The sequence below is a fragment of the Pongo pygmaeus genome, chromosome 13 (assembly GCF_028885625.2).
Source record: "Pongo pygmaeus isolate AG05252 chromosome 13, NHGRI_mPonPyg2-v2.0_pri, whole genome shotgun sequence".
NCBI lineage: Eukaryota > Metazoa > Chordata > Mammalia > Primates > Hominidae > Pongo > Pongo pygmaeus.
The window spans coordinates 117,492,684-117,911,927 of record NC_072386.2 but is presented as its reverse complement, the minus strand read 5'-3'; the positions used below and the strand labels follow the sequence as shown (position 1 = coordinate 117,911,927).

The window sequence follows — 419,244 nt, the reverse complement described above, 5'->3', positions numbered from 1 at the left end:
CCCCTGGTCCTCCCCTCAGGTTTCCATGAGATAACCCTTTTAAGACAGCCTTCCTTTTTCTCCAAGCGAGGTATAGTGGAGTTCTGGATTTTTGCCTAACATAATGAAGTCCTCCCAACATATCTTTTCAGACTTAAATCCCATTAGTCCCGCAAAACTTGTACTCAGATCAGGTTGCCTCCTTTTTCCCAGCCTCATCCTGCTCCTTCTCATTTCTGTCTCCGTTGCCCCCACCCTTCATGTGTTCTGCAACCTCTGAACTCAATCTCCAAATACCCACTGCTCTCTAAAGCATCCCCAGGTCTCCTGCCTCTCACCCTGGAGTGCCTGTCCCTTCCTGAGGATGCTGCTCCTGCATGGTTTTTATGTTCTGGTTACGTCGTAGCTGAGTTTTGGGCACCCCATGCCTCCTTTGTATCTATCTGAAACAGCAACTGTTTGCTAAGTGAATGTGTGTGACTTTAATAAACTGAGCAATATTCATTGGAAAACACATTTAATTTCAAAGTAAACAAAGATGTTTGTACATTATTAGTGAAATAATTATTATCAATGTAACAAGCTGAAAAATACAGCAACTTGATACAAGACTGAGGTAACAAAATACTTCACCAAAAATCTAAAGAACCCCATGGAGGGCTGATTGATGTTCAGTGGTTACTGCGGGTGAGACAATTCACAAGAATTAGAGAAAGTCCTTACACAACTGCATGCAGGGGTCTGCTGGAAAAAAAGACAGCCCAGGAGAGTGCAACAGATTTAACAGGAAACGAATTAAGATGTAGAAACTGATTTTCAACTTACTTCGAAGAGTACATAAGAAATTGAAAACTACTCTCTATGCAACATTTTGAATGCTAAGTGGAAAACCATGCATTTTGGCACGAAATTTATTAAAGATTATACCATACTAATAAATTAATTACTATTATTTCATTACTGAATAGTCACAGTCGTTCAGCAATGGATAAAGAGATTAATGGTTCTAAAATGGATAGATGATCTCCTGTGTTGCTGCTGTAAGCGGGGTTTTGAGGCTGCCCAGGGGGTGTACACGCTTGTGCAGCATAGGGCTGCAAAGGCGGTCTCAAGTCCATGGTACAAGTTCTCAACACCCAAGAAAATGCAGTTCTCGCTCACACTGTAGTTGTATTTAACACTGAAATTAAAAACAAAACCTATGGAGCAAATACTGTGACATTTTGACCCTACTCTCTCATTCCACCTTTGGAATCCTCGGTGTGCCCAACTGCAGCTCTGTGCCTGGCTCTTCTGGGCCAAGCAGCCTCTAGGATAGTGACTTCATCCTCATTGCGACTGAACTCACAGACCAAGAGGCTACTCAGTCTGTTGAGCCTTTTGATGCCTTTCTGGAGGAATCTATGCACAGGATTTATACTCAGGACTAGGAGAGAGGCAAGGTCTTGCCTAAGGAGATAGGTGTGGTGGGGACTGTTTGTTGAGTGGTCAGGTCCATGAGGGCAGGGATCAGATCTGACTTGTTCTTAGCACAGGCAGCACTTGCTAGTGATGTGAATGAATACATGAATGAATGGGTGGTTTTGTGCAGAGAATCTGTTATTTCTAAAGGACTAGGAGTTTGTTTTTTAACATGAAACCACTTGATATGTAAAAATGATGTAAAGCTGATTTAAGTCATTTACGGGCTCACAAACCAGAAAGCTGTATTTTTGGCAGTGCTCCCCAGTGGTTACAGACATCAGCAGTCTTGGGGAAGGGCTCTGGGACCCACCTGAGGAACAGAGCAGATGTTGCTTGCAAGTAGCTTCCTGTTTCATGGAGCATTTCCGCCTGTAAAATGGCATCCGAAAAGGTACACCTCTTGGGGCTTGGGAGGTGGGGGTAAGATGATACTGGCCATGTTGGTAAGAAAAAAAATGCTCTATAAATTCAACTGGCAAAAGAGAGTGAGTTTCTTCCTAAGCAGAATCTCTTCAAGTATCTACTTCCTCAGGTTCCACAGCCTTATAGGGAGGGAGGGGGCCAAAGTCTCTCACTGGGCACAGTTAGAACAAGATTTCTACTGCTCTCTACCGAACCAGTCCTCCATCAAGTATGTCAGTTGCCAGAATGCACCTGACTGATCTTGAATGACAAAACATGTTCAACTGAGAGAGACAAAAATTAGTCCTAGGGAGAGAGGTGAGTTGTTCTTGGGACAACAGTGTTACCAGCTACCAACTCCACAGTTGTAGACAGCTTTCTATAACTTTCATTTTGGGGTGCCATGATCCATTTGCTTACAAAAATACAGCACATGCATGCAAGAAATAATCCCTTCAATGGCTTTATGAACATCTGTACACTCTGGACAGCCAAGGAGCAAAAACTAGAAATGCTTCCCTCCAGGGTGAGGGTCCACCCATGGACTTTCCCGCCCTGTGGTTGGTGCCTGGCCCTCTCTGTCTCAGGCTCACAGGGTTCAAACCAACACTGGGAAGACAAGCAGCACTTAATGCCCATGTTTGGCTGAGCCCCTGCTTAGAGAGCTGAGTGTCTTCCAGCTTTTGCTCCAGGACTCTTCCGGTGTGGTCAAGGCTCTTACTGCTTCTATAAGGCTTTTGCCAACAAAATCTAAAGAGATTCTTCAAGAGTCCGAGCTAAGAATGTTCTTGGGAGAGGATGTGGAAGCAGACTCAATTAGTGAGAAGACTAAACATTTTGAATTGTGATTGTGCTATTTCAAATTAGGCTAAGAGATGCTTGTGAAAGAAAAGACAAACTTATAAGGCATAGAAAATTACCTGTTTTTGTGGTGCCTGAAATTCTGAGGTTTTGGACTGGCATCTATAATACTTCATTGATGTGAAAAACCAGGACAGTTTGCAGAGTGGAAAAACCCAAGGAAAATAGGTAGTTGATGTTCCACATCTTGCACTTTCATCCAAACTTACGACTTTTTAAAAGTTAACAGGCAGAATCAGATTCAATGTAGGTTAAAGTGTTAACACTGCATGGTTCTGATCAGAGGTGGAGTGTTTGGCATTGTCATTCAGCCTCTAGATGCTGATTTGAATAGTCATCGGGAGAATGAGGTGCAACATCCGCGTAGGTGTGCAAAGCACCCAGTGTCAAGGTTTGATGGCATCAACTTTATCACCTGGGAGTTTCTCTTAGAAGGAAAGTATTCTAGTCTTTGCTCAAAAAGAAGATGAAATACTAAGCACTGTAAGGCTCAACTACAAAATGAGGCCCTGGTGACAACTACTTTCCTCACACCAAGCCATTCAAATTTCTAGAGAAGTTGTCATTATTTGGTCAAAATACAGTGGTGGGTCTTTTGGTCATTTTGAAACAGACCTATTACAGTTTACTGGTGTCGATGTTGTTCTGAAGCATCCAGCCCAGAAACTCTTGAGGGTAGCTTGATGCCTGATTAGTCTGAGCTCTGAAACCATCACAGCTGCAAGGACCCAGAAATTCAGTCTCTTCCAGAAAACTGTTTAAGGGTTAACTTCTCAGAGTTAGGCTATCCAAACTAAACGGGAAGGGGGAAGAGAAGATACTGTGATACAGAATTATTTATTATTTTGAATAAAAATTATTTGTGCAAAATAAAAGTCACTTTAAAATGTGACAAAAGGTGACAGATAAGGATGTGGTTCACGTGAAGAGTTCCTAACTGAATGCAGAGGTTGGACTGTTCACTCCCCGGGGCTTTGCTCTGTTGTCACACGGTCATCAACAATTGTGCCCTTGGACTTGGAAAATGGAAAACTTGCTGGTGACTGCATTTGGGGCCAAGACTGGGGAAGCTTAAGGCCTCAGGGTCACTCAGCTTCCCGTCATGATCAGGAATCTTGGTGGGCCCCACTCTGGCAGTGCAGGCAAAGGGGTGAGATGATGGGGGCACAGGCTTTGCCCTGCGGGGAGAGGTTGGCGCCTCATGGCTCCTGCACAGCTGATCACTATGAGCACGTCGGTTGGAGCTGCAATGTCACAACTTCCCATTCTGACATGGTGGGAAGGGTGAGAAAAGGAGGGCCTCAGGCCCTGCTAGGAATGGGGAAGGGAGGAAGCAAGCAGGCCAGCAGCCCAGTCCACAGTCCTGAAGCCAGGTCCTGTCTCAGAAGGGCTGACAGCAAAGAGGCCTGGAAGCAGGCCTTCCAGATGAATAGCACCCATAGGAACAGAAAACAAGACACAATTTAAGGCATTGTTTGTTTACAGTAAAAGAATGCGAGGGACCCTTAACACAGGAGGAATCTAGGCTCTCACTCTGACCTTCCTCGGTGGACAGGGCTATAACTTAAGGTTAAAGCAGGGCCTCAAAACAAATGAAGTGTGTGATGTCACGAGTCTTGTGCCAAAATGCATGTTTCTTGAAGAGTTCACACTCGCTCACACACACATACGTACAGCACGCACACGCAGAGGACGCTTCGGGGTTGTACAAAATCTGAGGCAGCCCTGTGGGCGAGCAACCCCGTGCACTTGGGGTGTAAAAAGCCTGTTCCACAGCTGTTCCTTCTCTCGGGCCCCTCTCACAGGTTAGTTAGCACTGTCCACTCTGTGCAGTAGAAAGCACTGAGAACCCAACGTGGGCTGGGTGCTCTCTAGTCGCAGATGCAGGTGGTGGGCCCAGAGAGGGAGAGCGGGGTGTCCAGTCTGGGGTCTGACCACTGCCCCAAGAGGCGGTGCTGCAGAATGAGTGTCGTGAGAGTCGCTGGGGACTGACAGGTGGATCCCACACCGGTGAAGCCGTCTGGGATGGTGAGGCCACAGGCCGTGTCCCCTGAGTCCGGCTGTGAGTTTCCCAGCACCCTGGCTCACAGCCTGTGCCCAGGACTGCTCTTCACCACCAGGCCCAGCCTGGGTTCCCAGAAGCCTCTGAAGTCACGCCACGTCCTGCAGAGACTTACTCAAATGACATAAGGTTTGCAGGTACCTAGAAGAGAAAGCTCAGCCTCTTGTTAAAGTTCCGACCTCAGAGAAGGACAAGGGGTGGTCCCTAGGGGAAGGGACAGGCCTTTCCCCATGAGTCTGGGAATGAGCAGGTTGGGTAGGGAGAGGGTATGGCAATAACAATAGCCACCCCATGTGAAGTGGCAGCTGCGTGCCAGGCACTGCTCTGAATCCACCGCATGCACTGCGTTCTTGAGTCCTCACTTCAACCCCGTGGGGCAGGCACTGGGATCGTCCTCATTACAAAGACAGGAAACTGAGGCTTAGAGAGGTTCAGTACACAGCAAGTAAGCAGCAGGGCTAAGAACCCAGAGCCCACGCTCTCAGCCTATCTCCTTCAGTGAAAATCAAACTGCGCTTGGGGCAGAGAGAGAAATCCTGAAGGCCTGAGGTGTGTGCAGAGGGTGGGTGGCTGGAGTTGGCAAAGGGAAGCATGGGAGAAAGAGTCAGTTCGGGGATATCAGAAACCCCAAGACCTCCCCACAGCTCTGCCCCCAGGACAAGATCCTAGCCCCCTTTACTGGCGGGACCACTAGCCCCAAGCTCAAAGTGTTTCTGCCACCCCCAAAAGCTGCCAACAGGCCCTCAGCCCCAGACCTCCTCCCTCAGCACTGCTGTGGGAGGATCTGATTAGAAATAATTTCATTTAAAAAAATCCATTTTGGTGTCAGTTTGGTCAAACGATGAATTAGGAAAAAAATGCATCTCCATGTACCAGGAGACAGTTATAAGAATGGTCACGAGCAGCACTGTTCACTATAGCAAAAAAGCGGAAAATCAGTCCTGGGATGCCCAACAGAAGAACTAATAAAAACAAAATCAGTAAAAATAAATGAATGACTGCTACATGTGGTAACACAGATGAATCCTAGGAACATGTTATAGGAGAAAAGCAAGACACAAGAAAATGCATCGTTATGGTTTAAAAATGCACCCCAGACAATACATGAAGGAATCAAGTATGTGACCTGCAATTCTAAAGGAATAATCAGCAAACAAATCAGGAGAGTGGTCCTGGGGCACAGGTGGGAGGGAGAGAAACCGAATTAGGAAGAGGCCACGGTGAGGGACAGCATTCCAAGGCCCTGGCGGCTCTGCTGTTAGGCGCATGGTGGCAATAAGGTGTTTTATTGCTGTTGTTTATAGCTATACATATGTTATAGATAAGGTTTAAGTGTATTCAGTGTTAATAAAAACAAGTTTAGGACATGCAGTTCCACAGAATAGAAAATCAATCTAGTCACTGTGATGTTTCCTCGTGAATAGATGCATTTCTGTCACACTCTTTCTTACACCCTCCTGGCATTCCATCACACGGATGTACTGTGATTCACTTAAATCATCCTCTGCTGTTGAATATTTCAGTTGTTGTCAACTTTTTATTATTACATATAGCACAGAGTGGGAGTATTTGGTTGAAAGTAAATTAGAAATAAAAAAGGGGAAAAGTAGGAAGAAAAATCCCCTCCTCCAGGTCTGAAAATCAGACAAAAATCCTTAAAAGTTGTAGCCTTGCCATGCTACTCCACATTTGCCAATACATGAAACTGACCCATTAGTGCTCTGCTGGATCAGCCTGCCCAGGCACTGCTGCCTGCTGGGGCTACTGTCATCCTCTGGCCGCTCCTCCAAAGAGGGACAATGGGTTTTACTCAGGGCTACCACTGTTGCTCCTGACTGGGGCCACCATGGTGCCCAGGCTTCAGGCACAGGGCCCTGCCTCCTTCCCCGCACCACCCTCCAGGTGGGCCACCTCGGGGCTGTCAGTTCCTGTTGGACCTGGAGCTGCTCCAGCTTCCTGTGTGTGGTAGGTGAGCTTCAGTGTGCTGTGCTTTTAGAGAGCGGCCCTCAGAGCTACTGAGGGACCCCAGACACACATGGTGTGACCAGTGTGGAGGAGGCCAGGATGCTCTTCCTCTCTTAATGCAAGCTGGGGCGGTGGCAGCCTTGTTCAGGTCTTGGCACCTTGTCTCAAGGGATCACCTTGAGATGGCTGCCAACCAAAACCCTTGTCTTCCTGTCATACAGATGGCCAATTACATTTATTCAATGTATAAACTATACATAAAGCTCTCTAGAAACTATAGAATTACCATTTCTTGTGTATCATCTTAGAACTTTTATACAGATGAGATCATCCTTTCCAAATGTTTTTGCCCTGATCTGCCTCTTTCTAATAACTATCAAGTGTCACATAATAGGGACCCCCTGAGGGTCACAGAGGCTTCCAGGATTTTGTTCCTATCAAGAACAATGCTGCGGTGAACATTCTTAAACACATCTTTGAGCACATGTGTGAGCACATCCCTAGGACAAATTCCCCGAAGTCAGACGGGTGAGTCAAGGGAATCAAGTGCAATTTATTTGGAACCTCCCTGTGGCACCTCATGTTTATTCTTGTATTGGTCTTGTCTTGTTTTAGTTGGTCGAGGACTAATTCTGAGAACTTGCTAATTCTGCTTTCTAGCTTCTTATCATCTATAATTTCAATCAGCTTCTCGTATTTGTCCTCATCTGTGTTACAGACCGAGCTGAGCACAGAGCCCTAGGACCTGTCACTGTCACTAGAGACCTCCCTCCAGCTTCCAGAACCACTTGGAGGGACCAAGAAGTCTGTGATTGTGCCGTGTGGCACCATGAAGTCCCCATCCTCCTGGACCCAAATGCCTGGTATGAACTTGCCTTTGCTGAGGTCCCCTAGACTTCAGAGCTGCTGCCTGCAAGGGGCCTGCTGAGTCTACTCCCAGGCACTACCCCTAACTGTCCTCCTTGAAGCGCCACCCTCTATGCCATGCGCCTAGCCCTCCCAAGATGGGCTAGGAGAGGACTCCTGCTTCCCCTGCTCTTCCTCTGGCTGATCCCTGGGGAAAACACACATGGACACTTAGGGACAGGAGCGTCAATGCTGCCCACCTGACCCCCAGGGAGCAGGAGGCTTCAGCCCGCCCCCATCTGCTGCTGAGGGCTCAGGTAGCCATTTCTCTCACAAGCCTGGACAGCTGGGGATGTGCTTCCAGTCTTTTGCTCAGCTGCAGGGGTTACCAGGGAAGTGGAGGCAGGAGAGGCAGGAGGGCTCACGGGCAACAAGCAGAGAATTGGGGGAGTCAGGCAGACCTGGGTTCAATCCCAGCTCCACTGCTCACTAATGTGGGACCTTAAATGTGTGTCTGCCCCTTTCTGAGCCTCAGGACCCTCAGCATAAAACGGAGACAGTAAGAGAATCTACCTCACAGGGATGTTGGGAGAATTCAGCCAATTCCTGCATGTGAAACATTTCGCATAACACCCTTCATGGGATGGCTGGGGGCGACCAGGGGAGGGGGCCATACCATGAGCCAGGCCCAGCAGGCCACAGGGGGCCTATGTCAAGACAGATCCCACTGGTTCAAACACACTGAGAAGCTAGGGACCCCCTTTCACCAGCAGCCTTGCATGGCCCATGGCTGGCTGTCAGTAAGTTAGCTAGCCGCATTATTCCCAAGGGTTGTGGGGCAGGGAGGCCCTTTAGTGAGTCTGGAGTATTCCCATGAAGTCAGCTCTTGGCAGGGATGACCTAAATAGATGCTAGAACCTGATCCTGGGGTGATATCACAGCTGCTCATAATCATCCCCCAGTGGGTGTTTCTGTGGCATTTCCTATTGTGGGAAAGACACAGGAACCAGATTCAAAGTTCTGGTCTGGAGCTGGGCTTTAGTTCTAAGCTGAACAAGGGGGTGCCTTGTCTCAAGGGAAGATGCTGATCAGAAGAGGGTAACTGAGAGTGTGGCTAATGGGCTCTGAAAGAAGGGAACCCTGTTTTCTAAAGACCCTTAGTTTGAAGGGTGGGAGAGGATATTTCAGGTGACAAGCAGGATTTTGGTGACTTTACCTGAGGCCTGTTGCTTTTACATGCATCATCCAAATGCTTGTGCCACAGTATTGCATGAAATCGGGAACCAGTCTGAAACTTGTAAACATTGCCTGATGGGTAGAGAAACCATGAGTTAAGAAGAGGGCCACGTAGGAGGGTCAGCTGGTGACTGTGGCATAAAGAGAAATGTAAACACGGGTAACTGAACTGGGAAGGTCGGCCCCAGGTGAGCTGGAACATGCAGAGAAAGCAGCCTCCAGGGCTCCCTCCAGTGGTCTCTTTGGACCATGGTTTTTAACCATTTTGGGGCCATGGTGCCTTTGGCTGTCTGGTTAAGCCTGTGGACCATCCTCAGAATAATGTTTCCAAATGTATAAAATACAAAGGAAATCAATAATACTCAGATACAGTTATTAAACTACTAAAAAACAAACCAGCGGTATAATTCTATAGGTGCTTCTATATTAAGCACTAAAAACAGATCTAGTACAGGTCTGATACTGCACTGTAATTTCAAAGAGATGAGCATAAGTGACATTTTGAAATGTCTGTAACAATATGTGATTCCTCTTGGAGATAAAATTACAGGTATTGCTAACATTTTTGTTGTTGGATGCTTATACTCATAACTGAAGGAGTCACAAGTAACTGAAAACAAAGATGCATTTTTTTTTCCACCCAAGTTCACAGACCTCTTGAATTCTATCCATGGACCCTGGCCACCCCTTGTGTCACATTTCCTTAAGAAACCACTGCTAATCTGGTCCAGACTGTTGAGGGAGGAAGAAACTCAAATGGTATCCAAACTCAGGACACACTGCCACATGTGTGCAACAAATGTGGCTTCAGTCACTCAGACACGGAGCAGAGTACTTGGCAATTTATCTCTTCCCCATTCCGGGCTCCCGGAGGCTCCCTTTGTTTCTCTGCTTCTCAGCTAAGAACATTAGAGCCTGACACTCAAGGCATAGTCTCCCCACCAGCACTGCCGTCTGCATCGCCCAGGAGCTTGTTGGAAATGCAGAATCTTGGTCTCTACCCCCAGATCTGTTGAATCCAAATCTGAATTTTAACCGATCCCCAGGTGATTTGTGTGTTCATGAACCCTACAGTAGAACATTCCTGTTAAGGTGTGAAAATGCGTGGGGATTTTCCAGCCCCAATCAGTTTGCCTGGTTGGAATCCAATTGACCCGGGCAATTTTGGGTTTTTGTCATGTGACATGGGTTACTGAGGAGACCCACCATAGTCTGTTCTGAATGTCAGTGAAGACAGGGCTACTGGACAGGATGGCGTCCAGAATCTCTCCTCCTTCCCAGGATGATCATGAAGTGGGAACCGGGAGGAACTGGGAGATAGCTAGAGAAGGCTGGAGCTTTGGGAAGTTAAGAGGGTTCTTCTCTGAGTTGGCCTTGGATCTGGACACTGCCAGAGTCTTATGGCACAGGCATGTGAGGGGATCCCTGAAATCTCCCCAGAGCCAAGACCCTTCCAGCCTCATGGCCCTGCCTCATCCAGCCTATTTATTCCAAGACCGTAGGACTACAGTTCCTGGAGTGATGGGCCCCAGCAGCCATAGGTAAGGCTGCAACAAGGATTCCAGCACCCTGTGCCTCATACCCTGCTCAATGGACATGCCAACCATGATCTATGCAGCTTTTGTGGACTAGCATGGACCCCATGAACATCAGAATCTAAAGCAAAGGGAAGGCAGCAGCCTCAAAAGCACCTAATAACTTCAAAATGCACGCTGTGCAAGAGAGGAAATGGGCAGAGAGCAGCTGCAGGCGCTAGCTCTGGCCTGCTGCCTACCTTTGTCAGGGTTGTTCAGCTGGAAGATATCTGGGTGCTCGGGGTCATCGGGCAGCTGCACCATCCAGCCCACGATGGAAACCTTTTTGCCAGGTGTGGATTTATACTGGAGGAGAGCAACAACACATCCGGAGACCCGGGCCCAGCCCTCCACTCCACAAGGGAGGCCGACCTGGGCCAGGCAAGGCTCCCTCCCTCCCCTGCCACCTTCCCACCCGCATCCTCCGCAGTTCACATAGATCCCTTTCCCACCCCCATCCTCCACAGTTCACAGAGGTCCCTTCCCCACTAGAGGAAGTCCCAGCACTAGAGTCCTTTCAAGGGACTTACGTGTTTTCTGTCTGTGCCCCGCAAGGACTTGGCTCCGTAGTACAGGAGGGTGGATCCTGAGAGTATGACCCAGTACCTGGTCCACGAGGACAGCTACAGAGGAAGGGGAGGCTGAGTGATGCCACCAGGGGTCATGGGGGTGGAGGATCCCTGGCTGATTACAGACCCAGCCATCCCATCAATGTCAGTGCAGGCCCCATCTCTTCCCTGGCCCTCCACCACCCCCTGGCAATGCCAACTTCCACCTAGGACCAAAAGAGGAGGCGTCTTCCCTCCCGTCTCTTGCTCCTTTACTCAAGGAGCCCTTCCTTTGTTCATTTTATGGCAGTGTCAGGTATAATTCCTGAGAGTTCAGCTCACTGCATGCCCACTGCAAGCAGAGCCTCTGCCACGCATGTGACTTTCTTGCTGAGACCTCTAGGAGCGGGCACTATTTACAGATGTGGAAGCTCCTGCTGCCCCGGTGGATGTGGGTCTGTACTTACCGCAGGCTTCCGCCCTTCCTTGAGCAGGGTTTTTCTTCTCAGAGGCCCCTCCATGGTGGGCACAGCTGCGGAGTTCCCCAGAGAACAGATGCACGGGCCGGTGGGGCTGAGGAGAGACTACCAGTCAGACATCGCCCTGGAGGAGCTGAGGTCAAGCACCCTCTCACTCACTGGGGACCACAGGTGCCCCACTACCAAGTCCATGACGTCCCAGCAGTCCAGACTCAACGGCGCAGGGCAAGGCCCAGAGGGGAGGGCCAGGTGATAACACACATGAAGGGCCCACCGCCAAGGACTCCCACACCCGTCTCTCTGGGGCTGCAAAGCTCCAGGCTTGGTGACCAAGTTCCTCATAACCCAGGCCCTGATCAGCACCCCCACCATATCCTAAGGGATGCTTTTGTCACGGCTACAGCCTGGCCGCTCCCTGGGGCTGGCGTGGGCTCCTCCACACCTGAAGAGCTGGTGCCTGTGAAGCCCCAGCTCCAGCAGCCCCTCCTTCTGGTGTTGGCAGGAGCCTCAGAGAGCAGCGAGGAAGGGAAGAGGTGGTGTGGAGTGACAGGAGGGACGCAAGCCCACACGCACCATTCCCCACATCTTTCCCAGGCTCTTCACTCACCCTCTCCCTTGGGGACTCGAGCACCACCTACAGATGAAGGCGTCCAAGGGCATGGCAGCCCACACCTCCCTCCTGAGCTCCAGATCTGCCCATGCCCCAGGAATGGCACCACCCCCTACTGGCTGCTTCAGCCAGAAAGCGGGGATTTTCTTCCTCTCGGATGCCCCTGCAACCTAATCAATCCCAAGGATGCACTGGGGATCAGGTACTAAATATGTCTGACCATCCATCTTAGCCATCCCACTACACTTTAGGCCACTGGATCTTCCTTCGAGCCACTGCCCAGTGCGCTCCACGGGCCTTCCTGGGTCCACACCGGCCAGTGCCTCCACCCTCCCCCTCTCCTCTCCTCCACTCGCCCACAGCAAGTCCCTTTCATGGCTTCCTGTCGCTTTTAAGGTCTGAGCCACCATTCTCGGCCCTGCTGGATGCTAGATGCTGGATGTGGCTCCAGCTCATCTCATGTCCGTGCCCTCTCTCATTCCTTCCAACACTCCCTTCCCTTCACTCGAATAACCAACCCACCTCTTCCTGCCTCACAGCCCATGATGTCCCTTTGCTGGGAGCATTCTCATTGCCCCTCCACTTCCAATTATTTGGCGAATTCCTATCATTCTTCCAGTCTCTTCTTCAGGGAGGCCTTCCCTGAGCTCCCGAACCAAGTAAGCTCCCGCTCCTCTTCCTGAGTGCCCCTCACCTCCTCTGGGACAGCCAGTGCACCTGGCAGTAGCCTCATGTAGGCAAAGGCTGTGTCTGTTTCTTTCGGCAGCCTCTAGCACAGTGCTTGGCATCCAAAAGGCCACATAACAAGCTATGTGTCAAACAAATGAACACATGAACACATGAATACCTGTAGACACAGCTCCGGGTTCTGGGAGAATTCCTAACTGGAACCCGCCAGTTGGGCCCCAGGGTGGCATAGAGACGTCCCCTGCTTCAGAGGAAAAGGGTTAAATTTTAGCAACAGCTTTGAAAGACCAGATGCTCCTGAAGGAGGCAAGAGCACCCCGGACTACATAGTCAGTTAGCTCAGGAAGCCCTGCAGAGCAACCTCCCTCCCTCCCCAACTCCTCCCCAGCCTCCTCGGCCACACTACAAGCACACCTGGAGCTGCCAGGCCAGTAAACACAGCACCCCTCAGAGTCTCCAAGTCTCCGGGTAATTCTTTCAACTTTTTATTGAGTGTTCACCCTTTTTCCAGTGTCAAGAGCATGATTAAAATCCAGGCACACCCACTTGCCTCAGCATGGGGCTGAGATGTTTCATAGCAAACACTGTACAGCCCAGATAGTCCATGGCAAGTCCACATGAAAAGTGCACACAGAATTGTGGGCAACCTTGCATGTTGGGCCTGGGGGTCATTCACCAGGACACAACTGGAGCCTTCTGTTTGCTCTTGACTGGACAGTCTCCTCTGCGGCTCCAGCCAGGCCCCCGCAAACTCGTTCTGTGACCTGCTGCAGCATCCAGGAGTCCATGCTCCAAGCTTGCTCCGTGGGCGTCCCTCTGGCTTTCCTCTCACCTGCACTCCCCGGCAGTGAGCCTTTCCAGGGCAACGTGCAGCTTCCTGTTCAGCCTCTTTGCGGGGAGGCACCCTCTTTCTCCTTTAGCCTCTCTGTCTTAGAAGACTCACTTCCCGTATCCACTTGATGTTCCAACCTTCTCCCCACCCTTGAGGCATGGCCTGTTCTCTGACCACAGCTTTTCTTGCCCATTGGCCAGACAACAATGTAATCAACTTAATAAAGTCAGATGAGGCCCAGAGTTCCTTCGTAAGATCCCCTCAGTCCTCCATGGTCAGCCGTAGGTTGCTGCATGTTGCTCTGTGACACCAGTACCTGTGGGTAGTGTGGGGCCGCCCTCACACATTGCAGCAGGTACATCGTACCTGCCCAGGGGCCTTTGTCCTCCTCCCAGGAAGGAGCTCTTCTTGATGGCCATCTCGGGTCCACTGTCCAGGGGCCCAATTTCAGGGCTGGTGGGAGTCTGATGGTTAGCTGGGACGGCTGCTCCAGGCCCCCGAGCCTCCTGCCCATTGGCTCCTCCTCTCTGGGTGACGGCGTACCATAGCATGTGCTTGGCCCCCCAGTCCTCTAACATAACGGGTGTCAGGGTGGTCATAGACTGACCCCACCACCACCCATACTGAGCTGTAGCACAGACAAGAGAGACCCTGGTGTGCTCAACTCCCAGGCCACTGGCCCAATGGCCACCTCCTTCTCAGAAAGAGGGGTGGAGTGCAGCAAGTCAACGTGACTCATGCAGATAACCATGATTCTCTCATTTTGGACAAGTCAAACAGTCACCAACTTCACTGTTACCAGCACCACATGCTGGGCACCTCGCAAGTGAGTGCGTTAGCACGGCAGGTCCCGAGCCCATGCAGAAGCAGCACTGCTCAGGGGAACTGGCCACGGCTGCCTCCGGGGCTGCTCTTCTTCCAGCCATAACCGGGGATTTCTTCTGAGCAGGGTCTGACAATGGACTTTCTTGCAGTGAGATCCTTTGTGGCTTTGTCTGCCATCCAGGGATGTTTCCTCCTCACCTGGGCTGGATTCCAGCTCTGAGCTGCTGACTGTTGGGAGTTGAGGATGGAGTCCCCCTTCCCAGAGCCGGGGCCCCTGGCCCCTTTGCCACTTTTCTTCTCATGAGTCTTTTTCCCCGTTACCTGAGGAGAATGTGATGGCAGTGGACCGTCCGCAGTTCCCACAGTACCTGAGACAGGGCACGGTGGCCAGCACGGCTACCTTCTTCCCATCATTCTCTCCCTTTGCGTGAGACAGTGCGTGGCTTCGTATTTCACAGATGTTTGAAGGAACTGACATCTGTTGATGGAGAGCTTGAAACGAGCATCTTCCAAGCAGGCTAGCCTCATAAGCAGCCTTTCCTCATGTCCTCCCTAAAGGAGTGAGGAGCGGACTGGCGGGGAGCACAGGGACACCAGGGGTCTCTGGGTGGGCTCTTGACAGACCAAGCAGTCACTAGGTAGTGAGCGCTCACATGCTCTGACGCCCCTGCAACTTCATCAAGTGCACTCGCACTGCCACCGAAGCTTTGTGTAAAGCACCCTTACCCTCCCCACAATGAGGAAACTGAGGCTCAGTGATGTGAATCTGCTTGACCAAGGCATGAGCCTTGTAAGCTAGGACTTGAACCCAGGACTGTCTGACTCTGCAGCCCAAGTTCCTCACCACACTGTGAGATGCAGCCTTTCAGGATAAGGGAGAGGCGGCAGCATCAACATGGTGGGGTCTGTCACAGGGACTGGGCCCACTGTGGCCTTTCAGGATAAGGGAGAGGCAGCAGCGTCAACATGGTGGGGTCTGTCATTGGGACGGGGCCCACTGTGGGGGCCCTTTCTGGCATTATCCTCTCAGAGACACCTCTACTTTTGGGTCCCCACCTGCACTCACGCTGCCTGGGATTTGTCAGTGCCTGAGACCGAATGACCACAAGATTATTAGGCTTGGGGATCTCCCAGGATAGGGCCACTTCCCAGGTCTCCTGGTCCCTTGGTGGCCCCAGTGGAGCAGTCTCCTGGCAGTTGCTGCCTGGCACTGAAGAGCAGCTGCCTCTTCTCAACTGCACGCCACGTGCCAACTACATGCTTTCACACAAGAGCATGCCCAGCTCTGTGAGAGGGGCCCAGTTCTCACAGTTTTAGATGAGGAAACTGAGGCTCAAGGAGGTGAAGCCACTTGTCCCACCCTGCTGGCCTGTCATTAGAGGTAGACTCAAGTGTTCACAAAGGGAGGCTCATTTTCTGGTGTGGGTGGAGGGCCTGTGCCAGGGTGGCTGCTCCAGGCTATGGAAGTGAGAGCCTGCTCTCTCTGGAGCCACGGGGAGCGACCCCAGGCCTTGAAGGGCGGCACCAGTGTGACCTTTCCCCAGGCCAGCCTTTAGGAACACAGAGTCAGGGTGGAAGTGGCCAGCCTTCCCTCCAGGTGAGCCCTCCAGAGCTGGAGGAGGACCATGCTGGGCAGGGCAACTCTGGCTGCCTGGCAGGCCAGCATCAGCATAGAGGAGCTAGGATCTTTAGCCACTGGAACCAGACAACCTGAAAGTGTCTGGAAATGTCCCTGCTTCGAGAAAATTTGTTATTTAAATGTTCAGGGCCAGAAAATGCAAAATGATTGGGTGGTGGTGTCAGAGGAACCCCAGAAATCATAGTTTTTGTTTGTTTGTTTGTTTTTTTGGTAACTGACATAGGGGCTCATAGCCCAGAACCACAGACACCTTTCCCAGTGTCATTCTGAGAACCTGTGGCTGAACACAGTGTCCTAGGAAGGCCGTTTGACTAAGATCCCTCTCAGGGATCTTAGGTGGAGTCAGAAGGAGGACTGCAACAGGCAATTGAGGCTTGCCCAGACCAGGAGCTTGTGGGAACCTGGGTCTGGGGAAGACATCGACTGGCAACAAAGTAGAACACTTCAGTCCCAAGGGGTGTACAAGGTGATGATGAGCAGGAGGATGGGGTCCTGGGATGATGATAATGACGGGACAATGAGATGATGGGATAACAGTGATGGTGGTGGTGGTGGTGACAGTAAAAGTGGGAGGATGAAATGAGGATGGTGATGGTGGTAATGGTGGTGGTGGTGGTGATGAGACAATGGGTGCCAGGCAATGTGCTAAGCAGGGTTCGCTCAGCATCTCATTTATTCATATAACACTGTGAGGTAGGCACTATTATTATCCCCACCTTATAGATAAAGAACCTGATGCCTGGAGACGTGGAGTCACTTGCCCGAGATCACGACACTGGGAAGAGGCAGAGTAGGTGGTGCTATTGAGGTGGAAGTGGCCAAGGCACTTCCTGGGCCAACAGCATCATGAGAATTCAGACTAGTCAAGCAGGTCTGAAAGGCCATCTTCACTCCATCATTTTCTAGGTACACATTAGGTTGTAGGTATCCTGGGGCTTACATTTCATAAAGCCCTAAGTCCCTGTTTCTGGGCTAGGAGCTTGGGGAGCAACCTCCCCAGGAAATAATTATGTTGAAGCCTTGGTAATCTTGGTCTTAGTAGAAGTAGGATCCCTCCCTGATATGGTTTGGCTGTGTCCCCACCCAAATCTCATCTTGAATTGTAGTTCCCATAATCTCCACGTGTCATGGGAGGGACCCAGTGGGAGGTAACTGAATCATGGGGGTGGTTACCCCCATGCTGCTGTTCTCATGATAGTGAGTGAGTTCTCACAAGATCTGATGGTTTTCTAAGGGGCTTTTCCCCTTTTTGTTCAGCACTTCTCCTTGCTGCCACCATGTGAAGAACGTGTTTGCTTCGCCTTCCACCATGATTGTAAGTTTCCTGAGGCCTCTTCAGCCATGCTGAACTGAGTCAATTAAACCTCTTTCCTTTATAAATTACCTAGTCTCGGGTATGTCTTCATTAGCAGCGTGAGAACAGACTAATATACTTCCCCTATCTTCTGTACACAGAGCCCCAGCCTCAAGTCCACAGAGCCTGGGTAGCAGTGCACATGTGGAAGGGTCCAGGTGATGCTACTGATCAGCAGTGTCCACCTGCGCCTGCACACCCTGGATAGGAAGCCATCCAATTAGGCCATGGCCTATGCTGGCCACTTTCTGATGCTTCACCCTCATCTTCAGGCAGGAAGCTGCTACCCTGAATTCTGCTGGGCCCTGGGATGTCCCTTCTAGCAGCACTTTTTGAAGGACATTTGCTCTCTATGGGCCACCCACTCTTCTCTGGGCAATGTCCCTGATTCACTAAGTGGGTCCCTAGGAACCACATTTGTATTGTATGTCCCCATCCTTCTGACAGCTAAGTGGACAGGGCAACACCAGTGATCCAAGCCAGGTACGCCAGATCTTCTCTCCTGGTGATTAGGAACCAGATCTGAGAGGCTGCAAGTGAGGCTCAGTGGCTGGGCAAAACTATCACATGTAAACTTGGGAGGCATCCCAAGTTGCCATGAGGCATGCCGTGAGGCATCATCCATCTTCCCCTCTGTGCACTGAGAAGTTCAGAAATCTTGTCTGAGAGAGAGTGGGGAGGAGTAAAGCAGATATGCACAGAGAAGGATGGACACAAGATGGAAGGAGCATCCTGCCCGCTTTCTAGGTGCTGACTCTGGAGGAATTGTAGATATTGGACAGAGAAGCTGTGGGCAGAGATTTCTCAGCTACCCATGAAGCAGCAGCAGCTGCCTGGCAGGGCTCGAAAACAGAGTCAAGCAAAAGGCCCTAGCCCCTAGAGGCCAGGGGTTCTTTGTGCACTCTTCTCTCTGCAGACTTCTCTCAGTCTGCTGGCTGGAGCCTCAATTGCCAGACTTTAGTGTTTGGAGCTAAGGGAGTGAGGGAAGAGATCACATATCGGAGGGAAACCCAAATCAGAAGCTGGCAAATTGTCTAACTGGGCTGCCACCCAGAGGACATTTGGTGAAGAGAACCCTAGTGATCCCTCGAGGGGGGTCCTGGGACCTGAAGAGGCTGCAGGCGCTGAGTCATGCACCAAGCTGGGACAGGTGGCCCAGGGCTCAGTGTCTCTGAGTCTCATGCAGGAGAGACAGGCCAAGTGTCCAGAGCACTGAAGCCAGGCACCAGGCAGCAGAATGAACCCGAGGACACCAGACTCAGGGGAAGAATGAGAGCCTGGGATCCTGGCCTCAGCCACTGGTGTGGGGGACAGTGAGGTCTTCTGCAGCAGTCACCCTGAGAATGGCCACTGGCATGTCTGCTGCAGCCGAGGGGATCTATCACCTGCAGGATCGCCTTCAGAGCCTGGCCTGCCTCTCTCAAAATACTGCAGAGTTTGGGGCTTGAGAGGCATCCTTGCGACCTGGCAGACCTGGGCATCTACCAGGGTCCTCTGATCTTCTCAAAGAAGGAAACAAGTGTCTTTTAAAACTCAGTTTTTGGGGCAGGAGACTTGGTGCTCTGTCACCATGACTGCATTTCCCTGGTGCCTCCCTAAGGATGTCGGATGATCCCACCAGCTAAAACGAACAGGTAGACCTCACATGGGCAGAAACTGCATCACCCAACTCCCTGAACGCCCTACAGCACCACCCCATAGCACTCTGGGGGGCAACTGTCTGCAGCGACCTCTTAGAGGGGCCCTCCCACAGTCTAGTGTCATCCTGGAGGCCACCAGGTGCTGGTAGAAATTTGCCATCACTCCGGTCCATCCCTCCCATGATGACTGAACTGCATTTGAGGAAACCTTTCTTCCCTCTACCCAGCCTTAGACCCCTGGGTTGCTTTCTTGGTGGTAAGTAGTACCTATCGAGGGAAATTCATAAAACTCTCTAACTCATGCTGGACACAGTGGCTCCTGCCTGTCATCCCAGCACTTTGGGAAGTGGGGGTGGGAGGATCGCTTGAGACCAGCTGGGAAATACAGTGAGCCCCCATCTCTATTGAAAAATGAAAATAAAAAAACTAGCCAGGTATGGTGGCGTGTACCTGTACCCAGCTACTTGGGGGGCAGAGACAGCAGGATCTCTTGAGCCTGGGAGATCAAGGCTACAGTGAGCTATGACAGTGCCACTGCACTCCAGCCTGGAAAACAGAGTGAGACTCTGTCTAAAAAAAAAAAAAAAAGTCCCTAAATCAGTTCCTCAGATGTGGTAGCTCCACCTATGTGTTAGATCTTCACTGTGCCTAGCCTCATCACAGGGCTGAGGAATGGAGGCTCAGAGGTACTGAGAGCTGCCCAAGGGCCTGGGAGGATCAGTGGTCCTGACTTCAGGTCCCCCTGCACGGCTGGCTGTGCCTTTCACTGTGGAGGTCAACTGAGAACTCCACAGAACAGGACCTGCCATGGGGCCCAGCTCTCCTGTACGAGACTCTTACAGACACCAAGCCCTGGGCCATCTGTCCCAGCCTGGTGCATGATTCACAGCCCACAGCCTCTTCAGGTCCCAGGTCCTGCCTTGAGGGCTCTCTAGGGTCCTCTTCCCTAAATGTCCTGGGCTGCTGCTTAACCATCCCCTCCTCCAGAAGCCACCTCTGAGCCTGGTGCCTGATGCAGGTCGCCCTGTTGGAGCCTCCCACTGCATCCTGCACAACTGCTTCCCTGACAGGACTTATTTAAGACTCTGAGCTCTGTCCCATTCCCTCACCTCCTCCAGAGCAGGAAGAGGAACGGGCTTTGCTTCAGAGAGGGTTGTGCACTGTGCCCCCCCAACCCTGCCCCAGCCTCACTTCCCTCACCCACTACAGGGGCCTCCTCTCACCCTGGGCCTTCCAAGGACCCCCCCATCCCCTACTCTTCCCACGACCTGTATTACAGCCTGTGCCTCACACGAGAAGGCCCTTCCACAGAGCCAGGTGATTCCGACCAGGGGAGATGGTGGCCAAGGGTTTCGTAATCAACTTTGTGGCACTTTCATACTTCAATTGTTAAAAACTGATCAGTAATCATTTCTGATTATGTTTTCTTTTATACAGTTAAATGTTAATTGTTTTTCTGGGTAGAAAAGAAACATTTACGCACTGTGGAAAATCTGAAGAATACAGGGAAAATAAACTCACTCAATAAATCTAGAGACCAGAAATACTCAGGATGAGTGAGACTCTATTTTCATATATACACACATGATCGCCGCTACAATCCATTTTGTTCATCTTTTTAAAAACACCTCATTTAAAATCCTTTAACTCATAGGCTGATATTCTTGTTTTCATCTTAGTGCCAACACTTGCTTTCCAAATCAGGCAGAAAAAGGCATCTGTTATCCAATACCACTGCTCTTGACTAAACGCTCCCTTCCCTGTTGGTTTCCAAGGGGCCCGAGGTTGGCTGGAGATCATCCTGACAAGCCCACAGCCCTCCTCTCCAGGTAACTGAATGCCCTGTGGCCGCTGCCCTGCAGCCGCCTCCCCACCTCCTTGGGAGAGCAGAGTGTGCTAGGCCCCCCCCTTCTCTCCTCGCCCCTACTCTCCCCAGCATGAGGTGAGGAAGACTGCTGACCAGGGATACTAGGTGGAGTCACAGAGAAGAGCAGACCCACCCCTGCCCATAGCTCTCTGGTTCCTGAGGGCCCTGGCCCAGGACCACCACCCTGTCCTCATTCTGGGCCCCGAGGGTAGGGGAGGGTCTTTAAGGCAGCCTGGGAGCTCAGAAGTGACTAACAAACACCTCCCTGCATCTCACTGTGCCTCCCCAACCCCACAGGCCCTGTGTCCTTGCCAAGGCTGACATGGGTGAGGAGACAGGAGGACGAAGAGCAGAAGAGTGTCCCCTTTGCTCTCTGCACCCTCGTTCCACAGTCCAGTAGGAACAGACCCATTCCCACCGAGGGCAGTACAGCAGCTCCACAGGCCTCAGTGGGCTCCAGCTCCCGTGTGGAAGCTCTTTATGGCCAAACACTTTGGGGACCTACTGGCCATCTGCAGCCTGAACTCTGGCTACTACCCAAAGAGGAGACATCTATGTGTGTAAACTCAGGGAAGGCAAATTCACCAGACGGGCATGCAGAGTCTCACCCCTGGCCAGACAATAGAAACTCCTGCCTGCCTGCTGACAGTGGCATTCTTGGTGATGAAGATGTGCCCTCAACCCACCAGAGGTGTGTGTGGTGTGGAGGAACTGGCCTGGGGTCTCCCTGTCTTTCATCTTGGTATCTGGCTCTATTTCTCTTCCTAGTCTGGGCAGGCTTATTACCAGGGCTGAGGGGCAGGGGGCTGGTGGCAATCTTCAATAGAAGAGTGTGGCCCCTGCGCTTCAGAGCTGTGGGGCGAAATGCTGTCTCCCCCACCACGGCCAAGCCTCTTCCTCTCTTCTCTCACGCCCTCATTTCTCTGAGTGGCCCAGGCCTCCCCTGCACCCTTGGCTCTGGCTCCACGGCCTCTGTCTGCTCAAGAGTTGTGACCTGCAGAGAAAGCTGTGTTCTTACGGCATCTGCAGGGAACAGCTGGTGGGGTCTCCGAGGAGGGGAAGCTCTTTCAGGGCAGGTGCTGGCCTCTGGGCCCAGGCACGCTGACACTCAGTCTTCTGAGGAAGAGGGAGTCTGCTCCCCATTAGAGTAGGAGGATTTGGCCTGGGTGAGAGCTGGGAGTGGATGGAGGACCTGGAGGAGCTAAGCATCGGGCCCATGAAGGTCAGGAATAGAGAAGACCCAGGTTAGAGCATGAAGGTGAGTAACTGAAAGAAAAGAGCCACAGGCAATGAAGATTTTCAAGCTGCAAGAGGTCAATCTTCCCCTCCAACTCTCCTGTGGACTCTCCAGGAAGGTCCAGAATGCTCCTGTGCTTTTGCGAGTGTGGATTATTTCAGGGAATGTAAGAGGCAGTGCAGGATGGAGACGGAGGCTGGTGGCCAAGGGGCAGCTGGCATCTGCTCATCAGGACTGCACGGGGCCTGGGTCTTGACTGGAGCAGACATCGCAGGCCCACTGGCATCCTCCAAAGCAGGTGGCCTCCTGCTCCCCAAAGTGGGGCTGCGCCAAAAGCCACCCTCAGAGGATGAGAAACAGGACATCCTCCCTGCAGGGATGTTTCAAGACTGCTGGAGGCAGAGCCGGGCATCTGCGCCAGCCATGAGACCAGTGCTTGGAAGAGATCCCAAAATCACTTATTCTAGACATTCGGATGGATAGTGATCTAAATGCTATGAAATGCTGTGGCCTACAGTGATCATGACAGCTTTGCAAACAGCATCATCTCCCTGGGACAAGGAATTCTCTCTCACCATCCTCCTTCCTAGAAGCTCTAATCTCAGTCATGAGTACTTAGCAGGAACTATATCTGCTACACCTTCAGTAACTCGTGTGGTGTCTGGCAGGGAGCAGCTGCTTAACAGCTACTGAATGAATAAGTGAGTGAATGAAGGAATAAGCGAGTGAAAGAATGAATGAACGAATGAACAACAGGTCCAGGTCTAGCTGCTATTCAGGATCTGTGCCTCTGTTTGCCATTTGATGTCTTCTCATTGGCCTGAGGCCAGGGGAGGTGCTGGCTTGCCTGTAAGCTATCTCCCTCAGGGTGTCCCCAGGAGTCCCCTGACTGATGCTGAGAGTTCTAGAGTCTGCCCTTGTGCCTGTCCAGTTCTCCTCCCCACTGCCGGGGTGGCTCCCAGGGTGAAAGCTATTGGCCCATTTGTCTGAGCAACCCAGATGGCCGGGGAGGGGAACGAGAGAGCCTCTGAGGGCTGGCATATCGTCACTCCCCCACCAACCCCCATCTTGGGTTTCACAGGCAGACAGACTGACTGACCAATATGGGACAGTCCCCGTATCTGGCCAAGCTGTGGAGCAGTGATGAAGAGGTGGCTCAGTGGTCAGGAGGCTGTTGGGTGTGGCTCAGCTCTGTCCATACCAGAGTGTGGAGCAGGTAAGTCACTTTACCTCTCTGAGCCTTGTTTTCCATATGTATAAAATGGGGACACTATGAATGGCTGTTGTGCAGGAGTGCTGAGGATTTGGTACATCCATGCATGCAAAGCACCAGGACAGTGCTTGGCACAGGCCATGCTCAACCAAGAGCACTGACCAGCAGGCAGCCCCTCTGCCCTGGGAGGAGTTGCTAGGCAGCACCTATCTTCTCTCTGGCCAATTTATGATTATGAAGACTGAGGAGAGAAGCTTCAGCGCCAGAGGAGGAGTGTGTGTGTGTGCATGTATGCATATGAGTGTTTATGCACACAAATGTGTGAGAGTGTACATGCATGCATGCATATGTACATGTGTGAGTGTATACACCCACATGTGTGACAGTGTGGTTATATGAATGTATACACAAGCACATGTGTGAGCGTGTGCCTGTGTATGTGAGACTGCAAGCATAGGTGAGTTCAAGTGTACAGTGTGTGCATGGGTATATGTGAGTGTGTAGGGCATGTGTGTATATGTGAGTGTGCATGTGTACGTGTGTGTGTGTGCCCAGGGCCCCGGATACTGGTGCAAACCTGCCTTTCCTAGACATTCTGTGTCACTGGATGTTTCCTGCCTCCCCTCAAACCCTGAGTCACCATGATGCCCTTCACCCCTGGTGGTGCCATGGCTGTGGGGGCACCCCCTTCACAGCATCCCCTGCCTTCCTAGAGATCACCGGGCGTCTGGCACAGGAAAACACCAGTACATGGAGCTGTGCGATGGGAATTCCCGAGCAGGAGGCCTGGGGCCCTGGCAGACAGGCTCTCCCAGGGAGCCAAACCCTAGGCCCAGGGATCCTCGAGGGAGGCAGAGGGATCCTCGAGGGAGGCAGAGGCTGTGGCCACTTCCCTGTCACCAGTGCCTAGCAGGGTGGGGGTCAATAAATACCCAAGGCCCGAGGCCATTAGGGTGCAATATTCTCAGACCCCACCAGGCGGAGCCACATGCCCATCTCAAGAACAGGCCACTTCTTAGGCTTTCGGTTTCAAGAACCCACACTTCCGACCAAATCTACTCACAGGCCTCCTGCAGCTGTGCTGGAGGAAGAACCTCCTGGATCAGGAGAGGCGTGGGGCTGCTCAGAGCATGGGGGCTGGGGCCCCAACAACCATCCTGCTCTTCCATCCTCCCTCCTAGTCAGCCCTGCCCCGGCCAGACTGCTGAAGGAGCCACAGAGCAGCCTCACAGGGTGGGTGGGGCAGGGCCCGTCCCTGCCCGGGGCCTGTCTTGGGCTCCCTCGGCCCTGAGCACCACCCCTGGGAGGGAGGCCATGCTGAGGCCACACTCACCTTTCCAGCCCTGAAGACATCTCTTCACTAAACTCTGAGCTCTCACTACTGCCTGGAAAAGGAACACAGGTCAATGAGCACAACGGCTTCACAGAAGAGGGGCCTGTTTTCCTGGGTCACCGGGCCCAGGCCCCCTGAGCTCACAGAAGTACCACAGAAACTGCTTCCTGACATTGGGAGCCTCAACGTACTCGAGTTTTTGCTGTAACTCTGCTCTGGGAGGGTCAAAGAACCACTGTTCCAGGCAGGTCCTCTACTACTTCCCACTGCCCCCGGGGGCCACAGCTAACTGCCCACTGGCCCACTGGGGTCTGGGTCCTCAGGCTTTCTTCTGGGCCTGACCTGGCTCCACCACTGCCTCCCTTCTGGCCCAAGTGAAGCCAGGACTAGAACAGGCCTCACCTGGTGAGGCCAAATGAGCACCTCTTCCTCTTCCCCAAGGGTCAGGACTTGACTAGACGCTGGTCACAGTGCAGCTACCTGGCATTAGACAGAAGCCTCAAGGGAGAGCCCCTGCAGACCCCTGGCCAGTGGGGTCACAGAGAGGGGCTGGGTCCCACAGCTTTGCTACCTGTTCCTCCTTCAGGCTTGTCCCTCTGGGCTGAATGGGAGACCCTGCTTCTCCCGGGCTCTCTAAGCCCTCTTGAAGGAGAGATTTTCTCCTCTCACCCAAGCATCCACGTGCAATGCTTCTGGACTGTCTCTCAGACCTCAGAGGCTCTGAGGTTCAGTGCTCTTTGCCTGAAAGAGCACCAAGGCCGAGAACTGGGAAAGGGAGAGGGAAGAGATCCCAGGCCCCCTGGCATCTGTCTAATGGCCCTCATCACAGAGGGGAGGACCAGCCCAGCTCCCAACAGGGCACATGCACACATGGCCACTTAATCAGGGCTCTTGGCCTCAAACAGAAAAACAGTTTCAATTCCCCAACTTGAGGAGCCGGGAACCAAACAACCTTATGATCTCCTGTCTGGACGTTGGACAGCTCTGCATCTGACTCCGTTTTCTGTCTCAGGAATAGCAAGGCCTGGACTCAGGCGCAGCTCACAAAGTTTTCTGGATATAAAACAGCTGTTTTGCCGCCCAGCTGAGTGCTGTTGGGCCGGCATTTCCCAGAGGGCATTCCTCAGAACCCAGGTCCCATTGGACACTCCAAGGAAGAGGGTCCCATGACCAAAGAATGTGGACACTGTGGACTCTGATGCCTTCTTAGAGGACTCCCACCCACCAGCACAGCTGCGTCTCTGGGAAGAAACCTGCACACCTTTGCTCAACCCAGCCTTTCCCCATGCATGACCTGGAACTCTTCTCCCAAGGCACACCTCGTAACCCTGGACACATTGTCCTGAGCCGTTGTATAACCCCGACTGGCTCCAAACAGGATGATCTCCTCTGAGGACAGAGGCAGACACAGAACATGCTTGTCAGACTTCCAGGGCGTGGGAGACAGCGACCCCTGGACTGATATTGCCCACGCCCTCTGAGACTGACTTGCTTTCACAGAGATGTGGGAGTGATTCCTGCCTGTTTCTCCTGTCCCCTCCCGCCCCCCACCCCCATGCTCTGGGCCCTCTGCTCTGCAGTCCTCACAAGATCAACTCCCAGCTCGGCAACTGGTCTAACCACCAGCCATGGGAGGACTCCCTGCTAAGGGAAGCCGACAGACACACAGACACACAGACCACAGAGGCATAGGCACACTGAAAGGCAACAGGCATCAGAGCACACTGGCCTGACGGCAGTAATAACAGGGCGGTGCCCACCTGTCCTCAGCTGACCTGGACACTGCAGGGGTACGGACATACAACCAGAGCTCAACACCAGCCTGAGTCCTAATGTCAAGTTCTTCTTATCCCAGCCTCAGCAGCACAATTTCTGTCTCTTCTGTTGCCATAAGCACCAAGTCTGGCTGACACTCAGTGATGCAATTTCATCCCTGAACATCAATTTTTCATCCTCCCTCCTTCTAGCTTCCCATTGTGAAGACAAGTACGCAATGAGAACCCAGTGGCCACCCAGCTACCCTCCCTGGCTGCCTCTCCTGCTTTGCCCTGCGGGGCCCTGTGGGTCATGATCCCTCAGGGACAGAAGCCTGACTGTGGTCCAGTCTGGTCTGGGGAGCTGCCAGCCAATGGCAGCTGGTCTCAGGCATGTGTTTGGCTGCTTTTTCTACCTGCCTGCCATGTCACCAGCAGGATGAGGACAGATCCAGGGCTCTTCATGAAGCCCACGAAGCTAGGAAACAAGGGTTTCCCTGGGTCTGGGCGATTCCTGCAGGCAGCCACTTCTGCAGGGAGGTGAGGGGCCACTGGGTCCCCCAGAATGATAGCGCCACTGGGCATGGCACAGTGACACAGAGACAGACACGGAGCACACGCTGGGCCTACAGCCCACCAGCCTATCATGTGCAGGCTGGAGACGCTTACCTAGGGAGAGTCCATTGGTGACAGCAGAGGAGGAGGTCAGAGCCAGGCCCCTTCGGGGGCTGCGGGACTCTAGGACACTGTCGTCCAGTAGGTGCCTTGCTTTCTCCGATGGGAATGTCGCACTTTTACTCTCAACTACACTCAACTGACACATCATACTGGAAAATGGAAAGGAAGAAAGAAGGCAAAGCTCCTTATCTATGGAGTGACAGTGGTTACACCTGCCTGGGGCTGGAGCTGATGGTGCAGCTGCAGGAAAAAGGCCTCCACCCAGAGCCACGGTACAGCCCAGGCTCTGTCCTCTCTCATGCCATGACCTTGGGCAAGTCACATCCTTTCTCTGAGCCTCAGTTTCTCCATCCATCCAATGGGGATAACGATACTTGCTCTGCCCATCTCCCAGGTCGCTATGAGGCTCGAGTGAGCAGATGCTGCTTGTGAGTGATGAGGCCGCACAGGTGAGCAGTGGGCCTGTGGCCAGGATGTCTGCTCCTAGAGTCACACGCACCGGGTCCACACCCTTGCTCTGATGTTCTTCCACCACTGCAAGGAACTTCACCTTGTTGAACCTCATTAGACTCGTTCTCAAAATATGTAATAATAGGACCCACCTCAGAGGCCTGCATGGGGACTCAGGGAGATCATGCTTGACAGGCATATGCAGAGTGTCTAGCACAGAGGGCTGCTTAACACTCAAAGAGCAACTCTTTCTCCCCCAGCCTTGGAGCTCCTCCAGGGCCTGCCTGGGCTGGGCTGAGCTTGTGCCTTGGAAGTGGGTAGGCAGGTAGGTAGGATGGAAGGAAGGAGGAAGGGAGGGAGGGAGGGAGGGAGGGAAGAAGGGAGAGAAGGAAGGAAGGAAGGAAGGAAGGAAGGAAGGAAGGAAGGAAGGGACTCATCTGTTCAGAAGCCTGTGCCTAATGCCCTGGAGACACACGCACAGTTGCCCTAGCCATGCCGAGGGCTCACGCATGTCCCCCAGCTATGGGCCTCACAGGACTAATGAGCCAGCGGGTTCACTGCTCTGTAGGCAGATGCCATGAGAAACTGAACACTGCCCTGGATGACAGTCACTGGTGTCCACTGGACTTTGGGGTTTTCCATGAGTCATTAACTGGGCTTGGGCAGATTCTCTGGAATGCTACTGGTGGCTACTTCCCTGCCCTTCCCTGCACCCTTCCTCCATCAGCTGCTGAGCCTGAGACACCTGTCGGTGGTGTGGAGTCAGTGCTGCCACAGTGCCCCTCAGCTCTTCCCAAGCTCACACCAGCCTCAGGAAAGTGCACTGGCCAGGATTCCAAGAGCTCTCATCAGCAACTCCCAGAACAGGGCAGGGGAGGGACCCAGCCAGCAAGTGTTTCCCTGCACTGTGCCCAGGCCCATGTGCAGGACGGTCTGAAGCCCAGGGGGAGGGCTTGCTCAGTCACCCACTTGTTGCCTAGGCTGTGGCTCTTCCTGTGTCTGGGGACTGGAGGTGTGGGGAGGCTGCCAGCAACAGATGTATCAGGACAGGTGGGCCTCCGGCTGAACCTCGCAGAACCAGAGCCAGCAGAGGGACCTGCAAACAGAGCAGAGAGAGCAACAACGGGGGTTATGATGGGAGGGTGAGGGGCTGCGCAGGCTGGGTTGGGGTGTGGAGGTGGGCCCCGGGTTTGAAGTACAGCAACTGGCCCAGCTGTCACAGGTGGGGCAAGGTTCATATGAGCTCTGTAGCTTCCTACTCATTAGATATTGATCCTTCACTCTCCATATAGTTATTGACTCCCAAGGCTGACAACCAACTCTCAGGATGGTCAATGTCCTGCTGTCCTGGCCAAAGGGAGGGCACTATGGATGGACATGGGGATAGTCTTGGCCCTGCTTCACCATGGCATGACTTATCCAAGGACACCCAGCTGGTGAACAACAGAGGTGAGACTTCAAAGTATGTCTTCTAGGCCGGGTGTGGTGGCTCATGCCTGTAATCCCAGCAATTTGGGAGGCCGAGGCAGGTGGATCACCTGAGGTCAGGCATTCGAAACCAGCCTGACCAACATGGTGGAAGCCCATCTCTACTAATATGGTATGAGGCTACCACTTCTCCTGTTGTCCTTCTCAGTTTCTCCCCAACCTCCTCTTTTCCCTAGTTTGTAAGACAGGAGAAAAGGGAGAAAGCAAAAAGTTGGAAAGAAACAGAAGATAAATAGCTAGACGACCTTGGCACCACCACCTGGCCCTGGTGGCTAAAATAATAATAATATTAACCCCTGACCAAAACTACTGGTGTTATCTGTAAATTCCAGACATTGTATGAGAAAGCACTGTAAAACTTTTTGTACTGTTAGCTGATGTATGTAGCCCCCAGTCACGTTCCTCACGCTTACTTGATCTATTATGACTTTTTCACGTAGACCCCTTAGAGTTGTAAGCCCTTAAAAGGGCTAGGAGTTTCTTTTTCGGAGAGCTCGGCTCTTAAGACACGAGTCTGCTGACGCTCCCGGCCGAATAAAAAACCTCTTCCTTCTTCAATGTGGTGTCTGAGGAGTTTTGTCTGCAACTCGTCCTGCTATACTAAAAATACAAAAATCAGCCGGGTGTGGTGGCACACGCCTCTAATCCCAGCTACTCAGGAGGATGAGGCAGAAGAATCGCTTGAACCCAGGGGGTGGAGGTTGCAGTGAGTCAAGATTGTGCCAGTGCACTCCAGCCTGGGCAACAGAATGAGACTCTGTCTCAAAAAAAAAAAAAAAAGTGTGTCTTCTAACACCAAGTCCATTCCCTTACCCCTGAGCTCTTACACAGCCACTTTCTGGACTCTATGTACTCATTAAACAAAAAGGGGCAAGAGCACAGCTAGACAGATAGGGTTCAGATCTTAGGTCTTTCATTTACTACCTGGGACCATGGATAGGTTACTGAACATAACCCTTGAGCCGCAGTTTCCTCATCTGAAAAGTGGGAATAATTCAATTCACCTTGCAGGTGGTCAGAAGAAGTCCATGAGGTAATGTACGCAGACTTTCATAGTTTAGCCCTCATACTTAATTTATTATGGTAATTATTACCATGTCCTTCTCAACCCAGTCATGGGGCTAACAGGTCACCAGAGCCAGGGAGTTAGGGGCGCAAACCTCACTGTGCACAATACACAGAGACTGAGGCCAAATCCTTCACGCTGGCCATGTCTTCAGCTATGTCTGGAGGAATGTGGCCCTGGCCACTGTGGCACTCTTTAGTTTCTGTGGCTTGGGAAGGGAGGTCTTTAAGGGAGGTGACTCCAGAGGCTTGCCGAGCTCTGGCTATCTGGGCCAGGCACTGGGGGTGGGAACCAGTGACTCTACAAAGGGGCTCAGCTGCTTCCTGCAGAGAACATCAAATGCAGAACAGATCAAGGGGGTGGCTGCCTGGCCATGGCTGGAGAACTTTCCTGGGGGGACCCATAAAGCCCAAGCCTACCCAGAGCTCCAGGTCCTCCAACACAAGGCCCTACAGACCCACCAGTGGCCTACAGGTTCCCATGTCCTCCAGCCTGCTTGGGTCATCTTAATGTCCAAAATAATGACCCACACCCCCAGCCCGCATACTGTGGGAAGTCTGGCCCATCTGGCATTTTGGCAGATTCAGGAGGCAAGGGCACTTGCATCACCTCCAGTTCTGAGCTCCTGTGCCGGCTGAGTGCTCACTTCCCACGAGTTGTCTCCTCTGCTGTCCCCTCTCCTTCCCAACCCCATTCTGCACAGGCACCTTCTCCTTCATCCGCCCCCGCCAATCCCTTTATTAAGCCTTAGCCAACTTTCTTATTCTCAATAACATTCCAAAATGTCACTTCTTTCCTCAGTGCCCCCAGGCAACTCCAAGACCCCAACCCTTTCAAATGCTGCCACTCTTTACTTCAGTGACAACACTGGTTGTCAGGTGGGATCTCTCTCACAGCCACCCTTGCAGTGGCCATGCACACCTCCATTCACACTGGCCTTCCCGCCAGGCCGGGGCCCTTCTCTTCTCTCAGGTCCTACCAGTCTCCTCTGAGAATTCACTGCCTCAATTTCCCCTTCTCTCTCTGGCTCCTTCCCCCAGCCTACAGGCAAGCTCTAGTCTCTCTTTTCCTGTAAGCCAAGGTCCTTCACTGGATCTTTTCCCAGCAAATGGAGGTCTGTGCTCCTCCAGTCACTCAGCTCTGACTTCTGTACCTAATGACCTCCACTGACCTCCTTCTTGCCAAATCAGTGAAGGCTCGTCGGCCTCCTCCCAGAGCCCTTGGCACCTGGTGCTCAGGGTCACTCCTTCTCAAAATGCCCTCCTTCCTTGGTGGGCGCTATGCCACACTCTCCTGCTTCTCCCTGTGCCTCTTCAATCACTGTCACCACCTCCTCCATAAGCTCCTCCTTTTCCTCTAACACCCCTCATGCTGGAGGTGTCCACACAGGCCTCCCTCTTTGGCTCCTGTTTTTTATTTGATTGGATAGCTGATGACTCTTAAATCTTGACTACAGTCCTCTTTTCTTTTTTTTTTTTGACACAGGGTCTGGCCCTGTCACCCAGGATGGAGCGCAGTGATGCTATGATGGTTCACTGCAGCCTCGACCTCCCCGGCTCACCAGCTCAAGCAACCCTCTCAGCTCAGCCTCCCGAGTAGCTGGGACCACAGGAAGGTGCCACCAGGCCTGGCCCAGACCTCTTTTCTGAGCCTGAGACCCATATATCCACCTCTTGGCACTATCCCTCCATCTGCCCTTTCCTAAGATGCACCAAGTGCAGCATAGCTGAGGCTGAGCCTGCAACTCCTTCTCCTGTTTCCAGCCTTGGCTGGAGGCACTGTGGGTTACCAGTCGCCTGGCCTGGAATGGGAGCCCGCCCTCGGCTCCTCCCATACAGCAACTTGCCTCTTCTCTCCTCCCTGTCCCTCCTCACTTGCTGCACAGTCACCATGGCCTCCAGACTCTGCACAGCCCCTCCCTGCCCACCTCTCTTGTCACTGACTGGTCTGGGCCCCCACATTTTATTGTCTTCCTGCCTCCAGTCTGATCTTCTAAAATCTAACCCAGGCACAGCTTCACAAGCATTTGAAAAACGTGAAGCTGACCATGTCACCGCCTTGCTTGAAATCATCCATGACGTGGTGTTCAAAGTTCTTCCTGACCTGGCCATTTAAGCCGATCTTAAAATCCCTATGGAGGCCAGGCACGGTGGCTCACGCCTATAATCCCAGCACTCTGGGAGGCCGAGGTGGGCAGATCACAAGGTCAGGAGATCAAGACCATCCTGGCTAACATGGTGAAACTCCGTCTCTACTAAAAATACAAAAAATAAGCCGAGTGTGGTGGCAGGTGCCTATAGTCCCAGCTACTCGGGAGGCTGAGGTGGGAGAATGGCGTGAACCCGGGAGGCGGAGCTTGCAGTGAGCCAAGATCGCACCACTACACTCCAGCCTGGGCAACAGAGTGAGACTCCGTCTCAAAAAAAAAAAAAATTCCTGATGGAAAAGAAAAGGGACAAAGTAGCCAAGACTATTCTGAAGAAAAACAGTGCAAGACTTGCCCTACTGGATGGCAGAACAAAACCTAAAGCAGTAGTATTCAAAGAGTGTGGTATTGGGCATGGATGCAGACACAGTTCAGTGAATACAAAGTGAGAGCCCGACCTGCTTCCTCATGGTGGCGGCATTATCAGTCAGTGGGGAAAGGAGGAACTTTTCAGGATGAGGGGCAAAATTACTGGGTTCCATGTGGAAAAAGACAAAATTAGAGTCCTGCCTTATGTTAAGCAAGTGGATTAATGTCACAAATGCGAAAAGCAAAACTACTGGGAAAAAAATAGGAGACAGTCATTATAATCTTGGGGAAAGGGAAGAAAGAAAAAACAAAAATCCTAAACGAAAAGATGAATAAATTTGACAACATTTAAATGTCTGTACCGGAACAACCCACCAAAAACGACATCAAAATCAGTGTTAAAAGGTGAATCATAGTCTGGGAGAAGGTATGTGTCACCCCTAAACCAACAAAGGATTAGCTTCCAGATATACAGAGAACTTCAAATATCTGTAAGAAAGGACAAACCACACAGAGAGAACAAGCAAAAGATATGAAAGGCAAATTCAAGGAAGAGTCTCCAAATGGCCAGTAACAATAAGAAAAGACGCTTAACCCCACTGGTAATAATGGAAATGCAAATGAGAGTAAAAGGAGATATCTTTTTATTACAACAGATGGTAAAAAAAAAATGTAGTCTGACAATGTATTGCACTGGCAGAGGTGGAGGAACAGGAACTCTAGTTTGGGGCTTATATGAAGGTAAAATATTTGGAAAGCAATGAGCAATGCTGAATAAAGGAAGATGCCCTGCCTTTTATACCTGGTGATTCTAATTTAGGTTTTTACTCTAGAGAAACTCTTGCATATATACACGAGGAGCCATATATACAAGGATGCTCAAGGTAGCATTGTGCGTCATTGCAAAAAAGCAGAAACAAGCTACATGCCAATCAGTAGGGAAATAGATAAATGAGCTGTGGTTTATTTACTCAACAAATTCTACAAAGAGAAGAAACTGCATCTACAGGTATCAATATAGATAAATCGCAAAAACTTATGTTTCAGCCTGGGCAACATAGTGAAACCCCGTCTCTAAAAAAAAATACAAAACCTAGTCCAGTACGGTGGTGTGCACCTGCAGTCCCAGCTACTCAGGAGGCTGAGGTGGAAGGACTGTTTGAACCCAGGAGGTAGAGGTTGCAGTAAGCTGATATCATGCCACTGCACTCCAGCCTGGGCAACTGAGACCCTGTCTCAAAAAACAAACAAACAAACAAGACCCAAAACTTATGTTAAGTGGAGAGAGTAAGTAGCAAAAGAATGTTTATGGCATTATGCCACTTAGGTCAAATTTCTAAAAACACACAAAACAACAGTATATATGTTTACACACAAGTATATATGCAGTAAAACGCAAAACCAGCATAAGAATAATGTAAATCAGCACAGCAGTAACTGTAGGGAGGAAAGGGAAATGAGGCAGGATGGGGGTGAGAGGCCTTCCCTACATGTGTAGTCTTAATACTTAAAGAAATATGTGGTGAACCTGGCAAAATGTTAACTGCTGTTAGATACGGATAATGAGGACAATGGGTATTCTCTATGCATTAACTATTTCATTATTTAAAGTGAGACTACTTTAAAAATAGTGGCCACCTACTCTGTGCCAGGTGCTGTGCTGGAATCTCCATCTGCCCCTCCAGATTTGTCCTCCACCCTTCTGCACCCTGTGCCGTGGACCCGGGGGCTGCATATGGGGCTAGGTCAGTAGACTCCCTGGCCCCCTCTGACTCCTCGCTGGGTTAGGCTGACGGGGAGCAGGCTGGGGCACTGCCTCCTCTGGCTCTCTCCCTGTGGGGTCACTCCTGAGAGGTGGCAGTCTATTTCTAACCCTGGGGTACTGAGCTGTCCTTTGGGGTCCCCACACTCTGCCCACATCTTTGTAAATAGCCCCATTCTGAAACTCTCCTCCAACCACCCAACTTGAGTGTGTCATTTGTGTCTGCCTTGACCCTGTAGTGCCTTCACATTTAATCCACACATCACTCCTCTGAGGTCTGTATTATTAGCTTCAACTTGCAAGTAGAGTAGTAGAAGCTCAGTGGGTAGGCACCAAGCATGCATCTAGGACCTGGCTGGCGATGGGGTTAGGTTCAAGTCTAGGCCTTGTGGGTGCATGGAGCAGACACCTGGGACCACCTGCCCAGTACCTTTTCAGGAAGCACGTTCCCCTCCCACTGATGGAGACAGGGGAGGCAATGCCAGTCCAAAGCGGCCTCACCTCTGGCCCCAGCTGATGGGTCTACGAGTAGATACCCTCCCCAGGATTTTTGGATTTGAGCCTAGAAAGCATCTGAGGACAAACTCTGTTTGACGAATGAGAAATAAAACCTAGATACTAAGAATGGCCATGTTTCCCTGCTTGTGGTGAGGGAATCTGATCTGTGGTGACAGAAAAAGAAAGTAACCTCACTGAGTGAGGCCATAAAGCAAGGTGGAAGAGAGTTCTCTTTCAGTTGTTCCTGACATCCAGTGTGTCCCTGGCCTGGCTGTTCAGCCCTCCCTGGATTCTGTGAGCCAATGGGTTCTTTTTTTTTTTGAGACAGTCTTGCTCTGTCGCCCAGGCTGGAGTGCAGTGGTGCCATCTTGGCTCACTGCAACCTCCACCTCCTGCATTCAAGTGATTCTCCTGCCTCAGCCTCCCAAGCAGCTGGGATTACAGGTGTACGCCACAATGCCTGGCTAATTTTTTTTTTTTTTTTGTATTTTTAGTAGAGACAGGGTTTTTTAGTCTTTAGTAGAGACGAGGTTTTGCGACCATGTTGGCCAGGCTGGTCTCAAGCTTCTGGCCTCAAGTGATCCACCAATCTCAGGCTCCCAAAGTGCTAGAATTGTAGGCATGAGCCACCGCAACCAGCCCAATGGGTCCTCTTTTGGTTGAAGTCAGCCAGTCTGTCTTTGTTGCTGCAGTTCAAAGAACCTTAACAAAGAGACCCCACCACCAGACACTGCCTCTTGGCACAGCTGCCTAAATAAACTAGCCTGGTGGCAGGAGAGAGGAGAGGCTCTCCAGGGCCCCAGTTCCTGCTTTCAGATGGCATCTCAAGAACAGGATCTGAAAGACCAATCCACCGTAATGGAACTGGAGAGGCATGACTCTAAAGGAAAGGTTTGTGGCCTAGACTTCACAAACCCAGGAGGTGTATAGAGGACTGAAAGTGCAGCTAAGCTTTTGTATCTGTGCATTTTCCCCGCAAGGGGTTCCATGTGGGCATCAGCTTCTTTGAAGCTCCGGCGGATCACGAGGTCAGGAGTTTGAGACCAGCCTGGCCAATATGGTGAAACCCTGTCTCTACTAAAAAATAAAAAAAATTAGCTGGGTGTGGTAGCAGGCACTTATAGTCCCAGCTACTCAGGAGGCTGAGGCAGGAGAATCACTTCAACCCGGGAGGCGGAGGTTGCAGTAAGCCGAGATCGCACCACTGCACTCTAGCCTGGGCAACAGAGTGAGACTCCGTCTAAAAAAAAAAAAAAAAAAAAGGCTCTAATTCTTAACCAAAGAATATATCAGAACCATCTGGAGAATGTTAAAAATGGAGTTTCTTGGGCCACCCCTGGAGGTTGATTCCGTGGGCCACAGGTGGGTCTGGGCATTGCAGTCAGCCAAAGCTCTCCAGGTGATTCTGCTGTGCACCCCGGGGGAAGAAACTCTGCTCAAATTGCTGTAATACAGGCAGGCTGTTCTGAAGGAAACATCTTGTGCAGTTGTTCCAGAAAGGAAAAGGAAGAATGAAAACCATCCTGCTTTGTTTTGGTTTTGCACATATTGCTCAAGAAACAAATCCATGTAGAGGGTGGGTCTTGTCTTGTTTATCAGCAGCCGTGTGCGAGGGATTACAGTCTCACTGCCTGAGTCACTCTGGCTCCCACCCTGACTCAGGAAAGTGTTTTCTAAAGGTCAAATTGCATTGCTCCTCCCTTGTGGTTTGGAGTGGAACCCAAGGCTACCTGGTGTTGTGGCAGTAATAATAATGATGATAATTATAATCTAACGTAATGCGCCCGGCGCTATGCTCTGTATCTGTGCCACAAGACTTGAGGTGGAAACTCTTAGTAGCCCCGTTTTACAGATCAGAAAGTGGGGCTTACAGAGCTACTGCACGCTGGAGGCAGGACTTGATCCCAGGTGTGCGGCACTCTTGCGGTGGCTGGGGAGGAAGGCTAGCTGTTCAGAGGTCGGGCGCTGGTCCGAACATGAGGAAGGAGGAACACGGTGGCCATAACTGAAGTGATCTAGTAAACGGGAGACATTTCCTCCAGGAAGTCTGTAGTGGGTAAGACCCAGTTACTACCCTTGAGGAAAGGAAGGTGATGGGAACTAGCATCTATATGCACTGTGTGCCAGACTTGAGTAAACACTTCCAAGTCCTGTTCTTTGATTCCTATGAGGTTAGTAACTTTTATCATCGCCATTTTAAAGGAAGGCTCAGAGGCACTCTGCAGTCACACAGCTGGAGGGGTGCAGTGAGACGCGGAGGCTCCAAGTCTCTTCTGGTAACTTCTTCAGCCCTTCCTGCTCACTCCTGCCTGACTCCTTTTCCTGTCTGTCTCCGTGTGCTTCCTGCCTCTAGCTCCGATTCCCATGTCCAGTCTCTCCCAAACCCACTGGACTTGCCCTTGGTCTCTTCCATTCAATTCTTGACTCTCCTTCCAGGACTAGGCCCGGATCTGCTGCCTCTTCTTTTGGCTGTGGATGGCCCTGGGAGGCACGCCTGGCCTCAGATGCCCCTTGACCCAACTGGAGGAAGGGTGGGGGGCCCAGCAGAAGAGCCTGCAGCCTCCCTGGGCACCGTTTCAAAGCTGATGCTGCTCTCTCTGCTCTGGGTCTCAGCTCCTCCCCTCTTCTGCATTGTTGACCAACAGCCTGGGTCTGACGCGGAAGCAGAAGAATTCCCATTCAACTAGGCCCCAGGGATGGGGGGCCTCTCTGCCAGTAAGTGACACCCTCTGCTACTGAAAGGCCTCATGTTCCTGCCCTGCCAAGCCTGGGGTGGCCACCACGTGACAGCACCAGGGACACGTGTCTTCTGGGACTGCTTGTGAGCTGGGTGGCTGGCAAGTTTGTTTCTCCATGTCCCGGGGCAGGGGCAAGGGTGTGGGTGGTCATAATGCACCAGGGCTCTGGGATGGCTGAGCAGAGTGCAGTTCCTGCTGCCAGCCCCGATATGGCACGGACAGCTGGAAAAACTGACCATGTGGCTTGACTATCTCAGAGGATTGCTCCATTTTTCCTCAGCATAATTTTTCCATGAATAATCTTTAAAGCTCTTTAAGTGGCTGTTTCTTTAGCAGTTTTATTGGAACATATGAGAACTGACAGTCTCTGTGGGGAACGAGATATCATGTTGAAAAAATATCTGGTTTTCATTACATTTCTTTCAAGAAAGCAACAGGCTGCCCAACAGACCACTCATTGATTGGAAGAGAAAGGAGCCCAGAGCCTCCTAACAACAGCCTTGGAGTGGACAGGACGATGAACAGTGATGGCAAAGACTCAGGATCTGAAGGGAGACAGGCCTGGTCCCCCACCTGTGTCTGCCACTTGCAGGCTGAGTGACCTTGGGCAAGTCACCTCACATCTCTGACCCTGAATTCTACATCTGCGAAACAGGAATGGTGACCCTGACTGACAGCCTCCCTGTGAAGAGTAAGCCATACGGCATCCCTCCCTTCTTCACGTGACAAACTTTTCCTGAGTCCTGACCTTGGGGGCAGGAGCTGGAGATACTACACTGGATTAGAAAGATGAGTTTCCAGTCAAGTGTGGGAGAGAGAAGTAGCCAGGTAATTACACCAGGAGAGACATCTACTTTTACATGAGAATAATAACAATAATAAATACGGTAAAGGCAACAACTACACCAGTAGTATAACTACAACAATAATGATGGTAATAATGACAGCAGCTAACATTTACTGAGCATCTACAAGGTGCCAGGAACTGTGATAAATGCTTTGTACACCTGATCTTATTTAAGCCACACATTAACACTGCCATGCAAGTACTGTTGCTATCTCACTTTTAGGCTGTAGAACCTGATGGGGGAAGAGTTCAGGAACTTGCCCGGTTGAGCAGCCAGTCAACGGGACAGCCCTGAGCACGGTGCACGTGAGAACACAGAGGGGACCCCTGGAGGGCCTGATGTCCAGGTGGGTGCAAGAGCTCCAGTAGGAGCGGTGATGGATGCAGACAGAATAACATGTGCACAGACTTGGGGTGACAGAGAGCAAGGCCTTTGAAGAAGCCTGGAGTTCAATGAGGGGAAGGTGTAGAGATTTTTAGGAAGGGGCACTGATGCATTCAGATGTGTACCCTAGAAAGTTTGCTTTGGTTGGAGAGCAACCGGATGTGGCCAAGACTTGACACCACAGGCTGGGGGTATGGAGGGAGGGGGACTTGGGGTGACCGTCGGTGGAGTGGTATCCCTGGTACTGTCAGGTTTTGGGGACACGATGAGAAGTTCATTTTGGGATTGATATCTGGAGGCCACTGGGTAGATGGGCACAGTGCTCATGGCTGCTGAGGAAGACATGTGTTTGGGATGGGAAGCCTCGTTCCCACGGATTTCCGGCAGCATCCAAGTGGCCTGCCTGGGACAGCACTGCCCTATTTAAGCAGCCTGGCAGCCTTGCTGCCGCTCACAGGGGCACTTTCCAAGTATCGCACATCAGAAATTAATGGGAGGCAGCTGTGGCAGAGGGGAAACTACTCAGCTTGGAGTCACAAGACTTGGGTTCCAGTCCAGCCTCTGCCCCACGCTGAGCTGGGAGCTCACAGTCCAGTCTCATTCTTTGGAGCCTGCGTTTTCTCATTGGAGGAGGGGGCTTGACAACCGTGCAACCGGGTGCTCTTGCAGGTACCACTCTGAGCCTCTGGTGCACACGGTGACTTTCGCCTAATGTGAAAGGGGCTCAGTGTCCTCAGTGTTTCTCCTGGCCAGGCTGAGAATCCGGTTCCCAAGGACTCAGGCCCTCTCCAGGTCTGCCAGACCCTGTGGCTCTCCAGGACGCTGGGGACCCTCTGCACAGAAAGTCTGTGTTGAAACCCTTCTCTGGCCAGGTTTCACAGTGGAGCCTGGGAGCCGGTCACTTTCACATTCACACACATTGTTTCTCATACATGCAGCTCTCACGAGTTCTCGCTGTCAGCCAAGAGCTGTCTCACACATCATTTAGAGGGCCTGGTTCATTTCCTTTTTTTTTTTTTTTCTTGAGACGGGGTCTTGCTCTGTCACCCAAGCTGGAGCGCAGTGGCGTGATCATGGCTCACTGCAGCCTCCACCTCCTGGGATCAAGCGATCTCGCCTAAGCCCTGAGGAGCTGGGGCTGTAGGCACATGCCACCATGCCCAGATAATTTATACACTTTTGTAGAGATGGGGTTTTGCCATGTTGCCCAGGCTGGTCTTGAACTCCTGGGCTCAAGTGATCCTCTTGCTTCGGCTTCCCAAAGTGCTGGGATTACAGGTGTGAGCCACTGCACCTGGTTGACCTTGATCATTTCTTTCTGCAAATGGCATCCAATCACCCATCCTAGGGCAGATTCCTAGGCCATGGGGAGCGCAGAGCAGCAGATGCTGGGGGAGCCGCTGGTACTCGTGAGGAGCTGGGCCACATCCAGGCAGGGAGTTGGCCAGAGGTGGGTTTGAGTCTCGCCTCTTCTGCTTGACCTTGACGTGACAGGCTGCTGAGATGGGTGACTCCAAGAACAAAGAAGATGTGAAATCCCAGAGTAACGGGCCACAACTGGCCTCCTATCCCTGAGCTCCTCAAGGAGGGCCCCTCCCGCCCATCCATTCCGAAAATATAAACGGGCAGCGAGAGTATGTTTCCAGAGAGAGGAGCACATGGAAAGAGGGCCTACCACTTGCCCCTGGCTGTTCTCTTTTTCTTCTCACACATAGTTAGGGGGAGTCTCCACAGACCCCTGTGGAGGTTGAACTATGTCTCTAGCAGTCAGGAGACCCAGGGGAGCTGCTGTGCCTTACTTAGGCCTGACGAGGCCAAACGGCTGTGCCAGAAGACAGCGGTGGCCACAGGCAGGTCTTTTGTGCTCACAGGTCTGTTAGAATGAGGACAGGTATGGCCTCCTGTGGACCCAGGTGGCCCATGTGAGGAAAGCTGGCAGAGTTGAGGGCTGGAGGGGACCCAAGCATCAGGAAGCTGGCAGTGGGCACCAGACTTTGCAGGGGAGGCAGGGAAGGGGCTGCAGGGGTCCCCAAAATAGATTTGCATCTGCCTGGGTCAAGGGACTTGGGGAATCTCTGAAATACCCATGAAAGTGCCTGGGAGAAGAAGCATCAGCGATATCGGCTGCCAGCTAGAAGGCCCTGTGAAATGGTTTGCCCCCTCCAAATCTCATGTTGAAATGTGATTTCCAGTGTTGGAGGCAAGGCCTGGTGGGAGGTGACTGGATCCGGGGGCAGATCCTTCATGAATGGTTTAGCACCATCCCCTTGGTGATAAGTGAGTTCTCACTCAGTTCATGTGAGGTCTGGTTGTTTAAAAGTCTGGGAACTCCCCTCTCCTCACCCCTGGCTCTCTTGCTCCTGCTCTCACCATGTAACATGCTTGTTCATCCTTTACCTTCTGCAAGCTTCTTGAGGCCCTCACCAGAAGCCAAGCAGATGTTGGTGCCATGCTTGTAAAGCTTGCAGAACTGGGAGCCAATTAAACCTCTTTTTAAAATAAATTACTCAGCCTCAGGTATTTATTTATGGTGATGCAAGAATGTCCTAATACAGAAAATAGGTACTAGGAGTGGGGTATTTTCTGTATTAGTACATTTGCATTACTGTAAAGAGATACCTGAGGCTGGATAATTTATAAAGAAAAGACGTTTAGGCTGGGCGTGGTGACTCACACCTGTAATCCCAGGACTTTGGGAGACCAAGGTGGGCAGATCACCTGAGGTCAGGAGTTCAAGAGCAGCCTGGCCAACATAGTGAAACCCATCTCTACTAAAAATACAAAAATTTGCTGGGCATGGTGGCGGGCGACTGTAATCTCAGCTACTTGGGGAGGCTGAGGAAGGAGAATCACTTGAATTCAGGAGACAGAGGCTGCAGTGAGCCGAGATCACATCACTGCACTCCAGCCTGGGTGACAGAGCGAGACTCCGTCAAAAATTAAAAAAAGGAATGAAGGAAGAGAGGGAGGAAGGGAGGGAGGGAGGGAGGAAGGGAGGGAGGGAGGGAGGGAGGAAGGAAGGGAGGGAGGGAGGGAGGGAGGGAGGGAGGGAGGGAGGGAGGGAGGAAGGAAGGAAGGAAGGAAGGTTTAACTGGCTCATGGTTCTACAGGCTGTAAGGAATTATGCTGCCAGCATCTGCTTCCAGTGAGGGCCTCAGGAAGCTAAGGTACAAGTCACCACGCCTTGCTGATTTTTTTTTTTTTTTTTTTTTTTAAACAGATGGGGTTTTGCCATATTGCTCAGGCCAGTCTCAAACTCTACTCTGGGCTCAAGCCATCTGCCTGTCTCAGCCTCTCAAAGTTCCAGGATTACAGGCATGAACCACCACACCTGGCCCCTAAACATGAGATCTGCAGGGGAAACATACTCTCGCTGCCCATTTATATTTTCCGAATGGATGGGCGGCAGGGGCCCTCCTTGAGGAGCTCCAGGGATAGGAGGCCAGTTGTGGCCCATTACTCTGGGATTTCACATCTCCTTTGTTCTTGAGTCTCTCATCTCAGCAGCCTTGACATCAAGGTCAAGCAGAAGAGGCGAGACTCAAACCCACCTCTGGCCAACTCCTTGCCTCGATGTGGCTCATATGACCCTATGCTCCAATTACGACTGTATCCTCTCCCCCAGTTGCCACAGGCCAAAGAGACGGAGAAAGGCCTAGGGAGGGAGAAGGGCCAAATACCCCTCCTCTCTTGCCACAAGCAGCCAGGCCTGAAGCACCCCAACTAGGTTGTGACAAGGAGATTAGAGTTAGTTAGATCAGGTTTGGAGTTCTGATTCTTATATGGAAGTTGCCTTCTGAGGACCAACTGGGGACAATGTGTGACTCAAAAGTGACTGTAGGAAAGTCAAGGGCATGCCAATGTAATGCCTACTTGCACTATATGGATACATGGAGCTGTGGGGACAGAGCCCAGAGGCTGTCCAGAGCCTTGGGCTTGGCAACTAGTTCTGCCACTTCCTCAATGCATGAGGCTGTGCGAGCACCTGCATCTTCACCTATAGAATGGGGATGACACTGGCCCCACCTCACAGTGTCTGTGTCAGGGTCACTGAGTGAGCACATGAGAAGTACTTACGATGGTGCTTGGCAGACAGTACATGCTCAATGCAGCTCAGCTGCTATGACTGGTATTATGTAACTCTTGGAGCCTCTGTTTCCCTCCTGTGGAACAGCTGAGGTGTTTTAAAACCTCAGCTTTAAAACCTGTCCACAAAGTCTTTGATGCTGCTCCCATTCAGTGGTAGGGTCTAAGTCCCTCTCCTTGGACCCGCAGGCTTTCGTGACTGCCCTGAGCAGCAGAGTGTGGCAGCAGTAAGGCTGCATGACTTCTGAGGCTGGCAGAAGGGCTCTGTGATTCAGGTTCTACCCTGCTCTCCTCAGCCATTTGCTCTGGGTGAAAGCCAGCTGCCCTGCAGGAGGCTGCAATACTGAGGCTGCCATGCTGTCAGGAGGCCCAGGCCACAGTGGGAGGCCACAGGTAAGTGTTCTGCGCCTCCCGCTTGTAGCCCAAGCCCCATCTGGCAGCAAGCACTGAGCATGTGAGTGAAGATGGCTCCAGGTGACTCCAGCTCCAGCCTGAGCCCTGTTCAGCTTCCTGACCCACAGAGTCTATGCATGTAATAAAATGGTTGTTTCATGCCCTTAGGTTCTGGGGTGGCTCGTGAGTGACAGCAGTACTGGTATGCTGGTGAGTGCCTCAGCGGGAGCTCTCTCTGTCCCCCTACCAACTCCCCGATGTCTGGACGGCACCAGAGCCTGCCTGGGAGGCCACGAGCTAACACTCTCAAGAGGTGAGTGTATGCCAGGCGCTGGACTAAGGGGACTTCCCCAGAGACCCTGTGAAGTATGTCTGTATGAAGATTCCTATTCCTATTTCTCCAATAGGAAAACAGACTTAGGGGGATCAAACCAATGACCCAAGGGCCTACAGCTAAGAACTGCTGGAGCCAGGCTCTGAACTGCGCTCTGCCTGACTCCAGAGGTGGTTTCTACCACCAGGCAATACAACAGGGAGACACACAGGTGTGTCAGAGAGCAGTCCTCACAGTGCGAGCACAGAAACCAGAGGCCAAGGCTGAAGATTTTCCTGGACTCGCGGTGCTGCCCAGGAATCTTCTGAGAAAACCTGTCAGTTGGTAAAGCCACGTGGAGGCAGGGCTAACAAAATCTGGAAATGTCTTCACCAGTTCCAAAGTACACACAAACATTACTTGCCCTCTCTGGGGGTCAACGTTCTTTATGATTTTTTTCTCTCCAGGAAAATATTAGTTCATTTATAGAAACTAAACATTACATGTGGAGGGAAAATGGAAAACGTGGCATTCTTGGCCTTTTTTTTCTCCACAGACACAGAAACTGAGAAGGTTTCTCCATTTCCTTTCTCACAGCCTATTTGTTGGTGTGGAACTGCCTGTGAAGTCATTCTGCAGGGGTGGAAAGTGGGGGCCAGCTCTCTGTGGGCAACAGGGACCATCCCAGAGACAAAGGGCAGCCTCAGCCCACAGACCACTTCGGACGTGAATCAAGGCCTCAAAGGGCGAGAGACCTGGGCCACTGTGGGCTGGGTAGAGGGGTAGAGGCATGGGCGCTGCCTAGAAGAGGTCCAGAGAGACCGCCCGGCATATTGGTCTTGCTCCCACTGCCTCCTTTCAGCTCCTCAGTGTGTCCGTCCTTGCCCCTGGCAGCTTTTGCTGCCTGTTTCCCCGACTAAAATGTGAGCTTTAGGGGGAAGGTTCTTGCCTTCTCTTGCTGGGCACCTGGCTCACAGCAAGTCCTTGGCCTGGAAGTCTTGGGTGAATGAATGAATGAACATGTCTCAGGGCCTCTCCTTGGCAGGTGTGGGGGATGTGCCTACTGGAAAGGGCACTGAGCTGAAGCCTAAACCCCCTCCTGAGGAGCCGGGGAAGCCTGCGTTCCTCCCATTCCTGGGACTGCAAGAGGCACATTCCTGTCCCTGAGTCTGGTCAGGCTCCTGCCACGCAGCTCAGTCTGGCTGCCAGGTCCAGAAAGGCCTCCTTGGAGCTGCCCCTCTGGCCCCACCCTCCCCAGGACCCCAGGCCACCGCACAGCTGCAGCAGCACCCACTCTCTGTCTTCTGAGGCTGCTAGTGGGAAGCTGGGACCCCCGAGTGTGTCTGAAGCCTTCCAGGCACTCCTCGACCCTCTGGTGATCAATGAAAACCTTCACATCCTGCTTCCAGGGCTGAAGCCAGGGACTTGGAAAACTGGTTGAAAACACTCCTATGAGCTGGGGCTTGCTCTGCTGTGGAAAACTGCCGGCATCAGCACTTCTCCCAAGGCTGTGCCGAGTCAGCAGTCGGCCCACTCTGGAGCTGCCTCTGAGGACCAGGTGCCTACAGGACCCTGTAAGCAGCTTGAAGAGTTGTGGCTGACGGAGGGATTTCTGTCCTGGGCTCTAGGAATTCTAGACTGGGCCCTTCCTCAAGGGGCTTTCAGTCTGGCGGAGCAGACAGACATGGGCAAATAAGCACACAACTAACTGTGCCATCACTGCAGAAGGAAGTGCCACAGAGGGGCATGAGGGCCAGGTGCAGGAAGGAGCCAGGGCCAGCATGTGCCTGTAAAAGCCAGACAGTAAATAGCTCAGGCTCTGCAGGCCACAGGGTCTTTGTCCCAAGCACTCAACTCTGCCACTGCTGCATGAAAACAGCCACAGGTGATATGTCAACCAAAGAGGGGTGGCTGTGCCCATATGAAAACAGAGGGTGGATTTGTCCCCCAGTTTGCCAGGGCCTGGTTGTTACAGGGCCTGACCTGATCGGGGGTGGGGCTGATAGTGGGGAGAAGGCTTCCCCGAGGCAGTGATGTTTAGCTAAAAGCTTCAGGCTGAGGCAGTGATGGAGGCAGAATCACAATATTGACAGTTATGATAATCACATCACCATGATCAAGTTCCACCTAACACGTGTGTTCTATGTTGCACACTGTGCTAACAACACAACCCTGTGAAGGAGGAAGATTTTATACCCACTTTACAGATGGAGACACTGAGGCTTGGCAGTATGCTGAGTAGTCTGTTCACACAATTCAGTTGCATTTTTTGCCCTGCCCACTTGCCACTTCTGGTCGGGGGAGGCTGCCCCCTGAGATCCATCTCCTGGACCCCTTGCCCCCAGCTTTCTATTGGATTTGGCCAATGAAAGGCTCTGGCGGCAGACTGAGGGCTGGAGGAGAGAGAGGCCAGGGATTTCTCTCTGCTCCCTCCTGCTTCCCCCTCCGTGCCCACAGACCCTGCACAGCCAATCATCCTCCAGAACTCAGCCATCCCTGGGGTTGGTAACACTTCTTCCCCATGCCCTTCAGCCTAGGACTCCACCCACCCCAGGACCCTGGGCCGGCCCATGGGTGCCTTGCCATGCTTTATTGGTTCTGTTCATTAAAGTCTCTTCATGTGAACCATCTGGGGTCCATTCTGTCCCCTGCCAGGGCTCTGATGCTGGAGGCTGGCTGGCTTGCTGGTTTCTGGTCTCACATGGCTAATAAACAACAGAGCCAAGTAGAGGTGTGGGTGGATCGTGGGAAAGGAGGCTGTACCTGAGAAGGCTGGGCCAGGGCTGGCTCCTGGCTCCCCAGCTGACTTCCAGGACAGTCAGGGGTCAAAAGAGGCCAGGAAATGCAGTGCCTCCTTTCCTGCCCCACGGCCCAGTGAGTGACCCCATTCTTGAGGCGCCCAATTAGCACTTTTAGTTTTCTAAGCCTGGCTCCAGGTCTGCAACCTCCTGTTCTTCTCCCTAACCCTAGCAGGGGGAGCCAGTGTTGCTCAGCGCAGACCTGGGCTGGGGGCTAGGGCTGAGGCTGAGGCTGAGGCAGGGCCCTGGGCTCTTCCTCAGGGAGGAGATAGTGGGGCAGATGGTGGTGAAATGCAGGGACCAGCTGGGTCAGATAGATGCCTGGAGGGGAAGAGGAAGCCTCTGTCGCCATTGCCCTGGCAGGAAGCAGCATGCAGGCATGTTGAATGGCTGGTGCTAGGGAGAGCCAGGCTGGCAGATGAGGGCTTGGGCTGGAGGTGAGGGTGGAGGCACCAGGGAGGAGGAGAGCCCTCTGAGCCTCAGTCGTGAGGCTGCAGCAACAGGATCTCCTCCACACTTGGGCTAGTGTATACCAGGGGCTCACCCAGAGCTGCAGCCTGGCTCTTCATCCACCCATTTATCCACCCACCCACCCACTCACCCATCCATCTCTCTCCTCCAAAAACCCTACGAAAATTGAGCATCTACAAAGGGCAGGCATAATGCCAGGTGCTAAAGATCCAAAGAGGAATGAGTCGGGCCCAGTGACCAGACAGAGAATAATGACAAGTTGTGGTGAGTGCCATAAAGAAGCCAAGAGCTGAAATAAAGGCCGCCCTGAGCCCAACAGGATGAGCAGGAGCAGACCACAAAAACAAGGGGAAGAATGTCTAAGGCTCGAGCGAGGGGCCTGGGGAGGAGAACTTCACAGAGGCCTTGCTACTCTTAGGCAGAGGTGAGGCTAGAGTGTGGCCTGTGGATGGACAGAGCCACTAGGGAGAGGCAGACTTGACTCACACCAAGGCGAACACCATCCTGTGCCTGACCTGGGCCCTCCCACCTCTCCCTGCTCAGTGGCTCCAGCATGGAATCAGGCAGCAGGAAGGGGCACCGGGAGATGAGTATTCCAGAGCTGTCTGAAGGACAGCAAGTGTGGCATGGAGACTTCTTGGCATTTAGAGAAGTCCAGGGATGTGGCTCATCCTGTGAAGGCTATTGAACTGAAGAGGCTGCAAAGGCCAAACAGGCCTCTTATTCACACTAATTTGGAGGGGACTCGGAAGGACAGACCACCACTTTCATTTTGCTCCAGAATTCTGGCACTATCTCCTGATGCCACAGGCTAGTCTTTGCTAGCATTCCTTCCGTAGCTCTAAACAACTGCTGTCTCCTACAGTCTTCTGATAGGAACCCTGCCCTGCTCCCTCCTTGTCCCCCACAGGTCAGTTGTAGGTGACTGCGCACCTAAAAGGAGCAATGCTGACCGAGGGGGAAGGTATTCTAGAATGGCAGAAATGACAAAGTAGAGACAAGACCAGCACTAGGAGCTTTCCTTCTGGCCACCCTTGCTGGGGGTCACCTGCCACGTATGGAAGGCAATGGATTTGGAAGACTGCAAGAGATATTTTAATACTGGGCTTATGGAAACCCTGTGAAAATCAAGCTTCCACCAGAACTGTCTTGAGGTATAGACAACAGCATTTCCAGAGGCCCCAAGAATCAAGCAGCATGTCTCTCTAAGATACCAGAGGCCTCCAGGGGTGCTGGAGGCAGGGTCCGGCTTGTACAATGTAGCCAGGAGAGGCTGGAAAAGGCAAGCAGCCCGAAGTCCCCCGCTAGGAATCAGGGCAGAGCCTTACTGGGTGGGGCTCATGAGAGGCTGCCACACTGGCCCTATGGGCTCTGTGGTCCTGTGTCCACCAGGAGCTGTTACAGAGGTTGGCCTGGCACCAGAGAGTGGGGAGAGTGGCTTGAGCAAGTCAACGAGCTAGGGGAGGTGTGGCACCACGTAGCAGCTTGTAGCAGCCACCCCCTTACAAACACGGCACATCAGACTCTGAGCCGAGTGCCTTCCAAATAGTATTTTGTTTTTGACATTCCAACGTTCCTGGGAGGAGGGTTTCATCATCCCATTTTATAGGATAAAAAAAAAAAATGAGGCCCAAAGGGGTTACATCACTTGTCCAAGACTGCAGTGGCCTAGAATCCAGGGTGGTATGACCTAGAGTGCAAACCAGGGGGAGGAAGTGCTGTTGGGTTCCCCTTGACCCCCCACGCCCCCAACCTCTCCCTGGACAGCAGTGGAGATCAGCTCCTGTCGCTGAGAGTCAGTTGGAATATGAGTAAAAAGTAACCATTAAATAATAACGATGAAGCAGCCAACACTGAGCGCACTTTCATAATATCAGTGTGAGCAGAGCACTTTACAGGCAGGCATGAGCTTACTCAGGCATCACAACAACCCGAGAAGGTAAGTCGTCATATTATCTTCATTCTGTGGATGAGGCCACTGAAGATTACAGGTAAAGCGACAAAGCCAGGAAACAGCGGAGCTCGGGCTTGACTGCAAAGCCTGGGCTCAAATTACTAGGGGACAGTGTATGTGTGTGTGTTTCACAAGTCTGATGAGCCACCTGCATCTGGTGGCACCAAATACCCTGGGCATCCTCCGCACCCCTCCAGGGCACATAAACCCAAGCCTGGGCAGCAGCCCCGCTAAGGGTCCGGAGAGCCTGGAGAAGATGCTGGGGCTTTCTCTACCTTGTGTGTGCTCCCAACTCGGGGCTCTGATCCTGCCTCTCTTGGGGCTGTTCAGGCCCAGGCTCTAACACTCAGGCTCTTCCAGGGAGCCCCGGCACAGAGGGGAACCACAGAAGTCCCGCACGATCAGGAGCCTGGGCAGGTTGGTGCAGGAGGGCTGTGAACAGGGATAGCTGAGTCTGTTAAGCTGCAAACTTGATTTGCCCTTGGCCTCCCCAGTCAAGGCCAACTCTGGCAGCCACAGTTAGGCTATTAAGTGGGTTTGCTCCCACTTGAGGTAGCTACGATACCTGCAAGATCTTCCTTGGAAGAGACTAGTCTTGGAGAGCTGCTTCCTGGTTCGATTCTGAGCGACAGTCTGAAAACAAAGATTTTCATAATATCAGATGGGCTCTGGTTTACCACACAGGAACCTGTTTGGGGCTGGGAAAAGCTACTATAGTCACAGAAGCCAGGAATACTGTGAGATCTGCTCCAGATCACAGTCACTTCCCTCTGAGGTCTCCAGGGGGTTTCCACAGCCAAGAAACAATGGTTAAGAAGGACAAAGTGAAAAGGAGTTGAGTGTGGCCTACTGTCTACTGAGCACAGATGTGTTCACTCTGAACTAGTACATTTTCTAGACGAGGAAACTGAGGAGTGGTGAGGTTAAGCAGCTTCCCCAAATTCATAGGATTAGCAAGTGGCAGAGTAGGGGATCAAACCCAGGACTGTGTGACCCTGAACCAGAGTTAGTTTTTTCTTTCTTTTTCTTTCTTCTTTCTTTCTTTTCTTTCTTTCTTTCTCTCTCTCTTTTCTTTCTTTTCTCTCTCTCTCTCTTTCTTTCTTTTGATGGAGTCTTGCTCTGTCGCCAGGCTAGAATGCAGTGATTCTCCTGCCTCGGCCTCCCAAGTAGCTGGCTGGGAATACAGGCGTGCGTCCCCAACCCCAGCTAATTTTTGTATTTTTAGGAGAGACAGGGTTTCACCATGTTGGCCAGGATGGTCTCAATCTCTTGACCTTATGATCTGCCCGCCTCGGCCTCCCCTTTTTTGAGACAGAGTCTCGCTCTGTCACCCAAGCAACAGTGCAGTGGCAAGATCTGGGCTCACTGCAGCCTCTGCCTCCCAGGTTCAAGCGATTCTCATGCCTCAGCCTCCCAAGTAGGTGTGATTACAGGTGTGTGTCACCATGCCTGGCTAATTTTTGTATTTTTAGTAGAGGTGGGGTTTCACCATGTTGGCCAGGCTGGTCTCGAACTCCTGAGCTCAAGTGACCAGCCCACTTTGGCCTCCCAAAGTGCTGGGATTACAGGCATGAGCCACCGCATGTGGCCTCTGAACCGGAGTGTTTAATCATTACACTGCACTCCCCATCATCGGATGCCCTTAGAAAGGGACAAGGCAACAGACATGCTATGAGGACTGGCCCTTCAATATATCTTTTTAAAGCACTGATTAAGAACTTCTGGGTGAAAATGACAGAGTGAGACTAGATGCCAGACTCTCCCTTTCCTCCCAAAACCAACAAAAAATTATAAAAGTTTACGAGTGAAAGAACTCACCAGGTGCAACGGAACAACGGAAGGGGCATAATTTAAAGCCATGAACTTCAAAGAATTAGAGTCAAGGAAAGAAAAAGAAGATTCTGAAACCAGACCAAGAGTTGCATCATGGCATGGCTCCTGTCAAGCCCAATGAGAGGTCTCACTGGGTCTGAGTGGGGGTCCTTATGGTTCCCTCTGCTGAATGGCACCAGATGCTAAGGAAATAGGTGGAGAGCATGGCAGCTCCTCTGATGGAAATGAAGGCTCCATGGGGCATGATGTGAAACCTGAGGGTATCTCTTTCTGGAATGGGATACAGCTCCCCAACGAGGTGAAGGAAACTCCAACATAGGCCTTTTGCCAGAACACACATATGTGAAACAGACTGCTTGCTTACTGCCTCCACAGAGCCTGAGCCTTCTACTCCCCCAGGCTACAGAAGAGGAGAAAGACTAAAACCCCTGGACCTCCCAGCTAGCAGTAAGGGGTTCCCCTCTCACACACATGGGAAGAGGGCCAGACATCTCTCCCACCCTCAAATCATAGCCATGGAACATCCAGACAGAGCCTCTCAAATGGTATGGCAATACAGCCAACATCCTCTTGCAAAAGAAGGAAAGAGAACAGGCGAGCATTGCCCAATGGCCCAACCGAGAAGGCAGCCCCAGGAGCAGACGAAATACCCTCAAGTGCTTAGAGCAGTGGAACAACTTATTACAAACACAAGTAAAACAAAACCTGAAAAATGAGATGCTAAAATAAAGGAATGAGAAGAAAAAAGGAGATTGAAGACCTAGGGGGAACAAATCCAGGACTGAAATAAGAGAGTGCTGAATGAATACCTAAGTAGAAATAGACAATCCCAGTGACAGCTGATGAACAAGGTGGAGATTGCCGCTGTTAGCAAGAAGCGAATGGCTATGATGGGCAGAGAGCATCCAGCACGGATTCCTGGAATCCCTGGAAGAGAGAAGCCACGAAATGGCACAGAAGTAGTCAAAGATATAAACAAAAGGAATTCTTCTGCCATGAAGAAAGATGACGACACCATGGTCTGGGGAAATCTGGTACAGAACCCTCTACTCTGAGGCATTCTCTTATGAAGCTTTTGAACTTTAAGGAATTCTTCACTTACCAGGCAGACAAGATCCTTAACACGAGGAAAAAAAAAATCAGACGGGCTCATTCTCTACAGCAACATCCAAAGCCAGAGACAACAGCACACGGCCTGCAGCGCTGAGGGAAAGAAGCAAAGGAGGGCAGCCTGCAAGGCTGGGTCCAGTCCAATGCAGGCATTTCCCTGAGGGAAGGCAGGGCATGCGGGCCCTGTGAGCACTTTTATTATTTTGGTGGAGCAGTAGGTAGGGGCACCTACTTCCTGATGAAATGCAGCTAAATAAGGGACTGATTAAAATAAAGACTCCAGGAATGGAGAAACTATGGAGAAACAACAGGTGGTAAAAACTGAATCTGTTTAAAAATACTAAACAGTAAGAATTACGATTCCTGAACCTGTTTATGTTATAGGCTTAGACAATGTGGTAATAATAACATAACTAACAAAAAGTTGGAAACTGGTGAGGTGAAGTTAGTTAAGGAAGGGGGAGAGGGCTAATATTTTCTCATCTTTCATAACCAGAGTTGGCTGACACTGTTCACAATGGAAACCTAGTTAAAATAAAACTTACTGACTCAAGCCTCCTAATGTTTTTCCTGACCTCTATTATTATTATTATTATTATTATTATTATTTTGAGATGGAGTCTCACTCTGTCACCCAGGCTGGAGTGCAGTATTGTTGCAATCTCAGCTCACTGCAACCTCTGCCTCCCAGGTTCAAGCAATTCTCTTGCCTCAGCCTCCTGAGTAGCTAGGACTATAGGCACATGCCACCATGCCCGACTAATTTTTGTATTTTTAGTAGAGACGGGGTTTCACCATGTTGGTCAGGCTGGTCTTGAACTCCTGACTTCAGGTGATCTGCCGTCCTTGGCCTCCCAAAGTGCTGGGATTACAGGCATGAACAGGCATGAGCCACTGTGCCCGGCCCTCTTTTATTAATCTTAGAAGGCTCTTTTGGAAAATAATCTCTCTTTTGGTAAATAAATATTTAAAGAGCAGCATTTTTTTTCACATTTCAGTTTTTTTCTGGTTAAATTAAAATGAAATTAAAATTAGTATCTTAAATTAAAAATAGCTAGTGTAGTAGAATCCAATTTTAATATTCTATCCTTCTATCCATCCATCTATCCATCCTTCCCTACATATATATATACATTTTCTATGCATAGAAAAATGTCCAAAAGTATGTTCATTTAATGCTAATGGTCATGCTTTCTAGGTAATGGGAAATTGGGTAATTTTTCTTAAGTAAAATAAAATAGAATAAAGGCTGTGGGAAATAAAGCACTGGTTAGACCTCTTGGCATAACATCTCCAAAGCAGATGGGGGAGAACGTCAGCAATGCAATGCCACCAATGTAACAACTAAGCCATTGCATCCTTGTGGGTGAGGAGCCAGCCTCCAGATGTGAGTTGGGCCATGGCATGTGGCTCCTCAAGCAGAATCACAGGCTCTGCCCATCTCTTGCCCCTTGGAGCCAGGACCTCCCTGGGGAGGAACTCCCTCGATGGTCTGAGGGCCGGGGGTGAGAATGCAGGCCTCCTCCCTGGGTTTGTCCACTCTGACCACAACAAAGAGCTAGGCTGACTGTTGTTTAGCATCAGGTGCTGGGGCGTTACTCCTTCAAAGTAGAAGGAGTAATTACTCATGATTTGCAGCTTGTCCAAAGATTACCTCATGGTCAGAAGTATTTATAGGCCATTTTTCTCTCTAAAGCATATTAGTGTTAATGAAAAACCACTGTCTCCTTTATCACAATACTGGTGCATAAATGGAAAATATTATCCCAGAAACTAAGTGGGAATAATTTTGTACTCCAGGGCATTCTTTTCAGGAAAAGCAAATGCTTTGTAAATAAATAAAATGAACTTGATTTGTGGTAAGCATAATTTTAATGGTAATCTCTGGCTTTCATCTATTGTTGTTACTATTATCTAATAGATCACAATTTCATATTATAGTTTAACAAATTATTATATAAAACAACTAAAAGCATTATGTCTATGTTCCAAAAGATCATTAGAACCACCTAGGGAGCTTTGAAAAAATACAGATTTTCAGGCCCCACCCCAGACATCTGGATGGTTAGAGTTTCCCAGGTGACTGGTTCACAGCCACGGCTGCAGACCACTCCTGTAAAGCTGACCAGGTGGGACACTGCTTGAACATCCATTCCCCTTAGGGTCTTTCCTGGTGAGCGAATTGTGCGTAACGTGGGGGTTGTCTCTGTGGCTACAGTTCTCTACAGTTTTCACTAACTTAGATGAAGACCGTGCAGTCTGGCTAATTAAATTCACAGACACAAAACTGGAAGAGAGAAAACATACACTGGAATAACAAGATTCCAAGGAATCATGGCATATTGGAAGCCATCATAAGATAAGATTTAAAAGAATACAGATGCTTCTCAATTTACAATGGGGATACATCCCAATAAACCCATCATAAGTTGAAACTATTACAAGTCAAAAATCCATTGAATACATTTAACCTACCAAACACCATAGCTTAGCCTAGCCTACCTTAAATGTGCCCAGAACACTTACAAGAGCTTACAAAATCGTCTAACACAAAGCCTATTTTATAAGGAAGTGTTGAATATCTCATGGCATTTATTAAATACCGTGCTGAAAATGAAAAACAGAATGGCTGTATGGGTACTCAAAGTACAGTTTCTACTGAATGTGTGTTGCTTTCGCACCACTGCAAAGTTGAAAAATCGTTAAGTTGAACCATCCTAAGTCGGGCACCATCCGTGAATGTGAAGTTGACATTTAAGTGGTAAATGATTGATTACAAGAAGGCTGGGACTTGCCTTAATACCAGGTCATATGAAAAAGTACTGAGGTTCTTAGTCTCAAGCTGAAAATGGGCCAAGAGGACTTCCAAGCAGTATGGCAGACAGGGTTAACATGAAAAAATCCTTCTTTTCCCTCCAAATACATAGAAATGCTGGATAAATTCCCAGATGCCACAAATGAAGAAAGAACTGAAAGCCTCAGCAGGGTTAGTGGAAGATGAGGCCAAAGGGCCCATGGGTTTGTTATGAGAACTGGGTCTACTCCACAGGGGCTCTACGGGGAAGGAGGTAGGGCCTTGAATACTGTAGAGAGCTGAGAGTTATAAGGAACTGTCTCATCCATGAAACAGGCTCTTGGAGAACTCTGTTTGCTGGTCTGGAGATATGGCTAGAAGCTGCCTTGCCACCCAGCACTGTGGGTGGGGGAGTCACTTGTGAGAACCAGAGCATCATGCCTGTGCCATTCACAGCTGTGGGGTCCAAGTTCATATTATCCATACCATGTGGGAAAGCCACACTGAGAAGTTAACACAACACCTTACTCTGAACTGGGGGGCCTATGAGGATGGGGCAGAGATGGGTATGAGAGCTGTTCAGACATCACCACTGTGGGGCTGTGAGGTCAAAGATCACACTGCACGCGTGTGCTTGTGTGTGCTGGGGCCTGGGCGCTACTGCCGTGGACTCTGATAAGCCCTGCAGGTGGCTACTCACTGGTCCCAACAAGGGCTAGGCCACTTGCAGGGACCTGAGCACTAAGGACAAAAGTGGGGCTGGGAGGCCTAACTGACACAGGAGTAGGTGGGGACTTACTTGTAGTTGTCATCTTCCACAAACTTCTGGAGCTCTTCAATGTAGCGTACGGACTTCAGGTACTTCTGCACATGGGGCAGGGTGGTGAGGTGATCTGCAAAAGGTGGACCACATCCAGAAACTTTAGGCTCTCCCCATCTTTAGGCCCCCAGATGAGAAGTATAGAAATCATGATTTTAGATGCTCCCGGGATACTGAGACTCATTCACTCTTCCATCGGTTGCTGATGCTCTTTGGGGACTGGCCCTGTGCTGGCCACTGGAACAGAGGGATCATCAGGCCTGGGTTCTGCCCTCAAGGAGCACCCCCCGGATGACTGGGCCTTAGTCACCACACTCTGAGGCCACCATGTTTTTTTAGCCAGGAAGGAGGAGCTGCGCCTCCACTCAGATATCAGGGACTGGGGAAAGATGGCTCCCGGGCCTCCAGAACAGACCAGAGCCAGGTGTCTGTGCCCTAAAACAGGTTTCCATTGGGGTAACTGGGCAAGCCTCCTATATCTACCCACCAGCTGTGTGACATGAATTCAAGAATGAATGAACAGACCTTGTCCAGCCAGGTGTGGAGGCCTAACCCAGAAGCTGGCCTGTGACTGGAGCTGCTGCATCCTAGGAAGAAAGGGAGGGGTCCAGGCACCTGAACATGCCTGTGCCAGGCTCTGCAGCAGGTAATTTTATAGGAGTCATCTTTGTTAACCTTCACACCTGCCTCACGTGGGAGAAACAATATCCCCATTGCACAGAGGAAAAAACTGTGGCAACCTGCACAGGTCACATTGCTGAGAAGGGCAGAGCTGGGTTTGGACTCCAGGTGACGGAAGGCTTCTGCCACACGGTATTGCCCGTCTCTGGAAGGACTGGTGTCAGCTGCTCTCTGCAGACTTTCACAGTCACTGCACTCCTTCTGAGAGGGCCACTGGGTGGGACAGAATAAGCCAAGAGGAGAGGTGGAGGGAGTAGAGGAGGTCGTGAAGAGGAGCAGAAAAGAGAGTGAGGAAGGACCCTAGCTTCCTGGGGAGGTGCGTCCAGGTGCAGCATGAGCACCCGATAGCTCTGGCCTTTCATAGCGAGATTCTGAGCAGATCATTTTGCTTCTCTGAAGCCTCAGTGTCCTCTCTCTGAAGTGAGGATGACACCTGTTTTACAAAGCTGATGGTGGAGATGACGCAGGTGAAGGTGAACAGTGGTAAGAGAGCATTTGCTGGGCTCTCATGAAATGCCAGGGACTGTGCTAAGGGCTCTGCATGAATCCTATCCCCATTTTCATGCATGAGAAAACCTTCGAGGGGAGAAAGTGACTTTTCAAGAGACAAAGCTGGAATAGGAACCGGAGTCCATCTGACCCTGAAGCCCATGTCTGTGGTTGCTCTGCTGGCCAGCGGAACAACAAGTATCAATGTATTTGTGTTGGAGAAGGCCCGGGCCAGGCGAAATCTGCACTGGGAATACAGGTGCCTCCTACCCCTCCTGTCAGAGGAAAGCTGCCCTGAAGTGTGGGAACCTCCACCCTGCCTGGGGATGCTGTGGAGGGGCTGGTGAGCAGGGCTCTTGCTTCGGTGAACCCACCCTGGCTTCCCTGTGACATTCCCAAACGGAGGCTGTGGATTTTCTCACAGCCTACGCACAGCAAGTGAGGCTGGGTTCCTTCCTACCACCCCTCTTTGGTGCTTCCAGACTCTTACTCCTCTGCCCTCTTGTGAAAGCCTTGCTCCCCAGAGGCAGGTGCCTAGAGCCCCACCCCCCCATGCACCACACCCCCTTTTCACAGCTGACTTCCGCTGACTGACCGCCTGCTCATCAGTGCCAATTCCCAGAAGACTTGAGCACCTGGCTCATAGTCAAGCTCCACACCCCAAGTCTGCCATCTTCTCGGGTGAAATCAATCCCCACATGGATGGCCCATCCAGCATTCTGACATCATCTCCAACGATTTTCTCCATCCCTCTTACACACCCACCATCATGGGCACACTGTGGATTTGGCCATGTGCAGCAGAGTGTGGCCAGTCACTTACCACATCATTTCCCTTCTCCTAGGCCCACAGCTAGATTGTATCTCCTAGCCCCTGTCAGCAAAAGTGGCCTGCACTGCTTGCAAGCCTGGCCCATAAAACCCACCCATGTATGGTTCTCTCTCATCCTGCACCTGCCAGCTGGATGCAGAGTCCAGTGGAGGATTCTGAGGCCATGGGAGACGGCAGAGTCACAGAACAATGAAGCCTGATCCCCGAATCTTGTTGGAGGAGAGCTGCCCAGAAAGCTCTTCATGAATGAATGACCCAGGAGCCAGAAAGACCTGGGCTCTGCCACTCACTAGACGCGTGATTGTGGACAAGTGACTAAACTGTTTTCAGCCTCAATTTCCTCACCTGTAATACAGAAATAGTAACACCTAGTCTGCACAGCTTTTGAAGATCAAACCTATGTATAAAAGGATCTAGTACATATTTGATGCTCGAGATATTAAAATGAGGAACTTTGTAGTTCTTTGGTTTCTAGAGCTTTCTCACTGATAAGACCCAAATTTCAATGACATAAGATTTCACAATTCTAACAAGGGTACTAACCATAGCTGCAGGAAACTTGTAAATCAGCAATTATGCGAAGAATATTGTTCATCTGATTGGATCTTTGTTCGTTTTCCATGATGCTGCCTGAGGCAGGATATGCAGAATCAATGTAGATTAAATCCAGAAGATAGATTCCTAAAATTAAAGAAGATATTTCATGATGGAACGAGCTTACCACAAACCAGAACAAAATAGCACAAAATAGTACTGATCTGCTAAAAAATATAAAGGGTGACTTATGGAAAACTGAGATAATATTTGGACTTTAATTCCAATCCTGATTACTAATTTTTTCACACAGCACTGCCCAACTATAAATCAAACATCTGAGCAACAACCAAAATGTATGCTGGCAAGATTTTAGCATTTCTAGTTCAAATACTCTCCAGCAATAAGGCTTTTACCTGTAACCCAACTAGAAAATAACAGGACATGAAAGGGATGAATACTTGTGTTTCTTACCAACTGCTGAAGTTGAATAGGTCTAAGGTGCCATGTCCAGGAGAACACCCATTTGGGCTGAATTCAGTTTCTTCTTTATTTCCCCAGCTGTCTAGTTGTCTATTTGTTCCCCTACCCCTACCTCACCATACATTAACTAAGAAACAAAAGAAAAAATTAAAAAAGCAACAGCTCTCAGTACAAAAAAATTCCCTCTAAAGCTAGAGAATTTGGCCAATAGTGCTTAATAAGAAAATAAGATGTGAAATAAAAACACAGCTATGTTACAGAAATAGTAACATGTAGTTTGCAAAGCTTTTGAAGATCAAACCTATGTCTAAAAGGATCTTAATAAGATCCATCACAGGCCAGTGACAAGCTGAGGGGATTTGAGGACAAACTGCCTGGCTGGGGAAGGGTAAGGGCCGCTGGCTATGCAGCCACTACACAGCTCTCAGCTGGCTGACTAGCTGCAGGGCCGAGCTTCAGACCACCTGGAGATGTGCATGGGCCAAGGATGGAACGTCCTTTCAGCTGCCCTCCAGGAGCACTGCTATTGTACCCACCACACTGGTAGAGTTGGGCAGGGGAAGTGACATAAAGCAGAATTCAAGGCAGAAAACATTAAGCAAAGCAAGGAAGAGTGCTTGCTCTAAAAAACAAAAGTCCAGGTGATCAAGAAGATCTAATGGTTACAAATTTCTATGCATAAAGAAACAACACATCAAACAATACATAGTATAAAAAAGTTAGAAATGAAAAGTGAGTTCAACAAAAACACAACCATAGAGGGAGGCTTTGGTATGTCTTTTCTAGAATTTATATAAGCATATATGTATACATAATACACATATATATATACATATACACATATATATTAATGCAATGATACAGTATTACAGTAACAACGTTAACAAGTTTTGGGGCAGAGCATGGTGGCTCATGCCTGTAATCCCACCACTTTGGGAGGCCGAGGTGAGCAGATTGCTTGAGCCTAGGAGCTCGGAACCAGCCTGGGCAACATGACAAAACCCCGTCTCTACAAAAAACACAAAAATTAGCTGGCCAAACCTGTAGTCCCAGCTATTTGGAAAGCTGAAGCAGGAGGATTGCTTGAGCCTAGGAGGTAGAGGCTGCAGTGAGCTGAGACTGTGCCATTGCACTCCAGCCTGGGTGACAGAGCAAGACTCTGTCTCAAAAAAAAAAAAAAAAAAAAAAAAAAAGTCAGGCATGGTGGCTCATGCCTGTAATCCCAGCACTTTGGGAGGCCAAGGCAGGCAGATCACCTGAGGTCAGGAGTTCAAAACCAGCTTGGCTAACATGGTGCAAGCCCATCTCTACCAAAAACACAAAATTAGTCAGGTGTGGTGGTGGGCGCCTGTAATCCCAGCTACTCGGGAGGCTGAAATAGGAGAATCCCTTGAACCCAGGAGGCAGAGGTTGCAGTGAGCTGAGATCGGGCCACTGCACTCCAGCCTGGGCAACAGAGCAGGACTCTGTCTAATAATAATAATAATAATAATAATAACAAGAAGCTTGGTTTTCTGTAAATGAAAATATAGTTCTCTTCAGGTACCCATGGAGTACAAAAATTGATTGTATATAAAGAAAACCTCAGTAAGTCCTAAAAAGTAAATGCTATATTATCTACTTTCATTGACCTTACTACATCTAGGATTTAACAATAAATATAGAAAAAAAAATAACCATTTGAAAACACATACGCATGCACACACACACTCATGTAACTCTTAGGTCAAAGAAAAAATAAAAAATCTGTTTGAAGAATCTATTTGAAGACAATGACAAGGAGAATACTACATATCAAAACTTATGGGTTCTGACCAAAGTGGTAATCAGGGGGAAATTTACAGCCTTAAAAATTTACTATTAAACAACTAAGAATTATTACAAACATTGGAATTAACTTGGTTAATTATATAAAAATTGTGAGGGTTTGTGCATGGATAGATGAGCACTGCACTAAGAGTTATATGTTCATTATCTGATTTATCCTTCTAACAAGCTATTTTACAGAGAAGGAAAAGGAAACTCAGAGAGGGTGTGTAACTTGCTCAAGGTCATGCAGCTGGTAAATGATAGAGACAGGAGTCGAACCCAAGCCTGCCTCCTCCAGGGTACACACTTCCTGCCGTTACAGTGGAGCACTGGTGCTAGATACCATGAGTCATTCGTCTGCTTTTAAAATAGATGCATATTGTTACGGGAAACTGTTAAATCACAGAAACATATGCTAATGCTTCTCACACGAGCCATTTCCACTTCCTTTCTTCCTGGTGGTACCATGTTTCCAAAATTTTAATAATTAGAAATAATTTCCCTTGTAGAGAAGCTCCAAGTTTGGTGAGTTTGAATCCACAGATTTATTCTTTCTCTTCACCTTGTTTTTCTTCTCCCCTCTTAAAAATGTAACTCAGTTTTAGGGTACATGTGCACAATTAAAAAAAAAAAAAACGTAACTCAGTTACCACCCTGAAGTGTCAGCAACGGCAATCCTGAAAACGCTATTACTGCTTCAACCACAACAAAAAGCATCCTCTAGTGCATGGCAGGGAGTGAAGAGATGTGGGACATAGGGCAGCTTTATTCCAGACGTAATGTGCAGACTTCGGCCCAGCTAGCTCAGTGTGGCAGAGTGAAAGCTCAGCCTAGGAGCAGATAAACTGGAGAGTAGGATGGGGAGAAAGGCAACTTGCTCCCTGGGGATCAAATCCAAGACAGAAACTTCCCTCCTGTCTCATGGGATCCTGCCACCAACCCTGGAAAGTAGGGGGAGAAAACTAAAGCTCAGAGAGATTAAGAAACCTGCCCAAGGCCTCACAGCAAGGGTGATGAAATTTGAACCCAGGTCTATCAGGCTGCTGCACCCATGTTCCCACCCACTGGTCATCAGAAACACAGAGGGAGTTGCCTTTTCTCAAGTAACACTCTCAACATGAAAGGTGCACCCTGTGCTGCCCTGTGAGGACAGGTGCCAGACACCGGGCCTCCTCTTGGGTTCCTGGAGGTGGATCCCTGAGTGGTGCTCTGCAAACTGAGGCCCACAGAGTTCATAATTCCCCTCTACAAAACGTGCAGATGCCCACACCTGCCTACTCCTCAAGACCCAGGAGTGTGAGCCAAGGCCATACCTGCTGAGGACTGGGTAGAGCACCCCTCAAAAGGAAGCCTCCTGGCTCCAATGATGTGGGGAGACCTTGAGCCTAGGCAATGCCTAGAAAGAACCTCCATATAAATAGCCTTTCACTCCCACAATGAAAACCACAGCACAAGCAGCAAGTCTCCTACAGTTAACGCCGCACAAATCCACAGAAATCTTTTCAGTACTATATTAGTCCACAACAGAGATATGTATAAGCCTAAACTATAATGAAATCATAAGAATAACCACCTTCCACTTGTACCGTGTCAGGCACAGTGCTGAGCTCTACATGTAGTTGGCACTCCCCATAACCGCACTCAGACACTTGTTTGCATCATTTGTGTATTTTAAATCTGACTCCCCATCAGGCCTAACGCCTCAAGGGCAGGAAGTGTGTCTTGCTCCAGGAGCTCAATCTCCAGCATCTACAACCAAGCACACAGGAGCTGCTTGGTAAACGCTGGCTGACAAAGGAATGCATGAGAGAAGGCACATTTTATTTAACTCATACAATAACCTTATGAAGCACATGTTCCCCTCGTTTTGTAGCTGAAGAGAGAGCCACCATCAGTCAAGTGATGATAACGAGAGCTAATGCTTACCGAGCACATACTGTGTGCCAGGTCCTAAACGAAGAGCTTTGCCCAGATGATCGATTCATAAGAAAAATGCTGTTGTCAGGGAGGTTTTATTGTGATTTTATAAGGGAAGAAACTGAAGCTGAGAGTGCACTGGGAATACCGCTTGTCTGTGGCCAAACAGCTGGGAAGTGGCAGAAGCAGGATTTGAGCACAGGTCTGTCCAGGTTGTCTATGGGCGGTTCTTCTTTTACTCCAGCCAGACTCTCTGGTGTATGGCAGCCAGTGAGGCAAGATAGGGGCATAGGTGAACCCAGGCTATGGCTGTCCCTGCCTGATTTCCCCTATGGGGTCAACACTCTCCAAAAGGGCTCATGACTCTACTGTGGCTGCCTCCCCTGTGCCATCTACCACCTGCTACTCTCCACCTCCCTCATGTCCACTGTGGTCAGTCTGGTCAGCCTCCAGGTCCCATCATCAGTGTCCCACCCAGTCCTGGGGGTCCTTCCAGCTCTGCCACATGACAAGCAGCTGTGGTATAAGTGAGAGAACGTGGGGCCCGGATCCAGGAGACTCAGAACCCTGGCTCTGCCACTCACCAGCTGGGTAGCCTTAGGCAAGCCTTTTTACCTCCCAGGGCCTCAGTTTCCTTGACTGTGAATAAGGGTAATAACAGTGGTTTACAAGAGTCTCCCAGTCCGGGGCCTGGACTACTGAAGTGCATAAGAAGCTGAGCTGACCTTACGGCTGGCCCTATTCGAAGCAGCAGCATGGGAGGAATGAGCCCAGCTAGGTTGGCCACAACCATGGATGGCGCCCAGATGCCGACTGCATGGTGGCCACCCCTCAGTTGGACCAGTGCTTGGAGCTGTCACCTGGACTGGGACAGCACAGCTGGACATCTCAGCTCCTATTCCTATTTACACAGAGTTACCAAAGCAGATGATATTGTGATGTTGGCCTTATGAAGATGGACAGTAACTGGATCAGCCATTGGCCCTGGCTGCCTTGGGGCTGGACAGTGCCAGGGACCAGGCAAAGCTGAGAGGTGCAGACCTGTTGGGGGAAACAACCCTGACAGTAACAGCCACTGTCTACTCTAGGGAAGGTAGGTATTGTGTTTACCATGGCACCGTAGCAGTGACCCTGTACAGAAGGCACTCCTGTTCCCCACCAGTTTACAGATTAGGAAACTGAAGCTTAGTTTCAGTTGGCCAAGATCACACAGCTTGCAAGTGAGAGAATCAGGATTTGAATTCAGGACTGCCTGACTCCAAAGATCTGGGACAGACAGCAGTGCTAGGGGCTGGAGGCTGGGGGCTGGAAGTCATTGGCTGGCACAGGGATGAGGATTCCAAGCAGAGAGTTGGGGGTGTGAGGACCCCTGCTGTGGCCTGTCTTCCCCCAATCCTCAGGACACTGCTGGCAGCTGGCATCTGCCCCATGGCCATGCCCACCCGCAGACTGGACCTCCTCTGAGACAGATCCCAGACCATGCTTGGGCTCTGCTCCCTCCTTCCATGCCCCACACAGGGCCTGGTGACACTGCTGTAGCTGCCGCATGAGTGCCAACCAGACTGCCGTGGTGAGGCAGACCCCCAGGACCAGAGTGGGCAGTTCTCAGCTCGTTCTGCTCCAGAAGCCCTCCGCAGCTGGGCTGGCCTCAACACAAGGGCAGGTGGCCAAACCTGCTTCCTGACAGTGAATACAGGCTCCCCACCAGAGGTGTCCACAGGACACCTGGCCCCAAGGAGGGAGTGCCAGGCTGACAAAGGAGGTGCTCTTCTGAACAGACACCTTCTCTGAAGCTGAGGGACACCCATGCTCGATGGCCCAGAGCCTGCTTGAAGCTGGGCGCTTGCAGCCTCCCCAAGCCAAAGCCCACGGCTGGCACCAGGGCTTCCCACAAGCCCAGAGACTCACTGCTCCCTTGTTCTCCCATCGCCACCCCGTCTCACTTCCAACCCGAGTCTGGTTTTGGTTTTTCTCATACAGCTATCTTTTTAATAAGGAAAATTCTGCTGTGTTGAGGGGAAAAAAAAAACCTTCTACAGCATAAAATGTGCCACATTTCCATCTTATACTTTCCATTTTCTCTCTCTCCCTTTTTCAAAGTTTGAGATGAAAGACTTTTTTCCATGTTCTCCTGCTCTGCCTTAAAAAGATCACTTTCAAACTTCAATATTGAGGAGTGCTGGCATGCAGAACTATACTTGTGTGGTTTGATCACATAAACTGTCCTGATAAATTCCAAATGAAATAACAGAGCAGCAGCTCATTAGGATGTGTGTGCTCTCTTTAAGAGAGCACAAAGCATTTCCATCTACTGCATGACGAGATCTCAGCAGGCGGCCCAGGCTCCCTGAGAAGATGGGGAAGACTGTGAGTATTAACTAGCACCTGCTAATTAATATCCATCAAGCAAAACAGGGCTTCAGAACAAATCCTCATTTAGAGAGTATTCTTTTGTGAAAGCTGTTGGAAGCTTACTGTCACGGAGACAGTTTCCTCAGTCTGCAGAAGGGGGCAGGCGCAGGCAGTCACATGGCAGGTGGTCAGAGGCCACGCTTTCTGGATGAGCACATGGCCTTGTGTATGACTTGGGGTTGTGGTTCATGAATCACAAAGGCACGTGGGCAAAGTCCTGCTGTCTGGACAGAATCCTGAAGTCCAGGGAAGCCAAATCACCTCCTTGCTCCCCAAGGTGAAATGAGGACACAACTATAGATCCCCTCATGCCCTGGGGATTGCCTGGTAATGTACAGGCACAAAGAGGTAACCCACTGTTTGCAAATGTTCCCCCAGAGTGCAATGGATGGCATAGCGTGCACTGGGGTTCTGACTGGCAGTAAGAAGGGGCATGAGGAGAGGGCATGCATCTGGTTACTGTTATTGGCCTTTTTTCATGCTGGACACTGTGCTGAGTATATTACATGTACTAGCTCATTTAACCCTTCAATGACAATTGGGAATAGAGAAGAAACTGACACTTTTTTCTGCCTAACACCCACTCCCTATTTTGGAAACAGCCCTCGATTTCCTTTTGGGGAAATTATACCTCCCACACTCATAACCTGTGTGGCTTCGGGGCATCTGGAGCAATTCCACCCCCTTCTCTGTCCCAGGGGTAAAAACAGATTTTTAAAAATAATTATTTGGGAAAGAAAAAACACTTACCAATTAATTTTGAGATGAAAAAATAAGCTAAAATTAAAATATCAAAATTATCCACAATGATGCAAGGCCAAGTAACCACTGAGAGAAAAGTCCACAGCCTCAAATGCTTATATTAATAATTAAAAAACATTTAAAAAGTGAACTTAGTATTCATTATATAGAACTAGAAAAAAAAGAAACAACAAAACAATTTAAAATATAAAAGCATAAATAATGAATTTAAAAAAAATCAACAGTCTAGCAAAGTGATAAATAAAACTGAAAGTTGGTTCTTTGAGAAAATCAATGAAATGGACATCCTTTGGTATGTACGACTGAGGAAAAAGACACAGATGAACAATAGTAGGGATGAGAGAGGGGATATGATTTCAAATATGGAAGAGATGTTAAAATAGTTGTATGTGTAAATTTTATGGTAACATATTTGAAAATCTAGATGAAATGAATGCTTAGTAGGAAAATATATCTTCTCAGAATTCGCTCAAGAAGAGGCAAAAAACTTTAATTTACTAATAAAGAGAAAAATATTAATAATAGAGAAAGATACTATTAGATTGGTGCAAAAGTAATTGCCATTACTTTTAATCACAAAAACTGCAATTACTTTTGCACCAATCTAACATAATTAAAATACAATATCTAGATGATTTTAAGGAACTCATGCATAAAACCATAAAAGAAAAACTTAATGTTACTTTAACTGTTCCAGAACAGGAAAAATCAGAAATAGCTGCAGTTCATTTTATGATTCTAGCATAACCATTACACCCAAACCTGACAGAGGTGGCACAAAACAGAGACCAATCACATTAATAAATCAAGATGCAGGGATTCCAAATAAAACATTATCAAATAAAACTCATTGGCGTGTCCTGATAAAGCACTGAGCTAGACATAGACTTCCTTAATGTGATAAAGGATACATATTAGAAAATTAAAACGATGTTCTTAATATTGAAATCCTATTAAATAGGAACAAATCAAGAATATCTGACATACTGCTATCATTTAACACTATGCTGAATGCACTAGCCAATGTGATAAAGCAAGACAACAAATGTGGAATAAATATTAAAGATGCATATCACAGTGTCATTTTTGCAGGTGATATGATTAGTTATCACATTAGTGATATAATTAGACAATTTAGGATAATCAACTGAAAAACTATTAGAATAACAAAGTTAACTTCAAAATAAATATACATAAATCAATGTCATTCTTATATAACAGTAATCATCAGCTAGAAAACACAATGGAAAAAAGGGCAATTTACAATAACAGCAAAACTATAAAACACCTAGGAATAAACTTAGAAATGTGTAAGACCTATACGAATAAAACATATTTGATAGAAAAATAATATATAACATTTATTAAAATCAAGTATACACATATCCTGGGCCTATTAATCCTTCTCCAAAGCATCCATTTTACTAAATAAACGCACAATTCTTAAGAATACAAACCTTTTATCTACATCTCTTTGTATCTGAGTTGTTGCAATAAGAATGTAACACTTTGGTAATTCAGGTAAAAACTAATGAAGTAAAAATATCTGAAGGATTGAAAGATGTAAATAAATAAGGAAATGTATAATATTCTTAGATGGGAAAACACAACATTGCAAGGATGTCAATTATTGCCTAATTAACATACACATTTCATATCTGAAATGATTCCAAAGTTCACTTGGAAGAGGAAATGTATGAAAATAAACATTTTTAACAAGAAGAATGAAGAGAGGGGCTTGTTATAAAATGTGCTGTGATGCCCAGTCATTAAGCAGTATAGTATTGCTACAGAGTTAGACAAATAAAGGGAGCCCAGCAATACATACATAGAGATATAGAAATTTAGTATACGATGCAGGTATATTTCCAATCAATAGGAAAAGGAGCAATCCTTCAATAAACGATATTGAGACAAATGATTATTGATTAGGAAAAATATAAAGCTGGATCTCTACTTCATTCCTAAAACAGAATAAATTACAGATAAATTAGGGAGTTGAAATCTAAATAATACAAGTACTTGAATAAAATACAGGAGAATAATTTTATAATGCTGAGGTACGCAAAGGCTTAAGTGTGACATAAGACCCAAAACCATTAAAAAAAGACTGACACATTGGGGTCCATTTCTTAAAACCCACACACTTCTGCATGATCAAATAAAACACCATACATGAAGCTGAAAGACAAATGTCAGAGTAGGAAAAATATTTGCAATTTATAAGACAGTCAAGTCCTAATATATAAAGAGCTTCTACAATAAATGCAAATAATGTTATAAAAGATGAGCAATTTGTGGAAGAGTATAAATGTAAATAAAAATGTGAAAGATTCCCAAGACTCAGTAATAATCAAGGAATTACAAACTAAAACAAGATATTTTTTCCCATTTATACTGACAAAGTTCATAAAAATTGATAATATTTAGTGTTGATGAGTGTGTGGAAAAAGTCACACTATACAAGAGTGACTACAGCATAAATTGATAGAAACCTTTGGGAGGACAATTTGGATGTCAAATAATGTGTTTTCTAGGACCCAGTAATTCCACTTCTAGAAATTTACTCTACAGCAATACTACTACAAATTGGCAAACATTAATAAGAAATGTTCACTGCAGCATTGTTTGTAATTTATAATTATACAAAAAACACATGGTTTATATAAATTATTTTATATCCAAGTAGCGGAACATCATGCAGCTATTGTAAGGATAAAATATATTTCTAAGAACTGACACGGAAAGATATCCATGATATGTTTTCAAGTGAAAAACATCAGGTATACCTGTATCAATAGAGAGATCACACACAGAGTATACACTGCTCAATCTGTCATCGACAGCCATCTTTGGGTATGAAACTGCAGGATTATTTTCTGCTTTATACAATTTTATATTATTTTAACCTTTAGCTATGAATATATACTACAGTTTTAGAAGTAAAAAAAAAGCAAGATATTTCTTTCTTTCTCTTTCTTTCTATTAAAGAAGCAAACACTTTTTTGGCAGGGAGAAGGAGAGCAATATGTGAAGCACAAGAATTTCCGAGCATTCTCAGCCCCTGGTTGGTCTTTAGGTTTAGATTTAAAGGCTACAGACACTGACTCCAATCTGTTAGTGCCTCCTATCCCCTCATACATCTCCCTGCTTTTGGTCTCTCCATTTCCAGTCCAGTCTATACCCTGTGATCTTTCTCAAACCCTATTAGATCCTGTTCTTCACCCACTTAAAAATACCCAGTGGCTTTCCATCCCAACAGGCAATGTGAAAACTCCTTAGCACAGCATCCAAGGTCTCTGGGCTCTGCTCCACACGACCTTTCCAGCCTCTTCCTCCACGTCTCATGTGATGCCCCAACTATGCCAGCCCCTCCATGCAGCCCCTGATGTGCCCTCTGTCTCATGCCTCTGAGCCTCAGCAGAGGGGTTTCCTCCCCTTGCCTCTGTGCCTCTTTCTCCTTCCTGGCTGCTAACTGGCTCCTCCTGGGCTCGCAGCACACTGTCCCTTCCTCGATTACAGCATTTATCGAGGGCAACGGCTGTGCCTTATCCACCATCTCTGCATGCTCAAGGGCCCAGCACCAAGCCTAGCACAGAGCAGGGGCTCAGAAAATGGCTAGGGAAATGAATGGACCTCATGTTGAATCTTTATTTGAACATACACGACTCCCTTCAACCTGGCCTCTGAAATTCTACTGCTCAGTGGAAGGGTGGCTGCGGTTGCCAGGCACCCTACTCCACAGCCACTCTGTTAAGGGACAGCCCCACACTGTGGTATCTGTAAGCTAAATACTCATATTTCTCAGAGTGCTATAAAGTGCTTCCAGAGGAGCTAACGTCACTAAAAGGAAATGCAAGATGATTCCCCCAGTGAAAGCCTTAGAAACCTGCCTCTATATTGGGTAGAACCGAGGCTGCCCATGTGCCAAGGAAAACACTCTTGAGCTTGTCTTTCCAACCCTGGCTCAGAGATTTGCTACTGTGCACAGAAAGGCTCCCCGAACGTCCGAGGCCGCCAGGATCCCAGCCAGAGAGTGAGATCACAGACAGCCGCTTCAGTCGCCAAAGTATTTTCCACTTCCACTAATGCACTCGCGTATCTGTGACCACACTGTGCCTAGTCTTTAAGTATAACCAAAATAATAATGGAGGCAGATGCAAAACTGTCAGCTTTATTCATTACTCAATGGAAACTGTGTAACAAAAGACAACATTCTAAACCTCAATCACCAATCCCTGCATTCTCTGGAAAACAAGCAACAGATTTTCAGAGGGTTAGCTAGATCGAAACTGATTTTCACTTCCTTAAAGTAAATTCTTTACTGATTTTGCTGAAATGAAATACTGAGAGGTTCCCTGGGCCCTCTGGAAGGAAGAAGGCATCTGATTGTGAATTTATTTGTGGTTTTCAGGCTCAGGTATTTTGATCTCTCCCTGCCTTTCTCAACAGAGATGAGAAGATGTGAGTCCTCATGGGGAGGTCGCAGGCTTTCAGTGGGCAGGGGCTCCTCCTACTCCATGGCAGGAGCCATCTCTGTGAGCTCCACCCTTCTCCAGGACACCCTGTGGACACGAGGCACTTGACCTGGCCAGATCCAGCTGGCCCAGCAGCAGCCCTGCCTCTTGCAGCCCTAACGCCCTGGTCAGGGTCTGTAGGCAGCGCTATTCCCACCAAGCCTGGGAGCCAATCTCACCCAGGGCAGGCCAAGCACTCAGCCCTCAGCTCTGCCAGCAGCAGGTGATGGAATAGCCAGTGCTCTTGTTAGTCTGGTCTTGTGTGGTGGGGTGGGATGGGAAGGTAGGGGAGAGCCTGGGCCGTCACTGGCTGAGGTCAGCTTCAGATTGGAAGGCCCACCCACACCTACTCTCCTTGTATTGCCTCTCCTCTGCCCATGAGACTCAACTCCCTTGGAAAAGGACCCAATAAACTTGACCCTCTGGACTCTGGTCTCCCAGTCACCTCCTTGAGACCCATCCTTCTGCTCTGCACCAATTGGTGCACTGGTTCTCCAGTACCAGTTTTACTCAACTCTGACTTCCCTTTCTGCTGTACCAGCAGGCCTTGTGGCCAATGCTCCCCTCATCAGGACATTCTGGCTACGTCATCAGAGAATGCTCTGCAGGGAACAGACAGGCCAAAGTGGCAGGAAAGCATGTCTGCTGACCAATTAGAAGAAGCAAGGACCCTGAAGGAAGGTGGCAGGTCTTTGTGGGGAGAGGAAGCTGCAAGGGCACAGGGTGATGTGCTTAGGGACCAGCTCACTCAGTGATGTGTGCTGCCATCATGAAAGGGCCTTAGCATCACAAATACTCACTGAGGGCCTCCCACATTCTAGACACAGGGGTATACAGGAGAACCAGACAGGCACAGTCCCTGAACCCATGAGGCACACAGCCTGGCAGGAGAGGGACATTCAACAGAGGCATTAATTACACAAACAGTTAAGAGCATGAAACTGCCTAAAAAAAAAAAAAAAAAAAGTAATCCTCTAGCATATATGTACTTGGGGGAATCATCCTCAGGTGCCATTGAGAGACCTCAAAGGAATCAAGAGACGAGTGAGACAAAAGTGGGTTAGCTATGTCTTCAGCATTCACAGAGTTCATTTATCTGCTCTCCCCCTGCTCCAGCTACTCTCCTCAACTCCAGAGATGTTAAGTAATCTGCCCAAGGTCACTCTGTGACAATGGTAGGATTCCAGCCCAGATAGTCTGACTGCAGAACCCACATTCACATATACTATGTCATATGTGATGTTCACATGTAGCTCAACACATACACTGGAGGAAACATACGAAAACTACAAAAACCTGAGGCATCTGTGTTCAAATCCTGGCATTGCCACTTATTGTTCAGTGTGATTCTGGGTGAGTTATTCAACTCCTGGAACCTTGCTTTCTTCATCTGGGAGATAGAGATAGTACCTGTAACTTTCTCACAGGGCTGAAGAGGAAAGCAGATAACGCATGTGAAAGGGTTGCAGATTATCTGGATAATGTTGGCCCTCAATGAAGTTACTTGAGAAAAAATCCCTGAAGCTTTAGGAGGAGATGGGAGTACAGACCAGTTCCTAGAAACCTTCCAGAAGAGACTAGGCAGCCCCTCACAGATCTTTCCCTGACTTACCACTAAAAATCTCCTTACCAACTAAGACTTATGGACAGACAGCCTTAGTGCTAGGATCTAAGAAATTTAATATACTATAGGGCAGATATACAGGACAGAAATTGAACAGATTTACACCTTATCTCTTGAAACCAAAATAATTCATATCTCCTGGGGCTTTTCCCAAGACACAGTGATCCAAGACTATGGAAACCAGAAAATTTGGGCCAATGACCAGTACACTCACTGCCCAGTAGCAGCTGATCGGACGGGTTCTAGAATGCTCTGACTCACCCCTTTGCCCACCATCTTCTCACATTCATTTGCAGATTGCTACTTCCAGAAAAGAACTGGAGTGTGCCTGGAGGGAAGCCTAAACGCCTTGCCTATTAATAAACCCCAAAGCTGAATAGATTTTACTACATTCAAGGGTACATTCGGGGGAAAGAAAATCCAAAAAGGAGCATGCGAAAGAATACTTCCAAGTAATGAGTTTGAACTGCATGTAGGAGAAGCAGAGGGATAAGAGAGACCACACCTCCCCACACAGTCTATTCCAGGATCTGGAAGAAAGTTCAAACAGCTTTTCTTTTGAATACAGTACAAGAAGACAAGGCTTCTGTGGTAAGAGAGAACTGTCAAAGATGAAACTGCAGGTGCAGGTGGATGCGATGGAAAGAGAGATGCATGAGATATGAAAAAAAATCAAAGAATACTAAAAACATGAGAGAAGAATTAAAAAATTAAACAATAAGGAGTGAGGCAGATACTGTGGAGATTTGCATCACGGATGTGGTAGGCAAGGTTGGCAAGCTCTCCCTCAGTGCCAATGAAAAGAGAAGGGGAAGAAGGGGAAGAAAGAACATAAGGGGATACAGGGGCCTGAGAACAGAGAGATGACACAGAGAAGGGTCTTTTCCTGAATTCAAGTAGTTAGCCAGAATGTATCTAGGGATAGAACTCAGAGTTTATCAGGCTCCAGGAAAGAGATATATCCCTAGATACATTCTGAGTTTATTAGGTTCCAGGAAAGAAATCTATTCCTAGACCCATTCTGGCTAAACACTTGAATTAAAAACAAAAAACTCTTGCAAAGACTCAGGCAAAACACAAAAAGCAAAAAATAAAAAATAAAAAAACCATAAAAGTGACCCCTGACCCTCTTTATTTCCCTTTTCCCTCCGCTGTAATTGAATTATACACTCCACCAGACCAGCTATGATGCTGTGTGGTAGCTGCTGTCCTTCCCACCTGCTTCCCTGTGGGAGGAGGAGCTTCTAGAAGGCAGGAAGGACTGTTTACCCATGAAATATTAGTGGACATCTGATGATATGTCAATTGCTTTGATTTTTTTTTAAGAACAATATTTTCCCTTAGTAATTATGGTACTTAGATATAAAGACCCAAAGAGATAGGATTTTGGATGCCATAAAATTCTGGCCAACGTGCATTTTTCTTTTCCATATAAATCTATGGGGTTGTTTCACCATCACAGACCGGCAGCAGCAGCAGCTGTCAACTTCTGAATTCACTCTTTTTCTCTCTCTTTTTTTTTTTTGAGATGGAGTCTTGCTCTGTTGCCAGGCTGGAGTACAGTGGTGCGATCTCTGCTCGCTGCAACCTCTGCCTCCTGGGTTCAAGCGATTCCCCTGCCTTAGCCTACCGAGTAGCTGGGACTACAGGCGTGTGCCACCATACCTGGCTAATTGTTTTTTGTATTTTAGTAGAGACGGGGTTTCACCATGTTGGCCAGGATGGTCTCGATTTCCTGAGCTCATGATCCGCCCGCCTCAGTCTCCCAAAGTGCTGGGATTACAGGTGTGAGCCACCGTGCCCAGCCCTGAATTCACTCTTAATGGATCACACCCACTGTAGCCACACTCCCTCATCAGCGGTCTGTGAAGCCCACAAACTCCTTCTGCAGATGCCACCCAAACCCCTGGGGCAGAAAGCAAGCACTTGGGTGGCTTTCACGGTTGCATCCCATCTGGTGAGCTCTGAGGATGGACACCTTTCTTTGGGGCTCGGTAGTGAGGCTACCCTAGTAATCCAGTTGTAAGAGCCCAGGAAAGGGCATCTCTGTTGAGTCCAGTTTGAGATGGGGATGAGGATGCCTCATGCCAACTCCCTGAGCACGAGCATCACAAATGCAGGAAGCAGGAGCTTATACTTGGCCATGAAGGGAATACAAATGCCCATTCTGCACGGGCTGCACCTGATGCAGCTGTGTGGGTGGGGTGAGGGGAGGTGGTAAGGTAGCCTAGGGATACCAGTAAGAAGGCCCATTTGGAGCTTGGAAAGCCTAAAGCAATGGTGAAAGAGGAGTAATTTGAAGTGTTCTCTTCAAAGGCTGCAATGGGTACTGGTCTGGGAAAAGGCCTGCTTCTCTCCTTCGGTGAGGGTTCCTAACAGTGATCTCGCCCCTGGTGACCCCGAGCCCACAAACAGGGGCACTGGGAGAGGTGGGGCTCAAATGAGGCTCCTGGGTCAAGAGAGCTGCCTCAGAGCATGGGGTGGGAGAATGGGAGCCTGCAGGCAAAAGAATGCTGGGAATGGTGACCATGGTCACAAGCTCTGGGCTGAGCAGCACTTGTACAATTTCATGGAGTCTTCATTTTACAGAAGAGGAAAGGGAGGCTCAGAGAGGCTAAGTTGTTTGTTCAAGATCATACAGCTAGTGTGTGGCACAGCTGACACTGCACCCCAGGTCTGACTCTTGAGTCTGGGCCCTGATCCACGGCGTTGCTTCAGCTTGCCCTTCCCATCCTGGCCTTATCTGACTGCATGTGAATGTGTGAAGCTGCTGAGCCAGGGCAGGGGTGCTGCCACATGGGCTGACCTGAGCCATCTCCTCAGCTCATCTACCAAAAGCACTCCAAGGAAAGCATCATGACCTTCTTCATCCAGGTGGGGAAACTGAGGCTCCGAACGGTAGGGTGAGTTTCCCAAGGTCTCTTGGCCCACAGTTGGAGGAGCCGAGGTTTGAATCCAGGTCTGGCTGGCCACAAACCCTGCTCCTTCAACCTCCTGGCCATGGCTGGGTAGACTCCAGGGGCCCACCTGTCAGCCATGAACCTCTGTTTTGTGTTCACACTGGGAGCTGAGTTGTGTGGTCCCCATTCTCTATGATCTTTAATCCAGTCCTGGAGGGTAGGCTCACAGGCCTCGCCCTCAGAGGGGGCAGATGTCCTGCTGGGGATTGGAAACATCTCCAGACCAGAACAGGACTTAGTTCCAAGTGGATTACCACGAGCTCAGGAAGACAAGTCTGATTCATAGCCCATCAAATCTCACTGAACAGGCTCATGGTGCCCAGCTCCACTATGTTGCTGGGCTCAGGCCTCTAGAGCCAAACGCTTCCTTTAGTAAGATCCTGGTGTCAGCACCACCCCTACCATGGACCTCACAACAAAGCCTTCTGAGATTTCTCAGCTCCAACACTGGAAGACAACAATAAGACACCAGTGTCAACCAGTGGATGAACTAGACTCAGAACCAGGAGGCCTGCTGCACTCTGCAATAGCAGCAGCTGCTCCAGGACCAAGTGATCCTCTGCAGGCCAGCCTGGACAGGGTGGGGCTCTAGAGCCAGGTGGTCTCGGTGGGTGGGGGGGATGCCGCCATTGACTTGTGGCTTCAGGACAGTTCCTCAGCCAGAACAATTTCTCTGGTCCTCAGTTTTGGCCTCTGTAAACAGGGGTAACAACGGTGCCTCCCTCATGTGGAGGTGTAGACAGAATGAGGTGTATATGAGGTCACTGCTCAATAAAGGTTAGGGTGATGGTGATAACATAAGTAGAAAATGGCAGGCCCAGACTGCAGAGAAACGAGGATCCAGGCCTTAGTTTCCACTCCTCTCCAACGTGTTCTCCCTCCTCCAGCCCCACATTCTGTTTCATCCACAGCGAGGGCTGAAAAAGCATGCAACCGCCTTGAGAACAACTTATTCCCTTGCCCTTGCCTCCTCTCTGAGCCTCTATTACAGCCAGAGGTGAAATGGGCTCTCTTGTTTGGGGAAGGGGATTCTCCGTGGCCTGGGAGCCCTCCCTACCTTCTGGGGTAGCACAGGAGGTAGGGAGATCTGGTTTGAACACCCACTCCACTGGGTGACCCTCAGTAAACAACCTCACCCTTCTGAGCCTCACCTCATGTGCTCTCACCTCATGTGTCCAGGCTGAGCATTAAATGAGGTCATATAAGCAAACCAACATGGTGCCTGGCACACAGCGGGTTTGTTCATTCATTCGGTCATTAATTCGTTTGCTTATTCACCAAGTAACTGCTGAGCACTTTCTCAGCTAAGCTCTGTGCTAGGCTCACAGGATACAACAGTGAGAAAAAACAGACGCTACCTACTCCCCTCATGGGCCTGACAATGGCCAAGCACTGAAGAAGTGCCTGTGTCCTTCCTCTCTTCCATGGGAGCCCCACATCCAGCCTGACTGGCCCTCACCTGGGTGTGCAGAGAGAATCCCAGGCTGGGGGCTCACAGCTTGGGAGGCCAGCTGCAGTCTGGGCAGGGGTGGCAGCCTGGGAATTCTGCTTATCTTCTGGGTAACCGCAGCTTCTCATACACCAAATCCACAGGTACTGTGCTGCCTCCCACAAAATGTGTTTTATTTCCAAGACATGTGTGCTCAAAAAAGTATAATTATATATCAGTAGTGCTACCAATTCCTGGTCTATGTGAAGGGACTCAGGGTTTTATACCTACTGAGGAGGAGTTTAGGGCAATGTTGGGTTACAGACTTCGCTGTAAGTTCTAAAGGACTTGGGCAAGTTAATGTATTTACCTTATCTGAATCTTAATTTCCACTTTTTCAAGATGAGCATAACTCCAACCTTGCAAGGCTGTTTTGAGAATCAGAGTTTTCGTGTGAATGCCTTTTAATACACCAATAGTAATGATAACGATAACATCACCACCAGTGACTAACATCTATTAGCATTTACTGAGTGCCCACCATCGTGCTAAGTGTTTCTCAGGCATTAATTCATTCTTTTATTCAATAAATATGTATCGAGGGAAGAGAAAACTCAGAAATAAAGCTGCACACTTACAACCATCTGATCTTCAACACGGCTGACAAAAACAAGCAATGAGAAAAGGACTCCCTACTCAATAAATGCTGCTGGGATAACTGGCTAACCATATGCAGAAGATTAAAGCTGGACCCCCACCTCTCACTGTACACAAAAATGAGCTCAAAATGTATCAAATATTTAAATGTAAGACCTTAAACTATTAAAAATCCTAAAAGACAATCTAGGAAATACTCTTCTTGACATCAGCCTTGGCAAAGAATTTTTGGCTAAGTCCCCAAAAACTAATGCAACAAAAACAAAAATAGACAAGTGGGACTTAATTAAACGAAAGAGCTTCTGTACAGCAAAATAAACTATCAACAGAGTAAGCAGACAACCTACATAATGGGTGATGATATTCACAAATTATGCATCTGACAAAGACCTAATAACCAATCTGTAAGAAACCTAAGCAAATAAATAAGCAAAAATCAAATAATCCCATTAAAAAATGGGTAAAAGACATGAACAGACACTTCTCAAAAGAAGACATACAAGCAGCCAACAAATATGAAAAGCTGCTCAGCATCACTAATCATCAGAGAAATGCAACTCAAAACCACAGTAAGATACCATTTCACACCAGTCAGAATGGCTATTATTAAAAAGTTAAAAAAATCAACAGATGCTGGTCAGGCTGCAGAGAAAAGGGAACACATACACAGTTGGTGGGAATGTAAATTAGTCCAGTCACTGTGGAAAGCAGTCTGGAGATTTCTCAAAGAACTTAAAATAGAGCTACTATTCAACCCTGCAATCCCATTACTGGGTATATGCCTAAAGGAAAATAAATCATTTCTATCAAGAAGACACATTTAGGCTGGGTGCGGTGGCTCACACCTGTAATCTCAGCACTTTGAGAGGCTGAGGCAGGAGGATCACTTGAGATCAGGAGTTTGAGACCAGCCTGGCCAACATGGTGAGACCCCATCTCTACTAAAAATGCAAAAATTAGCCAGGCATGGTGGTGGATGTCTGTCATCCCAGCTACTCAGGAGGCTAAGGCACAAGAATCACTTGAATCTAGGAGGCCAAGGTTGCAGTGGGCTGAGATTGCACCACTGCACTCCAGCCTAGATGACAGAGTGAGACGCTGAGTCAAAAAAAAAAAAAAAAAAAAGACACATGCACTCACATGTTCATCACTGCGCTATTCACAAAAGCAAAAACGTGGAATCAACCCAGGTGCTCATCAATGGTAAACTGGATAAAGAAAATGTACATATATACCATGGAATAATACAGCCATAAAAATGAAATCATGTCCTTCGAAGCAACATGGATATAGTTGGAGGCCATAATACCAAGCAAATTAACACAGGAAAGAAAAGCAAATATCGCATGTTCTCACTTATAAGCAGGAGCTAAACGCAGGGTACACGTGGACATAAATACAGGAACAACAGGCACTGTGGACTATTAGAGGTGGGAGGGAGGAGGGGTGTGGGCTGAAAAACTACCTATTAGGTGGCATGCTCCCTACCTGGGTGATGAGATTCATACCCTAAACCTCAGCATCATGCAATATTCCCGTGTAACAAATATGTACATGTACCCCCATATCTAAAATAAAAGTTTGAACTTTAAAAAATAGATAACGTATCGAGAATCCACCATGTTCTCCATGCCGCGGATACTGCAGGAAACAAAACCAATACGGTTCCTGCTTTTGTGCAACTTACTGCCTAGCAGAGCCGTCAAACAGTAAACAAATAACTGCATGAATAATTACTTAATTAAAATGGAATAATATGAACAACAAAGAGTAAATCCAGTCTTCCATTTATGTAAATGCCATTATATATATTTTCTAGATGAGGAAACGAAAGGTCAGAGAGGTTGGGAAGCTTGTCTCAAGCCACAGACCTGGTAAGTGGCAGGGCTAGGCCTCAAATCTCATTGAATAGGAATTATTTTGCCTAGAATAGTATCAGAGTTCAAAAGCATCTGCAGAGAGCTCCACATCTTCTGGGGCTCTACTTCTAGTCTAAGAACTGCTCAGAGTAAAGGCAGAATCGGAGCAAAAGGCTTGCTGTGCCTCCATGCAGCCCTCCCCGGCCTGAGTCAGAAAGATGGAGGGCTTGGTCCCTTGGAGTTACTTAACCCTGGGAAAGAAGGCATCATGAGGAAGAATTCTAGGTCCTCCAATAGTCAACAAATGAGTTTAGGGAAGTAACTGCCCCATTTTTGAAAACATAAGGGTAGCAGATATCACCAGTAGGTGACAACCCAACCGGGATACCTCAGAAGAACCCTGGGTGAAAAGATGCAGGTCGTCACAAGGCCTGGAGGGTAGGCGTGCCCACCTGGCTCTGCCACTGACCAGTGCTGTGGCCTGGAGTTCCTCCTCTAAAAAACAGGGAGAATAAGAGGACCTCCCTTGGAGGGCCACTGTGAGGCTACAGTGAGATAATACCAACGAAGTGCTTAACTCAGTGCCAGGCATGGAGCAGCTGTCCTCCTGTAAACACTGAAAGTCAAGCTGGTCCTCCCTCCAGCAAAGTGGATTTCAACAATGAAATACAACCCAGCTGGAGTGTCACGGCCCAGCAGCTCTATTTCTTATCTCGCTTTATGTACTGTAAGGCTATTTTTGCCTTACTCACATATCACCTTCATGATTTTTGCCAACATAGTACCTATATTATTATATTTTTTTTATTGTGGCCAAATACACCCACCATAAAATTTACCATTAGTGACATTTATTACATTCATGCTGTTGTGTAACTATCATCACTATTTTGTTCTGGAACATTTTCTTCACCTCAAAATGGAATGCTACACCCATTAAGCAATCACTCCCCATTCCCCTCTTTCCAGCCTAGGCTACCACTAATGTACTTACTGGCTCTATGGACTTACTGATTCTGGACATTTCATATAAATGGAATCATACAATATGAGACCTTTTGTGTCTGGCTTCTTTCAGTTAGTGTTTTCAAGGTACATCAGTGTGGTAGCGTGGATCGGTACTTCACTGCCTTTATGGCTGAATGGTATTCCACTGTATGCATATACTACTTTTCATTTATCTATTCATCCGTTGGTGGACATTTCAGTTGTTTCCATGCTTTGGCTATTGTGAATAGTGCTGTTATGAACATTCATGTACAAGTTTTTGTTTGAACATGTGTTTTTTCTTTTGGGTATATACCCTGAGTACAATTGCTGGGTTACACTATATGATTTTTTACTTAACTTTTTGAGTAAAATCATAAGTTTGATGTGTTAATCACATTAAGATAAATACTTAGCTATCAAAGTAAGGTTATCTACCATGCCATCTAAAATCATGAGGACCGAAAGTAGTGCATGCCCACACTCTGGGAAACTCAGATTTCATGTGTTCCTGCACGAATCGTCCATGAGGGCCACTGCTGGGGTACGACGGGTCCAGGAGCTAATGCTGGGTAGGGATCCAGCGGTCACCTGATGGGTCAAAAGCACTGTTAGAGGGGGACAGCCAAGGCTCTGAGCCAGGGAAGCAGCTCCATTTTCAGGCCTCAGGGCTAAGCTTTCAGAACATGGGGTGGAGAGGAGAAAAGGAGGTGGCAGGGAAGGAACAAGGCTGAGGGTTCCAGGCTTCAGCACCAACAACGGAGATGACTTCAGAGCAGAGGCTCAAAGAGCGGATCCGAGGGCTAGTCTCACTCAGGCTGCCCCTCCCACAGCCTAATCCATCCTCTGCTGTGCTTGTGGCCAGCTCTCCAGGTGCCCAGAAGGGGAGGGCAAGGGCAGAGCAAAGGGGCTTGCCTTCAGCTTTCTTCAGACATTCTCCAACGAGGAGTCCTGCCCCTATATGGAGACCTCTGTCTTGGTAATTATGGAGCACCTAGAAAGAAGGGTTGTTTTCAGTGGGAACTCTTTCATCTCTGTCTTAAATTATACATCATGACTTAACGTTAACTCTGATGTCTTCTAGAATTCAAGTGAGACATAAACATACTCCCAGAAGCACAGAGTCTGCATTCATTACTGGGACCACCTTGACCAAATAAGAGGTGTCACCAAGTCTATTTATAGTTTAAACATCTCTCAACTGCCCTTTCTTAAAATCTGTTGAGGTAGTTTCCACATAAACAAGGAGGAATGTCTAGGCCCTATCATCATTCTTTGATTAGGGCTTCATGTCTGGAGGGTAGGCAGACGTCAATCAAATCACAGCACGGAGCTATGGAGAAAAAGTATAGGAGCTCTGGGCAGAGCAATGGAGAGAACTGAGAGGTGTAAATTAATAAATAAAAGCCGCCATCTAAAATCCAGTTATCATTGAATTTAAAATAAGACCAGTGTGAAAGCTAGCAGGGTTGTGGTGAAATCGGGAAACCCATACACTGCTGGAGCAGGGTGAGCTGGTTCAACCCTTTGGGAAAGTATCAGGGATTCTAAAGCCAGAATAATATCAGTATGCTTTGACTCAGCAGTTGCACTCCCAGGAACTTATTCTGAGGAAATAATTCTAAAAGAAGGGAAAATATTCTACACACCAGGGTATTTATTGCAGGGAAATCTACGGTGGTTCAAAGAAAACAAACAAAAACTTGGAAACATTCTAATGTCAAACAATAGGGAAATAGCTAAGGAAATTAAAATAACTACTTAACAAAAATACAGAACCACAAAGTACTGGAATAGTGGAATTTTAAGTGCTTTAAAAAATTTTACAGCATTGTTATACAGTTTGTACATTTCAAAAAAGATTAATCATTGTTGAGGTAGTTTCCACATACTACCTGATTAATCATTAAGATATAACTTTCTTCTAATAATTGATATTTACTGTCCAGATTTAATTATTATCAAAGTAGCAACATAACCACATACATACATACACACACAAATGTATATAACGTAAATATAAATAAAGAGTCAACAAGCTCAAAGAACGGTGGTTTCCTCTCAAAATGCCAGGCAATTAACTACACAACCCTCTTCTCAGTTATTTAATTGGCTGATCATTGTGTGCTCTGAGCCAGCAGCAAGTAAAATGTCTGTGGTCCTGCTGTGATTCCAGGGTCTTATTTGCAACCCAAGAGAACTGAGCTTGGAGGCCCTCCTGCGGAGGGAGTCATGGACCTGCTGACTCAATCTGACCTGTTTGGACACTCCATGGTGCTTCTCTGCTAGCCACCCTGGCTTCTGCTTCCCTCCAGATGCGCCCATCATGCCCACCCCTCCAACTGCCTCCAGAGTCCTCTTCATCCAAACAATTAGGTGGGATCACTTAGCCTGGCATTCTAGGCTGTCTGCAGTTTGACCCATCTCACAGACCACTCGCAGCATAGTGTGGCACTCACCAATGAACACAGTGCACAGTGGATGATCACCTCCCTTTTCTTAGACACTCTACTCCTACTGTTGCAACCTGAGACCAGGGCTTCCCATACATCTGCATATGAGGCTGGTCTGTAAGGATGGATCCCCTAACGCCCTCTTAGAGGCATCTCCTGCTCTCTATGATGTGACAAGGCATCTAGAGCTCAGACCGCAGGGCAGGAGTGCCCACAGCCTTTGCTAGCCTGCCACTTGTATTTTCTCCCAGAATGTTCCAAATGAAGCAACTACCATTTAGAGTGTTGCTCCTGTCATTATCAACAGACCTATGCAAGGCTGGATTTTTACAACGGAATGTGGAAAACACCAAGTACTATAGTGGAATGGGGTTACATATTCAATAACATGATTATTGAAAACATACTATTATTGAATAATTTATTGAATACATAACCCCAAATGACAAATTTATAGCAATGATTCATTTACATATAAAGTAAAACATGCAATAAAAATTTACATTTCAATTTTCTATATTTAAAATATTTAAAATGAAAGATACTTAAAAAAAAACTTTCAAAATGTATTAGCAAAAGCCTGCCAGTTGTCCTTACTTGGGAAAAAATATTCTTTATTCTGAGACTACGCCCTGCTTACATTGTAGGTGTTAAAATGTTCCTTTCTCCAGGAAATGATAAGGATAGTTTCTTTCTTTCTTTTTTTTTTTTTTTTTGCCATTAAAAAAACACTAGCAACCCTGTGAGAGTCTCTGAAGTTTCATTTTGAAGCTTCCCTTGCCCATGAAATCCAAAGTCTGGGACCCACTGGCCTGAGATCACACGTGGTTCTCTGGCAGCAGTCAGTGTGTTGGTTGGCATGGACTGTGCCTGAGCTGGAAACCCCCAAGGGTGCTTCTGAGCAAGGAAAGCGAGATGGCTAGGGAGGGAGGCAGCTTTGCGTTACTGTTGGCTGGAGGACCTTTAAAACTTAAAATATTTGGAAGTTAAGTAGGCAGGAATTTCAGTTTGGCACAAAAATCTCAAACTTGAGTTTACTTCTTCCCTCTTTTTCAGTCAGAGTTTACATCTTACTGTATGGCTGACCGCCTGAATCCCAATCTCACAAACACCCACAACCCTTGGCATTCCCTGGCACTACCCAGCAAAGCCCTATCTTTGCATTGGCCTCAGGAGTCTCCCAGATGCTGCATCAGCTGCCCAGCGCTGCTGGAGGAAATCTCCACCGCTGCAGAAAGGCCATCCCTCCACTCCCTGGACAGCCCTCTCCACGTCACCCACCTGGGTCCTCTCCCACTCCTTTTGGTGCCTGGTCTTTCCCAGCAGCTGCCTACCCCCAACTCCCTGCTGTTCAGCCCTGCAGGCACCTTGACTCCTAAATGAATGACCTTAGCTGCCTGCCCCTGCCCCCTTATTGATCTGCCAGGGTTTCCACCCTTCCATCTCTCCAGGGCCTGTCTCTGCAGCACAGCCAGGCTGTCCGTCACCTCCATGTTCCACCCTCACCCAAGTCTCTTCCAGCGTGGACTCCATGGCTGCTCCATGCTGTTCTGTGTATCTTAAATGTCTCTACCAGATTTTTTTGGGGGGAGGTTAAAACTTTTTTTTTTCAATTAAAAGGGCATTTATGGTCATTCTAGAGACTATAGAAAGGTATAATGAGAAGTATAACTGCCTGTAATACCATCACTGTGAAGTAACTGCTCTTAGGATTTAGGTGTGTCCTCTGCATAAACATACACACCTGTACAAGCTAATCACATGCTGCCATGTGGTCCTGGTGGAATGTTCTGTTGGTGGAAGACCCCAGGGGATTCATCCTTCAGTGGAAGTGGAAAGGATTCCAGCCCAGGTGGGCACCAAGGCACTGTTTTAAGTGCTGGGTGCCCCCCAGAGGTCTTTCATGAAGATCTAAGGAGGTAGACAGGGGCTGTTGGCCCCCGGGTACATCCCGTTCAGGCCTTTCTTGACTGCAAATAATCAGAGCTATCTTTTTACACAAGTGCCCAGACGGCTCTGGGGTCTGGGAATGGGCAGCCACAGCACGTCCATCTGATCCATCAGCCAGAGACTGACCTGTTGCACTGCCTTCCAGGGTGCCCCAAAGTCAACTCTCAAGGCAGGAGGAAAACCGGTAAAAGGAAAAGGACTGGCCTCCTTGGTAAAGAAGAGGAGTTGGCCCTAACAAGACAGCCAAAGCTCCCTTTTTCTTTCCTCCCACAGTCTCACTGCTGTGATAAGGGTGACAACAATAATAATAACATACAAAAGCTGACCAGTGTTGAGAATTCCCTGGATGCCAAGCATTGTGACAAGCCATCAACACGTGTCATCTCCGTGTTTCCCAAAGGGTGGACACACGCCACTGAGCGGATGGTGGGTGGCACGGGTGAGTGGCACGGGAATAGGGATTTGTATCTATTCTTAACAAGCATTAGAAAAACTATGGCACATCAAACCCCTGAACTCAGACTATGAATAAAATAGACTTCAAGAGAAAAACTGAGCAAGAAAGTTAATAGAAATGGCAAAGGTGGTCACAGATGCCTGAGGTCTGGGAAAACACTGTGTTACCTCACTGACTCCTCTCAGCAGCTGTTCTACCGACATGGAGGCCGAGGCACAGGGAGACCACCCACACCACACGCCTGACTGGTGGTGACTGGGATTAGGGCCCAGGCCTGTCTTGTCAGAGGTGGACCTCTACTGGCCCAGGGCCCTGCAAAGGAGGGTTCTGCTTCTCCTCCCCTTGACCTTGATGCTGACACCCCCACCCCAGCTGCTATTCACAGAGCCCAAGGCAGATGCTCCAAGTGCTGGGTCATCATGCCACTGGTCATTGGGCACCATCTCCTGACAAGCTTCCACTACTGGTCCTGTTTGTCTGGGCATCTCAGCTGGCACAGCTGGGCACAAGGTGGGTTGGGTTCATGAATGTTTGTGCCACTGCTGAACAAGAGGCCCCATTCCTGAAGAGGAGAAGATGGGGTGGCCTGACCTTGGGAGTCTGCCTCGGACCTGGCACTCACAACTTCCTGAAGCCTCACTAGTCAGAGTGGCCCAGGAATAGCAGGTCAGCAGCTTCTGGAGGTGGGAACATGGGTGGCTTGTCAACTCATACCTCACTAGGTCTGCTGTGTGTCAGCACAGGACTACGTGACCCACCTTCTGGCCAAACCTTCCTCTGAGGCAGCGCGAGCCCAGACAACACACTGTTGGCCCTGAGGTCTGTCCCTGGCTTCCAGGAAGGATCATCTTCCATCCCTTCTAAGGACAGAGTTGAGGTGCAGGGGCCAAATTACAGGGCAGCAAATTACAGGGAGAGATAGAAGAATCAGGTAAATCTCAAACCAGGAATCCCCATCTCTGACAGGACCAGAACAGGAATGTGAAGAATTCTGATTCAGTGTGAACTAAAAATTACTGCCAATTAGAGAGCTATCTACCCCCTAGTAACGGTAACCCTAGTGTATTAATAATAAACTAGTGAGAATGGCTACCATGAGCTGAGCTCCTGATGGATGTCACACCAGGCTATTTCTGCATTAATGAGCTCCATGGAGTCCTCACGTAGCTCTCTGAGGCAGGCACTTCCTAGATGTGGGCACTGAGACTCTGGGACACCCAAGGTCACACAACTAGCCAGGGCATGTGGAGATGTGGACCTAGACTCTCTGTCCTTCCGTGGCTGACCTCCACAGGGTTCTGTGGCTCTGCAGAGCTGATGACTGGCACCAAGGGCCTTTTCTTTCCAGGAGTTTCTTCTATAGAGTATGTGCAGCAATTGTGAGCTTGCCCAACACCTATTCCCTGGAGTGGTGTGTGCCCAGGATGGTTCAGGGTTCTGCCTCTTGCACTGTCACTGTGGTTAGTGAAGCCCATTTGCCCTCTGTCATCCAAACTCTGGGAACCCTGGAGCACTCCTCATTCACACTGGTGGCTTGATGGCCACAGTGCTCAATAAGCACTTACCAGGCTGAGCAGGACCTGGGGTTCTGGCCTCTCTTCCCAGCTCTTCCTTACTGACAATGCAGTCACGGACAAATTGCTGCCTTTCTCTGTGGCTTAGTTTCCTCACTGATAAACGATGGGGTTGGAACTTCCAGCTCTAACATTTGAGAACATTTTGATTCCAGAGATTGGAATTCTACACCACATAGAGCATAAGTCTGGAAATGAGCACATGTTCGCTACCCGGGGAGACCTCCTCATTCTTCGGCCATGGCCTACAGCATCCCTGCAGAGCCGAGCCCTCCTGCCTTCTGACAGGGTTAGCTCTCCCATTTGAGGTTCTCATAGGCCCTTGGCCGCTCCTTTGTGATAATCAGTCACTTTGTAATTGAAGGACTCTAATCATACTGATATTAGTGGCTTCCATTCTCTGAGGGCTATGTGTGAGCTCAACATGTATTATCTCCCTGGACCCCATTTACAGATGAGGGACCTGGGCTCAGAGATATCAAACAACTTGTTCAAGGTCAAATGGCCATATCTATCTAACCCCTTAGCCTCTACATGCTGCCTGCTCAACACATGCCCCCACCAGGCTGCAGGTCCAGCAGGGTCAGAGCCCACACCTGCTCTACTCACGCCATGTATCTCCCCAGTGCCCAGCACAGGCTCTGCTCCACCTCAGTAATACTTCTTAAATGAAAGAAGGGGGAAAAAGATGTATAAGTCAGAATCTTTTGGTTTCCAGTGATAGACACTCAACTGGAACCAGCTTCAAAAGGGAACAGGACTGCAAGAATCCTGAAATGGCTCATGGGACCAAGGGCTGCAGCTGCGTCCCAGGACAGCCCCACTGGCAGGGTGGAGTGGGGGGTAGAGCTGGCGACCTGCTGCCTGCACGTCTTGCTCTCACCACTCTTCATTGCTGCCCCTCTCAGGGAGTGACTTCCCCCCAGTCACTCAGCCTCTCCATGTGGCTCAGGTCAGCTACAGGCAGCTGTGGTGTCATCCTGACAGTTCTACGATCAAGGAAGGGAGATTCTCTCTCCCCTGGCTTCAGAAAAACCAAACAATCCAGGCAAGGACTCCAACTGGCCTAGAGTGGGCCACTAGTCTGGAGGGTGGAGGGACAGGATACACTGTGGCCCGGGTGGGGCACTAGTCTGAGGCCGTGGCTGGGGTAGCTGGGTCGCATGCCCTTCTCTACAATCAGGTGGTAGATGGGCAAAAAGAACAGCCATCCCCTTAGGCAACCTTGTCAAACAGGCCATTATCTCAGTTACCCATGTATACTTTCAGCTTTTTGTCAAACTCATTTCCTATTAATTGTGGGATAGTTAAAAATATACCCCTCTCCCAAGGCTGAGGTTAAAATCTCTGACGTGGGTCATTCCTGTGGCCATCTGTTCCCAGCCACCACTGAGGTTGCCTCTACACTTGAGTCCACCGGTTCCCATGTCTTGAGTCCCTGCTGACAAGAACAGAGCCTGTGGTGATGAGAATCTAGAGCAGTGTTAGCACCCACTGACTCCATGTGGTCAGAGGCAGAAAAGAGCTTGGGTTTGGAGTGAGGCAGACCTGAATCTAGTCCCTGACCCTTAATCATTAAGACAAAGGCATCCCACCCAGAAAACCAGGTATGCACCAGGTCCTGTGTGATCACAATGAGGAGATGATGAAGGTGAGGTGATGGTGGGGAGCGCTTGCAAGTGTGGAATGCCTGTGGGGGCCAGGGCTGAGCTCAGGACTCTATGTGCTTCTGCTCACTGTATCCTGATGACAACCTTAGGAGCAGACTGTTTTAATCACTGTTCCATAGACCCAGACAGTGAGGCGCAGAGAGGCTGAACAGCTCTCCCAAGGCACATAGTCCCATGCAGGGAGCTGGCAAACTCCACTTCTGCAGTGAGTGAGTGGTGGAGGAGGAAGCCTCTGGGAGCCCCCAGCAGGGTCCCGGGAAGAGGGTGGGTGCTCCACAAGGCTCTCTGCCTCAGCTCCTGCTTTCTTCTTTCCCACTCTCTCACTTCACCAAATCATCTCTGCTGCCATAGGCCTCCCCCTCCCTGGCTGGCAGTGCCGGCAGGTCTAATGCATTTGGGTTCCCCTTTGGGCTGCAGCCAGCTGGAGCTCAGGGGGTGCTTCTGCCCCTTCCTGCCACTTCTCTCAGAGAGTGTGCAGAGACTCCTTGGGTAACCCTGGGCCTTCGGGCATTTGTGGAGGTTCAGGTGGCCAGACCACAGACTCACAACCTGGGGTCACTGGATGGCTGAGGTCGTTACTACTTTATTGAGGAATTTGGATCCACCAGGGGTATAAACACAAAATGCTTTCGTTCTCTCCAACACCCACTCCCCGACTATGCTATGTTGCCTCCCCTTTCCAATTTTGGGCAGCAAGTCCCTAAATGAAATCTGGGCCAGATTCTGTAACTTTGCAGTCACTTTCCATTATTAGAATAGTCTCATTTCAGGATTTAACACTTGGTTCTCTTTATTTGAAAACTTGACTCAAACGCAACTCAAAGTTCATCTTTGTTCTCCTTGTATGCCCTTCCCCACAGTTATTTACGGCTCTGGGAGTTGGGAGGAGGTAGGATAGACTTCTGCTCTTTACCAAGTCCCCTTGTCTTTGTCTTTGTAAACTTCCTCCCCTACCCCCTTCACAGACTCTAGCAGAGCCTGGCTGGGGCCCACTCTCTCAAGCAAGATCTGCTCCCACAGGGGTTGTCCATCAGTCGTGGGGAGGGCCCCTAGTCTGGTTCTCTCAGATGTAGGTGGCTCCTGTCAAGCCGGTCCCCACAGAGGTGGTGATCTGGGTCTCCTAAGGTTGTCTTTGGCTTTGCCCTGGCCCCTCCATTGCCAAAGGGGACTCAAATCTTTCCCTGCCACAGGGGCACATGTCCCTGGCCCCTTCTCTGGGCTGGGTGTCCTTTGCTTGGTACGGCAGCCACCTGGCTAGCCACAGCTCCAGCCCCTCTCCAGCCTCTGTCCCATGGAAGCACAGTAACTTCTTGGCTCCATGTGGGCCACAGAGACAGGAATGACAGGCTGGAGCCCACTTCTTCCCAGATCCTCAAATCCTCCCAAGGCCTCGTGACCCCATGGGTTTCTGCTTTCAGAAATCTCTACACTAGAAACAGGCACCAGTTTCTATGTTCAATGTGACCCAAACTCCAGGGGCTACGTGTCAATCTCCCTCCCCCAAGAGGGAGAGAGGACTGAAAGGACACGGCCCCTCTTCTTCCATGCTCCTTGGCGGGCCGAAGGTCTATAGCTCATCCCATTCAAGTGTCCCAGGCAGCAGGCCCACCTGTCTCATCTCAGCACTACACTTGCTGCAAGTCTAGGACCCTCTCTCTTCCCCACAGTGCCCATCTTGGACTCACTGGGCCCGAGAGGGGGTGGAGAAGGAATTGAGCATGGGGGTTGGGCAGGGAACCATTACTTTGGTTTTATTCTGACAGACATTATATGATTACTCTCAGCTGCTCAGAAGCTCTGAACAGTGAGCTATGAGTTTTTAAAAATAAAGGGGTAAGACATTTATTTTTATTTAATATAAGCAGCATGTTTCACAGAGACTGTATACATTGCACAGGAAAAAACAACAACAACAAAAAAAACAAAATGAAGATCTGAGTCAGTTTAGGGAGCAAGACCTTGCTCTGTAACCCTGGCAAGATTTTTCTCTTTTCTAGGGCTTGGTTTCCTCATCTATATAGTGGAGATTAGAATCATCATACCCATGGTGAGGCATGTGGACAGGAAGAAATGAATTAACAAAGAGCTTCACATCATACTCAACTTCACAGTAGGCATGTTTGCTATTATTACTCATAGATTTTTTCAAAACCCAGAGCTAAGAAGAGGTAATGAAAGGGGTCTTAGGTGGGGAAAGGATACAAGCCACTGGCTCAGTGTCCTCCAGGCTGCTCCCAGTTCTGCAGAGGAACCTAGCACAGTGCCAGGCACACAGCAGGCCTGTAACATGTATTTTGTTGAATGGGTGATGTCCTCCGAATTCCAGGATTCTATTTATCTGCTGCTTATCAGAGGTGTTTGGAATACAGATTTAAATGGCATTTAGTCTAGCAACCAAAAGAGACTGTGGGTCTTTAAAAAAACAAAGGAGGAGAGACCCCCCTGTGTGTGGAGGGTGGGCAGCCATCCCATCCTGGCCAGGCAGGAGCCGGCAGCTGTCTCCCGGCGCCTGCCGGAGCTGGATGGCGGCCGTGAATATTTTCTTTCTTACGTGAAGCTCCTCTCTGTGTGTGCTGAATCACAGCATTCACGGCGGGGGGTGTGGGGGGGAGCGAGGACAAGAGCATTTACTAAGTGGATACTGGGCATTACCCGCAGCAGCCTGGGAGGCAGGGGCAGGGGACCAGGCCGGGCCAACACTCAGTCAGGAAAGGAGCATCTGACACCCACAGTGGGTGCTGGGGGCCCAAAGATGAACACTCTGACCACAGACACCAGGCCCAAAATAGGCCGAGCGTCTGGGGTGTCAGCTGGGATTTGCCCCTTCCAGCAAGTCACGGCTTAAGCATTCTGTTTACCAAACATTTCTGCACACGTAGAAACCAGGATAGTTTTGGTTCCACGTTAAAGAAAATGGAGAGGGTCCCCCCAGGGTGGATTTTGAGGTGTTGGAAGCTTCCCTGACAATGCCGGGAAGGAGGGCCAAACCTGGGGCTGCCCAGAGCGAGCCTGGCAGAGGAAGAAAGGCAAGGGCAGGCCGGTGGGTGAGTGGGTGGCAGGGTGAGGCTTGTCCCTACTGGGTCCACCCCACCCACAGCCCTGGCTGGCAGGTAGCAGAAAGGGGGTGATATTTGCAGGCGAAGGCGGCTCTGAAGAGGGGGACGCCACCTTGGCATGCTCTCAAGCTCGCTGAGTAAACAAAACCAGCTGAGTCTGTCAACTCACAGTGAAGACTGAGCTGCGCTTCCAAGGGCTGCCAGGAAGAGGGGGTTTCCAGTGTCAGAAGCCTGAGGATCTTTCTTTATCCACTTTCCCTCTCTGCTAGGCTGCCCTTCTCTCCCCGTGGGGGCTGGGGCTGAGGGTCCGGGGCACCGGGCAGGGCAGCCTCCCCAGGGTGCATGGTGCCTCCTCCTCCCATTCCCTCCTCATGGGGCCACGCCGCTCTCTCCACAGGCTCCTTCCCTGCCCCTCTGTGAAGGTGGTGGGGAGAGAGTTAATGCTTACCATGTGCCAGCCATGCAGTTAAGCATCTAACATGTACATGTCCTCAACAGTCACGAGAACTCTATGAAGTAGGTGCTTTTTCATCCCTGCTTTGCAGATGAGGACACTGAAGCATAGAGAAGTGACATGAATAAGGGCACACAGCTAGCATGCAGTGGGGCTGGGATTTGGACCTAAAAGTCTGGTTCCAGAGCCCACAGTCTATACCAGTACACTGGCCTTCCTGGCAGGGTGAGGATGAGGATGATGATGTTGATGATGATTATGAAGAAAAAATTAAGTACTTACTACATGGCAGGCACTTTGGATATTTTATGTCATTTAATTCTCATGGCAACCTTATGAAATATGGGTATTATTTTTATAATCCCCAATTTAGAAAAGGAGAAATGAGGCCCATGTTAAGTTACTTGTTCAGGGCCATTCAGCTGGGAAGGGCAGGCCCAGGGTTCAAACCCAGGTCCCTCTGACTCTAGTACCCGGCGCTGCACCCTTCACTCATTTGTGTGACAGCAGTGCTGACTGAGCACCCCCTGGTGTGTGTCAAGCACTGTGCTGGGCACTGGAGACCCAAAGGCAATGAGGTGGCTGCTCCGCCCTTACAGCGTGCTGGGGAGGGAAGAACACTAATCACACCGTCGTGTCAATAAACCTAAAATTCCAAGGCGAAGCAGAAGTATACCTAGTCTGAGCTGTGCTTCAGGTGTTTTGTTGTGGTGGTGGTAGATAATTCACAGAGGTAATTTCTGCAAAATGATTTATTACCTTTTTTTAACGTACCTTTTATTTCCTTTTCTGTATCAGGAAAGCAATTGGAAATCAGGGACGTGTTAAAGAAATCAGTCAAATGAAGCTTGTGTCACATTCAGACATCACAATGTGGCTTAAATGCTACATTTTCCCAGGGTCAATGACACTCAGAAGAGTGAAAGGGCAAGACAGCCAGCTCCCAGGAAATGCCTGAAAAAAGCCAAACCGCGTTTTTCCTGCATGATACGTAACCAGCATCTGCACTCACAAAACAGCTCTCAGATGCAGGTTATGGTCACTGCCAGCCCAGTCCTGACTCTCCTTCATGGCAAACTCCTCTATCTCGAGGAGTGGTTCCCACAGCAAGGGCCTCATGTGAATTTGTTAGAAATGCAAATTCCCGAGCCCCACCCCAGATTTACTGAATCAGAAACTGGGGGTGGGGCCCAGCAAACTTTTAACAAGCCCTCAGTTGATCTTGAAGCACAAAAGCTTGAGAACCACTGACCTAGGATGGGCTGAAGTGGTGAGTGCAAGGACCCGCCACTGACTGGGTGCCTGCTATGTGTATCTCAAGCACACACCTCCATGAACCTTCACAATAGTTCTGGACATAAACAGGATGATCCTACAGATGAAGACATGAGGGTCGGGAGCCTCCCTAAGTTGCCCAACCTCGCACCGCTGGGAAGCTGTAGAGACTGAAGTCTGTTAAGAGTGTGGACTCTGGGTCAAACAGGCCCATGTCTAAATCCTGACTTTGCTGCTTACTGGCTACGTAGATGTAGACTCCCTCACCACTCTGAGCCTGAGCTACCTCATCAGTTAAAATGGAAGACGGATGAAGAGAACTTCTCCTGAGAGGCTCCGTTTTTGAGAACTCAATGACGTAATCCATGCAGGAGGCCTCCCCGGTGCCAGGCATGTGGTGAGCATGTAACAGACGGCGGCTGTTGGCTGTTACATAAGAACAGAGGTCTTGCAAGCCCCAAAGGCCTGTGAGTACCCAATATTGATGTGATCAAGTCCAGGCAGTGAGTCTCAGTTACTTTACTCATAGGAGAGCCCTTTAGACTAGTTTAGTGACCAGTTATTTTTATTTACAAATAACTCTTGTCAGATTTCTGGAATCTCAGCTGGGTGAGAAGCAACAAATCAGGAGAGGGATGAGAGGCTGCTAGGAAAGTAACAACAAACACGGCTGCCTGGGGCTTACAGGGCTCCTGTCAACAGTGCCCTCCACCCCCACAGCCCACAGTCAAGCTAGTCTACTCAAGACGACTGAGTCACCAAGGAGCGGCCAATAGTGTAATTAGCCAAGTTTATGGAGGCGAGTGCACATATGCATGTGTGGGTCTGTGCAGAAACATAACAAGAATGAATACAAATTTTAAAACACTGTATGTTGAAAGAGAAAACCCTGTAGCTTTCTAGCCAATTCAACTGTATAAAATGACGTGGTCTCCAGGGCCTGGAGAGCTGAGCCTTCTCCATCACATAGACAGATAATGAAGAGGTTGAAAGGGCAAGCTTCTGGGTGCCAGACTGGCCAAAGGTCAACACTGGCCCATTGTGTGACCCTGGACAAGTCCATTAACTTGAGCCTCAGTTTCTTCATCTGAAAACTGGGGAATGATAAAAGAACCTACTGTAGCTCATAGGGTTGTTGCGAGGATCAATAAGTGCTCAGTGAATATTATGAATTATTTTTGGATGTCAATACATGCACTGTCTTTCCATAAGCTTGCTTTCCACTATGTTAAAAGGATTCTTTTCTTTGGTTAAGCAGACTTCATATACAGGCTGCAGGCAAAGGAAAGGCAGAGAAATGCTTCTTTGACTAAAGGACTATTAGTAGTCAGGCTCTATGGCAGTGGTTCTGGGGACAGTGACAGATGTGCAAACCAAAAAGGGACAACTTAAAGGAAAGCTGTCCAGAGAGATACGAAATGACTGATGACCTTCAGAGGACCCAAGTGTATTAGAAACCCAAGATAACAAGGCTCCAAATTACTAAAGGAAGAAAGCCAGCATTTACTGAGCACCTGCTGTGTCTCCAATATTGCACTAGGACTTCTGTACTCACATTGTCTCACTTTTTACTCCCGGCCATCTTGGGAAGGTGATATTACTATCTCCAGTTCTTAAATGAGGAAACTGAGACTCAGGGAGGATAGGTAAATTTCACAAGTTACAGGGCTAATAAGTGGTGGAGGTGGAATTCAAACCCAAGCCTAGCTGACTCCTATCACTCAACCAAGTCACCTATGGTCCAACAGGGAGGGAGCTGGTGACACACGTGTCCTCACTCGCTTCCTATCTTCTCACGTCCTGTGGGCACCTGCCACAGGCCAGCCCTAACCCAAATCCAGAAGGTAAGAGAGCCCATAGAGGCAATCCCCACAGGTCAGCCAGCATCTGGGCACAGGGCAGGGTGCCAAAGAGCAGATCCTGGGAGCAGATGAAGAATATCGAGCAGACAGGAAAAACAGATCCCTGCCCTCCAGGGTTCCTGGCCTCAGAGCCAGGATTACCCGGCCCAGCCCAGGGAGGGGTAGTCTGGAGGCTGGCAGGACTGAAGCAAGCCTCCTGCACTGGCTGCCTTTACTCCCTGCAGGGCCTATGTGGGTGCCCCTGAAACCCCCCAACATCAGACCTACTAGTCAGAAAGCTCTCTGCCAGCAGCCCCTGTTGTCCAGCACCAGCACCTCCATCTGGGGTGACACCACCCTGCTCTCATTCCTGAGAGGTTCACTCTATCAGTCTTTTGCCAGAAGCCCTTGTTTATCTAATCAGCTGCCTCCTTGGGTCCCAGGAAAGATAAACAAGGTCAGCAACAGCTTGGCTGCTCTTTGGAATGGGAATTTCAGCAGGTATCTGTGTAAGAGGGTTGGAATCCTCCCCCACTGACTATAAAGATGCCCTCAGTACCTTGTCTCCTATTTGGGATATAGGTCCTGTCTGGCACAATGTTCCAGAAGTGACAATATTTTTAAAAAATTTATATTGGATGGGAATTATTTTAAACAGCTTTGGAAAGCGTCTATGAATTTTTTGCTATGAAGAAGCAAAGCAAACCAGCAAATGAAAATTAAATCTCTACCGTGCCAGTCCTCAGTCTCCTCTCTTGGGGATGGGGCCATGCACCAGCGATGGTATGAGAGAGATGGACACGCCTTAAAATACTGTTACGAGACAAAATGAAAACCAGTCAGCTAAAATTCTCAACAAATTATCTCTGGGCAAATTGACCTAGAGCCCAACTCTGGTGCTCAGATGGAGCTTAATACGAATATTTGTTGGCTGTTAGGTGACACCCACACTTGAGGAGAGGTGTTGTCCTCACGGTCCCCTGGCAAATGAGTTGAGAAGTCACACGTGAGCTAACGACAGGCTCTCCAAGCTGCTTTGTACCCAAGCATGCATCCTGTTATGACTTTTGGATATACTTGTTTGGCCAGCATTTAACAGTCACAGTGTCCTCAAAGGGCTTTCCATGGTGCCTGGATATCCTTTGTGACACTGGACAGTAGCACCACCTTAGAATCGTCCCACAAGTCCAAGTCTCCTAACTTCTCCTCACCAGAGCCAGGGAACATGTGGTTCCCCCACCCGGCATGGTGCGGAGAGTCACAGGACCTGACCACGCGCCTTCAAGAGAGGAGGGGACCTGCTGGCTCACACTCAGTCTAGTGGCAGCTGTTTTATTAAATCTGGACTGATGGAGGCTTCTGGCAGTTCCACAGGCCTCTTGATGCTTGGACACTCCCCCAGACCTTTCCAAGGCCAGCTGACCAGGAGAGGAGGGGCTCTGCCTTTTGGCTCCTCAGCCACAGGCCAACCTCACTGGGGCCTTGATGACTAAAACTGCCACACTTCCTTGAATCTGACAAGTCATCAACTGTAAAAAGCGTCACATTCTAGTAGGAAAGAAAAAGTGCTGCCAATTAGACTATGACACACCACTGATGGTGAGAAGCATCTTGATTGGTCAGAGACCTTAAAACGAGAAGAAGCATGCTGGTATTAAACAAGAGCAACTTTTAGCACTGTTCATAATAGCAAAGTCTTAGATGCAACCCAAATGCCCATCAATGATAGACTGGATAAAGAAAATGTGGCACATATACACCATGGAATACTATGCAGCCATAAAAAAGGATGAGTTCATGTCCTTTGCAGGGACATGGATGAAACTGAAAACCATCATTCTCAGCAAAGTAACACAAGAAGAGAAAACCAAACACCACATGTTCTCACTCATAAGTGGGAGCTGAACAATGAGAACACATGGACACAGGGAGGGGGGTGGGGGGCTGGGGGAGGGATAACGTTAGGAGAAATACCTAATGTAAATGACGAGTTGACAGGTGCAGCAAACCAACACAGCACATGTATACCTATGTAAAAAACCTGCACGTTGTGCACATATACCCCAGAACTTAAAGTATGATAATAATAAAAACAAGCACAATTTTTTTTTTTTCAGGATAATTGTGTTCCTCCTAGCTTTGATGCAGATTTTAATCCCAGGCCCATTATTTCCTAGCTGTGTGGCCTGGAACAAGGAACCTCACTTTGCTAAGTCTCAATCTTTTTTGTTAGCAAAATAGAATAGTAATATTTCACTCGTGTGGTTTTAAAATGAAGTGATACCTATAAATGTTGAGCTCAATGTCTAGCAAATCACAAGTAGCTACATGAGGTGCTCCAACAGGGCTTGTGAGGACAGTACATCTCTTTCATCTTCTAGTGCTCAGGTGGTACACTGAGATGTACCAACCTGGGATCTTGGGGTTGACATTTCCCAACAGACTATGATCAGAAACAGGGAGGACAGACAACTGGATGAAGGACGACCAACCAACTAGGCTTATGGCAGAGCACCAACAGCAGCAGGGGTACAGAAGGTTTGGGTGAGAAAACAAATTCAATTGGGATATGGGGCTCTAGTTCCTGAAATGGAGGAGTGGACTGTTTTGAACAACTACTCTGGTCAATAACAATTACAAACTCTGGACCAAAAAAATTAAAAAAATAAAAAAAGACCTGCTTGAAATCAGTGGAGAAGGAAAGCACAGTAGAGCATTTCCCAGTTCACGGTGACACACAGAAGAATGAATCTGAAACGGAAAACAGCAGTCTTACTGTCTGGGAAGATGGGAAAGAGGTTGGACTTTGAGGGTGGAAAGTTAGTGGGGAAATGCCAGAAAAGACAGAACTACAGAAGAGGAAGCCCCAAAATTACTACGCCAATTCCCTTTAAATCCTTAGCTAACTCCTAAACGGTATACAAGTAGAGAGACTCCAAGGAGCACAAGAGAAGGCAAAGTAATTTAACTGCCTGCTAGAACACAACCCAACATTCTTTAAAGGAAGACAAGAAAATACAGAGTGTCTTTCATGTGTCATCCACAATGTCCAGTATACAATAAAAAATTATAGACATGTGAAGAAGCAGGATAATATGACCCATAATCAAGAAAAAAAAGCAGTAAAATCAAACTCACTAATGAGCCAGATGTTGGAATTATTAGGCAAGGATTTTTAAATGGCTATTATAAATATGCACAGGATTTTGAGAACATGAAAGATAGAATGAATCAGTGGATATGGAATCCCAGAAATGGGAATTATAAAAATAAACCAAGTGAAAATTCTAGAACCAAACATTATAGTATCTGACATAAAATACTTTAGATGAAATTAACAGCAGATTAGATGCTGTAGATAAAAGGTTAGCAAATGTGAAGACAGGAAAGAGAAGTGATCCGAACTGAAGCATGAGACAAGAAAAGATAAATAAACAAATGAAGCTTCAGTGACCTGTGGAAGAACAAGTGTGTAAATGGGGTTCTAGAAGGAGAGGGGAGAGATAATTGAGCATAAAAAATAAAGAAATAGTGGCTAAAAATTCTCCCCATTTCCCCAAATTTAGTAAAAACATATAGGTCCAAGAAGCTCAGTGAACCCACATGGAATAAATGCAAAGAAAACCACACTTAGTCACATCACGGTCAAACTGCTAAAAAATCAAAGATAAAGAGAAAATCTTAAAAGAAGCCAGAAAATAAAAGATCCATTATGTATACAGGAACAACAATAAGGAAGGCAGTTGACTTCTCATCAGAAACAATGTTGGTCAGAAGACAATAGAAAGACATTTAAAAAGTACTGAAGGTAGCAGGGAGTTGGGGGTAGGGGTGGGGTGGGGTATGGGAATCATTTTGGGATGTGTGAAGATTCAAATAATGGTGGCACTCTGAGAATGCAAGATACAGCAAAACTGCCCCCTCCCAACCAAGTACACCCCTCTAGAACACAGTATACCTGCATCCCCGACCCACCGCTCCTCATATATACGCAGTCTCCCAGTAGACCATCCCACTGTTTCCAACAGAAAAAAACCTGTAACTGTCAGGAAGGTGGTAAGACATGAAATCATTCTTATGAATTGTGTCATTTACATGAAGAATCTTTGTATTCTACCACCATGTAAATGTCACGCATTTTTCATCCTGATAAAAACTATAAAAAGGAAAGGAAGATTCACTTCTCCTCAAATGCTTTAGTCACATGATGCTTCTGTCTGACAAACAAGTGGAAATGTGGGAACGGTGCTCAAGGAGGTCAGGGGGACACTGAGATCCAGGAGTCACCAAGTTAGAAGCGTGCTGGAGAGGATCAGGGTGGGAGTGGGGCGAAGTCTGAGGGCAGGAGCAGAAGCAACAGCAGCAATTTCCTGAGCAATCGCTAAATGCTGCAGCCAGGCGCAGGGCCAAATGCTTCGGCCCCATCATCTTACTCAATCCTCACAGTAACCCTGGGAGTAGTAGCATCCCCTTTTTACAAGTGAGGAAGCAGAGCTTCAGAGAGAATAAGAAAGTTGCCCGAGATTAGTGAGAGAGCTGGGATTTGAGCACAGGTCCCTTAGACTTTGAGCCATGGCTCTTCATCCTCCTCCAGCCAGCAGTTTGTTAATTCACTCCTCTGTACTGGGCTACGCGAAAGGAGGGCTCTACATGGCCCGCACACACCCCTGCCTCAGGGTACTCACAGCCCAGTGACGGAAGCAACAGAAACTACAAGAGCTTTTTGTTGAGCCTTGTACTAGGCAGTGTGTGTTACTTAACGTATCACATCTTACTTCATTTTCTCAACAGCCCGCAGCCCTGTGAGGGAGATCCTCATATCATCCCCATTTTACAGATGGGGAAAGTGACGGTCAGAGCAACCAAACGGTAGAACTAGAATCTGACTCCTGAGCTCCCCAGAGCCCAGTGCCACCAATTTTGACTGCCCGATGCCACCAGTGAGGCAGGAGGTGTGCAAAGACAGATGGGGCAAGACACCCTGGTGCTCCTCCTCCACTGAGGGGATCCTAAGAACTTTGAATAGTGAAAACCACTTTCTTTTAGTAACCAAGGGGCTTGTGCTGGACATGTTACCAGAGGGTGGGAAAGTCCTAGGACACTTTGTCTGTAGCTCACATTAATCCAGTCTCCACTCAATAACTAATGTAGCCTTTAAAAAGTAAAACCAAGTCTCAACACTGTCTTGCTCAAAACCTTTCAGTGGCTCCTTACTGTCTTTGGAATGAAGTCCCACCTCTCTAACAAGACCCCATCTTCTCTCCTCAGCCACAATGTACTTGTCTCAGCTCCTCTAAAGGGCTCCCTCCAACTGCTCTTGCCCGAGTCTATCCTAGTCACTAATGCTGTGTAACAAATCACCACCAAAATTTAGCGGCCTAAAACCACCATCTTATTATACTCATGGGGCCTGTGGGTCAGGAATTTGGAGATGAAACAGTGGAATGGCTATCTCTGCTCCCCAGTGTGTGGGGCCTCAACAGGAAGACTCTACAGCTGACAGTGATGCAGCATCTGGGGTGACTGTGGCTAAGGGCTGGGATCAACTACAGGCATCTTTCCTTGCTCACGTGTCTGCAGCTGATGCTCCTGTCAGCTGGGACCTACACTGTGTGTGGCCTCTAGCTGGAGTTCTTAGGCTCCAGCTTGGCTCAGGGCTTCAAAAGAGAGTGCCCTGGTGAACAGGGCAGAGACTGCGCTGCCTTTCCTCTCCCAGCCCCAGAAGTCAGGTGGTGCCACTTCCACCACATTCCTCTGGTCACAAGCAAGTCACAAACCCTCTCGGGTTCAAGGCGAGGAGCAGGGACCTCACTGCTCCATGGGTGAAGTGTCAGGGTCTCCTTGGGGACTGGGAGAGATTGCTTGGGCCATCTCTGAAAGAGGAATCTGCCACAGGGTTGGGAGGGATGCCTGGTGGTAGGGAGGATGCCTAGGGGCAGGGAGAGTCCCATTAAAGTTTTTCTCCCAATTTGTTCCCAAACATCATCACCACCATCATCACTAAAACCTTTTTAAAAAAGCAAAGATACCACCAATATTTCACATGTTCTTGTCGAAGCAGAGGGGCAAACTTGTACCCTGGGGCTCCCTTCCTGGTGCCTGCCAGCCTCCTACTCTCTGTATCCCCGCAGGGTGCCCGGCAGCAGGCCTGTCCTCCTGCACTGACTGTACCTTCTCCCAGGCTGCCAGTGCTGACGCGTCTGGAGGATGCATTGTGGGGTCCAATGCCATCCTCTCCTTTCTTACTCTGATTCTATTAACATTCACAGAGCTCCACCTATGTGGCTGGCTCCATGCTGAGGGCTCTGATGGAGTTCCAGTGTTTGTTCCTAGAAGAGCCCAATAGGAAGTCACATTTTGATGAAAATACAGGCTAAAGAGGATCACAAAGCAGAGGTTCTGGGAGCAGGAGACCCTTGATACACCCATCTCCAGAGTCCTAAGCTCAGTTCAAGGAGATGTCCTTGACACTGTGCCAAGCTCCTTCCCATGTGACCTCACAGAGTCCTCGCTGCATCTGTTGCAGGTAGACTACTAATATTAATTAGCTCATTTACTGATGCATGGAAGGGATGCCCAGACAGGTGAAGTGAATTAATCAAAGCCACTCAGGTGTAAAGTCACAGAGCTTTCCTCCAGTGCTGCCTCCACCCTCAACCTGTGGTATTTCCACCGTCCTAAGCCACTGCCTCCTGCTAACTTCGAGCAGCTCCGATGCCACAGCTTCTGTGTGGACAGCCTTGGACTCCCTTCCCAGGGTTTAGAGATGAGAATGAGGCCTCCATGAAGGGCAGCTGATGGGGAGAGGCGCTCTGGGCTGAGATGCCCCGCCCGCCAGCCTGGGGCTCAGTCGGGCAGTGCCCAACGAGGCATCCGGGGGAGGACCCGCTGCCTGCTGCTCGCACGCGGCTGCACGCACAGCTGGAGCGGATCTAAACCCATTCCCTGAGTCAAAGGGGAAACACTCCGCCTCGCAGCACGCGGGAGCTGCCTGAGCTTTGGGGAGAGGGCGGGCCAGGGAGCAGAGCTGGCCAGGCTGCCCGTGCCAAGGAAGGAGGGGGCCTGCCGAGGCCGCCAAAGCGGGCTGGGCGGGAGGGGCCAGGCCAGCTGGGGCCGGAGCTCGTGTGACATCACCGGGCGGCCCGCCTCTGTCTGGGGCTGAGGGGAGGCCCGGAGCCTTTCTGGGGCCTGGGGGATCCTCTTGCACTGGTGGGTGGAGAGAAGCGCCTGCAGCCAACCAGGGTCAGGCTGTGCTCACAGTTTCCTCTGGCGGCATGTAAAGGCTCCACAAAGGAGTTGGGAGTTCAAATGAGGCTGCTGCCGACGGCCTGAGGATGGACCCCAAGCCCCGGACCTGCCGAGCATGGCACTGAGGCAGCGGCTGACGCTACTGTGAGGGAAAGCAGGTTGTGAGTAGCCCCGCAGGACCCCTGGCCAGCCCTGGCCCCAGCCTTTGCCGGAGCCCTCTGTGGAGGCAGAGCCAGTGGAGCCCAGTGAGGCAGGGCTGCTTGGCAGCCACCGGCCTGCAACTCAGGAACCCCTCCAGAGGCCATGGACAGGCTGCCCCGCTGACGGCCAGGGTGAAGCATGTGAGGAGCCGCCCCGGAGCCAAGCAGGAGGGAAGAGGTAAGGGGCCAGCTCTGCGGCCATGAGAGGCAGGGGCGAGAGGCAGCCGCTGGCCCCGTGGCTAGGGCTTCCAGAACCCTGACCCTCCAGCTGGGGTTGTGTGCAGCTGGATCTCAGAGGGTCACTCCCTGCTATCACTTGGAGCCAAACAAGGCATGTCCGGGGCAGAACCTGTGGACACTTGGTGGTGGTTGGGGGCACATGATCATGGGCTGGCATCTTGAGGACTTCATGAGTAAGCCTCACTCTCCTCTTTTGGACAAAGAGCCTTTGGGGTGCTGGCCGGCAGCTCCCGGCACGGCAGGGCAGCTGGGAGTGTGCGTGTGTGTAGGTGTGTGCTTAGAGGGCAGCGGACTGAAGAGCTGCAGAAGGCAGGGGTGGCCCAAGGACTTGGGTAGTCACTTTGAAGCTTTGGATTCCTATGCCCCCAGGCCAGGACAATGTGAGGCAAAGGCAAGCGCTGTGCTGAGGCACTGGGAGCCCCTGCTCAGAGAGTTACAGGAGCTGGGCTGCCTCTGCTCACACCCTCCAGCTGGCGAGGAGAGCAGAGGCACCCAGCACGGGAACAGACGCATCACCCAGGGGCTGCTGCACTGGATGGTACCCCGGGTCTCCAACTGAGTGGATGTGGCCAAGATACAGGGAGGATGTGGCTTCCCTGGTACCCCTGCAAGGGGACAGCAGGGGCTCCACATACCAAGTCGCCTGAAAGCACTCAGTATTAGATAACATTTCCAAACAAATTCTTCACTGATCCTTCCCTTCTCCTTCTGTGATATGTGTGTCACGGGTCAGCTCTGCCTCTGCTGTAGGATTATGAGAGCTCCCAGAGGCCAGTTCAGTTACTTGGAAAAGGATCTCCTTTCACCCCACTCTCTGGGGAAAATTGAGAATGCCACTTCCGAAGTCGGCCAAATGCTCCCCACATGTATTTTTCCAAATGGAGGCAGAGTAGGGCAGTCCTCATGAGCTGGCTTCAAATCCCAGCTCTTCTATCTACTAGCCAATGGCTCTGGCAGAACACTTAGCCTTTCTAAACCTCAGTTTTCTTATCTGTGAAATGGGATAATAGTGCTCAGGTGGTAACAATGGCCAGAAAGTAACAGCTAACACTTATATTGTACTTACTCTATGCCAGACTCAACTTGTAGAATCCTCATGACCACCCTATAGCACAGGCATTATTATTCATCCCGGTTTTATAGGTGAGGAAACTGAGGTAAAGTAATGTGCCCATGGCTACATGGCTAGTAAGTGCCAGGACCAGGACTCGAACCCAGTGGTGTGCTCCGGAGCCATTCAACCACACCCTACTGCTTTCTAGACGAAAGCTAGGCGCCCATGCCTAGGAAGGCCTTGGCTTAGTGCCTGGTGCTCAGCAAACCCTGAGCAAACCTTGGGTCACTGATGGTTACAAACCACAACAATCAGGACTTCCGCCTCCCGGGTTCACGCCATTCTCCTGCCTCAGCCTCCCGAGTAGCTGGGGCTACAGGTGCCCGCCACCACGCCCAGCTAATGTTTTTTTTGTGTGTGTATTTTTAGTAGAGACGGGTTTCACCATGTTAGCCAAGATGGTCTCGATCTCCTGACCTCGTGATCCGCCCACCTCGGCCTCCCAAAGTGCTGGGATTGCAGGCATGAGCCACTGCACCCGGCCAGAGACCCAAATTCTTTCCCTGTTCTGGACATATCCTGCTAGGGTTTTCAGAAAATCCCACGAGACAGAGATAATACTGTGGCTACTACCACTGCCCACACTGGAGGGCTTTCCAGGAGCCTGAGGAGAGGGGGGCTTTATGTCTGGGGCTTGGGTTTGGGGCCACCTGCAGTGTGCCTGCATCCTAGAAGTCCATACTAAGAAAAAGTGCAGACATATTAACAAAAGGATCTAATACCAACCTTACAGGAGGAAGGGCATCCTGCTTCCCACATGGGCACTGCCTGTCTGCCTATTGATCTCCCCAGCAGAACCATAGTGGATAAGAAAATGCAGCTACCTTAGTGCTGTGGGAAGCTCACAAAATCAGGAGGATCCATAGTCAGGTCTGCCCCGGAGTTGCAGAGGAAGAGGCAAGGAATGGCCATCACCAAGTCTGGCACTATGGTGGCCATGTCTGGTGGATCTTACACCAGACAACACTGATACATCTTAGCCCAGGAGAGGAGCTTCTGTCCTGTGGCCCCCTGAGGTTCCAGTGGGCTCCCTGCACGCTTGGAAGCATTTTGAAAAGGTGACGTCAGGTATTTGCTTCTCTAGCACAAGGCCTCTGGGGCTACTGAAGCCACAGGTTTCCCTGCTCCAGCCTGGAACGATGGTGGCTCACTGTCTTCTCTGGGCAGCTCAGGCTGAGCAGAGGCTCTGACTGACTTCATGAGATTGGCAAAAAAAATGGGACTACTTACTACTGAGGCAGTCTGGGTGGAACAGACAAAAATGTGTAATGCACATGGTCCAGCAGGGGACTACATGTTATTGCTGAAGCTCACGGGCAGAGCAAATAAGCTGTTCCTCCATCTGGCCCTCCATCCCCCAGTGATTTAGGAAGTACCCACTGGGCTAAATAAGGCATATAGATTATGTCATTTCATCCTCACCACAACCCTAGAAGGTAGGTTCTAGTTTTAGCATCCCATTTTACAGATGGGAAAACTAAGGCTCGAGAGGTTAACTTGCCCAAAGTCACACAGTTATGTGATTATGTGGGACTGGAACTCAGCTCTGTCTAGCTCCAAAGCCCCTGACTTCCTCTCACTTCAGTGCCTTGTTTAGACGCCTCAAGTTCTCTTATCCTGACTGTCACTGGGTCCCTGCCCAGTGTCGTCAGTAGCCACATCTGCTTTGGTTGCTGTCCTATCGAATGCTGCACCAACCCCTCTGAAAACCATGGACTTACTCGACTTTAGCGCATCCCTTGCTCTTCATGGAAGCCTACTTCTGAGGCAAAATAGGCATGACTGTTACTCTTAGAGATGAGCCTCAGCACAGTTATGAGGGTACCTGTTATGTGGTAATATGGTCAGTGACAAGACGAACTGAGCTTCGAAACCAGGTTGGCTGACTTCTTCCACGTGCCTGGGTGCTCTGCGATACTGTCTCACCACATCAGCACCAGGAAACTCTGTCCCCAGCTCAGTGGGGGCAGAGCCTCAGGGAAACACTGGTCCATGTGACTAAGATACTATTGATGCGCTCTACATCCATACTTGGAGGCTCCTTTAGGACTGAAGAATCAGAGCTCAGGTCCTCATCACCCATACTGGGCCACACATGAGCAATTTCTGAGAAAACATCAGGGAGATGGCAACGGGTAGCTACAATAGAACAAACATAACAGACAGCAGCCCTGCCAAAGCAGGTACATTCAGCAACTGCCCTCTCTGAATCACAGCCCATTTAATCTGGAATGGTCTCAACTGACAGCAGGCAGATGGGGGAGGGGCTCTGCTTCAGAGAGCCCACAGCCCAGCAGGACTGGGCAGACAGTAAATAATCACACAAACACACAACTGTGTGAAAGCTGTAAAGAGGTGGCACAAGGAGCTAAGAGGGTCCTCAAGGTGGGTGGTGCTGTCCCCGTCTTACAGAAGTGGAAACTGGGGGTCAGGGTGCAGCACCTCTCCCACGGTCTCTCCACTCATGGGCCAAAAAGCAAAGATTGAAACCCAGACCTGTGCTGGTTCCACCCCAGCCTGCTGCCATCCTGGACAACCACACTGTGGAAATCTCAAGAAAGAATCAATTCATTGAATAGCATTTCTTTTTTGTGAATTTATATAAAACACCCCAAATAGAAGAGTTATTCAGCCACAGGCAGCTTGGAGTTTGTGGTGATACACAGGTCACGTCAGAAGCCTCATTCTGGGGGTAGTTTCTATGACAAAACTGTGTTCTTTCACATGGACTGTAAGCCATATAACTAAGTTCATAACAGTGTTGGGGGTTCCAACGTTACGATGGCCTGTTACATGTACACATCAATCGTGAGCCACATTTTGGTCCCAGGAATGTTAAAATGTTGGGTGTGGCAGAAGAATCGCTTGAACCCGGGAGGCGGAGGTTGCAGTGAGCTGAGATCGTGACACTGCACTCCAGTCTGGTGACAGAGCAAGACTCCATCTCAAAAATAAAAAATAAAATGTTGGGTGTGGGGAGCCAGGCCTCTCACAACTGAACTATTGTGTCAGTCCATTCTCTGCTGAAATCAGCCTGTCTGGGGCCAGCAGCCCCAGAGCCTCAGCAACCCCCTGCTGCCTAGTCGTCCAGACAGGCAGTACCAAGACCACCAAGGAAAAGCCCAGAATAGACTCTGTTCTTATCTTCAAGAGATGCCTGAGGACCTGCCCAGCTCCAAGTATCCTTAAAGTCGTGCCTGAGGTGGTCCCACTCCAACCTCCATGAGGAAAAGGCTGTGTCTGTCTCAGCTACTGCTGAATCTCTAATACCCACTCAGGGCCAGGCAGGAAAGATACCTGTGGAATGAATGAATCAATGAAGCAAGCCTCAGACCCAGGCTCTCAAGCAAGCAAGCTTCTCTGCCCCAGGGTGCCACACCGTTCCTCTCTCTGTTGTCCAGCCAAGGGCTTTTCTGAGGCTAGGTCAGGTACCCCACAGCCCCCCAAGTTTCCCTATCTGGGCACGGATCTCTTTGCATTACAAATGCCTAGTCTGTCTCACCTACTACCGTGGACCTCTTGAGAGTAAGGACCTCACCCACCTTGTTCCTGTTCTACCTCCAGCCCCTGGCAGAGTGGCTGGAAGAGGAGAACTTATTGGGAAATACGTTATACGAATGAAGTTCTCAAATTCCTATTTAGTAACCTAGGTGCCATCCTGGATACTCAGTATTCAGAGGAAGAATCTGGCCTGGCCCTGCTTTTTTAAAGAAGCTGTAGTCAGGAGGGAGATAACCAGATGACTGCAATCTGAGTCTTGGGTGTTGGGTTGGAAGCAGCCACAGCTGCACTTGTGAGCTGAAGGAGGGAGGGAGGACCTCACTGAATGGATAGCTTCATGGTGAGGTCAACTTAGGAAGACAGGCAGGCATCAGCCAGGACAGTGGGGGAAGGTACTCAAGGCAGGAAGCACAGCACATGCAAAGGCAGGGAGGCATGACAACACAAGGTCTGTTTTTAAGCAGGACACTGACATGATCAGATGTGGGTATCAGACAGATAGCCCTGGAGCTGCATGCAGTGTAGACTGCAGGGGAGAGAGCACCCAAAGGCAGGGAGGCCAATTAGGATTGTGTGGGTAAGAAACCTAGCCCTGGGGTAGACAAATCTGTTACTGGGCCCAGCTCCACCACTTGGTAGCACCGTGCCCCTGGGCAAGTGGCTTCATCCCTTACCTTTGTTTGCTCATCTGTGAAATGGGGATAGTCATAGCCCCTGCCTCAAAAAGCTACCGGGATCAGTGAGGCAGACACAAAAATTGGTTGTCCCAGTGTTTGAGGAACAAGTCCATCCAAACAGCCAAGGTGGCCCTGGTGCCAACTTCTCAGCCTGGTCCAGAAAAGCAGCTCCAGGCAAGGCCTGGACTTCCCAAGAAAGCCACCCTGGGACAGTGCTGTCCACCCAGCCCTTGACTTCTCCCTCTTGTCTAGGGCTTTCCCAGTTGTAGGGCTCCAGAGCACACTAGGCGCTGCCGGAAATGCAGCAGCCAACTCAGAAGCTGGACTCTGAAATGGCTCCTGCAGACTCTTCCCCGCCTCTGCTCTGTTGGCCGAGGCTCCTGGCACAGAGGGCTCAGTGCACAGACTTTGGGGGAATCTCAAAATGGTTCCCAAATAATGCACTGTGAAAAAGTAACAGCAGTGTCCTTGTCCCCCTGGCAAAGGCAACCAACTCCCCCACTCCCTAACCACATCCCCCTCTACCCTATGATCTCATGGTGTGACCACAACCCGCCTCCTCCATGAACTCTTCCTGGAGCCAGCAACTCACCAATGGCAGAAGCACAAGAGCCCAAGGCATCAGGCAGATTCGAACCCCCCAGTGCTACACCTCCAGGCAAATCTGTCTTACCCTGCTTCTCTGACTCATGGCCCCCATCACCCATGACCAGGTAGTAGCAATGCACAATGGCTTGCTGCATGGGAAGGCTAAATGGGTGGGTGATGGAGGGCTGGATGGATGGCTAAATGGTTCATTCAATGGTCTTATGAGAGCTGAACTAGAAGGGTTTGGGAATTGGCTCCAGACTCCCCAGGGGCCTTCTGGTGGGGAATGATTCATAGCATCTTCAGCTGGGAGGGGAGGGCAGTTGGAGATCTGGATATGCCCTCCCTGGCCTCCGGGCTGATGGTGAATCATCCAGGACAAACGATGCACAGTCCTTTCACCAGGTTCTCCAAGGTGAGGGTGTCACTGCTCATCCCAGATGCCCATTTTGGGGTCTTACCACTTGCGTGATCAAGCAGCTCTTTCCAACATCCAACAAAACACACCTTTGTGCTGACCTGAAAGCTATTTCTACTTACTCCGTCAACCGTGAGTAACATGCAAGCTGCATCTCAGCCATTAAACAAACAAGCACCTTTTATTCATACTGGTTGAAGAGACAATCTTGATGCAAGGCAGGGTTTGGACCTAGCAGCTGACAGCTAAATCCCAGTTGTGATATTTACTTCCAAGTGACCTTGAACAAGCGATCTAACCTTTCTAGACTTGGGTTTCCTCTACTGCCAAATGCAGATATAATACTTTTCTCTTAGGTAATGGGACCATATAGTTTGTTGCTCAGTCAGGACAATATTGAGAGTGAAAAGGGGGTGCTACTAATAACTACATAAGACCGCAACCAGCCTGGCCAGCATGGCGAAACCCTGTCTGTACTAAAAATACAAAAATTAGCCAGGTGTGGTGACAGGCACCTGTAATCCTAGCTGCTCAGGAGGTTGAGGCAGGAGAACTACTTGAAACTGGGAGGCAGAGGTTGCAGTGAGCTGAGATGGCGCCATTGCACTCTAGCCTGGGTGACAAGAGCGAAACTCCATCTCAAAATAATAATAATAATAATTACGTAAGACAATAGACCTCAACCGGGGCCAACCAGGATGTATGGTCCCCTACTCATAGAGCTATTAAAAGCCAATGAGATAGAGTACAGCTGGGCACCCAAGTTCACAACAAACGACAGCCATTATTAGCAATACTACTGGTCACGTGATCAGCTGGGCCTTTTCCTTCATCTGGATCCCTCCCACATCTTGCATTACCAACTGGTTTGGATACTTCCCTACCAGCACACCATACATTTCAACAGCTTTAGTAGGAACACCTGCTAGCTAATGTTGATGTTTTCATCTGTCTTCTGTCCTGATGATAGTTTCACAAACTTGATTCATGCTCAGGTCCACCAGACTCACTCAAGCACAGCTCAGGCTTCTAGCTTCCCAGAACCCCGATGACAGGGGCCAGCTGGCAGTTCCAGATTCCCTGACTGCCTTGGCAGAGGCCCGCTTCTCAGGCCTCCTGCAGTGCTGGGATGCCTCTTCTGGAGTGGACCCATAATTGGCCTTCATCTGTGATCACAGACCAATGGGCAGTGCTGACCAGAGGACGGGTGGTGAGGGGGTGGTTCTGTAAGTCCTCCAGGCAGGACTACAACCTGGACTGATGACGAAACAACTCCTGAGATCCAGATTTAATTTGGAGGCTTCCCTGGGATCTGCAGGCCTAATGACGGCAAGGGCACTCCTGTCGTCCTCCTGCCTAGAGGGTCAGAGAACAATCTCTTTTGGGTTTCCAGTCACTTTGGCACTTTGGTTTCTCTTTATTCACAGTATGGTATCTTTGGGGGTTATTTTGGGGTCTGTTAGTGGCTCTGGTACTTATTAATTTGTGATCTGGGCAAATGACTCACGATCCTCAAATCTCAATAGTTTCCTCAACTGCAAATAGGGATAAATGTAAGCTTTGCTGTTAGCCTTAAAAGTATCTTTGTGGGCATTAGAAAATTGCTACAATATAAATATAAAAAACATAAAGACTATGAATGTGAGTTGTGTCCCCTAGAGTTGCACAGTGCACAAGTGGGGCCACCATGCATGGCGGCCCTCAAATAACAGGCCACCTTCCGAGGGCTGTTGGGAAGATTAAGTGAGATAATGTATATTAAGTGCTTGAGCCATAGTGACAATTTGTTGTTATTATTCTTTTAATTGCTGGAACTTTTCTCATTTCTAACCTTTGGGGTGAACTCAGAAGAGGATCCCAGGCCGGCAGCTTCTGCTGCAGGGCAGAACACACAGCTCCATGAAAATGACAGCTCTTCCCACAAAGTGGCCCCTTGCTTGGGCTGTGGCACCACAGTGGTGAGAGGGATGCGGACACATGATGTGTGGCCCCACCACATCAGGCCAAGCGGGCACATTCAGAGGCAGCCCACCGGAGACTGGGTGGGACTCAAGCCCTGGAGAGGCTGCCTCCCAGTGTACAAAGGCTGTCACATGGCATAGTCACACCAGCCTCACTTGTGGGGAGGGAAAACCCATGCGTGATGGAAACTCCTCACAATACAATGTGGAAAAGCAATTTTAAGAATTGCTTTTATTTTAATTCTGAAGCCAAGGAAAACAGTTGGATTTGCTTTTCTTTGTTGGACACAGGAAAAAAGTGAGGAGCATCACTTTGACTGGAGTTGAGTTCTTCTGCAGTCCTAAGATGGCTGGAATGCCAGGGTTGGGGCGGGGGTGTTACTTCTCTTGAGATACAATGAGTTGAATAAATATCAAGAGAGCAAAAGTAAACAAACTTATTACTGCCCATTAAGAGCCACCAAACTGGGAAAAAAATGCTGGGGGGAGGGGAGGAATTGGGGTTGGAGTCTTGGACTCCAAGGAAAATAAATGACTCTGAGGCTCAAAGAGAAGCCCAAGGAGCATGGCCCTTGGTATCAGGTTGACCCAAGTCCTAGGCTCAGTCACCTTTGGCTGTTATCTGCCGTGTGTTCCTGGGCAAATCACTGACCTGTCTGGGTTGCAATGTCTCCGTTGATAAAACAGGGGTGAATAACAACCCACCGGATTACCTGGGACAATGTACCTCAGGCGCCCAGCACAGTGCCCTGTTCCTTCCCTTCCTTCCTGTAACCCAATCAGTTCCGAGTCACCCCACTAAGCCTAGGCCCCACAGAGGTATAACAGTAGGACTCAGAATCAATATAGTTTCAAGAGGTCCCACTGCTAGCAACATGACCTCAAAGTCAGCTACCCCCACACCTTTTTGAGCTTCAGTTTCCTCAGCCTAGAAATGGGCATAACACTAATTAAGTCACTCGGAGTGTTGCAATGATTAAATGAGAAAATGTTGATGTGAAGGGCCTGGAAAGCCCTAAAGCCCTGTGCAAGCATTAGTCGAGGAGATGGTGTGAGTGCTTGGCACACTGCCTGGCCCACGCCCAGCATCCTCACTGTTGTTGGTTTTGTTTCAGCTTTGTTGTTCTTGCTATCATATTGCTAACACATTATTCCAATCTCCCACTTCTGATGCGCTTCCATGCTGCTCACCTAGTGTGCAAGGTGGGTTGGATCACCCCATTTCACAGAAAAGACTCAGCCTTTGAGGTCTCAAGTGCAATGGCAAGAACTCTGCTGGGGAGCCGTGAGAGCCCATGTTTGGGAGAGGATAGAACTCAACCATAAATAGTGCAAATCAAATCTGGAGGTCCAGGAAGGCTTGGAAACCAACCTTGTCTTGCAGCCAGGTTGCCTCTTGGGCCTCTGGCAGTTTCTTGGCCACAGTGGAGCCCTGCGCCCACATGGGCACAGAGAGGTATTTGTCACCCACTGCCTCAGGTGAGCAGCCTGAAGAAGGCGGTGGCCCAGCAGGCCTGCCCTAGCCCAGGGTCAGGGGCGGCTCCTCCCCATTGTTCTGGGGTGGGTGTGGCCACTAGCACAGGGGCAGCCAAAGCACCGTTGGAAACCAGGCAAACACTTCCAAACTCAGCTGGGTTTCCATTGACGTCACTGCAGCCCCACCTCCCAGCAGAGCCCAAACCAGAAGCTCCAGCACACCTTTCTCTGCCTGGCCTCAGAGAGGCCTGAGCAGGCCATAGGAATCATGCTTGGGCTTTGTCATTTAAGTGGAAAACAGCTCAGCAAGGCCCCAGGGAGCACAGGGTCTCTTCTGTAACTGCTCACTGGCTGGTCCAAGGTGGAGCCCAGACCCAGGGTCCTCACTGGAGAAGCCCCCAAAGGGGTTCAGGGAGGACAAAATCCTTAGGTCCTGTGTCATACTTGTTATTTTAGCACAGATTAATGTGAAATCAGAAAGTAGTGATGCTAATACCCTTTTACTAGTAAAAACCAGATTAAATACATGCCTGTGTCATCGTTAAGAGTTAGCAGGTTTGAATCCAACAGACCAGGGTCGAGCCCTGGTTCTGCCACCTTCTAGCTTTCTGATTTTGGGCAAGTCACTCAGCCTCACTGAGTCTCAGTTTCCTCATCTGTAAAATGTAAACAGCAACAGTATCTACCTTAAAAGGAGATTATGAGAATACGGGAAATTGGAAAACACTTGCAAAATGTTTAGTCCACGGTCAGGTATATAGCAGACCTTGGTCAATGGATGTTATTAATAAATACACACATGGGCCCTCCTCTGCGCAGCTCTGACCTCCTCAGGCAGTCACTTGTCCATGGGATCCCTGCCCCAATCTATCTCTCTTTCCAGCACTCCCAGCTGCTCAGCAGCTGTTGGCAGGTGTGTCTTGTCATTCCATCAACAAATATTTATTGAGCTCCTATGCATTTCAGGCCATGCGGTAGGCACTGCACATGGAGCGGTGACCAACACAAACACCTCCCTCCCCTCGTGCAGCTTGCATTCAAGGGAATGGGGAGGAGACAGCATGTATCTTATGGTGATAAGGACACTGGAGGGGGAAGGTGGTGAGGTCACAATCTTAAATCAGCAGGGAGGGTCTAACTGAGAAGGTGGTATTTCAGCAAAGACTGAAAGAGGTGAGGGAACAAACAGTGAAGAAGGGGGCAGGGACCAGCAAGTATAAAGGCCCTGAGTCCTAAGTGTGCTTAGAACACTTGAGGGACAACCAAAAGGCCAACCAAGTGGTTGGAGGAGATGATTGAAGGGGAGAGGGGTCAGAGACGAGACCAGGGAGGAAGTGGGGGCCGGATCATAGAGTGCCTTGGAGACCCACTAGCTTTTCCTCCAAGATGGTGAGCCACTGGGGGGTTTTGAATAGAAGAGTGACCCCGTTTGACTTTTTAAAAAGGACCACTCTGGCTGCCAAGTTGAGGACAGAAGGTAGGATGGGCAAGGCTGGGGCAGGGAGGCTAGTTAGGAAATTACTCCAATAGTCCAGGTAAATGGCGCAGGTGGGTTACACCAGGGTGGTGGCAGGGAGGTGGGGAGACACAGGACTCTGAGAATATTTCTGGCATCGTAATTTGGCGGTGAATTAGATGTGGGGTATGAAAGAAACAAAGGCGTCTAGGATGACTTCAAGGCTTTCGGCCTGAGCAACTAGAGTGGACATTTACGAACACAGGAAAAACTGGGATGAACAGGTTGGGTTGGAGATACGGGGAAAAACGAGTGCATTTCTGGATGAGTTGAGATACCTAGCAGATAGTCAAGTGGAAATGTCAAAAAAGCAGCTGTATGTATGAGTCTAGAGTCCTGGGGAGAGTTCCAGAAATAAATGCGGATGTAATCAGTACTTGAGGGTGATCACCAACGTGACCTCTGGATGAGATCACTAAGGTAAAGAAAATTCTGAGGACTGAGTTTTGGGTCCCCCTCAACAGTAGAGAAAGGACAGGAATATGAGGATGAACCAGCACAGGCTCTGAGGAGGAACAGCCGGCAAGACAGGAGGCAGGGTGGCGTTCTGGAAAGGAAGGTCAAGAAGGGAGCTCAACTGTATCCCACAGTGTGAGAGGGAAAATATTAATGAGGATCAAGAACCAGCCCTTCCATCTGGCAAACAGACAGGGGATCCTGTCTAGAGCAACCTAGAATGAAGGGGAGGGGGCAAAGCCTGATGAGGGTGGGCTCAAGAGAGACCAGGAAGAGAGGAACTTTCTGGAAATGGTGAGTGCAGGCATCTCTTTGGAGGCTTTGCTAAAAAGGGGATCAGAGAAATGCAACAAGAGCTGCAGAGGGGATGTGAGGTCAAGAGAGGGTTTTAAGTTGAGAGAAAAAACCGTATGATTATAGGAAAACCATCCTGATGGTGGGGAGATGGTGAGGACTGCTGGAGCAAGGCCCTCGAGTGGGCAAGAGAAGGGATCTAGCACATGTCCTCCCCTCCCTCTTGGCCCATTTAACTCCTACTCATTCCTCAAAGGTCAGTGTAAAGGGCACTTTCTCAGGGAAGCATTCCTGACCCTCCAATTAGGTCAATTCCCTGTAATACCCCTTTACAGCATGTGACAGTTGTGCTTTCTGGCATTTGGGAATGGCATAATGATGTGAAAGCCCCATGAGGGCAGGGGCTGGCTCCATCCTGTTGGTAGCTGTATCCCTAGCCACTAGCATGCTGTCCAGCAAATCACAGGTGTTCAATGAACATCTGGTGAAAGGATGAATGGTCCAAGAATAGAAGCGAAGCAAATCTGGAGACACATTCTGTGTTCTGCTCCCTTCTAACTTAATCACGTTGCAGTGGTCAGGACTGTGCTGTCACTGGCTATTGCAAATATTTGGATTCAGAAGAGCTCAGTTGTTTGTTCCTGTTTTGGCTCTGTAGCTTAGCTAACACAGTGACCAGAGCCATGTAACTGGACACATCCTTCCACTGACATTATCCACTAAACCCTGAATGTATTCCATAACATGTCTAACGATTTCTTCGTTTATCAAATATTTGCCCGAAGTGCAATATCCTGGGAATACAGGTTTGAATCAGACACAGGACATGCCCTCATGGAGTTAGAATCCAACAGAGAAGATCAAACAGAACTGCTATTCAGCACAGCCGTGATAGGTATTACAAGGGGAAAGTTCAGGGGGTGTGAAAGTATAGAATAGGGAGACTCAACAGTCTGAGGAGCCAAAGGTAGCAGAGGAGGGAAACCAGAAAATCCTCCCTCTGCCTCCCCTCCCCAGCTTGAAGCTGCCTGGATATGATTCTCAGGCTCTAGGCCAGGAGTTCAGCAAGCGGGCTGCGAGCATTGGAGCTGGCTCTGCAAGTAGCAGGGCCATGGCCTCCTGCCTTCAGATGCCCTGAGACCCTCCCTCTTCCCTTCTACCTCTGCTGGAGCTTGCCTGTCTCCTCTTGCTTCCAGAATGGCTGCCTGTTCTCTAACTCCAAGAGAACATAACCCAGCATCCTGAAGCTGAGTTTTTGGAAAGCTCTGCCTGCCTGGCGAGAAGGCTGGGATCACTGACGGCACAGGGCACTGACAGTGGTGGGACCATCACTGATTCTCCCCTCTGTTTACTTTCAGGCTTTCATAGATTCTATTCACAAAGAATAACCACCATTTTGCAAGGACCATGAGGCCACTGTGCGTGACATGCTGGTGGCTCGGACTGCTGGCTGCCATGGGAGCTGCTGCAGGCCAGGAGGATGGTTTTGAGGGCACTGAGGAGGGCTCGCCAAGAGAGTTCATTTACCTAAACAGATACAAGCGGGCGGGCGAGTCCCAGGACAAGTGCACCTACACCTTCATTGTGCCCCAGCAGCGGGTCACGGGTGCCATCTGCGTCAACTCCAAGGAGCCTGAGGTACTTCTGGAGAACCGAGTGCATAAGCAGGAGCTAGAGCTGCTCAACAATGAGCTGCTCAAGCAGAAGCGGCAGATCGAGACGCTGCAGCAGCTGGTGGAGGTGGACGGCGGCATTGTGAGCGAGGTGAAGCTGCTGCGCAAGGAGAGCCGCAACATGAACTCACGGGTCACGCAGCTCTACATGCAGCTCCTGCACGAGATCATCCGCAAGCGGGACAACGCATTGGAGCTCTCCCAGCTGGAGAACAGGATCCTGAACCAGACAGCCGACATGCTGCAGCTGGCCAGCAAGTACAAGGACCTGGAGCACAAGTACCAGCACCTGGCCACACTGGCCCACAACCAATCAGAGATCATCGCGCAGCTTGAGGAGCACTGCCAGAGGGTGCCCTCGGCCAGACCTGTCCCCCAGCCACCCCCCGCTGCCCCGCCCCGGGTCTACCAGCCACCCACCTACAACCGCATCATCAACCAGATCTCTACCAATGAGATCCAGAGTGACCAGAACCTGAAGGTGCTGCCACCCCCTCTGCCCACTATGCCCACTCTCACCAGCCTCCCATCTTCCACTGACAAGCCGTCGGGTAAGTGCTTCTGGGATCGTGTTCCAATGTGGGTCTCAGAGCCAGGCACCAGGCTTCCCTTGGCTGTTTCCACAAATGGGGAAAATCCACGGCCAGTTGAAGCCGGGCCAAAGACATGCACAATCCCCCAGCAATCCCTTGGGCTGAGCTGCTGGAGCCAGTGGGGTGAGGGGTGGGGGGGAACCACATTCCTTAGATGGATCCTCAAAGGTATTACCAAAAAATGGAGTTTCAGAAGAGGGCAAACACTCTTTGGCTTCTGACAGGAAAGAACCCAAGGCCTGTAGTTTTCTAGGCTCTGCACGAGATCCCATGTGTTGGCAGATAGAAGAGAATGTCTCCCCTGCAGCTCATGCACTGTGCCTGGTACAGGGTTGGCCCTCTGTAAATGCTCACCAAATAAACAGTGGGCCAAAAGAAAAGAAAGTATTACCCACGTTAAGAATATGATAAACACATTGTAGGGGCTGGGCATGGGAAGGAGTCCTTCCTAAAGCCCACACACTTCCTAGAGTCTGCTGCTGTCTAGAATTTTCAATGATGCTTCCATATGCTCTTACATACATGTTTCATCTTACAATATAGCAATTCTCAGAATACCATTATGGGGGAGGAATGGGATTGCTGGCAGGTTTTAAAGCTTAACCAAGATACTGGCACTGGACATTTCCATGTATGTTACATAATTAACTCCTGGAGCTCCTTGTGGACAGGATGAGTAACTTGCTAATAGGCTTAGGATGTTCAGGCTAGATTTGCATTCAGGTCTTTTCACTTTAAATCTCTGGCTGACTTCTCTATGCTCTAGGACTCTAGGAATCATCATTTCTGGAAGAAGCAGGCCAGAGGCTCCCCTGTCAGAATGTCAGCACACATCCAGTCCCCTGAAGCTCAGCCCCTTGTTCATCCAGAACACCTGAGCCTTCCCAGTGGGCTGCCATATGAGAACTATATTCATCTCTGCATAAACGAACCATGTATCTACTCCAAGTCAGTGCTTTCGGTACCACTTCATTGTATAAGCAGGGAGAGACTTTTACTGAAAATATCCTGCTTTACACTTATTTCACACTTTTAAAAATAACCACCAGTACTGGGAATAGCAGCTTCTTGCTAATTCCAAAGAGGGGCTGAACCTGAGTGCAGGAGGGTGGCCAGTGCAGAGGGCAAGGGCAGCATTGTTTTCAAATAGGGCGCGTGAGGTGAGCTAAATGCAAGGTGAGCATCCACTGCAGCACCTCGAAGGAAAGACCTGGCCTGGGTGCAGGATTGAGAGCAGGCGCTTTGGAGTAGGCTGGCTTGGATTTAAATCTGGGTTCTTCCACTGATTAGCTCTGGGACATTAGGCAAGTCACTTTGTCCCCCTGAGGCTCGGTTTCCTCATCTGTTGAGGATAGATTAAAATAGTGCCTGTCGCTTTAGGAAATGAAATACTGCAAAAAACATGTTTAGCACAATGCTGGGTCCACGGTAAACTACAAGCCTCCTTTGATCTAGGTCTTTTCATCTTAAAACAAGGAGACTGAAATAAACAGTCCCTTTTTTAGCTCTGGCATTCCATCTGTACACGTGTCTGCTTTAAATCAGAAGCTCTGAAAGAGAGGGCAGGGTGTGTTAATTTGTCTTGATAGAATACCAAGAGGGTAAAACGTGCCCTTGGGCACCAAACAAAGGCTCAGCTGAACATTGTTATAACCCTGACTGGAGACAGGCTGGACTCAATGGTTACTCAACAGATCTCCTCTGGCCCAAGTGTCTCTGGTTTCTAACTCAAAACATTTCGGGACATTCCTGGGCTTGAACTAAGCTGGCAGATACATAGTATAGGAATAAAGACCTGGGTTTGCATCCATGCTTTACCCCTTGGTTAGCTGTTCACTCATGAGATAGTTATTTAACTCTTCTGAGCCTCAATTTTCTCCTCTGTAAAATGGGGACAAGGGTCATAACCTCACAGTGTTATGCTGTGGATACAATACAATCAAGCATGAAACATTATGTCATATAGTACAGCCAGCATTTGCTGAGCCCCTACTGCATGTTGGTAGCAGCACTAGACTTGGGGCAGCAGGTGACAACTGTGGTCCCTGAACTCCAGGAACTCAGTCTGGGGTAGATGGCAGGTGAATGAATGCATCTGGGATCCGTCCAATGCCCATGATTTCTAGTCCCTAACATCAGCACATCAGATCTGACAATGGATTTCTCTGGGAGGGAGTATCCGTCGAGGCCAACATTTCTAAAATCAGGAATGCAGTGAAAACTGGGCTGTCTGATCACTGTGGTGATACCCTGGTGTGCTAAGTGCCCTGGGGGACAGTAAGGTGGCATGACTAATTCTGCCTAGAGGGAAGGGAGAGGTTAGATAGAGGTGGCACTTCTTTGTTGCATCTTGAAGGATTTGTAAGATTTTACCAGGCAGACCTGGGAGTTGGGAACCCAAGTGACTAGTGGATCCCTGATGGAGATGAGTCTGTGCAAGGGCCCAGGGGCACAGTTCTACTCCTGGCACCTCAAATGGTTCAATCTCCTGCTTCTTTGTGTTCACAACCCACTGTGGGCTGTGTGTATCTAAGGGTCCTGCACCCGCCCGTCTTTTGTCTCCCACTTAAGAAAGCATGCCGTCATGGGAGGGAATGGCAGTGATTTCATCACAGAGATAACTGGAATGCATTAGGATTTATCCTTTTTTGTTACGCAAGGATCCCCAAATGTTGGTACTTGCTCATTACTAGTAGATTTCTTGTGACCCATCTCACCACTGAGCTCCCACACATGGCGCTGCCAGCTGGGATTGAGTGCCTAGCTGTGGAAGATGAATGGGTAGACAGAACCCAGGAAGAGAGCAGCTGGGGGAGGGTCCTGCCCTCTCCTGATGTTGAGGACTAAACTGGGAGGAAAAAACAGATGGTCTCTCTGCACGGAATAGTCAGGGCATCCAATCAGCAGAGAACATTCTTATCAGGTCTGTTCAGAGAGCTTGGGGCAGGTTCTGATCCTGGAAGACAAAACACTCTTCTGTGCTCTTACCCAACAGATCCTTTGTTCTTAGGGACATCACTCAGCCAGAAATACCTTTGCAATTAAACACCTTTGCACCCGAGCCTTGGCAGCTTCCAAACCTTTTTCACTCAGCAGCCTCAGAGCCATGTGCTCTTTTCTTCATCTGCCCACAGCATGCCCTTCCCCAGGGGACTAAGGGAGCCATGGCTGCTTATCTGAAGCTGTACTCACAAGCCTGTTCCCAGCCTTATTGAGACAGTAACAGGGTGGCCCCAGGCCAGGATGGCCTGCTGAGAGCCTGAGTGAGGAGGCACAGGCAGCTCCTGGCTTCCCTGGCTCCTCACCTGGGCTTTGTCCTGTGTCTCTCAGGTCTGGCCAGACCCAAAGGCATTTTGGTTAGGATGATTCTGTGATGAGGCCTGGGCCAAATGGCCCTGTCTGTGGTCCTCTGCCCCCACATATCCTGCTGCTGCTATTAAAAGAGGAAGGCTACAGGGGTCATTCTCTAAGAGGCAAAGGATAGAGTAGGCACCTGGGTTCTGGGAGGCCTGGTACTGTTTCTCAGTCCACCCAAGGCAGAGCCACACATTTGCCAGCCCTCCTGCACAGTGCCCATCCCAGAGACTGATCAGGGAGGAAAGGACAGTGCCAACAGCAGCTGCCACAGATGGGCTTTGTCAGAAACTAATCTTTAAAGACCAAAAAGAGTGAGCACTTTTAGCTGTTTTCTCTCCTGAGAAAGAGAATACAACCAGTTCAGTTTATTTCTCAACGAGTGAAGAAGAAGGGGCCATAAAACCATGAAATACTGGAACTATTGGGGCCTCTCAGATCCCCTAGAATGGCCTTCCTGTAACAGAGCCTATTGGTGGCAGAGCAGAGATCGATCCTGAGACTTGTACCTTGCAGGATATTGGGGTTCACAGATGTCAAGTAACTTAGCCAAGGGTACACAGCTAGTAAGTGGCTCGGCCAAGGCTCAAACCAAAGTATGTTTTAACTACTCTGGATACTGTACACTTCCACGGGAAGGCTGGAGGGGAACTGGTGTAAAAATCACCCCGTGAATGCTTGACTTGGCCCCAGCTGCCACAGGGACCTGGCCTTCTATCTCTACTTCCTGACCTTCTATCTCTACTTCCTGGTGCCACGTTCCAAACAGTTCCTTAAAATGAGCTCTGGAAACAGAGGTGGTAGATTTGTTATTAGAATGCTCATAGTTCCAATAACACAAAACACTGTCGCTACCATCCCACCAACATCATGCTCCCCCTCCCCAGGCCTAGCAGGAACCAGCCGAGCTCTCCAGTAGAAAGCACAATGTGCACCCGACTCCCAGCAAATGGACCCAACTGAAGTCTAATTTTTAATTTTTATCAAATCTGGACATATCTTCTGGGGTTCCTTCTACTCAGCATTTCAATGTATAGCTAAGTCTTCCAACATAAAGCTAAGTGTGAAGTTCTGATTTCTTTAAATGTTAGCCCTGACTGTATAAATGTCAGTAGACATGACCTTCCCTTGGGACCACATTAGGAGGCCCCCACATTGCTTCACTGACAAGAGTGCAAGCAGGAAGCCACCCCATCTCACAACAGATGGGCTATTGGGCTATGACCAGGATGGCATGGACAACTTGAACAAGAGTGTTTTCCTAGATGGATTTTCCACCTGTATTTTATTCCACCCTATAAGGTAGGAAATACGTACACGATTGTGGTTCCCCAGCACAATGGTATGTTTTAAAACAGAGAAATATATGATGTTGTAGCTCCCATTCTTTCTGGAGGTCAAGCAAACAATCAGGTGAAAAGGTGTCAACCCATGTGTGGCTGGGTCAGCTCCAGTAGGCTGGGCGTCCAGGCCCAAGCACTGCAGAGAGGTGGAGAAGCACAGGGTGTGTGTGGTGATCGTGGCGAGTGAGGGTGACTCTGCCCATCCTGAGTCAGCCTTCAAGGTCACAGAGGCTGAGGGAAAAGCCCACCCAGGTCTCCTGCCTCCAGAGCGTGTGCTGTTTCCACTGTACAATATTTTCTTTTATTCTAAAAGGTTTTGTTAAACAAAATAAGATTCCAAATTCAGTACAAACTACATAATCCAGTGATTTCTCAAAGAGCATTCTTGTGCTAGCTTCTTCCTAAACAAAATCTACTCTAGGAAGATGGCCCACCTGGATGATGGTTTCAGGAGGGCCAGCTCCCTTATTGCTTTGCTTTCTCTTCCTCCTCTTCTGGTACCTTGGGGAACTGATTACAAAGAGCCTTTTGAGTGTGATGGAAAGCTACCCCTCCATTCCTCCGGCAGTTTTCCAAAGATGACACTTGGCTAAATGCTCAAGGTATTTACGGTCATAGGAGATAAACTATCAACTTGTTACTGTTAAAAAAATCTTGAGATCTGGGATCTTGATGCCTGAAAATCTCAAGATTGGTACTTGGCAAACTGAAAGAAATCTAGAAAACCCTAGAGATCAGGCATCTGTGGCCAGCTAACTGGTCATACAAATGGATTGTTGTGGTGAACTTGTATAGTATTAATCCTGAGATGCTGTCCACCCCCACCCCCACTCCAAGAACAAAAAAAATAAAGTAGTATTAAGTTAGCCTCATACAAATGCTGGCACCATGCTCCTGGACTTCTCAGCCTCCATAACTGTGAGCCAAATAAACTTCCTTTCTTTATAAATTACCCAGTCTGTGCTATTCTGTTATAGCAGCAGAAAATGGACTACGCTCAGTCTTGTAAAAGTAACGAAGTATATACTTCCAGTGGTTTATACCCACATCAGTGAAGGATGCAGGCAGCAGAGACGTCTTGATGGGAACACTGGAGATGATCTTTCCTATTATCCCCGCACCACCACTGCCTCAACTTCGCTCTCCCTGGCATGAATCTGGTCAAAGATTATGCTGAAAATAAGCCTGATGGTCCTCATCTTACATATCTCAAGAAGAGCCTATGGAGCTACAGGGCGTGGAGTATTTATGTGATCCTTTGTTTTAAAAAAAAAAAGTTACTTTTCCCTGATATTTTTGAATACAGTAAGTCAAAACTACTATAGAGAAAAAATACACAGAGAAAAATCTTGCTAAGAGAATTTGTTTACATTATAAATACAATAGCTCCTAAATGTTGAAATTAAGTATCTTAGATGGTATGTCTAGAGTAGGGTCCAAATGAACAAAAAATCCACTCATCTGGCACCATCCCAGACATAATGTGCAGAGAGACTACTACAAACTGTCCAGCCTTTTCCACAAAGCAGGTTTCCTTTGCCAGGGTTTGGTCTGGATGTGGATTATCATCTGTTGTGGGGTCTCTGTTTCCAGATGGATTTATTATTATTGGTTCTCAGCTGGAAAGCACAGAATGAAGGTAGCAAAGGGGATGCAGCTCAGGATGGTGAAGGATGGAGGGTGAAGGATGGAGGAGTGAAGGATGGAGGGAGGCACACAGAGCGTTGAGGGACTCATGGAGTGAGCCTGCAAGGGCTCCTGCCTGAAAGGAGCCCACAGTCTTATGGGGACACAGATCCCTAACAACCCTAATGTGGTGTGATAACTGCAGCACAGAAGGTGGACCTGAGTTCTAATCCCAGATCCTCCACTTTCCAGCTGTGTGATCCTCTTGAGCCTTGGCTTTCTCGCAGGTGCAGGGGCTTATGAGGATGAAATGAAACGGTGTGCAAAGCACATGGCAGATGAAAGCCTCTAGATACATGATCATCACCATTCTTATTTTATTCCAGTAAAGATAAATATACAAAGCATTTTGGGAACCCTGAAAAGGATTAAGTAGCTTTCCTGGGGTTGGGGAAAGCTTCCTGAAGGAGGTGATGAGGAAGGTAAGGGCCTTGTGGTGCTCTCAGAATCACCGCCAGTGATAGTCAAGAAATCATGAAGACAAGGCTTGGTGCCAGACAAATGTCCTGCTTTCAGAAAAAGAAAAAGAATGTATACCAGAAATCACATACAACTGGCTTGTGGTCAAGCCCCAGTAAAATTATAGAAAAGAGTACATGAAGGGTTCGTGAGCATTTGCAAGATTAAAAGGTCACTAATGAAAGCCGACATAGGTTCTTAAAGAAGAAACCAATGAAGCTGATCCCTTCCTTGGAAAGGGTTAATACGCTGGCCAACTGTGGGACTGCTACCTGTCCAGTATCTGTGGATTGTAGTCATGGGTCTGATAAGTTCTTCCATGATGTGCCTGCAGGACAGCACCACAGTCTCTGACAGAGCCATGGCCACTCTCATTAGTGTGCCTGTGGAACCCTGGGGCACTGCCCACCTCTACATCAGAGACCTCCCTCACCCAGGAAGCTTTGGGTGCAACTGGCCACTGCCCCCAGGGAGCCAAGGTGAGCTGCTCACCTCTGCACACAGTGAGACCACCAAAGTCCCTTCTAAACTCTTTTTTAAAATGTCTTTAAAGCCCGTTTCTCCTCCTGCCCAACGGCGCTGGTGGAAACCTAAGAGTGACGCAATGCTTTGGACAGTGGCCTCTGGAAAGTAGTGCTGCAATGTCTGTTTCTCCCGAAGTCAAACGAGCAGAAACAGGACCTTTATAAGCCCTTTCTGGGCCCTAAGAGCTCTTACTTGAGAGGCCTCAGGCTGTATCACATGCATTGAAATGACCTACCTCACACATTTAATATAATTTTTACTGGAACAATTTTGAAAGGATTTAATACTTTTGCTTTTAAAATTATTTGGCTAAGAGTAACTCAATTAATTTATGGCTGGATCTCATTTCTCAGTAAACATCAAGCATGTTCAGGAATTCTTGGGAAGTGAAAAAAATCTAACCTACAAATTGTTTTCAAAAGTAATAACATTTTAATGAAGACAAAATTTAACAATTAATGAACTTGACAAGATGTCACACTTTGTAGTAATTTAATTACATACAATAAATTTTGATTTTGCAGTTTTCTTTTCATATTTTAGAGCCAGTAAGTTTTTTTAGGCCTCAAACATTTTCATCAACTCCTGAAACACTCATTGGCCCCAGGCACCATGCCCCAGGCACCATGCCCATCGTTTGAGGACTAAAGCGGCCTGAAAGCAGGCACAAGCATTTGGACCTTTTCCCTGGAATGATCAGAAATGACATGTGTGATGTCAGCTCTGAGGTTCTACAGGAACTGAAATGCCTTTGGGACCATACAAGCTATTCCTGTGTTTAGGTTATTGTTTTGTACTCTGGTTCGCTGAAAAGCAGTGATTGACATAGAATATATATACATCCATAACCAAAATCTTATTTTGCCAAGCCTTTGGATAAATGAGATTCGAAGACCCCCATACAACTGCTCCTCACTGTAGCCACCCCTCACACCCCATCCCCCAACCCTGTGTGTCTGTTCTCCTGCCCTCATGGGGTGCCCAGTGAGTCCTGATGCTGGCCTGGGTGGGACTCTCACCTAAGCAGGCCACGTGCCGTGGCACTCAGATGCATTAATTTGGGTAGGAAATTGCAGATCCAATTTCAACAGTTAGTCATTTCTCCTGTTAGAAAAATGTTTCAAGGAGTGGTGAGAAGACTTTTTGGAGACAGACCATCAGTGAGAGTAACTGAAAACAGCATACAGTTCTCATGAAAAGCAGACTGAATCTTAGTGATATCACAGAAGCCTCTCCCTAGTGCCTGTGTATGGACTAAAATATTCACAGGAGCGACTTCCCAGAACTAAGAGCCCCCCAGAACATTTCCCACAGGCCACAGGGTACTCTGAGTGGCCTAAGGTGGTCAAATTCTGACACCTGGGGCTGGACTCAGGGGATAAAAAGGACTGTCAGGCTGCTGGCCAGCCACGGGGTCCAGTCCCGCTGTGGGCAGGAAGGACTCTGCTCCTCCCCCCACACCTCAGGCATGTCAGAGAGAAGAGGCATCCCTCTTGCCCACGGAGGCCTCACTGCTTAGCTCCCAGCCTCAAGGTCAGATATTCACGGAGCCATGTTTTCCTAGTAGGAGGGGCACTGCCCTGAGAGCTGATGCAGTTTGTGAGCCCACTTCTCCACTAGGGCCTGGACTGGTAAATCAGGGTGATGCTGGTCTGCCCCAGACCCACAGAGAGACAACTGGAAATAGGAAGTTATGCTTGCCTGGCCTAGGTGCCGGTTCTAACTCAGCTTGACCAGAAAGGCCCTGTGTTGGGAGTAGCAAGCACTGTATCGGCCATCAATCAAGTGGGTCCTGGTTTCCTGGGAGGCCATGGTCCTTGTGTGCCTAATCCCTGTCAAGAACCCCAGAGAGGAGGAAGGAAACACCCAAAGCTGATCACCTCCAACACTTACCAGGGTGTGGCAGTGGGGTCCGGGCTGATACCTGTGTACTTGGTACTCCCCCACTTGCTGATGTCCCTCCTCTGGAGGCCTCCTGACCCCAGACCCTGTGTGCCTACCCATCCTTGTTGCTTCTCCAGGGAACTTCGGCTCAGCCACGGGGCTGCATTTCTCTTCACGTGGAACATTTGGCCACAGCTCCACCAAGAATGTAAATGTGGTCTTTATAGAGATGAGGTCGGGGCACTTGCTCCACTCTGAGCCCAGGTGCTGCCGAGTTAGTGTTGGCCTGATGCTGTGGGCAGAGCTGCCCTCTCAGAAGGGGCGCCAAGTTAAACACCGCTAGGTACTCTGCACTGGTCCAAAGGGAGCGCTTTGCCCACTGCATGTTGAAAACTCAGTTTCATTGACAAAAAAGATTTCCATTCTTCATGTCACTATATCTTTGTGGCCTTCTCCACTGAAATTCTGACTTTAAAATATATGGAAAACATCTACCGGTAAACATCTTACATTTAGTCTTGTATTGAAAAGCAAATACAGTAACGTGTGTGGAGGAGGAATTAGTCGGGGGGGGGGGTGGTGAACAACTTCAAAAATGTCAGCTTTCATCTATCAAAGGAAACAGAAAGGGATAATCTTCACAGAGCACCTGCCCCAGCTGGCTCCCATGCTGGCCGCTCTTGGGTTCATGACATCCTCAGAACAGCTATGGTCTCTTCCCATTTCACAGAAGAAATTGAGGCTCAATGAGGACCCTGCCCAAAGTCACACTGCGCATAGGTGAGGCCATCGAGATTGGAGCCGAGGGCTCCTGACTCCAAGTGTGGAGTCTTCCTCCAGCCCTCGCTTCCTCAGCCAGGTCTTCCTCCATTGAGGCCAGACCCTTGCCTGGCCCCCTATGAGGGCATTATTTATATGGAACAGCTATAGATTTTTCACAGTATCATTTATATGTTACAGTTGTGGATTTCTCATCAAAGTAGGATGTTTTGTCTCTGCTATTTTAAGGGAGCCACATAATTTTACTGCTGACAATTTTTCAATGTTAACTCTTTTTCTGACTAATTTTCATCCATCATTGATGTTTCTGACCTTTGCCACTGGTGCCTTTAATGTGTGAAAAGGAAATGTGTTTGAATGCAGGAGATTTCATAGAGGTCTATTAAGTGTTCTAAGGGAAATTTGTGTCTGAATATGTGTTTTTGATGGAAGCTAATGGGGCCTGATTGTCATGTGAAATTCCGTGCACAGACACATATGCACATTTTTTGTAACAGCAGAAAATACTAAACACTTCTACACAATTTGATACCTACTCCATTATTCTAGAAAGCCTTAAAAGAATTACCACATTTGCCTTTTTTAAAAAAAGAAAAACTTCTTCTACATCATAACAGACACTACAATAGTTGAAAAATGGGCAAAAAACACCAAAAGGTAAATACGGAAGAAAAAAATCATTAAAGATTTTTAAAAGTTTTACACCTTGACAAAGAACTGTAAATTTTTATGTTTTTTTTTTTTTCACTGGCTGACTGGCAAAGATTAACATTAGTTCTGAGGACACAGAGCTAAGTCAGCCTGGATCCCTCACTCTTGAGTTCGCTCTTGTTGGGGGAAAAGAAGAGTACTTTAGCGTGTAAGCTCTGGACACCCCCTGGGTGCATACACCTGCTGTGTCCTTTACCCACCAGGTAATCTTGAGGGGATCCTCTAATGACCACAGGGTCTGCTTTCCTACCTCACAGGAGTGTCAGGAGGGTCAGCTGTGGAAATACATGGCTAGGACCATAGGAAATGCTCAGTACACACTGGCTATTATTATTACTACTTCAGTCATGACTCTTAGAGGAAGGAGTTTATAACCTGGGACTTTGGGAATCCATTACCTTCTGAAACTGTATATAGAATTGTGTGAGTCTGTGCATTTTTCTGAATAAAGGATCTAGAACCATCCCCAAATTCTTAAAGGGACTAGTAGCCCCAAAACATTTAAAAACACTTGCCTTTATAAAAAGCCCTTGCTGGAAATGCCAAAGGTAAAACTGAGATCATTGATGGCGCCCACAAAGGCGGCCCCAGCTGGAGCCATGAGGCCAACTGCCACTCTCCCAGCAGCCTCCACAGCCTCTCCCTATGTGGCGCCTCCTTCAAAGGCAGCCTTTACCTCTGACAATTCTGCAGCAGTCCTGGCAGCTGTGCAGTAAGAGGCTGGGCTGCTCGCTCTCAGTGGGCGTTATTTTGCAGGCTTCTGCCGGATCTTCCGTCACCAGCATTCGCATCAAACGGCCTCTCCTGTGCTGCTGACTTGGTAAGGAGCTGGGAGGCCTCCCACGCCCACCGGCGCTCTGCTCCAGCTGTTGGGGACAGACTCCCATTCTCTGCCTCCGTCCCTGGGGCTTCAGCTGAACACAACCAAAACCTTTTTCTCCTTCACAAATGCTCTTTCTGGAGGTCTGGCCTCCCCTTCCCCAGGAAGGATACTGAGGAGGTGGTGGGGGAAAGGCAGGAAGTGGCACTGGCAAAGGAAGCAGCTGCTTGTGCCCCATCTGCTACCCAGGGGTGGGGAGCATTGAGTCCTGCCCCATCCCTTAGAGAAGAGGCCTGGCAAAAAGGTAAATGGGTGAGAAGATCCTTCCTCCCCGGAAGATGAAGGGAGAAACCCCTGAGTTAACTGTCAGCACCCAAACCAATCTTTCTTCTCGGGGCAATACTGGGCAGTGGGAAGCAAGGAATGAGCAAGACAGCCCCTGCCTTCCCGTGAGGTTCTAGGTGGATGAATGCTCAAACACAAGGCTTCTTCCTCAGGAAGAGCCCACCTGAGATGTCTAACAGAGACCAGAAACCTAAATCTTTCTGGTTTATAACCATTACCTGTGAACTAGTTGAGCCCAAACACCAGCCAGGAAGGAATCTGAGAAGTGTGACCTGTACCAGAAAAGCTGAGTATACCTGTCACTGATGAGCACCTCCCTTCAACTCACACAGAAAGAGAAAGGACAGGATTCTACAGGAATTCAAGTGGGGAGGAGGTAGTGAGGTCAGCTCCTCCCTCGCAGGGCATCAGAGCGGACCCACCCTGCCCTGAGCTTCCTCTGCCCAGCACCACATCTGCAGAGGCTGGGACTCAATACACAATTGTTGAATAAACATACAAATTGATAGAAAACATACAATGGTACTTTCTTAGAACTTTTGTCCTTAACCAGTCTCATTGTGGGGATTTTTTTTTTTTTTTTTTTTTTGAGATGGAGTCTTGCTCTGTCGCCCAGGCTGGAGTGCAGTGGGGCCATCTCGGCTCACTGCAACCTCCACCTCCCGGATTCAAGCGATTCTCCTGCCTCAGCCTCCTGGGTAGCTGGGACCACAGATGCGTGCCACCACACCCGGCTAATTTTTTGTATTTTTAGTAGAGACGGGGTTTCACCATATTAGCCAGGATGGTCTCGATCTCCTGACCTTGTGATCTGCCTTGCTTGCCTCAGCCTCCCAAAGTGCTGGGATTATAGGTGTGAGCCACCATGCCCAGCCCTATGGGGAATATTTTGAAGAGACTGAAGCAAAATGTGATTTTCTTTCTTTCAGCCATTTTCATGTGAATGGCTAGGCCTTGACCTTCTAAAGCTTCCTCAGATCAGTGAGAAAGGCCCCAGCCTGTCTAGACCCTTGGTGACTCAAGTTTGTACCTTCTTGCTGATGTGACCAATACTGGAGCATAAGAAACTGCCTGGGGAGTGCAGAGTTGATGGGCAGGGGTGGTGAGGGCTGAAAGACCTGTGGTATAACACCCATTCCTTCTGACTGGGCTGCCCAAGCTCAGTGGAGTCACAAAGAATCACAGAACCCTCTGGTCTCAGTTTCAGAAGAGAGCCATGGATTGGGCTGTATCCTAGACATCATCCTTTAAGTTTATGAGCCTGCAAGGAAGACCTCAGAATGCGTGAGTGCCAAGCATCTGGCCCTCACTGAGCTTCCTTTGGAAAACACACAGATTGAGCTGAAAGGGAACCTGGCCCCCTAAAAACACAGTTGAAGAGCAGTGAATGAATTACAGAAATATCCCAAAGTCTCTGGCTACATGGCCGAATTCTGGGCATGGCCTAGGCCCCCATGACTGTGGAAGTTCATTTAGTAAAAGCTGCAGCAGTCATCACGAAGCACTGTCACTGGAAGGGCAGATGTGGAGTCAGAATTGAAGGGAGCCAATTGCACTTGGCCCGCAGAAACAGTAACCCAGTGGAACCGAATTTCCTTGCAGAAGCAAAGCCATCAGAGCCTGCAGGCACTGACTGATGTTGCCAGGTTTAGTAGGTCCACATCTCTTTTTCCTAATATAATGAACTTGAAAAAGATCACTCCAGCAACTCCTGACAACCCTATATGAGGGAAATCTGATCTCCCTTCTACAGTTGGAAGAAACTGAGGGCTGGGAGAAGCGAAGAAGTCTGCCAAAAGTCACACTGTGAGGCGGGTGAGAGGAGAAAGTGAGCTTGGAGTGTGGGCATCCTGACCCCCCAGTCCGAGGCTCTTGCCTTTATAAGTATTTATCAAACTCGCAAAACAAAAATTGGTCACCTCAGACTGTGGGCCTGTGGCTCCCAGCTGGAGCCTCACCAGAGGTTTTGCCTGCTTGGGGTGCAGCTAGGGGTGTGGCCTGGTGACAGGCAGGTCTGTGATGTATATGTATGTCTGTGACCCCAGGCCCATGGAGAGACTGCCTGCAGGCCCTGGAGGATGGCCACGACACCAGTTCCATCTACCTAGTGAAGCCGGAGAACACCAACCGCCTCATGCAGGTGTGGTGCGACCAGAGACACGACCCCGGGGGCTGGACCGTCATCCAGAGACGCCTGGATGGCTCTGTTAACTTCTTCAGGAACTGGGAGACGTACAAGGTGAGACCCGGCAGGGGCTGTCTGTGCTGCCCACAAGGTGACTGGCCCACCCCAAGAGAGGCCTGAGCAACCAGTAGAACAGCCCACTCAGAGGTACATGCTGACCAAGTCCAGGCCTGTGCGGCCCCAACAACACACATACCTGAGGCAAGAAGGATGCAGACAGGGCCATTTTGTAAACCCACCAGGGGTAGTGAGGACCCGTGCCTCCTCTGCCTGCTGCTAGAAACTGCTGCAGGACAAGAGTTAGTAGACCAGACCACCACAGCCCCACAGGACAGGGTGAGAGTTTAGAAATGCTGGTATGGGGGCCCAGGGGTGAGAAGTATTTCACTCCCAACTGGGGTTTCCATGAGGAAAGATCTGCTCTCAAAGCCCAGAAGGTGCAAGTCCCAAGAGGCTCCCAGTCCCTGGGAGAATCCCCCAAAGAGTCCTGGTAGGGAATTGTGGCAATGCTCAAGTCCTAACTCCAGGCTCATCCTCTGGGCTCCCTGGTTCCTAGGGAGTTGAAATGCTCATCTGTGTAGCAGGGAAAGTTGCCAGAACTCAGTCATACATTGTTCTTCCCCCTCTAAACAGAGGTAGTACTAAGGAAGGCAAGAGTGGCTCTGTTTGCTGAGTGCCCAACCCATGCCAGCACCATGCTAAGGGCTTTCGTGCATTATTTTGTTTAATCTCGTATCAACCTCCTGAGGGAGGTTCTGTTATGCACCCAGCTTACAGATGAAAGTGTGGAGTAATTTGCTCAGGGTTGCAAAGCCAGGAATTGGCCCAGTAGTGACTGTAGCTGAGGACTCTGACACTGAAGCTCACAAACTACCTGAAGCCATGATGCCTTGCACACATGGCTCTGCCATGCCCCTTCTTGAGTCTCCTGTCCTGGTTGTCCCCCACCCTACCTCCTGACCAGCCTGTGTCTCTGCTTTCTTCTCCTCTTCCACCTACATTAGGAGGAGGAGACTCTTTCCTCCTCTCTTAGAGGCAATACAGTGCAATGATTAAGACTGGGTTCTTGGTTGAAATCCTGGTTCACCCTCAGGCATTCTGAGACCCTGAGCCTCTCTGGGCCTCAGTTCATCCATACTAGGGAGGATAATGATAGCACTTAGTTCTTAGAGTTGACATAATGATTAATAAAACAACCTATGTAAAGTTCTTAAAACAGTGCCAGCATATCACAAGCGCTCAATACTAAATAATAATTATTATATTAATGAATCACCGATTCCCAAGACTTTAGCGGCCATCACTCAGCTGCTGACCCCAAAACCACATGCAAAAAAAACAATAACCACAAAACCACTAGGTTTTAGACCTAGAGGGGAGCCCCGGTGGATGGGACACATGCGTCACAGCTCACACCCATCTGGTGCATTACAGCTTACATGTGACCCTCACACACAGCTCATCTCTAGAGAAGGAGGTGAAGCTCAGTGAAGGTCAGAGATTTGTCTGAGGAATGCCTGCTGCGTGCCTACTGAGAGCCAGGCCCTCCACCTACCACAGCACATGTGTTCCTGCAGCAAGCCTGTGGGGAAGGTAATGTAGCCTCCCTGACGTAAGAACAAAGAATCTGGGGTTCACATGATGCCTGGCACAGGGTAGCCACTCTACATATTTTTGAATAATGTGTGAGTCACAGAGAGATTAAGTGGTGGAGTAGGGGGTCTGAACCAGGTCTGCTTCATGCTCTGCTTGTTTCCCAGGCCCCTCTATCCAGGGCTGAGTGTCTGACAGCCAAGCCTGCTGGCTGCAGGTGCTGCAGGCTCCACATTAACACTCTCATGGGTTTTCCCCAGCAAGGGTTTGGGAACATTGATGGCGAATACTGGCTGGGCCTGGAGAACATTTACTGGCTGACGAACCAAGGCAACTACAAACTCCTGGTGACCATGGAGGACTGGTCCGGCCGCAAAGTCTTTGCAGAATACGCCAGTTTCCGCCTGGAACCTGAGAGCGAGTATTATAAGCTGCGGCTGGGGCGCTACCATGGCAATGCAGGTGATTCCTTTACATGGCACAATGGCAAGCAGTTCACCACCCTGGACAGAGATCATGATGTCTACACAGGTAGGAAAAGTGGAGTCAAACCCAGGTGCGGGGTAGGGAAAAGAGGTCAACCAAAGCCAGAGCCCCTGACTCCAGGGCTTGGAAATGGGAAGATCCCAGGGTGAGAAGCAGCTGGGCCAAGCTGCCTGATCCTGTTACCACCCCCTGAGGGTCCCTTCTCCTGTCCACAGGTCCCCTTCACAAAGCTGGGTCAGAGTGGCATTTACAAATTAAAAAAAAAAATGGGGTGGGGGAGACATAAAGAGGTATACAAATCACACGTACCAGGGCCAACTGGGGCCTATGCAGAAAGACATATGTTAGGCTGTGGCCTCAACACTTCTGTCCAAGGCACCTGGTATAGAGCTAACCAACTGCGTAGGCTCTGGGCCACACACCTGGGCTCCAGTGCTGGCCCCACCTCCTACCAGCCATGTGTCCTTGGGCATGCTGCTAAATCTCCCTGGGTCTCAGTTTCTGCATCTGGAAGTAAGGACAAGAACTACATTGCAGGGTACGGAGAAGGGTAGAGAGAATGTACCTAAAGTGCTTTGTCTAGGATTTGGCACACAGCAAGGGCTCCATACAAACTGGGTTTCTTCATGGTCACTGCTACTGCATGTAATGCTAGTGCAGTGCTGAGAGGAAGCTATTAAGAGGAAAGCAGATAGGAGAGAGAAAGTGATTTGTCTAAGATCACATGCTTCAAATCTAGGTCTTTACTAATAAGTCTTCATTAAACAAAAAACAAGAGAAAAAAAACAGAAAATTAGAAGAAACATAGATATGGTCTGGCCCTGAGTCCAGATATCAGACTCCCACACAGTTAATGCCTCCCCAGTTTCTTGAGATGAAGGCCTCTCGGTCTGCCACGCTCCTCCCTGAGGCTGGCACCACCTGATGGCCGATGCCGCCTCCAGGCTCAGGCTGTCTGCTCTCAAGGGCAAACCCAGTCCCCTCCTGCCTCCATTTCCTATGTGGTCTTGGTCAGAAGGCTACTCCCTCCCACTTGAGAAGCGAGCTCTCAAGACTGTCCTACATATGGCCTGCACTTCAGGCAGGCCCTGAAACCTACATACTAAGGTGGAGGGGATCCTCATGCCAGGTCCCCATGGCAGCCACATTCTGAAGGGTAATTCTTCCAACATCAGGGGACAGGAGGGACATGACCTGCCCATCCCTGTATCACACAGACACCTCTGTCCACCCACTGACACTGAACTGGCCCGGCCTGAAGGGGCCCTGGAAGAGGAGCAGGCCCTCGTTCTGAAGCAGTAGGGGCCGCCGAGGCTTCTAGAAGAGCAGGGCAGGAGGATAACCTTCAGAGCTGGTCAGACCCTGGGACACAGGGGCTGCTACAGCCTTTCTGGAGGGCCACCTCCTTAGGGAGCGGAAAGTGTATTCTATGATCCAAACTCAGATCTAGCCAGCAGCAAAATCAGTAGCTGGCAAGTTCCTTGTCCCTGGAGGTATGTGGGACCTCTGCTGGCAAAGAGGCGGCTGGTTATGGAGTGCCCAAGGATCTCCCTGCTATACCAGTCCAACACTGCCACTTGGTCCCTGTGGCCCAGAATCATGGCCCAGAAGGACCCCCAGAAAAACTCTGGGAAAACCTGGGCTGCACCTCCCCTCTTGCTTTCTGCCTCAGACTGAGCGCGACCTCCTCACCTCAGGCCACGGCCTCGGCCACGTGCTCTGTTGGGCCCTCCAACCCACAATCCTGACTGGAGCAGCCCCTCCCCTGAGTACGGGGTCCCCTTGCCAGGCCTAGTCAGGAAAGTTGGGACTCCCTTCACTAAGAGCAATGCTGGCAGATAGTGGCCCCCTGTCCTCCTGCCACAGAGTGCACTGCCCCTGCATGCCCGCGCGCACCTTCCCACAGTTTTTACTGTTGTTCTGAACTGCTTGTCCTTGGCAGCAAAATTCAGCATGATGTGATAATGCCAAGAGTTTTATGGAAATACCTTTCCTTTGTGAAGTAATACAAAAAATTGTTTGGATGGAATACAAGCCAGGGAGGACAGGAGGAGCATTTCTTCTTAAATACTTTCTTTGTCATTCTTTAGAGACTCTTGATCCAACAGTTTCAACTCTAAACATTCCTAAGGAAAAGCTCTTCTCCCTCCCGGCCCACCTCAGGCCATCTCCACTTCCTATCAGAACACAAGGTGTGGACTTCCCTTGGGGCCTCCTTTGCACCCAGCCCTGGGCTAAGTGTCAAGTACGCATCCTCATTCAATCCTCAGAGCTGTCCTGTGCGGCAGGCGTCATTTGTATTCTCATTTTACAGATAAGGATACAGTGGCTGGGAGAGATTAAGTCACTTCTCTGAGATCACACAGCTAGTTAGTTACAAAACTGAGCCTCAAAGGCAGGCCTGAAGCATGGCCTCTCACCACCCATGGAGACGGGTCCACCTCTCAAGTGTTCTTGCTCCAGATGCCTCCCAGAGAGGGCTTTGCTGAAAGCCCTGAGCACTATGGACGCAGGTAGAATGGCCTCCTCCCAGACACCCTCTCACTGCCTTCTCTCTTTCAGGAAACTGTGCCCACTACCAGAAGGGAGGCTGGTGGTATAACGCCTGTGCCCACTCCAACCTCAACGGAGTCTGGTACCGCGGGGGCCATTACCGGAGCCGCTACCAGGACGGAGTTTACTGGGCTGAGTTCCGAGGAGGCTCTTACTCACTCAAGAAAGTGGTGATGATGATCCGACCAAACCCCAACACCTTCCACTAAGCCAGCTCCCCCTCCTGACCTCTCATGGCCATTGCCAGGAGCCCACCCTGGTTACGCTGGCCACAGCACAAAGAACAACTCCTCACCAGTTCATCCCGAGGCTGGGAGGACCGGGATGCTGGATTCTGTTTTCCGAAGTCACTGCAGCAGATGATGGAACTGAATCGATACGGTGTTTTCTGTCCCTCCTACTTTCCTTCACACCAGACAGCCCCTCATGTCTCCAGGACAGGACAGGACTACAGACAACTCTTTCTTTAAATAAATTAAGTCTCTACAATAAAAACACAACTGCAAAATACCTTCATAATATACATGTGTATGAGCCTCCCTTGTGCACGTATGTGTATACCACATATATATGCATTTAGATATACATCACATGTGATATATCTAGATCCATATATAGGTTTGCCTTAGATACCTAAATACACATATATTCAGTTCTCAGATGTTGAAGCTGTCACCAGCAGCTTTGCTCTTAGGAGAAAAGCATTTCATTAGTGTTGTATTACTTGAGTCTAAGGGTAGATCACAGACTGTGTGATCTCAACTGAAAGGATCACCCTTGGCATCTGTGTGCCTGGATTCTTCCAGAATGTCTACAATGCTAATCTCTCACATAGAGGTTCCCAGCTTCTTAAGAACCCCTTTTGGCACCTAATCAAATTTCAAAATCCGCCCCCCCCACCACCATTTTCATACTTTTCCCCATTCTCAGGACTTTTCACCACCCATCACCCACTTATCCCTTCATTTGACACCATTCATTAAGTGCCTTCTGTGTGTCAGTCCCTGGCCACTCACTGCAGTTCAAGGCCCCCTTTCCGCTCTGCTGTACTCCTCGCCTACCTACTCCTTGCCTTTTCTGTCGCACAGCCCCTTCTTTCCAGGCGAGATTCCTCAGCTTCTGAGTAGGAAACACTCCGGGCTCCAGGTTTCTGGTTGGGAAGGGAAGGCCAGGCCAAAAGCTCCAACTGCCGTATAGATAATGTACTCGCAGTTTTGTATCTTCCATTCATACTTTAACCTACAGGTCATTTTAGTCTTCACACAAATAATAACCTATCTGGCCAGGAGATAATTGGTTGAACAGAAGTCATCAGATCATCAGAGCCCCCAGATGGCTACAGACCAGAGGTTCCACGCTCTCAGGCTGACTAGAGTCCGCAGCTCATCTCCAAACTACACTTCCCTGGAGAACAAGTGCCACAAAAATGAAAACGGGCCACTTCTCAGGAGTTGAATAATCAGGGGTCACCGGACCCCTTGGTTGATGCACTGCAGCATGGTGGCTTTCTGAGTCCTGTTGGCCACGAAGTGTCAGCCTCAGCACTCCCGGGACTATTGCCAAGAAAGGGCAAGGGATGAGTCAAGAAGGTGAGATCCTTCCCGGTGGGCACGTGGGCCAGGCTGTGTGAGATGTTGGATGTTTGGTACTGTCCATGTCTGGGTGTGTGCCTATTACCTCAGCATTTCTCACAAAGTGTACCATGTAGCATCTTTTGTGTATATAAAAGGGAGGGTTTTTTAAAAAAATATATTCCCAGATTATCCTTGTAATGACACGAATCTGCAATAAAAGCCATCAGTGCTATTTGGATGTATCTACACTCTGTGTTACTGTTTTAGAATGCCTTCCTGGGGCCTCCCATATCAGAGCCTCTTTAAGTAAAACCAGGAAGAGATTTGGCACCAAGACACACACCAGAATCATTTAAATCACACTCACCCTATTTCTGGTTACCACCTATACCCTCAGAAGTACCACAGTAGTACTTCAGGCCAAGATGGCTCTCTGGAGCTCCACTTCCTCACATCCAGCTGTGTCCTGGATGTCTCCACCAGATATCCTCCAAGCACCTCACGGGCAGTGCACTTAACACCTGACATACCTTTCTTCCAGGTCTGGTCCCTTTTTACCAAATGGCACCAGGTACTCAGTTGCTCAGATAAAAAACAAGGACCTCTCCCTTCCCCTGCCAAGGACAATCCATCCCTCCACGCCAAGCCATCTTGCCTGCATTAGCGTAGGATCTCATCTCCTCTCCCTTCAACTACTGCACCAGGCTCCAGACCAGGAGTCTCCATCTCCCTCATTCCAATCCAATTTCCACCCTAGCCGCTAGAACTGTCTCCTTGTAAAACACATCTGTGGGTTGGGAAGTGATTCTAGGCATGACAGGAAACCCCAAAACCTAAAGGAAAAGACTAAAAGATACAACTTTTTTCAGAACTCAAATTTTCTGCTTTCCAAAAAACAAAACAAAACAAAAAACATGACCAAGATTAAAAGGCAAATATTGAACAAGAGAAACATATTTGAAACATATATAGCAAATACAGAATATTCATGCTATGCTAAAACCTCTTTCAAATTAAAAGAAAGATGCAAATCCTGTAACAGAAAACTTGGCAAAGTACATGTACAAATGAGAAGACTCACAAATGGCCAGTAAACAAGATGTCAACCTCAGCAGTAATCAGAGAGGTGCTATAAGTGAAGGATAAACCATGACGTGTTGCCTGTCAGACTGGCAAAGATGAAAAAAATGCCAATCTCCATGTTGACAAGGGAATGGACAGACGTGTGCACTATGGATGGACGTATAAATTGACTCCATATTGTCGAAGAGTAACTTGCCAGTGTATATATCAAAATTGTAAATGCACTTATACCCTGGGCCCCAGCAATCCTTCTACCTAATGACCAAGTGACATAACCATATGATAGCTTTTTCTAGTAAAGCTGCAGTTAGAGAGAGATGCACTGATACGCACTGAAGCCTACCATGTGCTTAGAAACAGGCGTGTGTGTGTCCACATGCACATGCACGTGTGTGTTTTACGTCACCTTCACAGAAGCTCTGTGAAGGAGGGATCATTATTCTCACTTTACAAAAGAGGCGGAAACGAGGCTTGAAGTCAGATTGCTAGTAAGAATACCCCGGTAGCAATTAATCCAGAAGGTGCTGGGTGTCAGGCATCAAGCAACAGTTCTCAACTCCCTTCTCCTAAGCCCCTAGTCAGTTGTTGGGATCACAGTGGAATCTGAATGCTATTTGAGGAAAATATCTTAATCTTGGCCCAGACTATAGTCACCCCTCCACACACATCTGGAGTGGAGTGTGTGGGACATAGGGAACAAGAGCAAAGGAAAACAAGGCCCAACCTTACTGGTCACTGGTCTTGGCTCCAAAAACCCCAAACAGAGAGCTCTGGAAAGCCATGCTGGACACTGCAGAGCCATCCTTTTTCTAAACTAGTTAGGATTCAAATGAAAGCAGGTCATGATACCAGCTATTTCTCCCAAACCCCATCTCAATACCCAAGCCTGAATCTTAATCAAACACACCCAGGCTATACAGAAGGAGAGGAAGGAATAAGCTCATCAGAGATGTGGAGAAAATGAAAGGTAGGGGTCAGTTCACTAAGCTGGTGGCATGGAAGAAGAGCATGGGGCAGGAGGGCTCTGTCCAAGCACCCTAGCCTGGGTACCCAGTGAACTGCTCTACCTGCCAGCAAAGACAGCCAGTCAGCATCCTGGGGACTTGCCAACCAGACCATCCTCTCCTATCCCATCAGTGACCTTTTAAGGCCTACAATCACAGGAGTCCTACTATTACTAAGTTCTCCATGGTGGCTGCACTGCATTTGCAGACCCAGAAGGAAGTCAATGAAGCCCAGACTTTCTCCTGCCCCAGCCAAACCCCTGCATCCCAGTTTTAGCCAATACCTTGGTCTCCTGGGGGACAAAGGGCACCCACCCGCTGGGCTGGTGTGAACAGGGCCAGAAGACAGTGATGTCTTCTGAGCAAGTGACACTGAAAAAGACCCCCTCCCCGTAATCTTGCCGATTTGAGCAAGACTGAAAGAGAAACCTTCATATTACTGAAAACAATGGTAATGGGAGTGTACCCTGCTCACAGTTCACAGACACTCTTAGGAGGTTCAAGGTGTCCTCTCTGATCTCCCAAGACCCCCTCATCTGTTTCACACAGATTTGTCAAGACTCTGGTTACAGTAAGAGAAACCCACATGACTAGATTAAGCCAAAAAGGGAAGCTTTTAAGTGTAACAACATGTTTAAAAGGTGTTCTTTCTGCCTCAGTTTTATCTGAGACTTTAAAGGCTAAGGACAACATAAAAGCTGCAAGATCATCCCTGCAAAGGGCATGGCCCCGCACTGGCTCTCCAGCATTAGCTGATGGCTTCCCTGACACTGTGTGAGAAGTATAGAAAGAAGGTCCTGGGGAGGGGAGAATGAACTGTCCTTCAAGCGTCCCCACCACCACAAGGAAGGTGGGTGTTTTCATCCACCTTCAGTCAAGTGAGAGGGACTTCAAGGGACCATTCCCACAGCCTGGCATGGGACAGCATAAGCACTCCTGTCTGACTCAGGCCCAGGGGCACAAAGAGCAGTGGGAAGACGGGACCACGTTGACAGCACAAGGCCAGCCCACCGAGGCACAAATTCAGGTTTCCTAGGACCAGAGGGCTGCCTGGATGGTGGGGGTGGGGGCAGGGCAGGAAGTACAGGAGCCAGGGAGGGAGCTATACATTACTCCATCAAAGGAGCTGAGTCAGAGGTGCCCAGGAGGGAAATTCTGAAGCAGCAGCAGCCAAGAGGGTGAAAGGCAGCGCTGGGTTGCTTGCACAAGCATCTAGCAAACCCACAGGGCACGAGCTCTGAGTTACCAACAGCTATGAAAGATGGGCCGTTCTCTCTCCCTTCTTCCTCTCCTGTTTCCACGGGCCAGAAACTTCAGTGGACAGGTTGGGGAGACAGTGGGACTGGCCAGGATCCAGCGAAGAAGCGGACTGCGTGTCAGCCAGGTGCTGTGGCTCACGCCTCCCAGAACTTTGGGAGGTCGAGGTGGGAGGACTGCTCAAGCCCAGGAGTTTGAAACCAGCCTAGGCAACATGGTGAGAACCCCATCTCTACCAAAATTAATTAATTAATTAATTAAAAAATTAGCTTGGCATGATGGCATGTACCTGTGGTCCTAGCTACTCGGGAAGCTGAGGTGGGAGGCTCACTTGAGCTCAGGAGGCAGAGGCTGCAGTGAGCCAAGATCATGCCACCACATTCCAGGCCTGGGCAAAAAAAAATGAGACCCTGTCTCAAAACAAACAAACAAACAAGCTGACCATCTGTCTTCCCCCACTCCAGACCTCCACAGCTGGTGAGCTTTAGGAGTCCAGACTTGCAATTACTACACTGGACTGTCTGGAATGAGGAATTGTTAGAATGGATTGGGCTGTTTCATGCCTAGTACCTGAAAGACCAAAGGACCTGCTAAGTTCTCAGCTTTGACTGGGAAAAGAAAAGTCCACAGAGTAGGCTCAAAAGGACACTGGGGAAAAAATGAGGTTGGTTTCTTCTTACACCTGATTGAGTTCAGCTCATTTAATAAGCTGGTTACATAAGGACACGAGGTATCTCCCCAAGTCCACGGGCAGGGACACAGCTGGGCCTCACAAGGGCCAGGAACCAGAAATTGCCTGGAAAACCTTCAAGATGCAAGGCAGCAACTTTCTCAGCTCCTCTCCCTTGTTCTTTCCTTTCCCCTTTCCTGCAGGGTCTCTTTCTCTGCTTCTCATCAAGCATCCATCTGTGGACTATTCTCTGCAGTTGTCCTGGCACATGGCACCAGATGGCATTTTTCAGTTCACATCCTCCTGATCTGAGTGCCAGCACATCTATGTTCCAATGCCGGCTCCCAGATAGAGGATCCAACTGGCCCAGTTCAGGCTGGGTATCCACCCCAACTCTATGGGCTCTGACCGTGGAGCAGAGCTAGGTGGAAGGAACACTGCTGCTGGCGTGCAGTGCCAAGGGAGAAGCAGGGGAAGTAGGTTCCCAAAGAAGGAGGGGTCACAGGCTGGGTCTCTATCCAAAAAGGTGTCTAGACTACACTCCAGATGTTATTGGTCACCAACCTCTCCAGGACCATATTTTGCCAGCCAGACATTACTCATCAGATGGGATCCTATTCCCCAGCCCTTCCTGCTGCTGACCCCTGCACTATCCCAGAAATCACACCCAACCCTTCTAAGGCCAGGTGGCTAACTAACATGACACCTGGCTGTGCCCAGATGGGCCTCTTCCTGGGTACTCTGCCCTTCCTGGGTATGCTGTGTTTCTCAATAGGGATACAGGGGGCAACAGGGTTCTCACTGATAGGGTCTTCTTAGCTGTATTTTCATGTGGATAGCATTAATACTAGCCATCATCTATAGGGTGCTTTCCATGTGCCAGGCAGTATGCATGGCTCTTTCAATTCTCACAACAACTCTACGAGATGGATTCTATAATTACTCTCTCTTCAACATAATAGAAAACTTACATCAAAGAGGTAAGTGAGCTGCCCAAGTGCATGCAGTCTGACACTCAGAATGTGAACTCGAGTCAGTCTGATTCCTGAGCTCCTGCCTCTACAGCATCGATCTCTATACCCAGGGAGGAAGTGAGATCACACTACAGCTCCTATGTCACCCCATATCACTCAGTAATACATCTGAGAATCATGGTGATATGGAGCCTCCTGCCCATAGCAGTGGATATGTCAGATGGCCAGCCAGCCTGCCTATGCAGCAGCAGCAGCTTGATATCAGAAGGTCCCTAGAAGTCAGGAAGCCAGTCCATGGCTGTCTGCCTAATTTATCTCAAACAATGGACACAGAGTAACAAGGGGCAGTGCTGAAGAATGTTCCGCAGCTCCTTGGGCTACCAATCCTTTGCCAGGCTGCAGCTCCTCTTCTTCTTGCCATCTGTCCTACAGCTTATAGACTCATCAGCCCCCCTGCTTTGCTACTCCGAACATCCTACTTGTGGATGCTCTGGCAGTCACCAGATGACCAAATCTACCTGGTTCAAGCCCTGGTCCTCATTACCTGGTAACTGGGTTCCAGTAGTGGTGGCTCATCTCCCATATCCATGCCTCCAGGCCTGGCGCTTGCTTACAGGTCTCTCTCAGACCTCAGAGTCAGGCCTGAACCAGCCCTAGTCTGGGATTCTGCCTCTGTGGACATGATGTTTCAATACCAGCCATCCCTGAGACATTCAAGCATCCATGTCTCTCCTGAATGGCCATCCTGGGCCAGCTCAGCCCACAATGGGAGCCCAGATGCAGACAATCTCTCCCATCTGCGTGGCATTCCCACAGCGCTGCCACATGCGGCACCTCCTAGGTGGGGGGGCCATCTGCCTGTCCTATGCTGTGCTTGCTGATGGTCATGATATTAATAAATCCAGCTCCACGGGCTGGTCAAGGAATGTTCCCTTCCCCACTGCTGCAGCACATCCTGAAGCTGAAGGGCTCAGAGTACCAGGAGAGGGCTCCTTGGACGAGGAAAGACAGGCCACATTTGCCCTGAGCCTCAGCAGAGCTGGGAATGGCCCAGAGCCTAGAAGGATAGTTAATGTGGAGGGAGTGGAATTAGAATTCCCTTCTGGGGCCATGTGATGACAGAGGCCTACGCCCTAGTCATCTCAACAAGGGAAAAGGATTAAAAGAAGCACACAGCCTTCTCCAAGCCTGGAAGGTTGACTAATGCCCAGGCAAGTGTGCAGGGGATGGATTTAGGTCAGCTTCCTCTCCACAGGAACCCAACAGCAAGGCAGCCTTTCCTCATCAATCAGGGCAGTGCAGGCCTGTGCTGGGGACATGGGGAGAGGGAATAAAGATACATATTCAGGAAGTAGAGGCAAGGGCAGAGGGTGGCTGATCAGTTGGGTAGGAGGCCTGAAGGCCTGGCTGCCTAACTTAGAGCCCAAGAGAATTGGTGGGCAGAGAAATGTATATTTTTTTAAAAAAATGCCATCTTGTGCCTATCATTTTAGCATAAATAAAACATGGTGGATAATATCTAATGTTGGTAAGAGTGGAAAAAATAGGCATACTCATATCCTGTTTGCAGAAATATAACTGCAAGCATTTCAGAGGGCATTCCAGCAGTAGGCACTGTAAAGTTGCAAAGAGTTTTTGCCCCAGCAATTCCACTTCCAGCACTCAGTGTTTCAGAAGTACTCTAACAGGAGGGTAAAGACACACAGATAAGGATGCTCCCCGCTGCACTACAGGCTGAGTGTCCCTTATCCAAAATGCTTGGGACCAGAAATGTTCCAGGTTTCAGACTTTTTCAGATTTTGGAATATTTGCATTATACTTACTTGTTGAGCGAACCTAATCTGAAAATCTGAAATCCAAAATATTCCAATGAGGCTTTTCTTTGAGCATCATGTTGATTTTCAAAATGTTTTAGATTTTGGATTTTCAGATTAGGGATAATTAACTTGTATATGTAAAAGGGAAAAACTAGAAACAGTCTAAATATTTATCAGTTGGGACACAGCTAGACAAATCAGCACTCATCCAGGCGATATCCAACACATTGCCCATACATCTGTGGGTGCCAAAGAGCTACCAGAAAGAACAGGGGAGTTCTAGATTTGCTGCCACTGTACAATATCTATGACAGTTTACATATGCAAAACAACACATACAAAATGTTCCCACTTTGGTTAAAAAGCACAGTATCATATGTGCCCCTCCACAGGCATGTCCTTTTGTATTTGTGGATAAGAATGTCTGGAAGAACACACACCCACTGCAAACACTGGCTGCCTCTGGAAAGTGGGAGAAGAAGAATGGCACATTCACTTTTTACTTTATAAACTTCTTTTCAGTGTGAATAATTTTTACAACAAGCAATGTGTTACTTTTGTAATATTTAAGTTTTTAAAAGAATGAGTGGGCACCAAATGCCTTTCTGGATGGTCACAAAAAAGGATATATACTTGTTTCCCTTGAGTACTCAGGAGCCCACTGTACACTCCATCAGGGAACAACAGGCTTCCTAAGGGTAACCTTCCAGGCCCTCTCAGACCCTAATCAGTCATCCCCAGGCACCCATCTTTCTTACAGAACTGCAAGAACTCATCACCTCTCAAAGCAGCAACCACTCTCTCTAGCCTATCGAATCCCACCACCTCAAAACTAGCTTTCGAGAGGGGTCCAGCACGTCCTGCTGCCCTAGAGGCCAATGTTATAGTCCTTTATGTGTTGAGTTTTACAGTTGATTTTGTCCCAATACAGATTGGTCAACAAAGTAATAAATGTGGAGTAGTGATAAACGTTGTGCAAAGTGCTCATTATCCATTGCTGTGTGACAAATTATTCTAAAACTTAGCATCTTACAATAAACATTTATTATCTTGCAGTTTCTGTGGATTGGGAATTTGGGCATGTCTTAGCTGGGTGTCTCTGGCTTAAGGTCTCTGATGAGACTTCAGTCAAGCTGTTGGCTGGGGCTGCAGTCTCATCTGAAGGCTCGCTTTTAAGCAGAATCTTCTTCCAAACTCCCTCACATGGTTGTCGGCAGGTCTCAATCCCATGCCACACGGGCCTCTTCACAAGACTGCCAAACACAGAGCAGCTGGATTCCTCCAGGATGAATGATCCAAAAGAGAGTAGAAAGGGCAAGCACTCAACATAAAATGGATAGTCTTTAATGATCTAATCTTGGAAGGGACATCCCATTATTTCTGTCATATCTGTTAGAGGCAAATCACTATGTTCTGCCTACACTCAAGGGGAAGAGATTATACAAGGATACAAATACTAGGGAACAGAAATCATCGGGGGCCATCTGAAGAGCTGTCTACTACATGAGACATCCCAATGGCTCCAGGTTGGTCCTGAGGATGCAGAAGCTCCCCAGTCTTTCCTTTGTCCCAATCCGTTTCTTTATTAGGGCCAGCCCAGGTACAAGAGGACAATAAGAATGTGTCAGTAGAAGACCAGTGTCCACTCAATCCACTCCGTCCCCACCCATGAGTCAATGTGCTTCTCAAGGACCTCCCACCAGGAAGTCTCCTTGTTCCACACAGGAAGAGTCCCTAGAAGTACTTTCCTTCTCAGCTGTGGTTTTTCCCAGAGGTTAAAGGCCTGTTCTTGGGAACATATGGCATATTTTGAGGTTAGTGGTTGGGGCACTGGAGTGAGACCTGGATACAAGCACTGATCTCACCATTTACTAGTGTGTAAACTTTAATGTGAATCTTGTTCATATTTTGCAGCTAGCAAATAAGATAAAAATGATGCCTCCCTCAGAGGAAGGAGTGTTGGGAGGATTAAACGAGATAATGCAGTGCAATCACACAGTGAAACAGTAAACATGAGTTTTTGTAATTAGTGTTAGTTTCTAATTCGAAATCCAAAAAACTAAAGGAAGTCAAAGAGGAATAGTCATCCTAACAAGTATAAAGATTCCTACCATGAAAACACTTTTTCTTGCACAAAATGGGCTTATGCTCATACCTCATTTTGCAGGGTCAGACACAACTTCTTGACCCAGAGAAAAGCTGACTGCAGATCCTCCCTTTGCCCCAGAAGGGACAAATGGGACAAGGTTCTCCCGCTCTGGAAAGCATAGCATTCGGGAAACAAGCCTTTCCACCTAGTGCTCCTTTCTTGACCTCCACATGTTTTCCTTCTACTGTTTATTTCCGTGGAGACGGAGATATTAAAAGGAGGATGCGTAAGTTAAGGCTGGGTGGAACCCCAGCAGTAAGCATGAGATCTTGAGTTAAACTTGGTATCCGCCTGGGATATGATGTTGGGTAAGTCATGAGTCAAGCTATGTTTTTTTCCTTCATTCATAAAATGCGGGTTTTAATAACATCCACTGGCCTTTTGTAAGAAATGAGAAAGACTATGGAGTCCCAGAAAAAATGTGAATTTTAAGGTAACAAATCCGGAGATTGAAAAAGTAAAGGCAATCTCTTCCCTTCTGGAAGGGAGAGATTTGAAACAAAATGTAGCTAACCACTCTTCAAAATCATGGAAATAGTTTCCTTCATTTTGGATGGGATAGTGTCTTTGAGATCATTCTGTTGACTGGGAAGTATGTTTGAGCCTGGGGTCGAGGGAAGCTTTTTCCTTGCTTGCTGGATCCCAGAGAGGGTTGAATGCCTAGATTTAGGGAAGGGGAGATTTGTTCAAAGGCTTCCTGGGCCGGGGGTGGGGAGGGCAGCAAGTTGGCCCCTGTAGCATGTGGCCATCAGGGCAGAATAGAAAAAGGAACATGGCCTATTGCTCCATGGGCAGGCAGACCAGAATCCAGCCTTAAGCTTTGCTTTGTGTACTGACAGACACCTCCTTTTCCAGCTAAGGAAGCAGCCTGGTTCCACACAGGTCCAACTGGGAAAGGCATGAGGGGACCAGCGGGAGGGCTCAGCAGTTTGGGGCCAGGCAGCTGGCTGAGGCACCGAGCAACAACCAGGATGGATCTGTGGAACAAATGAGTGCTCCTTGGGGAACCTTGGAAACGTGGGGAGGGGCAATGAAAAAAAGGCTGGATTTCCTGCATGTGGAATGGAATTTTTTCAGTTGGGCATTAAAAGCTGGCCAACCTAGGGACAGCCAGTTAACATTATTGCTAATCCTGACAAGGCAACTACTGCACCTTGGTCCTAGGGTGGCGGCTCCCATCAAGGGGGCAACGGCCACCACTCATATCCCTGTTCAGGGAAGCAGCAGCTCTGCCGCATCCTTGGCTTGATCCCACCCTTGCTTGCTCTTTCCTCTCTGCTTTAAGGGGTGTCAGGCCTCTGAGCCCAAGCCAAGCCATCGCATCCCCTGTGACTTGCACGTATACGCCCAGATGGCCTGAAGTAACTGAAGAATCACAAAAGAAGTGAATATGCCCTGCCCCACCTTAACTGATGACATTCCACCACAAAAGAAGTGTAAATGGCCGGTCCTTGCCTTAACTGATGACATTACCTTGTGAAAGTCCTTTTCCTGGCTCATCCTGGCTCAAAAAGCACCCCCACTGAGCACCTTGCGACTCCCACTCCTGCCCGCCAGAGAACAAACCCCCTTTGACTGTAATTTTCCTTTATCTACCCAAATCCTATAAAAGAGCCCCACCCTTATCTCCCTTCGATGACTCTCTTTTCGGACTCAGCCTGCCTGCACCCAGGTGAAATAAACAGCCATGTTGCTCACACAAAGCCCGTTTGGTGGTCTCTTCACACGGACGCGCATGAAATTTGGTCCCAGTGCCGCGACTCGGATCGGGGGACCTCCCTTGGGAGATCAATCCCCTGTCCTCCTGCTCTTTGCTCCATGAAAAAGATCCACCTACGACCTCAGGTCCTCAGACCCACCAGCCCAAGGGACATCTCACCAATTTTAAATCGGGTAAGCGGCCTCTTCTTACGCTCTTCTCCAACCTCTCTCACTGTCCCTCAACCACTTTCTCCTTTCCACTCTTCAATATCTCCCTTCTCTTAATTTCAATTCCTTTCATTTTCTGGGAGATACAAAGGAGACACGTTTTATCCGTGGACCCAAAACTCCGGCGCTGGTCACGGACTGGGAAGGCAGCCTTCCCTTGGTGTTTAATCATGGCAGGGACGCCTCTCTGATTATTCACCCATGTTTCAAAGGTGTCAGACCACGCAGGGACGCCTGCCTTGGTCCTTCACCCTTAGCAGCAAGTCCCGCTTTTCTGGGGAAGGGGCAAGTACCCCAACCCCTTCTCTCCTTGTCTCTACCCCTTATCTGCTTTTCTGGGGAACGGGCAAGTACCCCAACCCCTTCTCTCCTTGTCTCTACCCCTTCTCTGCTTTTCTGGGGGAGGGGCAAGTACCCCTCAACCCCTTCTCCTTCACCCTTAGCGGCAAGTCCCGCTTTTCTGGGGGAGGGGCAAGTACCCCTCAACCCCTTCTCCTTCACCCTTAGCGGCAAGTCCCGCTTTTCTGGGGGAGGGGCAAGTACCCCTCAACCTCTTCTCCTTCACTCTTAGCAGCAAGTCCCGCTTTTCTAGAGGAGCGGCAAGTACCCCAACCTCATATCTCTGTGCCCCAATCCCTTATTTCCGTGCCCCAACCTCGTATCTCTGCACCCCAATCCCTTATTTCCACGCCCCAACCTCATATCTCTGTGCCCCAATCCCTTATTTCCACACCCCAACCTCTTATATCTCTGCACCCCAATCCCTTATTTCCATGCCCTGACCTCTTATCTCTGCACCCCAATCCCTTATTTCCATGCCCTGACCCCTTATTTCCATGCCCCGACCCCCTATTTCTGCGCCCCATCCCTTATTTCCACGCCCCAACCTCTTATCTCTGTGCCCCAACCCCTTTTCCCACTTTTCTGGAAGGTAAGAACCCCCGAACCCCTTCCCTCCGTTTCTCTACTCTCTCTTTTCTCTAGGCTTGCTTCCTTCACTATGGGCAACGTTCCACCCTCCATTCCTCCTACTCTCTTGGCCTGTGTTCTCAAAAACTTAAAACCTCTTCAACTCACACCTGACCTCAAACCTAAATGCCTTATTTTCTTCTGCAATGCCGCTTGACCCCAATACAAACTCGATAGTAGTTCCAAATATGCAGAAGATGGCACTTTGAATTTTTCCATCCTGCAAGATCTAAATAATTCTTGTCGTAAAATAGGCAAACGGTCTGAGGTGCCTGACGTCCAGGCATTCTTTTATACATCAGTCCCTTCCTAGTCTCTGTGCCCAGTGCAACTCGTCCCAAATCTTCCTTCTTTCCCTCCCGCCTGTCCCCTCAGTCCCAACCCCAAGCATCGCTGAGTCTTTCTAATCTTCCTTTTCTACAGACCCATCTGACCTCTCCCTTCCTCCCCAGGCTGCTCCTCGCCAGGCCGAGCTAGGTCCCAATTCTTCCTCAGCCTCTGCTCCTCCACCCTATAATCTTTTTATCACCTCCCCTCCTCATACCTGGTCCGGCTTACAGTTTCGTTCCGTGACTAGCCCTCCCCCTCCTGCCCAGCAATTTACTCTTAAAAAGGTGGCTGGAGCTAAAGGCATAGTCAAGGTTAATGCTCCTTTTTCTTTATCCCAAATCAGATAGCGTTTAGGCTCTTTTTCATCAAATATAAAAATCCAGCCCAGTTCATGACTTGTTTGGCAGGAACCCTGAGACACTTTACAGCCCTAGACCCTAAAAGGTCAAAAGGCCGTCTTATTCTCAAAATACATTTTATTATCCAATCTGCTTCCGACATTAAATAAAACTCCAAAAATTAAATTCCGGCCCTCAAACCCCACAACAGGATTTAATTAACCTCGCATTCAAGGTGTACAATAATAGAAAAAAGTTGCAATTCCTTGCCTCCACTGTGAGACAAATCCCAGCCACATCTCCAGCACACAAGAACTTCCAAACGCCTGAACTGCAGCAGCCAGGCGTTCCTCCAGGACCTCCTCCCCCAGGAGCTTGCTACACGTGCCGGAAATCTGGCCACTGGGCCAAGGAATGCCCGCAGCCTGGGATTCCTCCTAAGCCGTGTCCCATCTGTGTGGGACCCCACTGAAAATCGGACTGTTCAACTCACCTGGCAGCCACTCCTAGAGCCCCTGGAACTCTGGCCCAAGGCTCTCTGACTGACCCCTTCCCAGATCTTCTCGGCTTAGCGGCTGAAGACTGACACTGCCCGATCGCCTCGGAAGTCCCCTAGACCATCACGGATGCCGAGCTTCGGGTAACTCTCACAGTGGAAGGTAAGCCCGTCCCCTTCTTAATCAATACAGAGGCTGCCCACTCCACATTACCTTCTTTTCAAGGGCCTGTTTCCCTTCCCTCCATAACTGTTGTGGGTATTGACGGCCAGGCTTCTAAACCTCTTAAAACTCCCCAACTCTGGTGCCAACTTAGACAATACTCTTTTAAGCATTCCTTTTTAGTTATCCCCACCTGCCCAGTTCCCTTATTAGGCTGAGACACTTTAACTAAATTATCTGCTTCCCTGACTATTCCTGGACTACAGCTATATCTCATTGCCGCCCTTCTTCCCAATCCAAAGCCTCCTTTGCGTCCTCCTCTTGTATCCCCCCACCTTAACCCACAAGTATAAGATACCTCTACTCCCTCCTTGGCAACCGATCATGCACCCCTTACCATCTCATTAAAACCTAATCACCCTTACCCCACTCAATGCCAATATCCCATCCCACAGCACTCTTTAAAAAGATTAAAGCCTGTTATCACTCGCCTCCTACAGCATGGCCTTTTAAAGCCTATAAACTCTCCTTACGATTCCCCTATTTTACCTGTCCTAAAACCAAACAAGCCTTACAAGTTAGTTCAGGATCTGTGCCTTATCAACCAAATTGTTTTGCCTATCCACCCCGTGGTGCCAAACCCATATACTCTCCTATCCTCAATACCTCCCTCTACAACCCATTATTCTCTTCTAGATCTCAAACATGCTTTCTTTACTATTCCTTTGCACCCTTCATCCCAGCCTCTCTTCGCTTTCACTTGGACTGACCCTGACACCCATCAGGCTCAGCAAATTACCTAGGCTGTACTGCTGCAAGGCTTCACAGACAGCCCCCATTACTTTAGTCAAGCCAAAATTTCTTCCTCATCTGTTACCTATCTCAGCATAATTCTCATAAAAACACACGTGCTCTCCCTGCCAATTGTGTCCGACTGATCTCTCAAACCCCAGCACCTTCTACAAAACAACTCCTTTCCTTCCTAGGCATGGTTAGCGCGGTCAGAATTCTTACACAAGAGCCAGGACCACACCCTGTAGCCTTTCTGTCCAAACAACTTGACCTTACTGTTTTAGCCTACCCCTCATGTCTGCGTGCAGCGGCTGCCGCTGCTTTAATACTTTTAGAGGCCCTCAAAATCACAAACTATGCTCAACTCACTCTCTACAGTTCTCATAACTTCCAAAATCTATTTTCTTCCTCATACCTGACGCATATACTTTCTGCTTCCCGGCTCCTTCAGCTATACTCTTTGTTGAGTCTCCCACAATTACCATTGTTCCTGGCCCAGACTTCAATCCGGCCTCCCACATTATTCCTGATACCACACCTGACCCCCATGACTGTATCTCTCTGATCCACCTGACATTCACCCCATTTCCCCAGATTTCCTTCTTTCCTCCTCCTCACCCTGATCATGTTTGATTTATTGATCGCGGTTCCACCAGGCCTAATCGCCACACACCAGAAAAGGCAGGTTATGCTATAGTACAAGTCACTAGCCCGCCTCTTAGAACCTCTCATTTCCTTTCCATTATGGAAATCTATCCTCAAGGAAATAACTTCTCAGTGCTCCATCTGCTATTCTACTATTCCTCAGGGATTATTCAGGCCCCCTCCCTTCCCTACACATCAAGCTCGAGGATTTGCCCCACCCAGGACTGGCAAGTTAGCTTTACTCAACATGCCCTGAGTCAGATAACTAAAATACCTCTTAGTCTAGGTAGATACTTTCACTGGATAGGTAGAGGCCTTTCCTACAGGGTCTGAGAAGGCCACCGCAGTCATTTCTTCCCTTCTGTCAGACATAATTCCTCAGTTTAGCCTTCCCACCTCAATACAGTCTGATACAGACCAGCCTTTATTAGTCAAATCAGCGAAGCAGTTTTTCAGGCTCTTAGTATTCAGTGAAACCTTTATATCCCTTACGGTCCTCCGTCTTCAAGAAAAGTAGAATGGACTAAAGGTCTTTTAAAAACACACCTCACCAAGCTCAGCCACCAACTTAAAAAGGACTGGACAATACTTTTACCACTTTCCCTTCTCAGAATTCAGGCCTGTCCTCGGAATGCTACAGGGTACAGCCCATTTAAGCTCCTCTATAGACGCTCCTTTTTATTAGGCCCCAGTCTCATTCCAGACACCAGACCAACTTAGACTGTGCCCCCCAAAAAAACTTGTCATCCCTACTATCTTCTGTCTAGTCATACTCCTATTCACCGTTCTCAACTACTCATACATGCCCTGCTCTTGTTTATACTGCCGGTTTACACTGTTTTTCCAAGCCATCGCAGCTGATATCGCCTGGTGCTATCCCCAAACTGCCACTCTTAACTCTTGAAGTAAATAAATAATCTTTGCTGGCAGGACTATGCTGAATCTCCTTAGGCACTCTCTAATCAGATATCCTGAGTCGTCCCAATTCTTAGACCTTTTATACCTGTTTTTCTCCTGTTATTCCATTCAGTTTCTCAATTCATCCAAAACCGTATCCAGGCCATCACCAATCATTCTATACGACAAATGTTTCTTCTAACATCCCCACAATATCACCCCTTACCACAAGACCTCCCTTCAGCTTAATCTCTCCCACTCTAGGTTCCCACGCCACCCCTAATCCCGCTTGAAGCAGCCCTGAGAAACATCGCCCATTCTCTCTCCATACCACCTCCCAAAAATTTTCACCGCCCCAACACTTCAACACTATTTTGTTTTATTTTTCTTATTAATATAAGAAGGCAGTAATGTCAGGCCTCTGAGCCCAAGCCAAGCCATCTCATCCCCTGTGACTTGCACGTATACGCCCAGATGGCCTGAAGTAACTGAAGAATCACAGAACAAGTGAATATGCCCTGCCCCACCTTAACTGATGACATTCCACCACAAAAGAAGTGTAAATGGCCGGTCCTTGCCTTAACTGATGACATTACCTTGTGAAAGTCCTTTTCCTGGCTCATCCTGGCTCAAAAAGCACCCCCACTGAGCACCCTGCGACCCCCACTCCTGCCCGCCAGAGAACAAACCCCCTTTGACTGTAATTTTCCTTTACCTACCCAAATCCTATAAAACGGCCTCACCCTTATCTCCCTTCGCTGACTCTCTTTTCGGACTCAGCCCACCTGCACCCAGGTGAAATAAACAGCCATGTTGCTCACACAAAGCCTGTTTGGTGGTCTCTTCACATGGACGCGCATGAAAAGGGGCCCACAGCTGAAATGCACAAATGGATTCTCAAAACCAGAGTACAAGGACATGCTATGTGTCTTAATCAGGTAGAAGGGATATACTCACTGACAACTGTTTTAGGTCTCTCCAAGGCTTTGCTCTAAAATGAACTGCTTTTAAAGAGCCTTCCCCCTCCCTGGAAATTTCTGAAATACAGTGAGTGACTCATCACAGGCTTCTACAGGATCCCCTAACTGGCCTTCACTCCTCCAGCCTGACCTCCTCCAAGCCACTTGCTGCAGCCAAGGTGATGTGTGTTCAATGCAAATCCAACCCAGCATGCCCTTGCTTAAAACCTTTTCATGGCTCCCTACTGCTTCTAGGTTGGTCAGAGCCTGGGCTCCCCACTCCCTCCCGACTCCCATGTCTAGGCCCTAAGCAATCTTCCCCTCCCTTCCACTGCAGCTGCTCCACATGACACCCTCCCACTCATTCACTACTCTCCGGCCAGTTTTTCTAACAAACATGTTTTTCCTCACTTTAGGGTTCTTGCACAAGCTGTCATCTTTGTGTAAAATGCTCACTTCCCACCTCTTCACCCAGCTTATTCATCCTTCAGGACTCTACTTCCCTCCAGAAAGCCCTTCCTGGTTCCCCCAGACTAGCCGGGGCCCCCTTGGTTTGCTCCTTTGCCTTTTCCTTCATAATGCTCAGCTCACTTGCAGTTTCTTGTCCAGTGCTGGTGATCACAACTGGACTGTGAGCTCCACGAGGGCAGGGGTGGTGTCTGACTGGGGGGCTTTGGGGCATTAGGGTAAACACTTTTTTTGACCAATAATCACTTCTTTTTGAAAGCCCTTTTAGATATCCAACAGTTTAGCCCTGTTGATTTTATATTTGGAAAAATTTGTCTTGATTTTAAACTTTAGAATTTGTATTTGCAAATAAAGTCTTACTTTCTGAAAAATTGAAAGGTTTGCTTGTTTGAAGGAATAACTTATGTTCTAGAAATTTACTTCACATGTTAGAAGTCTGGGTAAATTTACTAAGAATGTCTCCAAATGTTTTCTTACTATCCAGAAGTGTTGGAATACCTAATTTTTGTTCCTTGAGAGATCATAATTTTCCACACTGCTATGGTTACTTTTAGAATCAGCTCTAAACCATTTAAGATCCATCACATTTCTAATTTAGTTATTTCCTGAAGGAAATAAGTAGTAAGAACAAAACACCCCCTAAATCAATACAGCTATTTATAAGCAAATGATGTAGACATTCTTCAAAGCTCTTTGCTTGCTTTTGTTATCATTCCAATCTAACCGGGTATTTGCAAGGAGCTGCTATCAGATAAAATCAGCTACAAATAATTGAACTATTTCTCAACACTGTTTTCACACTTTGAAGTAATCTGCAAGAAACTTTTTGATTCAAAGAGTCTTATTTTATAAATGTAATACATTTTTCCCTCAGTATTTTTAAAATTATGTTTCATCAGGAACTCACTACACCAAAGTACAGCCAACTGGCTCTACAATTTGCATTAAAAGGAGTCAGAATCACACCCACGTGGTTAGTAACAAAGGCTAGTACTACATAAAGGCATCTTTACATGGAACAAAGAGACACATATGTGAATAGTCACAGGAGCCCAGTTAGCATATACAATCTTCCACAGAGGGTTAAAAGAACTGTTACAAAAATAAAGCCCATAATTGCTACTAGAGACAAATAACTGCTGAAGCAGCATTCATGGTCTCAAGCAACAGAAGTAACAAAGCAGCTTGAAATATCAGGGACTGACCTACAGTTCCTTCCAGAAAACAGCCTCCTCTCACCCTAAGGGGGAAAAACCTATAGTGAGGACTTTGTCAGAGAAAAAACAAATGGTTTCAGATATTTTTTCCTATGTTGTACTTTCCAGGAATTATATAACTATTCCTCTTTAAATAAACACATCTGTCCCTGGGACTGGTTGCATTTTCGAGAAGAATACACAACCTGGATTTGGGTAGGGTATGTCCAAAGCAACCAGACATGCATGCAGATGGAACTCCCAGCTGCCTCAGGAGGCCTTGCTTCATTCTTTTTTAAGCAAACTATGGCACCCCATGGTAAACCCTCATACGCTATCCCAAGAACAGAGAGCAGGTGGCAGTCACCTCCTCTTCTCTCCCTCTGACTTGTATGTGTCAGATGCAATATGAGAAATGTAGTCCACCTGGCTTAAAGGGAGAGGAAAATAATCATAAGGCTGAAGGGATAAGACCACAGCAGTTCAGCTGGACTCGCTTAGAGTCAGAAGCAGGAAGAATGCAGGAGGATGGAGGCCTCCATGGAGCCTCTTGGGAAGCACCTGCCAGGAAGCAGCAGCTGAGATGAGGTGACCAAAGACATGGAGGGCTGCATCTGTCTAGAAACTCAGAGGGGCAAGAGGCCTGAGGGCTGGCACAGGCTGACCAATGCCCTTGGAAGCCCAAGACTGCACTGCTTTGTGGTCCCACAATAGGGAATGTCACGAGAAACAGTAGCAATAATTTATCCCCTTCACACAGTGCCTGATGGGGGCCACCCACAAGTCATAAACAGCCAGAGGACACAGGTGGTAACCACAAGGGTGTGTAGGAAAATAATGACCTGAATAGGGTGGGGAATCAGGAGAGGGCAGTGTCAAGAGCTTAGGGCTTATAGCCAGGCCATCTGGGCCCAGTCCTGGCTCTGTTACTTTCCAGTTATGTGACCTTAGGCAACCTCTCACTGCCTGCTTATTCAATGGGCTATTGTGAGCATTCAATGAAATGATGCATTCAAATGCCTAGCAAAGTGCTAGGCACAGAGAAAGCAAACAATGCACAGCAGCTCTCATGATCATCCTTATTCGAGAAAAGAGGCCATCCTTAATGACCCTGGAACACCTCTGCTAGTGAAACTCCTGGGCTGCACTAGGCTACCCTTACGGTAGTACCATCAACGCTGGTTGCTGGTCTCTCAATTGATGAGTCTCAGGTGTGATGGGAATGGACTTGGGAGCTGTGCACAGCAACATGCCTTCCATCTGTAGACCTGAGATGGGGATTTGCCAGTAACCAAGAAGAAAGACACCGCAGTTTATGGTAAGCCAAAGAAGAAAACAAGGAAAGATGCAAAAGCATGAAAAAAAGAAAGAAATAGAATTCAATCTATGGCATAAGGTGAAACAAATATGAGAGTGGTATATTCCCCTACTAAAAGGCAAGGTTTCTCATTTAGTTGGACTAAAAGGTCCAACTAAATGCTGTTTGCAAGAATCATGACTAAATCAAGTCAACTTAAAATATTAAAATCTCGGCCAGGCACCATGGCTCATGCCTGTAATCCCAGCACTTTGGGAGGCTGAGACAGGCAGATCACCTGAGGTCAGGAGTTCGAGACCAGCCTGGCCAACATGGTGAAACCCCATCTCTACCAAAAATACAAAACTTAGCAGGGCATGGTGGCAGGCACCTGTAATCCCAGCTACTCGGAAGGCTGAGGGAGGAGAATTGCTTGAACCCGGGAGGCAGAGGTTGCAGTGAGCCGAGACGGCGCCACTGCACTCCAGCCTGGGCAACAAGGGTGAAACTGAGTCTCAAAAAAATAATAATAATAAAATAAAAAATTAAAATCTAAACTATAACCAAAGATTTATAAAATAAATGCAAATGAATCAAAACCACAATGAGATATCATCTTGGGCCAGCCACAATGGTTATTATTAAAAAGACAAAAAATAACATGCTGGCGAGAATGTGGAGAAAAGGTAACTACACACTGTTGGTGGGAATGTATGTTAGTACAGCCACTGCAGAAAACAGTATAGAGATTGCTTGAAAAACTAAAAATAGAGCTACCATACAATCCAGCAATCCCACTTCTGGGTATTTATCCAAAGGAAAAGAAATCAGTACTGTACTTGCATGTTTATTGCAGCAGTATTCACCTTACCCAAGATATGGAATCAACCTAAGTGTTTATCAGCAGATAAATGCATAAAGAAAATGTTATACACACACACACACACACACACACACACACACAATGGTGTACTTACTACTTGGCCATAAAAAGAATGAAATCCTGTCATTTGCAGCAATATGGATGCAGCTGGAGGTCACTATGTTAAGTGAAATAAGCCAGGCACAGAAAGACAACTATCACATGTTCTTACTCATATGTGCTAGCTAAAAAAGCTGATCTTATGGAGGCAGAGAGTAGAATGATAGATACCAGAGGCTGGGAAGTGTGTGTGGGTGGGAAGGAGGAATAAAGAGAGGTTGGTTAATGGGTACAAACATAGTTAGAGAGAAGGTGTAAGTTCCAATGTTCAATAGCAGAGTAGGGTGATTATGGTTAACACTGTATTGTGTATTTTGAAGTAGCTAAAAGAGAGGACGTGAAATGTTCCCAACACACAGAAATGATGAATACTCAAGGTGCTGTATACCCCCAAATACCTGACTTCATTATTATACATTCTATGCATGTAACAAAATACCACGTGACCCTTAAATATGTAAAATATTATCTATCAATACAAATAATGTCTTCACTTAGCAAAAAAATCCAAATGAAAAATAAAATAGATGTCACACAATTAATATCAGACAATAGAAGTAAAAGCAAGTAACAAATGGAACCAAGATAACTTTGTATGGAGTACTTCACAACGAATCTACAATGGTTACAAACTTCTATATACTAAATATGTAAGGCAGAAACTACTAGAAATATAAGGGGACTGTAACATATATTTCTTTCTGGATAGACCAAGTTGTCAAAAATTCATAATTTGAACATTACAACGCAATTATAGATTAATTTGAGACATTACACCTTCTTTTCCAGCATGCACCATGAAACATGTATAAAAACCGATCTTACATTAAGCCACAAAACAAATCTCAAAAATTAGAGAAGACTATGTTTTTAAAAACCTAAGCCATTCATAGAAGCATTATTCATAATAGTCAAAGAATGGACACAATTCAAATGTTTATGAAATAAATGGATATTGGGAGGCCAAAGCAGGCAGATTGCTTGAGCTCAGGGATTTGAGACCAGCCTAGGCAACATGGTGAAACCCCATCTCTACAAAAAATACAAAAAAATTAGCTGGACGTGGTGGTGTGCACCTGTAGTCCCAGCTACTTGGGAGGCTGAGGTGGAAGGATCGCTTGAACTCAGGAGTTCCAGGCTGTAGTGAGCCAAGATCAAGCTACTGCACTCCAGCCTGGGCAAAAGAGCCAGACCGTGTCTGAAAAAACAAATGGATAAATAAAATGTGGTGCATCTGTACAATAGAATATTATTTAGCAATAAGAAGGAATGAAGTACTAATCATGCTGTAGCATGGATGAACCTTGAAAACATGATGCTACGAGAAAGAAGCCAGTCATAAAGACAGCATATTGTATGATGGGATTTATATGAAACTTCTAGAATAGGACAATGTGTGGAGACACAAAGTAGATTAATAGTTGCCTAAGGCTGAAGGTGGGAGAGGAGGGTTGGCTAGAGGGAAATGGGAATGACTGCTCATGGGCGTGGGGTTTCTTTGTGGAGTGATAAAAATGTTTTAAAACTGATCGTGGTGATGGTTTGCACAACTGTGAATATTACTAAAAACCAGTGAATTATACACTTTAAATGGATTATGTATTAATTATATTTCAGTAAACTGTTTTAAAAATAAAAACAAAAGCCTAAGCCCTCGAAAATGAAAAAAACACTGTCTTAAATAATATTTGCATAAAAGAAAAATTAAAACTATAGGGAGTATTTAAAGAATATCACTGAGACCATTACACACCAAAACACGTAGGATGCAACAAAAGCAGTAATTAGAGGAAAATGTATAGCCTTAACTGTTTTCTATATTAAAGTGAAAAAAAAAAAAAACATATACACAAATAAACCAGTAATTCAACTCTAGTAGTTAACAGAAATGGAGAAACAACTTAAGGAAAACAGGAGAGATGAATCATAAGAGACAAACATAGAAAGTCCATATTTCATTATGTTTAAGATGTCACCTTTTATCAGGTATGTCTTTTTTTATGTATCACTAAGAAAAACTGCTGCCAATTAAACAATGTCACAATGCTTTGTTATCAATTGCAAGATGTATCCCAATTTCAGAAGTGTTAAAATGTGGAAAGAAAATGCACATCCTTGATTGATAAAATACAGTAAACTAAAAAGCAGAAAGACAGTGTGACTGAAAACAAATCCAAAATTTAATCTTTGGAAAGACCAATAGACAAACTTCTGGCAAGGAGGTAAATTTTAAAAAAGAAAGAAAACAAAAAATACAAAGTATGAGAAATACTAAACTATTAGAAATACTAAAGTAAATATATATATATAACATATATATGTTTGCTTTAGTATTTTAGTTATATTTTAGTATATTTTTAGTTATATTTGCTTTAGTATTTAGTGTATATATATATATAGAGAGAGAGAGAGATTCAAATTTATAAGAGAATACTATATTGTCAAAAAATTAAATAAGAAAAAAACTATGCTAATAATATTGAAAATTTTATTAATGGATCAAATCGACAATTTTCTACTAAAAAACAAATTTTCCAAGTTGGCTTTAAAAGAATATTCTAATTAATTTTTAATTAAAAGAAAGAAAATCTAAATAAACAATGCTCATGAAAGAAATTTTAAAATTGTCAAAAATGTAACTTCAAAAAATTGCACTAGATCCCTTGCAAATATCAGGAGTCACTTCTATATAATGTTGGTTTCTCTTGTTATTAGAATTATTTTAGATCAAAAGATTTTTTCATAAAACTGGCATAACTCTGATATCCAAACTATAAGAAGTATTTTTCACCTATCAAATTGGCAAAGACAAAAAAGAAAGAAAGAAAAAGGAAAAACAAAACCATGAGAAAGCATAGTATTTGTAATGTGGGAGAAACAGGCAATTTCATCCCCTTCTGATGAAAGTACAAATTGACACAACTTCTCTGGAGTGCATTTTGGAAATATACATGAAAAGGCACATGTTTTTACATATGTTTTGAAGCTGTGCACACTTCTAGGAATTTATCACAAGGTAATAATCATAACTACATGTAGAAAGTTATAAGGATGTTCATTGAGACATTTTAATAGCAAAAATGTAGAAACATCTTAAATCAGGGGTTCCCAACTCCGTTTAGGAACTGGGCCACACAGCAAGAGGTGAGCGATGGGCTAGCAAGCATTACTGCCTGAGCTCCACCCCCTGTCAGATCAGTGGCAGCACTAGATTTTCACAGGAGCGCCAACCCTACTGTGAACTGCACATGTGAGGGATCCAGGTTGTGTGCTTCTCCTCAGAGTAATCATCTGAGGTGGAACAGCTTCATCCTGAAACCACTCTCCTCAGCCCACTCTCCATCCGTGGAAAAACTGTCTTCCAGGAAACTGGTCCCTGGTGCCAAAAAGGTTGAGGGCTGCTGCCTTAAATGGTCAATATTGGAGAGCAGATTCGAGTTTGACAAATCCATCTGACGGGACTGAGTCATAGTATCGAAAAGTAGATAACATTTTTAAGATAAAAATAACATTTTTAGGATAGAGTAAGCATACATATTTTAGATATGCCCAAATCAATAAGATATGAAGCAAATATCTTTAGGTGAGATAACAAAAGATATTAACTTTTTTCTCTAATTCCTTACAATTAACATGCATTATTTTCTAACCAGAAAAATTAATAAGCATTACTATAATTTTATTTGTACAAATATGAAATATACTAATAATGCCCAGAGAACCAGAACAGAGGGTTTGTGCCTGACACGCCCCAGTTCAGGAGGATGTGGATGAACCAGTAAGAGTCTTATCACTCTCATTGTGACCCATCTGGGCTGCAGCCTGGGGAACCCTGGGGCCCACAGGTCTTTTATATAAAAAGCAGAACATCACTTGTATATCACCCTAATCCAGGTTTCCATCCTTGGGAAGTATCAACAGCCTGTTCCAACCCAAGGAGCCAATCAATTGCCTCTTTATCTACAGGCCATGTCGCTTCCTGGAAATTTCTCAGGTAGAAACTGTAAAAACATCTTATTTGGCACAGAGTAGATTTCTTAAAAAATAATAAGCCAATTCAAACGCCTACCTAGATAGGGAATACTTGGAACCATCTTCAGGCTTCGGATATATTCCCGTGTCCGCTTGTAATTATCTTCTTTCGACATCAGGTAGTCCAATTTCTCAAAGGTAGTCTTGTCTTTTCGATTTAAAAGCTAGAATGAGAAGAAAATATAGCAAAATAAATAAACCAGAAGAAGCTAAAGAGTGGATAACTGTGGATGAAGACTAAAAGGGAAAATCCTAAGTGGCACATCTATGGTGTGCCAAATCCTGGACAGAACTAAGGATTTTAAAAGGCTGTTTCACGCATATGAGGTAGGAGGTAGGACTTGACTCCAGAGGTGGGGCTTGGACACTGGACCAAATTGAGGACTAGCTAAAACAGGAATGAAGCAGAAGCAGCTTTCTATAAGACACGTCCACCAGTGTGCCACGTCAGTTTACCATCACCATAGCAACACCTGGATGTTACCACCCCTTTCCATGGCAATGGCCTGAAAGTTACCACCCTTTTTCTAGAAATTTCTGCATAATCTGCACCTTGATTTGCATATAATTAAAAACACATATAAATATGACCTGCCTCTGAGCTGCTACTCTGGGCACAATGCCTATGGGGTAAGCCCCCCACCACAAGAAGCAACATCTCTGTTGCTGCTGCTATACACTGCCACTTCAATAAAAGCTGTTGTCTACCACCACCAGCTCACCCTTGAATTCTCTCCTGGGCAAAGCCAAGAACCCTCCAGGGCTAAGCACCAATTTTAGGGTTTGCCTTCCCTACATCACAGAGATGGAAAGCTTCAATCTTGTCATTGTCACAGAATCTCACACTTGGAAGCTATCCCCCAAAGCGACCTGGCCCACTGTTCTACATGATGTCAGAATCCCCCACATAACAGCAACTTGTGGGTACAGAGAGCCTACAACAGCAAGGTGCTGAGGTAGAAAAGCAGACTGCTCAGGGTCACCTGAAGAGTTATTTCACAGCTACACCAGGTCTCTTTCCCTGCATCCACAGCTATTTGCTCTCCTCACCATCTCCAGGGCTGAAAGTCCCAGTAAGTTCCACACAATTCACATGCCCATGTACACAAAGCCAAGCCACCACTCGAATCCAGGCTATATCCTCCAGATCCCCCCCAGTCAAGTGTGTCATATTTATACTAGGTGTGGTAATTTTAATCAAAAGAAGACAACCTTCTTTTCTATATGCAGTCATCGAAGGGGCAACTTAGTTAAGCAAATACAGGATGAACAGATATCCCTAGTCAGAGATTAGAGAAGCAAATCCTTTGTGACTGAGATCTCTGGTATGTAAACAGTGGCTCAATGTGCATTTGAAGCCTTCTCAAAAGAAAGGAACAGAAACCAGAACTCCTGGTTTTCAAGACTTTATGCTAAGGACTCAGGCTGTGGTTAACCTGAAAGTCCCAAGTCAAGGCCCAGTGCCAGAAAATGGCAACATGGCTGACTAAACATGGCTTTAAGGAAAGAAGCCTAGGCAGAAAGGCCAGGCTTAAAAGGAGGAGTTGGGGGAGGGGTGGCTGAGGCAAAGCATGAGGCTGATGCTGGCAGCACCCGTGAGTCTAGCTGCCAGGGCCCAGTGCTTCTGGGATTGGAGGTCAATGGCTAAGCCCAATAGGGTGAATAAACAGAAGCCCCTGGGTTGCAGTTCCTTTGGCCAAGGTCTTCAGACCTTGATGCTCTATGCAAGGACCTAGAACAAGAGACCCACCATGTCCATCAGACTGACGTAGGCCAGTGTTCAAAAGCCCCATCATGCAATGGAGAGGAGTGGGAAAATGACTGCCTAGCACCTGGGGAAGCAGTGCAGTTCCTGAGACCTGGTCTGCAATTCCCAAACTCAGGCCATGTCTGGTGCATTAGGGAACCCTAGGCTGCTTTGGGCAAGCCCTACCTGGTTCCTTCATCTTCAGCCTCTGGGACCACAGAGGATGCAGCCATGAGACAGCCCACTTGCACAGGAGCAGTGATAGCTTATGAACTTCGGTAAGGAGAGGCAGAAGAATATGCTGAAAGGAAGGTTCTGGTGCTGAAGAAGTTGAAGAATAAAAGTGAACTTTTCTTTTCCCACTGGGGAATTCAGGACATATCAGTGTGGGGATGCTACACAGATGTTCAGGACAATGGCTGCTTAATTGGTCTGCTAAAATGGACAGGGAAAAACACCATCTTCTACTTGCTGTTTGTAAGACACTGTAATATATAACTCATCTAATCTTCACAAAGCCCAGTGGTAAAAACGGAGCAACGACTTTTACCTCCATTTCCAGTTCATAATCACAAGTATTAAGTAACTTTTCCAAATATCTTTGGGGAACTTGATTCAACACAGGAGAGAGATATAGTATAGCAATGTGGTAAGTAAACAGAGACTGATAACCCAGACAAATAATAAATGAGCTACTTGGGAGACTGAAGCAGGAAGATTGCTTAAGTCCAGGAGGTTGAGGCTGTAGTGAGTCTTGATTGCGCCACCCATACTCCAGCCTGGGTGACAGAGCAAGACCCTGTCTCTAAAATCATAATAATAATTATTATTGTAAATGAATTATGGGGAAAGGAAGTGTCAAGGAAAGCTATATAGAGAGGCAGCATTTGAAATGAACACGTAAGGATGAGAAATTTGCCAATGAACAATATATACTCAGACCAGAACCAGATACCTACTGGAAAACAGCTCCATTGTGGTTTGTTTTGTTTTGTCTTTGTGGAGACAGAGTCTCACTCTGTCTCCCAGGCTGGAAAGGAGTGGTGCAATCTCAGCTCACTGCAACCCCTGACTCCTGGGTTCAAGCGATTATCCTGCCTCAGCCTCCCAAGTAGCTAGGATTACAGGCATGTGCCACCACGCCCAGCTAATTTTTGTATTTCTAGTAGAGACGGGGTTTCACCATGTTGGCCAGTCTAGTCTTGAACTCCTGATCTCAGCTGATCCACCCGCCTTGGCCTCCCAAAGTGTTGGGATTACAGGCATGAGCCACCATGCCCGGCCAAAGAACTGCTCCGTTGTTAAGCAGACCACTCAACATCCCTTATTCAGGAGGTCATTCTTTATTAATACAACCTAGAACCCCTTGCTTGTTTGGCAATGCCAGCCATTAAACAAATCTGGATGTCCTCCTCACACACACTGTGGCTGGGCCAAGCTGGCTCCCAGGGCTCAAGCCACTGGTTCTCTGGTCTCAGCTGGGGGACTGCCCATGTTCCCTGCCATGCCCAGCCTAACTGCCCAGCCTGTCAAGTGCCTGTATGGACAGCACCTCAGAGCTGATCAGCCTATCTTCTATGCCTCATCCCCAACTTGCTCCACACACTCACACAGACATTCAGAAGGGCTAAATCTAGTTAACTTTACTCATCTGCTCCCTTCTGTGCCTACAAATGAGACTCAGACAGTATCAGATTTCTCAAGAATAGTGCATAGGTCACTAGAAGACATCAGAAAACCCTAAACATGTATTTCCCATGACATATTTGAAAACTGAGAATTTCCTCTAGAAAAATGCAGGAATAAGCCAGGAATTAGTAAGACATGGGAAACAGGAAATTGTGGATCCAATCCAGGAGTAGGAAAGGGAGATTCTGGGATGACCAATGAATAGCGGGCCTTAACAACAACTGGTCCACATTGGATCAGCCCTGGAAGAGATGTCCCCAGAGAAAAAGAAGGCTTGATTAAAAACCTGACATGATGGCACATGGAGGGGAGGGGATAGACATACTTATTATATATAATAAAAAATAAATATAAAATAATTTTAGGATTTCTTAGATATCTGGTAGATAGGATAAGAAAAAGTTTTTTAAGGCAATTAGAAATTCCAGAAAAATGGGTAGGGCATGGTAGCTCACATCTGTAATTTCACTACTTTGGGAGGCCAGGAGTTTGATACCAGCCTGGGCAACATAGCAAGATGTCATCTCTACAAAAAAAATTTTAAGGCCGGGCGTGGTGGCTCACGCCTGTAATCCCAGCAATTTGGGAGGCCGAGGTGGGCGGATCATGAGGTCAGGAGTCTGAGACCAGCCTGACCAACATGGTGAAACCCTGTCTTTACTAAAAATACAAAAATTAGCCGGGCGTGGTGGTATGCGCCTGTAATCCCAGCTACTCAGAAGGCTGAGGCAGGAGAATCGCTTGAACCCGGGATGCGGAGGTTGCAGTGAGCCAAGGGTGGGCCACTGCATTCTAGTCTGGGCCACAGAGTGAGACTCTGTCTCAAAAAAATACTAATAATTAAAAAAATTAGCTGGGCATGGTGGTGCACACTTGTAGTCCCAGCTATTCAGGAGGCTGTGGCAGGAGGATTGCTTGAGCCCAGGAGTTCAAGGTTGCAGTGAGCTATGAGCTATTACACTCCAGCCTGGGCAACAGAAAGACCCAAAACAAAAAAACAAAAAACAAACAAACAAAAAAACCCAAACAAACCAAACCAAAACAAAACAAAAACAAAACAAAAACAAAACCAAAAACAAACAAAAAAATAAATAAATAAATCCCGGGAAATGACAAAATATTCCAGGAAGGACATGTTATTCATAGTTTACTACTTGACTATATAGTGATGCATATTTACTCATTCCTAATCATTAAAACACCAAATATTCATTTAACAAAAGTTGATTTCACTATAATGATGAATGTGTTTGTGGAACAAGAGAAGGTGGTTCAGGAAAACTAAACCAACATCTACCATACAAAGAAGACACCAGATGCTGTCTAAAGCAGATGGGTGAAGAAACTGTAGCAAAAGCCCATTGGTAAGTATATGGCAGAAACTACTAGAAGAAGCCAATAAACTGAAAGTGGTCGCCTCTGGGGAATAATTGGGGTGTGGAGAGATGAGTGATGAATGTTAGTTGTTTCACTAAACCTTTCAGTATTTAGTGATTTTTAAAATTCACGTGCATGTAATGCTGATAATAATTTTTTTAGGTTTAATTTTTTAAATATAGGGTTTGTTTACTCAGAAAATAACAGCATTTACTCACACGTTTTAAGCTGTGGTTACAAGAACCATAAACTGCAAACCTCATCTGAACTTGAGGGTCCCTTAGATTTTCGAGTTTATGGGAAGCCTCAGGAAGAAACCATCAGAGCTACATAAAAGAAAGTAAATTGTCTGCTTACCCAGAGTCAAACAGATACTAAAACCATTCTTCTTCAAGAAAAGAGATAAGGAAGTAAGGTTAAAGAACATTTCACTAAGTCTAGCTTCACTTCTAGTAAAGTTTAGAAGTCTTGGGGCACCCTGGGATTTTCTTCCATAATATTGATCATGATTGTGCTTGCCTGTATGATTACATTTGTGTCTCCCTCAACAAATTATAGACTCCATGAGGCGGCTGACCATGCTGGCTGCATCCACTCTACTGTTCCCTGCATCTGGTATGATTCCTGACACAGAAGAAACACTGCCAAAATATTTGCTGCATAAAAGAATAATGAGAAAAATAACAATAATAACTGAAAAACCCAATTACTTGGAAAATTTTGAATATTCAAATAATTATTGGGCAAAAGACCAAATAAAAGCCAAGATAATGGACTGTTTACAAGCTGTACATAATTAGAATACTGTACGTTAAACTATGTGATGAGGCCAAAAGCACATTAGGAGGAAAATTTGTGGCTTTAAACTCATTTATTATTAAACAAGAACTAATATAAATGAACTAAATATTCAACTCAACAAGCTAAGAAAATAGTGGGAAAACTGGAGAAAGAAATCAATGGGTAGAAGTAGAAATTGGCATGTTAAAAAACAAAACATCAAACTAAAAAAAGCTAAACATCAAACCTATAGAAATGATAACTAAATCTAAGAGGTAATTTTTATAAAATATCAATAAAATAGGTAAAATTTCTATTAAAAAGCAAAAATATACAACATAGGACTGAGAAAGGGGCCATAACCACATATGCAAAATGAATTAATTTACAAGGTAAAAACAAAGTCCCTGCTTATTAATTTTGAATCATTTTCATGGTACAAAGGGTAAATGGGACTCAAAAACCATGAGGTCAAAAGCCAGGAAGGTCACAAATCTTGGAGAAATACCTAAAGAAGTGGGTGGCTTTTGGAAATTTCCCATCATGCTCTGAGTACCTTGTATGTGGCACTTGTATTTGACTGATCACAAACCACCACTCCCCTTTCTAGTAAAGCAGTTCAAATCTGGAAGTTGTCTCAATGGAGGAGAAAAAAATTTCTCCAAATTTTCTTTATGAGGACTTTGGTGTCTTGTTCCCTTGCCTTGAGAGAATAATATCTCTTGATACATGGAAATATTTTTTAGCAAAGAGACTGTTGCTCCAAATATGTTAAAATTGGCTCAAAATTCCATTTCAATTCCAGTGTCTACTGTTGATATGGAAAGAATTTTTAGTGTTGTGGATAATCTATGGACCAATGGATTCAGCAGACTAAGTATGGAATCAGTAAGGAAATGAACTGGAATTTTTAAAATAATTTTTTACTTCTTTGGATGCAAAATACCCATTTCTGAAAAATAAAAAACTACAAAGTCACATACCTAATATAAAATATTAGATGCAATGGAGACTACTGTATGTAACACAAGTGAAAAACTGTAACTGAAATTTAGTGGTGTCCTGGCTAGCTGTCCATGTTTGTCTTTGACTAAAGCTATTTTAAACCCTATACAGACAGAAGTTAATTTGTAGAAAATGTAGTAATATAAATAATTCCTGTCTACAGAAAGGCAAATTATGCCTCATAAAATGCTACTGATTATCACCATGGGAATACTGACTAATTTCATACCAATTTTTAAAGTGATTTTAGCCTTCCTTACCTGAATATAAAAGTGTAGTACTCTAGCTTCTCTTTTGATACGGTTATAATATCTTACTGGTTCTCTCCTTACTCAATGAGTTAAATAAAATCTTTGACAAGTATTCATCTTATATTTGTATGAGTCATGATTTTATCTTTTTAAAAAATCATCCTTGGCCGGGCATGGCCTGTAATCCCAGCACTTTGGGAGGCCGAGGTGGGCAGATCACAAGGTCAGGAGATCGAGACCATCCTGGCAAACATGGTGAAACCCCGTCTCTACTAAAAAATACAAAAAATTAGCTGGGCATGGTGGCGGGCACCTGTAGTCCCAGCTACTTGGGAGGCTGAGGCAGGAGAATGGTGTGAACCCAGGAGGCGGAGCTTGCAGTGAGTCGAGATCACGCCACTGCACTCCAGCCTGGGCGACAGAGCGAGACACCGTCTCAAAACAAAAAAAAACAACAACAAAAATCCTTAAACAGTTACACACACACACACACATATATATACATGTATCCAATCACATGCATATACACATACATACACAATCCTGTAGGACAATTTTCTCATTTATTTCTATTAATGTTGTTAATTTTTTTATTCCACCCATGGCAACCCAGCATATATTCCCACAAAGACCCAAGAGTAGAGAGCTGGGAGGTTGAGATCGATCCCCTGATATAAGTTTGCCAAGGGCCCATTCAGGGTCCAGATCTGGTCTGGCGGTGGGCAGAGAGTCAGGCACCAAATATGCATCTCATTTGTTCAACCTGGTTTAGCAAGGAAGAATCAGAAACACTGTATAGGAGAAGGCTCTCTAGGGGAAGAACAAACTCTATTACCCAAAGAAGGAAGTGCAGGAAGAAGTAGTCCTGAAAACAAGTCTAGAGGGATTTCAACAAACACAGATGGGGCTGGAGAGGCCCCAAGGCCACAAAAGGCATGGGCGCGGGCCTGGAAGTGGGCACACGAGGGATGTTCAAGGAAACAGTAGTTTGGCTAAAGTGGAGGTAAGTGTTGCTTTGCATTAAGACTAGAAAAGACGGGAGAGATGGAAACTCACCTTTGGACAAAGTGTGGTTTTGACTTGGCCATTTGGATGCCATAGGCATGTGAACACCATCTTGACTGCTTATTCTACTTTTCCAGATACTTCAGCTCAACTTGCAAACAGGGTACCAATCACAAACTGCTAAGCATGAACAGCAAATCGAAAAGAATGAGTTGATTATGGCCATGTTTTAACAGAAAATTCCTCAGGCCAACTCTAGCATCTCTTGCACACATGACTTGGGGCTCTGAGTTGCTGTGTTGCTGGTGGTAGCAGATGTACCACTGGCCACAGCTGAAAGGTTTATGGTTTGTTTTTTAGGGTCAGGAAGTAGGTATGAAATCTTTTGGTGTTTGCTGCCAATGTCAAAATGCCTCTATTCTGTTCTCAGCACTCTGCAAGACACTCAGCACCCACCAGCTTTCATCATGTGCCACATCCCCAGATGCAAGTCTCTCTCAGAAACACTCATGAGGACAGACCAATTCTCTCTCTCATTCTAGCTCAGTCTCTTTCCTTCACTCAGAGGCATCACTGAAATACAGGGTTGGAAATCCACATGACGGTTAAAAACTGGCTGACAAAATATTATTATCATAAAACTGAAGGTGAAATAAATGCTCAAATGGCAGATCAAAAAGAAAAACTGGTGTCGGAGTGGTTGTATCTGAGCACAATGCCGCTCTGAAGGAGCGATGGCACAGAGCCCCCATCCTAGCAAGGTGGACGAAGGGTTGAGGGAGAACACTAAAAACTATCTTTAACCAGGGATATGAAAACCTTGAAGCTATGTTTTGGAGAGGTCACTCCAGTAGTGGTGTGAGGATGGCCCAGAGACAGCAAGTTCCGAAGCAATGAGACCAGCTGAGATGACAGTTCAGGCCATAAGTAAAAGGCGCTGTCATACAAGGATGGAAGCCTCTGCCAACCCATTCGAGAATAGTCAAGAAGAGTTGAAAATATTAATAATAATAATAATAATAATAATAACAACAACAACAACAGATAATACTTACCAAACCCTCAATATGAGCCAGGCATAGTTCTAAACATTTTTTCATGTATTTACTCATTTAATCCTCACTGTAAGAGGTAGGCCCAGGGCTCAACCCAGGTGTCTGATTTAGGAGGCCACGCTCTCGATCTCCATGCCCCTCATTTCTTGGTCTGAGGTCCCCACACCAATGCAGGTCATATGTAATATGTATTCAGATCCCTTCGCTGCATGACGTTCAGGCTAGGGTGACAATTTCTCATAGATGAGTTTTTCCACTCATGCTCCCTTGGGGCTCTCCTAGGCTGGAGAGGGACTTTTTGATGCAGCAATACCTGACGTGTCTCTCTGATTTCTATGGGTAGCTGAATTACAGCCCCCCATGTGTGTGCAGCCGGACTCTCCTCTCTGTGCAGGCATTACAACCCTAGCTCCCAGCTGCAAAGGCTTATACACAGCAGTTTCTCTGAACTCTGCTCGCTGTTTTGACTCTGAGAGCACTTTATTTTTAACACATGGTGACTTCCCTTTCTTGGCTTCTAATTTAGCTTTGCTTGTTGGTTTTTTAATTTGGTTGTATTTTATCCAGAATTTGTGTTTGTGTGTTTGAAGCAGGAGACTGGGAGGGAGAGGCTTATTTCTCAGTCTACCATATTGCCTAAGAGCCTAAAACACAGTCTGTTAAGAGAGTCTTCTGGCACTCACCATCATCTTCCTGGAAACCAAAGTTTGATTTCAGACACGCCAAGTGTGAGCTGTCAAAGGAACATGCAAGCAGAGGGATCTATGCAGCAGACAGCTGGAACAGGGTTCTAGGGTACAGGAGAGAGATCAGGGCTATAACTGAAAAGCCAGCCATCACTGGGGTACAGGAGGTGACACTTGAAGCTCCCCAAGCAGATGAGACCACCAAGGGATAGCAAATGGATCAGGGAAGGGGAGAGGTCACAGCCTTGCAGAACATCCACATCCATAGCAACAAAAGGAGTCAAGAGGAAGAAAATTAAGCCAAGGGAAAAGAGATTTTTCAAGAAGGGAGTTATGAACAGTGTCCAATGTTGTAGCAATGTCAAGGAAGATGAGGGTGCAAATGTCAGCAGATTTGACTGAGATCTTCTGAGAAGCAGTTCCAAGCCAGGCTATGAGGAATGATGAGGATGTGTGAGTGAGGGCTACAAATGTTGGTTTCCTCTGCATCCATCTCCTTATCGCCTCACCTGACTCACCTCCCACCTGACCAAATGCTCAGAAATGCCTCCAAAAAGCAGCTCAGGCCTATCACCACCTTCTCAACAACATCACGGGGTTGCTACTGAGGCACTGCATCAGACAAAGGGGGGCAAAGGGCACTTCCTGGATGAAAGACTTTGAATTCCAAAGTATGTGAATGTCATACATCTGCCGTCCTGTGATATTTGCAAAGTGGCCTTAGTTCTCTTGGTACAAGGAGCAATTCTCTGAATTGCAGAGCTCAATGACTGTGTTCCCTGATATCTAGGAGTGAGAGTCCCACTCCCAGGATAGTTCCCCTCCCAGGTCACCACCCTCCAGACCAGGTCTCCTGACCCATCAGCTGTGATTTCCTGCCTGCCAAGAATTTCAATTTTCACAATGCTGCTGCAAATGAGTCAAACTCTTTGGATCAATTCAGTAGGAAAGAGCGAATCACTCTGGGAACATGCACAGAGCAAGAAGAGAATGTACGTATGTGTGCACACGTGTGGGGCATGTGCGTGTTTATGTACATGCTCACACGTGGCATGTCTAGCACCTGACTGTAATTACTGTAATGAATGACTCATCCATACTCCACGAATTCCATATCACTAGATCACTCACAAAGCAGTCAGTCTCCTCTTGAGATCACTCTAATCAAAGAAAAGGTTTCATCAGCTTCTCAGTTGCTCAGGCCCAAAACCTAGGACTCATCCCTCATTCTCTTCTCTTCATCTCGACATCTCATCCAGCACACAGTCTGTCAGCTCTCCTCAGCATATCCGTTATCAGCCTGCTGTTCTCATATCCCCAGCCATACCCTGATCCTGCCAACGTCCCCTTGCTCCTGAATTCTGCCCTAACCTCCTGAATAGGCCCCCAGTTTCCACTCTTGGTCCCCATCCCCCACCCAGTTTGTTTTCCACACAGTAGCAACAGTAATTAAAAACACAAAAACCAAAGAGCAACTGGAAGCCAGATTGTGTCTGCCTCCTGTTTAAAATCCTTCAGTGCACTTGGAATAGAACCATGTAGGGCTTTGAGCCCTACATGATTGGCCCCGCCGCCCAGCCACTGCCTCTCACATCCATCTCCTCCTGGCACGCTGAGCTCTGGCCACACTGACCTCTGAGTTCCTTGCTCACACCAAGCTGATTCCTGTGCAGGGCTTTGCACCAGCCATCTCCTCTGCCTGGAATGCTCATCCCCTCATCTTGGCATGACTGGTTCCTTTTTGTCATTCAGGCCTTGACTGAAAGTACATGGCCTGAATGTACGTTAGGCCTGTACTTTAGCATGACCCTAGGGAAGCGAGGCCTTCCCTAACGCCACACTAAAGCAGACACTCAGTCATTCTCTGTCATGTATTCTGCATCGCTTTTCTTCCAATTTGACAGCTCCTTGCTGATCACTTCATGTATTCAATAAACATTTATTGATCACTTCTTGTGCCAGCCAGACTAGGCACATGTTTATTCTCCCCAACATGAAAGCCCATGAGGACAGGGGCCTTGACTATGGCTTCAGGGCCTGACATTTGAGAAATGTTTGATTTGCAGAATGAATAACAGCCACACGGTGATGTGTACTCAGGAAATCAGAAATGGCTGCTACAACTTCTTGCTTAGGTTTCATGGCTTTAAGGGAGCCAATATTCCAAAGTGGTCCCAGTGCTGGGATAAATCATTACCCATCTGCATTTTTCCAGGCCAGCTATGGTAGCCTTCCTGTTTGTGTAAGCAGACAGCATTTACTAAGGGCCTACTGTGTACAGGCCTATGTTCAGTGTCAGTCGGTCCTGTCCAGCTCACCCAGCAGCTAGCACTTAGCAGCCACCCATGGAGAGGCCAACAGGATGCCCTGCCCTAGCTTAATGGCCAATTCTCTGGAGGTCATCCGTGACGCAGCCAAGTGGCAGGTATCCTCCCACACCTGTAACTCCCTTTCACCAGGTTTCCCAGATATTCAGGCTTTCAGTGCAACCCACAGGGATGGCACAGAGAGCCGGCCTGCCCTGTCCCCGGGCCCTGTGTGCTAGCTGCATTTCTCTAGCCCCATTTCCCAAGCAGTGTAGGTGTCTATTTGTCCTTGCCCTGTGCCCAGCCTGATTCTCTCACAGGTTCTTGCCATTAGCAAGCCATCCAGCATACTCGCCAAGAAGACAGACTATAGATTCCATCAGGACAAGGCTGTGTCATGCTGGTTCTGTCACTCACAAGCTCTGGATCTTGAACAAGTCATTCTACCTCTTCAACCTCAGTTTCCTCCTCTACAAAAAAAAAAAACTGTCATAGCACTGACCTTTGGGGATGTTATGGCTGGTTCTTCCAAAGCCACCTGCACCTCCCTACTCTGTGGCACATGAGGTCTCACCAGTCCCAACTCAAAGGACAAGTGAGCAGAGAGGAAACAGCTCTCTTTGGGCAACATTTCTATGGCCATCTCATACCAGAAATTAACAGCAAAAGAAGGATGCAATGCAACTCAAGACAACACATACAATTCAAACAACAAATATATAGTGGCTGGGCACCAAGGATACAGAGAAAAATCAACATCATCAATGAGGAATGCAGTCAAAAGGGGGAGGCAGACCTATAAACAAAACTGCAGAGTTGGTGCATGCTCCACCCTGCGTGCTGTTACCAGACAGGTGCATCAAGAATACAGACGGTGGAGTCTGCCATTCCACTGGGGCTGGGGGTGATTTGGATGAAAGAAAAAGATGATGAGTTTGGCACCCTCTGTTTCCTAAATGTTCTATGCCAACTGCAGTCCTTGGATTAACAAGACATGTGAGTGAGTGAGAGGGAAGAGTCTGATCTAAAACAAAGACTGAATAGTGGGTTCACCAAGAACAAGCAGCTACCCCACAAGTGACCTTGGAGATCTCATGTTGTAATCCACACAGTGTGTATCACCTCCTCTCTCCCTGACACAATACTGTGGCAGTTGCCATTCTTATTTCCTAGGATGCTGCATCTACCCACCTTTTGCCCTGGTAAGTGGCTCTCTGTAACCAGGGAAACAGCCCTGGCTCAGCCCTTAGGACACAATAGGGAGGTTTCTCAGAATAGGAACAGGGACATGTTGTTGCCCTGAGTCCCCTGCTCTTTGGTGACATGTAGTCTTAGTTCCCTGGCATCTTCCTCTTCCCCACCAGCTAAACGCCAACTGAGGTGCAAAGACAGGAGCCAACCCAGGGAAGTATAGGAGCAACAGAAGCCATGGTATAAACAATCAATCCAAGGAATGAGTGGCCAGAAGGCATTTGCAGGGCAGCCTTCAAAGTCCTGCTGCAGCTCTCTGGCTCACTGGCTGCACATCCCCTCCCTGACAGGCCCTCCTCTGACTGCTCTTTCTGCTGCACTCCAGCAACCAGGTGCCAGCCCAGCAGCAGCCACACCCAAGACAGAGACCCAAAGGCCCGGGAGGCACCGGTAGTCTACCAACATTATTTTCAAGTTCCTAATGCAATACTTATGCTACAAAAGAGAAAACAAAAACAAAAATTAAAAAAATAAGACCCCTCTCTTGTTTTGGCTGGCGGGGGGTAGGCTGGAATTGTCTTTTTTGTTCAGTGGAGTATGGTGGTTAAGAGCATGGATTCTGGAGCCAGGCTGCTTAGGTTTGATCCTAGCCCTGCCACTTAGCTGTGGGACCCTGCATAAACCATTCTATCTTTCTGTGTCTGTTTCCTTATCTATAAATGACAACAGTAACAGTGCCTATCTCAATGGGTAGCTGTCAGAACAAAATGGTTAATAGTGTTTAGGGGCCAGGTATAAAGGCTGACACCTGTAATCCTAACAGTTTGGGAGGCTGAAGCAGGAGGATTGCTTGAGCCCAGAAGTTTGAGACCAGCCTGGGCAACACAGCCAGGCACCATCTCTACAAAAAACTTAAAAATTAGTTGGATGTGGTGGTATGGCCTGTAGTCCCAGCTACTCAGGAGGCTGAGGTGGGAGGATTGCTTGAGCCCAAGAGGCTGAGGCTACAGTGAGCTGTGTTCAGGCCACTGCACTCCAGCTGGGTGACAGAGTGAGACCTTGTCAGATAAATATAGATAGACAGATAGACAGACAGACAGACAGACAGAGACAGATAGAAAAAGCATTTAGGGCAGTGCCTGCCACATGTTTTTATCTTGGCATATGTGTGAGGAAGAACACAACCCAGATGGCCTGGAAGGGAGCTAGGTGAATATGCCCATGCCTTTGAATGGGTCCCGGGTGCAAATTCCATTCCAGGCTCCCCAAGGAGGTTTCTTCTCTCTCTCTCTCTCAATCTCTCTCTCTTTTTTAGAGATGGGGTCTTACGCTGTCACCCAAGCTGGAGGGCAGTGGCATAATCATAGCTCACTGCTGCCTTGAATTCCTGGGCTCAAGGGATCTTCCTGCCTCAGTCTCCTGCACAGCTGTGACACAGGTGCACACCACCATGCCCAGCTAATTTTGTGAATTTCTGCAGAGATGAGGTCTTGCTATGTTGCCTAGGCTGGTCTTAAACTCCTGGCCTTAAGCGATCCTCCCACCCCCAGCTTCCCAAAGTACTGGGATTATAGGAGTGAGTCACTGCACCTGGCCTGGAGGTTTATCTTCACTACAGCAAAGAACCATCAACAGGAGTGAAGACCCAGCCACCTTGAGTAGGGCCTGTCAAGCCAAACAGAGTGGTCCTGGATACTGCTGTGACCTGCTGCTGCCCACTGTCCTGGCAGTACACAGCATCCCCTGGAGGACACCATTGCTTCATCCATGGGCCTGGCTCTATCACTGAGTGGACCGTATCTCTGCGCAAGACCCTTAGACACCCCAGCCCTCTGTGCTAACTATCTCTGCCTCCACCAACTGTACAGCTTATAGGGATTGTTGAGAGTTACAATATTACTGACAGTAAAGTCTAGGCATCATGAGAAGATTCAAAAATCATCCTGCTGGGTCCTCACATAGCTCCCAGCAGTCCAAGAAACAATAACAGCATCTAAGTAATGGAAAATTCATTTGAAAAAGAATCTCCAAGCAACTTTTGAAAAAAAGCCTCACTGGTCAGATGGACTTCGAATCACAGGGCTGGCAGCAACTGCTAAGACCGGTGACTTCCAAACTTGCTTTCGACCTCCAAAGCCATTGCTCAGCTGAAATTCACCCAGAAGTCCAGTACATAAAACTGATACAAACAGAGCTGCTCTGGTGGAAATAGTGCCCAAACTGCTTGCTTGGCAGCATCTCTCCACTCTCTCAGCCCCTGGTGGCACCCAAGGCAACTCTAAGGAACCTCTGGGACTCCACGAAGCACTGATGGAAAACCAAGAATCTAGGCCAACCCCCCCAAGTTGATACAAGAAAATAAGAGGCACAGAAGTCATGCTCTGAATGGCACCTGAATGCAAACCCAGTTTTCTGACACTGGGCTAAAACTTCTCACTCTACTTTGCGAGGACTAGATCTATGGAAAACGGCAATTTAAAGAAACAAGGCTCATTTTCGATCACCTACAACATAATCCCCGAGTATTTTAAAGGCCCTTGAACCAGCCAAGTAGGAAACAGAGCCCAGCCCCACAGACTGGCAGAAAGCAGTTCGGAAATGAGTTGCAGAAGCACATCTGACAATTCCATACAGTTTCTGTCAGTTCCGTGGGATATAAACAGGTCCTGAAAGGCTTGCGCTGTGTGGCTGTGAGAGACCCCAGATCAGGCAGGCCAGGAGGTGAATGCTAATGAGCTATGGAAATAGCAATTACTTCCCCCATGTCAGGCATTGTGCCAAGCGAAGGAGGATAAAGAGGTCTGAGATATTTTTAAAGTATTTTTACAGCAGAAAAACTTTCCTACAGACTCAATTATGTAACTATCAGACTCCACCTCTGAGCTGAAATTATCCAGGGCCTTTGGAAAAAAATCCGTTTTTTCCTACACGGGGGTCACAGGTTTCTCCAGAGAAACTTAGCGGTATGGCTAGTGACCCAGGGCAGCTGCGAACCATCAGCCCAGAGACCTTCCCAAGGACAGTTTGGAGCCTGCCAGAGAAAAATTCCAGCCAAGTGGAGGGCAGAAGTCATGCCGCTGACCCGGTCATCACACATGACACGGTGGTGTCCAGGAAGATCCACTCTGGGGGCTTCTGACCCCAGCCACGTCAGCACCTTCACCATTCCCTGGTGCCAAAATGGGGCTGGGGTCACTGACGGAGTGAGGATGCCTACAGAACTGTCATCAACTCATAGTAACTCTGCTGTTGGCAAAGTATAGACAGTAAGAGAAAGGCTGGGGCTGTGGAATGAAGAACTTCACCAATGAAATGATAGCCAAAATCAGATAGACTTAGGGAGATTAACTTACAGCCCAGGTTTTTGTCAGCCTGAAGATGGGAGCACTTTGTAATGCTGACACCACAGACATGAGAGAATGAAGGTTGTTGAGTTCTAGAAGTTTCTGAAAAAAAGATATGGAATAGATTATTTTGCTGCTATAAACAACAGAACAAAAACATGCTCAAGTGTTACCAAATGTCATATTTATGAAATTCAATTACACTTAAAAATATCTCATGTAGAAAACATAGTTCTAAGGATTTCATAGAAACCATATGCTTTTTTTCTCTAAAATTGTCAAAAGGTGAGTCTGCATCTAAAACGTGCAAAATTTCATAAGCTGACTAGTCTGGACAGAAACGTGGCACGGGGTAAGGTCTGATAGTGTGCATTATGTTCTTTTTTTAGACAAATCTGAATACTGTCCCAGCAGGCTTTTGTAAACTAAAACCCCAACTGTGCCAACAGCATCAACGTGGGTCTTCTATGATTATCTTAACACCAGAAGGAGACAGAGGCCGAGGAAAGATGGTACCAATCTGCATAATCCCTCTCAGCTGGGAAGGCAATGCTCGGGCTTCCCCATCACTTGACCATGTTCCTTTGAACCAGACCTCAAATTAGTGAGAACATTTGGATTCAATTCAGTCTCAGACAAGTTTCTTACCATGGAGGGAAACAGAATGAGACACAGTCGAGTGTAAGTGCAGAAAAATGCGACTGCTCTGTTCCTGGTTTTATGCTAAGAGAAACTTGCTAACAGGACGGGGGTGCCATTTCTCATTCTTGGGAGTCAATGAAGTTTGGGTTATTAGGCAGGCTCTATGGAACCAAAAGACCTGGTTCCAATCCCAGCTCCCACTACTTGTGTGTCCTTCAGCAAGTTACCTAATCCTTCTGAGCCTTGATGTCCTCATACTTAACATGTGGAAGGCAATCACGGCACTTCTGCTACATGAGACAGTGCATATCAACTGCCTAGACCAGTGGCTGGTCCCAGGGCAGGAGTTCAGTACAATATGAGTCTCAGCCTTGTCTTTTCCCACCCCCGTCACTTAAGTATTTCCAAGCTCAGTTGCCTCTTCCTCTAATATGTCTTTCCTGACCGTGCCCCCACAGAAGTCCATGCATATCTGTAGCACACTGGATTGTACTTGCTTTTTACTTGCCTCTCTCTCACCCTGGACTGTGTGTTTCCTAAGAGCAGGGACAAAGTTTTGTCTACCATCATGTCTCTGGTACCCAGTACAGTGCCCAGCACATTGTAGGGCCTAGTGAAATGCATAAAGAAAGGAAAAGCCCTTATACTTAGTCCTCACAGCTCTGTTCCTACTTGGAAATTTCTCTCTCACCACATGAGCTAAATACTTCATTTCATACATCTCGTAACATTCTCTAATTGTTTCCCGTGTGTAAGAACAGATTCTCTAAGTGAATTGAATTTCATTCTATGTATCTGCATTGTTATGCCTGTCACAGAACTTCTTTTTAGAGCTGAAAGGGCTCTGGAAATTATCTAACCCACAGCTCTGGAAATTACCTAACCCACCCCTTTCATTTTATAGATGGGAAAACCAAGGCCCAGAGAAAGGAAGGGGCTTGCACAAGGAAAGACCCAGGGCACAGGGCCAGCATGACAGTCTGCCACACAGAAAATGGCAGAGATTAAGGAGGGATCATTTTGGATTCCATGGGTGGGCACCATAAACACATTTCCAAACTGACAGCCCAGGAGGACTGGAACCACATCCTACTTTCTCTTGTGGCCCAGTACAGAACTGATTGACAGCAACAAATATCATTAAGCCCAGCACCAGTTCCAAGTACTTCAGGAGAATGCATAGGAAGTAAATGTGGCCATTGCTCTTAACATAAATAGATGATGCACTTAACCTGCCCATGAGAGCCAGCAGAGCAGCTTCCCTGAAGGCAGAGAGGCACGACTCCAATTCCTGCCCACCACTGACTGGCTATGGGGCCCTGAGCATGGACTCTTCACCTCTCTAAGCTCTCCTTCCTCTGCAAATGGAATAATAATCATGTGAGCACTGAATATGATCAGGTCAGTAAAGCAGCTGACCATAGCACGGTGCCTGGCTCGTAAAGGGCAGCTTTCCTAGGACCCGGGTGGGAAGACAACACATGCACACATGAAGCAAGCAGCGAAACAGCCAGCATGATGCTGCGGCTGAGAGTCAGGCAAGCCTGAGTGGTTGAAACCAGTGTATGGGGAGGGGCTGCTGGGCATGACAGTGGTCCAGGATGGCCCACGGGATGGCATAGCATTCCTAGAGATAAGGGAAGAGGAGGGAAAAGGTGATTCCCAACAAGGACAGAATCTATCAGGCCAGGGGGCAGGAGGTGGGGATGGGGGGCTGCAGAGTCATCTGGCCCAGACCTGAATCTCAGTGGGAGGTGAGTGGGGTGTGCTGACTGCTGACAATATTGTGCAGGATGTGATGATATCACAAGCATTGAGCATTGATGCTAACTAAAATCCATCAACCCCCAGAACTGGCTAAATCTAAAGTAGGAGAATGAATGGATTCCAGGGGCAGCCTCTGGGTCCTGCCTTGCGGAGAGACTGTGAAAGCCCAGGTAAGAAGAACGGCTGGCCACCAAAATTATAGGGTGTGGGGCACGCTGCCAATTTGCGCACAAGGTGCTAGGGGGCTGGTGAGTACCCAGGCAGGTCTAACAGCTGGCTCTGCCTGGGGAAGTCAAGCCACAGCACCCTGTTTGAACTGTGCCCGGCAGGCCCACAGCAAAGCAGCTCCCAAAGTACTGAGGAAACATATTTTTGGGGAGGAGGTGTGGGAGAGAAGAGGGAAAGGAAGGAAAAATAATAATAAAAAGCTTACCTTGGCTATTTTCACAAAATGGCTGAGGATTTCTGCCCTTATTTTTAAAGTCTGTGCTGTTAGAATTTCTCGTACAACCCAAAAACTGACCTGTAGAGTCAAATACACACACATACACACATACACACCAGAAAAGTTGTTAATTGCTGGACCACCAATGTCCCCCTTGCCCACCGTTGTTATGGGATGTCCAAGAGGTCAGGAAACTGGGAGAGGACAGCCTGGGGTCACATGAGTTAAAGAGTTCCTCTACAGCACCCAACCCTGCAAATGGGCCATGTTCCCAGCACCCTGTCTCCAGTGCACACTGCAGTGCCAAAAGAAAGCAGCACTTTCCTCATCATCCCAGGGATGGCTGGGCCTCCATGACACGAGTCTCGAGAAGCGCTGCTGGGAATCCTGAGGTGAATCAGACTGAATTCCTGCTCAGAAGGATCCCAGTTGTGGGGAGATCATAGATGATGGGTGGATGGAGGGACAGATGGACAAACAGCCAAAGCGACATGCATATTGGTAGGACCACTTGTGAGGTCCATATCCCCAGCCAGCCCTAAGATAAGGAGGATTCATCAATATTTGCACAATTTTAACAAATTTAATTTTTTGGGAGAGGCCCATCCCCTAATGTAAATGATATAGAAGTATCTCTTTCGAAGTTCCACAAAGCAGTGCATGTTACAGGGCATGTTTTCCTGGAGACAGCATGCACCAAAAAGGGTATGATGGTAGCTTTGGTTCAGAACCCCATTCATGCTTGACCTCTCACATACAGCAACAGCCTGAACCCCTGTGTCTGATGGTGGAACAGGAAAGTCATCTACCAGAGTGGAGCTGACTCACATGGCACCTCAATGCAACGGAAGAGACTCATGCCAAGAAATGCTGGGAAGTGGCTAGCTCTTCCTGTTTATGTTTCACTTCTGTAACAACAGTTCTATGTGAAACACGGATGCCCAAGAGTGCAATGACAGCACTGCAAAGAAAGGTGGAGAGCCAGGCAAAGCACAGGGCATAGGGAGAATTAAAAAGAAGGCAAGGCATCTAAAACCCCTAAACTTTATAGGGAAAAATATAGTTAAGGATATTCCAGAGCTAATAAAACAAGCTTACTGCTGCAATAAAATGTATTCTCGTTATTGAAATACCATCACTTTTCAAATAGAAAGCAAAGAAAGAGAAACCAAGAATCAACAATGTGCTTTTTATATTAAGCAGGAGTATTATAGAAATGTTTTCTCAGTGTAATTATCTGTGGTTGCCTCTAGGACATGACTGGGTTTCCATGGAATCATTTTTTCCAAGGAATTGCCCACAATTAAGTTCAGACTCAAATATTTACTAGCCAGTTGCAGAAAAAAGTTTTTCTAAATACCTAATGGGATGCCCACAAACCGTATATTTTCATATGTGTAGTTTACATGTGTAATTTAATAGACTCCTGCATGTCAAAGAATCACATGTTTATGGCATATTATGGAAAGTGGAAGCACTGACTCTGGAACTGCAGCCCATGTTGTGCAGAGGCAACTCTGAGTCAACAACTCGATTCAGCAGAGTTCCATGAAGCCCCTTCGGTGTGCGGGCTCCAGGCACTGGGAATCCAGACCTTCCTGAAATTGAGGTGACCAAAGGAGGAGGCAGAATCCTTAAGGAATCACTATATTACAAGGCAGCTGGTAATAGTGGCCATGGAAGAAGTTCAAACAGTAAATCAAAGTATGAGAGAGGTAATGATAGAGGAAGGCTTCTCGAAGAAGATAGGCCTTGAAAGATGGGTAGACTTTAAACAAGAGAAGACTGAAGTGTGGCCATATGTTCCATGACCAGGGATGGCTGGATAGGCTGAAAGCACTGGTGTTGCAGGAGTGCTGTGGGTGGGGGCTGTGAGTGATGATAAGGGTGGGGAGGGAGAAAAAGACCAGATTGGGTGTGTGGTGGGGAGGGGAGGACTGGTGCAACAAGGTGAGAGGAAGGAGCTAAAACACTATGCTACAAAGGGACTTTCAGAGGCTTCTGAGCAGGGTGATAGATGAGATCCTTTGCAAGGATAGAGACACCGATTAGAAAACTGATGCAATGGTCTCAGTGAGAGATGAGGAAGTCTGAGCCAGGGCCATGCTGAAGGAGATGGGAAGAAGAGGGAGATAAGGAAGCCATTACAAAGGTAGAATCAGCATAGTTTTAAACACTTTTTTATTTTATTCTCTTTTCTAACTACAAAACTTAAGTTTTTAACTTCAGAAGTTTGATGCAGAAAACAAGGAATAAGAGATAAGTACAAAAGTAAGACGTAAGAGATAAGTACAAAAAGACAAAGAAATCTCAGTCTCACATATAGACCAACATCATAAACACTGTGGTATGCATCCATCTAGTCTTTTTTTCCTTTTTTTTTTTTTTTTTTTGAGAAGGCGTCTTGCTCTGTCACCGAGGCTGGAGTGCAGTGGCACGATCTCCGCTCACTGCAACCTCCGCCACCTGGGTTCAAGCGATTCTCCTCCCTCAGCCTCCTCAGTAGCTGGGATTACAGGCATGCACCACCACACCAGGCTAATTTTTGTATTTTTAGTAGAGATGGGGTTTCACCGTATTGGCCAGGCTGATCTCGAACTCCTGACCTCAGGTGATCTGCCTGCCTTGGCCTCTCAAAGTGCTGGGATTACAGGCATGAGCCACCATGCCTGGCCATCTTTTTTTTCTCTACATAGAATATGTTTGTCTCTTAAAACTAAATTGGTGTATATTAATTATGTATCAAGATTTTTATAAGTGAATATTCTTCTACAATTTTTAGCAGCTTCCAAGTATTTCATCATAGAGAAGTATCATCATTTTCTTAAATAACCCTCTACTGTTGAATAGGTTATTTCTAATTTTGTTGTAATAATGCTGAGATGAATATCTTTATACATATGTTTGTACACTTTTTATTAAGGTCCTCAGATAAATTCCTGTAAAGTAGAGTGAATAAAAGCATGTGTACCTGTTTTCAAAAGTATATGTAAAAAAACGTGGCCTCCAAAAGGTCTATTTGTTTACCCATCAACAAGCTGAAGCAGATCCATGTTGCCATACACAGGCCAATACCAGTTACTATCAGTTTTTGTTTTTTTTTTTTTAACTAATTCAATGGAAAAAAATGGTATTTCACAGTTTCAATTTCACATTTCTTTCATGACTATTCAGGTGTTTTTTGTTTGTTTTGCTTTTTTTCAGTTAACTTTTTTTGTTCCAAATATTTATAGGTCATTTGTATTATTTGCCTTCTGAACTGCCTGCACAGGTCCTTGTGAAGAACTATCTTTCTACTGGGACGTCTTTCCTTCCAACCTCAAACTCCTGGGCTCAAGTACCCTCCCACCTCAGCCTGTCAAGTAGCTGAGACTACAGGCATGCATCACCACACCTGGCTTTTTTTTTTTTTTTTTCTTTGGTATGGATGGGATCTCACTATGTCACCCAAGCAGGTTTTTTTCTTATTATTGATTAATAGAAGCTCTTTGTGTAGCAAATAAAAATACATGTTGTGAGTCATATATTGTACCAAGAGCATGTAGACATTGGTACTCTTATACATTGTTTGGAGGAATCGTAATCAATAACATTTTGAAGAACAACTTGAACATATCTTTCAAGATGTTTAAGATATAGTCTCCCTAGAATATTTACCTTATAAAAATACAGAAATATAGAAACACAGATATACCAGGTTTCATTGAAGCACTATCTACAATTTTTAAAAGCCCATTGATAGGGAATTGGTTACACGATTTACACTACCACCTCAAACTCTGCAAGGAAGTCACTAAGCTCAGCCAATATTTAACAAGTGGGAAGTTACATTCTACCTTCTTGAGGTCTAATCTACATAGATTATTTGAAATTCTTCTGCATGAGAGATTTGTCAATTCTTCCACATTTATTTATATCAGTATAGACTTATGGATATTTATTTTATACTTCGGGTTACAATCCAATACTGTTATTTATATGCTGCTCAAATTGTTCCAGCTTTGGCCTTTGAGAGTTCTTTCAGTTGGCTCCTGCATCCCTTTGACACAACCCCTGTATTGTTTTGGTTTGTTAGTTTGAGCACTTCCTTATCTTCTGGCAATACAATATGCAACAGGCTCATCTTTTACATTTCTTGCCTTAGTCTTAAAATTAGTCGTTTCTCCAAGGAACGTTGGTTCCTTTTATCAAATAACAGTATTAGAAACCAAGATTAGCACAAAACAGGTATGAAGTATGCTTGCTGCTACTGGGGTATCATTGTTTCTAGGTACTCTCAGCCGGCAGAACCAAGAAATGTGTGTGTGTGTGTACACTAACCCATGCCTATATACATATCTGTAAAGATTTCTATATGTAACCATCTATATCTGTATTAAGCTAAACATGAGTTCATACTGATGTCTCCAACTGTAATCCATTACCACATGGGTCGTTCTAGCCTCCTCACACCTAGCTTATCTGTAATTTCCCACTCCAACAGTGAGAAACTTGGTTCCCACCATCTGCCACCCATTTCCTTATACTCTCTTATATTCATCCAATTCTTACATTGTTTGATTCCAGTACACAGGGATAATGGTTTCAGAATTGTTACCCATCCCCCTTGGGAAACAACTTTATCAAATAGAGTATGGTGCTTATATACAGTTCCTTTGTCTTTAGCCTTATAGGCACCACTCTATTACAAATTTACTTAGGTCAGCAATGTTTTCTCTCCCCGTCCTCAGTGAGGTGGTTCATACATTTATAATAGATTCTTTTGTTACATTCTGCTATAACATTTTGTAACATTATATGTAACAAAATGTAACAAAGTGTTACATTGATCCAAGTTGAATTTTAAAAATTTGCATATATTAAAGTTTCCTCTTAGCGCTATAAAGTTCACAAATGCACTGTGTCATGTATCCATCATGACAATATCATATAGTTTCACTGCCTTAAAAAAAAAAAAAAAAAAACCCAGGCTTCACCTATTCGGCCCTCTCCCCTTTCCAAAGCCCTGACAAACACTGATTTGTTTATCATCTCTATAGCTTTACTTTTTCCAGAATGCCAAAAAAGGAAATATAAATGTAGAAGTATAATCATGTTGATAACTTGATTTATTCTAGCAAGAACATTTTCTTTGCTTTGTAATAAACCAACAATAATGATTCAGGAGGAGGAAGAAAAGAGAAAAGGCATCCTCCATATGCAATCTTTCAAGACTGGCTTTTTTCACTTGGCAATATGCACTTAAGATTCATCCATAACATAAAGATGGGAACAACAGACACTGGGGACTATTAGAGGAAGGAGAGAGAGTGTGGCAAAGGCTGAGAAACTACCTATTATTGGGTACTATGCTCACTACCTGGGTGACAAGATCATTCATACTCCAAAACCTCAGCATCATGCAATATACTCATGTAACAAACATGCACATGTACCCTGAATCTAAAATAAAACATGAAATTATTTTTTTAAAAAAAGATTCGGGCCAGGCACGGTGACTCATGCCTGTAATCCCAGCACTTTGGGAGGCCGAGGCGGGCGGATCACCTGAGGTCAGGAGTTCCAGACCAGCCTGACCAACATGGAGAAACCCCATCCCTACTAAAAATACAAAATTAGCCGGGTATGGTGGCGTATGCCTGTAATCCCAGCTACTCAGGAGGCTGGGGCAGGAGAGTCGCTTGAACCCAGGAGGCGGAGGATACGGTGAGCTGAGATCACGCCACTGCACTCCAGCCTGGGCAACAAGAGCGAAACACTGTCTCAAAAAAAGAAAAAAAAAAAAGATTCATCCACGTCTTTATATGACTTGATAGCTCATTCTCTCTTTTTTGGATGAATACTATTCCACTGTATGGATTTACCATGGTTTATTATTCATTTACCTTATCCAATGAAGGATGATATCTTGGTTACTTCTGATTTTCAACAACTATGAATAAAGCTGCTATAAACATTTGTGTTCTTTTTGTGTGTGTGGATGTAAGTTTTCAGATCAGCTAGGTAAATACCTAGGATTGCAATTGCTGGATTGAGTGTCTCATTTCACATTCCCACCAGCAATGAATAAGAGTTTGTGTTGCTTCAGATCTTTGACGGCAATTGGTGTTATCAGGATTTTTTGTTTGTTTTATTTAGACATTCTAATAGGTATGAAGTGTTTTGTATTTCCCTAATGACAAATAATGTTGAGCATCTTGTCATATGTTTATTTGCCATCTGCATATCTTCTTTGGTGAGGTTTCTTCAGATCTTTTGCCCATTTTTAAATTGGGCTATTGTCTTATCGTTGAGTTTCAAGAGTATATTTTGGATACAAGTCCTTTATCAGACATGTGTTTTGCAAATATTTTCTCCCAATCTGTGGTAAGTCTTTTAATTCTCTTTACCATGTGTTTTGCAGAGTGAAAAAATTTAATTTTCATAAAGTCCCAACTTATTTTTTCTTTCACGAATTGTGTTTTTGGTGTTTTATCTGATAACTAATTAACAAATCCAAAGTCATACAGGTTTTCTTCTATGTTTTCTCCTAAAAGTTTTATAGTTTTGTCTTTTACATTTAGGCCTATGATCCATTTTCAATTAATTTTTAGGAAAGGTCTTAGGTCTGTGTCTAGGTTCATTTTTTTTTTTACATATACACACAAATATTTAAATTCTTCCAGCACCACTTGTCCTTTCTCCACTGAATGCCCTTGTACCTTTATCAAAGATCAGCTGACCATATTTGTGTAGGTCTATTTATCAGCTCCATCGACCTATGGGGCCAATTCTTTCACCAATACCGTGCTATCTTGGTAACTGTAGCTTTACAGTAAGTGCTGAAATCAGGTAGAGTGAGTCCTCCAATTTTGTTCCTTTTCAGTATTGTGTTGATATTTGTAAAACAGCTTTCTGGGATTTTGATTGGGATTGCACTGAATCTATTGATCAAGTTGGGAAGAACTGACATCTTAACAGTATTGAGTCCCCCATTCCACATGAAGATGGAATATTTCTCTATTTATTTAGCTCCACTTTGATTTCTTTTATCAGTTTTTGAGGTTTCCACATTAACAGAACCTGTACATATTTTGTTAGAGGTGTATCTAAGTTTTATGGTTTTTTTGGTGATATTGTAAATGGTATTGTTTGTTAACTTCAAATTGCAGTTCCTCATTGCTGGTCTAGAGGAAATCAATTGACTTTTGTATACTAGCCTGTGTCCTGCAACTCTGCTTACTCATTTCTTAGTTCCAGAAGTATTTTTGGAGATTTCTTTGGAATTTTCTAACTAGATAATCATGTCACCTATGTATAAAGGTCGTTTTACTTCTTCCTTTCCAATCTGTATACATTTTATTTATTTATTTTCTTGTCTTACTGCACTATCCAGGACTTGCAGTAAGATGTTATACAGAACGGATAAGAGAGCACATCCTTGCCTTGTTCCCAATCTTAGGGGGAAAGTATTCAGTGTCTTACCATTATGTATGATGTTGGCTGAAGGACTTTTGTAGATGTTCTTTATCAAGTTGAAGAAGTTCTGTTCTATTCCTAATTGGCTGAGTTTTTTTTTTAATTATGAATGAGTACTGGACTTTTGTCAGATGCTTTTTCAGGTCAAATGATATAATAATATGATTTTTCTACCCTAACCTATTGTTCAGTGGATTACATTAATTGATTTCCAATTGCTGAAGGAGCCAAACACACCCGGAGCATATCCCCAGTGGGTCTTGGTGCTAATAAACTTTTAATACACATAAGCTATTATTAACACTATTATAGTGGTATAGCTAGCACTGGCATTTAGCTACTGAGGACTATGATATCTGTGAAATGCCACAGCGGAATTATAAAAAAGACAGAATAGCTATGGACACAACTTTATTCAGTTAACCAACCATGAAAAAAACAATCAAAGAATAAAACAAATAACAAGAAAACTCCAGGTTTAAGAATACTATTATTTCTTACGAAAAATCTACTTTTGCCACAAATTTCCCCTAAGTCCATTCATAGTTTTCTTAGAAGCCAAGAGTTTGAAAGAATCTTAGAGGTCCCATCTACTCCCTGCCCTGACAGCTGGATGGTGTTCTACCATAATAAAGCCCTTGTCTGGTCTCTGCCTCAGCCTTCATGGTTAAGAAACTTCCTTATATTAGGAGAAGGCCAACTGCCTCCCCATTTCCATCCCTTGGGCCCTGCACTTACTGACCAGGCCCCATAGATTATGTTTAATTCAGCTTCCCCATTAAGAACTCTTCAACTGCTTGAAAACCTTGATGACCTTCTCCCTGAGTCTTCTCACTCACAGATCCTCCACCTATCCCTGTATAACATGTTTTCTTTCCCCTACTCTTCTAGTCACTGTAATACTTACGTGCCACTCCTGTATGATAATTCCCACCCTCACCCCTCATGTGAGGCACCCAGAACCAGACGTAACTATCCAAGAGTGGTCTGGATAAAGCTGAGAAAACCAAGATTACTACACACATATTAGAATGCCTAAAACACAAAATAGCTGACAATATCAATTGCTGGCAAGGATTGAAGCCACACACTCATTCATTGCTGATGAGAATACAAAATGGGACAGACACAATCTAGCTTGTGCTCCTAGGTATATACCCAGCTGATCTGAAAATCTGGCCGGGTGCAGTGGCTCATGTCTGGAATCCCAGCACTTTAGGAGGCCGAGGTGGGCAGATCACGAGGTCAGGAGTTCGAGACCAAACTGGCGAACATGGTGAAACCCCGTCTCTACTAAAAATACAAAAATTAGCTGGACCTGGTGGCGTGCACCTGTAATCCTAGCTATTCCAGAAGCTGAGGTAGGAGAATCGCTTAAATCCGGGAGGCGGAGGTTGCAGTGATCTGAGATCGTGCCACTGCACTCCAGCCTGGGCAACAGAGCAAGACTCCACCTCAGGGGAAAAAAAAAAAGAAAGAAAACTTTAGTACACACACACACACACACACACACACGCAAATGTTTGTAGCAGCTTTATTCATAGTTGTCAAAACTGGAAGTAACTAAGTAACTGAGATGTCCTTCAGTAGGTGAATGGATGAACAAACCACGGATGGTAAATCCATACAATGGAATATACACATAGAAAAGAGCTGTCAAGACATATAAAGTAATATAAAGACATGGATGAATGTTAACTACGTGTCGCTAAGTGAAAGAAGTCCGTGTGAAAAGGCTCCATGTTTATGATTCCACAGCAGAGACAGTAAACAGCCATCAGGATCTGGATTGCTATCTTTCTCTCCATACCAATCCTGCCTTCTTCCTTGGGCAACTTCAACATCACTGCAAATGACCCTGGCTTCGGATCCCTTGAGCACTTCAACTTTAGCAACTAGACCTCCCTACCTCAGCCACCTCTTTCTTCTTGATTTCCCAGTCCTGCTCTACGTCAGAAAACTTCGGTTCCATCTGGGACCACAATCTTTAAACATTCTAGTCCTTACTCTCTCCTTGACCCCCACTGTGTCAGATCTTTCCTCTCACCATGTCCTGGATTCCCTGGCAGCCCTTTTCCTTGGCATCCTTTTCCTCTTAAGCAGATCAATCCCCTATCATTTGTCACTTCAGCCTTTTCTTTTCTTTTGAGACAGCATTTCGCTCTGTTGCCCAGGCTGGCATGCAGTGGTGCGATCTCAGCTCACTGCAACCTCCACCCTGAGAGCAAGTGATTCTCCTGCCTCAGCCTCCCGAGTAGCTTGGACTGCAGGTGTGCACCACCACGCCCAGCTGATTTTTGTATTTGTAGTAGAGATGGGATTTCACCATGTAGGCCAGGCTTGTCTTGAACTCCTGACCTCAGATGATCCACCTGCTTTGGCCTCCCAAAGTGCTGGGAATCCAGGCGTGAGCCACCACGCCCGGCCTACTTCAGCCTTTTCTTTGCCACTAGTTTAACTTCCCTTGCATCTCGATCCTTCCAAAAAATCTGCTTTGCCAACCCCTAAGGGGATGGGTCTAACCATGTGCTCTTCCACGCACCTACTCCTAGGCTGAGAAGTGCAACTAGAGAAAACCATCTACTACCCACATGCACTGGGGCCACTTAGAAAATCACAATCTCTATTTGATCTGGGCCACCATCACTGCCCAAGAGTCTTGCTGTATTTCCAGAGTCAGCTCTCTCTTCTTTCCTGTGAAGCAGCTTTTTTCAAACTTCCCCCAAACCCATCAATCTTCTCGCCCCACTCCTTCCCCCTTTCCCTCCCATTTCACTGACAAAGAAAAGCCATCACTTTCCTTGTATTGCACCTACAAATGGGTCTACATCTGCCCCTTTCCTTTCTGCTGACTCATCTCTTACAATGAAGAGGCACCCAGGTCTTCGCTTCTTCCACCTTTTCTGAGACTTTACCTCATTAAGTACTTCCTCTCTTTCCTCATCTTTAACTTTTTCAGGTCCACTGGCTCCTTCACATCCTTAAGGTTCCGCTCACTTCAAAGAAGAAAAAAACATGCAACCACCTCCCAGGACTTCTTTGACTCCTCCACTCTCCAGCCACTCCCTTCTCAGCTCCCCTTGGAGCCAGTGTTGTAAGAATCACTTACACCTGCTCTCTTCATTGCCTCACATCTACCACTCAACCTGCTACATCCCTGCAAAACTGCCCTTGCTGCTAAAATCAAAGGACTCTTTTTTAGCCCTGTCTTAGATGACTCATTCTGTAGCATTCCCTAATTTCTGAAACACTGATTTCCAGATACTGCCCTTTCCATATCACCGAGTGTTCTGCTCCCAGGCTGCTCTCTCTCTGCCTCCTGTGTGGCCTCCTCTCCTCTGCCCATCCCTTAAATATCAGCAATCCTCAGGTACTCACTTGGGCCTCTGTTTCTCCTTGGATGATTTCACTGACCCCGGCCCTTCAAATGCAGATGACTCCAATACTTGCATCTCCAGGCTGGACCTTTCCTTGACTTCCAGACTCAAATATCCAATGACCTCCTGCATACTTCATCCCACATGTCCAAACCTAACTCATCTCCAACTCTCAAAACTGCTCCTCCTTTGTGTTCACTGTCTCAAGGATGGGACTGCCCAAATACCAAAAGAGGACCCTCTTTTACTCTTCTTTGTCATTTCCCTCCATAACCAATCAATCACCAAGGGCTGTCATTTTGTCTTCTAATATTTTCTTGTACCCAGCCAGTTTACAGCTCCTATCCCTCACGCAGATTGAAGGAACAGACCCCACTCTGGCCTGCCTTGCTCCTGCACATGCCTCTCCTCTGGTTTCCCCGTCCTAGCACGAATTCCCCTGGACTGGAATCGCCTCCATCATGTTTGCCTCCTACACTCGACTATGTGCTGACAATGGCAAGGGTGACAACTTGTTTATCGTTGACCCCCTGAACAAGCACAGAGCCTAGTACATATTCAGTCAATGACTACTGAACACATAAATGAATATAACTAGAGTTATGAGCCTCATATAAAAGGGAGTATTACACAATGAGGAAAGAGTAACTGTTTAGAGATAGCATGTGGAAGACAGGAGAATGCTAACATTGTCTCCCAGCCCTGTGATAAATTAGGTTTGGAAAAGCAGAAGTTTCTATCAGAAAAGTGTTCAGAAAAAAACAGAAGGCCCCTTAAGCAGAGGAATTCGCCAGCTATGTAAATTTGAGCAAGTTGTTTCACTTTGCAGAGCCTCAGTTTCTTTATCCATGAAGTGAGTGTAAAATATCTATCTCATTAGGCACGTGAAAATTGAATTAGATAGCACGGGTAAAATGCTTAGCATACTATCTGACCCAATAAGTTCAGCATTAGTGCTCAATAAATGTTTTTAAAATAGTTTCGATTAAAGCCAAGAGGAAGCAGAAACAGTCACTAGGCTCATGAGCACGGGAGTTCAGAGGGCAGACAGGACTTGAGAGTGACAAGGTATCAACAGAATGGATTGGGGAGACAGCTCAGAGCAGACTGGAAGAGTACAAGAGAAAAGAAGGTCTATGATAACTATCTGTCTTCCTTTCTGGCCCTCATTTGTAGCTTCTTCCTTCCAGAACACCCTGATTTTCCTTGAGGAAATACATTCTCCATTCTCAGTCCATGTGGCCTAGGCCTACCGCCTCTCCTCCATAGGAAGGCCTGTTTCCAAGACCTGGCCAATCAGAGCTTCATGTCTTCCTGGTCAGAGTGATTATATCTTAACAAACGAGAAGGGCCACAAGCCAGGGCAATCTGAGCCACTGAGTCTCAATTCCAGGGCATCAGATAGAGCTACTGAAAAAGCAGCAGGTCTTTTCTCCTGAGGTTGCCCTCGGAATATGATACAAGTCTGGAATTGTTGCTAGCCATCCTGCAACCACAGGGGGAGGCTACCTGAGGGAACCAGCTCAGAGGAAAGCAGAACCTGGAGGTGGAGAGAGCAAGACCAAGTTCAGATGGTACTGTCCCCACTGCCTAGATTCAGCAATATTTGAAGTCAGTATCTCCCTGGATTTAGTTATTATACATAAGCCATGAAGCTCTCTTTTGTGCTTACCTGAGTTTGAGCTGGGGTTTCAGTTATTAGGAACTATAAAATGTGTCCATGAGAAAAGTTGGGAACATTTGGCCCTGTCCAATCTCCATGAATATAAAAAGGTCCTGAGACCCAAAGAGAGGAGAGGCCTTAAAGCAGGTTAGCAGCACAGCCTAGACTAGAACCACGTTTCTCCCAATTCCCTCTTCACTTCTTCCAAAATTTTCAGCATCTTTGTGATACAAGCCCAACCTTGCACTTAGGCCCAAGCCTGTTGGTCTGGTCTTAACCTTCCTTTTAGCTCATAGCTCCCAGTATTCTGCCCCTTTGTTCAAGCTTACATGGAATGTTTACTAAGTGTCAAGTACTGGGGTAACCCATTTATATTCATGATTCTTGTTTAGTCTTCAAAAACCACTTGAAATGATTCTTTCTGTTTTATAAATGAGGACTATGAGGCTGAGAGAGGCCAAAAGCCAACCCAAGATCATACAGCTAATAAGTTGTTGCGATAAGACTCACACCCAGGCCTGTTGGATTCCCTGAGACACAGTTTCTCAGTCTATTGTCCGCAGACCCATAAATGTCCACACATAAACTTCAGGAAGGCAGTGAACACCCTAAAATTAAATGCAAATTTGTATATCTCTGCAGTTTTCTAGAGGAACATTCATATGTGATACTGTCAGATTCTCAAAAGAACCCAAGACCCAAAAAAGACTGAGAACTTCTGTGCTACACGGTGTATTCCTTGGGGTTGTAACATAGGCTGGTTCATAAAAGACTTTTAGTGAACTTGGCCAAACTCTTCCATCTCAGCCACTCTATGAGCAAATCCCAAGGGACTCAGATCCCACAGAGAAGCAGGCAAGCACTAGCCACTGGGTTTCTGTTTGGCCACAAGAAGCCTCAAATCCCCTGGCAACCTCCTCCCAATCAGCTGATATTCACATTTCTCTTTTCTTCTCCCAAAACATTCGGATGCTTACTACATGCCAGACATTGTGCTAAAGCTCTTCATATTCCATTTATTCTTCATAACAACAGTGCAAGGAGAGCACTACTATTATTCTCAGTTACAGAAAAGAAAGCTGAGGCTCAGACAGGTAAGCGACCTGCCTTCTTTTATTTGGAGTCTGATGAGTCTTGTTCTCACACATAAAATTCTGCCAGGAAGGGACGCCAGCGAGTTCATCCCAAAGAAGGCAGCCCCAGTGGCTGACCAGGCCTGGCCTCTGGCCAATTTTCAAACCAGAGCTACCAGGGCTATGTCCAGGAGCTGCTGGCTCTCTGACTGGCTGATGGGCAAGCAGGAAGACCATTTCCCAGAGCACTGTTTGAAAAAAATGTGACTTTGCTTCTGGCTCATTTCATCACTTGGTCTGAGCTGGACACAACACAATTGTTCACAGAAAAAGCCACACTGCCTTTGCCAAGTTGACCTGGCATCCACATGCAAAGCAGATTACATCAGAGCCCCAGCAGCCCCTCCTCTGGGAGCTCTGTGGCTGGTCAGAGGTGGGGACTGAGTTGGCTCCCAGTCAAATAGTTTTGTTAAGCAAACTATGAATTCTCTGACAAAATTCTCACACTTTTTTTTTTTAATTAAAGACTAAGCTCAGTTGAAAAGAGACGATTTTTCAAAACAAAGAAAAAAGAAGCAAAAGACTTTGGAACTTCTCTTTTCAAAACAAACAGTGTGCAGCCCCTACTCCAGATGCACCTAGGTCTTTCTTGGTTCCTACTATATCTCATCAAATAATAATAATGCTAATTCCAGCCTCAATCTTCAAACTACAAGCTGGTGCCTTTCTGAGGATCCTGCTGGACTTGGGGTGGAAGGTCAAGGCTGGAGAAGCCTGGAGAGGGTTGAGCAACAGTGATGCACAAGACCAAGCATTTCCGAGAGAGAAGGCCCAGCTGGAGAGAGGGCCCAAAGGGAATCCAGGCCCCATCACCCAGAGGGACAGTCATACATACTACACAACCTCTAGGCCACTGGCCTCATTTGAAACCAGAAAAATAAGAATGAAGGAAATCTGTCAACAGCACAATTTGGGGCTTTGGTTTGCATGCCTTCTCCTGAAGATCATGCAGGTCTGGCTGAGAAATAAGACACCCTGCCTCCCTCAGCTGATCCAAGTCTCCAATCATCATTCCAGATCTTCATACCTGGAGCACAGGTTCTTGTTGGACCAAGTCAGTTTAAAGTAGTGCAAGACCAGGGATCAGGCCATCAGGAATTCAAGAAAATTCAATTTAAAAAGTACTTCCTGAGCACCTCATCTATTCGTTCCATATACAGTTAATGAGGGTCTATGATATGCCTGACATTGGGCAAGGTGGTGGGGGACACAGTAATGAACAAGATAGACATGCTCATGGGGCTCCCAGGCCGGCAAGGAAGGTGGAGACTACAGAGTTATACAACATGAGGACAAATTAATAAAGGACCACACGGAGTACAGGGTACAATGTGGGGATATGTGACCTCATATGGGCTGGGGATTCAGGGAAGACTCCTCGAAGAAATGACATTCAGGCTGAGATCTGATTGGAAGTTGAACAGGGAGGAAGGATTCTGGGCTGTGAAGACCACACACATGGGGCCTGACAGGACAGAGATAAGGTATATCAGTAAGAGAAGGAAGGCCAGGAGGAGGGAAAAGAGATGAGGCTGGAGGGGTGGACAGAAGCGAGATCCACCATGCTGAACCTTGCAAAGCGTATTAAGTACTTGAACCTTAGCTTAAGTGAAACTGGAAGTCACTGAAGTGATTTAAGCATAGGAAAGGTATGTTCAGTTCCACCTGCTCTGTGAAAATGGACCATAATGGCACAAAACTGGATAAAGGTAGGGGACTCAGGAAGAGAAGCTGGATCTGGGGCCAGGTGCCTGGGAGACAGCTTTGAGGGGGGCTCGCAGCCTATAGGGGACAGCAGCAGATTGCTCTCTGGATAGGCACATGCAAGGGGTGTTGCTTACCTGGTTAAACCTCCGGGTAAAGGCCACAACGTTAGGGGCAAGACTGTGTTTCTCCTTCTTACTCCATCCACAGCTGGCTAGTTCCTAGGAAGCACAGAATGAATTTCAACAGTGATTCTAGTTGGGATGCAAAATACACCAGGGGCATCAAATGGGAACATGAGCATGCATGAAGGTGGCAAAGGGCTGACACCTTGGCTGTTCCCATCTTTAGCAGGTGGGAGAGGAGGGCTGGGTTTGTAGGTGACGGTACAGCCTGGGACTACCAGAAGTGAGGATAAGTGGAATACTTTTCTCCACAACTCTGGCCATGTTTCCCAGGATTTCTGTGCCAAAAGAAATCCACTGCCACTCTGCCAGCTTCTCTAAGACCAGAAGCCCTTCTTACAATGCAAATTGTCTGACGGGCACAGAAATGTTTTAACCAGCAGAACTCATCCCCGCATAGTTGTGATGCCAGGGCTCCATTAAAAAATCTCAGATTTCACTGGCCACATGACATCATCCATTCCTGGTGTGAGGCAAAGTCTCAGTCCAAGCCTACTGCAATCAGAGAAGCTTCTGGTATGACCTCAGATTCTGTCCTGAAGTTGGCCCCTCCAATCCCTCATATAACCAAAAGCATGCAGAAGGAAAGGTCCCCTTTAATATCTTGTTCAAGGGCCTTGTCTCTTTTTTTCCACTAGGTTTAGCATTATAATTTGAAGAACGGAATTCTCTGGATTTTATTTATCAGTAAGGCTGGCTCTTAGCCAAGGGATGAAAGCTGGACACAATAGGAGCAATCTAATGAGATTACTTGGTGCTACAAAAAAGGACCAAGGAGAAGCCATCATCCAAATGCCCAGCATTCTCAGCGTGTGCCTTGTGGAGCCCTGACACAGACTAGAGGAAAGGTAGCAAAGGTTGCAAATTCTGAAATTCTCCACCTATAAGTTACAAGACTGCCTTTTAATTCCTACCAGGCCTCAGTATTACTAATAACATTGGTTTTTTGCCATTCACCTAGAGTTTTCATAAGATCTTTAGTGAGAGGCAGCTGCCCAGCAGCTACAATAGATATAGATCAGCGGTCTCCTAGGAAAGCAGAGAGGGGAGCAGTAGGAACAGCCCAGGACAAAACTGGCCACTAGCAGTCACATCTGAAGGGCCACGCCTGTCAAACACACCTTAGGATCTGACAATCAGCTGCAGACAGGGGCTTGGTGGGAGCCTGGCTAAAGGCAACAGCAGCTCCTGGTCACAAGATGAATGCCCTGGACTTAGGAACACAGAGGAAGCAGCCAGGGGCCGAGACGCCTCCTCCTGGTGCCTCACTTCTGTCCTTAAGGTCACCCACACAAGAGAACACAAACAACCTGGAGCCTGCCATGTCCTTCACACCCTCACAACTTAGACTCAAGTAACAGCAATGACAACAGAATTCACTGGTGCTACCATTTAGCAAGAATTCCCCACACAGCAGGCGCTGGACAGAGCACCTCACCTATGTTATCTCATGTAATTCTTGCCACATCCATTTTAATAAAGAGATTTCTTTCTCTTGGATGAATATCGTGACTCTACTTCTTTTCAAAAGCAGAGATGAGTCTCTTTAAGTTGTAGAAGTTACAGCTGTTTACTATGATTCTTCTTGTTCTGATGACATATATTTGCACTTGGTTTCTTTTTTTAATTTTTATTTTTGTAGAGATGAGGGTCTCACTGTGTTGCCCAGGCTGGTCTCAAATTCCTGGCCTTAAGCGATCTTCTTGCTTCGGCCTCCCAAAGGGCTGGGATTACAGGCATGAGCCACTGCACCCAGGCTATGTTCGGTTTCAAATGTATGTTTGACCTACCTCAGTTACATGTATACTATCTCCCTCTCTTTAAAACACATACTTGAATCACTTTGCAAATATATGTTATTATTGCCCTTTTAAAGTCTGTTTGTGAAGACAAAGGCCTCTCTCCCCAGTGAATCACAAAGCCAGTCCTGGAAAAGTATGGGTTTATAATCAAATATAAAACCCAACTCATAAAACTGATGTTTCAGGACTGAGGCATGGTTGTTGCCCAATTTCTAGCTGATAATTGCTCCCTTTGTATTTTTCCTGAATTTTCAAATAAATAGCAGAAGTCGTGTGTGTGTGTGTGTGTGCGCGCACACGCACGTGTGCATGTGTGAATTTAATTCAGACTCTGTGGTCTTATTTCCACACCGTAATAACTTCAGACAACACCCAGAAAGGGAGCAGTGTGGACCCCAGGGTCAGATCCTGGCTGGCCATACACCAGCTGCACGATGCTTATCTTCTCAGAACTTCTAGATTTTCATCTTAAAGTGGGTATGATACTAGATTTATCTGTGAAGCTCATTATAACAATTAAATGAGATTAAGACATGGAAAGCACCTAGCACGTGACAGGTACTTGATAAAGGTTACCTGCCTTCCTCTTCCCAGGGGCACGCTGCTGTTAAGCAACAAGGCAGTATTCAGACTCAGCTTGAACACCAAATCTTCTTTTTCCCACACCATTCTCTCTTTACTGTCTTGAATTATTAACAAAATCTATTATTATTTCTCTTTCATTTTGCTGATATCATGCAGGCAGGAACCGGTTGGTACTTAATACATCTTCCCTAAATTTACTTGGTTTGAACATTTCTAAGACCCTAATTCAAAAACTCTATGTGGAGTTACTGGGTTTTAACAATTTCCTAAGGAACCTTTCGCACTGGAACGCATGTAACATTTAAAATTAAAACATCAGCAGAGTAAAACATTATGTTTGAGAAGTACTTTGATAAAATGGAAGAAGCAAAGGATTTTGAGCCAAAATATCTCGCTCTGAATCCAGACCATGTCACTTATTTCCTGGGAAACTCCAGACAAATTACCTCTCTCGGCATCAGTTCCTTCAGTACTAAATATGAAGATGCTGTAGCTAACCCCATAGAATTGTGACGGAGACTGAAGGAGGTAGAGCCTGACAAGGGAGGTGACATGCAGGGCACAGGGCCTGGCTGGCAGTAGATGCTCAAGCAGCCTCTGTTGAATGAATGAAGCATAAGCACTCCTCAGTGTGAAGACCTCCCAAATTCAGCGCAGAAGATTTATCACAATGTCAGAAGAAGTAAGACCATTCTATCTGTGCTAAAATAAGTACTGGGCCCGACCGCTTTGGCGCAGTTCCTCTTCTGTGTTTGGCCTTACAGGATTACAAGAGATTCCATCCGTGTTAAGTGGGTTTAGGAAAACGTGAAGTAATAGAACAACACTCTTCCAGTCACTAATGCCTAAAAAAGGTCCACATTGTGGAACCTATTTGAGTGTAATTTAGTTAAAATTGACCAGAGGAAACAAGGCTGATTCTAGAAGGCAGACAAGAGTTTGGGATGAGCTCAGTACGGCCCTGGTAGCTGTGTCTGTGGTGGGCCACTGAGCTGCCCAGGGACTGTCGCACAGCCCTTCCCATGGGCTCTGAGGCCCACATCTTGCCCAGGCGGTCCCTGGCCCTGACTTCGTGGCTGAGCTGACTGGATGTGAGGGGGCTAAGAGCCTGTGCAGTCCTTTGCCAGGTGCTGCTGAGACCTTCCTCCTGTCACCAGGGTGTTCCTCATGCTCATCAGGGAAAAACAGATGCTATGAGAAGAAAACTTCCTGTCACCAAACTTAAATGTCCTCGCATCCTCTCCCTCCTTCTGGCTTTAATGAAAGACGGGCTTCTTTCGCTCTCTTCCTGCCCCCATCCTACCCCTCTGCCTTCTCAGAGACCTTACTCTGATGCCCTCTGTCATCCCTGTACCTTCCACGTCTTCCTCTCCAATTTATCCTTCCTGCTAGCATTTTGACATGCATTAAGTTTCTCCCATTAATATTAATAACAATAAAAAACACCTCTCCCAGACCCTGTCCCCTCCAGCTCCTGCTCACTCTTCTCCCTTGCAAGAGAATGACTTAAACTCACTCCCCTCTCCTACCTGCCTTCCCTGCTCCCTGTTCCCCTGTAACTGTTCCTTCTCCTAAGACAACTTCCCAACTAGGAAATCAGTGCCCCTTCACTGGCCGCTCTTGGCCTCCACCATATCTGTTGTCCTCTGCCTTGCCTTTGCACACTGTGTTCTCCTGTTGTCTCCTCACCTTTCCGGCCCCTCACTCTTAGTCTTATTTTTCCGGCTGCTCTTTTCTTTTCTGACACAATCTCCACCTCAACTTGTCCAAGGTCATCTTCTACATTCTTCTATATTTCTCCCTAGAAGATCACATATACTGACTGTTGTGGCTTCAACTACATGTCTGTGTCCAGCCCAAGCTTCTCTCCTGAGCTCCCGTCCAGGATAGCCAGGTACCTCCTGGCCATACCTTCTTTGGCATCCCACAGACAACTCAAAATCAGTGGGCCCAGAACCAAAGGGGTACCTGACCAGCTGCCTTAAATAGAAAACACATAACAACATAAAATTCATTTAGACATTCACTCTGACAAAGAAGAATGTTTATCACAGACACTGTGGAAATAATCCCTAACTGTGCAAAAACAACTTAGTCTTAATACTCCCACCTGTAAACATTCCTAGGTGAAAGCAAGAATCAACACTGGTTTCAGCTGCCCCTGCAAAGCTGCTCTGGGCCACCCCACCATGAGGCTTACTCCACTAGCTGCCAGTTTTGTGCTTAGGGGTCTGGGAGTCAGATGCCTTGAGGTGGGCTGAGAAAGGCCCAACCCTGACCGTGTCTGGAGTCCATCAGGTAAGGCCTTGGGAAAGGAGACTGGGGAGTGGTGACAAGTCCTCTCTGAAGACCCCCACAGCATCTAGGCCATCGGGCCATAGGAAGCTGGCGTCAGCACACGGCCCTTCCACGTGTGCCTAACTCTCACTGCAGTCATCTCCAAATCATGTTCATCAAACGTGTCCACATGGAAAACGCATTGCCTCAAGGGCGAGTCACTACAACAGACCTCAGGACCACTGCCAGGCTGGTACCAGCCAACAGCACATCACCACTGTGCTCAATGGCTTTCTTCTTCCTCCTCCCTCCATGTTTCTCCCACTCTTCCCATCCTACCCTCTCACAGGAAGGAAAAAAAAAAACAACAGGAAAGACCTGCCAGATTTGCTTTTATAAATCATCTTCAGAAGAACTGGTGGGACAATTACACACCTAACCAAAGGAGTTCTAAAACACCCTAGGAGATAGGTGACCCAGTACTAAGGCAGTCAGGGAGACAGTGCCAGTTTTGGGGACCTGACCAGAGTGGGTGTGACTGGGGAGTAAGGCATTCAGGGCCTAGACTCTTGTGACAAGAGTTAAGAATGGGCTAAGGAGATGAGCAAATAATAGAGAGTGGCTGGCGTGTCCTTCAGGGACTTCCATGCCTTGTCACCCACAAAGAAGTCTAAATTCTTCTCTATCTATAGTTCCCCCGGGAGACCACATATACTGACTGCTGAGGCAGTAGCAAAGGTGCACGATGCCCACACCTTCCTTGTGTGGAAGTCGGGGGGGTCTAGAGGCCCAAGCAGGAGTAACAGAATTCCATGAAAGCTACCCACCTGGGATCTGGCAGAGGGGCTGGCTCTGGTCTCAGGAGTGAGCTCTGAGGGCACAAGGGTCACAAAAGAGAGGCCACAGCATATAGTAGTTAAGGACTTACATGGACCAGGGCTGATTCCCTGGCTGTGTGACCCTGGACAAGTCACTTAAACTCTCAGTGCCTGACTTTCTGCATCTGAAAAACGGCATTAATAATAGCACCTCCTTTGTAAGGTAGTTATAGGAATTAAATAGGCCTATATTTGCAAAGTACTTAGAAAAAAATGATACATTGTAATATTTTTAATGTGCTTATTAAATTAAATAATGCTCACAGGGAAAGGCAGCGCTGAGCAGTGGGTGCAGGGGCTGAAAACCCAGGCCAGGAGAGCCCCTGGAATCAGAAGGAGGAGGCAGACAGGACAGCAGTCCCTGGACACTAGGACTCCAGTGGTGCCAGGATGAGAGCCAAGGCCCAGCCAGAGGGAAGCACCAGCAAGATTTATTGAGCACCTACATTGTGCCAGGAACTGTGCTACACACTCCAGAGGGACCATCTCATTTTATCCTCACAGAACCCTCACAGTGGATACAACTGCTCTGACCTCCAATTTCTAAATGAAATAATACGTAACAAGCAGGTAAATTAATTTGTCCAGACCACACAGGTAGTGGATGGTAGAAGTCATGGGAGCCCATCCTCACCACAGCCAGAACAGAGCTGCAGGCCTCAGCCAGGGCTCCGGCAGGCTTGCAGCCTAGAGGAGAACTGGGTAACATGAAGGAATAGACCAAAGCAGAATCTGGGCAGGCTTCTGAGAGCACCACGCCTGAGTCAGGGCCAGTACAGGAATTGGGCTGCCATGGCCAGAATGGGGCACAGTGCCTCTGGCAACACAGGCAGGGCTTAAAAGACAAAAGGGATAGTAGAATCCAGAGTTTAAATGTCTACAGATACACAGGGAGCTCCTCCAGGGGCAGAGACTTAGGGATATATAGAATCAGTGTTTACTGAGTGTTAAAATGGCCTGCTAGACTCTGGGCTAGGGGACTTACATGCTGCAACTTACTGAATCCACAAACAAGACAATGAGATAGGTACCAATTGATGGATGAGACTATGAGGCTCAGAGAGATTGCCACATGTCTAAGGTCACATGGCTAGTAAGTGCTGGAACTGGGATTCAAACCTCAGTCTGATTCCAGAGCCCACGCTCTACATGGTGTCAGAAAAGTCAGAACTCAGAACAATCTGAGACTACAAAGCAGGCTAAGGGAAGCAAAGAAGCTTCTTGGTTCTTTTAGGCAGCAAATGTGCCATAGTTTATGGATATGCTAATTGGGGAGAATACTCATCTGGTCTGTTTCAGGGAAGCCTCAACCACTGGTGGGTGGGGGTCACATCCAGTACCACTAGTTCTCCCCTCAGTAAAATGTGCAGTTCCAGCAGATCCTAATAGTTATTAACAAAATACAAATGCTTGTATTTGTATATATTTCACTGTAAACACAATCAAATATCATTTTTCTATAACTCTTAATGAGACCATGAATCAAATATGTGAGAGAACAATGAAGTTAGTCCATGATTAAAAACAAGTTTCAAAAGGGAGATGCTGATCCCATCACCTGTGTCTGTGACAAACCCAAAACCACCTACAATTGGTGCCATATTAAGTTCAAAATGGGTTGCATGTTCAAATGACACCCGACATACACATTTGCCTAACATCACTCCCAAGACCCCTCTGACAAAGCACAGAAGTAAAAGATAAACCTAAACTAGGAATGAGAATGGAGTGGAGGGCACCACTACCCTTGTCAAATGAGAGATTTCAACACATTACTGGAGATCAGCACAGATTCTGATTAAATGAAAACAGAAAGTCTCAAGCTAGACTATGCCAGGAAGGGGCTACAGAGGTGGTGAAGTCAGGCTGCCTTGGGGGACCTCAGAGAGGCTCCTGGCTCAGAGTTATTAAGGAACAATAAGCAGAGGACAAATGAAAGGTCAGTGTACTGGACACTGCCTCAGCCAGCACCCCCACCCGCTGCCTGCTAGCATCCACCCCCAGGCAAAAAGTGGGATGGGAGAATTAAAGACTTCCATGCTGGAACCCACAGAATAAAGGTCGCCTCCTTTTGCTGACAGTTAGAAAACTGCACCCTGCATGCCAGTCCCCACCTTGTCATCCTGCAGTGCGGGCAACCTGCTGTGTCTTGCCCAGGCCACTTGGCTCTCCCAGGCAGACTCCCCTCAGGAGAAAAGCCAGGGGAAAAAAGTCACAACACCTACACGCCACCAGGCATATTAGTTAAGCCAACAGAACGGAAGGAAAACCAAGGTAATAAATGACAATGACTTTGGAAGAAAAAGAGACAAAAACTTAGAAAAAAACCCCTCTAATGTACTTCGACACTGTCAAGAAAATGGAATGCAACAGACTGAAAAAACATTTTGTAAAACAAATAACTGATAGAAAAGAGACTTGTATAAAAAATATAAAGAACTGTTACAACAATAGAAGTCAAACAACCCAATTGTGATGGTTAATACTGTGTCAACTTGATTGGATTGAAGGATGCAAAGTATTGATCCTGGGTGTGTCTGTGAGGGTGTTGCCAAAGGAGATTAACATTTGAGTCAGTGGGCTGGGAAAGGCAGACTCACCCTTAATCTGGGTGGGCACCATCTAATCAGCTGCCAATGTGGCTAGAATATAAAGCAGGCAGAAAAATGTGAAAAGACTACACTGGCCTAGCCTCCCAGGCTGCATCTTTCTCCCGTGCTGGATGCTTCCTGCCCTCAAACATCGAACTCCAAGTTCTTCAGTTTTGGGACTCGGACTGGGTCTCCTTGCTCCTCAACTTGCAGACAGCCTATTGTGGGACCTTGTGATCGTGTGAGTTAATAATAAACTCCCTTTTGTATATATATCCTATATATATACAAAATTAGTTCTGTCTCTCTAGAGAACCCTAATACACCAATGTTTTTTAAAAAGTAAACCACATCTGTAATCCCAGCACTTTGGGAGGCAGAGGCAGGAGGACTGCTTGAGCCCAAGAGTTTGAAACCAGCCTGCAATATAGTGCAACCCTGTCTCTACAGAAAATTAGGAAAAAACAAACAAACAAACAAAAAAACAAAAACACTTAGCCAGGCATGGTGGTGCTTGCCTGCAGTCCTAGCTACTCAGGAGGCTGAGGCAGGAGGATTGCTTGAGCCCAGGAGTTCAAGGCTGCAGTGAGCCATGATCATACCACTACACTCCAGCCTGGATGACAGAACGAAGACTGTCTCAAAAAAAAAAAAAAAAAAAAAAGTAAACAAAAGATTTATTCATACACTTTACCAGGAGGATGCGCAGATGGCAAGTAAATACAGGGGAAGGTGCTCTATGTCATTAGTCAGTAGGGAAATGCAAACTAAATGACAATGGACACCACATTTAGTTCAATCATCGCAAAAAGCACACATAAGTGACAATACCAGGTGCTATGGAGGATCAGAACAGCCATTTAGGAAAGCAGGTGGGCAGTTTCCCATCAAGTTAGGCACACACTTATCAACTGCCCCAGCAATCCCACTGGTAGGCCCAGCAATCCCATTGGGTAGGTATTTACCCAATACCAATATATGTCCACAAAAAACTTGTATGTGCATGTTTATGGCAACTTCATTCTCTATTTCCCCAGACTAGAAACAACCCGGATTTCCACCAGCTGGTGAGGGGATGAACAAATCATGGTACAGCCATATAATCCAATACTACTCAGCAATAAAAACAGGAACGACAGAGTGACACATACAACAGCGTACACGAATGTCAACAGTTTTATACCAAGTGGAAGAAACCACACAAGAAAGTATTATGATTTGACTTACATGACATTCTGGAAAAGGTAAACATGACACAGACAGGAATCAGATCCTTGGTTGCCAAGGACTGGGAACAGGAGGCAAACTGGCTACAAAGGGGCACACAGAACTCTTGGGGTTGATAGACAAGATCTCCACATGAGAACACTCATTCTTCACAATCACCAAACTGTTTACTAAAATGGGTGATTTTTACCGGATGTAATTAAACCTCAATAAATATGACGAAGGAAAAAAAAAGGAAAGAGTCCAACCATAGAGCATTGCAAAGGAAGGTCCTATAAAAACAACTGCGCAAAAGACTGGAAAACAACTAGTTCACACTGGACCAGGACAAAGGGCTGCTGAAGGGAAGCCTCTGGGGAAATATAAAAGCAATTAAAAATATAACACGAATCAAAATATAATACATACCCAGTATCAAGCAATCAGTGGATTAAAAGAAAAGAAAATCTACAGGTCTTGTGAGGCATATTCTCTTTTGAATGGCCCAGGGTTACTAGGGAATGAAACACAATCCTGGCATAGTACTTGGCTTGACTATGTGTAACAGTTACGTAGCCGTAATAGTAAGTGTTGTTTGATGGTTTTCAACTTTAAGAGTCCACCTAAGGAAAAGTGTGATGAGTTTGGTGAAGCTCATTAATTAGGCAATGTAAAAGTGTAATCAACAGAAGGTGGGCAGTGGAGAACTGGAGGGAAAGCATAGGAAGTGAGCGGTCACAAGATACCACACAAAGCTGGTGAAACAAGAAATTCAGGCTTTGGTGTGCCAAATAAAATTCCAAAAGTAACCAGTAGAAAAAACAGTTTAAAGAGTGTACCTTTGGGGAGGGGACTGAGGTGAAGGTTTTTCTTCATAAGCTTTCCTGTACTATTTATCATGTACAAGATTACTTGGAAAAAATAATTTTTAGTAGATGACATATTACACATTGTAAACCTTGTAAAAATTAAAATTTGAAGTTGAGTAAATACTCTAAAATATGCCTAATTTTTATAAAGTCATAACCTGCTTATAATCTATCAGTGTCAACATTTATAAGTAACACACAGTTTTCACATGACCACTAGGTGCTTCTGTCCTTTTTTTTTTTTTTTTTTTTTTGAGACAGAGTCTCACTGTCACCCAGGCTGGAGGGCAGTGGTGCAATCTCAGCTTACTGCAACCTCCGCCTCCCAGGTTCAAGCAATTCTTCTGCCTCAGCTTCCCGAGTAGCTGGGATTACAGGCACCCGCCACCATGCCTGGCTAATTTTTGTATTTTTAGTAGAGACAGGGTTTTGCCATGTTGGCCAGGCTAGTCTCTAAATCCTGACGTCAGATGATCCACCCACCTTGGCCTCCCAAAGTGCTGGGATTACAGACGTGAGCCACCGCGCCCAGCCCTGTTTCTGTACTTTTTGATGGAGTAATCATGTGAAAATCATGACCAGCTGGACCTTAGGGAAACACACCTGTCCTACAGGAGAGCTGTTAAAGCTAGAATCAAGTGCATGCAGGTCCCCTGGTAGCAGAAGGAGGGAGCGTTAGCACTGAGGGAGTCAGAAAAGCTCATGGCTGGAGGGGAACTCACTGTGAGGCACTGTCCCAAGCCCTCCCTGGAACAAGACCAGCTGCAGTGAAACATGAAAGAAAAACAGGAAGGAGAGAAAGACAAAAAGAACAAGGAAGCGAGGAAAGAGGAAGAAAAATGGAAGAAAAGAAGGGAGGAGGAGGAATAAAGGGATTAAGCGCAAGTGGGAAAGGAAGAAGAGAGAGCCATCTAAGTGCCAGGACTGTGATAGAAAGGTTCCACAGTGAGTCAGACCAGGTCTTGAAATTGGTGTCTGCTCAAAGCAGGGACAGACAGGAACATAAATTACCACAACTCAAGGCCACAAAGGACAACTGGACTTTCCTGCTTTATTTCCCAAGGTTGCAGTCCTAATAGACACTGCCTAGGTCCAAGCCTTCTGGGAGCTGCCAGTGGACTGAGGTATCTTTAGTTCTTTCTTGGATGATGATGGTGGTGGTGGTGATGATGATGATTATGATGATGATGGTGTTTGAAGAAGGGAAAGGGTTGATACGAAAGGATAAAGGAGGAAGGAAGAGAAAAAGGAAGAGACAACAGTGATTGGCAGTTTATAAAGCACATCTACATTCATTTATTCATCAAAATTAAAGTATGTTTTAGGCAACGCAGCAGTGAACAAACAAACATGCTCTTACTTTCATGGTGCTTACCTTTTACAGGAGAAGAGAGATTTCTAAAGAAATCATAATAAGTCAGATGATAACTCCTGTGAAAAAGCATGAATGAGGATGAAGGTAGGAATATTTGGAGGGGATGTCTCAGCAGGCCTGTCTGACAAGCTGGCATGGAGTAGAGACAGGAATGAGGTGAAGGAGCACGCTCTGTAGGTATCTAGGGGAGGAGGGTCCCAGGCAGAAGGAAGTGAAGTGCACGGGTCAAGACCCTGATTCAGGAGCACCATGGGATATCAGAACAGCAAGGTAGCCCATGGCTGGAGCAGAAGGAGCCTGGGAAGGAGTGGGAGAAGAAACAGTGAGACAGGACAGGGGTGGGAGGCCAGGTCCCAGCCTTAAGGGAAGGTAGAGTGGAATTTTTTTTTCTGCGTGGGATGGGAAAACAATGTAGGGACTGGGCAGAGGTGGCTCCCCAAACCCTCACATGGAGGGTTTGGTAGGCTGTATTGCCCTGATGCCATGAGGGAGAGCATGGCAGAGAGGGCCCAAACCCTTTAAGCACCTTCTACTATACTAGAATCAAGTTTGGTAAGTGCACAGGATATTTGCATTTTCTTATGTGAGCGCAACTCACTTTGGTAATTTGAAATAAATACCCGTTAAGGGCTGTGTGTGTGGAGAAAGGGAGGAGGCAGGGCGGGCCGTGGAAGAAATGAACATGAGGGCCTCCCAAGGCCCCAGAACCCCCGGCTAGACAAACCACAAGAGGGGGAAAGGATCACTGTGGAAAAATGGTGCCTCCAGTGAAGTCAGTATACACATGTATATACTCACTGAATAAGCAGAAGCAATTCATCTTTCTCAGCTTTCAGGTCATACTAGTTTCTATAGAATAACAACTCATTTACAGTCACTACTGTTTCATCAAATCCTCAAGCTAACATCTGCTTGGAAAACATGCAGACTTAGGGTCAGGAAGATGATGCAAATTTCCCAAAACCTTCCTTCTCCAGCCCTAGCACTATGTAGCTCTGCACAATTAGAACCGGCTGTCAACGCAGGGCAGCAGCCAACTGCAACCCTGTGAGCAGTCTCCTGTCCACGTGACAGAGAAAGAGCCCGATTAGCGGACTGAGAGCAGCCGCCAGCAGCTCTGCTTACAAGATTAACAAACTGGGACTAGGCCCACAGGGCCACATGTTCATTCCACTCTTACACTGGGAACTATGTTCAATTCCCTTTCTCCATATTCTTGGGAAATGTTTTTTTCCAAATACATCATTCAGATGTTCTCTTTAAAAAAAAAAAAAAGAAGAAGAAGAAGAAAAACTTTTTTTTAATTAGGGACCTAATACATGTTCATTACAGAAAAACTGCACGATACAGAAAGCCCAATGAAGAACTTTTTTAAAAAATCTAAATGCCCTTTTTTTTTTTTTTGAGACAGAGTCTCCCTCTGTTGCCCAGGCTGGAGTGCAATGGTGCGATCTCAGCTCACTACAACCTCCACCTCCAGGGTTCGAGCAATTCTCCTGCCTCAGCCTCCTGAGTAGCTTGGGATTACAGGTGCACCACCATGCCCGGCTAAGTTTTTGTATTTTTAGTAGAGACGGGGTTTCACCATGTTGGCCAGGTTGGTCTCAAACTCTTGACCTCAAGTGATCCACCTGCCTCAGCCTTGCAAAATGCTGGGATTACAACTGCGAGCCACCAAGCCTGGCTGGCAGGGTCTTATTACATTGCTTAGGCTGGCGTTAAACCCCTGGGCTCAAGCAATCCTCCTGCCTAAGCGTCCCGAGTAACTGGAACTATAGGCAGATGCTACTGGGCCTGGCCTCCAATGAAGAAAATTTAAATTACCTATTAACCTTAACACTCAGAGAAAACTAAAGTTTACATTTTGGTTTATAATAATGACAATAAAAACAATAACATTTACTGAGGACACTTTCTAAGTGTCAGGCACAATGTCAGTCATTTTACATATATTTATCCATTGCTCCCTGAATTCTCACAACACCCCTATGAAATAGGTACTATTATTGCCCCATTTTACAGATGAAGAAATAGAGGCACATAGCTGGAGAAGTTCAACAATTTGCTCAAATCCTCATATGTGTTCAATATGAGAGCCAGGACTAAACCTAGGCCTGTGGCCTCTGGAGCCTGGACCCTCAGCCACAGAGCACATCCATGGCCAGGACGGTAGCTATGCCCACACTCACAGGTACAGGGGCACACACATGCACACACACTGGCTCTCAACTGAGCTCATACTATAGCTGTGGTTTTATAATCTGCTTTTGTCTTCAATACATTACAAACATTTTCTCACATCTGCCCACCCTTCCTTTTTAGAATTCCTGTGATATACACACATGACATCTCCTAGAAACAATTCATCACATTCATCTTCCTTTGTTTTTGCTCTGAGTTTCAGAAGAAAATTGTAGTTTGTCCCTTAATTTATTACTTTGGTTTTCTGCAATCTCTAACTTGTTGCTCACTTTTCCCATTGCAATTCATGTGTCTCAGCACAGTTCAATCTTTCTTAATGTTGATCCTCATGTGCTGCAGGGTCATCCTGACCATTGCTGGGAATACAAAATGAAATTTTTGGAAGTACCTGCTTCACAGGAAGGTGCAGGCTCTGACCTAATCTTCGCACTGCCTTCTATTTTTGACTAACTGAAACTTTTCTATATTTGATGAGTATGCTAATAACCCTGCAAGAAATGAAAAAAGTTAACCCAAAGGTTCCAGGACCACATGGTTTCACCAGTGAGTTCTCTCAGGCTTTTGAAGAATACATAATTCTTATGGCAAATAATTTATACCACAGCACAAAAAGTGATGGAAAAAAAATCCCCAAACTTAACAAGTTTGGCTAAGAAATATAGCAATCAGCTAATGTTAGTAATCAAACAAGCATATTGATAATTCCAAGATAAAAAAGTGATATGATCCTCTCAACAGATATTGAAATGGTAATTGGCAAAATGTAACATTCATTTGAGATTTTAAAAAAGAGAAAAACAACTTAGAAGCTTAGTAGTATCTGTCTCAAACCAACAGCCCTCATTATACAATTGAGAGAAACACTACAGGAATTTGAATTGAAATTTGAAACAACAAAACCCCCATAACACACGTTTACCTGTATAACAAACCTGCACGCCCTGCACATGCACCCTTGAACTTAAAATCAAAGTTAAATAACAGCCTCAACCTGGAACACAAATGTCAAGCAGCAGAATGGACAGACAAGTCGTGGTACATTTATACAATGGAATATTAGTAAGCAATAAAAAATAATGAACAGCAGCTGGGCACAGTGGCTCACACCTGTAATCCTGGCATTTTGGGAGTCCGAGGTGGGTGGATCACGAGGTCTGGAGATCGAGACCATCCTGGCTAACATGGTGAAACCCTGTCTCTACTAAAAATACAAAAAATTAGCCAGGCATGGTGGCGGGCACCTGTAGTCACAGCTACTCGGGAGGCTGAGGAAGGAGAATGGCATGAACCCAGGAAGCAGAGCTTGCAGTGAGCTGAGATTGCACCACTGCACTCCAGCCTGGGCGACAGAGCGAGACTCCATCTCAAAAATAAAATAAAATAAAAAATGAACGGTAAATGCATGCAACAACAGAAAAAAAGTAACAACAGTTGCTACAGCCTTTCTCATCTAAGTTTCTTATCTGAACCACAGAGCACAGAAAATGATTTGAGTGACTGTTTCTTAACTCTCTTGAGATGGTACATTCATTACGTACAATGGACCTTCAGGCACAAGGCTTAATTCTCTCATGAAATCCTGGTTGAGAAAGGCCTATGAGGCTATAACCCAGCAATGTCCAACATAAATATAATGTAATCCACACATTTTAAATTCTCAAATACCATGTTTTAAAAAAGGAAAAAGAAACAGGTAAAATCAATTTTGACCATTTATTTTATTTAACTCAATATAGTCATGTACTGCAGAATGACGTTTTGGTCAACAATGGACCACATACACAACAGTGGTCCCATCAGATTATAATGGAGCTAACAATTCCTATCACCTAGTGATGCTGTAGTCATAGAAAGGTTATAGCACAACTCAGTACTCAAGTGTTTGTGGTGATGCTGGTGTAAACCAACCTGCTGTGCTACCAGTCATATAAAGGTACAGCACATACAATTATATATAGTACATAATACTTGATAATTAATGACTGTTACTGGTTTATGTATTTGCTATACTTTTCATTGTTATTATTATTATTATTCTTCTTTTTAAGACAGAGTCTCACTGTCACCCAGGCTGGAGTGCAGCAGCACGAACTCAGCTCACTGCAACCTCCGCCTCCCAGGTTCAAGCGATTCTTATGCCTCAGCCTTCAAGTAGCTGGGACTCCAGGTACGTGCCACCACACTCAGCTAATCTTTGCATTTTTAATAGAGACAGGGTTTCACTGTGTTTGGCAGGCTGGTAACTCCTGACCTCAGCTGATCCACCTGCCTTGGCCTCCCAAAGTGTTGGGATTACAGGCGTGAGCCACTGCACCCAGCCCACTGTTATTTTAGAATGTACTCCTTCTACTTTTTTTTTTTAAGTTAACTATAAAATAGCCTCAGGCAGGTCCTTCCAGAAGAAGGCATTATTTTGTTTGGTTGGTTGGTTTGGGTTTTTTTTGTTTTGTTTTGTTTTGTTTTGAGACGGAGTCTTGCTGTCACTCAGGCTGGAGTGCAGTGACGCAATCTCGGGTCACTGCAAGCTCCGCCTCCCAGGTTCAAGCAATTCTCCTGCCTCAGCCTCCTGAGTAGCTGGGATCACAGGCGCACCAACATGCCCCACTAAGTTTTTGTATTTTTAGTAGAGACGGGGTTTCACCATGTTGGTCAGGCTGGTCTCATACTCCTGACCTCAGGTGATCCACCTGCCTCGGCCTCCCAAAGTGCTGGGATTCCAGACGTGAGCCACCCACCCAGCCAGAAGAAGGCATTATGATAGGAGATGACAGCTCCATGTGTATGACCATCCCTGAAAACTTTCCAGTGGGACAAGATGTGGAGGTGGAAGACAGTGATATTTACGATTCTGACCCTGAGTAGACCTAGGCTAATGTGTGTGTCTGTGTCTTAGCTCTTAACAAAAAAAGATGAAAAAGTAGAAAAAATAATTTTAAAAATACAAAAAATCTTATAGAATAAGGATATTTAAAAAGAAAATATTTTTGTACAGCTGAACAGTGTGTGTTTTAAGCTGTTACTACAAAAGAGTCAAAAAGTTTTTTTTTAAGTTTGTAAAGTAAAAAAGTTACAGTAAGCTAAGGTTAATTTATTATTGAAGAAAATTTTTTATAGATTTAGTATAGCCTATGTATACAGCATTTATTAAGTCTACAGTTGTGTATTACAGTAATGTCCTAGGCCTTTACATTCACTCACCACTGACCCACCCAGAACAACTTCCAGTCTTGGAAGTTCCATCCATGGTAAGTGTCCTATATAGGTATACCATTTTTATCTTTTACATTATATTTTTATTGTACCTTTTCTATGTTTAACTATGTTTAGCTACACAGATACTTACTACTATATTACACTTGCCTACATTACTCAGTGTACTCATGCTGTACAGGTTTGTAGCCCAGGAGCAAGAGGCTATGCCATGTCACCTAAATGTATAGTAGGCTATGCCATCTAGGTTTGTGTAAGTACACGATATGGTGTTCACACTAGGGCAAAATCACCTAATGATGCATTTCTCAGGATGCATCCCATCTTTAAGTGACACATGACTGTATATCCAAGATATTATCTTTTCAAGATAATATTTTCAAGATTATCTTTTCAAGATTTGTTATAGAAAATATAACAAATTTTTAAGGAGATACTTTCCTTTTTTGTAGTAAGTCTTTGAAATCTGGTCTTTTTTTAAAATTTACAGAACATCTCAATTTGAAGTAATGACATTTCAAATGCTCAACAGCCACATACAGCCACCATATTAAGACAACACAGTTCTAACTGATGTAAAAAGACGTGACATTGAAATATAAGGTGTACTTCTTGAAAAGGTGGGGTCAAGGTAGGAGAACCAAAGACAAACCATGAAGCCCCATCAATAAGGGCTGGAGTGAGGTTGGAGCCAAGGCAGGCGGCTAAGAACCAGAGGGCAAGGTCAGCCCAGGACAAGAAGGAAGACTGAACAGATGATGACACTGCGTATGACTGACCTAGGTTGTTTATATCTCCATTGCTTGAAGTCTGTCCCCACCTCCATGCCTCACTCCTGCAAAAGGAGGTACGGCTTGTCATTAATGGGTTAAGTAGATTCAGCTGCAACTGTTAGAGGCCTCGGGTTATAGGTAGAAGGAAATAAATACAAAAAAAGACCTACAAGGACACATGCAGCTCACATTGGCAATTTTATATTTTTATGAGGACTTCCTAAGTCAGGAGTCCTGGGTTCTAATCTGAGATGTGTCCTAAACCCCCTCTGTGACTTAAAGTCAGCCCATCCCACTGCAGGAGTTACAGATTCCTCTCTATAAAATATAGCAGCACCAGATGGTCTTTGAGATCCTCCCAGCTCTCCCATTCTGTGAGCCTAAGAGAAGCAGGGGCCATATATCCGGCATTACATAAAAATGTTATTAAGTAAGACCTGCCCCTGGAGACTGAGCAACTGCAGCACTTTTCTTTCTCTCAGTGTTTCGAGGGCAAATGGAGAGGCTGAGTCCGAGAGAGACAGTCAAGAAGGGCTGGGGGCTTCTAGGCACTGCACTGTTGTACAGGGATAAATTGGACAAGACAATCTGGTGTGGCAGGAGACAGGAAACAGTGGGGTGGCAGGGAAGGAGGGAGGCTGGGAACAGATGGGAGCAGATGAACAGAAAAAAATGCAAATGGAAAACTCAGGTTCCAGAAAAAGAGACAGAGAGAAGAGAGAAGGAAAAAGGAGAAGAGAAGGGAAGAAAGAAAGAAAAGAAAGAAAAGAAACAAGGAGGAGAAGGAAGAGAAGAAAGGCATTCAAGGGCAGAAGTGTTAAACCCCAGGTGGGATCAGGTGCATCTTTTGGAGGTGGAAACATGGTGTGAGAAGTGCCTCCAAGTGGGGCAGGGAGGGAGGGATGTGATGTCCAGGGCAGGAGAAGAACTTGGGAGAAGAGGGGAACAGGGAGGGAGGGATGTGATGTCCAGGGCAGGAGAAGAACTTGGGAGAAGAGGGGAACAAATGGGTGGCATACATGAAGTGTCCTACATGTTTTCCATGTTCCCAAGAAAAAGCTGTCTCTGAAAGTTTGCAGGTCAGGAGCAGACACAACCAGATGGTCAGATACCAAAGAGGCAACCTAGGCCATCTTACACCTGGGACCCATCTTGGGGAGGCTGAGACCCAAACCATGTAGCCCCAAATCTCACCAGGCAGGACGAGAATACAGCGGGAACACACTGAGATAACCAACCGCCAGGACGCCAAGCTCCTCCTCACTTTGAAAGGCGAACAGAGTCCTTCAAGATCTGTTCGCAGTCCTGTTCCCAGGCTGAGAATAATAATAATAAACAATAATAACAGCAGCTAACAGTTTGCTTACTGTATGTCAGGCACTAGGCAAAATACTTTCCTCACATTATGCCCCTTAATTTTTTAACAATGGCACCCTGAGGAAGGGCTATGCTTGCCCCCAGGTTACACATAACTAAAATTGAGACTCAGAAAGGATAATTAACTTGCCTAAAGTCAATGTAACAAATAAGTGACAAAGTGGAATTCATATCCAGGTCTGCACTCCAAAGCCCAGGCTCTTAACCACAGTGCTGTCAGCCTGGGCAGGCACCATTACCATGATTTTCTACCAGTATTTTGAGTAATAGTGACTATCTACAAAGTGAATGGCACCACAGGGGTTATAAAAGGAACAAAAAGACAGGGAAGGAAGAGAACTATAAGTTACTGCATGTTTCCTACATTCTAGGTACTATATAATGGGCTTAAATCTACTTTATTTTATTTAAGTCTCAAAACCAGACCATAAAGTAGATTTTACTATTTCATTTGATGGATGAGAAGACTGTGGCTCACAGAGATTAAATAACTATGCAAGTGCATCCAGGTAGTAAATGGCAGACTCCAGAGCCTGATCTCTTAATAAGCAAAGGTCCCAGGTATGATGTAAGATAACCACACAGGAGACCAGGGAGTGGACAAACCTCACTTAGAAAAGGCTGATGCGGCGGGGGATGGGGGCTGTAAAAAAAAATGATGTGCCTAGAGGATGTACAGGGACTGAAGGCTGTCTCAACCCTAGGGCCACACCCCCCACCCCCAGGCCCCCCTGCAGCATCCAGCCGAATTCAGTATGCAGCAAGGCAGACTGCAAGAGGGAGCACAGGGTAAGTCTCCATTCGTCAAGATAATAATTTCATTCAACATTTCACAGCCAAAGAGTTTTCTCCCCCATCCCAGTAACTCGCTTTTTGATCACAAGCAGCTTGAAGTCTCTAGACAGAGTAGGATTCCTGGAAACAATGCCAGAATTTGATAAATTCCAGCAATGGCTACGCAGTGGAACATCTTATGGGGTGCTGGGCTGTTCTGGCATTTGTACTGTCTGATGATGGCTACAGATGGCTGGTGTGCACATAGACCAAGAGGAATGGCTCTTTCAGGAAAAGTTCCCTTTCCTAAAAGGCTCAAAGGAAAAACAACTTTTAAATGTTTGATCTATACAGGGATACTTAAAAGTATGAGGAAACCTTTTGGACATTTGAGCCACTAGCCTTCAATGGTATGAAACCCCTTTTTTAAGGCTGGAAGCAAGACCATGGTAGTGTTCCCAACCTCAGGCCCGGACTGCTCTGTTTGCCTTAGCTCCCCAGCTCTGTTGCCTGCATCCTTTAATCAGTAATGCCAGTCAGTCTTCATGGAGTGCCTCCTCTGTGCCCAGCACTGTGCAAAGCTTGGGAGGACAGAGCAGTGACAAGGCAATGCTTGGCTTCCGGTGGAGAAGACAGGCATCAATTATGAACATGTTGCTGAATGCATAAGGACAAGTTCAGAGTGCAATCAGTGTACAAGAAGGACTGGCTTAGCTGAAGTGGGGGGGACCAGCATGTCAGGCAGAGAGCAGAAAATGCACAGGCCTGGAGGTAGGTTCAAGGACCTGTGGGGAGGCCAGAGGAGGTGAATCAGAGAGTGAGTCGGGAGGCCAGAAGATGGCTGGAAGGAAAGGATAAGCCACTCCTACCTGCACGCCCCCCTTAGAGATGTGGAATCACCCAAAGGCACTGGGGAAACCACTGGAGATGCTGAAGAGGCTCAGGGATGTGGACAGAGATTTAAAACCACAGAGTGGGCAACAGAGTGGGATGGGACAGACATGGGTGTAGAGATGCCCACTGGGAGATAAGTGCCAAAGTTGAGGGGTAGCACTGGGGACAGACAGGTGGAAAAGGGGGAGATAGGGTGTGGGGACTGACTGGGAGCAGAGACTGTGGGAGAGAGAGGGGGTGTCAATGACAGACACCATGCTTCTGGCCTGACTGGGTGGGCAGGCATGCCATTGCAGGGGTGCGTACCACAGCGGAATTCTGGGGAAAGAATCAGGCTTGGTTTGGGGCATGCTGTGACTATAGCACCTGTAGGACTTTGGCTTCCACCTGTTCAGCTTCTTGAAGGAAGCACGGCTCCCAAACAACACTTGCTCTGCCAGCGGCCACAGAACCAAGGCCATAGTGGGGCCACTCTATTCTCCAGTCTTACTTCCCACAAAGCCCTTCACCTTTGCTTTAGATCAAACTAATCTGCTCACTGGTCCCTGTACATGGCCACTTTCTTCCCAACCGCCTTACCTGTGTTCAAGCTGTTCCTGGTACCTGAAATGCCATTTCTCCCTATCTTGTGTCCAAATTATACCAATTCTCCAGGCCACAACGGGAGCTCCACCAGGATGCTTTGTGTGTTGTCCTAGCTGGAAGTATTGGCTCCCCTCCCAGATAGCACTTTGTCCTCTTTAGTGAGACCCTTATAATTATTTAGGTAAATCTCTTACCTTTCCCATTAGACCTGGGATTCCTCATTCATCTTCAAGTTCCCTGAAATACCAGGCAGGGGGTCTTACACATGGTATGTGCCTGGTCAATAGGTGCTGAACAACTGAGTGATTGACAGACATGAAGCCACCATCCCAAGCAGACCCCAGGAATGCCTAAGCCAGCCCCACATGAAGATCATTTGGAAGAATTATCCTTTAATTACATTCAAATCTACAACTGCATTCAGAAACCTCAGACATCTGGCTCTTTGCACACCAGCCTTCCCCCAGATGCCACTCAGCCTCCAAGAGCTGCCTTAGTCTCGGCTTCAGCACATGTGCAGCTGAGACAGCTCAGCCCGTCCTGACCACCTCCACGTCGGAACAGCAGCGGCTTAGGGGTTTCCACAGTCTCACAATCACCTCGTGGTGTCACCCGGGTCTGAAATGGACCAAGGGGGCTACAGTCAGGGGCCTGCCATAGCCCAAGCCCTGGGTGTTCCAGGTCCAAAAGGAGGGAAGGGAAGGGTGGCCGAGACACAGGGCTGCTCTCTGTAAAGCGGGCAGGCTCAGGGGGAGATGGTACAAAATCTGCTGCCCAGGGAAGTATCTGGGCATAACATTTTGAGGCTTCTTAAGCTTAAACTTTTTAAGCTTTCCCTGCTTAAAAAGTTTATCTATAATTCAAAAGGGGGAAATAACTAAAACAAAACAAACATGAGATGACTACTTATTAGTAGGTCTTATCCAAAAACTTCATATTTTCCACTGAAGAAAAAGCCAGTCTGAATCTGAAGATTCACACCCTCAATACCTACACTCAGGAGAAAGAAACAATTTGCAGCCATAAACTAAAGCTTTGCTTTAAATTCTCATTTCCCAAGAGAGTCGGGGTTTCAGGGCCCTCCACACCCTGCAATTGGGCCCTGACTGTCTGCCCGTCTAGTCGGAAGGCAAACAACACAGGCTATTTGTAATGACAAGTAAACACTAATGAATTTCGAATCATGTCTGGTGCTTGCGTTTATGGATCATAAAATAATCTGGCTTCTTCCTGCCCCATGCTGACCTGCCAATGAGGCAAACCCAAGTATTTACAGGCAGGCAGGGGCTGCCAGGACCACTCTGCAAGACGGGGGACAGGGGATGGGAGGAACTGCCTATTAATCTTCCTGTTACATACAAACCAATTTTTATGCTCAGATTTTCAGCCTAAATCTTGGCATGTAAAATCCTATGGTCCTATAAAAGTATTTATTTTTTAAACTTCTAAGGGTGAGAGGCAGAGTCAACCTAACTGTCTCAGTCAAATATAGGTACAAACCTAGTCAGAAGTTACTAACATGGCTATTAAAATACCAGCCAGATATAAATAAAGCTTTTAAAATGCACTTTTTCTAGTTAGACATATAATTTGTCTAATATACCCTACTGAATTCTAAGAGTCCCAAGGAAATGCACTTCCATAAAAAACGGGCTCTTGGCCAGGCGCGGTGGCTCACGCCTGTAATCCCAGCACTACGGGAGTCCGAGGCGGCAGATCACCTGAGGTCAGGAGTTTGAGACCAGCCTGGCCAACATGGTGAAACCCCACCTCCACTAAAAACACAAAAAATTAGCTGGGCATGGTGGCGGGCACCTGTAATCCCAGCTACTCGGGAGGCGGAGGCAGGAGAATCTCTTGAACCCAGGAGCCAGAGGTTGCAGTGAGCCGAGGTCACACCACTGCACTCCAGTCTGGACAACAACAGCAAAACTCCATCTCAAAAAAAAAAAAAAAAAAAAAAAAAGGCGGGCTGGGGGGTGGTGGGCTCTCGGTCTAGGAACACCCTATGCATCTCCAGCCACCAGGGCAAACCCCCTCATTGCCCAGCCAAGATAAAGCCCCTGGCTTGGCCACACTGTTATGATCACCACAGAGGAAGGGACTGAAGTAGCTCTAGGACTCCTTCCACCCCAGAGGAGGTCTGGGGGAGCCTCCACAGAACCCAAAAGACCCAGATGGGCCACTGATATATGGGACTCTCCAGAGGCAGACTTTATCCCACAAAGAGACAGCACATCAGAGACCAAAGGAAGAGTTACAAAAATGTAGAATGAGCTCTCTCATAAGGGGAATCTTTCTTAAACCCAAATAGCTATGTAAAGCTTACTTCCTAACGGCCAAGTGTCCCCACATCTGACCCAAGTCATGTAAAACTAAAGGCTGCACTAACATGGATGATTTTGAGGCCATCAATTAGCAGGAGCCATCACTAATTCCCTGACTTCTCTGTGGGCTCCCAGCCCACCAGCCCTGCTGCCATGTTCTTGACCTCTGCTCAGAAGCCAGCACAATATGAACATGAAAGGCACTGATCAAAGCAGACAGGGCTCTCAGAGCCAGAAGGGCCCCAAGAGGCAAATGACATATTAGGACACGTGGATGTTGATGGACAATGGCGCCCATTCCTGGCATCTTGAGAGTGCTCGGCTCTCAACTATTCCCACGTCTCTAGGAACGGTACCTTGCCCTCAACCCCAGCCAGGGGTGGAATCCAGGCAGTCATTTTGAATGGCATGAATCTGAACCCTCCAGGCAATTAATAAATTCCTTGTGTATGAATTTGGAAGCTAGATGGAGGGAGAAAAAGTCAATCAGTCTCTAGGACTCAGGAGCCGTAGGGCAGCCACCTTAATACAGTCCGAGGAAGTTAGGGGAGGCAGGAGAAAGGGATGAGGAAGGACAAAGAGGAGAGAGATGAACAACCAGAGCCTGGCCAGGTGTCCAGGCTCTGGCTCCAGCCTCTCCCCACCTCTAGCCTCCATGACACCGCCCCGTGAGGATGGCCAAATTCCTTGTTTGGTCAAGTTGGCTTGCCAAACTCACCTGGCCTCCCACTGTTCTACTCTCACAGCCCTTTAGCATGGTGGCCCAATGAAGGAAAGGCAAAGCTCCTCTCTTGGGGCAAATGAAAGCAAACAGGAAACCAGGGACCTCCTTGGAAGAGTCAGGAGCCAAAAAACATAGACCCAGGGGCACAGTTTCCAATTCTATGGAATTCTAGAATCTCTGTAGATATTCCTGGTGTGCAACTTTGCTTCCCTGCCTCCCTCCAGGGAAGTTAGCAGTTAAACATCAACAAACCCAGGGCTGTGGGCTAAACCTTCAAGAAAGTGGGAAGGGCAGAGGCTAAGACAGTACTCCATCTCACAGGTATGCTGGGGACATTTTTTCCAAGGCACAAAGTAGATGGTGGTAGCTTTAAAGAAGAGAAACACCAGCCTAGACTCTTAGGCTCAGAGATTCAAAAAAGTGAGGCAAACTGCCCAAGGCCACAGAACAGTAAGTGGGAAGGCCCAAGTTTCAACCTAGATAGGCCACAATCCATACTCACAACCCCTTCAGTAGATTTCACCCACTGACTCATCTCCTAGGGCCTAGATCAAAGAAACACAAATAAAGATATCCGTGACCATTAATAATGAAATCAGATCCTTTCTCTGCTGAAAGGAGCTATTTATACCCACAAACTTCAAGGAAAGGCGGCCCTGTTAGGTGGGGGGTGCTCTGACCTGCTAGTCCCCTTGATGGACTGGAGGATGTGTGTTGGGCCACAGGTGCTGGGGAATCTGAACTGCTCTGTCCAGTAAAGGGAGATGGATGATCCCAGGGACAATCCATGATAAAGGATGAGGGGGGAACAAAGAGTCATTCCGGGGAAAGCTGGAAGAGGCTGGGATGAGCTAAAGGGCCCAAAATGATAAGGCATCCAATGAGTATGTCAGAAACAGGGATGCCTATAGTGCCTATTAAAGCTGATAGTGCAGCTCCCAAATTTTCCTTTCAATGAAGTCTATGTGGCTCCCTAATGTTCTATATGACAGATTCTTTGAGAAGAACTTGCAAAAGTGTCTCCACATCACTGTGGTGCAGTGAAAAATGGTATATGTGACAAAAATAAGCCTCTAGGAACTTGCGTGGATTTTGAAAGCAAAAAGCCTTCCTAAAGCCTTTCTAAAGCCACAGAATTGGGATTCAAGATTCAAGAACATACTTATCAGAGAGACATCTGAGTGACGATTGTAACAGCAAATGAAGGCCGAAGGAAAAGAGGAAGAGAAGAAATAGCAGCAGCAGCCATTTCCTGAGCATTGATTATGTTCTAGCCAGGATCTAAATTCATTACACATGAACTCTCCCAGTAATCCTATGAAGTGGGTACTATTATTTTCACCATTTTACAGATGAGATAATTAAGATTTTGAGATGTTAAGCCCAGATTTACATATCTGGTTGTGGTAGAGCAGGATCTCAAACCCAGCTCCGTCTGTACTATAATTCATGCTACTAACCAGGATGTCACCAGTCTCCCCAAAGACAAGGTGCTTGAGCTTCCTTGCTGACTCCTCCCTTCCTTTCTGGAGGGTTCTAGGCAACCAGGGATCTAATCTAAGACATTCAACTTCACCCCATCCCACTTTTCCCACAGCTGCCTCTACCAAGGGTTTTGTTTCCCTGGTCCTGCTGAGGTCCCAATCCCCAAAGACACTTCAGCCCTACTGAGGTTCTGGTGGCAAGCCAGTCCCGACCAGATCCCTTCACAAGCCTGGAGGTCCTCCCACAGACAGGGCCGGGGCAGCTGCTTCTAAGAACCTAGAGTTCTGCCAGAAGGCATGAAGATCAGGTCCATGGAATAGCCCAGCTATTTAAGCAAGAAGTGTACTAGCTGCACAGTCATGCTGCTGGCACAGGATACCTCATGCAGGTGTCACACAGGCACTTCCAACTTAACATGTGCAAAACCAAATTCTGCACATACCCGCCCCACCCCATATCATGTGGTTTTTTTTTTTTTTTTTTGACCAGTCTCCCAATTGCCCAGGCCAGAAACTTGGGAGATATCCTTGACTCCTCCCTCTCTCACAACATCCATATCCACCTTAGCACCAAGGCCTGCAGAGAACAGCACCTAGACATTCCTGCATCTACATGGGTCACCCTTGTCCACTGCATTATCCTCACACAGACCACATCGTCTTTCACCTAGACCACAGGAGAGTCTCTGAACTGCTCTCCCTCGCAGGTCTGTTCTCCACAGAGCAGCCAAAGCAATCCTTGTAAGCCATGCACATCTAATCAAAGCTCTCCCCTGAGGGAAACCCTCCAATGTCTTATTGCTATCAGCGGATGATCCACACTGTCTGACCTGTCAGACAAGGGTCTTCGGCCCTGACCCCTGGCTGGCTCTCTAGCTCATCTGTGACTGGCCTCATTGTGGCGTGACCCAGCCATGCTGAAATATGTTCTTTCAGTTCTCTGCCCTCCCTGTCTTGCTTTCTCTTGCCTCAGGCCTTGGTACATGCTGCTCCCTCTGCCTGAAAAAACTCCTTCTCCCCTTTACCAGCTCATTCCTCAAGTCTTGGCTTACATACTATTATTCAGACAAGCTTTCCTGAGCCCCCCACCATACCCCAGACAAAGCTGGATGCTCCTTCTATGTGCTTCTATGGCATGTGTAATTCCCCCATCAGCCCCTACCATTCTTTATTAAATTGCTTCTCAAGTCATGTCTTCCCTCCATAGGCTACAAGCAATGTGCAGGAATGGGACCTAACAATCTAATATGTGCATCTATGTGTGTCTGGTGCCTAAGGGAGCACCCAGTCATAGAAGGCGTTGAATAACTAATTGTTGACCAAATGAGTGTTATCCTGTATCAACTAGCTGGAAGTAAAGTGTTTGGAAAAAGTAAAGTTTTCCAGAAAATAGAGTTTTAACTATTTAAGTACAGCAACTTTATACTCAATGAAAAATTACAAAACAAATACTATGTGCCCAGAACTATGCTAAGCATATGGGAGACAAAGACACACAGATGTGGTCCCTGCTCTTGGGTCTCAGGAGCCTCTGGTATCCCTAATAACAGTTACGAACTCCCTCCCCAGTAAAATGTAAATAACCAAGGCATGAGAAATGTTGTACACAATTTATCTTACAGTTAAATTTTAAAAATCTTTTCAGAGATTATTTTCCCTCCCCTCCTCTCTTTCTCTCTCTCCTCTCTCCCTCTCTCCCTTTCATGCACAAAAGTTAATACCGACACCCTAAAAAGAATCAAAAGAAATCCAAATTGTGCCAATAAGATTAAAATGAAAACTATAACACAAAGTATGCTGTACCCTGGCACAAGAGAAGCAGTTACCAGGGGTGTGGACATGTGGACCCTGGGGCCAGACCACCTAGGTTTATATCTAACTCCACCACTGAGCAGCCCTATTACCTTGGGCAGTTTTATTAACTTCTCTGGGCCTCAGTCTCTTCATCTGAAAATGAAGATAATAAAACTGCCTTCCTTATATTAATGTTGGAAATATACAATGGGTTAATTCATGGAAAGTTATTAGAATAGTGCCTGTCACATAACGAGCATTCAATAAACAAAGTTATAATGATTATTATTATTGAATGTAACACTGGAATTGTGAAACACTCCTTGACATTTGGTCAACCTGACTTTTTTAAATTTAGATACCAACAAACGCTTGAAAACCCAGACTCCCAAAGGAAGGCAGTGGTATACTATATCACCACTCCCAAAGCCTACTGACAAGAGTCAGTGAATGTCAGATGTCAAAGAACGCCACCATTCTCCAAGGGTTTTCCAGCTGGATCAACACTGTATCCTTTTCTTTTTTCTTAAGTCCCTGAGGAAAACAATGTTAAGGTTTCCTTCACGAATGGCTTGTCCCCAAAGAAGGACTGTGAATCCATACTCTGTTTTCATGTTTTGCTGAGCAGAAGTTACCTTCAAAAGCAGACAGTAGGAGTGGTGACAGTGGGCAGCCTAGTCTTGTTCCTGTTCTTCAGGGGAATGCTTCCAGCTCTTGCCCATTCAGTATGATGCTGACTGTGGATCTGTCATAGACGGCTATTATTACTTTGAGGTATGTTCCTTTGATGCCTAGTTTGTTGAGGGTTTTTAGCATGAAGATATGTTGGATTTTATCGAAAGCTGTATTCACATCTATTAGTCTCTGCAGATTTCTGCTGCTGAAGACTAAGCATGACTCTGCCACTCCCAAGCTGCACAAACATTTCTTCCAGCAGGAGAAGGTTTGCAGACTTGTCCACCCACGCCTCCTCTTGTAGAAGGCAGAGTGGCTAAAAATGCCCACTTTTCAGCAACATCTATAATGGTGAATTGAAAGGTTTACCTCACTCACACAGCCAAAAATATCTGGTTAAGTAAGCCAAGTCATGAATGAATTCCTCTTTCTCTGTTTTGTGAGTTTTCCTTTCCTTTCAAAGAAAAAAAAGTAGAACTTCAGTCTGAAGTTCAGTCAGGTACTTCAAGGCTTATCCTTTGGAGAGCCAGTGAACTCCTGCGTAGTCGAAGCAGCTTTCTGTTCTGCTCCATTTCATAAAAAAAACCTCCTGAGAAGGCAGTGACTCAAGGCCTGGCTCTGATGAAATCACGGGCTGTCAAAGCAGGCTTTCAGGACCATTGCAATCTTTGACATCAATGCATGCTGACACACAAAGTCCCAGCCACAGTGACAGGTGGGCCTTCTTGTCTCATGAAACCTACAAAACCAGAAGTATTGCCAGAGAAAGCAGATGCTTCATCTGTGCACAGATAGCCTTGACATTCCTTTCAGTCAAAATTTAGCTTGGCAAAGGAACTGTCTGCCATTTTGAAGACTTTGAAATTTCTCAAAGGGTTTGCAGTATAACAATTCTTCTTGGATGCTGACAATATGCAGGTACAGATGTCAATAGGAGCTGGGTTGCACTAAAACTATCACTAGCAGTTCATGCAATGAGTTTTAAGAGAAACGGCACTGCTGCCAATTCTTTCCACGACCTGCTTCAAAATACCAGAAGACAGGTGAGCTACTCTAGAAATCACATCACTTGACACAGGAACTGCTTAATCTCCTTCCTCTGCTCCCGGCCACAACTCAGCTCAGTCATGTCTAAGTTAAGCAGCATCACCAAGTTCTCTCCTACCAGAGTGACTTCTTTTGCTTGGCAACGCAATAAACAATTTTGAAGGGTATTCCAAAACAAGGCTGTTGTATTAGGGTAAACCTGAGTTTTCAAAAATTTCCGGTCTTTTTAAGTCAAGCCTTCTTCTCATAAATAAGGTCCCCTCTCCCTTATGTATCTTCTGGAGGTGGATGCTCCTTTCCCTTTGCAGATGTCATGCAACCATTGACGAGAAGCCTATTATTGCAGGCTAAATGTCTGCTTATGAAAGTAACACTAAAGATTATGTAAGCTTCACAATATATTTTTTCATTGACATTTTCCAACTTATGCTAAGATCAAATAAACACAAAAAGATGTGTATAATCATAAAGGTAAGTTACAGTTTCATAAATTCCTTTCAAATGGAACATATTCCAGACACTCTAACAGTAGACATAACATAGTGACATGAAAACTGCAATTACCCAGACATACGTAGTAGCACTTCATGTCATCCCAACCCTTTAGAGTAGAACAATGCCTTAATATAATTTAAGAAAAATAATTTGTTTCCACAGAAGATTGTTTTCAAAACAATTACAGGCTCATGCCTGTAATCCCAACACTTTGGGAAGCCAAGACGGGTGGATCACCTGAGGTCAGGAGTTTGAGACCAGCCTGGCCAACACTGCAAAACCCTGTCTCTACTAAAAATACAAAAATTGGCCGGGCGTGGTGGCGGGTGCCTGTAATCCCAGCTGCTCGGGAGGCTGAGGCAGGAAAATCACTTGAATCCGAGAGGCGAAGGCTGCAGTGAGCTGAGATTACGCCACTGCGCTTTAGCCTGGGCAACAAGAGTGAAACTCCATCTCAAAAAAGGAAAGGGAAAGGGGAAGGGGAAGGGGAAGGGGAAGGGGAAGGGGAAGGGGGAGGGGGAGGGGACGGGAGGGGAGGGGAGGGGAGGGAAGGGAAGGGAAGGGAAGGGGAGGGAAGGGAAGGGAAGGGAAGGGAAGGCAGAAAAGAAAGAGACTTTGATTCTGTCTACGGCAAAGTAACTGATACTAACCATAAAAATTGGATAAAGTAACTACAATAATAAAAGCATACCAATTTAAAGAGAAAGGGCAACCAAAGAAGCCAGGATTTGAGGGCCCAAGATGCCAGAAAGAGGATAAATGTGCTGAGGTGAACTCTGCATTTGGTACTGTTTCATCTTATGACAACACAAAGTGCTGAAAGAGATGCTGGACGACTGAAACTCTCACACAGTGCCGACAGGAACGTGAAATGATACAGTCGCTTTTTACCTAGGTGGTGGGCTGATAGGTGCAGCAAACCACCATGGCACACATTACCTATGTAACAAACCTGCACATCCTGCACATGTATCCCACAACTTAAAATAAAATTTTAAAAAATAATTAAAAAAAAAAAAAGAAAAGAAAGAAAGAAAACAGTTTGGCAGTATCTATTAAGCTAAATATACACACACCTTACGAGCCAGCAATTTCACTCCCACACATTGCATCCAAGAAAAATGGGAGTTTATGTCTAACAAAAGGCATGTTCAAGAATGTTTGTGGCATCACTACTCATAATAGCTCCAAACCAGAAACCCAAAATATCCATCACTATTGAAAAAAATATATATATGATCTACTCATACAACGAATGGAATACTATACAAAAATGAGAAAGGAAAAAACTCCTGCTACACACAAAAACATGATAAATCTCACATATATAATGTTAAGTGAAAGAAGCCAGACAAAACGTACATATTTTATGATTCTATCTATATAAAGTTCAAAACCAGACAAAACTACCTATGGTGACAGAATCGTGGTTACATTTGTACATAGTTGATGACTTGGAGGGGGCATGAGGTAGCCTTCTGGGGTGCTGGTATGTTTTACATCTTGATCCAGATGGTGGCTACATTGTTTGTTTGCTTTGTAAAAATACACTGAGTTATAGCCTTAAGATTTGTGTACCTGATTATACGCATTTTAAAAAATTTCTTTAAAAGATAATAGACTTTAACAGATTATCGTTTAATGCAAATGTAATAACAATATAGAGACTACTGCATATATATTTTATTTTTATTTTTTATTTTTTATTTTTGAGACGGAGTCTCGCTCTTGTTGCCAAGGCTGGAGCGCAATGGCACGATCTCGGCTCACTGCAACCTCCGCCTCCCAGGTTCAAGCGATTCTCCTGCCTCAACCTCCCAAGTAGCTGGGATTACAGGCACGCGCCTCCACGCCCAGCTAATTTTTGTATTTTTAGTAGAGACGGGGTTTCACCATGTTGCCAGGCTGGTCTCGAACTCCTGACCTAGTAATCCACCCACCTCAGCCTCCCAAAGTGCTGGGATTACAGGTGTGAGCCACCGCGCCCGGCCCGATTATTGCATATTTAGAAGAAAAACGTATGACAACAATACTGCAAAGAATAGGACGGAGGTAAATAGACATACACTGTTGTAAATGCCTTACATTATACATAAAATGGTATATTATCACTTGAAAGTAGACTATAAGTTTAAAATATATACTAAAAACCTTAAACCAACCACTGAAATTAAAGAAATTATACCTTATAAACCAATAAAGAAGGTAAGGTGGAATCATGAAGTGTGCTCAATTAATTAAAAAGAAGTCAGAAAAAGAAGGAAAACAGAACAAAAAATAGTGTGAACTTACTTTTTTTTTTTTTTTTCTGAGACAGAATTTTGCTGTGTCACCCAGGCTTGAGTGCAGTGGCACAATCATGGGTCACTACAGCCTCGACCTCCTGGGTTCAAGTGATCCCCCCACCTCAGCCTCCTAGTAGCTGGGACTACAGGCATGCACCACCATGCCCAGTTAAGTTTTGTTTTGTTTTGTTTTGTTTCGTAGAGACAGAGTCTCACTATGTTAGGCTCAAGCAACCCTCCCACCTCAGCCACCCAAAGTGTTGGGATTATAGGTGTGAGCCACCACGCCTGGCCTGAACTTACTTTTTTCTCAAGTTCACACCAAACATTTACCAAGATTGACCATACTCTTAGCCACTAGTCTCAATAAATTTAAATTAAGTCATACAAAGTATGTTCTCTAACTACAATGGAATTAGAAATCAATAGCAGAGGCCGGGCACGGTGGCTCACACCTATAATCCCAGTGCTTTGGGAGGCTGACACAGGTGGATCACCTGAGGTCAGGAGTTTGAGACCAGCCTGACCAACATGGCGAAGCCCCGTCTCTACTAAAAATACAAAAAAAAAAAATTAGCCAGAGGTGGTGGTGCATGACTGTAATCCCAGCTACTCAGGAGGCTGAGGCAGGAGAATCGCTTGAACCCAGGAAGCAAAGGTTGCAGTGAGCCGAGATCGTGCCTTTGCACTCCAGCCTTGGAAACAAGAGCGAAATCCGTCTCAAAAAAAAAAAAAAAGACAAGACAAGAAATCAATAGCAGGGATATACCTAGCCATTCCTCAAATATTTGGAAACGAAATAACACATCTTTAATAGTTCATGGGTCAAAAAGAAATCAAAAGGAAAATTAGAAAGCATTTGAATTTAATGGAAATGAAGGCCCAAAATATCAAAATGCGTGGGAGCAAAGCTAGAACAGCACTTAGAAGAAAATTTATAGCATTAGATGCCTACATTAGAAATGAAGAAAGCGCTCAAATAATTGACTTCAGCTTCTACTTAAGAAACTATAAAAGAAGAGCAAATTAAACCCAAAGTAAGCAGAAGAAAGAATATGAACTGAAATCAATGGATCAGAAAACAGAAAAGCCATAGAAAAAATAATGAAACCAAAAGCTCTCCTTGAGATCAATAAAATTAGTAAATTTTAGCTGGACTGACCAGGGAAAAAAAAGCAAAGAGATACAAATTACCAATATGAGGAATGAGAGCAGGGGACATCATGACAGATCCTACAGATATTAAAAGAATAAAAAGGGAATATTATGAACAACTTCATGGGAATAAATTTAACAACTTAGATAAAATGCACAGGCTCAACGAAAAACACAACCAAAACTCACTAAAAAAGAAACAGATAAACTGAATAGTTAGAGAAATTAAATTTGTGGTTTAAAAGCTTTCCACAATGATCTAGCAATCACTCATTGGTATTTACCCAAATGCATTGAAAACTTGTGTTCACACAGAAATCTGCACATAAATCTTTACAGAAGCTTTATTCATAATTGCCAAAACTTTGAAGCAATCAAGATATCCCTCAGTAGGTGAATGGATAAATTGTGGTATATGCAAACAATAAATTATTATTCAGCACTAAAAAGAAATGAGCTATCAAGCCATGAAAGACATGAAGAAAACATAAATGCTTATTACCAAATCAAAGAAGCCAATCTGAAAAGGCTACATACTATATGATTCTAACTATAAGACATTCTGGAAAAGGTAAAACTATAGAGATAGTGAAAAGACCAGTGGTGCCAGGGGTTAAGAGAGAGGAAGAGATGAATAGGTGGGGCACAGAGGATTTTAGAATAGTAAAACTATTCTGTATGACAGTATAACGGCAGATGCATGTGATTATATATTTGTCAAAACTGATAGAATGCACAACACCACGAATTAACTCTAATGAAAACTATGGACTTTGGGTGATGATGCTGTATCAGTGTAGGGTCTTCAATTTTAACAAATCCACTCTGGGGGAGGATGCTGATAGTGGGGGAGGCTGTGCATGTACGGGGTCAGGAGATACAGAAAGTACATTGTACTTTCTGCTCAATTTTGCTAGAAATCTGAAACTGTTCTTTTATTATTATTATTATTATTATTATTATACTTTAAGTTTTAGGGTACATGTGCACAATGTGCAGGTTTGTTACATATGTATACATGTGCCATGTTGGTGTGGTGCACCCATTAACTCGTCATTTAGCATTAGGTATATCTCCTAATGCTATCCCTCCCCACTCCCCCCACCCCACAACAGTCCCTGGTGTGTGATGTTCCCCTTCCTCTGTCCATGTGTTCTCATTGTTCAGTTCCCACCTATGAGTGAGAACATGCGGTGTTTGGTTTTTTGTCCTTGTGATAGTTTGCTGAGAATGATGGTTTCCAGCTTCATCCATGTCCCTACAAAGGACATGAACTCATCATTTTTTATGGCTGCATAGTATGCCATGGCGTATATGTACCACATTTTCTTAATCCAGTCTATCGTTGTTGGACATTTAGGTTGGTTCCAAGTCTTTGCTTTTGTGAATAGTGCCGCTATAAACATACGTGTGCATGTGTCTTTACAGCAGCATGATTTATAATCCTTTGGGTATATATCCAGTAATGGGATGGCTGGGTCAAATGGTATTTCTAGTTCTAGATCCCTGAGGAATCGCCACACTGACTTCCACAAGGGTTGAACTAGTTTACAGTCCCACCAACAGTGTAAAAGTGTTCCTATTTCTCCACATCCTCTCCAGCACCTGTTGTTTCCTGACTTTTTAATGATCGCCATTCTAACTGGTGTGAGACGGTATCTCATTGTGGTTTTGATTTGCATTGCTCTGATGGCCAGTGATGATGAGCATTTTTTCATGTGTCTTTTGGCTGCATAAATGTCTTCTTTTGAGAAGTGTCTGTTCATATCCTTTGCCCACTTTTTGATGGTGCTGTTTGTTTTTTTCTTGTAAACTTCTTTGAGTTCATTGTAGATTCTGGATATTAGCCCTTTGTCAGATGAGTAGGTTGCAAAAATTTTCTCCCATTCTGTAGGTTGCCTGTTCATTCTGATGGTAGTTTCTTTTGCTGTGCAGAAGCTCTTTAGTTTAATTAGATCCCATTTGTCAATTTTGGCTTTTGTTGCCTTGCCTTTGGTGTTTTAGACATGAAGTCCTTGCCCATGCCTATGTCCTGAATGGTATTGCCTAGGTTTTCTTCTAGGGTTTTTATGGTTTTAGGTCTAACATTTAAGTTTTTAATCCACCTTGAATTAATTTTTGTATAAGGTGTAAGGAAGGGATCCAGTTTCAGCTTTCTACATATGGCTAGCCAGTTTTCCCACCGCCATTTATTAAATAGGGAATCCTTTCCCCATTGCTTGTTTTTGTCAGGTTTGTCAAAGATCAGATGGTTGTAGATATGCGGCATTATTTCTGAGGGCTCTGTTCTGTTCCATTGGTCTATATCTCTGTTTTGGTACCAGTACCATGCTGTTTTGGTTACTGTAGCCTTGTAGTATAGTTTGAAGTCAGGTAGCGTGATGCCTCCAGCTTTGTTCTTTTGGCTTAGGATTGACTTGGCGATGTGGGCTCTTTTTTGGTTCCATATGAACTTTAAAGTAGTTTTTCCAATTCTGTGAAGAAAGTCATTGGTAGCTTGATGGGGATGGCATTGAATCTATAAATTACCTTGGGCAGTATGGCCATTTTCACGATATTGATTCTTCCTACCCATGAGCATGGAATGTTCTTCCATTTGTTTGTATCCTCTTTTATTTCATTGAGCAGTGGTTTGTAGTTCTCCTTGAAGAGGTCCTTCACATCCCTTGTAAGTTGGATTCTTAGGTATTTTATTCTCTTTGAAGCAATTGTGAATGGGAGTTCACTCATGATTTGGCTCTCTGTTTGTCTGTTATTGGTGTATAAGAATGCTTGTGATTTTTGTACATTGATTTTGTATCCTGAGACTTTACTGAAGTTGCTTATCAGCTTGAGGAGATTTTGGGCTGAGACGATGGGGTTTTCTAGATATACAATCATGTCATCTGCAAACAGGGACAATTTGACTTCCTCTTTCCCTAATTGAATACCCTTTATTTCCTTCTCCTGCCTGATTGCCCTGGCCAGAACTTCCAACACTATGTTGAACAGGAGTGGTGAGAGAGGGCATCACTGTCTTATGCCTGTTTTCAAAGGGAATGCTTCCAGTTTTTGCCCATTCAGTATGATATTGGCTGTGGGTTTCTCATAGATAGCTCTTATTATTTTGAGATACGTCCCATCAATACCTAATTTATTGAGAGTTTTTAGCATGAAACGTTGTTGAATTTTGTCAAAGGCCTTTTCTGCATCTATTGAGATAATCATATGGTTTTTGTCTTTGGTTCTGTTTATATGCTGGATTACATTTATTGATTTGTGTATGTTGAACCAGCCTTGCATCCGAGGGACGAAGCCCACTTGATCATGGTGGATAAGCTTTTTGATGTGCTGCTGGATTCGGTTTGCCAGTATTTTATTGAGGATTTTTGCATCGATGTTCATCAAGGATATTGGTCTAAAATTCTCTTTTTTGGTTGTGTCTCTGCCAGGCTTTGGTATCAGGATGACGCTGGCCTCATAAAATGAGTTAGGGAGGATTCCCTCTTTTTCTATTGATTGGAATAGTTTCAGAAGGATTGGTACCAGCTCCTCTTTGTACCTCTGGTAGAATTCAGCTGTGAATCCATCTGGTCCTGGACTTTTTTTGATTGGTAAGCTATTGATTATTGCCTCAATTTCAGAACCTGTTATTGGTCTATTCAGAGATTCAACTTCTTCCTGGTTTAGTCTTGGGAGGATGTATGTGTCGAGGAATTTATCCATTTCTTCTAGATTTTCTAGTTTACTTGCGTAGAGGTGTTTATAGTATTCTCTGATGGTAGTTTGTATTTCTGTGGGATCGGTGGTGATATCCCCTTTATCATTTTTTATTGCGTCTATTTGATTCTTCTCTCTTTTCTTCTTTATCAGTCTTGCTAGTGGTCTATCAATTTTGTTGATCTTTTCAAAAAAAAACCAGCTCCTGGATTCATTGATTTTTTGAAGGGTTTTTCGTGTCTCTATTTCCTTCAGTTCTGCTCTGACCTTACTTATTTCTTGCCTTCTGCTAGCTTTTGAATGTGTTTGCTCTTGCTTTTCTAGTTCTTTTAATTGTGATGTTAGGGTGTCAATTTTAGATCTTTCCTGCTTTCTCTTGTGGCCATTCAGTGCTATAAATTTCCCTCTACACACTGCTTTGAATGTGTCCCAGAGATTCTGGTATGTTGTGTCTTTGTTCTCGTTGGTTTCAAAGAACATCTTTATTTCTGCCTTCATTCCATTATTTACCCAGTAGTCATTCAGGAGCAGGTTGTTCAGTTTCCACGTAGTTGAGTGGTTTTGAGTGAGTTTCTTAATCCTGAGTTCTAGTTTGATTACGCTGTGGTCTGAGAGACAGTTTGTTATAATTTCTGTTCTTTTACATTTGCTGAGGAGTGCTTTACTTCCAACTATGTGGTCAATTTTGGAGTAGGTGTGGTGTGGTGCTGAAAAGAATGTATATTCTGTTAATTTGGGGTGGAGAGTTCTGTAGATGTCTATTAGGTCCGCTTGGTGCAGAGCTGAGTTCAATTCCTGGGTATCCTTGTTAACTTTCTGTCTCGTTGATTTGTCTAATGTTGACCGTGGGGTGTTAAAGTCTCCTGTTATTATTGTGTGGGAGTCTAAGTCTCTTTGTAGGTCACTAAGGACTTGCTTTATGAATCTGGGTGCTCCTGTATTGGGTGCATATATATTTAGGATAGTTAGCTCTTCTTGTTGAATTGATCCCTTTACCATTATGTAACGGCCTTCTTTGTCTCTTTTGATCTTTGTTGGTTTAAAGTCTGTTTTATCGGAGACTAGGATTGCAACCCTGCCTTTTTTTGTTTTCCATTTGCTTGGTAGATCTTCCTCCATCCCTTTACTTTGAGCCTATGTGTGTCTCTGCACGTGAGATGGGTTTCCTGAATACAGCACACCGATGGGTCTTGACTCTTTATCCAATTTGCCAGTCTGTGTCTTTTAATTGGAGCATTTAGCCCATTTACATTTAAAGTTAATATTGTTATGTGTGAATTTGATCCTGTCATTATGATGTTAGCTGGTTATTTTGCTCGTTAGTTGATGCAGTTTCTTCCTAGCCTTGACGGTCTTTACAATTTGGCATGTTTTTGCAGTGGGTGGTACTGGTTGTTCCTTTCCATGTTTAGTGCTTCCTTCAGGAGCTCTTCTAGGACAGGCCTGGTGGTGACAAAATCTCTCAGCATTTGCTTGTCTGTAAAGGATTTTATTTCTCCTTCACTTATGAAGCTTAGTTTGGCTGGATATGAAATTCTGGGTTGAAAATTCTTTTCTTTAAGAACGTTGAATATTGGTCCCCACTCTCTTCTGGCTTGTAGAGTTTCTGCTGAGAGATCAGCTGTAAGTCTGATGGGCTTCCCTTTGTGGGTAATCCGACCTTTCTCTCTGGCTGCCCTTAACATTTTTTCCTTTATTTCAACTTTGGTGAATCTGACAATTATGTGTCTTGGAGTTGCTCTTCTCGAGGAGTATCTTTGTGGCGTTCTCTGTATTTCCTGAATTTGAATGTTGGCCTGTCTTGCTAGATTGGGGAAGTTCTCCTGGATAATATCCTGCAGAGTGTTTTCCAACTTGGTTCCATTCTCCCTGTCACTTTCAGGTACACCAATCAGACGTAGATTTGGTCTTTTCACATAGTCCCATGTTTCTTGGAGGCTTTGTTCATTTATTTTTATTCTTTTTTCTCTAAACTTCTCTTCTCGCTTCATTTCATTCATTTCGTCTTCCATCACTGATACTGTTTCTTTCAGTTGATCACATCAGCTACTGAGGCTTCTGCATTCATCACATAGCTCTCGTGCCTTGGTTTTCAGCTCCATCAGGTCCTTTAAGGACTTCTCTGCATTGGTTATTCTAGTTATCCATTCGTCTAATTTTTTTTCAAAGCTTTTAACTTCTTTGCCATTGGTTCAAATTTCCTCCTGTAGCTTGGAGTAGTTTGACCGTCTGACGCCTTCTTCTCTCAACTCGTCAAAGTCATTCTCTGTCCAGCTTTGTTCCGTTGCTGGTGAGGAGCTGTGTTCCTTTGGAGAAGGAGAGGCGCTCTGATTTTTTAGAGTTTCCAGTTTTTCTGCTCTGTTTTTTTCCCATCTTTGTGGTTTTATCTACCTTTGGTCTTTGATGATGGTGACGTACAGATGGGTTTTTGGTGTGGATGTTCTTTCTGTTTGTTAGTTTTCCTGCTAACAGACAGGACCCTCAGCTGCAGGTCTGTTGGAGTTTGCTAGAGGTCCACGCTAGACCCTGTTTGCCTGGGTTTCAGCAGTGGTGGCTGCAGAACAGCAGATATTGGTGAACCGCAAACGCTGCTGCCTGATCGTTCCTCTGGAAGTTTTGTCTCAGAGGAGTGCTCAGCCTTGTGAGGTGTCAGTCCGCCCCTACTGTGGGGTGCCTCCCAGTTAGGCTACTCGGGGGTCAGGGACCCACTTGAGGAGCCAGTCTGCCCGTTCTCAGATCTCAAGCTGCATGCTGGGAGAACCACTACTTTCTTCAAAGCTCAATTGGAAATGCAGAAATCACTCGTCTTCTGCGTTGCTCACGCTGGGAGCTGTAGACCGGAGCTAAAGTGGAAGCTTTTTACTCTAAAACTGTTATTAAAAATAAACTCTATTTAAAAGAAAAAAAAAAAAAACTTTCCACAGAGAAAACTCCAGACCTAGGTGGCTCTACTGGTGATATCTACCAAATATTTAAGAAAGACTCATACTAATTCTATACAAACTCTTCTTGAAAACTGAAAAGGAAGGAATACTTCTCAACTCATTTTGTGAGGGCAGCATTATGCTGATACCAAAACCAGACAAAAACTTTACAGGAAAAGAAAAATATGGATCAATATTCCCCATTATGAACACAGATGCAGAAATTCTAAACGCAATTTTAACAAATCAAATCCAACAATATACAAAAAAGATAATTCATCACAACCAAGTGGGGTTTACCACAGCAATACAAGGTTGGTTTAATAGTCAAAAATCAATCAATGTAATTCTCTAAAGTAACAGACTGAAAAAGAAAAACCATATGATTATGTCAATAGATGCAGGAAAAGCATTTGATAAAACTCAAATACCCATTCCAGACTAAACTCTTAGTAAATTAGGAATACAAGGAAATTTCCTCAACCTGATAAAAAGACCTCTATGAAAAAACTTACTGCTAACAGCAAACATCATCCTTAATGAGTAAAGACCACTTTTCTTCTAAGATCAGGACCACGCCAAGAATATCTGCACTCACCACTTCTACCCAACACTGTACTAGAGGCTGTAGCCCATACAACAAGGCAAGAAAAAGAAACAATAGCATCCAGTTCAGAAAGAAACAAGACTGTCATTATTCACAGAGGCATCATCATCTGTGTAGAAAATCCTACATATATTTGGCAAAAGATGTATAAGGCCTATACAATGCAAACTATACAACATTACTAAAATAAATTAGAGAAGACCTACATACATGAGGTGATATACTGTGTTATGAGTCCTTAATACATGGAGTTACATTGTGTTTCATAGTTCAGGTGATGCAATATCATTAAACTGTCAATTCTCCCCAAATGGATCTACAGATTCAACACAATCACAATCAAAATCCCAGCAGACTTCTTTGGTAAAACTTAACAAGTTGATCCTAAAATGCATATTGAAATGCCAAGGATTAGAATAGTCAGAACAATTTTGAAACAGAGTAACAAACTTTAAGGATGTACACTACCTAATTTCAAGAACAGTGGAAGGAGTGGAAGAGGAGGAAGGGATTGCAAAGAGGTATTAAAAAATTTTGGGGGTGACGGGTATGTTCATTATATTGAGATGGTGATGGTTTTACAGATACATACATATCAAATTGTTGACTTTAGTATGCATAGTTTATGATATGTAAATTATACCTCAATAACACTGAAAATAATCTCATGCTGTCCTCATGTCCAATTCTTTTGAGGTAGTCATATTATAATTTCCATTTTACTGATACAGAAACTGAGACTCAGAGAGGCTAAGTGACTTGACCATGGTCACAGAGATAGAAAGCCAGGTCCTTCTCTCTCTAGAGCCCAAGCTCTTAAGCTTTAAGCCATACAGGTGGAAATGCTTTTCTACACACCTGTCATTCATCAAACAAGTATTGACAAGTATTGATCCTGTCATGTACCAGACACTGCTTACTCACTGCTTGCCATAAGGGATACAGCAATGACAGATGAGGTCCTACCCTTGGGAAGCTTTACATACTGCTGAGCCCAGAGCCCTTCTCAGCTTGACTTATTAGCGCTGCCTATTGCTTTTCTCCTTATTACATCCCTGACTTCTCTCAAAAATTAAGAAACAATTTGTGAGTTTCTGCCATGTGCAAGGCCCATTCTAGGCCCCCTCTTACACAATCTTCTTAACCATCATAACACTATGAGATGGGTATCATTTCCACTTTACAGAGAAGAAAACAGAGACACAGAAAGATGAGAGAACTTGCCTATGATCACACAGCTACAGAGTAGCAGAGCCAAGTTTCAAATGCAGACCTTCCTGCCTCCAAAACTTATGATCCTCTCACTACCCCAAACTTCCTGGGATCATGCAGTTGTTCCTATGACAAGAGTTCAAACAAACCCTCTTTTCCTTGCAGACAAAAATCCCAACCAGGCGCCAAGTCCCCATGGATGAAAACAGCTGTTCACCAAAGGCTCTGTTTTGTGTTATTTATTCACTTAAAAGGAAATTTGGTTTCTAACCAATACTAATGTCATATCCATGCTCAAGAAGGAAAAAAAAAAATGAGTCTCAAAGTTGCAAAGTGTTGGACCAAATGTGCTGCTGGCCTGTGTGTGCAGCCAGTTCAGACTCCTGCCCCAGTAGCCTCTCCCCACCCTTCAGGCAGGTCTTGTCCTGCAGCTCAGAGAGGAACTCCAGCCCCTACTTTTATCTCCACCATGAAATGAATGGAGTTGGGGGAATTCCTTTTCTACTCTGTTTCCATTGTGACAAGAAACTGTTAAAACAGACCAATTCCTAGAAAATGCGCAAATAACAAATGTGAACTCAGAGCGGTAACAAATTAGACAGCTGTTTAGCCTTTGGGTGCTAAGTAACAATAGCTCTAATGAGTCTTATGCTGGGAGCCATCCTTTCTATGCCTTGGCCCCAACTTGTGGACACCAAGACTGCCCCTACTACCTAATCCAGTTTTTTGAACAAAGAGAGGCAGATAGCATAGAAGTGGAAAGGATTTAAGGGATTTTAGTATTATTACTACTGCTACATCCTAAATGTATTCGACAAATAACAAACAACATCAGGCACTGCATTAGATCACAGGAGTCAGGGATGAAGAGTACTGGCATGATCTCTGCATTCCTGGAGTTCACAAACCAGGAGGGAGACAGACTTTGAATTCATAATTCAAACTTTTAAAAGTCGTAATATTTCAGTATGAGGGTGAAAAGTGCCATATGTAAGAAGTATGAGGCGGCTATGAGAGGGAGCATGAGAAGGAGGAGCACTACCTCAGAGCTCTGACTGCTCATCATCTCCCGGAGGCAGAGCAGAGCATTCCAGGCAGAGGGCACAACCTGTGCAGAGGTGCTGAGACAGGAGTGAACACCAGGGAGGCTGTGGTGTGCACACAAAGTGGTGAACTGGAGCAGGAGAGAGTCGGGAGGTCTGCTGCTGGCCTATTTCACAGAGCCTGGGAGGCTGCATGAAGGCGGATCTGCATCCTAGGAGCAGTAGGGAGCCACAGAGGGCTCTAAGCAGGGCAGGGACATGGTCAGACTTTGGCTTTAGAAAGATGTCTCTGGTTCCAAAGAGGAGGCTGGGGGATGGAACTCAATGTGAGGAGACATGAAAAGGCTGCTGCCATCATTCAGAGGAGGGGTGGCAGTGGATTAGACTAGGCTGGTGTAGCAGAGAGAGATGGTCTGAGAAAACTGCCCAGCATGTGACCTGAGAGAGGGGTTTTAATGATGTCAGCGAAACCAATTTCCACTTTACAAATGACTGCCTGCTGGCCACGTTATTCCCTCTCCGAGGGCCAAACACTGATTCCAAGGAGCAGCAAAGACACACAGGGTTTGTCTGACGTCCAACATTGACCTCGGCTTTCTGGAATGCCCGCTTCTTCAGAGCAGGCAAACGGCATCCAGACAAAAGGCCAGAGGGTCAGGTTCCTGGACCCACAGGCAGTGTTTTCCTGAACTGCAACGTGTCATGTGGCCTGGAGGAAACTGTGGACTTCTGCAAGGAGTCTTCCATTCTGGCAGGCCAGCCTTTCTGTAAACCAGAAAAGGACCCAACAGATACTGGTCAAGTCAAGCTCAAGGTCTCAAGCTCCAGCCTGACGAAGGGAGGGTGAAATCGAATCCCCTAGAGTAAGTGTCCCACAGGAATATGTATTTTATCTGCAGAATGCCTCCTTTGTCCCAAAACATTTCTGTCAATGCTGCTCCCACCTCCTCATTCTAACCAGAACTGCCTTTTCCTTAAAACACACTTAGGAGGAACTTAGCAGGTTCCCTCCAGGGCCACAGACAATGAGGAAGAGGGAGAGGACCAGCAGGCCCACCCAGACCACCCCTGGCCTGCCTTTCACTAACAATGAGCACCTGGTCTGTGCCTCAAACCCAGGAATAAATACTGAGGATGTTCTGGTTCCTCACCTCCAAGGCCCACAGTCGAGGCCCACAGCTTGTCTTCTGGGAGACCCAAGCTGGGTCCTGACCCTCTACTTCCCCTCCACGCTGTTGTCTGCTCTCCACCATGATGCTCCCTTGCCTGTAGCTCTGGCTCGAGTCTTCCCCTCCTCCCATTCTCCTGTTGTCACCTCCAAACACTTCACTAAACTTCTCACTTCTGGGTGCCCCCATGCCTCAACCTCTTCTGTGCTCCACAAAGGCACCGCCATCACACCTTCAAGCAGTCACCAGAGCCGCCCCACCTCAAAGACCCTGAACTCTGAAATCCTCCTCCCTCCATTATTTCCTGGCTTCCCTCCTCTTCCCCTAACAAATCTGTGCTTTGCTCTCTTCTTGACTTTTGGTCCTTCAGCGGTGATGATGATGATGATGATGATGATGATGATGATAAGATGGGGTCTTGCTATGTTGCCCAGGCTGGCCTCAAACTCTTAGGCTCAAGTGGTCCTCCCACCTTGGCCTCCTGAGTCCTTCAGCCTTTTTTCAGGCCATCAGCTGTCTCTGGCCCTTCTGGCCTCCCTCCCTACAGGCAAAACATTGCTGATCACCCTGCTTGACTTAACTAGGCCTCCTCCTACCTCTAGGCCCACTTTCTCTGCATCCTTCCTTGCCCCTTGTTCTTCCTTCTGCTCCCTAAGTGGACAGCCCACTTTTCTCCAGGCACAACTACAGCCTGCTTCCTCTCATCTTGGCCCTCGCAGCAGCCTCACAACCAGTATAACATCCGGCCCTGCCCTTCTCTCCAGTGTGACCACCTTGCCTCATGCAGACTGCTGCAAAATCCTCCTAACTAGTCTCCCTGACTACAGTTGGTTCTGTCTCCAGTGAAATGAATGTCTTAAAATACAAATCTGTCCATGGTGCTCCCCTTTTAAAATCCTTCAGAGGGCTGGGTATGGTGGCATACACCTGTAGTCCCAGCTACTTGGGAGGCTAAGGCAGGAGGATTGCTTCAGCCCAGGAGTTTGAGGCTGCAGTGAGCTATGATCATGCCATTGCACTTTAGCCTGGGCAACACAGCAAGACTTTGTCTCTATTTTTTGTTTTTTTAAATCTCTCAGTGAATGCCCAGGGCTAAGAACATAAAGCTCAAACTCCTTAGTCAGGCACGTCTAAGCCTCCCTTCCAAGCCTCACTGCCCTCTCCTGCCCAACTCAAACTGCCTGGCCCAACCTGGCTCTCTTGACATGTGTCCACGCTCCTCAAAGATGCCAGGCCGTGTATGTCCAGGTTTCAGTGCAAGGCCTCTGAATCTCTCGCCCCCACCAGGCTTGGGGCTCTTTCTTTCTTGCCACCTCCTTTGCTGCTGACCTCACCATTGGTCCTTGTATTTCCTGGCCATTCATCCTCTGGATTTTGGTCCTGGTCTTGCAGGAGAGACCTAGATACACTTCTCCCGTCATGACAGACTTCTCACTGTTCTCCAAACACCCACATGCAACTGAATCTTTCTGCTTTTGCAATGCTCTTGGCCACCCCGTTCTCCTGGCTTCCTTATTCAAACATCCCTTCTGTGGGACATGCTCCTTGCCTTCTGCCCATCCCCACCCTCACTCTCTCCTTGATATGCTAGCCCCCCTACCCCTGAATACTTCTTGTTTACTATTTATTTACGTATCTGCCTGACTCAGGTTGGATTGTGCCGAGGTCCCCTTCATCATCTCTCCAACATTTAGCACAGTAGACTGATGAATGAGTAAATAAGTGAAGGCAGGGCTGACTACTGGGAAATCTGACAGTGGAGATGGAACAATGTTGGCAGGGGCAGTTAGAAGCCTGGAAAAAACACAAGCACTTAGGAAAGCTTTCCACCTCACTGAAATTGGTACCCACTGCAGTTCGTTTCCATCACACTGAGGCCCACTGTACACCCATGACCCAGCTGCCAGTCAGCAAGGGAATGAAACACTGACTTCTGGTAAGCCTCTGGCATGCACCAGTATCCATAGCAATGATGCCCTGGCAGAGCACAGAACTGAGGGAAGAACAGGTTCTCCTTTTCTTCTCTCAAGAACACCAGGCACCAAAAGTAGTATTAAATTTTGCTGAGCACATCACCTGTCTTTTCAAAGGGTTATTCATTCTGCCTGAAATTCCCTTTCCAACTCCCCCCCATGGGACTCCCCAAATCACCAATAAGAGATGATCTCTCTCAGCCTTCAAGGCCTAGTGATAATGTTGCAACCCCAAGACTGAGTGAGTTCCCCACATGATGTTTGCAGGGCCCCTAGGGCACGATGGTGTATGTCTTGTTCTAGACCTCAGCCTCCCAGCTATCCAGGGCACCAGGATGTGAACCTAGCTCTGAAGGATCCCAGGTACCATGCTCTTAAACACTCTGCTACACAGGTATCTCCTCCTCTGGGGCACTGGCTCCTGCACAGGCATCACCTGAATATTCTGAGCAACAACCTCCCATCTGTAACCCACAGTGCCTACTCAAACTATACATTGGTGAAATGATAGCCACGCGTGACTAGGAACTTGCTTTGTACAGGCACCGTACTAGGTTTTTACATGCCCACTGTAAGGTAAAAGCTATGATTTCCACCCCCTGCCAACTTTACACATGAGAAGATCAAGGCATAAAGAAAATACATGACTTGTCCTAAGTCTCCAAGCTAGAGGGGTGAGGCTGGGACTAACCTCAGCTTCATCAGATCAAAGTTCATGCTCTTCAAGCTGTGCGGCTTTAACAGACCCAGCAGCTCAGCTCTGACAGAACCCTGGGCTCAATAAAGCACAGGCTGTGCCCATTTTCAGCACATTCTAAGAACAGCAGTTCCCCCTTGATGCTGCTCCATGTTAAAACTAATAACAAAAACAGTTCTGACATTTAGACCAGCCTCTGAGATACTGCTGCGCTGCGTTGGAGTTCCCAACTCCATAGGCTGGGAACTGGGCATACTGACAGACAGATTTGGTAAGGAGCTCTGGTAGAGACAAAACACCACCTTGAAAACATACCCTTTTAGAAGGCTGCTGCCACCAGGACCTTCAGACAGACCTCCTTTACAATGCAGCCCTTGCCCCGAGCCCTGGCAGCCATGAATCCACCCAGGAATCTACCCTGCAACCCAATCCACCACAGTGGCAATGGGGTTCTAGGCCACAACTTCTAAGTTCAACACAGCTGTGAGATATTATGCTACAAAGCCATATCTGCATTAATACATCAATTTTTGATAAACTTGGTCACTCGTTAGAGTCACCAGGGGACAGGGCAATTACGGTTCCATATTTTTAACTTCCATTTTCCTTACTCTCTGCCAATCCTTAACTCACCGTCTGCCTGGCTTCCTCTAAGCCCTGAAAGGATGTTCTTTGTGGTCCCCCTTGCAGAAACCAGCTGAAGTCATGAAAAGCCACAGCTCCACCCTCAGTTATCAACTGCATTTGGAAATGTGAATCTTCAAAAGGCTGAGCTCACCAGGAAATACCCTTGCTTTGCGGGAAGTGGTTATACCACAAAACAGACACCCTGGTAATATCGCTCCTTTGGTTGGCATACCCCCTCGCTTGGCAGTGTGCCTAAACACAGCCAGATAATGTTCTGCTATGGCGCTTCCCCTATCATTCAGGCATCCATTCACACTCCACTCATTCAACAAATATTTATTATGTACTGTGTTCCAGGTACTGGGATTACAACAGGGTATCTCGGTATGCAGACCCTCTAGAACCAAATTAGCATAACCCTCCTTTTCTGTCCTGGTGCTTCCAAAGACGTTTAAGGGAAAAGTCCAGGGGAGAGGCCTACTTGGGTGTATAAGTAGTAGGAAAGAGAGAAGACAAGAAGTAAAAGAACTAACTGCAAGAAAATGTTAAACTTTGACCAGTAGTCTACTGATTAGTAGTAATATTGGTATTATTATTTTTAAATTATTTTACATATATATGATGGGATAATATAAAAAAGTAAGTAATGTTGCTAGGAACCAAAATTATCATTGTAAAATAAAATATATAAATATCAAGGGAATTAAGTAACAACTCTATAATGTTAGATTTGAACTGGAAAGATCAGTATTATATTAGTCAAATTTTTACAAGATAATGTAGTATAACGAACAATCCTCAAATCTCAGATGTTTACAACAGCAACATTTATTTCATGCTCATAGGTCTGTAGATGATGCAGCTCAGCTCAGCTCTGCCAGGTTGGCTTTGGCTTGTCTCAGTGTGGAATCTAGACTTCGGGTCAGTTCAGGTCAACTGTAATGTCCTCATTGGGGGACTGAAGATAAACAAGCAACAGTTACCGGTACATCATGGAGAAGGGAAGTTCCAAGACAGCTGGCCGAAGCTTGCCACGCCTCTCAGCAGCTCAGCCCAGATCGGCACACTGCCATGCTGCCCACATTCCACGGGCAAAGCCAAGTCACAGGGCCAAGCCCAAAGTCAATAGGGTGGGGAGATATACACCACCCACAGTGAAGGTATGACAAGGAGTACGGAGAGAAGGAAGAATTATGGAGAAATAATATCATCTACCCTATGAATTCATGACTTTCCTTTCAAAAAATAACTGTTTACTAGCTCTGTCCATGGCAAAGGCCTAAAAGCAATGGCAACCCAGTAATACTAAGCAGTCTTCACCCAGATTATGGTTTCTAAATATTATTCCCCACTAAAAGAAACCCCCTGAAGGAATGCCTAATTCCAGGTCTGCAGTAGAAAATATACAACATAACCCTGGGGATCTTGTTGGGCCAAAAAGCAGGGAAGTGATAAAAAATGAATGGGATCACATTAAAAAGATACAGGAGCCAACATAAAAGGGATCCTACTGGTCAAAGACAGGACAATTTGTGTACCAAAAAGAATGGTGACTATAACTGACTGAAACACACAGGACGTATAATAAACATCCACAAGTTCATTATGATGGAGGAGAGAGACTGCTCACCAAAAACAAAACAAAGCAGTTACACACCCACAAGTCACCATTAAAGGTAAGTGGGGCTCTTACCTTTAACTCTGAAAATTGATAATTAAAAGGAAAGAATTAAGTATGTACAAGTAGCCCTAGCTGATGAGGAAAAATTCTTCTTAAGAATTTCAGCTATAAGAGTCAGGCGTGGCAGCTTATGCCTGTAATCTCAGCTACTGGGGAGGCTGAGGCAGGATAACTGCTTGAGGCCAGGAGTCCAAGACCAGCCTAGGCAACACAGTGATATCATGTCTCTTCAAATATTTTTTAAAAATTAGCCAAGCATGGTGGCACATGTCTGTAGTCCCAGATTCTCAGGAGGCTGAGGCAGAGGATGGCTTGAGCCCACGAGTTTGAGGCTGCAGTGAGCTATGACCACACCACTGCATTAGAGCCTAGGTGACAGAGCAAGACTCTGTCTCTGAAAAAGGAAAAAAAAAAGAGAGAAAAGTCACCATTTTGCTAGGCCCAATAAAATACTCAATTCAGGCAAAGATCATTGACAGATGAAATAATTAGGTAAAAGGTAGATGGGGAACTTTACAATGAAGGAATAAAACAGTCACCACCTGTACCCATCAATAAATCTTCACATGATACACAGCAAAACAACTCGGTGTCTCCTAATGTGATATGTGATACAAAGTACCCAGCACCACCTAGGACACATTCTTCCCAAAAAGACTGACCCAAAATCCAATCAAGCCTCTTGGGTTAACTTCTAGTTGAAAGAAAATAGGCGACAAGTGAACAAGTTAAACCACCAAGGAGAAGCAGAATATTTACAATTTAGAATATTACACAGTGCGATTAACCTTTCAATAAGTTAAGCACATGAGGGAGGAGAGGGAGGATGGACTACACTAGAATCAAAAGGAATTTGAGAAACCTAACAAGTAATCAAATGCAATGTGCAGGCCCTGGAATTGTCACTGCTATTAGTGGGTTTTGTTTGTTTTTTAGACAATTGGGGAAATTTGAAATTCCCCCAATTTGATCCTAAAGAATTACTGCTAATTTTGTTAGGTGTGATAATGCTATTGTGATTATGGTAGAAAATAACTTTTTAAAGAGCTACATCTGAAGTTTGAAGGAGGGAAATAATAGGATGTCAGGCATTTGCTTTCAAAATTTCCAGGAATAAATAAAAAGAAAAAAAGAGGTAAATGAAGCAAAGATGGCAATTGTTGGATCTAGGTAACAGGTATACAAAGGTTCATTTTACCACTCTTCCTATATAAACCCACTATGTGTGTACACATATCTATTCAAAATTGTTAACAATAAGAAATGTTTAAAAAGAATAGGGCTGGGCGCAATGGCTCACACCTGTAATCCCAGCACTTTGGGAGGCCGAGGCGGGCAGATCACCTGAGGTCAGGAGTTCGAGACAGCCTGGCCAACGTGGCGAAACCCCATCTCTACTAAAACTATAAAAATTAGCCGGTCGTGGTAGCAGGTGCCTGTAATCCCAGCTACTTGGGAGGCTGAGGCAGGAGAATTGTTTGAACCCGAGAGGCGGAGGTTTCAGTGAGCCGAGATCACGCCACTGCACTCCAGCCTGGGTGACAAGAGCGAAACTCCATCTCAAAAAAAAAAGAAGAAGAAGAAGAAATATTTTAAAAGAATAAGAAGGAGAGGAAGGGGATCTGAGAGGCAGGAAGACAGGAGAACAGCAGGGCAGGGGGCTGAGGCAGGAAGACATGTATCCTAGGGCAAGCCAGAGACTGACACAAAGGGACACTGGTGGGTGACAACCACAGTCACAGCCACAACAACAACAATAGTAATAAAAGGAGTAAACTCTGAATAAAGACTTTAACCGCTCAACACAATGCCTGGTATGCACTACACATTCAAAAATGGTTGATGTTGTTTTACTAGGTTCTAGCCTCTGTGCTAAGTACTCTATATGCATTATCTCATTTCATTCTCCAAATAACCCTATGACAGAGATACTCTTACTATCCCCACTCTATGAATAAGGAAACCAAAACTCAGAGAGGTGACGTGACTTACCCAAGGTCACATAGCTGGGGCACTGGCAGAGGCTGAATTGTGAAAGTTCTGGAGTTAGACTACCTGTATTTGACCTTCTGACCTGAGGCCTGTGGTAGGCAGTCTCCAAGGGGTCCCCCACTTCCTACTTGCTGGTGTCCAGCTCTTGTATAGTGCCCTCCTTGGTGAAGAGGGCTGATCTGTGATACTAACAGGATACTGTGCAAATGACAGTATGTGACTTCTGAGCCAGGTCACAAAAGTCCTTGCTGGCTCCTGTCTTGTTCTCTTGGGTCACTCATTCTAGAAGTCAGCTGCCATGCCATGAGGACACTCAGTGGCTCTGAACAGTTCCACATGGCAACAGAGGATTCCTGCCAACAGCCAGGCATTGTGCATGAGCCACCTTGGAAGTAGACTTTCCATCCCCAGTCAAGCCTTCAGATGACTACAGTCCCAGCCAACATCTTGACTACAACCTCCTGAGAGACCTTGAGCCAGGACCACCCAGCTAAGCCACTCTTGGATTCTTCACCCACAGAGACTGTGAGAGATAAATCCTTATTATTTTAAGCTGCTAAGTGTGGGAGTAATTTGTTACATAGCAACAGAGGACTACTACAGTAATCATGGACTAAGTTATAATACTTAACATGTCTGAGCTTTAGCTTCCTCATATATAAAACAAAGACAGTAACAGCAGGTACGTCATAAGATTGTGATAAGGATTAAATGAGACCCTACATCTAAGGAGCCTAGCCTAGAGCCTGCACACAGTAAATGCTCAGGAAAATGTAAACAGCCCAGGCTACCCAGCAACAGTCCACATCAGCACCCACCCCTTTTCAACCCTGTGCACAGTGAGCCATTGGGCATTCAGGGCTTAGGTCAGAGGGCTACGGAGCCAAGCAAGGACACAGAGGCAAGGGTCTGCATGGGCAAGGGTGTTGCCCACCACTCCATCACTAGGAGCTGCCCTCCAGACAAGCACCAGAAACTCAAGGACCCCCATGGCGGGGAGGGCTTTAGAAGCCTTTATGTTCAAATCTCTCCTACTCCTCCATCAAAGCAAGTGTCCTTGACCACATCCTCTGTGCATGCTAATCCCACTACCTGGAACACTATTCTTCCAGAACCATCCAGAATACCATCCAAAAGTATCCAGGTCTCACCATAACTCCGCATAGCTTGCTCAAAGTCTTTCAGATCTCCAAGGACAAGAATCATGTCCCTCAGGTACCTTCTTTTTTCAAGCTAAATACCCCCAACTTCTCACTAATAAGCACAGAGTTGGCAAACAGCATGATGGGAAAGCAGAAACCTGAGCCAGGGTGGAAAAATGACCAGCTAGGAAGTGGCTGATGCCTTCCAGGACAACCCCAGAAGTCCAAATCACCATATCTAAACCCAGCCAGGATCAATTCTCCAGCTGTGAAGGATCTGAACAGCCTAGGAAGGGCTCATAAACTATATTGCTTACACAATGGAAGCCTGGTAAGATGGCTGTTTCCACATCAAAAGAGGTAAGAGCCCACTATGCAGTGCAGGAGTCAGGCTACACCCACATGCAACAGGGGCTGAGAGCTTGAGCTCTAGGGTCAGGGCTCAGACAGGCCTGGTTCAAGTACTGGCTACAGGGTCCATGGTTAATATTCTTCTTCTTATCTCTGTGGGCTGAATTAAGGGTAATCTTAGTAACTAGGCAAGAAAAAATCTTTAGAAAATTAGGATTTCACAAAGCAAACTGCTATCAGTCTTACAATCACTACATAAGAAAATTAGAAATTAGAAAATTAGGATTTCACAGAGCAAATTGCTATCGGTCTTATAATCACTACATCCTTGGTTCTCAACCAACTGGGAACCCACTAGGGTGCCCAGTCAAAAGCAGATTCCTGAGTCACACTCTAAACCAAAGCATTTAGAATCTCTAAGGCTGAAGCCTAGGCATTTGTAATTTTTTTAAAGAGTTCCCAAGTGGATGCTGATACACAGCCAGGGTTGAAAGGCACTAGTCTACAAGTTTCCTGATCTCCTGGGAGCCTAGGTCACTCACAGCACCCATCTTGCTCTCAGATGCTGGCCTCTGAATACTTACAATTGTACTTTATTCATGCCCTTCCAACTCTGGGGTGGTCCAGCCACAACATGGCAGGCATCCCCAAGAGGAAAATTTTCAGTTTTCAGTCTGCTAATGATAATAACATCAGCAAAAAAGCTGGGGCAGCTCCCAGGGTGCTTCCTTTGACCACAGTTTTGACAATGAGGAACAAACTCTTCCAGTTTTAGCTAACACGTTATAGATCCAAAATGTTCAAGTCTGGGGTTTCTCCAGATACCTCAAAGCAACTAGTTCTGAATCCTCACTCTGCCTCAGAATTACCTGGGCAACTTTTACAAAATAGGGCTGATTAGGTTTCAGACCCCCATCAAGAGATTTAAGTTCAGATTCAACGGTCTGTGGGGGAGTGTTGGGGAGGGGGCTCTGGGTACCCCCATGTTTCCAAGACTGTCCAGGTGATTCTGATGTGCAGCCACAATTAAGAACCACTGCTACAAACTACAGTCTTGAAAACAAAACATCTCCACTCTAACATCTTGTCACAACTTGAACTAAGATATGTGTTGATAAGGTACCTTCCAAACTGCAGCACCCTGGGGAAAAGTCTTGGTCTGGCCTTGGCTATGCCTCTGAAGAGGAAGAAGCCCCCACCCGCTTCCCTCCTTCCAGCAGCCTGGCAAGGATCCCAGTCTCCTGGCACATGCAGGTTCAGGGCTCACGGCAGGTGGGCTGCCCTCCTTGATGTTCCGATGAAGAATAAAGCCCTAAATGTCTAAACTGCTCCAGATCAGAGCTAAGCAGAGAACATAATCAGAAATAGCTTCAGCTGAGAACTAAGGCAACCATCACACACCTATTCTACCAAAAGGCTCCAAGAGGTAGTGATCTGATGTTGTTTTTGATTAGAAAAAATGGATCATACCACATTAGAACAAAACAGAAAAAGAATGGAAGTCAGCCAATTCAAAAAAAGCAAACAAAGCTCTGTTCCCCAACCCTAATGAACACAACACACAGACATAAGCACACACACACACACAATAATACAATAATACAAATAACTGCCACGTCTTCACATAAATGCTGAACAAAGCTAGTGGTACTAGCTTCCTCCTAATTTTTAGTAGACTAGGTGCCAGCTCTCGGAAGGCTTGAACACTGTGACTTTGTGTTAAGATATGCTCTTTGTCAAAGTGTTGACAGTCACAGTTCTGTAAGAAGAAAGGCATTAAGTTAAGAGTATTCTGGAATTCACACCCTAGTTGCAGCACTTTTTGATCTATCTCCCCAACCACACTCCTCTCCTCTGAGGTCTGAACCTCACTCACAAGGCTGGGTCCCTCAGTGTTTGCCCATGTTGACCACATACTCTCTTGGCCTTAGGTGACTAGTCCAGCATTGGACACATGACTATGCTGGCCTGGACTGAAATCTGCTGGTCCCAGTCTGGGGAGGTGACTTAAAGATCATGTAAACGTGGGCCCTTTGGAAAGGCCAAATCAGGTCAAATCAGACAAGAAAGCAGGAGAAGGAGAGGTAAAAGCGGAGCAGGAAGTAGGGACTGCCTGTGTCCTGGTGGCTCTCTGGGTGCCTGAACTCATCCCATGAATTCTGTAAAGTGCCCCTTTATCCTTGTAATAAATTCCTCTTCAGCCTATTCAGCTACTTTTTTTTTTTTTTTTTTTTTTTTTAGACAGAGTCTCGCTCTTTTGCCCAGGCTGGAGTGCAATGGCACGATCATGGCTCACTGCAACCTTCACCTCCCGGGTTCAAGCAATTCTCCTGCCTCAGCCTCCCTATTCAGCTACTTTGAAATGGATTTTTGTTTACCTGATCTCACACGCACACACACATACGCACACCCTTGGTAAAACAACCAAAACCTTGTTATCAATTGCCAAACATTTCCAGGAATTTTTTTAAGGCCAAAATCAACTTTTTACCCTTTATTGAATATGCAGTTTCTAAAAATGTATATATGCTTTTTTTTTTTTTTTTTTGACGCTCACTATTTTGCTCAGGCTGGTCTCAAACCCCTGATCTCAAGCGATCCTCTCACCTAGGCCTCCCAAAGTGCTGGGATTACAGGTGTGAGCCACCACACCTGACCCATATATGCTTTCAATGTAAATAGGTACATGTTTGCTATGGCAACTGGTTTCAAAAATAGAAACAAGGCAACCACCAGAATCTGGGATCAACAAAAAGAGAACTTTCTAGAAAAATGTTCCCTCACATCACTTCTTGAAAGTAAACATTTTCAGCAGGAGGAGCCTGGGAAAAGGAATGAGGGTGTTAAGACCTGACTCTCAGGCGTGGAGTCCTGTGGGTACCAACTGCTCCCAGCCCTGCCAGAGTAGGCCAGACAGGAGACATTGTCTGGAAAATCCAAATACTGGGCTCAAAAACATGAGCACCATCAAGAATAGAATGGGGTTTAAATCGATAACATGCATTTATAGAGCCTTCAAGAGAGAAACTGAGAAATGGAGTCACTCTAACAGTGGCTGCCTAAATCCTCACTGCCCACCCATAGCATTAATAGAAGAGTAGAAAGACAAAGTACAGACCTCCGGCTGGATAGCTTTAAACACAGGTATATCCATTAATGTAATCTGGCTCTGCAACAAAAGAGAATCAATTTTAGAAAATACTGTACATCAAAGATAACTATCATGTTACTTTATACAGTCATATATATTCATAAAAGTTATACTTTCCCCTTTGAGATAAAAAACAAGACCGAATAGAGTAAAAAATTGGATACATTTCTGAAATGCCTCTCCCATCCCTTCCCCCTCTTCATAAATCCTGATCCACACCCTTCTTTCTTGAATGTGAGATGAACTTTCAATTTAGGAATTGATAAAAATTGTTTGGGGGGTGGGCCTGGGAGAAAAGGGAACAGTTTTATTTGGAAATTTTCATACTATTTGAATTTGTATTTCAAGCATGAACTACTTTTGTAATTTTTTAAAGCTGTAGAAACAATATTTAAAATTAGAATGCTAAACAGAAACACTATTACTATAAATTAAGTTCATTTTAAAGTTGTGGCTTATAGAAATTATATTTTTCTTCTGAAGTCATTGATACCGCCCCTAAATTATATGGTAGAGTGCTATTCAAGATGCACCCACAGACCAGCACGGGACCACAAACTGTTTATTCCACCAGCCCACAATGAGAGAAGTACAGAAGCTGAGAGCAAGCATTTGGAACTTGCATAGCAATTTTTTACATGACCATGACATTTCCATTATATACATTTTAAGTATCTGTCCTCAAATTATTGGAAATGGAAAAAACTAGTCCTTCACCACAGCCGGCTTAAGAGGCAGCAATGTCATCAATAGAGAAGACACACATCAGGTTAAAAGGCTGCGCCCATCATAAGAACCTCATCTGGTGACAGTAAGAGGAAGCATCATGCTGACCATTTTTCAGACCAAGGCATGAACTGAACTGACTTCACATGATCCACCTACCTCCATGTCACATGGGATGCCAGATGTCAGTTAAGAGATGCCTCTGTGACACGCCAGGGAGAGGAGAGCTGAAGACCTTTGGATGCCTTTAATGTGAGAAGACACTCTGTCCATTGAACACAGGCCATCCAGGATGACATGATACAGGGAACAAATGGGCTCTGGAGCCTACAGGGCTTGGGTATGTGTCTGGACACTGTCACTTAACGGCAATGTTCTCTTTGACACACAATCTCTCTCAGTCAGGTACCACATCTAGAAAATGATGACAATAATCCCTATTTTACAGGATCTCGGTGAAAATTCAAGACAAGAGGTAGCGTTCCTGGCACCTGACAGATGCTCAATAAATACATAAGACAGTGTGTTTATGTGTGTGTGTATCTGAGTGTGTGAGAGTATATGGTGTGTGTGACTGTGTGTGAGTGTAAGTGTGTAAGTGTGTGTGTGAGGTTGTACGTGTGTGCGTATGAAAGTGTATGTGTGTGTGAGAGAATGTGTGTGAGTGTGAGGGTGAGGGAGGGTGTGTATGTGTGTGTGTGTGTGTGTGTGTGTGTCTCAAAACGGAAGCCACACAGATGGGCTCATGTACTGGCATGTGAACTTACGGTTCCTGACCAATACATAAGCTAGCAAATAAGGGACCATTAATTTGGTTGAATACCCATGCACTGTGGTTGCTCTAAAGAACATGTTTAAAATCCACTGAGCCAGTAAAAACCCCTGTATTAAGAATATATTGGAGAAAAATGGCAACACACTCAAAGGTGGTCCAAGGTCACTGGGTTCCTGACAAGCACGGGATACAGGCCAAAGCAGACCATCCTCAGGCAGAGTGGAGAGGAAAACATGCAGCTGGCTTCAGTGGAGAGCCTCTTTGTCCTCTCCCAGGAGCTAGTGTTCCTCATGGAAACGGGTGAAATGCTGGCACCAGCCTGGCTAAGAGGTGGGAGAGAGGACCAGGAATAAGGAAGCACTGGAGCGGAATCTGAGCTCTTCTGCCTCCAGGTTCCACCCAACACCTCTTGATGTCAAGGAGACTCTTAACATCAGCATAATGTATCTGGCCCTCATAATCTGGGTGTTGAGTGGCCAGTAAGCCCTGAAGGCCTATAGGTCTATGTTTGGCCTAGAGCTCCACAGCTCAGAGCTATGTCCTGAGCAGTGCAAACAGACTGGCATTTCTTCTGCCAGATCCATCAAGACTGCTAGCCAAGTGCTTCTCATATTTGGATTAAGTCTGCCATCCTGGGGAACAGAAAGGCCTTGTAAAGACAGGAGATTTGACCTGAAAGCTCAGAGGACCTTGGAAATCTCCCCTGCAGTTCAAGTTAACACCCTATCCGGGAGAACTGGCAGGATGTTTGCAATGTCATTTAGGAAAAGAACCAAAAGTCTGCTAATGTGAAAATGAGAAAACTTCCTTTCCATCCTGCCACCAGTTCTAGGGTTTGCTACTGAATTTCCAGATGATTTATTAAAGCAGTGACCTTACATTTCACATTTTTTGGATGGTCCAAGTTTCAAATATTCTGCTCTCTGCTCAGACCATAAGTCAGAAAATGTGTTCAGGTGTTTTATTCAAAACAAACAACAACAGAGGTCACCAGACTTAGACTAGCTAGTCCGAAATACATAATGAGGTTTCAGAAGAATCTCTATTTCTATCCTTTCAATTCTGACCAAAAAAGATACAGTGTCTAGAGTGAGGATATTTTGATACAAGATACTTATAAAGATCATCAGATTATCAATTTCATGCCATTTTACTAAAAAGCCAAACATATGTTGAAGAGGTTGCTGATGAGTAATCCTTCCCCAGAAGTTTGAACCCTCAAGGCCACTCAGTTTTACCAAAAAGGGGGGTGGGAAGTATGGGTATGGGGGTGTGGTAAGAGGTGAGGTCAGGTCCTGTCACACTTCATAGCCAGCTCTCGGGACCATCTCAGCACCCTGTCCCTCCCTCAGGAGAGGTACCTTGGTTTCCTGGAGAGAAAAGGCATTTTCTAGGGGTATGTTACAGCCTCAACAGAAACATGAGACAAGGAGCCTCCCACTCTCGTTTCCAAGAAGCAAATCTGGCCAGTAGTGGGGCTGAGCGAGAACACTCATAAGTCTCATAATGGCCTATCCTTATTTTGAGAAATAAAGCATTAACATAGGATGTTCAGTCAAGCTAGTCACCTGGCAATGGCTTCCTTAAGCCTAGTCCCTTCTCCCATCTCCTCCTTCCTCCTAGTCCAGGGCCCTCTAAAAACCCAGGCTTTTAAGGGAAATGCTACTTGGTTAGCCAAAAGGGAAAAAAAAAGTTTTTTGCATATGTTAAATGTAGTATTTCTCCTCTCTAACAGTAGCTGACTAAATCCTCTTTCCAGCCTCAACCTTAAGTGTAAGGGTCTTCCAGACCCCAGATGAACAAACAAAAAAAGCTGTTGGCTTTACCCCACTCCACCAAGGCATGGCCAGGAGGGCTCACAGAACAGAGTAATCAGCTCCAAAGATCTATTCCTGCTTTGACTCACAGAACCACAGAAAGCCCGTGTCTGGCAATTTTAGAAAAGAGTCAGGGGATGGGCCTAGGAACTGTTCTGTTCCTTTCGAAAATTAATCTAGCAGTAACTTATTTAAAGCTTTTTTAACTTTTTATTTTTTAAAAATGTCAAACTAGGCTGGGCACAGTGGTTCACGCCTGTAATCTCAGCATTTTGGGAGGCTGAGGCTGGCGGATCACTTGAGGTCAGGAGTTTGAGACCAGCCTGGCCAACGTGGTGAAACCCTGTCTCTAATATAACATACAAAAATTAGCCGGGTGTGGTGGTGCATGTCTGTAATCCCAGCTACTCAGGAGGCTGAGGCAAGAGAATTGCTTGAACCCGGGAGGAGGAGGTTGCAGTGAACCGAAATCGCTCCACTGCACTCCAGCCTGGGAGTAAGTGAGATTCTGTCTCAAAACAAAACAAAAAGTCAAATCTACAGAAAAGTCACAAAGACAAATACTATATGACTCCACTTACATGAGGTAACTAGAAGAGTCAAAATCATGGAGTCAGAAAGTACAGTAGTGGCTGCTGGGGGTTGGGAGGAGGGGAATGGGAAGTTGTTTAATGGATACAGAGTTTCCATTTTGCAAGATGAAAGCAGTTCTGGAGATTGGTTACATAACACTGTGAATGTACTTAATTAACACTGCTAAATTGTACACTGAAAAACCTTAAGATAGTAAATTTTATATTATGTATATTTTGGCACAATCAAAATGAATAAAAGAACCACCTCAGAAGGTCTTCAATGTGACTTGTCCCAATCACAAGTCTCTCTCCCACCAAAAGTAACCATTATCCTGACTTTCTTCAAGTTTTTTAAATAATTTAATCACTCAAGTATATACACCTATACATCACAGGTTAGCCCTGTCCACTTTTTTAAAAATTTGATAAGTGCTACCTACCTACCTACCTACCTACCTATTGTAGACAGAAGGTCTTACCTGTTGTCCAGGCTTGAATGCAGTGGTGTGATCATACCTAGTGAGCTAACCTCAAAATTCTGGGTTCAAGTGATCCCTCCTGCCTCAGCCTCCTGAGAAGCTACAACTACAGGTATAAGCCACCATGCCCAGCTAACTTTTTAATTTTTTGTAGAGATGGAGTCTAGCTCTGCTGTCCAGGCTGATCTCTAACTCCTGGCCTCAAACAATCCTCCCACCACAACCTCCCAAAGTGCTGGGATTACAGATGTAAGCCACCATGCTAAACCTGATACGTACTTTTTGTTTGTTTTGAGATGAAGTCTCCCTCTGTCGCCCAGGTTGGAGTGCAGTGGCGCAATCTCGGCTCATTGCAACCTCCACCTCCCAGGTTCAAGCAATTCTCCTGCCTCAGCCTCCTGAGTAGCTGGGACTACAGGTGTGTGCCACCATGCCCGGCTAATTTTTGTATTTTTAGTAGAGACGGGGTTTCACCATATTGGCCAGGCTGGTCTCAAACTCCTGACCTTGTGATCCACCCACCTCAGCCTCCCAAAGTGTTGGGATTACAGGCGTGAGCCACTGCACCAGCCGATATGTACTTTTTAAATCTCTTTTAATCTACAAATATTCTCTCCATCCCTTTATATTCCTTGTAATACATCTGCTGAAGAATCCAAGCCATAAGTTCTCCACACTTAAGGAGCAGGTCAATGTGTTCTTCCATTCTTGGTGTGTCTGCAAAACAGCAGCTGGACCCAGGGACTTCATCAGACACAGGTGCATCCCTTTGGCAAGACCGCAGGTGGCAGCACACTGCTTCATCAGGAGGCACACAATGGCTCTCCTTTTGTAATGTTAGTGGCTATTGATGTTCACTGCTTAGATATTTTCATTCACTGGGGTTACAAAATGATGATATTGCAATTCTTTCATTTCTTTTCCTTTTCTTAACTGAACTAATTTAATAGACACTTTCCCTCATCTACTGTTTGGTTATCCAGTGTAGTTAGTTCAAAAGTAAAAGGCAGGACAAATGCTTGATTCTTTCCTCATATTTACCAGTTTTTAAGATTATAAACTGTCCCATTATCATCGAAAAAGTGACCCATTGCTTGATGAGTTTCAATCATTTGCAATTATTATCCTTTTGAAGCTCAAATTGTGCCATGATGCGGCAATAGGAGCTTCTTCTAGCTAGCTCTTGAGTCGTTTTGCCACGGACCCTCCTATGCCTTGACAGCTTCCTCACTGGGTACTGGGAAGATGTACCAGGCTCATCTTGAACATGTCCTTTCCCAGGCTTGGAATCAACCAGTTCTCTGGAAGTCATGGGTTCTTTTAGTAAGAAATGCTATTTCAAGACCACAATGCAGAATTCATACTAATATTTCCAATTCAAATTCAGGGCATTTTTAAAAACTTACTTAACCTCTTCTGTACTATATCTGTATCCCCTTTCTTCTATTTTGTCTCAAGGACACAGAGTATACTAGGATTCCAGAATCCAGTAAGTTTTCATTTACTTTATCCTATAGTCATATTATATCTACCATCTGGGCATACATTCATTACAAACTATACCCTCTACCTTTAACCCTCATTCAGTCTTAATTCCACAAGTAACTGCATGTTTACTGCTCTCTGTCTTTATAGTGATGGTTCTCTAATTATGTTCATTATCTAAGATTCATTCTCTCATAGATTCCTCAGGAAGGGCTCAGGGGAATAAGATTCTGAGGCCTTTGCATGTTCACAACAGTTTGTTTGTGTCCTTTATACTTTAAAGTCAGTTTTGCTGGATATATTATAAATTCCTTGGCTCACTTTTTCTTTCTTTCCTTAATTATGTAGTTCCATTTCCTTTTGGCAAAAACATGTTTCTGTCAAAAAAGACTGACGGTAATCTAATCATTTCCTGTATATGTCATTTGCTGTTTTTGCCTAAATGCCCAAATAATTTTTTTTCCTTTAAAACCCAGTACTTTGTAAAAAAAAAAAAAAAAAAAAAAATGTCTTTAGTATTGACCATTTAGGGTTGACATTCTCGGCTTCATGGTGTGCTCTTTCAATATGTGGTTTCAAATCTTTTTTTTTTTTAATTTCATGAACATTTTCCTAAATTTTAGTTTTAATTATTTGTGAAGTTCCCTTGCCTTTTTGTTCCCTGCTTTCAGGAATTCCTATTATCTGTATGTTGGATGTTCTTTGGCTATCATGAATATTTGTCACTTTTCCCCAAAGTCTTATTCTTTCTTCATTTATTTTCATGTGAAAAAGTTTCCTCCTTTAGGCATTTCCTGTTATGTTTCTGTGTTCCTGTGTTCCTTCTAGTTCAATCTTCATTTCCAAAAGAATTCTTTTATTTTTAAGTCTTTCCTAAGTTCTGTCATCTCATTTCTGAGATTTTCGTATTTCTGATTTATGTTCTTCATGCGTGATCTTAACATCTCTTAGCTCATTTAAAAATAAACAGTTACAGGTTTTGTCTGTTTTGTGGCATGCTTTCATTGTCTATAGGGATTCTTGTCTCTTTTTTTGTATAATAACTTTGAATGCGATTTGACAGCAATAATTTCCTGTTGCTTATTTTTATGCAAAATTAGTTTTCCTGGGCTTTTACAGGGCAATATGGTTCAGAGTACATTTTCCAACTTCACACAGCTCTGTTTTAGGTTGCTTTCATGTAGTGTTCAACACCATAGCCACTATTTCTTGAGATTTCTCTCTCTCTCACACACACTCACACACACACACACACTCTTAGATCATCTTTTGCCACAACTATCTCTATCCTTTCTGATCATTTTGACTCCACTCCATACTGAATTTCAGGTATGCAGCATCATTCTAGAAGGGACCCCCTAGTTGCCTGGTTTCAAGAGGTCATAATGGCTATTCCACAGATCCCTTCTACTCACCCATTATTTGAATAGTCAAAATCCCTGCCAATTTCAGCTGCTATTCCCAGCCCGACCCACTGAACTTTCTAGCAAATACCTATTGACAACTTTGGGGTTCTCTTATTCTCAAGTCTATCAAATACCCCAGTGCTTATTCTGTTTTCTCCTCTACAGACGCTGATATCCTGAATGTCTTGTAGATGTTGGTGGTATATATTCAACCACTTGTATTTTGGGGGTGACGAGGATAACTTGTCACCTAGGTTTACTACAATTTTGTTCATGGGTTTCAAGGTTTGCTATCTAGTTGTTCTGAATGTTCACAGTGGGGCGGTGGGGGAATACGGATTAAGAGAGAATTTAAAAATATGCTACTGCCACCACCATCTTCCCAGAATCACTCAAATAATTCTTTCAGTGGGTTTTCATGTCTGGGTTTTTTCTTTCACTAGACAGGAAACTAAAATGCCAGTTGGTCTGGTTCAATTCTAACACCTAGGCACTCCAGTACTTTCCCAGAGGCCAAAGACTCCAGAGACCTGGTTTCACATGTAAGCTAAAGACACACTAGCTCCAGCAAGGACAGCCAAAGTTTTAGCACTGCATTCTCAAAGAGTATTCACCATCCTTGCATACAGTCTTCCCAGCCTCAGAAAGGCAGCCTGAAGCAAGCCAAGCAATACCCTATGGCTGAGGCTAGAAAACCAGGCCCTGAGTCTCACCAAAGAGTCCTGTTAGGGAATGTTTTTCTATGATGCAGTCTAACTCTCTGCCATTCCACAGGGTAAACAGCTATAAAGGGATTTTTAAGCCTCATTATTGCTTCTTTCATGAAGTTAAAAAACATGACTCTTAAAAGTACAAGTAAACATACATAAATAGGACATAGAAGCTAGGCCATCAGCCTGCGAGATCCATGACGTCCTCTAAAGGAGAGGCAATACAGCTTTGTGGCTAAGAGTGCAGGCTCTAGTGTTACACTGTCCAATATGGTAGCCACTACCCACATGTGGCTACTGAGCATTTGAAATGTTGCTAGCACTATAAAGTGTAAAATACACATTGGAGCCAGGTACAGTGGCACAAGCCTATAGTCCGAGCTATTTAGGAGGCTGAGGCAGGAAAAGGGCTTGAGTCCAGGAGTTCAAGGCACTGCACTGTGGTGTAATTCAACCTGTGAACAGCCACTGCACTCTAGCCTGGGCAACATAGTGAGACCTTGTCTCTTACACACACACACATCAGATTATGAAGACTTAGCTTGTAAAGAAAAAGAATATAAAGTATTTCAATAATTTTATGTTGCTTATATTTTAAAATGATAATATTTTAGATATACAGGGTTAAATAAAACATATTATTACAAGCAATTTTACCTCTTTCATTTTTTAATGTAGTTACTAGAAAAATTTTCTTTTCTTTTTTGAGACGGAGTTTCGCTCTTTTTGCCCAGGCTGGAGTGCAATGGCGCGATCTCGGCTCACTGCAACCTCCGCTTCCTGGGTTCAAGTGATTCTTCTGCCTCAGCCTCCTAAGTAGCTGGGATTACAGGCATGCACCACCACGCCCAGTTAATTTTGTATTTTTAGTAGAGACCTGGTTTCTCCATGTCGATCAAACTGGTCTTGAACTCCCCACCTCAGGTGATCCACCCGCCTCAGCCTCCCAAAGTGCTGGGATTATAGGCATGAGCCACCGCGCCCGGCTAATTACTAGAAAACTTTAAATTGCATACGTAGCTTACATTGTATTTCTATTGGAAATCACTGGTCTACAGTGTCAGACAGCCCTGGTTTTAAATCCCAGATGTGCCATGTACTATCTGTGTGAAGAGACGACTTTCTTCTCTAAGTGTTGACTCGCTTATCAGTAAATTGGGAATAATAATTATACCTAATTTATAAGGCTGTTATGAAAAGTAAATTAGATAAAGCATGTAAAACATTTAACACAAGACCTAGACATAATCAGTGTTCAAAAATAGGAGCTGCTCTTATTATTACTTCCTAGCATTACACGGGTAATTAGGAGATGAGAGTTTCAGACTTGGCTCTGCCAATACCTGGCTATATAATCCATGTAAGAAAATTAATCTGTTGGATCCTTACTTTATCAGAAAATTGGGAGCTAATGATATGACTCATTGAGTTGTTGTAAAAACTGAACTCTTGGCCAGGTGCGGTGGCTTATGCCTATAATCCCAGCACTTTGGGAGGCCAAGGCAAGCAGATCATGAGATCAGGAGATTGAGACCATCCTGGCCAACCTGGTGAAAACCTGTCTCTACTAAAAATGCAAAAATTAGCTGGGCATGGTGGTATGCGCCTATAATCCCAGCTACTCGGGAGGCTGAGGCAGGAGAATTACTTGAACCTGGGGAGGCGGAAGTTTCAGTGAGCCAAGATCCTGCCACTGCACTCCAGCCTGGTGACAGAGCGAGACTCTGTCTCAAAAAAAAAAAAAAAAAAAGAATTGAACTCTTTCAGGCAATACATATGTTTTGAGCACCTACTATGAGCCAGGCATATTTTGGGCACTGGGAAAAAATGCAGTGAACAAGTTAGATAAGTTCCCGTCCTTAGAAAGTTTATACTCCAGTGGAAGAGATATGAAATAAAAATTTATTATTATATAGGCTGGGAGTGGTGATTCACGCCTGCAATCCCAGCACTCTGGGAGGCTGAGGTGGTAGGATCACTTGAGTCCAAGAATTGGAGACCAGCCACAGCAACACAGTGAGATCTCATCTCTACTAAAAATCAAAAAAATTAGCAGGGCATGGTGGTATGCAACTGTAGCCCCAGCACTTTGGGAGGCTGAGGCAGGAGGATCACTTGAGCCAGGGAGATTGAGGCTGTAATGAGCTGTGACTGTGCCACTGCACTTCAGCCTAAGTGATGGAATGAGATGCTGTCTCAAAAAAAAAAAAATTATTCTATAATGTAATGTTGGGTAGTAATAAGAGTTATGAAGAAAAACAGAGCAGAGTAAGGAGAAAGATAATGATGGCAAGATGCTACTTTAGCCCAGCGAAAGTCCTAAGGACAGACATTTGAACACAGAGTGAGCAGACAACTAAGGAAGAGCCATGAAGACTGAAAAAAGAAAAGGACAGAGGATGCAGGTGAGCCTGGGGAAGAAAGAGACAGTGGGAGAACATGGAGGTGGGGGCAGAAGAGGAGGCTTAGCCAGACCATAGAGAGTACTGGAGGCCTCAGGAGGAACTCTGGGTCTCATTCTAGCAGGAGGGAGCCACTAGAGAGTTTGAAGGTTTTAAAATGATCTCTCAGACACACTGAAGGAGATGATGCATGTGCCAGGCTCGGTATGGCCTGGCACAAAGTAAACATGGAAGAAGCCAATGATGGCAGAGCAATGACATGGGGCCCAGCTAGTTCCCTTGGCACCCAGGAGGACAAGAAACCTCTTTTACCAAAGAGGGTAGAGAAGACATGGGTATGGGTTAGAAACACTTCCAGGGTTCTGGAGAGAAGTTCAATGCTTGGACAACACTCTCAATCAGGTTTGAGGTCACCCCAGAATCAATATTCTCCCTTTACTGTCAAAGTTCAAAAGCAGGAAACCAAGTCACGGCAAAACAAGGAGCTAACACTGCTCCACCACAAGGGACAGTCCCTTAGTTAGACCGGGAGCAACACACTGGTTGAAGATATATCTTTTTTTTAATTTATATTTTTTAAAATTGCCCAAATAATATTGTTTATCATTGTAGAAAATGGTTGTTATAAAAATATAGAAAGTATACATAAACAAAAAGAAAAATTAAATTCCAATTACCTGGAATCTATAACCAAATACTACAGTAAATAATATGTTTGGCTATATAAATCCAGATATTTATGAATATGTAAACAAAAAATCTAGACCTCATGCAAATACATGTCATATGTGTGTTGTACATGCTTTTTTTTTTTTGAGACAGGGTTTTCCTCTGTCACCCAGGCTGGAATGTAGTTGCATGATCACAGCTCACTGCAGCTTCAACTTCCCAGGCTGAAGCAATCCTCTCACCTGTCTCCTGAGTAGCTGGGACTACAAGTGTGTGCCACCACACCTGGCTAATTTTTTTATTTCCATTTTTTGTAGAGGCAGTCTCCCTATGTTGCCCAGGCTGATCTTGAACTCCTGGGCTCAAGCCATCCTCCTACCTCAGCCTCCCACAGCGCTGGGATTATAGGCGTGAACCACCTTGCCCAGCCTGTACATGCATTTTTTAAATTGCACGTTCTCCACAAACTGTGCTTTAGTCTGCTCCTTTCACTTTTATATATATAGCGTACAGCCTTCCAGGGTAGTTAATTTCAAGACAGCACCCTTTTTAATGCTGCATTGTATTTCATAAAGGGTGGTACGGACTTTACTCAACACTCCCCTCTTGTTGGGCATATAGAATGTTTCCAATCTGAGCCCAAAGCCTAAGTGGTGGCTCCCTCTAGTGCCCTGTTATGGTGCCCAGCCACCCACACCAGCCCTGTTTCACTCACGGCAAACTCCTCTGGGGTCACTTTCAAGACATCGAAGACAACGGCATCATAGCTCTTGCTGGCATAGTCGCAGCTCTGGCCCTCCAGAGAGTCCGAGCTGCTGCTGCCCTGTGGAGAGCAGGGAGAGATGGTGCCAACTGAATGATATGACGTGGAATCACTGCCTCCCAAACCTCCTCGGAATTGAGGATGGGAGAGCAATGGAATAGTACAATAAAAAACGGCTTCTATTGATTAGAGCTTTACCCCAGTCCAGGCACCATGTTAAGCACTGCATGTGTATCATCTTATTTCCTTCTCACGTGTGCCCTATGAGTACACATTATTGTTCCCATTTTGTAGATAAGGAAGTAGAGGCAATGTTACTTCTCCAAGGTATCTCAGGTATGAAAGGGAAAGCCAGAAAGTAAACTTACTTTTTTATCTATCCGACCCCAAAACACATACCTTCAGCTGCCACACCCTAACTTTCTCTGGCCAGTGGTTTAGTGGTGGGGTAAAAAATTACAGCCCAATCTTCCTTGAGGGAGAACAGGACTGCATGTCTTAGGAGGCCTGAGGAGACAATCTGCTTCATGATGTCTTTCAAACATTACCTGGTTTTACCTTTCTTTTTCCTACTTGAAGTCACTGCAGGAAATTGTTACACAAAATGTGAAAGTAGCTCTCAAGGCTTATTTATCATGCAGGCCACTTGGAATTCAAAGCCTGCTTGCTAATGAGCTGAGAGGTAACCAACTGGCTTTAGAGGCTAGTGTGAAAGTTATATTTAGCAGAGTCCTTTGTGATAAGGACACTCTGCATCCTGCATGTATATGAAAGAGTCTCCCATAAAAAGGCAAGTTAAAACTCCTCAAATGTGGCTGATTTCATGAATCTCAACACTGTGGGGATCCCAGAATGCTGAATATACTTTATCTTTAATTTAACTTCATCAAGCTCAATCAAGTTTACCACCCAAAAATTGTGCCCTGTTCATAAATGATTTTATTCGTCTCAGCTCACGAAGGATATTGTGGTTTCCATTAACCTCAACATCTTGGACTGGGATTTAGAGAATATGCTTTTATTAATTCTTCTTTATTTCACTCTTTCCAAAATGGCTATATCTGGAAAAACTTTGTAATCTTCCTGAAAACGAGAGTGCTTTTAGGCCAGTGAGGGAAACCAACAGTCAACAACTGGAAATGTAAGGTTAAAAAGAGAAGCAGGAACTTAAACCTGTAAATTTCGATAGGCCTGTGTCATCAAAAGATTTTAAAATGAGTCTACTATACCAAAAACTCTTAAGATGATCTTAAGAAGCAGTATACCATAGTGGTTAAGAGCTCTGAGGTCAGACAGGCCTGGTTAAAATGCCAGCTCCACACCAGTTGCTGTCTGTGCTCAGACAAATAACTTGGTTTTACTGAGTCTCAGTTATCATCTGTAAAATGGTGATATTAAACCTACTTCCCATGGCTATAGTACAGGTTATATAAAATAAAGCTTAAAAAGTAACTGGCAGAATCTGCCTCCACCCCCAGGAGGGCTGATTCAAGGGGACTCAGGTGAGCTCAGGCACGGCTATTTTTTTTTTTTTGAGTGGGAGTCTCGCTCTGTCACCCGGGCAAGAGTGCAGTGGTGTGATCTCGGCTCACTGCAACCTCCACATGCTGGGTTCAAGTGATTTTCCTGCCTCAGTCTCCCAGATAGCTGGGATTACAGGCACCCGCCACCACACCTGGCTAATTTTTGTAATTTCAGTAGGGGCGGGGTTTCACCATGTTGGCCAGGCTGGTCTTGAACTCCTGACCTCAGGTGATCCACCCACCTCGGCCTCCCAAAGTGCTGGGATTACAAGCATGAGCCACCACACCCAGCCCAGGCATGGCTATTTTTAAAGTTCCACAGTGACAGGACATTCTCCCCTGAGGAGAACCTACACAGAGTGAACTTTTGAAAAGTTATAAAGACTTCTCCTGATGCTGCTGGAAATGGCAATCTACTCCATCTCCCAGTCTCATATGTAGATCCTGAGCAGACAATTCTGTACAAACCGTTCTGTACTTCTACATCCACCTTCCAGAAAGCAGAATATATCAGGGTGACAGGGTGGATTTTCTTTTGGATGGTATAATGTCACGGTTAGGAGCACCAGCTCGAGAGTCAGGGAGGCCTAGCTTTGAATCCCCACCCACAAGGCAGCTGTGTGATTCCAAGACAGCTTGTTCACCTGTCTGTGCCTTAGCTTCCTCATCTATAAACCGGGGATAAAATAATAATATACACCTGATGGGGTTATTGTGAATATTAAATTAGACAATGCCTATGGAACACGCAAAAAAGTGCCTGGTGTATTAGTAAGCAACAAATTATGGGGCTCTGTTGGTATAAATGTGTCACTCAGTCATCAAAATTTATTGAGCACTTCAGTTACAAATGTATTCATCATTTGCTCATTCATTTATTCAAAAAATATGTATTGAGTACTTACCTTGTGCTGGATACACATACATGTACATATACACAGCATATGTGTGTGAATGTGTATAATGTTTATACACACATATACACACTCAAATATATATATATACACACACACATACACACATATACATATATACACATACAGATCAGAGAAGAAAGAAGCTTCACTCTAAATGGAAATAGAAGTCTGACTCCTCTAGTTACAAAAAGGAGTCCCTTCCTGGGATTTCGGGTATTACAACTTTCCAGTGACACACCATTGTATCTGCCCCAAATACACACAATCATACAAGGGGACTTGTTGATCAAAAGCTGCCCCAAATACATTCACTGGTGATGATGATGAGGGTAATGACAATTCTGCTGCAGCAGCAGCTTTACTTAAACCTATCCCGATTTCAGGACCAGAGATCAAAACACTGAATTTTCTTGAAAGGTTTATAAGAAACGAACTGATTCCTGTGACTTTTTGGCAGGTTACCCAGGATCACTTCAAAAGCCTAGCATAATGAGGAGGGCCTTGTGGGCTCAAACCCTGGTATGGCCTTGCCAATCTGTCAGAAGAGCAGGCGTTACACACACAATAGGGTGGTGGCATCTTGGGCCTCAAATGGCACCCACTCCTCCTGCATGCTTCTGTGCCATTACCAAGTGTGGAAAGCAAACTCCCAAACCCCACAGCAGGGGCTCTAGCCCAGGCCACTGCAGACCACCAGTCCTTATAACCATTTCCTACTGAGCAAGGTAAATAAGAACCCAGGGCCAGTTGGAATGACTTCTGTCTGACTTCATTCCGGAATGTGTGTGACTTATTTATAATCAGCAGCGGCTTTTCCTGGGAAAGGTCTGATCCCTTCTTGCCACCAAAATGGAATGTGGCACTTGCTATGACTGGACTGGGCAGGTATTTGTTTTTCTTTGAAGAGAACGACTTCAGAAAACATGCTGATCCTCAGGGCTGACTGCCTCCCAAATCTCACGCCTGGCGTGGCCAGGGGCCTTAGGAGCTAAGAATGTGGTATTCATAGAGCCCTACTGCCTCGCTGTCCAAGGCTCAGCTGGGGCCTGGGTTAGCTGAAAGGAGACCCCTCTACCCACTGTCCCGATTCTTGCAGCCTCAGTACCTGTGGAGTGGCAGAGGTGACCAACACGCTAGCCATCAGACCATTCCTCTTGTACATAGTCTCCAGGCCACAGGGAGCTTCAGGGCAGCCTCTGCAGGTAACATAACCTGTCTGGAGAAGTCCTGCAAGGCAAAGGGGCTCATAAAAACCAGTCTTCAAAACAAATTTATCCCCACCCCCAGGCAAAAGTTGTACCAGACTTGACCAGATCATCTCAGAGGAGACCTTTAAAGAAAGGTCATAAGCTAGTGGCTTTCAGGCTAACTATGGCCCACAGATACAGTTTGATGGGCTTGTACAGGATATTAATATTTTTAAAATTAATAACCAACATTTAAAAATTGGAAGATTTCACATAGAATTCTGGATTTCTGACTTTTCTGGCAATACAGGTCCCATTTTACTGTATGGTGACCATCAGCCAGCTGAGTGGCGGCTGCCCCTTGGATTGGAGCAGGGCTTTTGAGTCCCCAGTTGGCTTGTGCGACCATTTCAGTGCGTGCCTGGCCCTTGCAGACACTAGAGTTTGTGATCTTTGTCTTATTTATTTTGAGATGGGGTCTTGCTCTGTCACCCAGACTGGAGTGCAGTGGCTCAATCATGGCTCACTGCAGCCTCAACCTCCCGGGCTCAGGTGATCCTTCCACCTCAGTCTCCCGAGTTGCTGGGACTACAGGCATGTGCCACCACGCCCCACTAATTTTTTTGTGGAGGTGGGGTCTTGCTATGTTGCCTAGCTGGTCTCAAACTCCTGAGCTCAAGCAATCCTCCCACCTGGGCCTTCCAAAGTGCTAGGATTACAGGTGTGAGCCACCGCATCCAGCCTTGATTTTTCTTTTAAAACAAAGGCAGGGTGAAGAAGACAAGCAAATTCTCTTGTGTTCCCCTGGCACCACACTTCTTCATCAATAATAACCTGGGTAATAGCTAACCCCATATAGTACTATATGCCATGCTTGGCATACATTAGCTCATCTAACCCAAAAATCCTGAAGTAGGTCCTATCATTACACCCTATTGCATGTGGGGAAACTGAGGCACAGGGAGGCAGAGATCTCATTATTTGATGGCTTTGTTCATGCCAACCTGCCACCCTGTCACCCTGTCATCATTCAAGACCCTGCTCAAATGTCCCTTCTTCTGGCTATCATGCCTGAACAACCCAAAACAGAGCCAGCTGTTCTGTCACCCAAGTGCACACATCTCTAGAAGAGCATTTACCACATCACTGAACACAGAAAGCTGTGGCCACTGACAGCTTTTTAGTGGCAAGTGACCAGGAGAGTAAGGAGGGGGTTGGGAGGAAGGCGAGGAGAAGACAAAGACTGGAACCAACTGCAGTTATCCAGGCAAGAGGTAAGGAAGGGCCCCTGAGCTGAGGCTGCGGCAGTCAAGTCAGAGAGGAAAGAGACTGAGAGACAGGAAGGACAGAGACTCCCCAGGCACTGAAGTGGAGGAAGGCAGAAGTACCAGCTGAGGATGAGATGGTTTTTGGCATGAGGTACCAGAAGGATGGTGTGTCCTTCTTCAAGGAAGGAACAGAGATGACATAGCAGATTTGGGGGAAGGATGATGAATTTGATTTGGGAAATGCCGAATCTGTGATGCCTATGTGAAAATCAGTCCTGGAGAGCAAGATCTAGCCCAAAGGTCACTGAGAAAAATGATTTGCCTGGATAATTGCAGTTGACTCCAGTCTTTGGAGGTAGCTCAAAAAGAAGAAAAAGTCAGCCTGATGATATTGACTCCATCTGTAATCCTCCCAGGTCCCTCAGTCACAGGGCCCGGCACACAGCAGTAGGCTGTCAAAGAAACAAGGGCAGCCGGGCACAGTGGCTCACACCTGTAATCCCAGCACTTTCGGAGGCTGAGGTGGGCAGATCACTTGAAGTCAGGAGTTCGAGACCAGCCTGGCCAACATGGTGAAACCCCGTCTTTACGAAACACATAAAAATTAGCCGGGCATGGTGGCAGGCGCCTGTAGTCCCCGCTACTTGGGAGGCTGAGGCAAGAGAATCGCTTGAACCCGGAAGGCGGAGGTTGCAGTGAGCCAAGATCTCACCACTGCACTCCAGCCTGGCGACAGAGCAAGATTCCATCAAAAAAAAAAAGGAAGAAAGGAAGGAAGGAAGGGAGGGAGGGAGGGAAGGAAGGAAGGAAGGAAGGGAGGAAGGAAGGGAGGAAGGGAGGGAGAGAGGGAGGGAGGGAGGGGAAGAAAGGGAAGAAACAGGGGCAAGCAACCAAAGAGGACGTCCAAATGACCCAGACTCTCTCCTGGTACATCTCCAGTGCTGACAATGACTCTTCTCTCATCCCTCAAAGTTGCTCCAATACAATATATCCACTTCAGTTATCCCCTCCTCAGTCCTATCCTGTGAGCCTTCTACCTTCCCATTCTTCCCAAGAACACTCAGAAGAACTAGCCTGCCCTATAAACAACACTTGGGAATCAACTGGGGAAAGCTGACTATGGATCTTAGAGGGTACCACTGACTTGCTATCAATTCTCCTAAGTATGATAACAGTGCAGTGGTTAAGTAGGAAAAGGTCTTTATCCTTAGTGAGGTGTGTGTCAACATATAGACGTAAAGTGAGTTTAAAACTTAGGTTCAAATGGGTCAGCAAAATATATGTGAGTAGAGACAAGGCAAATATGGCAGCATGATAACAACGGCTGAATCTAGACAAGAGGGTATAGAGGAGTTCATTGTACCAGTCTCTGCACTTTTCCAAGTGCTTGATAATTTTCATAGTGAAAAAGAAAAAAAAAAAAAAAGAACTGGTCAGGTAAAGTTTTTCCTTAGAGAAACAGCTGAGCTGGAGAGGCCAAAGTCCTCTTTCATGAGCAAGGAGAGGAGACGGGCTGAGAAGTCTTATTTGTTAGTCATTTTTGTCCTGAGAGAAGCCATGTTTGCCATCACCAAGAACCACAGATCCACAACAGGTGCAGGTTTAAAAAGCAGCTCCACAAAAGATTTGAACAGACATTTCACAAAAGAAGATATATGGGCCAGGCACAGTGGCTCACACCTGTAATCCCAGCACTTTGGAAGGCCAAAGTGGGCAGACCACCTGAGGTCGGGAGTTTGAGACCAGTCTGGCCAACATGATGAATCCCCATCTCTATTAAAAAGACAAAAATCAGTCAGATGTGGTGGCACATGCCTGTAATCCCAGCTACTTAGGAGGCTGAGGCAGGGGAATCGCCTGAACCCAAGAAGCGGAGGTTGCAGTGAGCAGAGGTTGCACACTACACTCCAGCCTGAGCAACAGAGTGAGACTCCACCTCAAAAAAAAAAAAAAAGAAGAAGAAGATACATGAATGGCTAACAAGAGAAATGCCATCAGGGAAACACAAATGAAACCATAATGAGATACCACATCACACCTACTAGGATGGCTATAATTAAAAACAAAAGAAAACAGCAACAACAGGCCATAACAAGTATTGGCAAAAATGTGCAGAGACGGAACCCTCATGTGTTGCTGGTGGGAAGGCAGAATGGCACAGCCACTTTGAAAGATCATTTGGTATTCTCTTAAAAAGTTAAATATAAATTTATCACATGACCCAGTAATTCTACTCCTAGGTATCTACCTAAAAAAAGAAAACATATGTCCACACAGACATGAACAAGAATGCGTATAGCACCATTATTCATAAAAGCCAAAAGCTACAAACCCTCCAAATGTTCGTCACCTGGTAAACGGACAGAGAATTCAGTCGACACACTGCAGGATGGAGCACTACCCAGCAAAACAGAGAGGTGACGCGCTGATACAGCCACCTCACCAACAAACCTTAAAACACATGCTCGGGGAAAGAAGACAGATGAAAAGGAATGTACTGTGTGATTCCATTTTTAGGAAATGTCCAGAAAAGGCAAATTTAGAGCGACAAAAGTGCACATCACTGGTGGGCCAGGGGCAGGGGCAGAACTGACTACACAAGGACACAGGAGTTTCTGAGGGATGGAAATGTTCTAAAACTGGATTGTGGTGGCAGTTAGCTCTAAAAATTCCCTAAAAATCATACAATTATACCATTAGAAGGGGTGGGTTTTATGAAATATAAATTATACTACAATAAAAAAGCACCTTCAGCTCTGTTTCATGATGGTGATCTGAACTTACATGTTTAACTCTTCCCTCCCCCATTCCTCTTGAAATTTTATATATATTTTATATATATATATATATATATATATATATATATATATAAATTTTTTTTTTTTTTTTTAAAGAGACAGCTCTGTTTCCCAGTTTGGACTGCAGTGCTGCAATCATAGCTCAATGCAACCTCAAACTCCTGGGCTGAAGGGATCCTCAGCCTCCCATGCAGTTGGGATTACAGGCACGTGCCACCATGCCCAGCTATTTTTTTCTATTTTTTGTAGAAATGAAGTCTCACTACACTGCCCAGGCTAGTCTTGAGGCTGGGCTCAAGTGATCCTCCCACCTTCACCTCCCAAAGCGCTGGGATTATAGATAGGCATGAGTCACCACACTTAGCCAGGATACTATTAATAAGCAAAAAACTTTGAGGAATGTCTAGTGCAGAAGAGACGGCACTGAGAGGAGGAAAACAGCCTCTGGAGGCAAGGAAAGGCTTCCCAGGATGGAGTGGCTGGGACCCTCCAACAGAAACTCCCATGAAAAACCCATATACTTCAAAATGGGAAACCAAAAACTGAGACTAAAAGTAAATCCAGCTCAAGATTCAAAGGCAGTATAAGGCTGACCAACTCAGCCTGTCTGTTCTAAGCCAGAACAAACCAGCTGGTATGGATGGAACCTGTTCAGATCAGTTCAAACAGGATTAAAGTGACTCAATCCAGGCCTAACAGAGAGTCACCACAGGAGACCAAATGGAAGACAGCCAGCTTGATTCTCTTTGAGGGGATCCAGCCTGTCTTGGGCCCAGGCTGAAGTGGGTTTGACTCCTTTCTGGGTGTGCCTGGCACTCTGTAGCTCTTCCCAAGGGGAGCCCAGACATGGAGCTCAAACTGCTCAGCCTGGCCCAAACGAGAGGCCTTGCTCTCCCTGCTTTCCTAACAACTGAATTCTCAAGTCTCACAGCCCTTCAACACAGTCCTCAGGCCCTCTTCTGTCACTGGCCATCAGCGCACACCCTCTGCCCACCTGAAGGGCACCACCACGCTACCCACTTCTTCAGCTTCACTGGGTGGCTCCGCTCCACACACCAACACCAGCACTAAAATGAGTGCAGGTGCTGTGCAAGGCACCGGGCAAAGCATCACATGATTAGCTCATTTAATTGTCACGACAGCCCCATGAGGTAAAGACTACAGACTTCAGGGAAATGGAAGCACAGTGAGGTAATGTGACTTGCTGTGAGTTAGTGGCAGGACTGGGAGGTACAAACCCTGGTCAGTCAATGCCAAGGCCTGGGCTCTTCATCATCCCTGACACTGCCTCTTGCAAGAGTCCAGGTGAGCACTGGATGAGGAAACGTGTTTAAAATGCTCCATCAGGGCCGGACATAGGGCAAGTACTCAATCAAGATTATCAGTTACTATTGGTGTCAGTGTTATCATACAATTTTCTATTCATTTATACCTATCCTTTTTTCCTAAAACAAACAAAAAATTAACTTTAAGTGTTTGAGAAAGAACAGTATCATGCTTTGTAAAACCATGGGCTCCCACTGATGGGAAGGGGATCACCAGCAGTGGGTTCCAGGCTCCCCAGGGAGCATAGCTGAGTCCAGGGGTCCAAGTACAGGAGTCCTGTCAACCTGCCCATCCTCCCACGGTGGCCCACCCCACCTACAGATGAAGTATGGCAGCCGTAGTGTGTTACCCATTATGCTTTCCATGGGAGGACTGACCTAGAAGGAAAGACGGAGCACTTGTTTCCAGTCTGACTCCGGCATGTCTCACCCCTGACAGAAATGGCTGAATTTATGGGCAGCGACTCTCAGACAAGTGATACTTCACATGCTAGGAAAGTACAGGATCTAGTACAACGGACTGTCCTTTTCAAGGCTCAGAGAAACCCCCACCCATCCAACTTCAGTCCCTGAGGCCTGGCTGAGCCCCCAGTTCTGTATCAGGGAGCAGACTGCCATTGAGGGGGTCAGCCTGGCCTAGCCCCTCCCTGAGAACGGCTTCCCTACCCAGAGTAGGGCCCTGAAGATAGGGAACTGTGCTTCCTAAGCCAGAATGACTAGACCAGGGTGCCCCCTGGTTCTCCTAGGAACTCAGGACCCTGAGATATTAAGTCTCTGCTGGTCAACTAAGCTAAGGTGCCACACCCTCGGGAGTAGACAGTGGCCCCATGCAGGGACAGTGTGGTCAGAGGGATGAAAGCAGGGAGAGGAAGCAGATGCACAGGCAGGAACTGAAGAAAGAGCCTGTGTCTGAAAGAAAAGGAGAGCAGCCCGGGGCCCAGCGATAAATGCCTCTCTGTCAGCATCAGGCAGTTAGAGTAGATTTCCACAAGACCTTGACCAAAGCTCGTTCCTAAACATCAAGTTCATGCCAATCCACGGGATATCTGACCCTGGAAATGCATTGGCTCACTGGAAAGGGGAAGACACACACTATTCATTCACTCACTGTGCCCCTACCTCATGCTAGACACTGTCCTAACCAACAGTTGCTAACGATTTTGTGTCTTAGACCCTTCTGGCAGTCTGGTGAAGCCTCCGGGCTCCTTCTCATAGAAATGTTTTTAAATGCATAAAATTATACCAAAAAATTATATTAAAATATATTAAATTGTTTTTTAAATAATTTGTTATGTAGTAATATATGTATTTCTTTATGTAAGGGAATATATATATCTTTATTATTGTATTCAATAACAAGAACTGTTGGGGAGTCTAATAATTACCATAATTTCAAAGTAGTTATGAGCACAGATATTCTGAGTTGCCCACAAATGTTATGTGACATGAAAATGTCTGAGATTTCTACTGGTGACCAAGTCTCAGGTACTGTTAATATTACTGTGGTTCACTGTCTATATTAATAAATGAGAGAAATGCTAAATTTCAGTTCAAAGTTAATGAATGTCATTTTTTCCATCCAAATTCATAGATACTCTGGTCAAGAACCTCTGTCCCAGGCACAGGGCACACGAGGTGGGCAGGCATAGAAGGTCCCTGCTGCCACGGAACTTATATTCTAGATAGGGAGTCAGAAAATGCACATAACAAAGAAAGTAACTTAAGATACTGATAAATACCTTAAAGAAATGAAATAGGGTGGAAGATGATATTCGCCAGGATGGTCAAGGAAGGACTCTCTACAGATGCGATATGTGAGCTGAAACCTTAGGAAGGAGGCAGCCATACAAACCAGTGGGAATATGAGTATTCCTTGCAGAGGGAACAGCAAGTGCAAAGGCCCTGAGATGCACATGAGCCTAGCAGGTTTATGATGGAGGGAGAAGGCCATGGCTGGAGCTGAGTCACCTGGAAGCAGTCGACAGACAGGCTGGGGCCAGGGCATGAATGCCCTTGTAGGCCATGGTGATGAGCTGGGGTTTCATCTGGAGTATACTGGAGGGGATGCTAGAGAGGTTCTTCCTTTTGAGACAGACAGAGTCTCACTCTGTCACCCAGGTCCCAGGCTGGAGTGCAGTGGCGCAATCTTGGCTCACTGCAACATTCACCTCCCGGGTTCAAGCAATTCTCCTGCCTCAGCCTCCCGAATAGCTGGGATTACAGGCGCTGGGATTATAGGTGCCCACTACCATGCCCGGCTAATTTTTGTATTTTTAGTAGAGATGGGGTTTCACCACATTGGCCAGGCTGGAGTTGATCTCCTGACCTCAAGTGATCCACCTGCTTTGGCCTCCAAAAGTGCTGGGATTACAGGCATAAGCCACCATGCCTGGCTGTGCTAGAGAGTGTTGAGCAGGGGAGTGACATGATCTGATCGGCACTGTTTTGGAAGATCACTTTGGATACTTTGTGGAGAACTACATTGGAAAGGCCAAAATGGAGGCAGTTAAGTCAGTTAGGAGGTAATAGATGGCAGCAGCTTGGATTCATGGGGAATGGATCCAGGAGATGTTCTGGAGGTTGCACAGACAAGACTTACTGATGGACTGCATGCAGGGGGAAAAGAAGAGAGAGGAACCAAGGATGCCTTCTAAGTTTGAAGCTGTTATGAATGAGTAGATGGGGGCCTAACCGCCACACACTGCTTGGTAATTCATTCATTTGTTTATTCAACACCCACCCACTAGGCGGTTCACTGGAGCACAAAGAAGTGGGTGACCAATGCCTTTGGGGGTCAAAGAAGACATCGCCGAGAAGAACCACTGAGCTGGGTCTTAAAGGATGAATGAGAGGCTCCAAGTAAAGTGTGGGCAGTGTGTGGAGGGCGCTGGGCATGTGTGGATGCACAGGGGAACAAAGGGACAGGTGGGATACCAGCATGCTGGGGCATGAGTGGCAGGTGTCCTCTCCCACCTTCCCCAGTCCCACGTCCGTCACACATTAAATGGGCTCTGGGGACACAGCAGCAAATAAGATAGGCAGGACTCCCCATGGAATTTATCCTTTCACAGATGGAACTAACACCACAATATAGCAACAGCATCTTGCCTCCTGTTCACTCCCTCATCCACTCAGCAAACTCTGTACAATTTTCCCAAGCCCTGCTCTGTGCAGGGGAGTCGCACAAGCCTCTAGGAGCTCATACACAGTCTGATCATTGTCATTGAGACAATTTATCAGACACTTACTTTGTGTTAGGTGAAAGGATTTATATACATTAAGACCCATTTTACAGATGAGGCAACTGAGGCTCAGAGAGATAAATTAAATTGTAGGGGCTACATTTTTATACATCTACATCAGCTGTGTCATCTACTACACAGGGAGGTAGCCTGGCATAATGGTGAGAGCACCAGCTTTTTCAGTTTGGGCAAATTAGTTTGCACCGCACCAAAAACGCCATTCTTTCTGCCCTCCTTCTGCCTCTCTCACCTTACACATACACACACGCACACACACATGCACGTGTACATGCACACACATACTCTGGCTGCTAATTCCTCCCTGGAAACCAAAACACTGCAGGAGAAAAAGTGATTCTCATGATGTAACTTCTTAAGAACGTGGCAGTTGTATCAGAACCACAGTACAATCCCACATCTCTTTTTTCTGCTTATGACAGAATCTGGTCTTGTGTGGGGGGACTCCTGAAGAGGGAAAGGAAAATCCCATATGCAACCTTGGTTTCCTTCCAATCTTCCAGAATTCTCCTTCAACGTTTCAGGTTCAGGAAACCAAGAAAATAACACGAGACAGTCCAATGCAGACCACTCCTGAGAAGGCATAATAATCACTTTTTCCTAGCTTAAGGAGGTTGTTTCAAAGAAAATACACACATCCAGGAATGCTCAATTACAAGAAAGTGATTTCTTCCAAATGTTTCAGACAAGTATGAAAATGGATCCCAAACACCATTTCCAAGCCCACTTCCGCAGTGTGGACGTGCAGCTCTCCCACGACTCCGCAGCCGTCTCTTCCTCCTTTCTGTGTCATGCACAGAAGCTAGACAAAGACAAATAGAAAGGTAACAAAGAAGGATTTTGCCACAACCCCTCCAACAACTGTTCGGTCTACTCCATGAACTGTAAGTGTACACGTGTGCACACAGACACACACACACACACACACACACTCAGCCATAGCCACAGCACATCAGATTTTGTATTGCCAAAAGGTTTCCCACTAGGGCACCCATTACTCTGGGTCTGGACCTCCTGCCAGGAGTTCAAGAAAGGCCCCCCTGTGCAGGGATGGCCATGCTGTTATCTCTACCTCCTCCTGACCCTCTCCAAACTCTCCAAGCCTCCTTTCCTGGCAAGTAGCAGCATCTGGAGGCTTTCAAAGAGAGCCTGGCCACGTAAGCACATGTCAGACTGGAACGGCCATCACTCACTCCAGTGTTTACCGGCTCCCTCCTCAACTCCTTCCAAACTACACCACTCAGCATCCAACCTCTGGCCTCTCTCCCAAGAAAGGAGAGATAGTGAGCTTAGGAGGCACCACTGAGTCCAAAATGCCATGTGGGGCTGGGCATCCGTGGAGGAGAGAAGTCAGCAGTGCTCAGCAAAGAGGGCTGGCTTTAGAGACAGGATCCTCCACAGGTACTAGGAAAAAGGGATAGAACTTGGGAGATTGAGCAAGCATGGAAAGAAGGGCCAGGAAAAGCGTCTTCTTGGGGAAGGGAAGCGCCTATGTTTACAGAGCTGAAGTGGGGGCCGGCACAAACAGGCAGCCATCCTGTGACAGGCGCTCTCAAGCACCCCCATGTCCCAGGCTCTGTATGCTGAAGCTGAGGAGGCAGAAGGGGAGAAAACCCATCCTTGGCCTCAGGAAATTTATAGTCCAGCCCAGGGATGCCTAACCTTTTCAAGGATGAGGACTTTCTGAATTTTTATTTTATTTTATTTATTTTTTTTCTTTTTGAGATGGAGTCTCACTCTGTTGCCCAGGCTGGAGTGCAGTGGTGCAATCTCAGCTCACCGCAACCTCTGCCTCCCAGGTTCAAGCGAGCGATTCTCCTGCCTCAGCCTCCCAAGTAGCTGGGACTACAGGCATGCACCACCATGCCCAGGTAATTTTTTGTATTTTTAGCAGAGACAGAGTTTCACCATATTGGCCAGGCTGGTCTTAAACTCCAGACCTCAAGTGATCTGCCCACCTCGGCCTCCCAAAGTGTTGGGATTACAGGCATGAGCCACTGTGCCCGGCCTCAATTTTTAAAAGAAAAGTAATTCATATGCATAGTAGAATTATGTAAACTGGATAAAAAGGTATAAAATATAAAAGGAAAGTCCGCTTTCCCCAAAGGCCCTACCTAGTCCCTGTCCCCAAAGTTAACACAGTTCACAGTGTTGGGTAGCATCTTAATGCACACACCCACACAGATACTCTGATATATGTGGATATACAGGCATATAAATATAGAGGGAAACACACTCTAGAGACCCGCCTTTCAACACTAAAAAAAATGTAGTTCTCTTTTTGACATGTTAAGGAAAAAAACCTTCTGTAACAAAACACTATGATAAATTCACCGACACTCTGGATTAACAATCCCTGCAGTAGCTACATATATTTGAGTAATAGTAGGGGCTATGCACAGCACCTACCCTTCAATCTATAGACAAGGCTCAGAGCACACCTGGATTTGGGGAGGCCTTAAAGTCACCTGTAGCTCAACCCCCACCCCCACCAGGGTAAGAAGCTGCAGTGCAGGCTTGATAGGAGCACAAAACAAGGCAGCTACAGAGCAAGTCAAAGAAGCCAGCCTCCTCCCTGTGGCTTAGGGGACAGAGAACCAGGATCTGAACAGTCACCTTTCACTTACTTTGTGCCCTTGGCCAGTTGCTTGACCTGGCCAACATCCACTTTCCTCCTTTGGGGAGAATCATGGTACAGGCTGCGCATCCCTTATTTGAAATGCTTGGGACCAGAAGTGTTTCAGATTTCTGATTTTTTGGATTTTGGAATATGTGTATTATCTTACCAGCTGAGCATCCCAAATCCCCAAATCCAAAATCCAAAATGCTCCAATGAGCATTTCCTTTGAGCATCATGTCAGCATTCAAAAAGTCTCAGATTTTGGAGCATTTTTTAACTCAGATTTTCAGAGTTGGGATGCTCATCCTGTATCTACCCCCGTACCTACCTCACAGGAGGCTGAAAGGATTAATAAGATGATGTATGTAGAAGTGGCTGGTGCAGAGCCTGGCAGGTAGCGTGGATTCAAGAAATGACAGCTATTGTTTCTGGTAACACCCTCCACCACCACTTCACCTTCCAGGGCAGGAGTGAGCACAGACAATGCTCTCTTAGCCTAAGACCACAAGAAATCAATTTGAAGGTGAGGCAATGAAACAAATGTGAGTGAGGAATATGCATGTCTCTGAAAACCAGGAAAGGATTCTCTGGCTGGCAGGAGAGTTTTCTTTTAGACCCTCTATGAAAGGCTGGCTAGAGCATCCCCATCTCCCACATGAGCATCTACAATCTACTCTGGAAATCGAAGGTTCTCCCTTTCCAAAACAAGGTGCCTGCAGAAGACAGGTGAAGGAGGAAAAAATCCTCCCCTGCAGCCACCAGCTGGCAAGACCTGATTTCTTCCATAGGGAAAGGAGGCAAATTTTAGGAAACTGGGAGGTCAGGGGATATTTGTGGGGGTGGGCTTAAAGGGAACATCAAGAAATGAGGGTGAAAGGGAGAGTGAAGAAATGAGGGTGGTCTACCTCAGACATACCAGATACCCACAAAAGCCCTGGGTGCATCAGAGGTGCCCTGCTATTCTGGAAGCCTGAATAGTGAAGCTTCCCCTTGTGTGTGTTCGGAATCACAGTGCACAGGAGCCAGGCCAGGAACCCAACCCCTCATTTCCTTTTCCTAACTCTGTAAAGCCCTCAATCTTTTTTTTTTTTTTTTTTTTTTTTGAGACAAGATTCTTGCTCCCTCACCCAGGCTGGAGTGCAGTGGCACAATCTCATCAGCTCACTGCAACCTCCGTCTCCCAGGTTCAAGCAATTCTCCCGCCTCAGCCTCCCAAGTAGCTGGGATTACAGGCGTGTGCCACCACGCCCAGGTAATTTTTGTATTTTTAGCAGAGACGGGGTTTCGCCACATTGGCCAGGATGGTCTCGAACTCCTGACCTCAGGTGATCTGCCCGTCTCGACCTCCCGAGTGAGGCATGAGCCACTGTGCCTGGCCAAACCCTCAATCTTAATCAGGATCCAGGGAACATTTGCTTTGAGTATCAGCAGGCAACACTGTCTGGAACTAGAAGGGGTACTGTCTCTGTCCTGGGCCATCATGGACAGAGAAAATCCCTCTCTGTGGAATATGGCTAGGTCTCACCACCTCCAATCCCTCCACCTTGATCCAAAGCTACCAAAACCTCCCATCTACTGTGAAAGCCTCTTACGCAGTCTCCCTGCTGCACCCCGTCCCTTTATGGTTTATTCTTAATAGAGTGATTGCAAAAGCTAAGTCATAACTTGCAGAACAATACACTAAAAAAGGTACATTTTCCTATATCTAAAGCATACCCAGCTGGAGAAGAACAGAATGCATCTTCCCCTTCTCCAAACGGAAGCTGAAGAAATACCCTGACTGATAAGAGAAGATGATGTCTGCCCCAGGGAGCGACCTTATCACACAGAAGCAGAAAGCAGGAACTGCAGAAAGAATTCAGTCCACGGTATAAGGTACTGCAGAACCACTTGGGATGAGACCTGAGAACAGGCCTGAGGATATGATGGCAAGAGCACCCTATGTGCAGTGTCAGGGAAGGCCCGATGCACAATGGGACCTGATGGTCCTGACTCTCCCAGGGCCAAGTACAGCAAAAAGGGGAAGGCAAGAGATGAGGGCAGCAGATTGAGGCTGGGGGTTTTGAGGTGCATGAGGAAGACTTCTAAGCACTCAGACTCAAAGAGTTAGCAGAGGGCAAAATATTAAAAATGCAAGAAAAGGCCAAGCGTAGTGGCTCACGCCTGTAATCCCAGCACTTTGGGAGGCTGAGGCAGGCAAATCACGAAGTCAGGAGTTCAAGATCTGCCTGGCTAACATGTCGAAACCCCGTCTCTACTAAAAATACAAAAAATTAGCTGGGCGTAGTGGTGAGCACCTGTAATCCCAGCTACTCGGGAGGCTGAGGCAGGAGAATGGCTTGAACCCGGGAGGCGGAGGTTGCAGTGAGCGGAGATTGTGCCACTGCACTCCAGCCTGGGTGACAGAGTGAGACTCCATCTCAAAAAAAAAAAAAAAAAAAAGCAAGAGAAAGAGAGGACACCTGACAAAGACAGTCTTAGAGAAATGTCAGACCCTGTTAGCTGCTTCCCTTGCGACTGGAGGAAGGAATACAGTGGCCCACTCATACCTCACCTGGAGGAGGGCAGCAGTGGGGAGCCTCCTGGTGTGCCTGCTATGGACAGGAAGACTCATGTCCACGGGGAGTACCAGCCAGGCCAGGCACCTACAACAACACCTGCAGGGCTGGATGAGACTCTTTCACTCTATAGGCTTGATAAATAGAATCACCAAAACTAGACTCTAAATTTCATCCACTAAGGCTCTGCTGAGACCTTCTGGACAGACTAAGGAAGTATCACAGACCAGAGGAAACTGATGAGACTCAATGGCTGAATGCACTGAGGGACCCTAGACTGGATCCTGAAACAGAAAAGGGACACTGTGGGGAAAACTGGTAACATCTGAAAAAGCTCTGTAGTTCAGTAAACAGTGTGGTACCTATTAATTTCATAATAGTACTGTGGTTATGTAAGCTCTGTACTATTTTGCAGCTTTTCTATAAATCTAAAATAATCTCAAAATAAAAAGTTAAAAAAAATTTAAGGATTCTATATTCTCATATCCTATCCCACCCTTCCTCCCCACCCAATTTCCCTCCCCACAGTCTCCCTTAGGAACAGGTCTAAAAACAGCGGTCTCAACATTTCCTGTGAAAAACCATTATTGGAGGACTGCAGCCCTGGGTGCTGACATTCAGGTATTTTACACCTGTTATGTGTGGGCCAAACAGAAACCATCTAAGGTGGACTGTGGAGGCATGTAGGGAGCAGGGGGTCTTGACCTCCTTTACCCTCCCTCTTAGATCCTGCCAAAGGCAGAGGCATTACTGGTCTGGCTGGTACCAAGCCAGGTCAGGATAGGACCACATCCGTTAGTGTCACTAAGTGCCAAAAGATCATCACCTATTCAAGGCCTTCTCTTCTCTCCACTGCTGTTGTGAGATGCGTGGTGAACTAGGGCCTCTGCTTGAGCTCAGCCCTCTCTGACTCCTGCGTGCATGCCTAAGGGTGCCCACCAGGCCTGCATGTCCCATACACTGCTGCTGGCTGGCGGATGGTAAGGGACCCAGACACAGATCAAGCTCAGGCAAGTGGGAGGCCCTCATGGGCTGCGAGCCCATTACCTGCTCCAACCCAGCTTTGACCCAGCTCCAACCTGGCCCTGTGTTGGGGTGCCAGGCTCATAATGAGGGTCTCTGAGTTCTCCTTGGCTGCTGTTCCTTCTGCGATGAGGTACCTCAGAAACCTTGAGGCAAGGGGTAAGTGGGCAGAACAGGATACCCACATTACATTATTGGGCCTTGTTGACAAACAGCATTGAGTCCTGGCCCTACGACCTAATTTTCATAATGAACAGCCTGGTCCTTCCCTTAAAATAAGAAGGAAGCTGTCTACAGAGACAGGCAGGGTGGGCAAGGTCTGGTTGGAAAAGGAGTGAAAGCAGTCTAGGCAGCAGTAGGAGACAGACTTCAGGAGTAAAGGGCACACCCCAGGGGGCAGGAAAACGGAAAACCTGCGCCCAGTTTCAAAGGCTCTTCAGGGTCAGCCCATATTCCATGGAGAGCACTGCAGGGTTGATGGTGTGGGTTGGAGGTGCCAGAAGGGCACAGGGACAGATGACACTTTCACATCAACCTCGACTAATAGACTATGAAGATAATGAGAGGAGTCCACACATTTGCCTTCCACTCTCCAGGTCCTGCTGAAAGGACCAAATAAATAAAACATAAGGCCGGGCGCGGTGGTTCACGCCTGTAATCCCAGTACTTTGGGAGGCCAAGGAGGGCAAATCACTTGAGGTCAGGAGTTCACAACCAGCCTGGCCAACATGACAAAACCCTGTCTCTACTAAAAATATAAAAATTAGCCGGGCATGGTGGTGCATGCCTGTGATCCCAGCTACTTGGGAGGCTGAGGCAGAAGAATCGCTTGAATCCAGGAGGTGGAGGTTGCAGTGAGCTGAGATTGTGCCACTGCACTCTAGCCTGGGGAACAAAGCGAGTGAGACTCCACCTCAAAAAAAAAAGGAAAAAATCTGTTGCAGCATTAAAATACAGAAAAGGATGACATCAATGAACTATAAATTATGAAGAATTTCTAGATTTCAAGCAAATGGAAGTGGATTAAAGAGAAATCTATGAATGATATCTATCCAGCTATAAAATCAACAATTTCCTCTGTACAAACAATAACCATCTACAAAGCGTAATGGCCCAAGAGCCCACTAACAAAAGAGAAAAATATCCAGAAATAAACTTTAAAATAAATGTACAAAAATCATTTAAAGAAAATTATAAAACCTTACTAAAAGATAAAAAAAAAAACTTAAAGGAGAGACATTTCACTCCCTTGAATAAGGAGACAGTATTGTAAAGCCATCAATTCCACCCAATCAATCTATAAATAAAATGCAAGTTCACTCCAAATCCTAAGGGGATTCATTTTGGAACTCAACAAATTGATTTAAAATTTCATCTGGAAGAATAATTAAAAACAGCTAAGACATTTTCAAAAAAGAACTACAGTGAGAAGGGTCTTATCCTGCCAGGAAGCCACAGTCAATGATAAATGGCACAGAAACAGAGGAACAGATTTGCAGGACAAGACACAGTCCAGAACACAGGATCCAGTATATGTGAGGAGTAACATATAACCAAGAGACATTTCAAACAGTGGAGAAGATAGATTCTTCAATAAATGTTAATGAAACTATTTACTATTCACTTGGGAAAAGGAGGAATTTGTTTAAAATCTTACTCAATATCATATATAAGGATAAACTTTTGATGGATTCAAGACTTCAACAACAAAAAAAGGAAAAATACCAAAGAAAACACAGATCAAATTTTTAAAATAATTTGGAGGTAAAAAAAAAAAAAGTCCTTGCTAAGAGTGATACAAAAGCCAGAAAACTACTGGCAGATTTAGCTACATTAAAATTAAAACTTCTATACAGGAAAAGACATCACGAAAAAAATGAAAGGCAGTCAATAAACTGGGAAAAGGGTGTTTGTGATGTCACATGACAGAAGATGAATTAACATCCTTAATACAGGATGGCTCAACACTCGGAAGATGGGTGGACCTGAGCAGGGGGTTTGCTCTCTCTAAACCTCAGCTTTCTCATCAGGTGAAAAAGAGAAACTAAGAGCAGCATCTTTCTTACAGGGTTGGTGTGAGGATTAATATGAGCTATTTTTTTGTAAAGCACTAAGCCCAGAGTTCAAACAAAGCAAGGAAATCATCAAATAGATAACCAGAGAATATGTTCCAGGAAAGCTACTGACTGTAACACTGGCTACAAAAAAGCCAGGAAAACACTTGAAAACCACATAAATGTGCTCCAGTAAAGACAGTTAGAACACATTCATTCAATGGGATACTAAGCGGTAGATAAAAAGGTGAGGGAGGTCAATACTTCCTGACAGAGAGCAATGTCCATAAACTCGGGGCACACTCACTCTAATGCTTTCATTCAATAACTATTTCCTGAAAAGCTAGTATGTATCAGGCACTGTCCTAGGTGTTAGGGATAGAGCAGTAAAGAAAAAACCCAAAACCCCCAGTATAGGGGAAACAGACACTAAGTAAATCATTCAGCAAAAGATAAGGCTTGCCAGCTCATGGTAAGCGATAAAGAAAAAAGTAAAGCAGAGAAAAGTAGGCAGGGTGGGAGACAGGTCATAATTTTCTCTTTTTTACACTTATTTTTAATTTTTGCAGGTACACAGCAGGTGCATATATTTATGGGGTATATGGGATATTTTGATATAGGTATACAATGTGTAATAATCACATCGGGGTAAATGGGGTATCTGTCACCTCAAGCACTTATCCTTTGTGTTACAAACAATCCAATTATACTCCTTTTGTTATTTTTAAATGTACAATTATTACTGACTACAATCACCCTGCTGTGCTATCAAATACTAGATCTTATCCAATCTTCTTCCTATTCTTTGTATCCATTAATCATCCCTCCTTCCCCAACAAACACCCCCCCCCAACTAGACAAAGTCATAATTTTAAAGGGGGGGGGGTATATGAGAAGTCCTCACTGAGAAAATGACACTTGAACATGTTTTAAAATCTTTATAACACATGTGAACACACATATAGAAGTATAGAAGGATATTCACTAAACTGTTTATATCACTGCCTCTTAAAGGCATTATTGTATGGCACTTTTACTTTCTATTTTTGTACACTTCAATATTTTCTGGTTTCTTTTGAAATAGGTATGGAAAACATTTATGAGCAGCACAGCATTTAGGGGAAAAAACTGAAAATGAACTTCCACACACAAGGATGGCTCAGAGCTGGGTATTTAAAGACAGCGGTTCCCAGGTTCCGTTCTGGTGCCTGGTGCTGCAGCACCACCTGGTGGCCAATCACCTAGCTACTCAATTTCATACAACCATGCCGAGGAAGCAAGAGACAAGATGCACTTTTGTACACAACAGCATAAGAATATATCTGCCCGACGGATCACGAGGTCAGGAGATCGAGACCATCCTGGCTAACACGATGAAACCCCATCTCTACTAAAAATACAAAAAAATTAGCTGGGCATGGTGGCGGGAGGCCTGTAGTCCCAGCTACTTGGGAGGCTGAGGCAAGAGAATGGCGTGAACCCGGGAGGCGGAGCTTGCAGTGAGCCGAGATCGCACCACTGCACTCCAGCCTAGGCGACAGAGCAAGACTCCATCTCAAAAAAAAAAAAAAAAAAAAAAAAAATTATATATATATACACACTTGCCCAATGGACAGGGACTGAAGAAAAGTACACAAACATAAACACTATTCAGTATGTTGGGGTGGCAGGTGGCAGGATCGTAGCAGAATTTACGTGGCTTGGATTTTCAATCATAGGTTTATAATGATGCTTCATTTATTTATTTCTAACTGTGCAATGGAACAGTCCAACATGACATCTGAATGTACTCACTCAACAGAAGTGGAGTGAGAGGCGGGCTGGGCAGCACAGATTCATAACCCAAGCTATTTGCACATGGTAAAGAAGTGTGACAGGACCTCAGGGCACAGGTTGCTTGGAAAAGGAGGGGTCAGCCTCAATGGGACTGCCTGGGAGATAAGATCCTAGAACACTGGCTTGGATGAGTAGCCACACCCCTGCACTCAAATGATTAATCATTAATAGCTTGTACACAGACGACTGAACTAGTACCTCCTCGCCGAAGCCCAGAGGCGAATGAAACGTACCCCTTGGGTGAGCAGGAAGTGACTTTGATCACAGAGGACTCTACCTAGAATACTGTTTCCTTCCCCTCCACCCAACAGGCCTCCAGCCTGGGTCCATGGCCTTCCTCTGCAGGCTCTCTGCTTAGCCCTCTGCAATGCTTGTCACTCTGACGTGCCAATGCGGCTGCTCCCTGCTCAACCATAAGAGCTCTGTAAAGCGAGGGTCATGTCTATCCCATTCACCCTCTATGCCTGTCTCACTCACTCTCAGAGAGGGACAGGACTTGGAAGCCCAACTGTCCTGGGTTTGAATCCTGCTCTGCCATCTACCACCTATGTGGCAAGTGCCTCTTGGCTTCTATTTCCCCTTCTGTAAAGTGGGGATATAGGATTGTACCCATCTCATGTGGCTGTGGTAAGGATTAACTAATAGCAACAGCTGGCGCTCAGGAGTACTGGGGGTGCCAAGCACTTGTCTAAGTGCTCTATATGTGTTAAGTTCCTTAACTGAAGCCATCTCTGTGCAATAAGTGTTGATCACAGTGTCTGGCATGGGATATGTGTTCAAATACTGTTATTTCATCCCCAGTTTCCAGCACAGTGCCCAGCATAGTCTATTGTGTTCTCAATAAAAATGAATGAATACTTCCCCTGCCTACTATGGAAAGGAGAAAGGTCAGAGTGAGCCTGTGATGCTCAAGCCACCCCATGAGCACCCAAGCTGCCTGGTTCTGCTGTCCCAAAAGGCTCAAGGATAGTACAAAGGGACTGGAAGGACAGAAGGTGCCTTGACAGACACAAGCGACCCTGCAGGACTGGGGAGCAATGAGAATCACAGAGCCCATCGGGGGAGCATGCTCTGTGCTGAAGTGCAGACCCTCTGCCCCCCTCTCCCACTTCCAGCCCTTAGAATTGGCTCCACCGTAGGTACAGCCCAGCCAAGGAAGGGGAGATCTGTGGATACATCAGGTCCCAGAAGGTCATTCGGGCACATCCCTGGCCACACCCAGCCTGCTTCTTTCACCACCAGCAAAAACGGGGGCTAGTTTGTCTCCCTAAAACCCTCCTCCCTCCTCTACTCCTGGCTCTTTCCTACTCTTCCATTCTCATTTAAATGTCACTTCCTGTGGGAAATCTCCTGTGATACCCTAGGTAGGTCCTTCTCCTACAGCTTTTAGAGCATCTAGACTTCTCCATAACACTCAAAACATTTGTCGTGAAGTGTGTGTTCATCTTCCTCACTGGACTGTCACAGCTGTGGCCACCCACAGCTTCCATGACTCGCAAACCCTTTTCTGAGCAAGCCTACTTTGAAAACATATCCTTATTGCTATAGCCAAACCCAGTAGGGATGTACAAATAAGAAGCCATCAACCCACCCTTCCTTGTACGCCCTCCCCCTTCCATCCACCTCACTTTGAGCCACCAAGAGCACATTCCTCCATGCCTTTCTGCCTAGCAACATGTAACCATGCTGGGCTCATGCCAGAGACCAGGGTCATGGCCTCCATGCCTGCTGGGCCCAGACAGATCACGTCAATGGTGAAGCTGGAGGTTTAACAGAATAGGGACAGACAGGGCCTATGGCTACTACATCACCTAAAACTTTACATTTTCAAAAGGTGTTGAGTATTCAACTGGCCAAAGAAAGCATCAGAGAGGGAGATTAGACAGAGCTCCTCAGGTAGGGTAGCAGATTTTTTAAACCTAACGATATATCCTGGCCTTCTCTCATGCCAATTTATAGAGAGCTGGCTCCTTTCCAACACTGCTGATGGGTGCTCCCCTTCTCTTCACCTTTTTGCCACTATAAACAATGATGCAGAAAATGGCATTGTATGTACCACTTTTTGCATTGGTGCTTTATTTCTGCAGAAGAGACACACAGAAGTACGCTGCTGGATTGCCAGACACAGATATTTTAACATTAGATATTTTCAGATCATGTTCCCCAAAAGTTGAACAATTCAGACTCCCACCAGTAATGTCAAGGAGCACCCACCTCCCCCACTCACTTGCTGACACTGGTTTTATCCATCTTTGTGACCTTTCTGTCATTTAACCTGTTGTTGTAACTTGCATCCCGGTAGGGATTATCTTTTGAGGCCAAGTTCCTTTCTTTCTCCTTGTCTTCTTTAGCTCCAATCTTTAGCCAAGCACCCCTAGGTTCCCTTACAGCTCAGTGTGGCTAAGCTCTATTCAAGGAGATGCACATGTTAAAGCTATGTAAAACTTCTGAGAAGTGTCTCAGAAGGGAAGGGGCACATCCTTCTTCCTCCTTTTCTCCTCTGAATCCTGGAATGCGGATGTGATGACTGGAGCTCAAGCAACCACACTGGGTCAGGAGGCAATCTGCTATGGATAGAAGAGGGGCAAGATATAAGGAACATGGGTCCATGATGTCTTCGATCCCACTATACCAACCCTAGACTGCCCATCTTTTTACTTTTTTATGTGAGGGTGTAAACCCATTGTCATTCAGGTATTATTATAGGCAGCCAAATCTAGTCCTAATATAAGTTCTGATCTCTAATAGTAAAAATTGAACCCTTATCTCTCCTTCTGTAACACAATGAATAGCCATGTGTCCATGTTCTGTGCGCCCTATGTTTAAGTGCACTTGTTTCCCCAATCTCTCATCCTTCCTCCCAAAGCCTTAGGTATTGGAGAAATGGTTTAGAATTTTCAGTCTCAACCTATTATCATGTTTTCCCTTACAACAGATCTCCTTTATTTTTAGAACTCTTCATAATTTAGTAATAGAAATTCCAACTCACAGCGGTTTAATCCATTGAGATTAAACTACATGCACTAAAAGATGTGCTGTTCCAGCCGTGGCTCACGCCTGTAATCCCAGCACTTTGAGAGACTGAGGTGGGTGGATCACCTGAGGTCAGGAGTTCGAGATCAGCCTGGCCAACATGGTGAAACCCCATCTCTACTAAATATACAAAAATTAGCTGGGTCTGGTGGTACACACCTGTAATCCCAGCTACTTGGGAGGCTAAGGCAGGAGAATCACCTGAACTATTTGGGAGATGGAGGTTTCGGTGAGCCGGTATCATGCCACTGCACTCCAGCCTAGACAACAGAGCAAGACTATGTCTCAAAAAAAAAAAGTGCCGTTCCTGTTTCCTACACTCCTTCCTTACCTGTCTCCATATCTCTACTCCGCTTCCATTGTCCTTGGGTTAGAGAACTTCACTGGATATTTTCCTCAGGTACGTTTAATAAATGTTTTGTGTCCTCATGTGTTTGAAAATGGCTTTCTTTTGCAATGGCACCTCACTGACATCTTGGCTGGGTATATAGAGGACTTGGGGGCCTCTCCCTTTAATAGTCTGGAGATACCAGCCCGCTGTCTTCCAGCCTCCAGAGTTGCACAGGGGAGGCCCAAAGAAAGCCTAATTCTCTTTCCTTTGGAAAAAAAATAATAATACATAAATCTGTTCTTGCTGCCTCTAAGTACCTCACATTTTCGTTATTCCTATTTATTGTCATTATTACTCTGGATCATGAAATATTTTCCCTTTGACCCTCCAAACTACTAATTTCAGTTCTTCATTGACTTTTAGTTCCAGAAAGCCTCTCATATACTTTAATCTCCTCTCTTTGGGAGTTCTCTCCTTATAAAGTTCTTATGCAGTCACTCCATTCATCCTGCCTCGAAAGCGCCACAGCTGCAAGTATGAAGCTTGGCTTCCTTCTCTCCCTTCCATGGCCAAGAGTCCTTAAATGCAATGTCACTTGTCTTTGCCTGTCAGTGAGTGCAGGTTCTCTATTCCCTGTTCACAACAGACTGCTTGAGCTCCTGCTGCCTTAGCATGCCTGAGGCTCAGGATGACTGGTCAGCTGTCATCCAGGTGGGCCCAGGTGAAATGGGTTAGCAGACTGTGGTCTTCCTAAGAGAAATGGAAACAGATTCTCTGCCCTTTGGTCCCTGTGGTGACAACGTGGGGAGGCAGTCCTCCCCTAGCTGAATGGACTCGGGCCAATTCAGCCCAGATTCCTTGGGACTGGCAGGATCCCACCATCCCCTCCAAGAGCATAGAAGCTGCTGTGCTTCTAATGGAATCCAACTCTAATCAGACAGTGGAGAGAGCTCCACTTCTAGAGCCAGAGATGGACCTTGAGTCCAATCCAACTCTGCCATTTCCTTGCTGTGTGACTTCAGAGAAATTACTCGTCTCTGAAATCTCATCTCTGAGATTACTCCTTTGTTGGTTTAAAGCAGAGAACATATGAGAAAACCAAGACTGGTTGTTTCTAGCATCCTCCTTAGGAGAACCAATCCACTGATATATAAAGTTTTGGGAACGTGCTTCTTCTAAGTACTATATGAGTTACTTACAGTGTTGTTAATCATGCAGTATCAAAGAAGACTGGGCCCCTGTGCAGAAATGCATCAGAAACTTTACCTTCTGCCTCTTTTGTGAAAACACATTGACAGAAGAGTGGGGCTACCAGAAGAATCTGAGAAATATTGTTAATACTTCAGCTTTTAACATTTGTTGTGGCTGTTCCTACCTAAACTGAAGCATCTAAGATTCTTCCAGGCGAACACTCTCTGTTTCTTCCCTTAGTCTCTTGTTAGCTCAAGACCTGGGTGCCATGGCAACAAAGGGGATGGATGCTGGGAGCCATAACAGATTCCATGCTGGTTTCAGTCTTGTAACATTTATTGAGCATCTCCTGTGTGTAAGGCATTGAGCAAGACACAGACCTTGCCTTAAAAGAGCTTAAAGTCTAGTCAAGGAGATAAGGTAGGAGGTACGGAGTAGGTCAAAGCAGCATGATGCAATGCAGAATGTGGCCAGGGCCACGGTGTCATGAGAGTTTAAGGAAAAGAGAGCTCCCGCGAGCTGGGGAGAGCAGAAAAGCATTCTTAGAAGAGGTGCCAAATGAGGTGGGCAGAATCTCAGGGGGCAAGAATGGTCCACAGCGGTGGGGAGGGGAGGTCAACCAGTTCGTAGTTCCTTAAAGACAAGGCTCATGTCTTATTTGTCTTCACATTGCTTCACCCCATTCTCCCGTGGCCAAACACAGTGAGCTGGCCCTTTCTGATTAAGGGTCTGAAGCAAGGACAGCTCCAAGTGAGGAAGGGAGGTGAACCGGAAAGAGAGAGGAGAGGGGCTTCTGGGTAGGTACAGGGACTGACTGAGGTTGACGGGAGGTTGCCCAAGTAAGCCCAGCTGTTGGGGGAACAGACACCAATGGGAACACAAGGGTGACAGCATGACAGGGTAGCAAAAAGAGGTGCGCACAAGGAGGAGGCAGAGAGAGAAAGACAGTTTAAAAACCCTTGACAGGAGAACCAATAGAGAAAACCCCAGGGCATCATGTGGTGAAGAAGCCCCTAACACATCCCCTGTAGTGTGGCTCACGGAGCCTGCCTGATGCCCTGAAAACCACTCTGCAGCGCTTCAGTCCCATCGGGCTCCACTTGGCAAGAGGTTTCTCTGACTACAGCACCACCCGGCTCCCCTGTGTTCAGTATATACCTGTGGGTGCCCACACGGCACGACCGCCTACTCAAAATGGCACATTTCACTATGGTCAGGGCACTGGCTTACCAGGAATACATGCTAGATTTCATAATCCCCTAATCAATAGGACATACCTTCCCAGCACGTCTCTTTCCAAACAGTAGCCACTATAAAATAGGGAAAATGATTCAATTTACATTGATGTTCCATATGGTTAAGACTTGTCTTTCAAAGCTCAGTCATTTTGACCAGCTACAGTGCTACAAGGTCTGACTTCAATCTATTCTTTGAAATGTTAAAATACTTTTCCCATGCATCCACATTTGATATCATCATTAGCCAATCAGGTGGCAAATCCTGTCCTAAAATCATGGAATTCATCCTATGTGGTCACTATTTTCCTTTCCCATCATGCTTTGGATACACGCTGTGGTAAATAAGCATGTAAGGTATAAATGGGGAATGAACTCCAGAGAAAAACTGACACTGTGGGAAAATGCATTCTGACAGGCCAAAAACCGAGCCAAGGCCTCGGGGACCACCCAGCAAGAAGGGACCTCAGGAATGCCTGGACACAAATGCTCCTGCCCCAGGAGCACGTTGCTGTGTGAAAAAGAGTATAAAGGCAAGGGAGGGTGGGTGTGGCACGCCCCCCCCCCCCCGCAGGCACACGCAAGCATTGTGCACAAGGTGCTACGAGCTCACTGGCCACTTGTCTCCCGTGGCAGCTGTTCCAAAGCACCCCCCCACCATACCCCACACCTTACTCCACACCTGTGCACAGCCAGGGCAGGTTGCGAGGGGGGCAGCCTCACAACCTCCTTCACTGAGGGAAGGTGACTTCTGCTCCCTCCCGACCCTCCTCTAACCTGGCCTTCCCCTCCCACCTCTGAGAAAGGCATCCACTGAGAGCCAGGGCTGGTGGCAGGCCCTGGACTTGGGGTGCACTCCCAGCTGCCAGTCAGGCAGTCAGCCCCTTCTCTGGCAACCTCAGTCTCTGCCACTCCCTTGGTTCTTCTCTCTGCCTAAGAACATCTTCAGAACAGCTTTGACCCTTGAACCCCAGGCTACTTTCCCATCAGACACTCACCCGCTCAGTAACCCCTGCCCAAAGGCTAGGGTCACACTGGCCCCTCTGGGGTCCCAGAACCTCCTGCTGCTAATTGTTGAGACTAGTGGCCTAAGGCTCTCCCACCTCATGGCAGCTTTAACCTGCTCACCAGCCCCTCTTTCTGGAGTCATCCCTCCAGCCCTGATGATGCCCTGTCCCTCTTTCTCCTCCCATTTCCTTAGCCTGGCTGGTCTCCGGCCTCCCCAGCTGCCTCCTTTCTTCTGTTTGGATGCTACACCAGCGCCGCCTTCCTTTCGTCCTCTCACCAAGCTTCCTCTTCATTCTTCTCAGCCCTCTGGCTGGGTTCCAGGCCCCTGCCCCCTCGCCAGCTTCACCACCACCTCCCCTGCCCCACATTTCATGATCCTACAACAAGGAAAGCAACCCTAACACAGGCCGCCAACTGAATAGCGTGAGGCTCACCCACTCAGCCAGCTGCGTCCACAGCCTAGCCTCGGCTCAGACTGCCCCCTCTTGTGGTGGCAAGCCTTGGCTCACCAAACTTTATGATCCTTCATGACCAACAGTTAAAAAATATTAAGCAAAGCACCTCTAACATGTATATATGTATTTGTAAATTAATTATATGTTCTAATGTTTCAACATTTTTGTTTTATAAAAATGTTTTATAACATTGTTTTATAATTTACATTATATAATGTACTTTATATAAATGGACTTGTATGGTCTATAACCTTTTCTATCTGTATGAACATTATGTTTGTGAAATTCATCGGATTGTTTTCATGGGCTTGTACATTAACTCTAACTGACTACAGTATTCCATCATGGGAGTGTACCACGTGTATTATCCCTTCTACTACCAATGGACACTGGGATTGTTTCCAGTTTGAGTATTACAGATGGAGCTGCTAGAAGCGTGATTGAGCATGCCTTCTGGTACACATCCACATGTATTTCTTTGTGTCTGTCTCAAAGTTGGGTTGATACCAAGGAGTGGAACTGCTGGGTCACAAGGTATGTATATGTTCAGCTCTGATAGATGATGTCAATTTTCCAAAGTCGCTAGACCAATTTATACTCCCACCAGCAGTATGAAAGCTGATTGCTCCACAACCTCACCAACATAATATTGTCTTTTTCCCCCTTCATTTTAGCCATTCTAGTAAGAAAGATACCACCAAGTACCACAACCCCTTTTCAAGATGAGGACAGGGAGACTAAGTGCCTCTCTCAAGCTCACAAACCCAATGTGAGTTGGAAGAGGCACCCAGATCTTCAAATATGCTATGGTTTCCAAATATGCTAAGGTTTCCACCATGGCCAAGTATTGTTTCCAACGTAACAGCCTAACGATGGAGGAATTCTGAAGCACTAATAAAAAAAAAAAAACATGTTTATGGACTATGCTAATCCCAACACATTGCTCCTCTATCAACTCAACTTTGAGGCAGACACACAGAAAAATGTCTGGACACATACCCCAGGTATTGACAATGAGATGATGGCTGTTTCTTTCTTTGTCTATCTTTCTTATTTTTGTACATTTAAAATTTAATAAGAAAGAGTTATTTTTTTAATTCAGATATAATTTATACAACATAAAATTCACCTTTTAAACCAGAGAATTCAGTGATTTTTAGCATATTCACTAAGTTGCACAACCATTGCCACTATCTAATTCCAGAACATTTTTATCACCCTACAAAGAAATCCTGTACCCAACCCATCAGCAGTTACTCCCCACTCCCCCTGCCATGAGGCCCAGCAACTATGAATCTACTTTCTGTCTCTTTGGGTTTGCCTCTTTTACACGTTTCATACAGACGGAATCATACGGTATGTGGACTTTTGTGTCTTGCTTCTTTCACTCAGAATGTTTTCAAGGTTTATCCATATTAGGCATGAAACAGTAGTTTATTCTTTTTTATGGCTGAATAATACTCCTTTATATGTATATGCCACATTTGGTTTATCTGTTCATTAACTGGTAGATATTTGGGTTGTTTCCATTTTTGGCAATTACTAATAATGTTGCTATGAGGCTGCCCGCTAGTAGTCATCCTCCCTTTCTTCTTTTAGGTAGACACATGGCTTCCCTGAGTGTAGATTACATTTCCTGGCTTCCCTTACTGATAGCTGTGGCCGTTAAGACCAAGATTAAATGAATGAGATGTAAGAGTTATCGTGCCAAATTTCTGGACAGGAGCCCTCAAAGGCTGGAATGCATATGGTAAGGCTAGAGCTCTCGCAGCCATTTTAGGCCATGAAGTGACTTTGGACTTAGAAGGAACCTGGGTCTCTGACTATGCAGGCTCCATACCTACTCTGGCCTAATTACCTTCTGACTTCTTGCACATAAGAAACTTCTAACTTGTTTATGTCTTTGTTGTTTTGCATTTTCTCTCACTCATAGCACAACCAAAAGTGGCTCTCTCACAAGGAGAGTGATAAGAGTTAAATGAGAAAATATAACATAGATAGCCATTTCTATATTCCCTCAACAAAGATTTTAGCACTGCTTTTATATAGTAGGCAACTCAAACATTTGTAGAAATGAATAAGAATCTGGAAAAATAAAGGCAATTTCACTCATTTAAAAAACTGTCTTGGCCAGGAGCAGCGGCTCATGCCTGTAATCCCAGCACTTTGGGAGGCTGAGGCGGGCAGATCACTTGAGGCCAGGAGTTCAAGACCAGCTTGGCCAACCCCATCTCTACTAAATATGAAACCCCATCTCTACTAAAAATATTTTTTTAATTAGCTGGGTGTGGTGGCACAGGCCTGTAATCCTAGCTACACGGGAGGCTGAAGCATGAGAATCGTTTGAACCTGGGATGTGGAGGTTGCAGTGAGCCAAGATTGTGCCACTATACTTCAGGCTGGGAAACAGAGCAAGACCCTGTTTCAAAAAAATTAAAAATAAATAAATATCTTATTTTTTTACCAACTTATTTTTCCAGGTAAACATCATTATTTTTTCAAGCTTTATAAAATATCTCATAGGAATTGCATTAAATCTTTGCCAACATTTGGAGATATAATATTGTCATTATTACTATATTTAAACTTCTTTAGAAAGAGCCAGGAACTGATTAATTGATTTCATCTTACCCATTCAATACATATTTAATATGAGGCTCCTCTGTAACAAGCCTCATTATAACAACGGGGCTTTGGAGTTTTAAAAAAAAAAAAAAAAAACTAAAATAAAATAAATAAACAAACATTAGGTAAAGAATCCCAGTAGCCAGGCTCAATGGCTCATGCCTGTAATCCCAGATTCTCAGAAGGCTGAGGCAGAGGAGCACTTGAGGCCAGGAGTTCAAGACTAACCTGGGCAACACTGCAAGAGCCCATCTCTAAACAAAAAATTTTTTAAGCCAGGAGTGGTGGCGCATACCTGTAGTCTTAGGAGGCTGAGGTGGATGGATCACTTGAACCAAGGAGTTCAAGACTTCAGTGAGCTAGGATTGCACTACTGCACTCCAGCCTGGGCAACAGAGCAAGACTCCATCTCTGAAAAAGTAAAAATAAATCCCTAATGCCACTTCCCCTCAATGTCTAGCCACTAAAATACTCAGGGAAGTAGAAGTGGCAATAAAAATTTGTATCAGTAGGGCACGGTGGCTCACACCTGTAATCCCAGCACTTTGGGAGGCCAAGGCAGGCAGATTACCTGAGGTAGGGAGTTCGAGACCAGCCTGACCAACATGGAGAAACCCCGTCTCTACTCAAAAAAAAAAAAAATTAGCCGGGCGTGGTAGCACATGCCTATAATCCCAGCTACTTGGGAGGCTGAGGCAGGAGAATCACTTGAACCCCGGAGGTGGAGGTTGCGGTGAGCTACGATCACGCCATTGCACTCCAACCTGGGCAACAAGAGCAAAACTCCGTCTCAAAAAATAAAAAAATAAAGAAAATTTTTATCATCACTAAAGACTAAGGTTATTTTGTCCTCATCACCTCCAGGTGTTGATTCAGAATCTCTTGCCTCTCTTCTTCACAGCCAATAAGACTACTTTGATCATACTTAATAGTTCCTACCTTGTACCTTTTCATTTCTATCATGTCATGTTTTTATGATTCTCCACTGCTATCTTTATCCTCTCAGTGCTCCAGTAATTTTGCCAGTGGATCTGGTTTTCCCTCTCATATGTTGCTAATCTCATACTGACCTTGTTACTGTTGTTGTTGTTCATTTCAAACATTTATTATACAGGTAGGATTTGGTCCAGTGGAGATATCTATAGAGGTACTCACATGATGGTCATCATCATTATCATCACCATTTATTGAATCATTACTCTGTGACAGATATTTTGCTAAGCACCTTATCCACAGAAATATACCACCAAATCCGTGCAATAATTCTCTAATGAATTATTAGAGAGAAAGTGAAAAAACTGAGGCCCAAAGAGGCTAGGTAACATATCCAAGAACTCACAGCCAGTAAGAGTATCCTTGGCCGGGCGTGGTGACTCACACCTGTAATCTCAGCACTTTGGGAAGCCGAGGCGGGTGGATCACCTGAGGTCAAGAGTTTGTGACCAGCCTGGCGAACACAGTGAAACCCTGTCTCTACTAAAAATACAAAAATCAGGCAGGTGTCGTAGTGGCCACCTGTAATCCCAGCTACTTGGAAGGCTGAGGCAGGAGAATCACTTGGAGCCGGGAGGTGGAGGTTGCAGTAAGCCGAGATTGTGCCACCGCACTCCAGCCTGAGCAACAAGAGCGAGACTCCGTCTCCACAAAAAAAAAAAAAAAAAAAAAAAAAAGTATCCTCACTGGTAGTATTTATGCAAAGGCAGGATTTGAACACAGCTCAGTCTGCCTCTTATTCTGAAACATTTCTTTATGTTCTATAGGAGCTGAATAGCATTTTATGTTCTGTACTGGTACACATATCTCATCATCCTGCCTCTACTTTCTATCTATCTGTTCCCTTCTCTTTGCCCAGCATTTGGGTTTCTCAGCTCAACCAACATTAATTCCTTTTCTTCTTCCTTCCCTAAGAAGCAAAAGGCATCACACCACGGTGGTCAGTCCTCATATTAAGGACTCCCCATCAAGTTAACCCTGATCTTTCTCACTACTCCTCAGCTGTGGCTTTCAGCACCAGGGTCAGTGGCAACTGGGTCTGTGCCTTTGTCCTACACTCCAAGGTCTTCGGGTTGAGGATAATACTAACAACACACACAACGGATCACAGATCAGTTTCCCACTGGATCTCTCAGATTAAAGGCTCTTCACCTGGTTCTGTAAGCTGAGCTCAGTCAGGCACTTAGGCTTACCAGGGAGACAGACTTCCACTTTTACCAATTTAGGACACCACCCCCCATACCACCACCAGCAGTCTGAGGAGATCCCAAGTACTCTAACCCTCAGACCCCAACAATAAGTTCCAGAAATTCTATAACAGGCTTTTCCCTGCTACCCAAGCACAGGATATAGAGTGGACCAGGGATGCACCCCAACCCCAAGTCACATACCTACCCATGCATCACGTTAGTCTAATCTGAATGTTTTAATCATCTTCTCGGATTTTAATCATCTTCTCAGACTCCAGCTGTTCCGATCAGCTGCCTTTCCTAGGACCCAGACACACATCCCTGAGGTTGCAGATCCATCCTGAACCTCACAATGTTAGATGGGGGAGGGCGCAACTTTCTGGTTTCAGGGGACAGAGATTTTAGTCCCGAGGACCAGCAATAGAAGGCATGAGGGAATTGCTTGAGAAGGTTGCTGGGAGGCGCTGAAGGGGGTAGAGACTGTCTGCAGCAAACAGCCTCTTTCAGAGTCTTCTGCACACGACAACAAAGGTAACTGAAGCATAACCTCTCATGGGAGACTGGCTCTGACACTAGTGTAAACAAATGTTGATGGGAGGCACGGAAGGTTCAGCTCTAGGCGGCAGGGCAATAATTCCCTAATGAATTACTAGAGAGAAAAATGAGAAAACTGAAGCCCTGCAGGGAAAGAAGTGGAGGTTGGTGCCCCCACCACCGGTTTCCGCACCATCGTTCTTCCTGTCTTTCTTCCTAGCTGCCCATTCCTCCTCTTGCTTCTTCCCTAACTTCCACTTCCACCTCTCATGCTGATGCTCCCCAGCAATTCAGCCGGGACTCTCATCCACTACCACACAGCCTTCCTGAATGATCCCATCCTCTCCTACGATACAACTTCAGGGGCCAGCTATGCAAGAATGACCCCAAGTATCTCCTGGGGCATCAGAACCATCTGTGAAAGCCCTTAAACATAAGACTACCAGCCTCCCTCCCCGCAAACACTACAGAGGACTCTGATGCTCTAGAGTGTGAGAACCACTGTTCCAGCCTAGATCTCTCTCAGCTGCATATGAGCAGGCCAGTTGCCAAGTGGGCAGCTCCACCAAGCAACACTACAGCCATTCCAAACTCAAAATGGCCCAAACCAAATTCACAACCTTCCTCCTACCAACCGAGTATTCCTTTCACGTTTCATAGCTCAGTGACTGGTCCTACCACCTCATGGCACCAAGTGAGAAACTCTTGACATCGCCCTTCCTCCCATCTACCAAGTAGGAGAGGCCTCTACATCAGTTTCTTTTGAACCTGCCTTCTCCTCCCCATCCACCTAGCCAGGACCCCATCATCCCACTCCTGAATTCCTATAACCCTCACTCAGCTCCCAATCTCTAGTCCCCTTTCACACCATCATCTTCCACACTGCCACCAGGACTATAAGTGACAATCCTTCTCTCCTATTACAGCTTGAATGATTCTCCACTGACCACAAGACAACACCTACACTCCTAGGCACTGCCTGCAAGTCCCTCTGCGAACTGACCCCAAACCACCTCTCCAACCAGCTCCTCTTCCCTCCATCCTTCACTATAAATCTCACATTCCAGCAACACCACACTGTCCACCATCCCTGAAGCACATCATACTCCCTCCTGCTTCTGTACCTTTGTACAATCTGTTTCCTCTCCCTGTATCCTGCTTCACCTGGAAAAGTGAAAATCTTTAAGAGCCTGTGAGTCTTATTTGGTCCCATGAGCTTCCATTTCCACTACTCTACTTCCCATGACACTGTATTATCATTATGTATTTACTTCTATCTATCAAGTCTTGGTGCTCCGGAGGGCAGGGTCTGCAGTGTCAAGCCCTATTACATGCTTAGTAAATGTTTACTTAATGATTGAAAACCACTAATGAGGTCCAAGTATTTGCTTCCACACCTTCAAGAAGCAAAGGAAGCAACCAATCTCTAAAGCAATAAAAATAAGGCCAACTGCTATATTGGAAACCACAGGTAATGTTTCAGTAATAGATGCTTTTGGTGACAGCTGGGGAGTTACGAAAAATGAGTCAGCAGCTACATAATTTGTCCATTATTTCTGGCACAGTCCAGGGAAACAAGGCCATGACCAGAACATGAACACTGGTCTCTCCCTTGCTGTCAGTGCTTTAGCCATGCTGGCTCCCCAGTACATCTGGAGTCCTCCATGCTCCTTCCCCAGCTAGGATGATGGCAGATGCAACTGCCACCTCTCCACCTAGCTAGCTTCAATTCATCTTTCAGGTGTCAGCTTAAAGGCCCCTTCCTCTGGTAAGCTGTCTCTGACTCCCCTAGCAGGAAAGCCATTAAATGTATGGTCTGTTAGCACCTTATACTCCTCTTTTGCAGACATCAGTGCTATAATAATAATTATTTTTTTTTTTTAGAGATAGGGTCTATGTTGCCCAGGCTGGTCTCATTACATTGCCCAAGCTAGACTCAACTCTGGGACTCAAGCAATCTTCCTGCCTTAGCCTTCTGAGTAGTTGGGACTATAGGTGCACAACACTATGCACTGTAATTTTTTTTTTCTTTTTTTTGAGACAGAGTCTCACTCTGTCTCCCAGGGCCTGAGTGCAGTGGTGCCATCTCAGCTCACTGCAACCTCTGCCCCCCAGGTTCCAGTGATTCTCCTGCCTAGGCCTCCCAAGTAGCTGGGATTAAAGGCACATACCACCATGCCCCGCTAACTTTTTGTATTTTTAGTGAAGAGGGGGTTTCACCATGTTGGCCAAGCTGGTCTTGAACTCCTGACCTTGAGTGATCTGCCTGCCTTGGCCTCCCAAAGTGCTGGGATTAGAGGTGTGAGCCACCACACCCAGCCCATGTAATTACTTTTTTATGTACTTGTTATTATTTTTGTTATTTAACCTTACTACTAGACTGTAAGCTAAAGGACAGCAAGGACCAGATCTGTATTTTTATTTTTAATTATTTATTTATTTATTTTTGAGATGGAGTTTCACTCTTGCTTCCCAGGCTGGAGTGCAATGGTGCGATCTCGGCTCACTGCAACCTCCGCCTCTCAGGTTAAAGTGATTCTCCTGCCTCAGCCTCCTCAGTAGCTGGGATTAGAGGCACGCGCCACCATGCCCAGCTAATTTTTTGTACTTTTAGTAGAGGCGGGGTTTCTCCATGTTGGTCAGGCTAGTCTCGAATTCCCGACCTCAGGTGATCCGCCTGCCTTGGCCTCCCAAAGTGCTGGGATTACAGGCGTGAGCCACCATGCCCGGCCTGTCTTTTTTTTTTTTTTTACCACTGTGGCCTCACACTTGGCATAGCACTGGCACTCAGTAGACCCTGGACAAGAACTGGATGGATGGATGGATGGCCAGATGGGCTAGTAGGCAAGTAGTTATGGAGGACAGGGAAGAATAAGGAATAAGGCTACCTTCAGTTATTGGTACAATCCTTTATAATCAGCCAGCTCTCTTTGTTCTGACTTAAGCCTCATAACACAATCTCAGATATTAAAACTGGGGCTTTCCTACTGAAAAAGGATGCATGAACACCAAAGATATTCCTGTTTACATGGAAAGTGGGAGTCTCAAAGCAAATGGACACATTTGGCATTCTGACTTCATATTCATTATCTTTCTATATACAAGGCTGCTTCTCTGTTCAACAAGTACTACTGGCTATGTTGATAAAACTAGGTTCCAAGAATCTCTTAGTCCTCAAGAACCCCTTGAAATGATTATTGTGTTAACAGACCACAACAGGCACTGTCTTTTCTTAACTAACTACCAACACTGGACTAGATATTGGAGCTGTGTGCTAAGTCAAGTTTGCATCCTTTTCCTATACAGTCACACTGCAGAGTCAACAAAGGCCCCTGAAGCAGACACTTTCATCTGAGATAAATGCTTCACCATGGGCATGGTTTATTAGCAGCAGTACATGAACTGCAGGCAGCTGTTGAGAAACTGTTACATGCATATGGACATGTTCGAGTTCATGGGCTTTGTCAGGTGGGGAATCAGGGCACCTGAGTATGAAACTCTAGCAAAGCCTCCACCCTCATCTGGAAAGTGGAAAGAGTAGACTCAATGATTGGTAACCATCAGGATAGATGGACACTATATGTGATAAGCACAAAGGCCATAGTGATGCTCATTGACAAAGTGTCCCATAGCAGATATAGCCAGAGATACATTAAAGAAATAAACTAAATGAAACAACAAGTATCTTCTGAAAACAGCAAAGGATGCTACATATCAATCAGCAAGTAACTTCTGATCTTATCAAAAAAGCTTGTCAGCCAGGTGTAGTAGCACTTGGGAGCTACTTGGGAGGCTGAGGCAGGAGGATCACTTGAGGCCATGAGTTGAAGGCTGTAGTGTGCTATAATCGCACCTGTGAATAGCCACTGCACTCCAGCCCAGGTGACTCAGCAAGACTGTGTCTCCTCAACAAGAACACAAATTTTAACCCTAGTTACAAACTAATCATCACAGGTACCAATAATTACTATACTTTAGCCATTTACAGGAAAGTTCAGTATTTTCTGACCCATAAGCATGAAACAAGACCTTAAACCCATCATTCCAAATTTAATTCAACTCCTCAAATTGAATTATCAGGAAACTGAAATATCTAAAACCAAGAAAAATTATTATAAGTACCTTTTTCCAATGAAGCCCTGTTGCCTTATCTCACCTGTGACTTCTACAATGACTGTGTCAGAAGCCACACCTTGAGGCAGCCAGGAGCATCAGAAGAGGCACTTGAGGCATTAGGACCCTCAGCTTCTCTCATAGCTACATCTTGGGCAATGTGTTTAACCTCTCTAAGCTTCCATTGTCTTCTACGCACATCAAAACCTGTCCTACTTACCTGCAGAATCAACATAAGGCTGGAATAAAAAGTGTGAAGAGACCTTTTTAAGTGTTGTAAAGTGTTGAGATATTGTATAATGGACAGAACCTCAGATCTAACAACCTTCTCATTTTATAGATTCAGATCAGTCACTGGGAGCCCACTATTTACTCCATTTGTTCATCCAACAAACATTTACAGAGCATCTACTACAGGCTGCATGCTAGGCTAGGCACTGAGGACCTGCTGGTGGGCAAAACAGCCATGGCCCATGACCTGATGGGACTGTACTGCACCAGGGGAGACAGACATATCCAGCAATTACCCTAGAAAGCATATTCTTACACCTCACCGGCCATGCTAATGATTTGGTCTTTTTCTGACAGAAATTAGAAGCCACTGGAGGCTTTTAAGCAAAGGGAATGGCATGCTCAGACCATTCTGGCTGCCTTGTACCAGCCCTGGGGTAGGCCCTGAATATGCAAGAACAAATGTGGACTCTCACTCTGTAAAGTCCAGAGAAAGGTCATGAGGGAGTCACTGGTGGGCACAATTGTACTGTATGCTACGGCAGGGCACACAGTGAGAGAGCTGTAGGAGCCCAGTAGGAGAGCAATCTACAAATGCTAGTGGACTGAAAGTGTTAGAGATATGGTGCCTAGAAGGAAAAAATAAACAGCTGCACAGAGGTCTAATCCTCTCTGTAATTCCACATAACGAACTTTATGCCAGAGAAAGACACAGCAAATTGTCTTGAATCTATTAACTTGTTTTCCATAAATATTTAATTATTCAGAAATATGCCAAAAGCACAAACTTCCCTTGCCCTAGTTATCAGGCTTATACAACAGTGGGTGATAATTACTGTATCCAATAAACATGGACTTAAATACATTCCCTATTCTTCCTTTCATCTCAGATGATTTTAAAAGAAACCTATGAATGTCGAGGCCAAACATTTAAACTTTCTTCTGATTACTCAAAAATTGACTTAACCTTAAAATATAAATATTTAAACCCCGAAGAAGGAAAGTATCACGTTGCATTATTGGTTTATATTAAAGACCAATCATTTACACAGAATAATGGAATGATTAAACAGAAAGAACTCGAGAAGCAGCCCCCAGTTCCTAAATGGGCCTGAGACAAAGGCGCCCAGAATGGCTCCGTCCTCTCCCTTACCAGTACCCTATGTCTTTGTGGGAGCTGAGGCTTGCCTCTGCAATCCCAACGCAGGAAGAGTTCTACCTGCCACCCTGGACATGCTTCCCAACCCCCCATCACCAAGTACATGTGTGTTTTAACACATTGCTTGTGCAGTAACTCATATAACTTCCATAGGCAATACATTAATACCCTGAGAAAAGCATCCTAAAAATCTTATAACCCTGGGTGAAAAGAGGACACTATTCTAGCTCCCATTTCCTGGGTGTTCACAATGTGCAAGCCCTCTGCTAAGCCCTATTCTGTAGCATCTCCCTGAAACCCTGTACGAACCACACAAAGGCGCGTACTATCTCACCTCTTGTATCGATGAGGAAACAGAGGTATAGTCATTTGCTCAAAGCCACTTGGCTTGTGAGTGATGGTGTCAGGACACAAACCCACATCTGTTTGTGTCCCAACTCCAGAGTCTGTGTTTTAAGCACTGCCCTATCTGCCTCTCTGACGCTCAGGAGATAAATCTCCTGCAAAAAAGAACATGACAGATTTGAAAGCTCTACAGAAAAACCAAGGAATGATTTGCTGTTCTGGGTCTTCAGGTCTCTGTGCTCCTCAGCAAGCACAGGCGAGACAAGTACAACTCATGCCTCTCCTTGGGGAGAAGTCATGGAATTGATCAGTGCAGGTACTCAGACAAAGAAAAGGTGTTCACAATGATGATAGGTGAAATGTATCTTTCAGAAGAGCTCATGCAGAAAGTGGGGAGGAAACACAGACAAGCCTATAGCCCTGGAGCCATAGTATCAGCCACAGGGCTGGTGAGGAAGGTCCTGAGGACTCCTTGAGCGCTTGGTGACTTCAGAGTTAATTTCTCAGATGACTTGACCTTCACATTCAATACCTAACTTTCACCATGACCACGACACTATCACTAGGACTCTGAGAAACAGCTCAAGAGGTGCTTCTTGGTTCTCCCACAGCACCACGTATAATTACAATAGTGAGCACTCTGTAAGCATTAGCTTCCTGGCAGGCACTGTGCTAAATACTGCACTGCATTATTTCACTGAAATCTTCAACAGCCCTAAGTTAGGTAATACTGCTATCCCCACTTTACCAAATCAGTAAACCAAGTCTCAGAGCTGGGAAGACACCTGCCCATGGTCACACAGGTTGTCTGTGACAGAGGAAGGATATGATCCCGGGTCTGCCTGGCCCCGAGCCTGATACTGCTTGGCCACTTCGCGAGAGGTTCTCTGTTATGGCCAATCGCCTTCAGTCACCTTCTGTTTGTGGGTGACTTCTCCACTGACTGTGAGATCCCAAAGGGCAGGGACAAAGCTTCATCTGCATGTGTCCAGCATCCAGTACAAGGTTTAGCCCAAAGCAAGAGCCCAGCAAGGCAGATTAATGAATGCCCACCTGAAGAAAGTCAAGTTTACTCTCTGCTACAAAAGGAGGCCCAGAAACACTCCTCACAGAAGCCAATCCAACCAACTCTTCCCCCGAGTTAAAATCTATGAGCCACCTACTCACTTCCTTTGCCCTACTCCTCCACAACCCCAGCCCGAGGCAAGGGAGAGCAGCCATACTTCTGCTGAAAGGAGAGGTGAGTTTCAGCAAGCATGAGCAGCTCATTCCAGACTTGTCCGTTTTTCTGCTTCCTCATCTTGACTTTCAGCATCTGCAACAAATATTTCCTTCTTCCCCATCCCTAAGACTTTTTAGGACAAGCATCATCAGCCATACCCAAAGCCTACAGCCAGCATATAGCACAGCACATGCCTGTCTCAGAGTCAGCACTCAAATATTTGGGGAGTGAAGTAGAGTCCAGAGAATGGGTTTCACCAGAGACCTGGTGACGTATAAATAAGAATTTGCCACCACTTAGTAGTATGATTTGTCTAAGCATAGGTCCATCACACTGTTCAACAAGAGCCTACCCTGTGTCAAGCTCTGGAGACCCAGCAGCAAAGAAAGCAGGAGACTTTCCTTATGCAGAGTAGAGACACAGGCAAAAAGCCACACATGCAATAACATGACGTCTGCTCTGATCCAGGTACACACAGAATGAGAGTCAAGGGAGTACAAATAGGAGGGTGCCTGGAAAAATTAAGTAGGTTTCACAAAGGAGGGAAAATTTGAGCTGAGGAGGCATTCCAAATCACCCCAGGGAGAAGTCACTGTTCCCTGCCTCTGTGACCTCACACAATGCCCGCCTCCCGCCACCTGGCCCACTATACTGTTTGGTAATCAATGGCTTGTGTGCCGATCTCCACACACAGCATATGAGCACCTCGAAGGCAAGGACTTTAGGTATTCTCCATGGCTCACCCTTAACTGTCCAGTAGATATCTGCTCACAAAGAATAGAATCTATTTCAGATTATTAATAACATAGCAGCTCATCCTTCTTAAGCACCTACTATGACCTGCTATTGCTGTATGTACTTTGCATTGCATGATCTCACTTCCTCTGCACAAAAACCCCCAAAAACAGATACTATTATCTTTATCTATTTTACAGATACGGAAACTAAGATGCAGACAGATTAGGTAAATTGTTCCAAGTCACACAGCCAGTAAGTGACAGAGCTGGACTTTGAATCAAGGCCTGAATGGAAAATCAGTTCTCAATTACCAGTGAACAAATCTCTTTTCCTTTCTCTTTCTGTACTCTGCCTTGCATCCAGATACATGGATTGCCCTTTAATCTACTGTTCACTGGGACCAAGGCCACTTTTTTTCCTAGGACAAAGGATGTCTCTTATTAGTCTTCTAAACAATGACTGCTAACCAATACTGAGTAAAGATCATTGGGGCGTGGGGGGTGGAGGTACAAAATTATGCTTATATCAGTCAAAAACATTCATTAAGAAGGAACTGTACATACTGACACATTTTCCAATGTTAGAACAATGTCCAAAGTAAATCAAGTGGATACAGGAAGCAGTAATCAGTATGTATAAAATGCTATTATTTGTGTAAGAGAAAGAATATATAATAAACAAGAAAGTGGTAACAGTGGCTGCCTCTAGGGAAAAGGACTAGGAACCGTCAACCTGAGGCAAGAAAGACACAACTTATTCCCCCACTCTCCTTAAAAAAAATCCACGTGTGGGCCCGGTGCGGTGGCTCACGCCTGTAATCCCAGCACTTCGGGAGGCCGAGGTGGGCGGATCACCTGAGGTCCGGAGTTCAAGAGCAGCCTGACCAACATGGAGAAACCCCCTCTACTAAAAATACAAAATTAGCCGGGCGTGGTGGGGCATGCCTGTAATCCCAGCTACTCTGGAGGCTGAGGCAGGAGAATGGCTTGAACCTGGGAGGCAGAGGTTGCTGTGAGCCGAGATCGCGCCACTGCACTCCAGCCTGGGCAACAAGAGTGAAACTCTGTCTCAAAAAAAAAAAAAAAAAATCCATGTGTGATTTTTTTTACCTCCTCAAAATATAAAATAAAAACTATATTTGCTAGACGTGGTGGCTCATGCCTGTAATCTCAGCACTTTGGGAGGCCAATGGGAGGATCGCTTGAGCCCAGGAGTTCGAGACCAGCCTGGGCAACATAGTGAGACTCCCATCTCTACAAAAACTTTAAAAATTAGCCAGGTGTTGTGGCGCAGTACTTGGGAGGCTACGGTGGGAGGATCATTTGAGCCTGGGAGGTCAAGGCTGCAGTGAGCCGTGACTGTGCCACTGCACTCCAATCTGGCTAACAGAGGGAGACCCTGTCTCTTTAAAAAAAAAAAAAAAAGTTTTAAACGATATTCAAAGAAACGACTTATTACTGGGCCTTTCCCAAATGCTTACATACATACAATTGCAACCAAGAAGAATTATGTATGTTTACGAACAAAAATTGAATGAACTTAATGTGTGATGAAATGAAACCATGCAACAACTTTTGTCTTTTACGTTGAAGTTCACTAATTGTACTAATGTTACAATATTTTTGTGCAATAAATAAAATGTATGTTAAAGGTACAGAAACTATATGCATAAAAGCAGCAGGGACAACTTGCCACACCTTCTTTCCAGTTAAAGTCCTTCATCTGTTCTTTCAACAAGCATTCAGTGAGCACCTACTAAGTGCCAGGCAAGGTGCTAGACAGATGTTTTTAAAAGAAGAACTAAACAACAGGTCATTAGTTTCCTCCCTCCTGCCTTTGAAGAAAATATGACGGCATGCCAACCAGAAGGCTAGAGCTGGAAGGACTCTTGGTGATCACATAGTCTAACACCCTCCTCACTCAGCTAAGAAACCCAAGGTCTGGACACAGGAAGGGATTTGTTCAAGGTTATATAAGAAATAGAGGCCTCAGAAGTCCCTGTCCTGCTCTCCTTGCATGTTACATGCTGTTCTGAGTGGCTTGTGTTGAAAGATGGGCAGGCAGTGAGAGACAGAACAGGACCCTAACCAGGTGGATCAGGTGCCTTCTCCCCTCCGGTCTCATTTATTCTTCAGAACAACCTCACAAGGTGGGCATGGTTATCCTTGCTTTACAAATAAAGAAACCAAAGCTCTGTGAAGCTAAGGAAGTAGTGCTGGTTCACTCAGCAGGAGGTGGCAGCCTGTGGTTTCAAACAGACCTGACTGACTTCCAAGTCAGAGCTCTTGCCCTCCATACTGAAAAGGAAAATCCATTTCAAGAGGTGGGCCATATCACAGAGCCTCAAATGCAGTATTTTTCATTAATGAAGTCTTTCTCTCGACCCTGAATGTTGCTAATCCCCTCATTATTCAATACATGGTCTAGGTCTTCTTTGCCACCAAGTTTGAGCTTTCCTTCTAACCCAAAGACCATGATGGTCACTCAGACAGCAGCAATCTCTGAGAGCCATTAACACCGCTTCTGCCAAGACAGAGTGGGAGAACTCTCACATGCTGCTTCTAGATCCTCTGGGACCTGCCACACAAGCACAGGCACCACTAAGGGCCTAATCCCCTCAATGCTACTGGGTCACCACTGCACCAACTAGTGGTAATGAGGGAGGCCAGCACCATGGTTTCTGGCCCCTAAAAGTCCCGCAGCTTCTACAGTGAAAAAAAAAAAAATGTAGGTTAGCAGAGAAGCCTTCACCTACCTTCACTTCTGTCCATGCAACGAAGGTATGAGGCATTACAGTTTGGACTGGTCAACTACCAGTGAGCAGAGGCATTGGGCTTTGAAAGGTCACATATATGGGTATACAACACTCTTCTGAAATTCAGAAAAAGCCCTGTCATCCCGCTTCCTTCTCCCCGCCCCTGTGGGTACACAGTGGAGTCGGGCATTGCCTTCTTTTGGGGGTCTTCTTTTTGGATCTTTTGTGTGTTTTGAGATGGAAGAGTATCACTCCATCGCCCAGGGTGAAGTGCAGTGGCACGATCTCCACTCACTGCAACCTCCACCTCCCAGGTTCAAGCAATTCTCCTGCCTCAGCCTCCTGAGTAGCTGAGATTACAGGTGCCCGCCACCATGCCCAGCTAATTTTTGTATTTTTAGTAGAGACGGGGTTTCACCATGTTGGCCAGGCTGGTCTCGGACTCCTGACCTCAAATGATCCACCCGCCTCGGCTTCCCAAAGTGCTGGGATTACAAGCGTGAGCCACGGCGCCCGACCCTCTTGGAATGTGATAAAATCGGGGTCTGCACTTGGATGGGGGCAGAGGGACTTCCATAGCCTCAGGCCTGAGCTTTATGTTCCAGCTCAGAGTCCTCACCGGGGTTGGGGTCTAAAGGTCAGCAAACAAATGTTCTTCTGCTTCCACTTGCCACTGCTCCCTGCGTTGCAGCAGCTCCCTCAGAGGCCTCGCAGGGAGAAGCAGTCACGATCCAAGACACAGCTGAGTCTTTTGGGAACTCCCAACAAAATCTCATCCCAAACTGCGAAAAGACAGTGGTCTAGTCTCACCTCTTAACTAGAAACAAACCCTCTCTTCTTTAGACTCTCCAGTCCCTGAATCCAACCTGCCCATCGGCACAAGAAAAAGGAAACTCATAACTTTATCCAGCGATTTGCTCAGTAGGCACTGTTTCATCCTATCCTCACCAGGCCCCTGGGAGGCACACAGGCAGGTACTAACATGCTCATTTTGCAACGAAGGAAACAGGTGAAAAACTCTCCCAGGTAGCATAGTCAAAAGCTTCTGAATTCTCATCCCTGCTCTCACCATTTACCAGGCTGCCATTTCAGTCTTTTTGAGACGCACTGCTGAGATCTATAGCAGCTTCTGGTACCAGTAACCAGCAAGCCAGGACCCCTCCAAGCCTCACACTACTCTTCAAGCACACACATTTTTCAACAGCCGATCATCCAATGACAGCCAACCCCCCGCCCCCCGCATCCTGGCATGCCCCTTCAACAGCAACAGGAAAGCCCCTGAGGTGCGAAAAACAGCGCGCCCCACTTAGGGCGCGGCGTAGCATAGGGGAGGCAACCGGCCAGTAACCAGGGCAGCTGAGCTCCAAGCCCGAGTCAGCAGAAGCACAGTCAGGCACGGACGGGCCTTCTAGCGGCAGCCCCGGATGCCCCCAGAATCCGCAAGGAGCCCAAAGCGCGCGCTCCCACCCAACCCCCCTGGGCAGCGGAGAGGGCGGCCTTTCCTTCTCGGGCGACCACCCACCCTCGCCCGCTCCTCACCTGGGGCCCTGCTTCCGCACCGCAGCCACCCGAGCCCCGCCCCCCGCCGCTGCAGGTCCCCGGGCCCCGCCCCCGGCACCTGTGCTTTCCCCGGGTCCGGCGCGCGGGTCGCACCCCGCAGCCCCGCCCACGGCAGCCCCGCCGGCCCCGCCCCCCGCACCTGCAGCCGCGGCGCCCCGCCCAACTGCCCCCCCGGCCCCGCCCCCCGCGCCCGCGCCTCTTCCCCGCCGTCCTTCACGCTCCCGGGGACCAGCGCGCCCCCGGCCCCGGACCCCAGAACCCCCGGACCCCGGCCAGGCCTCGGCGCCCGGCACCCGCAGGCACGGCCCCGGCCCCGCCTCCCGCACCGAGGCCCCTCCCCGGCTCCGGCGGCCCTCGGGGTCCCGCCCCCCACACCTGCAGCTCCCTCAGGCCCGGCCTCAGGGCCCGCCCCGCCCCGCCCCGTCGGCCGCGCCTCTCACCGCCGCTCTCCCCGCCGCCGCAGTCCCGGCCGGTCACCTTGACGCGGGCCGCGGTGGCTGCCGCCGCTTCCTCATGGCCCTGGGAGCGGCCCAGCGGCAGCGGCGCCTTCGCTCGGAGGCCGGGGCCGCGCCGTGCCGGGCCGGGGCCAGGCCGGGCGCAGCTGGAGCGCGGGCAGACGCGGGAGCGGAGCCGGTGCCCAGCCGCAGTAGGAACCCTCCGCTCTAGGGCCTGAGCGGCGGGCCGCTCATCCAATCGGCGCGCGGCACCAGAACAGCCCCCCAACCAGCTCGTTGCAGGGGCGGAGACACGCAAATCGGCTGGCTGGTCGTACCAGTGCGCAGCCGCTGCATCCGCGGTCCTCCCGGGCCTTGGCCTCCGAGCTCATCTGCAGACGCCCTCTCCGCCCGCAGGGATGCTGCGCTGCCAGCACACCCGGCCCGCCGCCCGCCACGCCCATCCCCTGCCTAGAAATAGCCGCGCATCTCATTCCCCACACGGCCGTCCAGGCCTCACCCAATATCCCCCCTAAATCCCTACCTGGGATTTATCGTTTTCAACAAAAATGGTTTTGTGAGCGAGACATCGCCTTAATGCCCATTCTTCACAGCTGGGAGGTAGGCACAGAGCCCAGAACGTCAGAGCCAGAAGAAACCTCGGAGATCCTGGGGTCTCATCCATTTTACAGCTGGGCAGAGTTAGGCCCAACGAGGTGAAGGGACTTGCCCAAGACCACACAGGCGCAAAGCTGGGGAATGAGCCCGGATCCTGTCTCTCTGCTCCCACATCTTTACTCTGTGCCAGGCACGGTGAGGTGGGCACAGAGGTTAAGTCATTTGGCTAAAGTCGCAGGGATAATAAATTGCAAAGACAATTGAAGCCAGGTCGTGAAGCCCTGGAAATCTAGTAACCACAGCAAAACTCTGTTCTGCTTCCCACAGAGAGGAGGTACTATGACCTGCCCTACTCCGAAAGATTCTTGGGCAAATAGAACATCATTTTGACAGTCTTCAAAGTAATTTTGCAGTAATATGAATGAATATGGAATGATTGGTTACTATGCTTCCCAAAGCTTATGAAAGGAAAAAAGAAACAAACAAAAAAGAAAATAAATAGAGTCAGTAGAAGTTAAACCACCTGTGTCTTAAAAGACCTCTGGGAGAAGTTTCTGCTATTTTGTATTAAGAAAACGGTAATCATCAAAGAAGGTGCTTAATTATTTTGCATAAAGAGAACAAGAGCCTGGTGAGGTGGCTCATGCCTGTAATCCCAGCACTTTGGGAAGCCAAAGCGGGAGGATTGCTTGAGTTCAGAAGTGTGAGACCAGCCTGGGCAACATGGCCAGACCCTGTCTCTAATAACAATACAAAAATTAGCGAGGCGTGGTGGCGCAGCCTGTGGTCCCAGCTACTCAGGAGAGTGAGATGGGAGGATCACTTGAGCCCGGGAGGTCAAGGCTGCAGTGAGCCTCAAGTGATGGCGCCACTGCACTCCAGCCTGGATGACAGACCGAGACCCTGTCTCAGAAAAGAGAGAGAGAGAGAGACCATCCTGGCTAATATGGTGAAACGCTGTCTCTACTAAAAATACAAAAAATTAGCCGGGCATGGTGCGGACGCCTGTAGTCCCAGCTACTCGGGAGGCTGAGGCAGGAGAATGGCGTGAACTCGGGAGGCGGTGCTTGCAGTGAGCTGAGATCGCGCCACTGCACTCCAGCCTGGGCGACAGAGCAAGACTTTGTCCCCCCCCCAAAAAAAAAAGAAAGAAAGAAAAAAGGAAAAAGAGAGAACAAGAGACAGTGTAGTGCAATGGTTCTGCCCTGGCTCTGCCACCAGCAAGCTGTGTGCATGTGAGCAAGTTACTTAGCATATCTATGTGCCTCCGTTTCTTTTCTTTTTTTTTTTTTTTGAGACGGAGTCTTGCTCTGTTGCCCAGGCTGGAGTGCAGTGGCACGATCTTGGCTCACTGCAACCTCCGTCTCCCAGGTTCAAGCAATTCTCCTGCCTCAGCCTCCCGAGTAGCTGGGATTACAGACGCCAGACACACCACGCTCAGCTAATTTTTGTATTTTAGTAGAGATGGGTTTTCACCATGCTAGCCAGGTTGGTCACAAACTCCTGACCTCAGGTGATCTGCCTACCTTGGCCTCCCAAAGTGCTGGGATTACAGGCGTGAGCCACTGCGCCCAACCTGCCTCGGTTTCTTTATTGAAAGATGAGAATGATAAAAGTAGCAACCTCTTTAGACAGGCTGTTGGCAGGAATTAATGAGATGATACATGGAAGAGTGCCTGGCACCTAACAGGACCTCAGTAAACATTGGCTACTATTATATTTACCTGTGTGACTTTGGGCAAGCACAGAAGTGTGCGCAATGTACGCTTGCTAAATGGCACCTATACTTTTATTATGCTTATGCATACTTTCTAAGTTTTTTTAATGAACACAGATTCTTTTGTGATATATTAGAAGTTATTGTAAACCCAATTTTAAAATGAGAAAAGGTCATTTAATATTGATTCTTGATGCTTCCAGAAGGATGTATTCATTCTTTCCACAAATATCTAATGGTTCTCTGCTATGCACCAAGTGCTACTGTAAATGCTGAGAAAACAGCAGTAAATAAAAGAGAAAAAAATTCTTGTCCTCGTGGAGTTGACATTCTAGTGGGGTAAGGCAGCTATTAAAATCAATATTTACAGTAGTAGGCTAGATAGAGAAAAGTGCTATGGGAGTAAAATGAAGCAAGGAAGAAGGGAGTTCAACGTTAAAGAAGACAGAAAAGTTTAGATGGTGATAAGCGAGAAATAATAGGGTTCTTAAAGCAATAAAGCCAAGTGCAGTCTGAGAAAGAGAGAGAGAGAGAAGGATCTGAATAGACATTTCTCCAAGGAAGATACACAGTGGTTAACAAGCACATGAAAAAGTGCTCAATATCATTAGCCATTAGGAAAATGCAAATCAAAACCACAAGGAGATACCACTTCACACCCATCAGGATGGCTACAACAAATAAGATAGAAATAACAAGTGTTGGTGAGAAGGTGAAGAGAATAGAACCCTTGGCTGGGTGTGGTGGCTCACGCCTGTCTCCCAAGGCGGGTGGATCACCTGAGGTCAGGAGTTCAAGACCAGCCTGGCCAACATGGTGAAACCCCATCCCTACTAAAAATACAAAAAAATTAGCTGGGTGTGGTGGCAGGTGGCTATAATCCCAGCTACTCAGGAGGCTGAGGCAAGAAAATCACTTGAACCTGGGAAGTGGAGGTTGCAGTGAGCTGAGATCGCACCACTGCACTCCAGTCTGGAGGACAAGAGTGAAACTCTGTCTCAAAAAAAAAAAAAAAAAGAGAGAGAGAGAATGGAACCCTTATACACTGCTGGTGGAAATATAAAATGGTACAACCACTTTAGAAAACATAGAGTTAGCATATGACTCAATCATTCCACTCCTACGTATCACCCAAGAAAAAATGGAAACAATATGTCTGCACAAAAACTTGTACACAGATGTTCATGGCAGCATTATTCACAATATCAAAAGATGTGAATAACCCAAATGTCTATCAAGTGATGAATAGATAAATAAAATATGGTTTGTCTATACAATGGAATGTAAAAGGAAATGAAGTACTGATGCATGCTACGACATGAATGAACCTTGAAAATATGCTAAGCGAAAGAAGCTAGACCACATATTATATGATCCCTTTTATATGAAATGTCCATAATAAGCAAATCTATAGAGATGGAGGGTAGACAAATTGGCTGTCTAAGGCTGAAGGGGAGGAGGATTTAGGGGCAACAACTTAGGAGTTTCTTTGGAAGAGGATGAAAGTGTTCTAAAATTAATTGTGGTGATGGTTGTAAAACTCTGAATATACTAAAAGCCATTGAATTATACTCTCGCTCTTTTTTTTTCTTTTTTTCTCTCTCTTTTTTTTTTTTTTTGAAACAGTCTCACTCTGTTGTCCAGGCTGGAGTGCAGTGGCACGATCTCAGCTCACTGCAGCTTCTGCCTCCTGGGTTCGATCAATTCTTCTGCCTCAGCCTCCTGAGTAGCTGGGACTGCAGGTGTATGCCACCACACCTGGCTAATTTCTGTATTTTTGTAGAGACGGGGTTTCACCTTGTTGGCAGTCTGGTTCTGAACTCCTGACCTCAAGTGATCTGCCCGCCTCGGCCTCCCAAAATGCTGGGATTACAGGCATGAGCCACCGTGTCTGGCCGAATTATACATTCTAAGTGGGTTAATTATATCTCAATAAAGCTTTTTTTTTTTTTTTTGAGACGGAGTCTCACTCTGTTGCCCAGGCTGGAGTGAGGTGGCACAATCTCAGCTCACTGCAACCTCCGCCTCCCGGGTTCAAGTGATTCTCCTGCCTCAGCCTCCCAAGTAGCTGGGGCTACAGGTGCTGCCACCACACCTGGCTAATGTTTTGTATTTTTAGTAGAGACAGGGCCAGGGTGGTCTCGATCTCCTGACCTCGTGATCTGCCCGCCTCAGCCTCCTAAAGTACTGGGATTATAGGTGTGAGCTACCACACCTGGCCAATAAAGCTATTTTTTAAAGTTATTGTTGGCCAGGTGCAGTGGCTCACACCTGTAATTCCAGCACTTTGGGAGGCCGAGGCGGGCAGATCACCTGAGGTCAGAAGTTTGAAACCAGCCTGCCCAACATGGCAAAACCCTGTCTCTACTAAAAATACAAAAATTAGCTGGGTACAGTGGTACACGCCTGTAGTCCCAGCTACTTGGGAGGCTGAGGCAGGAGAATCACTTGAACCCAGGAGGTGGAGGCTGCAGTGAGCCAAGATCACACACCACTGCACTCCAGCCTGGGCAATACAGCGAGACTCCATCTCAAAAAATAAATAAATAAATAAAATGAAGTTATTGTAAAGTCTGGTCAATCCCATCATTCCCATGCTTAAATATGTGTAACAGGATGTGAAGAGGATCTTAGCTGTGCCCACTAGAGTTCACTGTCAAAGTGTGATGTGTTGGTGAAATGGGCACATTCATAGTATCTGATGTGTTTGAGTCGCTCTCAATGAGGGAAAGGCACTTTTGAACCACAGGAGGAAAGGAGGACTGGAGAAATCACCAAGGGTCCAGCCTCAACCCAGCTGTCTTCGCACAAACTTATACTTCATGGAGAGCCAAACTTGGGAAGGTTCAAGGAGTTGTTCTCATTAGAGATGCTGACCCATAAGGAAGGTGTGGCAGACAGACTCTAAGGTGCCCCCATAATGCCCACCTCATTATGTCCCTGCCCTTGTGTGGGCAGGACCTGACTTGCTCCTAGCCAATAGAATGAGCCAAAGGCTTTAGGAGGTATGTGATTGCATTACAGAAAACTGTAACCCATCTTGCTAGGAGACTCTCTTGCTGGCCTTGAATATCTAAGCCGCCATGCTGTGAGCTGCCCTATAGAGAAGACCACGCAGCAAGGAACGGAGGGCAGGCTCCAGCCAACAGCCAGCAGGGAACTGGGGGGGACTTTGGCTGAGCACGGTGGCTCACACCTGTAATCCCAGCACTTTGGGAGGCCGAGGCGGGCAGATCATGAGGTCAGAAGTTCGAGACCAGCCTGACCAACATGGTGAAACCCCAACTCTACTAAAACTACAAAATAAGCCGGGCATTGTGGCACATGCCTGTAATCCCAGCTACTCAGGAGGCTGAGTCAGGAGAATCGCTCGAACCCAGGAGGCAGAGGTTGCAGTGAGCCAAGATTGTGCCACTGCACTCCAGCCTAGGCAACAGAGTGAGACTCCGTCTCAAAAAAAAAAAAAAGAAAGAAAGAATTTGGGGCCCTCAGCCCAGCAGCCTGAAAGGAACAGAATGCTGCCAATAATCACGTGAGCTCAGAAGCAGATCCTTCACCTGTTGAGCCTCAGATGTGACTGCAGCCACAGCCAACACCTTGATTATAGCCTGTGAGACTCTGAAGAAGAGGGCCTAGCGAAGCTGTCCCTAACCCATAGAAACATTGAGATAATAAATTTGTGTTATTTTAAGCTGCCACATTTGGGATAAAATTGTTACATAGCAAAAGATAACTAATACAGGTCATAACCCACTCTTTTCTGTTGCCTAAGAGGTAGCTCCTGCTCAGAGGCCATGAACACCCAGGTGTTATAAGGATTCTGGAATAAAGTATCCTCCAGATCCTGGCGGCTGGTATCTCTGGGGGCATCAGAAGACAGAAAATAGGGCGCAGGAAAGAGCACTGTCATTAGGGACACAGGTGCTTTTCCTGTGCACACAGGTACAATGGTGAGGTGCCACCAAGGGGCGTCAGGGAAAGCAGCCATCAATATGGGAAGCAGGAAGGAGGTGGAAGAATAGGGACTGAGAGTAAAATTTTGAATTTGGTCAGTTCTAGGAAACAATCTTGGCTTTTCCACTTCCCATCTATGTGGCCTTGGACAAATGTCCAAAGCTCTTTATGCCTCGGTTTTCTCATTTCTGAGAAGATAATATCCAGAGTACCTATCTTACAGGGTGCTCCTGAGGAAAAGTGAGTTAATCCCGTAGTGACCATGAGTATGCCCCTGGCAGACTTCCAACTATAGGGAGGTTATTTGACCAAGGGCTCAGCTTCTGCACTCTGAAATCCATCAAAGCATTGGCACCAAAGCCATGTTACCCATGGGCTGCACCCAACAACTGGCCATGGCAGGAATACTAAGGCAGGCCTGGCCCCGGGTGACAACCGGAGTCCTCTGGTGATAGATAATCTTTGGCTCAAAGACAGCCCAACAGCCTTGCTGACGCTTTGTTAGACTGTGTGGTAGTATGGGATGCTTTCACACACTCCCTTCCCTCCCTCCTTTACTTGAGGTCAGACTTGATTCACAGTCTGATGGCTCTCTCAACCATTTCCCCCTGATAAAATCCTTGCCCTTTTTTTTGGATTTTTGAGACAGAGTCTCACTCTGTCTCCCCAGCTAGAGTACAGTGGTGCGATCTCAGCTCACTGCAACCTCCGCCTCCCGGGTTCAAGCGATTCTCCTGCCTCTGCCTCCTGAATAGCTGGGACTACAGGCGTGCGCTGCCATGCCCGGCTAATTTTTGTATTTTTAGTAGAGACGGGGTTTCCCCATATTGGTCAGGCTAGTCTCGAACTCCTGACCTCGTGATCTGCCCGCCTTGGCCTCCCAAAGTGCTGGGATTACAGGCGTGAGCCACCACACCTGGCCAATCCTTGCATGTTTAATTCTCTTATGGCACCTGCTCCTTAGTGAACCTGGACAGACACAAGAAGCCCCAGGAATAGGCAGTGAAAATAGGTGGTGAGATGTGGATTTGGGATGATTCACCCACTGCTCAATAGGCACAGAGAATACCCTCCTGCTGGAGCACAGATAGTCCCTGGAACAAGGTGGTGGCTCACATGCTGAAGATTTCACTGACAGCAACCTGGGAAAAGACCCCCACGGAGGAGAATGCTGTGCTGGGCACATATTTTCCAGAGTCTGAAAAATATAGGGAGAATAATGTGGACAAAGACAGAGGAAGTTAGTTGACTGGCTGTGTTGCAGAAGGATAAGCAGAGACTGAGAGCTGTTCAGGGGCAGTTAAGGGCTAAGCATCAGAACCAGAGAGCTTGGATGGTAGCTTATAAAAAGGCTCTTATCACCTGTGGTGGTGAAGGACAGACACAATTCAGTTGCAGGCGGAAGAGCTAAGCCACACTCTAGAGCCCCAGAGATGTTTGAATATTCAGGCAAGGAAGGTCTATTGTGTGAAGGTCAGGATCCCCTGGTGGGGTAAACCAAGGATTCTAAAACATGGGGTAAGGACATCAGGATGGGTATCCCTGAGGATGTTGACTACATGAGAGGTACCCCAGGCCTCTCTGGGCTTCCCAAGCTGAGTTAGGACTGGAGCTATTGCTGTGCTGGAAGATGCTACAGAGGCTCTTCTGCCACAGGCAACACATGCCCCCGTGGGTGCTGCCCCCACTTCCAATCCTGGCTGCCAGGCTGGAAACTAGAATTAAATCCCAAAGTAACCTGACTGGGGATAGACTGGACCAAACAAGAGAGAACAGAGATCCCCTCCCTAAATCGCAAAAATTAACCAGTTTGTACTGGCACAAGCCAGGGGAGTACCCCTGGGACTGGATTTGGCGGGTACTTGATCAGGGAAGCTGGAATGTGAGATTGGATAAGCAAGAAATATTCACTTAGGGACACTTTCTCTGGACAAGGGATTTATTTATTTATTTGAGACAAGGGTCTCGCTCTGTCGCCCAGGCTGGAGTGCAGTGCTGCAATCTCGGCTCACTGCAACCTCTGCCTCCTGGGTTCAAGCGATTCTCCTGCCTCAGCCTACCGAGTAGCTGGGACTACAAGGCACACACCTCCACACCCAGCTAATTTTCTTTTTTTTTAAGAGATGGGTTTTCACCATGTTGGCCAGGCTGGTCTCAAACTCCTGACCTCAAGTGATCCACCCACTTCGGCCTCCCAAAGTGCTAGGATTACAGGCGTGAGCCACCACGCCCGGTCAGCACAAGGGATTTAATACCCCAGTGAGGAATCCAGCTATTGGAGTGGCTCTCAGAAGCCTGGCAAAAACAATGGCCAATTCTCAGTGAAGTGGAAATTCTCTACCATCTTCCTCTACCCTGGCAGATGGCAGAAGTAGGCATGCTGAAACAGACATACGGTTGATCCTCATTATTCATGGATTCCAGTTCCATATTTGTGAATTAGCCTGCTCACTACAATTTATTTGTATCCCAGAATGAATACTTGCAGCACTTTTGTGGTCATTCATGGACACGCCCAGAGCAGTAAAAATTTGAGTCGGTCGATATATACATTCCCGGCTGAGGTCAAACAACACTCTGTCTTCTTGTTTCCTCGTGTACTATAAATAAATATCCTTTCTCCATCTATTTAGTGCTATATTTTTCATATTTATGTGCTTTTCCTGGGTGATTGCACTGATTAAAGTGGCCCCAGGTATAGCGCTGAAATGCTGTCTGGTGTTCCTGAGCACAAGCCGGCTGTGGCGGGACCTTACTGAGAACATATATGAGTTAGATAAAGCTTCATTCAGGCATAAGTTATAGTGCTGTTGGGTGTGAGTTTCATGTGTGTGTGTGTATGTGTTTTTGTTTGTTTGTTTGCTTGTTTGTTTGAGACCGAGTCTCGCTCTGTAGCCCAGGCTGGAGTGCAGTGATGAGATCTCGGCTCACTGCAGCCTCCACCTCTTGGGTTCCAGTGATTCTCCTGCCTCAGCCTCCAGGTAGCTGGGATTACAGGCACGCGCCACCACGCCTGGCTAATTTTTGTATTTTTAGTAGAGAGGGGGTTTCACCATGTTGGCCAGAGTAGTCTCGAACTCCTGACCTCGTGATCTGCCCGCCTCAGCCTCCCAAAGTGTTGGGATTATAGACATGAGCCACCGCGCCCAGCCACACCATTTCCACTTGATGATGGATTGCTGCTGCCCATGCTCAACCTTACGGCTTGGTGGATGAGATAATACTCAATGCTTGATGAGCAGTTCAGTCACATAGTCACTCACTTCCTGCATTGGGTGTTCAATTTCAACAAGGGCTCAGTAGCAAGACATGAGATGTTTCTCAAAAGGAGAAACTTGTCTACAGACAAGGGTATGACTTTGCAGAGGTCTGCATCCTACTATTGGGGGCTTGGCAGAGGCTCCATGGAGCACTCCTATTAACCATACACACTTGGAGCATCAAAGAATCTACTTAGTCATAAGGCCCAAGTGGCAGAAAACCTTGCACTGCAGTCTGGATTTCTCCAGACCTTAAGCTCTTGCTATAGGTCCCACTCAAAACCAGCAGCTCAACAGGTTATTGGTAACTGGGTCAGAGCAGCTGACTCAAATATAATATATGTTGTATCCAAAATCCAAAAAGTCTCACCAAGCATTGTGTTTCTTTTTAATGATAAGCAGTGTATGGTGAAACATTCTTATTTCACGTTAGAAGGAATATCCCAACATTCTCCCAAACCCCTGGATCCTCAGGAACTTCATTGAGGTCGTGGGCTCCTGAATCTTTCGGGGGTTTATTTCCCACTCTTTGGCTCACATGTGTCTTTCTAAGACATCTGAACACTTGCTATTTCCTGCCCTGTAATCCAGTTATAGGGGAATGGCTCCTCCATGGCACTCTGGCAGCTTGCACTTATCCACAGAGGCTGTGCATTAAAAGCTTGAATTGCAGCCGGGCACAGTGGCTCACGCCTGTAATCCCAGCACTTTGGGAGGCTGAGGTGGGTGGATCACGAGGTCAGGCGATCGAGACCAGCCTGGATAACATAGAGAAGCCCTGTCTCTACTAAACTACAAAAAATGAGCCGGGTATGGTGGCGCATGCCTGTAGTCCCAGCTACTTGGGAGGCTGAGGCAGGGGAATTGCTTGAACCCAGGAGGCAGAGGTTGCAGTGAGCTGAGATCGTGGCACTGCACTCCAGCCTGGTGACAGAGCAAGACTCTGTCTCAAAAAAAAAAAAAAAAAAAAAAGCTTGAATGGCAGCTTACCTGAATCTTGGAAGAATGCCTCGAAATCCTCCTGGAACACAAGAAGATGGAAAGCTTGTGAAGACTCACCTTCCTATCTTCCCTAGGAGGTTATCATGAGACAGTTTCTTATTGCTCCCAGGTTCTGATGAGGTATGACACTTCCCAGTTCAACCCCTCAGAATAGATAGAGCTGCACAATCAGTCCTGCAAACTGCTTAGCTGCAGCCTAGTATCAGCTTCTTAGTTGCCAAAGATATTGACTCCCCATGAGCTATTCTTCTTTTTGCTGAGTAACAAACAATCTAAAAGTGGCTCATTGTAACTTTATCAGTTATCAATCACACCTTGGCCTTGACCTTGCTTTATCATGTATGCTTGACACCAGTACACGATTTATCAATGTAGTCAACCAATGTGACGTTCTATGGGATATCAAGACAATCAAGATCTCTGTGGACTAGATTATGAAAGAGGGCAAGAGAACTGAGGAAGCCCTGAGGCGAGATGAAAAAGGTATAAAGTTGACTATGTTGACTATGTTAGGTGGTCCCTGCAATTTTGCATAAAGAAAAAGAACTTTTTGACCGGGCATAGTGGCTCACACCTGTAATCCCAGCACTTTGGGAGGCCGAGGCAAGCGGATCACGAGGTCAGGAGTTTGAGACCAGCCTGACCAACAAGGTGAAACCTGTCTCTACTAAAAATACAAAAATTAGCCGGGTGTGGTGGCACACACCTGCAATCCCAGCTACTCAGGAGGCTGAGGCAGGAGAATCGCTTGAACCTGGGAGGTGGAGGTTGCAGTGAGCCGAGATCGTGCCACTGCACTCCAGCCTGGATGACAGAGTGAGACTCTGTCTCAAAAAAAAAAAAAAAAAGAAAAAGTAAAAGGACTTTTTTATAAATCACTATCTGCATACCAAGTACCAAGGACTATGCTGATTTGCTCCAATAGATTCCATATCTGGGAGAGTAGCTGCAATTGAAGTAACCATCTTGAGATACTGCAACATAATACAAAACATATATTTGGTCTTCATCCTGGTTCCTGGCACAGAGCTCCTAAAATCTTTGTAATTTCCTGAGTGATAGAGGTGAGAGGAGCATCTTCTGTTATTCATAATAAGCTCCTTTCAACCATACCTGTGTTTATGCTAATGAGATGACCCTTGGTGGGCCCCTAGATAGCATCAGGGTTGGGAGCTAATTGCCTGAGGAACCAATCTTGTAATTAGAGGGTTGGAACATTCAGCCCTGACCCTCAACCTCCAGACAGGAGAGAAGGGCTGGAGATTGACTTCAATCACCAGTGGCCAATGACGTAATCAATCATGCCTATGCAATAAAACCTCCATAAAGTCCCCTAAACTGTGGGCTTCAGAGAGCTTCTAGGTTGAACACATCAAGGTGCTGGGAGGCTGGTGTGCCCAGAGAGAGCAGGCCTTCCTGTGGCAGGACAATTCTCCTTGACAATCACATAAACTGACAGGCTGCATAGCACTCCAGTTACACAGACAAATTTCCACAGAGCTGCCTTAACATTGAGCAAATAATTAAACCTAGGGGAATCAGTGCCCAGACATCAAAGCTAGACATGAAACATATGGTCAGTAGGAGCCTTGCATGGGCTTCTCCCTAACTTGGAGCAAGCCAAAATAATGGAGACAGACTTCCATTCCTAGTGCCAGGACCCGTCTCAGGTCGACGAAATCCGAGACGAGTCAAGGTAGCAGAGGCAGCTGTGTGAATAGATTTATTGGACCGTCTAAGACAGCTCTCTGGACCAAGCTGTTAATGAGATAAGACAAAAATAATCACTCCGGTACCACAGTAGACAGGTCTTGAAGGTACTGAGGCCCCTTAATTGGACATAGCAATCATTTTTTTGGCCTCTGACCTAGTTGAAACAAAATTAGTTACCTATAGACTTAGGCAAATGCTATACTGCACATAGGCACATAACCCCAACCTGTATAAGCACTAAGAAAATTGTAACACTTTGAGTTGGTCTGGTGGAATTATCTCCAGCCTTCTCCCTGTACCCGGTTACAGCAATAAGTTCCCTTCTTTCTTAGTTTGTCTGCTTCTTGTTATTGTGCCACAAGAAAATGCAGCTGGACCCGGCTCGGTTACAGGAACATTCCCACATCCCTTACCCCGTTCTCCTCCATTTGGCTGTCCCTGAGTTGTATACTTTACATTAAGGCAGTATTAGTAAGCAAAGCGCCTTTCTGAGTTCTGTGAGCTATTCTAGGAAATTGTCAAACATGAGAAGGGGATTGTGGGAATCTCCAGTTGCTAGCTGATTGGTCAGAGGTGTGGGAGGCCCAGACTTGTGATGGACATGTGGAGTAGGGGCAGTATTGTGGGACTGTACCCTTAACCTGTGGGGTCTGCACTAACTCCAAGTAGTTAGTGTTGGAATAGAATCAAATCACTGGACACCCAGCTGGTGTCTAGAAAGTTGGAGAATTGGTTGTTGGTATGGAAAAAAAAACAAACAAACATGCATTTGGTGTCAGAAGTATGAGTAGAAATAGACCACAGTACATCTAATCCACAGATATTCTCCAAGATTATCCCTTTTGTACAGTTCAAACAGGTAAATTAAATGGGAATGAGACAGGAATTACCATCCCCATGTATTTCAATGTATTTCAAGTCTTTAATGTCATTCTCTGCAATTCTCTGTGGGGAAATGGTATTACTTTTGGTTAAGTATCCTAGTAAAGAAGGGAAATTCCAAGGGCTTCTACTGGGCTCTACCTACCATTAACAAGCTTCACTCCACAGATCAGGGAGTCAATGTGGGGGTTCTGCCAGTTATTGAGTATGTCTATTCCAATCATACATTCGAGAACTGCGGAAATGACCATAGGTGGTCTATGGATCTGCCGGGCCCACAGTGGGACAGACTTTGGCCAAAACTCCATTTTTTTTACCTACTCACCATAAACCCCTAGTTTGTGACACGTGGACCACAGTGGTACTTTGTGTAGCAGAAATTATCATCATCTATTTAGACCCTGCAACAGACTAAATGTTAATGTTCCCCCAAAATTCATATGCTGAAATCTTTTTTTTTTTGTATTTTTTTGTATGTGTATGATGGAGTCTCACTCTGTCACCCAGGCTGGAGTGCAGTGGCGCAATCTCAGCTCATTGCAACCTCCGCTTCCCGGGTTCAAGTGATTCTCCTGCCTTAGCCTCCTGAGTAGCTGGCATTACAGGTGCCCACCACCATGCCCAGCTAATTTTTGTATTTTTAGTAGAGACAGGGTTTCACCTTGTTGGCCAGGCTGGTCTCAAACTCCTAACCTCAAGTGATCCACCTGTCTCGGCCTCCCAAAGTGCTGAGATTACAGGCATTAGCCACCTCGCCTGGCCATTTTTTTTGGGGGGGTGGTGCGGAAAGAGTCTCAGTCTGTCACCCTGGAGTGCAGAGGTGCAATCTTTGCTCACTGCAACCTCTGCCTCCAGGGTTCAAGTGATCCTCATGCCTCAGCCTCCCGAGTAGCTGGGATTACAGGTGCATGCCAGCATGCCCAGCCAATTTTCATACTTTTAGTAGAGATGGGGTTTCTCCATTTTGGCCAGGCTGGACTCGAACTCCTGACCTCAAGTAATTCGCCTGCCTCGACCTCCCAAAGTGCTGGGATTACAGGCATGAGCCATCGTGCCTGGCCTCATATGCTGAATTTTTTTTTTTTTGGAGGCGGAGTCTTGCTCTGTCACCCAGGCTGGAGTGCTGGAGTGCAGTGGCATGATCTCCGCTCACTGCAACCTCCGCCTCCCGGGTTCAAGTGATTCTCCTGCCTCAGCCTCCTGAGTAGCTGGGACTATAGGCGCATGCCACCAGGCTCAGCTAACTTTTTTTTGTATTTTAGCAGAGATGGGGTTTCACCATGTTGCCCAGGCTGGTCTTGAACTCCTGAGCTCAGGCAATCTGCCCGCCTCGGCCTCCCAAAGTGCTAGGATTACAGACGTGAGCCACTGTGTCCAGCCATATGCTGAAATCTTAACCCCCAAGGTGATGGCATTTGGAAGGCCGTTGGCAGGTGATTAGGTCGTGAGGGCCTTGCCCTCACGAATGGGATTAGTGTCATTATAAAAGAGACCCCCAGAGAGATGCCTTGCCTCTTTCACCACATAAAGTTAGTGAGAAGATGGCTGTCTATGAGAAACAGGCCCTCACCCAACATCGAATCTGCCAGCACCTTGATCTTGGACTTCCCAGCCTCCAGAACAGTGAGAAATAAATTTCTGTTGTTTATAAGCCACCCAGTCTATGGTATTTTGTTATAGCAGCCTGAACAGACCAAGACAGAGCCAGTATCTAGTACTCCTCAAAAGATGCACAGTCACTTTAGTAAATAGTTACAGGTACCTCGGGTGCCAGTACTGCAGAATCCTTTCTCAAGGAAACCTGATCTCCTTTCCACTATGGGGCTCTAGGGATATGAACTGGCTTAGGTCCAGAACTGGGTGAAAAGTTACAACTTCCCATTATGGGCACTTAAGTTGGGTTTTTTTTTTTTGAGATGGAGTCTCGCTCTGTCGCCAGGCTGGAGTACAGTGGCGTGATCTCGGCTCACTGCAACCTCCACCTCTTCGGTTCAAGCGATTCTCCTGCCTCAGCCTCCCGAGTAGCTGGGACTACAGGCTCGTGCCACCAGGCCCAGCTGATTTTTGTATTTTTAGTGGAGACGGGGTTTCACCATGTTGGCCAGGATGGTCTTGATCTCTTTTTTTTTTTTTCTTTTTTGAGACAGAGTCTCGCTCTGTCCCCCAGGCTGGAGTGCAGTGGCGCGATCTCGGCTCACTGCAACCTCTGCCCCTCCAGGTTTAAGCAATTCTCTGCCTCAGCCTCCAAAGTAGCTGGGATTACAGGCGTGTGCCAACACACTCAACTAATTTTTTGTATTTTTAGTAGAGACGGGGGTTTCACCATCTTGGCCAGGCTGGTCTTGAACTTCTGACCTCATGATCCACCTGCCTCGGCCTCCCAAAGTGCTGGGATTACAGGCATGAGCCACTGCGCCAGGCCAAGTTGGGTTTCTACAATTAGAAATATTTTCTATTATAATGATGAATCAAATAATACTTCAGTAGGCTACCTGTTTCATCCCTGGAGATACCATGATTAATTAACCACCCATGAGATTCCCTATAGGTCATAACATTCTGATTGCCACTGCGTTCTTGCTGCCCATGGTGGTCGTTATGCCCACCTTCTGTCTGGTATTTTTTTTTTTAATGGAGTCTTCCTCTGTCGCCCAGGCTGGAGTGCAGTGGTGCAATCTCAGCTCACTGCAACCTCTGCCTCCCAGGTTCAAGTGATTCTACTACCTCAGCCTCCTGAGTAGCTGGGACTACAGGTGTGCTCCACCACTCCTGGCTAATTTTGTGTGTGTGTTTTTTTTTTTTTTTTTTTGAGATGGAGTCTCACCCTGTACCCCAGGCTGGAGTGCAATGGTGCGATCTCGGCTCACTGCAACCTCCACCTCCCAGGTTCGAGCTATTCTCCTGCCTCAGCCTCCTGAGTAGCTGGGATTACAGGCACTGCCACTACACCCGGCTAATTTTTGTATTTTTAGTAGAGACGAGGTTTCACCGTGTTAGGCTGGTCTCGAACTCCTGACCTCAGGTGATCCACCTGCCTCAGCCTCCCAAAGCCACCACACCCAGCCTTTTTGTGTGTGTTTTTAGTAGAGATCGGGTTTTACCATGTTGGCCAGGCTGGTCTCGAACTCCTGACCTCAGGTGATCCGCCCATGTCGACTTCCCAAAGCGCTGGGTTTACAGGTGTGAACCACCGCGCCCAGCCTCTGCCTGGTTTTTAAAGGCTGCCTGCCACTTGACTTTTGTCACCATGAGTCCCATCATCCTCAGTGAATCCATGTTTCAGTCAAGCAACCTGGCAAACTGTGCCACTTCTAGCTGCATGAGCTGGCACAATGAATCCAGGCTCTCTGGTCGGAGCACCCATATAAATAAATTCAGCCCTGTCCAGTGTTGCATTCTGTCCTCCTTGGTCTAACCACTGCCAAACACACTCCTTAGGTTTTTGTGATATAAATGGCAAAATTATTTCAATAAATGGCAAGATCATTTTGTAGTATTTACTATCTCCTTCCAGGTCACACTTTGTATTCTGAAGCATGCTGAAATCTGATGCTAGATACAACTGTAGGGGTGATTAAGTGGTAGATGGAGTGGGTCTTGGAGAGAATGGACACCTCCATACGAGGCCACTGTCCCAGGTGAGATGATTGCTGGCCTTCAAGCAAGGAAGGAATTTTCCTCTCAGACATGAGAAGGCAAGCTGTGTCCCTCCCACAAAAGGGAAGGAGGCTCAGAGACACTCAGGGGTTTGGGGATTCTCAGATGTATCTGAGTCTGCCTGGATGCCCCTCTCAGGATCTCAGGCTTCCAATCTTTCTAAATCAATGCCCTAAATTTTTCATGAGAAATGTAGCAAGGCTGTGAGTTCAACTAATATTTTAATTCTGCAGCCCACAAAGTTTGGGTCTGGTTTTCACTGAGGTTGACCCACACTCAAGAAAGAAGAGATGCACTCAGACCCACCATAAAAGCCCGTGGATTCTCTAACCATGACTCGAGCCTGAAGCTTCTCATTTTCTTTCTGTAAGTGCTCTAGTGCAGTCAGAGAAAGCCATTCCTTTCTCAGCCCTTGAAGTTAGTATTCCTGCCTATCAGTAAAAGTGGCAGCCACATTTCATCAAAATCGACTTCAGAGGATCATTTCATGAGTCATGATGCTGCTATATGCTGTGCGTTTCCGACTTGCGCTTTCCCATTGGCAAGTGAGGCAGCAGTGCATTCAAGACCAGGAGAACAACCAAACCAGTCCCAGAGTCCTGTCTTGAAGAGACCAGCCAGAGCCTAGGCAAGAGAAAGAAATCAGCCAGGTGTGGCCGGGTACGGTGGCTCACGCCTGTAATCCTAGCGCTTTGGGAGGCCGAGGCAGGCGGATCACGAGGTCAGGAGATCGAGACCATCCTGGCTAACATGATGAAACCCTGTCTCTACTAAAAATACAAAAAATTAGCCAGGCGTGGTAGTGGGTGCCTGTAGTCCCAGCTACTTGGGAGGCTGAGGCAGGAGAATGGCGTGAACCTGGGAGGCAGAGCTTGCAGTGAGCCGAGATCATGCCACTGCACTCCAGCCTGGGCGACAGAGTGAGACTCCATCTCAAAAAAAAAAGAAAAAAAAAGAAATCAGCCAGGTGTGGTGGCTCACACCTGTAATCCCAGCACTTTGGGAGGCCAAGGTGGGCAGATTGCTTGAGCCAAGGAGGTGAAGACCAGTCTGGGCAACAAAGCAAGACCCCAACTATACAAAAAATATAAAAATTAGCCAGGTGTGGTGGTGTGCACCTGTAGTCCCAGCTACTTGGGAGGGCAAGCTGGGAGGATTGATTGAGCCCTGGAGGGTGAGGCCGCAGTGAGCCGTGATTGCACCACTGCGCTCCAGCCTAGGCGAGAGAGTAAGACTCCGTCTCGGGAAAAAAAAAAAAAAAAAAAAGAAGGCAGGTTGCTTGGTCACAGAAGCATTAAGAGGGTCACCAAGGTTCACACTGGAAATGCAGAGCTGAACACCAGGAACGGGCCCTCCGTGTGTGTCATCTAGGGCCACTCTCCTGTGCTCCAGCCACTTTGGCCTTTTTCGGTTCCTTGTATATGTCAGGATTCTTCCAGCCTCAAGGCCCTTGCACGTGCTGTTCCCTCTGTTTGAAATGCTTTTCCTTCCCTGCCACCCCCCTTACCTAGTAACTTACTCACCATCAGGTTTCTCTCAAGTGTCACTTCCTGTGGCTCCCACATGGGGTCAGATCCTCCTGCCATAGGCTCTCCTGGTTCCCTCGACCTTTTCTTCATTGCATTTTGTGATTATGTGCTATTCTGGCCATGTGATTAATGTGACTGATGTTTCTCCACTGCTAAACTCGAAGCTTCCATGAGGGCTGGGCTGTCAGCTTTGCTCACTACTGTGTCCCTAATGCTTAGCACAGGTTTGGGACATGATTGACATATACAGCCTAAAGTAGGGCAAGCTATGAAGGCACATCCCACTTCACACCACCTCAATATTGTACAACCCTGACCAACTGAATCTCCAGAAGTCTCAGTTTCCACTTCTGTAAAATGAATATAATAATAGTATCTACCTCACAGAGTTGTTCTGAGGATGCAAGGAAATAATGCATGAAAAGTGCTTAGTATATTGTTTGGCCAGGCACAGTGGCTCATGCCTGTAATCCCAGCATTTTGGGAGGCCAAGGCAGGTGGATCACTTGAGGTCAGGATTTCAAGACTAGACTAGACAACATAGTGAAACCCTGTCTCTACTAAAAATACAAAAATTAGCTGGGCATTGGTGGTGGCATAATCCCAGCTACTTAGGAGGCTGAGGCAGGAGAATCACTTGAACCCAGGAGGTGGAGGTTGCAGTGAGCCGAGATCACACCACTGTACTCCAGCCTGGGCGACAGAGCGAGACTCAATCTCAAAAAAAAACAACAAAAAAACCAAAGTGCTTAGTATATTGTCCAGCGCTCATTAAACGTCTAAGAAATGGCAGTCATCCATGTTAGTATTGCTAGAAGTGGCTGAAAATAATGTGGCAATATGTCTGATTATTGCATTCTACTAAGTCTCTGAAATTTAACATGGTGGCATTCTAATTCTGCATGTCAGTTTTACACGTAGTGACTATAAGTCAGTGACAGATTCAGATCCACTTTCCCTGTGTCTCAAAGATAGATTTCTAGGTCTACAAGGCTGAGGACTAGCCCCAGACCCTGATGAAGTTCCCAAGGCAATCTACCTTGGAGAGCCAATTTATTGACCTTCCCTTGATGCAAATGGTATTCTCTGCAGCAATATTCTCCATAAAAAGACCTTTTTAACTTAGACATTTCTACAGTAGACACTCCATAAATGTTCGTTGAATTGAGTTCTACTGCCTCCCCATGGCCACAGGGTAAAATCCAAATTTCTCAGCTTGAAATAAAATACACCTTAATATCTGGCTCCAACCACCCTATCCACCCTCATTTCCCAATTGCCAGCATTTACAAAGTATTTACTACATTTTGTCTCATGAAATATACTATCTCATTATCTCATTCAATAAAGATAGATATCTATACGCCGGGAGCAGTGGCTCACACCTGTAATGCCAGCATTTTGGGAGGCCAAGGCAGGTGGATCATCTGATGTCAGGAGTTTGAGACCAGCCTGGCCAACAATGTGAAACCCCGTCTCTACTAAAAATACGAAAATGATCCATGTGTGGTGGTGCGTGCCTGTAATCCCAGCTACTCAGGAGGGTGAGGCAGTAGAATCACTTGAACCTGGGAGGCAGAGGTTGCAGTGAGTTGAGATCACTCCACTGCACTCCAGCGCGGGCAACAGAGCGAGACTCGGTCTCCAAAAGAAAAAAAATAGATATCCATAGGTATCAAATATAGAGACCATTATTTATACATTATGTAATATAACATCATATCTTGCATATACATGTGTATACTTTATTTTTTATTTTTTTGAGATGGAGTCTCACTCTGTCACCAGGCTGGAGCGCAGTGGTGCGATCTCGGCTCACTGCAACCTCTGACTCCCTGGTTCAAGTGATTCTCCTGCCTCAGCCTCCCGAGTAGCTGGGACTACAGGTGTGCACCACCACGCCTGGCTAATTTTTGTATTTTTAGTAGAGATAGTGTTTCACCATGTTGGCCAGGCTGGTCTTGAAATCTTGACCTCAAGTAATCCATGCACCTTGGCCCCCCAAAGTGCTGGGATCACAGGCATAAGCCACTGCACCTGACCACATGTGTATGCTTTGACTTAAACAGTCTCACACAACACAGGTTCTTTTTTAAGTTGCTTTTCCACACTCAACAGTGCATCATGGATATTTCCCCATGCCATACAAGTTTATTTACACATGTATAAGTCCTTTTATTATCATTATTATTAATTGTAGAGATGGGGTCTTGCTATGTTGCCCAGGCTGGTCTCAAACTCCTGGGTTCAAGTGATCCTCCAACCACGGTCTCACAAAGTGCTGGGATTACAGACATGAGCCACGTGCCGAGCTTACAACATTATTTTTAATGACTCCCTACTATAGCATTGTAGGAATGTACCAGATTTATAGATAGACATTATAGTGGTTTCCAAGTTTTCAATATTATAATCAACACTAGGATGAATAAATTTGTACATCTTCAGTTACTTAGAGTATCTTCCTAGATTGAATTCTTAAAAGTAGTACTGCTATATCAAGGGAGTGATACATTTACAATTTTGAAACATGATACGAAATTACCTTCCAGAACTCGTTACACCAGCTTATATTTCCAACAGCAGGATATGAATGTCCCATTTTCCCCTACCCTTGTCAATGCTGGGTATTGCCAACTGAATGGGTAGGAAAACTGGCTTTCATTGTTGCTTTGTTTTCTAGTGAGGTAAAACATCTTTACCATGGATTACATGTATTAGCCTTCAGTATTTCTTTTGCGGATTGCTTCATGTTCTTTCCCCTTTTAAATGGGAGTATTCATCTTTTTTCTTATTAATTTTACAAGCTCTTTGTTCTATAAGTCGCAAAGTTTCTTTTTCTTAAATGTGTAGTTTACATTTCAATTATGTGGGTTTTTTTGTTTTGCTTTTACTAAACACATTTTACATTGTATATAGTCAAATCTATTTTTCCCCTTAGGATTTCTTCTTTTTGGTCTTATCCTTAATATCTTCCCTACTGCAAAGGCAAGTAAATCTTCAACTCCTTTAAAAAAAATAAATAAATAAAATAAATAAATAAAAAACTAGGCCGGGAGCAGTGACTCACGCCTGTAATCCCAGCACTTTGGGAGGCCAAAGTGGGCAGATCAAAAGGTTAGGAGTTCGAGACCAACCTGGCCAACATGGTGAAACCCCGCCTCTACTAAAAATACAAAAAAAAAAAAAATTGGCCAGGCATGGTGGTGCATGCCTCTAGTCCCAGCTACTCAGGAGGCTGCGGCAGGAGAATTGCTTGAACCGGGGAGGTGGAGGTTGCAGTGAGCCGAGATCATGCCACTGCACTCCAGCCTGGGTGACAAAGCAAGATTCCATCTCCAAAAAATAAAAATAAAAAATAGGCCGGGCGCTGTGGCTCACGCCTGTAATCCCGGCACTTTGGGAGGCTGAGGCAGGTGGATCACGAGGTCAGGAGATCAAGACCATCCGGCCAACATGGTGAGACCCCGTCTGTATTAAAAATACAAAAATTAGCCTGGTGTGGTGGTGCACTCCTATAGTCCCAGCGATTCGGGAAGCTGAGGCAGGAGAATCGCTTGAACCCAGGAGGTGGAAGTTTCAGCGAGCCGAGATCGCGCCACTGCACCCCAGACAGAGCGACAGAGCAAGACTCCATCTCAAAAAATAAAAAAAAAAAATAAATAAATAAAATGTTTCAAAAACTAGTTTATGTCTTCATTTTTCTGTAATTAACAGTTTAATTCACCAGAATTTTGTTTCACAGTCCTGTTCTCTCTTCACCTAGCGGAGCCTCCTCCCTCAGACTAGGCCTCTTCTGGTCCCTCCTCCCTCCAGCAGGATATAAGTTCTCAAGGGACCTCCAAACTAGCCCCAGGCAATCTCAGCCCTAGGCTGAGGCCTCCACTTGCAGGAGGTGTGCACTGGCTCTCCCTGTGTTCTGCCCTCCAGGACCCAAGCGAATGGCCATCTTTGTGCCCAGGGCAAGTCCCAGGTACAGAATACCCTGTTCCTGAATCCTCTGCCCTCTTGAGATCTCTTGGGGTTGCCAGGCCTTTGCCAGCCCTGTGGGGGCAGTTGATGAGGTTCTGTGGACCTTATCTTCCACACAGAGCCCCCAGGAAGGGAACGACTCAACCCTTTCCAGCTGGGCCAGACCATTCTATTCAGATAATGCCTGACACTTTGTAGGGGTGCTGGCCTGGGAACCACTTCCACGAGTACAATCACAGAGAGTTGCGGCTTTATCTTCATGGTGGAAGGCTTTAATACTCACAGGGCCTGCAGCTGGCCATCCGCTGACCACGGTCGGAAGTGGGGCCTTTCAACAGAACCTGGTGGCAGGAGGTTCCTGGAGGCCCGTTCTGGGGGAAGGTCGGGGGAGGGACACACAGTGGAGGAAAAGAAGGGAACTAGTAGTTTAGCTATTGAACCTAATAACATTCCCATTTTACCACCAGCCTGACCAGGGCACAGTGGGTAAGAAGGAGAGAGAGAGGCCAGAATGTGGAAAAGCCACTGTGATGAAAGGGCAAAGAGGAGGAGGGTGAGACTAGCAACTGGCCCAAGTGCCTTCCCTCTGCAAAGGTGATAACCAAGCAAGGCAGGAAACCCTTTTCCCAGCCTTGGTGCCACCCTGAGGTGGCACCAGCGCCTGGGATCTGAGACCCAGCTCCCTGAGGAAGCCAAAGCACCCTGGAGAGCGGGCGGAATCAGTGATCAAAGCGGGAGGAAGCTCTCAAAGGGAATGGATGGCATGAGAGGCCTGGGGGAAATTCGGATGCAAGACGCTCAGAGCCCAGATCTCTCAAAGTAAAGGTGATGGCTGGCTTCTGATTCTCACCTGAATATCTGGAGAGGGAAGGGGAGAGAGGGAATGGGCTGAAGAGGGAAAAAAGGATTTAGAAAAACCCCTGAAAACAGCACCTGGGCCCCAGATGTGTGATGAACAGATCATCTGGCAGAGACAGGCTAGTTAAAATAACAGTCACATAAAAGTAATTTGCTGGCCAAAGAAGTGTTCCTCCAAGTTATGGGTTCCGCCACCTTGGTTCCAAGAAAATTCTGTTGGAAACAGGTCCCTACTGGAGGCGGGGGGTGGGCAGAGAGAAAGGGCAAATCTGTCCCCACAGCCTGGACTCCAGGGAAAAGGCGATAGCCCAGAGACACATTTTGCCTAGGGAAGCCCAAAGAGAGGGCTAGACAGAGTGGATATTGTCACTGAAGATTGTTTTGTTTGTTTTTGTTTTTGTTTTTTTAGATGGAGTCTCGCTCTGTCGCCAGGCTGGAGTACAGGGGCGCAATCTCGGCTCGCTGCAACCTCCGCCTCCCTGGTTCAAGCGTCCTGCCTCAGCCTCCTGAGTAGCTGGGACTACAGGCGCACGCCACCACGCCAGCTAATTTTTGTATTTGTAGTAGAGATGGGGTTTCACCATGTTGGCCAGGATGGTCTTGATCTCTTGACCTTGTGATCCGCCTGCCTCGGCCTCCAAAAGTGCTGGGATTACAGGTGTGAGCCACCGTGCCCAGCCATCACTGAAGATTTAAAACACACTGTGGTCCCATGGAGTAGAACAGAGAGCAGGGGTGCAAGCACCAGGGAGGCTGATTTGGGGCTCATCGAAAGCTGTCAAATTTACAGAGTCCCTTGGGAGGCAGCTGGTTTCCATAACTGGAGATTACTTAACGTGGATGACTATAGGAGCCCCAGTACTGGCAGGCCAGGTAGTAGCTCACCCATGAGGTCCTTCTCCCACTGTTAGGAAACTGCAAAGGTCTTCCCCTTCTACTTCTAGCACTCTGGGAAAGGGAACAGAATTCAAAATGACCTTCACTCTCATTTGTACACCTAAAATACACACATAGGCAGGGCACTTTGGGAGGCTGAGGTAGGAGGATCACTTGAGCACAGGAGTTCAAGACCAGCCTAGGCAACATGGCAAAACCCTGTCTCTACAAAAAAATGAAAACATTAGCGAGGCGAGGTCGTCCATGCCCACACTCCCAGCTACTTGGGAGGCTGAGGTGGGAGGATCAACTGAGCACAGGAGTTCAAGACCAGCCTAGGCAACACGGCAAAACCCTGTCCCTACAAAAAAATGAAAACATTAGCGAGGCGAGGTCGTCCGTGCCCACACTCCCAGCTACTTGGGAGGCTGAGGTAGGAGGATCACTTGAGCACAGGAGTTCAAGACCAGCCTAGGCAACATGGCAAAACCCTGTCTCTACAAAAAAATGAAAACATTAGCGAGGCGAGGTCGTCCGTGCCCACACTCCCAGCTACTTGGGAGGCTGAGGTGGGAGGATCAATTGAGCCAGGGAGGTCAAGGCTGCAGTGAGCTACAATCATGCCACTGCACTCCAGCCTGAATGACAGAGTGAGATCTTGTCTCAAAAAATAAAACACTCATACACCAGTGCTGCAGGCACCAGTGAGTGCTAGAGCAGTGAGCTTTATTGTACTTCTTTGGCCAGGCAAAGCACAGCAACCACACAGCACAGGGTCCACGCATGATCCCAAGTTGACGTGGGTCTGTAATGCCTCTCCTTCACCGTCGCCTCTCTGCCATTTCTTTTGTGTTCTGAAGTTGTGAGCCCTATATGCTGACAAAAGATGTGCAAGGTAGGTCTGCTGTGAAAAACCAAAGGAAAACCTCATAGGAGATGTTTAGTAAGTGCCATTGAGCCAGGCAAGGTGGCTCACACCTATAATCCCAACACTTTGGGAGGCCAAGGCAGGAGGATTGCTTGAGCCCAGGAGTTTGAGATCAGCTTGGGCAACATAGCAAGACCCCATCTCTACGAAAATTAAAAATTAGTCAGGCTGGGCGTGGTGGCTCACGCCTGTAATCCCAGCACTTCGGGAGGCCGAAGCAGGCGGATCATGAGGTCAGGAGATTGAGACCATCCTGGCTAACACGGTGAAACCCCATCTCTACTAAAAATACAAAAAATTAGCCGGGTGTGGTGGTGGGCACCTGTAGTCCCAGCTACTCAGGAGGCTGAGGCAGGAGAATGGCATGAACCCGGGAGGCAGAATTTGCAGTGAGCTGAGATTGCGCCACTGCACTCCAGCCTGGGTGATACAGTGAGACTCTGTCTCAAAAAAAAAAAAAAAAAAAAAAAAATTAGGCAAGGTGGCTCACACCTATAATCCCAACACTTTGGGAGGCCAAGGCAGGAGGATCACTTGAGCCCAGGAGTTTGAGACCAGCTTGGGCAATATAATGACACCCCATTTCTACGATAATTAAAAATTAGACATGGTGGCGTGCACCTGTAGTCTCAGCTACTCAAGAGGTTGAAGTGGAAGGATTGCTTGAGCCCCGGAGGTGGAGGCTGCAGAGAGCTGTGACCGCACTACTGCACTCCAGCCCGGGTGACAGAGCAAGACCCTGTCTCAGGAAAAAAAAAAAAACAAAAAAACAGCCACTGAGGATTGAGGAGCTTGAGGGAAATAGTCCAGGAAACAGAGGTGAAGACTAGCAGACAATTGCGGATTAGTGGTTGTGCTATGACATTATAATATTCACAAACATCCCTGAAGCCACCCAGGCTTGGCCAACAATTGTATGAATTATAATTGGAAGAAACCAGAGTAAAGATAGGTCTGACATCAGGACAAATGAAAGATGAGCCAACGGCTGCCAATGGCCTTTGCCAGCAATGCAGTTCAGTGTGGTCTACACAACATCTGCTCCGACTCAGTGCGTTGGCCTCAGTTGATGCTCCTCTTTCCAGGACCCCACCCCCTTGGGCTATTCCTCGAACCCTGCTGGAGAAGAAGCTCGCCCGTTTCTTGATGTGGGGCTACTTTTCCGGCCTTAGGGAGTAAGCAAATTCATCAGAAGCCACTGCCTCACATTTCAGAGTCACCAGAGTCAAACTGGGGCTAACGAAGGCAAGTGGCTTGCTAAAAGTCACAAAGGCAGGGATGACAGCCAGACCTTCAGTTATGCCAACCCATGCACTTTCTCCATCATTCCCTTGCCTCCCTCGGGAATCCCCGGGCCCCCAGCTAGCAGGTGAGGCTGGTTCCTGTACGTACCTTTCCTGCTGTGCACCATCTCACTGCCCATCTCACCCTAGATGAGGCCTGGTGAGAATGTGCTTTAACAGCAGCCCTTACTTACGGGTAAGGAGCAGGTCACCTCGCAGACCCACAGGAGCTGAGGTCAATCTTGCCTGCATCCCAGCCACACTGCCTTGTGCGACCCTTTGGGAGACACGCATTAGCCCATTCACTCAACAAACACTGCCGAGTGCCTACTGTGGTGCCAGGTCCTGTGCTAAGGATACTCGAGGGAGAGAAAAGAGTTTTCTCCCTGCTGTCAGGGAGCCTCCAGGTTAGAGGGAGAAATACTAACTGAATCATCTTGCTAATGAATACCCAATTACAAACTGAAATAGGGGCTCCAAAGAGCAGGAACACAGTTCAACAAATGCTATGTTAGAGGGGCCTGACCTGGAGGGCTGCTGGCGGCAAGAGGGGCCCCAGGGCTGGAACCTGGAGGAGGAGGGGGAGTTAACTGGCTGAGTGGAGACAGAAGAGCCTGTACAACCCTACACTTTGTGGACAACTGAGCAAGAGATATTCTCTGCAGGCACGAGGGGCAGGGATTCACCAGCGATTCATTCTGGGGGTGCCTGGGTGCAGACCGAGGCCGATAATGCAGTTGCCACACAAGAGGTCAGAAATACACTCACTTCTTTCTCTCCTTTTCAAGCACAATAGTGGCACAAGAGCTTCTTAGGAAACCCTCACCTTTCAAAAACAGTGATTACAGAAACTGACACTGCAGATGTTTGTCAGAGCCAGTGACACTCACCGAAGCTCAGGGGGGCCACGCAGAGGGAGACCAAAGCACATTTGCTCTAGCAGCATTTTTATTTACAAACAGCAATGTCCATTGACTTTATTTATACCATAAAAAAGCCATTTACAAGCAAGAAACAAGAATTCAGAACAAAATTAAGCAGCACTGAAATATTCATGTCACAAATCTAAAACAAAGTGAATACAAGAGTAAAATATCATTTGAATAAATAGTCTTAAATTCATGCTATAAAATAATCCTTAATGGCAAGTTACTAGTTGATACAGCATCCGCTTAGCTAGCTTCATTTACTTCATATGGTGATGAAGTGTGGAGTTGTGAGGTTACCAGTTTATATTGCAAGATAATGACACTGTGTTAAGTCATTCAAATTGCTCAACCATTTATAACGGAAAAAAATGTTAGCCCTACTAATAAAAGTGGTGAGAGAGATGGTTTTCACATTAGGAAAATGGTCATTCTCAAACAAACCAGGTAAGTTTACCTCTTACAATAGTCAGGGCAGCAACCAAAGGCTTGGGCAGCAAGTCCAAAGGTTGAATTCACAGCATACTTGTCACTGAGGGGCAGCAAGAGGTCTGTGGACTGAATCTGCTACAAGGAGAGCCAGGCAAGGCTGACTCCAGGACTTGATCAAGAACTACAATAGCCCTGTCTGTGCCAGATCCAGGAAGGAAACCAGAGAAAGCAGGTTCTCTTCTGGGCCGAGAAGTCAAGCACTGGGCAGAAACAGTGGGAACACTCTGGCACTTACTGAAAAAGATGCATGTGACATGTGACAACCATTACAAATTTGGAACAATGTGAATGACTTTTCTGAACTTTTAGTTCAGTTGCACTGAGTAATATGAAATCTATGATTTATGAACTAGATAGTTTCATATAAAGAATTTACATAATTCCCCAATACTTTCATATATAAAATTTAATAAATAACCCTGACCAGTCTAGAAGCACCATTCAAGGGGCATGTGCCCTTGGAAAATAGTTTAGGTGTTGCATATTTGAGTCCCTTTCAGTGGAGGCTTCACAGGAAACCATTACAGAATTTAACAATAACGAGGACAACAACAACAAAAATCACAGTAACTAAGAGAAAAAGTTGATAAAATAAAATACATTGATCTCTTTAAAGTAAAGCTCATTCACGTAGATGATTTTCCCCCCAGCCCTTGTTTTGTGTTCCTGCAAATTCTTCCTAGGGTCTAGGCTGTAAGAACGAAAATAAAAACAAAACCACACACAAAATATGCAGGCCTATATGGTCCGGGCTAAGGGAAAAACAAAGAGTTGGTTATATTTGCTATCATTAGAAAAGACATTTACTCATGCTCTGGAAGATTTAAAAATTATCATTTTCGTTCTACAGTATATTCTGCTCAACAGTGAACCGACAGTATCCTTTCTGCTGTTTAAAAAAAAAAAAAACTAAACTAAAAAACAACAACAACAAAAAACACAACTGCCAAGGCAGGGCCAATTGGTTGGGAGGCTTTTTCCACTGACCAAAAAATTAACTTGTCTCCATATACTGTATTTACAAATATAATTTCTAAATGTATTTACAGCTTTAGTAGAAATTAGAGGGTAGAGAACTGATTAGAATGAAAATAACTGTTTAAAACCACAAACATTAGTAAAAGTATAAAATTCTTTGTCTTCACAGTTTGTAATAACAGGCTAAATATCTCTAGAAAAGGACGCTGTCACTGTCTTCACATTGTCTAATATTGAAAAGGTAGCTCAAGAAGAGACTCAATTATGAACAAGCCTATATGAATTCAGGATATATTTTACTGTAAAAGATTTCTTCACATATCACTTTATCTTAATTGATTTCTGCATCTGTTATAAATGAAACACCTAACCTAAAACTGTACAGAAATAGGGACTTTGCTTTCCAAAAAGAGTTGCTCTAAGGAGTTACACAGCGTACTTCGTCTGCGGAGACGTGAAGTGAACTTCAGGGAGAGAATGTTTCGGTTCTGTGGTCATGTTAATCCTCCTGACACATCCTCATGCGGCAAGGCACAATTAATTGCTGCTGCCCAATCTGAATGGAGTTAATCTCTCACCAGTCACACCCCTGGGAAGCATGACAGTGCGAACGCTCAGAGAGGCTACACAGCTCCGTGCTGGCCTACGCGCTGCCTCCCTCGAAGCCCTGCGGAACTTTACAGTACTGTGTTATGGCTTGAGAATTCATTCTTAACACTGCGAGCAGTGGAAAGGGTAAAGTGTTAGCAACACGAATGGGAGCAAGTGGAACTTGCAAAATGTGGAATCATGATTCTTAGAGAGAAACTCAATCAATTTTCTGCCCCTTAACAGTCCCATTACAATGTTTGAACCTGAACTGTACAATCAAAGCAATGGATATTTTTGTCAAAGACAATTTTGGATAAGTCACTCTTTGGTAAACTCAAACCAGTTAAACAGATTCACAAATACAAAGAACTCCATGTAAATAAGGTTAAGACGGACATGCCAAGAGCCAGGACGCTGGAGGTGCCCGCGCCAGGTGCCCTCCCTCCTCACTGTCTCTCATACCACGGAATGCTCTGGAGACCTTGCTGAAGGCCCCAAGCCTGAGTGAAAAGGAGGTTCCTTCCCTGAGCTTCACCTCTTATGTCCTTGGATTTGGGCATTTCTTGTCACAAATTTAATTTGTATCACAACACAAATTTTTTGCATTCAATTAAAAAAAATCAAAACCAAATTTATTCATGTAAGGAAAAAAAAAAACCACAAACATTTACCTGAAACCCCAGAACATATTTAAGTGGGTAAACACTTGGGGTCCAGCCTCCCCTTGAGGCACGCGGCTTTAACAGGAGTTGAACAAGTGCTTCAGGGAGAGAACGAACCCCTACTTAGGCAGTTTGACGAGGAAAAAGGCATATACTATATACCCGATTTAGCAAAGCTGCTCCTCGGGAGCAGCGGGATTAGAGTGTAATCTGTAGGGAGTTAACACTGATGTGTAGCGCAGCAGTTCACACGTGAACAGATCCTGTGTGCTAAAGAGATGCGACTGCACAGCTGCCACCCCTGGGGGCTATTACACACAAAGGGCTTGAATGACTTTTTTTTTTCTCAAAACAAAAAACAAAAACAAAAACAAATCCACCATTGGTATTTTAGGAGCCAAAAAAGCACAGAAAACCAGCAAACATCTAATTCTGTATTCCTTTAACTTCTAGCCTCTGAGGTTGGTCCTTCGTTCGTTTTTCTTTTAGGTGGCTGCACTGTTCTCCTATGGAGGTGCACTGGTTGTGCGTCTCAGAGCCCAGGTTCTCAGGCAGATACCAGAAGGCTGACATCCCACAGGCAGCCTGCAGCACAGACTCACCACCAAACCGCCTACAAAATCACTCTCTGCCAGAGTTTACAGTACCGAAGCAATCTTGTAAAGCCTGTTTGTGTATGTGAACACAATACAGAACTGAAGACATTTCCGAAAGTACTAATAAAACATTATTCAAATAGTACTCAGGTATCTTTTCATACGGTAACGTGTTTGCCAGCACATGCTTTTGAGGTCTCTTTTCAAGCAATGAACTCAAGAGAGGATAACAATTATAATTCATTATTACCATCAGATTTCACATTTTCTACAACTATACTGACCTAAAAAGACACTTAACAAAAATAGCACCACATGACCAAAAAATGGTGACACACAGATTTGGTGACACGCAGAGTATCTTAGAGGGCTTTTAAACTGTTGGTTCTTTAAGCAGGAAACACTGAGAGAGTGGGGGAGCCACTGAGGCTCTCATTAGCACACACAATACTAAGATAGATATATTGCTTGCAATTCCCATAAAGTATAGCTTTACAAAAAGTACAAATTCTAAGTTCTGCAGTTTCCCTGGGAACTGCATGTAGAAAAAGTTGCTGTGCACCTGAACTGGCTGTTTGAAAAGAGAAAGAAAAAAACCAAAAACAAAAACAAACCACAACACTGCTTGGAGAATTTTGTAGACAGAACTACAAATCCCTTTCCTTAAGTGCGAGTGAGTACTAACTCATGATAGAGAGTGATTCGATCTAGTTACCTGGTATGTATGTTTCTACAGTACGGAATGAAGGTAGATTTGTAGGCCAGTAAAAACCTTGAAAACCACTGCTCCTTTGGGGTTGGCTAATATAACACTACACTATGTAAAAAGGTCAGCACCACAGGTCATCCAGCTTACCTGCTGGACAACTAACAAAAATTCCAAACGGTTTCCAACTAGAGTTGAAGAAATTTTATGGCATTTGGTTTATGTATTTGTTATGAAGCAGAGCTGTGAACACTGTGATTTGCTTTGCTTGCTTTTGGACACAATGATTAATATAAACCTACTAACATTCTTTTGTAAGGGAAATGAAGGGGCAAAACCCTAACATATTAGGTAGGGATGAGACAGACTCAGAAGCCCTGTTCACATTGTATTAAATTATATATTCCTCTTACATTCACCTCAACCAGAATAAAATCAAATTTGAGAATGTATATATACTATATATATAATAATAGTTTTATTATATATATATATAAATTGTCTAACTACCCCCTAAAAGGAATTTTAAATTAGAAAAGGTTACCCATTTGTATCAGCTGACGGCATCCTAATCTCCCTCCGTGGAAGGGCGCTGCTGCCAGCGCTCACAATGAGAGAGAGTATGCCTCTTGGCAGAGAATGGAGGGTCAACCAGTTGGCATAGCTAAATCACTGGCAGATTTTGGATTAAGAGTTCAGCCAAAGAGGAATACTGTCAGCCTGTGTTTTCCCTGGATGCGTTGCCCTTCATGCTTTGAGCTCCTTCGGGGAGGGAGAGCAGGGGAAAGGATAAACACAACGAAGTGTTCCATCCAGAAACTTTAGAAAAACTGCCAAGAGACCAAGAGATTTCCAGATGGTTGGGAAAACCAAAGATTACAACAAAGCAAATCACAAATATGCATTGATTAATGTGCTTTGTTTGGGTGCACTTCTTTACCATCTTAATCAGGAGCATCAGACACTGTGTGAATTTCCATCCGGGAATCTAGGCCCATCTCTGAGGCTGATGCGTCATTTTCTAGTTTCTGTTCCACGTACACATCTGTTCTCTCGGGGGACTCAATGCGACTCCTGACTTCAGCAACGCCTGGGTGGTTTTTCCGCAGGTGCTGGTTGAGGGTACCTTGGAATGGAAAGCACTTCCCGCAGATCTCACAGCGGAATGGTTTATCATCTGTATGGCCCCGGATGTGGTACTCCAGTTGGTCCTTCCGTGTGTACTTCTTCCCACAGAACTTGCACACAAAGGGGGTGATTCCCATATGGAGTCGCATGTGCCTGTCAAGGCTTCCTTTCTGGTTGAAGGACTTTCCACAGTAAATACAGATCAACCTCTCATTGTACGGGTACCAATGCCCTCTCGCACTCCTCTCCCGGGGACTGCTCTCATACCCGGGGTTGTTCATCATGGCTTCACTGTCAGAGCCCTGCACCAGGCCCTGCAGGTCACTATGCAGGTGGACAGACAAAGCCCGCTTCTGGCGGGCACGCCCTCCTCGGAAACAGCTCAGCATGGACCTGGATGGGCTGGAATTACTCAAACTTCCAAAAGCTTCTGATACGTTGGTTGGCTGTGAGGCTGCTTGGGAATAGGAGTATGCGTGCTGGAGCACAGAACCATAGGAGCCCACATTCACTGCCACAACTTGTTCCCCATCAACCATCTCAGTGTGGTACCCATCGTCACCCAGGGAGGAGCTGTCGGAACAGCTGGGCCGGTCGGACTTCTCCATCTTCACTTTCACCTCGGTGATCTGGCTCTCCCTCACCAATAGGTCTCCTTGCTCATGGTCTCCCTCTATCTGAATCTCATATTCAGAAACGCTCCCACTGCTCCCGCGGTCTGAGTGCCCCTCCTCCTGTAAGCGGCTGCGCAAAGCTTTGCTGGGGGTCGTCTCCATCCGGAGGTCACTGCTTGCGGTGGGCTGCCGTCCCTGAGAGCAATATGGAGGAGAGATCTCCACTGGGTTGGCAAAGAAGCTGCTGTCTTTCACTCCGTTTCGACTCTCGGGATTCTCTTCAGCACCGACGGTAACAGAGTCAACATCTCCAACGCTGATTTTGGAATGGATGCTCTCTAGGATCTGCGTGCACTTGTCAATGACACACTGCATCTGAAGAAAGCTGGCTGCAGTCAGAAAACTGACAACATCCTTCAGCTGCAAGGACATTCTTCCAGTGTAACAAAAAGAAAGCAACTGCTCAAACACATTGGGATTTTTAATCACTGATATTGACAAGCCACTCATGGTACTTAACGCTGAATGGTCCCGGAAATATGGGGAGCTGGCAGCAAGGACTGCTTTGTGGGCTCGGAATGGCTGACCCTGAATGTGTACAATGATGTCACATAGTTTCCCCTGCAGGCGGAGTTCGTTTAGCTGGCTCAGAACGGTGCTGCTGTACTCGGGCACATCAAACTGAATAAAACTGCTGCTGTCCATTTCTACTGACATGAAGCGTACTCTGCGGAGAGAGAGAGTTTGCATCATTCACCAATGACTCCTCACTAAGTACAAGTGGCATAAACACAAGCTTACAATGACAATACCATTGTGGCTATCATACCTCCTAAAATCTACCTGAAGCATTCTTCCCAGTGTTTTAGTCTTTCATGTTTTGGTTAATTCACCTAAAGCCAAATAAACTAATGATCAATTAGCCTAGTGTCATAATTGCCTAATATTCATCTTGATCAAAAGTAAAATATTTTACACATAGTAGAACTATTTTGGCTCTGACTGAGAAATTGGTCTCCTTTTAGGAAAAATATTTCCCCATTTCAAGTACTTTTGAGGGTTTGAAGTACTTTGTGAAAAATAACTAAATTCAGGCCAGGCGCAGTGGCTTACACCTATAATCCCAGCACTTTGGGAGGCCGAGGCAGGCGGATCACTTGAGGTCAGGAGTTTGAAACCAACCTGGCCAACATGGTAAAACCCCATCTGTACCAAAAAGACAAAAATTAGCCTGGTGTGGTGTGCACCTGTAATTCCAGCTACTTGGGAGGCTGCAGCAGGGGAATCGCTTGACCTCAGAAGGCGGAGGTTGCAGTGAGCCGAGAGCACACCACTGCACCCCAGCCTAGGGGACAGAGTGAGACTCCTTCTCAAAAAAAAAAAAAAAAAACAAAAACAAAACTAAATTCGTCTAAACATGTTCTGCCTTACTTGTGTCTTTCTGATTGGTATTTTTCAACTCTGTAGCACACTGGATACAATAAATGGAGCTAAACCCTTTTCAGTATTATTGTCTTGATTTGTGTGTTTGCTCTTCAGCTCTGTACACCTTTATATCTCTTTTGGGTTGGGTTGCTTCGGCTGAGACTTACTATGCTCAGTCTCCTTCAGTGAAGAGTTATTATTACTTTTTTTTTTTTTTTGGAGACAGAATCTTGCTCTGTCGCACAGGCTGGAGTGCAGCGGCGTGATCTCGGCTCACTGAAACCTCTGCCTCCTAGGTTCAACCAATTCTCATGCCTCAGCCTCCTGAATAGCTGGGATTACAGGCATGCGCTACCATGCCCAGTTAATTTTTGTATTTTTAGAAGAGACGGGATTTCACCATGTTGTCCAGGCTGGTCTCGAACTCCTGACTTCAGGTGATCTGCTCCCCTCGGCCTCCCAAAGTGCTGGGATTACAGGCAAGAGTCACCACACCGGCCTATTATTACTATTTTTTATTAGAGATGAGGTCTCATTATGTTGCCCAGGCTGGTCTTGAACTCCTGAGCTCGTGATCCTCCCGCCTCAGCTTCCCAAAGTGCTAGGATTGCAAGTGTGAGCTGCCACACCCGACCAGTGAAGAGTTATTTTAGACAATATTTTACTTTATTTATTTTTATTTTATTTTTACAGATGGAGTCTTGCTCTGTCGTCCGGAGTGCAATGGCATGATCTTGGCTCACTGCAACATCTGCCTCCTGGGTTCAAGCGATTCTCCTGCCTCAGCCTCCTGAGTAGCTGGACTACAGGCGTGCACCACCACACCCAACTAGTTTTTGTATTTTCAGTAGAGATGGGGTTTCACCATGTTGGCCAGGCTGGTCTCGAACTCCTGACCTCAAGTGATCTGCCTGCCATGGCCTCTCAAAGTGCTGAGATAACAGGCGTGAGCCACCGCGCTCTGCCAAGACAGTGTTTTTAAACAGTAGTTATTTTAGACAGCAAGAGTGAAAGGGTGATGGACACATCAAAAGGAATCACCTTCTACTAGCGCTCACAGCTGCGGCACACCTACAACAGGTTTCCTTCCTGTGGCCTAAAATCTGCAGCACCAGACTGCTCAGAACTACTTAAGTATATATAGCCCCAGCTCCATCCTCTGACGGAAACACAACAAAACCAGATCTAACAATTATATTTTAAAACCTGACCAACAGAAATGTAAACACCTCCTAAGTAATAGATCAGAAAAAAATCTAAATGGAATAAAACTACTTAGACAATGAGAAAACACGTAAAATCTGGGTTTAGGAGTGAAGTTTACTCATGTCTTCAACTTACTTGAGAATGTATCTCCAAAAAAGAGATGGACAGATATGTGATAAAGCAAACACAGTAAAATGTTAACAATTGTAGAGTCTACGTGGTGGATATCTGGGCACTTATTGTGAAATTTTCTCACCTTTTCTGTTTGAAGTTTTTCAAAATGAAATGTTGGGAGTTTTGAAAAAAAAAAAAAAACAACGAAAAGCTGTAACAGGAAAAGTCAGTGCCTTAAGAGTTTTTATCATTAAACAATAAATACTAAAAACAAGTGAAATGACTGAGCTCAGGAGGTCAGAAAAGGAAAAACAAATGATGCCCAAAGACAGTAGGAAAATAACCAATACAGAAAAACAGCACATAATCACAGACAGAATTTTTAAATTTCAAGACAAGACAACGTGCAACTAAATCTAAAACTCTCACAGGAAAGGATCAGTTAAATGTGCCTAGATCATGTCCGAATTTTTTTTTATCACATCAAAATTTGAGTTAAAACATTTTAGTCGAAGAGGAATACTGTGCCCTTATTTATCCTAGATTTATGATTGAAATCAATTTGAAATCTGTATGAAATGAACATATTTTTAGGATAACATAAATTGGCAGAACTAAATAAGAAACAGAAGTGCCAAGGCACAAATGATCTTCAGGCCGTTCACACTGTTCTAGATGCATGTAAAAACATTTAAAGCATCTCAGTTCATATGGCACAAATCTGATACCAGAAGATGACAAATAGCAGAAAGAAGAAAACTGTCTACTTCATCTAAATAAATAGATTTTAAAGTCCTAACAGAAATGCTAGCAAATACAACCTATTAAAATAATATATTATGACCAAGAACAGCTGTTTCACAAATATAAGGATGTCTACATGTTCAGAAATAGACGAATATAATTTGCAACATCAATAAGTACAGGAGAAAACCCATATGACCAAATCAATACTATGTCAAAAATGCACGTGAAAAAAAGTTAAATGCCCTTTCAGAGTAAGGCAAAAATACTCAATAGGCTAGAAACAGAACAATACTTTCTTAATACAGTAAAGTGTATCTACTACAAACCAATAGCAACATCATCCTTAAAAAGGAAACACTGCATATGTTGGTATACTTAACAGGGAAAAGAAGGAAGGAAGGAAGGGGAAGGAGGGAAGGGGGAAAGCGGGGAAGGGGGAAAGGGGGGAACGGGGGAAGGAGGGAAGGGGGGAAGGAAGGAAGGAAAAAAAAAAAAAAGAAACATGATGTCTGCATTTCCCAAAATGCATTTAGTAGAACGCAAGCCCAACAGCTAGCCCCAATATCCTCACCTCCTAGGGATTAAAACACACATTAGCACAATATCCCATCAGAAAAGTCCTGCGGACAAGAATCCTGCTTAACTCAGCAGTTCGCAAACTCATTTAATGGTGGAACTGTTCTCTCAAGGTAGACATATTAATATTCCCAAGAATGAGTGTTCCCTTGAGCACACTTTGGTAAAACTTTAGTACAGTCATTCCCATCAATGCCTGGGAAGACATACAAGGTTATCTGCCATCACGACTCTCACTTAACATTATTTTAGAACTTCTAGCCAAAGCAACATTAAGGCAAGTAGCCATTAAAAAGGAGACAAAATTACTATTACATGCAGATATAATATGCAGATTATTTACATAGAAAACCCAAGAGAATCACTTGGAAAATGTCAGAATCAGCATCTACTAAGTAGAGGGTTTCAAAAAATTATACATAAAAAACAGGTAAGATAATGACAATAAGGTGCAACCAACAATATAGCAACAGGAACCAGAAAATACCTAGGGGTGGAGGAAGATAAGCAAAAAACAGGGTCAACAAGAAAAATACAACTCATTTTAATATGGACAAAAGCCTGTATAAATGAAGAGAGAGAGAACATGTTTCTGGCAGGATGATTCAATACCGTAAAGAGAGACACTCTCCCCCAAAATTAATTTATAAATATAACATAGCCTGATGAAATCTTTTCTTAGAAACCTGAAAAAATGATTTTAAAATTCATCTAGAACATTGTGGTCCAACATAAATATAAGACACTGCATGTGTAATTTAATGCTTTCTAGTAGTTACATTTTTTAAAGGTTAAATAAATTGTAGTAATATTTTATATAACCCAATACCTCACTGCAGCATGTAATCAATATCAGAAAGTTGAGACATTTTACATTCTTTTCACACTAAGTCTCTGAAATCTGATGTGTATTTTACACACAGCACGGCTCGGTTTGGACTAACCACATTCCATGCGTTCAATAGTCGCATGTGGTCAGTGGCCACCAAACTGGATAGTGCAAATTTAGAATACTAAAGAAATTTTAGAAATAGACAAATACAACCAAACTTATAGATGTCAAAATGTATGACTGGGCTATAATTCAACGGCTAAGTATGTATTAAGTGTCAGGCACTAGGGATCCATCAGAGTTTTAATTCTCTCATCATAAATCATGATAAAAGCTATGAGATCTTTCATGATGGGGGAGTGGTCAGAGAAGCCTACGTGAACAACTGCTATTTTAAATAAGAACTAAAGGACAACTAAAGGTTAGTCAGATAACATGTGGGTATCGGGGTGCTGCGGGAAACTGTCCAGACAGAAGGAATCACACGTACAAAGGGTTGGGGAGGAAGGACGTGCTGGAAGTGTGTGCACAGCTGGAACAAGGCGCAAGGGGTAGGACAGAAGCCACGTGAGGTTTTCAAGGTAGAAATCAGACTGAGATGGCCTCATGGGCCATTTCAAGTAAGTAAAAAGGGGAGAATTACTGAAACAGATGCTGCTTAGAGAATTTGAATTAATAATAAATTTAGATCCTTCTTCACAGCATACTCCAAAATAACCTCTAGAGGTTTTTCTAAGCACACAAAGATACCAGAAGAAACGTAGGTTTAACTACAGAAGAAATACAACTTTTATATATCTAAAAAATGCTTTTTAGCAAAAAACAAAACAAAACAAAACAAAACAAAACACCGAGGTAGAAAACAATAAAAAATACTTAGAACACACACAGCAGAGGCCGGGCGCGGTGGCTCACGCATGTAATCCCAGCACTTTGGGAGGCCGAGTTGGGCAGATCACCAGGTTAGGACATTGAGACCATCGTGGCGAACACAGTGAAACCCCGTCGCTACTAAAAATACCAAAAAAAAAAAAAAAAAAATTAGCCGGGCGTGGTGGCGGGTGCCTGTAGTCCCAGCTACTCAGGAGACTGAGGCAGGAGAATGGCGTGAACCTGGAGGACAGAGCTTGCAGTGAGCCAAGATCGCGCCACTGCATTCCAGCCTAGAAGACAGCAAGATTCCGTCTCAAAAAAAAGAACATACACAGCAGAGTCTCTCACAAATCAATAAAAGCCAAATGTAACAACTGAAAAACGTGACTATGTATGAACAGAGGCTTTTAAAAAGAAATAAAAATCGCCTTTACATGTAGAGAAAAAATGAAATGCTTAGGCCGGGCACAGTGGCTCACACCTGTAATCTCAGCACTTTGGGAGGCTGAGGTGGGTGAAATCACCTGAGGTCAGGAGTTCGAGAACAGCCTGACCAACCTGGTGCAACCCTGTCTCTACGAAAAATACAAAAATCAGCTGGGCATGGCGGCGGGAGCCTGTAATTCCAGCTACTCGGGAGGCTGAGGCAGGAGAATCGCTTGAACCCGGGAGGCGGAGGTTGCAGTGAGTCAAGATCACGCCATTGCACTCCAGCCTGGGCGACACAGCAAGACTCCGTCTCAAAAAAAGAAAAGAAAAAAAAAATGCTTAACTTCATCAGTAAACGAACATCAATATGAGGCCAGGCACAGTGGTTCATGCCTGTAATCCCAGCACTTTGGGAGGCCGAGTTAGGCGTATCACTTGAGGTCAGGAGTTCGAGACCAGCCTGGCCAACATGGTGAAACCCTGTCTCTACTAAAAATACAAAAATTAGTCGGGCAAGATGGTGAGCACCTGTAGTCCCAGGTACTTGGGGGGCTGAGGTGGGAGCATGGCTCGAGTACTGAAGGCCAAGGTTACAATGAGCTGAGATTGTGCCACTACCCTCCAGCCTGGGTGATAGAGTGAGACACTGTCTCAAAAATAAATAAATGCATAAACATGAGACAAAATACTTCTTTCTCAAATTGGCAAAACTTATAAAAATGCAACTCAGCTGGCACCTAACAAATAGGCAAATGTTACCTACTCATCATAGCATTCTCATGACACAGGGTGTGTAAATAGTGACTTTTGGAATGCAAGGACAAAAGGAAGGTGGGTTCAGGCTTTTTAAAGGTGTAGACTGCAGGGCAAAAACCAGTACAGAAAGGAGTGCAACAGAGCATTTCTGAAATAGAATGTACAACTGAAAGCGGCTTCCCAATGAGGCTTCCTCCTCCTGTGTGGTTTTTTTCTTATCTACGTCTCAGAAGAAAGGTGGAGAACTACACTTGAAAGATAATCACTGAGAAAAATGGAATGCCATGATTAACACCTAAGAGTGGGATTCCATTTTTCTGCAATATGAGAAAGGAAGTGCTTTGCTCTCCTCTCCCTTACATTAACACTTCCTTTCCACAGTGACAATGAGATTCAAAGATTCCCCCCTAGAGCTGCTAACAAGCCACACTCTTGAACAAGAAGCTTCTAAATGACTGGCACATAGTGAACTTACAGTTAATTTCAGTCTGAGCCATATGACCAGACTAAAGGAAGAGAAACTCATCATCGATCACAAGTTCTACACTCCATGTGTGGATTTATCAGGTCCAGTGATCCCAGGATAGAGGAGGTCAGAGCCTCTTAGGTAGGCACAATTCAAGTTCAAATGTGATCCTCTATCCCTCTGTACTGGCAGCTTTACAACATGGGCTACTCACTGGTTTCTTGAAGCTCTTGATTTTCTCCCTTGCGTGGAATGTCAGTGGGCCTACACCTAAGTTAGATCAATTTTGAATTACTTTTTTTTCTTAGAGACAGGATCTCACTCTGTCACCCAGGCTGGAGTACAGTGGCACAATCTTGGATCACTGCAGCCTCAACCTCCTAGGCCCAAGCTATCCTCCCTATAGCTTGGGCTCCCTATCCTCCCTATAGCTATAGCTCCCTATAGACTATAGGCACGCATCACCATGCCCAGCTTTTAAAAAAATTTTTTGTAGGTCGGGCGCGGTGGCTCACGCCTGTAATCCCAGCACTCTGGGAGGCTGAGGAGGGCGGAGCACCTCAGGTCGGGAGGTTGAGACCAGCCTGGACAACACGGCAAAACCCCGTCTCTACTAAAAATACAAAAAAAAATTAGGCGGGCATGGTGGCGGGCGTCTGTAATCCCAGCTACTCGGGAGGCTGAGTATTGCTTGAACCCAGGAGGCGGAGGTTGCAGTGAGCTGAGATCGTGCCATTGCACTCCAGCCTGGGCAACAAGAGCGAATCTCCATCTCAAAAAAAAAAAAAAAAAATTTGTAGAGACAGGGTCTCACTATGTTGCCCAGGCTGGTCTCAAATTCTTGGCCTCAAGGGATCCTCCCACCTCAGCATCCCGAAGTCCTGGAATTACAGACATTAGCCACTGCACCCGGCCAATTTTTAATTAATTTTATCTTTAAAATAAAATATATGCATATGGTAGAACTTCAGATCATAGAACAGAAATAATAAAACTTTCCCCCAGCCCCTCTTCCCAAAGATAATCACTGGCGGGAGTTTTGGGGTATTCTTTCAGAGAAAATTTTCAACATCTATCAGCATAAACTGTTCTGTACCCTACTTTAAAGAGATTTATTTAATATACCTTAAAATCTTTCCACCTATAATCTCAGCACTTTGGGAGGCCGAGGTGGGTGGATCACGTGGTCAAGAGATCAAGATTACTAAAAATACAAAAATTAGCTGGGTGTGGTGGCACGCACCTGTAATTCCAGCTACTCGGGAGGCTGAGGAAGAATTGCTTGAACCTGGGAGGCGGAGGTTGCAGTGAGCTGAGATCACACCACTGCCCTCCAGCCTGGCGACAGAGCGAGACTCCGTCTCAAAAAAAAAAAAAAAAAAGAAAAAAAATCTTTCCATAGCAGCACATACACACTGACCTATTTTTGTCTAACTTCATAGTATTCCATGGATGGCTATATCACAACGTACTTAACCAGTTCCCAGTTGATACTAAGATAGCCATTACAAACACAGACTGTCACCCCCACTCCACACACACACCCCTCAGTTACATCTTGGCTTTCTTAGGTAAGTAAATCTGTAGCCTCAACTTCTAGCAGAATTGTGGTAAATTTTTCATTTCAGTTGATAATGCCAAATTACCCTCTAAGAGGTAGCAGCAATTATCTGTTCACAGGGAAGGGCCTCCTTCCCCATAGCTGCCAGCAATGGGTATGGAACCTTTTCACTTTTTCAGCCAAACTGATAGGTGAAAGATGTACCTCATTGTTTTGATGCGCTGCTTTTTTTTTTTTTTTTGAGACAGAGTCTCGCTCTGTGGCCCAGGCTGGAGTGCAATGGTGCAACCTCCACTCAAGGCAACCTCTGCCTCCCAGGCTCAAGCGATTCTCCTGCCTCAGCCTCCCTAGTAGCTCAGACCACAGGTGTAAGCCACCACGCTTGGCTAATTTTTGTATTTTTAGTAGAGACAGGATTTCGCCATGTTGGCCAGGCTGTTCTTGAACTCCCGACCTCAGGTGATCCACCCACCTCGGCCTCCCAAAGTGCTGGGATTACAGGCATGAGCCACTGCGCCCGGCTGCATTTGTTTAATTATAAATGAGGTTGATATCTTTTCTCATGTTTAATGGCAATTTGTCTAAGTTTGTCTTTGAACTGCCTACTCATATCCTTTGCCCTTATTTGCCTTTTTTATTGATTTGTCAGAGCTCTTCGCAAATTAAGGAAATTAGCCTTTTGTCATGCGCTGCAAGTATTAGATTTAATTGCAATCACTAAATGGCACACTGACTGGGAATTTAAATTATTTTTCCTACATTTATAGGAAATATTCACTCAATATCAATCTCTTACATACAGAAAACCAAAGGGAATTCAAAGATGAATACAAGTCCCAGTCTTGCAGTTTGATAGAGGCTTAATGCAGATTCCTCCCCACTCAGAGAGAGATGGGAATGGAATTCATTTTTGATAATGCAGAGTAGTGATTTATATTAGTTTTTCATTTAGATTAAGTTTGCAGCTGCCTCAGAAAACAATAATGAATTTGATTATTCCACTCACTGAAACCATCAGAACCAGAACTCTTTAATTCAGGAGATTAATCATAGGTGTTTCTGTCACATTATTCTAGGCAAAAAAACCACACCCAAATTAGACATTTACACTGCTATTATTTTAATTTAAAAAACAAGCACATACAAGCTGGATTTATTTTCAGTATCAATACGTATTTTAACAAAAATTTTGTTTTTGTTTGTAAAAACTACACTCTGGAAAAAGAATATGAAATACTTCTTTTAAAAAATACACACGTATAGAACTTTGTTGAAATGGTTTTTTGGTAAGTTCAAAATTGTCACCTCCTCAACTTCTTCACAGGTCTCTTCTGTTCATTCAATCAATGGAAAGACAATCTTTCTGCTCTTTCAATTTCTTTAATTTCTTACTTTCGAATTCTTACTTTCTTAAAAAGAAAGAGAATAATTTCACACCTGTGGAATAGCTTTCACCTCACACACAGCCTCTGCTGTGACCACACAAGGCCACCACTGGTCTCCCAGGTAGCTTCTGGGAAGGATAACCTCTGATGTGGGCAGGACCGACATTCTCCTACTTCCAGGCACCCACCTGCCCCCACACCAGCCTGGGCTACTGTAAAAGGGGATGACTGCCCCTGCTGCCACACCCCTCAGCCTTCCCCCTTTACTTGGTAGAGTCACTCCACCACCATCACCATCCGTGACCAGCTTTTATTGAATGTGTGATACATGCCAGGCATGTCGTAAATAAGGCTTAGGATGCAGTATGTCTCTGAATCCTCCCAACCTGCCCCTTAAGGCAGGTACTATTGCTCCCATTTTAAAGATGAGGAAACCAAGGATCCAAGCAGCTGACTTTCCCAGGACCCTTCTGAAGTGTGCGCATCTAGGCCCCTATACAACAACCCCTTATTCCTAGCGAGCTTGCCCTGTGTTACATTCCTGCCCTAGGACAGTGTCAAGGAAAGGGATGGAGATGGGGCGGGGGGTGGGGGTGGGCAAACATCCTCCCTATTGCTGCCCAGAATAGAGAAGGGCAAATGAGAGCATTTTAGTAATATCCATCAAGATTACATCTGCATATTCGCTGTGACCAAGCAATTTCAGCTGTAGGAGTTTAGTGAAGCACCCTCTTTGTGGAGCAAAATCTCCCTCTTTTCTAGACCAGAATCACTGGCAGAAGGGTTATGAGGAGAAAAATGTTCCAGGTGGGCCCCGCAGCCACCGTGTATCATGCCCTTCATATTCACAGCTTTGATCCCCCTTTCCTCCTCAGAGCCCCGGACCCTGGCTCACTCTACTTGCTTTAAATAAAAAGCTATCTTTACATGCGAAAGCCTCAATTAATCAGAAACCACAGATCTAGGGCTCAAGTAAACCGGTCCTTTTGGTGTTTGAAGGTGAAAGTCACAGAGAGCAGATGCTGCCAAGAAGACACATGGTTCAGCCCAAGTTCAACAGAATTCAAAGCAGCATTGAGACCGGCGCCCTGAAAGCAACAGCAAACTGTGAGGGGCCCTCCAGGACTGACCAAGCAGTGACGAAGCCAAGTCTGAAAGCACCAGAGGACGGCAGACACGGAAGCCACACTGCAAAGGTGAGCACAGCTGAAGGCAAGCAGCTTTGGGAGAAATGAACACACGCTGCGGAGTGATGGCCGGCTGGGCAACCAGAGCAGGAGGCCACTCACACAGTGAGGCACTGTGGGTACAAGCCACAGGGAGAGCGGCACTGCCTGGAAATGACCGCACGAGCCATCCTGGGACACTCCTCCCACAGACCTAAAGTCCAAAGCCAAAGCGGGGGCTCTGGAAATAAGCAGGCATGGATGCGCTGAAAAGAAAATTAAGGTCTGATGCGAGACCATATGACGACAGGCTTGGTAAGTAATGCTGCTTGACATCTTCGCAAGATCCCACTCAAAAAAGCTACAGAATCCATCACTGCGCCCATGCATCAGGACAGCAAGAGGCTGCTCTGCAACAACACACAAGGGAGAGACACCCCCCAATCCAGGTTAACGCATTTTACCCAAAGGGGCTTAAGAACAAAAAGCCACTCGACAAAGACAGGAAAAGCAAGCGACCATCATGTCACATTCACGGCTGAAGCTGAGAAGGGTGAACAGAAACCAGTAACTCAAGCCCCTGCTCTTCCATTCAGCTCCCCACCCTCACTGAGTTAGTAAAAGAGGCAAAAAGGCAATAACTGCCCTTATATGTAACATTAGAGGGTCACATAAAATACCATGGCCCACCAATGGCAAACACAGCTCCTTTGAATTTTCAAAGGTGTCACATGTTAACCAATTTCTTATAAAGCACCAAGGAATGTATGGAGGATCTTATTACTTTCCATTTAATGCCATTCTATTCCTATGCCAATATTTTAAAAAGACTTATCACCAAAAAAAAAAAAAAAAGAAAGAAAACATGGGTGAATTTATTTATAATACTGACATAAAGGCCTTTCCAAGCATGACATAAATCTCAGACGCCACAGAGGCAAAGACAAATACATTCGACAACATAAAAGTATATGACAAAAAAAAAATACCCCTTTTCCCCAAAAGCCAAAAGATAAATGATATACTGAGGAAAAATATATGCATATTTGACAAAGAACTACTTTCCAAATTCCTTAATTTATAAATCAAATTAGGTGACATACACAAAAAAACCCCTATGGGAGAATGGGCAAAGGATACAAACAGCTCAAAAAAAAAAAAAAAAGAAAAACGACAAAAAAAGAAGCAAAGATGCTAAAATTTACTTCTGATTAAAGACGTTTGAAATACAAAAAGAAAAAATAATGAGATACCATTTTTAACCCATCAGCCTTGCACACAGTTTGAAAGAGCTGGCAAGTATAGTCCTGAGGAATGAATAATTTGGTAATATCTATCAAAATGTAAAAGGCATTTACCTTTTGGTCCACAAATAACGGGGTGGAATTAAGCCTACTAATATATAGGACCTACAAAAGTGTAGGAGAGACATATGAGAATGACCACTAAGAATTTTTCTTTGCTATAGCAAAAAAAAAAAAAAAAAAAAGAACCCCCAAAGGAAACTGGTTTCAAAAAATATAATCAACAATGAAATACTACGCAGCTATTAAGAAGAGTGGGTAGATCTGTATGCTTTGATATGGAAGGAGTGCTAAGATTTAGCCAAAAACAGCAAGATGTAGACTAATATGTATGCATATATGTCATTCCCTTCATGTACATTTTGTAAAGGAATTATATTATGTTGCTTGCGGTATCCATTTTGGAAGGAACCATGTGGTACTATTAATGGTGGTCACTGTGGGGAAGGACTAAGGAGAGGGAAGGGAAACAGACTTTATTTTATACCTTTGCATTTAAAAAATCACATAACTGTATCATTCTCACTACAAGTTTTTTTTTTTAAGACATGTAGGTTAGTACCTACAAATATATAATTTTTTAAACCAAGGAATCTAGAGGAGAAAGATGGGCTGCAAATGGATAATTATTACATCAAGCAGACAGTTATAGAGGCAGAAACAAAGAACTACAAGGAACAATACAAGGCTGATTACTTTTGACCAAAAAGATTTTTAAAAAATCAAAATAGAACAAAGGAAAACTTCATGGAGGAAGATATTTTTGAACAGGGCCTTGCATTTCAAAGGGAAAAAAAAGAACACTCCAGACAGAAGGAAAAGCAGGAACAGGGCACAGGGGAGTGCAAACAGACAGCGTCTGGGGTAGAGCAGGCAGCATGCAGTGGCCCCAGCTCAGGGACAGGGAAGGCCATGGAAGGAGAAGGCCGCAGTCGGAAGGTGGAGGGCCTTGAATACTCAGAGAACTCAAACAGAATTCTGGCGGCAGCACCTGGAGACTGAGGCATGGTGTCTACTCGGAGGCCACGTAGCTCAGCCAGGACAAGCTGGGCTCAGGTTTTTCACGGGGTCGTGGGAAATACGGGGCCGTGGGAAATACGGGGCTGGAGCTAGAGAGAAATATTAGACCCGAAGATACTGATTTGGGAGTGACCATGTACTGACTGAGGATCGTTTTGGTAAAATGAGGTTACTCAGGGAGGGAAAAAAAAAAAGAGAAGGCTGAGAATAGAAAGGGTGTTTGCTCCTAGAAAAGAGGAATGGAAACACAGCACCTGATGAAAGGGGTAACATCCTCACCTAGCCCTCTCCTCAAGCCTTTCCACTGACTAGTTTTGTTTTTGTTTTGTTTTGAGACAGTCTTGCTCCGTGCACAGGCTGGAGTGCAGTGGTGCGATCTCTGCTCACTGTAACCTCCGCCACCCAGGTTCAAGTGATTCTCATGCCTCAGCCTCCTGAGTAGCTGGGATTACAGGCATGTGCCACCACGTTCAGCTAATTTTTGTGTTTTTAGTAGAGACAGGGTTTTACCATGTTGACCAGTCTGGTCTCGAACTCCTGGCCTCAAGGGATCCGCCTGCCTCAGCCTCCCAAAGTGCTGGGATTACAGGAATGAGCTACTGCGCCCGGCCCCATTGGCTAGTATCTTTAAGTAAAATTCTGCACCACATATTCTGTTAAGCTGTGAGGAAAGGAAACAATGGAAAACTAATGACATCCTCTCACACTGCTGACCCATTCTGCAGAGAGCCTAAAAATAAGAAGGGACTCTCAGATGTCATCTGGACAAAACACCCACCTGGGCCTTAAAATCTCCTCTACAACTTTCTTGGATAAAGCCTTGGAACTGTCTCCACATATCAACAACCAGAACAAAAGTAAAAATGTAAAAGCTGAACAATTAGAAATGTGCTGATTCTGTAAGACTCCTCACTGCTGAGCTTCCACTCCTGGTGGTGAGCTCTCCGAGGGCAGGGACTGCGTGCCCAGAGCCCAGCAGTGTGTCTGGGGCAGAGAGGCTCTCAGTACATGTCAACTAAAACAAGCTGGTGGCTCAAGATCCATGGACTGCCACTACAGCCGCACCCTCAGCTCTGAACTTTTCCTTCTGGAGACCCCAGAGATGTGGGATCATCTCTGCCAACAGCAAAATCTAGCAAGGTGGCTTATTCCAACCTAACCCATAAACAGTCTAATTTGCTCCACAAGATGCTACACTTTGTTTAAAAATATCCAGTTACACTTCCAAGAAAAGAAAGGAAAGTTACAAATTTGGAAGTTGTTTAAGGCACCAGGAGGTACCCATTATTCTCAATCAAGATGCTCATGATTCCAAACCCAGATTTGCACCTGCCGGCTTCAGTCATTTGCTGATACCTGAGACACAGCTCAAACTAGGCTTTCTCTGGCAGTCACTGGAAACCTGAAGATCCCTAATTTTCATTTTCATACAAAGTCATTAAAAAGACCACAGATTGAAGCACTGCAGACAAAAGGCATGGTAACAGAAGTAACAACTATATAAAAATAACTTTTCTAGGTATTTCTGCCTGGGTCTAGATTAAAACCAAAATTGAGCTGTCATGAGCTACAATCTAATCTTTTAGAAAGCAGCAGTCAAATAACACCAGGGCTGTGTGAAACATTCTGGTGCTACTGAAACCCAATGCAAGAAAAAAAAATAAATAAAATGGCATTCTGTGATGGATATTCATGAAGCACTCATCCTAATTTAAAAGAAAACAAGTTTAGAGTTCTTACTGCATTAATTCATGTGAGCCTGAAAGAACATTTTTATCCAAACTGTTACATTTCCTACCAAGGCGTTAACATTCTCCAGGTCTGCTCAGATACACTAATTCCAAGAGGGTGCGATTTGTCTTTTAGTCAATGCAAAACATCATCAGAAGCTTCTTCTGAGCTTTACAAGCAGGAGAGGAATGGCCTCTTTAATTTTACTAGCAATGACAAGGACTAACAGTCAGTAGGCTCCTACTGTGTACAGTATGGTAAGTAAGCTCTAGATGACACTAAGAGGCTGCAGTTATCCCCATTCTACAGACGAGGAAGCAAACTCAGAGAGGCTGAGAAACTTACCCAAGGTCACTCAGCTAATGACTGGCTGAGCCAGGATTTGGACCTAGATTTGTCAGTCTCAGACTCAGAACTCTTATCTCTTATAAGAGTAAGATTTTAATCCAGGCATACTGGTGAGATGCAGGATTTTTATTGGTGCTGGATTCTTACTGATCAACTCCGAGTAGAAAGAGAATTCTCATTTAAGGATGTTCCACCACACAGACAAAGTCAGGCTGGGTCTGACACTGTGATGATTAAGGGGTCACAATATGTTGTACTTCAAGTGGTTTGCAGTCATTTCTTTGCAAAATGTCCATTATTTTTACTTCTGTCAGTGAAGTAGGCAAAAAGATGTTTCATGTTTTAATCATTAATTGAGAGGATTTGTTTCAGATAAAAGAATAAGCTTTCTTAAGGCAAATAACTAAAAAATAGTAAGGCACAGCATCTTATCTGCTTACTGCTGGCTAGCATTTCAGGGGCACTGGTCCTGGAAAATACATTAAGTCCTGCCTCTTATGACAAAAGGATTAGAAAAGCTCACCTTGACTTGCATTCTTCCATGAGGTTTTCCTTGCCATCAACATCAACCAGAAAATAACCATTAGAAATTTAACTGCATTCAGTTGACCTTCACTAAGCTAAATTCAGCAGTTTGTCAGCTACAAAACATTAAATAGACACAATTAAGAAGTTTGAAAAACATTAAGCAGAATTTAAACTAAAGTAACATGAACATTAATGGGAATAAAACGTAACTAGATTCATGGTACTGACATTTTAGACAAGTGCTTCAAATGGAAGGCAAAAGTGGGGGGACACAGAGGTGCAGAAATCCAAAACTCAGTAGGTACACAGTTTGGCAGCTTATCATTTCTCCACCTTGATCAATGTACACCCAATAATGACAATAACAATAATGAAAATGTACTAAGCAGTTACTAGGTGCTGCACATTTTTCTACTTCGTTCCATTTTCGTTTACAGTTCATTGGATTTTATTATCCTCCACACTGCAAATAAGAAACGGAGGCTCAGAGGCATTAGATAAATTGCTCAACTTCACAGAGCTGGTAAGTAGACTTGCTAGGATTCAAACCCAGGTCTCTGATTCCAAAGCGGCTGTTCTTTCCCCATAGCCTCCGAATGAAGAATCACATGACTTTTACCTTTTCCCATGATCAGAGGGAAACGTTTTAAAGTTTCAAAGATTCGTTTTGTGCTTTCTGCACCTTAAGAGAGCAAGCTGAAAACATCCACCTTGAATGGTAGCATTACATATCACTTATATATGACACAGAAAGCTGATAAAAACAGATTCTCCTTAAAAAAAAAAAAAAAGGCAAATTACAAAACAAAACAAAAAGTTGTTTACCAACAAAAATCAGGAAGTATTTGAGTACCTATTATAGAAGTCCAGCCCCAGTATTAGATACTATAAGGGCTCTGAGAGGAGTATTAAGACACAATGCCCTTAAAAAAACTCCCACTCCAGTTGGGACAAGAACAAGTTCAACAGCCAAGGAACAAGTGCTGAATCCGAGTGCCACAAAGCCATGGGGGCAGGGAAGTCAGGGAACACCCTCTGGAGGAAGTATATCTGCAGCAGGGGCTTGAAGGAAGTGAAATGGAGAATTTGCACAGAAAAGAAAAAGGAGGCCAGTGCTTCAGAAGAGGGAACAACGGAAGCAAAGCCCAAGAAGCCGTAACTAACTCAGTTCTGCAGGCGACAGACTTGGAGAAGCAGAGAATAAGGTTCAGGTAGGTGGGGTGGGGCGAAACCACGGAGAGTCTTGAAAAGACAGGGTAGGCGGTGGCTGGACACACCGTGGCAGGCAAGAGGCCACTACTCAGCTTTGAACAGTGGTATAACTGCCGTGGCCTCTTAACTGATCTCCTGGCCTCTAGCGTCTTCACCAATGCCTTCAGTAGTTTCAACTTTGACCTAGTGTTTGAGTTGAGGAACTAGCCGCGGCCCACCTCTCCTCCTACTTCCCTCCTATATGAACCTTCTCTGCCAGGAGACTGGTCTATTCACTAACTCCATAGGATCACTGGGCCTGATTCCTCTTTTCCTATCTGAACGCTACTCATCCTTTAACACCCGGCTCAAATCCCGCCCCCTCACTAAACCCTCCCTAACCACTCGGCCTACAGTGACCTCCATCTCTCCTTCTTAATTCTACAGCACACAGCCTTGTCTCATCAAAATTACCTTTTCATAAGTAATGTCTCAGCATCCTGTGTAAAGCTGCTTGGAGACTGTAAGTGTGCCTTCTACTACTTTCCCACCACATGGAACAGCGTCTTGCCATTTAATAAGCAAGCAAGCACTCAACTATTTTTTGACTTCCTATAGTAAGTTTGGCTTTAGCATAAAGGAAGGATGGGGGAGGGGGGAACCTCTGGAGTCAGCTACCAGCTAAGAAGCTGTTGCAATAATCCAGATGTGAAGCAAAGAGGGCCTGGACTAGGGAACAAAGAGAAAATGGGCAAATATAAACAACAAAAAATTCTGCATGCAAAAACTCGGCGGAATGTGATTAACTACTACTAGGGACAAAAGCAAGGGATGAATGAGGATTAAGGTGAGGTTTAGAAAACGCTTCTTGAAATCATTTTAAAGCCTGTCTGAAACGAAATGCAGTAAGTGGCTTAAAAAGTCCACATTGACAAAGTCTTCAGCGAAACTGTCCAGTATTTTGAATCAAGGACGGCCCTTCCAATTTGAGACATACATGGAATGGCAGAGCCAGAAGGGTTCTTAGAGAGTTAAATGAAACCCTCAATGATCACATTGGGAAACTGAGTCCTAGCATGGAAGGGGCTTGCGGAAGGCCTCAAGACAGAGACTCCCAGACGAGTGCCGCCCTGAAAGCACAGCCACTTGGCCTAGAAGGGCACTGTTTACACCCCCGGTCAGCCCCAGCCCAGCCCTCCGCAATGGCAGGACCAACTGAGCGCGAGTGACCATGGAGACGTCTGGGGCCAAGCGCAACCCGTCGCCGCCGCCTGTTTACCTGGAGGAAGGCGGTGGCGTGAGGCAGCGGCTCCCTGGCAGCCACCCGAAGGGCCGACCCCTGGCCCGGCCGGCTCTCCAGGGAACTCAACCATCTGCCCTCCCTCCCCGTACAAAAGGGAGCGCCCCCAGGGCTAGGGGCCCGGAAGCTGGGGATCCCGAAACGCCCCGGGCTGAGGCTGGGAGCCCAGGGCAGCTGCCCGAACGCGACCCTCAGCCGGGCCAGCGGCACCGGGACTCCAGGACCGAGCACAGTTGGTCCCTCGGGGGCGCGCGCCTGACCCCAGCAGGTGCCCGGGGCCTCCGGACCCCGCCCGGCCTCGGCTCCCGCCCGCGCCGGCCGCCTGCCCGCGGGACTGACCAGGCGCGGAGGCTCCCGCCCCGCCGCGCCCAGAGGGAGCCGGACAGCGGCCCGGGGACTGCCCCCCGCCCCGCCCGCCCCGCCCGCGCCTAGCCCGCTGCTCGCCGCCCCCGGCCAGCGTGCCTCACCTGCCCAGAGCGCCGCGCTCACATCGCCCGCCCGCGGCGCCCCCTCCGCCGCCGCCGGCGCCAGGCCCGTCCCCGCCGCTCCGGCTGCCGCCCCAGCCCGCGCCCCCCGCCCCCGGAAGCGCTTCCCGGCCCCGCCCCCTGGGCGCCCGCGCTTCCGGGCAGGGGCCGACCGGGGTGGCGGTGCTACGCGGCGGACCTCTCGCCAGGGCCCGGAGTCCTGAGTCCCGCCCGGTTGTCGTCCCAGAGCCTCGCCGCGGGCGAGCGGCAGCCTTGGTCTGGACCCCGGAGTCCCGACTCCGGGGAGCGGCGTCGGCTCTGCCTTCAGCCCGCGCTCTCCTCGGCGCCCCCTGCTGGCGGGAGGAGGGCGGTGCAGTGGGGCGCGTTTCAGGGGCTCCCGGAATCGAACGGGTGGGAGACAGCCCAGGACCCTCGACACTCCCAGCACTGGGGGGCCTGCCCCCAGCCCAGCCCTCCCTTCCAAGACCCTCCCTCCTGCATCTCTTCAGGCGCTTGCCACGCACCCGAGCTGCTCCTGGCAGGGCAGCTGAAGGCAGCAAGGTGCAGTGGTTAGCAGCAGGGCTCTGGGGACCTGTCATAGGGGGTCTCTTGACTTATGACCTTGGGCAAGTTTTCTCTCTCTCAAAACGGAGGTGGCTCCCGCCTGTAATCCCAGCACTTTGGGAGGGCGAGGCGGGAGGAACACTTGATCCTAGGAGTTTGAGACCAGCCTGGGCAACATAGGGAGGCCCCATCTAAATTTTTAAAACTTAGCCAGGCTTGGTAGCATATGCCCGTAGTTCAAGCTATTGGGGAGGCTGAGGTGGGAGGGTCACTTGAGTCCGGGAGGTCGAGGCTGTGATGAGCCATGATCGTGTCACTGTACTTTAGCAGTGGTGAAAGAGCAAGACCCTGTCTCAAAAACAAAACAAAACGGAGGTGAAAATTCCCAACTCACTGTTATAAAACCCATGTCACAGAGCATGCCTCAAAAAATGTGCATTTCCAGACCCTTGGGGACACCCCAATCTTCAAACCGTTGGGTGGGAGTGGGAGCCTCACCCAGCATTTTCCTCTCAGCTTTAGACCAATGTAACACTCTTTGAAGAGCTTCCCTTTGCATTTTGGTGGAGTCAGTAGTTGTGGCAGAGGTTTATTTTCCTTTTTCTGGCTTTGTAATAAAAATAAACTAGGAGGCAAAGATACCAGCTCCTCTTCAGGATAGAAAGCTGCTGAGACTTCCTGATGTTACTTCATCCTTTGCAAGCAGGAACTGTCTCTCCAGGATCTGTCCAGTGGTCATCCTCCAATAACAACAGCTACCCTTTGTCAAACACTCCATGCAGGGCACTGTGTAGACACTTGACAGCCATGACCTCATTTAACACAACCTAAGGAGGTGGCGATCTATTCCCATTTTAATACAAGAGGGAACTGAGGCTCAGAGAGGTTGAGTGACTTATCCAAAGTCACACAGCTAGTAAATGGCAGACTTGGGATGAACTCCCTTGTCTCTCTGCCTTCTTATAGCAACAGAACATCCAAGCATAGGATTTTAGGCAACCCGCCTATAACTGCAGGCATCTGGGCAGACAGGTAGTCTCACTCTTGAATTGCTATTGCACTTGAGTTGTTTTCTTGAGATCTGTCCCCAAGGGTGAGATATGTGTGCACCCAGGGCACAGGAATACATCATCTTGTCAGGTTTCCTCCGGACTACTGAGCTGATTCTTATGCCCAGAGTTTTTCCTACAGATCAGCCTTGGGCCTCATCATTTTAACTGATTTTTGCTAAATTCGTTGGTAAGAGTTATGGTCTTCTTGGCTGTGACACAATATTTGCATGTTATTAAGGACTATAAAGACTAAAATAGTTCCTGAGTTTTTGACCCTCCTCTGCCAAGTGTCTCAAAGTTGTTGGCCATCTGTGTGTCCATTGGATGCTGGGTATTTCCCTCATAGTTTATATTTACTCTCCCACCTAACTGGGTCACCAAACTCATCATTTATATATTTTTCCAACCCCTTGCTTTTTTTGTTCTTGTTGTTTAGCTGATTGTCATGGTCTCTACTAATTTTAGTTAAAAAACTGTCACTCCTCCACAGTTGAGGTGCATATGTGTTTCTGTTTTCCCATAATCTTTGTGGCAGTTTTAAATGATTTAACTCATTAGCTCCCTTGAAATCAAGAAGTCTAGGGAGTGATGTACAAGTCTCATTTTAATTTATTCCACAGTTACCCATTTTCCCCAGCAGCATTTGTGAAATGAGCCAATTCACATTTTGTTGAAGTTTGGGGTTGCCCTTCAATCCACAGTTAAGAAGGGGTTTTCTGGCCAGGTGGGGTGGCTCATGCCTGTAATCCCAAACACTTTGGGAGGTTGAGACAGGAGGATCACTTGAGCCCAGGAGTTTGAGACCAGCCTGGGCAATATAGTGAAACCTCATCTCTACAAAAGAGAAAAAAAAAAAAAAAGCTGAGTGTGGTGCCACGTGCCTGTGGTCTCAGCTACTTGGGAGGCTGAGGTGGAGGATCGCGTGAGCCCTGGAGGTCAAGGCTGCAGTGAGCCGTGATCACCACACTGCACTCCAGCCTGGGCATCAGTGTAAGACCCTCTCTTAAAAAAAAAAAAGGTGTGGGGCTTCCCATCATGGGGGTCAGCCTATGTGAGGGTGATGGCTGATAGCTTACCAATACTTGTGTTCTGCCTTCTCTTCTTCCACAGCACATGGCTAAAACACATCTCCAGCCTCCTCACCGTGTCATGTGTTAATTGAGGTGCTGTGAAGTGCTTGCATGTGTGAGTCTGCCATAAAAGTTAATTCCCTTCCCATTCTTTCCTCTTCTCCCCCTCCTTGGACAGATACGGCCTGAATCTCCGCTTCTCATTGATTCCAAATTCCTGAGCACTTGGAGAGCCAAGATAGCCAGGTTATAACTGGTCCCAACTTCTCCTTCTGGCCTCCACAAGGGACCCTTTCTGCCAGAAGTCCAGCTGCAGGACTTGGCTCTGGTCCACCTGGCAATCCTCAGAGTTTGGCAAAACCTGTTGACTGTTGGCACCTGTTAGTCTTTATACACACACGTAACTCATGTGTCTCCCTTAAACAAAATATATGAATTATTTAGGGTTTCCTCATTCTTCCTCCTCTAACCAGGACCCACTAGTGTGTCCCTGCCACCTGCCTCACTACCTGAACAGTACCGTCGAAGGGGGAGCCTGTCTCTCCAAACAGTCCCAAGATGTCCACTGACTTCCAGATCATTCCAGTAGGTCAGGGTTCCTTCTACCTGGTTGCCTCTGCAGAGGAGGGTGAACATTCCTCCTGGGTCAGGGAGAGCACTTCCTTGGAGAACCCTCAGACACTCACCGCCTTTGCAATGGGGACCAGGTAGTTGGTTTACCCCTCGGAGCTTCTCTTCTTCACCTGTTAGATGATGGTGAGGCTGAGGGGTGTGATTTGAAGAGCTTCCTTTCCATGATCAAGACTGGGCAGTAGAGAATCCTGTGGCTAAGCAATGAGGCGGATCCAGGTCTAAACCCCAGCTCAGCTGCACAAGACCTCTGTGACCTGAGATGGGGCAAGACATTTGACCCTACTGAGCCTTGGCCTCCTCATCTGTGTAGCAACGGGGATGGTACCTACCTCAGTGGGCAAATAAGATAATAATTTAATGTTTTCATAATGGCATACTCAATAAATATTTTTGATCAGCAAGAAAGCAAGGGAAGGCTGGGTGCAGTGGCTCATGCCTGTAATTCTAGCACTTTGGGAGGCTGAGGTGGGAGCATTGCTTGAGCACAGGAGCTCAAGACCAGCCTTGGCAACATGGCAAGACCCCTTCTCTACAAAAATTAGCCAGGCGTGGTGGTGTGCGCCTACAGTCTTAGCTACTCTGGGATGCTGAGGTGGGAGGTGGGAAGATCACTTGAGCCTCGGAGATTGAGGCTGCAGTAAGCTGTGATGGCACTGCTGCATTCCAGCTTGGGCAACGGAGTAAGACCCTGTCTCAAAAAAAAAAAAAAAAGAAAAGAAAGGAAAGGAAGAAAGGAAAGGAAAAAGGAAAGGAGGAAGGGAAGGAAGGAAAGGGAGGAAAGAAAGGGAGAAAGGATGGTCTCAAGAGCCACCACCCATTTCCATGAGGCCACTCCTCATTTCCTGCAGAGATGACTTGCTCTCTACTCTCCGCCTGTCTCCCCTGTTCAGCTTCCATGCGGGTCCTGCCTCTCTCTGACCTGAGCCCTGCTGACACCCACTGGGCCCAGGTGCTGCCTCTGGAGTTCTTCCCCTCTGTAATTTTCTTCCTGGTCTGCGCCCTCCTGGTTTCCCGATGGTTCTCCAGCACTTTTAACTGACTCTCCTGGCACTCTGCACTTCTTTGTAATAATCACAATGGTAATTAATTACCTGTACAATTATGTGTTTAATAGCTGTGTCTCCTACCACTAGCCCGTAAACTCCATGAGGATGAGAACTTGTCTGACTTCTTCCCTGCTATTTCTTCAGTGCTTGATACTTAATAAATATTTTTTGGATTAATAGAAAATGAGAGGCTACCTGTTTTTCTTCTAAGTCTATGTTCCCTGAGGGCAAGGACTGCTTTATTGTTCCATTTTCCCTGCACCTTACAGAGAACCTGGTACTGAATGGGCAACAATGTTTGCTGAATGAATGAATGAATGAAGAGACTGAAGCCCCATTTCTCTTCCCCTTTTACCTGTATCACGCCTTAAGACTGGTTCTCCCCTCACTGTAAATGCTTTCTTGGTCCTAACCAGCCCCTACCTGGAAGCTTCCCTTGACCCATAAGGATAATAGGTGAGAAGAGAGAGAAATGCCTTCCACATTTTTAGGGAATCCTCATTAGAAAAATAGGATTTTCAGGCCAGGTGCGGTGGCTCACACCTGTAATCCCAGCACTTTGGGAGGCCAAGAGGGGGGGATCACGAGGTCAGGAGATCGAGACCATCCGGCTAACACGGTGAAACCCCGTGTCTACTAAAAATACAAAAATTAGCTGGGTGTGGTGGCATGCGCCTGTAGTTCCAGCTACTCAGGAGGCTGAGGCAGGAGAATCGTTTGAACCTGGGAGGTGGAGGTTGCAGTGAGCCAAGATCGTGCCACTGCACTCCAACCTGGGTGACAGAGTGAGACCCCGTCTCAAAAAAAAAAAAAAAAAAAAAGATTTTCAAGAAATCTGCATGGACCTCTCCACCCCAGTTCCTGCAGAGGACACACCTACCTGGTCAAAAAGGGTGCCTTCAACAGGACCCACTTTTTCAACACAGTGCAATTGCCTCTCAATTTTCATCAGAACCATTAATTGCAAAGTTTCATAACCACACTCACAGTACCGTGGTAGGCAGTGTTGTGTGCTGGTTAAGAGAATGGAGGGGTCTTTAAAGTTGCCTTGGGTGCATCACTTAATCTTTTTTACTTTTTCTTACTCATCTGAAAACAGGGACTAATGTCACTGAATTTCTGTTCTGGAATCAGAGGACAACTTACAATCAATGCATATATTTAATATGGTTGTGTGTTTTTTGCCCCAAAAGCAGTCATTACATCCAGAGTATAGCTCAGAATCAATGGCATTCTTGAAAGCTATGTCTCAGGGTGGACTGATGTAACTCACATTGCATTTTCTCACAGGCAGTCAGAAAAGTGAAGACATCTTCAAAGATCTAGCCTGGTTTAAAGAGGTGACTTTGTGCTATAAGTGTTAGAAACCAGGCAGAAACCTGCTGAGCACACCCTGGATTTCAGTGAAGGGAGCCAACCGCACGTGAAGAGCATTCACGCCGCCACATGTGTTTAATCTAAAGCCAACATCCTGTCCATCAAACATGAGACCAGAAACATTGCTCGCCTTCGCTCAGAAGTCAGAGGGCTTTGCAGGATGACTTTGATGACCAAGGCTTTTTAAATAGATACCTGGGAAGATGGAACCTTTTCCTCTAAGTAAATTTCCCTAGAGCAAATAGTTCCACTGACCTTAGACATGACTTCAGGGCTTTCTTCAGAGTTGAGAGCTATTTAAAAATAAAAGTTACGGAATCTGATTGCTTGAAGACCTCACTAAAGATTTCAAATGTGAGGATCTGGAGAGTAGGAGGGGAGGGAGTCTCTCTTTAATCTCTTTCCTTTTTTTTTTTTTTTTTCTTCTGCTAGTCCTTTATTCCCTTCCTCCTTACAAGAGAATCAGAATCGAGAGGAGCCCTCTGGGGATAAAAATCCCAGGGGGCTATGAGATCATTGTCCCAAGCACTGTGGAGGAGGGAGAGTCTGTCTTTGCTTTTTTTCTTTTAATAAACTTTAATGAGGTATGATGAGTCTTGAGCAATGTACACATTTATTCACCATCACCATGACCTTGCTTTTTTTTTTTTTTTTTTTGAGACAGAGTCTCACTCTGTTGCCCAGGCTGGAGTGCAGTGGTGCGATCTTGGTTCACTGCAACCTCCACCTCCCAGGTTCAAGCAAGTCTCATGCCTCAGCCTCCCGAATAGCTGGGATTACAGGCATGCACTACCATGCCTGGTAAATTTTTGTATTTTTAGTAGAGACGGGATTTTATCATGTTGGCCAGGGTGGTCTCGAACTCTTGACCTCAGGTGATCTGCTCGCCTTGGCCTCCCAAAGTGCTGGGATTACAGGTGTGAGCCACCGCACCTGGCTGACCTTGCTTTTTTGACTTTTGCCTTTCTTCCTGGCTGAGCATGAACAGAGTGCTCAGCATCTGTTTTAACTCTGCTTCCTACAGTCCCCATGCATCCTTGCCTTGCTTGTTCAGGCTGTGAAATAGTCAATGAAGGAGTCCCAATCAGGTGAGATTACCATGATGCACACAGACCCAGCTGCACAAGGGAGGCCCACGGTGCCAGGGAGAGCCTGTCATGAAAACTACTGTTGCATACTTATTCATTCAACAAATATTTATTGAATTCTTACTAAGTGCCAAGCATTGCTCTAGAAGGAATGTGAATATAGAAGTAGACACGGGAGGCCAGTGCAGTGGCTCACACCTGTAAATCCTAGCACTTTGGGAGGCCAAGGCAGGCGGACCACCTGAGGTCAGGAGTTGGAGACCAGCCTGGCCAACATGGTGAAACCCCGTCTCTACTAAAAATGCAACAATTACCCCGGCATGGTAGCACACGCCTGTAATCTCAGCAACTCGGGAGGCTGAGGCAGGAGAATCGCTTGAACGTGAGAGGCGGAGGTTGCAGTGAGCAGAGATTGCGCCATTGCACTCCAGACTGGGCAACAGAGCAAGACTCTGTCTCACCAAAAAAAAAAAAAAAAAAAAAAACTAGATAGGGGAAAAAGTCCATACTCTTAAGTTTACATGCTATCTCATGCTTTCATGGGAAGGAGAGGCATAGAGTAACCGTGTGTGATATGCTAGATGGTGAGAAGGGGTATGGGAAAAATAAACTGGGAAAGGGGAATGGGAGAAGAAATACATTACCAGTGAGGGTGTTTTAATACTAGTTGGAATTCTTACTTTTCTTCTAGTCTTGCCTTACTCTATGAAACAAGAAGAGACTCACGGATGTCAGGGGAGCAGGGACCCCTGGTACCATTACCTGCCTTCCTCACCATCTTCCTCTCTGCTGATGTTGACCCGGGGTTTACTTGAGGACTGTTTACTTGTCCTGCTCTCATCAGTCCTCTTCTGCTGGCTCCTTTGGGATCTGCTCCTCATCAGCTCCTGGATCCCCTTTGTCTCCTGGTTCCAGCTCTCTAGTCCTGCTCCCCATCCCTGGCCCAGAGCTTCACTGGCCTTGTTTTCACATTCAGTGCTTCCGCTGTTACTGGGCAGTTGACTTCTTTCACTGCATTTCCAAGATTGGGCACACATGGTAAAAACCATGAGCCTTTGGGCAAGTTAATCAGACTCTCTGAACCTCAGGTTTCTCCTCTGTAAAATGGGCATCATCACAGTACCTGTCCCAGCTCGTTGTTAGAAGAATCCCAGGAGAGAGCAGAGGTAAAGTGGTCTGCAGAACACTGCACTTAGTTGGTGGTGGGTCAATAGGCGCTGTTGGCATATGAGGGGCAGAGCAGATGGTAGCAATGCAGGGGGCAGTGAGGGAGCAGCACGGTGTGGAGGTGCACCCTGGCTTTGTTTCCCCCTGCCCTCCTTCAAGCCTCCCCCTCCCCCACTCCACCCCTGACTTGCTGTCATTCTGGGCTCCCCTTTCATCATGGAGCTTAGCTCTGTGGAATCTTTGCCTCTGGCCACTTAATGAGAAAACTCTTCAACCGATCTGCTCCCTCCCTCCCTTCCACCTCATAGCCTGAAGAGCTGTCTCTGTTCAAAGGGGAGGATGTCTTCCTTGTCAATCAAGACTCAGGAAGACTGAGGTATCTTGGCTCTTCCTTTATTTCTAATTCTCTGGCTTGCAAGATACCGTTTTTCTCCCTGAGAGTAGCTTTTAGAACTTCCAGAAACCTTGGTGCTCACTGCCAAACTAGTCAGTAGGTTAAATTCATCCAGATGACTTTTTTTTGCACAGAGAGAATCTCAGTATCTCTGCTTCAATCCCTCCTCCTGGCTGGAACCAAAGCAGGTTTTTAATTTCCAAGCCCAGAAGCCTGGCTTGGCTGACAAAAATATACTAAAAGACTCTCCCTATAACCTGCCTCTAGTACTCATAGGACATTCAGATAAGTGGGTAACCTGCACCCATTCTCTTCAACAGAACTTTCAGACCTGAAGTCTAGTTAGGGGTGGCTCAACTTCTGGTCAAGCAATAAATTAAAGACAGTTTCCATTGTCAAAACTCACTGAACAAAGAAGATGCTTTTCTGAGCTTCTGTTTCCTCATCTATAGAATGGAGATAATTGTTTGATCCCACAGGGTTGTTGGGAGTAGTCCTAGGAGATAACAATTGTACAGTGCTTTACAAAGTGCCTAGTATGTGATAAACATGCAATAGATAGTAGTTCTTACATCCACGTTGGGGTTTGTTGAGATGAGGTCTTATTTTCCTGCAGCTTCTCTATCACGCCCAACTTACCTGGGAACTATCACACTGAGCCAGGACATCTGCTGACTGTCAGGCACAAGCAGCTTCACAACGGGGACCTTGTCTTGCTCTCTCGTGGTTCTTAGAAGTTACCAGCATCTCCTATTGTCACGGGCATCCTGCGATTTGAGGGTAGGGACTGTCTTATTTCCCATTATGGTCCCTGAGCATAGCACCAAGCTGGGCACAGGCAAGTGCTCAATAAATGTTTTAAAATAAGGAACAAAGGAAGGACAAAAAGAGGTCAGGCTCCCGCTAGGATGAGATGGCTCGGAACCAGGGAACACAGATTCCTAGCACCTTCCGGATTAGGCAGCATTCCAACCACCCTGCCTGTAGGCAGACCATCTCCCACCATGCCAGCCTTCCTGGGTCCTTATGCCAACATCCTCTCAAAACTGCTGCTCACCTTGCCTTTCCATACAGTTGACAAACAGGCAGAGTCCACTTGTAAGAGATGACCAACAGCGAAACCCCAGGAGAGCTGGGTGTAACTGACCTCGTTCTCTCTCCCAGTGGGAGAGTCACCTGCAACAACCTCTCCTCCATCATCGCTCTTGTACCAACAATATGTTCCAGAAACCCACTTGTGGGACAGCGATTCTTTTTATTATTTATTTACTTTGAGACAGAGTCTCGCTCTGTTGCCCAGGCTGGAGTGCAGTGGCACGATCTCGGCTCACTGCAAGCTCCGCCTCCCAGATTCACACCATTCTCCTGCCTCAGCATCCCATGTAGCTGGGACTACAGGCGCCCGCCACCACGCCTGGCTAATTTTTTGTAGTTTTAGTAGAGATGGGATTTCACGGTGTTAGCCAGGATGGTCTCGATCTCCTGACCTCGTGATCCACCTGCCTCGGCCTCCCAAAGTGCTGGGATTACAGGCGTGAGCCACCGCGCCCGGCCTGGACAGCGATTCTTTTCAGTAAAATGGATGGAGCATTTCTTCATGTTTGCTGATTATCTTGGCTTTTGGATTCCTCTTCCCGTTAAACTTCTTCAGCAGAGGCCGGGCGTGGTGGCTCACGCCTGTAATCCCAGCAGTTTGGGAGGACGAGGTGGGCAGATCACGAGGTCAGGAGATTGAGACCATCCTGGCTAATACGGTGAAACCCTGTCTCTACTAAAAAAAAAAAAAAAAAAAAATTAGCCGGGCCTTGTGGCAGGTGCCTGTAGTCCCAGCTACTCTCTGCCCTCCTCGGCCTCCCAAAGTGCTGGGATTACAGGCATAAGCCACCACGCCTGGCCACAAAAAAATTTTTTTATGTTATTTTATAGAGACTGGGTCTCCCTATGTTGTCCAGGTTGGTCTCAAACTCTTGGGCTCAAGCAATCCTCCCACCTCAGCCTGCCCAAATGCTGGGATTACAGATGTGACCCACCGCACCCGGCCACTACGATCCCATTTATACTGAGTTCAAAGACAGGCGAAACTACTCTATAGTGCTACTAGTCAGGATAGGTTACCCTTGGAAGGAAGAATGAGGGAAATTTTGAGCTCCATATTTTTTAATCTAGATACTTGGTGACATGGGCACATTCATTTTGTGAAAATTCATCGAGTTGTACATTTATGATTTGTGCTTTTATGCTTGATCATACTTCAGTTACTAAAAAAAAAAGTGCACGTGGCCAGCAGGAAATCCTGAGGTCCATGACTGAATCACACAATGATAATGCAGGCTTTTGTGTAAATTTCTTTAAGTTTAAACTAATAGTGCGATGGAAAGAATGGTGCATTCAGCCCAGTTCTCCTGTGTCCATAGGGGTCATTAAACTCTACCAAGAGAAAACCTTCCTTTTCTAGTGAATAAGGGTGGGGGGCAGGGGGTGGTGGGAATGCTTAACCAGGGCCTCTTCCTTGGATCACTGTCTGTGCAAGTTGCGTATCATTACCCCCGGTGGAGGCCAGGGGTCAGTAGCTGCTGGAAGGTGCAGCTGTTACAGGCGAAAATCTGTAAGAGCATGTAACAATTTTGCCTGGAGCAGATAAGGGTCATATTTGGGGAGGGGCTGCCAACCACAAAGGAGGCTGCCCTTCCACCCAGCAGAATCCCCCCAACCCCCCAACTCTGATCACAGGACAAGCTGCCTCCCAGGCATTCGGTAGAATAACAAGTTGACTTTCATCCTGCCCAAGGTAGAGGGAGGCAATTTGGGGTCCAGACTTCTGAAAGGGAGGTTTGTGACCCTGATAAGATGACTCAAAGAACAAGAGACTGTGTTTTTAAAGTCAGCCAAGCTAGTCATTTTTCTAAGTTCCAAAAAAAAATCCAGCCTGAATGACCATGGGTCTCCATTTGCAGAGAGGGTGCAGAGACCAGGAGGTGCAGAAGCAGCTCAGCTAGGGGTAGAGGGTGGCTGTCATACGGCCCGGTCAGACTACTCTGGCTTGTGAACAGTGACCAGTTCCTGATCCCAGGCACCACAAGCCAGCTGTGACAGATGCTCGCAGGCCAGGCTGGTGGAGGAGCTGCAGGAGCTTCTTTGTAGCTCAGCACAGTTCAGTCCCGAAGAGGGGAGAAACTTGAATGTGACAAAGCTGACCTGTGACACCCAGTAATTTCTTTTCTTTTTCTTTTTTTTTTTTTTTGAGACAGAGTCTCGTTCTGTCTCCCAGGCTGGAGTGCAGTGGCATGATCTCGGCTCACTGCAAGCTCTGCCTCCTGGGTTCACACCGTTCCCCTGCCTCAGCCTCCCAAGAAGCTGGGACTACAGGTGCCCGCCACCACACCCAGCTAATTTTTTTGTATTTTTATTAGAGACAGGGTTTCACCGTGTTAGCCAGGATAGTCTCGATCTCCTGACCTCATGATCCACCCGCCTGGGCCTCCCAAAGTGCTGAGATTACAGGTGTTAGCCACCGCGCCCGGCCAACACCCAGTAATTTCTGAAGCAGGTCCTGCCTGGCTTGGGAGTGGCTGGTAATGAAACATATGTATTTACTGGATGATTGAATTTACAAGAGGCAGCACAACCAGTAAGGGTGCAGTTTCGTATATTTGTAGCCCTCACCAGAACAGGAATTGGGTATCTCTGGATCTCAGGGAGTATTTTGGTCTCCCCAGTCTCTCACCCTGCTAGTGCCACTCCCAAGCCTGTCTCAAGACTGTAGGAGACCGTTGTGACCTCAGCTGAACAAGCACCTGTTGGGGGCCAGGCCCTAGGTTGTAAAGAACACAGAAGCAAGCTGATCTCACAGCCCTCTGGTCCTCACAGAACTAGAAATATGCTCTAAATGATGCCTGTGTGCAGGACATGACCTAAACTTTATGGGGTTCTAAGGAAAGACAGATGATGCTGTGCTAGAAAATCGGAAGTTTCTTAGAGGAGTAGGCATTAGAAATAGCCTTGCCTAGGCTGAGCACAGTGGCTCATGCCTGTAATCCCAGCACTTTGGGAGGCCAAGGCAGGTGGAATGCTAGAGGCCAGGAGTTCAAGACCAGCCTGGCCAACATGGCAAAACCCCGTCTGTACTAAAAATACAAAAAAATTAGCCGGGTGTGGTGGCACGTGCCTGTAGTTCCAGTTACTTAGGAGGAGACACAAGAATCACTTGAACCTAGGAGGTGGAGGCTGCAGTGAGCAGAGATGGTGCCACTGCACTCCAGCCTGGGGGACAGAGCAAGACCCTGTCAAAAAACAAAAAACAGGCCGGGCGCGGTGGCTCACACCTGTAATCCCAACACTCTGGGAGGCCAAGGCGGATGGATCACCTGAGGTCAGGAGTTCAAGAACAGCCTGGCCAACATGGTGAAACCCTGTCTCTACTAAAAATACAAAAAATTAACTGGGTGTCGTGGCACGTGCCTGTAGTCCCAGCTACTCGAGAGGCTGAGGCAGGAGAATCTTGTGAATCTGGATGGCGGAGGCTGCAGTGAGCTGAGATCACGCCACTGCACTCCAGCCTGGGCGACAGAGCAAGACTCCATCTCAAAAAAAAAAAAAAAAAAAGCTTTGCCTAATAGGTAGGATTCTAGCACGAGGAGAGAGGACAAAGGGGGCATCCCAATGGGTACAGCATTAGCAACGCCTACATCCGGATACAGGGGAACGTTCAAGGAATATGAGATTTGGCTGGAGAGTAGAGTAAGTAGGATGCAGAAGTGGGGGAGGAAACAAACCAGAAAGAAAGTCTAAGCCTATGGTCTGGACTAGGCATAGGTCTACAGTAGGTATGCTTTGGCAGGAACTGGGAAACCCATGGAGGTTTCTGAGCAGCCTGGCAGCATGAGGTTTTCAAAAAGTGAGGCAGCTAGTAATATGTAGGATGATGTGGAGCAGGGAGGCCAGGCTGGAGCAATCATCCAGGTGAGAGACAATGAGGATGGGCGGGGACAGCCACCTTCCCAGTATGAAGGACTGGACCTCTGAAGTATGTGTGTGGGATGGGGTTCTTGACATTCCCTGCCAGCTGCCCTTCCCTGCGTGAGCCTCATGGAAAGGAGGGCATGAGCATGGCTCATCCTGAGGACACTGGTGGAGCAATGCGTGATTATATGAAAGGAATTGCTCATTGGAGTTTGGCTGGCATACGTGACTGGAAGGTTGCATGACCACTGCCAGAGGCAAAAGTCCCGTGGAAGAAAACCAGGTTTAGGAGCCTCTGTAATCCTTGTTCTCAGATGGCCCTACTTAGGCTAACAACAGCCCCCCATTAGGCTACTAGGAGTTGGGTTTGCCTCATTTCATCACTGACTTTGAACTTGACCTACCTGGGCTCCTGGTGGCTCCTCCCTCCGGGCACCTGTTCCACACCCAGGAGACCATCTTGGTAAGCCTATTATTAGTCACTCAGCCCACGTAGGGAATGCAGCACACACACCACGTCCTAGATCCTATCATTCAGGCTAATCTTCCTGGCAGCTCTGATGAGCTCCTATGAAATCAAGTCCACCACTCCTCAGCCTGGGATCTGCAGCCCTTCGTGACCTTGTGCAGCAATGCGGTGTCATCATTGTGAGCTGGGGTGCTAGCGTCAGACGACCTAGTTCAGAATTCCAGCTCCGTCACTTAACCTGTCTCAGCCTCAGTTTCCCCTCACCTGTCAAGCTGGGTTGTAGTATGGACCTAATGAGATTACACATTCAGAAGGTAGCACACAGCCTGGCATAAGTAAATGCTCAGAAATTGATATCCATTACTATGGTAACAATATGGCCCTCAACCTACCTTTCCTACTGTATTTCCACAGCTACCTCCACACTTTCCCACCTCCGTACCTTTCTTCATACTTTGGTGTTGGCAGTGGATGGCCTCTTCTTCACTCCAATCCACATTTCCCAAGGTCAGAATTCCACCCATTCTTCCTGCATCTTTCCTAGGTATTCCGTTCCTACATGAGAGTCCGTGGTACTTCTCATTAGCATTGGAGAGGGACCACTCTTATCTGTCTTTAGAATGTGAACTCCAGGATAGCACAGATTTAAAAAATCTATTTTATTTACTGCTGTATCTCCAGTGCTTAGAACAGCACACAGCATTAGGCTCTTATGGTTTTTTGAAAGCATGACTCTGCCTACTAGATGGATAGTGCTGTCTGAGGGTCTGATTTATTCTACAGCTTCCATGCTGCCCTTGTGAAGTCGACGTGCTGAACTATGGCAGGTGAAACATAAGAAAAAGGTTCTGCTCAAAAAGGGGAATGGGAAAAGCCTAGGAGGCAGAAATAGAAATCTTTGATGGAGAAGTTTTGCCCCTTTTCAAAGTCAGGTGATAAGTTATGAGTTAACTGAAAGCGCCCAGCAAAGGAGATGTGATTGAAGGTAGCTACACAGCTATTACAAGAAGTGGCCTTAACTTTGGTCTTGTCCTACAGATCAATTAAGCTCAGTAGCTTGGACCATATTCACAGTTAAGAGTGTCCCAGTTAGGCTGGGCATGGTGGCTCATGCCTGTAATCCCAGCACTTTGGGAGGCTGAGGTGGGTGGATCACGAGGTCAGGGGTTCGAGACCAGCCTGGCCAACATGGTGAAACCCCGTCTCCACTAAAAATACAAAAATTAGCCAGGCATGGTGGCGCATGCCTGTAATCCCAGCTACTAGGGAGGATGAGGCAGAATTGCTTGAACCCAGGAGGCAGAGGTTGCACTGAGCTGAGATCGCACCACTGCACTCCAGCCTGGGCAACAGAGTGAGACTCTGTCTCAAAAAAAAAAAAAGCATCCTAGTTACCAAGCACAGTTAGCCTTGTTTGAGAATTTTTCTCCTTAAGTTGATCGTTAAATTTTATTTATAGGTCTGGATTCATAAGGTTTAGCCAATTATGAGACACAGACAGCAAAGGACCTATCTACTTTGTGTACTGGAGTGATTTTCACAACCCCTGAAGACAGGTAATCACCATTGTAGACCCAGCCCAGAGTCAAAACTGATGGTCAATAAATCTTTGGTAAATAAAGGAGTGAATGACTAAGCCAAAGAACAGACTCTGGAAGGATATAAAGCTACTTTTGAGGTCTCCCATATATTTGCACTACTACTTATCAATTTTTTTTTTTTTTTTTTTTTTTGAGATGGAGTTTCACTCTCATTGCCCAGGCTGGAGTGCAATGGCGTGATCTCAGCTCACCACAGTCTCCGCCTCCTGGGTTCAAGCGATTCTCCTGCCTCAGCCTCCCGAGTAGCTGGGATTACAGGCGTGTGCCACCATGCCCAGCTAATTTTTTGTATTTTTAGTAGAGACAGAGTTTCTCCATGTTGGTCAGGCTGGTCTTGAACTCCGGACCTCAGGTGATCTGTCCGCCTCAGCCTCCCAAAGTGCTGGGATTACAGGCATCAATTGTACATTTTTTTGAAGAATAAAGGTAAATGCATTAAGCATTACCAAATTCATAATAGTTTTGTGATTTTGAATTTTTCTTGACCAACTATTATGTGGTGGAGGGGATGCTCTGCAAAATTTTCTAATGTCCAAAACAGGCCGGGCACGGTGGCTCAAGCCTGTAATCCCAGCACTTTGGGAGGCTGAGGCGGGTGGATTGCCTGAGCTCAAGGAGTTCGAGACCAGCCTGGGCAACATGGTGAAACTCCGTCTCTACTAAAAACACACACACACACACACACACACACACAAAAGCCAGTCATGGTGGTGCACACCTGTAATCCCAGCTACTCGGGAGGCTGAGGCACGAGAATTGCTTGAACCCAGGAGGCAGAGGTTACAGTGAGCCGAGATCATGCCACTGCACTCCAGCCTGGGCGACAGAGTAAGACTCTGTTTCATTCATAAATAAATAAATAAATATCCATCCTTCTACAGTACTTGAAAAGATTGGAAACAGTTGTCCTAAGATGCTTCTGAAGCCCCTGCCAGCAGAACTGCATGGCACCTCCTTGGCAGAGCTCCCTGTGTGAGTCACAGACTTCACTCCTGCCCTTTCTAACTTTGGGTGGTCTGAACAGGCTCACGCCATACCCTTCAGAGCTGATTCACACGAAACAGTTTTTTCTTACGTATAACCTCCTAAGTTATCTAGCCCATATTCTGTGTTTCCTGACTACAACGTGCTACTGTTACTTAAAGCTCAGACTGGTGAAATCACAATTTGAAAGTTGTCCAAAAGCAACTTTCGGTCCTTAATCAATTGCCACAAATTTCAGTATTAGATGAAGCACCAAATAACATGTAACCATCTGCTTTAGATTGTGCCAAAACCTCACTGAAAATATGCCCTTCTAGAACGAGCTTCCCAGCAGAAATTAACAACAAAATTAGTCACTTTTTATAACTATAGTTCTGGTATATGTAATAGAGAATGTGTAAATTCCATTTGTTCTACCTCCAAAGCTAGTTGCCAACTGTCATTCTCTTGACACACGCTGACTCTACCAGAAACCCTTTTCTGATCAATCCCACTGCCTTCTTCTGCCTGACTTACATAAACCAGTGTCCAGTATTTCAGCTAAGTGTCTGCTGAGATACAAAATCTTTCATTTGGTTTAGAAAAGAAGACCCATACTTATCTCAGAATTCTCAGGTAACAGGCAATTTTGGCAACACTTAGGTGACATTCAGTTGGAAGAGGGCACTTCGTAACACTGTCGTGTGCCTGTACTTCCTAAGATCTTGGAAGCAAAAAGTTCATGGCTGTAACTGGTAGATAAGACTCAACAGTGAATCTGCATTCATTAAAAAAAAAAAAAAATCAGCAGTATTGATTGAGTGTGGAACAGGACTGTGCCAGGAACGGACAGACAATGAAGTCATAGTTCCTGTTTCGGAGGAGCCTGCTGTCTAGCAGGGGACATGTGGGTGTGTGTGGCGGGGAGGGGAGTGAAGATGGATGGTATATACAAAATTACCAAGTGACAAGTGCCACAGCAGAGCCAAGTTCAAAATGAAATGGGGCCAGGAGTGCTGGTTCACCCCTGTAATCCCAGCACTTTGGGAGGCCGAGGTGGGTGGATCACTTGAGGTCAGGACTTCTAAGACCAGCCTGGCCAACATGGTGAGACCCTGTCTCCACTAAAAATACAAAAATTAACCAGGCGTAGTGGGAGGCGTCTGTAGTCCCAGCTACTCGGGAGGCTGAGGTAGCAGAATCGCTGGAATGCAGGTGGTGGAGGTAGCAGTGAGTCAAGATCATGCCACTGCACTCCAGCCTGGGGGACAGAGGGAGACTCTCCATCTCAAAAAAAAAAAAAAAAATTGAAATGGGATTACTGAGTGCTAAGCAGCTGGGTGGGATGCTCAGGGAAGGTGTCTTGGCAATGATTTTTGCAGAGCCTAGAACAATAGAAAGGAGCTCACCCAGGAGGGGAAAAGTCAGAGGGGAGTGAATAGAAAAGAGGAGGAGGGAATATTCAAGGCAGAATCATCATGAAAGAGCCAAGAGAAGCCTTAGGGGAGTAGCCAGGTCCCAAGTGGGGAGCAGAGAACAGAACCAACAAGAGGGCTGGTGTCAGATCTGGAAGGGCCTTGGAGGTCAAACTGAGGAGCTGAGATCCTGTCAGGCAGACCTCACATGGGAGATGATGGCATCAGATCTGCTTAGGAGGAGGCCTTGGAGCAGTTAAGGGCAGAAGACTACATGTGGTGTGGAGGCTGCTGTGAGGGAGTGGCTGTCCCAGAGCAAATGGGAATAGGGCAGGCCAGCTTGGGGCCCAACAACGTGGAGATAAGCAGGTTCTGCTGGTGTTGAGACCCACAGTCTCTTGGAGATAAACACTAGGGCAATGGTCAGGGGCCCAGATAAGCCCTTGGCCTTTAGAACCCCTCTCTAGGGCACCAGCAGGCAGAGTGGGGTTTCCTCTGACGTTCTGGGCCCTTGGGCCGGCAGTCACAAGATAGCAACAGGGCACGTGTAGCTAGCTCAGTGGGGCCCAGGGCACCGGCTGCCTGGGTTTCTTACATCTGTGAAAGTTAGTGTTCTCCTGTTAGATAGGGACGGCAATGGCACCTACCTGGCAGGGTTGGTGTCGGGTGAAGTCTTAATCCATGGAAAGCGTTTAGAACGCTGCAGAACACAGTGGGCCCCGGGGAAATGTAAATGCTAGCAAGGAGTGAGCCCTTTGGTCACTGTGGCACGTGAACTTTTTTAAAACTGCTCTGGTCGGGAGCGGATGGGGAGGGGTCAATGATCCTTTTACCCGCCCATTCCTTGGAGTAGGCCTTGATGAAGCTTTTCCACTAGTTTGAAAACCACTGGACTTTGTATTCCTGGGGTTAATTTCTACATGTATTTCCTAAACCTGAGGGTTCAAGTAGGGTTAGCTGCTGGTGCCAGGCCTAGAGCACAGTCTGGGGGTGGAGTCTCTATTTCTCCTCAGAGAGCCCAGAGCAAGAGCCTGAGGGGGATCCAGCGAGTCACCTGCCACCTACAGGTATCAGTAGGACAGCCTGGCCTACTTAGGTCCTTGCTCCCAGCATCAGAAGCTGGCCTTGGTGCCCTGAGAGGGACAACTGTCTGCATCTCACTCCAGACATAGACATCCCTGCTGGCCCAGGAGGAAGGCCTTACAGAGGGGTTTCCCTGAAGAAGAAAAACATCTCACCAACAGAATAGGAGGCTGTAACCCTTTTCCACTACATGAGGCCTGGAAGGAAATTCTCCTTCATGGTTGTTATAAATGAGTTAATCCAAGTTACGTTCTTAACACATGTTAAGCATGTAGTGGATCTTCACTTAGAGCTGTTATTTTTACTCCATAATCCCAATTTTTCTTATATCTATTAAAGTCGGCATGGCGTTTAGTGAGTTGAGTGGGTGTTCAGAGTCCAATAAATATATAGAACTGCAGTAAAAAAAAAATTCTCTCCAAGAAAAATTCGCTTATATTCTTCATATTATGAATGACAAAAGAGATTTCACACAATATGACACGCTCTATGTGAAGCAAAAATGAGTCCTTTCTAGTTTGGCTGAAGGTCACTTCGCTGTCATGTTAAAGCCTAGAATTTCTAGCTAAGCCAGATCCTGAAGGAATTCTAGCAGCATTTACAGCATTGGCATCCCTCTATCCTGAGTGGAACACTGTGCAGTTGAGGATCTTTCCCGAGAATCCTAATAAGTGAGATTTTATCACAGCATTGCTAACCCCAAATTAACAAGACGGTGGCAGTTCTACAGGCAAGCCTTTAGCTTCCGTTGACAAAGGTTAGCTGTTGCACTAAGCAGACCGGAATACTCTGGGGGGTCATATAGTATCTTATTAAGTTATAAATACATTTAATGGCTTTTGTATTGGTTTCTTATTTTGGAATGAGGGGAAAAAATAGATCTCATAATCACTGTAGTCTAACTAAAAAGACATTTTTAAAAAATAATATGTATTTACCTACAATCTTGCTTATGAATTATCTTTTTTTATAGAGCCCACAAAGTCCCTCAAAGGACAATGGTGACTCTTCCTGTAATTCCATCAAGCTACTTGCAATGCTAAACTTTGGCTTATTTGGAAGAAATTAAAAGTGGTACAATATTTTAAAATCAAAAATTTTTTTTTCTTTTGAGACGGAGTATCTGTCGCCCAGGCTGGAGTGCAGTGGTGCAATCTCAGCTCACTGCAACCCCTACCTCCTGGGTGAAGCAATTCTCCTGCCTCAGCCTCCTGAGTAGCTGGGATTACAGGCATGTGCCACCACACTCGGCTAATTTTGTATTTTTAGTAGAGACGGGGTTTCACCATGTTGGCCAGGCTGGTCTCGAACTCCTGACCTCAGGTGATCTGCCCACCTCAGCCTTCCAAAGTGCTGGGATTACAAGCGTGAGCCAGTGCACCCAGCAAATTGTTTGGTTTTGATTCAAACAAGTCAAACCAGTTCAGAAAAAGTCCCCAAGACTCCTCTCCCCACCACTACTTCACTTTCTGTTTCCTTGTTAAAGGAAAAAAATGTTATTCGCACCCATCTTCACTCACTGAACTTTAAACGTAGAACATTTTCTTAAAAAGAACCTAAGAGTTGGAACCAAGGGTACAGCGTTCTTATCCTTCACTTATCTGCACTGAGAAAGAACATATTTTACATCATTTACGGAATAACAGACTGTTACAGCAAGTTCAAGCTTACCTCATTTCCAATGACCTGCTAACTGGTCCACTGACTGGGCAAATTCTAGAGCCCTGCACCCTCCAAGATGCCCAGGGATGGGGACTGTCTCAAGGAATGCTTCAGTGGTTTGGTGAGAAGTAGCAGTCCCTGAGCTGAGTGTGACGGAATCAAAATAACCGCACAGGTGTTAAATGCTCCATGTGGGTGACACCCCTCACATCCCACCCCCTTCTGTTCCCAAACACAAAGGAACCACTCCATCTTCTTTCTCCTCACAAGAACCGCAGCGCTGCTCTCCTTCAACCCCACCGGCCTCCACCCCGAGGAAAGGCATGTGCAGTGGGGACACCAGCTTCCCAGGTGTGCACGGCTGGTTAACCAGGGCCTCAGTGGGGTCCTCTGCAGGGCTGAAAGTGGGGGTCAGAGAGGTCACCATGCTGCAGGGGCTGAGCTACTTGTCCTTGGTCAGGATGGACAAGCCCTGCCTCAAATAAAGGCTAGAAGTGTTTTTTCTGGATGACTTCTTCCCCATACAGAGAATGGTTAAGCTAGCTGAGGCAATCTGTAGTTGGCTTCAAAATCAGCAATGGGGAGGGGGAAGAACCTCACAACAAACAGTGGTAACAGAAGGTTTGTGTGGGAAGGTGGTTGAGTTTGGTCTAAAACAAGCAGTGTCTCTGGTAATGAGCTGTTGTTAGGAAATACCCGGCGCTTGCAGCCTTTGAAGGAGCACCGCTGTTGCTTCTCGAGGGCATGGTTGTAGGGCTAGGAGAGGGCAAAGTGACACGAAGCAAAGACCCAACGACCACTAAAGTGTGTGGAGGCATGAGAGGGCAGTGGAGAAACCCACCGCCCAGCGTGCCAGCCGTGGACCATGCAGAGAAGCCCAGCTCCGCTCTGGGTGCTGGACGACCTTTGGTACCTTACTTACCTTTTCTGAATCACAGTTGGCTCACTGGTAAAATGAGGACACCTAAGCTATCAGCCAGGGCCCTGGCAGGAGACAGATGGTACACTCAGATGGAGTGACCAAGAAGAGTTTCATAAAGGGACTATTTACAAAGGGTGTGGGCAGGCTTAAGAGACTCCAATGAGGACAGTGATGTACCCAAGGCCTGGCAAAAGCAGGGAGTCAGGACTGAGACTGGCTTGAGGGGACAAGGGGAGGGTGTGGCTACTAAACCCCAGAAGTTGCCTGACAGGACTTGTGGGCCTTGGCAGAGGAGCCCAGCCACCGCCAACCCACAGCTGGCGGGAGGGAGCCAGGGGAATGAATTCCCTGACTTCTCTGTTTTCTCTTCTGCCAGGCTCCATCCAGAGTGTCTCTGGATCCTGACCGGAAGCCAGGACAGGTCCACAGTGGCCAGCTTCCTGGAGAGAAGTGCATAGCAGGAAGGGGACCCAGAGGGGCACACAGAGAGCCTCTAGCACACCCCAAGTACCCGATGGGGCCAGTGGGGGTCTAAAATATTACTATAAATGCCTGCCTGGCAGTCACTCACTGCCCATTGGATCAGATTATTTGGCATTTACTTACGAAAACACCACCATATAACTGTATTCTCAGGTGACAAAACCCAGAGTCAAACAAGATGTGGTCATCTACTCATAGTGAAAAACAAAACTTTTACAAAGTTGACAGATAACATTTATTAAAACATGTCATACAAAAGAGCATGATCTCTTCTATAAGAAGAAAATATTAAACATTAACATTCAATTAAGTAAAATCATGCTGTACACTGAAGACAGCAATATATAAAGACAAAACTATTCAACTTTTGCAACATAGGCATAACATTTCACAAAATATCAATAAGATATGCACCTAATGATAATCTGTTTATCATCAAATGGTTTTGTGGCCTAAGAGTCACCTGACTTGCATAAATAAAGTACTTTTCTGGACGAAACATTGGGAACCTCATAAAAGGAAAGAAGGCAGCAGCAACTAACATAACACAGGCTTCAAGCAAAAATTAAAAAAAAAAAAGTCACATTTGCAAAATGTGTTCCAGCATTTCCCCATAGGGCACTATCAGTAGAGATTTGAAATAAGAAACTTGTACCTTTAAATATGTAAGTAGCAAAGAAAAAAACCCCAAACAAACCCTGGTTTCACGAACAAAAGTTAGTCACCCACTAAAGCAACCTAAATCACAAAACTGGTGGCACGGAAGGGACTGGGGATAACACGGTGCTGGTTTCCAGCATCCCTAAATTATCAGAGACCTTCCAAAAGCAAAAACCTGGACTCGTTGTGATGGCGCCCTCTCCACGCCCACCCAGGAGGCCGCAACACATCCCCTTCCCCAGGGAAAGCACAGCTTTGCAGCTTCTGCTCCGTCTCAAATTCACTTCCACAGCAGCTTGGGGGTGTGTGAGCCTCTCAAGGAGGGAGCCCCGGAGGCTAAGCAGCTTTCCCTGGTGGTCAGAAGCCAGCCTTAGGGGCGGGTTAGTTCAGCAAATGCCCACTAGAATGGAGGGGATCCTTTTGGGCAAGCTTTTAAAGTAGTGGCCAAAAGGGACCAGAGGAAGATGAGACCTAGAAGTCGGAATCAACAGGCTGGGGCCCTGGAGTGCCTGCAGGCAACCCACAGTCCTGCAGGGTAAGTTACCGCAGTCCTTCCTTAGTTAACGGTGACATGCACTTCACCACGTGGATTACTGTAATGTGTGTATCTAAAGGTAAAAGCGTGGTATAAGTATTAATTTTTTTTTTTTTGAGACAGTCTCGCTCTGTCGCGCAGGCTGGAGTGTGGTGGTGCAATCGTGGCTCACTGCAACCTCCGCCTCCCAGGTTCAAGTGATTCTCCTGCCTCCGCCTCCTGAGTAGCTGGGATTACAGGTGTGTACCACCACGCCCAGCTAATTTTTGTATTTTTAGTAGAAATGGGGTTTCACTATGTTGGTCATGCCGGTCATGAACAGGACCTCAGATGATCCACCCATCTTGGCCTCCCAAAGTGCTGGGATTACAGGCGTGAGCCACCGTGCCTGGCCCCAAGTATGAATATTAAATACCACTGATGGTGCCTTGAAGCCCTTTCCCACGGGGACTGAAGAAAAACCACAGTTAAGACTCAAAGTAGGGGACAAATAGCTTGGTTGTAGGCCATTGATGTGATCCCTGAAAGATTGTTTGAACAATGTTACCCACAACTATCCAAACTCATTAGGAAGGATAAAGATTTTCTAAAGCTATATTGAGGTGAAGAGAAGAGACTATTCCTTCAACCCAAGGTGGGGATGAAAAAAAGGTAAAAACCAGAGTTTACAAAAAATTCACTTTTAATATTCAAATGAAAGCAATCCCCTTCTCCTGCCTCTCTGAACACGGCCAGCATTTCAGACACCCTACCACCTCACAGGCTCTGGCTGCCTGATAAAAAAAAATCCCAATTTTTGCCAAAACCTCAAATACCACAAAAAACTTAAAAGAACAGATGTGAGCAACTTACTTAAGTTCTACATTTAGTAGCTGATGGACACATAAGGCTTTCAAGAAGACACTCTTCTCTTCACAACATATTAAATAAGTCCTAGCACAACTGACTGCTTCCAAAACTACCACCCAAGCGTGCCACCACTCTTGGCTGAACAGAAACTCTTCCTCATGACAAGGGCACTATGCTGATTTCAGCAGAACTGAAGGACCACGACTCTCCCAGAGTATCTGTATTTTTACCTCTCAGACTCTTCTCCCGCAATGTCCTAATGATCATGTAAATAGTCTTCAATGAGAAACGGGACACCAAACCTTCCAAACAGGCAGAAAATGCTCTGCTAATACCATGGGAGAGGGTGATCAGTTTTTGGCAGAACAAAATGGCATCACCACCTTAGTACTGAAATTAGTAGGAGTAATAGAACAATTTCTCCTCAAATATAATGGCTAGGATCATACCTAAAACCCACTGGCCTCTACCATGAGTGAAAGAAAAGGAGACAATAGGCTTGACTGTACAGTCCCCTCTGTATACGCGTGTCAGGTACACAGAGAAAAGACTGCTAACCAGTAACGTTTCAATACTAAGAGAAGCTATTAATGTGGCAAACAACCAAGAGGTAATATCTAGTTTCTAGGTTTAAAAAAAAACAATATATATATATATTTATAATAAAGTTTTAAATACAAAGTGCTTTTTATATATCGAGAATGATACAGTGTTGTGAATAAATCCCTGTTTGTAATCTTGCTTACAAGAGTTAACTGGTAAATAAGTATTTTCTTTCCTCTTTCCAGAAAATGTTCAACAAGTAAACACCCTGGTGTTAGGAGCTTGAGATCAGAGGCCATTGCCAGCAATGTCTATTACATTACAGCAAAGCCAAACTTTTCAAATAAAATTTCACCCCAAATCCAAGAAAAATTATTTCTATTTTAAGGAAAAAAAGTTTCTATTTAGAAGTAAATAACCCAGTACGATTGTGGAAAAGATGACATAGTAGTAGCACCCTGTCCTACCCTGGTGATAACCTCAGGTATATTACACAGCTTAAAAGCACGTGTAATACGCCTTTCTTTTTAACCTAAATCATCTAACTGATGGGCAGAAAAGGTCTCAGAATAGTTGCTTTTCTTGTTTTTTTTAATTTTTTTTCTGGTCAGCGTAGCTTTGTGGACTTGTAAGTTTAAGCAGCTTTATCTATAATGTGGGAGCATGATTCTGTAGACTACCTTGCTAAACTTAGGACTCCTTTTACAAACACATTCCAGCGCTCATAAAGAACTGGCAGTATTAGCTCAGTGTACCCTCTAAAGAGTATCTCCCCCACCTTGAAAGAGTGTATTTTCAAGATTCTTCTTGGGCAGTTTTTTCCCCCTTAAGTATAACCACTCATAGAATCCTGCCTATCTGCCCTCTCACTTTGGTTGGTGGAGTGTCACCTTAGCACTCTATGAACTACTCAAGTTCACAGGGAACTCTCAGCCACAACTTGTGGCTCCTTCTCACTAAGTGTGGTCATGGACCACCCTCTTTGTAAAGCACCATAATCTAAGACAGAGCAGGGGCTGCGGCGGCCCGTGGTACCGTGGTCAGTCACAGCAGCTTGGTGTCTACCAGCCACAGAGCAGACCCCACTGCATAGAGGCTACAATTAACCAAACAGGATTTGGGAAAGCAAACCAATGAGAAATGCCAATCTCTGGCACCCTAGAGAATTACAATTCGATACAACTGTCCAAACTCAATGTTAGAACTAAAATACAAAACGCTGCCCTATCAAGCGTCTGAAACACCTTGCGACAGTAGTGGTGTCTTACAGAAACTGACAAGGGCACTATGTCAGCCTTGTACCGTAAGTTATCTGTTTCATATTTAGAAAGTCACTCTCTTAGCATCTCCATAGTTTTAGTTAAAATATCCTTTAGCAAGAATAAAACCAGACAACAGAGCTCTGTTAACCAATTTCTCATCCTAGGAATCACATTATTTGTAGCTTTTATATAAGTAACACTTCCTTCAGTGAAATAGCTACCAAAACAAATCCACATTACCTAAGTATCTATAGCAAGAGCAAAATAAAATTTCAGCATGACCTTGTAAAAATGAGTGATCCAAAGCTGCTGCCACCCGAAACGGAACTGGAGGGTGGAGTCCAGTTCCAAGTGCAGGTGTCTCTGTCCACCTGTTTCAATCACAACCGGTCAGAAGGTTTCCCTTGCCAGCTGGGCGGTGGGTTAACTCACCCCATTACCCATTCCAGGCCAGGACTGAAACACACAAATTTGAGGAATTAGATTTTTTTAATTGGCCTACTTAGAGCTGGTCTTTCAGAAATATCTTCCTTTTTTTTTTAAGCTTCTCTCATAATAGCAAGTAGCACGCATCATCTGTGCCCAGATTTGCATTAATTACCATAGTTTATTTTTGTGCATGCCACTCAAGGGCCAGATCCTATTTTTAGTTAGCCTCAGTTGTATTCTGCTCAGCCTTTGCAGCTTCGTAGGACTTGGTACAAGAAGTCACATGCCGGTGGAAACTGTCCCTCCACATAAACCTCTTTGCACAGATATTACACTCATACGGCTTTATGCCCGTGTGAATTTTCATGTGGCCCACAAGATGGTGCTTCATTTTGAATTTCTTACCGCAGACACCACAGCCGTAAGGCCGAAGACCGAGGTGCATGCTCATGTGCCGATCTCTCTGACTCTTGTGAGTGAAACTTTTCCCACACTGACAAGGATACAGCTTGTCGGTGGCTGAGAATCCTAAGTGGGAAGCTTCTTCTTTAATCCCTGTTACCATTTCAATATTCTCACTGTAGCCTGCTGCGAGGGCAGCCTCCTGTCTGTGCCCAATTAGATTCCCATCTGACCTCTCTCCGGAAAACTCTTCCATGGAAGAGCCATAGAAATCCACCTGCTCATCATAATTGCTTTCATCAGCCTGTTCATCAAACTCAGCTTCCACTTTCTTCTCCCCGATGTGGAAGTCCTCCTCCACTCCCGAAGGCTGGACCGTGTGCTCTGTCTGCACGGTGTTGATGGACTCTGTGACCTGGTGCTCGTCGTAGGTCGCGTGCACATCCATGCCCTCGCAAGCCTGTTCTAAGCGCTCGGGCTTCACGTGGATCCAGCGTTTGTGAGCCATGATGCTGGGCTTGCTGTACATGGGCCGGGTGTAGTGGAACTCCGCGCTGTCGCTGGCGCCCTCCTCCCCGTCCTGGCTTGCCATTTCCGTGCTCAGGCGGTCATGCTCTGTGGATGAGTTGCTGGGCAGGTATTCGTGCTCAGTGAGCTGGGATGACAGCTCGTCTTTGGTGCTCTCCTCTTCATTTTCACCATCCCTCAGTTCTTGGGCTTTGGGAAAATCAGTATGACCCCCGGAGCCCAGCTCAAAGCTCTCTACCAGGCCATTATAACTACTGCTGCTTGGTGACTGGTGGTCACTGCCATGATTTAGCTTCTGACAAAGGACTGTAGGGTTTCCCTCTAAAACTTCAGTGCATTTGTCTACCACATGCCACATCTGGAGGAAGCTTGCCGCTGTCAAGTAACTAACAATTTCTGGGGCGGGCATTACTAGACGTCCTGTATAACTAGATAGGAGAATGTTCTCAAACACTCTTGGGTTCATCACATCAGGCAAAACAATTCTCCTGCTGTTTTTCAGGAGTACCTGGTCACAAAAGTAGGGTGAACTGGCAGCAAGAACGGCTTTGTGTGCCCGGAAAATGTGGCCTTGGACAACAATGGAGACATCACATAATTGTCCTTGCTGGCGCTGCTGGTTCAGTTTCTGTAGAATGGTGCTGGAAAAATCAGGAAATTCTACCCGAAAAGAGTTTGTTCCAGGCTCCATTTCATCACAAATCTTGTTCGGTGCTACAAGAGAAAGAAAAATTAATACAAATTCCAGCCCAAAGATAAACTTATTTTATCCCCTCCTCCATCGTTAAGACAAGTTCCAAAGTTCCACAAAGTCCTCTAGTCTATGGGCCCCACTGGGTGGGGGAGTCAATCCCTAGAGCAAAGCTTGCAGGTGCGAGTTTGCCAAAGGCACGACTCACCACCGCTCCTTGTGGAACTCCTGATTTTGGCTCTGTGTCTGTGGGTAAAAGAACTGAATCCATAGTGACAAGATTTGTAAGCTATACAAATCTCCTAAGTAAAACCAAGTACTGTAAATATTTACAGTTAAAACAAACAAGATACCCATTCAAATAATATAATTTTCAAAAAATGAGATGGGGTCTTGCTCTGTTGCCCAGGCTGGAGTGCAGTGGCACAATCATAGTTCACTGCAGTCTTAAACTCTCGGGTAATCAAGTTATCATCCTGCCTCAGCCTCCTGAGTAGCTGGGACTATATGTACATGCCACCATGACCAGCTAGTTTTTTTTTTTTTGAGATAAAGTTTTGCTCTTGTTGCCCAGCCTGGAGTGCAATGGCGTGATCTCGGCTCACTGCCACCTCCATCTTCCGGTTCGAGTGATTCTCCTGCCTCAGCCTCCCAAGTAAGCTGGGATTACAGGTGCCCGCCACTACACCTGGTTAACTTTTTTTTTTTTTTTGTATTTTTAGTAGAGATGGGGTTTCACTATGTTGGCCAGGCTGGTCTTGAACTCCTGACCTCATGATCTGCCCACCTCAGCCGCCCAAAGTGCTGGGATTACAGGTGTGAGCCACCGCGCCAGCTGCCCAGCTAGTTTTTTTAAAAAATTAATTTTTTTTTTTTTTTTGTAGAGACAGGGGTCTCACTTTTTGCCCAGGTTTGTCTTGAATTCCTGGCTTCAAGTGATCCAACTGCCTCAGCCTCCTAAAGTGTTGGGATTATAGGCATGAACCACCGCTCCTGGCAGAATTTTTTTTTAAAGAGATGAGGTCTCACTCTTTTACCCAGGCTGGAGTGTAGTGGCACCATCATAGCTACTGTAGTCTCGAACTCCTGGGCTCAGGTGATCCTCTCACCTCAGCCTCTTGTGTAGCTGGGTCTATGGGTATGCACCACTATGCCCAGCTCAAAATGATAGAACTTTTAAGCTTCAGATTTAACTGATATTTGACAGGTTGTGGTGAGGGTGGGAGAACAGAATGGTGGGAACAAGGAAAAGCATATGCAAAGGCTCTGAGGCAGGAATGCATTTGGCAATTGCAAGGAACTGAAAGGAGACCATTAGACTAGAGTACAGTCAGGGAGTGAGGGGCCTAGGGGCTTGAGCAGTGAGGACAGGACAACTGCACCTTTGGTCTTTCAGCACTAAAGGGGCACAGTCACTCAGGCCCTGAGCAATGCAGATTTCTCCAGCTGCTGCCAGAATTTTAGCCCTTTAAGAGCTTCTGAGGATATGAAACTGAATGAAACTGCAAGGTGAGGTATGCTTCTTATCTGGTGATCTCCAAACTGTCTAAAGAGTTATAGACCAAAGAGGATAGTAAGTCCCTGCTACTGAACAGAGTCGATCAGAAGACAGTTACAACGAAGAATAAGGCATTGCCTGTGTTGCTACTGTAAATATATTCTGTAGGGTAAGTCAAGCATTAGAAACAATTCCTAACAATGGCACACAAGATGAGCTGTGCTAGAGATCCTGCCCATACTCTGTAATTCCCCCAAATTCTGTAATTAAAGCAAAAAAAAAAACCCACCCAAACGATTTATCACTGCTATATGTCACCTTGCTCTGATACTATATCCAAACATTGCTAAATTACCAAGTGTTCTTTTGTTTTTTTGAGACAGAGTCTCACTCTTGTCACCCAGGCTGGAGTACAGTGGTGTGATCACAGCTCACTGCAGTCTCAAACTCCCAGGCTCAGGTGATCCTCCCATCTCAGCCTCCTGAGTAGCTGGGACTTCAGGCATGCACCACCACATCCAGCTAATTTTTGTATTTTTTGCAGAGACAGGGTTTTGCCACGTTGTCCAGGCTGGTCTCGAATTCCTGAACTCAAGCGATCTGCCCGCCTGGCCTCCCAAAGTGCTGGAATGACAGGCGTGAGCCACCGTGCCCAGCCCCAAGTTTTCTAAGTATGATATAAAAGAGCCAGATAACCCAAAGGCTGAAAGTCATCTTCGAGGGATAGGGAGAGATGACAAGAGAAGAAGTGAAGGTTTCTTGAGTAATTATGATATGTTAGGGACTGATACCTTTTTTTCACTTAATCTTTATAATTACTCTGCAAATGTAGGGCTTGATCGTCTGAAGTTCAGCTATTTTAAGTAACTTTCCCAAGGTTAAAAGCTAGTTTTTATTAAGTTGAGATGTGAATCCAGGTCTGGATGACTCTAAAGTCATGTGATTTTTCTTATCACATCACTCGGCCTCCTCTAAGATGCCAAAAATGGCAGATCAGGCACTAATAATTTTAAAAGACTGTGTTTTTAGAGTGAAGTATTAATTTATCGTTTTATACATCTTAAAATATTTCATAGTAATTTAAAACAAAAATAGATCATGAAATAAATGATTTAGGTATTCGTAATTTCAAAAAGAAAAGTTGACTATATAAATGAGTAGACTAAAAGTATGTAAATTCTGGAAACTACATCTGGGTGAACAGATTCTCTGCTAGATCTCACCACTGTAGAATTTTGCTTTTAGCTATTTGAAAAAGGGGGTGTGGGATAACACATGCACATGTAAAAAAAATTTATAGAAAGGTGTAAAAAAAAAAATCTCTCCATCATTTATTCCTAGTCTCCCCCAAAGGAAATCACCATTAAATTCCTGTTTATATTTCTAGAAACTTCTCTGTGCATATATCAGAATAAATCATATACATCCTTTAAAAATCCCTACTCAACTGCGTTCATTACCTACATTTTATTCTACACTTAGCTTTTGTCACTTAATATATCTTGGAGATCTTCCCACATTAGCACAAAAAGAGCTAACTCATTCTGTTTAATGGCCACATAGCTTTCCATTATATGGATGTATCGTAATTTAAGCAGTTCTCCTCTTACAGAATTTCAGTTGGCAGGGGTTTTAAAATCACAAGCAATGCTATAATAGATATTTTTGCATAACTATCTTGCATACCTTTGGAAATATTTATAGCTTAATTTCCACCGGTGGAATTGCTGGGTTAAAGGGCTGTGCATTTGACACAGCCTTGAACTCTTGGGTCATCAAGCAATCCTTCTGCCTCAGCCTCTCAAGTAGCTGGGACTATAGGCATGCCAACATGCCTGGCTAATGTTTTAAAAAATTTTTCTGATACATATTACCAAACTACTTGCCAGAAAGCCTGCACCAAGTCACACCCTCACCAACAATCAATGACGGTGTCTACTTAGCACACTCTTACCAAGACTGGATATCATTTAACAAGAAAAATAAAGTCTGCCTATCTCCTAAGTAACATGATTCATTCCTGTTCTGATTTGCATTTCCTTAATTATGAATGCGGCTGGCACTCTGTACTTAGTTTACTGGTCATTTGTGGTTTGTTCTTATAAATCAGTCACATCCTTGCTTCAAATAAATTGGGCAATTAATCTTATTGATCTGTGGGGCTTTTTGTAAATTCAGGAAGTTAACTTTATCCTATGTTGCGATTTTTTTTTTTCAGTTAGCTGATTCTATAGATTTTTTTGCTAAGATGAAATTTACATAAAATAAGTACTCTGCTTTTACTCTTTGCTCCAGGGTTTGTGTCAGATATAGGAGGGCATTCACACCTCCAAAATTATTATTATTATTAATTTTTTTTTTTTTAGAGGTGGGGTCTCACTGTGTTGCCCAGGCTGGTCTGAAACTCCTGGGCTCAAGCAATCCTCCTGCCTCGGCCTCCCAAAGTGCTGGGATTACAGGTGTAAGCCATTGCATCTGGCCCAAAATTATTTTTGAAAATAAAAATGAAGGCCGGGCATAGTGGCTTACACCTGTAATCCCAGCACTTTGGGAGGCCCAGGCAGGCGGATCGTGAGGTCAGGAGATCGAGACCATCCTGGCTAACACGGTGAAACCCTGTCTCTACTAAAACTACAAAAAAATAGCCGGGCGTGGTGGCGGACGCCTGTAGTCCCAGCTACTCAGGAGGCTGAGGCAGGAGAATGGCCAGAACCTGGGAGGCAGAGCTTACAGTGAGCCGAGATCACGCCACTGCACTCTAGCCTGGGCTCTAGCCTGGGCGACAGAGCGAGACTCCGTCTCAAAATAAATAAAATAAATAAATAAATAAATAAAACCTTTAATACATGGGAGTTTATTTTGGCATGAAGAGTAAGGTTGGGACCCAGCCCTTTTTCCTCCAAAATGGCTAGCCTATTTTTCTAACACTGTTTGTCAAATAACCTATGTTTCTTCATAAAGTTCAAGTATCTGTTGCGGAATTCTTTTTTTTTGTTTGTTCTGAGATGGAGTTTTGCTCTTGTTGCCCAGGCTGGAGTGCAATGGCACGATCCGCCTCCCAGGTTCAAGCGATTCTCCTGACTCAGCCTCCCAAGTAGCTGGGATTACAGGCATGCGCCACCACTCCCGGCTAATTTTGTGGTTTTTTTTTTTTTTAGTAGAGACGGGGTTTCTCCATGTTGGTCAGGCTGATCTCCAACTCCCGACCTCAGGTAATCTGCCTACCTCAGCCTCCCAAAGTGCTGGAATTACAGGTGTGAGCCACCTCGCCCAGCCTGTGTGGTGGAATTCTAAATGACTGAGAATAATACATTTAAAATCAGTTCTAAAAAAATAAATGCCACAAGGGAGGTTATGGAAAATGGTGGAGTCAGAAGCTCCATGGGTTGGTTCCTCCACCAATACAGTCAGGAAGCTGAAAAAATGATCAAAATCATGATTTCAGGACTCTGGAAGCAGATCAGACACTCACAGCAACTAAGAGAGTGCTGGATGAAGGGAGGCTGCTGAAGCTCAGAAGAGATCAGTGTGCATAAATCCCCATTCCGCAGCCCTGCCACACACAGCCTGCAGGAAGGTGGCCTGTGTTCCCACCGCAGCTGGCTCATACAAGAGGAGGGGGGTGGAGGAAGGACCTTGTCCTCCAAAAATGTGTGGTTGTGCATTTTGGCCAGTCTGGCAAACCCGCTCAGCTTTGTTTTGGCCCCCTCAGGCTGCAGTGGTTTCCCTGGTGGCACCTACCACAAGATTTAAAACACCTACACCTACATCTATACACGCACACACACAGATCCAGACATTTAAGGAAATCTACCTGGTCACAGGCTGGCTGCATGTATAAGAGAAAAAAAAACTTGAGCAACTACATGCAACAAGGAATACAGACTTTACAAAACAGGAAAAGTCATTGTGCAAACAGAAAACTAACCTCACCAAGTCACAAAAGCAATCCCTGAGGAGGCGGAGAATCTGATTTCCAGAGTTACCACAATATCATACTCCAAATGTCCAGTTCTCAACAAGAAAGTAAAAGCATACAAAGAAAAAGGAATATACAGTACATTCACAGGAAAAAGAATTAGAAACTGTCCCTGCGGAAACACGAACACTAGAATCACAAGTCTCAGAGGTTAAATCCACTGTTTTAAATATGCTCAAAGAACAAAAGAAAATGATGAATAAAGAAAATCAGGAGAACGATGTCAATAAGGAGACAGAAACTATAAAAAGGGGCCAGGAGGCTGGGCGCGGTGGCTCACGCCTGTAATCCCAGCACTTTGGTAAGCCGAGGTGTGAGGATCACGAGGTCAGGAGATCAAGACCCTCCTGGCTAACACGGTGAAACCCTGTCTCTACTAAAAAATACAAAAAATTAGCCAGGCATGGTGGCGGGCGCCTGTAGTCCCAGCTACTGGGGAGGCTGAGGTGGGAGAATGGCGTGAACCCAGGAGGTGGAGCTTGCAGTGAGCTGAGAACGTGCCACCGCACTCCAGCCTGGGAAACGAAGTGAGATTCCGTCTAAAAAAAAACAAAAAACAAAAAACAAAAAGGCAGGGGGGGCCAGGAGTGGTGGCTCACGCCTGTAATCTCAGCACTTTGGAAGGTCAAGGTGGGCGGATCACTTGAGGTCAGGAGTTCGAGACCAGCCTGGCCAACATAGTGAAACTCCATCTCTACAGAAAATATAAAACTTGGCTGCGCATGGGCCGGGCATGGTGGCTCATGCCTGTAATCCCAGAACTTTGGGAGGCCGAGATGGGTGGATCACCTGAGGTCAGGAGTTCCAAAACAGTCTTCAACATGGTGAAACCCCATCTCTACTAAAAATACAAAAATAAGCTGGGCGTGGTGGTGGGCGCCTGTAATACCAGCTACTTGGGAGACTGAGGCAAGAGAATTGCTTGAACCTGGGAGGTGGAGGTTGCAGTGAGCCAAGATTGCTCCACTGCACTCCAGCCTGGGCAACAAGAGCGAAACTTCGTCTCAAAAAAAAAAAAAAAATTGGCCGGGCATGGTGGCACGAGCCTGTAGTCCCAGCTACCCAGGAGGCTGAGGCATGAGAATCGCTTGAGCCCAGGAGGCGGGAGGTTGCAGTGAGCTGAGATGGCACCACTGCACTTCAGCCTGGGCGACAGAGTGATGCTCCATCTCAAAAAAAAAAAAATTATAAAAAGAAACCAAATGGAAAAAGCTGGAGCTGAAAAGTGCAACGATGCATTACGGGCTGAAATGCATTTCCCCTGCTGCCCCTCAGTTCACACACTGAAGCTGTAATGCCCTGTACCACAGAGTCTGGCTATATTTACAAGTAGAACCTTTAGGAGGTGATTAACCTAAATGAGGCCATTTAGATGTGCCCTAACACAGTATGATGGGTGTCCCTATAAGGTGAGATTTGGACACACACAGAGACACTAGGTATGCACAAGCACAAAGAAAAGACTCTGTATGGGCCCAATGAGAAGGAGGCCGTCTGCAAGCTGAGGAAGAAGGCCACAGAAGAACCCAAACCTGCTAACATCTTGATCACAGACTGCCCACTTCCAGAACTGTGAGAAAATACATTTCCATTGTTTAAGCTACCCAGCCTGTAGTATTTTGTTACCGTAGCCCTGGCAAACTAATACAAGCTGAAATTACTTGTTCATAAGAGGGAGTTCAATGGCATGCTTGAGCAGGCAGAAGGAAAAAAAAATCAACAAACTCAAAGATAAGGTAAATAAAATCCAGTTGAGGAGCAGAAAGAAAGAAGAATGAAGAAAAATGGGCTGGGCACAGTCGCTCATGCCTGTAATCCCAGCACTCTGGGAGGCTGAGGTGGGAGGATCGCTTGAGCCCAGGAGTTCGAGACCAGCCTGGGCAACATAGTGAGAACCTGTCTCTACCCAAAATACAATAGCCAGGCATGGTGGCATGCATCTATAGTCCCAGCTATACAAGAGGCTGAGGTGGGAGGATCGCTTGAGTACAGGAGGTTGAGGCTGCAGTGAGCCATGTTCACGTCACTATACTCCAGCCTAGGTGACAGAGTGAGACCCTGTCTCAAAAACAACAACAACAACAAAAGAAAAATGAATACAACCTGAGGTGCCTGTGGGACACCATCATACATATCATGGGAGTTCCAGAAGTAGAGGCACAGAAAAGGGCTGAAAAACAATTTGAAGAAATATATAATGGTCAAACACTTCTAAAAACTGATAAAAGATTTGAATCTACACATTCAAGAAGCTCAACAAACTCTAGGCAGGATAAACACACATTATAGTCAAATTGTAGAAAGAGCCAAAGCCATAGAGAATCTTGAAAGCTGCAAGAGAGAAGCTCCTAGTCACGTAAAAGAGATCCTCACTAAAATTAACAGCTAATTTTTCATCAGAAACCATAAGCAGAAACCATATGGAGGCCATAGGCAGCAGGACAATCTATTTAAAGCGCTTAAAAAAAGAAATCTGTCAATTAAGATCTGGCAAAAGTATCCTTTCAAGAATGAAGGAGAAACTAAGACATTCCCAGAGAAACAAAAGCTAAAGATGTTCACTACCTGTAGACTTGCTCTACAAGAAATGCTAAAGGGGTCCTTCAGGCTGAGATAAAAGAACACTAGACAATTAAAAGCCACATAAAAAAGCAAAGATCGCTGGTAAAGGTTAACTACTTAGGTAAATATATAAGTCACCACTGGTTGGGCTCAGTGGCTCATGCCTATAATCCCAGCACTTTGGAAGGCCAAGGCAGGTGGATCATTTGAGTCAGAAGTTGTGATCAGCCTGGTCAACACGGTGAAACCCCATTTCTACTAAAAAAACAAAAATCAGCCAGATGTGGTGGTGCGCACCTGTAATCTCAGTTACTCGGGAGGCTGAGGCAGTAGAATTGCTCGAACCCAGGAGGTGGAGGTTGCAGTGAGCGGAGATCGCGCCACTGCACTCCAGCCTGGGCAACAGAGTGAGACTCTGTCTCAAAAAAAAAAAAAAAAAAAAAAAAAGCCATCATTGTTGTACTTTTGGTTTATAATTCTTTTGTTTCTATATGATTTAAAAGGCTAATGAATGCATAAAACAATAATTATAAATTTATGTTAATATACATATTATACAATATATAAAGATATAATCAGTGACAATGACAACATGAAGGTGAAGGGACAGGAGATAACTTTGCTGTGACTGTACTAAACCTAATTTGGTACTATTCAAGGTAAGTTGTTAAAAGTTTAAAATGTTAATTGCAAACCCCAAAGTAACTACTAAGAAAATAACTAAAAACATACACAAAAAGAAGAGAATCAAAATGGTTTACTGCCAAACAAACCCAAAACCCCTAAATAATAAAAAGTAGGATGGGGGCAATAATTGAAGAACTGAGGAATAAAAAACATGTAAGACATCCAGAAAACAAATAGCTAAATTGTAAAGTGAATCTTTCCTTGTCAGTAACTGGATTAAAAACGACTCATCTACATGCAGTCTACAAGAGACTCACTTTAGTGTATGTGCTGCCGAGGTGAGCATGAGACTCACTTTAGATATAATGACACAAAGAGGCTGAAAGCGAAAGGATGAAAAAAGATATTCCAGGTAAGCGCAACAAAAAATGGCCTGAGATGGCTATATTATTAGAAATGATCGATTTTAAGTCAAAAAAGGTTACAAGAGACAAAGAATTATCATGTTGAGTAAAAAGGTTCAATCTATCAAGAAAATATAACAATTATAAACATATACACACCTAGCAAAATAACTCTAAAATATACGAAGTAAAAGTGGATAAAATTGAAGGAAGAAATAGACAGTTCTATAATAATAGGTGGAGACTCCAATACCCCACTTTCAAGAATTGATAGAAAAAAGCAGACAGAAGATCTATAAGGAAATAGAAGACTTGAACAACATTATAAACCAGTTAAGCCTGCTATAAAGACATATACAGGCATACCTCAGAGATATTGTCGGTTCAGTTCAAGAACACCGCAATAAAGCAAACAGCATAATAAAGTGAGCCACATAAATTTTGGTATCCCAGTGCATATAAAAGTAATGCTTACACCATACTGTAGTCTATTAAGTGTGCAATAGCATTATGTCTAAAAAAAAAACCAATGTACTCACCTTAATTTAAAAATACTTTATTGCTAAAAAAATGCTAACAATCATCTGAGCCTTCAGCCAGTTGTAATCCCTTTGCTGGTAGAGGGTCTTACCTTGAATGGATGGCTGCTGACTGATCAGGGTGGTGACTGCTGAAGGGTAGGGTGGCTGTAGCAATTTCTTTCTTTTTTGTTTCCCAAGATAGGGTCTCGCTCTGTTGCCCAGGATGAAATGCAGTGATGTGATCACGGTTCACTGCAGCCTGGACCTCCTGGGCTCAAGCAATTCTCCTGCCTCAGCCTCCCAAGGAGCTACAGGCAAGCATCACCATGTTCAGCTAATTTTTGTATTTTTTGTAGACAGGGTCTCACCATGTTGCCCAGGATGGTCTTGAGCTCCTGGGCTCAAGCAATCCGCCTGCCTCAGCCTGCCAAAGTGCTAGAACTACAAGCATGAACCACCGTGCCTGGCCTGCCAATTTCTTAAAATAAGACAACAGTGAAGTTTGCCACATCAATTGATTCTTTCACAGAAGATTTCTCTGTAGCATGCAATGCTGTTTGATAACATTTTGCCCACAGAACTTCTTTCACAAAATTTGAGTCAATCTTTTTAAATCCTGCTGATGCTTTATCAATAAAGTTTATATTCTAAATCAGGGGTGTCCAATTTTTTGGCTTCTCTGAGCCACAGTGGAAGAACTGGACTGCACATAAAACACACTAACACTAACCATAGCAGATGAGCTTTAAAAAATAAAAAACCTCGGCCGGGCATGGTGGCTCACACCTGTAACCCCGCATTTTGGGAGGCCAAGGCGGGCAAGCACCTGAGGTCAGGAGTTCGAGACCAGCCTGGCCAACATGGTGAAACCCTGTCTCTACTAAAAATACAAAAATTAGCCGGGTGTGGTGGTGGGCGACTGTAATCGCTTGGGAGGCTAAGGCAAGAGAATTGCTTGAACCTGGGAGATGGAGGTTGCAGTGAGCCAAGATCGTGACATTGCACTCCAGCCTGGGCGACAAGAGAGAAACTCTGTCTCAAAAAAAAAAAAAATCTCATGTTTTAGGAAAGGTTACAAATTTGTGTTGGGTCACATTCAAAGCTGTCCTGGGCCACAGGTTAGAAAAACTTACTCTAAATCCTTTGTTGTCAATATGTTCACACCATCTTCACCAGGAGTAGAGTCCATTTCAAGAAATCACTTTCTTTGCTCATCCGTAAGAAGCAACTTCTCATCCACTCAAGTTTTATCATGGCTTTGCAATAATTCAGTCCCATCTTCAGGATCCACTTCTAATTCTATTTCTTACTATTTCTGCTACATTTCCAATTAATTCCTCCACTCAAGTCTTGAGCCCCTCAAAGTCATCCATGAGGGTTGGAATCAACTTCTGTTAATGCTGATATTTTCATTTCCTCCCACCAATCACAAATGTTCTTAATGGCATCTAGAATAGTGAATCCTTTCTAAAACTTTTTTTTGTGTTTTTTTCTTTTTTTGAAAGACAGAGTCTTGCCCTGTTGCCCAGGCTGGAGTGCAGTGGCGCGATTCCAGCTCACTGCAACCTCTGCCACCCGCCTTCAAGCAATTCTCCTGCCTCAGCCTCTCGAGTAGCTGGGATTACAGGCATGTAACACCACGCCACCACACTAATTTTTGTATTTTTTTAGTAGAGACAGGGTTTCACCATGTTGGCTAGGCTGGTCTCAAACTCCTGACCTCAAGTGATTCACCCACCTTGGCCTCCCAAAGTGCTGGGAGTTACAGGTATGAGCTACTGTGCTGCCTCCAAAACATTTTCAATTTACTTTGCCCAGAGATCCATCAGAGTGTCAGAAGAATCACTATCAACAGCAGCTATAGTAGCTATAGCCTTACAAAATATCCTTTTTTTTTTTTTTTTTTTTGAGATGGGGGTCTCACTTTGTCACCCAGCCTGCAGTGCAGTGGTGCGACTGTGGCTCACTGAAGCCTCGACTCTCTGGCTCAGGTGATGCTCCCACCTCTGCCTCCTGGGTAGGTGGGACTACAAGTGCATGACACCATGCTTCGCTAATTTTTTGCATTTTCGGTATAGATAGGGTTTTGTATGCTGCTCAGGTTGGTCTTGGACCCCTAGGCTTAAGCAATCCACCTGCCTTGACCTCCCAAAGTGCTAGGATTACAGGTGTGAGCTGCTGCACCTGGCTCAAAATGTATTTCTTAAATAATAAGACTTGAAAATTGAAATTACTCCTTGCTCCATGGGCTGCAGAATGGACGTTGTATTAGCAGGCATGAAAACAATACTAATGTCCTTGTATATCTCCATCAGAGCTCTTGGGTGACCAAGTGCCTTCTCAATGAGCAGTAATGTTTTGTAAAGAATCTTTTTCTGAGCAGTAGGTCTCAACAGTGGGCTTAAAATATTCAGTAAAGCATTCTGTAATCAGGCTGTCTCCAAGCTTTCACTGTGCCATCTATAGAGCACAGGCAGAGTATACTTAGCCTAAGTCTTAAGGGCCCTAGGATTTTGGGAATGGTACCTGAGCAGTGGCCTCAACTTAAAGTTACCAGCTGCATTAGCCCCTAATGAGAGAGTTATAGCCTGTCTTTTGAAGCCAGGCATTGTCTTCTCCTCTCTAGCTATGGAAGTCATAGATGGCATCTCCTTCCAATAGAAGGCTTTTTCATCTACATTGAAAATCTGTGGTTTAGTGCAGCCATCTTTACCAATTATCTTAGCTGGATTTTCTAGATAGCTTGCTATAGTTTCTACATTAGCACTTGCTGCTTCACCTTGCACTTTTACATTATGGAGACATTCCTTTCCTTAAACCTCATAAACCAACCTCTGCTAGCTTCAAACTTTTCTTCTGCAGTTTCCTTACCTCTCTCACAGCCTTCAGAGAAATGAAGAGAGTTAGGGTCTTCTTCTGACGGCTTTGGCTTAAAGGAATGTTGTGGTTGGTATGATCTTCCATCCAGACCACTAAAACTTTCTCCATATCAGCATTAAGGCTGCCACTTTCTTATCATTCATGTGTTCATTAGAGTAGCACTTTTCCTTTGCATTCACAATTTGGCTGTTTAGAGCAAGAAGTCTAACTTTTGGCTTATGTTTGCTTTTGATATGCCTTCCTCACTAAGCTTAGTCATTTCTAGCTTTTGATTTCAAGTAAGAAGCATATGACTCTTCCTTTCACTTAAACACCAGGCCATTGTAGGTTTATTAATTGGCCTAATTTCAAGTGGTTGTGTATGAGGTAATAGGGAGGCCTGAACAGAGGGGGAAAGATGGGGGAATGGTGGGTCAGTGGAGTAGTCAGAACACACATTTATTGACTAAGTTTGCTGTCCCTTATGGGTGTGGCTTGTGGTGCCTCAAAACAATTACAATAGTAACATCAAAAAATTACTGATCAAAGATCACCATAACAGATGTAATAATGAAAAGTTCTGAAATATTGCAAGAACTGCCAAAATATGACACAGAAACACAAAGTAAACAAGTCAACAGGAAAAATGATGCTGATAGACTTCCTTAATGCAGAGTTGCCACAGACTATCTATTTGTTTAAAAAAAAAATGCAATATCCATGAAGCACAAAATGAGGTATGCCTGTATAGGACACGTCAGCCACCAAGTGCACAGAGGACATTCTCCAGGATAGATCATGTGTTAGACCATAAACAAGTCTTAATACACTTAACAAGACTGAGTCTTTTTAAAAATACAAAGTATTTTTCTAACCACAATGAAATGAATGTGGCAATCAATAAGAGAGAAAACTGAAAAACTAATAAATATGTGGAAATTAAACAATACCCTTAAAGGCCTATAACTGTCAAGGACATTGACTCAATAAAGAAAAGATCCTAACCTGATGTCTTCACTGGTAAATTCTAACAAACATTTAAAGAACTGACACCAATCCTTCTCAAACTTTTCTAAAACACTGAAGGGGAAGGACCACTTCCTAACTCATTCTATAAGATCAGGAGTGCCCTCTGATATGAAAGGCAGACAAAAACACTACACAAAAACTATAGACCAATATCCCTTATGAACACTGGAGTAAATATCAACAAAATACTACCAAACCAAATTAAGTGGCATATTAAAAAAATTATACACTACCAGCAAATGGGATTTCTTCCTGGAATGCAAGGATAGTTCAACATATGAAATCAATCAATGTAACACAGCACATTAACAGAATGAAGACAAAAAAACACATAAAACACATATCATCTCAACTGATATAGAAAAAGCATCTGACAAAATTCAGCACCCTTTTGTGACAAAAACACTCAAGAAGCTGGGTGTGGTGGCTCATGCCTGTAACCCTAGCAATTTGGGAGGCCGAGGTGGGTGGATTGCTTGGGCTCAGGAGTTTGAGATCAGTCTGGGCAGTATGGTAAAACCCTGTCTCTACACAACGGCCATGTGTGGTGGCTCTCATCTGCAATCCCAGCTACTTGGGAGGATCACTTGAGGCCAGAAGTTTGAATCCAGCCTGGATGACACAGCAAGATCTTGTTTCTAAATATATACATATATTTTTTTAATTAGCCAGGCATAGCGGTGCACAGCTGTAGTCCCAGCTACTTGGGAGACTGAGGCAAGAGGACCATTTGAGTCCAAGAGTTTTAGGCTAAAGTGAGCTGTGATCCCACCACTGTAGTCCAGCCTGGGTGACAGAGGGAGATTCTGTCCAAAAAGGAAAAAAAAAAAAAAAAAGAAAAAGAAAAAAACTACAAAACACCGCTGAAATAAATTAAAGGCACAAATAAATAGAATCCCATGTTGTTTATGGATTGGAAGACATAATATTGTTAAGATAACAATACTACCCAAAGCAATACACAGATTCAAACCAAGCCCTATCAAAAATCCTTGCCCTTAACTTTGGGTGAATATGGCATTTCTCCATATTCTCTGACCTGCAACACGCTATTCTACAGGTTTTCCTATTACAAACTCATAGGCAATTGTGACCTATACTGAGAGCATAGCTGTTGTTTCAGTTATTTAGATGATGTCATTGAAGTAATTAATTAGCTCACTAAAAAACCTCATGGGGCCGGGCGCAGTGGCTCACGCCTGTAATCCCAGAACTTTGGGAGGCCGAGGTAGGCGGATCACAAGGTCAGGAGATCGAGACCATCCTGACTAACACAGCAAAACCCCGTCTCTACTAAAAATACAAAATAATTAGCCGGGCGTGGTGGCAGGCACCTGTAGTCGCAGCTACTCGGGAGGCTGAGGCAGGAGAATGGCGTGAACCTGGGAGGCAGAGCTTGCAGGGAGCTGCGATCGCGCCACTGCACTCCAGTCTGGGTGACAGAGCGAGACTCCGTCTCAAAAAAAAAAACCAAAAACTTCATGGAACATTATATTCAATGTATTATGGGGGACTTCAAAGACAATCAAGAAATGTCACAGTCCAGCTGGGCATGGTGGCTCATGCCTGTAATCCCAGCACTTTGGGAGGCTGAGGTGGGCAGATCACTTGAGCCCAGGAATTCAAGACCAGCCTGGACAACATAGCAAGACCCCATCTCTACAAATATACAAAAATTAGCCAGGCATGGTGGCATGCACCTGACATCCTAGCTACTTAGGAGGCTGAAGAGGGGAAATCTCTTGAGCAGGGGAGGTCGAGGCTGCAGTGAGCTGTGTGACTGCCACCACTGCACTCCAGCCTGGGTGACAGAGAAAGACTCTGTCTCAAAAAAAAAGATATAGTGGAAATGGGGCCAAGTTGAAGGGAAACACTGGCCTGAAACTCCACTTCCTATTCCAAGCAATTCTGACAGGATCAGTAACACTCTTTCACTTGGAGTCACAGAGCTAAAAGCCAAGGACAGACAGGTCCTGCAGACTGGCAAAACTCAGAGGTGGGTGGTATTAGGATACCAAAGGTTGCACATTGCCTCGGCAGAACGAAAAAATATTAACATAAGGGGGTGGGGCTCCGTAGCCCCAGGAAGGAGGTAAAGGCATAGCCATCATTTGCCAGTTGGGCCAAAGACAACAGCGGGTCCTAGTATCCCAATTTCACCAACTGCAAAGAAAGTACACAGAGCTCAAGCTCCCCAGACAGTGCTTAAGGCCTACCGCTCCAGCCCCACTCAACTAATCCCAGATGTCAATGTGGTTCGGCCCTACCTCTAGCTTAAGAACTAAGAGCTGATTCTAACAATATTCAGGTATACAGCAAGGGACCCAAAAGCAAATTTCAGACCTGAACAGAATGTTTCCCTCTCAAGAATTAAACAAAATAAAACCAACACAGGTCTGTGGATATATTCCAGAATATCAAAAAGAAAAAAATGGCAAGAAATAGACAAAGAGTACATTTTAAACAATTTTTAAAATGTTTTTCACAAACTTCATGAAAACACAGTCTCTGAATAAAGTATAAGGAAGATGAGACAAAACAGTAGAATGATATGAAAAAAAGGGCAGACTGAATTAATGATAGGGTATCAGGAAACTAATATAGAGCAGAAATTTACACAGGCGATAAGCAGCAGAATTATAGCAGTAAAAAAATGGAATCGATAATGTGGAAGGCACTTTGGGGACCTTCTACTAAAATACAGGAAAATGAAAACAGTGAGAGAGAAGATGATAAAGCAGGAGAACAGAGAAGAGAGATCAATGTATAGCCCATTAATGTCCTTGAGAGAAAGAACCAGAGAACGTGAAATAATAAAAAATAAATTTAATTGAAGAAAACCGTCCTGAGTGGAAAACCTTGAGTATTCAGAAAAGCCTTACCTCAGTAGTGGGGACAAATTAATTCCAGACAAAATGCAGTTCTGGTCCTGCCAAACAAAGCTTAAAAACAAGCCTCAGAAGGATCAAACTGTTTCCAACTTAATTATGTTCCAGAATGAAACTTGAGAACATTTACATAATACAAAAATATCCAGCACCGAACAAGGTAAAACTCATATCTGACATCAAATTTAAACATCACCAGGCATGCCAAGAACTAGGAAAATATAACCCAGGATACTGAGATGGGGGTGGGAATCGATCAACAGAAACAGATCCAGAAATGACAGGAGATTTATACAACTGGTAGACAATTCTATATTCTATATTTTCAAGAAAGTAGAGGAAAGATTAAGCATGTTAGGTAGAGACAGGGAAACTATTGAAAAAAAAAAAAAAAAAAGAGAGCCAGAGACCCAAATAAAACATCTAGAGATTTAAAAAACAAGCATACATTGAGATGAGAATAACAACAGAATTGACACTGCAGAACATTAGTGAGCTTGAAAACATGGCAACAAAAACTTACCCAAAATAAAACATACAGAGGAAAAAAAAAGGCAAATAAAAAGGGAACAGAGTATCAGTGAGCTGTGAGGCAACTTCCAGATACCTAATGTAGACATGATTGTCGTGGGGAAGACAAAAAGTTTTATGTGATAAGCTATGAGACACATGAAAACAATATATATATATATATATATATATAGTTTTATATATTGAAAACTATATATATATAAACAATACACACACACACATTTTATACATATGTGAAAACAACAGCCAAAACTTTTTCAAATTTTATGAAAACTACGAACTCACAGACCTAAGCAGCTCAACAAACTCCAAGCACAAGAAACATGAAAAAAACTACAGCAAGGCACATCATAATCAAATCACTTAAAATCAGTGGAGAAAATCTTAAAAGCAGCCAGACCAAAAAAAGGCCCCTTGTGTACAGAGAACCTCAGAAGCAATGCGAGACAGGAGACCATTTTAAAATACTGAAATTAAGGTGGGGGAGGGGTGGAAAGGCCTGTCAACTTAGAATTCTATACCCATGAAAATATCTTCAAAATGAAGGCAAAATACTTTTTCTTTCTTTCTTTCTTTTTTTTTAAGACAGAGTCTTGCTCTGTTGCCCAGGTTGGAGTGCAGTGGTGCAATCTCAGCTCAGTGCAAGCTCCGCCTCCTGGGTTCACGCCATTCTCCTGCCTCGGCCTCCCAAGTAGCTGGGACTACAGGCGCCCACCACTATGACCGGCTAATTTTTTGTATTTTTAGTAGAGACAGGGTTTCACTGTATTAGCCAGGATGGTCTCAATCTCCTGACCTCGTGATCTACCCACCTCGGCCTCCCAAAGTGCTGGGATTACAGGCGTGAGCCACCGCACCCGGCCCAAAATACTTTTTCAGACATAGAAAAGTGGAAAGAATTTATCACCAAAAAGGTCAAAAGTAAAAAAAAAAAAAAAAAGGCAAAACAAAAGTCAAGCAACACAATACTAATATCAAAGTAAATTTCAATGTAAAAATCATCAGATAGGATGAAAGTTTATTGTTAACTGATGAAACCTATAATTCACAATGAAGTTTACTCTGTGAACTTTTATATGTCAGAGTACAATGTTAGAAAATAAGGCAACAGTAACAGAAGTGTAATTGTAGCAGGAAATACAAGTATCCCTCTTTAATTCTTAATAAATCAAGTAGGCAAAGGACAAGAATCTATAGGTTTAGACAGCTATCAATAAAGCTAATTTAATGCATTACCTATATACTCAACAAATAATACTCCTTTTCTAATGTCTGTAGGACATTTACAAAAATGATAATATACGTGGCTACAGAGAACATCAATAAATTCCCCAAAGCGGAAATGCACAGGGCATATTTGATTACACGTGACTATACAATGGATTACACAATATGATAAAACTAGAAATGTTAAAAGTAGAGGGGGAGAAGAGGACAAGGCAATAGGGTAGGAGAAAATTCATAAATTTTATATAAAACTCTGGTATCAAAATTGGCCAACAACAAAAAAAACCCTACAAGCCAATCTCATTTATTAACATAGAAAGAAAAATTATAAATCACATGGCATTCTGGTTTGTATACTTTAATCTCTTGTGGGTTTGGTACATCATAAGTATGATATGTTGAAGACACTGAGTTATTGGTCCAATCACACTAACGGCAAGATCCTAGATTATGGTGAAATTACCATCAGAAAGCCATTTCAGATCTCCCTCGGCTCTCTTCCACTCAAGACTAACCCTGGTGACACGCACAGCATTACTTGTGCTTCCTTCTACAAGTGACAATGAGTGATGGGAGATAAATCTAGAAAAAGCCGAATGAGACGTCTGCATTGGGGCAGCATTGAAAACTTCTAAGTGACGTGTTGTGAGGCATGGTTAAGGAAGGTTGATCTGCTGAAGGACTAAAGCAGGAGAAAGTCTGAAGTAGAAGCTAATTATAAGACTTCAACAAGTATAGTCTAGGTAGTAATAAAAGTAACAGTGGGGCCGGGCACGGTGGCTCACATCTTTTATCCCAGCACTTTGGGAGACTGAGGCACGTGGATCACTCGAAGTCAGGAGCTCCAGACCAGCCTGGCCAACATGGTGAAACCCTGTCTCTACTAAAAATACAAAGTTAGCCGGGCGTGGTGGCACACACCTGTAATCCCAGCTACTCGGGAGGCTGAGACAGCAGAACTGCTTGAACCTGGGAGGCGGAGGTTGCAGTGAGCCGAGATCATGCCACTGCACTCCAGCCTGGGCAACAGGAGCAAAACTACATCTCAAAAAAAAAAAAAAAAAAAAAAAAGTAACAGTGGGTATGGAAAAGGGGTGGCATTGATGAGACCGACAGAACTGGTCAGCAGGAAGATACAACAGTAGTACAAGGTACAAATGATACCATCAAGAAAGTGAACACAACACAACCCACAGAATGGGAGAATCTATTTGCAGATCACGTAACTAATGAGTGACTTGCATCCTGAATACCTCAAGAACTCTTACGACTCAATAATAAAAAGATAAGTAACCCAACTGAAAAACAGATAAAGGATCTGAAGAGACATTTCTCCAAAGAAGATATACAAATAACCAATAAGCATATGAAAACCACTCAACATCATTAGTAATTAGAAAAATGCAAATCAAAACTACAAAACATCCCTTTTCACTCACTAAAATGGCTGTGAAAAGTAAGACAGACAATAACAAGTGTTGGTGAGGATGCGTAGGGATTAGAACCCCCATACATTGCTGGTGGGCATGTAAAATGGTACAGCTACTGTGGAAAACAGTGTGACAGCACCTCAGGAAGTTAAACATAGAGTTACCAAGTAATCCAACAATTCTCCTAGGTACATACCCAAGAAAAATGAAAACATATGATGTCCACACTAAAACTTGTACATGAATGTTCATAACTGCATTATTCTTCAAAGCCAAAAAGTGAAAACCATCATAAGCTCCATCAACTTATGACTGGATAAACAAACAGGATATATCCTTAGAACAGGATGTTTGGCAATAAAAAAGAATGAAATACTGATAGATGTGACAACACGGCTGGCACTTGAAAACGTTATGCTAAATGAAAGATGTCGGACACAAAAGGCCGTATCTTGTATGACTCCATTTACATGAAATATCCAGAAGAGACAAATCCATAGAGACAGAAAGTAGATTCGTGGCTATGGGTAGAAGAAATGGGGAGCAACTGCTAATTGGGTTTCTTTGAGGGGAGACAAAAGTTCTAAAATTAGATTGTGGTGATGGGTATACAAATCTGTGAATATACTAAAAAAAAAAAACCTCTTTATTACTTATGAATTATGCCTCTGTAAAGCTGTTTAAAAAAGAGTAATGTGGCCGGGTGCGGTGGCTCACGCCGGTAATCCCAGCACTTCAGGAGGCCGAGGCGGGTGGATCACAAGGTCGGGAGTTCGAGACCAGCCTGACTAATATGGTGAAACCCCGTCTCTACTAAAAACACAAAAATTAGCTGGGTGTGGTGGTGGGTGCCTGTAGTCCCAGCTACTCGGGAGGCCGAGGCAGAAGAATCACTTGAACCCAGGAGGCGGAGGTTGCAGTGAGCCGAGATTACCCCACTGCACTCCAGCCTGGGCGACAGAGTGAGACTCCACCCCAAAAAAATAGAAATAAATAAAATAAAGCGTAATGCAAGGCAAACTGATGTACCAATGCCAACTTTGAATTTCATGACTGAGTGACTAGGAAAATGTCATCATTAATAGGAAATAACAGCAACTACTATTTATGACATACATATACAAATATATAAACTGCTTGATACAGACATTGTACAAAGTCTATGCAAAGCACTTTATATGTTCTGTCTCACTTAATCTTCACAGCAACCCACTCAATAGGTATTTTTTACTTCCATTGTACAGAATTGGAGATAGACAAAAAAGCTAAGCAACTTAAGGTCATATAACTGGTAAGCAGTAAAATTGAGATTTAAATCCAAAGTACTTGTTCAGGCCCACTATAGCTTAAGAGGTGGAAAGAAAAGGTGAATATAATTTTTTCTTTTTTTTTGAGATGGAGTCTCTCTGTCGCCCAGGCTGGAGGGCAGTGGCGCCACTTCAGCTCACTGCAACCTCCGCCTCCCAGGTTCAAGCGATTCTCCTGCCTCACCCTCCTGAGTAGCTGGGACCACAGGTGCGTGACACCACGCCCAGCTAATTTTTGTGTTTTTAGTAGAGATGGGGTTTCACCATGTTGGCCAGGTTGGTCTCGAACTCCCGACCCTCAGGTGATCCGCCCACCTCGGCCTCCCAAAGTGCTGGGATTACAGGCGTGAGCCACCGTGCCTGGCTGTGAATATCATTATAGTTTGAGAGTATGGAAAGTAAATGTGAATATCATTTTCACAAATAATCTAAATAATTTTATTATATACAATGCATTCACAAACTTTAGCACGCTGACCATCCTTAGACTTAAGATGGCCCAAGCCAGGCATGGTGGCTCACGCCTGTAATCCCAGTACTTTGGGAGGCCGAGGTGGGCGGATCACCAGGTCAAAAGATGGAGACCATCCTGGCCAACATGGTGAAACCCCTTCTCTACTAAAAATACAAAAAAAAATTAGCTGTGCATGGTGGCCCACGCCTGTAGTCCCAGCTACCCGGGAGGCTGAGGCAGGAGAATCACTTGAACCCGGGAGACAGAGGTCGCACTGAGCCGAGATCTCGCCACGCACTCCAGCCTGGGTGAGAGCGCGAGACCCCATCTCAAAAAAAAAAAAAAAAAAAAAAAAGACAGCTGGGCACAGTGGCTCATGCCTGTAATCCCAGCACTTTGGGAGCACAAGGCGGTGGATCACCTGTGGTCAGGAGTTTGAGACTGGCCTAGCCAACAAGGCAAAACCCTGTCTCTACTAAAAATACAAAATTAGCTGGGCATGCTGGCAGACGCCTGTAATCCCAGCTACTCAGGAGGCTGAGGAAGTAAAATCTCTTGAACCTGGGAGGCAGAGGTTGCAGTGAGCAGAGATTCTGCCACTGCACTCCAGCCTGGGCAACAAGAGTGAGACTCCATCTCAAAAACAAACAAACAAACAAAAAACCTTAATAAGATACCAGCAGTTAGTGGGCCGGGCGCGGTGGCTCACGTCTGTAATCCCAGCACTTTGGGAGGCTAAGGACCGTGGATCACAAGGTCAGGAGTTCAAGACCAGCCTGGCCAAGATGGTGAAACCCCATCTCTACTAAAAATACAAAAAAATTGGCCGGGTAGGGTGGCCGGCACCTGTAATCCCAGCTACTCTGGAGGCTGAGGCAGAGAACTCCTTGAGCCTGGGAGGCGGAGGTTGCAGTGAGCTGACATCCCGACACTGCACTCCAGCCTGGGCGACAAAGCGAGACTCTGTCTCAAAAAAACAAAAAAAACAAAAAAAACAAAACAAACAAACAAAAAAAGATACCAGCAGTTTTATGTCACTTTGCACATGCATTTTATTTTTTTAATCCAATAGCAACAGTTCTAAAACTAACACACCGATGCCAGCCTGTTCCACTATGCTTCTTAAAAGCTATTGGCTTTTTTAAACGCAGATGAAGGGCAACATACTGAAGAAATCCTGAACTAGATGACCTTCAAGATTCCTTCCAACTCTGATGAGTTTAATAACAGCCACTATTTATTATTCAGCTGAGGAACTCTAAGTCAAATTTTATACGTGATATAAACACCGATTAAACATCCTAAAAACACAGATGACAGCAATATAATAGGGAAGCAGATCCACCAGCTACTTATTGTGAAGTCCTTCAGAGATTTCTTTAATCAGAGCATATGGTAACTTGCATGCTTACTATAGAAAGCATATTTAAACATAGTAAATGTTGCTTCAGTAAATTTAAAGCCTGGCACAAATGTACAAAAATACCAATACCCTATGCCTACTCTTTAGTGAAATGCTTTAGAGTTCACAAAGCACACTATGTAAACCTGCATTGTGCAACACTCCTGTATCATTGCATCCTTTTGAAATATGAGTAAAGTGAAGCTCAAATTAAAAGACCTGCTGGTGGTTACACATCTCAGAAATGGCATGTCAGGATTCAAACAGCAGTATAACTCCAAATCTAACATTTTTCTAAGTTAAAAAAAAAAAAATCACTTGGCAGAAAAATTTATCTGACATTAAATGTTCTATCAGTGCAAAGTATGGCATTGGTGGGCCTTAGAAGGTCTAACATCGCTTCAGAAGAGAAGGAAGAATCTTCTGGTCTAGAGGAATTAAAAATCTTAACAAAATACATTATTATTTCTGCTAAAAGAGAAATTACAGTAAGCAATTTTAAAAATGGTATCATGAGCAAGTTTATAGCTTACCTAATGCAAAGCTGTATTCCTGGGATAAAGTTCCTTATGCCATGGCCATCGAAAAGCAATATGAATAGAATGAGGAAGAAGAACCCATTTCAGTTTTGCTTCAAATTAAAATCACATTGACTTCTGGAAGGAAGAGTAACAGTGAAAATGTGAAAGAGATGCTATGTACATATGTATTTGCTAATAAACACTAGAGATGTACATTAGTGGCAGAAAGAAAACTAATCAAGACTGGCATTTTTGGTTGTATTAAATTCCATTCTGCAACTTCGTAGCTCCTGCTTTTGTATTTTTTTAAAAAACAAACTTATTTTGTAATAATTTTAAATTTTCAAAAAAATTGAAAAGACAGTGCATAATTCCCATATACCTCTCATCCATTACTGTTGCATATTCATTAAAACTAGAAAACATGGTCAATGACTATGTAATTTTGCAGAATTAATATATCCTTTGGAAGAGTGCTATTGGTCTCCTGACCATTGTCAATCAGTATTCTTCCATTTTTTTCCTAATTAGAACACTTTAGCCAAATAACTTAGTAAAAACTATCTTAAGACGTTTTTTAAAAAAACAAGCCACCTGCTTTATGAAGTTTGATTCATGACTCCCTTCAATTTTAAGCCACGGCTGAACGTTTTACTTAAAAACTTCCAGGACAAACATTCTATTACAGCAAACTCTCTGAGATTCAAAAGAGAAGGTAACGTTCTAGAAACTAACCCCCCATTTATCGATCATCCTTCCATCGAATTTCAATAAAGCCAAGGAAATGTTTTTAACTGTACCCTCATGTGCATTACAATTCAGGATAAGAAGCTGAAATCAAGAAAGCAGAAGGCAGAAACAGCACTCATTTCAAGAAATTAACAACATATCGACAAATTTTAAAAAATATTTTTTCCTCGATATGTTACAAATAAGACAAAAGCCCCTATTCTAACTGCAAATATAAATAGAGTGAAAAGGAAAAGTTCAGGCCCAGCACAGTGGCTCACACCTGTAATTCCAGCACTTTGGGAGGCCAAGGCAGGTGGATCATTTGAAGTCAGGAGTTTGAGACCAGTCTGGCCAACATGGTGAAACTCTGTCTCTACTAAAAATACAAAAATTAGCTGTGTGTGGTGGCAGGCGCCTGTAATCCCAGCTACTCAGGACGCTGAAGCAGGAGAATCGCTTGAACCCAGGAGGTGGAGGTTGCAGTGAGCCGAGATTGCACCACTGTACTCTAGCCTGGGTGACAGGGCGAGACTCCATCTCAAAAAAACAAAACAAAACAAAAACAAAAACAAAGGAAAAAAAAGAAAAGTTCATGAAAATGATACTCTTCAATTAATTTTCAGACATGCATTTTTTCACATTTTAAAATTCCTGAAATCAGAATGTGATCACCAGGTGGCAGTTTTAATAGCTGTCACTGCCTGAGACAATGATAGAGAACTGCTGAGGTCCTCATCAATGTTCTTGATGACACAAAGGATGACACTCTAGAAAAAATATGGACACACTCTGAATTGAAAAGAGCACAGAAGAGTAGAACTTGGAATGTTAAGTTTAATGAACACTTTAACCAATGTATTCTTATTTTTCCTTTGTATATAAGCATTAGAATAGGCATTGATACCATGTTTTAGTGTCTAAGTCTAAAAGTGTTTTCAATAATAAAAAGTCTAAACGGTAAGAGTGTATTAAGCCATAGTTTAATTAGCAGGGTTTCTCTCTTCCTTGGTGGTACATGAAATAACAGCATCTAGGATTCAATTAAATAAAGTAGTAATTCAGTTGTGATATCTTATTAGAAAGCTTGATAAACTACCTTAAAGGTAAATAGACAGCTTAAATAAGAGATTTTAAAAAACGAAAAAACCACAAAGGCATCCCCTATAACAAAACTCAAGAAATAACACATAATTTTGCATTATAATAAAAGGGCTATTTTTCAACCTTATGAGTTTTCTTCCTGTGAAAAGCATAATTATCAAGTATCCTACTTAGGAGCAGATTCTTGCACTGATTCCAAGAAAGGCAGAGGGAGGACAGCCAGGGCAGAAGGTAAGTAGAAAGCCTGAGAAAGATTTTAACCAAATTCATTTAACTAAACTTTTCTAAGAACCTCAGCTGTACCCACTGCTGTAAAGAGAGTAGGAATCAATAAACACAGGTTCAACTGTGTTCCTAACAACTACAGAATGAATTTTGAAAAATTACATGTAAAAGGAGCTTATTGATTTCAGGAGTCTCTAATGAATACTGTTTTTGTTTTTTGTATTGTATAAAATATACATAAAACTTTAAGATTTAACAATTTTAAGTATTTTTAAGAGTCCTGAAATTCAGTGAAGTACACTCACAATGTTGTGCAATCATCACAACCCATTTCCAGACCTTATTCATCATCCCCCAAAACTCTGTTCTGTAACATTAAGCAATAACTCCTCTCCCCAGCCCCTGGTAAACTATTCTACTTTCCGTCTCTTAATTGGTTTATTCTAGGTACTTCATTTAAGTGCTCTCAAACAACATTGTCCTTTTGTGTGTGGTTTATTTCTCCCGTGGTACTTTTGTAAAGCAAACAATAAATTCCCAATTATTAGGTTTCTTATAATTTGACTGAAAATGCTGACACAATCTCTGAACTAAGCATGCAGTTATCCCAGAAACACTGCTACTGTTCCAGTAGCTCCAGAGACCTCAGTCTGATCCTTTCTTAGCCTGTAGACAGGCCTGTTAAACAGCTGTAACTCAAAGAGCAGGCTCCAGAGATCCCTGGAGACCATCCCGTGGTGAGTGGATGGAGCGAAGGGATTTGGGAAGCTGTACAGGCCTGAAAAACCACAGGCGAGAAAAGGAGAGGACTCATCAAGCTGCTCTGGCCCTAAAATGGGCCTCCTGTCTCCCTGACAGGCTCTCCTGCACTCTGACACTTATGTTGGGCGACACCTGTCAGAGCTGAGGCCAAACTGCGGTCGAGTCACTCAGAGTGTCACCAGTAGCAGGGAGCTTCACGGGGTCATGAGTCACCTTCCATGGCTCAGAGGTCTGGGCAGCCCTGCCCCACCCAGACAAACTCAGGAAAGAGAGACAAGAGGCAAAAACAAAGTTGGCAGAAAGAGAGAAACAGACAGATGGCCAAAAAGCCAGACTGACAGGCCCTGAATTAGAGTAAGGGCTGAGTGGCAGAGACAGGGTGAACAGACACAGAAGCAAGGTGGAGACAGACATAAAACAGGATCCAGATACCCCGACAAAGACAAAGTGGAGAGAAATATCAGGTTGACAGTGACCTAGCTGAAAGACAAAAAGGGCAGGTTACAACAGGTGACAGAGACAGCAACAGGGGTTGCTGAATGTTTTACTTAAACAGATCAGCGAAGTCCAGGCGCAGTCTTTCTCCCAGCTCGGCTCTTCAGGCCTCAGGCATTGGTGGCTCGAACCCGAGGCCGTCAAGCCGCGCCCACCCTACGCCCCGAAAGGCCAGCGGACGGACGGGGGCGGGATCTCTAAGCGCCGTGGCCGGCGGAGTTCCGCCGCCGCGAGGGTGACCTTGGGCGAGAAGCTGCCCCAAAGGCCTTGGTATCGCGGTCTGCGCGCCGTGTGGGCAGAAGACTGCGGGATTCGGAGCTGGGGCGCCGGGACCCCAACCTCCCGCGCGGGGCTTTGGTATGCCGGTCCACGGAATGGGCCTGGCGGGGCCAGCGGCGCGAGCGTCGGGGCCTGCAGAGGAGCCCTTAACTCCCCCACCGACTTCTCCTCCCCTACCCTTGCCGCCCGTGGTCCTGGCCACGCAGTACCTGCCAAGGGCTCAGCGCTCACATCCCCCGCCCAAGAGATCCTCTCTGCTGCCGGCGCAGGCCTGTTCTAGCCTCCGCTGCCGCAACAGATTCAGCCTGTGCCTTCAGCCCCCGGAAACGCTTCCCGGTCCCGCCCCCCGAACCTGACAGTGCTTCCGGGGGTGCGTCAGAGAGAAAGCGGAGTGCGCATGCGGGACTTATCGTCGGAGCTGGGCGTCGGGAAAGAGCGCGGAGGTAGTGGGCGCCTGCGCAGTACAGTCTGGAGCGGGTCAATTTTAGGGACTGACTACGCTGTTGAAAATAGGGGAGCAGATACCGAGTTCTAAACCTTCTTGAAACCTTGACATAGGCCAGGCGCGGTAGCCCACTTCTGTAATCCCAGCACTTTGGGAGGCCGAGAGGGGATGATCGCTTGAGGCTAGGAGTTCGAGACCATCCTGGCCAACATGGTGAAACCCTGTCTCTACAAAACATACAAAAATTAGCTGAGCGTGGTTGCGCGCGCCTGTAATCCCAGCTACTTGGGAAGCTGAGACAGGAGAATTGCCCGAACCCGGGAGGCAGAGGTTGCAGTGAGCCGAGATCACGCCACTGCACTCCAGCCTGGGCACAGAGCAAGACTCTTAAACAACAACAACAAAACAAACAACAACAACAAAACAAACAAAAACACCTTGACCTTCTCCGTCCCGTCTCTAAACAAACGAACGAAAACCTTGACCTCAGTTTGCCTGGCGGAGATTATCTCCAAATCCATTTCTGCCTTCACAGCACCCATCCCGCTTTTTGGCATGTAGTAGATGCTCAGTAAATGTTCAATGAAAGGACCGTGCCTTTCCGTGGGCTGCATTGTGCTGGGCACTGGGGTCACACAGATGGTGGGACAGAAACGATCTCTCTAGCCTCCAATTCTCCCACTCCCTCCCAAAACCCTCCATACCTCTTCTCGCCCCTTTCTTCCCCACTGCCCCACCATGTTAGTGTAGAAGAGAGATAGGTCTTTAGCAGTGGGACTCTTACCTTTGGACCCGTTTACAGACCAAGTGCTCTCTTTGTAGAAGAACTAATTTATACCTGAAATCCAGGCAGCTGAAGAGATGTGGTCATAATGCCTTCTGGATTTAGGGTGGATGTTCTCGTGGGGCCTGACATGCCCGTTTGATATTGTCTGTCTCAGTTTAAGCTGATTGGTTTCCCAGCTGTTATTCCTGTCTTGCTTGTTGTTGGGCCCTAGGACACAGGAGTGTAGCTTTCCTAGAGAATTCTACCAAAAAAAAATTTTTTTTCTAGAAAACAAAATGAAAGAAAACAAATATGGAAGCACAGAAATGGGAATGGATGCAGAACAGCTTGTCAAAGATTCTACTTCAAACATGTATGCTCCAGCTCCCCCGCCTTGTTTTTTTTTTTTTTT

At 46.2% G+C, this 419,244-nt stretch overlaps 4 protein-coding genes and 1 long non-coding RNA gene across 24 annotated transcripts; 2 read left to right on the top strand and 3 right to left on the bottom strand.

Moving 5' to 3' along the window:
• Positions 1-4,164: 4,164 nt before the first annotated feature.
• On the bottom strand, positions 4,165-310,814 carry RALGPS1 (Ral GEF with PH domain and SH3 binding motif 1). 9 transcript variants are annotated; one of them, XM_054500760.2, is made up of 20 exons: positions 310,584-310,814; positions 266,602-266,723; positions 263,009-263,116; positions 251,217-251,267; positions 195,550-195,633; positions 180,066-180,155; positions 177,233-177,325; positions 160,825-160,951; positions 57,951-58,088; positions 55,386-55,479; positions 49,415-49,482; positions 28,505-28,631; positions 27,077-27,234; positions 24,654-24,705; positions 12,874-12,957; positions 11,405-11,510; positions 10,920-11,012; positions 10,590-10,695; positions 8,796-8,887; positions 4,165-4,909 (listed from the first exon to the last, which is right to left on the bottom strand). In XM_054500760.2, the coding sequence occupies exons 2-20, from the start codon at positions 266,656-266,658 to the stop codon at positions 4,880-4,882; spliced, it is 1,758 nt and encodes a 585-aa protein (XP_054356735.1). In that variant the 5' UTR covers positions 266,659-266,723; positions 310,584-310,814; the 3' UTR covers positions 4,165-4,879. The 9 variants fall into 9 exon arrangements, with proteins under 9 accessions (XP_054356735.1, XP_054356736.1, XP_063506007.1 ...); XM_054500761.2 differs by having other exon boundaries at positions 12,874-12,954; XM_063649937.1 differs by having other exon boundaries at positions 310,621-310,730.
• Positions 37,498-46,251, top strand: LOC134737928 (uncharacterized). Of its 5 annotated transcripts, none has more exons than XR_010123373.1 (5): positions 37,505-37,579; positions 38,030-38,430; positions 38,673-38,796; positions 43,110-43,313; positions 43,482-46,251. It is a non-coding gene; the product is annotated as an uncharacterized LOC134737928 (long non-coding RNA). The 5 variants fall into 5 exon arrangements; XR_010123374.1 differs by lacking the exon at positions 43,110-43,313 and having other exon boundaries at positions 37,542-37,579; positions 43,482-43,626; positions 43,721-46,251; XR_010123371.1 differs by lacking the exon at positions 43,110-43,313 and having other exon boundaries at positions 37,498-38,430; positions 43,482-43,626; positions 44,224-46,251.
• Positions 100,936-136,582, top strand: ANGPTL2 (angiopoietin like 2). Its single transcript, XM_054500772.2, has 5 exons — positions 100,936-101,713; positions 115,135-116,000; positions 129,995-130,188; positions 131,988-132,258; positions 134,776-136,582. The coding sequence occupies exons 2-5, from the start codon at positions 115,184-115,186 to the stop codon at positions 134,973-134,975; spliced, it is 1,482 nt and encodes a 493-aa protein (XP_054356747.1). The 5' UTR covers positions 100,936-101,713; positions 115,135-115,183; the 3' UTR covers positions 134,976-136,582.
• A 26,942-nt stretch (positions 310,815-337,756) lies between the features above and the next one.
• ZBTB34 (zinc finger and BTB domain containing 34) lies at positions 337,757-363,073 on the bottom strand. 6 transcript variants are annotated; one of them, XM_054502263.2, is made up of 4 exons: positions 362,457-362,684; positions 359,982-360,099; positions 353,762-353,913; positions 337,757-344,246 (listed from the first exon to the last, which is right to left on the bottom strand). In XM_054502263.2, the coding sequence occupies exon 4, from the start codon at positions 344,234-344,236 to the stop codon at positions 342,722-342,724; it is 1,515 nt and encodes a 504-aa protein (XP_054358238.1). In that variant the 5' UTR covers positions 344,237-344,246; positions 353,762-353,913; positions 359,982-360,099; positions 362,457-362,684; the 3' UTR covers positions 337,757-342,721. The 6 variants fall into 6 exon arrangements, with proteins under 6 accessions (XP_054358238.1, XP_063506006.1, XP_054358236.1 ...); XM_063649936.1 differs by having other exon boundaries at positions 353,762-353,909; XM_054502261.2 differs by lacking the exons at positions 353,762-353,913; positions 362,457-362,684 and adding an exon at positions 362,945-363,042.
• Positions 363,074-385,100: 22,027 nt separating this feature from the next.
• Positions 385,101-417,998, bottom strand: ZBTB43 (zinc finger and BTB domain containing 43). 3 transcript variants are annotated; one of them, XM_054501684.1, is made up of 3 exons: positions 417,831-417,998; positions 414,040-414,162; positions 385,101-390,811 (listed from the first exon to the last, which is right to left on the bottom strand). In XM_054501684.1, the coding sequence occupies exon 3, from the start codon at positions 390,786-390,788 to the stop codon at positions 389,385-389,387; it is 1,404 nt and encodes a 467-aa protein (XP_054357659.1). In that variant the 5' UTR covers positions 390,789-390,811; positions 414,040-414,162; positions 417,831-417,998; the 3' UTR covers positions 385,101-389,384. The 3 variants fall into 3 exon arrangements, with proteins under 3 accessions (XP_054357659.1, XP_063506000.1, XP_054357660.1); XM_063649930.1 differs by having other exon boundaries at positions 415,040-417,930; XM_054501685.2 differs by lacking the exon at positions 414,040-414,162 and having other exon boundaries at positions 417,831-417,956.
• Positions 417,999-419,244: the final 1,246 nt, after the last annotated feature.

Bases quoted from the DNA above. Each gene is read 5' to 3' on its own strand.
- RALGPS1 (XM_054500760.2), bottom strand. From the start codon at position 266,658: ATGTACAAGAGGAATGGTCTGATGGCTAGCGTGTTGGTCACCTCTGCC. The intron at 251,268-263,008 runs GTGAGTGAAACA...CTTTTGTTGCAG, and splicing joins TGACCCCAGAGGAGTTTGCC to AGCCAGATTACATTAATGGA. The intron at 4,910-8,795 runs GTAAAGTCACCA...TTTCTCTTCTAG, and splicing joins GTAAAAGCAACAGGCCTCAG to GTACCTGCAAACCTTATGTC.
- ANGPTL2 (XM_054500772.2), top strand. From the start codon at position 115,184: ATGAGGCCACTGTGCGTGACATGCTGGTGGCTCGGACTGCTGGCTGCC. The intron at 116,001-129,994 runs GTAAGTGCTTCT...CTGTGACCCCAG, and splicing joins TTCCACTGACAAGCCGTCGG to GCCCATGGAGAGACTGCCTG. The intron at 132,259-134,775 runs GTAGGAAAAGTG...TCTCTCTTTCAG, and splicing joins AGATCATGATGTCTACACAG to GAAACTGTGCCCACTACCAG.
- ZBTB34 (XM_054502261.2), bottom strand. From the start codon at position 360,001: ATGGAAGAATGCAAGTCAAG. The intron at 344,247-359,981 runs GTGAGCTTTTCT...CTCTCTCCGCAG, and splicing joins ATGGAAGAATGCAAGTCAAG to AGTACGCTTCATGTCAGTAG.
- ZBTB43 (XM_054501684.1), bottom strand. From the start codon at position 390,788: ATGGAGCCTGGAACAAACTCTTTTCGGGTAGAATTTCCTGATTTTTCC.